Source organism: Bombyx mandarina, chromosome 11, assembly GCF_030267445.1.
Source record: "Bombyx mandarina strain Sakado chromosome 11, ASM3026744v2".
Classification (NCBI taxonomy): Eukaryota; Metazoa; Arthropoda; class Insecta; order Lepidoptera; family Bombycidae; genus Bombyx; species Bombyx mandarina.
Window position 1 is genome coordinate 2,291,498 of NC_143218.1, and position 557,897 is coordinate 2,849,394.

The window sequence follows — 557,897 nt, forward strand, 5'->3', positions numbered from 1 at the left end:
TTAAAAACATCGAACTGTTGATGATGCTGATACCAAATAAAACGGAACTTTAATTACAGTCTTTAGCCTTTCACCCCACGGCATACATATAAATAAATATATATAAAATTATTCTTTTGAATGGTTCCTTCTTGCGTAATGCGGATCGAAGCGTTACTAATATCGAATATGTACAGTTCACGGGACAGATTCTTTATTTCACGATGTCGTGGAAGAAAAAAAGAACGTGTTAGCCGAATGATAATTTAGAGCAGTGGTTCCCAAACTTATTTTGTCTACTGCTCACTTTGAGAATAACTTATTTTTTAGCGCCTCCCTTTTTTCACCTACTTAAAAACCACTATAGCGAGAGCTCAGTCGGTGTCTGAGTCGTCCTAGTTGAAATTACAAATTGCCCCACAAGTCTCTACAAAACGTCCCTATTTTTTTGCTCATACCGCCCCCTTTGGGCCTGCAGTGCCTACAAGGGGGCGCTATCGCCCACTTTGGGAAATAAAGATTAAGAGGCATGTTTTCTCCTACGCTACCCGTGTAATTCGTATAAGTAATCATTTATCTATTTATTCGTCTAGCAGTTAACTGATATGTTTTAAGATACTAGTGGCCCCGCAATAGTCGAGATTCGACTATAATTAATTGAAATTATAAGTTTAAACATTATTATGGTTCTATTGTGAAACACTTTTATATTTCGATAATATTATCAGAGTATTCGCCAATGCTGCACTATAGATCAATAATATTAATGACAAACAATATTAATCTATTTTCAATTCGACCACAGACTTTAAACAATAACAAAAGTTTCCCGATTGACAGTAAACAAAGTGTATATTTTTATGTATGTGTTGTGTCAAATACACGGTAGTGTGCGTAATGTTTTCTTTATTGATTTAATGTATCTCATATGCATTTTTTTTTATTGCTTAGATGGATGGACGAGCTCACAGCCCACCTGGTGTTAAGTGGTTACTGGAACCCATAGACATCTACAACGTAAATACCACCACCTACCTTGATATATGAGTTCTAAAGTCTCAGTTTTAACAGTACAACGTCTGCGCCACCCTTCAAACCGAAACGCATTACTGCTTCACGGCAGAAATAGGCAGGGCGGTGGTCCTACCCGTGCGGACTCACAAGATGTCCTACCGTAAATCGGTAATAATCTATTTATCTATCTGTTATTATGTTATGAATTTTTGTTTTTTATTGCCCTTGTAGCCAGACGAACATACAGCCCACCTGAAGGTGAGTGGTTACCGTCGCCCATGGGCTTCGCAATGCCAGGGGCAGAGCCAAGCCGCTGCCTACCGTAAAAAGGATGAGACCGTGTCATTACCATCTCAGTCTGTGATCGTTTTTTTTTCAGGCAATCGCTCAATCGTCATATTTGTGTTCATTATACATTAGCGTGGGTAGGCCTCCCACAAGATGGCCCGACGATCCATTGAGGTTCGCGGGGATCCGCTGGATGCAGGCAGCGCAGGACCAGTCTTTGTGGCGAGGCTTGGGGGAGGCCTATGTCCAGCAGTGGATGTCCATGGGCTGACAAGAAGATACATTGAAAGTGAGCAGGAAACAGAATTCGATGATGCCATCTTTGATTGCTGTCTCAAGGACTGACGCCCAAAACAAAGGAAAGATGGTTTGTTTGATTGAATCGCAGCAATGCTTAGCAGAAAAGTGCCCGCGTGAACTAACCCCTATTGAACTATGATTATATTAACGGATATCTTATACCTTTAAACGAGCAATTCTTGTATATAATCGGAATCACTGAAACGGCTCCAACGATTTTCATAAAATTTAGTATACAGAGGATTTCGGGGGCGATAAATCGATCTAGCTATGATTTATTTTCAGAAAATGTTATTTTATTCGTGTTTTCAATAATAACTAGTCAGGTCATAAGTATTGTCACACAGTAAAAACTTTTCTTTTAGAATGCTGGCCACAAAAAAGTTTATTAAATTCGAATTTCGAATTGTTCATGAAAATAAAAATGTACTTTTAGAATTTTACTTATTTTTAAATATAGAGTGGAGGACGCTTAAAGAAGACCATGTTGCAGTTATTGCGTTGCATCGTTGCGGTTACGCGCCAATTCAAATTTTTAACATACTGAAAATTTTGAATATAACCAAAAGATTCGTTTATCGTACCATCAAACGATACAATGAAGACTCTAGTGTAGATGACAGGTCAAGAAGTGGTCGCCCTCGGTCTGTTAGGACTCCAGCAGTGATAAAAGCTGTGAAGGCGCGAATTCAAAGAAATCCCAAACGTAAGCAGAAACTGTTGGCCCTTCTGATGGGGTTAAGCAGAACCACGGTGAAAAGGGTGTTAAATGAAGACTTAGGGCTTCGGGCATATCGAAGAAAAACAGGACATCGTTTGAATGCTCGTCTAATGGACCTGAGACTGAAGAGATGCCGCGTTTTGTTGAAACGGTACGCGGGAAAAAAATATCGGGAAATTATTTTTTCGGATGAAAAAATTTTTACCGTAGAAGACAGCTACAACAAACAAAATGATAATGTGTACGCACACAGTAGTGAAGAAGCGAGCAACCATATTCCGCGTGTCCAACGAGGTCATTTTCCATCCTCGCTCATGGTATGGTTGGGAGTTTCTTATTGGGGCTTAACAGAGGTACATTTTTGTGAGAAAGGTGTAAAAACGAATGCAGTTGTGTATCAAAATACAGTCCTGACGAACCTTGTGGAACCTGTTTCTCATACCATGTTCAATAACAGGCACTGGGTATTCCAACAAGATTCGGCGCCAGCTCATAGAGCGAAGAGCACACAAGACTGGCTGGCGGCGCGTGAAATCGACTTCATCTGGCACGAAGACTGACCCTCCTCCAGTCCAGATTTGAATCCGTTAGATTACAAGATATGGCAACACTTGGAGGAAAAGGCGTGCTCAAAGCCTCATCCCAATTTGGAGTCACTCAAGACATCCTTGATTAAGGCAGCCGCCGATATTGACATGGACCTCGTTCGTGCTGCGATAGACGACTGGCCGCGCAGATTGAAGGCCTGTATTCAAAATCACGGAGGTCATTTTTAATAAACTTTAGTGTCATAAGAATCTATGTTTTGTTAAGTTCATTTTGGTATATGAATGGTTACATAATGAATAAACTTGTTTCAATTATTTTACATTAAACATGTGACAGAATTTATGACCTGACTAGGTATAATCAACTTTATGACTCTTCCCGACATCTATTGGCGAATAATTTAAAGACACAACAAGATGGCGTTATAAAAAAAATGTCAAGGAAAGCTCGGTCATCATCTAGTTAGAAAATAAATTGCAATAAATGATCATAATATATTTATTTACAACTTACATTAAGGCGGTAACTATGATAGATTAATGTGGCGGGTAGCCATCACTGAACACAAGATATTTGACAGATACTTGAATCTCGCTTACGACATTATCAAGATAAGCTTATATATAGGCTCCGAACACGTCATTACGCATCCTCCCGATCCATTAACGGTGCTTTTAGGTACCACAAGCATCGGTCGACGAATTAACCCATAGACACAGCCCACTGAGTTTCTCGCCGGATCTTCTCAGTGGGTCGCGTTTCCGATGCGGTGGTAGATTCTGCGAAGCACGGTTCTTGCTAGGGCCAGTGTTAGCAACACTCCGGTTTGAGCCCCGTGAGCTGGAGAAGGACGTCAAGGCGGACGTCAAGGAGAAGCTGAAATAGCCTCTCAAGGCCAACTGCATAGGTAGGAAAAAAAATCATTCATAATTGCTGCCGTCTAATATTTATAAATGTAGAATTGAATGTTCATATTTCTAATAGGAACATAGTCCACGTGTTTGACGGGGGGTCGAGAATCTCTCAATCGACACTGCCAACTTAATTTCAGTTGTTCTCATAATAAAATTATCAGAACTTGATTTTCGTATAACATTCATTAAAAAAAAAAAAAATACACGAAGCAATTTTAAATATACCAGACCGGTTTTACGTGCTAAGTATAAATTTAATTAACAATTGCTATTTTCAGCGGGTTTTTTTTTAAACACTTACTTACCAACAAACACGTTGTTAATTAGAGCAAAATTCAAGTCACGCAACGAGACATAGAACGGACTATGTAAGGGATTTCTCTACGTGCATCCATCAGATCTTGTGGCCCTTGCGTTAGACGCGTTCAGCTCTAACACTAGGAGCAGGCTTAGGGACCCCGGTAACCGTACTCGTCGAACTCAGCAAAGAGTTCGACATGCAACCTAACATCCATTACCATGCATCAGCCTGCTGAGTTTCTCGCCGAATCTTCTCAGCAGGCCGCGATGTATAATATAATATATACCTATAATAATATATAAATATTTACTAACAATCACGCCACGTTAACTGGTCCTGTGCTAAGTTCGTAAAGAACTTGTGTTACAGGTACCAGATAATGGAAATAAATGAAAGATTTTTATTATACACACACATATATTTAATATACATCTATAACCCTGGAGAAGACATCTTACATTTATCATACAAATATCTTCCCTTGGCGGGATTCGAACCCGCGACCCCCTTGTGTAGTGACCCTGTGTAGTGATGTGTATGCATTATTAACACGTTGTACGCTTTATGACCCACCGGTGGGCCTAGCGCACCATATTCGGGTCAAGCCAAAATCAGGGAATCAGTAATTATTATCAACTCGATAATTTCATTCTAAAATTAATAAAATGCAATAATTTGACCGGTAGATAAAAATTAGCGACTTTTACCGTCTTTAGTTTAGATATTTTAAAAGGTTCTTCGGTGAACACGATGGCCTGAATGAAAATAATCGATTTTATGGCATTCAACGTGTTAAGGATAACTCCGAAGCGAATAGTCGGATCCTGGTAGAACTTAAATGGGACCACACGTGAAGCGTTTTCATACACACAAGACTCTTCAAAATCGGCATTACCAAAAATATGTAGTTCAATTTTTTTATTTTTTACTGCTTAGATGGGTGGACAAACTCACAGCCCACCTGGTGTTAAGTGGTTACTGGAGCCCATAGAGATCTACAATGTAATGCGCCACCCACCTTGATATATAAGCTCTAAGGTCTCAGTATAGTTACAACGGCTACCCCACCCTTCAAGCCAAAACGCATTACTGCTTCACGGCAGAAATAGGCAGGGTGGTGGACCTACCCGTGCGGACTCACCAAAGGTCCTCCCACCAGTAAAAAGTTCTAAGGTATATAATAAGTAATTCATTATCAACTGACAATTTTATCGCGAACTAGATTCGTAACATCAGAATTATTTGTCGAATCCTTAAAATAATCTTCGATTTCTTGTAAAGTTTTATCTTTGGTCTCCGGTAGATATTTGTAAATCAAAATGGCGATTAATGTTGATGTTAAAGCGTAAAATAGAAACATTCCATCCAAGCCGAAATTAGAGAAAATGGCGGGAGCTAACTTCAACAGCGTACTGTGAAAACCGAAGAATGTAAATGCAATTAATATTATCGAAACGCTTTTAAATCTCAACGGTATTAATTCACCGTACAAAGACGTCGCCATGATCATCGGCCCGCAGCTAATGGAGGTCGAAAAAGCCGCGAGAAACAAGACAGAAGCCATCTTGATTTCCGTCACGACTTCAATTCTGATAAGCCACAAGTACAAAGCTAGTATGTATAGAAATGTAATCCCTATGGTGCTAGACGTAAGTAGCAGAGTCCTGCGCTTTAAAATCCTACATAAGATACAGCCGATGTAAGTGCTGATGACGGTTACGCCGTCGAGAATTAACATCCCATAGTACGCTGTGGCTTCATGATTAGTAATCCTTTTTAAGATTTCTATAACGTAAATACTGCATACTAATTTCCCGGAAAAATGATATTGCGTTACGACTAAAATAGACAACAATAATGGAATATAAAACTCTTTTGACAGTAAACTTTTTAATTTGATCTCTTTGCTTTGTGTTCGTTTTAAGGAATCGATCAAATTTTTTAATTCGCGTTCCGAAGCGCCACCGCTACCTTTGAGCCACCTGTGCGTTTTTCGGCATTCGTCGAATCTACCTTTGCACGCCAACCAATATGGCGATTCGCACCAGTAAAACACAGTTAATGTATGCAGGGAACACAAGATTCCTATCAGAGGTATGTACTTCCAGTGAAAGAACGTTCCGATCGCGTTCGACGTCCAAATTCCCCAGAGTAAGGACGCAGATTTTAGAGTGAGGAATATCCCTCTGAATTTAGGCGAAGAATATTCACCTATGGCAACAACTGTGACAGTCATCGTGCTGGCGTGCGTCAGGCCCGTCAGTATTTCGGTGATAAGTAAATCGTTGGCGGTTTTACTAAAATAGAAGACGACGAACATTGCCACTGTGGATAGCGACATTATAATAGAGGTCCGTTTCCGTCCGATCGCGTTGAGAAGCCAGCAAAGTATCAATACCCAGGGCAGAGCGCTGTAGCCGAATACCGAAGCTGAAACAGAAGTTAGTATTGGTATTAACGGAGGACACTTGAATCGTTTAAATAAATCAAATTAAAATAACAGCTACAATATATGAGTCGTCTATTATCAAAGGTGGCAATCTGTGCATTTGGACAAAAAAATGTTATTGATATGTAAATACAGATTGATTTGAATATAATCGTCTCCTTCAAAGAATACGGTTCAAAACGTGCATTAAATAAAGGTTAATACTTAACCTGTTATTTATCTAGGATGTCGTTCAGAAGAGTTTTGTGACTGCCAATGGAATACAAAGTCAATAATTCGTTTTTTTGATTTACCAATAATTATCCAAAAGTCACATTGCCGGCTTTGATAATACTCGACTCATATGTACTTATTTTTTTCGAATGATCAGTCATTGATATGTTAGGAAATTTGGCTACCCTGATCGATACTAATTTTGAACTATGTCGTAATGTTCCTTCGCGATAATTCGTACCGCTAAATCAAGCTACGGCATCCTAGAATTTGACTAAGGGGATACCAGATGAAAAACGGAAATACCTACACAGCCACGACGCCATTTCCGATGTGACGGCGTCAGTGGAATTAGCTTCCTTCCTCAGCTGCGGTATGAAGACCGTCGGAGCTCCGATGCAGAGGCCCATGCAGAAGTAAACCGACCAAACAGTGCTTGAGATTAATAGCTGTAACAAACACACGCACTATTATTTTTATGCACAGCAACATCGCTGCCATATTGTCGAAACTGACGCCGGCGCCATTTTGAGATTGCAGGCCGCCATCTTGAAACTGCAAATCGAAGGAATCTATGAAAGGTAGTGGCGAGGAGAGCTGTCTCTAAGTTGAGGAAGTGTCCGACTATGAAGCCACGAGCATAGCACCGGCGTAACAAGGTGATGTTTAATGCAGTCGTGAACGAAGCGAAGTATGTCGATTTGAAAATAATTCATTAATTCATCGACTGATTCGGTAGCGCCCCTAACTGTTACGCCAGGGGTCGTGTGTTCCATTCACGCATCGGACAAACATTCGTGTGATGAATAGGTTAATTCGCTTTTTGTCTAGGTGTTTATCCTTTAGGTAAATATTATAATAAACACGAAAGTTTCTAAGAATGTATGGATGTATGTTTGTAGCTCTTTCACGCAAAAAGTACTGGATGGATTTTGATGAAAGAGAACACACCAGAATAATGATTAGGCAATAATTAATTGTTTTATTTTTCGGAACGAAGCTCCTTATGGGACGATGCGGAGGGGTACCCTAACCGGGAAGAAACGTCCGTAACATTTTTATTATTAATAACGTACAAATTAGTAATGCACACAGTGTACGACTTAACTTTGTAATAACGTACAAAAAATAACATTTTTTTATCATAATTGATCACGATCTCAGAGCGTTCGTTTGCGCAATACACTAACTCTTATGCAAACAACCGCGAATGAAGTGTACCGCAATAAGTTCGCCCGTTACCGAATGGTTGTGGGTTGTTGCGAAACCTCCAGTTTTATTTTCTTTATACCTCGAATAGAACTTAAAATTAATATTTTTATAATAGGTGTGTGATAAATGAATGTGTTGATATAAAATAAAGTATGTATGTGTTGTTGTGTAGTGTAACTATAATAAAATATTATAAAATAAATAAATACATGTGAGTCACCCACAATAGGGAACTTCGTTCCTATCCGGTGTCCCACGACGCCACATATCTTATTTTTACTTTCTATACTTTACAATATAAAGGCGGACTTAATGCCATAGGCATTAAGCAGTTATTTCATTATTATCTCTCTTTCTCGCTCTCTCTCCCATTTCCCTCTCTCCCTCTTTCATTATTTTGAATAACCTTAATAAATCACATGTCAAATCTTGACTTAATGGGACCATATTAAAAACATATATATTTAAAGTCAGATTTTTTGCTCACATGCTCATAAACAAAAATATAATTAAACCCAAAACAAAAAGCAATTTTACATAAATTTTAATATTAAATACATATATATAATAAAATATCTATTCTCGGAAGGATGCTTATAATTATTTCGATAACAATCAAAACTGTATTGAAAGCGATAAATAATGCATTCGCGGGCAATCAAATTCATATGTATGTATCTATTTTCGTTACGAATTATGTATAGCATTTAAAATACAGGAAATGTTTTATTTATTTGTTTTATTTATTATTTCCCTGAAGCATCTCAGGTACGAGCTGTTATCGGTCGATATAATTAAAACAAAACAATTTTACAGTGGCTATGTCTAACCGGTAACCACTTAACACCAGGCGGGCCGTGAGCCCGTCCACACGTGTATGCAATTAATAATAAAAAAGTTATATGGTCTCTCTAAAATAAATAATAAAAAAGTTGTATTTAAAAATATATCAAGTAATAGTGTTTTCTACATTTGTACATCCTTTTGGATTACAATAGAATAATCTCAACGTTACTTTAAAAATGGTTCCGTTTTATATTTCTTTTCAGTGTCCGGAACCCTAAAAGTAAATTATTTCAAAAATCAAATCTCAACAGCAACGCTTCTATTTTACTGGCAAGGAATAAAATGTATTGTGTATTTTGCATCCCTAATTCAAATGTTAATAGAATTGATGAATATTGAATTACAAATAAAGACATTAATTACAGATAGATAAATGAGAATTCTCACTGTATACGAATTTCTAATTAGGTAGCGATTCGGGGTTATTGGATTTGATTGATATTTTTCGCGGCTTGACAATTTTAAATGTTAACAGTGTTTTTTTATTTATTTTTATTGCTTAGATGGGTGGACGATCTCACAGCCCACATGGTGTTAAGTGGTTACTAGAGCCCATGGACATCTACAACGTAAATGCGCCACCCATCTTGAGACATAAGTTCTAAGGTCTCATGTATAGTTACAACGGCTGCCCTACCCTTCAAACCGAAACGCATTACTGCTTCACGGCAAAAATAGGTAGGGTGGTGGTACCTATCCGCGCGGACTCACAAGAGGTCCTACCACCAGGTCGGGGGGGACGATATTTTTTCGGGAGCCTGCGTCCACGGGGACGCCTTTGGAGACCGCCGAAGCCATCTACTAAGCTGCTTCCACGCCACAGTGGTGGGACCCTCCAGCGGGGCCACCTCAGTTTCATCCTTTATTTTTTTTTGTTATGATTGAGAGATTACTGGTGGCCCGGAGGCTTTTCCAGTTTCATCAGGACAAGTGAGCGACCTTTATCTATGTGTGCTAAATATCTGAGAAGCTTTATTTGAATATCCAAAGATTTCTTCATCTAGTGCTATTTCTATCTATCTATCTCGTTCCCTCGCTGCTGAGGATCGTGACCACATGTGAACGTTCCTCCACAGTGTTTGGTCATGGGTGGTTTTTTTAAGGGATTTTATAACCTAGTAATTAAGACCTTTAAGTCAAAGAAATTTATATTATTATTACAATGAAAAATGATAATATGGAGTGAAATGATATGAAATGAAATGAAGATGATTAATTTGAGACATTAATCAACTGGGATGAAATTGAATGAAATGAGATGCTATGGGATGAAATATAACCTCAGTAAAATGGTGGTCAATTACTATATTTGTGCACTTTCACAGATACTAAACAGTTACTAAACCACCGTTATTACACATTTAAACCTGAAGAAACACTAAAATAGACAAAATAAAACAAATCACGTATTCAAACCACCTTTATTTTTGTATTAAAGGTCCGTTTTATTCGGTATCAGCATCAACAGTTCGATGTTTTTAATTGAACTTCAATTATGCTTATCACATTCAAATAGCTGAAGATTTTTTTTATCATATTTTTTTCTAAATTTTAAACTTTAAATGGTTTTCTTGTAATGTTGCAATAATGTCGCTTAAGCCTTTTACTCCTCTACATAATAATTTAATGAAAATGAACCTATATTAAACGGACATTATGCTAAGATTTAATTAATTGTAAATAGACATGCTTTAACAAAAACCGACTTCAAAAAGAAAAAAAACAGATATTCCAAAACAAATTAATATACACTAAAAACAATAATCATCGAAATCGGTTGGCGTGATATTGAGTTATTGAGTTATTCATCTATTTCTCGCGCACGTACTTAATGCAAATATAAGACTTGTTTTCTCATAGATACCATTATTAGAACTGGACTAAATTGGGGAAGCGTCAGCTTTCTAATAACCAAAGAATCATCAAAATCGATTCACCCAGTCAAAAGTTATGAGGTAACAAACATTAAAAAAAAACATACAGTCGAATTGAGAACCTCCTCTTTTTTTAAAGTCGGTTAAAAATTTGGTAGCTCAGCACGGATTTCACGCAAACTAAGAATAAATTGATAAAAATAGATATTGCTTAATTATTTTAATTAAGAATGAATTTCTGTTCGCCATCGGAACTTTCTTGCTAATTTCTAGAATTTCTGAATTAATAATAAAACAAAAACGAGGTTAAAAGCGAACACGGATAAATTAAATTTAATATTTCATAACTAATCATCTTATTGTGAAGTATGTCAATAATAGTGATTTTTTGCTAGTCGAATTTAAAATTGGGAAATTGCCTGCGTCCAGCAGTGGGCTGCCGTGGGCTGAAGATGAGGTTTATTTAACAAAACTACCTCCTCAATCAGCTCGTGTTCACGGAAACTCTTTCGAAAATATCGCAAATAATCTGTATTATGCCCACTGAGTTTCTCGCCGGATCTTCTCAGTGGATCGCGATTCCGATCTGGTGCTAGATTCTGCGAAGCAATGCTCTTGCTAAGGAAAACTCAAGAGCAAACTCAAGGAGGTTAGTTTTTTTTTTCTTTTCTATTGGACTAGACCAGAATCCATAGACATTTAAAACGTAAATGCCGCCACCGACTTTTAAACGTGACTTATAAGTCTCAGTTTTAAAATACAACTGCTGCCCGGTCTTCAAACCTTTTCGCGATAAGGTGGGCAGTGGGATTCACGCTATGAAGTCTCTGAGCTTCAGCTTATTTAACACTGGCCGGGCTGACTTCATTCAACTGTATAAGTAAAAAATAATAATACGAATATTTTAAAAAGTATTTACCTGTCGAAAAAATGCTCTAGTTCCGTCCTTTTTTATATTCTCCTTAAAAACATTTCCGTTTTTGACACGAATGTAATCACAGTACTCCATTATAATTTTTATTTGCGTAATACAAAATAAAAAAAAAAAATCAATCGCTCCATAAACGTATGCACATGTCAATGTCAAATTGAAAATGGCGCGAGAACGCTCTGAGTATTCGTCTAATAACTTTTTTTTGAGGCCGCAAGGCAAAGATTAAGTAGACGTAGATATCATAATGGTTACGTTAATGATAATTAATTTAAAATTAGTGGGGTGTTATGCCGAAATTCTCAGCTGTAGACAGCGGCTTTACCTCTAATACTGGTGCTGTCCATGGCAACTCAGCAACTCACCGTCACGCAGGCTGTGCATGCGTCTGTTTACCACCGGATCGGAAACGCAATCCACTGAGAAGATCCGGCAAGAAACTCAGTGGGTTGTGGGTTAATTCGCATCGCTCGATACGAGTATGCCAAACGTCTTAACCTGCGTGTTCTTAGTGTCAGTTAGAACGTGTGCCTACGCTCGCCGCTAGGAGCGCTATTCCAACTGCATACACATTTGAGTTAATTTTCACGTTATCGAGAACGTTAAAAAATTCGGACTAAGCACACGGATCGCGATTCATTAGGGGTCGCATTCACAAAAATCCAGAAGCGATTTTTGTTGAATTTGCACTGTGATTGGCTGTCTTATAAACGGTAGCATTGTGTTATTGATGATGATGCCAACAAATAAGGTTAAGGTGTTATAAACGGCTGAAACGCGATTTTGTATCGTGCGAAAACGAGCAAGCAAATGAAGCAGTAATGCGTTTCGGTTTGAAGGGCGGGGCAGCCGTTGTAACTATACTGAGATCTTAGAACTTATATCTCAAGGTGGGTGGCGGCATTTACGTTGTAGATGTCTATGGGCTCCAGTAACCATTTAACACCAGGTGACCAGGGCCGTAAGCTCGTCCACCCATCTACGCAATAAAAAAAATAAAAAAAATAGGTCACATATTATACATACCAAAGCTATTAAAAGCGTGTTATAAAAATAAACTTGTTTAAATTCCTCTGTGCGCACAGAGAGTAAGTACATAACTAATTACTTTAATTTCAATTTAGACGGCAAACAATTTAAGGTCAGTCAGTCGATGCCTGAGATAAAAAAAAAATTAAAAAAAAAAACCCGAGATCAGACAACTTTTTTTTTACCACGATAAACGGGTTTTTTTTTTTTTTTTTTGTTAAAGCTAATAGATACTTTTATTAAATTTCGACGCTATTGACTACTTCGAAATTTAACAAGATGCATAGGTATTTAAATATTAGAATATAATTATTATGAGAGGTAAAATAATTTAAGGGGGGTTTTGAGTAGACAGTATATAAATATAATATATAACTTTATACGTAAATGAACGAAACTAAGATGTCATGTAAATTTGTAAGTGGTTAATATAGTGTTTTGTAAAAGTGTAAATAGAAATGTAAAACACAGTGCATTAAATTATATTTAAGTGTTATTAAATTTTTTGAGGCTATAAATAATTTCATTTAAATGTATCATAAATTTATTTAATGTTTCCTCTTTTTTTGTAATTTCATTGCAATCTTTAAAGTCTATGTTATTTATTCGACATATAGTCTCAAATTCATACCTTGTATTAAAATATTTTGGACAATGATATAATAAATGTTCCATCGTTTGTATGGTGTTTGAATCGCAGGGACAAAAAGGGTCTTGTGTTATACGAAATCTGTGTAAGTATGCTTTATGGTAACCATGTCCTGAGAGAAATTGTGTTACAGCGAAATTTGGTGGAACTTTATCTATAAATTTCTTTAAGGATGTATAATCTGGAAATATCTGCTTGGTGTATTTACAATTATCTACTTCATTATACAGATTAGTAATTTCTTTAGTAAGTGACTTTTGATTTATTTCTTTTACAAAGCTTATTGGGAATTTGGCATAATTAGTATTTGTTGGTGATCCTGCAGCCTCTTTTGCTGTTATATCCGCCAGCTCATTACCAGGTATGTCATTGTGAGCTTTTACCCATACGAATTTAATTTGTTGTCCATTCCTTTCTATTTCGTGGATGCATTTTAGAGTCATGACTGCATGTGGATTAAATGTGTTGCTATTGCATAAACCTTGTAATGTGGAAAGTGAGTCAGTGACAACGAATGCACTTACTCGTTGATCTCTTACCCACTTGCAAGCTGTAGCTATTGCCAATTGCTCAGCTTGGTAGACTGAGCATGAGCTGTGCAGTTTAATTAATTTTTTATCAATTATATTTTGCGAATCCTGTATCACAACAGCAGCACCGACATTATCATCAGACTTGCTGCCATCTGTATACAGGTAGTATATAATTTCTGTATGTCGTAAGAATACTTCTTCAAGTTCGTTTTGGTCATTAGCTATGTAGTGTTTAACAGGCTTTCGGTTAACAGGGTGTAATCTCATTCTAGGATGTGCAGGGGTTTCTAAGGTTATATCATCTGGTAGATACGGAGAAGATTCATTTAGTTTAGTTTTTTCATTGTTTGCTATGGTTTTAATTTGCATGGGAAGTGGTGGAAGCTGGGATAAGACTATTGAAAGTGGTGTATTAATGGTACGAAAACTGCGAATAATTTTAATACAAAACCTTCTTTGATGTGATAGGAGTTGTTTTTGTATGTATTTGTTTTTTAAAGCTGGTTCCCAGATGGACGCTCCATATGACAAGATCGGTACAATGACCTGTTGGTAAATGGTTCTAACATTTTCAGGATGAATTCCCCAGGTGGGACGAACATATATCTTTAGTTTATTAAAAAGCTTTTTGGTTTTGTCAATTATGTATTTTACATGATTAGTAAAGGTTAATTTTGAATCTATATTTATGCCAAGATATTTAATATTATTTACATGCTTGAGATATTTGTCATTCAATTGGATCTGTATATTTTTTGCTTTATTTGTAAACGCAATCAGTTGTGTTTTTTCGGGACTAAAGGTTAACTTATTGACATTTCCCCATTTCAGAATTTTATTGATAGTTCTATTGATATTATCCTCTAGGGATTGAATATTTTTATGAGCTGAGATTAGAAGCACATCATCAGCATACGCTTGTAAATATGTCTCGTCTGGTAAGGGGATTGATAACAAATCATCCATTATGAGATTCCACATAGGTGGGCCACAGACAGATCCTTGAATGCAGCCTCGTGACATTGCTCTTGTGGATTCAACGTCTGATAACCTGACCACTACTTCGCGGTCTTCTGTGTAACTTAGGAGAATACCATATATATTTCTGGGACATTTGATTCGTTTCAACTGACAAAATATTGATGGCCACCAAGCATTGTCGAATGCGCCTCTTATGTCGAGTGACACTATTGCCACTTGTTGTCCAGCATCCTTGGCCTCTCTTACAATCTTGATGGCTTTATTTACAGCCATAACTGTCGATTTCTGAAGCTTAAAACCGTACTGTTTTTCGTTATCAATCTGGTTAGTATACATGTGATGGTTTAATCTATTTATCAACAGTTTTTCGTAAAGCTTGCCGAAAACTGGTATCAGACCGATCGGTCGGAAAGATGTTAAAGTATCATAAGTTTCTTTTCCTGGTTTGGGAATGATTTTGGCTATTGCCCTTTTCCAAGGTTTTGGGAAATATTCAAGAATAAGTGCCTGGTTTAAGATATTTGTTACTATTTCTGGATATGATTCGGTAGCAACCAGACATATGTCCGCTGTGAGGCCGTCATATCCTGGCGCTTTCTTTGAATTGAAAGTTTTAAGAGTTTCAATAATCTCTGTTGTGTTGAAAAGTGGTTCATTTTGCGTATTCGGGGGCAAGTACATTCTAGCGCGTATACTTCGTTGAATTTCATTGTCCTCTGTGTCAGTGGGAAAAAGTCCATTTACAAAGTATTGCGCTGCTTCATCCACATCACGCGTGTACTCACCATTCGATTTTTTGAGTGTAGAAGGAGGCTGCGCAACTGGTTTCGTTCGTATAATACGATTCGTAACCGACCAAACATTCTCTTTCTCTTGCATATTGCAGAATTCTTTAAAGCTCTTTGTTGAAGCTTCTTGTATTGCTTTAGCATAATGTTCTTTTATTTCTAATTTTTCTTTTATAAGCTCTTCTATAGGATTTCCGCGACGTGCCGCTTTCGATAATTTGTGATGATTCTGTATGACCTTCTTTTTCAAAATTTCCAACTCGTCAGTCCACCAGTGTGGTTTCGATGGCCGACCAGAAGACCGCGGTAAGGTCTTTTGACATGTGTTGTAAATACTTTTTATAAATTCATTTATATAATTATCTAATTGTGTTTTGTTCATGCATAATATGTTATTTATTTCATTCCGACTTATATATCTATTTAATTCTAATTTAAACTCTTGCCTCTTATCAGCTGTCCAAAAGTTGGGTTTGCTAGTATTATATCTCCATGTGGAGTTTTTAAGATTTTTAGTGAGTTGTCTATTTTTGTCCAGATTTATAGTGAAAGTTATTGATTTGTGATCGGATAGTGTGGTGATATCGTGATTGATTTTCCAGTCGGTGATTCTGATGTGTCTGTGGTCGCTTATCATCGTCAGATCAATATGCGAAGATCTAATAGCATTATTGGCCACAGTAGAATATGTACATTCATCGCCAGTATTAACTAAAATTAAATCATAATCAATAATGATATTGACAATATCATCACCGCGGCGACTACAATGCCTAGAACCCCACATTGTGTTCCATGCATTGAAATCCCCTGTGACTATATGTATTGCGTTTGGGTTAAGACTTAAAAATCCTTTTAATTTATTTAAAGTGTTATCTACATCTATCTTGGGTTCTATATAAACCGAATATAAGTATATATTCATGCCAGAGAGATCTCTGGCTTGTATGACCGTGAGGTTGTCAGTAGTAGTAGGATTAATTAGAGTGGCACTGAATTTGTTAGATTTGATCGCAATAGCGGTCTTGCATTTGGATTTTTTATCTTTTTTATTTACATTTTGATATAGGGTATAACCTTGTATAGTCTTCGCATATAAATATTTGCCCGTATAAGGCTCAGTTATAAAGATAATATCTATCTCTTTTAATTTATCATGACCAATAACTTCATTTAATACTTTATGATTTCGATTGAAGTTTAGCTGCAAACAGTTTATTGTGTTAATTCTTCTATTAGTTCTACTTGGTTCCATAATCTGTGTTATTGATGGTTCTAGCCGCAATGGCTTGTTTTATGGGGCATTGGTTGGACGTAGCTGAGTGATTTATGGGGTTACTTTTGTTGAATTTAGTATTGTTTTTGATGCAGCTGAAGCATTTAACGACTGACTTAACACTTTTGTGGGGGCAATTTTCATATGAATGCAGACTTGAAGCACAATGAGAGCAATTGTGCTGCTCACTAGTGCATTTATTTTTGGTGTGTCCATACTGGAGGCACTTAAAGCAATGAAGAATTGCCACGTGCTCTCCAGCATGGACACGGGAATGATCGACGTTAATTCGTCCAGCTTCTAATACCTTTTGCCAGATTTCCGGACTGGCTCGGAAAACAGCATTATATAAATTATTATTTTTGTTGCTTCTTAAGAAGCAGAGTTTAAGGTGTGGTTCTGTATTTTTTGGGTCAAGGTGTTCAAGACAGTTATTCTGATTTATAAGTAGAGTGGTTAAATCTTTGGAGTCTACAGTTTTAGGAATTCCTTTAAGTATGAACATAGGTTGTAATTTATTTATTTTTTCAGCAGATAATTTATTACTTTTGGATTGTTTTATTAAATGGATAGTATTGTTAAGTTGTTCGTTTGTTTCGAATTCTATTTTAAGTTTGTCGTCTTTAATTGGCGAAATTTTTGTGGGTAAATATTTTTCTTTTCGGAAGGAAATTTCCTCTCTCCAAATCTTTCTAGATTCCTCTTTACTGGTGGAGCCATTGATTGTTACAAGTAAAGCGGGGTTAGATTTTTTGGGTTTATCTGACGTTCTAAGTGAAGGAAATTCACTTGATTTATTTGTAGTATTGGTTATGGTTGCATAAGTTTGTTTTTGATTGAGTTGATTAGGATTGATATTTGTGTATTCTTTCAAGGTTGTTTTTATTGTATTTTGGATGGCTACCATTGCTTCTTTATTAAGAGTCTGTGGAGTTGGAATTGGGATTGATAGGTTATCAGGGTTTTCTTTAATGTTTGTGATAAGCATTTCTGCTAGTTTTTTGATAGAGTCTGCATGTTTTATCGCTTCAAGTTTATTTGCTTTAGTCACGCTCTTGTTTTCCGGTAACTTTTTAGAGATAGCCATTGCATGTGAGACTATGCGATTCATGGCATCTAAAATTGGGTTTCCTAAAAATGAATTTTCATCGAAAACATCATGGAAGATATCTTCATCGTCCGTTAAGAATGCCATAGTCGTCGTGGTAGCAGTTCGGTTGTCAGTTTTATCGTCAGCAGAGGTCGTCATTAGATCAGTACGGGTTGGGTTTTTTAAATTTTCACTATCCATAAAATTCCCACGAGTTAGGCCGATATAAATATGCTCCCTCGGGTGACGCCCATTCCGGGGGAGAGGCTACATACTGTGGAGGTCGCCAGGTGTCCACAGGGTTTTACGAGTTCTCTCTCGGGTTTTACAGACTTTTCCTCGTCGTGGCCGGCCGGTAAAGGCAAGCCTCCGGCCTGTCCTTAGCCAATGACGTACTGCCATGAGCGCTGAAATGGGGTCGTTGTCATGGTGGGACAGGTTGCGGACCGAGGGACTGGCGCTAAGTCCCTCTGCAAGGGAGCTCTTTTGAGTTCCAGGTCGTGGAGCTGTTGGTAAGGGAAGGGTATGCCTGTGGCTGCCAGGTGTTATTGACGTGTTGTGTTTGGTCCTTCCCCGCAAGCCCCCCCACCGCGACAAGGTCGCTCCACCAAGGGGGGTACGATAAACGGGTTACGTTTTCATGTCCGGAAACACCCAGCACTAATTCATTACTTCAAGTGTATATAACACAATAACAATAGATGTTTTGATAAACTTGAACATAAAACATAAGTTGGTACTGTGTTTACTGGTGGTAGGACCTCTTGTGAGTCCGCGCGGGTAGGTACCACCGGCCTGCCTATTTCTGCCGTGAAGCAATAATGCGTTTCGGTTTGAAGGGCGGGGTAGCCGTTGTAACTATACTGAGACCTTAGAACTTATATCTCAAGGTGGGTGGCGCATTTACGTTGTGGGTGTCTATGGGCTCCGGTAACCACTTAAAACCAGGTGGGATGTGAGCTCGTCCACCCGTCTAAGCAATATAAAAAAAACGCGTGTGTACACAGTGTATAAGATTTACAGTGAATTAATTTAGTATTTAGAATTTCCTTGTTTCTTGGTCATGGTTTTTGATCGACTTTAAAAAAAATAAGGAGGTAATCTTTTTAGGTTAGAGCTTATTGAAGTGAAACTTCTTTAGGCGAGTTTATAGTAAAATTTAATTCGCGACAGATTCGTTACGGCTAGAGAGGAAAGATACAATATAAGAAGAGCGAGACAGAAAATAGACAGAGTGTCTCGCGAACCACTCCACCGAGCTTATTTAATTAGCTGATAGCCTAAGGAGCTATTTTAGCTACGCGCGGACGGATAGGTGAGCTCACGGGCTCGACTTGAGGGAGTTTGCTAACACTAACCCTAACAAGGGCGGTGCTTCGCCGAGTCTACCATCGGAACGGAATCGCGACCCACTGAGAAGATCCTCAATTAGTTTACTCGTCGAACTCCATCCAATTCCGTTTCACGACGATCATGAGGCTTGAGACTTTATAGAAGACTAGCTGTACCCGTCCGCTTCGCTGGGCATTTAAAATTAACATTATTATTTCTCACCCCACAAAGATTCTCATCATTAACGCCCCCGCAACTGGTGTAGGGAGTCCAACACTCATATAAATATTAGCCTATCCATTAAGCACATCTACATGGATACCAAGTTTCAAGTCAATCGGATGCACCGTTCAGTAGTTATAACGGGACATCCGTAAAAACCACTGTAGGTTTACATATTAGTGCTACCGACCCGCCCTCGCTTCGCTTTGGAAACATTAAATTTTATTATTGATAGGCGAGTCCCGCCATGTTGCGCGCGGTAGGTCAATAACTGCGGGTGACGCCGCGGGGCGAAGCTAGTCTAAGAAAGTAGCCTAAGTTACTCTTTATATCATCAGCTACCTATTAGTGAAAGTCTCATCAAAATCGGTCCAGCCCTTATCATTATCATTAATGCCCCCGCAACTGATGTAGGGAGTCCAACACTCATATAAATATTAGCCTATCCATTAAGTACATGTATTTTCTACATGGATACCTAGTTTCAAGTCAATCGGATGCACGGTTCAGTAATTATAACGGAACATCCGTGGAAACCACTGTAGATTTATATATTAGCATGGATTCGTAGAGAAGCTTAGAGGGATGTTTGTATATAGTTAAACATTCACAAATGCTAAATGCGTATTCACTGTAATTTTAATTATATACTGGGCAAGAGTACGTAACATATCGTAAGGATTACGACACAATATTTAATGCATATTATGTACCTACATTTAAATTTATTCGATTTTTCTTGTTGGCGTTCGTGTTCAATGGTTTTTTTTATTGTAACGATCGCATTAATTGCTTCGATAAAGACGTCGATAGCGTTTTAACAAAAACTTGTCCCGAGTTTGCTCAAAAATTTGTTGTAATACTACATCATGCATTATAAGAATCTATGAATTAAATATGAACACGGAAATCCGTACCTTTTGACGTGACAAGGTCTCATAAATCGATCGAACACCGGTTGCACGCACGCAAAAATGTCACGTTCCGCCCGAACCTGAGCGTGCGAGCGAGAGGCACGATCGGCTCAAGCGTTGGCTTGTGACACATTTATCTCTTTTCTCGCGTGACGTCAGAGCTAGCAGCTCAAATAGTTCTGCTGCTGACGTCATCACGTCAAACTATCGTCCGTAAACCGACTTTACAGACGAATTCATGTTTTAATACATCTCAAGATTCTCAAGTGGTGAAAGGCTATTTATTTAGTAAGCGACATTTTTGCAACATTACAGCAGAGCCATTTAATGTTTAAAATTTTGGAAAAAATATCATAACAACAAAAAAACTTCAACTATTCGAATGGAGTAAGCTTATTTAAAGTTCAATTAAAACATCGAATTTTCGATGCTGATATCTAATAATGGACCTCTAATTATAAAGATACTAGCGACCCGCCCTCGCTTCGCTTCGGAAACTGTAATTTATTCTTGATTTCTCCACTATTTAATGGATTATATTATATATATAAACCTTCCTCTTCAATCACTCTATCTATTTAAAAAAACGCATCAAAATCCGTTGCGTAGTTTTAAAGATTTAAGCATACATAAGGATATAGGGACAGAGAAAGCGACTTTGTTTTATACTATGCAGTGAAATGTTAAGAGGATTATTTTAAAGTTACGGTATTAGGTCATCGTGGCCTAAAGGATAAGACGTCCGGTGCATTCGTACATAGCGACGCAACGGTGTTCGAATCTCGCAGGCGGGTACCATTTTTTCTAATGAAATACGTACGTAACAGATGTTCACGATTGACTTTCACTGGTGGTAGGACCTCTTGTGAGTCCGCGCGGGTGGGTGAAGCAGTAATGCGTTTCGGTTTGAAGGGTGGGGCAGCCGTTGTAACTACACCTGAGACCTTAGAACTTATATCTCAAGGTGGTTGGCGCATTTACGTCGTGGATGTTTATGGGCTTCAGTAACCACTTAACACCGGGTGGGCTGTGAGCTCGTCCACCCATCTAAGCAATAAAAAAAAAACAAAAAAAGACTTCGGCGGTGAAGGAATAACATAATGTAATAAAAATCAAACCCGCAAAATTATAATTTGCGTAATTACTGGTGGTAGGACCTGTTGTGAGTCGGCACGGTTAGGTACCACCACCCTGCCTATTTCTGCCGTGAAGCAGTAATGCGTTTCGGTTTGAAGGGTGGGGCAGCCGTTGTACGCATACTGAGACCTTAGAACTTATATCTCAAGGTAGGTGACGGCATAGGCATACGTTGTAGATGTCTATAGGGTCTGGTAACCCTAACCCCTTAACACTAGGCTGGCTGTGACCTCGTCCATCCACCTAAGCAATAAATAATAATGAAAAGGTCAGGAGAGTGACATGGGCCTTCATCTCGAACAAAAAAGAGTTTGTTTTAAACTCAACTAAAATACTTTATCTCCTCCATCGATATGTATGTATGTACAGATATAGTGAGAAAAGATTTTCCTTCGCAATTTTTTGTAAAAGTTCGTATTTATCGTGCTGTCTCAAATAGCTTCAGTACCCATCTCAGACCAGACTCGTAGAGGTAAGTCGCATCAGCAGACCATTATATATATATATATATATATAGAGAGAGAGTGGATAATACGCAAATCAATTCACTATAGTAATAGTAAATATGATTAAATCATATTTTCAGAATTCTTATAAAAGGTTGTATAGCCATGCCGAAACCTCGAAAACTGTTAAAAAATCCAGTCCAAGGAATTATATTTCATATTTACCTTTCATATCGTAAAATAGCAAAAACTCGAGAGTATTTTCTCAAATTTCAACAGCGAATTTCATACGCAACGGGCATATTGGCAGGTAGTGAGTTTTATTATTATAAATATTTCCCAATAGGCTTTACTTTGTTGTATTTTTGTGTTTTCAAGTGGAGATGATGTTTTGTTTACTAATCTATATATTAATACGTGAAGCAAAAACTTTGTATCCCTTTTTACGAAAATTGCGCGAACGGAGGAGTATGAAATTTTCCACACTTATAGAGAATTTATAGAAGAAGTGTACAATGCTAATATTTTTTTTAAATAATGCATAAAAGATACACTAAATCAATAAAGAAAACATTACACACACTACATACCATGTATTTGACGCATTCACGCATGCATACTATTTATTGTCAAACTTTCGTTCTTGACGTCTGTGGTCAAATTGAGAATAGATTAAATATTGTTTGTCTTTGTTAATATTTTTGATAGTGTAGCCTTGCCGAAATTTGTGACTATAGAAGTATAAAACACAATCATAATAGCGTACAAACTTACAATTCCAATTAATTATAGTCGAATTTCGACTACTGCGGGACCTCTAGTGACAATACTTACTCTTACTGGTGGTAGGACCTCTTCGAGTCCGCGCGGGTAGGTACCACCGCCCTGCCTATTTCTGCCGTGAAGCAGTAATGCGTTTCGGTTTGAAGGGTGGGGCAGCCGTTGTAACTATACTGAGATCTTAGAACTTATATCTCAAGGTGGGTGGCACATTTACGTTGTAGATGTCCATGGGCTCCAGTAACTACTTAACACCAGGTGGGCTGTGAGCTCGTCCACCCATCTAAGCAATAAAAAAAAAAAAACGTATAATACACTGGTAAATATCCTGTTTTGAGTAATAATTGTTATGGTGGAAAATAGTTCCTCACTACATCTGTAAACATATGTATGATACAACACATGTATGAATATCGTTTTGAGTATTTATAAGGGATACAAATAAAACAAAGCAAAATATAAGTTTTATTGTTTTATGAGACGACAGATTTATCTTTTATTAGTACAAATTTATCTTTTACGAATTCACATGACATATTTATCCTAAATTTTGTGGCGTATTGCTCGCTACTGACACAGATGGTAGAGAGTAGAGAATCACTTTTTTATATTTTTATACACTTATATTTATTAACTTTTGTTAAATCGCGCTTATATTTTATTAAGTCACAAGTATCTTTTATTAAGCCGCGCTGATCTTTTATTAAGTCACATTTATCTTTTATTAAGCCGCGCTTATATTTTATTAATTCACATTTATCTTTTGCTAAGTCGCGCTTATCTTTTAATAATTCACATTTATCTTTTGTTAAGTCGCGCTTTTCTTTTCCTTCGAGTGTATGGTCCGAACGTGTCGGGTGAGACACGAGTGCCAGCTGAATCTCGCCGAGCACGTGGTGCATTTGTACGGAGTCTCCTTGTTGTGTAGAGCTGTTATGTGATAATGAAGCCTGGCCTGACTCTGCGGACGGGTAATAGACTTGAGAAGAAAAGCAGACTTAATAATTATTAGACACGGCATTGCGAATATGAATGGAATGTAAAGAGTCGAACTTATTGAGGTTGGGTAGTCAGTAACCGAAACAATGACAGATGATGATAATGACAGATGATGATAATGACAGATGATGATAATGACAGATGATGATAATGATAGATGATGATAATGACAGATGATGATAATGACAAAAAATAATAATTGGTTGTATGTAAAGCAGATTTACGGACGATAGTTTTACGTGATAACATCATAAAGAAACATTGATGAAAAATTGTGTACTTTTATGAATTTAATTGAATTATCATTATTTTGTGTAATACAAAGAAGGAATTATTTGAAAATTACAAAATTTTCGATAAATCAACGCTCAGGCCGATCGTGTGTCTCTATCGCTCGCACGCTCGGGCTTGGGAGGAACGTGACACTTTTTCGTGCGTGCAGCCGGTGTTCATAGATTCACTATAAGATGTTATCACGTCAAAAAAGAATGATGTTTTTACCGGAAACCGTTTCCCGCAATGATCGCACAGATGATTGTCAGACATCTCCTTGTGGACCATCTGCCGGTGCAAGTACAGGGACGTGCGGGTCTTGAACACCTAAAAGTAAGTACTACTAAAGGGCCTGGATTGCTTAACTTTGAGAGAGAGAGAGAGAGAGAGACTGGTGGTAGGACCTCTTGTGAGTCCGCGCCACCACCCCGCCTATTTCTGCCGTGAAGAAGTAATGTGTTTCGGTTTGAAGAGCGGGGCAGCCGTTGTAACTATACTTGAGACCTTACAACTTACATCTCAAGGTGGGTGGCGCATTTACGTTGTAGATGTCTATGGGCTCCAGTTACCACTTAACACCAGGTGGGCTGTGAGCTCGTCCACCCATCTAAGTAATAAAAAAAAATATCTCAAGGTGGGTGGCGCATTTACGCTGTAGATGTCTATGGGCTCCAGTTACCACTTAACACCAGGTGGGCTGTGAGCTCGTCCACCCATCTAAGCAATAAAAAAAAATATCTCAAGGTGGGTGGCGCATTTACGTTGTAGATGTCTATGGGCTCCAGTTACCACGTAACACCAGGTGGGCTGTGAGCTCGTCCACCCATCTAAGCAATAAAAAAAAATATCTCAAGGTGGGTGGCGCATTTACGTTGTAGATGTCTATGGGCTCCAGTTACCACGTAACACCAGGTGGGCTGTGAGCTCGTCCACCCATCTAAGCAATAAAAAAGAAAATGCTAGATATTCGGGCGCCCTAGAAATAGAAATCGTCATAATTTAATGCACCGCGTAGGGCACCGGTGACCTGCTTGGCAGTCAAAGGGTTAACTGTCTTCACCCACTTTGGGACGCGAGGGCGAAATTCCGATTGCATCTCGGGTTATTCCTCAGACGTTTTTCGTTACGTGATGCTATTCCTCCCACCACGGATGCTCGTAAGCGCGCGTCTGACGTCTGACTTGACAGATTGACAAGTTGAATAATTGACAAATTGACATATTGATATGTTGACGGATAGACAAATTGACAGACCGTCTGAGTTTGAGCCGGCTTACCTTCTTGCAGTCTGAGCATCTGTGAATATAGTTCTTGAGGTGCTCCCAATTGATGTGGTCCTTGAGGCGGGTTTTGTTCACGAATTTGTTCCCGCAGTCGCTGCACATGTAGCTTGAACGAAATATTTAATTGGTTTTGCGCGTGAGCCCATGGTCAGCGTCACGTGAACGCGTCTTTTAGGGTGTTTTAAAACAGTTGACGGGCATGGTTATTGGACTTTAGGTGTCTTCGTTAGATTATGACTTGTGAGGTTGTGAGCTTGACCGGGTATGCACTACCTTCCCGCCCATTTCTTGGATTGGAGGGTGGGGCAGCCATTGCATAATGGAACTTCGAACTTCGATCTTATGTCTCGATGTGGGAGATAGGAATTGGGCTGTCATAAATATGAGCCCATATTTATGGGCTCCGGTACCTACTTACCACCAGATGCGCCTTGAGCTTGCCTACATACTTAAACTATATCGATTTCATATTCACGCGCTAGACAGTCTCCCTGTTACTAAGCTCGTTAACAGCCTCTTATGGTTGCAGACTTACAAACAAACAGAAATTTCATTAAACTAAATTGTTTCAGTTGCATTATTTGTCCCTTCGAGCCGAACTGATTTTTTGTCGGGCGTAAATTGTTTAAATTGGTCTTCGTGCCGCAATAATTTTGTTGCTATAGACACGACGTGTCTACATTTCTACAATTACGGTTTATTATTATTATTATTGTACTTTCGTCAAATTTTCTTATGCTCACTTAAAATCGTTTTCGGAGACGTGTTTCATGCTCATTTTCATGTGCTGTTTGAACGTGGCTATGGATGAGAACTTTCTATTACACGGGACGCACACCAGATTACCGTTCGCTCTGAAATTGTTAAAAAAAAAAATGTTGAAAACAGCGCCATCTTCTGGTGGTAGGACATCTTGAATCCGCACGGGTAGGTACTACCACCCTGGCTCTTTCTATCGTAAAGCAGTAATGCGTTTCGGTTTGAAGGGTAGGGCAGCCGTTGTACTGTTAAAACTGAGACTTAGAACTTATGTCTCGAGGTAGGTGGCGGCATTTACGTCGTAGATGTCTAGGGGCTCCGGTAACCATTTAACGCCATGCGAGCCGTGAGCTCGCCCACCCGCCTAAGAAATTTATAAAAAAAAACTATCCGCTAATTTTCGTCATTCTGAAGTCATCGTGGCCCAGAGGATAAGACGACCGGTGCATTCATGTGTAGCGATGCACCAGTGTTCGAATCCCGCAGACGGGTACCAATTTTTCTAATGATATACGTACTTAACAAATGTTCACGATTGACTTCCATGGTGAAGGAATAACATCGTGTAGTAAAAATCAAACCCGCAAAATTATAATTTGCGTAATTACTGGCGGTAGGACCTCTTCTGAGTCCGCACGGGTAGGTACCACCGCCCTACCTATTTCTGCCGTGAAGCAGTAATGCGTTTCGGTTTGAAGGGTGGGGCAGCCGTTGTAACTATACTGAGAACTTAGAACTTATATCTGAAGGTGGGTGGCGCATTTACGTCATAGATGTTTATGGGCTCCGATAACCACATAACACCAGGTGGACTGTGAGCTCGTCTACCCATCTAGGCAATAAAAAATATTTTTTTTAACTATATCGTTTTAGCGTTTGATTAAAATTGAAGTTAGCGCCATCTCTTGGCCGAGAGTGCGAACTGTAATTACGTTAACACAGATCCGCCGACAGCACCGTACCTTGCCTGGTGACTCTTCAGGTGCCTCAGGAGGTTGCCGCGCCACAGGAACTTCTTGTCGCACTCCGGACAGTAGTGCTGCTGCTTCGACTCGGTCACAGAGCAACGAATCTCCTCGAGCCGGGCTTGGTTCTCGGGAGAGTCCTCCGCGTGCACGTCCAACTTCCTGACCACAGAGCGACAAAGTTTTAGAAGTGCCTTTATTTTCCATCAACTATCCCGTGTTGCACGTCGCGATTACGTTACGATTGGACAGTTCTCTAATATGCTTTTATTAGCTTCAGACGTATGTATGTTAGTATGTAACGGAATCTTTGAACATGATTTTGACCCCCTTCAAAACGTCGGATTAACTCGAAATTTGGTATACTTATTAAGAGGACCAATGACAATTCAATATTAAAATAAAAAATAAACAATAATTTAAAAAAACTAACAAAATACGCTTTTATAGGAAATCAAACTAAAAAATAGAAAAAAAGTTAATAAATTTTAATTTAAAATAGTGTAAGAAATAATGATTTTATTGTAAAAAAAAGCGTGGGGTGCATGGTACCAGTAGTTATAAATATTTTATGAACAGATATGAATATAAGGGTTATTTTGATAATATTCTGAAAAGCACTCCACGCTTTTTTACAATAAAATCATTTTTTTCTTACACTATTTTTAATTCAAATTTATTTTCTATTTTTTAGTTGAATTTTCTAATAAAGCGTATTTTGATCGTTTTTTAAAACTGTTATTTATTTTCGATCACCTATCCCGTATTGCACGATGCGATTACGTTACGATTGGACACTTTTTTTTATAATTTCCATTCATTTAATAACATTGACGGTAGTCACGAGGACCGTTGACAACTGAACATCGACATTGTCAATGCGTTTTTACGTACCTTAGTTTCAATATAATCTGATGCCTCGAGCTGGTCTTCACGTGTTTCCTGAGGTTCGCGGACGTCGTGAAGGATAATCTAAGAGGACACAACTAGAAACTTTTGTACAGCATTCAACTAGAACCGTTATTATCGTTATGTTATAGTTTTAATCTATATATTAATACGTGAAGCAAGAACTTTGTACCTCTTTTTACGAAAATTGCGCGGACGGAGGAGTATGAAATTTTCCACACTTATAGAGAACATAGAGAAGGAGTGCACATGCAAATATTTTTTTAAATTATGCATTAATAATACATTAAATCAATAAAAATAGCCATTACACACACTACCATGTATTTGACACGCACACACATATATATATATATATAAACTCTTTGTTTATTGTCAATCTATTGCTTTTGCTTAAAATCTGTGGTCAAATTGAGAATAGATTAATATTATTTACCTTTAATATTATTTGTCTATAGTGTAGTCTTGGCGACATGTGTGATTATAGAAGTAAGTCTTTTAGAATAGAACCACGATAATGCTCAAACTTATGATTTCAAGTCGAATTTCGACTACTGCGGCACCGCTAGTGAAATTAAGTGCCTTTAACAGTTATAATTTAATGAATAATTTTGTTTTATTGCGAAACCTCGACCTCAATGTTTTGGAACCTAAGATGGGACTAGTCCGGGTGTGCCCCAGCAATCTTATGAGCTGTGACACACAGCTCGTCCCTTTTTTTTTATTGCCCTTGTAGGTAGACGAGCGCACGGCCCACCTGATGGTGAGTGGCAACCGTTGCCCATGGACTTCAGCAATGCCAGGGGCAGGACCAAGCCGCTGCCTACCGCTTAATACTCTCCACAAGCCTCGTTCGAAGAAGGGCATTTCATAGCGCTCGGGAAAAACCGTGGAGGGGAGCTCATTCCATAGCCCGTTCCTATAACTCATCAGTGCTGACAACAGGATCTCGACCTGCAAGACTCGCAGTACGGCTTCCTCTTCTGCCCCCTCTCGATGCGGTGGGTCTCCATGTGCTTGCGGAGCGACGTGGTCCAGCGGAACTTCTTCTCGCAAATCTCGCACGAGTAAGGGCCCGCGCTGAAACAATCCCTCAAACGTCCTTAAACGTTACGGTAACACTCAGGACAGTATACACGTCGTCCTGTCAACGGGCTAATGCCCCTTAAAGCATATGAAGTCGTCGTGGCCTAAAAGAATAAGACGTCCGGTGCATTCGTCTTGAGCGATGCACCAGTGTTCGAATCCCGCAGGCGGGTACCAATTTTTGTAATGAAATACTTTCTTAACAAATGTTCACGATCGACTTCCACGGTGAAGCAATAACATCGTGTAATAAAAATCAAACCGCAAAATTATAATTTGCGTAATTACTGGTGGTAGGACGTCTTGTGAATCCGCACGGGTTTATTATTATTATTATTGTACTTTCGTCAAATGTTCTTATGCTCACTTAAATTCGTTTTCGGGGACGTGTTTCATGCTCATTTTCATGTGCTGTTTGAACGTGGCTATGGATGAGAACGTTCTATTACACGGGACGCACACCAGCTTACCGTTCGCTCTGAAATTATTTAAAAAAAATATGTTGAAAAGAGCGCCGTCTTCTGGTGGTAGGACATCTTGAATCCGCACGGGTAGGTACCACCACCCTGCCTCTTTCTATCGTAAAGCAGTAATGCGTTTCGGTTTGAAGGGTAGGGCAGCCGTTGTACTGTTAAAACTGAGACTTAGAACTTATGTCTCGAGGTAGGTGGCGGCATTTACGTCGTAGATGTCTAGGGGCTCCGGTAACCATTTAACACCATGCGAGCCGTGAGCTCGCCCATCCGCCTAAGAAATAAATAAAAAAACTATCCGATAATTTTCGTCATTCTGAAGTCATCGTGGCCCAAAGGATAAGACGACCGGTGCATTCATGTGTAGCGATGCACCAGTGTTCGAATCCCGCAGACGGGTACCAATTTTTCTAATGATATACGTACTTAACAAATGTTCACGATTGACTTCCACGGTGAAGGAATAACATCGTATAGTAAAAATCAAACCCGCAAAATTATAATTTGCGTAATTACTGGCGGTAGGACCTCTTCTGAGTCCGCACGGGTAGGTACCACCGCCCTGCCTATTTCTGCCGTGAAGCAGTAATGCGTTTCGGTTTGAAGGGCGGGGCAACCGTTGTAACTATACTGAGACCTTAGAACTTATATCTCGAGGTAGGTGGCGCATTTACGTTGTAGATGTCTATAGGCTCCAGTAACCACTTAACACCAGGTGAGCTGTGAGCTCGTTCACCCATCTAAGCAATAAATAAATAAAAACACGTCGCCCTATCAACGGGCTAATGCCACTAGACGCAAACATCACGCTGCAATGGTATCGACAATCTTCAAAACGGACGGAGGCGAAATCACGATCGAGTATTAACTATCGCACACATAGTGACAACCAGAGCCATCTATTGGTCGAGAGCGACACTAAAACGACATTAGCTAGTAGCTCCATCTAGTTGAGAACGTAAGATACAGTACCAATATAATGGACGATGTGTCGGAAAGATTAGAGTAATGGAGGGTAGAAATAAGCAGCACCATCTCAGCGTATTAAAAGTGTCCGCTGAATCCCTTTCAGATTCAGCTAATTAAGATGGCGCCACAGTAGTAAGTGGAAAGATTGGAATAAAAAATAGTGCTATAAGCTATTAGAGTTAGATACTAAATTAAGAATGAAATAACCACTTCCTACGTAAATAATAATAATAAAAAGTTGAGACTTTAAATAAGTACTGAATATTTTTTAAATACAAAAGTCACAAAAAATATAATATATTTTAATCCAACACACTTCACTCTGTTTAAAACTGCTATATTCACATCATTTCCACTTCTTACACTAGCGCTATTTCGGTGAGTCTTCCAACACTAACTCGCTGTTTACAGGTCGACACTTTTTCAACTTGTCCCCTATACAAGATGGCGCTCCTTACTTCTACCCTCCATAATTACAATGTACAACGTATATACAGGGTGTTCAAAAAAAGTTGTAGATAGTATTCTATTACAGATGAAGACATCAGTGGATGAAGGGGTTAAGTACTATATTTAAGATTTTTGAGTTTTTACATTGAATAAAGGTGTTGTTTGCCTACAAACCATATTAGACCTTAAAAGTTCGGGTTTAAAGGATATTTTTAAAAATTGCATGTGATGAAGGATTTATGTACGAAGAAAAAGGACAAATAACATAAGCTTGTTGCCCGTTTTCTCAAAATTAACAAATTGTATAATCCACTCGTGTCTTCAATTATCGATAGGACAAATAAATAAATATTCTCAAGTAAATAAAGTTTTTCAATAAAATGTACTCAGAACATACAAACTATTCATCAGCCAGCCCTAGAATTGTGTTCTACTGGATACAACGTAATATGATTAGTAGTTAAGAATAAGGTTGTCAGCACACCAAAAGAAGCGAATGTTTTTTTTCAAAGCTTACGTTACCGGAGCCCGTGGACATCAACGAAACGCACTACAGCTAGCTAAAAAAAATCTTACAATCACCTTTTCGCTTCACTCACTAAGCCTGCCACTCCGTTCGGGGTAGTTTCGCTATCAGCGCAGTGGTCATCCGGTTTCGAGCTGGAAACAAAGAGAGGGCGATGAGCTGTTTGCCTGGGGCGGGGGGAGGGGGGTATCTGCTGGGAGGTCGCTCACCTGTGTTCCCGGGCGTGGTGTGATAGCACCTTCGATTTGGTCCCGAACCTCGTGCGACACGACCTGCACTGATAACGGATCTTGTGCTTGTTCGCGTGGTACGAAAGAGCCGCTGCGGTTCCGAAATAGCACTCGCACACCAGACAGCTGAAACGTAACCTCTGAAAATTGAATGTCGTCTGGATTAAGGCTCCGGTGAAGGAGACGCGGCCTGGAGGTTAAGGCGGCCGGTGTGCTCGGGCGAAGCGGGGTGCCTAAGTTCCAATCTCGCTGGCGGGTGTTTTTTTTTTTTTTGTTTACTTGACATTGTAATGCACAACGACAAAAGAAAGGAGATATGGTCCTCAAAAGTATCAAAATTCTGATCCGATGATATATTCTGCGGAGCACTGCTCATGCTAGTGTTAGCTAGCTCGCTCAGATCAAGCCCGGAAGCTCAACTACCCGTCCGCGAGAAACTGGAATCGTCCCTTACTACCACTACCACCGAATAGGTAGGCTAAAAAGCAACATTTAAAAAAAATTTAATATGTTTAAACATGTTTTTTTACTTGATTTAAGTGAGATAATTCATTGTTATTAACTATTTAGAAGACAAAAAGTTCAATTTTGTTGTAGGTTTTTTTAAATTAAATGTTACCTTATTTTTTATTAAAAGCTACTATACTAACTTCTATATAGCGCATTTCTAGGCTAGCAACACTGAAGTTTTGATAGAGAGTAATCGAGATGCAGAGACATTCGTTGCCCGACTTAGGAAGAGTGAAGACTCAGAACTGTCATACAGTTTCGTGCGCATTGTTAGATTTAGATTTTTATAAATTTTGCTACATAAATTTTTTTTCCTACCTAAGCTGAGAGCCTTGGTAGGCTATATCAGCGTAGCCTTAACTAGTAGGTGAGCTCACGGGGCTCAAACCTGATGACGTTACTAACACGAACCCTAGCAATAGCCGTGCTTCGCAGAATCTACCACCGGATCGGAAACGCGACCCACTGAGAAGATCCGGCGAGAAACTCAGTGGGCTATGTCTGAGGGTTAATTTACTTGTCGAGCCCTTTGTCGCAAGCGACGGGTTCGACGAGGACGATGACCGGTGCTTGAGGTACCTAAAAGCACCGTTAGTGGATCGGGAAGATCCGAAATGACGTGTTTGGGGCGACGTCGACTGCTTTCCATTTTGTCTTCAGGATCGGGAATGGCTACGTAATATTGTGTCTTTGAACTTATTAAAATTAACTTTTGTGATCGAGACAATCTCATTATATGACTCCCGAAATGTATTAAATTACCGACTTAGATCTTACGAAATGGATAAAACAATTACTGAAGAGTATGGTCTCTGATGGTGAGCGGTCACCATCGGTGTCTGAAGTCAGCAATGCGAGGGAGATAAATCGGATATTTGGGAAGGCTTAGACGACAAAGGGAAGATCTTCCACCGAGCGGGTGATATTTTGCTCGGTAGACCGACGGTCCTAATGTTGTTGTTCGGAACTTGTATATATGCAAGCTTAACTTGAAAATGTAAGCGAGATTCAGGCATCTGTCAAATATCTTGCGTTGTATGATGACTACCGCCACATCACTCCCCTCCGAGAATGGAGGTCGTGTCATTTGGTGAGCGTTGTCCGTGCTGAGATTAGCTTGCAAGGGCCAGTGCTGCTCGAAGCCTGCGGTGAGTCGAGGCTGAGCTTGAATGCTGCGTGACTGTCGCCAGTGCTGCTCGAAGTCTGCGGTGAATCGAGACTGAGCTTGAATGCTGCGTGACTGTCGCCAGTGCTGCTCGAAGTCTGCGGTGAATCGAGACTGAGCTTGAATGCTGCGTGACTGTCGCCAGTGCTGCTCGAAGTCTGCGGTGAATCGAGACTGAGCTTGAATGCTGCGTGACTGTCACCAGTACTGCTCGAAGTCTGCCGTGCGTCGAGGCTGAGCTTGAATGCTGCGTGACTATCGCCAGTACTGCTCGAAGTCTGCGGTGCGTCGAGGCTGAGCTTGAATGCTGCGTGACTATCGCCAGTACTGCTCGAAGTCTGCGGTGCGTCGAGACTGAGCTTGAATGCTGCGTGACTATCGCCAGTACTGCTCGAAGTCTGCGGTGCGTCGAGACTGAGCTTGAATGCTGCGTGACTATCGCCAGTACTGCTCGAAGTCTGCGGTGCGTCGAGGCTGAGCTTGAATGCTGCGTGACTATCGCCAGTGCTGCTCGAAGTCGAGGCTGAGCTTGAATGCTGCGCGTGTATCGTGCGGAGTCCATGTGATGCAGAGCTGCCACGCCGGAGATGTGTGACCCCAAGCGTTGATGATCCGGTCATGGGCTGCGATGGACTGTAGTGGCGTCATGAGGCAGTGTAGGTGCGTGCCGTAGGACCAGGAAGCGCGGTGAGTCGGCTGCGATGGTCCTGTTGAGGCTGCGATGCTGGCTTGCAGTAAGACGACTGTCGATGACTTGCTTTTATCTGCGAGCATGCGGGAATTGTGGTAGCCGAAGTTCTTGATGCGCTGATGATGAGTCTGAAGGCATTGTTCCGTCGCAGGTCACCAGTGTGGAAGGCTTAAACGACGAAAGGAAAGATCTTCGACCGAGCGGGTGATATTTTGCTTGGTAGACCGACGGTCCTAATGTTGTTGTTCGGAACTTGTATATATGAAAGCTTAACTTGAAAATGTCGTAAGCGAGATTCAGGCATCTGTCAAATATCTTGCGTTGTATGATGGCTACCGCCACAGATATAAAAGAGATATAACAAAAGGCAAATCTCATATTTCACATACTCAACAAGACTTTGGAACAATTCTGTAATGAAACTGCAAAAACACTTACCTTATTATGTTTCTTTAGATTATGGTCATTCAGATCCTCTTGGTTGGGAAACGCTTCGACGCATTTCTCGCATTTAAATAAGGCATTCACAAAACTATCGCTTGAGGCTTCTGTATCCCTCTCAGCCTCTATGTCACTCTCAGTTAACTCTATCTCTTTGTACAGATGCGTCAGTCTCTTGCTCTTCGAAGCTTTCTTTATCTTCTTTTTTGGTTGCACTACTGTTTCTGTTTCTGAACATTGCTGATCGGAGAGTGTCTCCTTTTCTTCGCTAGCCGCGATATGCCAGTCTAATTCTTCAGAGGTCTCCGGATCATAATTTATTATTAAAGTGTTTTGGGTATTCAATTTCGATTGGGATACCAATTTTAGGTCCTGCAAATGATCGTTTGTTATTACGTCTATGGCTTGGATTGTGGAGCTATTTTCATGATGCTATCTCGCCCCGGGCTTTAATCTGGTAAGTAGACTTTAACCAATGTTAGCTCTAAGATTTATTTTTTATTGCTTAGTTGGGTGGACGAGCTCACAGCCCACCTGGTGTTAAGTGGTTACTGGAGCTCATAGACATTTACAACGTAAATGCCACCACCTAATTAGAGGCATGAGTTCGAGGGTCTCACGTTTAACAGTACAATGGCCGGTGCGTCTTTCAAACCTGAACACGTCACTGCTTCACAACAGAAATAGGCAGGGTAGTGGCACCTACCCGTGCGGACTCACAAGATGTCTTATATACATAAGTTCTCAGTATAGATACAACGGCTGCCCCATCCTTCAAGCCGAAACGCATTTACTGCTTCACGGCAGAAATAGGCAGGGTGGTGGTACCTACCCGTGCGGACTCACAAGATGTCTTACCGCCAATAGTTACAGTCCTATCATTCCACTGTATTGATGCAAAATATTCTTAATACCAACATACCAACTAATTTGCCATGAACAATCAATAAAAATAAACACCTTCTCTATATCCTGTAGACATTTGTGGGCATATCTCACTTGACTTTTGAACTTAATGAAATTGCTTAATCGGCTAGTACATTCCCAGCATAGGTACATAAGTTTGAAATCTGCTACTGTCTGAAATTGTTTTTTTTTATATGATTATGTATAATAATCCTATATCTCACAGATCACATTAATTAAATTGTAAATAATAAAAATCTTATGAATAATTTTTTTTTAAGGATTAATTAATACACATTCAGAGAAACACTATTAAAATAATTTACTGCCACTAATTGGCGTATCAAAAGATTATTTTGATTGTGTAATATATCTTTTTAAATAGGTGCATTTTTGCCTTTTGTAGTGTCATATGCATTGCGGTACTTAAGTTTTGATAATGATTTTTTGGTACTTACGTATTAACTCCATCGCGGCAAAAATTTTATGGTTAGCAAGTGTGGACAACTCGAAAAATATGGAAAAGCAAATCAGAGCACCCCACTTTCAACCTGGTCTTGTCTGCCCTACCTCTAGAGTGTATATAAAAACCCGGAGGCGCAGAGGGAGAGCAGTCCTCGCCCGCTGTGACGGAGCACGGAAACAGTGCGAGGCAGAACGGCTGAGGCTGAGCCAAAGCTGCGAAGCGGAGCACGTGTGACCGTGCCTCGGCACGCAAGGGCGGAAGGGCTGCCCTCCCCTAGCGCCGGAGATAAGGCGGATTCAAAGCTCCCTTCGAGTTTGACTAAATAATGCAATTTTAATCAAAAAAAATTACCGTGGATATCTTCATAACCATGTGGTTCCGCGGGGTGGGAATGGTGCAGGGAGTAAACCCTTACCCCCATCCCTCCCCCCACCCCGACCCAAAATCAACGGACCATAAAGGAAAGTCTAATCGAATTTTTGCCGCGGCTGCGTTAATACGTAAGTACCGATTTATTTAATCAACTATACTCTATTGGCGTCTTATTGAAAACAATCTGCTAACTGAATATGGAATTAATGAATATGTATGTAAACATTAAAATTTGTAAGGAGAAATTTTGTATTTATTTTTACGTTTAATCACCGTTACTCACTTGTAAATCACCTAAAATTTTATAAAAACACTCTTTTCGCTCCAAGTCTATTTTAATCATTTTTCTTCCAATGCTTAGACAGCCGCAACATACTATGTTTTGTGGATTATCCATAATATTAAACTTCATATGTTTCGTTAAAATATGATAAATATCTCATTCACTATTATTGAGACATCAATTCATTTACGAAAATAAACAAGATGCCATTGAAAACCACCATATTAGCATCGCAGATGTCAAAAAGTTTTATTCGTCATGTTGCAGCGAAATTAAAAACTTTAAATTGGCTCCAATTCCAATTTTAAAAGAAATTCTATGTAAATTTCAAACAGTAATTTCAAATTCGAATTATTTAAAAAATTTGAACTTATTATACTGAAATATTTTCGATGTATTGTTTTTTCTTCATGTGAATAAACAAAACGCTTATAAGCGTTCCGTTATACGCTGTATTATTACACTTCACTGTTAATGTCATGTGACAGAGAAGTGTGCAAGTGCGAGTTTGAGAGTCCGCTTCATATGTTTGGTAAAACGGAATGGAACTAATTTTTCATACATTTGACAGGACAACAGTTGCACTTCTTTGTATTGGCTTCTTAGGTATTACACTAAGCAAATGGCAAAATTTCTTGAAATAGATCTTTCTGAATTTGTAATCAACGATAACATAGCAGATGATTTCCCTTTAGAATGTACATGCGTGTGTTGTCTGTCGCAAAATACCCGATTCATAAACTTAAAAACATGCAAACACAAAACCTTTTTGGAGGTTTTCTTCAAGGATATGGTAAGTTTAAAGAGTCAAATTATTTACTACATTCTATTGTTTGTGCTAAAACAATTTAAAAATCAAATTAAGAGAAATTATTACTTAACCAAGTACACTTGGGTCTATGGAGATTGGCATTAAGCAAGATGGCCGACATTTGTATTTTCACAGATTTGTCTAACGAAATACGTACTTAACAAATGTTTACTAATGACTTTGTCGGTGAAGGAATAACGTCGTTCAATAAGTCAAAGTCGCGAAAAATAATAATTTGCGTAATCACCTGTGGTCCCCTCCTCGCGTCGTTTCCTCACTGCTGAGGGTCGTGACCATTATAATTCGACATGATTTTACTCCTTGTGATGTCCCGCCAGCGCCTCCGATCATTGGATCACCTGTGGTAGGACATCTTAACAATAGTCCACACGGATAGATACCATAGAACGGTTAACGTCAATTACGATTATTATTACATATTATTATGTTCTTAATTATATATACATAAATATACAGGTATATGTTGTATGTGTATATATATTTGGTTTAAGCTAAACTTCGCTTAACACGCGACGTTTATTTTTGTAATTAAAGGTGCGTTTTATTTGATATCAGCATCAACAGTTCGATGTTTTTAATTGAACTTCAATTAAGTTTCCTCCATTCGAATAGCTGAAGAAGTTTTTTTTGTTATGAAATTTATTTCAAATTTTGAACTTTAAATGGCTCTCTCCTTTAAAGTTGCAAAAATGTCGCTTCAACTAAATAGCCTTTAACTTCTCAATAATATGTATGTTGTGTGTGTGTGTGTGTGTTTATATTTCAATCGATGGGTACAGACCCTCTAATTTGTTCCCTAATGATTCCTGTGCACCTGATGGTTGTCTGGAAGAAATCGCTCTGAGCGATAAGAACCCTAATTGTATTTTTTTGTATTTAATTATTTTTTATTGCCCATGCAACGACAGACGAGTATACGGCCCATCTGATGGTAAGTGGTTACCGTCGCCAATGGATTTCAGCAATGCCATGAGCAGAACCAAACTGCTGCCTACCGAATACTATCTCTCCCTCTCTCTTTCTCTCTCTCTCTGTCTCTCTTTCTCTCTCTCTCTGTCTCTCTTTCCTCATTATCTCTCTCTCGCTCTTTCTCTCTCTCTCTCTCTCTCTCTCTCTCTCTCTCTCTCTCTCTCTCTCTCTCTCTCTCTCTCTCTCTCTCTCACACATCGTATCTCAAAACCGGGTGCTGGTATTTACGGTTTTTTTTTATTGCCCTTGTAGACAGATGAGCATACGGCCCACCTGATGGTGAGTGGTTACCGTCGCCCATGGACTTCAGCAATGCCAGGGGCAGAGCCAAGCCGCTGCCTACAAATTACAATTGGTCCCATTACAACTTTAGACCATGAGCCGGGAGAAAGTTCATCCATCGACGGTTTATAATTTCAGTTTCCAGTCACAGATTTGTTAATCTGTACGATATGTCATCGCATGCTGAAATTAATACACGATTTCATAAGGAAAGTTGAAAAAAGCACTTTAGCGCTCAACAATAAGGTGAATATTAAATTGTATTTTTGTTTTCGCGTTGCTGAGTTGTTTATTTTCAATGTAGCTATAGTAGAGTTATTTTGTTGCTGCAGTTTGGTTCATAAAAAGTCGGAGCGGTGAAGCGAATATTTCTTTTTTTTTTTTTTTTTTTTATTGCTTAGCTGTGTGGACGAGCTCACAGCCCACCTGATGTTAAGTGGTTACTGGAGCCCATAGACATCTACAACGTAAATGCGCCACACACCTTGAGATATAGTTCTAAGGTCTCAGTATAGTCACAACGGCTGCCCCACCCTTCAAACCGAAACGCATTACTGCTTCACGGCAGAAATAGGCGGGGCGGTGGTACCTACCCGTGCGGACTCACAAGAGGTCCTACCACCAGTAATTACGCAAATTACAATTTTGCGGGTTTCATTTTTATTACACGATGTTATTCCTTCACCGTGGAAGTCAATCGTGAACATTTGTTGAGTACCTACGTATTTCATTAGAAAAATTGGTACCCGCCTGCGGGATTCGAACACCGGTGCATCGCTTCAACACGAATGCACCGGACGTCTTATCCGTTAGGCCACGACGACCACTAAATTTCGCTCTCTCTTCCACTCACGATCCTTATGGACGGGCATAGTGATGCGCATTATTGTTGTCGATAAGCGTTATCGATAGTGTATTTAGTTTTGTTCACGAGAACGGCAGAGATTAACACTTTGTAACTTTTCGGGATCTATTTTCATTTTAGTGAAAACATTTAAAACATTGTTGATAACAACACGTGCTTGTGCTGGTATATTGATGCCAACAGGCAAAATATTATTTGAATAAATTGTGCCGTTTTGATACAAAACAAAGGAGTAGCCATTATGTCACTAAAGAAATTCAGAGAACGAATGCACAAAAACAAATTTCTCTTCGACATATATACTATGACTGCCTTCGATGACTCATTTGTTTCTATCGATAATGGCGTTGCGCCCGCGCAACATGCTCACCGCCCTAGCCCGGCTGTGTTTTATGACCCAAACTGCAGCAACAAAATAACTCTACTACTTATAGTGACTCGATTGTGTTCTTGGCGTTTCTGAAGTCTATGAGCGAAGCACAGATAAGTTATGTTAAAGCGTATTTAAAAGTTTTCAGTTGGCAACATTTCGAAAACTGTGCCGAAGTTGTACAGTGCTAACAGATAGGCATCAGGGGTAACTGACTCAAGTAACACATCTGGTGTTAATTCGTGAGCCGAAGCAATTGAAATCGAAGCTTTAATACCGCCACCTTAAGATTGAAACCTCAATTGAACCGCTCTCTCAAAACTCAAATATTCCTGATTCATTTTGTTACGATGGAAATTTAAATTAATCTATTCTAAATCTTTCTAGGTCTCTAGCGGAAATGAAGGTGTGACGTTTCGGGATTCCGAAGTAAACTACAAACCCAAATTGAGCATCACTAAATGTCAAACGCTAGCTGACATAAAAGTGGAAGATGATATTGACAGAGCTGTTGTTGACATCAAGAGGCGAGCGAAGGATTGTAACTACGAAGCCTCCACGGTAGACCATTGAGTTACAAAGATATGTTTTTGCAGTAAAGGAATTCGGGTGTTAGTGCCTTTACTTCCGACCGCGTAGCATAATCAGTGCTAATAATATCTACTAAATATGTGCCTAATATTTTAGCAAACATTCATAGAACTCTTAGCAAACGCGTTGTCGGATAAAGAGTGATGCTTAGAGGAATAGCACTAAACTTCTCAAAACAACTAAAATACTATCTCTACTATATATACTATCTCCCTAATCAACATTAAAAAAAGGAGTATTTAATTTTGCTCTAGTAATTCATATTCATACAGATATAAAGGTTTTAAGATACCCCTTTTAAAACACGGAGTTGAAATTTTAATTTTATTGTATTATTAGACCGATTGCCGTATTCTTCAAAGCGTAATAAGCTGGCAGCCAATCTACTTCTGCTTGCGTTAAATGATTTCAATATATTCAAAACATGTAGGTATCCCTCAAAGGAGCCTTCACTTAATACTGTCGAAAAATATGCAATAGCGCCTAAGTATTCTCTTTTTAACATAAAATTATTACCTTTTCTATACCTTTTTTGTTTGTGACTAAAATAATGGTCCTTCGAGCCGGAGGGACATGACATTTTCTGATCAACAAAAACAACTGTTCGTTCCAGGTATCAATATTCAATGCAGAACCAAACGCAACGTGCACCGAAGCTCGCATACCGGCGCCCACATCGATGACTCAACGCAATACCTTGAACCTGGACACGGCTATTAAATCATCTAGCTTCGACGACTACGAGCTGATAACAGAAATTAAAATCGAACCGGACAGCGAAGTGGATCCGGGACCGTCTGATGTGAAGCCCAGAAGGAATACCAGTGGAGTTAAGACGAAGAAGGTAACAGGTTTTATTACTTTAAATGTCATCTGATAAGTTTGTTTCGGAACAAAGGCAGAGGAGTGCTAGCGTCCTTAGGCTAGCTCACCATCGTCAGTAGTTTCGTCTGCTCTGTCTCCACAGGACCTATAGAAAATGGAGGGTAGGGTAGGGGAGGTAGATAACCCGGATGTAGATAAAAAAACCCGTTGAAACAGCAAACTTTACTTTTTGCCTTCATTTGGCTATCTTGTCGCTATCGGCCGTCGAATAAGTCGTCGTGGCCTAAAGGATAAAACGTCCGGTGCATTCGTATGTAGCGATGCACCGGTGTTCGAATCCCGCAGGCGGGTACCAATATTTCTAATGAAATACGTACTCAACAAATGTTCAGGATTGTCTTCCACGGTGAAGGAATAACATCGTGTAATAAAAATCAAACCCGCAAAATTATAATTTGCGTAATCACCGGTGGTAGGACCTCTTGGGAGTCCGCACGGGTAGGTACCACCACCCCTCCTATTTCTGCCGTGAAGCAGTAATGCGTTTCGGTTGGAAGGACGGGGTAGCCGTTGTAACTATACTGAGACCTTAGAACTTATATCTCAAGATGGGTGGCGTATTTACGTTGTAGATGTCTATGGGCTCCAGTAACCACTTAACATCAGGTGGGCTGTGAGCTCGTCCATCCAACTAAGCAATAAAAAAAAAAATATTAGAGCGTAGTTATTATACTATTGTCACGTCATCGTCGCTCGATGCACGCGTGAATTCTTAAGTCGATCGGACGTCTCAAGTCGGTGTAAACGACGACAAAGATTCCGTTACGAGCTAATGGAAACGCGTCAAAAACTGCACCACACTCTGTACGTTGCAGACCAAGAACTACAAAAAGAGCAAGGTCAAAACGCCGGTAGATAAGCACGAGGGGAAGATCAGGACGGTGACTCTGAGCGAAGAGGACCTATCGACAGAGAGGGAACTCCTGAGGAGCGAGGAGAAATACCAGAAGTTGCCCTACAAGTGTGATTTGTGCGTTGTCGGTTTTGCCACCGAAACTATCTATCAAGGCCACATTCAGAAACACCATGACAAGGTATTTATTGATTAGGAACTAATTATTACACATTGTATCTGTATAGAACGATACAAGATTTGGAATGGTTTGGTCCATGGAACAAACCATTCTTTGAGGTCTGTTCTTGATGTCATGCATCCACTGTGTTTATTGGAAACGATAAAGTAAACGTAAATCGTTAATTGTTTTAGAACAAAAACGGCTTCTCCTGCGATATATGCGACTCGGTTCTAAATTCTATACCGATACTGAGAGAGCATAGACGGAGGCATCTGCGCAGGTAGGTATCGTCTCGTATTTTCTTCTTTATTTTAATACTAGTATATTATAGTGTATTCTCAACTATAAAAAACAAAACAAAAAGCAATTTCTCCCGACTTATCCGGCAGGTTCGAATGCCAGATCTGTCTGAAACGCTACCACGACAGTTACAGCGCGGTCCAGCACTACAACGACTGCCATGGCGACGTGGACTCGATCGCGGTCGCTTACAATTGTAGGGAGTGCAACTTCAATACCAAGTACGTTTTTGGAATACCCTAGTATCAACTAGTATCGAAGCGTTAACAAAGGGTTTACTTGGTTGACTCTATACGAGCTCATTCGCGAAGCAGCTACTCTTGAGTTGTTAGGTGTCTTTTGGAAGCGCTCGGGTAGCTGTTAGCAAATTCTACCCCTCCTGGCTGAGCCCCTGCTCGCCAATCTGTCCTGCTGAAACTGTAAAGACCTCCGGGCCATCAGTGATCCCTCAATAATAAAAATCAACATGAGCGAGTGGAAATTAACGTTTTTGGAATATCCTAGTATCAACTAGTATGAGATGTGAAGTGTTAATAACGTATTACAGGTTTTGTTTCATTGATCCTTACTGAACAAATTTGACAATATACATATCTCAAGATTAATTTTTTGCCTACCTATTGGCCCTAGCAAGAGCAGTGCAGAATCGACCATCGGATTGGAATCGCGATCCGCTGAGAAGAACCATTGGGCTGTGTCTGTGAGTCTCAAGATAAGGGGCGCGACATTTGCCTTCTAATGTCTGCAGCCTTGGCTCCCACGCGAATCGTTCGTTCGTCTGGTTCATTCAAAACACGAGCCCTGATCCAGTTTCTCGTTTTCAGCTCGTATCGAAGTTACAGGTACCACAGGTCGAAGCACAACAAGCCGGCCTGCGACCTGTGCGGCAATATCTTCGTCACTAACAGCAGCCTGAAGATCCACATGCTGTAAGTTTGTAGTTTACTAGAAGTGTTATTGAAGCAAAGATATATAGTCGCGATATAAGCTGTACTGTGGCAGGTTAATTATGATGATTGATAAGGTTTTAAGCCGACTTCAATGAATCAGGAGGTTTTGAGGTTACTCGATTTTGTTTAATGCGTGTGGTGGGTTTACTGGTGGTAGGACCTCCTGTGAGTCCGCATGGGTAGGTACCACCACCATTTTGAACGTGAAACAGTAATGCGTTTCCATTTGAAGGGTGAAGCACCTGATGTACTGTAATAAATGAGGTCTTAGAACTCATGTCTAAAGGTGGATGGCGGCATTTACGTTGTAGATGTTGTTGGGCTCCGGTAACCACTTAACACCAGGTGGGCTGTGAGCTGGTCCACACATCTACGCAATAAAAATAATAATGTTAGAGTATTTTTATAGGAGGAACCGATTTTCATGTTTTTTTGTACATTTTTGATACGAAAGGTGTGGTCTCGTTATATCAAGATCCGACCAGTTCGTTTTTGAGTTAACCTCAAATAATGAATATATAAATGACTTCGACCATATCGACGTGTGCCGAAACATACATTGTCGTGTTCCCCGGATCCACTCTCGGTGCTTTTAGGGTCTTCAAGTACCGGTCACCGTCCTCGTCGAACCCGTCGACAACGACGAAGAGTTCGACGTGCGAATTAATCGATAGTCACAACCCACTGAGTGTCTGGCCGGATCTTCTAAGCGAACGTACACTTTTAATACACTGAGATGGTAATCCTTACACTGATGGTGCTTCTACCTTCCATATCGCGATCGTATCGTTTCAGAACGAAACACAAGCCGACGCCCGTCACATACAATTGTGAGCTCTGCGCTAAAGTGTATAAGAGCAAATCCGGCTTGCACTCACACAATTCGAGCGCTCACGGCGGCGGAGCTCAATGCCACACGTGCAGGACGCATTATCGTTCTCACAGAGCGCTGATGCACCATCTGAAGACGCATTCCGCGCACAGGGACACGTCCGAATATAAGTAAGCGTAGATGAGAACTAGATCAGCAGAATTGATTTTATCGTGACGTCATCGTGCTGATGGGGATGAGGTTTGGAACGATATGAACATGTGATGAGACGAAATGAAAACGAGGTTGGTAAGAGAGTGTTAACTATGAATGTGGAAGGATATAGAGGAAGAGGTAGATCTAAGAAGAAACGATGGATTGCGTGAAAGAAAATGTGTGTAAGAGGAGAAGTGAGCGAAGTAATGTTATATGATAGAGGAGTGTGGAAGGAGAAAACATGTTGCACCGACCTCAGGCGACTGGGAAAAGGGCAGGAGAATAATGATGTCATCGTGCTGACGTCACTACCGTCATCGTCAGGACTGAGGAAGAAAAACGAACTTGTTTGCCCGTATTTCCCTTTAGCAATATTCAAAAGGTCTGACATGGGCGGCCCCGAACTAGCCTACATCCTATCCGCTAAAGTGGTTATCGGGGCCCATGGACTTCACAGCTGGAATTCGGCTACCTCGAGACGTGAGGTCGACCAATCGAAGTCTCAATTGTCTTAATCCGTGCCCCACCCTTTAGACCGGAACGCTTCACTGCTGGACGGTTAGGCCTACCCCTAAATCAGGTCGGATAAGATTAAACAGTGACCATTTTCCCGCCATTGGGAGCTTAACCAATCGATGCTTGCTAAGCTCTGTTATCTGAAGTTCCACACACAAGCTAAGTGCTCACGTTTTAGATTTGAATGCGCTGATTGCAAAGGCAAGTTCGCGAACAAACAATCGCTTCGCAGTCATATAGAATGGGAGCATTTGCTCATGAGACATCATCGGTGCGTGAAATGCGATAAGGTATGTCTTTCTATTTGTTTTTTTTTTTTTTAATTGCCCTTGTAGGCAGACGAGCATAGGGCCCACCTGATGGTGAGTGGTTACCGTCGCCCATGGACTTCAGCAATGCCAGGGACAGAGCCAAGCCGCTGCCTACCGTTTAATACTCTCCACAAGCCTCGTTTGAAGAAGGACATGTCATAGCGCTCGGGAAACACCGCGGAGGGGAGCTCATTCCATAGCCGGATGGTACGTGTTAACTAATATCCATCAAACCTAAGATTTCTGAACAGACCTGACGTGAAGCAGCCGCGGAAGATAACGTATAGCGTAGGTGGCCAACTTAATTAGAACCAAGATCTACTGTCTACTGACAAAACACTATGCGATCTACCAATGACGTTTCTTGAAATTTAATGAAGCAATGTAGTTCAGTATACAAAAAAGTAGCATATTTTCTGGCGCCTTATTAACAGAATTCGACATATAATTACTTCAGTGCGCCGCGTAGGGCACCTGTGACCTACAGGACCCCTTGAGAGTCCGCGCGGGTAGGTACCACCACCCTGCTTATTTCTGCCGTGAAGCAGCAATGCGTTTCGGTTTGAAAGGTGGGGCAGCCGTTGTAACTATGCTGAGACCTTAGAACTTATATCTCAAGGTGGGTGGCGCATTTGCGTTGTAGATGTCTATGGGCTCCAGTAACCACTTAACACCAGGTGGGCTGTGAGCTCGTCCACCCATCTAAGCAATAAAACAAAAAAAAGAGTTCGATGTGATAGAGAAAACAAAAAGCGTGCTGATAAAACGAAATAAGATTACATTGGCAGGTGTTCCGGTCGTCCGCGTCGCTAAAGAAACATGATTCGTATGTACACGAGAAGAAACGTCCCCCGCGCGATAAGATCTGTGATTATTGCGGAGAAGCCTTCACCGTGAGTAACAATGTTGAGCTAGTAGTTAGTACATTGAAGTCGTCATGGCCTAAAAGATTAGGCGTCCGGTGCATTCGTATGTAGCGATGCACCGGTGTTCGAATCCCGCAGGCGGGTACCAATTTTCTAATGAAATACGTACTAAACAAATGTTTACGATTGATTTCAACGGTGAAGGAATAACATCGTGTAGTAAAAATCAATCCCGCAATATTACAAATTGCGTAATTATTGGTGGTAAGACCTCTTGTGAGTCTGCGCGGGTACCACCACCCCGTCTATTTCTGCCTTGAAGCAGTAATGCGTTTCGGTTTGAAGGGTGGGGCAGTCGTTGTAACTATACTGAGACCTTAGAACTTATATCTTAACACCAGGCAGTAACCACTTAACACCAGGTGGACTGTGAACTCATCCACCCATCCATGTAATAAAAAATAAAATAAAAAATATAGCCCTGGCTTTGCGAGTCTGGCTGTAGTGTTGACCGCGCGAACCTTCTCACTCTGACCGGGTTCTGACTCCGGGCGGAGATCGGACGTCGGGTGTAAGAGTTCAGGGGAGTCGCTTAGTGCGATAGGACCCTAAAACTGCTTGGGCCCGCGGTCTGCTCCCAACATCTGCAGATCGTCAAATCCCACATACCCCGCGCGCCCTCTATGCCCGGGGACCGCCTAGGAGGTTCGCCCCTGGCCTGAAAAAAATTTAGTAGATATAACTCTAGTACAATACGGAATTTTAAAACACAGTTCCACTGTAACACGAAAAGAAAAAACCCCTTTTTTTTCTACCTATACTGATAGCCTTGAGAGGCTATGTCAGCTTACCCTAGCGTGTGTAGGTGAGCTCACGGGGTTCAAACCGGAGAGTTGCTAACACTGACCCTAGCAAGAGCAGTGCTTCGCAGAGTCTACCACCGGATCGGAAACGCGACCCACAGAGAAGATCCGGCGAGAAACTCAGTGGGCTGTGTCTGTGGGTTAATTCGCTCGTCGAGCCCTTCGTCGCAAGCGACGGGTTTGACGAGGACGGTGACCGGTGAAAAACCTCAAGGACCGTCTTATAACGCGGTACTTCTACAACGCGATAACGTGATTTTTGTTACTCTACTATGGCTATGTTTTAATTTTTGTTCATTTTTTTTCAGACCAATTCAATTCTGATGTCACATTTACGCGCGCATACGGGTCAACGACCCCTGAAATGTTCGTTTTGCACAGCGGATTTCGCTCATTCTGCCGCTCTTTATAATCACACTAGACTCTTACACGGCGGTCAGAAGCGTAAATGACCATAATTAACGAGCGAAATGACCATAACAGGGCCCTGAAACTACGATACTTTAAGACAAATATATTTTTCTGTATGGAAGCTAGCGACATCTTGTAGCGGATGCCCCTAAACTTATACGTTGTTAAACTTATAGATAAGCAACTCGAGCACTCAACAAAACTGTTTACGGGCCACTAGATGGCTTCGCTTCGATTAGTTGCTCATTGCTCCTGTAGATGGCAGTAACATATTACCTATTCTACATTTTATTTTTAATGAAGGATTTTGAAAATTTTCAGAAACCACAAATTGATAAAATTTTATTCAATTTGTCTATACTATAACAAATAGACTTGTATGATTTATTAGTTTTTTTTTATTTTGTATTTAGTTAAACAGTAATGTATAATGTAAATAGTAAATGCCTTAACTTAAACAACATATAAGTTTAGGGGCATGCGCTACAAGATGTCGCTAGTTTCCATATAAACAAAATATTTGTCTTAAAGCATCGCAGTTTCAGGACCCTGGTTAAAGTTAAGGCATTTAATTATAACCCACTATATTATGAAGGAAAGAAATACACTACATAAATAGTAATAAAAAATTATATTGCATTTTTTTAACTACACTAGTCACGAAAACTATAATATTTTTCAAGCCAGCACACTTCATTCTGCTTAAAACTGATATATTCATATAACTTCCACTTCCTACATTAGCGCTATTTTGGTGAGCCTTCCAACAATAAATCACTGGGTCTGGACACTGGTGGACACTTTTTCAACTTGTCCCTTAAACAAAATGGTATTCTTTATTTCTATCTAACATGCTCAAGAGATAATTCCAGTATTATCTAGTGATGGCCATACTAATTCTAAGCATGTTCTAAGCAGTGAATCATTGTATTATTAATAAATAAATTTAAATTCTTATGGATTTTTTTATTTCACCCTAAGGGCTCTCTCATAAAAACGATTTCGACTCTTTTTTTTTTATTGCTTAGATGAGTGGGCGAGCTCACAGTCCACCTGGTGTTAAGTGGTTACTGGAGCCCATAGACATCTGCAACGTAAATGCGCCACCCACTTTGAGATATAAGTTCTAAGGTTTCAGTATGGTTACAACGGCTGCCCCACGCTTCAAACCGAAACGCATTACTGCTTCACGGCAGAAATAGGCAGGATGGTGGTACCTACCCATGCCCTTTTCTACACATATTGACAAATTGTTTATTTGATAGGAATTCTGAAAAATGAATGTTATTTATTTGGTATTAGCTACAACCGCGGCTACACTTGCAACACAGTATAAATTTAAATTAAAACATTAAAGCTTACTACGATTCAGAAAGCAAGTCTTGTACTTGCTTTCTGAATTGCTTTTTGAGTTAAAGAGAGATATATATCATAATGGAAACTAGTTCATTATCTTACATTCGCGAGCTATCCTAGAATCCTAGCCATTAATTTAGTCATTTTATCATTTTGCAACACTATACATTGTCTTTGGTTACTTGTCGCGGCGTCGGCCATTGTTGTTTACTACAATAATGTACTAAGATTGGACTAGGTATACAATTAAATACAAAAAATGGATTTAAAAATCACTAACGTAACATCATATGCTAATATAAGTACAACGGAACGGAGTAATGCATCAGAATTCGTTAAAAAATACGAAACTATATGTATTTGTTGTTTAAGACAAGATATTCGTTTAGTAAGTCTATCGACATGTAAACACAAGAGTTTCTTTGAATGTTACAAGGTAAATGGGATTTACTTTAAACTTCGTATTAGCTTTAACGGAATTAAAACTCAGCTCCGACCCTGTGGTCGTCGGAGACCACGAAAAATTCTTTACATCGTTTGCGACATTTCAATTCTTTCACGGTTTTTGTACATTAAAAACGCAAGAATAAGTCTAAGAGCTCTCCTGTAGGATCCTCCTCTCCTCCTTCAGTCGACCGCTCATTGCTGAGCATCGTGATGCGCCCGCCTGTGATCTTTTTTAGTGGTAAATTGTAGTTTTGCGGTAGGCAGCGGCTTGGGTCTTTCCCTGGCATTGCTGAAGTCCATGGGCGACGGTAACAACTCACCATCAGATGGACCGTATGCTCGTCTGCCTACAAGGGCAATAAAAAAAAAACTTGTCAGGCAGTGGCACAGTGTAGTGCGTGGCTCAGTCTCATGTCCAGACACTGGGAGTGTTGTATTTAATACCATAGCCAGCCACCGTCGCAGCTTGTTCATTGCACGTCATAGTAATATGGCACGCATTCTCGCTACCTCTGAAGTCTACAGTCCCTGGATGGATCATAAGCACTCAATCTACTGCAGACTTCAATCGACACTGGCACTTGCAATTATCACCACTACTATACTTAGAAATTCAACTGTCGTTGTTGTAGCAGTAAAAGCATAGAAGAATTCTGTCTAAGATTTGAATCATGTTGCTTAAGTTTGATTTGAATGATCAGAAACAATGAAGAAATGAAAATTTTTGTATGAATTTTAATGACAGTACACTCCATAATTACCTACTTTTATACCAATTGAATGATTGTTTTCAGCTTAAAATTTTTTTTTACTTTATTAAATCCCAAAGTAAATTTCAGATAAAGCTTCCTAATGCATCTGTCTGCTGTCTATGTCACAGTTTATTGAGAAAGTTTCAAAACTTTAAAAATCAAACACTACGAAGCTTTAAGATTCTAACGGAACAGGTTAGTTCACAAACTGCCTTATCAAAACTTCAAACCATAACCGAATTGCATAGTAAGAGCTTCGTCTTCAATTGCAGTGTACGAATTGGTGCATGAAGCTAACAACACTACCAGTGTTAAGTCGCTACAAAAACCAGCCAAATATAATGCAAATACTGCCACCTAGATTTAAACATAGCCGAAGTCTCATTTGTATTGTATTGAGCAAATATCGAGTCACATACTCCAGAATGGAACTTATGAGTCTGTGGCGAAATACGGAATAGTACTTACCAGTGTGTTCTTACATAACATTACTACACACATTACATAATGCTCTTTTACAACAACTTTTCTTGTAGGTACCAGTCAGGAATGGAACTCTTCGTCTCCAGAAAACCCCCATTCAAACAATCAATATAGTGAACACCGAAAGCAAAATATGTAAAACTGAAAATGAAGATGAAATTATAACTGAGAATAACGTATCGCAAGAGTTCAGTGCGAATCCATTGAAAGATGATCTCTTTGACGAGGACGGTGACTTTGATGGAAACTACATCGACTGTGAGAACATTAAAGAGGTGCGATAAGCTTACCTTGGTTAGGTTTGGTATTTTTCCAGGTGATCCTTACGCTGTTTCTGTTTCGACTAGAACTTATTATTAACTGCCTTCATATCATCTTTTCAACGCTTTTGTCGACACATGTCTACAATTTTCCCTAACATTCCCTATAGTACTAATCGTTTCGATATCCATTTTCGTTATATGACAATAGATGGCGTTACGCTTCTCGAACGTTCTCGATAGTTCTAGTCGTTTCGATATCCGTTTCTGGTGGTTGACGGCAGATGGCGTCACTCGTACGGGCATAACATTATTATAACATAATTCGACCCGTGAAAGGCTTAAGCGACATTTCGCTTTTACACGTGACATTTATCTTTGTAATTAAAGTTCTGTTTTATTTGGTATCAGCAGCAACAGTTCGATGTCTGTAATTGAACTTCAATTAAGCTTACTCCATACGAATAGCTGAAGAAGTTTTTTTAAGCCATTGCATAGCTTTTATCGCGGGCTTTGAGCGCGGCGTCCGAATCATGAAATTCCGTAACGAAAATAAAACCTAACACCCCCACTCTGCCTACCATGTAGCCCGCGCTCAACACATTTACACGTTGCGCTTGTGTAGTGTGTGTGCCGCGTGGCGTGACGTCACACTGCATGCGCATAATGAAAAGTCTGCCCATCTCTCTCTCGCGAGGTCTAGTTTATGAGTGCGAAGGGGGCAGTTAATGTTTTGCTTTTGTTATTGTTTATAAATATAGTGTGGTCTTATTTTATTATTATTGTTTTAATATTAAATTATTATTGTCTAATTATAATTGCATAAGTTAATAAAAAATGCTACGCAATAGCTTTACCGCGGCAGTCCCCGAGAGAATTTTTTTTTTAGTTAAATGGCTCTCCTGTAAAAGTGCACAAATGTCGCTTAAACCAAACAGCCTTTCACCTCTCGATATGTTAAAATTTGTAAGTTATATCTGTATATCGCGTTTCGGGAAATTTATTACCAGATGACCAGATTTTACTGGTGGTAGGACCTGAGTCCGCACGGGTAGGTACCACCGCTCCGCCTATTTCTGCCGTGAAGTAGTAATGCGTTTCGGTTAGAAGGGTGGGGCAGCCGTTGTAACTATACTGAGACCTTGGAACTTATATCTCAAGGTGGATAACCCGTTTACGTTGTAGATGTCTATGGGCTCCGGTAACCACTTAACACCAGGTGAGTTGTGAGCTCGTCCAACCATCTAAGCAAAAAAAAAGATGTTCTACGCTACCTAACACCGGATCGCGAATAGATTTCAGGGAATCAGTTTTATTTAGATACTAGTTTTTGCTCGCGACTCCGTCCGCGTGGAATAATTACTTTGGCATAACGCTAAATTTTACCCGCAACTTCATTTACGTAGAAAGTGAAAACACATTTGAATTATAGAATGTTAAGGAGCTATTTAAAACCCCATATTTTGAAACATTCATTATTAGTGCTCCACTTGTATTGGTCTTACCGTGATGTTATATAGCCTATAGCCTTCCTCAATAAATGAGCTATCTGACACTGAAAGAATTTTTCAAATCGGACCAGTAGTTCCTGAGATTAGCGCGTTCAAACAAACAAACTCTTCAAACTTTATAATTCCTAGTCAGGTCATAAATTCTGTCACATGTTTAATGTAAAATAATTGAAACAAGTTTATTCATTATGTAACCATTCATATACCAAAATAAACTTAACAAAACATAGATTCTTATGATACTAAAGTTTATTCAAAATGACCTCCGTGATTTTGAATACAGGCCTTCAATCTGCGCGGCCAGTCGTCTATCGCAGCACGAACGAGGTCCATGTCAATATCGGCGGCTGCCTTAATCAAGGATGTCTTGAGTGACTCCAAATTGGGATGAGGCTTTGAGCACGCCTTTTCCTCCAAGTGTTGCCATATCTTGTAATCTAACGGATTCAAATCTGGACTGGAGGAGGGCCAGTCTTCGTGCCGGATGAAGTCGATTTCACGCGCCGCCAGCCAGTCTTGTGTGCTCTTCGCTCTATGAGCTGGCGCCGAATCTTGTTGGAATACCCAGTGCCTGTTATTGAACATGGTATGAGAAACAGGTTCCACAAGGTTCGTCAGGACTGTATTTTGATACACAACTGCATTCGTTTTTACACCTTTCTCACAAAAATGTACCTCTCTTAAGCCCCAATAAGAAACTCCCAACCATACCATGAGCGAGGATGGAAAATGACCTCGTTGGACACGCGGAATACGGTTGCTCGCTTCTTCACTACTGTGTGCGTACACCTTATCATTTTGTTTGTTGTAGCTCTCTTCTACGGTAAAAATTTGTTCATCCGAAAAAAGAATTTCCCGATATTTTTTTCCCGCGTACCGCTTCAACAAAGCGCGGCATCTCTTCAGTCTCAGGTCCATTAGACGAGCATTCAAACGATGTCCTGTTTTTCTTCGATATGCGCGAAGCCCTAAGTCTTCATTTAACACCCTTTTCACCGTGGTTCTGCTTAACCCCATCTGAAGGGCCAACAGTTTCTGCTTACGTTTGGGATTTCTTTAAATTCGCGCCTTCACAGCTTTTATCATTGCTGGAGTCCTAACAGACCGAGGGCGACCACCTCTTGACCTGTCATCTACACTAGAGTCTTCATTGTATCGTTTGATGGTACGATAAACGAATCTTTTGGTTATATTCAAAATTTTCAGTATGTTAAAAATTTGAATTGGCGCGTAACCGCAACGATGCAACGCAATAACTGCAACACGGTCTTCTTTAAGCGTCCACTCCATATTTAAAAATGAGTAAAATTCTAAAAGTATACATTTTTATTTTCATGAACAATTCGAAATTCGAATTCAATAAACTTTTTTGTGGCCAGCATTCTAAAAGAAAAGTTTTTACTGTGTGACAATACTTATGACCTGACTAGGTATTAGTATAGATAAAGACTTTTGTGATTCCTTGGGCTCGCTTGATGCCAATATCAATGCAGTGTCGTCTTTATGTTTTCAGCGAGCTATCAAAATCGTTGAGATGAAAATCGAAGATGGCTGTGATGTGTATAGGAAAAATAATACTGAAAGTAAAAACAAGGCTAACTCGGATAGTGTCGTGTTGGATAACGAAGCCGTCGATGCGGTTGGAGTGAGATCGCCAAACGAGCTAGATAAAATGGTGAGCTATCTCAATCTTAAGAGTATTAGTTTGGTCACACATTGCCGTGAACTCAAAATAACAGTTGACACAATAAATGCAGACGTTTATTTTCACTGTAGCAAGCAAATTTACAGAGAATCACTAATGATCGAACGGCTAAATTGAGATTGGTCGAGTAACGCGGGAAGTTCGTTACAGCGATGCAAGTGACCAATGATGGCGGTCCATTCTTTACCGTAAAATTATACCTTAAACGTCAACTGTCAAACAGACTCAAACATCAAGCCGTCGGAAATTAGTGTTGCCATTGCTGTAACGATCTTACCCAAGGCAACTACTTGACGTTTCCGACTAAGCTCGATCGATAGCATTTACTAAGACTGCGACATATACATATCTTTCCTGCACTAAATCGAATTGAAGTTGGTCTCCGCACCAAAGATGCCCATTTCTTCCTTAGCCCACTCCAAGGCGGATACGGACGTGGCGTACCAATACCTAGTAACACATTGAGTGCTTACCACTCGTACCCGTGTGGGGAGGGGCCCTATTAGCGGTGCCGCCCACTCGGATACGAGTGACCAGCAAGTGAATTTTGTAGTTGTCAGTAAGCCGCCGGCGATTGTGGCGAGTGTACGTTGGTATGCGTGGCCACTCTGCCAATACATTCGACTTACGAAAACGCGTATTGGTTTTATATTTACAGTTTAATAGTGACTGGTACACACGATCATATCAAAGGTATTGTTCGATCAAAATGGATAGTAGGGCTGGGCCATCTAGAAGTGAAAATAGATCGAAAACATCAACACCTAGTAGTAGAAAAAAACGTTGGTTGAGTGATGACTCGGAAGGTTCTGAAGGATTTAGTGATGAAGACGTGTGTTCGCAACGAGCTCAGGAGGAGCAGTTGTCTTCAAGTTCAGAGGAATCTAGTTGCGGCAGTGATGACAGTATCTTTGATACAAGACTGAAACCGAAAACGCTCAGCCGTGGACCACCAGCTCAGTCTTCAAGGTCATCTGCCGCAAAGACGACAAACCGTATTCCACCACCTCCACCTTCAAGGTATGTCCAATGACTATGTATCTGTAGGTATTCTTCAACATCAAAGCATAGGGCCTTCTGTACTTGTACTATCTTACTAATCTTACTATCTTATCTTACTAATATTATAAATGTGAAAGTTTGTGAGGATGTATGAATGTAGGTATGTGTGTATGTATGGATGTTCGTTACTCTTTCACGCAAAAACTACTGGATGGAATTGGATGAAATTTGGTATAGGGATAGATTATAGTCTAGAATAACACATAGGCTACTTATTATACGCGGGCAAAGCCGGGGGCGGAAGCTAGTATTATAAATGTGAAACTTTGTGAGGATGTACGGATGTAGGTATGTGTGTATGTATGGATGTTTGTTAAGCCGGTGGCGGAAGCTTGTTATTTATATTTTACAGTAAATTGTAATTAATATTTTATTTTATTTTAAGACCACCTGCTTCAAAGTCGACCAGCCGTGTACCACCAGCTCAACCTTCAAGTTCATCTACATCAAAGCGAGGGTTATGTGAGTCAGATGGAAGCCCTATCATTCCATGTAAGAGATTTAGACCTAAGTTTGGCCACGTACCAAGTACGTCTGCTCAACCTAGACTATCACCAGATCCACATACACATAGATCAATATCGATGCGAGCGCCTCGCCAACTAGAATTTGAGGGAACTAGTAATTTTGAGTTCAATTATGAAATTGACTGCCGTGCAATAGCGCCGCCTATCGTTCAAGATTATGGAGATATGCCTGACATACCTGATAGCATTCTATTTAACCCTTCAACTCCTAGCGTGTCTCTTCTGAGATCTGATGTGGTAACTCCAAACTTTTCGTCGGAACGTGATGCCGTTTCTCCTTCTATTTTGTCATTTCGGCGATCTGAATGCAGTTCTCCCGACTTACCTGATGATAACAATGATGTCCCATTGCTTGATATTTCACCTTCTCGTCAAGGAGCCACAAGCACCTGGAGCATTGATCCGGGTTGCATGAAGAAAATTGATTTTACCAAAGAACAGGAACTCTTAGTGCCGCCTCCGACTGATCCTTACGAGGCATTCCGTCTAATAATCGACAACGAGTTATTAGACCTTATTGTGCGAGAGACAAATTTAAACGCAGCTAGAGTTGCTTCTTCAGAAAATGTCAAGCAGACCTCTAGAATAAAATCTTGGAAAGATGTAACCAGGGACGAACTGCTCACCTTTATAGGACTTCTTCTCCATACAGGAACAATACGACTTACTCGAATAAGTGATTATTGGAAGCGGCACTATTTATTTAATACTCCATGCTTCGGACAATTCATGTCTCGTAATCGTTTTCTTCTAATATTGCGGTGCCTACATTTTTCGTCTGAATCAAGTGAAGAAGACCGTCTTATTAAAATTCGCCCATTTATGGATCATTTTAATAATAAAATGAATACTATATATAGTCCGGGCAAAGAGTTGTCATTGGATGAGTCTATGGTATTGTGGCGCGGTCGATTGCTGTTCAGACAATACATAAAGAACAAGCGCCATAAATATGGTATAAAACTTTATGTTTTAGCTGAACCAGATGGTACCGTTTTAAAATTTCAAGTTTACGCCGGTTCAAACGATGAGACATCAGGGCCAGGTCATTGTAGTAAGATCGTCTTCAAACTTCTAGAAGAGAGACTGGACTGTGGCCACCATGTATACATGGATAATTATTATAATTCTTATGGCTTGGCTGTGAAATTGCTAGATCGACAGACGTACTGCACAGGAACTTTACGAAGAAACCGTAGAGATAACCCTGTTGAAATTGGGTCTGTCTCATTGGAAAAAGGAGAAAACAAATCCTTATTCCTAAACGGTGTTCATGTAGGAAGATGGAGGGATAAACGTTACGTACTCTATATTTCTACAGAACACGATAATGGGATGATGGAAACTACTTCCAAAAGGGGATCTGTAGCATTGAAACCAAAAGCTATTGTCCATTATAATAATGTTATGTCAGGCGTCGATCTTCAGGATCAGATGTTGGCTTACTATCCAGTCCAAAGGAAGACGCTGCGTTGGTACAAGAAGCTGTTCGTACATGTGCTGCAAATGAGCCTCACTAATGCATTGCACTTGTACAACAAATTTTCGCCGAATGACAAATTAAATCTATACGATTTTCGTTTGAAGATACTGGAGAAGCTTTTACCTAATCCTAATGATGTCAATCGACGCAATGTTTTAACAATGAAACATGAACTCACTAAAATAGAAAAGGTCCGGGTGAGAATGAAGAAAGTAGGAAATATAACTAAAGAAACTACAGAAGTGGCCCGAAAAGAATGTAAAGGTTGCAAAGCGCAGAAAAAGAGAGTGCAAACAATTTATGAATGCAAGCAATGCGAAAATTCTCCAGGTTTTTGCACAAAATGTTTCTGCCTTGCACATTCCTGAGTGTTTACCATTTAATTTTTACCCCCCGACGCAAAAAAGTTTTTAATACGTTTGACGTGTCAGTCTGTCTGTCTATGTGTGTGTGTATGTGGCTGTCATTTAGTTTTTTTTTTGTAAAAGGTGATTATCAACGAATGTTTATTTTCAAATTTTGTTTTAACTTTTCTGTGAAGAAATCACCTTCAGTGTTTTAATTAAACTTATAATTATGATTTTTATACGTTTGATTGTATTGATAATTATGATTATATCATTGCTTCGCTTAGATTTAAGACATTTATGCCTTCTTAATTAAATAACCATTCAAGTGCGTGTTATATTTTAAACTTAAGCTTATAATTATGATTATATCGTTACCTACTTTGCTCAGATTTAAGATATTTATACCTTCTTAAATAAATAACCATTCAAGTGCGTGTTATATTTTAAACTTAAACATATAATTATGATGTTTTTGATACTTTTGATTGTACTCGGATCCGAGAAAACAAGAAAACACCTTTTTCGGATCCGAGTGTCCGGCATTTGGCGTGCTATGTGCCGACCACTCGGATCCGAAAAAGGTGTTTTTTTATTAAAATAATAATATTATCAACATACTTTCATCCATATTTTTAAACATACATATATACTTAATCAATATACGCTATAAAAATAATTGGTTTCTGGCTAATAATTTTATATCATTTCGTCGGCAGCAAATGTGTTAATATATGTAAAGGAAAACCACCCTAACCAATTAGTATTTTCCTTAAATTTGAATTTACCGCGTTATCACTTCACTTACCATCAATCAGGGTAACTTAAAGCTTTCCGTTTAACATTAGCCCACTTACTCACTTTTTACATATTATTTTTTTATATTTCCAAACGGGATACACTTTGAAATTTATAATTAAGATGTTTATAATTGAACGAAGAAAGCGCGCCATATTTTGACATTTGTCAGCAAAACTTTTCTTTCTTGAGGTTAATTGTGAAGTGGTAAGGAGGTGATAAATGAAACATCGCTGCAAAGTTGTTTATATTCAAACTCAAAAGTTTCATAGAAAGGTAAGTTTGTACTTTTTATAATAACTAAAGGCTACAGATGTGTATTTTCATAAAAAAAACAATATGATCTATATTGTTGTTTACATGTTTGTCTTGATTTTAATTCGTTTGGTGAAAATTTGTGTTAATATGGGTAAGTTTAACCCGGGCCAAAGATACCCAAATTAAACTAATTTTTAATTAGGGTTGTCCTTTTTTGTTTCAGTCGGTGATAATGGCCAGAAAAAGATCTTGCACAGCGCGTGGTACCCGAAAATACGGTAAGAAGACTCGTTATACAGAAGAGACACTGAAAAAGGCCCTAGATGACATAAAATCCTGTAAAATGTCACAAAGAGTCGCTTCTGAGACTTACAATATTCCGAGAAGCACATTAAAATATAAATAAAAAAATCAACACAGCAAACCTGTTGGCAATAGGAGTGGGTAATATCGGTTTTGCCGCGTATCGAATCGTATCTATATATCGAGGATCAATATCGGATATTGAATCTATATATTTTCTGAATCTATATATTGATGGATGCTAGTAGATTTTCTCGATTCATGATATTTGAGATTTGAAACGATACGCTGATATAATATCGTAGTAGATATAGATTTAAGTCAACGTTATACGGTTGGTTTTCTGATATCAATTTATAATATGATCTTAAAGTAATAAAAAGAACATGAAAATAAAAATATCAAAAAAAACTTTCCTTCATGCTTTTACCAGGCTTAGGACTGGCTACATTATTTTCAGTTTTTAGTATTTTGTGTCTTAATTTAAAATTACAAAATATACCAAAAGAGTGTAGATTTCAAAAGTTTAATACAAACACAAGAAATAAACTCAATTATTTGGATTCAACTAAAAATAGAAAAATGTGTACTTTAAAAATCAAACACAAAAAACTTTTAAGTATTTATAAACACTTGTCCAAAAATTCTAGTTCAAGGTCAAAGCGCGTGAAATTAAATTCAACGATGCAAATAGGCTATACTGCATTCAAGTTAGGGTTGAAAGTTGAAACTTCTTTCCTTAATTGTATTTTGGAAGTGTTTGGAATACTTCACGGGTGATATTGCTCGGTAGACCGACGGTCCGAATGTTGTTGTTCGGAACTTGTATATATGCGCTTTATCTTGAAAATGTCGTAAGCGAGATTCAGGCATCTGTCAATTATCTTGCGTTGTATGATGGCTACCCGCCACATCACTCCCCTCCGAGACTGGAGGTCGTGTCATTTTTTTAATTAGCGTTGTCCGTGCTGAGATTAGCTTGCAAGGGCCAGTGCTGCTCGAAGCCTGCGGTGAGTCGAGGCTGAGCTTGAATGCTGCGTGCGTGTCGCCAGTGCTGCTCGAAGTTTGCAGTGAGTCGAAACTGAGCTGAATGCTGCGTGATTGTCGCCAGTGCTGCTCGAAGTCTGCGGTGAGTCGAGACTGAGCTTGAATGCTGCGTGCGTGTCGCCAGTAGTCCATGTGTGCAGAGCTGCCACGCCGGAGATGTGTGACCCCAAGCGTTGATGATCCGGTCGTGGGCTGCGATGAACTGTAGCGGCATGATGAGGCAGTGAAGTTGCGTGCCGTAGGACCAGGAAGCGCGGTGAGTCGGCTGCGATGGTCCTGTTGAGGCTGCGATGCTGACTTGCTGTGGGACGACTTTCGATGACTTGCTTTTATCTGCGAGAATGCGGGGATTGTGGTAGCCGTAGTTCTTGATGCGCTGATGATGAATCAGATGGTTGCGTGTTCACATCACGTCGGGGTCACCAGTTTGGAAGTGTTTAGACGACAAAGGGAAGATCTTCCACCGAGCTGGTGATATTGCTCGGTAGACCGACGGTCCGAATGTTGTTGTTCGGAACTTGTATATATGCGCTTTATCTTGAAAATGTCGTAAGCGAGATTCAGGCATCTGTCAATTATCTTGCGTTGTATGATGGCTACCCGCCACAGTATCCTATTTTGGGAAAGTACCCATGGTGGGGTCCCACGTCCTTCCACGGCAGTGCTTTTGGAAGAGATTTAATTCTTCGAGGCCGCTGAAGCCTTGTTTGGGTCAGGCTATTTAACCGCCGCCCCACATTCGGCGTTGACGGTTTTACGGTGCAAAAGTCGAACTCCAACCCAACCCTCCTCCTCCTCTTTTCTCATCCAGGTTTGGGACTGGCATCGGCAGTTCTTTTTGCCTACTATTCGTTCTTTATCACCTATTCCTGGTCCTTCGAATATAAAATCGACATACACAGTCGACCCACCTACCAATCATGTTCCATCACCCACCGCTGAATTCTCATTTAATATTGAAGCTACCGTCTTTCGTACTTCTTAAACTTACAGAGAGGATATTACAGTAGACTATGAAGAGCACGAAGGGACTTTGACGAAAATAGATGATATAAAAAACAAAAAAAGGAAAGGACAAAACTGTGGCCGGTATTGTGTATTGTTTCAAGTCGTCGTGGCCTAAAGGATAAGACGTCCGGTGCATTCGTGTTGAGCGACGCACCGGTGTTCGAATCCCAGGCGGGTACCAATTTTTCTAATGAAATAGGTACTCAACAAATGTTCTCGATTGACTTCCACGGTAAAGGAATAACATCGTGCTATAAAAATGAAACCCGCAAATTTTAATTTGCGTAATTACTGGTGGTAGGACCTCTTGTGAGTCCGTGCGGGTAGGTACCACCACCCCGCTTATTTCTGCCGCGAAGCAGTAATGCGTTCGGTTTGAAGGGTGGGGCAGCCGTTGTAACTATACTGAGACCTTAGAACTTATATCTCAAGGTGGGTGGCGCATTTACGTCGTAGATGTCTATGGGCTCCAGTAACCACTTAACACCAGGTGGGCTGTGAGCTCGTCCAACCATCAAAGCAATAAATAGAAAAATATTTCAGTATGAAAAATGTCTTCCCAGGCCGAATCATTAAGGTAGATGATCAAATGTTCAAAATATCTGTGATGCAGAAGAACAGGATATACAGGACGGAATTGGTCTGCCAAACCCGAAGTCTTAACATCCCATCAAAGACGCATAGTTAGCTACGTAAACAATGATAAAATTACTAAAACAAGTGATTCTTACCAAATCGAAGACCGATTTCTCTATATGGAATGGGTTGATTAACCACTGTAATTATTTGAATTCTACCGCAGGATTATAACTTTGTTGGTTTTTTTATAATATGTAATAATAAATAGAAGATAAATAAGTTTCTATAAATAAAGGTCCTTTTCAAACACACATGTATTGAATTTTACTGACAACCCCAAATTTAAAGTTTATTTTTTTGGTCTGTCAGCTGTCATAAGATGGCGACCTAACCAATTCCCATATATAATTTGATTAATTACTTAGTCGCCATAAATACTGTTACAATTAAAAATAAACAAAATATTACATTTGAATTTGGAATATGTCATTTTTATATGATTGCTCATTGAGTTTTCTCATTTTGGCGCCGATACATTGTAAAATATTTTGCGATATTAAAATGGAGTGGGGTGATAAAGAGAACCGAATCGCTGTGATTGCATTACACAAAGTAGGTATGGAGCCAAATGCAATTTTTAAAACTCTCCATATGCATGGTATTAGTAAAATGTTTGTGTACCGGGCTATTAATAGGTGCAATGAGACCTTCTCTGTTTGTGACAGAAAAAGATCTGGCCGTCCACGTTCGTACGAAAAAGGTGGTCAAAGCAGTTAGGGAAAGAATTCGAAGAAATCCTGTCCGAAAGCAAAAGATTTTATCTCGGGAGATGAAGATAGTACCTAGAACCATGTCGCGTATTTTAAAAGATGACTTAGGACTTGCAGCCTATAAGAGACGTACTGGTCATTTCTTAACTGATAATTTAAAAGAGAATAGGGTGGTAAAATCGAAACAACTACTGAAACGGTACGCAAAGGGAGGTCTTAGAAAATTTTTGTTTACGGATGAGAAAGTTTTTACAATTGAGCAACATTTTAACAAACAAAATGACCGTATTTATGCTCAAAGCTCTAAGGAAGCTTCCCAATTAGTCGACAGAGTGCAACGTGGGCACTATCCGACTTCAGTGATGGTTTGGTGGGGTATTAGCTATGAAGGAGTGACTGAGCCATACTTTTGTGAAAAAGGTATCAAAACATCGGCACAAGTGTATCAAGATACCATTCTTGAGAAGGTAGTGAAGCCCCTTAACAACACCATGTTCAATAATCAAGAATGGTCCTTCCAGCAAGACTCGGCGCCAGGTCATAAAGCTCGGTCTACGCAGTCTTAGTTGGAAACGAACATTTCGGACTTCATCAGAGCTGAAGACTGGCCGTCGTCTAGTCCCGATCTTAATCCGCTGGATTATGATTTATGGTCAGTTTTAAAGAGTACGGCTTGCTCTAAACGCCATGATAATTTGGAGTCCCTAAAACAATCCGTACGATTGGCAGTGAAAAATTTTCCCATGGAAAGAGTGCGTGCTTCTATCGATAACTGGCCTCAACGTTTAAAGGACTGTATTGCAGCCAATGGAGACCACTTCGAATAAGCTTTTTATACTTTAAATTGTTTTATATTTATGTATTAAACTAACACACTGTAAAAGTAATAAATGTTATTTGCAATAGATTTTTTTTTAATTTTAATTGTAACAGTATTTATGGCCAGACTAAGTATTTACCTGATTATTGAGTTTTAACTGATTTTCTTTTAATATTAATAATTAATTGATATGAGTCAACTGTAAGAGAGAGATAGAGAGACAGAGAAGTCAATATATACTAATACATGTCTCACTCAGTCTCATGCGCGTGGATGATTGGCCCTTTAAAGCGTTTGCAAAGCAATTCGGCCGACGGAAAGTGTCTGGGAGTATTGGCGACTTCTTTTTAAGGATATTGCCTAAAATATACGTAAAAATCAGCTTTCAGAAAATACGTGAAGTAGGTCATGATTTTATATACCTTGAGTACCTGATACCTGAAAATTGGCCGTCTAAGCATGGTAACAGGTAGGCATGCTACCTTAGTACATACTAACACTACGCAATCGGCCACATTTCGTTCGTCAGAAAATACGTGACGTCTGGGGGCCCTGGGATCTTGGACTATATGGAAACATGTATCCCGTTTGGAAATTAAAAATAAATATGTAAAAAGTGAGTAAATGGGCTAATGTTAAACGGAAAGCTTAAGTTACCCTAATGGACGGTATAGTATATATGTTACGGCATGGCATACAAAATGCGAAATCGCAAGTGCTAGTGATGTGGTGCGCATGCGCATACGGACCACTACAACCTAACTTAACCTAACCTACAATTTATTATATATAATATGCAAAGATAAGTATGTTTTGTTTGTCATTAACATTTTTGGAGTTTACTCCTTTAGAATCGATTTACATATATAGGCCCGGGGTATGAAAATTATGGGGACCAAAATCGTACTAGCATGTCACACGAAATGCGTTATGCGCATGTCACACGAAATGCGCGCCGGGCTGCTGCGCCGGCAGTCCGCCACAAAGCCTCGTACTGATCGCGCGTTTCTCTCATTATTGTATTTTCATATATTTGTTAGTCGTTTGTTTTGTGTCTCGTTAATTTGTTAATAATCTGTAGTGTATCGTGTTGTCGTAATATAGAACTATTTTTGGAGTTTACTCCTTTAGAATCGATTTACATATATAGGCCCGGGGTATGAAAATTATGGGGACCAAAATCGTACTAGCATGTCACACGAAATGCGTTATGCGCCTAGCATGTCACACGAAATGCTTTATGCGCCTGATTGGCTCCTGATTGCGTGATGCGTGCGCGCGCCAATCAGGAGCCAACGCGCGGCCGCGTTATCGCAGGTGACGCCGGGCTGCTGCGCCGGCAGTCCGCCACAAAGCCTCGTACTGATCGCGCGTTTCTCTCATTATTGTATTTTCATATATTTGTTAGTCGTTTGTTTTGTGTCTCGTTAATTTGTTAATAATCTGTTGTGTATCGTGTTGTCGTAATATAGAACTATTTCTCGTATTGTTTCGTTTAATTTTTTATATCCAGTAAACTCCAGTCGTGCGTCGGAGCGGACACACACACTTTTTTTTTTTCTCGTATTGTTTCGTTTAATTTTTTATATTATATCCAGTAAACTCCAGTCGTGCGTCGGAGCGGACACACACACTTTTTTTTTAATTAAAATAATTTTCGTCATTAAAGCCTTTTGTATTATGTTTATTTAAATAAATATATTTTTTACTGCAAAAACATTATTAATTTATTTGTATTCCAACTTTTCTTAAAACATGAAGGTAAGAGTATACATTTACCAAAACGTAAAGGCAAGAGTACACATTTGCCGGGAAATGTACGTCATAATATAAAAAAAAGTGTGTGTGTCCGCTCCGACGCACGACTGGAGTTTACTGGATATAAAAAATTAAACGAAACAATACGAGAAATAGTTCTATATTACGACAACACGATACACTACAGATTATTAACAAATTAACGAGACACAAAACAAACGACTAACAAATATATGAAAATACAATAATGAGAGAAACGCGCGATCAGTACGAGGCTTTGTGGCGGACTGCCGGCGCATGTACTAGCATGTCACACGAAATGCGCATAACGCATTTCGTGTGACATGCTAGTACGATTTTGGTCCCCATAATTTTCATACCCCGGGCCTATATATGTAAATCGATTCTAAAGGAGTAAACTCCAATTATATTCCTTTCACATATACCTAACTTTTTGGCAAATGTGCACATTTATCAGTAAAAGTGTACCTTTCCCAAGAGTGTACACTTACCGTAACATATATATGTTGGAGTATTTCCACTTTCGGGTAGCGTCATGGTAAGCGGGCGGTCTTCGTAAGTCAATAAAACCAGAAATGTTAACTCAGAGCGTATATTACGCAGGAGCGTTCTGTCTGATACGGCGACTCGCTCGCTTCTGATCTCGAGAGTTTTTTTTTTTTCCTACCTATGCTGATAGCCTTGAGAGGCTATTTCAGCTTCACCCTAACGTTTGTAGGTGAGCTCGCGGGGCTCAACCGGAGAATTGCTAACACTGACCCTAGCAAGAGCAGTGCTTCGCAGAATCTACCACCGGATCGGAAACGCGACCCACTGAGAAGATCCGGCGAGAAACTCAGTGGGCTGTGTCTATGGGTTAGTTCACTCTTCGAGCCCTTCGTCGCAAGCGACGGGTTCGACGAGGACGGTGACCGGTGCTTGTGGTGCCTAAAAGCACCGTTAATGGATCAGGAGGATCCGTAATGACGTAAGTTCGAGAGACAACAACGGAGCGTTTTTATAGCAAGGTATCGTGGTGGGACGATGTTGTTTACGACTCTTATCTTGCACGTGTTGTTTTCGATGAATGCTTGCACGTGTTGTTTGTCGTCCCATCTTTATTAGTCATGAACTAATGGTTTATAAAAACACGCGCCGACTTATATACCTAAGTTATACTCTTTAATTTATTGTTAGTCTGTGGTCAATTTGAGAATAGATTAATATTATTTGTGTATAGGGCAGTCTTGGCGAAAACTGTGTGAACACGACCCGGTCTGTATGGCTGTTTCCGAGTCGTGTAATAATATTTTCTGCTGTCTGTTTGTGCGCTGGTAGAAGACGGCTGTTTCTTTCGATGGGTTTCGGCTTCTGTAGCGAGGTTTCACAGGTAACTGTCTGGTTCACTGGTAGCTGATTCACTGGTGGTTTTCTGATAACTGTACTATTGGAGAACTGCTGGTAACTGTTTCTGTCTTGCTGATGTTTCTTTGTCGGAGAGCTTCTGAGAACTGTTTCTGTCTTGATGATCTGCTGAGAACTGTTTCTATCTTGCTGATGGTTCTTTGTCGAAGATTCACTGGGAACTGTTTTTGCCTATAAATGGCCATCCTTTTATATTTATTTCAGTACCCCATCTCGCGACGCGCTATCGACGCGCCACTTTCGGGGGTCCCTTGATCTGTATGTTACCGTAGTGAAAGCGCTCCACAAATCGTTCCTATTGGTCTATTTACATTCTCTGATCTGATACACTAACATATTGACTATAAAATAACTTAAGATTATACATTTATGTTACGTAATTACTTATGAACTATATTAATTCTATTTGTTTGATAAAACTATTTAAAACCCTATTTCGTCCTGCACATTACTCCCGCCGTGCGAGTCCGTCGCATTATTTCTCGGTGCAGGATGGTCTTCTTCGATGGGCAGGATCAGTAGTTTTCGTACTGGTCTCCGTAGAACTCCACCCTTGGTTCTGATGTCTACGGTGCGCCCCACGTTGTCGGGACCTGGATATGTCGTTATCACTTTTCCCTCGCATGTGTGTATTTCGTGACTGGCACTTCCACTTTTCATGGCGACGCCTCGGCCATGAGGCTCCCGCCGGTGCTGCAGCTGCTATATTTACTTCACCCGTCGGTTCTGTAGTTTCTGACGCCGATTCCGTCGGCCAGGAGTCCTCTCGTTGGCGTAGAAATTCTGTCCCTCTGAACCATCTATGTTCATTTTGGTATGGCATTGGGACGTTTCGGGTCACGTCGTCGGCTAAGTTGTGCTTCGTGGGAAACCATCGCCTCCCGTTTATTGTTGAACTGTCCTCTATAGCTGTCAGGCGTTGGGTAACGTACGGTTTGTACGAGCGTGATCCCGTTCTTGTCCATCTCAACACTATCTTACTGTCGGTCCAGAAGGTCTTCGAGGTCGGCTTTCTTTCGTGTTTTCGACGAAAGTCTGTAGTTATGTGCACTGCAACTTTTAAACCTTTAAAACTGTCTAAGAAGTCGTCTTCGTAGTGTCTGTTCTGTACTGCGACTGCCGCCTCCGGGTGCGTGGCTTCTTGTTTCTGGGCGGTCAAGTTATTTACATATATTGCTGTGAAAGGAGAACTTGACGCCCCGAAGATCAACGAGGTCATTCTGTTTTCTTCTGGGGGCTTGTCATCTCGCTGATCTTTGCGCCAGAGATAACGGAGCGCGTCTCTGTCTTCAGGTCTCAATTTTACTTATATGAACATCTCTTTGATGTCTGCTATTACTGTTATATTATGCTGTCTGAATCGCATTATCACTCCTGGTAGTGATTGGAGTAGGTCCGGTGCCTTAAGCAGCATATCATTTAAAGCTACCCCTCTTGTTCTGGCGGCGGCGTCGTGGACAACTCGGAGTTTTTCCGGCTTCAGAGGGTTCACGACGGCGAAGTGAGGTAGATACCACGTTCTGTTCTCTGTTTTTGTTTTCGGAGCGAGCTCGGCGTAGCGTTTCGCGACGAGTGCTTCCATCTGTTCTGTGTATTTCTGTTTCAGTTCCGGATTACGATCGAGTTTGTTTTCTATATTTATCAGTCGCTTTAACGAGTTATTGTAGTTGTCTGGTAGACTGACATTATCTGTTTTCCAGAGCAGAGCAGTTTCGTATCTTCCATCTGTTGTGTGGACTGTATTGAGGATGCGAAGCGCCTGTTCCTCTGGGTCTGTTTTTGGTTTTCTTGGTGTGATGCATAGCGCATCCATAGCGAAATACTGTTTTACCAGATTTCCTATTTTATCATCTTCCTGGGTTTCGCTAGCATGATTTATGTAGTTTATGTGGTGGCCTAGGGTACGAGTGCGACCTCCATGCAGTACCCAGCCTAGAGGTGTCAGTGACGCTATTGGCTGATTCCTGTTGCCTCGTCTAACTTTTGAAGTTAGTAACATGTGTCAGTTGTCTTGGCCAATCAGGATTCCAGGTTTCGCGTTCTCGTACGTGATGATGTCACTGATGTCTCGTAGGTGCGAATACTCATCTATCTGTTCCTTTGGTATTTTTTGTGCTGTTACTTGTAGGTCGTTAACTGTTCTCGCTTGTATTATTTCTTTTCGACTGTTGAGGCCTCTGAGCGTGAGGTTGACTCTTCTTGACCTTGTTTCCGTTGATTTTATGTTGTTAATCGCCTGTATGTGTAACGGATCGATTGGTCCTGTTATTCCAGTCTTCTTGCAAATGATTTCGTCTATGAGTGTCACCGTTGATCCATCGTCAAGCAGCGCGTATGTATCAACCGTGCCTATCGGTCCTTGTTGTTCGACTTTCCGAGGGATGATTATTAAAATAAACTTGGATTAGAAAAACTTGTATATTAAAGTAAAAAATCAATAATCTAGGATACAGTGTCACTTATGACAAGGGTATCATGACAACGGATTTGCGTATTACAGCGCTCTCTAGTGACGGTTTTAGGAGTTGGAAAAAACAGGGTGAACATTCCGCCCACCATGAACTACAAAAGTTCATAGCCAACAATGAGGCCATTAAATTTTACATGTACAATTAACATCTCCATGAAACCGTAACATCTTAACCTAATAGTAATCAATAAAGAACTGCTCAACATGAACTAAATATAAACTTACACATTAAAGAAACCATAATAACGACAAAGTTCAGTCAAGGGTTGCTTTTAAACAGTTCGTACTTACTTACAACTAAACAATAACAAAATACTTAATAGCTGATGCATCCAAAGATACATTTAAGTTACATACATTGCATGAAATATCTACAGTTATTCAGGTAAGTAATGTTTAAAAGCGATAGGCAAAATGCAAAGTTTGGAGACTGGTCTTACAATTTTAGATTTCTTACATTTGATAGTACCCTTGTGACATTATCTGGAAGTCAGTATGCTCTGGTACGACCTTGACCATTCGATACATCTTAACTATGTCCGCTGCGAAACATATAGGATAAGTACGCCATTTCATAATTATGTGTCGTAACTCTGGTTGAAGCCTTGGACCTACCAATAAATCATTGTTCAATGACTTGCCGCTGGTACCCTTACACGAAGCGTCGAAAACAACTCCGACCTTCGTTGTACTTTTGTCCTCGCGAACAACCAACTGCATGATGAGGTAGATAAACGCATCCTGGCTTAGCAGCTTCTTGTTTGTCATTAATTACTTCTATATGATTCATAGCCAGGTGGCTACATTTATTACCTTGGATTATTCTTGCTTCAAGAATGGATTATTTTCAAGTTTCTTCTTGAGCAAGTGGATTGTTGTCGCGAAAAGGAAGATCTACAACATAACGACCCAAACTGTCCCTAGTTGTAGTGGATTCAAAGTATCTTTCACAGGATTCTTCTTCCTTGGATAAAAGTGGATGATGCTAGTCAGTTTCAATCTCCCAGAACTGACGCAGCAAATCATTGATTGAGTTGTCATGGGTATGTGCGCTAATAATGTAAGGAGTATCCCCACTAACTTAAACTCGTCCCGACAGGATCCATCCCAGCTGTGTATTTTGAGCTGTCAAGGTTCCAGGTGGATTTCTCAATATGCCTTCTGACAAAACCTGACCATACACATCAGCGCCCAGTAGAAGATCTATATTGCTTGGTGTACCATATCCTGGATCAGCCATCTGCAATTGCAACAATTCCGGCCAATCCTGTAATTGAATTTTCTGTGAAGGAAGAGTGGATGTTAGGCAGTTTAAAACATAGGCTTGAACGGGATAGCTAAAAGAGTTATATGTGGACTGTACTTTAAATTGAACCATATGTTTTACTGAAATACTAGATTTTTCTCCTCCTAAACCAGATATGGTACTTAGAACTGGCAACCTTCAAAGCTGCAAAAGTTGAACTGCGTGTTCACTAATAAACGAGGCTTGAGAGCCCTGATCCAACAATGCCCTAAGTGTGTGATACATACCCTTGTTGGATACATAAACTAATGCGCTAGCTAACATTACTTGACTACTTGATCTCATTTCACTGTTAGAAAAATGGCTGACAACACGCTCCACATGATCCGCTGCCTGCGGTTCTTGTGCTGGCTCCCGCTGTTGATTAGTGGGCTGACTAGGACCCGCCAGGGTCGGATTGTGAGTGCCGCCTTCCTGGTGCAGCAGCGAGTGATGACGTTGGCCACAGCACCGACAAGCCGTGCGTCGTTTGCACTGTGTTACCGAATGGTTAGCTCCGAAGCAATTGAAACACAGTTTTCTCTTCTGGATGAAGTCCCGGCGATTCCCGATGGCTTCTTGTACAAATTTCTTGCATTGATAAAGCAAGTGATGTCCCGAACAGAATGGACAGGATACAGACGTCGTCACGCTGAACACCTTCGGTTTATCCGCTGCATCTTTGCCTCTAAACTCTCTTCTTTGGTTTGGTTCTAAAAACTCGAGTGCTCGATATCTTGATTCCAGGAATGATTGGAACTCGCTTAGTGTAGGCAATCGATCAGCCTGTTCGCTTAGTTTTTGTTCCCATTGTTTCTGGGATTCATTATCCAATTTTATTGTGATGAGATATATAATCAGGATGTCCCATGTCGATACAGGTATACCAAGGTTAGATAAAGCGTGCAAGCAATCATTTGTCGTATCGAGTATTTGTTTAACACCGTTGGATGACTCTGAAGATAAAGCCCTTTGGCCCACCAGCCTGGCCAGAATGCTGTTCGCGATGTAACGTTTGTTATTGTACCTTTTGTTTAATAGCTATATTCGTTATTTTCGCATCCCAATATAACATTCTGGTGATTTTCTTCAAACTAACCAGTGTTGTTCCAATAATTGCAATCTCGTTTCGATATATTCCCTTGTTATTCTAGACGCAGGTGACTTTTTGAAATTAATCTTTGCCTTAAATATCTTATTTTGAATATCGGTTTTTTAATATAACTGTCCGGGCCCATTCTTCACATTCACTAGTACTTAGCAACGAAATAGTTTTGTGTTAATTACGGTTTGTAACATTCTTTGCACTTAAAATTGTTGTTTATCATTAGTTGTTTTCTTATCTGGCTCGTATTGGACCATGTTCGACTTTCCGAGGGATGATTATTAAAATAAACTTGGATTAGAAAAACTTGTATATTAAAGTAAAAAATCAATAATCTAGGATACAGTGTCACTTATGACAAGGGTATCATGACAACGGATTTGCGTATTACAGCGCTCTCTAGTGACGGTTTTAGGAGTTGGAAAAAACAGGGTGAACACTTGTACTTGGACTGGTATTATTTTCAAATAGGACTGTTTCTGTTTTCCGGTCCAAGCGGAATTAATGTTCTCTGTTGTTTCGTTGTCACTGTTGTCTGTTTTTTCAATTTTTCTGTCGAAGTGTAGCATCTTGTTGTGAGTATATTTGCAATTATTGATGCCACACGTCTTCGGTTTACAGTTGTGGGTTTTATTCTTATACTGTAGACATCGGAAACACAGGTGTTTATTCTTAGCGATGTCCCATCTTGTGTTTGAGTCTGCCTTCTTGAATATGTAGCAGTCTGTTGTGGTGTGTTCGGTGTTGCTACATAACGGACATTTAGCTCGTGATGGCTTCTCACTGACTATGTGCACGTTTTGTGTGCGTCTGTTATGTTGTGCGGGCTGCGAGTAGTGCCCTGCCTGTTCAGGCTGTGCATAAGGGCTGCACAGTTCGGCTTCTCTTTTCATGAATTTTTCAAATTTAATCAGATCCGGATCCTCCTTCGGTTGTATCGCGGTGAAGTCGTAGTATCGGTAACGTAGTGTTGGTGTGAGTTTTTCTAACATTGTTTTGGTAGTTTCCGGATTATATAAGTAATGTGTGCAATTTAATGCAAGAAGCGTAGCTACGGCGTTGGTCACCTTACTGGAGAATATACAAATGTCTCTTGGTGTTTCTGTTAGTCTTGGCAGAGCTCGTAGCGTGTCTAACTCCGTTATGGCTATCGTTTCCGGTCTTCCGAATCGCGCTTCTAGACTTCTTATGACGTCGGACGGATCAGCATTTGTTATAAGTAATCCGTCAACGGCTTCCTTTGCCCTTCCTTTCAGGTTCCTTCTGAGTCTGTTTATATTTTCTGTTTTTGTAAATGAATTCATCGTCTCGTGATAGGCTGCACGAAAGGATAGCCAGTCTTGGTGATTTCCATTAAATAATGGCAATTCTGTGTATCTTGGTTCGCGGGCGGCTTTGACGGCGAGTGTTATTGCTGCGGTTAGATCTGAGAAGTCTTGTTTGTCGCAGGCTCCCGCCGGTGTTTCCTTATGTCGGTCGTGATTTTCCGTTTTTGTGGGTTGGGTTTCCAACCACGTGCCCACTCTTTCGTCGAGTTCTGACTTACTGTATTCTGATTCGTTGTTTTCGTCATCAGATCCAGCTTCGAGCGTGGCCAATCGGGCGGCTGCTAACTCCACCTGTAGGCGGGCGAGCTCTTCTCTAGCTTTGGCTATCTTCTGTTCTTTTCTGTTTCGCGACCGGTCAGTTTTGACTGTACCGGCGCGCTGTTTTGTTGGCACGTCATTCTGTTTGACTATATACTGTTTGACGGCCTCTGTTTTTGAGTTCCCAGGTTTCTCTGCGAGTTTCGTCGTGGCTTCCGTGTTGGCTGTTGCGCACGATGATTCTGTTGTGGGGGCTACCAGACTCATGACGGTATTCGCGGTTGTTTCTGTCCACATGCTCTGTGTTGTAGCTGTGGTTTCTGAGGGCGGCGATTGTTTAGTTTCGATCCGACCTCTTCCTGTTGACCGCGTTATTGGCATTGTTCCAGTTTCCTTTTTTCAAAATGTATCCTTTACCCGCAGCTCGAAAGAATAATGAAATTTTCTTCGATCCGGCTCGAATAGACCATGAAATGTGTCCTCTATCCGGCCCGAATGGACCATGAAATGTACACGACCCGGTCTGTATGGCTGTTTCCGAGTCGTGTAATAATGGTTTTTGCTGTCTGTTTGTGCGCTGGTAGAAGACGGCTGTTTCTTTCGATGGGTTTCGGCTTCTGTAGCGAGGTTTCACAGGTAACTGTCTGGTTCACTGGTAGCTGATTCACTGGTGGTTTTCTGATAACTGTACTATTGGAGAACTGCTGGTAACTGTTTCTGTCTTGCTGATGTTTCTTTGTCGGAGAGCTTCTGAGAACTGTTTCTGTCTTGATGATCTGCTGAGAACTGTTTCTATCTTGCTGATGGTTCTTTGTCGAAGATTCACTGGGAACTGTTTTTGCCTATAAATGGCCATCCTTTTATATTTATTTCAGTACCCCATCTCGCGACGCGCTATCGACGCGCCACTTTCGGGGGTCCCTTGATCTGTATGTTACCGTAGTGAAAGCGCTCCACAAATCGTTCCTATTGGTCTATTTACATTCTCTGATCTGATACACTAACATATTGACTATAAAATAACTTAAGATTATACATTTATGTTACGTAATTACTTATGAACTATATTAATTCTATTTGTTTGATAAAACTATTTAAAACCCTATTTCGTCCTGCACACTGTGATTATAGAAGTTTAACGAGTCTTTAACAATAGAACCATAATAATTTTCAAACATCATTTCAACTAATTACAGTCGAATTTCGACTACCATGGGACCAAAGTATTTATAAATTGTTCTTCTCCTGCAGTTACCGAACGCAACGCGAGAGGTGGACAATCTGCTAACTGAGAAAATCAAAATCATGGTCCTGACCAAGGAAGCTGTGGATAGGGAGAGAGACGAGAAGAGATCCAGTGAAACGTACATGAATTTGTTATATAAGTGTGACGATTGCGTCATCGGTTGGAATAATGAAAACGTTTACAAGAAACACTTTGAGAGGCACAATAGGGTAAGTACTTTTCAAGTGAATAAGATTTTTTAAATCATTATAATATCTTTAATGTTCATTAATTTTTCTTCTATGCAATTAGATATAATTTTTTGTTTTTTATCGATCATATCAACAGGCAAAGGGAATTTAATCCATACAGCCGGTTACACCGGGTACATACAAGTTCATGAACTATAAGATTTTGACTGACTGAATGACTGACTGACAATAATAATAATAAATAAATAAATAATAAACAAGAATTCCGCATGACCACGACTGTTCTGCCAAGCGTAACCGGCTATGATGATGATGATTTCAGTCGAACGGGCATTACCTGTGCCAGATCTGCACTCAAGTGTTCAAAGGCCACTCGGAGTACCTGTACCATCAGAAGAACCATCATACCAGGTGAGGACCAAGTAGCGCGTGTTAGAGTATCCTTACAAAAGTACAGTGGCCGGTTTTATAGCTAGAGAGCATTGGCTGGACGAGAACTAGGTCAGCAAATAAATAGACCGCGGCTTACTTGCACTTGAGTATTAAGCAGTAGGCAGCGGCTTGGCTCTGCCCCTGGCATTGCTGAAGTCCATGGGCGACGGTAACCACTCACCGTCAGGTGGGCCGTACGCTCGTCTGCCTACAGAGGCAATAAAAAAAAAATACTTGCATAGGGTGTAGGCTTAGTGGTGGGAGGACCTCTTGTTAAAACATCGATGTTTTTCTAATATCGATCATCCCTAGTATACGCGTATAATGCCGGAACCACACTGCGTTATTCACTATTCGTTACGCGGATTATTCACGCCCACACGACGAAGTGTGGAGAGTATATTCGCCAATATTCGCTTTATTCGTAGTGTTATAACCGTGTACTGAACCCTAGGTGGATGACACATTTGGGTACCTATCTACCACCTTGTCAGCAGTTTCATGAGTTAAGTCACAAATAGTCCGCGTTTCACGCATTCTATTCTCAGCTCTCACGTCGATCGGTTGTTTAAGGGTTGCCCTCCTTCTTTGTAATATAATTATATATCAATAAATTTTATTTTAATCCGATACAATTTCTTTTTTTAAATGACTTCGGAGGGGGACCCCATAACAGTACGTATAACACATAAGCACGAATTCACTGGTGGTAGGACCTCTTGGGAGTCCGCGCGGGTCGGTACCACCACCCCGCCTATTTCCGCCGTGAAGCAGTAATACGTTTCGGTTCGAAGGGCGGGGTAGCCGTTGTAACTATACTGAGACCTTAGAACTTATATCTCGAGGTGGGCGGCGCATTTACGTTGTAGATGTCTATGGGCTCCAGTAACCACTTAAGACCAGGTGGTCTGCGAGCTCGTCCATCCAAGACGAATAGCAAATACGCGTATCCGTCGATTTGTCGGTTTTTTGACGCACTTCAAAGGACACGAATAAGGTGCATATGTGCATCGACTGCCCACACTTCGGCGAGTCATTCGGTCGCCTGCGGCGGTCGTGTATCGACGTATCTTATGACTTGTAATCATCCACCGGCGTTTTCTTTGCGGTCTTTTAGTAATGTTACGCCGGTAAGTGTAACGCCATCTATCGCCGAATAGTCGAACGAATATCGAAGGATCTAGTAGCACCTAGAGCGTTCGAGAAGTTCAACGCCATCTATTATCAGATAGGGGAAACACGATACTAGAAATGTGTGGAATATTCTCGATAATTCTAGGGATGTGCTACCGGCAGGTTGCAGAGATGGCACGCAGTCAGTTAGTAATCGGAACTACTCGAAGCGAAACAGCGAACGCATCATCTGAAGCGAAGCGGAAGAAGCGAATTGAGAATTTTAATGTTGTTGTGAAGTGTTTTACGTGTTCTAAGTGCTAATACAGCGTTAACTTGTAATTCGGTAGAATTTTTTATTTATCCCGAACCCCCAGCGCGCATCAGTAACTTTGTACTTGTACAACAAGTACTGGTAAGAAGCATTTAGGAAATAATAAATTGCGGCAATTCTCTCAACACGTCGCATCGTTCCACGCAAACAACACACATGTTTGCCTTATTTGGCATAATTCAGCGTACAAGTTCGAAGTGTGGATGGCATGTTATTTGTATGCGCGCATAACAAAAAAATTTTCGAATACGACATAGTCACATAAAGAATAGCGCATAACGCAGTGTGGTTCCGGTATAACATATCGTACGTACCTGACCGTGTGCTGTGCGCCTTAGACGCTTTTTCGCGTTGTAGTAGGCCTCGCGTTGTAATAGGTTTCACGTTGTAGGTCTCGCGTTGTAGTGGGCCTTGCGTTGTAGTGGGCCTTGCGTTGTAGTAGGTCTCGCGTTGTAGCGGGCCTCGCGTTGTAGTGGGTCTCGCGTTGTAGGTCTCGCGTTGTAGTGGGCCTCGCGTTATAGTAGGTCTCGCGTTGTAGTGGGCCTCGCGTTGTTGTAGGTCTTGCGTTGTAGTAGGTCTCGCGTTGTAGTGGGCCTCGCGTTGTAGTAGATCTCACTTAGGCCGACTTAACCTAATAGGTGTGTGGCTCTAATAAATAATTAAAAAAAACGTCTGTGGTCAAATTGAGAATACCTAGATTAATATTATTTGTCTATAGTATAGCCTTGGTGAAACCTGTGATTATAGAAGTATGGTTGACAATAGAACAATAATAAAGTTCAAATTTAAAATTTAAATTAATTATGGTTGAATTTCAACTACTGGGGGACTGGGAGTACTAAATAAATAAATTTTTTTTCTTTTTTTTTTATTGCTTAGATGGGTGGACGAGCTCACAGCCCACCTGGTGTTAAGTGGTTACTGGAGCCCATAGACATCCACAACGTAAATGCGCCATCCACCTTGAGATACAAGTTCTAAGGTCTCAAGTATAGTTATTTATTATAATTTAATTTCAATTTTCGTATTTATATTAGCGTTTGAAAATTGTTATACCGTTTATTTTCTAACTAGCTTTTGTCCGCGACTTTGTCCGCGTGAAATAGTTACTTTGGCATAACGCTAAATTTTACCCGCGACTTCATTTACGTAGAAAGTGAAAATATTTTTGAATAATAGAACCTTTGATGATGGGACGATCCTGACTAAAAAAATATATCATATTTTTAAAACGTTTTATTAGCATTATTTAAGCTCCATCATGTCAAATCAAACGATGGATTCATAAAAAAATGCATTAGACACTTTACTAAAAAAAAACCAGCAATGAAACACAAAATCAAAAACAGCTGATGCTCGGGTCAACGACCGCCCGGGCTCGGCGCGGCGCAGTCTCGCGCGATCTCACAAATACTTATTTACAACATTTGTCTAAATAACTCCATCATCAAAGGTGTCATTAGTTCTATCGTCTGTCTTCGTTTCTTTTTATTGCTTAGATGTGTGAACGAGCTCACAGCCCACCTGGTGTTAAGTGGTTACTGGAGCCCATAGACATCTACAGCGTAAATGCACCACACACCTTGAGATATAAGTTCTAAGATCTCAGTATAGTTACAACGGCTGCCCCGCCCTTCAAACCGAAACGCATTATTGCTTCACGGCAGAAATAGGCGGGGCGATGGTACCTACCCGCACGGACTCACAAGAGGTCCTACCACGAGTAATTACGCAAATTATAATTTTGCGGTTTTTGATTTTTATTACACGATGTTATTCCTTCACCGTGGAAGTCAATCGTGAACATTTTGCGGTCTCCTAACACCCAGTGTATACAAAATGTTATAAGTTTCATATACACAGGTCGCTATGCTTGCACAACTTTAGCATATCGGTGACGCGAACCCGTAAGATTTCCCCCTACCCCAAATAGTTATCAAATTTGGAAAAGGTGACGCCGTTATCAAACTGGCAGGTACATATGCGTGGTGTGCGGGAAACGTTATCGGGGCTTGGAGTCTTGTGTTGTCCACTACAACACCGAACACGGGTCGGATCGCACCTCGATACCGACTAAGGAGTACTGCTGCGCCAACACCGAGTGCTACTTCACAACGAGGTGAGTCTGGAGGGGGTGTTTGAAGATGTGAATATACTGGACTAAATCGATACTGCTTATAGCGCCCCTGAACGCTGCACCGATGATTATGGCTTCGAATCCCGAGCAAGTCTGCTCTTTAGATGTTTAACTCTTTAACTACCATGTAGATCACCGGTGCCCTACGCGGCGCACTGAAGTAATTATGTCGATTTACTGTTATTAAGCGTCTGGATTGCCTAAATTTACCTTCTTTTGTTTGTTAATGTACATGCTTTAGTATTTTAGGTCTCTTAGAAATAGATTCATTCTCGGTATCGTTCGGATTCGTTTTCCTATAGTCTACTAGATATTCCGGCGCCTTAGTAACATAAATCGACATAATTGCTTCAGTGCGCCGCGCAGGGCACCGTTGGCCTACACGGCAACGTTTTAAGCGTTTATCTTTTTTGTTTTCGGGTTTTTAAGCTAAATGTTTGCTTCAGTAAAAAAAGCGCATACACCAAGCACGTGGCGAGTCACAAGCCCAAGCCAGAATGCGGGATCTGCTACAAGCAATTCGCCAACAATCACACTCTGACATTGCACATAAGGTAAGTTTTACAGGAGTAGCGTTATTAATAGTCAGCGATGGAATCCTTCAGATGAGGCGATGCGTCATTATTTTTTTATGATTGAAAAATTACTGGTGGCCCGGAGGCCTTTCCAGTTTCACCAGGACAGGCGGGCTAGCAAGGCTCAGCCAGGAGGGGTGGGATTTGCTAACTAGGAGTGGGTGATATAAATCGTATATAGATTCAATATCTATATATCGCAGCAATATCGTTGAATCCGATATCGCCCCGCACCAAATCTATATATCGATATCAGCCGATACACGATATTGCTCGATGTGATGCGCATCGCCATATCGTACCGATTCGTGAATCGAAATCTATATTTCGATATCAGCCGATACACGATATTGCTCGATGTGATGCGCATCGGCATATCGTACCGATTCGTTAATATCAGCAATATTCGTTTGGTTCGTATCGAATCGGCCAGAGTGAGTGAGCGCACGATAGGGATATCATGTGATGAATGAAACAGAAACAGGCATTATCCATACAATTGTAAACCTTATATTTAAGTCAATATGTCTGTAGATTATTCTTAGCGTATCAGCAGGATACAATTTAGGAAAGAAGTTTCAACTTTAGACCCTAACTTGAATGCAGTATAGCCTATTTGCTTTTGCATCGTTGAATTTAATTTCACGCGCTTTGACCTTGAACTAGAATTTTTGGACAAGTGTTTATAAATACTTAAAAGTTTTTTGTGTTTGATTTTTAAAGTACATATTTTTCTATTTTTAGTTGAATCCAAATAATTGAGTTTATTTCTTGTGTTTGTATTAAACTTTTGAAATCTACACTCTTTTGGTATATTTTGTAATTTTAAATTAAGACACAAAATACTAAAAACTGAAAATAATGTAGCCAGTCCTAAGCCTGGTAAAAGCATGAAGGAAAGTTTTTTTGATATTTTTATTTTCATGTTCTTTTTATTACTTTAAGATCATATTATAGATTGATATCAGAAAACCAACCGTATAACGTTGACTTAAATCTATATCTACTACGATATTATATCAGCGTATCGTTTCAAATCTCAAATATCATGAATCGAGAAAATCTACTAGCATCCATCAATATATAGATTCAGAAAATATATAGATTCAATATCCGATATTGATCCTCCATATATAGATACGATTCGATACGCGGCAAAACCGATATTACCCACTCCTATTGCTAACAACTGCCCAAGCGCCTCTGAAGGAGACCTAACAACTCAAGGGCAATTACTTCGCGAATGAATCTAACGATGCGTCATGAAAATCCTATCGTCGTGGCCGGTGCTAAATTCAATCACGGCTGACAGGTAGGAGTCAGTCATCTTCGACGGTCTAGACACGTCTTTACCACCCGATCCATTAGCGAAACTGTAAGACTTCTGCTCTAGCGTAGAAACGTCTTTACCACTCGATCCATTAGCGAAACTGTTAGACGTCTGCTCTGGCCTAGACACGTCTGCACCACCCGATCCATTAACGAAACTGTTAGACGTCTGGTCTAGCTCTAGAACTAAGACCAGGCACAGGATCCAGATAACAGTACTCGTCGAACTCGTCCAAGAGTTGGACGTGAAATTTAACCCATAACATTAGCCCATTGAGTTTCTCGCTGGATAGTCACAGCGGGTCGCGATTCCGATACGTTAGCAGATGCATTCGTGAAGAAGCTTTTTTTTATTGCCGGTGCATCGCTACATACGAATGCATCGGACGTTTTATCCTTTAGGCCACGACGACTTCAATAGCTGTCCTCGAGTTGTCAGATCTTCTACGAAGGCACTCGAGCAGTTGTTAGTTCATTCCCCCCCGCCCTTCCCGGCGAAACTGAAGGGCCTTCCGATTCTCAGTAATCTTTCTATCCAAACAAGGCTGCAGTAATTTACCAAAGTGAATTTCCGTTCGATTTTCACTCGTTAATGCACCCAATGTAACTTTAGGAAGGTTCACGACAAGAAAAATCGCACGTTCAAATGTCAGCTCTGCGGGAATGAGTATAAGAGTCGGGGGGGCTTGAAGCACCACACGTCATCGACTCATGATGTCATCAAGTACTACTGCGCGCAGTGCGGGAAGGAGTTCAACTCTAAATACACCCTTCACAACCACGCCAAGCACTTGCACCAGGACACCGAGAAGAGGTTCGTCGCAAACTTAGTTGTAGAGCTTAAAAGACTGCGTTGGGTTCGTAATGGCAATGTCAAGAGGATTATCGTGAGGTGCCGCCCTTTCGAATTAGCGTACCGACGCTGTCTTCCGAAAAACAAACCAAAAACTTTTTTAGTACAGAAATACGCTGGAATCCAGAGGATTCCTAAAGGATACTGGTGGATACTACTACTAATATGCCTATCTATGGGCTCCGGTAACCGCTTGACTCCAGGTGGCTCGTGAGCTCGTCCAATCACCACTAAAAAAGCACGCTTCTAGATTCACCTGCCACGACTGCGGCGACAGGTTCATGCTGAAGAGCTACCTCAGGACGCACATCGAGATGCAGCATTTGCATATTGAGCACGGGTGCCGGGAGTGCTTGAAGGTAAGGCCTCGGAAGGCGGTACAGAACTGATGCTTAACGGCACTATGAGGGTAGAGGTGAGGAGAATCGTCTCTGTGTGCAAAAAAGTGTCCGTTAAAATCTGCTAAATAAGGGTGGCGCTACAGTAGCAACCGGGTAAATTTAAAAAAAGGAGGTGAAAGTTATTAGAATAAGATAGAGAAATAAAAAAAGACGAAATAACTGTAAGTACTAGAAAATCTTAGAGTATTTTATTTAAAGCTTTTTTTACCACTTTTTACCACAACAATAATTTTAGGTTATATTGACGAAATTAGTTTGGACTACGTAAAGATGTGAGGTCTTGTACACTGTTACTAACTACTCTAGTCATTAAATATATTAAATTTCCTAACTCAGAATACTTCAATCAGCTAACAACTGCTCAATTCATATCATACCTTGTGCCTATGCTAGCGCGATTTTGGAGGAATTTTGAATTGTTATTTAGTGCTGAAAGTAGGACACTTTTTCAAGTTTTCTCTCATATGTAGGGTAGAGGTTCTCCGTACCTCTACCCTACATAAACGGCACGATAAAGTAATGTCACTTTTAAACGCGATATGTCTATTGTATTTTGAACGCCTATTGGCTCGTCCTACATCTCGATAAAGAAATAAAAATTGAATTAATTATTAATTCGGTTTGCTGTTTAAGAGCTTCTTTTTGTTTTTAAAGTATATTAATATATAGTATTATATTATTATTTGTATACGATGAATTATTAGATTAATTAATGATGAAAATAAACGACAGTCATTTAAAAAAAAAACCTAGTAGCGGATCTATAGTATGCCCCAATAGAAATAGTATGCGTGTAAACTTCGTTCTCTCGCAAATCGATATCGGCTACCGGAGAGAGGGTCACTAGCAAAACCACGTGAGATCCGAAGTTGCGATCGTTTTTAGAGATGTGATGTTTAATATTTGACAGCTGTCAAGTTTGACGTCTGTCATTGTCATTCAAGCGACATGCGTGACGCTCTTTTTTAGATATTCAGGACGGAAACGCTACTGAAGAAGCACGTGAAGCGATCGCACGGGAACGTTTCGGTCGTCAGAGAGAGGATCCTTTGTCATCAGTGCGGCAAGGAGTACAGGGTAAATTATGAAACGTCAAATTGATCCTTAATAATGGAGGCATAAGATTGTACACCCCAACGAGTAATCGAATGATATTTCTATAAATCGATTTATGTATAGCAGAGATCCACTTCGTCTCGCTGTCTATGGAGTGTAGATGTAAGGAGCGATATCTTGTATAGGGGACAATTTGAAAAAGTGTCCACATATAATACAATGAGTTATTGTTGGAAGACTCACTGAAATAGCGCTAGTGTAGAAAGTAGTGGAAATAATATGAATATAGCAGTTTTTGGTCATTTATAGCTATGTTTTTAAAATCTTTCCTCTTGCTACTGTGGCGCCACTTTAATTGGTTCCCTCTCAGCGGACACTTTAATACACTGAGATGGTGCTCCTTACTTCTACTCTCCATATCGCTGTGGCTACATGAGCTCAACGCCTGGTCTCAAACAGTCCATAGATATCGCAACTTCAGTCAAAAAACCTTGAAATGTGAATTGGATAAAGCGCGACTGGCTTCGCTTCCTATTATAACAGAATACAAGAAGAAAATATAACTTGGCTTAAAAGTCTAGTTATCGGGACGTAGCATCTTTAAAAAGAAAATAGTTTTCTATTTTACTGAACTTATCTTTCCTCTTAGAGTATGCATTGGTTTCTCGCCGGATCTTCTCAGTGGGTCGCGATTCCGATCCGGTAAACATCGCTCTTGCTAGGGTTTGTGTTAGCAAATTCTCTCAGGTTGAGCCCGTGCCCAGAATAAGCCCCCTAGGCTACCAGCGATTAGGTAGAGGAAAAAATTGAATACCTCACTCGATTCTCTTTATATTTTAGCATAAGAAGTCGCTGATTGAACATTTGCGAACTCGCACCGGCGAAAGGCCATTGAGCTGTAAGGAATGCGGCGTTACCTTTGCACATGCGGCGTCGCTATACACCCACAATCGCTTGGTGCACAAGCGCCCTAAATTGAAAAAATAAAAAAATACAATAACAAAATGAAGTTTTTAATTATTTTATAAGTCAACTAAAAGATATCGCTCCACACAGCCATTACAAATTCTTAGAGAATAACAAAAGAAAAAAAGGATAATGCAAATTAGGCTGTAGAAACTCAAATAATACTTTGAACGAACTTGTTCCAATCTGCGGCTCAGAATCCAGGGAATTCCAAAAGAATACGATTTTTGTTGGTGGTAAGGCGTCTCGTGAGCTCGCATGGGTTCTACCACTCTTGCCTATTTCTGTAGCAAACCAGTGGGGTTTTTTAGTTTGAGGGTGGTGATGCCGTTATTATAAAGCTAAGACTATGGGCTTCATTCGTTCACACGTTTAAAAGTCTTCTCCGCCTGTACCTCCTGTTACTATGACAATTGCCTTCTCATATTACCAATGTTTTCAACGTTCAGTTAATAAAATATTTAATAATTTTCCTACCAGTAAATCAGATGTAAATACTATGTGAAAAATAAAATGAGGTGGACTCATCAGAAATTGTAATCAATTGGGATGAAGGTCAATAAAATAAGTTGAGATAACTAATTAATAGAGCACTGATAATTTATCGCCAAAAAAATTTGCATGTTTCATAGTACAGGCTATGTTCCATTTGTCACACGAAACGACGAATCAAACAAAAAAATAATAATTTGACAATGACACCTGTGCTCCTTTCACTATCAATGACAAGAGAATGACAAAATAGTAAAAAAAAGTTTAAAACATCTAAAAATTTATGATTTATTTTAATATTACAAATAAAATGACTCATTTTATAGCTTTAAACCCTCCACAATATATTAGCGAAGCGGATACATCTAATTTAATGCTTGAAGGAGATTTTTGTGTGTGTTGTCTGTCACAAAACGTAAATTTTGTAAATTTAAACAGATGTAAACACGTCCATTTTCTCAATTATTTTTTCAAATATAAGGTGAATATTAAGTTGACACATTTCATTGCCTCAATAAACATAATTAAGCGTTTATATCAGTCAATTATAGGAATATTTGGGAATAAAAAAGGCATTTAGCCTCTAAGATCCTCTGTAAACATAGAAAAAAAAACAGTAGAATTTGTGCGGAATTTATACACTAAAGAAGAGTAATAAAAATATAAAGAACGGTTACTAACTTAAGCGACTAACAGAAGATAAACCAGCAATCTGTAGAATTATTTTTGGTGTCACTGTTTGTTAGTGTACATCTTTTGAAATATCTAATAGTACTTACACATCTAGACATCATTCTAACTGGTGCCCTAATATATATTTTGTTTCATTGAAATCGGATGACGATTACAAAATTTCATTTAAATATTTTTGTAATTTACTTCTGCACTGTAAGACCTAAAAAATTGTAACTTTTTCAAATACATTGGAAAACAAACAAAAATATATGTCGCGTCCAAAGCGATTTAGATGAAATTCATTACGCAGAGAATATAAACCCTGGGTATTATTATAGGAATAAACGTCCAACTGTAGAGCACAGGACTTCCTTCATTCGGTATAACTAGTCCAAGCAAAACGTAGTATAGGTGGGAAGATTCTCTAAAAGCAAACCTATACACATGAAGTTACCTTATTATTTTCAGACTGAATTTCAAAATACATTAGTATGTAATTATTGTCACGAGATCCTGAGGAAGATAGAACTCTTCAAGTCACAAGTGGAGGAAAGCATGCAAATATTGAATAAACAGGTTTTATTATCACATATTTTTTTGGAGTGGTTGTGTGTATTTTAAGACCATAGTAGCAGTAAGTGTGGAACGACTTAGATAATATATCATATATACCATTGAAGTTATGGTGGTAGCCAGGTATAATAAACATGAGATACATAACAGATGCAGCAGTAGGCAGCGGCTTGGCTCTGCCCCTGGCATTGCTGAAGTCCATGGGCGACGGTAACCACTCACCATCAGGTGGGCCGTATGCTCGTCTGCCTACAAAGGCAATAAAAAAAAAAAAGATGCCTTCTTGGTGGAAGACTTTCCATTTGTACATTATCCACAGAGAAATTGATTATGTAGAATAGTATTAAAATTACCCATTCCTAATGAAAATACACTGATATTTCAGATATTTCATACAAACGAAAATAAAATAAAGAAATTTAATAATTTAACATCATCAAATGTCACCAGTATTGAAATTAATTTTCTAAGCGAAGACACCAACGTAAAACCTGGAAAAAACTTTGTATTGATTGTGGAAGACACAAATAATGAATTGCTTGAAGAAAAACACCATATTGTAAGTTTAAGTATTAAAATGCATTGAATGATAGAGTGTACATTTTTTTTTTTTGTTACTGTGCAGACATCTGTTTCCATAGAGCACTGTTGGCGTAGAGCACGACCTCAGAGTTATCGGTGTCAGGAACTGGATGGAGAAAGCCCTGAACAGAGCAGTCTGGAGAGACATACTGGACCATGTTAAGGCCCATTTTGGGCTGTAAGGCCTGAGATGATGATCAAGAAACACCTGTTTAGTTTGTAGTCACTATTGCTCACGGATATTAGAAATACCAGGAAGGATTACAGCCCTGTGGCTTATTTGACGGCTTTTTCCATATCTATATAAAAATAACAAGTTTATACTTAATTAAAATGTTAACTTATTAAAAATAGCTTTAATCAGGTGTATGACAAGAGAAGAAGCAAGAAAACACTTATAAGTGTATATTATTCTTTACTAACTGTACAATTTTGATGAAAGTGGGTACAGATATTTTTGATACTGGACAGGTTTTTTTCCTTTATATACATATGCCAAGGATTTTAAATCAATTTAATATATTTCTAGTCGGGACGAGAAGCGATGGTGGATTTTGAAAATGGTAAATCATCACCGAACGATACAGACGTGAAAGTCGAAAGCGATAGTTCCGACTTAGAGACTGCGTTACCTTTGTCACAGATAAAAGAGAAGAAACGTAAAAATGCTGTCAGGGGAATGTGTGCGATAAAGGTGAGATGGTTTTTGTAAACTGATTCCAAAGGCTGTGCCTTAGTTCAGATTCTGCAGGCATGCATGTGTACTACACACTTAAGACTTCCGGTGACTATTCATGTTGAGCTTGGCTTTGGCACCATGGCTTTTATTTTGAGGCCCCAATAGCTTTACTGTGTGAGGTGTTTCAGGATTATCCATTCTTTCTGGGACACCCTGTATATTTTTTTTAATCCAATTTGTTTTAAACGGCCGTCTGGTGTAGTGGTAAGTGACATGGTCACTACACAAAGGGGTCGCGGGTTCGAATTCCGCCAAGGGAAGATATTTGTATGATAAATATAAATGTCTTTTCCAGGGTTATGATACATCCATTAAATATATGTATGTGTATAATAAAAAATCTTACATTTATATCCGGTATCTGGTACCTGTAACACAAGTTCTTTACTAACTTATCACGGGACCAGTTAACGTGGCGTGATTGTTAGTAAATATTTATATATTTATTATTATTTATTTAATCACTATTTTAAATCAAAAATAATCTCCAATCGTATATAAAACGAAGTGTAGTTAGCGCTTCGTTTATTCACCACATATGACGTCACACGTAATGAACTAAGTATTGTGTTCGGCAGAAGACGAAAACTGAGATGACATCTGATGCCTCTCCGTACATGGACGAAAGTTACGTCGGCAAGCTGACGATGCTGACACTGACGCGTGAGGAACTGGAGTTAGAGAGAGACAGAATGAGAACGGAGGAGAACTATTTACGGTTGCCTTACAAGTGCGAGGACTGCATCGTGGGGTATAATAAGGATGTTTTTCTGAAGAGACATCTGCGGGAGAGACATATCAAGGTATAAGATTGTCTATACATAATTATTATTACAAGCAATATTAATCTATTCCCAGTTTCACTACAGATTGATGAAATATAAAAAAAAAGAGTATAAATGCGTGTGCGTGTGTCAAATACATGGTAGTGTGTGTAATGTTTTATTTATTTCTTTATAGCATATACTCTATGTGAATAATTAAAAAAAAAATTGCGTTCTGCACTACCTCACTATGTTCTCGGTAAGTGTGGGAAATTTCATACTCCCCCGTAAGCGCAATTTCTGTAAAAAGGGTTACAAAGTTTTTGCCTCGCATATTAATATATAGATATGGTATGGAGGGTTAAGAGGTTATTTGATTTAACCGATATTTATTTTTGTAATTAATTGCGTCTTATTCGCTATCAGCATCAACAGTTTGATGTTTTTTCTGTGTATTCAGGGCTGTCTTGTGTTAGAAGCTAAAAGTAACAATATCTTTTAATCAGAATTATTTGTGTCCCTCTGCCTTTCTCAAGATGCTGCTACAGGCCAATTACTTCCCTGTCTTTCTTCTGTGTCTCCTTATTTATCTATTTGTCATTCTTTTAGTACTAGTGCCAAAGTACATTAGCGTTGTATTGTTTATTACTATTGCTTAGAACTACTGTCCTATGTACATGCCCATAGCAGGCGTCCCCTCTGATATAGTCACTGACTTCGGGAATACGCTCCCGATTACTTGAACACTAACTATATATAACTATAACACTCTGAATAAGTAACTAACTGAAAAAGTCTTTTTTTTGTTATAATATTTTTTCCAAATGATTAGACATTAAATGGCTCCCTCGTAAGGTTACAAAAATGTTGCTTAAACCAAATACGCTTTCACCCTTTGCTTAGATGGTAGTCAAAGGTCCACCTATCTTGAGACATGAGTTCTAAGGTCTCATTACAGTACATTGGCTGATCCAGTCTTCAAACTGAAAGGCATTGCTGCCCATCCCAATAGATTGAAGTCTCAAATTAATTAACTTCATCTAATTTTTCATATTATAACGTAATATAGAAAGATAATAATAAGACTTGGCTTAAAAGTCTCGTTACCGGGACGTAAGATCTTTAAAAAAAAAAGTTCATATAATCTGTTAACATTAGTCGTTTGATTTATCGTCGCCAAGGCAAAGGGATCGATTTGTGTAGCCTGCCTTTAATAATATTGTGATTAGGCTCTGATGCTCCAATATGTCTTTTAGAGAGAGAACGCTGATGTGATTGTGTGCGAGATATGTAAGTCGACGTTCAACGACAAAAGGTCGTACGTGCCACACCACAGGAGACATTTCATTAGGTAAGTAATTTAGGAATGCGTCAGTTGCCTAATGAGTGAGACGGCCGGTGTCCAGTGCGGAGCCCGTAGCGAATATCAACCTTGCGCCCTTCATTCATAGAACTAATTAATTAGTCCAGCGGCTCTCAACTATTCGAGGGGCGAAAAGCTATTTGGCTTAAGCGAAATTTTTGTATTATTACAAATATATCTTAGCATAAAAACTTCACAAGGGTCCTCTTTTTGTTATCTGTGCCAAGGCTGTATGTTCGTTTCGACTGTGTTTAGGATGTTTCGGAATATTCCCGATAGAAAATTCGCGAATGTGAGAGCCACTTGAACACTCACGAGAATGTTCTAGAACATTCAAGAGATGTTCTATTTGTCTCGATAGAGCCTCTTGAACTAACGGGTGGCCCATAAGTCCTTTGAAAAGTAAAATTTGAATAAAACGAACAGGGCGCGCGTGAGCGGTGCAGGGGAAGCGGGGGGAGTAACTTCGGTTTCTGGGAATTTAGTCGCGATGGAGCGTTTTACCGGAGCGGACCGTGCGTTTTGTGTGCGCGAGTTTTATAAAAACGACAATTCGGCAACCGTTGCGCGGCGTAAATATCGAGAACACAAAGGTTTACACAACTTTGACGACACTCCAACTCTTCAAACGATTAAGAACTGGGTTGCTAAGTTCGAGGAGACCGGTTCGACGTTAGATAAACCGCGGTTGGGTCGCCCAAGGACGTCACGTACGGAACAAAACATAGACACAGTGACACAGTCTATTCGCGAAAATCCGACACAGTCAACTCGTAAGCGCGCCAGAGCATTAAACGTATCCAGGACATCGTTACAACGGATTTTGAAGAAAGATTTACATATGCACCCTTACAAAATTCAGTTGGTTCAAGAATTAAAGGAAACTGACGGTATTCAAAGACAAAATTATGCGAATGAAATGTTGAATCGGTTTACTTCCTTCAATAACATAATGTTCTCTGACGAGGCTCATTTCCATCTTAACGGGCATGTTAGTAAACAAAATTGCCGCTATTGGAGCCCCATCAATCCAAAACTTAAGCATCAGAAGCCCTTACATAGTCCGAAAGTGACTGTTTGGGCCGCTATGTCAGCCCATGGTATCCTAGGGCCTTACTTCTTTGAGGATGGCAGAGGGCGCGCAGTTACTGTTACGTCGGAGCGATATGTGGCTATGATCGAAGAGTTTTTCATACCAGAATTGCACAACTTTTCAGGCTTTAATGCCAGGACGTGGTTTCAACAGGATGGGGCCACTTCTCACACCTCTAACACTGCTATGCCCGTTATCCGTCAACTTTTTCCTGGCAAAGTTATCTCTAAGAGAGGAGACATTTCCTGGCCTCCACGTAGTCCAGATCTGACCCCGATGGATTTTTTTTGTGGGGCTACCTTAAGGCTAAAGTATACGACACAAACCCGCGGTCAATTGAGGCCCTAAAAGAAAACATCCGCAGAGAAATGACAAGCATTTCAGCAGTGACGTGCCGCGCAGTCATCAACAATTTTAGACGTCGTTTGCAAGAGTGCCGTGATCGCAACGGATTACATTTAGGAGATGTTATTTTCAAAAAATAATTCCCGTTTTTTAAGCTTTTTATGTAAATAAAAATTTAATTCATAATGTAATTAGTTTTATTTTAATAATTTTTTTTTCATATCAAAGGACTTATGGGCCACCCTGTATAACGACAGATGGCGTTACTAATACCGATACAAAGCATTCATGGAAATGTTCTAGAATATTCTAGAAACTTCCATTTGTTTCGATTCGTTTCGACGTAGCTGTTTTGCTGTCTGACGACAGATGGCGTTACTCGTACCGATATAACAGTACGTCGAACTACGTTGTCCTCGCTTTCAACCTCGTGTCAATGGTATTGAGGGTAGAAGAAAGTAGCACCATTTTAGTGTATTAAAAAGCGTCCACTGAAAAGAAGCCAATTAGGTGGCGCCACTGTAGCAAGTGGAAAGATTTTAAAAACAGCGCCACAACACTTCACTTTAGCCCGTACCCTTCACTCTGTTTAAAACTGCTATATTCATATCGAGGGGTGAAAGGTTTGGTTAAAGCGACATTTCGCTTAACACGCGACATTTATCTCTGTAATTAAAGGTGCGTTTTATTTAGTATCGGCATCAACAGTTCGACGTAATTTGAACTACGTCAGTTAAGCTTACTCCATTCAAATAGTTGAAGAAGTTTTTTTGTTATGATTGTTTTTCACTGGTGGTAGGACCTCTTGTGAGTCCGCACGGGTAGGTACCACCTCCCTGCCTATTTCAGCCGTGAAGCAGTAATGCGTTTCGGTTTGAAGGGTGGGGCAGCCGTTGTAACTATACTGAGACCTTAGAACTTATATTTCAAGGTGCGTGGCGCATTAACGTTGTAGATGTCTATGGGCTCCAGTAACCACTTAACACCAGGTGGGCTGTGAGCTCGTCCACTCATCTAAACAATAAATTTTTTTTTTTTTTTATCCAATCGCTTAAACTTTAAATGGCTCTCTTGTAGAGTTGCAAAAATGACGCTTAATCAAAACCGCCTTTTACCTCACGATATCACTTCCACTTGCTACACTAGCGCTATTTCGGTGAATTTTCGAACGATAACTCGCTGTTTACAAGCCGACACTTTTTCAACTTGTCCCCTATACAAGATGGTGCTTTTTACTTCTACCCTCCATACTGAAGAGATTCTGTGTGCTTATACCGTATTTTTTAACGTTCTCGATAGCGTAAAAGTTAACTCGAATTTGTATGGAGTCGGAACGTTTGCCTACGTTTGCCGCTAGGGGCGCTGTTCCAATTGCATACAAATTTGAGTTAACTTTTACCCTATCGAGAACATTAAGACCTCGCATTAAGCACACTGATGACCTACAGATACGAATGTAACACATGCGGGAAGCGGTATATCGACGAACGCGCTGTGGTCAGTCACTACAATGAGAAGCACGGTGCAGAGGGCGCCACCGTCCGGAACAAGTTCAGGTGTAATATACGCGGCTGTGCTTACGAAACTCAGTGAGTACGCGGTGTGTTAGAACTTTGGATGCTGCAGCTTTTGTATTGGCGCTGCTCCCGAGTCTGGGAACTTGGGTTCGCTGCAACCGCAACAGGTTTTTTTGTTCCTCCGATGGGCAGCGGGTTGACTCTGTCCCTGAAATTGCTGACATATATGACGTTGTGGCCTAGCGATGCACCGATGTACGAATCCCGCAAGCGGGTACCAATTTTTCTAATGAAATACGTACTTAACAAATGTTCACGATTCAGTTCCACGGTGAAGGAATAACATCGTGTAATAAAAATGAAACACGCCAAATTATAATTTGCGTAATTACTGGCGGTAGGACGTGTTGTGAGTCCGTACGGGTAGGTACCACCGCTCTCCCTATTTCCGCCGTAAAGGTTTAAGGGGTGCAATGGCCTTCATATGGAAGAAGTTTTTTTTTTGTTATGATATTTTTTCCAAGTTTTTATACTTTAAATGGCTCTGCTGTAAAGTTGCAAAAATGTCGCTTTTACCCCTCGTTATATACTATCATAAAGATCACACCAGCCATCGGTTTTATGTTTTTACAGCATAAGGCCCACCTTTTTTTTTGCTTAGATGGGTGTACGAGCTCACATCCCACCTGGTGTTAAGTGGTTACTGGAGCCCATAGACATCTACAACGTAAATGCGCCACCCACCTTGAGATATAAGTTCTAAGTCTCAAGTATAGTTACAACGGCTGCTACACCCTTCAAACCGAAACGCATTACTGCTTCACGGCAGAAATAGGCGGGGCGGTGGTACCTACCCGCGCGGACTCACAAGAGGTCCTATCACCAGTAAGTAAGATGGTAAGTGCTTACCGTCGCCCAGGGACAGCATTGCCGGAGCACCCCCAAGCCATGTGTCCATAGATGCTTCACATCAAAAAAATAACTCGTATGTGTCAACGTGGAGTCTTTGCAACCTGATCGGCCAAGGTTAGAGTCTGGTCCAAGATCTCAACGGTTTCCAGCTCGTACCGCGGCTTCGTCTACCACAGGTCGAAGCACGAGAGCTACCCTTGCGAGAAATGCGGCAAGGTCTATGGGAAATGGGTGCAGCTGCGCTCCCATATGTAGTAAGTTTTCTTTTTATTGCCCTTGTGGGTGGAGAATACGGGTCGCCCGATGGTGAGTAGCTATTGTCGCCCATAGACATCAGCAATGTTAGGGGCAGGGCCAAGTCGCTTCCTAGCGTTTAATAATCTCCACAAGCCTCGTTTGTAGATAGAAGTGCCCGTCAGAGGTACGATATGGCGTTGGCTTAGCGGTTGTTCGGGCGGCCGTACTCGCGTTGTTGATGTCCGTGGGCCTTGGACTTAAAGGCGGGTCGGCCGTGAGCGCACGGGCCGCGTGATCGTGAATGGTCACCGGTGCTTAGTGCTAATGCGTTTGGTGTTAAGTGCGAGGAGCCTATAGACATTATGAATGCAGATCGATGGTACAATTCCCGTTCCGTCAAACCTTTGCAGTTTCGCGGCAGATTCTGCCGCACGGCCATAGTGGTTCTGCCGCGGTGCCGTAATGATTCTGCCGCGCGACCATATTAATTTACTTATCAACCCGTTTATGTGTAGTATTTAAATACGCAATTGGATTGCTTGCGAAGTCAACGTATAAGTTCCTTAAAATACATTTTTCCTTTTCTACGTAAATGAGCTAGATGGACATCGTGATGTGAATACAGCCACTTTCTTTTATTAAAATTCTGTTTTTTTATTGTTTCGATGGATGGACGAGCTCACAGCCCACCTGGTGTTAAACGGTTACCGGAGCCCGTAGACATCCACAACGTAAATGCGCCACCCACTTTGAGATACAAGTTCTAAGGTCTCAAGTATACTTACAACTCGAGTCGACAAATATTTTCCCATTTTTTTTCGCTTAACTGTAATAGTGAATAAGATGTATCGTCAACGTACACTTTCCCTCAAAGCGGCGTCCACAACAAGAAGGTGACGTCGTACGCGTGCCCGCTCTGCCCAAAGCAGTACCGGCAGCGCTGCGGTCTGCGGGCCCACACGCGGGCGACCCACGGCGGCGCCCTCTACCGGTGCACTCTCTGCCTCAAACAGTTCAGCACTGACAACAACCTGCGAAGGCACCTCGCCGGACACTCGCGTCACGCCGCCCTGCAACCCAACAGGCGAGTCGGGGGACTGCTTCAGTACTGGCAACACTCGTCTGTGTGACGATCGGGAATTACGGCAATACAAAGTGTATTTCATTTATTTGGGAAATCTTTCAGCATTGGCTGGCAACACTGTGTGACGATTTGGGATTACAGCAACACTCAGTGTATTTTATTTATTTGGGAATTCTTTCAGCATGGGCAACACTATGTGACAATTGGTATTACGGCAACACTAAGTGTATTTTATTTGATTTATTTATTTGGGAAATATTTCAGCATTGGCAACACTCGTCTGTGTGACGATTGGGATTACGGTAACTGTCAGAGCGTGCTATTAATGGGAATTCTTAATGTTACTCGGACCTGTGAACGACCTCACGGCTCAACTGCTGTTAGGCGGTTTCCGGAGTTCATAGACGTCAATGACTCGAAACTTGCCACCTTGAGAAAGGATCTTGAGGGATTATGACAGCTTCACCAAACGTGCATGAAAGCTCACTTGGCTCAGCCTGAGGGGACTAGCTAAGACTGGCCATAGCAAGAGCTTCGTTGAATCTACCTCCGAATCGGAATCGCGATACCTTCAAAAGATCCGGCGATAGACTCCGCGGGAAAGTTTTCTGATAATCACCACCCAAAGTCTTCGTTCCCGGGAGCTTTTCGTTAAAGCCTCGTGCCTTATAACGACAGGTACACGTGCGATAATTGCGGTGCGAAGTTCCCTACGAAGTCTCGTCTGAAGGGGCACATCGAGTGGGTACATTTGAAGATATCGAACCACCGATGCAACATTTGTCTGAAGGTAAACCTTTCTATCGAGAGGTGAAAGGTGGCTTAAGCGATATTTTGGCAACTTTACAGGAGAGCAATTTAAATTGTTAAAATTTGGAGAAAATATCATAACAAAGACGCTTATTTCAGCTATTTTAATGAAGGTTAATTAAAAACATCAAACTGTTGATACTGATACCAAATAAAACGGACCTTTATTGGAACGAAGTTCCTTACGGCAGGCTTGGAGGGGATAGGGATTTTGCTGCGCGACCGAACTGAAAAAAATGTGATAGTAACACCGTAAGAAAAAATCCGTGAAAAAAAGTGCGTGGAATAAAACCGTTAAATGAGACGTGCAGGCGCGACAGTCGCATACACAAGCGAGTAGTGTATAATACCTTTCTCTTTCTCCCTCTTTCTTTTCGTTCTCTCATCCCTTCTCTCTCTATTTTGTAATTATTTCTATTTCTATGTAATTTTATGTTGTCAAACAAAAATTAAGAGACATATTTTGTTATTTTAATTGATAATTTGAATTACGATTTTATTTTTATTTTACGTAATTTATTATTTCCTAAAATACTGAATTTCCTAAATACTTTCCTGTACTTAAATAAAAACTAATCAGCAAAATTTAAGAGAAAAATCAAGAAAACCAACATAAAATTGAGCACGATTTTTTTTTTGCAAATTGTGTCGATTCTACATTAGCCGAAGGAACTTCGTTCCTACCTGGTGTCCCACGACACTACATTTTTAATATTTTTACAAAGAAATGTCACTTAAACCACCTTTCACCCCTTGATATGTACCTATAAATGAAGTTATCAAGTGCCTCGTTGGGTCGCCTCGGGATGCTACTATCTACAAATCCGCGCGTAGCTATAATAGCCCCTTAGGCTACCATCGTACGGATTTTATTCTGTCACGTCTCTAGGCATCCAGAAGTAGGAACTCGGATCAAAACTTGTTACGGAACGAAAGTTAAAAGTTCTAAACTCCGCAATCAAGTTTAACTTTGAATTCGCATTGCATTAATAAGGTCCAGGTCATGCAGAAAAGCAAGTTTAAGACCAAGGAAGATCTTAAAGTGCTTTTCATGTGGCGAACTGCCAACCAATCATTTTTTTTTTTTTTTTTTTTATTTATGTACACACAAAAAAGAAGACATAGTACAGAGTAATAGGAAAATTATGTACAAAGGCACTGCTTATTTCTTTAAGAGATCTCTTTCAGCAGACCTGCGAGAGGACTATGAGAATAATAATTAAAAGTGATGAGTGTGTGTAGAACAACTAAAATAACAAACACAACATGAGAATAATAGTAATGCACATACACATAGCAAACTTAGCGTATTAAGCACGCGTTCTCGAACCTTCCCGAAGATTCCTATTCGAATAGGCAAGAATTACGAGACCTATCCGGATAGCTTACAATATTGCAGATGGTTCGTACAGCGCGGTCATTGAAAAACCACATAGCCTATGTCCACGAAAAGCAGAAGGTGCCCAGGGACCACATCTGCGATTACTGCGGAAAAGCGTTCACGGTGAGTGTGTAATCTTATTGTCTACACGCCTGGCCAATAGCACTCGAGTTGGTGTGGATTTCAAGGGCAGACTTATCAAAGACCCTCTCAATGATTAGTATTTTTTTGTTGTTGAGATAAGTGTATGAGTTCACGGTCCACCTGGTGTTAAATGGTCACCGGAGCCCGTCGACATCATCAACATAATCTGCCTCACCGACAGTTATACACACAGGCATAAGTTCCAAGTCACCATTTTACATTAAATTACTGCCTCACGGCAGACATAAGCGGTGTGGTGGTACCTACCCGAGCGGAATCACAAAACGTCCTACCACCAGTTATACCGTAGCTACCTGCGCGGACTCTCAAGTGGTCCTACCACCAGTAATAAACGCAAATTATAATTTTGCGGATTTGATTTTTACTACAAGATGTTATTCCTTCACCGTGGAAGTCAATCGTGAACATTTGTTGAGTACGTATTTCATTAGAAAAAATGGTACCCGCCTGCGGGATTCGAACAGCGGTGCATCGCTTCAACACGAATGCACCGGACGCCTTATCCTTTAGGCCACGACGACTTGGCCTGTTTTCTCAAAATTACCAAATTGTATCATATCCCCTTCATCTGCTCGTGTCTTCGATTGTTCTATCAGCGCCGCTCGCTCAAGTCCCACATGGATACGCACACGGGGGCGCGCCCGCACCGCTGCACGCACTGCGGCGCCGCATTCACGCATTCCGCGACGCTTTACAACCACAAAAGACTTCTACACAATGCGGGGTCGCGTCAGGCCAGTGCGCCGTGAGGACTAACAAGAGCTCCGAGTCTGGTGCAATTTATAGCAAGTGACGAGTAATGGTCGTAGAGAATATCCATCTGTGCGCTTAGTGCGAGTTTCTTAACGTTCTCGTCTCGTTTTTGTATGCAATTGGAACAGCGCCTCTAGCGGCAAACTTACGCAAACGATCCCATTCCATACAAATATAAGCTAACTTTTACGCTATCGAGAACGTTAATAAACTCGCAGTAAGCACACAGATCATTGGCTCCCGGGTGTCCGCTTCGTCGGGTCCCCCTCGTCTATTTACGGGGAGTACCAATAGATGGCGTTACGTTTCTCTAACGTTCTCCATACTATATATCGAGGGGTGAAAGACCACGCGTTACCGATCCGGCGGTAGATTCTGCGAAGCACTGCCCTTGCTAGGGCCAGTGTTAGCAACACTCCGGTTTGAGCCCCGTGAGCTCACCTACACGTCAAGCAGATGCTGAAATAGCCTCTCAAGGCTATCAGCACAGGTAGGGAGAAAAAATATTAATGTCGCGTCTTAAACGAAATATCCCTTAAGCCAAATAACCTTTCACCCTTCGATATATACAAGTTGCTTGGATAGTCGTTTCCGCTATTTGATGACAGATGGCGTTACTGTTACCGGCTTAACACTATTAACAATTGTTTTATTATAGCATCACATGGAAATGCGAAATAAATGTCTTCCCTTTACAGAGGATTGGAGTTTTAATACATGATGCTGATGTAAGATATTCGAAATATTTATATTTTTATTATTAATTAGTTATAACGAAGTATTTGTAACAATAAAAGGAATTATTTTTGATAAAATATGTTTTTTTTTAATTGATAATGGACATCGCTAGAGTACATAGATATAGACGATAGACCCCACAGTAAACGCAGTCTCTCGCCTCAATACATGTGGTCGAAGTCCGGTCCAAACCTACAAATCGGGACGCATGACATCTTCCAGCCGACATACACAGGCAATGGTTGGTCAAGAAATGAGATACACACAACTTCAGTAGAATCAAACGAATAGTCTGTCAATTAAGTAATAGCAAATATACAACGGTCGCAGATCCCTTTGCCGTTAACATAGTAGAAAAATAATTTATGAATTCTACGAAAAAAAGTTACCGGACTTTTGGCGGGAGCATGGGCTGTCAAATCGTGACTGAACCTGTGAAAGGGCGCAAATGTGGGAAAACGAAACAAAGCCGATGGAACTTAACTTCTCGGGATCCTCCAAAAAGTCCACTGAAAAAATCTCATTAAATTACCACCATTTGACTGAGATTATATTTCATCCCATATAATTTCATTTAATTACATCCCAGTTGGTTAATGTCTCAAATTAATCATCTTTATTTCATTTTAATTTTCACTCCATATTCATTTTTCATAAAAATACGAATATAAATTAAAATAAGACTTGACCTAAAGATTTTAGTTACCAGGTCATAAAATCCCTTAAAAAAAAGAATAGACACGGAAAAACCTGGAAACATTAACAACCCAAGCTAAATGCTACACTAAACAAATAAGAACACATAAACTTTATAAATTACCTATCATTCTTAATTCCTTCAGCTCACGCGAATCGTAAAGATAATTAAAACGACAGTTAATTCTTGATTGAATTTTTATTTCCATTTTACTATTACCGACGTTATAAAGACAATTTCCGTGGTAAGACCACTGAAGTTATATCCGTAAGGTCATATTTTCGTCAATCCTTTGACTCTGACAGACCAATCCCGCCACATTCCGCAGCTTCCTCTTAAAGAACCCCTCACTGTTCACAGCAATGACAGCTTTCGCGTCGTCTTCACGCAATCGAACTTCCCGGTACGAGGATTCTAACTACCAAAGTCTAAAGAAAGCTGCCATCCGAAGCTGCATAGGAATCGTCGGTATTTTAAACCCAAGATCATTGTACTGGCACACCCACAAACACAGCCCACTGAGTTACCGAATATTCTAAGTTGGTCACGTTCCCGATCCGGTGGTAGACTCTGCGAAGCACTGCTCTTGCTAGGACCAATGTTAGCTCCACTCCGGTTTGAGCCCCGTGAGCTCACCTACGCGTTAGGGCGAAGCTGATATACCCTCTCAAGGCTATCAGCATAGGTAGGGAACAAAAGTACAGGCAGATTCAAGTGTGGTCCCCTATTAGAGAGGCTAGTTTAATTAGGCCGTCGGTCTGGCTCTGTCGTGTGTGTTCTGATGCACGCGTCTGCAGTGCGTGTATAAGGCTGCGCCCTGCCTAAATCTGCGGCCACACTCGCCACAGACCAGCGGCTTCTCGCCCGTATGTATCAGCTCGTGCTCCCTCAAAGACTTCTTGTACTAAAAAGGATAGCCATATAAAAACGAGGATGCAGTGGTTAGCGCTCCTGACTGTTTTATTGCTTACGGACCACCTGGTGTATAGTGCTTACCGGAGCCCATAGATATCTACAACGTAAATGCCGTCACCCGCCTAGAAACATGAGTTCTTAGGTCTCACTTTTAACAGTACAAACCGAAACGCATTACTGCTTCACGTCAGAAATAGACAGGGTGGTGGTACCTACCCGTAAGGACTCACAAGACGTCCAAACACCAGTAATTACGCAAATTACAATTTTGCGGGTTTGATTTTTATTACACGTTATGTTATTCCTTCACCGTGGAAGTCAATCGTGAACATTTGTTAAGTACGTATTTCATTAGCAAAATTGGTACCCGCCTGCGGGATTCGAACACCGCTGCATCGCTCGATACGAATGCACCGGACGTCATATCCTTTAGGCCACGACGACTTTCAGATTAGATTCAGGAAAGCCCTGCTTTTGCCAGGGCCAGTGTTACCAAGCTCTCTCGGGTTGAGTCCGTGAGCTCACCTACCCATCCGCGCGTAGCTGAAATAGTTGGTCAGGAGGAAATCGCCGGACTTCCGCCCTCCACTGGGGATGGATGCCAGGGCATGTCAGAGTCGAACTGACTAAAACCTCCTGTCGCTCAACAACCAACGTCCAAGCCTCGCATGAGACAGAACTCATGAAAAGGCAAAGGGGGGAAAGTGAAGCGATTAGTGCGGAGGACATCTCTCCCATCACCCTCCCCCTCGGGACGCCGGACCGGCGGTCGTCGGCGCCACGATCACCAGCCCTCTCGGTGAAATAGCCCCTTAGGCTACCAGAGATTAGGTAGCTGTGTAGACCACATTACGCTGTTTATTGCGCAACTTACCCGAAAAGCCTTCCCGCATTTCTGACACATTTTATCTCGAAGGTTCTCCTTTATGTTCTGATGGGCGCGACGGATGTGTCTCGTTATGCAACGGCGCGTAGCTAACGGCTGCGGAATCGTATAAATATCACAGAGTCTGGCCGCATTCGAAGTCCATCAGACAGATAATTGTCTCTGTTAATGTATTGAAAGAGTATACCGATTCAGAGGCGGTATTGTTAGAAGTATCGCTGGTGGTAGGGCGTCGTGTGTGCCCTGGTAAGTACCACCACCATATTTCTACCGCTAAACGATTTGCATTAACTTCTCCAATGATATTGGCGCATATCTTTACATTTGGTTTTTTTGTTTGTTTATCTTTGTATATATAATTCTTCTGTGCGTGTATGTCACTGAACTCCTCCTAAACGGCTGAACCGATTTGAATGAATTTTATGTATGCATTTGGGTGGCACCCTGGATGGTTTAGATTCACTAATCAGCCCGGCAGATGGCGCTGCAGTCGGTATTTAGGTTATTTATCTATACTGCAACTAAACGACTGGATAAACTTAATTGAATTTTTGTGTAGGCATTCATTCATTCATTTTGTGTATGCAGGAAAACGTCTGTCGGATCCGCTAGTTATATATATATTCAATTTTGCGCTAAATGGCCACATATCACGACGTTTAATTGTTTTATTAATGAAAATTTAATATTTTTTAAATTTTGTTTTTACTTATTAAATTGTTTTCAATATAAAATGAACAAATATCAATTATGAAAAAGCTAAATTCATGATTTTAAGAAATTCATCCCTCATTTAGCTAATAGAGGTGGTTATATACACGTTTTGATGTTTGGCTATGGAATAAACAAGAAGGTAGGGTGAAAATTATGCAACTGAAACATCAAGCTCTTATTTCCAAGTGGACCATAACGTTCGCTTTGAGGTCGATAGACTTCATCACACATACTAAATAATCCTTATACATCATACAAAAATATAAGCATACCTTTTGACAAATTGGACAGCTGTGTTGACTCTGGCCCAAGTGCTGATAATTTACATGATCGCGGAGCTCCCCCTTGGATCTATAGCCTTTCTCACACACAGAACACTTGTACCTAGGACAATGAAAGAGCTGCAGAGGACTGTGTCTATAGTAGTGTAGTATAGGACTCTCGGCTGGATGTAGGTCGGATCTGTGTCTGTTTGTGGACGAGAAGAGCTAGGGATCAGTACAGAGCTGCAGAGGACTGTGTCTATAGTAGTGTAGTATAGGACTCTCGGCTGGATGTAGGTCGGATCTGTGTCTGTTTGCGTACGAGAAGAGCTCGGGATCAGTACAGAGCTGCAGAGGACTGTGTCTATAGTAGTGTAGTATAGGACTCTCGGCTGGATTTAGGTCGATCTGTGTCTGTTTGTGTACGAGAAGAGCTTGGGATCAGTACAGAGCTGCAGAGGACTGTGTCTATAGTAGTGTAGTATAGGACTCTCGGCTGGATGTAGGTCGGATCTGTGTCTGTTTGCGTACGAGAAGAGCTCGGGATCAGTACAGAGCTGCAGAGGACTGTGTCTATAGTAGTGTAGTATAGGACTCTCGGCTGGATTTAGGTCGATCTGTGTCTGTTTGTGTACGAGAAGAGCTTGGGATCAGTACAGAGCTGCAGAGGACTGTGTCTATAGTAGTGTAGTATAGGACTCTCGGCTGGATGTAGGTCGGATCTGCGTCTGTTTGTGTACGAGAAGAGTTCGGGATCAGTACAGAGCTGCAGAGGACTGTGTCTATAGTAGTGCAGTATAGGACTCTCTTCTGGATTTAGGTCGATCTGTGTCTGTTTGTGTACGAGAAGAGCTTGGGATCAGTACAGAGCTGCAGAGGACTGTGTCTATAGTAGTGTAGTATAGGACTGTGTCTATAGTAGTAAAGTGTAGGACTGTATGTAAATGTACATCGGTTTGTATGTGTAAAGGCCACTCTAACTATGGCAGTGTGTACACTTACTTCAATACATCGACGACCGCGTGCGCTCGGCTGAATTTCAAATGATTTTCATAGGACGCCTTACTGACATACTTCTTATCGCATTTCAAACACTCATAACTCTGTCTGTCCTCGTGAATGCGAGCGTGAGCTTTGACCAGGTCCACGCGGATCATTTTGTGACAGACCCCACATTCCTCTCTCGGCAAAGGACCACGATGGAGTCTGTAATATATGCAGACAGTGAATCCTTTGGATTTTTAATGCGCATTTCGTTAACTAGCCCGGTGCGCTTCAAGCTAAGGCCTTGAAAGGTAGTACAGCTGATGCTCAACTTACCTATTCGCTGGTAGCCTTAGAGCTATTTCAGTTACGCCTCAGACGCCTGAAATCTTTGAACGCTATTTTCTACGGGGTACTGGGGGACCACTAGTTATTATTGGTACACGTTATTTCCGTCGAGGCCGTATGCTCACCTCTCGTGCTGCAGCAGGCTGTACTTGGACGGGTAGCGTTTCCCGCAGACGGAGCAGGCCAGACCCTCGGCGTGGGCTCGCCTCGAGTGCCCGACCCTCAGCCGCTTCGTCCTGGAAGCAGATCCAGGATGCCGATGGATGCTCTTTTTTTCCTACCTATGCTGATAGCCTTGAGAGGCTATTTCAGCTTCACCCTAGCGTGTAGGTGAGCTCACAGGGCTCGGTGAAGCCCGGTGACGCTATGGTCTCTCTAGAGTCTAGACCATCAGCTTAGGTAGGAAAAAAAAAACAACATTCGGATCATCGGTCTGTAGAGCAATATCACCTGCTCGGTGAAAGATCTTCCCTTTGTCGTAAACCTTCACAATAATACCTTCCAATTCGAGAGGCAGTCGCGACACTTGATGCAATTGAGGCAAACCTTTCTTTATTGCTAACACGGGTGGACGAATTTACAGTTCATCTTGCTGTTAACTGTTTATTGAAGACTACCCACCATTTTTTTTAACTTTTTTTATTGCATGGGCGGACGAGCTCACGGCCCACCTGGTGTAAAGTGGTTACCGGAACTCATAGGCATCTACAAAGTAAATGCCGCCACCCATCTTGATATATGAGTTCTAAGATCTCAGTATAGTTACAACGGCTGCCGTGCCCTTTAAGCCGAAACGCATTACTGCTTCCCTGCAAAAATAGGCAGAGCGGTGGTGCCTACCCGTGCGGACTCACAAGACGTCCTCCCATCACGTCCCATCAGACCTCACGTCTCAAAGTGGGTGGCGAGATTCGCTTGGTGATGCCCATGGACAACAGTAAACACAATAAGACAATACTAAATTAAATAAAAATATCGCTCACTCAAAAGACATCTCGCAGAATTTGCATTGAAAGTTACTTTTCTTAATCGTGTCTTTCTTCGTTCGGATTAATTTCCTCTTGGACATTTTCACTGATCTACTGTTGGATGGTGTCTGTGAAATTTAATCAATTTAGTTAGTAGAACTTATTTTTCGTATATTTTACAGAAATAGGTAAAGGTTTTGAAGTTATACTTCTTAAGGAGCGTTATGAAAAATTGATGACAGTGAAATTTTACGATGCGCGCGCACCGTGACACAAAATTAACAGAATCAAGTTGCTCACTAAATCGCTCATTACAATACGACAGACGTAACTTGGCGAGTCTGAATATAGCCGCAGTTGAACTTTCCGAACCGTACCGAGAATTACCGAATTTATACGATGTCAAGAAAAGGGATGTCCAATATGCGTGTTTGAGGATGTTGTTTAATCGATTTTTTTTCCAATTGATTAAAATTTAAATAAAAAAAAAAGAAATAAATTTAATAAAAATAAAGTATAACTTCTTACGCGCGTACATAAGTACACGCACCCTTTTTTTTAAAAGTACCTTAAAAATACACTTTAAAAAGAATGAATGCTAAATTCACAGCAAAATAACTTTAAATGGTTATTTATAAATACATATCGTTGCCTAAACCTATAATCTAACTGCGCAATAGTTGGCATTCCGACGTTTCGCACTTTATACGCATTATTAGAGAGTCGCTCTATCGACGGTTCGCGCTATAAGAGTTAAAGCAATCTTTATCGTTTTTCTCGGCGTGGCCTGCGGGATAAGACGGCCGGTGCGTTCGCATTGAGCGACGCGACCGTGCCAAGGTTCGAATCTCGCAGGCGAGTACTCATTTTTGTAATGAAATACGTATTTGAATAATGTTCACAAATGACTTCCACGATGAAGGAATAACATCGTGTGATCTAAATCAAACGCGCAAAAATCGTAATTTGCCTATTTGTTAAACAGTTGGTGACACAAGCCTCAAGCCTCAAGATGGCTGGTGATATTCACGTTGTTTCGTCTTTGGGCTTCGGTTGCCAATTAACACCAGCTTAAAAGCAAATCCCTTATTATCAAACATCCCGATTGCAATAGAGATACAAAGATAGAGAGAGGAAGATGAAGATATAGCGTGAAAAGGAGGGAAGGGAGAGAGAGGAGAGAGAGAGAGAGAAGAAAGTTGCATTAACGGTATAACGGTTTTTCGTTACGTGACGAAATCTACTAATTAATTACCTGTACTTCAATATTGTTACTACTTCTTTCAGAGTTCACTTCTCTCTTCGACTCCATCATGCAAGCACTAAAATTGCAAGTACTCTTCGAACATTGATTATCGTAGGGTTGATTTTTGCATTTCTCGTCTAAATTCCTGATGCTAGGTTTGTTACTTCCACCTATTAAAGGACGGTTCATTGATCTTTTATTATATAAAATATAAGTTAAACGTGTGAATATATCAATAATGAATGAAATATATAAAAAAAACACGTGTGGCGCTTGGGAACTACCGCGGTAAAGCTATTGCATTGCATTGTTTATCAACTTATGCAATTATGATTAGACAATAATAATTTATTATTAAAACAATAATAAAATAAAACCACGCTATATTTATAATCATTAACTGTCCCCTTCACACTTATAAGCTAGATCGCGCGAGAGAGCGATGGGCAGACTTTTCATGATGCGTATGCAGTGCGATGTCACGCCACGCCCTTATTCACAAACACTACACAAGCGCACGTGTGAATGTGTTGAAGACGAGCTACATGGTAGGCGGAGTAGGGGAGGTGTTAGGTTTCATTTTCGTTACAGAATTTCTTGATTCGGTCGCCGCGTTCAAAGCCTGCGATAAAAGCTGTGCAATAGCTTAAAATAAGACTCACCACATTTCTTTCTCCTCAAATATCCTTTCAAATCTTTCAGAGGCATATTATCTAAGTTTAATTCTGAAATACAGTGTTCTTCATTTATAAATTCTTCACATTCCTCCGGATACCTCTCACTTATTATGTTTAGATTTGCATTCACTCTTAAACTTGAAAGCGATTTCTGTTTTTGAAACTAAAAATAACTAATTTTGGTGACACTGATGGTTTGTAAATAATTTCTTTAAGGTTTTAGGCTATTTTATTTTTGTGCCTCGCAGATAACGGAGACATAGATTAGTATATGTCTATGTTTATGTGATATAGAGATGAGATGGTTGGACCAATATTCATGGAAATACTTGCATACGTGTGATTGTGATCCTTAGTAATGAGGGAATGGAATCTCCTGTGGAGAAGAATGTCTATTTGTCTGTGTGTCATATTTATTTTTGCCTTAGTAGGCAGACGAGCATACGGCCCACCTGATGGTGAGTGGTTACTGTCGGTCGTGGACGTTAGCAATACCAAGGGCAGAGCCAAGCTGGCTAAGACAACTTTTCCACTGTACTCATGTAGGAATGTGATTGTACCAGCGATTTAATCTTAGATTTTCTTAATATATTTACTGAATGACTTCTACAATGAAGAAATAACATGGTGTTACAAGAAACAATGCAAATTTTTTATTTAGCAAAATCCACATTGTGCCAATTTCAAGTTGCTCAATAGTCATGCATTTCTCTTTGGGACATACAATTGAAGACATGAGTGGATGAAAGGGTTGAGTGCCATTTTTAAGATTTTTGAGTTTTTACATTGAATGAAGGTGTAATGTGCCTATAAGCCATATTAGACCTTAAAACTCGAGGTTTAAAGGCTATTTTTAGAAATCGCATCTGATGAAAGAGTCATGTACGAAGAAAAAGTACAAGTTGCAAAAGTTTGTTGCGCGTTTTCTCAAAATTACTGATGGTAGGACCTCTTGTGAGTCCGCGCGGGTAGGTACCACCGCCCTGCCTATTTCTGCCGTGAAGCAGTAATGCGTTTCGTTCTGAAAGGTAGGGCAGCCGTTGTAACTATACTGAGATCTTAGAACTTATATCTCAAGGTGGGTGGCGCATTTACGTTGTACATGTCTATTGGCTCCAGTAACCACTTAACACCAGGTGGGCTGTGAGCTCGTCCATCCATCTAAGAAAAAAAAAATTATAAAAAAAGAAAAAAAAAAAAAATTACAAATTATTTCATATACCCTTCATCCACTCATGTCTTCAATTGTATCATACAATTTTGACTTTTACATTATATCTCAAGGTATGTGTCTACAGAATCTGGTAACCTACTAGCACCAGACGGACCATAAGCCTGTTCACAAACATGCTACTACTAATTCCTATCATTAAATTCTCTCTTCAAAATATCTCAATTAATTTCTGACGAACATCACTATCATCATCAGAATCGGTTTAAGGCGCTCAAGGAAATTATCTACCACCCATTTGATTAACTACATTCGTACATATAGATACAAATCTCAAAAATAACATTTACATCAATTTTTCCATCCAATATGTCCGTGAGCAGCCTCTGGGCACTGCAAGCTCTTTGCCTGAATAGCTTCAATCTCTGTATGAATGCATTGCATTCCCAACATATGAACAAACTCATTATTTCCCTGTAGAAGCATTCCTGGAAGAATATAACAATGAATGTCAGTACCAAAAAGTACTAATTCATTTACCGTAATGAATACAACGGAATCCATAAAACCAACGTAAGGAATTATGAAGTGCTAAAGCACTTAATGTGCCATTGCGGTTTGGTGCCACCAGTCTATATTTATACATGTCTTGAAGCAGTAATACGGGATACGTCTTGTAACCAAGTCATTAAGGAAAATGGAGATAGAGAGTAAGTATGATGAGAAAAACATAGCAGAACTTGAAGAAGGGGGTTTCATATAGCAATGCAGAGAAATTAGTAATAGTACTAAGTTTACAGCCAAAAAGCCTAGGTTCCCAATGATGTTTAGAGTCAGCATCATCGTCATTCTCCTGCCCCCCTCCCAGTCACCTGGGGTCAGCGCTAAATGTTTTCTCCTTCCTTCTCTATCATATACCATTTCGTCACTAACTCCCTTCTTACATGTATTTCACTCAATCCATCCATTTTTTCTTAGGTCTACCTTTACCTCTAAAGCCTTCAACATTCATAGTTACAACTCTCCTAACAACCTCATTTCGTCTCATCACATGTCCATACCACACAAGCACTTCTCAACTTCTCTATTTTTATTGTGTAAAGTAATAATTTTTCCCAATATCACAAACAATGTCGACGCTTGAAAGGCAAACGTGACTAAACGACAATGTGTGAACTCTACAGTAGAGTAATTTAAAGTTGAAATACCTGAAAACAAAATTTATTTTAATGAATCTAGCTGTAGTAGAATCGAGCTAGAAGCTGTAGGATTGAAATGATTTTAATAGACATAGAAATATATATTTTTTGCGCATCGAATATGGTTATTGCCTATCATTTATGTACAAATCAGTTATTGTCGCTTAGTCATGTTTGTCTTTCAAGCGTCGATGTAATAACTATTTTATAAAAAACGCTAGATTAAACCATAAAAAAGTTTTGATTACCTATGTCTTATTTGTAAGTTAGACATGAATTAAAACTGCATTTGCAGAATAATCTACGTTTTTTTGTTCACATTTATTCCATTTTTAGGCAGCGGCTCGACTCTGCCTCTGGCATTGCCGGCGTCCACGAGCGACGGTAACCACTTACCATCAAGTGGGCCCTATGCTCGTCTGCCTACTAGGGCAATAATTTTTTTATTAAAAAAGCTTTTCATTCATAATTAACGTAATAATTTTTTAATAGTTTTCGTGTTAAAATGTTATGACTTAACACCGCACTCACTTGATATGCCTCAGAATCAATGGATAATAACGAATATAGATTATTTACACCGTCTTTTATCTTCGTCAATTGAACAAGTTTACGATCTTTGCTCAAACAAGTACAGCATAATTTTCTTAACAAAATTTCTGGTGATTCGTCCATTTTAAGTGTTTAGAAAGTTGCAAATAAATCTTTAGTACTGATAAATTTAAGTTTTCTATTTGCTTATATGTTTAATCTAGAGTTTAATTAATAATTATAAGTGTATAATCTATGATTATAGACACAATAGGTGTTTTTTTAATTGTTTTATGAATCAAAAATGTTTATTTATGTCTAAGAACGTCCCATAGAGTTACTATACCGTACTATTAACTCCATGGAACGTCCATATGTAAATGACAGGTGTCTATCATACGAAGTGTATAATCTATGGTGCTTATCTATGGGATTTTATGACCTGGTAACTAAGACCTTTAAGTCATGTCTTATTTTAATTTATATTTTTTTTTTAGGTATGAAAAATGATAATATGGAGTGAAATGAAATGAAGTGAAGATGATTAATTTTAGACATTAATCAAAGCGATACACCGCCGACCGGGCGATAGGTAGTCTCAACTTATTTCGAAAGCGAAATTTTTCATAGAGTCTATAATACACATAAATTAGTAAAAATTTTTCGTAATATGCTTAAACAAAGCTTAAAACGTCAAGTCACTTTGAAAGTTAATTTGGGATGAGATTCGCCCATGATTCGCCCAACCAGCGAGGGCTACTGACAGAATCTAGTTTGGTGGATTTAAGCTTCTCGATATTGTGCCTCTATCAGCCACTCTAGCGATGGAACTTGCACTTAGCATTTTTAGTTTAGTTTATCTAGTTACATCACTAGGTACGCGAGGACTGAAGTTGTGTGATTTGTTTTTTCTATTTAGTGTTCCTTCGGGTTTAAATTTGTAATAACGGTGGTTTCTTAACTGTTTAGTATCTATAAAGATGCACAAATGAGAGAAAATGAAACAAAGCCGCTGAGCATAACTTCTCAGGATCCTCCAAAAAGTTCACTGAAAGAATCTCAGTAAATGACCACCATTACTCAGATTATATTTCATCTCATTTAATTTAATTTCATCCCAGTTGATTAATGCCTCAAATTAATCATCTTCATTTCATTTCACTCCATATTATTATTTTTCATAAAAATATCCCATATCATATCATTTCATTTCATGCCATGTTTCATTCATTTTAATTAACTTAATTTGATTTCATAATATCATATTTCATGAAAAATATCTATAAGATTAGGCTGTATGGTAAGTTATCTTTGCCTTTCCACTTGGAAAAATAAAACTACAACTACCTACCATAGACCACTTAATATAACAATTTTGACATTGACAAACATTCAAAATATAAACAAAAGGATGCTGCTGGATGGATTTGGTATTTTCAATATACAAGGTTCTCGAGATCTTAACAAAAAATTATCGATATAATTAGCGGGCAGCAAATTAACCAAGGATTATAAAATAAGCACAGAAAATACTGGATACACAAATTGAAACATGACTCACAACATCAGTAATAACAAACCGATGCACCTATTGAAAGAACTAGATTCTTCTAAATCGGCTGAGGCTGTATGTTTCTATTGTTTATCAACAGGACGAACTTTGATTTGTCTCTCCTCTTGTAAACACATAACTTTTCTTGAAAAGCTTTTTAAAAATAAGGTAAGTGCTTTACCACTCTTTATACCAGATGTACTGTCGGTTCATTAACCCGTCTATGCAATAAAAAGTTACATAACGACATAAGCTTAAAAGCTTACAGCAATTCAGGCAGCTAATATAAAAATTCTAATGGAAGTCAGTCGCACTGCCATGACTATTACTAACATTAAAAAAAATTTTTTGGACCTTCTTCACATCCACCTGTCATTGTGAATTGTACTATTTTATAGCCTATGTGCTATTCTCATGTTAATGTAACTATTATACTAAGAAACCTCACCAAAATCTGACCAGAGATTTTCATATGGACATGTAGCAAATATACAACAACTATAATAAAAAAAAAATGCATTTCTAATATCTCATTCTTAGACACATTTCCATTTACTAGAAAAAGAAGTGCCTACTAAGCTTGAACACAGATACATTACATATGCAAACTTCTTTCTTCTTTGAACCATAAATATTTTTAAGATAACAGATACTTTATACTACTTTATGTTCCATATGTATATTTCAGCTGAACTTAAGAAGCATGCTACTGTGTACAGAATGTCATCATTTACTGAAGAAGACAGATCTGTTCTTGAAGAGAGTGGAACAGTGTTGCTCCATTCTCCAAGGAAAGGTTTGTTTAAGGAACCAATCTGTAACAATTTATCTTTGGTTTTTTTCCCTACCTATTCAAGTAACCTCACGGGGTTATACTAGTATATATCATAGAATTAGTAGCTTATGGGGCTCTAACCTGATGACGTTGCTAATACTAACCCTAGCAAGAACAGTGCTTTGCACAATCTACTACCGAGGCGAGTAGGTCACGGGGCTCAAACCTGACGAGGAGGGAGTACTAGGGCCTACTCTTTCTCCAGTTGACACATTAAAAAATAGGTCATTTAATCTGTGGGGATCTTTATGAATCAGAGAAAGTGGAGCACTTTTTCATTGCTTAAATGGATGGACAAGCTCACGACCCACTGCTGTTAAGTGGTTATCATTGAGCCCATAGACATCAACAAAAAATTCTGCCACTCACCTTGAGACATGAGCTCTAAATCTAAGTTTAATAAGCATAAAAATGGCTTTTTAAAATTTAAAATTGGCATTATAAGCAATTTTTTTTCATTTGCCCTGTTCCAGACATCTCAGTTCAAGAAGGTATTAAATTACAAATACAGCACCCTCCTGCTATTTTCGCCCTTAAACAACGAACTATGTGAAGTCAAAATTGAGCCTGAAGACGTTGAAGTTAAAGAAGTAACTACCTTGAATTATCTCAATTCAGAAAATACGCCAGAAGTGAACGATTTCTACAATGAAACAGCGGAATTTCCTGAGGTGTTTTTTTATTTTGTTATTGTGGTTCTCGAGTTATGGGCTGTCAGCCAGCCGATTTCCACGAACCAGTCTTGTGATCAGGTACTAACGGTGGACCTTGGACAAAACTCAGTTTGTGGAGATAATGGATCTGGTTGTCTCTTGACACTGATGATGATGTTTGATATCTGGGTGTAAAAAAAAAAATACCACTGTGTTCTATTATTTTCTATAGTATGTTTATCAATGTGGTGTTTTCCGATTCAGTAGGATGAAAGGAAGTGATTCTAATTCAGTTTACCAGGTGATAATCGAAGTCCATGGACATTCACAGCGTAAATGCCGCCACATGTATTGTGACAGCGGCTGCCCCACCCTTCAAACTGAAACGCATTACTGCTTCATGGCAGAAATAGGCGGGGCGGTGGTACCTATCCGTACGGACTCACAAGACGTCCTACTATGAGTAAAAGCTTTGGTTCGACAGTGCCGGTAGAACTGAGTGGAAGAGGAGGATCCCATTCCCAATCCTGCAGACCGAATGGTAAACTACCGACGTCGCCCTAAACACGTCATTTCGGATCCTCCCGATTCATTAACGGTGCTTTTAAGTACCTCAAGCACCGGTCACAGTTCTCGTCGAACCCGTCGCTTGCGACGAAGGGCTCAACGAGTAAATTAACTCATAGACACAACCCACTGAGTTTCTCGCCGGATCTTCTCAGTGGGTCGCGTTTCTAATCCGGTGGTAGGTTCTGCGAAGCACTGCTCTTGCTAGGATTAGTGTTACCATATGCTCAGGCTAGAGCCCCGTGAGCTCACCTACTTGTTCTGCGAATCGAACCCTTCAAAGTTACTAGAATAGGTAGGAAAAAAAGGAGGATCCGTGAGGGTAGTTATCTTTTAGTTACAGGCACAGGGACGTGAAGAGATGAAAGAGGATGGCTGGAACCTTGAGCTTGTCGGCGGACGTGAAGAGATGAAAAAGGATGGCTGGATCCTTGAGCTTGTCGGCGGGATCAGATTGAGGGTGATAGAGTTATCTGACGCCGAGCTAGGGGCTGAGAGGGAGAGGGCCATCTGCGACCCTAGATACACGAAGAAGTCATACAAATGTCAGAAATGTATAATCTCTTACGACCACGCCATTAACTTGGACAGGCATTTGACACTCAGCCATAATGAGGTATGATGTAGTTTAAATTATATCAAGGCGTGAAAAGCTATTAACTTTAAGTGACATTTTTTCAACCATTTAGCCATTGAGCCATTTAAAGTTTGAAATTTAAAAAAAATATATCTTGACAAAAAAAAATCATCTTCAGCTATTTGAATGGAGTAAACTTAATTGAACTTCAATTACCAACATTGAATTGTTGATGTTAATACCAAAATAAAACGGCCTTAAATGTCGCTTAGTACGCGATATTCACAGCCCTCGACATATAAGTCGATGTGTGAATATGCTCTCTGGCTCCGAAATGGTTGATGTGATTTCGATGAAGTCTTCAGGTTGCCCTCAGATTGGACCAGCGGGTGTCCTTGTTTAGTTCGGTAGCCATCGCCAGCTATAGTCGCCACCATATTGGCCTTGGCTGCTCTGACGAGCGCCTTTCACTTTATCCCTACTCCGCGGCCGACCGTCACGCGACATGCAACACACAGACGAAAAAGTTTGAGTCGTTGTAATAAAAGTTTCACTTTAAAGGAAATAAATTAAATGACCACTGTGAACTACTTTTTATTTTCTCAGAATAACGCACACGTGTGCGACGTATGCGAATGTACTTACGACACAGAATCGAAAGTCAGAACTCACACGAAGAGACATTATTTGAGGTAGGTTGACGTTTTCGAATTGAAAGTAATGTTTTTGTTAAATTGTTCAGAAGGCATGCGCATGAGTGCTTCGTGACATAAATAGTCGGGATAGGGTACTTACGCATGCGGGCTCACAATACCACCTATCGTTCAAGTACGTACGTCTTGAGAACAGTGGATACTTGTCTTTTTGGGCTGGGAACCGAAACTCCTACAAGGTTCCCTGTTTGCCCCGCCATTATTTGTGTGGCTGCTGAGATAGAGGCCACCCGGTAGATGACCCCCTCTCCCTTTCACCCGAACCTTCGGTCCCCGTCCAAAAGATGTGACACCGGACACCTTTTTACCATCACACCTCCCGCCACCGCAGCAGAATTTATCCATATTATCTAGAACCGCTGCGTTCATGGACATTGCGTTTCCAAAGATCTTTTCTGCCACGTACCATCCGGCTTTGGAATGAACTCCCCTCCACGATGTTCCCCTATTACATGTCGTTCTTCAAACAAAACTTGCGGAGAGTACTTAATGGTAGGCGGCGGCTTGGTTCTGCCCCTGGCATTGCTGATATCCATGGGCGACGGTAACCGTTTACCATCAGGTGCGCCATATGCTCGTCTGGTAAAGGTAATAATTTTTTTCTTTTTTTAAATTCCTATTGGCAACGTTTTAGCTCGCTTAAATCCTAGCCCAGGTAACCGTCTTATCGGTCCTCCAGGTACAAGTGTATGGAATGCGATAAGTTGTACCAGGACAAACAAACAGCCGTTGTGCACTACAAAGAAGTACATACGGTCGATCGGAAGATATACAGATGCGATTTGTCGCACTGTCGCTTCGAGACTGCGTAAGTGTTGCCATTTTATTTGAAAGTTCATATTTTAATATTTCATTGGTGTTGCCCGTTTAATTGAAATTTTCGTTTCGAGCTAATACGACGATGACAGTTATGGAAATTATTTCATCGGTTAATAACATAAATTAGAAATTTTCATTAATCAATAAGACATTTACAACTTCAAATGTTGTAATGTATTGTGAATATATCTACATATATCTATTACTGGTGGTAGGACCTCTTGTGAGTCCGCGCGGGTAGGTACCACCACCCTGCTTATTTCTGCCGTGAAGCAGTAATGCGTTTCGGTTTGAAGGGTGGGGCAGCCGTTGTGACTATACTGAGACCTTAGAACTATATCTCAAGGTGTGTGGCGCATTTACGTTGTAGATGTCTATGGGCTCCAGTAACCACTTAACACCAGGTGGGCTGTGAGCTCGTCCACACATCTAAGCAATAAAAAAAAAATAAAAAAAATTCATCACCATTTGAATATAAGACTAGCTACCGTCTAATTTAATAAAAAAAAGTAAAATAATGACGTTTACAGTTTTTTCTTTTTCCTGCGTGAAACGAAACGTAAACGTCACGAGATATTTTTTATCTGTGGTAATACTTATATTTCTGACCGCGGGAACTTATTGGCGGGAACGCGAGTAGTGAAGTTGTGTGATTTGTTTTATTTTGTCTATTTAGTGTTTCTTCAGGTTTAAATGTGTAATAACGGTGGTTTATTAACTGTTTAATATCTGTTAAAGTGCACAAATGTGGGAAAATGAAACAAAGCCGCTGGACGTAACTGCTCGGGATCCTCCAAAAAGTCAAATGAAAAAATCTCAGTAAATGACCACCATTTTACTGAGATTATACTTCATCCCATATCATCTCATCTCATGTCATTTCATTTCGTTTTCATTTCACTTCATGCCATGTTTCATAATAATCAACTTCATTTCATTTCACAATATCATTTTCATATAAAAAAGTTACGTATCATTAAAATTAAAATAAGATTTGACCTTAAAGGTCTTAGTTACCAGGTCATAAAATCCTTTTAAAAAAAATATCTGACCGCGGCTCGCGATTCCCGCAAATAATATCAATTTCAGCTCTCACAGAAGCTACAAATACCATCAAGCGAAACACAATCAAGTTAAATGCTCTTTATGCGACGGAATGTACTTGCAGGGGACCCAATTGAGGATGCATATCAAGTAAGTGACGTCACAAAATGGCGGTATTTTTTTTCTTTTTTGACAGATCGATTAACGTATCATACGGATATCGCAGTTAGCGCCCTGAGATATTAGTTCTAAGTATGGAGGATAGAGGTAAGGAGAACCGTCTCTGTGTGAGAAAGTGTCCGTTAAAATTTGCTAAATAAGGGTGGCGCTACTGTAGCAACCAGGTAAATTTTAAAAAAGGCGCTAAAAGTTATTAGAATAAGAGAGAAATAAAAAAAGACGAAATAACTGTAAGCACTACAAAATCACAAAAAAAGTAACTTATTTAAAGCTGATAAGAAAATGTAATCGATGTCTCCACGTTTTACCATAGTAATAATTTTAGGTTATATTAACGAGGATATGTGAGGTATTGTATATTACAATGTCACTAACTACTCTAGTCATTAAGTATATTAAATTTCCTAACTCAGCATGGATACTTCAATCAGTTAACAACTGCTCAATTCATATCATACCCTGTGCCTATGCTAGCGCCATTCTGGAGGATTTTTGAACTGTTATTTAGTGCTGAAAGTGGGACACTTTTTCAAGATTCTCCCATATGAGACGGTTCACCTTACCTCTACCCTCCATACTTCTAAGTTTCAGTTATATGCCTACCCGTGCGGGCTTATTTATTTATTTATTTATTTATTGCATTCAATACAAAGTCAGGCTTACAGTTTTCACCAAATATATAAAATTTCAATATAGCGCGCTAGATTTATATATATTAGACGATGTTATTCTTACCTCGTGGAAGTCGTTAATATTTATAAAGAGCGTATTTTATTAGAAAAATTGGTAGTAAAAATTTGATAAAACTATAAGAACACAACGGCAGTCCTATCCTTTAGGTTACTACGACTCGCCATTTGGGATATTGTATTTTTTTTTATTGCTTAGATGGGTGAACTAGCTCACAGCCCACATGGTGTTAAGTGGTTACTGGAGCCCATAGACATCTACGACATAAATGCGCGACCCACCTTGAGATATAAGTTCTAAGATCTCAGTACAGTTACAACGGCTGCCCCACCCTTCAAACCGAAACGCATTACTGCTTTACGGCAGAAATAGGCAGGTCGGTGGTACCTACCCGCGCGGACTCACAAGAGGTCCTACCACCAGTAAAATACTTAGTAATTAACTTAATAATTAATTGTACTTAATAAAAAAATAGATATGTACTAACAATCACGCCACGTTAACTGGTCCCGTGATAAGTTCGTAAAGAACTTGTGTTACAGGTACCAGATAACGGAAATAAATGTAAGATTTTTATTATACACATACATATATTTCATATTTTAATATACATCCATAACCCTGGAAAAGACATTTATCATACAAGAAGGAAAGGAAAGATATTTATCATACAAATATCTCCCCTTGGCGGGATTCGAACCCGCGACCCCCTTGTGTAGTGACCATGCTACTTACTACTACACCAGACGGCCGTTGAATCACTAACTTAATAATTAATTAATAATCTTAACATTAAGGAAACATAATATAGATAGACTTAGACACTATATCGATAGATTAGGTAGCATAGATTAAGCAGCAAATGTATTCAATTTGATTCGCAGCACCGTCCACAAAAACGCATCGCAATTCAAGTGCGAGTCGTGCGATAAGGTCTACAAGCACCGGGCAGGGTTGCGCGCGCACGTGAGGTCAGCGCACGAAGCGAACAACGACACGTCTCATTACTGCGGTCCTTGTCGCAAATTCTTCAGCACCGCCTCCACGCTGGCCCAACATCTGATCGAACATTCGAAGCATGTCGGCAAAAAGTTTGTCTTGACGATAAATCTCCAGTTGCGAACTTGTAGGAATGCACGCCTTGAATTGATTTAGATGAGTCGTCTATTATCAAAGGTGGCAATCTGTGCATTTGGACAAAAAGTTATTGATATGTCAATACAGATTGATTTGAATATAATCGTCTCCTTCAAAGAATACGGTTCAAAACCTGCATTAAATAAAGGTTAATACTTAACCTGTTATTTATCTAAGATGTCGTTCAGAAGAGTTTTGTGACTGCCAATGGAATACAAAGTCAATAATTCGTTTTTCTGATTTACCAATAATTGTCCAAAAGTCACATTGCCGGCTTTGATACTAGTCGACTCAGATAATGAATGTGTGATAGTAATAAAATTGTTGGAGTAAAACTTATTTAGGCTCGTTGAGAGTTAAACTCAAATCGCGACAGATTCGTTACGGCTAGAGAGAAAATATATAATTTAGGAAGAGCGAGAGAGAGAGAATAGATAGAACGTCTCGCGAACCACTGGACCGTGGAAGAAAGGACAAAGAGAGCTAGGTCGTTTCTCTTATACACAGCATTCCCTATTACAAGAGAAATTTGTTTTAAGGGTGAAAATTTGAGAAAACCACAATACTATACAGTGCAAAAGAAGTTTCACTTCTTTCACGTGCACCAATTTGCACGCTCACCATTTTTTCTCAATATAAGTTATATTAGGGTGACTAATACGATTTTCGACATCGCTGCGTAGTGTACAGTGTGTTGTTTTAAAAATGAAGACGGGCGATACCTGTGAAATTTTACTTTTGCTGTCAACAAACAGACAAACACTTTCCCTTGTATTAAGTGGTTAGTGGAGACCTGGCAACGCAACGTACTTTCACTCTTTTTTTTTATTGCTTATATGGGTGGACGAGTTCACAGCCCACACGGTGTTAAGTGGTTACTGGAGCCCATAGACATCTACAACTTTTATGCCGCCACCTACCTTGAGATATGAGTTCTAAGGTCTCAGTATAGTTAAAACGGTTGCCTTACTATTCAAACCTAAACGCATTACTGCTTCACGGCAGAAATAGACAGGGCGGTGATACCTACCCGCGTGGACTCACAAGAGGTCCTATCACAAGTAAAATTCACAAGAGGTCCTACCATCAGTAAAATACCTCACCCTTAAGACCTCCGTACTATACCAGCTTCAACTAATGACGTAGTCCTCATATAGTCTGCATGATAAGTAGCTCTGTAACTTTGTGTAATTTTTATTTTATTGCTGAGATGAGTGGACGATCTCACAGCCACCTGGTGTTAAGTGGTTATTGGAGCGCCATAGACATCCACAACGTAAATGCGCCACCCACCTTGAGATATAAGTTCTAAGGTCTCAAATTTAGTTACAACGGCTGCCCCACCCTTCAAACCGAAGCGCATTACTGCTTCACAGCAGAAATAGGTAGGGTGATGGTACCCACCCGCGCGGACTCACAAGAGGTCCCACCACCAGTAGGATTTTAGTTTCCGTCCACTTCATTCGTTTTGTACCTCTGTTTGTCTTTGTTTGTTCGTCGTGCCGTTCTCCACGTGTTGATGAATCGTTACGATTATTTCAGATACGTTTGCGATGATTGCTCAAAGAGATACTCCACGAAGCGCTTCCTGAGACAACACATAGAAATGGCGCATTTGAAGCTCAAACCCGATTACAAGTGCACGATTTGCGATAAGGTAGACATCGAAGTAATCTTCCTAGCGTTTCCAGAGCTAATAGAGTGATTCGTTAAAATTGGATTGAACGATAGTACTGGTTACGTCAGACTTCGAGAGAGAAAGTGGGGGTGGGAGGATGAGGAGAGAAAGAGAAAACCCTTGAATCTAACTTAGGTGGGTAGCGTTCGGGAAACCGTGCAGAATCTTCTCGTCCCAAACACCGCAGTGTTGCATAAAGAATCATTAATCCGTCCATGCATCGGAAGGGTCAAAGTCACACGAAGAGCAATGGAAGGGGCTGTGTCCTGGAGTTTCACTGCGAGATTCGATTAGGAATGAAGGCGATTTGCAGGAGAATCATGGTACACGACACAGCCCGAAGAGTTGCAAGGTTGAAATAGCAGAGAACAGGGCATAATGCTCGATGAACATATGCTTCTAGCCAAAAACTTCTAGCCTCGTAACAAGCAGGGTAGACTTTCAACCAGGTTGCCCGACGACCTACTGGATGTAGCAGGACATGACTTGGTCATTATGAAGGAAACTTAGGCGAGGCCTATATTCAGCAGAGGGCGTCCGTAGCCTCATGTTCATCATAAAACAATAGTATAGGAGTCGGTTATTTTGATTGTTGAACAATTTCGTCCATCCGGTGTTAAGTTGTTACCGTAGCATATGAGCTCTGTGCTTAAATTATATTGAATAATAGCTGTCCCCTCACGTCCCAACCCTTTTTTTTTTCGGGCAGGGGGCCGATCCTCATGTGAGGCTTCCGCGCCTAGGTGGCGCGCGGGGTATGTAAGACTTGACGGTCTACAGATGTTCAGAACAGACCGCGGGTCCAAGTCTGTTTGAGGGCCCTACCCACCAAACGACTCCCCTTGCACTCTCTCACCCGACGTCCGATCTCCATCTGAGGTCAGAACCTAGTCAAAGTAGGGGGGTTCCCGCGGTCAACACTACAACCAGACTCGCGGTGCCACCCCAACCCTCCACACCCCGGTCCTCCAATGCAATTCGAAAATGTATATAATCCACATTTTATTAATAGATCTTCAATACGTCGTTCACGCTCAGAAGACATGTGGAGTTTAAACACGAGAAAAAAAAGTTGCCTCGCGATAAAATCTGCGAACATTGCGGACGCGGGTTCATGGTGAGTTGTCGGGACGGTACGATCGATTGTTTTTTTCAGTTCGAGCAGCGATAGCTCTTTTGTTTGAGAACGAATATTTATTTATATATTGTACTAGCTAACCCGGCAGACTTCGTAGTGCCTCAATCGATATAAATAAAAGACCTAAACTTTTGTATAAAATAAACTTAAAACAAACAAAAGGAATTCGTCCGACGGAGGACACATCAAAGGGAAAACATAATTTTTATTTTTATTTAATTCCGAGTATTTTTATATTTATCTACCTTTTAAACCTTCTCTGGACTTCGGTCCAGTCGTTCTCGAGTTTTAGCGAGACTAACGAACGGCAATTCATTTATATAACTAGTCAGGTCATAAGTATTGTCACACAGTAAAAACTTTTCTTTTAGAATGCTGGCCACAAAAAAGTTTATTGTTAAGTTAAAAATGTATACTTTTAGAATTTTACTCATTTTTAAATATGGAGTGGACGCTTAAAGAACACCGTGTTGCAGTTATTGCGTTGCATCGTTGCGGTTACGCGCCATTTCAAATTTTTAACATACTGAAAAATTTGAATATAAACAAAAGATTCGTTTATCGTACCATCAAACGATATACAATGAAGACTCTAGTGTAGATGACAGGTCAAGAAGTGGTCGCCCTCGGTCTGTTAGGACTCCAGCAGTGATAAAAGCTGTGAAGGCGCGAATTCAAAGAAATCCCAAACGTAAGCAGAAACTGTTAGCCCTTCAGATGGGGTTAAGCAGAACCACGGTGAAAAGGATGTTAAATGAAGACTTAGCTTCGGGCATATCGAAGAAAAACAGGACATCGTTTGAATGCTCGTCTAATGGACCTGAGACTGAAGAGATACCGCGCTTTGTTAAAGCGGTACGCGGGAAAAAAATATCGGGAAATTTTTTTCGGATGAAAAAATTTTTTCCGTAGAAGAGAGCTACAACAAACAAAATGATAAGGTGTACGCAGACAGTAGTGAAGAAGCGAGCAACCGTATTCCGCGTGTCCAACGAGGTCATTTTCCATCCTCGCTCATGGTATGGTTGGGAGTTTCTTATTGGGGCTTAACAGAGGTACATTTTTGTGAGAAAGGTGTAAAAACGAATGCAGTTGTGTATCAAAATACAGTCCAGACGAACCTTGTGGAACCTGTTTCTCATACCATGTTCAATAACAGATACTGGGTATTCCAACAAGATTCGGCGCCAGCTCATAGAGCGAAGAGCACACAAGACTGGCTGGCGGCGCGTGAAATCGACTTCATCCGGCACGAAGACTGGCCCTCCTCCAGTCCAGATTTGAATCCGTTAGATTACAAGATATGGCAACACTTGGAGGAAAAGGCGTGCTCAAAGCCTCATCCCAATTTGGAGTCACTCAAGACATCCTTGATTAAGGCAGCCGCCGATATTGACACGGACCTCGTTCGTGCTGCGATAGACGACTGGCCGCGCAGATTGAAGGCCTGTATTCAAAATCACGGAGGTCATTTTGAATAAACTTTAGTGTCATAAGAATCTGTTTTGTTAAGTTCATTTTGGTATATGAATGGTTACATAATGAATAAACTTGTTTCAATTATTTTACATTAAACATGTGACAGAATTTATGACCTGACTAGGTATATATATATATATATATTTTATAAGTATAAATATGTCAGTCTCTGGTACCTATAACACGGTAATCTTAAGTTGGGGGCGGATAACCGTGCTAGGATTGGTTCCCAGCTATAGTTCAAGTTCGGTCCCTGTGACGAGGCTTGGGAGAAGCCTGTGTTCAGCATTGGACGTTCGTGGGTTGATAGATAAATAGATGGACCATTCAAAGACTTAATTTTCCTTTCTTCCACTTTACTGTTATGTTTCAAATATGGAGGGTAGAAGTAAGGACGAGCAGCTCAATGCCTTAAAAAGTGTCAGCTGAAAAGGGACCCAATTAAGATGGCGCCATAGTACCAAGTGAGAAGATTAAAAAAACACCGCCGTAAACTATTAGTTAGTAGGATACTAAATTAAGAAGGAAAGAAACACTTACTAAGTAAATTTTATTTAAAAAAAAAATGGGTTTTTGAATAAATAAATAAATACTGCACGCTTTTGAGCTACACAAGTCACGAAAAATTTAATATTTAAAAACTGCTATATTCATATCATTTCCACTTCCTACACTAGCGCTATTTCACAGAGTCTTCCAACAATCCTCCCTACTTCAAACGATCGCTCATTGCTGAGAATCGTGATGTGTCCTTTGCGACCTTTTTTTGTGATTTGTAGTCACTTATGTCGGTCTGTGGCACAGTGAAGTGCGTGCGAAATTCACTCCATCTTTTTTGGCTTTCTGGCTTCCAACTCGCTGTTTACAGGTGAACACTTTCAACTTGTCCCGTATACAAGATGGCGCTCCTTACTTCCACCCTCCATAGTTTCAAAAAGGAAAGTGTGCTAAAGCAAATTCGCGGCCATATTCAAACGTCAACCTCATTACAGACAAACAAAATACTGAGTTCGCATATACGCACGCACACCGGCGAACGGCCGTACGTGTGCCAGCTTTGCGGCGCGACTTTTGGCCACTCGGGCGCGATGTACACCCATAAAAGGTTACTGCACGGCTTAAAAAAACGTAAAGGAAGCTAGTTTTTGACTAGAATGGATAATCTTGCGCTTCGTAAGGATTGAAACCTTGGGTACGAACAGAGCGATGAGAGATAAAAGATTTGTTAAGGACAAGATAAAGTGACTGCGAACTGCCATTATTACTTGAGTGGCAGCAGAAGACAGAGAATGCTGGCTTGGGAGCAGATGAAACATTTAGTACTTTAAATCGCTGGCTTCCCGCGTTAACTTTGAAAATTGTGGTGTTAGTCATATTTTGACAGCTGGCAATCTTAACGCGTGACGTTCGCGCTTTCTTGTTGCCAGTTTGAAATTAAAATAAATAAACAATTTAAAAAGAAATTCGTTTTTTTTGCCCCCATATTCACATTGTCATTTAAGTGCTTAAAAAGTATCCGCATATTAGGAGAATTTTCATGGAGGAGGATTTTATTAGAATCTACGCAAATAATTTTATGGGCTAGATCTAAAAAAACGAGTTTGTAGTATATCCAAATAAATATGTTATTTTTTGTGCTAATTTTCTTCAAAAGCTACTACATAAAAAAGCTAAGCGGCTCATAGTTCTAATTCTGAATACTGAAAAATAATGATCGATTGATGAACCTATTGGCATCAGATCAGAGTTTTTGTGATGCGAGCTCACGACCCACCTGGTGTTAAGTGGTTACTGGAACCCATAGACATCTACAACGTAAATGCCGCCACCTACCTTGAGATATCAGTTTTAAAGTCTCAGTTTTTACAGTGCAACGGCTACCCGGCCCTTCAAACCAAAACGCTTTACTGATTCACGGCAGAAATAGGCAGAGCGGTGATACCTACCCGAGCGGACTCACAAGATGTCCTAGCACCATTAGTATTACCACCATCAGATATTGTCGAGGTCGGCGCTCCCTAACACCGCTGCATCCACACCCTACACCATAGGGGAAAACGCCTCTGCTTTGCTTAAGCATATTATGGTAGGGGCGCATCAAATAGTCTACCGTTTGCTAACGAAGCTTGGACAGGACTTGTTGGCGAGAAAGCGGGTGTCGAATCCTGTGATTGTACCATTTTACTGCGGCCTTATTTTATCTCATCTCGTTTCAAATAATTTCATACTAATTGATTTAATGTCTCAAGTTAATCAACTTTATTTCTTTTCGTTCCAAATAATTTTTTTATAAAACAGTATTAAACAAAAGACCGCATGGTCTTATACCTTCGCCTTTCCAGTTGGAAAAATAGAACTACTAAAATTATTGTTTGTCAAACTCAACAAGGTCTATGAACTCGACTGATTTGAGAACATAGGTCTACATTTTAATATATCACTCTTATGTTTGAAAAAAAGTAACTACATAGGTCAAAATACAATTACATGATAAGCTAAGCAAAAGTAAAGATGGATTTTAAAGACCTAACTTATTGCTTAACAGGTGACGAAGTTCTTGTGCCGAAAGCAAATGTTTGTTTTTGTTGTTTAACTGATGGTAAAACGTTAATTGAGTTTGGATTGTGTAAACACCGAATATTCCTTGAAAATCATTTTAAAGAAAAGGTATGTAACTTTTATAATTAACTAGCTGACCCGGCAGACTTCGTAGTACCTCAATCGATAAATAAAAGATCCAAACTCTTGTTTAAAATAAACTTAAAACAAACAAAAGGAATCCGTCCGACGGGGGACAAATGAAAGGAAAAAAAATATATTATTTCTATTTAATTCAGAGCTTTTTCATATTTATCTACCTTTTAAACCTTCTCTGGACTTCCACAAATAATTCAAGACCTTAATTAGCCAAATCGGTCCAGCCGTTCTCGAGTTTTAGCGAGACTAACGAACAGCAATTCAATAGATATAGATAAAAAAAAACTTTGATTTTTCATAATTTCAAAACTACTTTTAAGTTTTAAATTCGCTTAATTTGCGTAATCTTCGAATGTTGTCGTAGGTATAACATAAAACATTTTAGGCGTCTGTGACGGCGGAAAATATTCAAAACGTCGAAAATAATATCAATACAGTATGTAATAAATGCAAGATTAAATCGTAAATATAGTTTTAATTATGCCTACAACTCTCAAAGATCAAAGATAATGCCATAGTGTTTTTTACTGTTGTGTATAGCAAAAGAGTCCATGTCGTTTTTTTTTTTTCAGTTGAATATACAAAATCTATTTGTGTGTGTCAAATGCCACAGTTTCATGAAAAAGATCAATCTGTTCTTGGTGCAAGTGGAACAGAGCTACTCCATGCTCATGGCAAAGGTATGTGATATCTTTTTTAATCTGGTATGTATATATGTATATCTTTTTTATTGCCCTTTTAGGCAGACAAGCATACGGCCCACCTGATGGTGAGTGGTTACCGTCGCCCATGGACTTCAGCAATGCCAGGGGCAAAGTCAAGCTGCTGCCTACCGCAATTTTATCCTTTATTATTTTATCCTTGCATGGGTGGATACCATAATTCTGCTTATTTCTGCTGTAAAAACTTGTACTCTGATTAGAAGGCTAGCATTGGCTGCGTTCACTTAAGACTTTGTTGGTGGTTGTATGTCTATGTGCTCTGGTAATCACTTAACACTAGGATGACTACGAGCTCAGCCCAGCCATCCAACTAAGCAATAGATTAATAGTTTGAGAAGTATTCGAATGTTGCTATTTTATGAATCTTTACTTCAACACAAAATGTATTTACTACACTAAAATTAGATAATACTACTGTTTGCAGACTCTATATAACAATGTTAACATGACTACAAATCTCGTAAGAAGCAAAATTGAAGTGATATCGACCTTAAATGATGTACATGAAATCAAAATTGAACCTCTCACTGCTCGAATTGAAGATGAAAGTAAAATTGAAATTAAGCTTGAAGATGCACACAATATTAGCAAGGCAGATATTAGTACGGCAACACTACAGAGTCTTAATGAACCTCTACAGGTAAATGACAATGATAGTGATGAATAAAAAATTTATTACTAATCTAACCAAACCACTATTTCCAGATATTTTTTTTATAAACAGATAGGACGGTCGTTGTAATGAAGTAATGAATTGTTCTAATGAAAATAAGTACCTAACTCATGTTCATGAAAGACTTCCCACGACATAGGAATAACATCGAAATTGAAATATAGACCCCACGATGATACCATTAATGTACTGATGTCTATATAAGCTCCCGTTGCTAACATAGATTAACTACAAGACAAATTTCTAGGCCGATCATCCTGAAGAAATAAAAACATGTGAAGGCATTGAGGACTGCTTCGGGGCCAGACTGAAGACAACATACCTCTCGCGGACAGAACTTGAAGCCGAGAGAGAACTAGCAAAAACGCACAGCAAATACACAGCGAAATTGCACAAATGTGAAAAATGTGTGGTTTCATACGATAATGAATTGCATTTGAGAAATCATTTGCTTTTGAGGCATAATGAGGTGAGACGGTAGAGGAAGATGATGTGAGGTCAGAGGAACACTGATCATGTTATGTTTATTGCTTAGAAGAGTAAAAGCACTCACAGGCATGTAGTTACTAGAGCCTATAGACATCAAAACATAAATGCCACGGCAAAGCTTGAGACATGAGTTCTGAACCCCTGGGCTATAGTACAAGGACTGCTCTGTCCTTCAAACCGGACTGTTTTAGGACAGAGGGTGGTGCTGACCTAAGGTAGACTTACAAGACACCGCTATTGGACTCTATAATTGACTGTCCGTGAAGATGTCTTGACAGATGAGTTTTTGTTTTTAGAAAAATCGTTACAAGTGCGATATCTGTGACTGTACTTACGACACGGAACTCAAATTGGAGACGCACACCAGGAGGCATTACCTTAGGTGAGGTTGGTTTCTTGAAAATCTATTTTACATGTAGACTTTCAGATAATGAAACCTTGATAGCGGTACAGACTCAGGCCATATTCTTGTATAAAAACCCCGTCTATTTCTGCCGCGAAACAGTATTAGGGTGGTACAATAATGACAATGTCCAAACATGATAATTCTTAAACGATTGGCAGCGGTTCAGCAGGTGTTTGTGTGGCGCTATCGTCCATGGACATCTGTGGTACATTTGCTATCCGATACCCAAAAATAGCGTAGGCAATTTTAAAAGTTAGCGGCTATGGCTTAAAAGGTAAGATGCCAGTGCTCCAATAAGCGATGCTAATATGTCGGCATACAAATCCTCTTGCCAATAATTCTAAGTTATTAACCTGGGATGTGTTCACGAACGATATGCAAGATGTAGAGCATCTCGTTTCGAAGTTGTTTTGATTCGCGTCGCGTAGCGCAGCATATCTTCGTGCAGGTGGGTCGACGAAAAACAAGATCCCTTTGCGGGTGTTTTTTTTTTTAGTATGGCAATCATCTTCTTGTTATACCAATTGTTGCCATCGTCGAGCTTATTAAAACTATCAATTATTATGTATATCGACGCTTGAAAGGCAAACGTGACTAAGCGACAATAACTGCTTTGTACATAAATGATAGGCAATAACCATATTCGATGCGCAAAAAATATATATTTCTAGGCCTATTAAAATCATTTCAATCCTACAGCTACTAGCTAGATTCTACTACAATAAGATTCGTTAAAAAAAATTTTTTTCTAGTATTTCAACTTTAAATTAGTCTACTGTAAGGTTCACGCATTATCGCTTAGTCACGTTTGCCTTTCAAGCGTCGCTATATATTCTGTTTTATGAGAAATGATTAATAGGCGGAATAAAATTGAAATTTTTATTTATGAATTAGTGATGAATTTAAAGTTTACAAAATGAGAAGTGTTTCATAATTTCACAGACTCTATACGGCCAATGAGCCGCCAATAGGCAGCAGAATAACTCAATTCTCGTGACTGTCACAAATTCGGCCATTATTTATAAATACAGGGTGCTCATTTCGCGATTGCAGATTCGAATGCTTAGAGTGCAATAAGCGGTACGTGGACAGGAAAACGGCAGCCATACACTGCCAGGCGAAGCATTCGGAACGTGTCGAGACGTATAGTTGTGACTATGTCCATTGCAGCTATGAGACCAAGTGAGCTATTACGATAACTGGACGACGACCGAGCTTTGCTCGTTTTTTTTTTTTTTTATAACGCCATCTTATTGTGACCTTCTACATTTTCGTGGGAACTTTGGCCCTAAAAGAAACTGCCCTAAATTCCATTATTCACTAAAACAATATTGTTATGTGAGTCTTTTTTTATTTTTTTTATTGCCTAGATGTGTGGACGAGCTCACAGCCCGCCTGGTGTTAAGTAGTTACTGGAACCCATAGACATTTGCAACGTATAAATGCGCTACACACCTTGATAGGGGTAGGTTGTAGGGTAGCTTGACGTGGTAGGGGACCTCTTGTGAGTCCGCGCGGATAGGTACCACCGCCCTGTCTATTTCTGCCGTGAAGCAGTAACGCGTTTCGGTTTGAAGCGTGGGACAGCCATAGTACTGTAAAACTGAGACCTTAGAAGTAAATTTCTTGGTCCTCATGTCTCCAAGATAGGTGCTGTCATTTCAATATGTCCGTGCCGCCTATATGCCGGCAATATATCATTTCAGTTCTCTTGCCAGTCTGAGGTATCACACATCGAAACATAAAGAAGAATTCTGCGAATTGTGTAAGAAAACGTATCCATACGGAAGACTCTGGAATCACATGAAGTAAGGCCGCAGTCGTATTTCGTTGATGAGACGAAGCGATGCGAGGCGATGCGATATTGTCCACAATTTAAGTGTCACCGTACTTCGTCGCTTCGGCATGACAATCTAGCTGTGTTTCTCGCCGATTCTTCTCAGCGGGTCGCGTTTTCAAACTGGTGGCATAAGCTCTCGCGAAGCAAGTGCCCTTGTTAGCAAATCAACTCATCCAGAGTCCTCGAATCAACCCATCCCTCCTGGCTTAACGGCAAGGCGTTTGAACCAACCACGATCCTTTCATCCCAAAACTCAACATCTAAACATCCCGTTAATTATTACGGAACATTTAGATGCATTGGAATCTCTTCTCTTCTTCAACCTATAACCACCCAGTGCTGAGTATAGGTCTCTTCATATGCTTTTTTATTTTTTATTGCTTAGATGGGTGGGCGAGCTCACAGCTCACCTGGTGTTAAGTGGTTACTGGAGCCCATAGACATCTACAACGTAAATGCGCCACCCACCTCGAACACTCGACGCACTCCATTTCCTTCGTTCTCTTGCTTTTTCCATCCATTTCTTATCAGCTATTTTGACCAGGCCGTAGGACCATCTCATTGTTTGTTTGTCCACGTTAAGATTTTCAATACAATTGGAAAAATAAAGTTCAAAAAAGTGATTAGTAACATAAATTGTATGTAAATGTCATTTGGACTGACACTACGCGCGTAGCTTCGTGTCGCATCGCTTCCTATCGCTCGTCTAGGACAGTAGACAATTTTAATTGTAATTAAACAAAATCCTGAGCAGTAATAACAGATTAGCTTAACATAAACAATAATTTATTATAAAAAAAAAATAACACAATATTCCTAACCTAAAAGTACATGTTATTATCCGCAACATGCTTCGTCAGATTACAGAAATAGAGTTATCAGCAACATGCTTCGTCAAAAAGTACAATACTTACTTTCAGCTGCAAGCGTCGTCATGTATAATAGTGTACAACAATAATAGTGTTGAAGAGGCAATATAAAGCGTACACATTTTGGAGTTCGACGAACTTTAGCAAAGCCCATAGACACAGAATAAACGCTCATATTAAGACCTGAATCGGTGACAATGGTCCGTACACATCTGGGTATTAAATGTCTGCCGATATATCCTTAATACGTAGCACGGTATAATGAAATAAATAATGTAGTTTAAAAAAACTAACTTAAATACGCTTTTATAGAAAATCCAATTAATGCTATCTTCTACTCATATCTGTTCATAAAATATTTATAACTACTGATACCATGCATGAAGGAAGGGTCATCTATATATTAATACGTGAAGCAAAAACTTTGTATCCCTTTTTACGAAAATTGCGCGGACGGGGAGTTATGAAATTTTCCACACTTATAGAGAATATAGAGAAGAAGTGCACAATGCTAATATTTTTTTAAAATAATGCATAAAAGATACATTAAATCAATAAAGAAAACATTACACACACTACATACCATGTATTTGACGCACACACGCATGCATACTATTTATTGTCAAACTTTTGTTCTTGACGTCTGTTGTCAAATTGAGATTAAATATTGTTTGTCTTTGTTAATATTTTTTATAGTATAGTCTTGGCGAAATTTCTGATAATAGAAGTATAAAATACAATCATAATAGTGTACCAACTTACAATTCCAATTAATTATAGTCGAATTTCGACTACTGCGGGACCTCTAGTTTCTATAAAAGCATATTTTGTTAGTTTTTTTTAACTTTTATTTATTTTTCATTTCTTAGTTGAATTTCAATTTATTCAATTTTTGTTTAAATATTGAATTGTAATCGATCCTTAATAAGTATACCAAATTTCGAGTTAATCCGACGTTTTTAAGGGGGTCAAAATCACGCTCAAAGATTCCGTTACATACATACCAACACACATACGTCTGAAGCTAATAAAAGCGTATTAAAAAGCTCGCACTAAGCACGCAGGACGACGGTTTCAGCTTGGTACACAGAAACGTTGCGAAGATCAAATGCGATCTGTGCGATAAATCTTACAAACAACGTTCGGCGCTCGCGATGCATCGCCTATCCGCCCACAGTGGGGACGGTGGTCAGGAATCGTACTGCGTCGACTGTGGGAAGTTATTCTGTAACAAATACAGTCTAGCCGTTCACTTGAGGGAACATTCCGAACATGTGGGCAAAAGGTGAGTTTTCTGACGCTCTTGTAAGTCATTTTGCACTAAACTCAGTGGTGGTTTAGCTTAATACTTCCACTATTCTAATACCAATGTGCACTAAACTTAGTGATGGCTTAGCTTAATATTTAAACTATCGTAATGGCAGCTTGTACTAAACTTAGTGGTAAATTAGCTTAATGATTTCACTACACCAATACCAGCTTGCACTAAACTTAACAGTAGCTTAGCTTAATGCTTGCACTACTGTAATACCAGCTTACACTAAACTTATTGGTAGCTTAACTTAATGCTTTCACTAGTCTAATACTAGCTTGCACTAAATTTTGCGGTAGTTTAGCTTAATGCTTTCACTACTGTAATACCAGCTTGCACTAAACTTAGTGGTAGATAAACTTAATGCTTTCAATACTGTAATACCAGCTTGCACTAAACTTAGTGGTAGATAAACTTAATGCTTTCACTACTGTAATACCAGCTTGCACTAAACTTAGTGGTAGATAAACTTAATGCTTTCACTACTGTAATACCAGCTTGCACTAAACTTAGTGGTAGATAAACTTAATGCTTTCACTACTGTAATACCAGCTTGCACTAAACTTAGTGGTAGATAAACTTAATGCTTTCACTACTGTAATACCAGCTTGCACTAAACTTAGTGGTAGATAAACTTAATGCTTTCACTACTGTAGTACCAGCTTGCACTAAACTTAGTGGTAGATAAACTTAATGCTTTCACTACTGTAATACCAGCTTGCACTAAACTTAGTGGTAGATAAACTTAATGCTTTCACTACTGTAATACCAGCTTGCACTAAACTTAGTGGTAGATAAACTTAATGCTTTCACTACTGTAATACCAGCTTGCACTAAACTTAGTGGTAGATAAACTTAATGCTTTCACTACTGTAATACCAGCTTGCACTAAACTTAGTGGTAGATAAACTTAATGCTTTCACTACTGTAATACCAGCTTGCACTAAACTTAGTGGTAGATAAACTTAATGCTTTCACTACTGTAATACCAGCTTGCACTAAACTTAGTGGTAGATAAACTTAATGCTTTCACTACTGTAATACCAGCTTGCACTAAACTTAGTGGTAGATAAACTTAATGCTTTCACTACTGTAATACCAGCTTGCACTAAACTTAGTGGTAGATAAACTTAATGCTTTCACTACTGTAATACCAGCTTGCACTAAACTTAGTAGTAGATAAACTTAATGCTTTCACTACTGTAATACCAGCTTGCACTAAACTTAGTGGTAGATAAACTTAATGCTTTCACTACTGTAATACCAGCTTGCACTAAACTTAGTGGTAGATAAACTTAATGCTTTCACTACTGTAGTACCAGCTTGCACTAAACTTAGTGGTAGATAAACTTAATGCTTTCACTACTGTAATACCAGCTTGCACTAAACTTAGTGGTAGATAAACTTAATGCTTTCACTACTGTAATACCAGCTTGCACTAAACTTAGTGGTAGATAAACTTAATGCTTTCACTACTGTAATACCAGCTTGCACTAAACTTAGTGGTGGCTTAACTTAATGCTTTTACTACTTTAATAACGGCTTGCACTAAGTTTAGTGGTGGCTTACCTTAATACTATCTCTGTTCTAATACTGGCTTGCACTGAATTTTTGTATATGACTAACCCTAGCTATTTATTTCTACCTAGTAGTTGAATTAACTATTAATTGATAACAATATATTGTTACGCGCTGGGGTTTGGGATTAATAAAAGTCCCACCAAAGTCCAATTTAAAACTCTATTTAACACTTAGAACACTTACGAATCCCTTTACAATTCTCACTACACTTCTTCCGCTTCGCTTCAGGTGATCCGTTCGCTGTTTCGCTTCAAGTAGATCCGATTACTAACTGCCTTCGCGTCATCTATGCAACACTTTTATAGTTGATACAACATCCATAGAATTATCGAGAACATTCTCGATAAGGCTAGATATGTGTTTCCGCTATTTGATAATAGATGGCGTTGCACTTATCGTTTGTTCTCGATTTTACTAGTTCTTTTGATATTCGTTTCCGCTATTCGACGACAGATGGCGTTGCTATTATCGGCGTAAGAATATTTATTTAAATGGACCCCAAATTAAGTTCACTATTCACTTTCAAGTTCATTTCTTGTTTCTTTTGTTGTTTATGTAAATAATTTGTAATTACACTTTGATTTTTTTTTTCAAGATACGAATGCGATGATTGTGGATTGAAATATTATACGAGACGAAGCATCGTCAGGCATATAACGAGTGCGCATTTGGGCGGAGCGACCGAGCATAAGTGTTCGCGTTGCGACAAGGTATAAAGTTTTAGTCTTAAGAGTCTATTCCAGAGTAACAGCAGTGCTTGGCAGAGTCTACCACCGGATCAGATCGAACAGCGGGAGCTTTCAAAGCGCTTTCGATTGGCTCGTCCGGAATCTATATATCTATAAGAAGCGGAATCTTCGAAGAGACTTGTGTAAACTTAATCGGAGTTCAATTAAAAACATCGAGCGGTCGATGCTGATAGCAACTAAAACGGCCCCTTTAATTACAAAGATAAATGTCGCTTAAATAGAATTGCCTTTCACCCCTCCATATATGTTTATATAAAAATGTTTTTGCATGTCCTCAAAATTGACGACAAGCTGAATCCACAGAGAGCGAAAAAAGCTTTCAGTTTCCTAGGCGACAGGGACGTGCTTCAAAAACTTTTGCGAAAACATGGCGCTGTTTTTATTTTATTTAATATTATTATTATTATCAAACATGATTTCCGTACGAGAAAGACGAGTATACAGCCCACCTGATGGTGAGTGGTTACCGTCGCCCGTGGACTTCAGCAATACCAGGGGCAGAGCCAAGCCGCTGCCTACCGTAAAACCATACTGTGATTTGAGGGTTTCCAAATCGCATGTCTAATATTATTTTCGATCGCAGATATTCGCCACAGCGCACCACAAACGGAGACACATGAGGCTCAAACACGAAAGCAAGAAGATGCCCCGGGACAAGATATGCGAGATTTGCGCGCGCAGCTTCACGGTAAGAGGGGGGGGGGGCGTGACGTACTCAGGGGGGACAGTGCGTAGACTTGGTCTCTATGGAGCATTTGAGCAGTAAAAGGGCGGTGCGAAGTATCTGAGAACTTAGGTCTGGTGGGGGACCGCGTCGGTCAAGTGAGGGGGAGAACAAATGAATAATAGTTTAAAAAAACTAACAAAATAATGCGTGGTATAAGTAGTTATAAATATTTTATGAACAGATATTAGGTAGTAGGAGGGTTATTGTGATAATATCCTGAAAAGTAATCCACGCTGTTTAACAATAAAATCATTATTTCTTACACTATTTTTAATTCAAATTTATTAAAATTTATTTCCTATTCTTTAGTTGGATTTTCGATAAAAAAAAATTTCAACTATTCTTTTTTTTTCTTTTTTTTTAGTTGAATTGCAATATTTTCAATATTTTTTTTTAAATATTGAATTGTCATCGGTCCCTAATAAGTATACCAAATTTGGAGTTAATCCAACGTTTTGAAGGGGGTCAAACTCATATTCAAAGATTCCGTTACATACTAACATACATACGTCTGAAGCTAATAAAAGCGTATTAAAAATTAAATGTTGCAGTCTTCGAAAATGTTAAAGGCGCACATACGCACGCACACGGGTGAGCGCCCGTACGTTTGTCCGGTGTGCGAGGCCACTTTTGCTCATTCGGGCACGCTGTACAACCACAAGCGGCTGATGCACGGCCGCGCTCTGGAGAAATGAACGAAGTTGACGAAGAAATAAATCGACGTTTAGTTAATAAAGCTATTATGAGTGTTTTATTTAGCCACTTGTGCGGTCTCGTCAAAGGGGGGTTGGGAGGGGAGGCTTCGCTTAACGCATCCGGTAATCGGCATAAGTAACTTAGCTTCGAAGTGTTTTCGATTTGCACGGAAGCGGGCAGCTTTTGGGTAAGCATCGGCTTGGCTCTGTTCTTGGCATTGCTGAAGTCCATGGGCGACGGTAACAACTCACTATCAGGTGAGCCTAAAAGTGAGTTACCGGACTCCAATGAAATCAACAACGTAACTGTCGCCACCCAAGTTGAGACATGAGTTCTAAGTCTCAGCTCTACAGTACATCGGCTGTCCCACCCTTCAAACCGAAACGCGTTACTGCCTCACGGCACGGAAAGACGGGTGTCAAATATTAAGTGGAGGGGTGGAGTAAGGTTGTGCAAGTGATACACTAAAAGTCTCTGATATTTTTCATAAAATACTTCTTGGTCATTTACCTGTTTGCTTGAAATATAAATTTCGTGCTTAATTGAAGACGACTATTTATATATCCTTGGTAATTGCATAGTTGCAATGAAAAAGTCAGTTTTGAAATAATAATAATAATAATATTTATTAAACAAGTAAAAATCACGTCTACGGCTCTATCAGATCCAATAACATTTGAATTAAACGCCTTCAGCTCTAACACTAGGAGCAGGCTCAAAGAATCTGGTAACCGTACTCGTCGAACTCGGCAAAGAGTTCGACGTGTAACCTAACCTAAAATCAGCTCGCTGAGTTGCTTGGCAAATCTTCTCAGCGAGTCGCGATTCCGATTCGGTGGTAGATTCTGCGAACCACTGTTATTGCTAGGGCAAGTATTAGCAAATTCTCTTTAGTAGTTACTTTTCGAGGGCGGTGGCCAGTGCTTGAGAGGTCTAAACCACCGAGAGTGAATCCGGGAGATCCGACAAGACACGCATTGGGCGACGTGACGGCGGCTTTGCGTTGACCCGTCGCGGTCAGGTAAGAAACTCACTGGGCTGTGTCTGAGGGTTAATTTACTGGGTTAACTTACATTTAGAATGTTGACCGGAGAATACGCTTAATAATATAAACCACTTTTTTTTTAAATTCAAATGACTGGGTAGAAACTTCGCAATAAAATACAATTTATTTATCGATCTTTACGCTACGCTAAAACCGTTTTGATCATTTATTTATTACTATTGAAAATCGATTCACAGATTCTTCAGTTCATATACAAGTCGATACATCAAACTACTCCGTAGTAGTCAGATTTACAAAAAAAAGTAATGCAATCTTGTCTATGATTAGAAATGGCGACCAAATTCTCTTATTGTTTGCGTTTATATATTTTTAACGTAAATAAACAAAAACTTTCACTAGAAACATACTGACAAAGCAACGAATAGTATTAAATAGAGTTAGTTTACATTTTAAGACATTAAATGATGAATATAAACGTGTACGATGTGTCGTCAATTCAGATGTCGATACAACAGCCTCAGCAGGCTCCTGCGCCACCCCCAGCGCCGCAGCCCGAGCCCCAAGCCCACGGGGACACGTCCACTAACCAGCCAGAGCCTCCGCCGCCTGCACCGGACGAACAAAAGCCAGCAGTCGGCAAGAAAAAAAAAGAGGCGATCGATGGCCAAGCCCGCGAACTCATTTATAAGGTCATAAAATTTTTCGAAAGCGAAAAACAAAACAGAGGCTACGCTTTCCCAGTCGAAAACGTTGTGAAGCGAGCGTGTGCCGCGACCGGACTGTCCGAGAGCACTATTAAAAGGATAAAACGCGACGGTTTGCGCGCGGAAGCGACCCAAACGCGAATGACCGGACCCAAGAAAAGAAGAGTGAGAAAGACCAAGGTACAATTAGATTATTTCCAGCTGTGCGCCTTAAGAAGCATCGTCAATGGTTACTCGATGCGTAAGGAAGTACCTACGCTCGGTAAGATTCTGGCTGCTGCCAAACACGAGTTAAACTATTGCGGCGGCAAAGAATCTTTAAGATTGATATTACTAAATAAGCTAGGTATTAAATTTAAGAAGTGCGAAAAGAAGAATAAGAAACCCCCGGAACAGCCGCCCGTGCAGCCACAGGTACAGCCGATACAAAATATGATGCCACAACAACAGATGCAAACTTACAAACCGATAGATACGCAGTGCGTTGTCTACACTCACAATATGATGCCTCAAGTGCCACCTGTCTCATATTAGATCTGGTATAAACCTGGATTAGCGTTTGGGATGATTGTTTTGCTCAAAATGGTACTACTGTCATCTCCACTTAACGGTAAATTCATTCAGGCTTTTGCTTGAATGTTTTGCCATTTGTTTCCAGAGGTGTACTGGTACAAATTGCATGCGAACCTTGTTGATGCAAATTCAATTCATAAAAATGGTCATCCCAAAATGTAACAAAAGTTATTTTTCATAAGGTTAACAACAGTAGTCCTACCCTAAATATTATTGATTTGATTCAGAAAATGCACTTTTAAAATTGGCAATATCATAAGTTTTCAGAGGGCTTAATCAAATTTGTGCTTAAAGGGAAAGGGTAGTCCAACGGAGTTGAGATTGAAGATTTATCCTCTCAAAATTGACTGTCAGACATGAAATAGCTCAGTTCCTATAACAGCTTAACATCAAATGAGCCAGTAGGTGAAATAGTGATAGAACCAGTATAATATGTAATTATGTTAGCTTCAGTTACCCTGGAAATTTGTCAGAACCGAACTGGAATTTCCAAGTTATAAATAGAATTATTTTTTTTGACAAATTTTATTTTAAGGATAATCAGAATTTTAATTTGAGCATTAGATAAAATAGGCGTTGAATGCTAATCTAATTTTTATAAAACTAATATTGTGACGAAAGCGTTTTGTATAAAGTATTCTTAATTACATTAAAGGGTTTTTAGCTAGAAACATGTTTATACTAAAGTCGTGCGGTACCGTTTTTGGACCAGGAATGTTGTTGAAAGAGGGGGTTAGGTTCTACGAATGAATTAACAAAATGTGCAAAAAATGCAGCTTAATGCAGCTTAATGTGGCCCGATTCTTATGACTATCTCATCACGGCAGAATGCTAAAGGTTCGTCGAACAAGGGACATCACAAGTTGCCTACTGTAACTGCCTTTATTCCCACTTAACTCCGTCCATTGTACGACGACCAGGAAATCTTGAAATCATGGAGATTCTAGTGCCGGATGATCGTGCAATTATCACTTACAAATGACTACTTAACTTAAGTAGATTTCATGTTTCGATGCCTCCAATGAACACTACTCTAACTCAAAATTTTGAAATTTTCGTTTTTCACGCAAATCGCTTCACTATTTTAAAAGTATTACAAATTATATTGATGGGGTTCAGAAGCAAGAGTAAATCAGCTAGTTACACAAAAAAAAACCATAAATATATCTGCAATAATAAAGATTTTATCAACTTTTTACGTTTAAACGCTCCTCCTGTAAACCTACGAATTTTCGGAGTTAGCGTAGTGTTCATTGGAGGCATCGGTTTGTTGTTTGATCATCGTAATATTGTTGATTACTCTACCGATATCTATAACATTGAAGAATACGCTTAGATTGACATGACTGCCATGGATCAATCCTATGTACCTTGGACTTGCACGGTTGCGACCTAAAATGGATATTGTCAAGGCAGTCTTTACCTAGAGGCACCGGGATAATGGGGCCTCCATAACTATGAAATGAGGGAAAGCTTTTTATTAACAATATGCAAAAGGATTGATAGTGAACTGCACCATTTCCCAATTGATAACAATCAGTTATCATTTGAGTATTTAGCAAAAATCTGGGTGCCCCGTTGATCTCGGGCCTTTATCGGCCAATGGAAGGCAAGGGGCCCCCGAGTATTGTAATATAGTTATATTTATAAGGCTGATCAAATTATTATTAATGTATTTTTACGAAATAAAAACAATAAGTTCATTGATCATGTTTTATTGTTAGCACTCCCATTGACGTCTTTGACGAGGTTTGAAAGTCTATTTGGGTTAAGCGACAGTTCGCCTAATACGCCAAATTTATCTTTGTACCATGACATGGGGTAAATTGGGACAAACCTGTGGAAGATTCTCAAAGTACTTGTAGCACGGAATGTACCTAATTTTCTTTAAGGTAATATTTATCAATGTATAGAAGAAAAACCAAGTTAACTATGGAAGTACTAAACATGAGTTAAGTGGGTCCCAAAAATTCGTCAAATTAAATTTAAAATAGTGGTTGAAAAGTGCGTTTTAAAACACCTTAAAGAACTTTTAAAAAAAGTAATATTGTCGTTGTTTTTTCAATAAGATCACAGTTTATATAAGTTTTTAATACACCTGGAAATACCACAACAAACGGTAAGTTGCAATATTCTTATTTTAAATACAATATTTCGACAAAATAAAAAATGTATATTTTTTCCTTTCTTTTTGGGGAAAATTGGGACGTATGTAGGGTAATTTGGAACGAGACTGGAAAAATTAGGGACGAGAAAACACAAAATTGGAACGCCAAAAGACAAAATAGGGATGGCTTGTTAGGGTTGTCACTGATATCTTATAATAGATTTTTTAGCCTATACTATCACTTAATTGCGTGATGTAAAGAAGGTTAATGTGTTTATCAGTTAGTTTATGTAAGTATTATAGGTAAAAGAAAAGTATATATATAATTACTTTTTTTTCGCGACATTTACCTTGTAATATCTGCCCGGTCGTATGTTCTTTATAGCAATAAAAAAAATTAAAAGTTAAAAGAACTCAAACGAATCAAAACTTTTGTTATTTCAGAATCTATTCACGCGTCGAATCATGATTTTGTTAACATTCACAACGAACACACACAAATAAAAACAGGCCTCAGATTTTAAATGTAACATTAATTAAAAATCCGAGATATCCAATTATGAGTGAGTGAATTAATTGAGTTTAGTTATTTCGCTTAGAAATAATTTCTTTTATTTTTGTTATTATTGGCAGTAATCAGATAAAGCTGTTTTTTTATCTTATTCACCTGATATCTTACTCTTGCTCAAAGATTATTTTGAAAATGTTGATTAAATAAAATTATATTATTGCATTTCCAGTCCTTTTGTTTTCAATTTTTTATTCTATTTTATGATTTTGTTTCAGAGTTGTGATTTTAAGGAAATTAAATAATAATTTTCTAAAATATAACATGCACATACTTTTTTTGATCATTGTATTGTTGATTATCATTCACGTCACATCGCTTCGGAATAGAAACCAGCTTAATTTACACTATGTTGTGTATTGTGCTTAAATTATGGATTGTATTCATCATTTCGGTCCATATAAATAATTATATGGCACCTACCTATATATCGCAGTACTGCGAGTTGACAACCCTTACAAATATCCCAATTTAACCCTTAACCGTGTCAATTTACCCCGGACGCTGGGTAAATTGGGACGGCCATTATTTTACCGATTATTTCTTTAAAATTAATAATTAAAATAATGTAACGGTTTTTATCACCTAGGTACGTTCAAAACTCAACTTATTTCTTTGGTTGAGCAGTGACTATTTAATTGGAACTATTTTAAAATTCAATCTGAAGGTCGATTTTGTCCCTATTTACCCCATTGTACGGTAATTAAAGGTCCGTTTTATTTATTCCAAACTAGCAACCCGCCTTACCAACCCGCTTCAGAAACTGTAATTTATTAATGATTTCTCCACTATTAAAATTTAATGGATGTTATTATACATATAAACTTTCCTCTTCAATCACTATCAAAAAAAACCACATCAAAATCCGTTGCGTAGTTTTAAAGATTTAAGCATACATAGGGATATAGGGACAGAGAAAGCGACTTTGTTTTATACTATGTAGTGATATAGCGTTAACAGTTTGAGGTTTTTAATTGAGCTTCAATCAAGTTTGCTCCGCTCATATAGTTGAAGTTTTTTTCCAAATTTTAAACTGTTAATGGCTATCGTGTAAAGTTGAAAAAATGTCGCTTAAACCAAATAGCTTTTCGTCCCTTCGTACTATAAGAGAATGTATGTTTGTATGTATGTTCACCTAAAACTAGAACCGTTAGCCAAATTGATGTGAAACTTTGCACACATTCTAAGGTCGAAATGACACTTTGACGAACATGAGTTAGTTATATTAGTGCCGGATAGATGGCGCTGGTGGCAGGGATTTGTATCTTTTGGACCATGGTTGAATTGATATGAACTCTTGTATGTTTATATATATGTATATATATATTTAATTGCTTAGATGGGTGGACAAGCTCACAGCCCCCCTGGTGTTAAGTGGTTACTGGAACTCATAGACATGTACAACGTAAATGCGCCACCCACCTTGTGATATAAGTTCTAAGGTCTTAGTATAGTTATGTACGCATGCATTAGAACACCAACTAAAATGGTTGGATTTCTTTAATTAAATTAATAAAACTTTGGATCGTAGATCCACAATAAAAGTTCACTTAAATTTGTATGCAGTAAAAACAGCGCCCCTGGCGGCAAATGTAGTCAAACGTTCCAACTCCGTACAAATTTAAGTTAACTTTTACGATATCGAGAGCGTTAAAAAACGCGTACTAAGCACCCAGTAAACCAGTTTTCGGTGCTTATGTTTTTATTTATGTAGGAACAGAATGTATGGAGCACGTTTGAGTGAGAGAGATAGTGTTCGTATTAAAAGGTAAGAGAGACGGCGAATGAATGTTCGACGAATGTATAGTTTTGTTTTAAGCGAGAGAAGGAATGAGGTCCGCAACAGCGAACCGACGTAGTGTAACTCGGAAGTATGGAGGGTAGAGGTAGAGGTAAGGAGAACCGTCTCTGTGTGTAAAAAGGTATCCGTTAAAATCTGCTAAATAAGGGTGGCGCTACAGTAGCAACCGGGTAAATATTAAAAAAGGCACTAAAAGTTATTAGAATAAGATAGAGACATAAAAAAGGACGAAAGAACTGTAAGCACTACAAAATAACAAAAACTATTTTGTTTAAAGCTGATACGAAAATGCAATCGATGTCTCCACGTTTTACCATAGTAATAATTTTAGGTTATATTGACGAAATTAGTTTGGACTACGTAAACATGTGAGGTCTTGTATATTACAATGTCACTAACTACTCTAGTCATTAAATATATTAAATTTCTTAACTCAGCATACTTCAATCAGTTAAGAACTGCTCAATTCATATCATACCCTGTGCCTATGCTAGCGCCATTCTGGAGGATTTTTGAACTGTTATTTAGTGCTGAAAGTGGGACACTTTTTCAAGCTTCTCCCATATGAGACGGTTCTCCTTACTTCTATCCTTCATACTCGGAAGAAATACTTGTATAATTTATTTACTTTGCTATAATAAAGACTAAATAAAAATCAAATTCGTGTGAAGCCATCAACTGTTTTATTGGTCCAAATCGAATAGACGATCCCACATTTATTTATATTTTACATTCATGTGATGTATAATTAAATTTCACATTTTGGATACGAATTCAATGTTCGCACAACAATTCAGAGTATTTTTTATTAAAACAACTTTAATTTTTTAGTAAAAAGTTTATTATTTTCATTATATTCTTTCTAAAAATGCATTGCATATCGACGCTTGAAAGGCAAACGTGACTAAGCGACAATGCGTGAACCTTACAGTAGACTAATTTAAAGTTGAAATTATTTTAAAATATACATGAGAAATACCTGAAAAAAATTATATTTTAACGAATCTAGCTGTAGGATTGAAATGATTTTAATAGACCTAGAAATATATATTTTTTTGCGCATCGAATATGGTTATTGCCTATAATTTATGTACAAAGCAGTTAATGTCGCTTAGTCACGTTTGCCTTTCAAGCGTCGATAATCAGAATTATTGACTATCAATACATCAGAAATAATATAACGACAATCACAAGTCAGAGATTAAAACCAATGAAAATGCCAGAATCATAGTATTCAAACAGTATTTTGAATGCAGCTTAATTACATAAAAAACATAATTCGTTTTTATTTTTTTAAATGAACCATTTATGAATCCATCAAACATTCTTGTATCTTCCAATCGCCAAGCCAACTTTAATAACATTAGAAACTATCTGGCGTTCGAATAAATGTCAATAGCTTGTGACGTCATACTTGTGTTGGTAATCTGTGGTTAGAATCAAATGACGTCACCAGGGGGGCTTATTGGCGGAAACACGAGGAGTGAAGTTGTGTGATTTATTTTGTCTATTTAGTGTTTCTTCAGGTTTAAATATGTAATAACGGTGGTTTATTAACTATTTAGTATCTGTGAAAGTGCACAAATGTAGTAAATAGTAATTGACCACCATTTTACTGAGATTATGTTATCCCATATCATCTCCTCTCATTTCATTTTATTTCATCCCAGTTGATAAATGTCTCAAATAAATCATCTTCATTTCATTTCATTTCACTCTATATTATCATTTTTCATAATAATAATATAAATTAAAATTAGACATGATTTAAAGGTCTTAGTTACCAGGCCACAAAATCCCTTAAAAAATGACATCACCAGCGTGGGCTTAGTTATGGAGCATTTGCGCGGCAATTTCGAAAATCAAGACCAAACTGCTCCACTCTTTTCTTGACTGGTAATTCATGTCGACGGGTGAAAGGCTATTTGGTTTAAGCAACATTTTTGCAACTTTACAGAATCGCGCGCTATTTGAAGATTGATATTTGGAAAAAATATCATAACAAAAAAACTTCTTCAGTTATTTCAATGGAGTAAACATAACTAAAGTTCAGTTGAAAATATCGATACTAATCTATACAAATAAATAAAATTGGAGTGTCCGTTTGTAATAACCACTTTTTACTAAGTATGTATACACAGTAAATATACCAAAATCACATTTTTATTTATTTTGTTTGTCTGTCTGTTTGTTCCGGCTAATCTCTGGAATGGCTGGACCGATTTTGACGAGACTTTCACTGATAGGTAACTAATGATATAAGGAGTAACTAAGGCTACTTTTTTAGATTAGCTTCGCCCCGCGGCGTCTCTCGCGGTACGACAATAACCGCGGGTAACATCTAGTATCAGCCAGTACCAAATAAACAGCATATTTAATTAATTACAAAGATGAATGTCGCTTGAAGCGCTTGAAGTCGCTTGAAGTCTTTCATCCATCGATTTGGGCGGTCGAAACTCCGCTCCAGAACAACAGATGGCGCTAGGCGACGACGATATCACGCCATCTGGTGGACGGGGATCTGCAGGGGCATTGCGTGTTTGTGTTGCGATTTCATGTGCGTGTGCATGGCGGTGCTTTGGGCGAACGCGGCGGTACAGTGCGGGCATTTGTACGGTCTCTCTCCGGTGTGTGTCCTCCTGTGATTGGTTAAAATCCTGTTCGTCTGAAAACGTGAACATAACTATTAAACTTTTTCTTTTTCTATGCCTATTCGCTTGGCGGTCTAAGAGGTAATTTCAACTAGACGGGTTAGACGGCTTATAGACGGTTACAACGGCTACCCCACCCTTCAGACCGAAACGCATTACTGCTTCACGGCAGAAATAGGTAGGGCGGTGATACCTATCCGTGCGGGCTCACAAGAGGTCCTACCAACAATAACTACGCAAATTAAAATTTTTGGGGGTTTTGATTTGGGGGAAGCTCTGACTCAATAAACTCAATGGCTTTTGTTTTGTATAGAAACTTTTTTAAAAACCTTTTTAAGAAAATTAGAAAAATAATAATATTAAAATAATAAAAAAATAGATAAAAACAAATATTATTTAAATGAAAATAAAAGTTTATTAAAAAAATATCCAAATTACCTTTATAATTCTATTTTTAGAGACTTGACGCAAATATAAGGGTTAATTGTATTGTAACAATAACATTGTATTGTAATTGTGTGTGTATTATAATTTTTTATTTTGAAATTTTTGTTAAAGACCCGAGCGGAAGCGAAGTCGGAGCGGGCCGCTAGTAAAAAATATGAGTCTTTAAGGTAGAAAATGGTTGGAACTCACACTGAAGCCGCGGCCGCATATATCGCAGATCTTGTTTTTGGGCAAAGTTTGTTTGTCATGAACGAATTCTTTGTGTTTCCTGGCCGCGTAGCCGGTGACGAATAGCTGAAACAGCGAGAAGTATCTTCTTTTTTTTCTCCACTTATCCCACAAGGTGGTATCGGCACAGTGAATTTTTCTCTTCCATTCTCTTCTATCGGCCGTGAACTTAACACTCACTCCTCTCTCTCTCATATCGTCATTCACACACTTCAGCCATGTCTTCTTCGGTCGACCTCTACCCCCTCTATCTGCTACCTTGCACTACCATTTCCATACATCTGCTAGCCACATGCATCTCCTCTCTACGCATCACATGTCCATACCACGCTGCCACGTCAACGAGCCATAATATCCGTAGTACATGTAGCTGCCCGGTGACCTACATGGCAGTTAAAGGGCTATATGTACTTCGAACCCATCTGGATGTAAGAGACTGTTCTGTACAAGATACGAGGTTTAAATCTACGTTGTACAGCAACGGCAGTCGAGATCAGCAGATTACAGTGCCCATTCCATTTATCATTTTTATGGATTACTTGTCTGAACAAGCCCCCAGCCCACTGCTCACTAGTGTTAAAAGGTTATTGGACCCCATATACATAGGGTAAACCCCGCCACCGACGTGAGACATGGGTTCTAAGTCTCATTTCTGTGGCAAAACGGCTTCACGGAGATTTACGGTAGAAATAGGTAGGGCTATGGTACTCCCACTAGGGACTAGACTGCTCACTCGACATTAACGATTACCGTTCCTTCATCGATGACTGAACGGCCTCACGGTCCACTTGGTGTTAAGTTTAGCTTAAGACATGAGGTAGAAATCTCAATTCCATTGGCTTACAGTCTGTCTTTGAAGCCTGCATCGCAGAACGATGGTCCTACCAACACGTGTGGTATTACATCCTAGCACCAAGGTATAACGGTACACTAATACTTAGGGAACGTGGAAGCTCCACCCAATTCCTTCAGTAGGCACCAGGACTTTATCTAAAAGTTACCTTGTTACAAAGCTGACAATAGTGCTTCGTGTCCTTCGAGTGGAACAGCCTGTAGTGATTATTCATGTAGTTCGTACGCGTGAAGACTTTCCCGCATTCAGGGCACGGTATCCTGCGGGTGACCGAAATGGCTTTGGCATCAAACTGTGGCGACTAGTATGTCATCACAATAAACACTTATTTTTTCTTATGAGTTTAAAAGTCTTTCTGTGAAGATCTGTCCGGTAAGAAGTGGACCGCCCTTTGGATGCTGCCTAAAACTGTCCTAATATCCGATCATCTTGTGTTTGGCGCGTCTCCCCTCCACTTGACCAAGAATCGGAAGCTTTTCACGACTGTGTCTTGGAGATCGCATGATACGCCCGACAAAAGCAGAGTGTTCGATCTTGGCAAATTGTGGAGAACTACTTGTGTTGCGACTATAGGCATTGCGCTTGGCGAAAACATTCAGTCCAGTCTTACTATGTAACGCTGAATTTCTTTTGGCAATTCATAAAATAATCCCTAATAACATATACATTAGACGTATTTTTAATTATCGATCGACTCATTAGTTTTCTTCCGAGCCGAAATCAAGAGAATATAGATGTCAGTTCTCAACTGTAAAGAAGTGTAACGAAGGCAAGATTGATTTTGGAAATAACTGGAAACTAAACACGCACGGTCATCCGGCGCCGAATTAAGATTACTTGTATTACGGGCACCAGAGACGGACATACATTTTTTTTTTATTGTCTTTGTAGGCAGACGAACATACGGCCTACCTGATGGTAAATGGTCACCGTAGCTCATGGACGTCAGCGATGCCAGGGGTAGAGCCAAGCTGCTGCCTACCATACCCATATACGTTTAAATGTATACATAATAATATATAGACAGTAAACAACCAGACGAAGAGCAAAAAAAACCTGTTCATCACACGAATATTAGCCCGATGCGGGAACCGAACCCACGAACGTTGAGGCAACAGTCAGAGGCTCCAGCTACTTCAGCACCGGTGCAGTTAAATTGTGATGATGCGTTTGATCTAGCGAATTCAATTCAATTCGGTAGTCAGCGGCTTGGCTCTGTCCCTGGCATTGCTGAAGTCCATGGGCGACGGTAACCACTCCCATCAGGTGGGCCGTATGCTCGTCTGCCTACAAGGGCAATAAAAACAATCCCATATACACACCAAACTCACCTTACTTTCTTTTTCGGGGTATGCCTGACCGACTGCTTCAGATGCTTCCTGTATTTGTAGACGCTTGGATATTGTCTATCGCACTCCACGCAGTACGAGGCGTCCCTATTGTAGGCCCCGTTCATGAGGTGAGGATGGACAGTCCGCAGGTGAACCTCCAGGGTGTGGTACAGTGAGTACTGACGGCCGCAGACCTCGCATTTGGCCGGTAAATGGTTCCTCCTGTTTCGTTAAAGCGATAATAGATGGCACTTTGATAAAAAAAAGGTTTTGAGGGTAGTTCAGTTTTTTATAGCAAAAATCTCTCTCAAAGACATCAGAATCTGCGTCAACACTAGGTAAGTACGTCACCTTGAGACATGAGGTTTGAGTCTTAATTAGAAAGGGCTGGCACGATTGCCGAGATTCCAAGCAATCACCAGCAGGGTGATAGTAAAAAGAAGATGAAGGGATCATCTCAAACAAGTTCTAAGACTAATGCCCATCGAACATGCTAATATACTGCTATAAACACCCGGCAAGCCATGGGTACGATGATCAGGCCTATTTTGCCGTAAAGCTGTCATGCCGGGTGAAATAGCCGTCGTCACTTGAGATAAAAAAGTCGTCGTGGCCTAAAGGATAAGACGTCCGGTGCATTCGTGTTGAAGCGATGCACAGGTGTTCGAATCCCGCAGGCGGGTACCAATTTTTCTAATGAAATATGTACTCAACAAATGTTCACGATTGACTTCCACGGTGAAGGAATAACATCGTGTAATAAAAATCAAACCCGCAAAATTATAATTTGCGTAATTACTGGTGGTAGGACCTCTTGTGAGTCCGCGCGGATAGGTACCACCGCCCTGCTTATTTCTGCCGTGAAGCAGTAATGCGTTTCGGTTTGAAGGGTGGGGTAGCCGTTGTAACTATACTGAGACTTTAGAACTTGTATCTCAAGGTGGGTGGCGCGTCTACGTTGTAGATGTCTATGGGCTCCAGTAACCACTTAACATCAGGTGGGCTGTGAGTTCGTCCACCCATCTAAGCAATAAAAAAAAAAAAAAAAAAAAGATTTCGAACTTATTTCTCAAGGTAGACGGTGACATTCACGTTGAGATATCCATGGATTCCAGTAATTGCTGAGCTCCAGACGAACTGTGAGTTGTCTCCTTAGGGACTGCAAAGCTACGACCAGCTCACCTCATATGACTTTCTAGGACGCGCTTCTTGTAAAAACCTTTTCCGCAATGATCGCATACCAGCTTCTCGTGTTTGCTTTTGTAATGCTGACTGAACTCCCTTAGCGTTCTGCGGCAAAACGAGATAGTTGTTTAGCGTACATTGCGCGTTAAGGAAGCGAACGTTTGTCGGCATGTTTTCATGAAATTTCTAATGCTTGGTGCGGGTCCGGGCGATAATTGCATATCACAACTTTAGATAGAGACAATTGGCTAATTTCGATTTGTTAGAGCGTTCTCTGTGGCACATTGTATATTATGTTGAGAGGTTATGTTGTGTGACTGTAAAAGTTCTGTCTTATACTGTCAGTTAACATCGACGGAGTCGTGAGTAGCTCACTTTTACTAGAAACGGTAACCGCTCACCATCATGGGCCGTAAACTCATTTGCCTAGCAGGGAAATAAAAATAAAATAAAAAAGTTAATGTCTGTTGCTGGCATCAAAGTAAACTCGGGTCTTTGAGCTCCGCATAACTGATTTCGGCTTTTGCTTACAGCGCTAACAATTATAAATTTTAATAATGATCCTATTATTGTAACTAATTAATAAAAAATGATTTAAATTTCGAAAAAAAAACAATTTCAACGCCATCTATTGATACGTTTCGGCAGTAATTACACAGAAAGTATTAAGGGCTCGCGCGGGTAGGTACCACCAACTATTGCTGCTGTAAAGCAGTCGTGCGTTATCTAATTTCTCTCAAGAGCTCAGGTAGACTCAGGCCGCCAGATGGATCTGGCGTCGCTTCACAACCAACCTGCTGTGGTCCCCGCACTCCTTGCACGTGAACACGCCCGTGTGCGCCCTGTTCACGTGCTTCCGTATCTCGCCCAGGGACCTGTGCAGGTCGCCGCAGATGACGCACTGCAGCGCCTTCGTGTGAGTTATCCAATGCTGGGCGAGTACATTGATGGTTTGGCATTTCGTTTTGCACTCGCTGCACTTGTAGGGACCGGTCGACTGTAAGCGACCACTGACACTGAATAACCATTTCAATGATTATTTGTCTTTTTAAGAGAAGATTGTGATTGTAGGAAACGGTTTATCGACAGACTACGTCGAGAGATATGTACTTGAAAGCTATTCTATTATTATTTTTTATTTTTATTGCCCGTGTAGGCAGCCGAGCATACGGCCCACCTGATGGTGAGTGGCCGCCGTCGATCATGGACTTCAGCAATGCCAGGGGCAGAGCCAAGCCACTGCCTACCGTTAAGTAATCTCCACGAGCCTCGTGTGAAGAAGGATATGTCATAGCGCAAAAAAAATTGCACAAAAAAAGCTTCAAAGTCATGCATTAAATACTCTACAAATATGACACTCTATGGGAGACTATCTATATATGTATAATCGCGGCAACAATCATCAGAGCCTAAAGACAAAATACCCCCATGACAACTCCTTAAAATTTATGGTACCTATTTGAAAGAGTCATATTATATATCAAGGGAAAGACTATTTAGTTTAGGAGACAATTATCTCTGTAATTAAAGCTGCGTTTTGTTTGGTATCAACGGTCCGATGTTTTTAATAGAATTAAGTTTACTCTATTGAATGAATAGCTGAAGAAGTTTGTTTTTGTAATGATATTTTTTCCAAATTTTAAGCTTTATATGGCTCTCCTGTAAAGTTGTAAAAATGTCGCTTCAACCAAACAGCCTTTCACCCCTCAATATGTAACATCGATGAAACACTATTCACTTAACCAAAATTAGTTAACTCTAACTGTTTCCTTAATGTTAACATTATTGCTTAACTATCATAAGTACAGGGCGTGTTAACAATCGTTTGAGACTGTACTCAAGAGAATTCATGAACAAACTACCCCCAATTTTCTAGTATAATGACAAGTGGCCCTTCATTCCCGTTTGAGCAGCCGAACAGAGAGGAACTATCTGTTGTTATTACTGTTCACTGGAAATTCAATTAAAGGGATTCGTTGGAAAAGTAAGTCTTAATTACTGTCACTTTGGGAAGCAATGATAATAATGAAGAGAATGACGTCATCATTTTTTAAAACAACATGGCGCTATTTGTTACTTTATATAAATAGAAAGAGCCATTACAAAAGAAATTAGGTTTCTTAGAACAAAAAAAAATTTAAACAAAATATGTCACTTACAGTGTTATGATGAAGAGCATTATGCCGATTCCAGTCCCTCTTATCCTTGTATCCGAGTACACAATCCTCGCACTTGTAATTCAAACGATGGAAGCTCTTATCCCTCCTTAATCTAGTGTTCAAATAATCCTCTATCTCACTGTCACTCAAGAAAACGTTCTTGTAATATTTTTTCAGGTCACCAGAATTAACTTTCTCGTTCTGCTTCGAGAAAACTGCATATTTCTCGTATTGCTTTATGGACATGGGTTTGATATCGCTCTTACTTGGCATTTTGCTGGCTCTCTGTTCGTTTTCAATTATGTTTTTCATACACGCATCATCAGCGTAGTCCTCCTCATACGTTATAGTGTCATATTCGTCTAATTCTTCTTTTGCGGGTAGTGTGATTTCAGTTTCCGCTTCTATTTTTATCGAGTTACCCTCTTCGGTTATTTGTGCCGCTTTCTCTTCGTGTACACACTCCAGATCGTATACACTTTTGATTACGGTATCTAATTTTGATAACGGTGTCCTTGTATTCTGAAATGAATATTATATTAATACGTATGACTGACCGATGAGGAGCTGCCTTGAATGAAGGACACATACAATCTACCATATCTCCACAGCACGTGTTGGTTATAGCGGATTACATAAAAATATGAGAAAGAATTTAAAAAATACAGCTAATATTACTAAAGTGGCGGTAGCCATCACAAAACACAAGATATTTGACAGATGCCTGAACTCGCTTACGACATTTTCAAGATAAGCTCGCATATATACAAGTTCCGAACAACAACATTTGGACCGTCGGTCTACCGAGCAATATCACCCGCTCGGTGGAAGATCTTCCCTCTGTCGTTAAGCTTCCCCAAACTGATGACCTGCGACGAGATGTGAACACGCAATCTTCTGATTCATGATCAGCGCATCAAGAACTTCGGCTACCAAAATCCCCGCATTCCCCGATAAAAGCAAGTCATTGACAGTCGTCCCACAGCAAGCCAGCATCGCAGCCTCAACAGGACCATCGCAGCCGACTCACCGCGCTTCCTGGTCCTACGGCACACACCTACACTGCCTCATCACGACACTACAGTCCATCGCAGCCCATGACCGGATCATCAACGCTTGGGGTCACACATCTCCGGCGTGGCAGCTCTGCATCACATGGGCACACACACAGCATTCCAGCTCAGTCTCGACTCACCGCAGACTTCAGGCAGCACTGGCACTTGCAAGCTAATCTCAGCACGGACAACACTAACTAAATGACACGACCTCCAGTCTCGGAGGGGAGTGGTGTGGCGGTAGCCATCACAAAACACAAGATATTTTACAGATGCCTGAATCTCGCTTACGACATTTTCAAGATAAGCTCGCATATATACAAGTTCCGAACAACAACATTTGGACCGTTGGTCTACCGAGCAATATCACCCGCTCGATGGAAGATCTTCCCTCTGTCGTTAAGCTTCCCCAAACTAACATGTTATAATTGAATATGCAATTTTGAAAAGGGGACATCTCTGAAAACGTAAAATGTTCAGGAAATGAAAGAAACTGATTATTTTCTAAAACAGTGTCAAATTTAAAACAATAACTTTTGAAATATATTTTAGTGTTAATTAGCAATTGAAAATTACTGGAATTATTATAAAATGGGTGTAGGTAAGCCACAAAAATACATGTAAGTATATGATAAAACGTATTTGACAAAATATGCGACATGTGCCCTTTTCGAAATTACATATTCAATTACGGTACTGTTTATTATTTTATGTATTAATCATATGTAGAGTTTCACTTACCAATTGGTATAAGAGAAGAGAGATTTGAGCATTTTTAATTTGCTTCTGAAACCTCTGGATCTTCCTGAATATTGCTGTACATTCCCAACAGAGAGCCACATCCTTATTTTCCTGAAAGAAATGTGGAACAGCATTTATCAGCTATCTTTATTTTTCACAGGCATATGATGTTATTTGAACAACAATATGAGGCAAACCTCCAAAAAAGCCTCATTGAATTCAGAGCTTTACTCCGAAAATGTCACTACTGTTAGTTGTGAGCTTACAATGAGAGCTTACAAAATTCAAAGCATTAAGATATGTTTGTAGTTCTGACCTCACAATCATAAACCACAAATTGATTTTCATTATTATTCAGTGACCAAACTAAGTGAGCTCAGGATTTTGCCTTTACCAGCAGACAACTTTACTTGGAGAACTAGGCATTGCTGATGTCCTTGAGCGACAGTAACCACTTACCATCAGGCGGGTCGTATGCTCGTCTGCCTACACACGCAATAAAACAAGAAGGATATAGCTACAAAATAGCTTTCAATGTAATTTTTTCTGTTAACCTTAATTGTTCAATAAAATGTATAATTTCTAATTGTTACTGTACAATATTTGTAAAATCAAGATGCCTAAAGAGTCTGAACTGTATGTTTGATGTTTATTTATTTATTTATTCAATTTTATGCTCATTTAATATTACAATAGACATTCTTCTAAGGCATCCCCTACCAGTCGACTAAGGATAGTATATAGTCATGTGGTAGCCAGTGGTAGGTGCATTGCTTATTAAGATAAAAAAAAAACCCTTCTTTATAAATGCACACACAATACATATATTTTTTCCTACCAATAGCATCACCGAGTGAGCTCACAGGGCTCTAACCTGAGGATGTTGCTAACATTAGCCCTAGGAAGAGCAGTGCTTCGCAGAATCTACTATCAAATAAAAAACGCAACCTACTGAGAAGATCCGGCGAGAACCTCAGTGGGCTGTGTCTGTGGGTTAGTTTACTCGAACCCTTTGTCGCAAGCGATGGGAACACGCAAAATACAAACATATACAAAGCCATACATTTTATAATATCAAAGCAATATTTGATGTGTGATATTTGCCTGCTCTATCATCAAACCTGAACCATGTCATAATGATAGTAAAAATTGCGGTACTGTTGAATCTAATGAACGGCCTGGAAGATTCCATTATATGACAAGTTGGCACAGTTAAAAAGTCAATAAATTGTATACTAACTGGGTTTGATTGAATTTTGTTAGCATAACGTTCTTTTGATTTTTATTTATTATTTTAACCAGTCATTTTCAGAGTGAACTCAAAGCGAAACTTTTTTTTTAATTACATGATATGAGTACAAAAGAATATACTGTGTGCCAATGATTAAGGGCACTGGCTGCCTGAAGCCTCTCTTATCAGAAAAAGACGAAGAAAAAACTCACAGAGGATAAACCGTCTTCTAATAAACGTAAATATAATTCGGATGTATCTCTCGAAGTGCTTGTTTGCCTATCGGTACTTAAACACCCATGGCACACTGTGTCAACTGAAATTTCTAATTTAACTGTCTTCATTTTGATGTAATTCTACTTTGTGAAGGTGAAAACATATGGATTATCACAAAAAACATTTACTTCAGTGTAGGGACAATCGTACACAAATAATGATCTAATTTTATTAGTGTATTATCTATGAAGTTATTTGACATCGATCATCGATGACACTTTGACATCGATGTTTTGTAAAGAGCTTTTAACCGATTTGTCTATCGATCAAGCAAAGGGGACATACCGTATAAGGCTGACTCTTTAATTAAAAGGCTGAATCTATTAATTGTGTAAAGTGAAGAAATAATAAATAATCGCTTCTGGATTGATTTAGAAATAAACGAATTGAGACAAGGCTACATCATAAGTTCTTGGATGAAATGAAATAAAGAAAGTAATCATTAGTTTCATTACCACCACCACTAAGTTTTGGCTGCCAAATGAATAATTTAATAAATTATTTCATTACCTCTCAGACAAAACAAGGTTCATTTTTGAAACAAAAACTGTAAATAAATACATCCTAATTTTCAAATAATTATATGGTTCATCTATGTTCAATATTACTGAGTCTATGCCCAAAGTATAATAGCTGTTAGCTATTTTGACATTTTTCAATTCGTTCTTAATGGATTTTACTGGTGGTAGGACCTCTTGAGAATCCGCACGAGTAGGTATCACCACCCTGCCTATTTCTGCCGTGAAGCAGTAATTTCAGCAGCAGCCTTTTGGTTTGAAGGGTGGAGCAGCCGTTGTAACTATATTCTTGTGAGACCTTAAAACTAACGTCTCGGGGTGGGTGGCGGCATTTACGTTGTAGATTTATGGGCTTAGAACCCCTTGCCTTTTTTATAAGGAAAACTTGTACCAAAAAAAATGTCTATGGGCTCCTGTAACCACTAAAGCCAGGTGGGTCTTGAGCTCGTCCACCCATAAAAGCAATAACAATAAAAAAAAATTACTCCAAACATTGGAGTCATTATCACATCAGAGGGATAATATATGTTAATATTTTTTTTATTGCTTAGTTGGGTGGACGAGCTCACAGCCCACCTGGTGTTAATAGTAAGAGTCTGCATATTGCTAATGGTTTTATGTGACACATTGTCACCGTTTAGCTAGAAAACCTTTTATGCAATAGGGATATTATCCTGAAGAGAACATCTTTTAGATAGCACACTTTTTGTTGTTATTCAATCTTAGGTAGAACTATGATGATTACGTTATTTAAAAAAAAAAAAATTGGTTGTTTATAAAGTCGGTTTATGGACGACAATTTCATGTGATAACGTCTTAAAAGAGACATTGATAAAAAACTGCATGCTTTTATGAGTTTATTTGAATTATTATCACTGAATTATCATCATTATTTTGCATAATTCAAACGAGTTCATTGAAAACTACAATTTTTTTCAATAAATTATTATAAAATTTATTTATTTATAATTCAAATATTTTTTTACTTAATTATACATATTAATTAGAAGTAACTATGCGCTATTAACAATTTATTTGCAACTTATATACATGTGTCATATTTAAGTTCCTTCAACTTGCATTATTCTGATTAGGGATAGCACGATGTTAGGAAAATATCTTGTGCTGGATGAACGCCCCCTTCTGACCCCCGTCATTGCGCCGAGAGGAAATAAGAGCTTTCCCTCTCCCGTCCCGCCGCCTCCTGCGAGATGGTAGACTCGCAGAAGTCTAGCATCGCCTGCCAGGACTCGTCGCTGCCTAGCATCGTTATGACGACGGTCGGAAGCGACAAGTCCGGTCCTATCGCGGGTTCGAATTCCGCCAAGGGAAGATATTTGTATGATAAATATAAATGTCTTTTCCAGGGTTATGGATGTATATTAAATATATGTATGTGTATAATAAAAATCTTACATTTATTTCCGTTATCTGGTACCTGTAACACAAGTTCTTTACGAACTTATCACGGGACCAGTTAACGTGGCGTGATTGTTAGTAAAATATTTATTATTTATTTATTTATTATTATTAATTTATCTTCGCAACTTTTTTTATTTTTTTTTATTGCTTAGATGTGTGGACGAGCTCACAGCCCACCTGGTGTTAAGTGGTTACTGGAGCCCATAGACATCTACAACGTAAATGCGCCACCCACCTTGAGATAAGTTCTTAGGTCTCAGTATAGTTACAACGGCTACCCCACCCTTCAAACCGAAACGCATTACTGCTTCACGGCAGAAATAGGCGGGGCGGTGGTACCTACTCGTGCGGACTCACAAGAGGTCCTACTACCAGTAATAAAACCAGTTCGGTCCGTTCCCCTTGGACGGGGTCCGCCAGGCGGTGAGACATCGCCACGTACACCAACCGTTGTGGTTGTTTCGGGGAATACTTATAAACAATAACATCAAACGTCCATCAAACTTGTGAATGGTGATAGCACAAGCAGGGACCCAGAGAAACTGTTTCCGTTTGCATTTGACAGTTTAATGTTCACCACTTTCTTATATACCGGCACCCAGTTGAGAGATAAGAGTATTTAGCTTGCTCTGCGCGTGAGTCCGACATTTTATTTTGGCACTGACACGTGTTGTTTCTTCCGGTTGTATCGGTGGTAGCTGTTTGAAATCGATGCATAGAAACACGTGGATGCCTCCGAATGGTTTGTCGTAAATGCTGATAATCTCGTGCAGTCGGTGGTTGATTTTTCGGAGAACAGCTGAACTAGAGCACCACAAAGTGTCATCTCCACAACCATGTAATCGAAGTATGACCTCCAGAATGATCTCCCGTTGTTCTGGGTTGTGGGTTCTTAGAAACTAGCAATACTGCTTTGTTTCACAATCGAGAATCTTTGTCGGGGAACGATTTTGTTAACATCATCGCTGTTCTTGGCACCATCTTTTCCCAACAACCGTTGGACAAACGCTGCTCTTGATTCCTCTTCTTGCTTGATTGCCGTTATTATCGTTTTCCAAAATCGTCATCACTTCGAGTTCTTTTACGACGTTTTCAATGTTTATATTCGTCTCGAATAGTCTATGGCGTTCCATAATGGTATCTTCATTTTCGTCGAATAATTGCAAAAACTTATTTTGATCAACAATCTCTGACATTTCGTTGCGAAACCGCACGTAAAGTAGAACCATCTCTCGTTTATAATTGTCAGTGTCATCGATATCATAGCGTCGGTACCGTATGATTCGTCCGAGCGGTCGTCTGCGATATTCTTTAGATGCTCTTGACGTTCTCGTTTCAGGTATAGCTTCAGAATCCTCATCGTCATCCGCGTGCACGTCGTCTTCTTCGTCAAGGAAATCGCTAGCGTTAGCATACCACGAAGCGAACTCAGCCAAATAGACTTGTTCTAAAGATTCATGTCGTTCTTCGTATCGCTGTATTATGTTTTTGGTCCACACATCGGTGCTGTCTCCGTCGATGCCCTCGCGGTCCATTTGCTGACGACGCTTGCGGCAGCACTGCCTTTCAGTCGGCCACACGGTTGGGATATACACGATTTGACGACTAGCCTCGCTCATATGTTGTCGCAGCAGATACCATGCTGCTTCTTGCGCCGACATCTCGACTGCGTTAAGCATTTTAACACTTAACGCTCTCAATTGGCCTGTGTAGTCCTGTTCTGGATGCTCTTGCATCATCGTGGTGAGCTCACGACGCAGATCACCCATCTCACGGGCTGATTTATTTATATACTCCACGACGTAATCTGCGCAGCTGTGCTCGTCCAAGATGAACTGAATGTCGATTTTAGAGTTGACTTCGCCGGCAAGGTACGGATTGAACGTGTCTGTCATTAGTTCGTCGAAGTTTCGCTTAAACACTATAGTCGGTCGGTGCAACGTTGAACGCACAATGTCGAGATACGTAACGTAAGTCAAGCCGTTAGCATTAAGAAACTCATCAACGGATGCGTATCGACATTCTCCGAGAGAGGCACGCAGCTCCTTGGCCTTCTCTTCTAGGTTTTGGCGGCGTCCATCAGCTTGAGCCATCGGAACCAATACACGGGTCGTGGGCATAGGCCAGTACGGGACCCCGAATCTGCAAGCTGTCTCGCCACGCTTTGTGCAAGTGAAACTATGCTTGTGTATCTGATTGGTGTAGATAGAATCGTTTGGCACATCATCCCGAGCAACTGAACTTAGTTTTTCCACGAGATCGACTGTTCTTGGCATACTTTCCGATACGGTCTCGCGCGGGTCGTCGTTCAACCACAACAATATACGTGCGTGTGGACTTCCTCGCTGCTGGAACTCGATACGTAGGAAGTAATCTTTAACGAAATATTTTCCGAACGGATTGTAAGACTGTTTGGATTTCAGCATTTTCATCAACGAACCAACTAGCTTGTAGAAGTATATGCAGCACGTAACAGGATCGTCGCTCACTAAAGCACAACGCTCAGAAGTGTCGAGATCTTTTGCCGTTTTCCCAGGATATTTCTTGCTCAGTTTGAGGAGTATAGTGAGCAGTTTCGTCCAGCGTATTTCGTTGGCGCTTATAGTGAGTAAGGCGGTTGGTTTGCCAAGCTGACGGATCATCGCGAGGAGGTCTCGTTTGCGAGAGGCCCAGTACTGGACTGAGTTTGGCACTGTCTTCATGAATGCGAGGTTTTGCATGACATATTCTTTCAGGAATTCTGTGTCCTCTAACATGCCTCGCGTAATGTTCTCAGTGACCGAAACGTTGCGGAACGTGCTGTGAATCCCGTCCATCATTCGCTGCCGCAATATTTTCATTGCAACATACAGGATTTTTTGAGGAGTTGCTCCGCGTCGGTCGCGACGACGTATCTCACTGGCTGCCACCATGTAAGGTGTTACTGGAACTCCCACGTGAAAACTACGTGGCTCTCCGAAGTAGATCGATGGAAACGATAACTCTTCAATGTGACGGTCATAAATGATGTTGAGTGGTGTCGCCTGATGTCCCGGTGCGATTTTCGGACAATCTTCTTCATTCCACATCACGGTATGTTGTCTTGCAGCGAATATCTCAGATTCAGGTGCGTTTTCAGCGGAAATATTTTCTATACGGTTCGAAGGATCATCCTTTATGTCATCGAGAGACGGCACAGTAGGATGCAGCCTCGATAAATCCACGTTGATTTCGTACAGACGATATAATGTGGACTCCTGCAGTGCAGTTAGCCATGAACTGATTGTACTTTTGGACACATATCCGCTGATGTAGGCCGATTTATGGGCAAGATTCCGCTCGATGTTAACATTGATGACGTGGTCTTCGTTTAATTGGCGCGGCAAACATTTCACCATCTGCTGTACGTCTGTTGGTAAGTTGATCACTTGCCCTACGATTCCATAAGAGGCATCGTGGCGCAGACGACGAACTTGCATAAATGGCAGAAGCGGCGATATCAGTCGTTCGCTGATGGGATCCAAGGGTGGTAGAGCTAGCGGTTCGTCTGGATATGAGAATCCATTGACTTTTGCTAGGGGCGGCATCGATTTTTTGTTCAGTGAACGTTTACAAGTATTGCAAACCGTTTCATATTCTTCTCGGCGCAGTCTTCGATTTTCTTTGACGAACCATTCCGAGATCACCTCCAGCTGTGGCTCGGTGATGGGTTTCAGGTCGTTTTTGAACCACAGCCTGTCGCAAATCGAACAAGCGTGACCGAAATCGTTGTCCAGGAAAGTTGATTTGAACCTCACGATCGAGAATGCCCATTTAGTCTTCCAAGTAGATTGTGTCTGTTCTATCACAATTTGATCAGAAGTGATTGGACCTGGTTCTGATGCTGAAGTACGACGTTGTTTGTGTGTGAGCTCTGGTTTAGTACCAGTTTGAAGGTCATTTGATTTCGCCCCTGAATGAGAAATGGGTGCAGTATTCGATTCTAATGACCCACTGATAAGGGCCAATTTGGCGGCTTTGCGTAGTCTCCGGTTGCGTTGTCTTTCGGCGTCCGACTTCTTAGCGGCTACCGCCTGTGCAGATGTTCTGGATGCTGCTATGCGCTGTCTGTACTCGCGTTGTTTCTGTGCCTTCGATTTTGGAGCAGCTATGGTTGATGGCTCGTCGAATGACGTGAATGCGACAGCGTCTTGCGCTTCCGTGAGTATATTACTCTTTGAAGGTAGCGGGGGATCCGTGTAGTCCATAGGTTCGTCAGATCGGTCTGCTATGGTGTGGTTGTAAGCAGTTCTTGAAACAGAAATTGTGAATAAATCAATTTTAAAATTATTTTAAAGAAAATGTACTAATTGTTTATAATAGTTTATTATTATTTATAATTAATGTTAATTATTTTTTATTATTATTTTGTGGACGTGACAACGTGTTATAAAACGATGAACACCGGCTGCACGCACAAAAAAGTGTCACGTTCCGCCCGAGCCTGAGCGTGCGAGCGAGAGTGCCGAACAAGCGATAGAGAAGTACGATCGGTCTAAGCGTTGGCTTCATCATCATCATCATCATTTCAGCCTATCGCCGTCCACTGCTGAACATAGGCCTATCCAATAGATTTCCAGTGCGACCGGTTCATTGCCACCTGCATCCAACGAGACCCAGCGCTTTTTACTATGTCGTCGGTAGGTGTCCGTCCCACACTGCGCTTGCCAGTACGTGGTCGCCACTCCAGGATCTTTCTGCCCCATCGACCGTCCTCTCTTCGTGCTATGTGGCCGGCCCATTGCCACTTCAGTTCACTAATTCTACGGGCTATGTCAGCAACCTTCGTTCTTCTACGGATCTCCTCATTTCGGATTCGATCACGTAGAGAAATGCCGAGCATAGCCCTCTCCATAGCTCGCTGCGCGACTTTGAGCCTTCTAAAAAGATCCCTAGTGAAGCACCACGTCTCCGAGCCGTAAGTCATCACTGGTAACACACATTGGTTGTACGCCTTTGTCTTAAGGCACTGAGGTATTTATTGGCTTGTGACACACTTATCTCTCTTCTCGCGTGACGTCAGAGCTAGCATTTCGAATAGTTCCGCTACTGAGCAATCTATCGTTTCAGAATTATCATGTTTGGGCATGATGATTATCGTACGACCATAATACTTTTTCGCGGCAGAAATAGGCGGTGTTTTTATACCGGAATCTGGCCTAAGGCTGTACCGCTATCAAGGTTTCATTATCTGAAAGTCTACATGTAAAATGTATTTTCAAGAAACCAAGCTCACCTAAGGTAATGCCTCCTGGCGTGCGTCTCCAATTTGAGTTCCGTGTCGTAAGTACAGTCACAGACGTCGCACTTGTAACGATTTTTCTAAAAACAAAAACTCATCTGTCCGTACATTTTTTTCTTTGCCCAAGACATATCCAGGGAATGTCAATTATTGAGTCCAATAGGGGTGTCTTGTGAATCTACCCTAGATCAGCACCACACTCTGTCCCGAAGCAGTCCGATTTGAAATCACAGAGCAGTCCTTGTACTATAGCCCGAAGATTCAGAATTCATGTCTCAAGTTTTGCAGTGACATTTATGTTGTTGAGGTCTATGGGCTCTACTAACTACATGCCTGTGAGTGCTTTTACTCCTCTAAGCAATAAACAAAACATGATCAGTGTTCCTCGACCTCACACCATCTTCCCCTACCGTCTCACCTCATTATGCCTCAAAAGCAAATGCTTTCTCAAATGCAATTCATTATCGTAGGAAACTAAACATTTTTCACATTTGTACAGCTTTGCTGTGTATTTGCTGTGTGTTTTTTCTAGATCTTTCTTGGTTTCAAGTTCGGTCCGCGACAGGTCTGTTGTCTTCAGTATGGCTCCAAAGCAATCCTCAATGCCGTCACATGTTTTTAATTCTTCAGGATGATCAGCCTGGAAATTTGTGTTAGTCCAGGTTATGCGGATAATGGAAGCGTATAGACTTAACTACATTAATCCTGTCATCCACCTCAAGACCTGGGTGGGGTTTATATCTCATTGGTATAGCTCTAACCGGTCAACTTAAAATTTTTGCGAGTTTGATTATTTGTCACCCAATGTTACATATTCCTTCGTTATGGAGTTATTTGTGACATGAGTTCAGTATGTATTTTTAATATTTTTTTTTTTTATTGCCTAGGTGTAGGACGAGCTCACAGCCCACCTGGTGTTAAGTGGTTACTGGAGCCCATAGACATCTACAACGTAAATGCGCCACACACCTTGAGATATAAGTTCTAAGGTCTCAGTATAGTTACAACGGCTGCATCGCCCTTCAAACCGAAACGCATTACCGCATCACGGCACAAATAGGCAGGGCGGTGGTACATACCCGTGCGGACTCACAAGAGGTCCTACCACCAGTAATTACGCAAATTATAATTTTGCGGGTTTGATTTTTATTACACGATGTTATTCATTCATAATAAAAATTTGTATTCAACCATCGACTGATTAATGTTGTCTCAATTCTCTTAGTAGAAGTGTTGAAAATGTCCAGTTTAGGGCAATCAACTAGAGCATTGAAACTGTTAGCAGCTTTTATAAAGTATGCATTATGTCTATATCTAGCTATCAAAAACTGTAGAGTTAAGGTAATTTTTATCTGGAAATAGTGGATAAGTATTGGTTACTGGCTCTAGTTAGCCTCAAGGATGAACGCTTGCGATGAAGTTTATGTCTATATCTAGCTATCAAAAACTGTAGACTTAAGGTAATTTTTATCTGGTAATAGTGAATAAGTATTGGTTACTGGCTCTAGTTAGCCTCAAGGATGAATGCTTGAGATGAAGTTTGCATAGTAGGCAAATTTTGTCATATCTTCTCAAATCACTTCTGAAGAGAATCATTCCAAAATGCCACACTTTACACATTTCTATTACATTTACATTACAAGCAATACCGTCTTTACCATAAAGGCACACGGGGCCCGTGCCCAGGGCCCCCTAAAGACCAACAATTTCTCTCACACATTTATTCGGTTTCCGCTATCGTGATCGTAACCAAAAAACCAGCAGCATTCTAATATCATTAATGACATATTATATCATACCGTATTTGATTACCTATAATAAATGGTCCTACTCAGTAAAAAAATGTTATTACAATTCGCTTTTTTTACTTTCCAAAAGGGCCTCAAATTCTTGTGTGCCCAAGGGCCCCATCCTAATTTAATACGTCCCTGATTACAAGTCACATTAATATTAAACTCTGTTTTTTGTCTATTTAAGTTTTCATAAATAATAGTTGGTAACTATTTTCCACAGCATATTCCTCTGGTTGCCAATCTATGTGTACATATTCTTGTGTGTTCAGTATTAAACTAAGATTTCGCTTGAGAGAAGTTATTTGGGGATTTTTATTAAAAATTGTCAAGTGAACATCTCAGACAGTAAGTAAGGAAGTTATTTTATACTAACTTATTCAATATGTAAATATTTTTTCTTGTTTTATGTTATTCATCTATACATATAAATAAAATTGGAGTGTCTGTTTGTAATATGACCGCTTTTTACTACATTAGAATATATATACGGTACATACACCAAAATAACATTTTTTTTAAATTTTTGTTTGTCTGTCTGTCTGTTTGTTCCAGCTAATCTCTGGAACGGCTGGACCGATTTTGACGAGACTTTCACGATAGGTAGCTGATGATATAAGGAGTAACTTAGGCTACTTTTTTAAAACTAGCTTCACCCCGCGGCGTCATTTGCGGTACGACTATAACCGCGGGTAACATCGCGAGACTCAGCTATTAATAATAAAATCTTATGTTTCCGAAGCAAAGCGAGGGCGGGTCGCCAGTTTATGCATTTAAGTAGTAACAGCAACAGAGGTGCCACTAACTGCCAGTATCTAAGAATGACAGTAAACACTTACCACGAAATAAATAAGAATGAACAGCAAGCTTAGTTGCAAGAAATAAAAACAATATTTATAAAAATTTATATAGTAATAAATAATATTTTATTCATTACTGTTATTATAATTTATTTACCTGTAAAGGTTCTTGAAGCCTCCGTACCATTGCCTTACTAATATTGTGTTCTTCTTCAAACTTAACTTCGATTTCATGCTCATCTTCAAATCGAGCAGTGATAGGTTCAATTTTGATTTCTTTTACATCATTTGAGGTCGATATTACTTTAAAATTATAGTTATTCAATATTGTAGATATGTTAACATTGTTATGTGAAATCTGCAAATAGTAGTATCATCTATCATTAGGGCAGTAAATACATTTCACGTTGAAGTAAACATTCATACACTAGCAACATTTGAATATTTGTCAAACTTTCTATTTATTGCTTAGATGCATGACTGAGTTCATGGTCCACCCTCTTTTTTCGGGCCGGGACCGAACCTCTTACGAGGTCCCCGCGCCTAGGGGGCACTCGGAGTATGTTGGACTTGACGATCTGCAAATGTTGGGAGCAGACCGCAGATTCAAGGATATTTTTAGGACCCTAACGACCTAAACGACTCAATGAAGGCAATTTCCGCGGGGGCGATGTCAGTGGTGTTCCGGGATATCTCGATGGGTAAGAACCAGCCTGCCGGATCGGAACGCGATACACTGCCGACCGGCTTGCTCTTCTACAGTATGTTTGGCAAAGACAGTGACGACGGCAACACGGACCGAATCGCGGGCCGCCGCCGCCGACGCGTCGTCCCATCCTCCTAGTGCCAGCTCGTTAGAGTGACGTTAGCGTGCAGCGCAGCCTTGACCCCCTTAGGTCGTCCCGTGACCATCACCGGAAGGATAATGCCTCCTCACAAGGGCTGGAGCCGGACCAACTCCCTCCTAGTTCTCCCAACTCGACGGCGGCCGCCGAGAAGGGATAAAAACTCTCTCTCTCCCGCTCCGCAGCCTGCTTCTATAAGACGGTTAACTCCCAGAAGTCGAACATCACTTGCCAGTACTACTTCGTAACAGAGGGTGGTGTCACAAGACACCCACCCTACTTCTCATTCTCGATTAAAAATTGTCTGGTGAACATCTCAGACAGTAAGAAAGTTGCTTGCAGTAAAATCTCACAGAAGAACTTGAGTAGGCACGGAATTTTATTGTTCCTGCTTACTTAATAGGTAAATATTTTCTGTTTTATCTTATTTATTTATACATATAAGTAATGACAGCAACAGTTGCCACTGATTGCCAGCATCCAAGAATGACAGTGAACACTAACCATTACATGTGTAAATAAGAATGAACACTAAGTTTAGTTGCAAGAGCTATAACAAATTTTCTAGAAATAAATACAGGAATAAATTGTATTTTATTCATTAATGTTACTGTCATTTACCTGTAGAGGTTCTTGAAGACTCCGTTCTGTTGATTTACTAATATCGGGTGCTTCTTCAAGCTTAACTTCAATTTCATTGTCATCTTCAAATTGTGGAGTGAAAGGTTCAATTTTGATTTCTTTGACATCATTTAAGTTTGATATTACTTCAATATTACTTCGTATGAGATTTGTAGTTATGTTTGCATTATTATATGGAATCTGCAAATAGTAGTATTACCTAATATGAGCGCAGTAAATATACTTTTACTGGTGGTACAATATCTTGTGAGTCTGCACGGGTAGGTACCACCACCCAGCCCATTTCTGCTGTGAAGCAGTAATGTGTTTCAGTTTGAAGGGTGGGGCAGCTGTTGTAACTATACTGAGACCTACCTTATATCTCAAGGTGGGTAGCGCATTTACGTTGTAGATGTCTATGGACTCCGGTAACCACTTAACACCAGGTGGGCTGTGAGCTCGTCTACCCATCTAAGCAATAAAAAAAAACCCAAAGATTCCTTTAATAGAAACATTTGAACACTTGAGTCGACTATTATCAAAGCCGGCAATCTGACTTTTGGACAATGATTGGTAAATCAGAAAAACGAATTATTGACTTTGTATTCCATTGGCAGTCACAAAGCTCTTCGGAACGACATCTTAGATAAATAACAGGTTAACTATTAACCTTTATTTAATGCAGGTTTTGAACCGTATTCTTTGAAGGAGACGATTATATTCAAATCAATCTGTATTGACATATCAATAAAAAATTTTTGTCCAAATGCACAGATTGCCACCTTTGATAATAGACGACTCACTTGTAAAAATTTTTATTTATTGGTTAGGTGCATGGCTGAATCACGGTATATATTGTGTTATCACATTGTATGTTGGTGGCATTTAAACACTATTTCGTTACCATATTCAACATATCCAAATAAAGATAACGAAAAATAGACACGAAAGAGCCAGCAGTCAAGTGACAGACTTCATATCCTGGATTTTCGCAGGTCCAGCTTACAATGTGCTAAGTGTTTATCAGAGCTCATGTACATGCCGCCACCAACACAGCAGTCTTAAATGAATGAAGTAAACTTTCTAACCGGAACTGACGAATTCTTTGCAGTAGGAGTAGGCAGGATTACGGAATCTCTCTGTGCAACGTCGCAAAATAAAATAAATAAAATACCATGTTAGAAACTCTATTACGTACCTCTGCCTTGAGCGCGGAATAGCTCTGTTCCACTTGCCTCAAGAACAGATTGATCTTTTTCATGAAACTGTGGCATTTGACACACACAAATAGGTTTTGTATGTTCAACTGAAATAAAAACAATAGCGTCTTAAGACCTTTTTACTATTCAAAACAGTAAAAAATACTAGGATATTATTTTTGATCTTCGCGAGTTGTAGGCATAATTAAAACTATTCCTATAATATATTCCGACTTTTCGAATATTTCAGTTTCCGCGGTCACAAACCACTAAAGTAAATAGCCCGAGATTAGCCGCAAAAGTAGTTCTAATTGTGATAAATTATTGTTTTTTAGAGGTTTTTTATTGATCTAGAAAAGTTACCTTTTCTTTAAAATGATTTTCAAGGAATATCCGGTGTTTACAAAACCGAAATCGAATCAAGGTTTTACTGTCATTTAAGCAACAAAAACAAACTTTTGCTTTGGGCTTAAGAACTTCATCGGCTGTCATACAATAATTTTGATCTATCAAGTCCATCTTTGCCTTTGCTTAGCTTCTAACTTGTTTTTGTAATAGATATGTACTTCAGTAGTTTTTGTACATTGTTTTTTCAAACCTTTTGAGTAGTTTTGAGTATGACAATTAACTGTATTATTTAATAGTTCCATTTTTCCAACTGGAAAGACGAAGGTGTCATACCATAGAGCTTAATTTTGAATATATTTTTTATGAAAAATTGTATAGAGCGTAATTAAATGAAGTTGATTAATTTGAGACATTAATTAATTAATATGAAATTAAATAAGGGGAGACGAGATGGGATGAAAGTCTTAGCAATAATGGTTGTTACTTATCGAGACTTTTTCGGTGGACTTTTTGGAAGAAGCCGATGAGATGGCATATGGCAGAGGCAATATTTTATTTTCTCACAAACGCTAAACGGTCAATAAGCCACCATCAGTACACGTTTAAATCTGTAGCTGAACACTAAATTAACAACAAACAAATCACAGATTTTCACGCCTCGTTTTCTTGCCAATAAGTCTCGTACAAACTTCGTTACCAGTCGACTTCTTCATGAGTGCTCTACCATTTGTTTTAATTGAGAGCAGAGTTTGTTTCATCTATTCTGCACGGTGTTAGGAAGCGCTGGCCTCGGCACTTTCAATTATTAGGTTACATTTGTACAAGAGCGCTACAAGAGCCAGAGACGCTTTTGATGATTTTTTTTATTAGTATAATGATATGTGAAACTAGTTTTGCTAAAATGTGCATGCAGGTTAATGTTATTGCTATCTTATCCTATTACAATAAGTGAAAGGGAAAAGAGCTCGTTCCAAACTGTTTCCGTTTCTGGCTGTTTGCTGTGGAACGGCACAACGGAACATATTATGGAATAATAATGAACAGTTGTTTCGGTCCATAGACAACAGTTCCAGGTTTTTTCATAGACGAAACTGTTCCGTTTGACTGCTTTGATAAATACGCGTCACCCCTGCTTTGGAGGGTAGAAGTAAGGAGTACCTACTTGTATAAGAAAAGGGCAATTTGAAAAAATTTCCACCTGTAAAACTAAACAGCGAGTTGTTGTTGGAAGACTTACCGAAATAGCTCCAGTGTTGGATGTGAAAATGATGTGAATACAGCAGTTTTAAACAGAGTAAAGACTGAAGGGTTTAAAAATTTAATATTTGTCCTGACTCGTGTAGTTTAAAAATATGCAGTACTATTTAAATTCTCAACTATTTATTTATATTACTATTTATGTAGGAAGTGTTTCTTTCCTTTTTAATTTAGTATCCAATTCTAGCAGTTTATGACACGCTGTTTTTAATTCTTTCCACTTGCTACTGTGGCACCACCTTAATTGGCTTCCCTTTTAGCATACAATTTTTAATAAACAGAGATGGCCGTCTTTAATTCTACCCTTCATAATTAAAAACATAACAGTATGGGATGATGTAAAGCTTAGAAAAGGTAAAGTAACTTAAAATAATAAACCATTTATCAATTTTACTTTTATTTAATGACTTCGGTAATAGTTATATTAATTATATATTTCCTCTGATGGTATTACAATCATTACATCTATAAATTCTGTGTATTCGGAGAAGTAGGCGTGGCGGTAGCCATCACAGAACACAAGATATTAGGCAGATGCCTAAATCTCGCCTATGATGCCTACGAAATTTTCAAGATAAGCTTGCATATTTATACAAGTTCCGGACAATAACATTTGGACAGTCGGTCTACCGAGCACACGCTTGGTGGAAGTTCTTCTCATTGTCCGGTATGGCGTGCTGCCCTATTTGAAACAGAATCGCAGAATCCCGGGATGGCAGCGTCTCCTTAGTGCAGCCCTGTACATCTACTGGTGGTAGGGCCTCTTGTGAGTCCGCGCGGGTAGGTACCACCGCCCCGCCTATTTCTGCCGTGAAGCAGTAATGCGTTTCGGTTTGAAGGGTGGGGCAGCCGTTGTAACTATACTGAGATCTTAGAACTTATATCTCAAGGTGGGTGGCGCATTTACGTTGTAGATGTCCATGGTCTCCAGTAACCACTTAACACCAGGTGGGCTGTGAGCTCGTCCACCCATCTAAGCAGTAAAAAAAAATATCTCGCCACTCAAACGAAAGTACAGTAAATGCTGCGGTGACCGAAACCGGTCGCCACACGCCAGTCGAGGCAACAACACCGAGACGAACGCACGTCGCTTTGCGCTCAGCCGCTCCCATATATTATACAACACGATTCAACACGACATAACCGACCAGCAGCTATACGGGTATCTACATAGATAATTCTGTAACCATTGCTGCATTTTGTAGACTTCTCCTTCTTCTTTCTGCTTCGCGCTGCTTCAATCTATCTCTGTTCTGCTGTCTGTACCTTCGTTGACGTTCCCTTTTTTTCTGGAGAGCATTCATTTCTTTGTCTCTCTCGTTTCTTTGAATGGATGACGGTTGAGTTTCTTCCCAACCCGATAAACTTTGAGAGGTAGCAGTTACAATTTCCTCATTATTCCATTCAATTCTATTTTTTGTGTTTGATGACGCAGGTAGTCCGGCAATACTTTGTGTATGTTGTATACGTTTTCTTCTTTCCGCTTCACGATTTTTCAATTTGTCTCTGTTCTGCTCTCTGTATCGTTTCTGACGTTCTCTTTTATTATCATGATTGGCTCTAAAAAAAAAATATAAAGTTTTTTTTCCTACCAAAGCTGGTAACCTTGAGAGGGCTAACCGAGCGAGTTGGTGAGCTCACGGAGCTCTAACCTGGGTAAAGGTATAATAGAAACTAAATAAATGAAACTTATTTCATTAGATTAAATATATACAGCCCACCTGGTGTTAAGTGGTTACTGGAGCCCATAGACATTTATAACGTAAATGCGACACCCACCTTGAGATATAAGTTGTTGTCAAGTATAGTTGTTGTAGACATTGTACGGCTGCCCCACCCTTCAAATCAAAATGCATTACTGCTTCACGGCATAAATAGGCAGGGTGGTGGTACCTACCCACGCGGACTCACAAGAGGTCCTACCACCACAAAAAATGAGGACACCTCCAAAAAAGTCTTACTGAATTCAACCTTATAGTACTATTCAACCTACAATACCTTCAAAGCCGTGGTTTTTCAAAATTCATTTCGCTAAGCATGTAAAAACATGTCTCATTCGCATGCCATTGGGAAATGTTTCCACTCCAGCCCATCTTTTTAAATTCAAAATTGTTTATAGTTCAACCTGTGATTGCTGAGGTCTGTGACGTTAATCACATTTTCTTTTCTTGTTAAATGATTGCTCTTCTTTGTATTTAAATTTGATTTCATTACATTACGTATTCCTTTTCCTACGTCCATTATGTCTTTTATCTATGAATTCTCCTAATGTATACAGTTTATTGTCTTTATTTATATTATCTAATGATGTACATATTTAATTTAATCTTATTTATATATGTATTTTCATATATTCTCTAACTTTCCTAATCTTTCCCTTGCGAATCCGATCAAGTTTTTTTTTGATTACCTAGTTTCCTAACCTTTTATTTTGCTCTGTGGCAAATGCGCAAGCTGCGCGAGCCAAAATCAAACAGAAGAAGAAGAAGAATTCAAGAGCTTACTCCAAGAATAGTCACTACTGTGAGCTGTGTGATGTTATACAAAGAGATTTTCATGAAAGGAGTACAAAATAAAATAGTCTTAGCAGATGAAGAAAGGTGCTGGCTGCTTGCTCCTTTATCAGAAAAAGAGGTAATACTTTTTTTTTAAGAGATTGTATGACCTGGTAACTGAGACCTTTAAGTCATGTCTTATTTTAATTTATATTATTCATATTTTTATGAAAAATGATATTATGGAGTGAAATGAAATGAAGATGATTAATTTGAGACACTAATCAACTGGGATGAAATTAAATGAAATGAATTGAGATGATATGGGATGAAATATAATCTCAGTAAAATGGTGGTCATTTACTAAGATTTTTACAGTGGACTTTTTGGAGGATCCCGAAAAGTTACGTCCGGTGGCTTTGTTTCATTTTCCCACATTTGTGCACTTTCACAGGTATCAAACAGTTAATAAACCACCATTATTATTACACATTTAAACCTGAAGAAACACTAAATAGACAAAATAAAACAAATCACACAACTTCACTAGAGGTAATAATTAAAAAAAAACTCACAGAAGATGAACCGTCGAACCGTGAACGAGAAGAGTAGGTGGTCCGGTGGGTGGGACGGGTTCGACGAGGACGGTGACCGGTGCTTGAGGTCCCTAAAAGCACCGTTAATCGGGAGGATCCGTAATGACGTGATTTTTTTGTCATACAATGTTATTGCTTCATTATGGAGTTATTTGCGACATGAGTTCAGTATGTATTTTTATTAGAACAATTAATTTTTTCAACGCAACGGGATTGAAATAGGAAATAGTGGTTAAGTATTGGTTACTGGTTCTAGGTAGCCCTAAGGGATGCTGGAAGTGACTGTTGTTATACAACAGTTTGAGATGACGTTTGCATAGCAAGCAAATGTCATATCTTCTCAAATATCTTCTGAAGAGAATCGTTCCAAAATGCCACACATTAATATTAGTAAGCGATCCCTTGTATGGGAGAGATTTGTAGGAATTTACTATTTGCAAGAGATGTTGAATTCAACAATATTTTTATCAGGCCTAATGATGGACTAGCTTTATACTCTATTCCAATTACGAGGTCTCGTTTGACAGACGTTATTTATTATGTTATTGTGTGTGTGAATTAATTGTATAATGATTTAGATTGACTGTATTTTTTTCATATTACTGGTGGTAGGACCTCTTGTGAGTCCGCACGGGTAGGTACCACCGCCCCGCCTATTTCTGCCGTGAAGCAGTAATACGTTTCGGTTTGAAGGGTGGGGCAGCCTTTGTAACTATACTGAGACCTCAGAACTTATATCTCAAGGTGGCTGGCACATTTACGTTATAGATATCTATGGGCTCCAGTAACCACTATAATCAGGTGGGCTGTGAGCTCGTCCACCCATCTAAGCAATAAAAATAAAATTAACAAAAATTATGTTTACGACCATGAACAAAAAATGATTATTATTTCAAGTTATACGAAACGTGAAGAGTTACATTCTAAGAAGTTTCAAAAGGCACTTCGTAATTGGAATAGAGTAAAATGAACTCTATGTTTTTTGTATATTTGCATTTTCTTAAATAATAGTTGGTCACTATTTTCCACAGTATACTCTGGATGCCAATCCAATCTAATCGTACATATTCTTGTGTGTTCTGCATCAAACTAATACATAGCTTGGGTTTTTTTTTTGCTTAAATGAATGGACGGGCTCAAGGCCCATCTGGTGTTAAGTGGTTACTGGAGCCCATAGACATCTACAACAGAAATACGCAACCCACGCAACAGCAAGCTTAGTTGCAAGAAATATAACAAAATTTATATACATAGTAATAAATAATATTTTATTCATTAATGTTATTAACATTTACCTGTAAAGGTTCCTGAAGACTCTGTACTGTTGCCTTACTAATATTGTGTTTTTCTTCAAACTTAACTTCAATATCATTTTCATCGTCATCATCTTCATATCGAGCAGTGATAGGTTCAATTTTGATTTCTTTTACATCATTTGAGCTCGATATTACTTTAAAATTATAGTTATTCAATATTGTAGACATGTTAACATTGTTATGTGGAGTCTGCAAATAGTAGTATCAACTATCATTAGGGCAGTAAATACATTTCACGTTGAAGTAAACATTCATACACTAGCAACATTTGAATATTTGTCAAACTTTCTATTTATTGCTTAGATGCATGGCTTGGCTTTTTCCCCGCGCCCTTGAGGGCACTCGGAGTATGTTGGACTTGATGATCTGCAGATGTTGGGAGCAGACTGCGGACTCAAGGGTATTTTGGGGCCCCAAGGCACTAAACGACTCCCCTGCACTCACACACCCGACATCCGATCTCCGCCCGGGTTCAGAAGCCGGTCATAGAAGGGGTGGTTCCCGCGGTCAACACTACAACCAGACTCGCGGCGCCACGCCGAGGACACCCGACCGACCGGTAGTTGAGGCAATCGTCAAATACCAATGAAGGCAATTTCCGCGGGGGCGATGCCAGTGGTGTTCCGGGATATCTCGCTGGGTAAGAACCAGCCTGCCGGATCGGAACGCGATACACTGCCGACCGGCTTGCTCTTCTACAGTATGTTCGGCAAAGACAGTGACGACGGCAACACGGACCGAATCGCGGGCTGCCGCCGGCGCGTCGTCCCTTCTTCCTGGTGCCAGCTCGATAGAGTGACGCTAGCGTGCGGCGCAGCCTCGACCCCCTTAGGTCGTCCCGTGACCATCACCGGGAGGAGACTGCCTCCTCACAAGGGCTGAAGCTGGACCAACACCCTGCTAAAACTCCTAGCTCCCAGCGGCCGCCGCTGAGAGAGGAGAAGAGCTCTCTCTCTCTCCCGTTCCGCAGCCTGCTTCTATAAGTTGGTGAACTCCCAGAAGTCAAACATAGCCTGCCAAGACTACTTCATAACAGAGGGTGGTGTCACAAGACACCCACCCTACTTCTCATTCTCGATTAAAAATTGTCTGGTGAACATCTCAGACGGTAAGAAAGTTGCTTGCAGTAAAATCTCCCAGAATAACTTGAGTAGGCACGTAATTTAATTGTTCCTGCTTACTTAATAGGTAAATATTTTCTGTTTTATCTTATTTATTTATACATATAACTAGTGACAGCAACAGTTGCCACTGATTGCCAGCATCCAAGACTGACAGTGAACACTAACCATTACATGTGTAAATAAGAATGAACACCAAGCTTAGTTGCAAGAGCTATAACAAAATTTCTAGAAATCAGTACAGGAATAAATTGTATTTTATTCATTAATATTACTGTCATTTACCTGTAGAGGTTCTTGAAGACTCCGTACTGTTGATTTACTAATATTGGGTGCTTCTTCAAGCTTAACTTCAATTTCAATGTCATCTTCAAATTGTGGAGTGAAAGGTTCAATTTTGATTTCTTTGACATCATTTAAGTTTGATATTACTTCAATATTACTTCGTATGAGATTTGTAGTTATGTTTGCATTATTATATGGAATCTGCGAATAGTAGTATTACCTAATATGAGCGCAGTAAATACATTTTTAGTGGTGGTAGGATATCTTGTGAGTCCGCACGGGTAAGTATCACCACCCAGCCCATTTCTGCTGTGAAGCAGATGATGAAGCATTAATGTGTTTCAGTTTGAAGGATGAGGCAGCTGTTGTAACTATACTGAGACCTACCTTATATCTCAAGGTGGGTGGCGCGTTTACGTGGTAGATGTCTATGGGCTCTGGTAACCACTTAACACCAGGTGGGCTGTGAGCTCGTCCACCCATCTAATGAATAAAAAAAACCAAAGATTCCTTTAATAGAAAGATTTGAACACTTGTCAAACTTTTTATTTATTGGTTAGGTGCATGGCTGAATCACGGTATATATTGTGTTATCACATTGTATGTTGGTGGCATTTAAACACTATTTCGTTACCATATTCAACATATCCAAATAAAGATAACGAAAAATAGACACGAAAGAGCCAGCAGTCAAGTGACAGACTTCATATCCTGGATTTTCGCAGGTCCAGCTTACAATGTGCTAAGTGTTTATCAGAGCTCATGTACATGCCGCCACCAACACAGCAGTCTTAAATGAATGAAGTAAACTTTCTAACCGGAACTGACGAATTCTTTGCAGTAGGAGTAGGCAGGATTACGGAATCTCTCTGTGCAACGTCGCAAAATAAAATAAATAAAATACCATGTTAGAAACTCTATTACGTACCTCTGCCTTGAGCGCGGAATAGCTCTGTTCCACTTGCCTCAAGAACAGATTGATCTTTTTCATGAAACTGTGGCATTTGACACACACAAATAGGTTTTGTATGTTCAACTGAAATAAAAACAATAGCGTCTTAAGACCTTTTTACTATTCAAAACAGTAAAAAATACTAGGATTTTTGATCTTCGCGAGTTGTGGGCATAATTAAAACTATTTATACGATTTAATCTAACGGGGTTCCTGCTCATGTCGGCATTAAAGGAAATGAGTATGCAGATGATTTCGCAAAAAAGGCTACATTGCATGGTGATAACACTTTTTTTTAATAATACAATGACCGATATATTAAGTATTGCTAAGAAAACTTTATTCCGTGACTGGAGCATAGAAAGGGAATCTTTTAAGTATAAGTATTCTATAATCCAACCAACAATACCCCATTCCCCATGGTTTTTTAAGTAGTACAGAAATCTTAACAAATGTACCACTAACATTCTTATCAGAATGCGACTAGGTCACGTTTGCTCACCTGTCCAACTGTTCAAATTCAAAGTAAGAAATACAGCAATATGTGACAGTGGATCCGAGGAAGGTACTGTGGATCATATATTCTTCAACTGCATTCTTAACAACAATTGTGATTCCCTATATACTTTATTAAAAAACATAATCCCCTTCCCCATCAAAATGAACTTCCTATTAACTTTCCCCAGTAAAAAGGTAGTCTACTCGCTTGCATCTTTCATAGACACTAATAATATAAAATTGTAGTTCCTACTAACTGTTAAATACAAAAATTGTAAAACTAAATAGGTAACTATATTTTCAGTTCATGCCTGTAAATGTTATGTAAATGTCCTAGCATAATTATGTTGATACCTCCACTACCGACGTGGGCAAAATTGTACTTTAATCTAAGTAACAAAAGCCAGAAAGAAAAGAAAAAAAAAAACGTTTATTATTGATAATATATTCCGACTTTTTGATTATTTCAGTTTCCGTGGTCACAAACCACTAAAGTAAATAACCTGAGATTACGCCGTAAAAGTAGTTCGGGTTGTGATAAATTACTGTTTTTTAAAGGTTTTTATTGATCTAGAAAAGTTACCTTTTCTTTAAAATGATTTTCAAGGAATATCCGGTGTTTACAAAACTGAAATCGAATCAAGGTTTTACTGTCATTTAAACAACAAAAACAAACATTAGCTTTGGGCTTATGAACTTCGTCGTTTGTCATACAATAATTTTGATCTATCAAGTCCATTTTTGCATTTGTTTAGCATTGGACTTGTTTTTTAGACACATACTTCAGTGGTTTTTTTTTGTACATAGTTTTTCAAACCTTTTGATTTATGACAATTAACTGTAATAACTAGTAGTTCTATTTTTCCAACTGGAAAGACGAAGGTGTCATACCATAGAGCTTAATTTTGAATAATTTTTTTATGAAAAATGTATAGAGCGTAATTAAATGAAGTTGATTAATTTGAGACATTAATTAATTAATATGAAATTAAATAAGAGATGAGATGGGATGAAAGTCTTAGCAATAATGGTTGTTACTTACCGAGACTTTTTCGGTGGACTTTTTGGAAGAAGGCGATGAGCCGCAACCAGAGGCAATATTTTATTTTCTCACAAACGCTAATCGGTCAATAAGCCACCATCATTACACGTTTAAGTCTGTAGCTGAACACTAAATTAACAAACAAATCACAGATTTTCACGCCTCGCTTACTCGCCAACAAGTCTCGTACAAGCTTCGTTACCAGTCGACTTCTTGATGAATGCTCTACCATTTGTTTTAATTGAGAGCAGAGTTTGTTTCATCTATTGTGCACGGCGTTAAGGAGCCGGTACACTGCACTAGCGTCCTCACTTTCAATTATTAGATTACATTTGTACCGGTTCCATTTTGAACATGGCTTTACTGTATAGGTGACTTTTTGGCGGGAACGCGAGGAGTGAAGAGTTGTGTGATTTGTTTTATTTTGTCTATTTCCTCAGGTTTAAATGTGTAATAACGGTGGTTTATTAACTATTTAATATCTGTGAAAGTGCACAAATGTAGGAAAATGAAACAAAGCCGTTGGATCCTCCAAAAAGTCCACTGAAAAAATTTCAGTGAATAACCACCATTTTACAGAGATTATATTTTATCCCATATCATCTCATCTCTTTTTATTGCATTCCATTTCGTTTTCATTTCATGTCATGTTTCACATTAATTAACCAACTTCATTTCATTTCATAATATCATTTTTCATATATAAAAATATACAAAAGATTACGGTATATGGTATGATACCTTTGCCTTTCCAGTTGGAAAAAGAAAACTAGTACTACTAGTAAAACAGCTGTTTGTTATTTAGTTTTTTGACATGTTTCAATTCGTTTAATAGTTTAGAAACTTGTATTTACTATTGTTTTGATTTCCTCTCTTGATAAAATAGGCTGGATATAAGATTAAAACAGTACCGTACATAAAAATCTATTTAAAATGTAATTTTTACTATTTACGGAAATATTTAAATCTATAAACCGCACAAAACACAACTTTTAGCCAAAAATAATTTAAAGTTTCGGCTATAAAATGGAATTTGAAGTAAAAAGTGAAATAAACAATGAGGTTCTTCTTCAATGCCGCACATGTTTGAATTGGGAACAGAAGTTGAAACCGTTAGGGCAATTATCTGCTATTTTTCGAAAATTATTTTCGGATTGTGAAGTAAGTATTATTATTTACTCTGCATTTTACTTTACTTTTTTGATTGCTATGGGCTCAGATAACCACTTAATGTTAGAGAAGCACGTCCACCCATCTAAGAACAAAACAATATTTATAAAAACACAAATTTACATCTTTTGAAATGCTGCCAACTTATGTTTGACTACGAATAATAGGTATGGATTTCCTTGGATAAAACAGAATTTTGAGGGTTGGCAGAAGAATAGTTAGTTGATTATGTTCGGCTCGGCTCTGCACCTGGCATTGCTGAAGTCCTTGGGCGACGGTAACCACTCACCATTAGGTGAGCCGTGTGCCTACAAGGGCAATAAAAAAACTCTTTAGTTTGAAACTATTTATTTGAGATTTTTTTTCATCAAATTCATTGTTCTATACTTTCTACACTTTTCTACTGTCGATATAAAAAAATGATAAAAAAACAAAGCCACTGTCTTCATTATTATATTATAGTAAAATTTGACTTTTTGTAACATAGATTTTTATTCGTACCTGTTTGCTGGTAGTCTAAGGGGTTATTCTAGCTACTCTTGGATGGATAGATGAGCTCATGGGCAGTGCTTCTTAGAATCTACCATTGAATCTGAACAAAATACATAAAAACATAATATCTCATTTGAATAGAATAAATTAGTTATAGAATATTTACTTATTACTGGCTGATGCAACAGTCAGTTTTGAAAACAATGGATACAAAGATTGCCTATTTCTTAAAATCTTTTTTTGTATGAACAAAATTGTTTTCAGGGCTTATTCGACTTGGAAATTATTGAAATATGTTTGGAATGCGAAGCCATGCTGAAAAGGATTGAAGATTTTTACAATCGCGTGCAAAGAGCTATCGGACTATTGTTGAGTGGAACGGTATGTAATTGGTAAAATTATTAAATCAATGCCAGTCTCTAAACATTTACAGCAATCGCTCGAACGTAAATTAAGTCATCAAGCTTTCAGTGTAAAGGAGTCACGGGGCTCGTAGATAGCACAACGTGAGTGTTGCGTATGGGGATATTCAGTTTTACATGCCAATAACACTGAGTTCCACAATCCACATGTATTGGATATTTAAGCAATAGGCATTATATTACATTGGTCTTCGGGCTGCAAAAGGTTTCTGTCCCACCATATAAACTGGTATAGTAAACGGTTAACATACGACTTTTTACTGGTGGTAGGATCCCTTGTGAGTCCGCGCGGGTAGGTACCACCACCCCACCTATTTCTGCCGTGAAGCAGTAATGTGTTTCGGTTTGAAGGGTGGGGCAGCCGTTGTAACTATATTTGAGACCTTAGAACTTAAATCTCAAGGTGGGTGGCGCATTTACGTTATAGATGTCTATGGGCTCCAGTAACCACTTAAAACCAGGTGGGCTGTGATTTCGTCCAGGGTTTTTACGGATGTTCCATTATAACTACTGAACCGTGCATCCGATTGACTTGAAACTTAGTATCCACGTAGAAAATACATGTACTTAATGGATAGGCTAATATTTATATGAGTGTTGGACTTCCTTCACCAGTTGCGGGGGCGTTAATGATGAGAATCTTTGTGGGGGTGAGAAATAATAATGTTAATTTTAAATGCACAGCGAAGCAGATGGGTACAGCTAGTGTTTTTATATTTTTAGTCTTGCCACGGTCGACCGATCGATCGCGATCTACCAGTTGGCCACCCCTGCTATAAGGTATTAATGTATGTGCATATTTTGATTACAGAAATTCAAGAGTAGCTCTCTTTCATCTCCGGAAACAACGAAGCAAACAGAATGTGTAGAGGTAAAAAGAGAATTTAACAAAGAAGCTTCTGTAGTTTTAGATGCGGAAGAAATTGAAAATAAAAAGCAGAGTAACTGGGCGAGAAGACGAGCCCTATTAAACAAAAAGCCCAAATATGTAATAATAAAATTACAAGAGAACACAATGTTTCAGAAGAAGAGATTCAATAACGTTGACGAATTGAATTCATTTCTGAATAACCACAGATGCAGTGATCTTTTTAAAGGGAAAGAGTTCAAATGTGAATCTTGCGTGTACTTTTTCAAAAATAATAGGTTACTGGAGAGTCATAACAAGAGATATCACAATGTGAGTTCCTTCTGCACTAACTCTGTAATTCAGTAAACTATGGCTATGATTTTTTTTCTCATATGTTACCACAAAAGTAAAATATAACCTGGATTAATACAAGACAATACAAGATAATTAATACAAGTGGTCGTCGTGGCCTAACGGATAAGACGTCCGGTGCATTCGTGTTGAAGCGATGCACCGGTGTTCGAATCCCGCAGGCGGGTACCAATTTTCCTAATGAAATACGTACTCAACAAATGTTCACGATTGACTTCCACGCTGAAGGAATAACATCGTGTAATAAAAATGAAACCCGCAAAATTATAATTTGCGTAATTACTGGTGGTAGGACCTCTTGTGAGTCCGCGCGGGTGGGTACCACCACCCTGCCTATTTCTGCCGTGAAGCAGTAATGCGTTTCGGTTTGAAGGGTGGGGCAGCCGTTGTAACTATACTTGAGACCTTAGAACTTGTATCTCAAGGTGGGTGGCGCATTTACGTTGTGGATGTCTATGGGCTCCAGTAACCACTTAACACCAGGTGGTCTGTGAGCTCGTCCACCCATATAAGCAATAAAAAAAAAAAAAAAGATTTTTATCAAAGTTAATGATATGATCTGTGAGATGCAGAAAAAAAAGTATTGCGATATCCATGGTAATCTATTAACACTAGGGCTTTAATTGTCCCTGTAGACTGACGAGCGATACGGGCCACCAGACCTGTGTGCTTAGTGCGAGTTTTTGAACGTTCTCGATAGCGTAAAAGTTAACTCAAATTTGGATGGAGTTAAAACGTTTGCCGCTAGGGGCACTGTCCCAACTGCATACAAATTTAAGTTAACTTTAACGCTATCGAGAACGTTAAAAAACTCGCACTAAGCACTAGTCTTTAAACATTTTATATCCTCGATTTATCAACACGCAACTGAAAGAACTATCTATTGGTCATTGACAGAAGCGATTGTCATACATCTGTGATATCTGCGAGTCGAATTTTCTCGACAAGCTTCGCCTGAAGATGCACATCGCCAGCCATTTTGACGTTTACGAATGTCAGTATTGCGGACAGATATGTCAGGGTGACAGCTCGAAAGGTAGACACGTCAGGGAGCACGGCGCAGTGTTGCAGTGTTTGAAATGCGACGCAAAATTTAGGTAAGTGTTTTGTTTTTTCGAACTAAACCAGTGGCTCTCAAACACCGTGTCCCTAGTACCCTGTCAAGTGTGTATCGATATACACAATACGAAATTTTTTGACGTGATAAAGTTGTATAAATCGTGTGCATGTTGAGCACTCTGGATCCAAACTATCCTTTAGGTTAAGGTAGTTTTGACATTCATTTTTACTTTTTGTTTTATTATTATTATTTTATTCCGAAATTTTAGTTATTGTTTTTATTTAAGTTTGATATACTATATGAAATGTTAATGTTAATGAATGTAATATGGATGCAAAATCTGAAGTAAATGAAATAAATAAATAAATGAAATGAATCGATGAACACCGGCTGCACGCACGAAAAAGTGTCACGTTCCACCCGAGCCTGAGCGTGCGAGCGAGAGCACAGAACGAGCGATAGAGAGGTACGATCGACCCAAGCGTTGGTTTGTGACACATTTATCTATCTATATATATTTTTCACAAAGGTGTCATTAGTACTATCGTCTGTCTTCGTTTTCGGAAGCGGTCTCTTACCTAATAAAAATTGATTGCCGCTGATGGCGGTGCCTTCAACAAAAGCCACCAGTGGTTAGGAGTCTAGAGTGCACCTCACAATATGCGCAGGTTTATCGGTATTATTATTATTATTGTTTAGTGAACGTCGTGACTTTTACGCGCACCACAGACGGCTCCACGAGAGCTTCGTCTGTCATCACTGCGGAGTGTCCTTCAAAATGAGGTACTGCATCAAAGATCATTTAAGGTGAGTAAGAGCTGGTTAGACTGCTTTAGCCCTTAGCAACGGGGGCTCAGCTGTGCCCTGGCGGCGCTTGTGTCCATGAGCTTCTACCGACGATGGCAATGACAAAAGCTTTCGAAGCGACGTTTATATTGGCATTGTGTCGGTCTGGGGGTAAGTGGCCACCCTAGATCATTATGAATACTGCCGTCCTAGTTTGATAACGCGGATTGTTTTTTTTATTGCTTAGATGGGCGGACGAGCTCACATCCCACCTGGTGTGAAGTGGTTACTGGAGCCCATAGACATCTACAATGTAAATGCGCCACCCATCTTGAGGTATAAAGTCTAAAGTCTCAATATAGTCACAACGGCTGCCCCACCCTTCAAACCAAAACGCATTACTGCTTCACGGCAATAATAGGCAGGGTGGTGGTACCTACCCGTGCGGACTCACAAGAGGTCCTACTACCAGTAATTACGCAAATTATAATTTTTTGGGTTTGATTTTTATTACACGATGTATTCCTTCACCGTGGAAGTCAATCGTGAACATAGCTTCGAAGCTAATGCGCGGGAAATTTAAATGTATCGAAGGGCCAAGAGAGCTTCATTTACATTTAAAGTAATAGTAGTAATATAATAATAGTAATAGTAAATAAGTAAGGTTCGTATTTCGTAAGCCCATTCGAATTCAAACGAGGCCGTTGACCTCGGTCGGCATCTCACTGTCTATTCGTGATAAATTGCGTGCCCGTCTTCAATATCAGAAGGAGACACGCCCCGAAGAAGTGCACGTGCTGCAATAAGACTTTCGCTCGTTATAAGTCGCTGTGGATGCACACGAGGTTGTCGCACGCGTCCGCCGTGCCCGCTTACTGCGTGGAGTGCGACAAGCACTTCACCGACGTGTATAAGTACAGAAGGCACCTGAACGGCCCGAAACATAAGCCAGGGAAGAAGCGGAGGTTGGTGAAGTATTGGTCGCTCCGGGGATAACAGTTGTAAGGCCTCTTGTGAGTCCGCACGGGTAGGTACCACCGCCCTGCCTTTTTCTGTCACAAAGCAGTAAGGCGTTTCGATTTGAAGGGTAAGAAGACAGCCGTCTCGAGGCTTGGGGCGGCTATCTCGTTGATGATGTCCATGGGCTCCGGAGACCAATTAATACCAGGAATCTCGTCCACCCGACTAAGCAATTATATACATGTGTGTGCTTATACAGGGTGTGAATATTCATGAATGTTTTTCATTTATTTGAAATGCTTTGAAACTTGATGTCGGTCGTGATTGGGTCGTGGTCTATTGGAATATACTGTTTCACCGAAATGGGCAGATCGGTGGTGCCACTCGCGGGGACCATCTCAGCAGTAAACCGCGGTAATAACTATTCTGGTGAATCTCTCAGTTTTTCGCTTTACCACACTCAGGGTTAGCGTATTGTGGGTAGATTCGTAAGCTACACATCCAAAAAGGAAACTCATGTGTATGGTTGTTTTAGAAGTGAAACTTCTTTAGGCGCGTTGAGGGTGAAATTTAACTCGCGGCAGATTCGTTACGGCTAGAAAGGAAAGATACAATTTAGGGAGAGCGATAGGGAGAAAATATACAGAGCGTCTCGCGAACCACTCAACCGTGGAGAGAGGGGGAAAGCCAGCTAGGTCGTCTCTCTTATACACATCCTGCTTACCAGCGTCGGCCACTAGATGGCTTGTTTTTACTTTCTCATTGCTCCTGTAGATGGCAGTAACATATTAACTATCTTATATTTTACTTTTATTGAAGGTTTTAAAAAAATATATATTTCTATCATTTAAAATATAATATATAAATGGTGGAGAGGTCGTTTTTCTCATACATGGCATTCCCTATTACAAAACTTAAGAAAACCACAATACTACACACCGCAAAAGAAGTTTCACTTCTTTCACGTGCACCAAGTTGCACGCGCACTACTTTTTTTTTTTTTTTTTTTAATTAACGCAGCAGATCTGTATTTGCCTATTCATCAGGATCCCATGTCCGAATTGCGGCAAGGTCTTCAGTAAAAACATATACATGAAGAACCATTACGATTTGGTCCATTTGAAGAAGATTCACAACAGATGTGAAGAGTGCGACAAGGTAACATCTGTCGAAATACGTTTTTAGCCTAACCGAAATTTGGTTTGTTTGTATGACCTTTGTAATCTGTAGTCACTTATGGCGGTCAGTGGTATTATTTGGTGATATCAGCTCACAACTATTCCCATAGACCTCAAGTCTCGTATTGGGTGGCGACATTCACTTTGCAGTGTCTATGAGCACCGCTGACCACATAAAACCGGTTGAGCCACGAGCTCGTTCACTTGTGTCCCCCCTTAAAACTGGGAAGTTCTCGGTTGACGAAAAAGTAACGTCGCGTCCGCATTAGCTTCAGTTTGTATCACGAGACGCGTCAACAACCACACTGATCTCCAACAGAACTACTTAAGGAAAGCGGATCTGTTGAAGCACAAGCTGAGGATCCACGAAGGGGTCTCGCCACCTCGGAATAAGATCTGCGGCGTCTGCAGTAGGGGATTCACGGTAAGCTCTTTCAGGCACATTCTAGATTATTCAACGGGCACGCGAGCAGCGAAGTCGGATGAATTGTTTTATTCCGTTACCTTTCTCTGCGGGTCATCATAAGTTCCTACGGAGGCAAGGGATGGTCCTTGAGGCTAATACCTCCGTCTTTCAGGATACGGATTAAAATGATTCAGTCCGCATTTGTGAATTGGCTAAAGCACATTGATATATATGTCGGAGACGATCATTACTTTGGTAGCTAAACGAAACGCAGCACGATTGCCTAGAGATGGCAGCAAGATTGCGGTATCGTCGGAACTCGGCTAACTTCGTACGACAGAGCCTAGCCAATGGAGGTGCGTAGACGCCATCACACTTACCAACCGGCCTTCTTGAAGAGCGGTGCCTTCGTCCCAAGAACTGTCATTCGTTTCCGTTTGCTAACGTCAAGAGAAGATTTCTAAATTGTTCTAAGACAACAAACGTGATTGGTGTACTCAATATTTCTCTTAGCTCGATCGCCCTATTCGCTCCTACGATGTCTGACGATGGTGTCAATAATTGTGGCTTCTCCGACATATATGTACTTACATATTAGCAGCCCACAGATGTCCAATGCTGGACATAGGGCCCCCAAGCCTCGCCACAAAGATCGGTCCTGCGCTGCTTGCATCCAGTGGATGCAAGATATATGATATACTTTTTTTTAAATACTTCATTAAAATATTGGACGCCACTCATTGCTAACGCTCGCGCTGGCCCGTAACAGGTATACTACGTGCATGCGTGCGAGTGCCACGCATTCACACTCGCTCTATGTCTTTCTATTCCCCTTCTTACAGGTGGTAGGACCTCTTGTGAATCCGCGCGGGTAGGTACCACCACCCTGCCTATTTCTGCCGTGAAGCAGTAATGCGTTTCGGTTTGAAGGGCAGGACAGCCGTTGTAACTATACTTGAGACCTTAGAGCTTATATCTCAAGGTGGTTGGCGCATTTACGTTGTAGATGTCTATGGGCTCCAGTAACCACTTAACACCAGGTGGGCTGTGAGCTCGTCCACCAATCTAAGCAATAAAAACAAATCCCCAGGAGCGTTAAACGTTTAACGCAACCTTGTTGGAAGTCGCAAGTTTTTGCTTCACGTATTTCGGTATATTACAGACGAACAGAATACTCGCGAATCATGTCCGAACGCACACAGGCGAACGTCCGTATTCGTGTGCGGTCTGCGCCGCCACGTTCACGCAGAACTCTGCGCTGACAACTCACGTTCGATCGAAGCATAGAGACGTGTGAGATTCTTTTTTAAGGGACTTTATGACATGGTAACTAAGACTTTTAGGTCAAGTCTTATTTTAATTTTAATGGAAACTGCACTATATGAAAAATGATATTGTGAAATGAAATGAAGTGTTATTGGATGAAATATTATATAAGCTCGGTAAAACGGTGGTCGCTTACTTAGATTTTTTCAGTGGACTTTTTGGAGGATCCCGAGAAGTTACGTTCAGCAGTTTTGTTTCGTTTTTCCACATTTGTGCACTTTCACAGATTAATAAACGACCGTTATTACATATTTAAACCTGAAGATAAACTACCACTAAATAAACAAAACAAAACAAATCACACAACTTAACTCCTCGCGTTCCCGCCAAAAAGTCTCGTGTGAGATTCATTCGCGAAGCAGCTGCTCTTGAGTTGTTAGGTCTCCTTCGGAGGCGCTCGGCCAGCTGTAAGCTAATCCCACCCCTCCTGGCTGAGCATTTGCTCGTCCACCGGTCCTGCTGAAACTGGAAAGGCCTCCGAGCCACTAGTAATGCTTCGATCATAAAAAAGAGAGGTATGAGCACAGCGCTTCTCAAAGTTTTATTCTAAACGGAAATCTTTGTTTCGGCCTGTCGTGGACATAAATGTCGCTCTAAAGGAGATATCTCACGGAGTCCGGTCGGGAACGCGTTGCCAGTTGAATTTTACATTGTGCTTGCTAGCTGACTTCAAGAATTTTTATAGAAAATTACAAATAATAAAATAAAGGTAATAGAATTGAAATTGAATCTTATAAAGCAGTTCAATAATATGTATTTGTAAAAAAAAAGCGTTATCTGGTTTTTGTTACGTTCGCACTTAATAGTAATTAATTTTGAAATAAAAATGAAAAAATAAATTAATAAATCATTTGTAACAATTGTTGTTTTTTTTTTCATTTTCGTCGAGTGATGTCATTTAGCTAAGACCCGTTTGCTTAGACAGACAAAAATAATAATTTGATCTCATGTCTCATGACGGTGACAACATGCCATCGCTAGGAGCGGGTGGTGATCTGCCAAAAAAAGCAATGAAAACGTCGCGCTGATTAGAATTATTGCGAAATTGAGTTTCAAAACGAAATTTGGCAGAACGCCCGTTTGACGCTAAGTGGTCACCATCCACCACCAGTGAGCGCCATCGACTTAGTCTGGTCTTTCGACGTCATGGAATATATTTGTTCATCTTTACCCTGGGTCGCACGCGGAAACCAATATTCGCCACTATATCAAGCATATAATTTAAGATCATAGTTTATTATGTGGTGACTTACACATGATTGCGTAGTTCACAAGTCTTTGTGTGAACGGCGCGAGGTGCGCCGTCGCAGTTTCCTGCGCCAGTCGTCCGCAGACCTCTGACCGCGAAGCTCACGTCACATTTACTCGCACACGCCTGTCTCGATTGACTAAGTTTATGTTGAATGTTTAGTGTGTATAGTTTTACGTCTCCTTCTTTGCCTGGACTTTTTCTTACTGTTTGCTGTGAATTATTCAACTGTGCTTGTGCTTGTCGCTTTTCTCCTTCTGATCGTTTTTATGTAATAAATTGCTGTGTGTGTGAAATTGGACATAATCATTCCGGTAACGGATCTAAACCCCATATTATCTGAACCAAGACTCACGCAGAAGACCCCATAACTGGTGACCCCGAGAAGAACATTCTAGCAAAATGAGCAGTGAAGATAGTGACACAACTCTTTCGCAAACTACCCCACACAAAAAAATATCGAAAAATGAAGTACCTATTTCCGTTGATCCATCCGGTAATCCAGCGGAACTTTTTCGGGTTGGTGTACGGATACCGCCTTTCTGGCCGGAAAAACCATTAATATGGTTTTGTCAAATAGAAGGCCAATTTACCATGGCAAGAATAACTGACGATTTAACTAAATTTTACTACGTGCTTTCAAACTTGGACAGACAGTACGCGGTTGAAGTGGAAGACGTCATCACCTCACCACCGGCTACAAAAAAATATGAGTACCTCAAAAGCGAACTGATTAAGCGGCTCTCCGTGTCTAAAGAGAAAAAGATAAAACAGCTTTTACAATCAGAAGAGTTAGGTGACCGTAAGCCTTCACAATTCTTACGACATCTACGACAACTAGCTGGACCTACAATACCAGACGATTTTCTGCGGTCCATATGGACAAGCCGTCTACCAGACAACCTACAAACTATCATCGCGTCTCAGATGACTTTGTCTCTCATTGAACTGGCAGATCTGGCTGACAGAGTCCATGACATCGCACCTAGTGCACCTCAGGTGGCAGCAACATCTTCAAGAGAAGACTCGGCACTGGAAATCATGGCTCGGCAAATAACTGAACTAACAAAACAAGTCAGCGCCCTAACGATGGAAGTGCACACCCGGTCCCGTTCTCGCAATCGTCAGCAGCTCCACGATCGTAGGCGAACCCCTACGAGAAGATCCCAGTCCAACTATAAGCGGTTCCCCCTTTGTTGGTACCACTTCAAATTTGGTCAACAAGCAAAGACATGTATCCAGCCCTGTGATTACACACCATCGGAAAACATTCGGGGCAGTCGATAATGGCGACTGAAGATTGCCCATTAAACACCGGTCGCCTCTTCGTGACGGACAGAAGATCACGTCTTCAGTTTCTGGTCGACACCGGAAGTGATGTTTGCGTCTTTCCTCGCTCTGCGCTTCGTCAACGACGGGAAAAGACAGAATACGAGCTATGCGCGGCCAATGGTTCTACGATTAACACGTACGGGTACATTGAACTTAATCTCAACCTAGGCTTGCGTAGAAATTTTGTGTGGCGTTTTACAGTAGCTGATGTAACTAAAGCTATCATTGGAGTAGATTTTCTGTCTCATTTTAACCTTATCGTAGACATACGCAATAAGCTTTTAATTGATTCTAGTACCAAATTGTCAACCGTAGCTGCTTCTGCTGTAACTGATAGTTTAATATCTAGTGTAAAGGTCGTAACCGGCAATTCTAAATATCATATTTTGCTTTCTAAGTTTCCAGAGCTAACACGACCGGCAGGCATATACCATACACCAAAACACAACACAGTTCATCACATCCGCACCACACCAGGCCCCCCGGTTGCCTGTACTCCTCGAAGACTGGCACCTGAAAAATTGAAGATTGCAAGATCAGAATTCGAAGCAATGTTGGCTAACGGCACCACGCGACCCTCTGAGAGTCCCTGGTCCGCACCACTACACCTCGCTGCTAAAAAGGAGAACGGTTGGCGACCATGTGGCGACTACCGTATGCTAAACGCTCGCACGATACCAGATAAGTATCCGATTCGCCATATCCAAGACTTTGCGCATAGCCTATCTGGCTGTCGTGTATTTTCCACCATTGACCTGGTTAAAGCTTTTAATCAAATACCGGTTTTTGAAGACGATATACCAAAAACAGCGATAACAACCCCGTTTGGACTCTTTGAATTTCCGTACATGACGTTTGGGTTGCGAAACGCAAGTCAAACTTTTCAGAGGTTTGTCGATGAGATGACACGTGGCTTAGATTTCTGCTTCCCTTATATCGATGATTTTCTCATATTTTCCAGTAATGAATCTGAGCACCTGGAGCACCTACATCAGCTTTTCATCAGAATGAAAGAATATGGAATGCTCATCAACACTGCAAAATGTGTCTTCGGTGCATCGGAGGTAGAATTTCTTGGCTACCATATTGACGCGAATGGAACAAAACCTCTGGAAAGCAAGGTACAAGCCATCAAAGAATTTCCTGTCCCTAAAACAGCTAAGCAGCTTAGAAGATTCTTGGGCATGATAAACTTCTATCGTAGATTTATCCCCAAAGCTGCAAATATTCAAGCTGCTCTAAGCTCCTTGCTGACAGGTTCTATAAAAGCATCACATCCAATTGAGGTGACGGGGGACTCACTAAAGTCATTTGAAGACTGTAAGAAAAGCCTTTGTAACGCAGCTTTACTTGCTCATCCTGACTGTGATGCCAAGGTGAGCTTAGTGACTGATGCGTCTGACTTTGCTATTGGTGGAGTATTACAACAGCTGAAGGACGGAAATTGGCAACCTCTGGCATTCTTCTCTCGTAAGTTAAGCCCATCGCAACAAAAATATTCACCTTACGATCGAGAGCTTTTGGCAATTTACGAGAGCATCAAATACTTCAGGCATTGGTTAGAAGCAACAACTTTTACCATCTATACTGACCATAAACCATTATGCTTCGCATTCCATCAGCGAAAGGCAAACTGTAGTCCACGTCAGTATAGACATTTAGACTACATATCACAGTTTTCGACTAACATACAACATATATCCGGAAAAGATAATGTTGTGGCTGACACTCTTTCCAGGGCTGGTCAAGTTGAAGAACTGCAAAATCCTGTCAATCTCGAAACATTAGCCAAAGCGCAAGATACGGACACTGAACTAGTGAATTTCTTAAGACGGCACACTTCGTTACAACTCGTGAAGCTAAATATACCAGGAAGTCAAAAACAACTGTACTGCGATGTCAGCACGCCGACTCCCAGGCCTCTGGTGCCAAAGCACTTACGGAAACAAATATTTGAAAGCTTGCACTCATTAAGCCATCCCGGTACAAAGGCTAGTGCTAAACTAGTAGCTGAACGATTTGTATGGCCTTCACTCAGGAAGGACTGCCGTGACTGGGCTAGAGCGTGTTTATCTTGCCAACGCTCAAAAATAAATCGACATGTTTGCTCACCGTTAGGCACCTTCGATTTACCAAAAGCAAGATTCAATCATGTACATCTAGACATCATTGGACCGTTACCTCCTTCCGGTGATTACAAGTACTGTTTAACAGCAATTGATCGTTTTACCCGGTGGACTGAAGCTATACCACTGACTAATATTACGGCCGAATCAGTAGCAAAAGCCTTCTTATCGGGATGGATTGCCCGATTTGGTTGTCCCACTGACATCGTCACTGATCGCGGCAGACAATTTGAATCAGCACTATTCGAACAACTTTCCAAATTCATAGGGTTTAAACATCGCAAAACTACCAGCTACCATCCTCAATGCAATGGTCTCATTGAAAGGTTTCATCGGCAGCTGAAGGCTGCTATTACATGTCATGCCGACATCAACTGGACTGAAACTTTACCAATCGTGCTCCTCGGCATAAGAAGTGCTTTTAAGGAGGACATTCAGTGCTCGTCAGCCGAATTACTATATGGTGAACCCCTGCGCCTACCAGGAGAATTTTTTGGTCATAAAACTGACAAGCATGACACGGATATAACTGATTTTTCAGCCCGCATCAGGTCATTTGCCAGCAATTTACAGCCAGTCCCAACATCACATCATTCTACCCAGAAGATATTTATCTACAAAGATCTTGCATCTTGCTCGCACGTATTCCTCAGAGAAGACGCAGTCAAACGTGGATTTCAACCGGCGTATAAAGGTCCCTACAAAGTTATTAACAGAGACAACAAAGTATACAAGCTGTTAATAAACGGAAAAGAGATCAACGTTTCCATAGACAGGATCAAACCAGCTTACTTATTAGATAGCAACACAGAAAAAATACCTAAGCAACTCTATGATGAAAAAGAAAGTCTGGAATCGCCGCGCTCGTCTCACAGAACAAGATCGGGTAGAAAAGTCACATTTCCAGACTACTATCGCCCATCCTGAGGTGGTCTCTGAGGGGGAGTGGTGTGGTGACTTACACATGATTGCGTAGTTCACAAGTCTTTGTGTGAACGGCGCGAGGTGCGCCGTCGCAGTTTCCTGCGCCAGTCGTCCGCAGACCTCTGACCGCGAAGCTCACGTCACATTTACTCGCACACGCCTGTCTCGATTGACTAAGTTTATGTTGAATGTTTAGTGTGTATAGTTTTACGTCTCCTTCTTTGCCTGGACTTTTTCTTACTGTTTGCTGTGAATTATTCAACTGTGCTTGTGCTTGTCGCTTTTCTCCTTCTGATCGTTTTTATGTAATAAATTGCTGTGTGTGTGAAATTGGACATAATCATTCCGGTAACGGATCTAAACCCCATATTATCTGAACCAAGACTCACGCAGAAGACCCCATAATTACGTTCGGTAAGTGAACGAGTTGACCATCCACTTTTTTTTTTGCTTTGCTGGGTGGACTAGCTCACAGCCCACCTGGTGTTAAGTGGTTACCGGAGCCCATAGACATCTAAAACGTAAATGCGCCACCCACCTTGAGATATAAGTTCTAAGATCTCAGTATAGTTACAACGGCTGCCCTACCCTTCAGACTGCTTCACGGCAGAAATAGACAGGGTGGTGGTACCTACCCGCGCGGACTCACAAGACGTCCTACCACCAGTAATGCCACTAATAATACCACTTTGCATTAAGTGGTTATCGGAGCCCATAGATTCCGTAACGTAATAAAAATATCGCTTTTTTGTAAATACGGGGGCTTGCGAAATGAGGGTTGAGAGCCGCTGACCTTTTTTGTAATTGCTTCAATGGATGGACGAGCTGACGGTCCACCTGATGTTAAATGGTTACCGGAGTTCATAAAGCCCTGTTTCCGGCAGCCCAGAGTTTCATGCCGATTTATCTCCTTGTTGGAACCGCATTTCGAATCGATGGTAAAGTTAGGATCATTTAAGAGCACCTATAATAAAGATTATCCATGGATTTATGTCTAGATCTATTTATATAAGTATTACTAGCTGACTCGGCAGACTTCGTAGTGCCTCAATCGATAAATAAAAGACCTAAACTTTTGTATAAAATAAACTTAAACAAACAAAAGGAATCCGTCCGACGGGGGACACATCAAGGGAAAAACAAAATTGCTATTTTTATTTAATTCCGAGCATTTTCATATTTATCTATTATATGATTCCAGACGAGTTTTAGCGAGACTAACGAACAGCAATTCATTTTTATATATATAGATTAATAGTACACCGCAACATACTTTTTTTTTTCGGGTCGGGGGCCGATCCTTCTACGAGGTCCCCGCGCCTAGGGGGCCCGCCGGGTATGTGGGACTGGTCCACGACTGAGAGACTGCGGACCCAAGGATGTTTTCAGGGGCCTACTCACCGAACGACTCCCCTGCACTCTTCGCCCAAGCGTCCGATCCCTTCCGGGGTCAGTTTTTACTGGTGGTAGGACCTCTGGTGAGTCCGCGCGAGTAGGTACCACCACCCTGTCTATTTCTGCCGTGAAGCAGTCTGAAGGGTAGGGCAGCCGCTGTAACTATACTGGAGACCTTAGAACTTATATCTCAAGGTGGGTGACGCATTTACGTCGTAGATGTCTATGGGTTCCAGTAACCACATCTAGCAATAAAAAAAATAATAATAAATAAAACTAAGTATTTAAATATATATTTTATTAATACAAAAACAATCAATGTTTATTATGGAAAGAGGTCAACGTTGAGTGCGCCGCGTAGGGCACCGGTGACCTACACCGCAGCCAAAGGGTCATATTTCACTTTGCATTCCTGTGCACCAATCTAGAATGCGTATAGAGGGCGGCCGGCTGTTTGAACGTGTCGCCACACTCCTCGCACATGTAACCCCTCTGCGTGTCGTGGATCAACTGATGACCGTGCAGGCTGGATAGAGTCTGCACGCAAATGAAGGGAGATAATTTTTTAAGAGATTTTATGACCTGGTAACTGAGATCTTTAAGTCGTGTCTTATTTTAATTTATATTATTCATATTTTTATGAAAAATGATATTATGGAGTGAAATGAAATGAAGATGATTAATTTGAGACATTAATCAACTGGGGTGAAATTAAATGAAATTAATTGAGATGATATGGGATGAAATATAATCTCAGTAAAATGGTGGTCATTTACTAAGATTTTTTCAGTGGACTTTTTGGAGGATCCCGAGAAGTTACGTCCAGCGGCTTTGTTTCATTTTCCCACATTTGTGCACTTTTACAGGTATTAAACAGTTAATAAACCACCATTATTACACATTTAAACCCGAAGAAACACTAAATAGACAAAATAAAACAAATCACACAACTTAACTCCTAGCGTTCCCGCCAAAAAGTCCAGGGAGTTAATAAAAAAAAACTAACACAGACATGCATAAAAAGCATTACACAGCACGCATAAAAAGCAAAGGGATATTTAAGAAAAAAAAAATGGTGACACGGACACTCCTAAATAGCAAAGGGATATTTTTTTTTGTCAACTGAGACCCCCTGTATAATGAAAAAATTTAATAGAAAACAAATAAATTCATAATTTCTTAGTAAACATTTTTTTTAGTATTAATTAATTGTAGTAATTAAAATTTTAATAATTTAATAGATTTTTGGTCTTTTTTTTAAACGCTACGGCTATAGTCTACATAATTTACGCATAAACAGCAAAGGGATATTTAAAAAAAAAAATAACACAGACACGCCTTAATGGCAAAGGGATATTTTTTTGTCAACTTCTGCGACGCCCTGTACATATATATGGAAAGAGCCTAACAGATCCTCATCCATTCCATTTTAATAGAGCTAAACTTCCAACAAAAAGCTCTCTGCCATCAGCCATTTGTTAGAAAAGCTCATAGTTTTGGGTCGCATAGAAGGCAAGCGCGTCGTGGGCGGAACACCAGACATATGGTCAGATCTGGTTAAGAAAGTTGGTTGGCCCATGCCACCCATGACCGAGCACTATGGAGAAAAGTCACGTGTGGTCACGATTCCCAGTTGTGAGGGAACGATGAAGAAGATCCTCATCTAATAACTGATAATTAAAAAAATCCATTTATCTTCAATGTCGTCCCTAAGAAAATCATTTATGTGATAATAATTTTCTATACTAATATTATAAAGAGGAAAGATTTGTTTGTTTGTTTGTACTGAATAGGCTCCGAAACTACTGAACCGATGTGAAAAATTATTGCACTGTTTGGAAGCTACACTATTCCCGAGTGACATAGGCTACAATCTTTTTTTAAAAAAATTTGGGATCCTTACTAAAACTCTAATAATGTAACCCCAGGTGTAAAAAAATTTGCTAAAATAGTCTTTACATCGCGTGCCCTGCGAAAACGATTCATGATAGAATAAAATAATGTACTACGACTTTGTAGAACACAGTATTATTTACAAAAAGTGTCGCGACAGCATATGTCTAACTATTATAGTCATGCCGCAATAAGTGTTCTTTTATTTAAAAAAATAAAACAACGTCAAATATCGTTGAAATTTTTGTTAAAGACCCGAGCGGAGCCGGAGCGAGCCGCTAGTCACTAATAAGTTTATCTTTCCGTTTTTTTTTTTTAAAATGAAAATCGTCAAGGGCTCTTAATTTCTTTGGTAGTTTATTAAATATCCTAACGCTCATATGTACCTAGTATACTATTAGTCTTTAATGTAGTTTTGGATTTTGGAAAACATAGTTTATCGTCGCGTCGATTCCTATTTGCCACATTGATCATCATCATCACTATCATCATCATCATCACCATCATCAGCATCAACTGATACTGACGTAGAATCTCTTTCCGCAGGTCTTGCAGCAGTGGTCCCTGGGTCGGCTCGAGCCGTGGTGCTTCCTCTCGTGGTCCTTGAGACGCCACTTCGATATGAGGAGCTGGAATAGGAGTACGCGGATGTACCAGTACCCTCATTCATATATCGGAGGGGTGAAAGAAATACTGTTTACAGGAGAGCCATTTAAACTTTGAAAATATGGAAAACATATCTTAACACAAACAAAAAAACATTCTTCAGTCAGCGAATGGTGTAAACTTAATTGAAGTTCAATTAAAAACATCGAACTGTTGATGCTGATACCGAATAAAACGCACGTTTAATTACAAAGAAAAATGTCGCGTGTTAAGCGAAATGTCGCTCGTGTCGTCGTGGCCTAAGGAATAAGGCGTCCGGTGCATTCGTGTGTAGCGATGCACCGATGTTCGAATCCCACAGGCGGGTACGAATTTTTCTAATGAAAAAACGTACGTCTGGCCGTCTGGTGTAGTGGTAAGTGACATGGACACTACACAAGCGGGTCGCGGGTTCGAATCCCGCCAAGGGAAGATATTTGTATGATAAATATAAATGTCTTTTCCAGGGTTATGGATGTATCTTAAATATATGTATGTGTATAATAAAAAATTTACATTTATATCCGTTATCTGGTACCTGTAACACAAGTTCTTTACGAACTTATCACGGGACCAGTTAACGTGGCGTGATTGTTAGTAAAAAAAAATAATTGTTGATTAGTGTATTACAATCGCTTTCAAAATATAATTATGCGTTCGATTAAGTTTAGTAATGTCATTGTCGGATCAGATTTCTATCGTTATTTAATCTAAGAAATAGATCATACGTAGATGCATCTCAAGTACTTGACAAATGTTCACGATTGACTTCCACGGTGAAGGAATAACAAAACGTGTAATAAAAATCAAACCCGCAAAATTATAATTTGCGTAATTACTGGTGGTAGGAGCTCTTGTGAGTCCGCGTGGGTAGGTACCACCGACCTGCCTATTTCCGCCGTGAAGCAGTAATGCGTTTCGGTTTGAAAGGCGAGGCAGCCGTTGTAACTATACTTGAGACCTTAGAACTCATGTCTCAAAATAGGTAGCGGTATTTACGTTGTTGATGTCCATGGGCTCCGGTGACCACTCAACACCAGGAGGGCCGTGAACTCGTGCACTCGTCTATGCAATAGAAAAAAAAAATTCATTACGACGATGCGTGTTACGTCATAAGTGGCTAATCGTGGATTTACGGTTAATTTATTTATTTATCAGCGAACGAGTTCAACGCCCCCTTATCTGGGCCCATGGACATAACTATGTGAAGTCCGCCACTCACTTCGAATTGTAAGATCGAAATCGGATTATAATTTTAAAGCTGGTTTATCACTGGTGGTAGGACCTCTTGGGAGTCCGCACGGGTAGGTACCACCACCCTGCCTATTTCCGCCGTGCAGCAGTAATGCGTTTCGGTTTGAAGGGTGGGGCAGCCGTTGTAACTATACTTGAGACCTTAGAACTTATATCTCAAGATGGGTGGCGCATTTACGCTGTAGATGTCTATGGGCTCCAGTAACCACTTAACACGAGGTGGGCTGTGAGCTCGACCACCCAACTAAGGAATAAAAAAATAAAAAAACAAAATATCAGCGAACGAGTTCAACGCCCACTGATCTGAGCCCATGGACATAACGATGCCATATCCGCCACTCACTTCGAATCGTAAGGTTGAAATCGGGTTGTATTTTTAAAGCTTTCTTCATTCTATCTCGGTCACGCGCGCGTCACGTCCAACGGGGAGCGAAAGAGACGGAAAGTTATATTGGATTTGCTCACCTTGTTACACGCTTCGCATTTATATGGCGATTTACGTAAATGATAGAAGTTGTAATGCTGACGTCTGTAAACGTTTGAGGCGAACTTCTTGTCGCACTCCGGGCAGGGATACCTGGATCAGAACGAAGCCGCTATCGGTAATCTATACTAATATATAAATCTACAGTGGTTTTTACGGATGTTCCGTTATAACTACCGAACCGTGCATCCGATTGACTTGAAACTTGGTATCCATGTAGAAAATACATATACTTAATGGATAGGCTAACATATATATGAGCGTTGAACTCCCTAATAATAATGATAAATGATAATGTTAATTTTAAATGCCCAGCGAAGCGGGGGAGTGTGGCTAGTACATTTATAAATAGATTTAAATCAGTAACGTGTAATGGCGAACCGACAGCAGCCTCACCACACGATCTTTTTAGCCGATTTTGAATTCGTAGGGTAATAATGCGTTAGCGGATTGCCATATTATAAAAATAAAATAAAATAAAAATAAAATTCATTTAATTCAGACCCTCTTAAGTCCATATGTTGTAAGTTGAATAATACTTATAACTATGTTAGTAAAATTAAAATTAAAATTAAAATTAAAATTAAAATTAGCAATTAAAACATTTAAACATTTAATTCATAAATCTGCGCTGCTTTGAGGCACCTGGTATATGGGTATGTATATGAACCCAGTGTCTCAAAACAGCACATTCGGGTTTATTACCTATAACCATCAGGATATTATTAGTACTCGCACGAACCCCACGCATCAGTGAGGCCGTTCGTTTGCGGATGATTGATGAAAAATCATCCACGTGAGCATCCGCAAACATACCTGATGCGCTACAGTACCGCGGGAGCCCCAACAACATCCTGAAAGCATTATTATATTGCACGCGGAGAGCATTGTATGCCCGCCGCGCATATCGAACCCACAGGGTACAGGTATATAAGGACTGGCAAAACGCCTTGAACAAGGTTACCTTAACCTGTGCGGTACAACGGTAGAACCTGCGGGCCAGCATACTGCAGCGGACAGCCAACGCTCTCCGTTCCCTTTCAATATCTGCATCATCTTTAAGGTGCTCAGTTACAATATGGCCAAGGTATTTGAACTCAGTAACCCTCTTCAGTGGAGTACCTCCGAGCGTCACTGGTGGCACATAACTCGGTTTTGTCTTTGCTGCCTTAAAGACGAGCAGTTCACTTTTTTTAACATTATAGCGGAGCCCGTGAGATTCCGCGTACCTCTCACAGATGGACAACAACCGCCGGAGAGCACCGATCGATGGGCTCAACAGCACCATGTCGTCAGCGTAACTGATGCTGTTCACACAGTGACCATCAATCGAGCAGCCGACACGTGCCTCACCGAGTGCCTCGATCAACTCATTAATATACAGGTTGAAAAGCGCCGGTGAGGTTAAGCTCCCCTGCCTCACCCCGCATTCCAACCTGTACTCCTCCGAAAGTGTGTTTGACCCTCTTACCTGATTGGTCTGATACTCGTACCAATGGGAGAACAAGTCCACGTAAGGTCCCGGTACGCCCGTCTGCCTCAACTTACCCCACAACAAGTCGTACCTGACTAGGTCGAAAGCCTTCGAAAGATCGAGAAACACTGCATAAACAGGCGTATTCCTCTCCGTATAGTATCCCACCACATGCTTTAGCGACAGGATTGCACACTCGGTAGATAACATCGGTCTAAAACCGAACTGAGCATCACTTAATGTAAGATGATCACTCATCTGCCGCTCGAGCACTGCATCGAGTACCTTAGCAGTTATGGTTGCCAGGGAGATCGGCCGATAGTTGTTACGATCCGATACGTCGCCTGTTTTATTTTTTTAAATCGGGACAACGACCGTTCTCATTAACGCCCCGGGCAGATACGAATGTCTGATACAGAAGGTATATAAGAGCGCTAGCAATCTAGGTAAATGCGGACCGGCGTGTTGAAAGTGCTCAATGCTGAGGTGGTCATGACCGGGAGACTTACCCTTAGTCATATTCATTATAATTTTAGTTATTTCCTTCGTTGTTATCCGAGGTGGTACTTGCGAGGGTCGACTCGGGTCCACCACCCCAGCATCAGCACCTCTACTTAACTGACCGGGTGATTGTACCCTGAAATGGTTCCTAAACAGATTAGCAATCCTCACAGGCTCACACTCGCCATCAATGCTCACCGGGATACCAGCTTTTGGACTCAATCTCCTTGTTTGTTTCCAGAAACCTCGGAAGTCTTTTTGTTCGTGTTTTGTGGCAAGAATATTCATTTTTATTTGTTCCTGATGGTTTTGACAAAATTTAAGCTGTTTTTTGAATATTTTTCTCGATTCCACCATATCCCTATACACAGTTCCTTTCCGAGGTTTCCCGTTCCACACCCAGCAAAGAAAAGTTTGTCTAGCCACCCGGTGAGCACTGCGGACGTGCTTGTTCCACCCAATCAATGGTCGAATACCCCTATGGGTTATTTCACACTTATTACTAAAATTATCATAACAGTTAATAGAGGCTTCAGTTAAAACATTAATAATACACATATAAAAATTATTTATAACAGATTGATGATTCACATTAGTACACATTTTATCACAACATTTGTTCAATTCGAGAGGAAAATCTATTAATTTCAATTTATCATTACAATATTTAAAATACATATCAATTTGATCTCCTGTGCGTTCACCCCATATAATTTTATTTACATTACTAATATTAGGCGGAATAGTCATGGATCTAACCCTTTCAAGATTACATTCGACCTCCAATGGAAAATGATCTGACCAGAAAACATCATAATGTATTTTTACGTTTACTACTGTCCGCCACGCGGCCACACTAGTTAAACAATGGTCGAGCCACGAACAGGTACCATGCGCATCGCTAGTGTAAGTATATGATTGAGAGTCAATACCTAGTCTCTCAATGTCCGCACATAGCCAATTCTGCTCCGCACAAAAACTTAACATTTCATTTCCAAATAATTTGCCAGGATGAGCATTAAAATCTCCTAACACATATATAGATTCAACATGTTCATTCTCAACTATAGCAGATATTTCACTGAGGCATTCAACAAATTCACATAAATGATCAAGTTCGTTAGTAGGCATATATACACTAAAAAATAACATAGACCGATCCGCGACACACACTTTGATCGCGACAATACGCTCACTCGCACAGGGGATCACAGACACCGATTGAAATGAATCATTTCTCCATAATAGGCCTACGCCACCGTAAGGACGGCCGCGCAATAACCCGCTGCTATTGTCCATCGCTGATTTACCAAAATAAGAATAGTCTTTGTTTAACAACCCCAGATCAGGTACTTCGGTTGGTAATAACCATGTTTCTTGGAGTGCCATTACATCCACCTTCTTACTCAGTAGCCGTATGCAATCCATAGACCTCTTTAGGCTCATACAGTTGAAGCTCATAATTTTATATGTCTTGTGGTTATCTTTATCCATTTTAAGTAATTAATTTTTGTTCATCACTTGTTTTCCCATATTTATTATACTGTACAAACCTGCGGTAAGATACCCCACAAGGCCATAAATTCTCATCCATAAATATCGATAATTTATCCTTAGGTATCATAAACTTGTACCCTCCGTAATCTTTTTTAAATTTCATATTTACTTTCTCTAATTGCACGTCAACACCGGTCTTGCTCATAATATAATTAGAAATATCTTCCGTCATGCAATTAATATCAACATTATATATATAAAACGGTATTCTCGTATTTGCCGCTTTAAATGTATTGTAATGACTATCCGCTTTTCCCGTCATTGCAGTGAATCTGTTCTTATTACGCCTTCGTTGCACCAGGACCCAGTCATCATTTTTGCAAATTTTCCCATTACTCGCACTAGTACTCGAACCCGCTACCTCCGAAGCCCGAGGCGCGCGCGCAGCCGCCTCAGCATATGAGTTGCTGCTAGGCTGACTCACCTCGGTTCTCGCCGGGCGCGATGTTACACGTACAGGCGACACCGCCGATCGCCTACCTCCAGAACCGTTTTCTCCGCTCAGCCGCTCAGTTGGACGCGAAAGTGAGAGGCCACTATGACATGTTACCTTGCGTGCGAGCGAATCAGATGACAGTAAGTGAGCCACCGGGCGTTGAGTCTTTGTGTTGTCAATGCAAGAAGTATGAATGATATCCGTTGAATCGGTTTGAAATTCTTCCGTTGAAATATGCGGAAGACCAACTGGACTACTATTGCAATCAAAACTGTCTTGTAAAATAGCAGCCCCTCTCTTTTTGTTTCCATATATCTCCGAAGTTTGATTTAAAACCATTTCTTTTGTAGCATAGTTTTCTTTTATAAACAACACATTATCTTGCAGTTTAATAATGTCCCTTAACAATCTCGTGGCATCCATATGGTCAAATGTGACCGGGGGAAGACGATGTAAGTCCCTTGCCACAAAAATAGGTACCAAATCAGGGTCTGTTTCTTTGATCACACATAGAATATCTTCCATATCTCGCTTACTTTTTCCTTCACCTTTTCTATGTACCCTTCGAGTTGTAGTTTGTACAGACTCGAAAAGTAATTTTTTCGCCTGTGTGATTTCATCAGTCGTGAACGCAGTAGAACACAGACGAAGTATACTGTCTTCATCCATTACATCAGCTTTATTTTGCACAAAAGCCAATAGCTCACAAATAACTATGTTACAGTTATTACACTTCACGATATCCATATTGATGGACTGACCACGCGGAACACCTGCACGCGCGCGCACAAAGCAAATACCGTGCGATGGTTAAAATGATTTAACCAATTTTGCAATCGTATGGCGAAAACGCATTAGGCAATTGCCATGATAAAAAATTAGCATATTTCGAATTAGCATGGCAACAATGCGTTAGCGGATTGCCAACATAAAAAAAAATCCGATTTCGAATTCGCATGGCAATAATTCACTGTATTCAGTTGCCATATTAAAAAAGATTTAGCCGATTTTCAATTGGTACGGCAACAACGCCTTAGGGAATTGTCATAATAATAAATAAATAAGCTGATTTCGAATTAGTATAGCAACAATGTGTTAGCCGATTGCCATAATAAAAAAAGTCAACACTCACAGTCTCTCCGTGTGATTGGCGCTGTTCTTCAAATGGTTTCTATACACAAATATGTTCTTGTACTGAACGTTGCAGACGGTACAGAAGGCCAACTTCTTCGCTAAGGTTTCGTCGTGACTCACTAAGTGAGATTCGAGGCGCGACTTACTGACAAAAGTCCTGCTGCACACGCCGCACACGTGCTGTCGCTTAGCCGAATGAACTCGTCTGAAAACGACTAAAGGATCTTGAACCAGTATCAGGTACAGTACCACCACCCTGCCTGTTTCTGCCGTGAAGCAGTAATGCGTTTCGGTTTGAAGGGTGAGACAGCCGTTGTAACTATACTGAGACCTTAGAACTTATATCTCAAGGTAAAAGTAAAAGTCGGCGTGGCCTAAAGGATAAGACGTGTTCGAATCCCGAAACCGTACCAACCGGCGGGTACCAACTCTTCTAATGAAATACGTACTTAACAAATGTTCACGATTGACTTCCACGGTGAAGGAATAACATAACGTGTAGTAAAAATCAAACCCGAAAAATTATAATTTGCGTTATCACTGGTGGTAGGACCACTTGTGAGTCCGCGCGGGTAGGTACCACTGCCCTGCTTATTTCTGCGTTAAGCAGTAAGGCGTTTCGGTTTGAAGGGTGGGGCAGCCGTTGTAACTGTACTTGAGACCTTAGAACTTATATCTCAAGGTGGGTGGCGACTTTTACGTTGTAGATGTCTACGGGCTCCGGTAACCACATAACACCAGCAGGTGGGCTGTGAGTTCGACCACCCATCTAAGCAATAAATAATAATAAAAAGTACAACCAATCCGCGTTGCTATCAAACTAAGACGGCGGTGTTCACGATTATCTCCGGTGGCCACTTACCGCCAGACCGGCGCACTGCCAACATAAACATCGCTTCGATAGCTTTTGTCATTGCCGTCGTCGGTAGAGGCTCATGGACCTAAGCGACGCCAGGACACAGCCGAGCCCCCGCTGCTGAGGGCTAAGGCAGACTAAGCAAGTCTTTACAGATAACCACCTTCTCCTCTAAAACTCACCTCATGTGCGTTCTCAACGTGTGTTTCCCTTTGAACTTCTCACCGCACTCATTACAGAACAATACATGTTTGAGCCTCATGTGCTCAGACAATTCGTCTCCGGTTCTGTAATGTGACCATTCGAATTACTTTACCGGTGGTGCAGAGGTTAGCGGCCCTGATTGTAGAGTCGAGGGTCGCGGGTTCGATTTCCGCGTCCGGCAAACGTTCGTGCGGTGAGCATGCTTGTTTGCTCTTTGTCTGAGCGTTATTATCTATTTTTATATATACTAGACTAGTTGAACCGGCAGACTTCGTAGTGCCTCAATCGATAAATAAAAGACCTAAGCTTTTGTATAAAATAAACTTAAAACAAACAAATGGAATCCGTCAGACGGGGGACACATCAAAGGATAAACAAAATTGTTATTTTTATTTAATTCCGAGCATTTTCATATTTATCTAATCTTTTAAACCTTCTCTGGACTTCAACAAATAATTCAAGACCAAAATTAGCCAAATCGGTCCAGCCGTTCTGGAGTTTTAGCGAGACTAACGAACAGCAATTCATTTTTATATAAATAATACTAAACTAGATAATGCAAAGAGCTTTGCTCGGTATTTTTTATTTATTTTTTGATAAATTGTGTTTTTTAGAAATTATATTTAAATACGAATTACATATTGATAAAATAATGAAATATGAATAATATTTTTCGATCTTACCGACAGAATAATAAAAAAATATGAACTGGTTATAAAAAATAAGAAAAAATAAAAATTCTCGATAAAGTTGATTATTGAAAACCGGAATAATACAACATTTTCTGAAAATAAATCGTAGCTAGATCGATTTATCGCCTCCGAAATCCCCCCTATACTAAATTTTATGAAAATCGTTGGAGCCGTTTCCGAACATAGTAGCTACTGAATTGCAATGTTTTTTTTTTAATTCCTATTATTTTGATACTTTTAACGCCACTTTTATAACATATAAATATTATTATATATTATAGAGATAACACAAAGATGATATATAAAAAAAAATGTTTTTTTAAATATCAGCCTTAACTTACTTATAATTAAGGATCACATTTATGCATAGTTAAGTCGAGCGCCAAAAACGAAGAGCGTAACGCTTTTTCGTTACGTGACGTCTTCTATCAGTCGATTTACTGTTGGTAGGAACTCTTGTGAGTCCATGCCACCACCACTATACCTATTTCTGCCGTGAAGCAGTAATGCGTTTCGGTTTGAAGGGCGGGGCAGCCGTTGTAACTATACTTGAGACCTTAGAACTTATATCTCAAGGTGGGTGGCGCATTTACGTTACAGATGTCAATGGGCTTCAGTAACCGCTTAACACCAGGTGGGCTGTGAGCTCGTCCACCCATCTAAGCAATAAATTAAAAGAAAAGATTACACATTCGTTCAGACAACTTACTTGACAACGACCTCACATTCTGCGCAATGAATCTTGTCATTACTATCGAATTTGTGCTTCCTCTTGTCGTGCTTTACGGCCGACCAAAGCTCTGACGTTTCGAAGCTGCACAAGCGACATCTGTACGATGCGAAATGTTTGCTCTTGTGTTTGTTCATTGAGGCCTCGCAAGCGAATCTTACTTGGCATACCGGACAAACATATTCACCTACGGTCTGTAAAAGAGAACGCGTATAACGACGCTTGAAAGGCAAACGTGACTAAGCGACTATGCCTGAACTTTACAGACTAATTTAAAGTACCTGGAGCCACTGCGGTCATCCGCAGTGCGTTTCCAGAGACCTTTTTTGCCACGTACCATCCGGCTATGGAATGAGCTCCCCTCCACGGTGTTTCCCGAGCGCTATGACATGTCCTCCTTCAAACGAGGCTTGTGGAGAGTATTAAGCGGTAGGCAGCGGCTTGGCTCTACCCCTGGCATTGCTGAAGTCCATGGGCGACGGTAACCACTCACCATCAGGTGGACCGTATGCTCGTATGCCTACAAGGGCAATAAAAAAAAAAAAGTTGAAATACCTGAAAAAAAATCTATTTTAACTAATCTAGCTGTAGGATTGAAATTATTTTAATAGACCTAGAAATATATATTTTTTGCGCATCGAATATGGTTATTGCCTATCATTTATGTACAAAGCAGTTATTGTCGCTTAGTCACGTTTGCCTTTCAAGCGTCGATATGTTTTAAGGATGTTTAGTCTTTATTGCATGGCTTATAGGATAAGACGTCCGGTGCATTCGTATGTAGCGATGCAACGGTGTTCGAATCCCGCAGACGAGTACCAATTTTTCTAATGAAATATGTACTTAACAAATGTTCACGGTTGACTTCCACGGTGAAGGAATAACGTAACGTGTAATAAAAATCAAACTCGCAAAAATTATAATTTGCGTTATTACTGGCGGTAGCACCTCTTGTGAGTCCGCACGGGTAGGTATCACCACCCAGCTCATTTCTGCTGTGAAGCAGTAATGCATTTCGGTTTGAAGGGTGGGGCAGCTGTTGTAACTATACTGTAGGTACATAATGCTAGGGTTTATTGAGAGGCCTTAACTCTAAAGATTTTTTTTATTGCTTAGATGGGTGGACGAGCTCACGGATCACCTGATGCTAAGTGGTTACCGGAGCCCATAGACATCTACAACGTAAAAACCGCCACCTATCTTGAGATAAGAGTTCTACGGTCTCGGAATGTGTAGTCTTTATTGCATAAAGGATAAGACGAATACACACATGATTAAATCACGATCACAAACAACTTCTACAATGAAAGAATAGCATTGTATGATGAAAATGAAACCTACAGAAAACTACATCTTGGTTAATTTCATTTACGAGCAGCTGAAGGATCATGAGCTAGTTAACCCATGTTTTGTGCCATAAAAATATATTTCCCACATTTTTACCTGGTCATGTTTTTTGACGATATGCAAGTCGTAATTTTCCTTTCTCATAAAACCCAATACACAACTGTCACATTTGTAAGGTATCTTTTTGAAATTATAATGTTTCCTTTTATCTTCTCTTATCTTTTCCAATTCGTTCTCACTATATTTCACTTCTTCGAATTTATCTTTAAAATCTTGTACACAACCGTTGGTTACTTGATTATCTTCTTTTTCAGTATCATCGGAATAACTATCATTATCTTTCCTTAATATTCCTTTAACAATATCACTTTTTGTTATCTTTTTACTTATACTACTGTTAATAGATATATGCTCTTTATCTTTTCTCTTTAATTTCCTCTTTTTTATAGATTTTATGTTTTCTTTATAGACATGTGAATCTGTTTTCTGTTTATTTCTAGAAGTTAACTCTTTAATTGTTTTAATCTTTCCTAATTTGTTAAATAATGTACTGGTTGTTTTGAAATTATTATTTGAAGTCTCTTTGTTAACGGTTTTTGGTTTCTTGCCTTTTATCTTTGCTGTGCATTCAACGTTTTCTACATAAACATTCACTGTGTTGGCTACATTATATGATGTTTCAATAGAATCTGTGATCTCGTAAACACTTTCAGTTTTTACGTGTGATTTTTTATCTGTATCTGCATTTGTTAATGGATCGTAATCAAATTCAAGCTCGTAATTAAAGTTAGTAGTTGTAGTTACGTTTAGTTTCGATAAAGAATTTCGCATCTGAAATAATATCTTTTTTAGTAATCACGAAAACTCTGGTTCATGTTGTGGCTGCATGATATAATTTTTACACTTACATTCTTGCACGTGAGCAATACTTTTTGTGCTTCTACTATTTGTAGTTTGAATTTATAAAATTTATTTACGATGCCACTACATTCCCAGCAGATGTAACCCATAGGAGGAACCTGTAAAGAGTTCATTAAAAACCTTTTTAATTGTGATATGGCACATTGACAATAAATTCCACCACCCTTGAACATTACCACAATTTGGACATTCATAATTTATCATATTTTCAATCTACGTGCAAAAAATATTTTAATGTGTTTTATCACAAAACCAACCTCATACAAGTTAACGAACTTAATTTTTCCGCTTATTTTGCTTATAGGTATCAAACTTCGATCAGAGGACAAACATGTTACACATATAACGTTATTTTCATTCATAATTGTTGTGAAAATAAGTTGTGTTTTGAATTTTGTTTTGGAAATGTTTTTCTTCGATTCGCTTTTGACATTGACACTAATGGCTTTTGACCGATGATAGGTTGACAAAAGATATTTTTTCTGAAACGCCTTACTTTTAACAGTAAATACATTGTTACGAAAAACGAATTAAGCCAGGTTTTTTTTCATCTTTTGATGACTGTAAATCATAAATTTAAAAAAATATATGAAGTAAAAGAAACACTAAAAGCAGTAACAGAAACAGTTCCTCCTAATAGAACGTTGTGATGGACATACTATTGGAGATTTAACCCAAGAATGAATGATGTTAAGCAGGCGGCCGATCGTACAACTCGTGCTAAATCTATAAGCAGTATGATAAGAGGATATGCTGGGCCGAACCTACATCTCCACAGTGTGCTGTCCGTCCGGCGGACTCCACAGATACGTGAAATATCAAATCACATTTATCTATCAACGGTGACCCGTCCGCTCAAAGGACTTCCCACAGACGCGGCCAGTGGCGGCCACAGTGCCGCGTCCGCTCAGCGGACTTTCTATATTATGGGCTGTTACATTTTTTACTAGAGTTTTCGTTCTGAAGTACTTTAAAAATAGACTAAGCATGAATAGGTTCGCCTTATTACATAAAATTTGTTTGGTCGGTGGTACAAAAGCAAGTTCGTTGATTTAGCCGTTGGCAGTCTCAAATATATAAAGTGTATAATCTATGGTTGGAGGCTGTATGGGCTTAGATCCCCTTGCCTTTCCTAACAAGGAAAAATTGTAAAAACCTATGGTTGGCAGTTTCAAAACTTTCAAACAGTGCTTCCCGCGAATTAGTCGGTCGTACAGCAATTAATATATCAAAAAATTTGGTTCGTCTACTGAGAAATATGCAACAGTAAGTATTAATTAATTTTATTTACTAATAGGGGTATATCCTTTACATTTTAAGGTAAAAACCACCATCGAAGCTACGACCAAGTCATTTTTCGAAGTCTTAGGTGGATTTTGTTTTGTGATATCTGTTTGAAAAATTATGAAATTTATTAAAATTATTGTGTAATCAGAACATTATTTAGTGAACTTCAATCTAATAAGTACAAAATACGTGTATTTTAGTAGCAAATGTAAAAAATTCAACCGTTAAGATACCGTAAAAAAACCGTTAGGTCCGCTAAGTGGACTTACCACAGGCGGGTCAAATGCCAAAATGGCTGGCGGTAAAAATATTATCGACAGGACCTTTGAATTTCATATGAAATTTTTTAATGATTTTTTTTATAATTTTAGATATTTGATTATTTTTTTACATATTTTATATTAGAATACCAGATTCTTCACATAAGCCAATCATCTTGTTTTTTTAATTTTTTTCTTAGCGATTAGATTTTTTAAATGTTTCTTTGTAACTTAAAGTAATTTTGATTAGATTGATTGATTTGGGTTGATTTTAGCACTTCTAATGTTCAACATTTTTTAACCATGCATGTGTTTATTTTGCGTGCTCAGTTGGTTTATGTTGGCTTTATTTTTCACAAAATAGTACTAGTAAGAACTGTGAAGCAAGTGGGCGTGGGCTTGCAAGAGGTGGTGGTAGAGCCCGTTCACGTGGCGGTGTGGCAGCCCGTGGCGGTGTGGCAGCCCATGGCGGTGTGACAACCCCTGGCGGTGTGGCAGCCCGTGGCGGTGCAAGGACACGTGGTGGCCAAATTCGTCGTGTCCCGGACAGGCCTTCGTTTTCTGAGCCGTAATAACTTTTTTAAACTAAAACTCAATTTTTATTTTATTATAATATATTGTAATTATTTATATATTTGTTTATCGTTCTTTCTTGTAACTTATTTATTGATTTATTCCTTAAATATTTCTTTTAATGTCAATGCGTATTTCAGAACATTCTCTAATACACTAAAAAATGTACCCACTGGAGAACGGTTAGAGACACCACTCCACCCTAAAAGGGTAAGGGTTGTCCCGCCTGTGGTGGAAACAAATCCAAGGTGACTATTCTGATTGATATTTATGTTCTTGGAAGTAAAACAAATATCCTTATTAAACAAATGTTTGTTATGGTTTTCAGAGCAGAGTCTATATGGTCATCCATGGGGTGATCGACCAAACAATGCCATCCACTTCTCGTGGACACGAAAGCATTTTATCCATGCCTGCGTAAGTATTAATCAAACATTTTTTTTTATACGTTTATTTGTTTTGTTAAATTTATATGTAATTAAATATTTATTTAATTTTCAGAGGTCTGGAAGTTGAACATTCTTCAAAAAAAAGTGATCGACCACTGTAAGTTCATCTTGGTTTACCACCTACAAGATAAAAATAATTACTACCATTGATTAAAATATAGGTACTTTTCATTTTTTAGAAACTGTCCTCTGCGAGATGAAGAGATAATCTCACTGCTTAATTATGGTAAGACACAAACCTTATTTTTAACAATCGCCGATGTAAAATTGTAATTACCTATTGTAATCAAAACCAGAATTTTTTTTATTGCTTATGTGCATAGATGAGCTTACGGCTCACCTGGTGTTAAGTGGTTACTGGAGCCCATAGACATCTACAACGTTAATGCGCCACCCATCTTGAGATATAAGTGCTAAGGTCTCAATATAGTAACAACAGCTGCCCCACCCTTCAAACCAAAACGCATTACTGCTTCACGGCAGAAATAGGCAGGGCGGTGGTACCTACCCGTGCGGACTCACAAGAGGTCCTACCACTTGTAAGTTATTTCCTTTCAGGCAACGAGGAAGACTCGGATAGTGAGAGCGAGGGGATGGCGCGGCCGATGATTTCACGAGTCGAAAGAATGCGCATGCAGGAAACTTACGACGAACTGGAAACTCCCGCTAACAGTGCCCCGACACCCGACTTACCGACGACTGTTCCCATGGAGCCGAACAATAAATTTAACTTCGACTGGAGAGCGTATCCGGAGCCTCAAATTGAACCTCGTTTGAGGCGGGAAACATTCTCGCAGATTAATAGTGGTCCTAAGGTCTCTTTCACGAGTCCATATGAAGCATTCGTTGCCATGTGGGATCGGGATATTATTGATTTAATTGTCAGGGAGACAAACATTTATGCCCAACAGCCGGCAGCGACCATGCTGGAGAGCGGAGTAAACCGTCCTAATAGCCGGATTACTCGATGGCAAGAGATGACGGTTAATGAAATTTATATTTAACTTGCCATCATCTTATCGATGGGAATGGTCGTCAAAAGTCGGCTTGAAGAGTACTGGAATACCAGTACTGACATTTTCAGAACTCAGGGTTTCTCGGTTTACATATCATACGATGGATTTATGTTGTTGTTGAAATGTAGACATTTATCGTAGACATAAATGGTATGTTACAAACATTACCTAGACCGAAAGCAAAAATATTTAAAATAAAGTTGGTCATAGAACACTTGAATTTAAAATTTTCCCAACTGTATACATTGGCACCAAACCTGGCCATTGATGAAAGGCTTACAATGTGGAAAGGTTGGCTGGACATCAACCAATTCATACGGAATAAAGCAGCGACAGTTGGAATCGAGACGTATGAACTCTGCGAATCCAGTAGTGGATACTTGTGGCGGTTATAGTGCACGCAGGCCACGAGCCCTCGCCACTTCCAGAAGACAATCCAATCTCGGGAATAGTACCGTCTCTTGTGCTCAGATTACTCGATGGTCTGGAGCACAAAGGCCATACTATCTGGATGGATAATTTTTACAATTCACCAGCACTAGCGCGGGAACTAAAAAGCCGGGGATTTGACTGTGCGGGGACGCTCCGTACATACCGAAACGCGTTACTGCTTCGCGGCAGAAAAAGGCATGGAGCTGCTACCTACTTCGACTCACGTGACGTCCTATCACCGAGAATTGGATTTCTTCAATTAGTAAAATCTCTTTCAATTGTATTATAAAAATCGAAGAAAAAAGACTATTGGATTTTTTTTATTAAATAACAATAACCTTGTTAATAGAACCAAGTTAGACTGTGACCTTTACGGTTTTAAAATGGCATCATTCTAGTTTTTTTTTTTTACGACATGTTATTGTAAATGTCACGATGTCAAAAATAGAAAACTTCCGTCTCTTGAGCTAGGTATCTATTAATTAAAATGTAGTCAATATATTTAATAGAAGTAAATACTTGTAATTATTTTTTTTTACTATCCTTTTTTCGCTTTCATTCCAATTCTTTATTTCACCACAAAATCTAATGAAAATCTGGAATTCGAACGTAAAATTTTAATATGAAAACGCACTTAATTAAAAATCTATAAATTATATCTAATATATAAAATTCTCGTGTCACGGGGTGCGTGATTGAACTCCTCCGAAACGGCTCGACCGATTTTCGTGAATCTTAGCGTGCATATTGGCCAGGGTTGAGAATCAAACTTCTATTTTTCATCCCCCTAAATGTTAAGGGTCCACCCCTAAATTTTTATTTTATTTTTTGGACAATTTTTTTTTTTTTTATGATACAGCATACAAAAATACATACAACCCTAAATTTTCACCCCTCTACGATCAACCCTTATTTTTTATTGGCTAATTAAAAAATATAAATTTTTTTGCAAGAATTATGTTTTTATTTTGTCATAACTTAGAATAAAAAAATTCATATTACGCTGAAATTTTCACCCATCTACGATCAACCCCTATTTTTTATTTGTTAATTATAAACTTTAATTTTTTTTGGCAAGATTTTTATTTTTATTTTGTCATGAATTAAAATAAAAAAATTCATATTACTGTCAATTTTCACTCTTATACGATCAACCCTTATTTTTCAATCCCGATTTTTTTTTTTAATTCTATGCACAGATCCGCAATAAGGTTCCAAGATGGCAATCAAATATTATAATTGTAGTACGATAAATTCTTATTCAGAGTTTATAATTTCAAGTTCCTTTAATTATGTTTTTTTTTTAATTCAATTTGATCTCCCGCCCTCGCCGGTCGACTACTGATCAACTATCAATCGATCAGTTATCACCGCTCATCCAGCAAACATCACGTAGTAGGGATGTGGACGAAGCCGGTCTCCCGTCTTACTCACTATACATTTTTCAGCCATGTTTTTTTGGTTTTATTTGTGTATCAATCGTAGCTTGTAAGGAATATATGTATGGAAATGGTAGTGCAAGGTAGAGGGGGAAGAGGTCGACCGAAGAAGACATGGATGGAGTGTGTGAATGACGATATGAGAGAGAGAGGAGTGAGGGTTGAGATGACGGCTGAGAATGGAAGAGAAAAATTTGCTGTGCCGACCCCACCTTGTGGGATAAGGTGGAGAAAAAGAAGAATCGTAGCTTGCCAGCCATGTTTTTTTGGTTTTATTTGTGTATCAATAGTACGTTCAGTAGGTCTGAGAATCGGCTACTATCTATTTTTCATACCCCTAAGTGGTAAGGGTTGTCCACCCCAAACCTTTATTTTTATTTTTGGGATAATTTTTTTTTGGTTATAATATGGTATTATGTGGTTGAATGAGGTATTTTTTCCTAAACTAGAATTTCCCTAGAAATCTTATTTAAGGCAACACAACGTTTGCCGGGTCAGCTAGTAAGTCTATAAAAAGCAAACTCTAAGTCAAAACTCTTTAACAATAAAAAGCATTGTAAACTATAGTTTAATAATAATAAATCGATTTTCTATGCTGGATGCAATAATTTATGTCAAAAGCCAAGCAAAGCGTTTCAAAGGTTTCAAAAGAAATAACAATGATGCAGTCACGCCACATAAACCAACATGTGTTGGTCTTCGGGAGGCATTGTGGCGTGTTTTTTTAAGGGAGTTCCGTTCGAATGCGGGGGAGGGAGGGGTCTCGCATTCTTGGCGTCTAGTTTTTACGCACACGTGCGCGTGACGTCACGCCAAGCCCCTGCACACACCTCCAACCGGTTTAGTATAAAGCGGAAAGCGCTGAATCAAGGTTTTTAAAGCGATTCTTAAACAGTAGTATTTTTTTATCGCGTTCGATTTTATCTTTGAAACAACATCCCGCCTACCATCCGAAGGTCGTTCAATGATGTTATCATGTCTGTATCATAATTCAAACACAGTCTGACGTCACAAGGGTTATATCTGCCTACACTGGCGTAGACCTGTGTAGGTGTGTGTAAACATGCTTTTCGATATTTATTGTAATTTGATCATGACATCATTGATCTCTATGTGGTCATTATTAAAAAAAAAACTCCGATTGCTGCAACGAAAAAAGTCACTTCCAAAATTTAACATAACCATAGAAGTTAAATTTTAATGTAGTAATATACAAAAGACAAGACCAAATAAAAAAACCGCCTTAGCACTTTTTTGTCGTGTTAAGATATTAGGCAAAATAAGGAATTTTTGATATTGTAATCGATTTAAATTTTTAAGTTATGCGAACATCTTGAAGACATGAAGTTGAAGTCCGTGACTATTGATATTAAAAGATTGCTGTTACATACGACATATAGATACAAATACATATAGTCATGGCGAGTAAATTAACCCACAGACACAGCCCACTGAGTTTCTTGCCGAGTCTTCTCAGTGGGTCGCATTTCTGATCCGGTGGTAGATTCTGCAAAGCACGGCTCTTGCTAGGGTTCATGTTAGCAATGTCGTCAGCTTTGAGCCCCGTGAGCTCACCTACTAGTTCGTTGAATCTAGAATAACCCCTTGAGGTTACTAGAATAGGTAGGAAAAAAAATACATACAGAGACAAAACGAGCTAATTAAAATGTGTGTTTGTCATTTTTATAATTGAAGGATTACTGGTGGCCCGGAGGTCTTTCCAATTTCACCAGTACAGGTGAGTGAGCTAGGGCTCAGCCAGGATTAGGGGATTTGCTAACAGCTACCCGAGTGCCTCCAAAGGAGACCTAACACTTCAAGAGTAGCTGCTTCGCGAATGAATCTACAACCGGATCGGAATCGCGAACCGCTTAGAAGATCTGGCGAGAAACATGCCAGAAACTCAGCGGGCTGATGTTTAGGTTAGATTGCACGTCGAATTCTTTGCCGTGTTCGACGAGTACATTTACCGGTGTCCCTAAGCCTGTTCTTAGGGTTAGAGCTAAAGGCGTCTAATACAAGGGTCATTGAACCTGATAGACCCGTAAGGCCGTGTCTAAGACGAAAGTGTGTTGAATCCTTTTTTTTGTGATCATGAACTTGGTAGGTACAGTTTTTTTGGCACCTGTCGGATTTTTTTTCCTACCTATGCTAATAGCCTTGAGAGGCTATATCAGCTTCTCTTTGAGGTGTAGGTGAACTCACGGGGCTCAAACCGGGTGTTTTGCTAACACTGGCCCTAGTAAGAGTAGTGCTTCGCATAATCTACCACCGGATCGGAAACGCGACCCACTGAGAAGATCTGGCGAGAAACTAAGTGGGCTGTCTCTGTGGGTTAATTGACTCGTCGAGCCCTACATCGCAAGCGACGGATTCGACGAGCGCGGTGATCTGCCCTCTTCCGAAGTTTTCTATCATAGTACTGTCAACGTATGGGGAGACACGCGAGTACAATACCGTCTTTACCATAAGGGCACACGGGGCCAAAGGCCCCCATTCTCAGGGGGCCCCTAAGGACCGACAATTTCTCTCACACATTTATTCGGTTTCCGTTATCGTGATCGTAACCAACAAACCAGCAGCATTCTAATAATAATGACATATTATATTATACTGTATTTGATTACCTATAATAAATGGTCATACTCAGTAAAAAAATGTTATTATAATTCGCTTTTTTTACTTTCCACAAGGGCCTCAAATTCTTGTGTGCCCAAGGGCCCCAGCCTAATTTAAGACGTCCCTGCGCGAGTATCTAGTAATCAATGATTTTACGTACAATAACCTATATCAAACCACAGTTTCACTTGTACATTACATATATTTTATAAAGCGCTTTAAAGCTGTAAATAATTCGTTACCGCTACACGTAAAATTATGTCACTAACCAAACACATTTCCCGCCACTGCCGGCGCGGCGCGTACGCTTCGACATTCGAATTTCGAACGGTCTACGTTCGCAATGGTGGAGCGCTTCCAATAGAAATTGAAAAAAATACCTTGGGTTTTCTATTAATTGTTTTTGTGTGTTTATGTGTGCTTTAATATTATTTCAAGTACGGATTTTGTTGTGTTCTGATTTTTTTTTGAAAAATTAGTAATGGCGGTGAGTAAAGTTTGTTTGAATGTCTAACTTTCAACGGAGTTTTATTAAAATATGTAAATACGAGAGAGTTTGTGCTTTTTCTTTATTTACTTTTTTTTTTACTTTTTGGCGGGAATGCGAGGAGTGAAGTTGTCTGATTTATTTTGTCTATTTAATGTTTCTTCAGGTTTAAATGTATTGAGAAGTCGTCGTGGCCTAACGGATAAGACGTCCGATGCATTCGTGTTGAGCAATGCACCGGTGTTCGAATCTCAGGCGGGTACCAATTTTTCTAATGAAATACGTACTCAACAAATGTTCACGATTGACTTCCACGGTGAAGGAATAACATCGTGTAATAAAAATCAAACCCGCAAAATTATAATTTGCGTAATTACTGGTGGCAGGACCTCTTGTGAGTCCGCACGGGTAGGTACCACCACCCCGCGTATTTCCGCCGTGAAGCAGCAATGCGTTTCGGTTTGAACGGTGGGGCAGCCGTTGTGACTATACTGAGACCTTAGAACTATATCTCAAGGTGTGTGGCGCATTTACGTTGTAGATGTCTATGGGCTCCAGTAACCACTTAACACCAGGTGGGCTGTGAGCTCGTCCACATATGCAAGCAATAAAAAAAAAAAACAGGTGGGCTGTGAGATCGTCCACCCATCAAAGCAATAAAAAAAAAACAAAAAAAAAACGGTAGTTTATTAACTGCTTAATATCTGTGAAAGTGCAGAAATTGGGGAAAATGAAACAAAGCCGCTGGAGAAAAAACCTCAGTAAATGACCACCATTTTACTGAGATTATATTTCATCCCAGTTGATTAATGTCTCAAATTAATCATCTTCATTTCATTTCACTCCATATTACCAGTTAGTTACCAGGTCATAAAATCCACCAGAAAAAACTTATTTTTTAAGTTTTATTACCAAACAAAAATGCTACCAAACGGATTACCTAATAAGGATACTATTTCTTAAATTATATGTTTAAAAATTAAAAAATTACTAATGAATAGTAATAATTTATCTGATCTTTAAACAGAACGACAAATGTTTATCTGAAACAACTGTAATAACATTGTCAATAGAATAAACAGCGTGTGTCGATCAGAAGCGTGAACGAAAATTTAAATAATGCAATGGAAGTGGTTGATTCAGAACTCTTTTCATTCGTTACCTATTAAGATTGTGTTAATAAATCTTACTGAATATACAATTAAAAAGATTAGGATTATCCCTACTAATATATAAATGTGAATGTAAGTTTGTTTGTTACGCTTTCACGCGAAAACTACTCAACCGATCATCATGAAACTTTGTACACAATATATTCTTGCACGTAACGATACTTTTTATTAAGAAAAAAAAAAATTTTTTTTACGAAAAATTTAAAAGAAATTGTCAAAAAATCTCAAAATCTAGTTTCTTCAACGCCCTCTACCGGTTCAGTAATGAAGTCCCAATCCTGAGTGCTGTAAATGAAGTCGCGGGTAAAATTTTGCGTTATGCCAAAGTAACTATTCCACGCGGACGAAGTCGCGGCCAAAAGCTAGTATGTATCTAATACATTTTTATGAGATAAAACACCAACTATTGCCGCTGGTGGTGGTGTCTACAACACAAGTCACCAGTGGTTGTTAGCCTTCCGGAGTTTTTCTTTTTAGCCTTGACAGGCTTTGTCAGCGTAACCGGGCGAATAGGTGAGCTCACGGGGCTCAAACCGGCCTTATTAAGAGCAGTGCTTCGCTGAATCTACCACCGGATCGAAATCGCGACCCCCTGAGAAATTTACGACGAGAAACTCAGTGGGCTGTGTCTATAGGTTAGTTAGCTCGTCGAACGCTTCATCGTAATCGACTAGTTCGACGAGGACGGTGTCCAGTGCTTGAGAGGCGTAAAAGCTCCGAAACTGATTCCGGGGAATCCAATAAGACATGTTAAAGGCGACGACGGCTTTGCGGTCGGGATAAGTAATTAGTAAGAGGGTTATTGTGCCGCGCTTTTTTTTTATTTTTTCGGGCCGGGGCCGTACCTCCTATGAGGTCCCCGCGCCTAGGGGGCGCGCGGGGTATGTGAGACTCAACGATCTGCAGGTGTTGAGAGCAGATCGCGGGCCCAAGGATTTTAGGGCCCACCCACTAAACGACTCCCCTGCACTCTTACACCCGACGTCCGATCTCCGTCCGGGGTCAGAACCCGTTCAGAGTAGGGGGGTTCCCGCAGTCAACACTACAACCAGACACGCGGCGCCACCTCGAGGACGCCCGACCGACGGGTCGTCGAGGCGATAGTCGACGACCAACGACGTCGGTCTCCGCGGTACGGCGGCCCTACCAGGCCGCCCGGGCGGTGCCGCTGGTGTTCCGGGATACCCCGCTGGGCCAGAACCAGGGTTGGTCTTCAACAGTATATTCGGCGACGACAACGACGACGAAAATGCGGACCGCATCGCAGTACGCAGCCGCCGACGCGCCGTCCCGTCCTCCTGGTGCCAGCGCGCTAGAGTGACGGTAGCGTGCGGCGCAGCCTCAACCCCCCGCGCTGCTTTTTCCCGGTCAACATTCTCGTCGAACCCGACGCTTGCTAAGGCTCGGCGAGTAAATTAACCCACAAACACGGCCCACTGAGTTACTCACCGGATCTTCTCAGTGGGTCGCGTTTCCGATCCGGTGGTAGATTTTGCGAAGCACGGCTCTTGCTGGGGTTCGTGTTAGCAACATCGTCAGGTTTGAGCCTCGTGAGTTCACTTACTCGTCCGGTGACACTGATATGGTCTCTCAAGACCATCAGCTTAAGTAGGAAAAATAAAGCTGCTTTTTCAATGTAGCGTTCTGACGCTGCCTTAAGATACATATGGGTACTAAATTTAGATCGTCGTGTAGATCTACCTACATTCCTCACATACCACAGTGCTCCGACGGCTATCCCGCAGAATCGTATTGGATGACCTGGAAAGAGTGAATGCGTGTACGGGCCCCGTGAGCGAACACTACCCTTGCATAGGTCATGACGGAATGTATGCAAGTTTCATAGTTGAGTGTCACCTTGTTATGAAGGGACAATTTACTTGGCTCGCAGATCATGGGGTAGAGTCGACTGAGTAGGAATGCGGCTCCATCGCGTACTGACTTAATGTGGGGCCTGAATATCATCCCTCTGTCGAGGGTGACGCCTAGGTCCTAACTCTGTGAGGAACTTCCTTCGGCTGCATAACTCTGTGACACGCGAATCCATGAACAGATTATTTTAAATTGGCATTTCTAGATTACGTGTAGTTCTATGTTTAGTAGTGAGGTAATTTTTTTTCTATAAGAAACTGTTTTGTGTGCACAATAAGTTACCGTTAAAATTGCGTTGTCACTATTATTACAAGGTTAGCTTGAGATGGAAAATACTTGAGCGAAACTATTTGACGGTTTGATGTTGGATTTCTTGGGAAATAATTGACCAGAGCGGGGGTAACCAATTATTTTTGTTAGAAGTCTGTTTTAAGCAACGCAATGATCTGTGGTTTGTTATTTGTACCACATTGCCACAAGGCAATCACACTATTTTTGAAAGACAGTGAAAGCTCCTAATTCGCGCTTCCTTCATTCAAGTTTTCACAATTTGCGGATTAAAAAATTGCGCGGCTAAAAATTTCTTTATTCGCCATTCTATTAATTAAATCGCCGCGATCGGTATTTTTGAGAATCGGTATTTTAATGGTGGTAGGACCTCTTGTGAGTCCGCACGGGTAGGTACTATCACTCCTGCCTATTTCTGCCGTGAAGCAGTAATGCGTTTCGGTTCGAAGGGTGGGCCTGCCGTTGTAACTATACTGAGACCTTAGAATTTACATCTCAAGGTGAGTGGCGCATCTACGTTGTAGATGTCTATGGGCTCCCGTAACCGCTTAACACCAGGTGGGCTGTGAGCTCGTCCACCAAACTAAGCCATAAGAAAATAAAAAAACTCAATTGAAGGAGCTTTTATAAACTGCCAAACAACAGAAAATAAAAAAATTCTTCAAACCGCTGCCGGCGGCTATTCAGCAATAGATGGCGTTACTCTTACCGGCGTATCTTGAACAGTTTTTTTCAACATCTAACTTTAGGCTTTTCTTTAACAGAAAATGAACCCTCGCCTCGCTTTCGCCATTATATCGTCGACCTGCTGGTCGGCCTTCCAGCACGGATACAATACAGGCGTGATAAACGCTCCGCAGGCGGTGAGTCACTACCTTTGAGAGAGAAACAAGAGAGAGAGAGTGCGAGAGGGAGATAGAGAAGGGGTTAGAGTGAGAGAGAGAGAGAGGGAGAATGTTTTATTGTACACAAAATAAATGAAAACACAAACTATTAAACACAAAATAAAATTGTGCATGCAACTTTGTGCATCTAAAAGAAGTAAAACTTCTTTTGGGGTGTGTAGTTAGTATTGTAGTTTTCTTTATTGTTCATCCTTAAATGAAATTTATTTTGTAATGGGGAATGCTGTGTATAATAGAAACGACCTCTTCACCATTTATATATGTACAAATATATTGATCAATTTGAAAAAAAAAAAAAAATTATCCTTCTTGAAAAATAAAATATAAGATAGTAAATATGTTACTGCCATCTACAGGAGCAATGAGAAACAAAAGACAAGCCATCTAGTGGTCAACACCCGTAAACAGAATGTGTATAAGAGAACCGACCTATCTCGCCTTCTCCCTCTCTCCACGGTCAAGTGGTTCGCCAGACGCTCTGTCTATTTTCTCACTCTCGCTCTTCCTAAATCATATCTTTTCTCTCTAGCCGTAACGAATCTGTCGCGAGTTAAATTATACTCACTACACGCTCAAAGAAGTTACACATCGTAAATTGAATAGGCAGTCTTATTGCTAATAGCGATCTAACGATCCATAGTAGCTGTTGGAGGTCATTTATAGACTACTCATTGAAGGAAACCAATTGCATAGGTTAATTGTACTTTGGACGTGAAGATGCTTCTATTTTCGAAGGTCATGAGCGAATGGCTCCAGAGAGACGTGCTTAGCGGGACGAACACCTCGGTCTCCGCCATGGTCGATCCAAAGGTGACTTCGGTCTGGTCGGTGGCTGTCTCCATATACTGCGCCGGTGGCATGATTGGTGGTGTGATCACCGGAATCATTGCCGACAGGTAAACTTTGGCGTTGATATTGAAATTTATGTTCTGTTTCGCTCTTTCACGGCACTGATGACAGTGATGTCACGAATTGTTAGGTGCTTCAATCATTGTTATTTTTAGCTCGCTTATTGAGAAATGTGCATCGCACGCGGTATTGAAAAAATGTTAACAGCAATGCTTTGATCTTCTTATTTATTTAGGCAGCCAAGCATACGGCCCACCTGATGGTGAGTGGTTACCGTCACCCATGGATGTTAGCAATGCCGAGTCGTTTCTATATGTTTCCGCTATTTGATGACAGATGGCGTTATTCTAACCGGCGTAACAATACCAATAGGAAAAATCACGTTAAATTAGTTAATTACTACATAATAACAAAATAATGAGTCAGTCACAAGTCCTGATTCTGCTGAGCGAAATTAATTTGCAAGTACTCTGACCTCCGCGGATAGATGGCACTGTAATCAAAATTTCAGGTTCGGCAGAAAAGGCGGTCTGCTGCTCAACAACGTGCTGGTATTTCTGGCGGCCGCTCTGCAGGGAGCTTCGAAGGTCGCCAAATCGGCGGAGATGCTCATCCTTGGAAGGTAATTTTTAATATTTTCTTTCGATGACTCATATGTAACTATTGATGATGAATGTGACTAGGAGATGTATGGAAATGGTAGTAGTGCAAGGTAGAGCGGGAAGAAGTCGACCAAAGAAGACATCGATGGAGTGAATGACGATATGAGAGAGAGGAGTGTACCAGTAATTTTCGTGTGGCGTTTAACGGCCGTCTGGTGTAGTGGTATTTTTTTTTTTTTTTATTGCCTTTGTAGGCAGACGAGCATACGGCCCACCTGATGGTGAGTGGTTACCGTCGCCCATGAACTTCAGCAATGCCAAGGGCAGAGCCAAGCCGCTGCCTACCGAAAATGTGATAATAATAAGTGAATAAGTGACATGGTCACTACATAAGGGGGTCGCGGGTTCGAATCCCGCCAAGGGAAGATATTTTTATGATAAATATAAATGTATTTTCCAGGGTTATGGATGTATATTAAATATATGTATGTGTATGATAAAAATCTTACATTTATTTCCGTTATCTGGTACCTGTAACACAAGTTCTTTACGAACTTATCACGGGACCAGTTAACGTGGCGTGATTGTTAGTAAATATTTATTTATTTATAATGTGTCAATATCAGACACCGATTGAGATAACGATGTTACTAGTGATTTAGTTTTAATGTTAAAATCCACTTTGATTTCGCCCTACAGTCCCACATCTATACTAATATATACATCTACAGTGGTTTTTACGGATGTTCCGTTATAACTACCGAACCGTGCATCCGATTGACTTGAAACTTGGTATCCGTGTAGAAAATACATGTACTTAATGGATAGGCTAATATTTATATGAGGGTTGGACTCCCTAATAATAATGACAATAAATAATAATGTCAATTAAAATAGTATGTGTCTGTGGGCTTCGCATTGCAGATTACTCATTGGCGTTAACAGTGGCCTAAACGCGGGCTTAGTGCCTCTGTACCTGTCAGAGATATCGCCAGTGTCAATCAGAGGCTCGGTGAGCTTAACTTTTTTTTTGTTCTTAAAAAAATTCCTCCTCCTAATTGCTTTTCCTCATTGCTGAGGGTCGTGATTCCCCCGCTACGTCGCTCTGTGTGCTTAGTGCGAGTTTTTTAACGTTCTCGATAGCGTAAAAGTTAACTCATATTTGTATGAATTTGTAACGTTTGCCTACGTTTGCCGCCAGGGGCGCTGTTCCAACTGCATACAAATTTAAGATAACTTTAACGCGATCGAGAACTTTAAAAAAAACACGTGTGGCACTCGGGGTCTGCCGCGGTAAAGCTATTGCATAGCATTTTTTTATTAACTTATGCAATTATAATTAGACAATAATAATTTAATATTAAAACAATAATAAAATAAGACCACCCTATATTTATAAACATTAAAAACGCAAAACATTTACTGTCCCCTTTACACTCATAAGCGAGACCGCGCGAGAGAGAGATGGGCAGACTTTTCATGATGCGCATGCAGTGCTACGTCACGCCGCGCGCTTATTCACAAACACTACACGTTACTTTTACGTCATCGAGAAAGTTAAAAAACTCACACTAAGCACACTGCACAATTTCCCGACACTGGGCCAAAAATTGAGCGTCATTTTCAGATCGGCACAGTTTACCAGCTCGTCATAACAGTCACGATACTGCTGTCCCAGCTGCTAGGGCTGAGCAGTGTGCTCGGCACGGAGGACGGCTGGCCATGGTTATTGGCACTGACAGCGGTGCCAGCCATTCTGCAGTGTCTCACGCTGCCCCTTTGCCCAGAATCGCCAAAGTACTTACTCCTGAACCAGGGTCGAGAGCTGCACGCCCAAAGAGGTCTGTTAATTATTTTAACTAGTGGTCCCCCGGTATGCGAAATTCGACTATAATTCATTGAAATTATAAGGTTGAAAATTATCATGGTTTTATTGTGTAAGACTATATTTCGCCAAGACTACATACACTATAGAAAAATAATATTAAAGACACAATATTTAATCTATTCTCAATTTGACCACAGGCTTTAAACAATAACAAATGTTTGACATTATACAAATAGTATGCATGCTTGTGTGTGTCAAATACATGATAGTGTGTGGAATGTTTTTATTTATTGATTTAATGTATTATTAATGCATAATTCTAAAAAAAAATTAGCATTCTGCACTCCTTCCCTATATTCTCCATAAATGTTGTAAATTTCATACTCCTCCGTCCGCGCAATTTTCGTAAAAAGGGGTACAAAGTTTTTGCTTCACTTATTAATATACATATAGATAACTGGAAACAAATCACGCATGGTCATCCGACTCTCCGATTTATGATTTCCTGTGTTATTACCAGGTACTGACAAACAACCGGTCATCGTTCTCGTCGAACCCGTCGCTTGCGACGAAGGGCTCGACGAGTAAACTAACCCACAGGCACAGCCCACTGAGTTTCTCGCCGGATCTTCTCAGTGGGTCGCGTTTCCGATCCGGTGGTAGATTCTACGAAGCACTGCTCTTGTTAGGGCCAGTGTTAGCAACAACGTCAGGTTTGAGCCCCGTGGGCTCACCTATATGCTAGGTTACGCTGACATAGCCTTTCAAGGCTATCAGCGCGGGTAGGAAAAAAAAGGCACACCTTAAAGCTTAAAGTATGCGTTTGATTTAAAAGAGACGGAAAAAGTACTTTGTCCTTTTCAAATTTATTAGACATTTTTGAAAAACTAATTTTATAAACTGATAGAATACATGTTTAGAAGTCACTCCTAGTATAAAACTCATTTTCTTAAAAAAAATATTTAGTAAAGCCACCTCAATTCTAAAGGCGCTTTATATTGAGCGTCTGTTATTAATTATAGCATTGAACTGGCTGCGAGGCGACGTGGCGGTGCACGGCGAGATGGAAGAAATGCATCAGGTGAGAACAATACGTGTGACGTCATTTGGGGTTAAAATTTGCGAGCCATTTGATGTAAGGCTCCCCGAACGATCTTGACAGATTTAGCTAATACATGTTAGAATGACGATTTGAATGACGGTATTTTGAAATTAGTTTTTCTCATCTATTCTTTCTAATTGTTGTGTTATCATCGATTTGAATGTTCAGTGTTTTTCGTGTTTTTTTGCGAATTCAGGTAGAGACTTCTGATAGTAAGTGGTTACCGTCGCTCATGGACGACCGTCCATGGTTACCGTCAGCAATGCCAGGGGTAGAGCCAAGCCGCTACCTACCGCGTAATCCTTTTTTTACTACTTAATACATTGTATTTAAAATCCTTCCACTTGCTACCGTGGCGCCACCTTCATTAGTTTCCTTTCAGCGGACACTTATTAATACTCTGAGATGGTACTTCTTACTTCAACCCTCCGTAGTTGGCGTTCGAAACCAGCAGACTATTTCTGCCTATTTCTCGATGAAATTTGCTCTAGCCGTAATTACATCTGAAGTCGGGTGGCGTTCGTATGATAACCTACCAGATTCATTATTAAACTACCCTCAAATCTACCCCGATTCAAGGAAGCGGAGAAGAATAAGATCAGCAAGAAGGTCACCCTGCAAGAGTTGTTCCGAAACAGGAACCTCCGTCTGCCCCTCTTCATATCCACAGTCGTGATGATAGCTCAACAGCTCTCCGGGATAAATGCTATAATATACTTTTCGACTGACATCTTTGAGAAGACTCATCTCGGATCTGATGCTGCGCAGTACGCTACTTTGGGTAAGGTATTGTAAGGTAACTAGTGAAACCGACCACACTTAGCTACCATCTCATACCATCAGCAGGCATCTTTGTGCTTAGTGCGAGTTTTTTAACGTTCTCGATAGCGTAAAAGTTAACTCGAATGTGTATGCAGTTGGAACAGCGCCCCTAGCGGCAAACGTAGGTAAACTTTCCAACTCTATACAAATTTAATTTAACTTTTACCTACCACCGGATCGGAAACGCGACCCACTGAGTAGATGTGGCGAGAAACTCAGTGGGCTGTGTCAGTGGGTACGTATGGTAAAATGTGATGTGTACTATATGTTATGATCACGTATAATTACCGTGGCCCATGGACATCACTACATGAGCGCCGCTACCGACCTTGAAACACGAGGTCCGAGTCTGGATCATGTTTTAGTAGGACTATGCTATCCTTCACATTGGAAATCATGACTGCTTCGCGCTTATATGCAGAACCACATTCCTTCATCGTGGAAGTCATCCGTGAACTGGAGTTGAGGGTATCATTGGAGCTATTTGCACCTCCAGATCCGATGCAGATCTTCGGTTTCAGGCATAGGCGCCATGAATGTCGTGATGACGATAGCCAGCCTCGTGCTCGTCGAGGTGGCTGGCAGAAAGACCCTCCTGCTGGCAGGGTTCTCGGGAATGTTCATATGTACCGTCGGCATAACAGTCGCTACTTCATACGTAAGTTTGTTGAGCTCGTGGCTGTAGTAAGTCAGTGATCCTTCAATCAGTAAAATGTCACGTCGTCGCCACTTAATCATCTCCTCAATCTTTCGCGTGACAATCAGACCAGCAGACTCTTTAACAGCGTGTGGTGTATCTAAGCCGTTATAATTGAAAATAGTATATTGAAACGAAAATTAAACTTATTTAGATCCTATTTATTGTACATACGGACTTTAGCTTCGAATGAGCTGAAGGCTTTAGTGTTTTTCTTTCTTTTTTTGACGTGATAACGTCTTATAAATCGATGAACGCCGGCTGCACGCCCGAAAAAGTGTCACGTTCCGCCTGAGCCTGATTGTCCGAGCGAGAGGCACGATCAGCCCGAGCGTTGGCTCGTGACACATTTATCTCTGTTCTCGCGTAACGTCAGAGCTAGCAGTTCGAATAGTTCCGCTGCTGACGTCATCACATCAAACTATCATCCGTAAACCGACTTTACAGACAACGAATTATTATTATTTTCAGACTCAGCACGTCTGGGTGTCGTATCTGTGCATAGCGCTCGTGGTTCTCTTCGTGACGATGTTCGCGATCGGTCCGGGTTCGATACCCTGGTTCTTGGTGACAGGTAATTATAAAAAAATCTAACTATTATACATAAGAGAGAGAGAGAGAGAGAGAGAGAGAGAGAGACCGAGAGAGAGAGAGAGAGAGAAAGAGACAGAGAGAGAGGGAGAGAGAGTATGCTTTGTTGTACTGAAAAAAAATTACAAAGAAATACAATTGACGGTCTTATCGCTATGAGCGATCTCTTTATTTTTGTAATTAAAGGTGAGCTTGATTGGCTATCAGCATCAACAGTTCGATGTTTTTGATTGAACTTCAATTAAGTTTATTCTATTCAAATAGATGAAGAAGTTTTTTTGTCATGATATTTTTTCCAAATTTTAAACTTTAAATGGCACTTGTGGTTGGGTTGTGAACTTTATAAAAAAAAAAACTTATGTGGTGGCGCCATCTGTCGGACTGGGGCGCACACTGGCGGAAATCGAACGCAACAGAAATTTCACGTTAAGATACTAATGATTGTTATTTCATTAAAAACTACTATAATTTCGAAATACATATGACTCCTTCTTGTACTATTGGCAAGATAATATCTCGGCATTATGATGACGATAGCAGATTTCAAAGTCCAGTCGATTACACGAATATTTCTCAGTGTGTTTAGTGCGAGTATTTTAACGTTCTCGATAGCGTAAAAGTTAACTCAAAGATCATTGGGCGTTTTTTACCCGCTTTTTTTAAAGTCGCGAACATAAACCAAAACACTTTTAAATCATAGTGCTTCCAATCATATTTAATATTATGTGGTTATTTTAATTCATAACAATGGGAAAATGGAAATAAAAGTAAAATGAAATTCATATTTTAAGTTGACTATTTGTCCTAATTACTAAATTGGATTGGAACGAGGAACTCAGTTGGACTTCGAAAATGTTGAGGAGATAGATGACAATGAACTACATTTTTATACGGGTATGGATAAAATTCAATTCAATAATATTTTGAATCAAACATCTTCTCTACGTGATAGAACCAACAGTTCTGCTACTGTTTTGGGACTGTATTTAGTTAAAATAAGAACAGGTGAACCAGACGAGCGTATAGCTTCTATGTTTAATATGTCGAGAAGAACATTGGAACGAAAACTAAAAATAGCTCGAGAATGTTTATCTGAAGAGTTTGTTCCCCGCCATCTGGGTTTGGATCACATGACGAGAGAAGATGTAGTAGCTCGCAACTTAACCATCCCGAGTCATATTTTTGGAGGTAACCAGAATGAACCTGCGGCCATTCTTGTGTGTGATGGAACATACATATACGTGCAAAAAAGCTCCAACTTCCTTTTTCAGAGAAGAACGTATAGCCTGCACAAATTCCGCAACTTAATAAAACCCTTTTTAATTGTATGCACAGACGGCTATATTGTAGACGTATTAGGCCCGTATCCAGCTATTACTACGGATGCCGAAATAATGCGTCACATGATGGAGGAGGAAGTTTGGTATTGGTTTCTGAACGCCAACGATATTTTCATATTGGACCGCGGCTTTAGAGACTCTATCCCTGCCATCGAAGAGCATGGATATGATGCACATATGCCGCCAACAAGGACGAGAGGAGAGCAGTTGAGCACAGTAGATGCAAATAAATCACGTCTAATCACTATGTGTCGTTGGGTGGTAGAGACTATTAATGGTCGCTTTAAAAAAGACTTCAAAATATTCCGCCATGTTTATTTTAATGTAGCGCTTACAAATATGATGACTGATTTTAAAATAACTGCAGCACTTATCAATGCCACTTATCAGCCATATAGAGATAACGCTCATGCCGCAGAGTTTATAAATATAATAAATGAGAATATAAATAGAGAAAATGAATTGGCTGATTACGTGATTCGAAACAACTTAAACAGGCAAAGAGTTGCATTCACGCCGATAGAGGCAAACAATCCCGAATTAAGAGATTTTCCACAATTAACTTACGAGCTATTTTTATTTACCTTGGGAATATACCATTTGAAATTGGCCAAATCTTATTGCCATGAACACATGCGGCCAAACGGAGTGTATATAATGGAATTATACCATCGCAGAGAGTTGGTAGAAAATAAAATATTAATACGAGGCAGAATACAGTCTCGTCACATAAGAGCAAAACGCTATTATACATATATACTAATAAATCCGGCATTGCAAGGAAGACAAAGCCTCGAAGGGTATTACTGTTCCTGTATACACGGCCGCCGCACTGTAGGGAGTTGCACGCACATCGCCAGTGTGGTATACTTTTTATCTTGGGCTATATATCAAGAAGAATTTCACGCACCTGCGGCGTTTTTAGACGAAACTCTTGTAGATTTGGATGCGGCAGAATAAAAGTAAAGAGAAAAACATGTTTTTTTTATTCCTTTTTTCCTCTTGAATTATTGCACAAAAAAGTAAAAAAAAAAATATTTTTTTAATGTCCAGTTTCTCCTTATTCTCACGGCTCACAGATATGGGACCTATACCATTGTAAACTAGATTCAATTGCCTATCCACCAGACCTAATTTCATTTTTGTTCGCTGTAGGTAAGTGTCCCATACAAAGGTGCCCGATGTCCTTTGTAAGTATGGAGTCGGAACGTTTGCCGTTAAGGGCGCTGTTAGCGCGCTCAAATTAAAAAGCAATTGAAGACATGAGTGAATGAAGGGGCTAAGTACCATTTTTAAGATTTTTTAATTTTTACATTGAATGAAGGTATTTTGTGCCTATAAACCATAATAGACCTTAAAACTTCGGGTTTAAATGCTATTTTTAGAAATTGGACGCGATGGAGTTATGTGCGAAGAAAAAATACAGAGAAAAACTAACAAAAGATTGTTGCCAGTTTTCTCAAAATTAACAAATTGTATCATATCCCCTTCATCCAGTCATGTCTTCAATTAAATGGACCAACAGTAAGGCAATCTCTTTTTTCTTGTCTACAGAGCTATTCAACCAATCATCTCGGCCGGCCGCGTCATCTGTCGCTGTCACTGTCAATTGGACGGCCAATTTCATTGTCGGATTAAGCTTCTTACCGCTCTCGGTGAGTATAACTAACTCACGACGTGAGGTCACCGGCTTTGAGACGTGAGGTCGAAATCTCGTTGTATGGTGACGCCTTTCTAGTCGGAACTGATTATTGACAGATATATGTAGAATAATAATTCAGAATATATAGGTACATTTATTAGTATTTAATACTCAATTATAGACTTCGATAAAACAATAAGAACATTGTTAGTTAATTGAGCCATCCTAGAAAGGCTGGTAGATGTGAATTTTTATTTTTACTGGTGGTAGGACCTCTTGTGAGTCCGCACGGGTAGGTACCACCGCCCTGCCTATTTCTGCCGTGAAGCAGTAATGCGTTTCGGTTTGAAGGGCGGGGCAGCCGTTGTATCTATACTTGAGACCTTAGAACTTATGTCTCAAGGTGGGTGGCGCATTTACGTTGTAGATGTCTATGGGCTCCGGTAACCACTAAACATCAGGTGGGCCATGAGCTCGTCTACCCATCTAAGCAATAAAAAAAAGTGAAACATTGATATCATTTTGTACAAGTATAAATTCATAGCTTACGACAGAAAATCATGTCATGTAATGAAAATTACAATTAAAATTATTTTGTACTGTTAAAACTTAGACCTTACAATTCATGTCTCGAGGTGGGTGGCGCATTTACGTTATAGATGTCTATGGGCTCCAGTAACCACTTAACACCAGGTGGGCGGTGAGCTCGTCCAACCATCTAATAAAAAAAAACACTCATTACAGCCGATCGTAAGCATAATTCAGTATAATTTCTCTTTCAGCTCGCCCTGGGGAACAATGTTTTCGTGATATTCGCGGTCCTACAATTCCTGTTCATAATTTTTATTTACGCTAAAGTTCCTGAGACGAAAAATAAGACTGTTGACGAGATAACCGCCATGTTTAGGCAGCGGATGTAGGAGGGGTTAGGGGGGGCAGCTTAGTGGGTTCCCCATCAAGGGATCCCATCAAACATCGGGCCGATATCTTCGACGGCTTGTTAGCGAAATTAAAACATCACTGGCGTCATCTAGTGTTGAGGGTTGTAATAACAAGCGGACACAACCAGTCAATTGACCCTGAAATACCTAAATGTCGGAGAAGCCACAATTATTAACACCATCGTCAGACATCGTAGGAGCGAATAGGGTGATCGAGCTAAGAGAAATATTGAGTACACCAATCAGGTTTGTTGTCTTAGAACAATTTAGAAATCTTCTCTTGACGTCAGCAAACGGAAACGAATGACAGTTCTTAGGACGGAGGCACCGCTCTTCAAGAAGGCTGGTTGGTAAGTGTGATAGCGTCTACGCACCTCCATCGGCTAGGCTCTGTCGCAGCACGAAGTTAGCCGAGTTCCGACGATACCGCGATCGTGCTGCCATCTCTCGGGAATCGTGCTGCGTTTCGTTTAGCTACTAAGCTAATGACCGTCACCGACATATATATGATGCGATATGGGAATCGAATCCACGACCCTCCACGCGGCATTCAGAACGCCTACTCATGTGCCTACTGAGTCAGTACATGATGCATACTTTGAGATATCAACTCGAATAACCTAAACGCGACAGTCAATTTTATTGTCTTAAAAACTATTTATGACGTGATTTTTAATACTCTAAGGTGTAGTGAATAAGAAATTTGATACTTAATCTATACTAATATATAAATGTACAGTGGTTTTTACGGATGTTCCGTTATAACTACTGAGCCGTGCATCCGATTGACTTGAAACTTGGTATCCATGTAGAAAATACATGTACTTAATGGATAGTCTAATATTTATATGGGTGTTGGACTCCTTACACCAGTTGCGGGGGCGTTAATGATAAAGAATCTTTGTGGGCGTGAGAAATAATGTTAATTTTAAATGCCCAGCGAAGCGGACGGATACAGCTAGTTATTTATAATAATATGCATTCATTATGGTTATGTTAAGTGCGAGTTTTTTAACGTTATCGATAGCGTAAAAGTTAACTCAAATTTATATAGAGTTGGAATGTTTGCCTACGTTTGCCGCTAGGGGCGCTGTTCCAACTGCATACAAATTTCAGTTAACGTTTACGTTATCGAGAACGTTAAAACACTCGCACTAAGCACACTGATTTATACAGTTGAGGTTTCGACCTCATGACTCGAGATGGGTGGCGGAAAAAAAAACTAAGCCTTCATTAATCCATTGCAAGACGCCACAATAATATTAATGTGGTCTGTATTTTTCCGACGGAATATTTTAGTGGCTTGACTCTTGACTTGGCAGCAATATTAATTGGAAGGTGGAAGTAAGAAGCACGATCTTGTATAGGACAAGTTGAACAAGTGTCGACTTGTAATTATTTGTAACAACTTGTAATTGTTTTTTGGGTTAATTTTCAAAATGGAGAGTAGAATTAAGGGGCGTCATTTTGTATAGCGGAAAAGTATCCACCTGTAAACAGCAAGTTAATGTTGGAGGGCTCACCGAAATAGTGCTAGTGTAGGAAGTGGAAACGATATGATTAATTTATGGGATTTTATGACCTGGTAACTAAGACCTTTAAGTCATGTCTTATTTTAATTTATATTCTTATTTTTATGAAAAATGATAATATGGTTTGGAATGAAATGAAATGAAGATGATTAATTTGATTAATCAACGGGGATGAAATTAAATGAAATAAGATGAAATGATATGGGATGAAATATTATCTCAGTAAAATGGTGGTGGTCATTCACTGAGATTTTTTCAGTGGACTCACGGGAAGTTACGTCCAGCGGCTTTGTTTCATTTTCCCACATTTATGCACTATCACAGATACCTACTAATTAGTTAATAAAGCACCGCTATTATACATTTAAACCTGAAGAAACACTAAATAGACAAAATAAAACTAATCACACAACTTCACTACTCGCGTTCCCGCCAAAAAGTCCGAAACGATATGAATATAGTAGCTTTAAACAGAGTAGCAAAAAAACAATATTTTAAATCTCAACTATTTATTTTTATTACTATTTTTACGTAGAATTTGTTTATTTCCTTATTATTTTAATATCCTACTCAAATAGTTTAAGGCGCTGTTTTTACAATCCTTCCACTTGCTACAGTGGCGCTACCTAAATTGGCTCCCTATCCGCGGAAACTTTAATACACTGAAATGGTACAATTCATAGATTATACACTTGGTACAATTCACTTCTACCCTCCATACTTGAATGTAACATTTTAACAAAGCAAGGTAACAAACCTTGCTTTGTTAAAAGAACTATTCTATTTGTTTACTATTAAACATAATGAGTAATTTCTTTATATTTTTTTATTGGACACAATAAAATAAAATGACCATCGCCAATTATAATATGCGGTTACTAAAAACTTCTCACCGCTTGCAATTTTGACACAACAAACAATATAAAATACCGGAGTAGAGTTCATCCATACTACCTGAAGCCACTGTGTTCATCCACAGTGCGTTTCCAGAGATCTTTTCTGCCACGTACCATCCGGCTTTGGAATAAGTTCCCCTCCACGGTGTCTCCCGAGCGCTATGACATGTCCTTCTTCAAACGATCCTTGTAAAGCACAAAGTGGGAATGAGTTGCTCGCTCCGGGCATTTCAATATTGCAATAATTGTGACGTTATAATACTCTTAAAAATGAACATTTAAAAAAAATCTGATATTTAAAAAAAAAAGTTATGCCCGCTGAATTTCTTGCCAGTTCTTCTCAGGACGGAGGCTAGTTTTTTGTGAATTGGCGGTAGTTCTTTTCACGTTCAACAAATATATACTTTCATTTATGTTGAATAAAAATTTTTTGAATTGAATTTTTATTTTATTTCATTTGATTTAAAGAGTATTCAACGGTAGGCAGCGGCTTGGCTATGACCCTGGCATTGCTGAAGTCCGTGGGCGACGGTAACCATTCACCATCAGGTGAGCCGTACGCTCGTCTGCCAACTAGGGCGATAAAAATAAATAAGAAATTACAGCCCTTTAAGCACGAACTGTCGATAGATTGACTCGACTCTTTTTTTTTTATTGCTTAGGTGTGTGGATGAGCTCACGGCCCACCTGGGGTTAAATGGTTACTGGAGCCCATAGACATGTACAACGTAAATGCGCCACCCACATTGAGATATAAGCTAAGTCTAGTTACAACGGCTGCCCCACCCTTCAAACCGAAATGCATTACTGCTTCACGGCAGAAACAGGCGGGGTGGTGGTACCTACCCGCGCGGACTCACAAGACGTCCTACCACCAGTCTATTGATGCGTATAAAGTGCAAAGCGTTGGAATTGCGACCGACTATTGCGTAATTTGATTACAGAAATTAGGTACCAATCGACCTGTATGGACGTGTTAGTTTAGTATTAGTTACATTTAACATTGATTTATGTATTTTTGTAAGTTTATAGAAGGTACTTTTCAAAAATCTTTTAGCAGCTTCTGCAGAACTTTTTGGCGGGAACGCGAGGAGTGAAGTATTGTGATTTGTTTTATTTTGTCTATTTAGTGTTTCTTCAGGTATAAATGTGTAATAACGGTGATTTATTAACTGTTTAATATCTGTGAAAGTGCAAAAATTTGGGAATATGAAACAAAGCCGCTGGACGTAACTTCTCGGGATCCTCCAAAAAGTCAACTGCAAAATTCTCAGTAAATGACCACCATTTTACTGACATTATATTTCATCCCATATCATCTCATTTCATCCCAGTTGATTGCCTTAAATTAATCATCTTCATTACATTTCATTTCACTCCATATTATCATTTTTCATAAAAATAAGAATATAAATTAAAATAAGACATGACTTAAAGGTCTCAGTTATCAGCTCATAAAATAACTTAAAAAAAGCAGCTTCTGCAAAATATCCGAATATAAGCTAAGAACCAAAAGGGTCAAGAGAAAAATTAAGCATGTAATATGGACGAAATAAAACCACAGCATTAGTTGGATTCGTTTATTATAGCGAACGAAGGAACTCCTGCACGACCGGCACGTACTGTTTGCGGGTCGCCGACAAGCGCAGCTGTCCACGGACCACACCGTGACGCGGGCACAGCTCGAACGACGGCGACGACCATTCAACGAGAAACGAATCGAGCTGAAATTGAACATGTCAACAATCTACCCTCAGATTTTTTAAGTTATACATACTTCTTTAGGAACTTTATGAAAAATTGATGAGAGTGAAATTTTACGATGCGCGCGCACCGTGTCATTCACCGCAAATCGCTCATTACAATACGACCGACGTAACTTGGCGAGTCTGAATACAGCCGCAGGTGAACTTTCCGAACCGTACCGAGAATTACCGAATTTATACGATGTCTAGAAAAGGGATGTCCAATATGCGTGTTTGAGGATGTTGTTTAATCGATTTTTTTTCAAATTGATTAAAATTTAAATAAAAAAACTTCAGAGGTGTCAAGGGACACCCGGATGGAACGAAGTTCCTTTCGATTAATTAGTGAAGGAATTGTAATTTTTTTTAAAGATATAATAATAAATTACGGCATTATGAAGAAGAAAAAGACAATACTATGAACTAAATTACTATTGTTGAAACGCTATCTCGAGAAACTGTACTCATTACGCGGACCAATCGGATACGAGCAATGTCACACGATAATCGCCTACACGTTGATTGGTCAGAATGACGGATCTAAAAAGTGTCGTGACAACTTTTCGTAATAATTTTTTCCGTCTAGCCCCCTTTCACAACGCGCGATAAGGAACTTCGTTCCAAAAAAAGACAAATTTAATAAAAATAAAGTATAACTTCTTAAGCGCGTACATAAGTACACGCACCCCTTTTTTTTTGTTATAAAATCGAAATTTACAACAATCGGCTAAAACAGAACCCGAGATATTTCACGTACCGCACCTTTAGAATTGAAGTGGCTTAATAAAAAATTCTTATTTTTTGGTAAGGGGGCGTTCATTAATAACGTGCGGCCGGATCTTCTCAGCGGGTCGCGTTTTCGATCCGGTGCTAGATTCTGTCAGTTGACAGTCATTCTGTCATACTGACAGCCAAAAATAATGACACAATAACTACCCCAAGTTTTCTATCTAGAATTAATACTATTTGTTAAGCTATGAATCTAAAATTTTCAAAATTTGCCGAATTTGATAGGCCCTCCTTTAAAAAAAACGTACCAAAGTGCCTTGGCAAGCGCCATTAAAAGTTCGCGCATTTAATCAGGATTCTAAAATGGTGACTTGTGTGAGTAAAAAACATTTGAGCTGAGTAAAATGGGTTAGCAAAAATACTTGGTACTCGAGGTTTTTATTTTTTTGCTAGTTTTTTTTAGTATGAAACTAACACACTGCCACTATTAGATTCAGAACATTGTTAAAATCATATAACCTTAGCAATTTATTTTCAGAGCCCACAAGAAAAACTAGCACATCGGCAACCTGTATAGATAATATTTTCACAAACGTAAAACCTTTGCATAAATATATTATTAATCATTTAAGTTCAGACCACAGTGGACAATTCATATCTTTTAAAATTAAATCTGTTACAAATGTTAATAGTTCAAGAAACCTACAGTTTGTTCCTATTAATATTAGACGTATGGAGAAGTGTAGAGGTAAAGTTTTGGCAAAAATTTCGAATGTTTGTTATAGTGAAGATCCTAATGTTCACTACATGGATTTATTTAATTGCATTAATGATGAATTTAGTGCCATCTTTACTTCTAAAACTCTGATCTTACATAATAAAAGATCATTCAATGAATGGGCGACTGTTGGAATTTACAAAAGTAGGCAGAGATTATATGACCTTTATCATGAAAAATCATATAATCATAATAAGTCATTTCATGAGTATGTCTGTAAATATTCCAAGCTGTTTAAAAAAGTCTGTACATTGGCCAAGTCATTGCACTTAGGCAATCTTATAAAAAATGCACCTGACAAAATTAAAATGACTTGGAATATCATTAATAGGGAGACTGGGAATGTCAGAAACAGCAATGCTGAATCAATTTTGAAAATCAATGATAAAATAATAACTTCTCATCAAGAAGTGGCCAGTGCCTTTGAGCGCTACTTTGCTGATATCCCAGCTTCTACTACAAAATCTTTAATTTCATCTCCTACCGTCGCCGAATCATTACTGCAAGATCATGTTGATAAATGCAGTGTTAACTTTAAGTTCACAAATACTGCTATAGAGGACATAATTGATAATTTCAAGCTCATTAATATTAAAAAAACTGGTGATTTATGGGGAATATCAATTAAGGTTATAAAATCCATTATTGATATAATCGCACCTTACCTTGCTAGAATATTTAATGACTGTATTGATAGTGGTGTGTTTCCTGATATAATGAAATATAGTAAAATAATACCTGTTTAAATCTGGTAGTACTTTTGACCCCACTAACTTTAGACCCATTTCAGTACTACCTACATTGAGTAAAACAATTGAAAAAATTATTTTGGAACAGCTTTTGAACCATTTCTATTCCAATAACCTGCTTCATAACAAACAATATGGATTCACTAGAGGCCGTTCGACTATCGATGCAGGAGTAGATCTTATTAAAAATATTTTTCAGGCTTGGGAGGAATCGCATAATGCCCTTGGGGTATTCTGCGACTTATCTAAAGCTTTTGATTGTGTTGAGCATAATACATTGTTGAGGAAATTACAATATTATGGTATTAGGGGCGTTTCATTAGAACTTATTAAATCTTATTTATCCGGAAGAATCCAAAAGGTAGACGTTAAAGGAAAGAGATCTTCCGGTGTCTTACTTAATATGGGTGTTCCTCATATTGGGTCCCTTCTTATTTCTTGTGTATATCAATGATTTACCAAAGTTTATTGAAACCCGTCACGAGGTCGTATTATTCGCTGATGATACATCCTTATTGTTTAAAATTAAACGACAATTGGAAGATTATGACGATGTGAATGATGCTATCTCGCGCGTGGTACATTGGTTTAGTGTTAATAATCTGTTATTAAATAACAAAAAAACAAAATGTATAAAATTTACCACACCTAATGTTAGACAAGTAGACATTAATATCATTGTAAGTGGATAGACACTGGAGCTTGTTGATTCGACAGTTTTTCTTGGTATAACAGTTGATTCCAGGCTGCAGTGGGGTCCTCACATATGCAAGTTAGCGAATAGACTTAGTTCTGCAGCGTTTGCGGTAAAAAAAATACGAACGTATACTGATGAAGATACGGCACGTCTAGTTTATTTCAGTTATTTTCATAGTGTTATGTCCTATGGCATTTTGCTATGGGGCAATGCTGCCGATGTCGAAACGATTTTCATCCTGCAGAAGAGGGCTATTCGTGCTATTTATAATATGCACCCGAGGGAATCCTTGAGGGACAAGTTTAAGGAAATCAAAATTCTAAGTTTAGCGCCCCAATACATTTTTGAAAATTTATTGTACGTGCGTAAAAACATTGTAGAATTCCCCAGAGTCTGCGATTTGCATAATGTGAACACTAGGAACAAACATAGGCTTGCGTTGCCGGCGGCTCGAATTAAGAAAATAAGCAACTCTTTCAGGGGGCTGGGTGTACAGCTTTTCAACAAGATCCCACAAAACGTTCAACTACTACCTGTTCATAGATTTAAGAAAACTGTCAAGGAACGTTTGTGCAACAAGGCATATTATAAAGTTAAGGATTTTTTACTAGATGGCACTACGTGGGAATGAGGCGTTCGCTCCTGGCCTTTTCATTTTTCATTATTATTATTATTTATTTGAATTGTATTTTTTTGACTTGTTTTTTCGTATACTGTAAATATGTTTTCATGTTTAAAAAAAAAAAAAAAGAAAATAGTTGAGAAAATACAAAAAAAAAAAGCCCGCTGAGTTTGTTTCGCCGGTTCTTCTCAGGACTGTGGCTTTTTTTTGAACCGGTGGTAGAGTTAACATTTTCTTTTACATTTTGACATTGAACAAGTGTGTTTTTGATGACATCCAAGTTGAAATAAATGATTTTGAATTTGAATTTGAACAAGTATCGTACCATTTTTCCGCTTTTTCTCATGATGGTTACAATCAATCCTGTCACCCCGTTTCGGCTTGACGTTGAGTTCTGGGACACCCTGTATAAAACCTCACTGTCCTCCATGACCACAAAACTATCGAAAGTGGAAGAGTTATTAGTTTAATTGTATTACCTTTTCGGCTAAATCCTCATTGTTCGGGGACATCACCGCCATGTCTCTCTTCATTCCACTTGTGAGATCCATTCCTAGCAGCAAAGCTACTGAGCACTCGCGCTGGATCAAGACTTCTTTTACAGCGTCAACAGCATCACTCAGCCGTAGGAACTCCTGGAAACGTGCAAAGTCTTCTGCAGTTCAACCGTGACCCCCACTCAGCATTATGGACGTGAGACGGTCCGCTTAATACATGAGGAGCCGTGAGCGCGTCCACTTATCTGAATTCCAGCACTCACCTCCACTAATATCGGGAAGCTGGGTATTAGTACGTCTTCGAGGATTTTCACGTCTTTCCTGAGCAATTGTGACGCCGTTAATTTCGATACGTCACTTTTGGCCTTTGTCAGCTCATCCAATACCCGTTGCCTTCAAATAATTAAGGAAAAAAAGACTAAGCCTTTTGGCACAGATAAAGCAACAGTCACGTCAATGTCAAAGTTTTTTTTTTTGTTAACCTTTCGTCAATGGGATTTTCAATCATCAAAACTCGCTCCAGCAAATCAATCATATCCTCGTCCTCTGGTGTTCCCTTATTGAATTCTTTCGAGAAATTCACCGTGTCTAGGATGATTGTTGCTGATGGAGAAATAAAAAAAAATATATTATTTTTCATAATTGAAGACATGAGTGGATGAAGGAATTAAGTACCATTTTTATGATTTATTATGAGTTTTTACATTAAATGAAGGTGTTATGTGCCTATAAACCATATTAGACCTTAAAACACCAGGTTTAAAAGCTATTTTTAGAAATTGCATGTGTCGAAGGAGTTATGTACCAAGAAATTGTCCGTTTTCTCAAAATTAAAAAATTGTGTCATGTCCCCTTCATCCACTCATGTCTTCAATTATATAAGAGGAAAGTGTATCAGCAATTCCGTAAGGAGGTCAGTGTGCTTAGTGCAAGTTTTCTAACGTTCTCGATAGCGTGAAAGTTAGGCCAATTTTGTATGCAGTTGGAACAGCGCCCCTAGCGGCAAACGTACGCAAACGATCCCATTCCATACAAATATGAGTTTACTTTTACTCTATCGAGAACGTTAAAAAACTCGCACTAAGCACACAGAGCCGCTGTGTGAGCCGCTCAGAGAGTGAGCCAAAGTTTTCGTTTTGTCCACCTATTCTGGTAGCTTCAAGAGGTTATTTCAGCTTCTCCTTGACGTGTACGTGAGCTCACGAGGCTCAAACCGGAGTGTTGCTAACACTGGCCCTAGCAAGAACAGTGCTTTGCAGAATCTACCACCGGATGGGAAACGCGACTCACTGAGAAGATCCGGCGAGAAACTCAGTGGGAATATACAATGGATTAATTCACTCGTCGAGCTCTTCGTCGAAATCGACGGGTTTGACAAGGATGATGACCGGTGCTTGTCGTACCTTAAAGCACCGTTAATGGATCAGGATCCGTAATGAGAATCAGTCATATATACTCACAATACAGCATTTGACTACAGGGCATGTGGTCTTTGAAGAACTGCAATTCCTTTCCCAATAGTAAGCACAGCTCTTTGATTCGACGTGTTACAAGGGTAGCGCATGAACCGACTATCTCAATGGTTAATCTTGTATCGCCTTTGTAGGTCCACCTTGATTTATCTGAAAGAATTATTAGCATTTATCATCACAGTAAAGATATCCGTGAGATTTCACACTCTATGTTACCCTGTGACTGCCCATCAGCTGAAATATGATGTTACCAACAAACTTCAGCTCTGTATGACAAATAATTTACTAAATTTCTTATTTCTACTGACAATACTGAATGTGCTTACCTAGTGGTCTGTGATCAATGATCTCGGAGACAAAGGGTGACACAAAAACATCATTAGCAGCCAGTACATGATGATCTACCAAAACCACGTTGCACTTAGAATCTCTTAACAAACTGCATAAGTCATAATCGTTTCTGCAATGGAAAGCGGAATGATGTAGCCTCAATCAAGAGTTTGATCTTCCCCATCCTTCCACTCCTTCCCCTCCGCGGTGTTTTCAGAGCGCTATAACATGTCCTTCTTCAAACGGAGCTCAAAACGGCTTGCGGAGAGTACTGGTTCTGCCCCTGGCATTGCTGACGTCCATGAGCGCCGGTGACCACTTACCATCAGGTGGGCCGTATGCTCGTCGGCCTGCAAAGGCAAAAAAAAAAAAAAAAACAGCACCATGTGGGTGAAATTTAATTCAATAAGCACATAAGCATATTCTTGAAAACATACTACATTTAAAACTTTTAAACGGTTTAATTATTTTTACAAAAAGTAGTTGTTTGATACATAAAAAAAAAACAAGATCAAACCGTAAAAGTAATTTACTTTCGAGGGTAAACACAAAGGGAAGGGTTTTCACCTAAAGACAAAGTGAGAGGTTGAGATTGCTCATTTTTGTTTTGACCTTTTGTACATATTATTATGCAAACTTATCTCGAAAGTGACATTAACAACTTATTAAATACAAATTTGTTATTAAAAGTTTCATTACATAGGAGCCTAGTCACATTCAAGCCAAGTTATGTCCTTGTTACAATATATTCCTTGGCTAATCAGAATTAAAAAACTTACCTAAAAATTAAATCACCTTCTGTGATTCCGAGTTTATTTAAAAGATACATGACTTCTGTTTTCAGAGCAAAATCCTGTCTGACCATGTTTAATATCGGAATGAAAATATCATCTTTGGACGAAGCACCCCTTTTGTCTTTCGTGCATACCTTAGATAATATTCAGATATAGTTTAACTCATAAAGAGTGTTGGCTGTATTTTAACATTTTAACAATTTTCAGGGACGAACTCTTTTTAGGTCACAATTGTTTGTCCTGAGTTTAAAAAGGTTTCAATTTATTGTATACTAGAATCAATGGACATCATAAAATGAATGTCATAAGTTTGCAATCTCATATTGCATTGAATCATAATCTAGCCACAAAACCAAATGCATGATTTCATCAGCCCAAAAACAGAAGAACATTAAGATTATTCAAAAATAAAAGTAGTACCTTGCACTTTATCTGATTGTGTTGCCAATTTAAATATAGAGCGTAGACAATAGAGCAAACCGCTGAATCTAGATCGCAGCTTTCGTTGCCAATAACGATATTAATGTTGTCATAGTCATTGGATTTCTGGAAAAACAGATAAAAATATTTTTGTTTGTACCATGTCAAAATTACTATCTCCTCTACTGAAATATTTATTATGTGTAGAACTGAAATCCAAACTGTACCCTCAAAACATAATCCTTAATTCAAAACCGTACTGAATGTTAACTATGAGTGTACACATCCAGGATAAACATCAGGTTCCTTCTAAGATCGGTGGACGAGCGCACGGTGCACCTGGTAATAAGTGGCCACTGGAGCCTATGGGCATCAAAAACATAAATTCCGCCAAAAATCTCAGTCGCAGTCTTCAGAAGTTAGAGAACTTCATTCTTCACATGCAATTTGTTTTATAGGTGTTAAACCAGCCTTTGTGTGTGTAGGTAACATATTGGGTAGAAACATATAAATATATGATTTTTTTAAGTATCGGACGAAACTATTTATAGTGTAAATAAAGATATTTTTACCAACTTATTTACAATGTTGTTTAAAAATTCTTTCATAGTTTGTAGTTTTTCTTTAAAACGCTTTTGTATTTTTCTTCAATCAAATGAAATTTAAAAATTTGTCTACTGCTGTCAATTGTAGTAAATTTCGTTGGACCGGCAAAGGAAACATACTATGAACTATCTTAAAAAGTCGTAATAATGTGCTGTATAAAAGTGAAATGGAGAAAAATGAAATAAAATAAATAATGTAATGACACGAAATGAGGTAGCGTTAGTAAAAAATTGAGGTGTTCAAGGAATTGTAGCGGACCAATAATCATTTACAAGAACGTTCCAAACTACAATTTAAGTTTCATACAAGCATTCTCGTCAAAGTTACAATATTATTGGTCATTTCTTACTCGTGGTATTCGTTACAGTTTTGCATTTAAAAATATACGATTATATCTGTGGTAGAATATCATTTAACGGTCTATAGGGATGCGTGCGTCGTATCGCTACGAATGAAAACTCCTAAAGTTACAGACTTTACAGTATACTTCCACTTTGTCTTTAATGTTCTAGAGCATTCCTGATAGAACCAGAGCAGGGGTGGCCAACTTGAGTAGCAACAATATTTACTGCATACTGACGAAATCCTCCGCGATCTACCAATGACACTTCTTGAAATTTAATGCAACAAGTGCAGTATACAAACATAGTATATTTTATTTTATTAAAAAGATTAAAATAAAACTGAAATTTAATCTTAGTAACTACTTTTTAGTGCTAGTATTGCGTCTGAGTATCTTCCCCTAGGTTTACAAAATCAGGTTGGTAAATTAAAAGAGAACTGTTGCGTATACTAAAAGAGAGGTTAAGTGATGTGACGGAATGGCGTTTAACAAATGATACAAGGTGAAGATGATGCGCGCAGTAGTTGGTGTCTACGTTACGCAATCCGTGTGCTTAGTACAAGTTTTTTAACGTTCTCGATAGCGTAAAAGCTAACTCAAATTTGTATGCCGTTGTAACAGCGCCCCTAGCGGCAAACGTAGGCAAACATTCCAACTTCATACCAATTTGAGTTAACTTTTACGCTATCGAGAACGTTAAACTAGCACTAAGCACACTGTTCTATATATTTATATTGTTTGCCTTGCCACGTTCGACTGGACTAATAGTCGCGATCGACCGATTGGCCATCACTGAATTAGAGCATTCAATGAATATTCTAGACTCGCTATGCCTATTCCGACAACACCATTTCTGTGGTGAATGGTTTTTCACACACAGATTAACAACGGGAGACGTCCGGAAGAAAAGAAAGACAGGCTGTCAGATTGAGGGAAAAATGTGATGAGATAAAAATTTGTGTTTTACGTTTTTAAAAGGTTCAAAGGATAAAAACCAATTGATTGTTAATGTATACGATTTTAAGATGCGTGTGGAATAAATAAGTGCTTCCTATACTGCAGTTTGAGTTTAATCCGCAACGACAACAGTTGACAACATATTTTCTAAATTTCCATTATAACACTAGAAGCCACTGCAACACTGAAGAAATGTTCCCTAAAATGTAAAAAACGTTCCGTATTTTTTTTCGAAATCTGTTTTTGCATTTTGACGGCAGATGGCGTTTCTCGTATCGGGATAACAAAAACTACAAATTAAATTATAAAGAAAGTGCGCGTTCATTATGATTATTAATTATCTGAGTGAAATCTTAATTAATCCTGATCATCCGTGTAATGAATGTTACGAAAACAATACAGTAAGACGTATTGAGACGCAAGATGAAAACATTCACGATTATTTTATTGGTTTTCGGTAAGAGAGGTGTTTTAAAAAAAAATATCAATTTGTCCCATTTCGAACTACTTAATCATCAAGCCTACGATTTTATTTGAATTAATGTAATACATCATATAAATATTATAAATAAGGATGTAATTTTATCACAGAAGTAAATATTGCTTTGAACAAAACGACATTTCAAATCAGTTTTTAATTAGTTCCAGCAACTAACTATGATTCCTTCAAACTTAACTGTTCAGTACTTTAAACTAACTAAAGTACATTTTTTTCCCTACGCGATGGGCTCACCGGCTCAGCCTGGGAGGATTCCTAACACTAGCACCAGCAAAAGCAGGGCTTCGCTGAATCTACTACCGGATCAAACACTCGGATCGAATCGGATCGAAAACTCAGTGTCTATAGTATTTATATTTGCATGTACTTACTTCTTTACTTACATGTGGTTACTTCGCTCGTCGAACTCATCCATTACGGTAACAAGGGCTTGAAGGGCCGAAAAGCACCGACACTGGATCCAGGGGATCTGTGTTCTTAGTGCCAGCTATTTAACGTTTTCGATAGCGTAACAGTTAACTCAAATTTGTATAGAGTTGGAACAGCGCCCCTAGCGGCAAACGTAGCTAACATTGCAACTCCTTACATATTTGAGTTAACTTTTACGCTATCGAGAACGTTAAAAAACTCGCACTTAGCACACTGAGTCCCGTCGCTTCAATCTTAAAATTAACTTTTAAGCCACAGCTGCTTCTATTTAAAATGAATTGGATCAATTCGTTTAGTCACACAATCTGATACAGCTATCGCTTACTGTTATAGTTTCCCAAGGGCTGACTTCGAAAAGGCCCACGAAACGGAACGATGCCAATGTGAAAAATTGCGAAATGATAAAATGTCCTCCAAGCGACGAGCCTGTATGCGCTAAAGTCACTCAGCGAAACAAGAAAGAAATCTTCATAGTCATGGTCAATGAATGCGAAATGAAATATATGAGATGTCATCAAGGTATACGTTAATTAGTTATTCGTTTGCCTAAAAAAAACTAATACCTGGTAATTATTTGATGATAGCACAGTCCATATCATGAAACCATTGTTTCCTAAATCGAGATAAGAAGAGGCAATAATACCACAATATACGTTAAAGCAGCGGTCGGGGAACTGGGGTGAATTACCCCAAATGGGGTAAAATGAAATTTTGGGGGGTAAACATGAAACTTTTATGAGTAAAAAAAAATATAGAAGTGAAACTTCTTTAGAATCGTTGTGATTTCAAATTATCAGGGGGCTATAATATGAAAGATGCTAAAAAGAAGCGATTTCGTTTTTTTTTTCGTTCTTCGCCATGGGGTAATATCAACTTACACAAAAGTATTTCTGGGTAATAATTAAAAAAGTTCCCCGACCGCTGCGTTAAAGAGTGCGTATTTAAACGAGGCATTTTAATCCCAAACATTCGATTGCATTCCAGGCATAAAAGCGTCTATTGTACCAATGTCGAACTGTAATCACCAAGAACTTCAGAAAGTGGGTAGTTTCATTCGACACGCCAACAAAGGTTAGATGGTTTCAATTTAAAAAAAAACTTGTATAACTCCTGACAGCGCGTAGCTATAATAATCTCTGGAAATACCTACACAGTTGATGAGCACAGCGGTTCAAGCTTAGGCTGCTTCTGACAGCAGTGTGGTAAACTATAGACGGCAACACCATTGTAAGCACGCATGAGTAGATGATCATCGAGTCCCGAAACAGGCTGTGTTGTTGCGCCCTGGAACGACACCAGCGCTTCTCTTCTCTCAGAAAATAGGCAGCAGCACTATTTGTGATGTAGTAGACCGGACTAGAGTAGAGTTCATCCATACTACCTAGAGCCACTGCGTTCATCCACAGTGCGTTTCCAGAGATCTTTTTTTGCCACGTACCATCCGACTTTGGAATAAGCTCCCCTCCACGGTGTTTCCCGAGCGCTATGACATGTCCTTCTTCAAACGAGACTTATGAAGATTACTTACCGGCAGGCAGCCTCTTGGCTCTGCCCCTGGCAGTGCTGAAGTCCTGCTGAAGTCCATTATTAAGCCCTCACGATTACCCCGCAATCCTGGGTGATTCTGCCATGAAGCAGGCACGCGGTTCAGCTTAAGGGGACATACGTTTTAATAGACTTCGACTTTGTTTCTCATGATAGATGGCGGTACTGATGGATTTTGATGTCTATAGCGGCCGGTACTAACTTACTAATAAGCTAGAGCGGACTTATCCTTCCTTTGTTGTTTTCAGATACAAAAAATAGGAGAAGAGACAAAGAAGAAGCTGACGAAGAAGAAGCTGACGAAGCTGACGGTGAAGAAGCTGAAGAAGCTGACGGTAAATATGCTACATTTAAAATTAACTTCATTTTAATAGACGAACAGCAAAACTTAATTTCGAAAACGAAGCAATGATGAAATTAGTGCTTTATATTTGTACCTTAAGTGTATAATCTATGTTTGTACCTGTTCCATTATGACCACACTAGAGGGCGCTAGGTTTGCATGCGGGTGTTCAACTTGTCTCCTTTGATGACAAAAATGGCGCCTAAAGCTATTACATTAAAACAATCCGGTTACATTCACGTCAAACAATTTGCTACACTTGCACTCTTTAGTGGTATTTTAAATTGCTATTTTCTGATTATAGCTATAGAAAGCTTTCTTTCAACTCGTCCCCCATTTATGATAGTAATCCTTAACTTTACTCTCCATCAGAAGATGTAGTGTCATATTAAAAATGCAACGACATTGGCGCAGAACGCCTGCAATACTCAATTAGTCGTACCCATAAAAATAGCGTGGGACGCGATGGGTGGTGCGTTGACTGAAAAACTGAAAAACTTTGATATTCCTTGAAAGATATCGAGAGGTGAAAGGCTGTTTGGCTTATGCGACATTTTTGCAACTTTACAGCAGTTCTGAGTTATTTGAATGGAGTATACTTAATAGAAATTCAAAATTAAAAACATCGAACTGTTGATGCTGATACCAAATAAATAGCACTGTTAATTACAAAAATAAATGTCGCGTGTTAAGCGAAATGTCATTTAAACCAAATATCGCGTTTCACCCATAGACCTATATAGTAGGGACACGACATATTGTTCTATACGTACAATTGCTTATATAAATAGCACCCATTTTGAAGGCAAACACATAAACATATATCTATCTCGTTCTTACTCAGCACTTTAACTCGCAGGAAAACAATATAACAGTATTTCAGTGCGTACATGAAATGAAACATGAATATACGTAAATGTTTCCGTCTCCGTCTAATGAGGCCGAAAATCCGCCATGTTGAGCGCACCAAATGTCATTGTCACGTCAGTTCGGCCGTCTGTTTTGGGTTGTACATTATTTATTGACTTTGATATCGATTTAATATGATTGCTTATATAAAATTTCTAATTTTATCATGCTTAAAACATACAAAAATAATAATTAAAACATATTTTATAGGATCTCAAGAAAGTCGATGCCGCAAAACTATTATCTATATATATTTAAATTCATTATGGAGCCCTCATCCGAAAGATAGATTATACACTTAATATATTTGGATCCGAAATATCGGACACTATTTTTCGGTCGGAATCTATTCATCATGACACTAATCATAAATACCTCTTTAAAATATGTCATCAAAACATATTTAGACATTCTGTTTAGATATTTCGGGAAAAAGGCTACCGACAAAATCTCTTCGGAACTATTTAAATTGTAAATTCGTTAAATATTTATTAATTAAGTGATTTTAGAGAGGAAGTCACAAGGAATGACGTTTGTAATTTCATTAACGAATAAATGTTTCTGTAGGTTCTGTAGGTAGGAAAATTCTGTAGGTGTTTTTTTTTATCAGGCGGTCCCTTGATAAGTTTAAAATTTGCATGCGGTGCGGTAGTGCGGTGCACCTTCCTTGAGTTGCGCTGCGGTAGCGTGTTACGGACTTTAGAGTCAGCAAAACAATTAAAATAGATTGTAGTAGTCTAAGAAAAACACGTACTCAAAATACGATAACATTCAGCATGCTAGAAATGGGCTGATGGCACTGTACTATGCCATATCTTTATGTTTTGCGGCAAACGACAACTTTATAAAATCAGTGTAGCAAATTTTAAAAATCGTCATATCGTTTACTTGGAAAATTTGAAGCACGAACTCGTCTTAGATTTCACATAATATCTAAATCACATCATCTTTGCACATAACAATATACTTACTTCCTATTAAAGTATAAATTCTACAAATACATTCATACTCAACAATATTTAAAATAAAATAAGCCAAGAACGTTTATCGATAAAACCTACTAACATTAAAATCTTTTGGGCAGCACTAAAACCGCCATGTTTTGTGGCCAGATGACGTCACAGTGGCACGAATTTTTTGTTGACGTTTCATTTCCATAGGTTTCCTACTTCAGTGGTTTCACCCCTGGATTTTATATTTTATTTACAGTCGATTACAAGGAATACGACGCATTGTGCCCCTCGTCTTGTCCCGCTCTGGACGTGATGGTGTGTGCTGAATGCGGACATGGGATATACAGGACATTTCTATCCGTATGTCACATGAGGATGTTCCGATGCAGACACCACGAGGAGAGTGAGTCAGAGCTGCGCCTAATTTACTGTTGACGGAGCGTCTTGTAAGCCCCCGCGAGAAGCTACGCCCACTCTCACTAATACTGCGGTGAAGCAGTGCTTAAGCCCCAACTTCTCAAACTGAAACGAGTCGATTAACACTATAAGCCAGTGGTCGGCAATCTTGTCAACCAAAAGAGCCAAATTTAGATGATACACAATTGAAACTTATTTTGGAGTAAAATTTAACTTGCGACATATTAAATATCTCTAAATATCTCTTGAATTATAATTGGGTAAACACGTGCGTTTCCACTAGGTAACATCAATATACACGCATACTAGCTTCCATAGTGCATAAAAACTATGGAGGGTAGAAGTAATGACATCATCTCAGTGTAATAAATGTCCGCTGAAAGGGAGCCAATTAAGGTGGCGCCACAGTAGCAAGTGGAAAAATTTTATACAAACTACACTTTAATCCAACACACTTTACTCTGTTTATAACTGCTATATTCATATTATTTCCACTTCCTACACTAGCACTATTTCAGTGAGCCTTCCAACATTAACTTGCTGTTTACAGGTGGATACTTTTCCGCTATACAAAATGGCGCCCCTTACTTCTACCCTCCATGTTGAAAATTAACCCAAAAAATAATTATTATAGTTTGTCAAACAGTTTGATACGCAGAAGTTCTGTCAGCTGTGATACTTGATGGTGAATCGAATGATGTTGAAACATATTGTTATATTTTTTTTAAATCACTGATAACTTTTGCATATTGCGTTATGGCATACTCGCAGTTGTCGAGGAGAACGGTGACCGCTGCTTGGAGTGCCATAAGCACTGATAATGGATCGAGAGGATCCGATAGGACGTGCTTAGGGCGATGGCAGCCCGGCGTTGCCCCGTCGCCTAGGAAATACAGTTTGAGATGGTCACGATAAGACAATTGTGTTAGATAGATATTTGAATTTCAGATATACAGTTAGCCAGTCGCGAACCGTGCATGATGTCGGCGCCATATTTGTCCGAAGACGTCATGAAGCCTAAAGGACGAATGTCAAAATCTGATGACATTGACAACGTGTTGAAGTTTATTTACGAGAGGCAGAGGGGAAACTCGACGGGACATAGCTCATATAATTAACTAAAGAAAAACTAAGTTTCAAGTTACACACAAAATATATGTATCTAAAATTTGAGAGAAATTAATGTGAGATATTATTTTATTTTCCGGAATTCCTTAAAAAAAATTAAAAAATCGTTTGAATGCTATTTCGTGTGACGACGTTTCAGGCCTAAATGACAAACATGACCCTAAACGCATACACTGGGAATAATAACCTTTAAGGACTTTAAAAGATTAGATTTTTAATTGTGTCGAATCGGTAGGCGATTCTAAGGCTCACTTGGCACGCGATTATCATCCCTAACGCCCCACGACATAGACAACTCAGTGGATTGTGGAAAATAGTGGAAATATGTCATAGATCAATCTTATTTAAAAAGTGTATTAGAGTCTAACTATACTGAGACCTTAGAACCTATATCTCAAGGTGGGTGGCGCATTTACCTTGTATGGGCTCCAGTAACCACTTAACGCCAGGTGGGCTGTGAGCTCATCCACCCATCTAAGCAATAAATAAAAGAAATAATAATAATTAAACACGCCAATTAACAAGCCGCTGAACGTAATTTCTCGGGATCCTCCAAAAAGTTCACTGAAAAAGTCTCCAATGAAATGACAATAATTTTAATGAGATTATATTTCTTCCTATATCATCTCATTTGATTTCTTTTTCATTCCATTTCGTTTTCATTTCATTTGATTTCATTTCATGCCATGTTTTATATTAATCAACTTCATTTTATTTCATATTATAATTTTACATATAAAAAAGTTTTCATTACAATTAAAATTAGACTTGACCCGAAGGTCCTGGTTACCAGGTAATTAAATACTTAAAAAAAAAATTATTTGTTTTGTTTCATGTTTGACGTTTGTATCATAGATTAAACACTTAATATTTGTGTTTTAAACAGTTGAATAATAAAATAAAAATAATATCCATTCAAAACAGTAAATACACATTATATGGACAATTAAACAACTCTAAATAGTTATGTAATCTCGAAACTCTTATTTCCAAAATATAACCTCAAAATGAGCTCGATACAAGAGCGTCTTCAGCTCAAAAGAGTTCCTCTGGACACTTGGAATATACGTGAACAGCTATGTCTGGCATCCGCCGTGGTCAGGAGCGGGGATCAGAACTGGATGTCGGTTTCCCGCGCTCTAAAGACCCTTGGCGAGCCAAACAGGCCTCCGGACTGGTATTCCCAAAAAAGGTTTTTTTTTCTCTTTTATTTCTACTATATTAAATTATTGATACAGCTTTGAAATAGCCTGCGATAGTGAAGTGGTGGCTGAGTTGATGTGAAACACATTCGTTTTTACACATTTATTTTTTATTTTCAAACTACTTATATTTTTTTTTGCATCATTCACTAATGAAAAATCCACCACGCTATCCACGTTATTTGAACTCGATAAAACTTAAAATTATATTTAGTAGAGCTATTATAGTATTTAGTAGGCTATAATAGGCTTATCTATATATTAACATGTGAAGCAAAAACTTTGTATCCCTTTTTACGAAAATTGCGCTGATGGAGGAGTGATTTTCCACACTTATAGAGAATATAGAGCAGAAGTGCAGTATGTAATTTTTTTTTTATTATGCCTAAAAATATAATAAATCAATAAATAAAACATTACACACACTACTATGTATTTGTCAAACACGCTTGCACACTATTTGCTTATTGTCAAAATTTTCTTAGTCTGTGGTCAAATTAAGATTAGATTAAATATTGTTTGTCATTATTAATATTTGTCTAAAGTGTAGTCTTGGCGAAATCTATATATAAATAATGTTCAAACTTATAATTTCAAATAATTACAGTTGAATTTCAACTACTGGGGGACCACTAGTTATTTATAAAGTTTCCGACACAGATAAGTCTTTCTTCTTCTTTGTCTCCACCTTATCCCACTATGTGGGGTCAGTGCAGCAATTTCTCTCATCTCAACACACACTCCTCTCTCTCTCATATCGTCATTCACCCACTTCGATAAAGTGGCACGACACGAGAACCCTCTCATCGTGGCCGCCGGTAACTACATTCCCGATCCTGCGGACAGAATGGAAAGCAGTCGACGTCGCCCAAAACACGTCATCTCGGATCCTCCCGATCCACTAACGGTGCTTTTAGGTACTTCAAGCACCGGTCACCGTTCAAATTAACTCTCAGACACAGCCCACTGAGTTTCTCGCCGGATCTTCTCAGTGGGTCGCGTTTCCGATTCGGCGGTAGATTCTGCGAAGCACGGCTCTTGCTAGGGTTCGTGTTAGCAACGTCATCAGGTTTGAGCCCCGTGAGCTCACCTACAAACGTTAGGGTTACGTTGAAATAGCCTCTCTCTAGGAATAGGCTCTCAGCTTAGGTAGAAAAAAAAAAAAAAACGTCATTCACACACTCCATCCATGTCTTCTTCGGTCAACTTTTCCCCCTATACCTTGCACTACCCTTTCCATAAATCTCCTAGTCTCATGCATCTCCTCTCTACGCATAACATGTCGATACCAAGTGAACTGTCCACTCTTTAAGTCTTTCCACTCGCTAAAAGACACCCTCTATAACTTTGACAACATTAGGATTGGGTAAACACAGCCCTATATTACATGGCGGGTGGCCCCAATAATTAAAAGTTCAAAGTATTAACATTTAATAGAACATTTTAACAAAACAATAACACCGAGTTGAATAAAATAAAATGAGATCATTGTCAAAAGCCAATTGAATATTCAATATTATAAATAATTAATAAAAATATATTATCAAATAAACTAAAACAAAAGGCACTAGCTTTAAAATAAAATCATTTAATGTTTGTTAATTATTTATATAATAATTAAATGTTAAACACTTTGGAAAGAGTTCTGATATAATGGCATATAAAAAAAGTCTAATTGAATATCTTTCTTCATTATCTTCTTTATTTAAAATCTATGAAAAAATTCCAATTTGGCAGATTGCTCTTTAAATCTCCAGTAAATTAATACCTATTCATAAAAAAATTAACAAAATTACAAATAACTTATTTGAAGGCACTAAAGCTCTAATTAATTATATTTATTCTATTATTCTAAATAATTATATTGTTATATGAGCTTATTCAATCCATGTAAAACTGTGTTGACGTAATGTCTTCCCCTGAAACATTGGATAGCCGAATGATAATGAGATTTAGGTCTACAAGACCTGTGGGTTCCGTATGTCATTAACACATTTCCATCCATCAGCTGTGCTGCACAATATGGAACGCTATTAGAACACGTGGAAACACCGAAACGAAAAAAGAGAAACTCTGACGGTGGCGTGGAAACTCCACAGGAGAGTATATTGAAACGTTTAACACAAGATCGGATAGCCGAAATCCAGAAGAATATTGCCGAAATGAGTCAACAACATGAAGTAATGAAGGTATTTTCATAATTTTTTTTTTATAAATCCTCACTTTTTTATAAAACTTTGAGTGCTGTCAGAGTTGTTAAGTATTGGCTAATGTCTGACCATTTAGTGACAGTTCGGTGTCAACATCCCACCTTTTTAAGGGTTTTATAGCCTAGTAATGAGAGTTTTAAGTCAAGTCTTATTTTTACACACCAGTGCATTGCTACATACGAATGCACAAGACCTCTTATCCTTTAGGCCACGACGACATCACATTGACTCATAAATATAAGCTAATAATATATCTTTCTTTACCTTTGTACCACAGGATGAATTATCGGAGATCCGTAATCCTTCAACGTCTGATGAGCGTCTGCTTGAGCTCTGGGCCAACATGGAGTCCGCGAAACGGGCAAAAGAAAGAGAAGCAGCGAAGAAGGTAGCTTGGCTCAAAGAAAGAGAGGAAAGGCGGGTCAGAGCCGAGAGGAACTGGCGTCCACAATCGACTCCGTCTTCACCAGCACACGACAGTACGTAGATTTGGACTAAGTTAATCTTTCCAGAATTTCTTATAAACGGTTGTCTGGATAAAAACGCTTTTAGCGATAAGGTTGCCTATTGTACTTGTACAAGTATATCTGCTTGTTGACTGTTTGCTAATGTTAATTGTGTTTTGGTGTGCATTCTCTATCTCTCTCTCTTCTCTCTCTATATATCCGCACTCCTCTCTCACTCTCTCTCCCCTCTCTCTTTCTCTCTCACCCCTCCCCTCTCTGTCCCCTCTCTCTCTCACCCCTCCCCCTCTCTCTGTCCCCTCTCTCTCTCGCCCCTCCCCATCTCTCTCTTCTCGTAGGTAGACGACTTCAAATGACCTCTATTCGTTTGACAGACACACCGACTCCAGTGCCCCCAGCCTCCCCGCTCCTGACGTCACTGCTGAAGTCGTCTCCGGTTGTAACAACACCACAGCACATCTCGCATCCAGCCAATCTTGTCGGTATGTCACTTATATAAAGTTACACTGAGAACCTTCATTGAAACTAACCATACTGGTCTGGATGCAGCGTAAGAATGTGTGACGTCATTTGGGGCCAAAGTTAGTTAACCAAATAATAATGACCAGTGGTCCACCAGTAGCCGAAATTCGACTATAGTTAATTGAAATTATAAGTTTGTACACTAATATGATTCTATTGTCGACTACTGTCGACGGCTGCACTATAGACAAGTAATATTAATTTATTCTCAATTTGATAACACACAATAACAAAAGTTTGACAATAAACAAAGAGTATAAAGTGGTTACCAGATTCCATAGACATCTACAACGTAAATGCCGCCACCCACCTTGAGATATGAGTTCTAAGATCGCAGTATAGTTACACCAGCCGTTTCACCCTTCAACCTGGAAAACATTACTGCTTCACGGCAAAAATAGACAGGGCGGTGGTACCTACCAGTGCGGACTCACAAGAGGTCCTAACACTAGTGGCTTTGATCTGAAGGGGGGTGGCAGTAACATGATTTGCTGTTAGCTCATTAATCTTATATCTTTAACCGAGCAATTCTTGTATATAAATATATATATAATCTGAAACTCGGAAAGGGGTCCAACGATTTTCATAAAATTTAGTATACAGGGGATTTCGGGGGCGATAAATCGATCTAGCTACCGATTTATTTTCAGAAAATGTTGTTTTATGCATGTTTTCAATAATCAATTTTATCGATAATAATCAATAATAATAATCATAAAAATCAATAATAAAATAATAATCAACTTAAACATAAACTTTTTTTTTTGTAATTGAAAGAAAATAACAAATAATATAATATCAATATGTAATTCGTATTTAAATATAAAATCTAAAAAACACAATTATTCAAAAGAAAAAAAAACCGGTCATCCTCTAGTGAAATTTAAAGATGATGTCCGCTGTGTCAACCAGAAACAGTCTCGCCATCAGTCACGGCTCCTACTCTGTCGATGCTGCTGGAGAAGTCTTTGTCCTCGTCCTCCTGCAACCAGCACGAGAGCAAGCACGCGGCCATCGAGCACATCAAGAGTCAGCTGCAACAGATCGAGCACCAGCTGAAGGGTAGGTGGAGGATTAGTTGGCCCCTGAAGCTAGCACTATACTAATGACATCGGGGTGTCATGCTAGATTCACCGAGCGAGTAGGTGAGCTCACGGGGCTGTAACCTGGTGACGTTGCTAACGAGCAAGAGCAGTGCTTCGCAGAATCTACCACCGGATCGAAATCGCGACTCATTGGGATGATCCGGCGAGAAGCTCAGTGGGCTGTGTCTATGGGTTAATTTACTCGTCGAGCCCTTCGATGCATTGAAATTTAGTCTTCGCGTCTCAGAATTCAACTAAAAATACAATACTTTTTGGTAGATAATGAAAAGTCATATAGTGCCTTTTGCATGAATATCGCCCACAGTTGGGCAAATTCTTAAACTAGGGTCCGGCTAAAAATTGCAATTAGACCGTTATAACTAATGTCTCAAGGTTTAGATTAAATTTATGTAATACATGTCTTTTGTCTTTTTTTTTTAAAGTAGTTTTCAATATCTTACCATATATTATGAACTTTTTTTTATTGGCAACATTAGAGATTTTTTTTATTGCCCTTGTAAGTAGACGAGTATCGGACCCGCCTGTGGTTACCGTCGCCCATGGACAAGAGCAATGCCAGGGGCAGAGCCAAGCAACTGTTTAATACTCTCCACAAGCCTCGTTTGAAGGGCTCTCGGGAAACGCGGAGCCGAGCTCATTCTAAAACTCATCAATACATACAAACCAAAAAAGGAAATCGCTCAACAAACAGACCATTTTGCTGCCCATTTATGTACTACTTTTTTTATTTATTGCTTAGATGGTTCGACGAGTTCACGGCCCACCTGATGTTAAGTGGTTATCGGAGCCCATAGACAACTACAACGTGAGTGCCGCCACCCACTTTGAGACACGAGTTGTAAGGTCTCAGTTTTAATAACACTACTAAAATACTAACATACTCCTAAAATCCGCGAGTGCTCTGTAGTGCGCACGGTGTTGCAAGCGTTGTTTTAATCCGTAGCGAACACGAGCGCGCCGGTGTTGCCAGCCCCCGCCCCCGCCCCCACCCTCGCCCCCGCAGTGGACATCGACGACATCGAGATCAAGGCTGAAGACGTTTACGCCTTCAGGGACGTGGACATACACATACCACCCGTCGCCTTGCATAAGGGCGGCGCGGGGGGCAGGTGAGTGATCCCCACTCGGGGGGACCCAGCAGGGGGTTGGGGGTCGACCTTGTGGTCCACAATTAGCGAGTAAAAAAAGTTGTCTATAAAGTCGGTTTACGGACGATAGTTTGACGTGATGACGTCAGCAGCGGAACTATTCGAACTGCTAGCTGTGACGTCACGCGAGATAAATGTGTCACGAGTCGACTCGGGCCGATCGATCCTCTCGCTCGCACGTTCAAGCTCGGGCGGAACGTGACACTTTTACGTGCGTGCAGCCGGTGTTCATCGATTTATAAGACGTTATGACGTCAAAAAACCCATTAAAATTTCTATTAAACCCGTGACTTTTTTATAGGATCTTCATCACCTTGATTGAGAAAAAAAAACTGGTTTATTTGAATTCTCTTGAGCGGAGTCGAAGAAGTTTTGAGGTGACTCCTGAGACGTGAATAAAAAATGAATAGAGTCGAGAATAAATATTTAATTCCATTTTTTTTTGGAAGAAGAAAGATAGACTAATGAAGTTTCACTTCAAAAAATATTTTATACTCAAAATGTAGTAGTGTTTTTTTGTCATTGCCCGTCTAGGCAGATGGGCACACGGCCCATCTGGTGGTGAGTGGTCACACGTGGACGTCGCAACGATAGGGACACAGCCAAGCCATTGCCTACCAGAAATTCATTTTTTTTCTTTTATTTACAGCAAACAAGAAAAACCAGCTCCCAAAAAGGATGAAGAGGCTGTCGAAGCTGACGGGGCCGCGGAGGATTCCTCTGAACCAATGGAGGAGAGTATCAAGGTGCGTACTGATTGATCTCGACACAGCCTTGCTTGACAAGATTTGGTGGGTGATGTCCTAACGGGAGGTATCATTACCGCTGAGTGTCGCCAGAGCGCTGACAGCAGCCGAGATGAGATGAGTGAGAAGCGTCATTGGAGTAAACTTTTATTTATTTATTGCTTAGATGGGTGGACGAGCTCACAGCCCACCTGGTGTTAAGTGGTTACTGGAGCCCATAGGCATCTACAACGTAAATGCGCCACCCACCTTGAGATATGAGTTCTAAAGTCTCAGTATAGCTACAACGGCTGCCCCACCCTTCAAACCGAAACGCATTACTGCTTCACGGCAGAAAAAGGCAGGGTGGTGGTACCTACCCGCGCGGACTCACAAGAGGTCCTACCGCCATCAGTAAAAAATTTATTAAATAAACTTTTGATTAAAAACTTTAAGCAAACCACACAAGTCTGTTGACTTGGTGACTCTGGTCAGGGTGGTCAGTCCAAATTACGAAGTACATGCGGTTGAAGTGGCATGTGTCAAGTGCTGTTCACGTTGTGATGTAAGTGGTCACTCATCACGAGCTTAAAAATTCGTGTATCCAGGGGAGAAGACAATATACAGGGTGTACTTTTTGAAGTGAAACTTCTTTAGGCGCGTTGAGAGTAACATTTAACTCGCGACAGATTCGTTACGGGTGAGAGAAATGATACAATTTAGGAAGAGCGAGAGTGAGCAAATAGACAGAGCGTCTCGCGAACCACTCGACCGTGGAGAGAGAGAGAGAACAAAGCGAGCTAGGTCCTTTCTCTTATACACAGCATTCCCTATTACAAGACAGATTTGATTTAAAGATGAAAAATGAAGAAAACCACAATCCTACACACCGCAAAAGAAGTTTCACTTCTTTCACGTGCATCAAATAGCACGCGTATCATTTTATTTTATTTTAGTAGTTCTTAATGTAATTGGTTATTTTAATATTTTTTTTAGGAGGAACCGACATCCGTGGAAGCTGGCGAAGAAGCTGTGATAGAAGATACGGAGGTGGTAAGTTGGCACGCTCGCCCTGGGCGATACCCACAGGCACAGCCCACTGAGTTTCTCGCCGGATCTTCTCAGTGGGTCGCGTTTCCGATCCGGTGGTAGATTCTGCGAAGCACTGCTCTTGCTAGGGCCAGTGTTAGCAACGTCATCAGGTTTGAGACTAGTTAAAGCTACGCTGATATAGTTTCTCAAGGCTATCAGTTTCGGTAGGAAAAAAAAGGGCGATAAGATATATTTTCGATAAGCACATCACACTTGAAGCTGGGTCACGCCGGCAGTCCAATATTAGACATGGAATGACCCAAAAACCTTAAGTGGCTACATACCGTACAGGCTGACTCGACGTTGCCGCCGCAGGGACCGCCGGAGGAGGCTCCGGAGATGGAGAGGGCCGCCCCCCCGCCCGGCCCCCCGACCGACCCCCCAGCAGAGACGGAGGTCAAGGTCAGCTTCCCGGAAGTGAAATTCCCGACGACCGAAATAAAAGTCATTCAACCCGAAGTTGAAAAGGTAAGCGTATGCCTTCTGTAATTTAATTCGATTAATGGGAGTAATCTATATATTGTTGGGGTACGCGCTGGGGTTCGGGATAAATAAATGCTCCACCAAAGTATAACTTAAAACTGTATTTATCACTTGGAACACACACAGAACACTTTAAAATTCTCAATTCGCAAGGCTTTTATAATCGATACGACATCCCTAGAATTATCGAGAATATTCCTCACAAGTCGAATATTGTGTGTTCCCGCTATCTGACAATAGATGGCGTTGTACTTCTCGAGCGCTCTAGATGCTACTAAATCCTTCCATATTCGATAGCAGAGCATACGGACAACCTAGTGGTGAGTGGTTATCGTCGCCGATGGACTTCAACAGTGCCAGGGGCAGAGGCAAGCCGCTGCCTACCAGAGGCAAACTTTTATATCTGCCTATAAACTTTAATATCAAGGTCTCATACGATGAATCAAGAAATTGTATTTATACATACATTTATATATAAGTCTATCCTTGAATTTCAGATAAAAGAGGAGATCAAGGAAATAGAATCGACACCCCCTCAACCAGACGTGGAGGAAGAGGAGGTGGTCACGCCGAAAGATGAACCAGCCCCTCCGATCGAGGAGGAGCCTCTACCCGCGGAAGAGAGTGACGCACTTGAGTGAGTGTTGATAATCCACCCTAGAGACAGCGAGTGCGGTAACTCAACAACATGAGGTGTAATCCTCAATGGTGATATCTTTAATTTGGCTCGAAGGACCATATGTTGCTTTGTGGTGAATGAGAGTGGACTGTATTATTAGTTTGATATTGTTATTAGTTGATAAGTGACAAATTAAAGATATATGAATATAAGAAATATAAAGCTAAAGTCCCGAGCGGAGCCGGAGCGGGCCGCTAGTCACTAATAAGTTTGCCGACCACTAATCTAACGTAACGACTGTCCAGTCTCTCGTACCTTCAGATGAAGAGTTACACAAATTTCAGCCCCGAACCACCTCCGGTCCCTGTAGAAGAGAAACCAGAGCCGTCCGCGAGCGAAACGGAAGTTGTAACCCCTGAAGCACTTCCTCAAGATGAGTCGGTTGAAGAACCGCCTCCCGCACCACAGCCGGAGGACGTCGAGGAGGAGTGTCTGAGGGTGCTGCCCGAAGATATACCTTTGCCACCGGAGCCTGAACCGGATGCGAAGGAGCCCGACGCACCAGAAGCGGCTGAGAACCCAGGTTTGAGTCTTTGACGCAGTCATCACTACATAGTATAAAACAAAGTCGCTTTCTCTGTCCCTATTTTTTTTTTTATTGGTTAGATTGATGGAAGAGCTTGCAGCCCACCTGGTGTTAAGTGATTACCGAAGCCCATAGACGTTTACAACGCAAATGCGCCACTCACTTTGAGATATAAGTTCTAAGGTCTCAGTATAGTTACAACGGCTGCCCCGCCCTTCAAACCGAAACGTATTACTGCTTCACGTGGCGGTGGTACCTACCCGTAAGAGGTCCTACCAGCAGTAGAGTACCTTCAGTATACTTCCGTGGACTCGTGTCAGCGTTATCTAGTGTAATCTTAAAATATAATCTACGGGTCAGTTTCAGCGCCACCAGAGGAGACTCCGGTCGAGGAGCCACCGCCCGAAGCGAAGCCGGAAGCCGAAGAGGAAACGCCACTGGTGGAAGTCAAGACGGAGCCGGAAGTGGCAAACGAATCGGCCGCACCGGAACCGGAAGCGGCCGCCGAGAAGATAGAAGACGGACTGAAGAGAGACGAAGATGCCGAGGTGCGTGGTTCACGATTTGTGAGGTCGAAGCCGGTTTTCAGACCTCAAGGGAATTTGAAAGGCGTCCCTCAATATCACTAACATTGGGGGCGAATTTAAATCGATGTTTTTTTTTATTGCCTTTGTAGGCAGACGAGCATGACGGCCTACCTGATGGTGAGTGGTTACCGTCGCCCATGGACTTCAGCAATGCTAGGGGCAGAGCTAAGCCGCTGCCTACCAAATCCCGACAATATGACTTACAAGCTCTCTGAGTTCGCCGGATCTTCTCAGCGGGTCGCGTTTCCGAGTCGGTGGTAGATTCAGAGAAGCACGGCTCTTGCTGTTGTTTAACAAATGTTCACGGTTGACTTCCACGGTGAAGGAATAACATAATGTGTAATAAAAATGAAACCCGCAAAATTATAATTTGCGTAATTACTGGTGGTAGGACCTCTTGTGAGTCCGCACGGGTAGGTACCACCACCCTGCCTATTTCTGCCGTGAAGCAGTAATGCGTTTCGGTTTGAAGGGTGGGGCAGCCGTTGTAACTATACTGAGACCTTAGAACTTATATCTCAAGGTGCGTGGCGCATTTACGTTGTAGATGTCCATGGGCTCCAGTAACCACTTAATACCAGGTGAGCGGTGCATCGAAGCTCCGTGAACCGACACTTCTGTGATGCTGGTTCGGAACTGAGCCCACTGCTGATAAATATAATTCAACCACATATGACGTCATTAGACCCGACTTTAGACCCGTTGAGTTTTTTAAGGTGGGTGGCGGCATTTGTAGATGTCTATGGGCGCCAGTAGCCACTTAACATCAGGTTGGCCGTGAGCTCGTCCACCCATCTAAGCAATAAAAAAATAAAAATTAACAACTTCACTCAGTCTTCTGTCAAAAAGTCCTTCCTCATTTAAGTTTCCTTTGCTGCAGGATTCAATACCGCTGAACCAGATGCTCATCCAGGCGGTCGCGAAGCGGGAGCCGCCGCCCCCCGAGGAGACGCACGCCGAGACTGACGACGACACCCCCATGGAGGTGAGGGGACATCAGCATTTTGTTTTATTGCCCTTGTAGGCAGAAGAGCATACGACCCACCTGATGATGAATGGTAACCGTCGCCCATGGACTTTAGCAATGCCAATAACAGAGCCAAGCCGCTGCCTACAGTTAAGTACTCTCCACAAGCCTCGTGTGAAGAAGGACATTTCATAGCGCTCGGGAAACACCGTGGAGGGGAGCTCGTTCCATAGCCGGATGGTACGTGGCAAAAATATCTCTGGAAACGCGCTGTTGATGAACGCAGTGGCTCCATTATCCTGCCCTCCTCCTAGTCACCAGGGGTCGCTGCAAAATGTTTTCTCCCTCCATACTCCTCTATCATATACCATTTCATCTCTCACTCTCCTCCCACACATATCGTCTTTGACGCAATCCATCCGTTTCTTCTTAAGTTTACCTCTTACTCTAAAGCCTAAAGATTTAGGTAATGGGACATCTGGTCTTTAATATAAGGCACGTCCGTGAGGGCGATGCAGATGTCCGAGGGCTGATAGGATGCCAGCGTCGCTAGTAGCCTGTTTTTTTTTTTCATTTATTGATCCACAAAGCAAATCACAACCATAGAAATTATAAGTTTAATTATTGAATATAACAATTTGCAATTGTTATATTTATTTACTATTTTATATTTATTATTGAATATATTCAAATTGAATTGCAATTCAAAACAGGTGCATACACAAAATTTATAAAAACACACAGACACAACCGTATAAATAAATTTTGACATAATATTAACAACAACAAAAAAGAGGGTAGTTAGTATCCGACCCTACCCATAGATTGATTTGTCATAATCAATGGCATGTTGTAAGCGGCGGCTCGGCGTGCCCTTGACATTGCTGATGTCCATGGGCGACTGTAACCACTTACCATCAGGTGGGCCGTATGCTGGTCCGCCTACAAAGGCATTTAAAAAAAAAACGTTAAGTCGGATTAAGAGTTAATCTGCGTTTACAGCTAATATATTCTTTATTCCAGTAGTAATAAGCACTAATTTTGCACGCTCGCTTGTTTGTTTGGAATACTTGAAACACGAATATACTACGTGCATAGAAAATTGATCCGTATTTGATATAAAATAGAGCTTAAATTAAATTAAATTAAAGTAGGCGATTGTGTACCTTATTCATATACGACACATGGATCATTTTCCTGTGCTGATACTTTCAAAAGCTTCTCGCCTCGTTCTGATAATGCTTTCCGTTTCGCAGTTGAGCAGAGAAGAGGAGAAGGACGGAAAGAAAAAGAGAGACTATTCTAGAAAGAAGAAATCCGATTCTCGAAGTGAGTCGCTTCTGCCTTTTCTACCTCCAAACTTCCTCGAAAGCTCCTCAGACATTCTTGACTTCAAACACATAATTATGTCTTGCTTATTACCACCACGAAGCAGTAAACTTCGAATTCGACCTCATGTCTCAAGATGAGTCATGCGGCGATGTCCATGGGCACTGATAACCACTAAACATTGATTATGCGGTCAGCTTATTCATGTATATAGAGTAATAATAGAAAAAAAGACTCGTGTGGTACTTGGGGACTGCCGCGGTAAAGCTATTGCATAGTATTTTTTATCAACTTAAGCAATTATGATTAGACAACAATAATTTAATATTAAAACAATAATAAAATAAGACCACGCTATATTTATAAACATTAACTAAAGCAAAACATTAACTGTGCCCTTCACACTCATAAGCTAGACCGCGCGAGAAAGAGAGATGGGCAGACTTTTCATGATGCTCATGCAATGTTTGTCTCTTTTTACACGCCTTATAATTAGCTTCACTTGTATGTATGTTTGTATGTTTGTAACTGACTCCTTTAGACGCGATTTTGACCCACTTTAATAAACGGCCAGATTTCATTCAAACTTTGTAGATCTATCGAGGAACGATGACAATTCAATATTTAAAAAAAATATTGAAAAAATTGAAATTCAACTAAAAAATGAAAATAAATAATAGTTTAAAAATACTAAAAAACACGTTTTATATAAAATTCAACTAAAAAGTAGAAAATAAATTTTAATAAATTTAAATTGAAAATAGTGTAAAAAAAATTTTTTTTTTATTGTAAAAAAACGTGGGGTTCACGGTGTTATTAGTTATAAATATTTTTCCGATAGATATGAGTAGAAGAATTATTATTTCAATAATATCTTAAAAAGCACCCCACACTTTTTTCAATTTAAATTTATTAAAATTTATTAGTGTCGCTTTTTTCGTTTCATATCCCTTAATAATATAGGGCTGTTATAGAAAATGTCCTAAGTTTGATGGTGATGATGCAATTTGATAATTCGGAGAACTCTTCCAGCCTGCTCAGGGTCGGAGAGCGCCGCGGAGACCAGCGCCCCGGACTCGCCCAGCGGCAACGACGCCGAGAGACAGCACCGCCTGTGGAGGAAGTCCGTCATGCTGGTCTACAGCAGGTAGAACCACTGCACATGTTTTTTTCATAAATTTTTTATTGTCTAGATTGCTGGACGAGCTCACAGCCCACCTGGTGTTAAGTGGTTACTGGAGCCCATAGACATCTACAACGTAAATGCCGCCATTTACCTTGAGATATGAGGTCTAAGGTCTCAGTAGTTACAACGGCTGCCTCACCCTTCAAAGCGAAACGCATTACTGCTTCACGGTAGAAATAGGCAGGGTGGTGGTACCTACCCGCCTGGACGCACAAGAATTTCACACAAAACGCTACAAGACAAAGAATTTTAAAATATTACATCTATATACGTGAAAGAAAAACTTTGTATCCCTTTTTACGAAAATTGCGCGGACGGAGGAGTATGAAATTTTCCACACTTATAGAGAATATAGAGAAGAAGTGCACAATGCTAATATTTTTATAAAATAATGCATAAAAGATACATTAAATCAATAAAGAAAACATTACACACACTACATACCATGTATTTGACGCACACACGCATGCATACTATTTATTGTCAAACTTTTGTTCTTGACGTCTGTGGTCAAATTGAGAATAGAATATTGTTTGTCTTTGTTAATATTTTTTAAAGTGTAGTCTTGGCGAAATTTGTGACTATAGAAGTATAAAATACAATCATAATAGTGTACAAACTTACAATTCCAATTAATTATGGTCGAATTTCGACTACTGCGGGACCTCTAGTACATTTTAAATTTACTAATTGTTTGAAGTCGTCTTGGCTTAAAGGATAAGACGTCCGGTGCATTCGTATCGAGCGATGCACCGGTGTTCGAATCCCGCAGGCGGGTACCAATTTTGCTAATGAAATACGTACTTAACAAATGTTCACGATTGACTTCCACGGTGAAGGAATAACATCGTGTAATAAAAATGAAACCCGCAAAACTATAATGCGTTTCAATATGAAGAGCGGGGCAGCCGTTGTAACTATATACTACTAACTTAGAATCTATATGTCAAGGTGAATGACGGTATATACGTTGTAAATGTCTATGGGCTCCAGTAACCACTTAACACCAGGTGGGCTGTGAGCTCCTCCACCCATCTAAGTAATAAATAAAAAAACAATATAAAAGTATTTAGTTAATATTTGTTCCAGTTTTTAGTATATAATATACAAAGCTAATTAATTAATCCTGTGTGTTTACATAAATGTAATAATCTAATAATAATAATAATTTTAAAATAACAAAAAAATTGTTTATAAATAAAAGTGCTAGAAATTTATACATATATCTTATTTATTTATTTTAGATTTTTTTATCATCATTTATCCCCCTGATTCCAGATTGTGCGCTCATAAATACGCTTCGTTGTTCCTCCGTCCGATCAGCGACGAGGAGGCGCCCGGGTACAGCGTTGTCGTGAAGCGGCCCATGGACCTCACCACGATTCGCAGGAACATCGACAACGGAAACATCAGGTTGAGTTTCAAAAATGGCGACGCTATATAAAAAATATACTTAATTCGAGGCCAATAAGTAAACTGATAACCGTTCGTTGTTAACCCACGTAAGACGTCATACAACAGAATCGCCAATGTTTCACCAGAACGTTTACTGCAGTATTATTTGATGTGCGAAATGAAACTTTAAAAGTTTAGATCTAAATTGTTTAATAGAAAAAAATATAATGAGGGTAGTTAGACATTCACGCGGGCAGTCCTAGGGGCGAAGACACAATAACTAAGAAGTACAAAATCAAGTCAATATTGTCCATGTCATTAACTCTGACAGCGCGAACCGGGTCGATAGATCGACTCTCGATAGGTGTGTATAAAATGCCGAGCGTCGAAATATCGACTATTGCATTTCGTTCGATTACAAACATTAGGTATGGACCTGTACGGACGTGTCTTAGCGCGCGCATGTGTAACGTTTCTAATAAGTTAATAACATTTAAAATTATTTAAGCTATGAATTTTGTATGCATATACTTTTTTATTTATTTATTGGGTACCCTTTTTTCATTGAAAGTCCTCTAGCGATTTCTGCAAAACATGTAACCAAATAAGCTCAGAGCCAAAAATTAGTGCTGGTGATTCGCCGGACCCGCAACGCGCGTGCCTCTAGCGGGCGGTGACCTAAATCCCACCTGTGCTGTTTCGCACCCTCGTCCGATAGATGGCGCTGATATTCATGCTGATTTTATGGTCTGTTTCGGTCCCAGGACGACGGCTGAATTCCAGCGCGACGTGCTCCTGATGCTGTCCAACGCCCTCATCTACAACAGCACGGAGCACAGCGTCCACTCGATGGCGAAGGAGATGCACGAGGAGGTATGTAGGCGGGAGCGTCGATTGTTGGTTAAGTGACATCATCATTGCTGACGTCATTGTTCATTCGGGGATTTGTACGTGGGTGGGCGAGCTTACGGCTCACCTGGTGTTAAGTGGTTAGCGGAGCCCATAGACATCTACAACGTAAAACCGCCACCTATCTTGAGATATGAGTTCTAAAGTCTCTGTATAGTTACAACGGCTGCCCCGCCCTTCAAACCGAAACGCGTTACTGCTTCACGGCAGGGTAGTGGTGCCTATCCGTGCGGACTCACAAAAGGCCTTATGACCAGTAAAATGATGGATGGTGGCAGCTTTTGGTAACCGTGACTGTGTTGACTTGTAGGCTCAGTGTCAGCTGGGCATGCTGGTGGCTGCGCAGGCGCACGCCGGGCTGTGCGCCGCCCCCCCGCTGCGGAGGAAGAGGAGGCGCCACCACTCCCCCCTGCACCACCCCGCGCACTACACGCGCCCGCACTGAGAGGGGACCACGTCAACACGAGCGCGCAATGTAACGCAAAATCGGTCACTAAAGCAACTAGTGTCATTGCCTAATAAATACATATTTAATTATTACTAGTGGTCCCGCAGTAGTAGAAATTCGACTATAATGAATTGAAATTTTATGTTTAAACATTTATTATGGTTCTATTGTCAAACACTGTTATACTTCTATAATCACAGGTTTCGCCAAAACTGCACTATAGATAAATAATATTAAAGATAAATAATATTAATCCATTCTCAATTTGACCACAGACTTTAAACAATAAACAAAAGTTTGACAATTGACAATAAAGAGTATATAATATTTATATGTATGTGTTGTGTCAAATACATGGTAGTGTGTGTAATGTTTTGTTTTTATCGATTTAATGTATTTTTTATGCATAATTAAAAAAAATATTAAACATTCTGTACTCATTCCATATATTCTCTGTAAGTGTGGGAAAGGAGACGGAAAATCGTGGGCCAAAAATGTAATAACTTGGAATGTAGTCTAAAAAATTTGTCATATTTTTTTATATAAGAATATAAAAAATCACCTCAATCCTCTTTCTGGGACCGGAGAAAAATGAGAAAGTTAGTTTTAGTCGGTATAACGGTGTGATCGATTTAATTAATCGATTACAGGATTATAAAAAGAAAAACATTGCACTAGGTAATTAATGCAAAGTAATTAAATGAGCGATTTATACTTGTTGTATACAAGTGCGGTATACGCCGGATTTAATTGCGATTATATACATAAATGAAGAAAAAGTCTATTATTACTTAACAAAGTAATATGATTATCGATTTCAAATCGATTAAAATCGATTGTATTTTTGATGACAGCTTTGACAGTAAGCTGACATGACGTTTGTTCATAGATTATACAATTATTTTTTGGCGCTTGTTGGTTTTTTCTGCTATACTCGTTTTGTATCTTCGACGCATTTTGAGTGTGTATCTATCGGGCTGTTTTTATATTTTCAACGATCACTGCTTTATTATTACGGATTCCAACTCTGCCAGCCTTGTACGACAATTGCTTCTACACTGGACACCGAAGATCGCTCACACGTTTGACTTGAAATTGTTGCATTGGATACTGTTGAAATTATGGATCGCTGTGTGAATTGTGGGATGGCAATTCCATATTCTATACCTGATATATATCATTGATGTTCATTCTTATTATGACATTTAAAAGATTATCCAATGGATATAATAAACATTTACTTATGCTTAAATAAGTTATTATTCAGCTCTTTTAAAGAGATTGTAACATAACCTAACTTTTACTAAATCTTGATTAACTCGGCTCTCAGATTGAGAAAACTTTTAAAATTTTCAACAAGGTACTGATAAATCTGAATCTATTCATTCATATTAGTTTCATCACGTTACATTCGGGCCCAAAAATGTATGTAATCGTTTCAGTCTCCTTTCATACTCCTCCGTCCGCGCAATTTTCTTAAAAAGGGATACAAAGTTTTTGCTTCACGCATTAATTTCAAAATTAATCTTAGTTCAGTCTCCGCGTACTATATTGTTGAAACTATGTAATTAAATTCACAATAATAATAATATGTATGAAGAATAGTGATTGTATAATAGAATATAGGGAACCCGAGCAAATACCAGGCCCCGCCTATTTCTGCCGCAAAACAGTAATGTGTTCCGGTCTGAATGGCGGCACAGGCGTTGTACTATAGAATTAAGACTTAACATCCTTTGGGCCTTAGCTCAATTAATCTCTTTATTTAACAAAATCGAAAAGGATACATATAAAGTTATTCATAGGAAGTTATGACTTAATTTTTTTGTTTTAATAAATAAATGATCCTTTAATTACATATCTCGCTGTTGTTATTTTTAATATTATCTCACTTTTTTTAAATGAATCTATGGCCTGGTAACTAGACCTTTAAGCCAAATCTTAATTTTCTTATTATATTCTGTGCACGGAACGGCTATTACGGTAGGCAGCGGCTTAGCTGTATCCTTGACTTTGCTGACGCCTACGAGCGACGGTAACCGCTCACCACCAACTGGGCCGTATGCTCGACTGCCTACAAGGGCAACACACACATTTATTACATTGATGTTTTATTTTTATCTATTGCTTAGATGGATGGACGTGCTTACAGCCTACCTGGCGTTAAGTGGTTACTGGAGCCCATAGACATCTACAACGTAAATGCGCCACTCACCTTGAGATATAAGTTGGATGGTCTCGGTATAGTTACAACGGCTGCCCCGCTCTTCAAGCCGAAACGCATTACTGCTTCACGGCAGAAATAGGCAGGGCGGTGGTACCTACCCGCGCGGACTCACATGACCTACCACCAGTAAAAATTGAAATAAGTTCCTGTGACTGTCGAATTTAATGATGTAACTGAAGACTGAAATAAATAAATGGTGTTATACGAGTATAACATGTATAATTTTACACAAAAAGAATTTACGAATTAAAGAATATTTAGGTAGATTACGAAGAAAACTAAGGCCACACACACAGCCCACTGAGTTTCTCGCCGGATCTTCTCAGTGGGTCGCGTTTCCGAGCCGGTGGTAGATTCTGCGAAGCACTGCTCTTGCTAGGGTTAATGGATAGGTAGAATAACCCCTAGGCTACCAGCGAATTGGTAGGAAAAAAATATAAGTGTGGCCTTGTTTTCATAAATAATCTGAGTATAGTTTGTTTATATATTTTAGCCTCAAATGACGTCACGCGCGTTGAGCTCCCACGCACCCTCTAGCACGAACCAGTAAAGACCAAATAAAACAACAAATGATACATGGAAATGTATTTATAACATTCGACTTAACATCTAAAGAGTCGCGTCAGTTATTAAAACGTCACGGGACGTGCGGACAGCGCGGGCGACGGTAAGCGACTAGAGTTTGTTGTGTTTCAGTGCGTTCGCGATGTCCCTCACGTCCAGGCAGACCTTCGGCTTGTGCTGGGGCGGCTCGAAGTAGAACTCGAAGCGCTTGAAGCTCTCGATTTCTCGTTCGGACAGGTCCAGCGATGATAAGTTGGTTATCGAGGCGTCGGGGAGGAACACGCTGGACTCGTGGCCGGCGCCGGGCGGGGGGTGCCCCACCGGACCGAAGCCGCGCGGGGGGACCGGGGGGGGCGCGTCTGCGGGAAGCATTACAAGTCATTAATTAGCGAGACAGTTAACCGTGGTCCACAGATACTGTCCTCCACAAGTGCAGACCTTAACTGTACCAGTTGTTCGAATCCCGCACGTATTAATTATTCTATTGAAATACTTAAATACAACGCGAGACTTTTTGGCGGGAACGCGAGGAGTGAAGTTGTGTGATTTGTTTTATTTTGTCTATTTAGTGTTTCTTCAGGCTTAAATGTGTAATAACGGTGGTTTATTAAATGTTTAGTATCTGTAAAAGTGCACAAATGTGGGAAAATGAAACAAAGCCGCTGGACGTAACTTCTCGGGATCCTCCAAAAAGTCCACTGAAAAAGTCTCAGTAAATGTCCACCATTTTACTGAGATTATATTTCACCCCATATCATCTCATCACATTTCATTTCATTTCATGCCATGTTTCATATTAATCAACTTTATTTCATTTCATTATATAATTTTTCATACAAAAAAGTTTTCATTAAAATTAAAATAAGACTTGACTCAAAGATCTTAGTTACCAGATCATAAAATGAATTAAAATCATGTCTTATTTTAATTTATATTCTTATTTTTATGAAAAATGATAACATAGAGTGAAATGAAATGAAGATGATTAATTTAAGATATTAATCAGCTGGGATGAAATTAAATGAAATGAGATGACATGATAAGGGATGCAATATAATCTCAGTAAAATGGTGGTCGTTTTTTGAGATCTTTTCAGTGGACTTTTTGGAGGATCCCGAGAAGTTACGTCCAGCGGCTTTTTTTCATTTTCTCACATTTGTGCACTTTCACAGATATTAAACAGTTAATGAACCACCGTTATTACACATTTAAAGCTGAAGAAACACTAAATAGACAAAATAAAACAAATCACAAAACTTCACTCCTCGCGTTCCCGCCAAAGTCTCGTCGATGGTCTACACGGACGGAGTCGGCGGGCCACTGACCTGGCTGCGCGTGCGGGTACATCGCGTCGGGCCACACGTGGCGAGGGTCGTCCAGGGGCGCCGCCTCCACAGGGCTCCCGTCCTGTAACAAGTGAACATTCATCGCACCTTGAATTTCATTAGTTTGGATTGTGATATCCGGTAAACACATTGAAGGGTGACCTGGTGTCCAGTGGTTACTGGAGCTCTAAGGTCTCAAGTAACAACGGCTGCCCCGCCCTTCAAACCGAAACGCATTACTGCTTCACGGCAGAAATAGGTAGGGCGGTGGTACCTACCCGCGCGGACTCACAAGAGGTCCTAATATCTGTAAAACTTCAGCAGAGCTTCGTAAATAAGTGTTCACCAAGTGTACAGTATTTAAGAATAAATCTTATCAAATATCAACATATCTCTCTCTGAAGTTACTCTGACAGACTAAATAATACTATCCAACAACACAAATACGCTAAATATATAGTCGGATTTTTTATTAGACGAAGTAAACTGACGTTTACTGTGTTGTCAGTTTTTGATGAAATAAAAATAGTGTTGTGACAAAGTGAACGATTGAAAAAACTCCTGAATTAATGAAATTGCCTCGATTGTCTAGTGAATAGTTAGTGTGCCGAACTGCCGATATCGGGCACGGGGTTCGAATTTTAGCCGTGCTTTGTACATACCAACGAGTTTTCGACGAAACATTATGTTCCTATGGTATCTACCTGTACTGAATACCGAGTGTTTTAAACATTAAGAAAAACATTGCGAGGAAGCTTGTAAGACTGTCCTATTTCCAATGCATCATATAGTTGAAACTATAGATGTATAAAATATAACAATTATAGGTACATAGGTAATGAAAATAAAAAAAACGGATTGTAGTTACATACTACTAGTAACATATTATTATATTGGATCACTTTAATACAATTTTATTGTAAAATATAAATAATATTCTTTTATAGTTTGAAATTAATGAGTAACTCTTCACACTCATTGTTCATTTATGTGATTGAACGAGAACTGAACGCATCACTATTACTTTAAATATAGCAACATTATTTCACAAAGTGACATTAGCTACTGTCAGCTGGCTTCGTCTAATTAAAAATCCGACTATAGTATAATATATATAAATACTAGCTTTTGTCTTCGACTTCGTCTGCGTGGAATAGTTACTTTGGCATAACGCTAAATTTTATCCCCCAACTCCATTTACGTAGAAAGTGAAAATATTTTTAAATTATAGAATGTTACGGAGCTATTTAAACCCATATTTTGAAACATTCTTTATTGGTGCTCCGCTTGTATTGGTCTTACCGTGATGTCATATTATATATTCCTCGATAAATGGGCTAACCAGTAAAATAGCTACTAAACTAAATTCAGTACTAACCGGAGTTTTGAAGAACTTGGAATCGCTGACGCGATGCACGGATATTTCGCTGTTCAGCTTCGAGCCGACCCTCAGACGCTGGAAGTAGGGCAGCGAGTCACCGTTGGCCAGGTGGTGCTGTCCGGGGTCGTCCGTCTTGAGGTCGGGCGCGTCCCTCGAGTCCGTGAAGAGGGCGTTCCGGAACAGATTCCCGTCCTCCTGACCGAAGGGCGTGTAGAGCGGGCCGGCGTAGTCCGCCGCGCGCACCGGGTCCGGGCGCTGGTTGGCGAATAGAGACGCGCCGTTGGACTCCGGGCGCGTGCCGATCGGGTTGGGGCTCGTCTCTAGCCTGGACTCTGGCCGGGGGAAGCTCCTCAGTCTACCCTCGTCGTTGCTCCTGAACAGCGAGTACCCCTCGTCGTTGCCCTGGGTGAAGGAGGACAGGCTGAGCATCCTGTCGTGCAGCTGGTCGGGGCGGGGGTGGGGCGCGCGCTGCTGGTGCATCATCGACATGAGCGGGTTCCGGATGGTGTACATCCCGTTGGAGGTGGGCGTGATGGTTGCCTGGCAGGCGGCCGGCGGCATGGGTATGGGCTCCGGTATCCGCAGCTCGCTCTTCTGCTGCTGCGGCTCGGCGCTGATCTGCACGGGCGGCAGGTCCGGGTGGAACATCGGGTTCCTCAGCGTCACCATTTTGGTGCCGTCCCGGGACTCGGGAAGTTCGGTGGCGTTCTTTTTCGCCTTCTTCTTGGACTTCTTCGACTTGGTCGCTTGCGGAGACGGTGCTTCTGGAAACCATAGTATAATATTAATGTTGTACACTGTACCGATGGAGAACGAATTATTTTAATTTTACTGTATACAATCAAACAATACTCAAAGTGACAGCGTGTCTAAATCTTAATTGTAATATCTAACGATTTCCTCACTCTTCAAACTGGAATGCAGGAATGTTTCATGGTAATTATAGGCAGAACAGGGTTACCTACCCGTGTGGTCCCACAGAATACACTACTATACCAGTGTTATAAAGTGCAATCCGATAATAATGTTGAAATGTGTGTATATAAATATTTTTAATATACCAATAAAACAAAACAGTAATTTTTGAGTTATTCTTAATAAAGCACATACTTGATGCAATTAATGCAATTAATTGACTTCACCTACATTGCTGATAATCTCCTATTAAATTTATAGTTATACTAGCTGGCCCGGCAAACGTTATCTTGCCATATAAATTATTTCTAAGAAAGATAAATAACCTAGATACCGGACTGCAGCGCCGTCTGACGGGCTGATTAGTGAATCTAAGGCATCCAGGGCGCCACACAAATGCATACAAAAAAATCATTCAAAACGGTCCAGCCGTTTAGGAGGAGTTCAGTGACATATAAACGTACAGAAGGTAACATACGTACGTATTAAAGTTTTGTTTGTTATATCGAAGGCTGAAAGGAAAGCTGGATTAAATGACATTTTCGCAACTTTACATTAGTCACATAAAGTCAAATTTGAAGAAATATCACAACAGAAAAACTTCTTCAGCTATTTCAACGGAGTAAGCATTAATTGAAATTAAATTGAAAACATTGAACTGTTGATTCTGATACCGAATAAAACTCACCTTTAATTACAAAGATAAATGTCGCTTAAACCAGCCTTCACCCTTCAATATGTTAGAAGAGTTTTGGATAATCTACGTATATAACTAGCTGTACCGGTCGGCTTCGCTGAGCATTTAAAATTAACATTATTATTTCTCACCCCCACAAAGATTCTCATCATTAACGCCCCCGCAGCTGGTGAAGGAAGTCCAACACTCATATAAATATCAGCCTATCCATTAAGTACATGCATTTTCTACATGGATATCAAGTTTCAAGTCAATCGGATGCATGGTTCAGTAGTTATAACGAAACATCCGTAAAAACCACTGTAGATTTATATGTTAGTATAGATTATGGGTTTTATTGGCTCATGGGTCGACACCACTAGGCGTTGTTACCTGGTTGGCTGGTGGAGAACATCATGAGCGACGGGTCCGCGGTGATGAGGGGCGGCGGTCGAGCGATGGGCGTGGGCGTGGCGGCCAGCTGACTTCCTTTCCACAGCGGCTGGAATTGACAAAGGAAATGCTAACTTAATTGTTTAAATGGGTGGACGAGCTCACAGCCCACCTGGAGTTAAGTGGTTACCGGAGCCCGTAGACATCTACAACGTAAATGCCGCCACCCACCTTGAGACATGAGTTCTTAGGTCTTAGTTTTTAAAGTACAACGGCTACCCACCCCAGCTTTCAAAGCGAAACGCATTACTGCTTCACGGCCGAAATAGACAGGACAGTTATATATTGTATATATTGTAATGTCAATTCTGAGATGCCAATAAAGGAAAGATCTCGCTCCGAGCTGGTAATCATCAGACCATCAGGCATTAGACCGACCGACCATTATTTGAGTGTAACAATAGATTGGTTTTAATTAATTTTTTAAATGCGAAACATCCTACTAATATTATAAACGCGAAAGTCTGTAAGAATGTATGGATGTCTTCTTCTTCATTCTTTCCTGTTACCATCTGCTGGAGTGTAGGACTCGAATCAAATCCATCCATTTACATCGGTCGATGGTGAATGGTTACCGTCGCCCATGGACTTCAGCAATGCCAGGGGCAGAGCCAAGCCGCTGCCTACCACCGACTTTCTAAGTCAGTGCTCTCTTGGACAGATGAATGTATGTTTGTTATATCTACTGATATATCTACTTCTTTTTTTTATGATTGAAAGATTACTGGTGGTCCGAATGCCTTTCTAGTTTCACCAGGACAGGCGGGTGAGCAAAGGCTCAGCCAGGAGGGGTGGGATTTGCTAACAACTGCCCGAGCGCCTCCGAAGGAGACCTAACAACTCAAGAGCAATTGCTTTCGTAGATTCATTTGCGAAGCAATTGCTCTTGAGTTGTTAGGTCTCCTTCGGAGGCGCTCGGGGGGCTGTTAGCGATATATCTACTGTGTGTACTATCTATAAAAAAACGGATCAATAGATTGATAGACAGTTTAAGGACTACGGAGAGATACAGGCAATCCTTTATGCCTATACTGCGACATGTCTTGAAGTGAGTGCGGTGGTGGCTCCGTGATGTCCCCGGGCCACATGAGGCCCGCCAAGGCTCACGTCGGGCAATTATAATCTAAGAGTATGCTCCGAGGACAGCACGGCAGACGTCCCGAGTCGGTTCCTTGCGTTGACTCACCACAGATTTTATGGGAGTGGGTTCTCTCTTCTCGCTGGGCTGAACGCGCGTCAGGGTTATGCCGGGAGGGAGCTTCAGATCCGCAACCTGAAATGATATTGTTACGCCGGTAAGAGTAACGCCATCTATCGCCGAATAGTCGAACGAATATCGAAGGACCTAGAGCTCTCGAGAAGTAGAACGCCATCTATTGTCAGATAGCGGGAACGACTACTAGAGATGTGTAGAATATTCTCGATAATTCTAGGGAGGAGGTATCGGCTATAAAAGCGTTGTAGGGATGGCACTACGTATCGAGCCATTATAATATATTGTACAATTTTTTTTATATTGCTTAGATGGGTGGACGAGCTCACAGCCCACCTGGTGTTAAGTGGTTACTAGAGCCCATAGACATCTACAACGTAAATCCGCCACCCACCTTAAGATTAAGAAGTTCTTATGGTAGGCTTGGCTCTGCCCCTGGGATTGCTGACGTCCATGAGCGACGGTGACCACTTACCATCAGTCGGGCCGTATGCTCGTCTGCCTACAAAGGCAATAAAAAAAAATCTATATAGTTACAATAGCTGTCACATCCTTCAAACCGAAACGCATTACTACTTCACGGCAGAAATAGGCGTTGTTAAATGTATTATAATCGTATCGGGATTGTCTCGTGCTATTTAGACAATTGAACAAGTATTGGCGCGGTAAAAGGTCATCGCGGCGTTAAGTCCATGGACCGCATCGTGGGGAGGCATCTATTACGTCATCCTGGCCGCGTCGTATTCACCTGCACTCCGCTGCTCAGCTGGTCCATGATGCTGCACGACGGCGGCTTCTCCAGCTCCGACGCAGCCATCACCTGTGGAACAGGACCCATGGTGATAAGCGTAATGCTCTGCTATACAAATCCAAACCCTGACCCACTTAAAAAATTATTCACATAACGTGGATTATGCTCACGAGTGCTCATGTAATATTAGATAATGTACCGACGCTGCTGATTAAAACATCCAGCACTCGCCCTACATAGTGGCTATGTTCACGAAACGTAAATGCTCACGAGTGCTCATTCATTCAAAACATTTCGTATGTCGTATCACTCTTGTCAAAGCGGTCCTGGTCGTCATCCAGCATCATTGCTGTGGGCAGAATCGCCACTCCTCCCGGTTTGTGGTGAGCCTGGTACGCTCAAACAAACAGCCGCCAACTACCGACTTGATCTGGTCGGTCCATCGCATGGGCACCCTTCCACGCGGTCTGGTGCCTTCTACTATACCCTCAGCGACAAGGTGCTCTATGGAGTCATTTCCTCATCGGGAGCTTGTCCAAAAAATGATAGTATGCACGAGCGCCGAAAGACGCTGCTTAATGCCGAGTTCTTTAAGAATCGAGATATTGGTGCGAAGTTCGGTCCAATCAAAACATACCCACCTTTTTATTAACAGCCTCTATCGTTGTGTGAGCGGTGATGTTGATGACTTGCTGTCTCGGCTGCTGCTGTGTTTGCTGCTCCCTCTTCTTAGTTTCCTTCTTGTTGCTGCCCTGCGGCGCTGGTTGCGCGGCGGCCTTCTGCTTGTTGTTGACCTTGGACGGCTGTGGGGCCGGAGCTTCGGAACAAACGCACCACATACAATGACCCAAGAGAAAACACCAGCAGCCGATAAACAGCTCTAATATACATAATAATATAATGATATGGAGTATGTATTTCAAAATAAATAAATAATGAAAGACTTAATTGCGTTTTCTGTTATATAAATAAGAAAACAACATTTAGAGCCCTTAATCTCTTTTTTAAATTAATATTAATAATTAAACAGTGAACTGTGTATTAATAAACCATACCAAACTGAACTTTCTTTTTACTGAATGAAATTGAAGAAAAATCCTTTTTAAAAACTAATCAGTTTTAAATAATAAAGGTATTTCTTTGCATACATATAATATATTATGTTGGATGATTGATACTTTTTAAATTACGTGCAAACTTTTTTTTGGAAAATAAAAAATATTTGTTTTTTTTACTGCCCTTGTAGGCAGATGAGCATACGGCCCACCTGATGGTGAGTGGTTACCGTCGTCCATGGACTTCAGCGATGCCAGGGGCAGAGCCAAGCCGCTGCCTACTGCTTAATACTCTCCACAAGCCTCGTTTGAAGAAGGACATATCATAGCGCTCGGGAGACACCGTGGAGGGGAGCTCATTCCATAGCCGGATGGTACGTGGCAGAAAATACCTCTGGAAACGCACTGTGGATGAACGCAGTGGCTCCAGGTAGTATGGATGAACTCTACTCCGGTGGCGAGCGGTGCTATGGTAAAAAAGGAGATGATGGAAACCATCTCAAACAATTCGTCAGAGCGCTCCCCACGGAACATGGTACAAAACAGAGAAAACAACAACACACAGAGAATGGAAGTCCCTCCACAGATTTCCAGATCCAGACAGATCCAGTAGATTCGCCCTACCATCCCACATGTGTATTGAAGTATCCAACGCGATAAAGATTCAAGTTCAAAGCTTAAATGTAGTGTGCACAGGCTCATTCCACCATAAGTGACCACAGAGCGGCACAGCCGTCGCCAAACGCTAGCCTAACAAGAATCTAACTTAAGCTATACTAACTTTTCTCTTGTCTATCTCTATTCTTATCCGCTTCCCTCTGTTGTTTCTTCTCTTTCTTTTCTTCCTTCTTCTTGACCGGCTCCTGTTTCTTCTCTGGCTTCTTATCCTCGTGCTTGGGCGCTTCAGACTTTCTCGTTTCACCCTTTTTGCCCTTCGCTTCTTTTTGTGCTTGGAGTTGTTTCTGCTGCAGCGCCTTCCTTTCTTCTTCCTCAGCCTGGAAGTCAATATAGAAGGTCGCTTTTATCAACGATTTTGTTGGTACATATGTAGACTTTAGTGGTAGTTGGGTGTCTTATAAGCCAGCACGGGTAGGTTCCACCACCCTGCCTATTTCTACGAGACCCACCTGCTGCTTGGCCAACAGTCTCCTCTGCTTCTTGGAGAGCGGCTGCGTGTCCGCCAGCCTATCGGGTTTCTGTTCTTCCTTCGCCCTCTCCTGTTTGCTCAGCTGAGATTCTTTGTTCTTCTTCTGCAAATAAATTAATAAGTACATAATTGGAATGTTGCTACGTTGCGTATAGCGGTTCATTTGACGCGGTGGACTACTCAACGGCCTGTTCCACCATTTAAACAAGAAAGCTTGAGTATATTGCGGCAAAAATGGGCGGGGTCGCGGCACCCACCTGACTTCGAAATAAAGTTCTTAAATGAATTAAGTACGTATTTTATTAATCCTTTAATCGCGAACTCTCTCCCTGTCTCTCAGTCTCTCTCTCTCTCTCTCTCTCTCTGTCTCTCTCCCCCTCCCTCCTTCCATCTATCTCTCAGCACTAAATGGGTTGAGCACGATCGCTCGCAAGACTACTTGCCTTCTCCTTGTTGGAGCCCTTGGCCACTTGGTTCATCTGCGCTATGGCCTGCTCCCAGGTCAGCTTGCGGTGTCCCTCGGGCTTCGGCGCCGGCTTGGGTTCGGGCGCGCGCCCCGGCGGCTCGCCCCGGACCTGCGCAGCTGTGGAGCAGCAAGACTATCAGTTAGTATTCGAATGCGAACTTATTTAATATTTATATATTTTTTCTTCTTCCTATTCGTACACTCTTGACAGAGTGGTCGTGGTCATGCATCAGTCGGATCCTGTGATATCGAAGCTCTCGCGATGCGTCGCCATGTGCCATGATGTTTCGCAGAGTGAGAGCAATCGTTTATGTTGGAGTGAGTCACAGATTTTATGAGGTCGGTCCATCGTGTTGGAGATCTTCCGCGAGATCTTTTGCCCTCGACTTTCCCTTGCACCACCAACCGCTCAATGGAGTCCTCATTACGAGTGATGTACCCGAAGAACTTGAGGATTCGTATTTGGACTGTTGACGATAGTCTCTCCTTGATGTTGAGCTCTTTCAGTATTTCTATCTATTTATTGTTTATATAATATTTCTATAAACACTTCACTTCAGAGCCCGAAATTCGCATTTGGTAAACCTTTTTGCGTTACGGACACAATATAAAAAAAATAATATATATATTGTTATCATACTATAACCCTATGGTAAGAACGGTCAGGCAGTATAATGATTTTTACTGGTGGTAGGACCTCTTGTGAGTCCGCACGGGTAAGTACCACCACCCTGCCTATTTCTGCCGTGAAGCAGTAATGCGTTTCGGTTTGAAGGGCGGGGCAGCCGTTGTAACTATACTGAGACCTTCGAACTTATATCTCAAGGTGGGTGGCGCATTTACGTTGTAGATGTCTATGGGTTCCGATAACCAGGTGGGACGTGAGCTCGTCCACCCATATAAGCAATAAAATAAATAATAATTTATTTTCTACTATTTAGTTGAATTTAAATTTTTACAATATATTTTTTTTAATATTGAAATGTCATCCATCCTTAATAAATATGCCAAATTTCGAGTTAATCCTTCGCTTTGAAGGGGATCAAAATCATGTTCAAAGATTCCGTTACATACTAACATACATACGTCTGAAGCCAATAAAAGTGTATTATTATAATAGAATGTAACCCACGGGTGGTGCGGTGCGGGGCGGAGTGACCGGCGGGCACGGTGAGGGTGACGGCGCCGTCGCCCGGGGACCGCCGCACGCACACCACGCCCCCGCCCCCGCCGACCGCCCCCGCCGCCTCTGCAACATGCCCCAGGGGGAGGTAATGAGCAAGGATCCAACTTTTTAAAAACACTTTAATATGTGAGGCCGTCAGAGTAAAAGTAGCCTAAGCTTACCATAGTTAGTATGGAGATAATGAGGTTCGAATTTACCTTAGGCAAAAAAATACGCGCTAAAATGATATTTACAAAGGCATCTGTTATCTACGGATGAAACTAGGGATAGGCCGATTTTGCATCAAAATTTATTACGTTTTAAATAAATTGTTTTATTAAATTTAAATAAAAAAAATTTTTTTTAAACAAATTGCAATATGTAAGCACGAATATGAATTGTGGGTTAGGCCAATTTTGCGCTGACGGTCTCTTATATAGAGAACTATATACTATTTAGATTATATTTTTAATTTCATTTATATAAAAAAAAAAACAAGTCGTATAATATATCTCTGTAATAGATCATGTCTATTAACATTCGTATACTATGTCATATCAACGCGCCTAAAGGAGTTTCATTACAAAAAAAATACATGTCTGCAATTCACACGTGGTAGAAGTGAAACCTTAAAAAAATAAAATACAATTATCCTAAATGTCTAAGTATATGTAAAATTTTGTCATTAGTAAATAATTGTAAATCATCTTTTTATAGTATGAGGTAGCGCCCTCTGTGAAATGATATTTTAACTTCACGTATAATCCTAAATTAAAAGTCACTACAAGAGGTTTCATACACACGTTAGTATTAAAAAATCTCATAGATGGTGCTGTATTAAAAAAAAAACTCTGCCCTGAGAACGTCTAATGTGTTCTATCTCATTCTCTCGGCGGCTGAATCCTATACATTTATGTGTTTGTGTCTCTATCGACTTATTTTTTCGTTTCATAGAGTTTGAAATCACAACGATTCTAAAGAAGTTTCACTTAAAAAAACCATTCAAGTGTTTTTTTTTTACTGATATCATAAATATAGTTCCTCTATCGCGGTCATAAATCCGGATACAATAGACTCATAGTTAAACGAGATCAGCTCACTGATGTAGGCGTCGTTCTGCTTCTGCTTCTCGCTCATCTGCCTCTCCAGTTCCTTGAGCTGCAGCTGCCTCTCCAGCTGGAGCTGCTGCTGCTTCTGCGCCGCGAGGGTCTCTTCGTCCTGGAAGCGGCACACTGCGCTTTTATCGTGACGAATATATGTATAGGCGAAACGAATGAATTTTCGACTTCTTTTTTATTGCTTAGATGGGTGGACGAGCTCACAGCCCACCTGATGGGTGGATAAGTGGCATAGGTAGTTATTGGAGCCCATAGACATCTACGGCGTAAATGCGCCACCCACCTTGAGATATAAGCTCTAAAGTCGCAGTATAGTTACAACAGCTGCCCCACCCTTCAAGCCGAAACGCATTACTGCTTCACGGCAGAAATAGGCGGGGCGGTAGTACCTACCCGTGCGGACTCACAAGAGGTCCTACCACTATTAAGCCGAGCGGGTGATATAGCTCGGTAGACAGACGGTCCAAAATCTTTCTTCTTCATCGTTCCCTCACTGCTGAAGATCGCACGTGAGGTTCCACCACATTTATTATTATTATTTAGACATTAAGAGACGTATGTCTTTTTGATCAGCATTATACCGTATTATTTATAATTATTCCATAAAAAAGCCACTTCTTTATTGTCTAACTAATGAAGTTTAGTATATAGAATATAAAAAAATATTAACTTCGGTAAATACATTGCTAAAGTATATCGCAAGTAAATTATAATCCTCTAAAACAGTGAACGGAAAACATAATATACATCTGGCCGGGTAGTAGCTAAGATTTTATTATATGTTGATGTGTGTACGCAATGTAGAGGTCTGCCGTGATCAATATAAGTTTTTAAGACTATAATAAACAACATATTATTATATCAATGGCAGATCTGGTCAATTACTTTCAAAATTTTATTTTTTTAGCATTTTCAAAGTGGTCTGCCACAAAGTAAAATGCGCGATAATGGTCTGCCATTCTTATTTTCCGATAATAATAATCATATATTTTCAAAATTTCAAAACGGCAAACGTGGTCAAATGGATTTAAAATCCGTCAAAATCGGTACCTGTCCTACCTGAGCGCTCGGTTCGTCGACCACTTTGAGCTTAGTGAGTCCCCACCTCATGCATGGTAGGTATAGGGGTCTCAATGTACGAAAATTCAGGTCTGGTCAAATACATACAGGTAGAGCCCACGGGCTCTTAGGCTATAATAGACGGTAGTTGTGAGACGGTAATGGAAAGGCGAGTGTAGTGGGGCGTTGGGGGGGGGGGGGTCGTACCTGGGGCTGGGGGGGCGCGAGGGCCCGCACCTCGGCCAGCTGCCGCTCGCACTGCTCCAGCTTGAGGCTGTACTCCGACATCTTCTTCTCTGCCACGCGCAGCTCCTGCACACACCACACGCGTCATGGATCTCCGTGCGAATACTCCTCTTAAAGGATTCTTTATTCAATCAATGAAAATTGTCGCACAGTTTAAAGGCATTCTTACAGATGTCCATGGACATTACAACGTTAATTCCACCACCTATTCCGAGACTCGTATATATAAATTCATTGTGTAATTAGATTACGAACTGCAGTTAATTCCACGTTTAAATTGCGTGACCTCAAATGACGTCACGCAATGAAGTTTCGCTGTCTTTTTTTTATTGCCCTTGTAGGCAGACGAGCCTACCTGATGGTGAGTGGTTACCGCCGCGCATGGACTTCGGCAATGCCAGGGCAGAGCCAAGCCGCTGCCTACCGCTTAATACTCTCCACAAGCCTCTTTTGAAGAAGGATATGTCATAGCGCTCGGGAGACACCTTGGAGGGGAGCTCATTCCAAAGCCGGATGGTACGTGGCAAAAAAGACCTCTAGAAACACACAGTCGATGAAAGCCGCGGTTCCAAAAAATATGGATGAACTCTGCTCCGATGGCGGGAGGTGCGATGTTAAAAAGGAGATGGGGGGCTAATCTCAAACAATTCCTCAGAGCACTCCCCATATACGGTACAAAATAGTGAGGTAACCGAAGTTCCTCCGCAGACCCAGAGGTTCCAACACATGAGGAGGAGCAGTCCCCGCGCAGACCGGTCCTCGACAGTACCTTGGCAGTCGTGTTCATGACGGTGGTGAGCTCCCCGATTTTTTCAGTGACCAGTTGCATCTTCGCCTGATGCGCCGGATTGATCTTCTGTTTCTTACCTGAAACGTGATAATATAGCTTCAGATTACGTCACAGGATGAGAATACCGGGTGACCTCATCTTGTAACCTTAACTTGTATTAGACGGGAGTACGTCCTGGAAGAGTACATCCCTTAAAGTGACTGGAGATTCGAATGGGCGATGGCGTACTGCGATCGAGCGCGGTTTAGTGTGGTGCTGCTAGGACATATTCTAAGCCAGACGGATCCCACATAATTCAGCATGAAACAAATCATTGTTCCAATTTGTAGGGGGATAGCCATTATACAGCAAATTCTCTAAAATATGCTTTAGAAAAATAAAATAAACTTGCCATTCAAGAACCCTATTCCTGACCATCTATTTCTAATCGTCACCTAACTTTACTGGTGGATATGGTTTTTCTAGATCAGCTGTCGGGGAACCGAGGAAATTTACCCCAAATGGGGTACAATGAAATTTTGGGGGGTAAAAATGCAACTTCTGTGATATAAAATATCATAATATGAATTATAAAATAATAAGAAATTATCATTCCCTTATATTTTCTGTGAGAGCGTTTTTTTTCCTCAACTGTATGTTACATGTATTACTATGATTACCGTTATGTATTACTAGGTATTACATAAATTGAATAAATGATGTTTAAATTAAATTTTTAGTTATTGTTTTCTTTTCAAAATCATCATGGGGGCTATAATATGAAAGATGCTAAAAAGGAGTGATTTCGTTTTTTGTTTTTTTGCTCTTCGCCATGGGGTAATATCAACTTACACAACAATATTTTGGGGTAATAATTAAAAAAGTTCCCCGACCGCTGCTCTAGACCATCGGCTTAGGTAGGAACAAAACTCTCCACCTGGCCTATTTTTGCCGTGAAGCAGTAATGCGTTTCGGCTTGAAGGGTGGGGCAGACGTTGTAACTATACTGAGACCCTTAGAACTCATATCTCAAGGTGCGTGGCGCATTTACGTTGTAGATGTCTATGGGCTCCAGTAACCGCTCGCTAGTGGAGGGTGTGCGGGTCCCGTACCCTTCCTGCGCACGGAGTGGTAGTGCTGCAGGGCGCGGCGCGCGTCGCGCACGTGCTCGGCGGCGGTGGCGAGCGACACGCTGAGCCCGTCGCGCTCGCCGCACGTGTACGAGTACGCGAAGTGCAGCCGGGCCTGCTCCTCCATCAGACGAGTCTCCAACTGAAATTTACAAAAAAAAAAAATTATTACTTAATGGGTAGACGAGCTCACAGCCCGCCTGGTGTTAAGTGGGTACCGGAGACCATGGACATATACAACGTAAATGCCACCGCCCACCTTGAGATACGAGTTCTAAGGTATTGTTACAACAGCTGCCCCACCCTTCAAACCGAAACGCGTTACTACTTCACGGTAGAAATAGACAGGGTGGTGGTACCCACCCGTGCAGACTCACAAGAGGTCCTACCACCAGTAAAACATGTCATTCATACATAAATGTTGGGATTTCTAGTGTATGGTAGATAGGCATTCTAGTGCCATATTAAAAAAAAAGACCATATTTTAAAGCTTTAAGAACTGGTTTTGTTATAAAACATAAATAAATAAACAAAAATAAAATAGTAAATAATAAACTACTACCTACTTAAAGCAAATTTAAATACAATTACATGTGTTTAAATCAAATCTTTTAAATGCAATATTTTACCATAATAAAATATATACAGTCAAAATCTGTTATAACGACATCGAAGGGACTGCTCATATTCAGTCGTAAAAACCGATAGTCGTAACAACCGGTGATGTTTAATGTGTATCGTGCAAGTACAAACAAATCGATAGGGAATTATGTATTGGAAAAATATATTTATATAATACGCGCTTTTTCTTCAATATTAATTTGTTTTATTTTTATTTGCGACATTTTGAAAGTTTCACGAATAACTCCACAAAGTTTTGGTGCGTCTTGTGTATAGATAAGTAACAAACTAACTGAAGAGATATGAAGAAGCGGGCTTTGACTACCTACCGCATGCACGTGTTTTGTTTCTAAGAATTAGAAAAGACCCTACACTACTACACAAACTACATCCTATTGTTTTTTTTCCTGATTTTAAAAGCCATTGAAGACAAATGTGGATACCTATTCAAATTGTTTACAATACAGCTTAGCCGGTCGTTCTAACAGATCTAATTCTCCGAAATATTAGTTAAATGTGGTCGTTTTATGAGGTATGTCGTTATTACCAATGTCGTAGAAAGCAATATTTTTAATAAGGCGGTCATATGGCATTCAGCCGGGACCTTTGTTCTTGGTTATTATAACCGGTATGTTGTATTAAACGATGTCGCAGTAAACGGTTTTGACTGTAGGTTTATAACTACAAATTCAAATTTTGTAAATATGATACAGTCTGGCTTGTTGACCAAAAGAGTCAAATATAGATAACACAATTGTTTTTTTTTTATATGCATATTTTTATAGGCTTGTGTTTGAAAAATGTTTACTTTTTTTTCCTACCTACGCTGATAGCCTTGAGAGGCTATTTCAGCTTGTTCTTGAAATGTAGGTGAGCTCACGGGGCTCAAACCGGGAGCGTTGCTCACACTGGCCCTAGCGAGAGCAGTGCTCCGCAGAATCTACCACCGGATCGAAAACGCGACCCACTGAAGAGATCCGGCGAGAAACTCAGTGTGCTGTGTCTATGGGATCTTTATCAATTATAATCATTGTCTAGTTTACATATTTGAAAAGGCTCACAGCGACTCTCATGGCCCAACAGGTTTAGTAAGATATGGCTCACGGGTGTGCACTGTGGCCTGAATGAACACACTCCAATTTTAATATAGCCTTCAGCGTGATAAGATAACGTTTGCATGAATTAGTTTATTATGTGGGTAGTTAGTTTTCACGTTACATACAGATATTAGTCGTCTCAATACTACTATATAAGTATAAGTACTACATAATAAGTACTATTTCGTAAGGTAAACATTTCGCGGAAGAGCCAGAGTCAAAGAAGAGTCAAAGAATCGCGGGTTATGGACTCTTGGACTAACAGTATGCCAACCCAGGAAAGTATAGACCAGCAGGCGGGGAACTTTTTTAATTATTACCCCAAAATATTTTTGTGAAAGTTGATATTAGCCCATGGCGAAGAACAAAAAAAAAACGAAATCGCTTCTTTTTAGTATCTTTCATATTATAGCTGATAAATTCGAAAAAAAATAATTATTTTTTCGTTACGTTTCATTTCGTTCCATCGAGTTTGAAATCACAACGATTCTAAAGAAGTTTCACTTCAATATATACTTTTTACTCACAAAAGTTTCATTTTACCCCATTTGGGGTAATTTACCCCGGCTCCCCGACCGCTGGTACAGACCAAAAGTACCTTTTTCGTTTTCTGCCGTTGCTTCTTGGCTCGCTTCTTCCCCCTGTCCACGTTCCTGCTCGGACCCTCGATGTACTGCAGCAGCGCGTCCAGATCCCGGGTGTCCTCAGGCCGGGACTCGCGCCAGCACGACCCTCTGGAATTCACACAGTATGACATATACAGGGTGTTCAAATCAAATCATTTTTTTACTGGCGGTAGGACCTATTGTGAGTCCGCACGGGTAGGTACCACCACCCTGCCTATTTCTGCCGTGAAGCAGTAATGCGTTTCGGTTTGAAGGGCGGGGCAGCCGCTGTAACTATACTGAGACCTTAGAACTTGTATCTCGAGGTGGGTGGCGCATTTACGTTGTAGATGTCTATGGGCTCCATTAACCACCTAACACCAGGTGGGCTGTGAGCTCGTCCACCCATCTAAGCAATAAAAAAAAAGCCATGGTGCCACTCAAAGGACCTCTCCTCCTTGCGTCGATAATCCTCAGTGCTGAGGGTCGTGGCCTCCTCTACGGCAAAGCACGGGCTCGGTATAATGGCGAGCAACTCACCCGGAGCAGCCAGAAGACGTGGAGAAGACGCTCGTGTCCCTACTGGACAGCGACACGGCGCCGTGCTGCCGCTGCTGCGCCGCGAGCTGTTGCTGCATCTGTAGCTGCTGCTGCTGGAGCTGGAAACGACAACGGGCCGTCAGGTTTAGAGCACCACATACCTCCACCCACTTGACCGTTTAGCTCAATTTCGATACACGGATGATGACCGGCGGATTATTCTAGGCATTACACCAGTGAACCATATCGTGGTATTCATACGAGACCATTTCTAAGGATATATATTAATGTGGGAAACGGAGCGTTTAGAGCGAAAGTGATGAAGATACGAGGAAGAAAGGGACGGAAGAGAGATGGTTTTAAGATGGCGATCGGGCATCAGAAGTGCGAACATTTTACGACGTGTGCTTAATATAATAAAGGACAACGCCCAAAAGTGGGCCAACTTTATGTCTAAACTATTAGTACTTGAAAAACTGTGCCTTATTTTTTCACGTTGTTTAGTTTATGTATCAACATTTCTTTCAACCTGGCATTGTTTTACATAAAAAATAAATTACTTATTTAATAACATCCCAAAACTGAGTGCCATAGTTTTTAAATTCGCCAATAGGCAAAGGGCTTAGCCCATAAAGCCTTATAGTAAACCTTTAAGCTGCCAAACGAAAGAGTTGTCTGTGACTTGAACAACAAATTAAAAAAATAGCTAATGGTTATAATTCAGACTTTTTAGTTTATTTTTGTTCAATTCAATATTTATATACTGTAATAATAATTATTACTTAAAACTATGAATTATTTAATATTTTTTGGATATTATTGATTCCATTAGTAAAAATCTCAATGGCCTACCATTACTCTATTCTTATTATATATGATCAGAGAGTTTTGGCAGCAACCAGAGTGAAGCGTCACTTGAAGTTTTATTTTAATGTTTTTTTAATAGCTTATTGTGATGTATAATATACAAATTGGGTGTTGTTTTGTGTATTAAATGTCAATAATCGTTGTTCACGATTATTGAGGCATTGGAATAAAACTGTGGCTAACATAGCGGTGACTGTTTTTTTTTTTTTTTTCAAGATAAAATGTCTGCGGAAATTCACGCTCACTCAATGTGCTATTCATCGAGTTTACGTCAAAACTCCCAAAAAGCAATAAAAAGAGATACACCAGCTTTTTATTAAAAAAAAATATATATATATAACTACGACAGACTAGGCTGTATAGGCTACGCTCTTTGCCTGCTTATTGGCGAATTTAAAAACAACAACAACAATATCGTTGACGGTTTCCGGATTTTCATTTCATTTTATTATTATTATGAGGATATAATAATAATAAAATGTACGTAAGGGCTTATTTTTAGCAACATTAACCACAATTAACTTATTTAATACTGTAAATAATGATGAGAGCGATTATTGATTTCGAAGAAAACAATTAACAACTTAATTTTAGCTGCAGAAAAAAACAGATTTCTCTTAAACCTGGGTGAGAATATAAAAATCGTTTTCTGACTATGAAATGATATTTCTTTGTCTATCAAATTAAGTTCAAACCATCATGACCCGACAACTTTTTTTAGGGGCCCAAACGTCCTAAGAAAATGGGCATTGTCCTTTTGATACTTTTTTTTTATTGCTTAGTTGGGTGTACGAGCTCACAGCCCACCTGGTGTTAAGTGGAGTAGTTACTGGAGCCAATAGACATCTACGACGTAAATGCGCCACCCACCTTGAGATATGAGTTCTAAGGTCTCCGTTTAGTTAAAGCGGTTGCCCCGCCCTTCAACCCGAAACGCATTACTGCTTCACGGCAGAAATAGGCGAGGTGGTGGTACCTACCCGCGCGGACTACCACCAGTAAAACAATGTTATTTACTTTGACCTATTACATTAATATCCGTATTCGGAATTGCAATACACGTAATCACTGTGCAATTGAGACATAAGCCTCAAGCCTCAAGGTGGGTGTCTGTGTGACGCGGTAGACACCTCGATCCCTCGTCTGTGCAAGACCAGATCTGACCACCCTGGCTCCGACTCCTGTTAACGTTCGAAAATCAAACCGAGACCTGTTGCTGTTGCCGGATCTGCTGCTGCTGCTGCGGGGTCAGCGTGAGCCTGTTGTGTATCGGCAGATCGTAAATGGGCTCCGGCTTGCTCTGCTGCGCTGGCGGGTGCTGGGCGTGCTGCTTCAGTTGCTGTCGATGAGAAATACAAGTTACACTACGAACTGCCTGCCGTGTCAAGCAACCAATGCCTTGTGATGTCCATGGGCAGCATCGCTTAAGCTCCAGCGCTCGTACTGAAGTCTAATTGCAGCTTATTTTATTTTAAGGGATTTTATGACCTGGTAACTAAGACATGTCTTATTTTAATTTATATTCATATTTTTATGAAAAATGATATTATGGAGTGTAATGAAATGAAGATGATTAATTTGAGACATTAATCAACTGGGATGAAATTAAATGAAATGAGATGAGATTGTGCGTGGGTTGATCTTCCCAGAACTCGGCTATTTTCGATGTAACCGTAATCTGCTCCACTTCACTTTTATTAATGTCCGATTCGTATGACATTTTTTTTTGTATTATATTATTATTATTTTTTTACTGTTTGTAACAATTTAATTTATCGACACGGCACGGGGTCACCACTGTGCGGAGTTATGTGTGGGTCAGTCTCAAAGGAAAATCATATCACTCGTAATTATTTATTGTATACGTGTCCGAGTGCCGTGCCGGACCCCGATGGACTGCCTCGACGTTGACATGAGCCGGCACAAGATGATATGGGATGAAATATAATCTCAATGAAATGATGGTCATTTACTAAGATTCTTTCAGTGGACTTTTTGGAGGATCCCGAAAAGTTACGTCCGGTGGCTTTGTTTTATTTTCCCACATTTGTGCACTTTCACAGATATCAAACAGTTAATAAACCACCGTTATTACACATTTAAACCTGAAGAAACACTAAATAGACAAAATAAAACAAATCACACAACTTCACTCCTCGCGTCCCGCCAAAAAATTCTAATTGCAGCTTACTTTTAATTACAAGCGTTCCTCACCTGTAATCGGATCTGTTCCATGGCGTTAGGGTTGACCTTTCCTTCCGTGTTTACAGCAATCGGGGGATTCACCTGTGAACATTTAATATAATCTATACTAATATATAAATCTATAATATAATATATAAATCTATATAATATATTGATTACTGGTGGTAGGACCTCTTGTGAGTCCGCACGGGTAGGTACCACCACCCTGCCTATTTCTACCGTGAAGCAATAATGGGTTTCGGTTTGAAGGTTGGGGCAGCCGTTGTAACTTACTTGAGACCTAAGAACTTATATCTCAAGGTGGGTGGCGCATTTACGTCGTAGATGTCTATGGGCTCCAGTAACCACTTAACACCAGGTGGGCTGTGAGATCGTCCACCCACCTAAGCAATTAAAAAAAAAAAATCTACATCGGTTTTTACAGATGCTCCGTTATAACTACTGAACCATGCATCCGATTAACTTGAAACTTGGTAACCATGTAGAAAATACATGTACTTAATGGATAGGCTAACATTTATATGAGTGTTGGACTCCCTAATAATAATGGCAATAAATAAAAGTACCCAGCGAAGCGGGCGAGTACGGCTAGTAATAATATACAATCTGCGTCCCATATAATTATAGGATCCCTTACTATGGAAACCAGAGACTGATTTCCACACTTATATATGTTTAAATATATACATATACACTAATAAATACCGAAATTTATCTTATAAATTAAAATCAAGTTTGGAATCCGAATTTAAGCCGCTACCCACACAAATGTAAGAACATATTTCTCGACAAAGAATGGTAGTGGTTTTTACAAATTAAGAACTAAACACAATTCAAGCTCACGACTCGTCTGATTTTAGACCTTATGTCTATTTACGTATCGGCTGTCCCTTCCCTGAAAAGGGAATGCGGTGGGGTCCTCCGGCCGGTCTCCCGGGGAACTCCCATCAGATGGACCATCAATGCTTCGATTCTGTAGAACGAACGCTTATTCACCTTTGGCCTGACCACGGGTTGTTCGTCGACGGTGATCTTCGCCATTTTCTCGGTCAGAGCTTTTTGCTGAGCTTCGACGGCTTGACGCTTTTGCTGTTGAGCTTGTACTGAGGGCAGAGTCGGCGGGAGGGTCTTTGGTAAGGCCTGTAAGGAAATATAAAAATTATGAATACGGCAATGTAATACGAAGTGACAGGAGGTCGTCGACCCAGGCCTCATTAGACTTTAAGTTACAATGCGTGTTCTATATTTTTAACTCCTTTTTGTGCTTAACTTAATTAGACATACTTGACAGAAATTTATAAAGTATATTTGAAAAAAAAAAAGAGGACTTTTTAAAAAAAAATACTTAGAAGAAATACAAAAATCAATGCTACAAAATTAACAGCAAAATAATTTTAAATTGGTAAATTATAAATTAAAAAAATAATTATAATTATAATAATAATTATAATTATAAATTATAAATTAAAAATAAGGTTTATTAACTTTTTAATAAGTTATAACGCACGTTATACGTGCGCGCGCTAAACGTTCGCACAGGTCGACACTTAATACCTATAATCTAACTGCACAATAATATTCCGACGTTCCGCACTTTATATGCATCAACAGAGTCGATATATCGACGGTTCTCGCTAAAATCGTTTGCGGCAGCGGTCCGCCTGTGACGGTCTCAAACTCACGGGCGGCTTTGGGGTCGGCTGCTGCGCCGGCTTCGCTGGTTTGGGCGCCGCTTGAGTCTCGACCGGCTGCGGCTGACCCGCGACCTGCTTCCTCTCAGGATTGTCCGATTCGCTCTGAAAAATAAAGACGAACTGTACTCCTCAAGACGTTCACAACAACGATACGGTACCATCTAGCCGCGTTGAACGACGCCTTATAACTTGTCCAGACTCATTATTTTTATCTCCATCCCACCTGTCAATGGGAACAGTCACTTGGATCATCTCAACACATACCCACATTTACCATTTTATCATTATTTTTAGAAAATCGTTTTCGTTCTATGGAGATGGTAAAGGTTACCCACAAAAAAGACCAACCTCAGAAAAAGGACTTAGTTAAAAATTATACAACCCATAAATATGAAGTCATTTGTCACAGAAGATAAAATAAAGGCTTTTGTAAAATGAGCATTCGCGTTTATTCTGATAATTTTTTTTGGATTAAATTACAATTTGACATGCACGGGGCTAAAAGGCAGGAACGGAAGAGAGGGTTGCCATGAGCAAATCTTAAAATAAGCTAACTTAGTTAAGACCTTAGGTGTTACCATTGCAAACTTACTATAAAATTCTAATGTTCATGTTTTGATTGAACACCATCTTTGAAACTCTCATATCTAAGAACATTATTGGACATTTCAAGCGGTGGAACACCAGTACCTTTTTTAATGATTGAAAGATTACTGGTGGCTCAGAGGCCTTTCCAGTTTCACCAGGACAGGTAGGCACAGGTAGGCAAAGGCTCAGCCAGGGAATACCAATACCCCACCTATTCCAGCTGCGATGCAGTAATGCACTCTGGTTTGAAATGATAGCCGTCATACAATATAGTTGAGACTTTACTTGACTTACTTTGAGACTTTACGTTGAGGGTTTACTGGTGGTAGGACCTCTTGTGAGTCCGCGCGGGTAGGTACTGTTACATATGCCCCTCAATAATAACGCAATATAAATAATAATGCAGACTAAGGCATCCTTGAGGCATCATCTCTATATAAAGACGATTTATTGCTAAAGCGTGGCAGAACACATTTGGCTTGAGTAGGGGAAACACACATCGTTTATACTATTTCTTTTATAAAATAAACTCAGTGCCAGTCACAGTTTCCTTTCTTTAAAAGAGCTTCTGGATCCACATCGTAACAGTACCACCACCCCTCCTATTTCTGCCGTGAAGCAGTAATACTTTTCGGTTTGAAGGGCGGGGCAGCCGTTGTAACTATACTGAGACTTTAGAACTCACATCTCGAAGTGGCGGCACTGACATTATGGGCTCCTGTAACCACTTAACACCAGCTCGTCCATTCATCTAACAATAAAAATAAACTAAATGATATTATTAGTAAACTACCCGCTTGCTTGACTTACATTATTCGATTTGCATTGCTGTTTCTTCTTGTTCAAAATAGAACGAAGCCTTTCTCTAGTTTCGTTGAAATTCCGAGGGACCGGAGTCGTCAATGGTGGCTGTAAACAGTTAAGCACGCATTTTATTGATGAAAATTATACAAATTTAGTCAAAATATAAAATGCTAATCTCAATAAACAAATGACTGAATTTGAGAAAACAGAAATTCCATTTTTATTCAATTAAAATTAAATAGAATTTCAAATTTATTGTCATTTAGTTTAAATTAAAATTACCATGGTATTGTTAAAGTAATAAAAACAATACATCTTGCTATAATCCGAATACCCGAACTTTTCGCACCCATAACGAACTAGCAAAGTCGTCAACTGAATTGGATTTTACTCACAAGTTAGCGATGTTTATAAAAAATTTTTTTTAGATATGCACAGACGTACTGTAACAAAAATTCTTAAATAAAATTTATCTAGACATTTTTTTCCGATTTGAGGGTCGCTTCGAGGTCGTTTCTCTAGGCGGACGGCGGCATTGACATGTCCATGTCAAGGACGGATCGTTTGGAACCTCTGGGTCTGCGGAAGGACTTCGGTTCCCTCTGTATTTTGTACCGTATGTTCCATGGGGAGTGCTCTGAGGAATTATTCGAGATGATACCGTCATCTCCTTTTTACCGCCCGCCACTGGAGTAGAGTTCATTCATACTACCTGGACCATCCGGCTATAGAATGAGCTCCCCTCCACGGTGTCTCCCGAGCGCTATGACATGTCCTTCTTCAAACGAGCCTTGTGGAGAGTATTAAGCGGTAAGCAGCGGCTTGGCTCTGCCCCTGGCATTGCTGAAGTCCATGGGCGACGGTAACCATTCACCATCAGGTGGGTCGTCTGCTCGTCTGCCAACAAGGCAATAAAAAAAAGGATCGGGTGTCCTGTGACCGGGTGTTCATACGCTCAGACCAACAAGTGATATTTTCTGTGTAACAAGATTCTCGTGGGAGCCGCCTCCCGCACTGACCGCGTGCCCGAAGACGGTGCAGTAGCAGCACGAGCAGGGCTGGTCCGAGGCCGCGCCCTCGCCGGCGCAATTCCCGTTTCCGTTTCCGTTCGCAGTGTGGCCAACTGAAACCGTTAAAAAAAATTACGAAATTACTTGTGTTCGATTGCGAAGCTTGCGTATTACTACGTTCATTGTAAATGAGCTTCACAATTTGACCGCGATGACGTCATAGTTCTCGGTGTACTTTTTTTTTTCTTATATTTCAAAACAAACCCGACTAAAGGATTCATAGTTTATTGTAAATGTCAGTATTCTTATAGTCAGATTTGTTAGGACTGTCTAATCAGAACGCGCTGGCACTAGTAGACAAAAGCTTCAAGAGCGCTGGTACAGGCCAAGAATAGCACGGCCCATCTGATGGTAAGTGGATACCATGGCTCATGGAAGTCAGCAATGTCAAGCTGCTGTCCACAAACCTTAAAACTATCTTAAATTATACACCCGTATACCGTAATGGCGACAATGGAAGCCGAAGCACACATCTCGGGATAAAATACTGTGATGCCCATGGGCACCAATAACGGCCACTGAGATCCGATCATAGGAACAGCCTACACAAACTATACGTGAACATAAAGCTTCACTAGATCAAAGCTCACCTTTACAAACGTGCGACTGCCTGCTCGCCGTCTCGCAGACCTTCGGCTGGGCTTTCGGCGGTTTCGCGACCGGCTTCTTCCCGTATTTGGAAGCGAAGAACTCCTCGACGGACTTCTTGGCTTTCTCGAAGGCCTTCCTACCGGTGTCGTCCAGGGTCGGGCTGCAGGTGTCGCATACGCAGTCGCTCGTCCACTTGCAGTCCGTCCTGGGGGTGTCGCAGGCCTCACCATCAGCTTTCTGCGCGGGTTTGGGCATCGTCTTGAAGGCGACGGCGTTGAGGGTCTGCTTCGCGTTCCTCAGCGCCTGAGCCGAGTACTTGGCCAGCTCCTCGGAGCTCTGGGTCTCGAGGACGATTTGCTCGCCGTCCTCGAAGGCCGCCTTCAGCGTCTCGACCAGTTCGCAGTCCAGCAGCTTGGCGTCGACGTTCGAGCAGATGGCGACCACGTGCTGCTTGTAGCTCTCCGGCACCGGTATACCCTTGCTGATGTACGACTTTATCGTGTTGAAGCTGTCCAGTAGAGCCTTCTCCCCCTTCGTGGTCAGCACGGCTTCGCATTTCGACAGAACTACTTCGTTTCTAGTCTTGTTATCTTCCGTCACTGGTTTCTCTGGTTTCTCTTCTCGCTTCGGTTTGGGCTCGACTTTGCTGGGCGGCTTAGCGCTGGACTTGCCGATTATCTTGCTCAGTCCCCTGGCCGCCACGATTTCTGCCTCGTTACTCTGACTGGGTTTCGTTGGTGGGTTGATTTTCGTGAAGGAATCCTTCATCTTCTCCTCGAAGTTGTCCAGCATGTACAGCATGACGAGCCACTCTTCGCTGGTGATGCTCTCCTTCGGAAGGGACTCCATGTAGGCTCGGTTCAGAGCCTTCAAGCGCTGCAGGAAGTACTGCCTCTTCTTTTTGTTTGTCTGGTTCTTCAGCTCGGGATTGCTGTCCGGCTTCTCGGCTTTCAAATCGGACATGTCCAGGATGATGTTGGCGGCGGTTTCCGGGTCGTTCTGTATCCAGGCAGCGAGCTGAACCGATTCGGAGCACCGTTTTACGACATCGAGATATTTGAATTTTAGACTTTTTACCGCGAAATCCTTCTCGGCCATCTTGGATAGCTTCATTATTAACAAGTCGAACGTGTTGCCGGCGGACGTGCTCAACAGTTTCGTGATCTGCTTGAGGGACTCCTTGGAGGCGGGACAGGATTCCGGATCCGAGTCCTCGTCCATGTCCGCGTTCCTGCGGTACTCGTCGATTTTCTCGACTATCTTGTCGGCGTCGTTCTCGCATTGCTTCACCGTCAAGTCCTGGATGAAGCCGTAGAACTTGTCCAGAACGCTTTCGATCTCGTGGGCGAGCAGCTCGCTGACCGGTATGCTCTTGACCTTGGTCGCGGCGTACTGCTTCCAGGCGTTGAACCGCGACTTGGCCATTTCGCGCATGAGCTCGTCCATGCTGAGCGCCTCCTTGACTGAATTCCCAAACGGCACCGTTGCTTCCGCCGGCATCTCCGAATTGAAGTACTTCTTCTGGAGCGAGAGCAGGTCCCTGCTCTCCTCCAGGCCCCTGGACGGTTCGGGGCTCTTGTTTTGTTTGCTGTCGAATTCGAAGACATTATTGGCGACGAACTGTGCGGAGACCGACAGCAGCATCTCCTTGTAGTCGTCCCTGCCGCCGCGCTTGAGGCAGGCGACGCTGCCCTCGTCCTTGAGCAGCTGCGTGATGTCGCGGCCGTCCAGCTCGACGGTGACGGTGCTGACGTCATCGCTCCGGAGTCGACGCGTCGTCTTGCGCTTGGCGGTGTTCTTTGTGACCTTGACGCTGTCCCTTATCTTGTTCAATTTCAATTCGCGTATCTGCTTGAGCGTCTCCGGCGTCAGCTGAGCGTCGCTGCCCAGCTCCGGCAGGCTGCTGACTATGGAGGCCAGGCCGGGTATCTCGAAGGGCGAGTTCGTGAACTCAGACAGTTGGCAGGCTATTGCCGGTGTGTTGGCCAATATTTGCGGCATGCTCTCGACCAGCTGGACGAGCCTCGCGTTGTGGGCGCCGGGATCCTCGCCGGGGCCGCCCGCCGGCTCATCGTTGAGCCTCAGCATGACCTCGCACATTTTCTCCAGGGACACATTATCGTTGCCGGGATCATTCTCGGTGCCCGTGTAGGAGTCTATTATATTCTGACATTCCTCCATGGCCTTCTTGATTTCCTGACCAAAGCTTCCATATTTCCTCTCGCCTTTGTCCGCGTTCTGTTTGGGCTCGGCCTGAGCTACGTCCACATCCAGTGCGGTCGGAGGAGGCTTTACATCCGCAGCGCTCTCGTTGGCAACGTCCTCTTTAATCTCATTTTTCTGCAGAAACTTATTGACCGGCAGCAGCCTCTGGGTCGACTTCGAGGAGAACACCGGCATGGGGCCCGCCGAGGTGGGCGACGGTTCCTGCAGCGGCGGGCTGACCGACTCGGGGAACTTGACCTCTGCTTCCTTATCGTTAAGGGCGAAATTGGCGAACTTGGCCAGGCACTCCTTCATGTCCTTGCAGAGCTCCGTTTCCTTCTCGCCTACAACCGTCTCGGTGTCGGTGTTCTCCTCTCTCTCGAGCGGGCACGCGTCGGGCGGCTCGGCTCCCGGCTTGGTGGCTTTGTCGTCGTCGTTTTTGAGTTCCATTGCGCGCGGACTTTTGTGCTTCAGCATGTGGAGTATTTTATTCGGTTTCGTGATTGATGGCGAGATCGGCTTCAGTTTGCGTTTCGGCGCGGTGGCCAGGCGCGGCAGCCGGGGGCTGGCCGGGCGGCGCTTGCGGCGGGGCACCTCCTCTAGCAGCGTCACGTTGTTCTCTGGTAGACTGTGGGAAATACGTACGAGTTTAATCACATCGTCCACAGTAGTGGGTAGGTACCACAGACCCGGGCTCTGCGGCTAAACTATAGCCGACGCCATACAACCTGACATTATCTATGGGCAACGATAGCCACTTAACGCTTCGGTGGAGCAACTCAAGTTAACTTTTCAAACTATGATAAACTCTTATTTATTTATTTAATTAGTTTTAGCGATAAAGAGATCATCAATTCAGAACATCGTCAAATCGACAAGAAGGTACATACGTGGTAAATGTTACCTCATTGATGACAAACAATGTTGCAATATTCCTACAATACTAAAAATAGTACCTTGAAATGAAATTACAAAAATTGTAAAATCCATGTTATCATACAATATGCATAATTTACGTCTGATTGGATTAATTTATATTAGGTTTTATTTGGTTAGATAATCACACCGGAATTTTCCAGTATAAGAGTTTTCCTGTAAGATAATTAGAAAAAAAAAATGAATGCGTGCAGCTTGGTGCAGGTGAAAGAAGTGAAACTTCTTTTGCGGTGTGTAGTATTGCGGTTTTCTTAATTTTTCAATCCTTAAAATCTCTCTTGTAATAGGGAATGCTGTGTATAATAGCTCGCCCTCTCCCTCTCTCCACGGTCGAGCGGTCTGCGAGACGCTCTGTTTATTTTCTTACTCTCGCTCTTCCTAACTTGTATCTTATCTCTCTAGCCATAACGAGTCTGTCGCGAATTAAGTTTTACTCTAAACGCGTCTAAAGAAGTTTCACTTCAAAAACACCCACTTCATGGCTTCTCTTATATTTTTAGTAATGAAATTGACAAAATAACCATAATAATAATAATAAAATAAACAACCCACCTCCCCTTCTCCTGTTTGAGCTGGTCCTCCAACCACATCCTCAGCCGGTGGTAGTAAAGCTGCTGATCCCGCATGTGCATCACTTTCCGTCGGACCTGTCCGAGGAATAGCAAACGTTTAGCGGATCAACATTCCAATGCTTCGGATCCACAGTTGACGGCTGTCAAAACTGACAGCTGTCAAATGTGGATTAAAAGGCGGGCCTTATAGTAACGACCTTGAACTAGACTTCAGATCGCGTCATCGGTGAAGTGGATGACGAAACGGAATAACAGCACCCCGCGCCTCTTCCTGTGGGCGTCGTAACGCCACCAAATGATTCGCCACATCCAACGTCACAGAGAAACAGCGCAGAAACAGAAACACTTTCTGTCCCGCTCTCGCATCGACCATATTCTCCCATCAAAACGGGGATCAGAATGTAATCCTGGCAATCCTGAATCCCGAACCCATCCAAAGTAGTACCTCGATATATAATATTATACCTTACACCGTTCGCAGAATGACGCTAATCTAATGACACTTAAATGTGGAAATCGCTCAAAAAATTTAGACTAAGTAATTTGACAGAGAATTGCGCATACACCCCTCTTTCGACCGTCAAGTAATAAATAAAACACCGGTTGGGAATAACTAGTCTGTGTGTTGCAGTTTGGAAGTTGGGCACAACATCACCGGTTCAGTGCAAGAATCGTTCCGACAGCACGCAATGGAATACAATTAACCGGCGTGCGGGTCGTTGACCCTACACGGGCCGCGCCGCTAGATACGTCACAGAACCGGTACCTCTTTGAACCTTTGCAGATGGTACTCGGGGCAGAGCGCGCGGCTGGCGGTGCCGGTGCTGGTGTTGGTGGGGGAGGGCGGGGGCGAGCAGGGCGCGGGGGGCGCGGGCGCGCGGCCTCCCACCAGCTGCATGCACACCTGCAGACGACCAGAACAGATCACGGCCTGCCGACATTTCAGAAAAAAACGAAACGCGCTTTAACGTCTAGTGCACGCTTACCGTCGATAGTTTTTTCTGCTTCCTGTACACCTGCAGCTGTCTCCGATGCACCTCGGGTAGCCTTCGGTACATGGCCATCAGCTTCCGGTCGACCTCGGAGAGGCCCAGGTCAACTCGCTTCCTGCAATTTAGATTTTCAACTTTTTCAACACTTTCGGACACTTTTTCAACTTGTCCTTTATACAAGATGGATGCTCCTTAGCTCTACCCTCCATTAGGTAAGCTAAGCCTGGGAGCTAGCTCCGAGCTCCCAGCACCGTCTAGTTTTAAACGCGTTCTAAACAGACCTTCCACATGTCCACGGCTCAAACGAAATATGCTTCTAACTTTTTTGTCTGTGGATCTTGTAGGTTGTATGATACTAAGTTCTCTAATGCTGACATGTTTTGTTTTACACTTGTATCATATAGAAAGTAAACTTCAATTTCTAAATTTCTCTTTTTTTTTTATTTGTTCACTCTCTACTTATATGTGATTTTGATGGTCGAAACATGTTTGATTATTGTTTTAGAGTTATTTTTTAAAATATTAAATGTTTATTTTTTACTGTTGGTTTCCCAAATAAATAAATAAAAAATCATTCATTTTACAAACACGCCTTATGACAAAATAATTCTTTGACCGTTCTCTCCGTTCTCGTTACTTCCGCTGACAACGCGAGCTGGCGCCTGATGCTTGCAGCCTACGTCATACATGCCACCTGAAGGCGACTGTGCAGCACACACACTTTTTTACTAGTTGTAGGACCTCATGTGAGTCTGCAGGGGTAGGTACCACCACCGCGGCTATTTCTACCGTAAAGCAGTAATGCGTTTCGGCTTGAAGGGTGGGGCAGCCGTTGTAACTATACTGAGACCTTATAATTTATATCTCAAGGTGGGTGGCGCATTTACGTTGTAGTAATCAATACCAGGTGGGCTGTGGGCTCGTCCACCCATCTAAGCAATAAAAAAACACATACACACACACACACACCTGGCCTCCTGGTCGCTCCTGCTGGGCGGCGCCGGCCACTCGTCGCAGTGCTTCAGCACCCGATCCATCAGCCTCTCTATGGAGGCTATCGACCGCATCAGGTGCCTGACGGTGCGGCACAGCTCGCCGGGCGCTTCGCCCTCGGAGCCGCCGGACTCCACGGCGGCGGCGGCGGCCAGCAGCAGCTCCGAGGCGGAGTCCAGCGACGACGAGGTGGAGAGCCCCAGCGACGCGGTCCCGGAATTCGCGTCCGAATCCGTTACAGTCAGAAATGAACCTGTGATGTAACACACGTGAGTCGATAACCTTAATCGCGCTGACAACATTAGCAACGTTTTTTTTTTTTTTGCGTTTGCCCTTACACTGCAGACGAGTGTTTTTTTTCCTACCTAAGCTGATGATAGCCTTGAGAGGCTATTTCAGCGTAACCTTAACGAGTATGTGAGCTCACGGGGCTCAAACCTGACGACGTTGCTAACACTGACCCTAGCAAGAGCAGTGCTTCGCAGAATCTACCACCGGATCGGAAACGCGACCCACTGATAGATCCAGCGAGAAACTCAATGGACTAGACGAGTGTACGGCTTGCCTAATGACTAGTAGTACTACTCACTATATACTACTACTAGCAGACCCGGCCACACGTTGCTGTGGCTAAGGTTTTTGTTTCTAAATAACACGTGGCCGGCTATGCTGATACCAAAAATCAACAAAGTAAGAACAATTGGATTTCACTGTATTGCGTTTACTACGAAATAAATTTCACTTATACTTTAGCCTCAGCAACACGTGGTGTTTATGCCATTCAATTGTAGCTTATGTGAAACGTTGGTATTTTTAACACAGCGCCATCTATGAGATATTAATGTCAGACAGTATTACAATTGTCTGTAAAAACTGATTTAAGGCGCCATCTGTTTGAGACTTAAAAAACTTACAATTAATAACAATAATCAAACATAAGAAATCATTTTATTGTTAATTAATAAATATTGCGACCATTAATCGAAATAAAAATCATCCTATGGCCTAAGTTGGAACAAAACACATATTTAAAATTTAAAAAAGTTAAAATCGGTTCAGTAGTTTAGGTGTCTATCGCGGACAAACAACGTGACGCGTAATTTATATATATTAAGATGTAAATAATAATAATAAAAAACGTATTTAAAAAAAAGTCCAACTCAAGATATTCGAAATTAAGAAAATCATTGTATCTCCATCGTTTTTTGATGCAAATTAGCCAACTTAAAATCTTTATGATCTAAAGTTGATTATAATAATTACATTAAAGAAATCGATCACATAGATATAAAAGATACAGAATGAGTTAGGTGTTTTCAAAAAAAAGAAACAAAATCTAGATTTTCGCTTTTCCCTGAGTTTGAAATGCCCTTATAAATATAAAATTGGGACCGAAGCACATAAAATAAGACTATTCATTTTTTTTGCGCTTTTATTTAATGAACGAATGAATGAATGAATGGTTTATTTTATTTAAGACAACAACAAGTCCATATGTGTATCATTGAAACATACTTAAAATTACCAAGCCAATCAAATATTATATATACTCACTATCGTCTAAATCAATCATATTCGAGTCGCTGCGTTCCGCTTCGTACTCCTTCTCCGAGTGCCTCGCGTCCACGTCACCGGGCGACCTGTCAACAAAACCAAACTCCGCTGAACCCTGATCCGGTCTACCGAGGCTCGATACCGGGGTTCTCCAACAAACAGCCGGTCTGAAACTGAACTGCATTACAAGCCAACCATTGAGCACTCAACGATTAATAACATGTGACGTCACGAGTTGTCTTTATCTTTTGACGTTACCTTACCAACTAATTATGTCTTTATGGGCGCAAACGCCACTATTGGCAGTGATTGGCATTGTAATGTATGGTTTGGTTTATTCTACGTTATTATTTACTTGTTGAAACTGTTATTCTGCCATGTTTCAGTGTTTGGCGGACACTGTTTTGGTGTGGGAGTGTTTAATGTTTATAAACACAAAGTACTGGACAAATAAATAAGTATTGGTAAAGCATAAATATTAATAATAGTTTATCCGGACTATATATGTACAGTATAAGCTATCGCCTCACTTGACTTCGATGACGTCTTCGGTCTGCACTTTCCCGCCTCGCGTTTCAGGCGGAACCTCCTTTAGTGTCTGCAAAAAATAAATAAAAAAAATAAAGTTATCTTCTTATATTTCATTCGTGAACATTTGTCATTTACTGGTGGTAGGACGTCTTGTGAGTCCGCACGGGTAGGTACCACCCAAGGGCGGATCCAGCTTTGGCGCCAGGAGGGGGTCACATAGTCGTGGGCAAGTTAAGAACTTATAATTTAATTTTGATAACAATAGATAATAAATAAATCATGATGTTCTTTAATTAGTCCAAGTTAGTTCAAGTCCTGGAACTAGCTCAAGGGGGGTCATGAACCCCATGACCCCCCCCCTGGATCCGCCGTTCGTACCACCACCCTTGCCTGTTTCGGCCGTGAAGCAGTAATGCCTTTCAGTTTGAAGGCTGGATCAACTGGTGTACTGTAAAAACTGAGAACTTAGAACTATTATCTCAGGGTAGACACCGACATTTACGTTATAGATGTTCATGGGCTCCAGCAACCACTTAACACCAGCTGGGCTATGAGCTCGTCCACCCGTCTAAGCCATATAAAAAAATAAAACTACATCCGTGAAATGCCAACTCAATACGTGCACACCGCTAATCTTATCAGAGCCACAGACGCTACTTACATTTCTGTGTTATTATTATAAAATGAACATCTGACAATTACCTCTAAAACTTCAACATTATCCTTTTCGTTGCTCGCCTCGTCGACAGCCTGCATCATTCCAAAAAACGATATCCTGAAAAAGGACTAAGCTTTAATAAAAGTTTCAAATCTGATGCTAGACAGGGAGAGCAATAGTTTGTCACGTCATTTCGGATCCTCCCGATCCACTAACGGTGCTTTTAGGTACCCCAAGCACCGGTCATCGTTCTCGTCGAACCCGTCGCTTGCGACGAAGGGCTCAGCAAGTAAATTAACCCACAGACACAGCCTACTGAGTTTCTATTTCTTTCTTTCTTCTCAGTGGGTCGCTTTTCCGATTTGGTGGTGTACTCTGCGAAGCACAGCTTTTGCTAGGGTTCGTGTTTGCAACGTCGTCAGGTTTGAGCTCCGTGAGCTCACCTACTAGTTAAGGTTACGCTGAAATACCCTCTCAAGGCTATCAAACATAGGTAGGGAAAAAAAAGTTTGTAGAGTGACGTCATAGTTCCCGTAGACATTGCAAAGTAAATTCGAGATGGCACGACGCCTCATCCGTTCAGGCCTGGGCCGTACGCTCGTCTGCCAGTACGGCAATTAAAAAAAATGTATCGAATAATATGGCGAAGAGATTGTTTACTAACTTGAGCAACTGTTTCCTTTGCTGAGCACAGAGCGTCCTTGGCGTTAGGCAGTCACACTTGTGCTTATAACTGGCCCATGCACTTACTGAAAAAAAAAAGACAATAATAATATAATTACAATACGAATATAATAAACATAGTCAAAGTCAATTAAATATTCATTATTAAGGACAACTCAACACCTAATGGTCAGATCTTGATAACCTTTAAAGGGAACCAAATGAGAATCGACAGCTTCAAAGTTAAAAAAACTAATCTTGAAAATCGGTTCACATAGAAAAAACTTTATAGAGCTTGAAATGGACAAACATTTTATATTTAAAGTACCAACTCATATAGGTTATTTGGAAATATCACCACTTGGTAGTGCAATAAGAGACAGACGGTTCTGTTGAAGGCAGCTGATCCTTCAAAAAGAATATTCCTAAGAAGATGAATGGTGATAAATATAATATATATTATAATAAGTAAGATAAGTATAATATACTTTCCATACAATATCTTGTTTAGTGCAAGACAGCTTGGGTTGAGAATTTGAATATAAAGTATCCCATGTGAATAAATTAATATCTGAACAAGATAAGTTTTAATGAATAACGTTAACATCTTTTTACAATCACCCCGCATCAGAGCTGAGTTTACTTAAAGTCACCTATGGGTACGGTGACCTTTTAAATCCATGGGCGACGGTAGCTACTAACCATTAGTTGGGCCGCATGCTCGTCTGCCTACAAGGGCAATAAATGAAAAAAATCCTATCCTATTAAATTACTCCTTTTCTATCCAGGATAACAGGGAATCCAGTTTTCAGATACGCTATCGATGGCAGGTCAGGCCGGGTATGTCAAACTCGAGTCTGAGTAGGTAGGAGGAATTCTATGATTAACATTTAATTCCGTTCAATTCCTTTGTATGAGCGCTCCTCTGCTGTCCTCCTATAACAAAGGCTTATTCGCTATCTTGCTAGGGTTCATGTTAGCAACGTCGTCAGGTTTGAGTCCCATGACCTCACCTAGTTAATGTTACGCTGAAATAGCCTCACAAGGCTCTCAGCTTAGGTAGGAAGTCTTAGTAACAAATGATCGTACGGTCTTTGGGCTTGGTGGTGGCGGCCATGTGCTGGAGTCGCGCGGCGGCGGCGGCTCGCTGGTGCGGCGCCAGGTAGCGCGCCAGGCGGGCCCGCGCCCCCCGCACCCACCCGCCGCTGCCCAGCACCTCCACCTGCACACACGACACGGCTACACGCTCTAGCCCACATACATGGACATCACCAGCCGACCCTACAGGACAGGGTATTGTTACGGGGTGGGTCTTGGTGGGGTAGGTCTAAATTTTCTCTTCACTACATAGTATAAAACAAAGTCGCTTTCTCTGTCCCTATATCCCTATGTATGCTTAAATCTTTAAAAATACGCAACGGATTTTGATGCGGTTTTTTTTAATCGATAGAGTGATTGAAGAAGAAGGTTTATATGTATGATAAAATCCATTAAATAGTGGAAAAATCAATAATAAATTACAGTTTCCGAAGCGAAAGCAAAATACGCTTTTGTAGAAAATAAAATAAAAAAATAGAAAATAGCTTTTAATAAATTTAAATTGTGTAAGAAAAAATGATTTTATTGTAAAAAAAAAGCGTGGGGTGCATGGTATCAGTAGTTATAAATATTTTATGAACAAATTTGAGTAGAAGGGTTATTTTGATAACATCCTGAAAAGCTATTATTATCCTATTATTTATTTTTCATTTTTTAGTTGAATTTAAATTTTTTCAATGTTTAATATTATAGGCGCGACAACGAAGTCCATATCAAAGGAAAATTGCTTGAACATAAATATATTATTTACATTTAACAAAAACTGCTTTTATATAAAGCCATGTGAAGTTCTCTTTGTTTACGCTAATACTTTTAAATAAATTATGAAAACTAATATTTTTTAATACATTATATAATAACACTGATATAAAAATTATCATGAAGAAGTCATCTCGCCATACTGCACGTGGTCAATGACCTCTCTCGTCAGCTGTTCAAGTGCGTGTCATTGACCCTCCTCGTCAGCTGATTCCGTGCGGGTCATTGACCCTCCTGATCAGCAGTTCCCCTGCAGGTCATTGACCCTCCTCATCAGCTGTTCCCGTAAAGCCCTACCTAATGCTTTGTAAAGCTAATCTCTAAAGCTTTACTCACCTTGAACGCAATTGTGGATGCTATTTTAAAATTTTCTAATATCTTACAGAAACGATCCACTGCATGTCTGGAACATAATAAGATTCGGTTTGCATATTTATTATATCAAAGATTATTAATATTATATAAGACGCACGCGCCAGACGAGACCAGAATATTAGTTGTTATCGTATGATTATAGTTTCCCCCCCAAATAGTCATTCACAGTTTGAATTTTAGGGCCAAACGTCGTTATAATATGCTCAATTGCAGAGAAACCGAAGTCAATTGGCGTTTCACTCCTTCGTTCGTCACGTTTAACCTGTGAGCTTCGATAATTACTTAACAATAGGAGAGTCGCATTCAGCCTATGGGGTTCAATAATCACTTAACAATAGATGAGTTGATTCAACCATGTGCACAAATAGAACTTATATCAAGGCCATAGGATACCTTTGATTGATTTTTTCATCCATAAAAACAACCGTACCTTCACAGTGTCAGAGAACAATGGGCTGTCTGTGAGTTACGGTGACTACTTACCATCAGGTAAGCCATGTACTTGTTTGCCTGTCAATCGCTTGTCAAGACACGGGTAATCAAATCACACATTTCACTATTTCTCTTGTATATTAATAAAATAAACACATTTGACAGTGATAATGTTACTTAATGCTGTTCATACATACAGGTCGTATATTGTTCTAACACGTTGACTTCCGTGTAGGCCACCGGTGCCCTACGCGGCGCACTAAAGTAATTAGGTATATCGATTTCTGTTACTAAGTTCTTCTTTTTTGCTAATATTTTAGTCTTTTAAGCCTCTTAGAAATAGATTCATTCTTAGTATCTTCAGATTCATTTTTCCCAGAGTCTACTAGATATTCCGTGCTTTAGTAACATGATCGAAAAGAGAAACCGATATAATTACTTTAGTGCGCCACGTAGAGCACCAATGACCTACATACATGGCAGTCACCGTGTTAACTCTTGTTTTTCAAATCTGGTCCCAGCCTACGTGCGGACCGTGGACCGTGGACCACACTCGAATTCGTAGTATCGTCGCTTCACAATACTCATTAAATTTTCAATAACGATACCATTCCCTGACATACATATATAAATTTATACGCACTCTTTGTCCATTGGCTGATCGTAGCTTCGACACAGACATATCTTGTCGACTATCTGTTCTGTTGTCTTGCTCTCCTTTGCCAGACGTATCAACTGCTCGTACACAATGGTAGCTCCGGCTGGAATTAGACAATTTTTTTTTATACACAGCAAAGAGACCAAGACGATTTTCATTTTAAGAAAAAACTAAACGATAATCTTATTAGTGAAAATTATTATCATATAATTGATTTTCTTAGGGACGACATTGAAAATAAATGGATTTTTTAATTATTAGTTGAATTATGTATGAATGAATGGCAAATTATATAATATTATAACATCTTGCAAAAATACTGACAATTACATGACCAAACCCGAAACTAAACATTACTGATATTCATATTTAGAAGCGTTCGCTAGTTCCAGTTTTAAGTATGACACAGTCGTTGAACTACCCAAAGTCGATTCGCGACTATTTCCCTGCTACAGTGACGTCACAGACGATTAAACACGTCACCCCAGATAAACATACAGACATGCTCGGTCGGTTGCGGCATCAACAATTATTAGCGCACCATTAGACAGGTGCGTATAAGCGCTCCAAATCTGACGGTGTTTCGTAACAAATATATTGAAGTTCTAAGGCGACACACAATACTAACGCCTGTGCAAGTGCCCTGCGCTTCGAATCGGCACCCTTCATCCAATATCGATAAGCCGTAAAACATGATGATATTTGTACTAAATGTACCCTGCATAAAATTTATAAGCAAAAAAGTTTTTTTTTTATTCCTTAGATGGGTGGACGAGCTCACAGCCCACCTGGTGTTAGGTGGTTACTGGAGCCCATAGACATGTAAGTTTTAAGGTCTCAAGTATAGTTACAACGGCTGCCCCACACTTCAAACCGAAACGCATTACTGCTTCACGGCAGAAATAGACAGGGTGGTGGTACCTACCCGTGCGGACTCATAAGAGGTCTTACCACCAGTATCATATACATTTAATTTTCTCAAGATAAATAAATATTTGCGTCCGTAAACTGCCAGTAATTTACTGCCAGTAACTTCACTTAAACAGAGAGAAGTGCACTTTTGCCAAAGAAAGGGTCCGTTATCTGGGCCACGTCATCACTCCAGACGGTGTGTCTCCTGACCCTGAGAAGGTCAGTGCTGTCCTTAATATGCTGGAACCATCTAATCTAAAACATTTAAGAACTTTTCTCCAAACATGCTCTTGGTTCAGGAAGTTTATTCCAAACTTTTCAAAGATAGCAGAACCGCTTACTCGACTCACCAAGAAGAATTACACATGGAGCTGGGGACCTGAACAAACACAGGCATTCAAAGAATTGAAGCGTCTACTGACCACGGCGCCCGTACTTGTTCAAGCGAATTTTAAACAACCCTTAGTATTGCGTACCGACGCGAGCAACTATGCACTTGGCGCAGTTTTAGCTCAAGGGGAAGGCAAGGACGAAAGGCCTATCGAGTATGCTAGCCGCCTACTCACCGCAGCGGAGCGCAACTACTCTACTACAGAACGGGAAGCGCTTGCTGTAGTCTGGGCCGTGGAGCGTTTCAGGCCATACCTCGACGGCCAACCAATTATTATAGGCAGTGACCACCAACCCTTGCGTTGGTTGCTTTCTTTAAAGTCTCCTGCTGGTAGGTTGGTCCGTTGGGCGCTTAAACTCCAAGAATTTGACATCAGATTCGAGTACACCCCAGGAAAAGCTAACGTTGTCGCTGACACGTTAAGTAGACCGATCTGTTCCAACGAAACACAAAATAACTGCGGCATCTGTTCTGTCATTTGCGACCTGCCCACCAAGTCACCTACCCAGTTACGTCAAGACCAGTTGACTGATCCGGAAATACAGAAGATCGTCACAGAACTGGAAGGAGTGGATGAACTTGCTGCTAAAAGATGGTCAGAAAGAGGATTTCTAATGGAACAAGGTGTTTTATATCGACTTAATCCGGATTCTGATGCCGAGGCCCCACGTTGGGCGCCAGATATAGTGAGGGGTAGATCTCAGGGGTATTTAAAACTATGGGTTAGTCACCAGTATCGAACTTCGAATTTTAATCTTCCTTTAACACAAACAATTTTAAATTTTATACAATAAATACATTTAGACGCGGGCGCACGCTATTCACACTCAAAACGGAAGCGCCCGGAACATAGATTATACACTGTTAAAAAGATCGACATAGATGCTAACTATGTATAGCGAGCGGGCATACGGCCGCGAGAGTGACGTACCGGTCGGTTTGCTACAATAGCAGATTTACCGGCGTTGCTCGTGGCTTGAAACAACAAGCATAAGTGTTCAGATGAAAAATCATCAGAAATGTATTCTACACATTTTCAGCCACCTTCAGGTCACTTACCGTCCTCGTGGGACATGAGGACGGCCCTCAGTCTGGGCAGGTCCCAGTGAGCGAGATGGCACGTGGTCTGTCCCGCTTGCACGCCCAGCGACCTGACCACGCCGACCGCAGCAGCGCTCAAACCACCTGGATTCAGATGCATTACAATATTATATTTAAGGTTCAGGTCAGCTAGGTAAGGTAAGGCCATCTGTCAATTAATGTGAAACAAAATAAAATTTATTAGCTTAGGCGTGACAGTAGAAATTAACTATATATTATTACATGAAGCAAAAACTGTGTACCCCTTTTTACCAAAATTACGCGGACGGAGGAGTATGTAATTTCCCACACTTATAGAAAATATAGAGGAGTGCACAGTGCTAATATTTTTTTTAAAATAATGCATACAAAATACATTAACCTACAAAGAAAACATTACACACACTAACATGTTTTTCACACACACACTCTAAAGACTATTATATATTTTGTATTGTATATATATTTTGTTTATTGTTAAAGTCTGTGGTCAAGTGGAGAATAGATTAATATTGATTTCTTTAATATTATTTGTTTAAAGTTGTAACCTTAGCGAATTTTTTTTAAATTTTTTTTATTGCCTTTGTAGGCAGACGAGCATACGGCCCACCTGATGGTGAGTGGTTACCGTCGCCCATGGACTTCAGCAATGCCAGGGGCAGAGCCAAGCCGCTGCCTACCGCTTAATAGTCTCCACAAGCCTCGTTTGAAGAAGGACATGTCATAGTGCTCGGGAAACACCGTGGAGGGGAGCTCATTCCATAGCCGGATGGTACGTGGCAAAAAAGATCTCTGGAAACGCACTGTGGATGACCGCAGTGGCTCCAGGTAGTATGGATGAACTCTACTCCGGTGGCGGGCGGTGCGATGGTAAAAACGAGACGTTGGTATCATCTCGAACAATTCCTCAGAGCACTCCCCATGGAACATGCGGTATAAAATACAGAGGGAACCGAAGTCCCTCCGCAGACCCAAATCTGTGATTAAAGAAGTTAAAGTCTTTGACATCTTATCCTTTAGGCCACGTCGACGTCCTACCACCACCAGTAAGACTAGTACATATATATAGACGGCGTACCGTGCGCCAGCGACCAGACCAGGTCTCGTATGAAGACTGCCAGGGCGGCGCTGTTGTTGGCCGTGCAGAGACACAGGCGGCAGTGACACCCGAACCTCGCGCGGTACACCCAGTCCTCAGACACTCGCTCCACGGACCTGAAGTACAAAATGTACAAATTTAAGTATCTTAAAACATCTAAGCGATAGGCAGCGGTCTGGCTAGGCCCCTGACATTGATAAGGTCCATGGACGACAGTAAACACTCACCATCAGGTGGACCGTATACTCGTCTGCCTACAAGGGCAATAAAAAAAATTGTGTGACGCCAGAGCGATAGCTATATGACAGAGAAAGCTATATGACAACACGAGATATATGATAAATGCCTGAATCTCGCTTGGGACAATTTCAAGATAGGCTTACATATATACAAGTTCTGAACAACATCATTCTATTAACCCACAGACACAGCCCACTGAGTTTCTCGCCGGATCTTCTCAGTGGGTTGCGTTTCCAATTCTCTGATAGATTCTGCGAAGCACTGCTCTTGCTAGGGCTAGTGTTAGCAACATCTTCCGGTTAACGCCCCGTGAGCCCACCTACTCGCTCAGTCAGTGATGCTGGTATAACCGCTCGAGGTAAGCAGCATAATTAGGAAAGAAGAAAAAATAAAAAACATTCAGACAGTCTGTCTATTGTGCAATCTCACCGGCTCAATGGAAGATCTTCCTTTCGTCATGAACACTGACAAATCAAATGGAAGTAGCATTGGTCAATAGACTGATTGTTTATTTTTATACTTATCTGTCAAACCTATCTCGACTGAAATAGGCAGAATAGCCCTACAAATATTAACTTAGGAAAATTAGTATACATTAAGATCCGGACGCAGACTTCTCGCTCATGGTCACTGGCCCTGCTACCTACACATGCCGAGTACTCACATGTCGGCACCGATGAGCGTGTAGACCAGGGCGCTGATCTCGCACCAGGAGTGGTAGACCCCGAGCAGCCACTCCGGGACCGGCTCGAACTCGCGCACCGCTACATCCGTTTCCGCTTCTGCAATGTCAGCGCTAACTTACACTTGAGCACTTAAAGCTTTAATTTAGCGTCCCCCTACTATTTGCGTTGATAATCCACAATGCTGAGGGTCGTGGCTAATAACTTTCTCCTGGGATATTCTGAGCTAGGCCTGTCTATCATCAGCTGCACGGATGGCATTCTAGACCGAGGGGTAAAGACTATCTGTACCAACCAGCGCATTGGATTTCTGTCTCAAGGGCCTTCTTCCATGAACGTTTAACATTAATAACATTTAATTAATCTCATTTAACGTCCATAATTAGGTAATTTGAAGATAGGATATCTTATGACATCAGACATGTTACTGAAATAGTCTAGCTTTTATGCCGAAAAAAATCTCATTCACATGTTTCTAATATGTATGCATTCTAGAAACATGAGAATGAGATTTTTCTTTCATATGTATGCATCATATGTATCATATGTTTGATATGTATGTATTCTTACACACGCGTTTGTGTATTTTTGTTATATAGAGAGAGATATTTATTTTTATGTATATACAGACCGCATATGTAGTGAAGCAGGGCGGCTTCCTCATCAGGCGACACCGGCGGCTCCTCGAACTCAAACGAATCCATGTGAGACAGACTGTAACGAAAAAAGTGTATAATATTAGTCACAATAGCAAGTCGGACTAAAACCACACAAAAAATATTAATTTTATCTTAGCTGTCAGAATATTAAGCAAAAATGATATAATTATTGTGACGTTATATATTCTTGATGCGTGTGAAAATTTACAAGTCAATGGGACATCCCGAAGCCGGTGAAAATGAAGTTCGAAGATTCAGTCATATACATAGACTAGCCTTACTCGCCCGCTTAGCTTGGCATTTAAAATTAACATTATTATTGTCTGTCATTATTATTAGTGAATCCAACACTCATATAAATATTAGCCATCCATTAAGTACATATATTTTCTACATGGATATTTAGTTTCAAGTCAATCAGATTCATGGTTCAGTAGTTATAATGGAACATCCGTTAAAAGCACTGTATTATTATATATTAGTATAGATGTGGGATTTATAGTCTATTGAAATGATAGATGGGCATGCTAGATGTATCAGAAGGCAATGAATGAGTTATTTAAGTCATTTGTGATTGGTAGATGAATGTACTGGAACAATTGAAGAAACGAGTGGTCTGAGAGCTTATTGAGGGATGAACGGTTTAAGGGACATTTATCTTTGTAATTAAAGGTCCCTTTAATTTGGTATCAGCATCAACTGTTCGACGTTTTTAATTTTGAACTTCAATTAAGTTTACTCCCGCACAATAACATCACAAGGCAAGGAAAACTTACGCATGATGAGGCTGCAAGGGAACTTCGTCAGCTAAAGGATTGCTGTCGCGGGCGTTCTCCTCCGCTGAAGCCAGCAACTGGAAGATAAAGAAAAGTTATATTCAACCATCTTCAGCAAGTCAAATGGCCGCAGCCGGCTAAGACGTTTTTCGTGCAAACTACCGCCTATTTAAAAAAAAAAAAGATTTGTTAACTTTGACCCATGATATCACATATAACGAACTAATATTATCTGAAATAGTTTAATACATTTTACATATGGATAAGTTTACATATGGACTTGTTGTTGCCTGAAATAAATATTAAATAAAATAATTAAAAATACTAAGTTTCTTATCTATCTCCAGTCCATAATGAACAAGCTAAGAAGTATGTTATGCATTTTATTTTCTGTGTTTTTCGGGATGGTAGGTAAGGAATATGTGTGAACCAACACTACACGCCTGCTTATTCAAAGGTCTGACCCGTGCAAGGTGGTAAATTTAGGTGGAAAATCAATAATAGTGTTTTGCGAGTACAACCACCTTTGGTAGTAGTGGAGAGTATTATGAACATGGACTTTTTTTTATTGCCTAGATGGGTCGAAGAGTTCACAACCCACCTGGTGTTAAGTGGTTATTGGAGCCCATAGATATCTACGACGTAAATGCGCAGAGATAGGCAGGGCGGTGGTACCTACACGCGCGGACTCACAAGAGGTCCTGCCACCAGTAATGACGTAAATTATCATTTTGCGGGTTTGATTTTTATTATACGATATTACTCCTTAACTGTGGAAGTCAATCGTGAACATTTGTTGAGTACGTATTTCATTAGAAAAATTTGTACCCCTCTGAGATTCGAACAATGGTGCATCGCTCAACACTAATGCACCGCACGTCTTATCTCTTAGACAACGATCCTGCCTATTGCTGCTATGGTTTAACTACCGCCATGTGACCACAGTGCTGACACCTATAATGTATATCACCTGCAGTATATCCTCGTGTCTAATCAGGAATCGCTCAGGGGCATTGTTCGCTGATGAGACCTGCTCGCTCAGCAGTGGAAGCAGGTACTGTCCCAGCGCTGGTGCCTCCACCTGAAAAACGTAACAGCGATCTTTGAGCTCATCAAATATAATGCTATAATATTTTTTTTGGAGTGCAACTTCTTTAGAATCGTTGTGATTTCAAACTCGATGAAACGAAAAAATAAGTCCATAGAGACAGTTTAATACAGCGCCATCTATGAGATTTTTTAATACTAACGTGCGTATGAAACCTCTTGTAGTGAATTTTAATTTAGGATTATACGTGAAGTTAAATATCATTTCACAGAGGGCGCTACCTCATACTATAAAAACTGATTTACAATAATTTTTTACTAATGACAAAATTTTACACATACTTAGACATTTAAGATAATTGTATTTGAATTTTCGAAGGTTTCACTTCTACCACGTGTGAATTGCACACATGTATTTTTATCTTTATTTAAGGAGATTATTCAACTAGTGAATATGCCACTCCATTGTGCAACAAAAGAGAGTAACAGAATAATTATATAAAAAAATAAAGGAAACTGTTATCGTCTCTGAAGGCCCACCAAAACTATTTTATAAAGTGACTTAGCTATTTCGGATTCCGGAAAGGCTAATACGTAATTTACACCTCCAACTTGTCGAAAATCTGTATATTTTGCAAAGAATTGCTGTCTCAAATCATAATGCTATCATTTCTAAGCACTAGTAGCTTCATAAGCTGATGCATATATGATGAGATATTAAGTATATAGTATATGTAGGGGCAACGTCACTATTTAATTAACTAAAAAGAGTTAGTTAGCTTTTTTTTTTTTATTGCTTAGATGGGTGGACGAGGTCACAGCCCACCTGATGTTAAGTGGTTACTGGAGCCCATGGACATCTACGACGTAAATGCGCCACCCAAGTTGAGATATAAGTTCTAAGATCTCAGTATAGTTACAAGTTAGCTGTTTCCTTAATGTTAAATATGTCAACAACTGTTTAAGACTGTATTCAAGTGTATTCATGACTAATGCCCGTATCTTTAGACGTTTCGTAAAATAGTCCTCCACTCTTAACTCATCCGATGATGCTCGAGAATCCCCTCCAAACTTACTCGAGTTTGGTATTTTTAGTCGACCATTACAATATTCCTCAACTGTCCTCGAGCGAAGTAATAATGATGAAAGTTTGATCAAGCTAGCATCAAACCCATAGAGTTCTGTAGTCTATGGTCATTGTTTAATGTCAAAGTCAAGCTGCCGCTGTCTGTTTGACACTAGATGAACTTGTTTGATGTTTTGGTTGCTGAGTTATTCGTAAATATGTGTGCGTGCGGTAAATCTGAAAGTGTATTATTTATTTTCTAACCTATTATTATTTTAGATTTCGGATCCGGCTTTGTATTTTTATTCGCCGCTTTTGCGTGATTTTGGTTGCATCGTGTTGTTGAAGTGCTTTTCCACAACCACCAGTTTATTATTATATAAATAAAACTTATAATCGCATTGACTTTATTTATCAGGTAGTAAGCAAAATATGTCTCTTATGTAGGTAAATAAAATAAAGAGTTTCAAATGTCTAACCTCGAACTATTTACTTTATTAATAAATATTATCAAACTTAAATTATCAAAATATGCGGGAATCATGCACAGATGCAGGCCATTGCACAACAATATCATATATTTCCATTTGCGGTCCGGTCCACATACTATTTGGACATTGATAGAAAACCAGCCTTGAGGAACGTTCAAGGTACGTCGCGACGTACCTTGACTTGACAGTTCGCTTACTTCACTCCGGTTAGGAAAATTTTCCAAGGACGTTTGAGTGGAGTTTATTTTTACGACTAATCATACCAAAACGCGCGTTGGAGGTTGAGTCGAGTCGAGTTAAGCTCGTGTAAACGACTAAAGATACGGGTGTAAGTGTGGGTACACTTTCTACTATAAACATGGTGACTATTGTCGCACAAAACATTCTGGCTCGAACAGTCGAACGGAGCGGAGCTCACTGTTGATATCGCTGTACACTTGGTTTGCATCTATCATTTAAATAAATTAAAACATTATACATACCCCTTCTTTGTACTCTAAATCAATATTAGTGGGATGTGATTCTGCAACAGATGAACTGTCTGATGAACCTGAAATGATTTTTTTATATTGACAATCTCCCTTTATTTTTATTATGATATGGAAGAACAGGCTCACGGCCCGCCTGGTGTTTAGTGGTTACCGGTGTCCATAAACAACAACCAGGACATCAAAGCCGTCACCCACCTTCAGACTTGAGTTCTTTTGTTCATTATGTTTTAGTCTTTTAGGTCTCTTACAACTAGATTCATTCTCAGTATCGTTCGGATTCGTGTCTCCCAGAGTCTACTGGATATTCCGGCGCCTTAGTAACAGAAATTGCTTTAGTGCGCCGCGTAGGGCACCGGTGACCTACAAGGCAATCAACTGTCTTCGAATTAAAGCCGGTGCACTCACATGCATCTTCTAGTTCTGTCCATTGATCGTCGGAGTCCGAGTCGGCGCCGACGTCGGACGCGTCTGAGGCGGGGTCGGCGCCGCGCCGCCTCACGCCAGCCGCGCGGCGCGCCGCTTCGCTGCGGCGACGCGACATCTGCACGACAAGGCCACGACAACGTCACGACAACATTAGACACGGGTTCCCGATATTCAACCGATATTTAAAACGATAAGGAAGGTGTGAAGTGACAAGATAAAGAATGAGTATATCAGAGGAAGTGTGAAAGTAGCCCAGGTGATTGACAAATTAAAGAGCGGACGGTTAGCGTGGTATGGACATGTGATGCGTAGAGAGGAGATGCATGTGACTAGGAGGTGTCTGGAAATGGTAGTGCAAGGTAGAGATCGACCGAAGAAGGCATGGATGGAGTGTATGAATGACAATATTACAGAGAAAGGAGTGAGTGTTGAGATGACGGCTGATAGAAGAGAATAGAAGAGAAAAATTAGCTGTGCCGACCCCACCTAGTGGGATAAGATGTGGAAAAAGAAGACCTAAAACGTGATATTTATGAGCCCGTTAACAGTGCTTGTGTTAACATCGAGAGATGAAGAAAGGCCGTTTGGTTTAAGCGACTATTTTTTTTATTTTCCTTCCTACCTAAGCTTATAGCCTTGAGAGGCTATGTCAGCGTAACCCTAACAAGTAGGTGAGGTCACAGAACTCAAACATGACGACCTTGCTAACACTAACCCTAGTAAGAGCAGTGCTTCGCAGAATCTACCACCGGATCGGAAACTCGCCGAACCCTTCGTCGCAAGCGACGGGTTCGACGAGAACGATGACCGGTGCTTGTGGTACCTAAAAGCACCGTTAATGGATCGGGAGGATCCTAAGCGGCATGTTTATGGCGACGTCAGCAATTTGTTTACCATTCGGTCCACAGGATCGGGAATGTTTAAACGACATTTTTGAGAGCGATGTAAAGTTTAAAATTTGGAAAAAAATATCATTAACAAAAACACTTCTTTAGCTGTGTATTTGAACAGGGTTAAACTTAATTGAAGTTCAATTGAAAACATCGAATTGCTGATACTGATACTAATAACAAATAAAACGGACCTTTAATTACAAAGATAAATGTTATGTATTTGGCGAAATGCCGCTTCAACCAAATAACCTTTCACTCCTCGATATGACGTGTTGTACAAATTTCCACTTGCCTCTTTGCCTTTAGCTATAGGTCGGCGCCTTGGTAAGCGTTGCGGCCTCGTGGGGACTCTCTGTCGGCCTCTGCTGCAAGACCATGATGATGACGAGGACCCACTGCCGGAACCACGATGGCCCATCAGCTGCAAAGTTAAAAAAAGCAACGTGTCAGTTTGATAAAACAAACCCTGAACTTAGTGGATAGACGCTTCAGATAGCGGCTTCTAAACGTTGCAGACTTCACGTAAACGCCTCAAACGCCACAGAAACATTTTTAACCGACTTATAAAAAGGAAGTGCTCAAGTCGACTGATTTATTTTTAATGTCTGTTAACTTAGAACTAAAAGATGTACACGGACCAGGTGACAAAGTACGAACCGACCGCTCACACGTGTACATGAAATAGATGACGAATGAAACTAAAACTTTTTTTACTGGTGGTAGGACCTCTTGTGAGTACGCGCGGGTAGGTACCACCGCCCAGCCTATTTCTGCCGTGAAGCAGTAACGCGTTTCGGTTTGAAGGGTGGGGCAGCCATTGTAACTATACTGAGACCTTAGAACTCATATCTCAAGGTGGGTGGCAGCATTTACGTTGTAGATGTCTATGGGCTCCGGTAACCGCTTAACACCAGGTGGGCCGCGAGCTCGTCTACCAAACTAAACAATTAAAACATAAAATATTTTAAAGCCTGAGTAAGGTTTACGACATTATCATTAAGTGGCAGTTGACTAATATTGGATTTAACGCTAAACTCCCCACAGTTCTCTTTTTTGTCCAATTTACCAGTAGATTCAAGGGGGTGCTCAGGTGTTATAATTATAATATTAATATTACCGAACGTGTAGGTAAGCTCACAGGCCTCAGCCTAGTCGCCTTTGATAACATCTAAATACAACTTTTTTTATTGGTGGTACGACGTCTTGTGAGTCCGCACGGTTAAGTACAATCACGCTGCCTATTTCTGCCGTGAAGCAATAGCGCGTTTCGGTTTCAAAGCGGGTGGCGGTATTTACATCGTTGATAACTATGGGCTCCGGTAACCCGGTTAATACAAGTTTGACCGTGAACTCTTCCAGCCATCGAAGCAAAAAAAAGGTACCAATCTCGAAGCGCTTATATCAAATTCGTCGTTGATGCTTTTTTTTTAGGGACAACCGATCTAGTTGCCCGTGGACCACTCCGATTGTTCCAGAAGAGTTGGACGACCACGGGCGCGGTCTGGAGGGATATTGATATTACATCTACGTGCAATGTAAGCGTAGTCTGGATAGAGCCACGGCATGACCTAGGTCATCGGGGCGCCGGGACCACTAGAAAATCGATTCGCAGCCTGACCTCGGACAAACCGGCGAGGTCAAAGTCATTTAACTGCAGACAGTTATAGAAAACACATTGCCCGATATATTTTCTGAAGTCCATCAGTGCTGCTGTGGCTTTTAAAACAAATCTTTCGCTATGACACACTGAGTTTCTCGCCGGATCTTCAAAGTGGGTTGCGATTTTCCGATCCGGTGGTAGATTCTGCGAACTGTAACTATACTGAGACCTTAGAACTCACATCTCAAGGTGGGTGGCGGCATTTACGTCGTAGATGTCTATGGGCTCCGGTAAACCACTTAACACCGGGTGAGCCGTGAGCTCGTCCATCCATCCATGCAATAAATAAAAAATACATTTTAATTGACGAAAACAGAAATCGGTATCCTGTCCGATAAGTTTAGTTCTTGAAGAGGTCCCCAAAAATTCTACGAAGCACTGCTCTTGTTAGGGCTAGTGTTAGCAAAATCTCTCAAGTTGAGCTCACCTATCTACCTATCGTAGGTGGAATAGCCCGCTAGGCTACCAGCGAATCGATAGGGACACACATTTCGTATAATTAAAACATTCAGCCGCAGATTTCCGAGTAGTTATCGAGCGAGTGCAAGTCTTAGCTTATATAATTATTACGCAGGCGATCTGGGTGAACCTAAGTGCCTGTGTTTTAATAACTAAGATTCTGGAAGTGTGTAGTCATATAAAAACACTAAGCTCACTATTTCGATCGCATTAGATTTTGGGAGAAAGGGGAATCCCCGTGCTTCGTTCCCATATCGCAATATCATCATTATTAAAGGCAAAAACATGGTTTTTATGGAATCGTATCTCCAGGTATTAAAATTTATTCTAAATGTAATTTAATGTTTTTTTAAAGCAGATTGACGAGAAAGCTCTATACCTCTGACTATTGAGTTTACCATAAGAATGACCTTTAAATCAATCACCTTAAAGCCTAAACTCCAAAGCACTATTTACTGTAAACTTAATATTTATTAATTACGATCTTATTATGATGAAATTAGAGACTAAGTTTAATAACCAATTTTGTAAGATTTGTCCCTTAAAAGATTACTACTGTCTCATTTAAACCGTACTTAATTTACTTGTAACTTGACTGTTAGTTGAGGTGTAGAAAAGCAAAGTATTAAAACATATTTGTGTTGGATAATTAAAGGATAATATAACCAATACATTTTACAGTATTTTTCATGTTTTCAAGTTTTTTGTTGCATATTATTAAATTATTCATCATTAGTTTTATTACCTACTGCAATATTTACTTTTGAATGTGTATTATTTTATGGCTATATCAGCATTTAAAGTGGATTTCATGATCTCTGCACTGAACTAAGCTGAATAATGTTAGCTATTGTTCTACATCTTGCTACATCTATATTCTTATTTACACTTATCTAATAAGCTCGTAACAATACAGTCAAAAAAAATTATTTTACTATATAATACTGTGTAAAAGGAAATAAACTCCCAACAAATACTTAATTAAGTCATTTATTTAACACATTGACTGCCGTGTAGGTCACTGGTGCCCTACGCGGCGCACTGAAGTCACTATGTCGATTTCTGTTACTAAGGTGTCTGGATTGCCTAACTTTGTCTTCCTTTGTTTGTTATTGTATGTTTCAGTCTTTTAGGTCACTTAGAAATAGATTCATTCAATAATAAATAGATTCAATCTTCGGATTCGTCTTTCCCAGAGTTTATTAGATATCCTGGGGTCTTAGAAAGAAAATCAAAGGTAGAAATGTACATAATTACTTCAGTGCACCTAAATGGCAGTCCACGTGTTAAGTAAAATAATAATAATAAATAAATAATAATAAATGAATAATAATAAATGAATAATAATAAATAAATAATAATAAATAAATAAATATTTACTAACAGTCACGCCACGTTAACTGGTCCCGTGATAAGTTCGTAAAGAACTTGTGTTACAGGTACCAGATAACGGAAATAAATATAAGATTTTTATTATACACATACACATATTTTAATATACATCCATAACCCTGGAAAAGACATTTATATTTATGATACAAATATCTTCCCTTGGTGGGATTCGAACTCGCGACCCGCTTGTGTAGTGACCATGTCACTTACCACTACACCAGACGGCCGTTAAAATAAAGGTAAAGTATCTTAAAAACCTAACTGAACCTACCTATGAATATTGTCACTTCATTCATGCAAGTTTGAAATGAAAATTTAGGTAGAGACTCAATTTGTTTCCAAAGATATTCATTTTCTATTCTATTCGTTTTTCGGCAATGTTTTTTGACACAAATGAAACAGAGATTCCAATTGATAACTTATAAGTTAACATTAACATTAACATTAACATTAAGTATACATTAACTTGCACTCATAATAAAAACTATCAAGTTTTTTTCAGTAGCTTTCACAGTACTCTACGGTTGCATATGTACGGTTGCATATTATTAAGGGCACATATTTCCCTGAATGTATATTGTATTTCACAATATGGAAGGTCCTATGTTACTGCCATCCGTGTTGGAAAATGAATGAGATCCAAAAACATAAAATATTTTTAACGACATGCATGTCACTAAGCAACCCTACTCGTTGATAAATGTAACTGCCCTAGAAGACCTTCCCTTTACGAAGTTCTACCGGACATTATCCCCAGACCGACGAATTTCAAATCTTTGTTGAGCCTTGTACATACAACTTTTGTAAATATTTTATGTGAATATGTTCACCAGAATAACATTAAACTATAAGTTGTTTGTCCTTAATAATCTTCTAACAATCTGTTCTGTAACATATATATATATATATATATGTATATATACATATATATATATATGTATATGTATATATACATATATATATATATGTATATGTATATATACATATATTATATGTATATGTATATATACATATATTGTTTGTCCTGTTTTAGGTAAGTAATTCAACAGGTGATTATTGTAAAATAATAATAATTAAAATTGAAGTGACCTTGTGCAATCACGAAGCCCACCTAACAAAAAAGAATCCAAACCACACCAAAAGACATCTGAGCATAACCAAAACCACAGACTCTATAAAACTTGACTTTGGCGAAATCAAAAAGGACCGCCATTACAAAAGAAAATGAAATAAATGTACTGAATTTGCAGATTAGTTAACTGTGTAAAAGCAATCTTGTGTAAAACCATATATATCTTATTGACGTTCACCTCAAATAGAGCTGCAGCTCTACTCAGGTCCAGACAAGGATTCTTTTAATGGCTTGATTGTAAATAGTCAACATCGTTCATGGTGTCAGCAGTGCCAGGTTTAAAGTCAAGTCAATGCCTACTGCTGATGACTCTGCAAACCATTTTTGAAGAAAGACCTGTGAGAGCTCTTGATTTTACTGAACGCCCATCCGAGACTATCGTAAGGCTTACAATATATTGTCAATGTATGGAAATCAGGAATATGGAATTTGTATCACTTCTCTGTGACTCCTGCTACTATTAGGATGATAATTATAGGTGTTTTGTATAACCTGGTTATTTCTGAATTAAGCGGCTGATATTTACTTAATTTTTCTGTCTTTTGTCCAATTTTTTTCAAATAATAAATTAAATTTTTATTTTATAAAAGTCATTTGTTAGTTTTAGCATTCCTAATTTTACCTTCTGTACTATTTTCTATTTGATTCTATCCAAAGTGATCATTTTAAATGGTAAATTGCAAATTAAATTGTATGCAGGCTTTTGCTGCAATTCAGATTTAAGCAATCAATACATTTTATGAGTGTGCAATACCTGGTGTGTGTATGTATAAAAATACACTGTATATTTTGTTAGGTTTTTCTTTTACCATTTTCGGGAAATTCAAATAGAATAGAAATGAGCCGATTTTAATAGAATAGGAAAATCTATGTAATGTGTTGTATTGATTGTCGCAATAACATAAATTAGCGAATGCCTGAGGTCAATGACTTTGAATAAGAGGCGAAGAGGAGTCAGCTACTATACATTGTGTGATCTATGGAAGTGGAATAGGCAGCCATGTTGGACTCACAGCTATTTCGTAGAGGGAGGGGAAGTCCTGCTGAGGCTCGTCTGCAAGACCGGCGAGGAGCCCGAGCTCGGCACTAAGGTCTGCAAGCTCCGCGCCTATGCGGTCCGCGCGATCGGCATCACCCAACTCGTCTTTCAAGATGTCACCTATCTCATCAGACACTGCCGCTACAGCAGATGCCACTTCGTCCGTGGGCACACCCTCCTTGCCATTGCCTTCGCCGCCGCCGGCAAACAGCTCCGATTCCTCGGCAATACCAGTCCCGTTGCGCCCTAAGCATTTCTCCACAGAAAACATCATTCACGGTCAAATAAACACAAATTACACGATAAACGAAACATCTAAAGTCACTGTTCTTCGTTTCTAATCACTTGTTTGAAAAGAAATCTTTAAACCGGAGACAAAAAACCATTTTATATCTACACCGATTTATTCCGAAGTTTTTGACAATACCAATATGGCGACGGTATTTTTAGGAATTTGTGACCAGTTGCAGCCGGATAACGTAACATTATTTCTTATAGCAACATTACATGCTGTATTGAAATGTATTAAAACAGGCTATAATCAATAAAATATGTGTTTCCAACTATCTATTAAATGGAATTAGTTTTGAAGAAGCAATTTGGGTAAACCAAACTAAAACCAAGTGTTAAAGTTAAAATGAAAGTTAAACTGAAGCTCAGCCGATTTTTTATAACAAAAAAATGTTTTGATCAAATTACATTTTCAAAATTATAATTAAATGACATAGACTTGAACGAAATAGTTAGTTAAATGAGTATTTTCGTAATGCAGGTTGATATGACTTTTAAAATACTATCACGAAAAGTATCGAGAGGAATTTGCAGGAGCGCGAGAAGCAAAGTACAGTGATTTTTTTTTGTACATTTGAAATTTCAACCGGTTTAAACGTATAATAAGGGTAGTTTATTAAATGTTTAACATCTGTCAATGTGTACAAATGTGAGAAAATTAAACGAAGCCTTTGGACATAATTTCTAGGGATTTATCAAAAAGTCCACTCAAAAGTATCAGTAAATAACCATCATTTTATACTGAAACTATACTTCATCATATCAACTCGTTTCGTTTAATTGCATCCCAATTGATTAATGTCTTAAATTAGTTAATTTTTTTCAATTTGACTCCATATCATCTATACTTTTATACTTCTATACTAACATTAATACTAATATTATAAAGAGAAAAGATTTGTTTGTTTGTTTGTATTGAATAGGCTCCGAAACTAGGGAACCGATTTGAAAAATTCTTTCACTGTTTGGAAGCTACACTATTCCCGAGCAACATAGGCTACAATCTTTTTTGAAAAAAATTAGGGATCCTTACTAAAACTCTAATAATGTAACCCTAGGTGTAAAAAAGTACCTAAAATATTCATTACATCGCGTGCCCTGCGAAAACTATTGATGATAGAATAAAATAATGTACTACAACTTTGTAGAACACATTATTATTTACAAGAAGTGTCGCGACAACATTTGTCTAACTATTATAGTTGTGCTGCAATAAGTGTTCTTTTATTTAAAAAAATAAAACAACGTCAAATATCGCTGAAATTTTTGTTAAAGACCCGGGCGGAGCCGGAGCGGGCCGCTAGTTTTTCATAAAACAGAATATACAACACAGTGTATGGTATGTTATCTTATTTTATTTTATATTGGCGGTCCTTTTTGATTTCACCAAAGTCAAGTTTTGTTATCTTATCTTGCCAATGTGATAGCTTTCCAACTGGATATTTGGAAAAATGTAATTTGACTGTAATTTCTACTACCTACTGTCAAAATTGACATTTCTAAATCAACTGACATTGAAGTTTGACGGAGGGTAAAATTTGAAATGTGTGGATTCTGCGCGTAACACACCGGAATCATTTTATCGAAATTTCATTATAATTTTAGTATAAAAAACTATAATGCAGGTAAAATGCTGCATTACGAGTCACGTTAGAGGTTTCCGTTTTAATACGGACCAGAAATACAAGTGACTTAATTTAATTAACTCGTAATTTTTAACGTTTTGATGTCACTTTACGAAAGTAAAACTTTAGCTTTTACTTTATATAGTGTTTAACGTTATAATGGCTGTACAGAACAAAGTTTTATACGCTTTCCGGGGATGGATAGCGTTCGTCGCGTTCATGGATTTGGGGACGGCCGGTCGATCGTATATCGAAGGAAGATCATTTCTCAATAACAATGGAGAGACTGAGCACTTAGACGGTAACACACTGTTTATTTATTGGTCATATATTCAGTTTACATTTATCACACTAATTACATTAAACAGATCTGTAAACTTTGGCATTATTTTTAATTAAGACTTGTTACTTGACTTATAATATGTTGCTCTGTAAAAACAAAGAAAAATCATTTAAAATCTATTTATTTTCATAGGAAGTCGTTCGCAATTCTATATAGAATTTGATTTTCTTACTTCATATTTCTTCATCTCTGTCACTGGTGTTTTATTGACATTCTACATTATTTTGTACTACTTCTCGACACAGCTCAACCATAGGAAAAGTTATATTAAAAGGAGTCCACCTTCTTATAGAATAGAATAAATATATTGTACACAACACAACACATATTTATAATATCATGCAATAAAAATTCAACTGTAAATTATATAGAATTCTGTAATTAGGCAGCGGCTTGGCTCTGCCCCTGGCATTGCTGAAGTCCATGGGCGATGGTAACCACTGACCATCAGGTGGGCCGTATGCTCGTCAGCCTACAAGGGCAATAAAAAAAAAAAAGTTAAACTATTTATTTAAACTATAACATTTAAGGTCTTTTTTTCTATTATTTATTTTTATTCAATAAAAGGATAGTAATCAAAATTAGATTATAGTAAATACTACAGAAAATATTATTTTTCAATATTGAGTAGTGGACCCACCAAATGATGTGCATGGGACATTGTGATTCAGCCTGTCTCAATGCATACACCTAGAGCTATATCTAGTTGTCATAAAATTCCTATACATTGTGAATATTCTAGAATACTAGATAACACAGTTCAACAGTTCAATCATGTTCATTTCCAGGTGACTTCACGATATCGAGAATATTAGGAATGTATTCAGTTCTAAAAGCTCTAGCGCTGATACATTGCACCTTATACATACATTACAGACCGTAAGTGAATAAATAATTTTATTTGATTTATTTGAATTGAGAAAGCCCTATACTATACCAACCTATCAAAGAGAGCACTGACCTGGAAAGTTTCTGGCAAAAGGAAGAGAAGCCGCCCCAGAACAACTTGGCGTCGCTCGGTGGAGCAGGAGCTAGGGGTCTTGGGCATGCCGCGGGAGGAGCTAGAACAGACTGCCCAAGACCGATATAAATGGAAAAAATTGATTCGAGCCCTACACCCCAGCAGAGGGTAATAGGAAAGAATGATGATGATGATGATGATTTGAAATGTAATGCAACTCTATAACCCTCTTATCAAAACAATTCTTGCAACATGCATTTTTCTTTCTCTACTTATTTTTTCTCCTTTTTTATGAAACCATTTATCCCTTATTGAGTAATGAAGTTGATAACTTTTGTAAATTACTCTTTAATTAGATCCAACAAGGTACAAATTTGCGCAAAAGAACTGCCAGTTTGCTTAATGTATACATAGACACAAATGTTTGAACAGTTGTATTTTGGTTGTTATTTTTGTAGTTTGATGGATAAGCTCACTGTACCCTTGTATATAGGTTATATATTATATATGTTGGAGTATTTCCACTTTCGGGTAGCGACATAGTAAGCGGGCGGTCTTCGTAAGTCAATAAAACCAGAAATGAACTCAGAGCGTATATCACGCAGGAGCGTTCCGTCCGACACGGCGACTCGCTCGCTTCTGAGCTCGAGAGACAACAACGGAGCGTTTTTATAACAAGGTATCGTGGTGGGACGATGTTGTTTACGATTCTTATCTTGGACGTGTTGTTTTCGATGAATGCTTGCACCTGTTGTTTGTCGTCCCATCTTTATTAGTCATGAACTAATGGTTTATAAAAAAAACACGCGCCGACATATATTATATCCGGAATATCCGGGAGTGGACCGGTATTGCCTCCGTCGAACAGCTGTTCCGGCTGGCTGCTGACAGAAAGGAATACAGGAAGCTAACGGCCAACCTTCAGGATTGAAGAGGCACTGGAAGAAGAAGAATATAGCCCTTAGATATCATATAGGTGGTTCACGCGACATTTATCTTTGTAATTACAGGTCCATTTTATTTGGTATATGCATCAACAGTTCAATGTTTTTAATTGAACTTCAAAAAACTTTTTTTTATATTTTTTCCAAATTTTAAACTTGGAAATGGTTTTCTGGTAAATTTGCAAAAATGTCGTTTAAAACAAATAGCCTTTCGCCTCTCGATATTATAAATTTTCCACTCATGCTCATGGTGATTCATTGTGAATTTGTCACTCCTCCTGATGGGTGAAACTGATTTTATTTGTGTCACAGCTGTTCTAGACTTTAAGCCATACGCTACCAGGGTCGCCTATGGACTATTTGTGTATACAAGCGAGCGAAATGTGCAGATCTCATAACTGTGTAATGCCTTCCTCAATCAGAATCAATAAGTAAAACAACATACTAGCTCTCAATAATATACAATTTTATTTTTTCAGTGTCGTCTCAATGGGTTACTGGTCGTTGATTCTAACGATAATATTGTATTTCACTGAAGCATTTTACTTTAGATCAACGAATCTAAATTTCTATGTGGTGTTTCCGTGCGTTTTGAACAGTAAGTTGTATCTTTTTATACATACTCAGTATAGTGTGGTAAAAACACATTGAGATTTTGATCTTATGTCTAACTGGTGGTAGGACATCTTGTGAGTCCACATGGGTAGGTACTACAGCCCTGCCTCTTTCTGACGTGAAGCAGTAATGCGTTTCGGCTTGAAGAGTGGGGCAGTCGTTGTAATTTATACTGAGACCTTAGAATATCTCAAGGTGGGTGCCGCATTTATGTTGTAGATGTCTATGGGCTCCAGTAACCACTTACCACCAGATGGGCTGTGGGCTCGCCCACCCATCTAAGCAATAAAAAAATTAGGTTCTTTTTTCCGTCCCGTCATCAAAGGTGTCGTTAGTATTATCGTCTGTCTTCGTTTTCGGAAGCGGTCTCCTGACACCCAGTATAGCAGAGTAAAAAGAAATTCATACACCAATGAAGTCAATATTTTCATTTTCCAGTTATCACACTTCTGGGTCTCGTGTACTTGCCGAACAAGCTGAGACTGTTCGGAACTGTACCCGGCACATCGGGCATGGACAGGGAGGTCGAAGACGAAAACGTTCAAATATTAAGACAAATGGGCAATTTCCGACGCAGAAAAACTGGCAACGCTAAGAACAAACACGTCTAGATTCGCGTGCACTGGCAACACTGAGTCGAAGAGATCTGTCTTACACTTATTCTTTGTTTTGTAAGTAGTCAATCAAAATTTAGTACACTGGAAGCTAACATCTGTTTTGCCCTGGATGTGTTAAGATGTTGGTGACGGACAAACATTCATGAAATATAGATGTGTGCTTATCGAGACGAGGTTTGTAAATTGTCATTAGCTAATATGGCCAAAGGTTTACCAATGTTCTACAGTGGCTGGAAATACAGATTAGTCAGATAATGGAAGATGAAAAATTAACAGAGAATACAGTCTTATTATAGTAGGATCCCAAGGTCCCCCCAAAATAGTCAGTTATTTATTGCTTCTACATGAGCAAAGGAGCCCTGACTCATCTGAGGTTGAGTGGTCAATAAACATGACCCATGACTTATTCAAGGGAGGCTTGTGGAGAGCACTTAACGGTAGGCAGCGGCTTGGCAGTGCCCCTGGCATTGCCGAAGTCCATGGGCGACTGTAACCACTCATGATCAGGTGTGCCGTATACAAAGGCAAAAAAATACTGCCTACAAGGGCAAAAAAAAACACCATCCGGCTTGTGATCTAAGCCAAAGCCTCTCAATTGTATTAGACAATGTTTCTCCCACCCTTTAATTCGGAAAGCTCGACTGCTTTGCGGCAGAAATAGGTAGTACAGTGCCAACTATTCGTTTACGTATTGCCTTTTTTGTTCTGGAGGCCAATGTTCTAAGAGGTCCCCATGCTGCGGCAAGCGCGCCTTATATTTGGGACTGCTATGATGGTAGAGGCCACCCACTAATGACCCCCCGCATTTTAGCTCCAAACAAAGTCATTAAAGATAGGAGGGGTAATCCCAATTAACACTGCAAATAGACATGCAGTTTTTGCCAACACAGCATTATACCTTTGTGAGGATTTGGTGTTAGGTGCATCTCTATGCAATTACCATCTTGTGTAAAGCAGTTGAAACTAAGTCAGTAAGATAAGTTTGCATGGCTTGTGGATTCTCAGCCCTGTTAGGTTTAGATTTATTGATTGAACTTATCAATAATATTTATTGATAACCAAAAAATATAAACGGACCATAAAATGTACCATATCAAGATTAATAACGATTTTTGTTTATAATAAATGAATAAAAGTTATGAATACACTGTTTTTTTTTAAAGATAATATTTTTTATTAAATATAAAGAAACACTTTATGAAGCATAAAGGATAATTAAGTACAAATTCAAAATGGATGGTCTTCAAGGAATGTTGTCATTTATAATAATAACATTGCCGTATATATAGTGGGGTGTAAAGAGATCCCCGTGCCGACTATAAAAAATAGAATACAATATTCATTTACTAAACTATACAGAAATGTTTGTAATTTTAGAGAGTTCATATTATTATAATTGACGAATCTCTAATGCAGTGGTTTCCGAGAGGTCATTGACCCCAGATGACGGCTGAGTCGTTCCCGCGAGGTCATTGACCTCGGATGTCAGCTGGTTAACATTTTTTACTTAGTGCCAGCTGTATCTGGTACTTTCAGTTCTACTTGGCTTACTTATTGCTGTGATGAACTCAATACGTCCCATTCTATTTTTTTAACAATCAAAGTATCAGTGGATCTCAACATACTATTTTAAATGGTGACATAATAATAGTAACCCGAAACAGGCTGTCAGATGAATTGTGCAATAACACTTTTATTGACAAAGACCAGTGGTTCTCAACCTTCTTTACTCTGCGATGGGCTAACATAATCTTTACACTTTCGCGACACCCTTACTTACATGCAACATTTATGATAATTAAAGTGAAGGTAGGTACTAGGTACATTTATTAACTTATGCATCGTAGATATGTTGAACATAGTTGTACAGTTAACATCTAGTAAACATTTGTATATACAAAAAAATTGCATATACAAATGTTTCCCAGATAAAAATATTGAGTTTGTAAATCTCGGAACACTTAATAGGGGTTTACGACACGGTGGTTGAGAACCGCTGGCACAAAGCTTAAAACGGAATTCAATGGTCTCCATTCTGCATAAGCCGATATCGAGTTTAATTCTAATTATGTATATAGATGCATATTATCTAGAGGTGAAACTATTAGGTTTGAGCAACATTTATCTTTATAATTAAAGATCCGTTTTATTCGGTATCAGCATCAACAGTTCGATGTTTTTAATTGAACTTCAATTAAGTTTACTCCATTCAAATAGCTGAAGTAGGTAGTTTTTTTTGTCATATTTTTTTCCAAATTTTAAACTTTAAATAGCTCTCCTGTTAAGTTGTAAAAATTTCGCTCAAACCAAATATCCTTTCACTCTTCGATATACATAATATGTATAATCCTCATAATCTATATATATAAAAATGAATTGCTGTTCGTTAGTCTCGCTACTCGAGAACGGCTGGACCGATTTGGCTAAATTTGGTCTTGAATTATTTGTGGAAGTCCAGAGAAGGTTTAAAAGGTAGTGAAAATATAAAAATGCTCGGAATTAAATAAAAATAACAATTCTGTTTTCCTTTTGATGTGGCCCCCGTCGGACGGATTCCTTTTGTTTGTTTTGAGTTTATTTTATACAAAAGTTTAAGTATTTTATTTATCGATTGAAGCACTACGAAGTCTACCGGGTCAGCTAGTTATATATATATAAAAAATATCGTTAATAATAGTCCGGTACTGGGGCACAGGCGATTTTAACGAAATCTTCGTAGCGCACCGTAGCACTGTTGGAAACATTCGCTTCGCGGAAAATGTTGTCTACCTGCAAATTCAAACAAAGGCCGGCTGAACCTGTATCGAACAAAGCTATAGCTTTATATAATTTCCTTTGTTTTTCTCTATAAAACGTCCGTGTTCTCTTAAAAGAAAAGATAATGTATTTGCGCATGTATTTTCACTTTAAACTCGAGTACCGATAACCCGATTGACATGAAACTTTGTATGAGTGCACGTCGCATCATTGGAACACCAACTTCATGGTTTTTAGGTGAAGCGAAGCGCACCGGATTCCAGCTTTTGCTATTTATAAAGGCTTGTCGAGAGTACTTACATGGCATTATTTACGTCCATGGGCGACGGTAACCAGTCACCATCAGGCTGTATGCTCATCTGCCTACAAGAGCAATATAAGAAAACCTAGAACTGTAGAGTATTCTAAACGTTTGAGGTCGTCGTGGCCTAAAGGATAAGACGTCCGGTGCATTCGTGTGCAGCGATGCACCGATGTTCGAATCCCGCAGGCGGGTACCAAATTTTCTATTGAAATACGTACTTAACAAATGTTCACGATTGACTTCCACGGTGAAGGAATAACATAATGTGTAATAAAAATCAAACCCGCAAAATTATAATTTGCATAAACACTGGTGGTAGGACCTCTTGGGAGTCCGCACGGGTAGGTACCACCGCCCTGCCTATTTCTGCCGTGAAGCAGTAATGCGTTTCGGTTTGAAGGGTGGGGCAGCCGTTGTAACTATACTTGAGACTTTAAAACTTATATCTCAAGGTGAGTGGCGCATTTACGTTGTAGATGTCTATGGGCTCCAGTAACGCCTCAAGACCAGGTGGGCTTTGAGCTCGTCCACTCATCTAAGCAATACAAAAAAAAAAATAAAAAAAAAACGTAAAAGCATTTTAATTAAATCTTGGATGGTAATACTGTTATCTTACTTCTCTGGCTGAGAGCCCTTCTCCCCATTTCTGCAGAAGCGTCCGCAGTTGCTTAGCCGATATCACTCCGGTCTTGTTCGGATCTCCGGCCTTAAACGCGTTTACTACCTATAAAAAAAATCACGAAACTCTTTTTTTTTTCTTTATTGCCCTATTAGGCAGACGACCGTATGGCCAGGGACAGAGCCAAGCCGATGCCTAAAGTTAAGTACTTCTCCATAAGCCTCGTTTGAAGAAGGACATGTCATAGCGCTCGGGAGACACCGTGGAGGGGAGCTCATTTCACAGCCAGATGGTACGTGGCAAATAAGATGTCTGGAAATGCACTGCGTGGCGGGCGGTGCTATGGTAAAAACGATATGATGGGATCATCTCAAACAATTCCACAGAGCACTCCCCATACTTCTGTACTTTGTCATATTAATTTCGCGTACTTTTACACATTGTGTCAATTGTGTTCTTATAAAATAAAATAAATTTATTAAATGTGTTTTAATTGTAAAAACATTCTTTTTTTTTAAATTATATTTGTATATATATTAGATTTCTACATAACGCGTTATAGGGGTCATACAAGCGCATTATGCTGGAATATTCCTACAACGCGTTTCCTGTAACACGGAACCAATCTACCGTGTTATATGGGGTGATTACTGTATTTTTAATATTTGTGTGAAATATATAAGACTTGACGGATTACCTCTGACGGAAGATTTTCGGCACGAGAATGTATGTGCATCACTTCAAGGAAATCCGCGAATGACATCTTCCCCCCTTTGCCCTTCAAATAACCTGTTGTTCATTAATAAATGTATAGTTTGATTCTATGTTTGTGTTCGTTTCGGCCACCATTATTATAAGCCTAATTCAGAGATGGAATAAATTATTTATTTATTTATTCTTTATTTGTACACACAGTTAATATAATACAGTAATTGCGATAAGATATAAAAAATGGCGAGCTTAACTCAACAATTGAGTTATCTACCAGCTAACAATTCTTAAGGAAGGAAAGCTTTACATGAGTGGGTAGATGAGTACAATCTAATCAATTTACTTATTTATACAATACACAATAACAATAAAAATAATAAAAATAAACACTAATACATAATATGAGTCGACTATTATCAAAGCCGGCAATGTGACTTTTGGACAATTATTGGTAAATCAGAAAAACGAATTATTGACTTTGTATTCCATTGGCAGTCACAAAACTCTTCTGAACGACATCTTAGATAAATAACAGGTTAAGTATTAACCTTTTTTAATGCAGGTTTTGAACTGTATTTTTGAAGGAGACGATTATATTCATATCAATCTGTATTGACACATCAATAACATTTTTTTGTCCAAATGCACAGACTGCCACCTCTGATAATAGACAACTCATATATCAGACTATATACATACACAATTACCCACATAAATAACATAAACATATACATACACGTACATATATAATGAAATACATAAAATATAATTATAATCTGTCTGTCTTGTTATTACCTAATAATTTAATTAATTTAAATATCCTTTACATATGTACCTACTAAATTATGTATACAGAAATTGCTCTGAACATAGAGAGATTGCTAAATAAATAAATTTATGATAACTTTTAGATACTTCATCTTCAGTTCGTACTATGATCATCAATGGAGTCTTATTTACTAAAATATTGTAATTGTCCACATATACACAATAATTTACCAGTAATAGAAAACTTACCGGCCAACTCCTGGATTGTGGGACTCATGCCTAATGACCTCATGATGACGGTCAACTCGTCCAGGGAGGTGATTTGTCCAGACCGAGCAAACAAGTAGAAACATTCACGGAATTCTGAAATTATCTTCATATTATTCCTAATCAAACTTTTTTTTCTGTATATATTACTGATAGTACTCTGTATAGGTACTGCTGAGGTTGATTGGGGTCAGGAGTCATGACTTACCAGTCTTCACAACTTTGGACACTGAGGGAATACCTAGAGAAACTCAAATGGGGCTTTTAGATCTCATTCACTACGTAAACAGAATTTTATAACATTGAGGTAATTTTCTGTTTCTATGATTTAGTTTGGATGTGCAATAAAAGGTGACTACGTGTACCAGAGGGGAACGAACGGTAACATTCTCCGAGTATCTAAGGTGTGTTGTGAAACTGCACATACGGGCATTACCATCCTAACTATATCTGTCTTAAAGCTGATATAAGTGAGATATCAACCTCAGGTTCTGGGTGGGTTTTGGCAATCGCATTGTAATTCGTTTGGACTCTGGTAAATATCAGTAGCCAACCCAAACAATGTCATTCCGTCAATTCGTTTTCCAGATTAATCTTATTAAACATTTTCTTATCATCTTTTATCAATGAGATTCATTAACTATTTCTTTTGACAAATATGACTATTACGCTATTATTTCGTGTTGAACATTTAATCAAATCCAATATGCAAAGTTCCGTTAATTGTCCTACATATAATTTTTTAGTTTTTGTTAAAAACTTCATGCTGTACGATGTATGAAAACTGGATAACGACATTACTTAACTTCATATAAATCATTTGTAATGCGCATCAATACCTATTATCTTTTAATTATTACGAAAATTAAAGTGAACGGCGTGGCTAATGAAAATAATTTACCATCTATATCTTGTTCCTTGAAATAACGCGCCTGTAACAAAATCTGTTATGTTTTAAAATGTTAATTAATAATGAACTTATGGACATTAATTTAGTTTTTATTACATACCATTTTGATAAGTGGTGCTAAAGTATTTTGATTGGAAACGAAAAGATTTCTAGAAAGACGATTGTATTGTTATCAAAATAAAGTGCAATATTTTTATTTGCTAACTAATTAGGCAAAGGAAACACAGCCCATGTATTTGAGATTCTATTGTATTATTTAAAAGAACTCATACCTACAAAAAGTACAATCTAGCAATGAAATAATTTTTATTTTGACATAAGAATTAAAAAAAAAAGAGAAGGAATCACATAAATAAGATTAACAGATATAATCTTTCAGCACAATTATTATTGTAGAAATCGACAGAAACTTTTATAATCTCAAGATTCAAGAAGCCTTGTTCAATGGTTTGTTTCTTTTCTTTACATAAGCACGTCGACAGATATTAAATGCTCAAATTAAATTGACTAAGACAATTTCAATTAACTTTATAGATTAAATTGAAAAAAAATAGATGTTTTATTTATTAAAACGTTTTTATTTGTATTTCAAAACGTGAAGTTTGTTGACCTTTAATGCATATCACGCTTACTACTTATTAAGTATATGATTCGTTTTATAGTTCGTATTGCTTTGGGTATACTAATAATTGTTTTACAAAATTAATTGACACGTTATTGCATTAACTCAGTGAAACTTGTCTTTTCCCTTAAATTTTTTTTTGTCGTGTTTCAAAAACCTACTTTATTAGGTATCAAATTAAGAAATGAAAAAAACGTTTTAATTGAATATTTTTTTCCCAAATGAACGCTGTATTATCAACAATATAGCAAAAATATATATAATTGCATTTGTCTGTTTGGGCATGAAGACTTTGTACAAAACGGAACATAACGTCTTAACGTCTTTGCAACCGAAAAAATTTACTAATTTAATTTAAAATCAATATGGACGTCCAATCACCTGACAGCTGTGAAGGACCATTCGAACTATTTTTCCATAGTGTAATAAACTAAAACATAAGTAAATTATTACATAAAAGCTTCAATAACGTTCATAGTGTAATCAGTGAAGGTTTCTGTGATAACATCATGAACATTTTATTATTTATCGAGTGAGTAAACCTTTTTTTTGTAGAAGTGTTTTGCAAAGGTTTCTATTGTGTTAAAATAAATTTCTTCAAAACCTTCAAAAATCTATAGTATATCTTATTTTATTCAGTTTCTCTTTTAAGACAATTGACCAATGCTAAATGAGAAGCATAATACATAGTTAACTGTCGATTATCTGGATTTTTGTTGGAATCCACAATTATCCACAAATTTAGTTTTTTTTAAATAACTAATTTAACTATCTAATCTTAATTTATAAAGAAAATTGATACTATAATATTACTTTTGCATTCCGACATTTGCAGCAAACTTGTAGCTACATAATACCAACCTCTTAAATCTTTTTTTGTTCAAAATTCTTTCACTTATTTATTAAATTATGTAATAAAAGACAATAGGATTAGATTGTAAACTGCCTCGGAATCATTTAAATAGAGTACACATAGATTATCAATATAAAAGAAATCTAACCACAAAAAATATTTTTATCTAAATAGTATGATTCAAATAGATTAAATTATCATATAGACAATCTTAACAATTCTTAAATGCTCACGAATAATTCCTACAATGAAACAGAGAAGTACATAGTTATTGACAACAAGTGTTTTGTTATCAATTTCTCCATTATATGTAATGTTTAAAACTAAAATTTCCTATAAATTAAATAAAAGTTTTACGTTATAAATTATTTTTATTATGAGTATTAAATACTGGGCAGTTGGTATCAGCATATATTTACTTTGGGGCAGAAATAGACACTATTGCAATATCGACCTTTTGGCATTCCTGATACTATGTGCCGGCAGTAGAAATACTCATTAATAGACCTGAAGTTATCTAACTTGGTAATATGATCTCTGAAGGATTACATGATGAACTGAATATTAGCACAATAAGACACTGAGGATGAAGTCTGGCTAACAAGAAACCTGTACCGTCATCTGTATTTTTTGTGGCCCAGACAGGTGGAGGAGTTCACGATCCACTGTATGTTAAATGGTTACTCGAGCTCATAGTCATGAAAAACGTACATGCTGCCAACCCTGAGACATGAGTTTTAAGTTTCTCTTTAAGGGATTTAATGACCTGGTAACTAAGACCTTTAGGTCATAGTTTTAAGTTTCTGTTTTGTAGAGGACAAGAGCAGAGTTGGGACAGTGTATTGTTTTGTTTTTCAGGTACTCTTTGCCAGATCTATTTGATTGAAAAAAAAAACACAATGGAAGTACCAATCGAACACAACCACAACACTATTGTTCACTTCATGATAACATAGTCGAGATCGACTCTAAATTTTTTAAGAAAAACAAATAAAAACCGTTAGTTTTGAAGTTCTAGTATCCATATAAAAACTGTTAAATCAATAATTCCAATTTAAATTTTAATATTTTATTTGTATTAGATACAAATTAAAAAGTTTATTTATTTGACAAAATAAAAATTTATTTAAAAAATAGTTACCAAAGACGTTTGTATTATTAAAATTAATCGACAAGATAAGTTAATGTTGCTAAGCTTATGGGAAAAAGTAGAAAAGACAAAAGGAAAATCCAAGATGGCCGCCACCATGGTTGAAACTCCACCCCCTCAATTGATTACAACTATAGAGTGGAGCATGATGGATAAAAGCAAATTTTTCCCATTATATACCATGAGCAGTTTTACAGGTAATATATAAATAAGTTTCTAAGTAAACTTAGGTTAAAACTTACCACTTTTCTGTGGTAGGAGACGGAGGTGACTAAAATGAATTTAATAACTATACTTGAGACCTTAGAACTTATATCTCAAGGTGGGTGGCGAATTTACGTCGTAGATGTTTATGGGCTTCAGTGACCACTTAACACCAGGTGGGCTGTGAGCTCGTCCACCCATCTAAGCAATAAAAAAAATTTATTAAGGATTTATCATTAATCAAATCAAATTGTCGATTCCAGTTCGTTGCGCCCTATATCCGCTTACATTGATAAAGACACAAATACAAGTGCAAAGGAGGAGAGAGGCTTATAAAGGCGTCACAGATGCTTTCACAAAGATATACGCCAGCGAAGGTGTGTCTGGCCTCTACAGAGGTTTCTGGCTGTCTAGTGTAAGTAACAGTTATAACTATTTGTGATATAGTTTGGACTGTGTGTAATGTTAGAGGAAATCTGAAAGTGGCACCTGTGACAGAGAAGTTGAGATGGTATGGACATGTGATGAGACGAAATGACAGTCAACTTAACTATAAAAGTGGAAGAGGTAGACTGAAGATAAAATGGATGGATTTCATTAAAGACAATATGTTTAAGAAGGGAGTGAGCGAAGAAATGGTATAAGATAGAGTAGTATGGAAGAAGAAAACATGTTGCGCCGACCTCAGGTGACTGGGAGAAGGGCAGGAGAATGATGATGATCTAGTTTGGACTATGGCTGCTGGTGCACCTTTGTGACTAGCGACTACCAGCTTCGCGTCTATTTTATCTGATTTTATCGATGGTTTTTTTTTTCTTTTGTAAGAAGCTTTAGTGTTGTTAAGAATGTATGAAAGTGGGGAAGAGCAAATGCTTTTTGAAAAGACTTGGATGTTGAGTGTGAGGGAGGATATGCCATGAAAAAAAATGTCTTAATGGATAAAGAGGGTACGCCGACCCTCCATGGTGGGATAAGGGTTAGAAAAATAATAATAACGAAAATGTTAACTGCAAATATCAATCAACGAATCTCTATGTCTTGAGGCGTACGGTCGAATTTTGATCGTTCGTAAAAAACTACCCGCATATTCGTTTCGTATATTCTCTAAACAGTTTTCTCCAACAGTTTCAGATAATTTCTGGCGTCTTCTATATATCTACGTACGAAGGAGTGAGATTTGAATTAGGAAAATATGACATTAGCCCAAAATGGAAGGTAGGTAATTATAAATTTTGTATTTTTTTAAGGAATTTTATGACCTGGTAACTAAGACCTTTACGTAAAATCTTATTTTAATTTTAATGATAACGAAATGAGATGAGATGAGATATTATGGGATGAAATACAATCTCGGTAAAATAGTGGTCATTTACTGAGACTTTTTCAGTGGACTTTTTGGATGAGAAGTTATGCTCGGCAGCTTTGTTTCATTTTCCCACATTTGTGCACTTTCACAGATACTAAACAGTTAATAATAAACCACTATTATTACACATAGACAAAATAAACACTTCGGAACGCGAATAGTATAGTTGTGCGAATTGTTTTATTTTGTTAATTTAATCTTCCATAAGTTTTAAATATGTAAGTTGTTATTACATAAGTTGTTAAATATGTATTAAAGTTAAAGCGTTTAAGACGAAAGTTCGAGAACTGTTTCTCAGAGAGTTAGCAGAGTCATCTAATTGATAATATTTGTTTATATAATTATGTTTTTATATGTATATATTTATGTATATGTATTTATTTAAGTACGAGTATTTGTATCTATAAATATTATGTATGTTATATATACACATATGTTTAAGTAATATCACCTTCACACTACACCTACCAAGGTTCATCTCTGCACTCCTCTAAGGTAGACTGTTAGAGAATGCCTATGGCATTAAGTCCGCCTTTATACTTTCTAGTATATGAAGTTATAAATAAATAAATAAAGTTAATAAAGTTGGTTTACGGGTAAATGAAACGAACCCGCTCGAGGTGGTTTCTCGGGAACCTCCAAAGAGTCCACCGATAAAGAATCAGTAAATAACTACCATCATATTTAATGAGACTATATTTCATACCATATTTTTATTTTTATTGCCGTTGTAGACAGACCAGCATGCGGCCCACCTGATCGTGACTGGTTACTGTCGCCCATGGACTTCAGCAATTCCAGGGGCAGAACCAAGCCGCTGCCTACAAATCCCATCTCATCTCGTTTCATTTGATTACATTGACATTTGATCAAAGTCTCAAATCAATCAGCTTCATCTCTATTTCACTTCATCCTCCTGCTCGCATCGTGTTCCTCAGTGCGGAGTGTCGTTATCTTGACAGATAATTTTTGTTTGACTATGTTCCACCAGTCGTTCCTGTCCTCCGCCCAGTGAATAGCGATATTGATGCTGGAGTCTAAAATCGTCTAATTTGATAGGACCAGCGCTTTATATGACAGAATACATTACTAGAATACTTGGGATTCGGAGGAATTGTAACCAGAGCAAAAAATATATATAGACCAGTGAGAGGATATTTGGCTTGAGACTTTTTTTTATCGCTTAGATGGGTGGACGAGCTCACAGCCCATCTGGTGTCAAGTGGTTACTGGAGCCCATAGACATCTACGACGTAAATGCGCCACCCACCTTGAGATATAAGTTCCAAGATCTCAAGTATAGTTACAACGGCTGCCCCACCATTCAAACCGAAACGCATTACTGCTTCACGGCAGAAATAGGCAGGGCGATGGTACCCACCCGCGCGGACTCACAAGAGGTCTTACCACCAGTAATTACGCAAATTATAATTTCCGTCACATCACTCCGGATTCCGCACGCTTTACAGTCGTTCATCGGCGGCGGATGCGCTTCCATCGTCGGGCAGACGATAATAGTGCCGTTTGACGTGCTGAGCCAGCACCTGATGGTGCTAGGCCTGGTGAAGGGCAGGACCGGCGGCGTGAGCACCGTGAGTATACGCTGATCGAGCCTCAGGGTCATGGACATGACATGGATTGTGCAGTATTTATTTATTTATTTGGGAAACAAACAGTACAATACAAACATATAATAATTTAAAGAATATAGCTAAAACAATAACCAGATATGTTTCCACAATCAAAATCACATATAAGTAGAAAGTGAACAGAGAAGAGAAATTTAGAAATTTAAATTACAAAAAACTAAAGCAAAGCACAATACGCACATTTTTATTTTGTACATCAACTTACACTATAATACTCATCGGACTAAATCACCTTATAAATATTTTAAAATAACTTTTTTATATGCCACAAGCTACAAGCAAAAGATGTCAGCATTAGATAACTTAGCATCATGCAACCTACAAGATCTACGGACAAAAGAATTACAAGTATATGACAGTTGCTCGACAGAAGTTGGCTTATTTTTTAAATGTATGTGATGGAGTGACTGGTTCCGTGGTGTTTTTAAAACGATGAGCGACTAATGATGACTCTGTATTCGTTATTGTCATTGACATTCATAGTAACAATAATTAAATCTCAATTTTCCAATGAATTGCATTTATTACATATCAAGTGTACGACGATAACAAGAGAGCTCCGCTCCGTTCGACTGCTCGAGCCGGAATGCTTCGTGTGACAGTAGTCACTCGTATTTACAGTACATTGACAGTATAAGTAGTTTGTTCATTAATTTTCCTGAATATGGTCTTTAAACAACTGTTGACATGCGTTGGACTTATAATAGTTATCCAACAATATTAATATGGAGGAAACAGTTAACTTTAACTAATCATAGGTAACTGAATAGTAATGTTGTGCCGATATACTGAGTGTTAGGAGACCGCTTTTTTTTTTTCTTTTCCGAAAACGAAGTCGGACGATAATACTTTGATGATGGAGCTATTTAGGTAAATGTTGTAAATAAGTATTTTTGACATCGCGCAAGTCTGCGCCGCGCCCGGGCGTTCGTTGACCCGAGCATCAGCTGTTTTTGATTTTGTGTTTCATTGCTGGTTTTTTTTTTTAGTAAAGTAATATATTTTTTAATGAAACCATCGGTTCATTTAGCTGTACTAACATGATGGAGCGTACTTAATGCTAAAAAAACGTTTTAAAAATATGTTTTTTTTTTAAATCAGGATAGATTTTTCCCGCCCCATCATCAGAGGTATCATTAGTCCTATTAGTCCTATCGTCTGTCTTCGTTTTCGGAAGCGGTCTCCTTACACTCACACTCTGTATATACATATATATGTATATTTTTTTATTGCCTTTGTAGGCAGACGAACGAGCATATGGCCCACCTGATGGTAAGTGGTCACCGTCGCTCATGGACGTCAGCAATGCCAGGGGCAGAGCAAAGCCGCTGCCTATCATAAGCTAACCATATATATTTATTTCAGACGATAAATCCCCTGGGCATAGATTTAGATAAGCGCAGATCGAAAGCGGCCTTAGCCCGGGAGGTGGCGGTCAGGGTGTACCGGCAGCACGGGCCGCTGGGCTACTACCGGGGGTACACGGCGTCCCTGGCGGCCTACGTGCCCAACTCCGCGCTGTGGTGGGCTCTGTACACGGCGTACCAGGGTGAGCAGGTTACGGGCATACCGACGAACACGCGATATTTATCTTTGTAATTAAAGGTCCATTTTATTTGGAACTAGCTGACCCGGCAGACTTCGTAGTGCCTCAATCGATAAATAAAAGACCTAAACTTTTGTATAAAATAAACTTAAAACAAACAAAAGGAATCCATCGGACGGGGGACAGACACATCAAAGGGAAAACAAAATTATTATTTTTATTTATTTCCGAGCATTTTCATATTTATCTACCTGTTAAACCTTCCTTGGACTTCCACGAATAATTCAAGGCCAAAATTAGCCAAATCGGTCCAGCCGTTCTCGAGTTTTAGCGAGACTAACGAACAGCAATTCATTTTTATATATATAGATAAAGATAAACTTCAATTAAGTTTACACCCCATTCGAATAGCTGAGGGAGTTTTTTTTTGTTATGATATTTCATTCCAAAATTTAAACTTTAGCTCTCCGGTAAAGTTGCAAAAATGTCGCTTAAACCAAACAAGCCTTTCACCCCCGCATATGAATTCCATGAATTTTTCAGATGAACTTTTGAAGATATCTCCCGTATGGGTGTCGCATCTGCTGATACAATGCGTGGCCGGCACTCTTGGAGGCTTCACCACAACGATACTGACCAATCCCCTGGACATTGTGAGGGCGAGATTGCAGGTACGCTTATTTTTTATTAAGATTAAGATTCGCCGAATCAGTAGGTGAGTTCACGGGGGTCAAACCTGATGACGATCTTCTTATTAAAGTGCCGGAATATCTAGTAGACTCTGGGAGAGACAAATCCGAACAATACTGAGAATGAATCTATTTTCAAGAGACTTTAAAGACTAAAACTTACATTAACAAACAAAAGAAGGCAATGTTAGACAATCCAGGCGCCTTAGTAACAGAAATCGACATAATGACAATACTTCAGTGCGCCGCGTAGGGCACCGGTGACCTACACAGTAGTTAAATGGTTAACCTTAGTCCTAATTATTACTAAATAAGCAAATAATATGTAGACAAATAGACCAGAAAATGTTACTTTCTGTTTTCGTCTGTTGGCAATGAAAAGTGTGCTTAGTGTGAGTTTCTTAACGTTCCCGATAGCGTAAAAGTTAACTCAAATTTGTATGCAGTTGGAAAGTTTGCCTACGTTTACCGCTAGGGGCGCTGTTCCGACTCCATACTTGAGTTAAGTCTTACGCCATCGAGAAATAAAAAAAAACTCGCCCTAAGCACACAATGTTTAATTCGGTGACGAAGTCAACGACCTTGTGTTACGTTGCAACTACCCTCCGGTTAGAACGCGGGTTAATGAACTTTAGTGCGACAAGTCTTTTGACGGCGTCTATGTGACTTGTGAAGCACAGACAATATCCAATCGGAGACCCGTATCTATATATTTATGTGACGGAATGTTTGAACGTAATTTACGTCGATTTCGAGACGTCCAATTGAGTTGACGAGTCGCGCCCGTGCGTCAAGGATCGATGACGTCATTAACATGTTAGTCGGTATAAAAGAGAACATTTGAGTCGACTATTATCAAAGCCGGCAATCTGACTTTTGGACAATGATTGGTAAATCAGAAAAACGAATTATTGACTTTGTATTCCATCGGCAGTCACAAAACTCTTCGGAACGACATCTTAGATAAATAACAGGTTAACTATTAACCTTTATTTAATGCAGGTTTTGAACCGTATTCTTTGAAGGAGACGATTATATTCAAATCAATCTGTATTGACATATCAATACAATTTTTTTGTCCAAATGCACAGATTGCCACCTTTGATAATAGACGACTCATTTACAAGCCGCTATCGTTTCTATTGCGATGCAGTCACGTCTTCCGTTCTGAGAGGGACTTGTTCCACATACGACATCGCCGCCACCAGACCTATACTGTACAGTAGAGACAGTAACTGTACTGAGACCTTAGAACTTATATTTTTAAGGTGGGTGGCGTATTTGCGTTGTAAATGTCTATGGGCTCCAGTAACCACTTAACACCAGGTGGGCTGTGAGTTCGTCGACCCAACTAAGCAATAAAAATAAAATAAAAAAACATACGGCATGACCGCCATCAGACCTTCCATGACCTCAAACATTTCCAGGTGGAAGGCGTCGGCACGATGAAGCAGGTGTTCAAGCAGCTCTGGGCGGAGGAAGGTCTGTTCGGGCTATACGCTAAGGGTCTGTCCGCAAGGCTGGTGCAGTCGGCGTGTTTCTCATTCAGCATCATCCTCGGATACGAGAGCATCAAGCGGATGGCCATTAGCGACGAGTACAGGCCGAGAGTGCGTTGGTAGTCATTAAAGAAATGAGAAAAAAAACTCGTGTTTTATTTTTGGTGCTGATTTAAATCCGCCTTACCTGTTTTTTGCATAGCTTTTATCGCGGGCTTTGAGCGCGGCGACATAATCAAGAAATTCCGTAACGAAAATAAAACCGCACTGCATGCGGAACATGAAAAGTCTGCCCATCTCTCTCGCGCGGTCTAGCTTATCAGTGTGAAGAGGACAGTTAATGTTTTGCTTTTGTTAATTTTTATAAATATAGGGTGGTCTTATTTTATAATTGTTTTAATATTAAATTATTATTGTCTAATTATAATTGCAGAGATTGCATTGTCTAATTATAATTGTGAGGAGCATCGAATTTTTTATTCAATTCTCTTCTATAAGCCGTCATCTCAGCTCTCAATTCTCTCTCTCTCATATCGTCTTTCACACACTCCATTCATATCTTCTTCGGTCGACCTCTTCCCCCTCTACCTTGCACTACCATTTCCATACATTTCTTAGTGACATGCATCTTCTCTCTACGCATCTCATGTCCATTTGGAAGATATTTCATATTTTTAATTTAAGATTAAAAATATCAAACTGTTGATGCTGATACCAAATAAAATGGACCTTTAATCACGAAGTTAAACGACGCGTACTTAAGCGAAATAAATCAAAGAGGTAAATAAATGACCAGGAAAATTTATTTAAATACTTTTTGTATGTAACGCAATTCTAAAATATTTACAATTTATTTATTGGAACGAAGTTCCTTATCGCGCGTTGTGAAAGGGGGCTAGACGGAAAAAATTCTTACGAAAAGTTGTCACGACACTTTTTAGATCCGTCATTCTGACCAATCAACGTGTAGGCGCTTATCGCGTGACATTGCTCGTATCCGATTGGTCCGCGTAATGAGTACAGTTTCTCGAGATAGCGTTTCAACAATAGTAATTTAGTTCATAGTATTGTTTTTTTCTTCTTCATAATGCCGTAATTTATTATTATAACTTTAAAAAAAAATTACAATTCCTTCACTAATTAATCGAAAGGAACTTCGTTCCATCCGGGTGTTCCTTGACACCTCTGAAGTTTTTATTTATATTTTTCCCAATGAACATAATTTCCGAAGACAAGCAACAGACTTGAAGAAGATATCGAAAGTTAAGTTAAAGTTTTTGTTAATAACGTAAATTTTATAATTCAGTAATCGGTTAAAACTTTTAAACAACTTCACACAGCATCATTTCAAATTAGTTCCTTTGCTGTTCCCCAATTAAAAGGTTAATCGACGGACGAATTTCGGTCACGAGACATATGACGTCACAACAGACGGTTGGGAATCATTTGCGAATAAAATTCATCGTTGTTCTCAGGCGTTTATACGAAAATGTAGCCAATTTTGAAGTCATCGTGGCTTAGAGGATAAGACGTCCGGTGCATTCGTATCTACCTATGCAACAGTGTTCGAATCCCGCAGACGGGTACCAATTTTTTTAATGAAATACGTACTTGATAAACGTTCACGATTGACTTCCGCGGTGAAGGAATAACATCGTGTAATAAAAATCAACCCGCAAAAATTAAAATTTGCGTAATTACTGCTGGTAGGACCTCTTGTGAGTCCGCGCGGGTAGACCATCCTGCCTACTTCTGCCGTGAAGCAGTAATGCGTCTCGGTTTGAAGGGTGGGGCAGCCGTTGTAACTATACTGAGACCTTAGAACTTATATTTTATATTTCACTTATATTTCAAGGTGGGTGACGCATTTACGTTGTAGATGTCTATGGGCTCCGGTAACCACTTAACACCAGGTGGGTTGTGAGCTCGTCCACCCATCTAGGCAATAAAAAAAAAAGAGCTATGACAACAGACGTAAAATATCTTCCAAACACGAAGCATGGTCGTCCAGATGCGAAGTCATGAATCCTTTTGTCAAGAATCATGATATCCTCGAAGCCATCAAAGATTCAAATGGTCTAGAGGTGGATGAAAAACCTCGTCTGAGTAATTTTAATAAATATACATTATATTACCTAGCTGTACAACGGGAAAAAAACGCGAATTGCGTTTAACTCTAGTCATATCCTGTGCATTGTGATTAAAGTAAACACATTGTTAGCTTGTGATTCATAGTACAAATTGATAAATGAACTTAAATAAACATTTCACATGCCATGGCGTTCAAACATAAACAACATTCTAAAAAGTTGATCTAATTTTTGAACTCCGAAATCTTAGACTAAATTTCTCTTAGTTTCTTGTTTAAAAAGTTTACTTAGCCTGCCAAATTATGACCTCGCAGGCAGACAGACCTATTACCGTCGGGCGTGGATGTCAGGCCCGACGCCAAAGGCACAGCCAAGCCGCTCATGTAACTTAATCACTGTGCCAGTATGGACACATAGGTGGGGACTGGAGTGGCTTATATACTTGGTTTCAGGTCATTGAAACCCCTGACTTCTCCGAGGAGCTGGATTAGGGCTTGTGAAGTCTCTCTCACCCTCAACTCTCACCTTCACTGGTGGTAGGACGTCTTGGGAGTCCGCACGGGTAGGTACCACCACCCCGCCTATTTCCGCCGTGAAGCAGTAATGCGTTTCGGTTCGAAGGGTGAGGTAACTGTTGTAACTATAGTGAGACCTTAGAACATATATCGAGGTGGGTGGCGCATTTACGTTGTAGATGTCTATGGGCTCCAGTAACCACTTAACATCAGGTGGGCTGTGAGCTCATCCATCCATCTAAGCAATAAAAAAAAAATTACATAGGAACTATTTAGGACCCTGAAAATCTCTCCCAGTATTGTAATATTTTTTGAAAAATCTATTATTTTTTGATCTGTGACAAAATATAAAATGTGACAAATAAATTAGACGTGTTTTTTTTTTTTAAATTACAAAAATTTACTAAGCATGTTTGTGTTTTGTTCTTGTAAATCAAAACAAATAATTAAACATAAATAAATGCATTTATTTCATCATATATACTAAATGTAAGTTCTGTTAAACAGATTTGTGGTGATAAAATTATTATTTTTATGGATAATATCCTTTTTTTTCTTCTAGAGATCAACTAAGCACAGGGATACAATCAAGTATAAAGCCTCAAAATAATTTCACAGCAATAGTGTTATCATGATAAAAATCAGTGCACACTGCCCCAAATGAACTAAGTCCATAAAACTAGGTCATCTCGTCATTTGTCTGGTTACTTTCGTTAATGATTGTCCAACTAATACTTTATCTCCAGCAGCCATATCAAATTTGAAGTCCTTTGGGGCCTCAAAGAGCAGTATGATAGTACTTCCCATATTGAACTGACCGAAGAGTTCACCTTTGCTCATGCATACCTGCCCTAATTCGAGTTCGTTCACACGATTCCGTTTACCTTTAGTGTTCGTTCTTAATTCTGGATCTTTGAATATTTCTATAGATCCCACATTTGTCGCTCCGACGGCCGTCATGCTGAAGAAGCCATACTCCCATTCTCCGACGTACACAGCTCTTTCGTTGACAGTGAACAATCCAGGTATTAGTTTCGCCAACCAAGGATTTACAGAGAGCAATTTCCCTGAGAAATGTCTCCTGAATGTAGCAGTCCAATCGCAAGGAGCATGAAAGCGGTGATAATCCCCGGGCGCTAAATATATTATGCACTGATGTAATATATTCTCTTTATTCTTTAGTAAGGAGTTGTAATAGCTCTCATCTTTCCTTTTTAGCCATTTGTTTTCACCAAGGAATTCCTCAAGGCTGTATGTCACACCTTTTACCTGTTCAATCTTATCGGTATCAGCTGGACCACAGTTCAAGACTACTCCGTCACAGGGCGATACGCAGGGCGCTGCTGATATGTATCTCGCGCCATCCCTAAGCGGCCTGGTGAAGAACGCTGATAAGCTTTTGTAGTATTTCAGGTCGGTGACTGCTGCATCATTTAGGTTCACGCTGAACATTCTTATGTACGTGCCGTAGACGAAGCTGCGGAGGGACACCGGGATTTCGCAGGCCGCCATTTTCCCCCACAATCGACTGGTCACCCGGAAGGGGAACATTTCGTAAAATTTAATCTCGACTTTTGAAACTTCATAATCTATGCTAGCGCGAATGTAACACCAACCTACGTACATAACACTCCCTAGAGGCATCCATCTAGTGAATATCGCGCGGAAATTTAACCATTTCGTTTTATTATTGGCGTTCGTATTAAAACTCTTTGTTTGAATTGTGCTCGTTTGTCTGAAGGGCCTGTGTGGACGTAATCGCGGTTTGTACATTTGATTCATGACTGGGAGGCAACTCCTTAAGCGCGTCGGCGGAAACATGGCTCCACAAGGCCGCTATAACGTTCGAGGTTTATTAATAGCGTGCGTGTTTATTGAGTTTATTTGATGTTTCTCTCGCAGTTTTCGTGCGCACCAAACTCACTATAAAGTATAACTGAGTGACTTTGACATTGACAGTTGACAGTTTTTGTAGGCTTGACAGATCATCGTTACTTTTTGAATTTACATGAGAAAACACAATAGGATCTGCAATACGTGGTTGAGTGATCGAAGCAAGTGTTTTGGTTATTTATATAATTCTCGGGTGTTTTATTGGGTTCCATTCCTTGTTGATTAACTAATTATTAGTTTTGTGTTTATATAAGTGTGTTGTCTTATTTGTAAGTATTATAATATAGTAGTTTAGTGTAAATAGTGTAATTATGAACGGCGTCGACCCCCCCGATCCCGGGGGAGGTTATATCCTTGACCCATCTAACTCTCCAATCCCAATGGACACGGAGTCACTACATCCTTCAAGAAAAAGACAAACTCCCCCAAATTCTGATTATTCTTTACCTCAAAAAAAAAATACAGTCGCGCAAGTTATCGGATCTGTTCAGTCTGTATACACTCTACCAGAGTTTGAGGGCAACAGAAAACGGTATTTGGATCAGGATGTTGCTCCTTTTTTAATCCACGTAAGTAAAGATTGTGAGATTTCGTCTAGTTCTTCGCTTCGCCCAATTAAGTTCGGTCACTTTTTACATCACAACAATATCAAGGACGTTGCTAAAGATGGTGTTAAACGTATCGGCCGAAATCGAGTCTCAGTCCAATTTAAAACTGCTGTTGCCGCAAATTCCATCCTAGATCACCCAGGTCTTGCCGCAGCCAAATACAATGCCGTTATACCTTCTTATAATGTGACTCGCATGGGTATTGTAAGAGGCGTTCCCGTAGAGTGGACCTTAGAAGAATTAGTTTCTTCCATTGAAGTTCCTGATGGTTTTGGACGTGTCATCAGAGCCCGACGACTCAATAAAAAATCAATTGAAAACAACACTCCTATTTGGACTCCTACTCCGACAGTTGTCCTTACATTTATTGGCCAAAAGCTTCCTGATAGGGTTTACTGCTTTTTCAATTCCCTCCCAGTTCAGACATATATTTTACCAACTATTCAATGTAATAATTGCTGCAGATTTGGACATGTTGCTACGCAATGCCGGTCAAATGCGCGTTGTTTTATCTGTGCGAAATCTCACTCTGGCATTGAATGTAATAGTTTATCTCCGATACCTACCTGTTTGTTTTGCTCTGGTAACCATAAAGCCATAGATACATCTTGCCCTGAATATTCTAGACAGAAATCTATCAAACTGGTGATGTCACAAGAGAACATTTCATACAACGAAGCAGCAATCAGGTTCCCACAAGTTAGAAGATCTTTTGCAGACATTTCTCGTACGCCTCCCCCCTTTTTCCCACTCAATCTTCCCAAACCCTAACCCAACCTTCTCCACACACCCAAGCCATATCCAATTCAGTCTCGTACCGTCGCACTTACTGTACACAAAAATCCCCTCCAGCTCCGGCATCCAGTCCAGGTTATGATAGGCAAGCTCATCAAGCAATCGTTATTACTCCCCTTCTAGTCTCCCTAATGGGAGTGCCTATCCTTCAGATGATGTATCTCCCAATGACAATCTCCTGGAACTCTTACTGTCTACAATTTTGAATATATTTTCCCGTTTTGGGGACTTTGAACTACCGAACAATGTCATGTCTAAACTTACTGAGCTTAATAAAATTATTAAAAATGCCCAAATTCCTACAATGGAATTGTCACAGCATTCGTCACAAGAAGAATGATATCATCACTCTTATTAACAAATACAAACCTTCTATCTTTGCTGTCCAGGAGACATGGCTTAAGCCTGGATCCAACTTTAGGATCCCGGGTTTCTCATGTCTCCGGGACGATAGATCAGATGGTTATGCTGGCTCTGCTATTTTAGTATCCAGAAATGTGATATTTAAACAACTCTCCCTTCCTTCCCACAGTAATAGCATTTTTGCTGTTGCTGTTAGAGCTAATAATATTTCTTTCCTCTCCATCTACATCCCTGAACCTAACTTAGCTATTCTCTCTGAATTAAAAACTATTATTACAAGTCTTCCTCCACCTATCCTTATTCTTGGTGATTTTAATATTCACCATACATCTTGGGGTTGTTATTACTGTGATTCTATTTCTTTTCCTTTTCTTGATCTCTGTGATGAACTAGATTTGTGTTTACTGAATGACGGGTCCCCTACTCGCAGAGTTCCTCCATCTCAGAATCCAAAGACTGCTGTGGACCTTTCCTTAACTTCTCCTTCCTTGGCTTCTAGCCTCTCCTGGTCTGTCCTTTCTTCCACTCACGGTAGTGATCACTTTACTATCATTCTGTCAATTCCTGATTCCCTTCATTCTATTCCTACTGCTTCCCTTCCACCTCTCTTAAAATTTAATATTCACAGAGCTGATTGGTCTCAATTCAGATCTCATTTAGATCAAGAGATAATGAATATTCCTTTGATTAACCCTGTCAATGTCCTTTCTTCTTACCTAATTTTCAGAAACGCTCTTCTTTCTTCTGCTGCTAATTCTATACCTCTCAAAAACACTGTTAGATGTAAAATTCCTTCTCCTCCGTGGTGGGATTCGGAGTGCACTCAAGCTTGCCAGAGCAGATCAGAGGCAGAGAATGCTTATTCGGTTGCGATGAGCTCGGAAAATTTCATCTCTTACCAGAGAATTGCTGCCAAGACTGTAAGGCTTTTATCAGAAAAGAAAAGATTTGGTTGGTTGCGTTTTTGCGAGGAGCTTTCTCCTATTACTCCCCCTTCTAAAGTCTGGAAGAATATGAGACGATATCGCTGCTCTGTTCCTGCTCTTGTCATCTCATCTAACGATCCTTCTGACTGGATTGAACATTTTTCTTGTAGGTTAGCTCCTCCCTCTGTACCTTGCTTGGAAGAAACCTTTCCCTCCGCTTTTTCCTCTAATTCTACTGATGATTTTGAGTCTCCTTTTTCTTGGGAGGAACTTTCAGCTGTCTTGGAGGGTTTAAGTGATTCATCCCCAGGAATTGACGGGATTCCATACTCTTTTATTTCCAAAAGCAGTAACTCTGTAAAACGGGTATTCCTTTCCATTCTTAATAATATCTTTTTATCTGGAACTCCACCTGACGAATGGAGGACTCAGATTATCATCCCTATTTTAAAACCTGGAAAGCCCAGCTCTGACCCTTCTAGCTATCGGCCAATCGCTTTGTCCTATACAATGGCTAAGATATTGGAACATTTAATCAAGAATCGTTTGGAATGGATTGTGGAAAATAGAAACATATTAGCTAAATCTCAGTTTGGATTCCGAAAAGGTTTTAGTACTATGGATAGTTTAAGCATATTTCTAACAGACGTTCGTATTTCCTTCTCTAAAAATGAGTCTTTAGTAGGTGTTTTTCTGGACATATCATCTGCGTATGACAATGTTCTTCTTCCAGTGCTCAGGCAGAAAATGCTCCAGCTGAGTATTCCTGTGAAGATTGTAAACATAATTTTTAATCTCCTGTCTCCTAGATTCGTATATATTCGTGCTCCAAATTATTCTTCCTCTCCCAGACAGCTGTGGAAGGGGCTCCCCCAAGGGTCAGTCCTCAGCCCGTTACTTTACAGTATTTATACGTACGATTTAGAGCTTTCGGTTAATTCCTTTTGTCAAGTTCTACAATATGCTGATGATCTCGCACTCTATGTTTCTTCTAAGAATATTGATGAGGCCTCTTCTCGCCTAAATTCAGGTATAGGCTATCTCCAAGACTGGCTCTCAGACCACGGTCTGTCCCTATCTATTCCTAAAAGCAAAGTGGTTGTTTTCTCTCGGTCCAGATCTTGTCCTAACGTTTCAATATCTTATGATCAACATAATTTTTCGGTTGTAGACAATGTGAAATTTCTTGGTGTTGTATTAGATTCTAGATTAACTGGTGTCCATCATATTAATCATATTGTTAAAAAATGTGAAAAAAATATTAACATTTTGCGTTCCTTATCTGGTGTCTGGTGGGGCTGTCACCCCTATACTCAAAAACTTATGTATAACGCCTTAGTACGTAGTCACTTAGACTATGGCACTTTCCTTCTGGAACCTTGTAACAAATCTGCTATGAGTTCCCTTGACAAACTTCAATCTAAATGTCTGAGATTAATCTGTGGAGCTATGAAATCGTCACCTATTAATGCTCTTCAGGTAGAATGCGGCGATGCTCCCTTATTCCTTAGAAGACAATACTTATCTGACCGGTTCCTTTCTAAAGTCATTCAATCCCCTTATCATCCTCTTATCTCTAAACTTCATATCCTTTCTGATTTTATCTCTTCTAATAAATATTGGTACCACAAGGATTATCCCTGCCTTTTCAATAGTTTTGTCAGCTATCTCCGCCTTCCTTGTCCTGTATTTCAGTATCAAAAATTTCCTCTTTTCGACATCTCTTTTAAGGCTCTTATCTTTCAGCCTCAAGTTCTTTTAGATCTCGGCATAGAAAAAAAATGTAATTCTGCAAATTCCCAGTTAAATAGATACATTGCCAAGCATTGGCCCGATTGGCTCATCATTTACACTGATGCTTCTAAGTTCTCAGACCAGGGTTGTGTTGGCTCCGCTGTCTGGATTCCCAAATACAATATGATTCTCAATTTTAAATGCCCCCCTCAAGCTTCAGTCTTCTCTGGTGAGTCCATAGCTATTCTGGAAGCACTATCATTCATTGAGTCCCATAAACTAAATAAATCTGTTATTCTTACTGATTCTAAGAGTTGTTTACAGGCTATCGTTGCTAACCAATTTAAATCTAAATCTAAATTTCCTTACATACTTAAAATTAAAAATTTACTTTTCAGCTGCCATTCTAAAAACATTGAAGTTGTCCTTGCTTGGTTGCCTGGCCACAGTGGCATTTTAGGTAATGAAACTGCAGATCTTTGTGCCAAAGATGCCACAACAACTGGCTGTATGGATCATTACAGAATTTATTCTAATGATTTAATCCCAATAGCTAAACAACGATTGCTTTCTTCTTGGAATTCTTGCTGGCAAAAGACTAGTTTTTATAAAGGTAAACACTACGCTGATATTCAAGGCTTTATTCCTCCCCGACCTTGGTTCTGCAACTTCAAAGATTTACATAAACGCGTTACAAGTACGATCTGTAGATTAAGGCTAGGCCATACGTGTACCCCCGTCCACCTGGCTAAACTTCATATCAGGGATAGTTCTATTTGCGAATGTGGTCTTGACGAAGGCTCTCCAAATCACATGTTTTTCAGTTGTCCTCGTCTATCTTCCTCCCTCTATGATCTCCTTCCTCCTGATATTCCTCGCCCCATTGATCTCAAATCTCTTCTTTCCCTTGTCAACTCTCCTTTCGTTTATATTCTTAGTTCATTCATTAACCAAAATAACATTAAGCTGTAGTTTGTCTGTCTTTTATCGAACTAACCCCTGTATATATATTGTGTGCGTCTTATTTGTTTTAGGTAAATCAACAGAGATCCTGTCATCAAACATTCTTAGCTACTCACTTAATTCTTAGTGAATATCTGTGACCTTGCTCGTTCACGAAGCCCGCTATAGAAAGCAGAGTATTATATACACTTGACATTGGCGAAATCTAAAAGGAAACGCCATAAACCTAAGAGATAGATAGATAGATAGATAGAATTTACATGAACAAAACGGAAAAAAAGTTCTGAATGTACTCATAACATTGCGTATAAATAAAATTAATTTTGCTATCTATCGATTTTTTTTATACCTTTATCCACTTAAATTTGTTGAAAAATACTACTGAACATTCAGTAATGACATAATAGGCTTAAATTGAACTAGGCGAAATTCGAATCCAAAACAAATAAAACTGCCTATAAATTTAGTCTTGGAATACAATTTATTTGCATTAGTGTACCATGAATGAAAATGAAATTTTTTATTGAAGTTCTGCGCTACCACATTTTACCCGTCAAGAGCAGACTTCTTCCACCAATTTCCTACTGCACTTGCTCACAGAGGTGTTTATTGAATTTTGATCAACGAGAAAGTTGAGAACAATATCTGTGATGTTTAAAATACCTTATCATAAAAAATCTAAATACAAAACAGAAAGGCTTTCTTCCTTTTTCATTCTTTCAAAATCATCTTAAAGTAATATAAGATGGCTTTACTAGTGCCGTGGTCTGTCTTGTGCATTCGTTGATAAAACTGTATAGAGCTACCTTTATTTGGTCGGACCATCGTAACAGCAATCTGCCGCGTGGTCTTTGTCCGAAGAAAGCGACCCTGAAGTGCCCTGAATGACGGAGGATAGAGGTTGCTTGATGCCTAGTTCCTGTACAATTGACTGATTCGTTCTGAACCCCGTGTATATATATTATTATTTTTATTACCTTTGTAGGCAAACGAGCATACGACCCACCTGATGGTGAGTGGTTACCGTCGCCCATGAACGTCAGCAATAACAGGGGTGAAGCCGCTGCCTTCTCCAGCACCACATTTCGATAGCATCTATCCTTTTTTCTCACTTTCTCTTAAGGTCAGCCATGGAGAGACTAAAAAAAATATAGGGGAATCTAAAGTCGCTAAAATTAGACTTGACGTCTTTTTCATTTTCATTTACGCTGCTGAGACTTGGACATTTAGATATTACATGGTACTTATAAAATACTAAGAGAGCTCCGCCTATTAAAAATAAAATAAAAAATAAAAGTAGAGTATTTAGATAGAGGATCATAGTAATATGGTGTTGGCAGGTGGATGTTGCTAATTCCATGGATGGCATGTCCGACGAGTTGATGCGTAAACACTTAGAGCTGATGGTAGTTTGTCAGGTTGGCAGGAGAAGATCACGTGGACGCTCACCTACACGCTGATCTGATATAATAATTATCTTCATCGGCTTGCCAATAACCGAAGCCTTAAAGACTGCCGACGACATGAAGACGTGGGGAAGCATTGTGTATCGAGTGGTCAACATTTCAAATTAGACACGACCTTCAGCAATGAAGCGACCGACTCAGAAGAAGAAGAAGAAGAAGAAGAAAGAATTACCTCGTTAGTCGAAAAATGTCACTTTGACAACCAAAGCAGTAAGCAATGTCCTGTCCTTCCCATCTGTATTATCTATGGTTCCCATTAGTATGACAGACAGAGTCCTAGGTATTGTTGACGTTCGTTTTGTTAATTTTTAATACTATTTTATTTTCGTTTTTTTCTTTTTCTCCTTTTATTTCATCGTTCCATGTCTATAAACAGTGATGGAGATTCATTTGAGTGCGTCGAAACGCCAACAGAACTCGATATCGGCTCGAAGTCCAATGAAAGTTTCGCTCGTGAGTCTAATGATTTTTTCCCGCCTGGCCCAGGTTTTAGGGGCTTCGAAAAGGTTCCCATCGTACTGGTGGCTAGAAACGACATAGAATTATACTTAAAACGTATGAACAAAGTAAAATCTGACGACAATAACGTTAAAAAGCTACACGAAAAAAGAATAACGAGCTTGTGCTGTGTGTTGTTGCAGCGAGAGGATTTTTTGTTATTAAGGAACGCGACACGAGATAATACGAAACAGGTCGACGACACGTCCAGCTCCGACACGGAAAACGAAATGGTTGATCCGAAAATGGCGGTGAAATGCAACATTTGCGAAAAATCATATCCAACCGAGAAGAAATTGCTGAAACATCAAGACAAAAAGCACATGATCGTATACGAGAGACCAAAGAAACGCGTCTCGTTCTCCGACCATGTTATAGTTCACGAAGTGAAAGAATATCATAAATGCAGAAAATGCCCTAAAATATTCAAAGAGTATAAATCGCTGAAAGCCCACTCTAAATTACACCACAAAAAGCGTAAATGCTATATATGTAATTACTGTAACAAGAAATTTGTAGATCGGGTGTTTTTTAAAGTTCACATTAAACTCCACTGTGATGTTTGTGGACTTCTCTTTTCAAGTAAATTGAAATATCTTCAGCACAGACATAAAGCTTGTCGCATACAAAAGAAACACCAATGCAGAATATGCAACGAATCATATTTCCGGTACATGGACCTCAAAGATCACAGTCTCGAACACCTAAGGCTGTGTTATGTTTGCGATGTGTGTAAAGAACAGTTTGAGACCAAATGTGCAATTGCTCACCATTTAAAATTCTTGCATTCCGGTAGACGCCCCCGGACATTATACAAAATACTCAATATAGGCACCGAAAGACTGTACTTGTGTAGGTTCTGCGACGAAAGCTCTGTAGATAAAAGCTTAATAGAGAAACATACACAGCTGTTACCGGATTTGAGTAATCGAGCTATGACGGGCTACCGAGACTTCTACTTTTGTGATCAATGCATGAGAAAGTTCAGCACAGAGACCGATATGCTACAGCACAAATGGACTCATTTCCTGAAGACTTCTGACAACACGCAGGTGCAACTTCAGAGTGTGCTAGTGAATAAGAAGCCAAAATTGAAAACGACTTACAAAGTCAATGACATAATACCGGAACGCTTTAATCCTAAAGTGGTTTTAGAGAAATTAGCAATAGACCCATTTCCAACCTACATGAGCTTTAATTGTAAAAAGTTTGATATTGTTACCGGTGAAATTAAGAAAGCTATAGTAGATCCGAAAAGTAAAAAAACGATAGTATCAAAACATCAATGTCTTGTGAGTAAGCTTCTCGATTTATCGTAGCTTAGTATAGTATATAATATTTTACTTTTCGGGTGAATTATGACCTTCTAGCATATTTTGTCACAAATCACTTGCATTGATTTGTTGAATGGATCCGGTGCTCCATCACAATAGAGCTATGGATCTCATGTCTTGGAGTCTGTTACAGAATTCATGTAATGTCATGCATCATCTGGTATCCATTTAACAGAAGGCAGCTGTGAGTTCAGAACTTGGGAAACAAAAGTTACTTTTTAATTTATTATTTATTACTGGAGCCCATAGACGTCAACAACTTAAAGGACGCCATCTGCCTTGAGACATGTGTTTTGAGCCCCCCTTTTTGACCCTTAAAAGAGAAATGCATAACTGCTTTATATCAGAAATAGACAAGTACAGGTAATACCACAGGTAATACTCCAGTTATCTGTGGGAGCTCACAACATCTCCTACCACCAGTAAAACTTGTAATCGCTTTTTAATGTTCTATAGAAAGGTTGCCACCCTTTTTAGCATAGTTTTTTTTTTTGCTTGGATGGTTGGACGATTTCACAGCTCCCCCGGTTAAAAAAAAAAAGATATTTCGACGCTTTCTTCACTTCTTAAAAGTAAAAAATACAAATAAGTTATTGCGAATGCGAGCATCAGCGAATGTGCAAAGTTATTACAATTATTATTAAATTTTAAAAGCATTTGTAGCTTAATAAGCTGATCTATGTGTTTTCACAATTGGAGATTCAGTCGTGCCTCTTTTTAAGGCATTTGAAATCTAACTGCTGTGTGTGACGACTTAGTAAAGGGCGAGAGAATCTGCTGAATATGAGCTGTGCAAGTCATTGTGATGAACCTTGATAGATGCCTATGTCGTCTACATCTGTGGGCTGATGATGATGATGATGCTAGTTTTACTTCATTTTTTGTTTTCTGCCTATTGTTATTATTTCAGGATTACCAATAGTTAGTCATATTAAGTTAATACAATACTAAACTGTTGATTAACATACAATAAACGATTCATTTAAATAAACCAAATCAAGCCACTTGTCTAGGGCAATCAAAATCACACTTCTAAAAAACGTCCGTTAAAGAATTTGTTCATTAAATTTCAGACATGCGGTAAGTATTACTCAACAAACTACTGCTTGAATCGCCATATTGAATCACAGCACAAAAATTCCGAGAATCTTCACTGCCATGTCTGCGAGGAGACCTTTGTTTGGCCTTCACTCTTGAGGTCGCACAAGTGCCTCCGCCTCAACCACTCCGAACGCCCGTTCCAGAACTCGAACCCGGAGGCGAACTTCCATAACTACAACGAACAGAATGCGTTTGATGATTTTAATATATCATACGATGATGATTATTTGAATAACATTGATTTCGAGATACCTGCTCCGATAGTGGAGCTGACGGAAAGTGAAAATGTGATTATTCCTAATAACTTGATAGATCAAGACGGGGATAAAGTGTGCATTTCCCAGAATGGATATAAAGTGATAGTCCAAGAAGTACCTGTCGAATTTTAGTGCGAAGTGATTATTGTGCACGATATTTGGGATATGAGGTTTCGGGACCTACATTTTTTTGTGTTAAAGTGTACAAGGGAATTGATAAGGAGGATTGAAATTGTTTTAAAAGACCAAATGTAATAGTGACGAATGTCAAAACTGGCAGCTGCCATTTGTTTCCAAACTTTCTAACTCATATCAGGTGTCTAAGGGTCTAGTCACAGGAGGATCTATGTATTTATAATCATACAACTATGCTTTGGGTAAGAAACATCATTCCGTATATGTGAGTAGCCATATGTATAATGCTGTTTCATTTGCGAAAGGCTGGACCTATTTGATTGATTTAATTTTTCAAACTATTGTGTCAAGTCAAGTATTGTATTACTATTATTATTTTAAATCCACTGATTAAATTTGTGTACAATTAGCTATATATAGACAGAAATCCGGTATAAATCACATACTGTCATCGTGCTCTAAACTAGGATTCAGTGTATTGTGAGAAGCGGAGACTTATACACATATTACGTTTAAATATATATACATAGAATCGTAGTTACGTAATGTCAATCAAACGCCCATTCTTGCCTCAGCAGTAGTGAAGTAGAATTTATAAATCTACCTAACATCATGTGGTAGATCTTCGGTCGACAAATTCCGTATGTTCCTTTTAGGTCAGGAGAGTGACATAAGCTACCTTTATCCTAAAAAAATATTACACAGGATACAACATTGTTTAGGTATGGTTTAAGAAGTAATAGTATGCAACAATTTAATTTTGTGGTTCTACAGATAAAGTATTGTTATAATTTTGTCACTGTTATGAGCTGGAGCTCAAGAAAAATTAAAACTGTTCATTGAAACACTAATTAAAAGTCAATTTAATTATAACGACAATTAAAGGTAGACTTAACGGTCATGATTCTTCATTGCTCTTCCTCGAGGTGATCCGTTTGTCGCTTCCAATCCTTATGTCGTCTGTGCCAAGCTTTATATTCGCTTCGACTGTGTCCACTATGTTACAGAACATTTAGGACGTGTTCCAGTTGTTTCTATATCAGTTTTTGCTATTTGACGACAGATGCCACTACAGGTACCGGCATAATTTTACCTTTCAATTTCTTCTAACACTTTTTTCTTTTTCTTTAATAATTTTAATACGCAATTCATAACTCAAGCGATATCGTTTTTATTTTTTGTACCGACAGCTTGAGTGTGATAAAATTTACGTGTTTTAAGAAATAAATAAACTTCAAACATGGGTGTCGGCATATAGCGTGAACCTCTCGATAACTGTCTTGTAAGCTCCTCAATTCTACGACACCAGATTGCAGTAGTCATAAGATTTTTACAATTTCATAATTATCATTAGCGCCCGCCATGTTTCTAAAATATTACTTTCTTTTCTGTTCAAATTACTTTTTAATTGTAGCTTTCGTGAATTTACGTGTAAAGTTATTAATTAGTGGGTACTTGTAAATATGATTAAAATTTAATTAAGTTTTTATCCATCTCCGAGATTGCAATTCCCGCCATGCTGCTGTCATAATTTTTTTTTTTATTGTTGTAGTTGTCAAAGGGTGCGAAACCGTCGAGTCACATTGATATATCGATTATCTTTTCGTTTTATTGTTTTTCGTCAGTGTAATTTGTAAGTAGAGCTGTATTGTTGGCAGTTTAAGTGACAGCGTGTATTTTAAAACCGAATGTTTTAACGTTCTCGAAATGTACATACATTTTTTGTTGTTGTTATAAACTCGTCAGATGCATAATAGTAAATAGTTTAAGGATTTCCTTCGGTTTTCACGAGCTGTAGACATAATGAAAAATGAAGTTAAAGTTTATAAAGATCGCGTTAAAAACAAAAGTGAACTTAAGATTTTATTTTATTTTATTTGACGGTAGCTCGCACAGAATATTATAATTTCGACGAACAACACCCCAGTCTTCCGCGACCACGTTCCTTGTGCAGTGTGTCCGAAATGTTATAAGCGAGACTAAACAGTAAAAGTATTTTCAACGGTATATCGAGGGGTGTGACGTCAATGTTAAAACCGAAAACCGACTTCGATTCGAAATTTAACTGAGAAAAGAAAAGGATCAACTTTCTAATTTAAATAAAAAAAACGAACCGTCAAAATCAGTTTTCTCAGAAAAAAAGTTCGGAGGTTAAATATAAAAAAGGAAATCAGTCGAATTGAGAACCTCCCTGCATTTTTTAAGTAGGCTAACATGAATTACATGATTACTAGTTCATGAAAAAAGTAAACACCGTGACGTCATTTGGCTCTAAACATAGACCTATATAGTAGGGACACGACATATTGTTCTATACGTACAATTGCTTATATAAATAGCACCCATTTTGAAGGCACACACATAAACATATATCTATCTCGTTCTTATTCAGCACTTTAACTCGCAGGAAAACAATATAACAGTATTTCAGTGCGTACATAAAATGAAACATGAATATACGTAAATATCTCCGTCTCCGTCTAATGAGGCCGAAAATCCGCCATGTTGAGCGCACCAAATGTCATTGTCACGTCAGTTCGGCCGTCTGTTTTGGGTTGTACATTAATTATTGACTTTGATATCGATTTAATATGATTGCATAAATAAAATTTCATAATTTATCATGGTTAGAACATACAAAAATAATAATTAAAACGTATTTTATAGGATCTCAAGAAAGTCGATGCCCCAAAACTATTATCTATATATATTTAAATTCATTATGGAGCCCTCATCCGAAAAATCGGACACCATTTTTCGGTCGGAATCTATTGATCATGACACTAATCATAAATATCTCTTTAAAATATGTCATCAAAACATATTTAGACATTCTGTTTAGACATTTCGGGAAAAAGGCTACCGACAAAATTTCTTCGGAACTATTTAAATAAAATAGTTTTATTCCGCAGTGAGTAAAACACTATTGTAAATTCGTTAAATATTGAACAATTAAGTGATTTTAGAGAGTAAGTCACAAGGAATGACGTTTTTAATAATGAACAAATGTTCTGTAGGTGTTTTTTTTTCACGCGGTCCCTTGATAAGTTTAAAATTTGAATCACTCTCAAGTGAAAGTGATTCAAATAGTGCGGCGCACCTTCCTTGGGGTGCACTGCGGTGGTGTGTTACGGACTTTAGAGTCAGCAAAACAATTAAAATAGATTGTAATAGTCTAAGAAAAACACTTACTCAAAATACGATAACATTTAGCATGCTAGAAATGGGCAGATGGCACTTTACTACGCCGTATCTTTATGTTTTGCGACAAACGTCAACTTTAGAAAATCACTGTAGCAACTTTTAAAAATCATCATATCGTTTACTTGGTAGATTCGAAGGACGAACTTGTCTTAGATTTCACCCATCTAAATCATATCATATTTGCACATAACAATATACCTACTTACTTCCCATTAAAGTATAAATTCTACAAATAAATAATACTCAACAATATTAAAAATAAAATGAGCCAAGAACGTTTATCGATAAAACCTGATAACATTGAAATCTTTTGTACAGCACTAAAACCGCCATGTTTTGTGGTCAGATGACGTCACAGTGGCACGAATTTTTGGTTGACGTTTCATTTCCATAGGTTTCCTACTTCAGTGGCTCTAAATTGTACTAAGCTAGAATGTGTTATTGTAATAAAAAAAAAAGGTTGTACATTTTTTTTTTTACGCTAGGGAATGCAGGCATCAAGCCATTTAATATATTTATTTAGTTTTCAATTCTTGTGTTAAGTTAAAAATTTTGTTTTGTTGTTTAGATGTTTTTAAGAGACACGAGTCCGTGTGCTTTGTAATTGACCATCACGGACCTTGATGCTTTTATCGAGAAAAATGATAACAGTGAAATACACTATTAAGTCGCCTAAAATATGAATGTGATGAATGTGTTAGAAAAACATCAACCAATTCAGTTTAAAAACAGTATAAAAATAATTATAAACTATTGAAAAAAGAATGTAAATAAATCTTCATTCAGAATTCTAAAATGTTATTTCTTGTTCCGAAATACAAGCCTACTCTGTAAAGCCAGGTCAATAAAAATATTCGTCCTGGTCCTCTTGGAGGGCTCGGATTTGGGGCGTCCTGAGACAGTTCGCCATCTCTCTCCGCTCTAGGCCATTCTGTTGCACTCATTTCATGGACCTTCCACTGTGGTCCCGATTTGGTCGGTCCATTGCACTGGGGAAACCCGCGTGCTCTTGTACCGTCCGCTCTTCCTTTTAAATTATTATATAAATTTTAAATTTGCTAAATTATGCTACATGACAAATACTATCGGGCCACCAAAAAAAAAAACCAAATAATTTCTCAATTTCGGAATTGGTATTGGATTATTTTCTATCGCAAATGTTAATAAGAGTTCAAATTTAAATTTAAATTTCGCGGTTCTATAACAATAGTTTTAATGCGTGTAGTCTGTAAACCATATAAAAAAATAAATTGTCAGATATTTGTGTAAAAAAAATTAAAGCAAAAGGAGATTGTAAATATAAAGCCAGAGTTTCTAAGTTTATTGAATGAGGCTTAATTATGGAGGGTAGAAGTAAGGAGCACCTTCTTATACAGAGGACAAGTTGAAGAAGTATACCCTTGTAAACAGCGAGTTGTTGTTGGAAGACTCACCGAAATAGCGCTACCTAGTGTAGGAAGTGGAAATGGTATGTATATATAGCAGTTTTAAACAGAGTGTAGTGTGCTTTATTGAAAAATTTTATATTTTTCGTGACTTTTGTATTAAAAAAAAAACAGTATTTAAGACTCAAGTATTTGTTTTTATTACTATTTACGTAGGACGTGTTTCTTTTCTTCTTACACACTTGAACAGCGTCCTACATTAATAGTTTATTGGCACTGTTTTTAAAATCCTTCCACTTGCTACTGTGGCGCCACCTTAATAGGCTCCCTTTCCGCCTTCGATCAATAATACTACTAGATTCGCGATTAGCGCTTCAAAAACGGCCCGAAAAATAAGACCACAAATAAATTTGTGGTCTTATTTCAAATTAGTATGGTCCAATCCATAGATTATACACTTAATATGGTCCAATCATAGCCAACACTAAGACGTCAAAACGCTGCAATGCGCGTTCAAAAACTGAGTAAAAAACCACCGTAACACCAAGGTTTTGGAAGGAATATCTTTTTTTGGTAAATTTATATTATTAAGTGTTTTTCATAAAATAATAAACACAATTATATTGTAAATAAAACACAATTTACGAATATTGTTATTGTTTGGCCAATGTTTGCAACAAGGCACCAACTATTGTAACAAACATCAATATTTGAACAGGGAATGCATAGAGTAGTTTTGTTATTTTATAATGTTATTTTTGTTTGTAGATTTCCTAGTAGCCCCTTGTCGCTGTGCACAATGGATATATATTTTCGCGAAAGAAAGAGAAGAAATATAGAACCCTTATAAAAATTCTAGAATTGTTCAATGGTGGTGGCAAATCAATGCAAAAAAGTATTAAAAAAACTTTATATGTATGTGTAAATATTTTAAGCGTATATGCTGAAAAGGATTTGTTTTCTGGGGGAAACGAACACAGCCATAAAATAAGCCTAAATGAAACTGATTATAGACAAATTCATTGATATAAGATTACATTATATTTGTAAAAAAGAAACCGCTCATATAAAAATGACTTCTAAAAGACAGCTTTATAACAAACTGAATCTGTTTAAAGGTAATTAAACCTACATTATTGTTTTAATTACTTCTGTATAAAGAATACGTGGAAAACATGTATCGTGTTTCCTTTCATATTTTTTTTACTTTATTCAATTTTATTTTTTATCACCTATTTGTTGTAATAGCGGCAATGTAAAATATTATCTACTACTTTTTTGAATCGGTCAAAAATAGTTGCGACCATACAAAACAAACCTAAAACAAATATGTATATTCTGCAACTCTATGTCTTTCAATACTTACTGTGTTCTGAGCATTGAAATGTAATACCAAGAACTACATCTAGTTCCACAATACAATAAGCACGAAATTTTAAACAAATATTTTTAACCTTATAAATTAGGCTTTAAGTATCATTTTAGAATAAATATTTTTGTACTGATGTCTTTTTATGTTCAAGTGACATTTTAAATTTATTCCTTAATATTCTTTTTCTGACGAAAGGACCTAAATGCATATATTTTGCAATGGTAATTAAACTTTATGTTTAAGTATTAAGGTTTAGAATAAACTGAAGTCGTTAACATTATTAAACTTTTTTCTAAGAAATGAAGATGTTTTCGTGTCTGCAAACGTGGCCACTGGAGCGTCTTATTTTTGTTCCTGATCTTTAATCTAGTACTATTATTGATCGAAGCTTTCCGCGGACATTTTTATTACACTGAGATGTTCCTCCTTACTTCTACCCTCCATAGTTTTAATATATTAGCATAGATTAATAAGCAATCTACGTGAAATAATGTTTTTAGACTAAGTAACATAACAATATGTCTATTGTATAAAAATGTTTCGAGGAAAACATGAGCAATATAACAATGAAAAGTATGCAGTGTTGTACATATAAAATATATAATAGAGTTGTGAGAAGAGGTTTTGTCTTTAATTTTCAGTATCTGTGGTTTTGAATCTATGGTGTTTGACACTAAAGTCCCAAGGATAAAAAACGGTGCGCGTGCAACTTTGTGCACGTGAATGAAGTGAAACTTCTTTTTTAAGGTGTAGTATTGTGGTTTTCTTCATTTTTATTCCTTAAATCAGATTGCTCTTGTAATAGGGAATGCTGTGTATAAGAGACGCGACATCTCAACATTTATATTATATATATTTTAAATACTTCATTAAATATTCGACGCTACTCGTTGCTAACGCTCGCGCTGGCTTGTAACAGGTATACTACGCGCATGTGTTCGAGTGCCCAACATTCACTCTCGCTCTGTCTCTTTCTAGTATGGAAGCGTTAAACGTTTAACGCAACTTTGTTGGAAGTCGCATTTTAGGAAATATGTTGTCAACTGTCGTCGTTGCGGATTAAACTCAAACTGCAGTATAGGAAGCACTTATTTATTCCACACGCATCTTAAAATCGTATACATTAACAATCAATTGGTTTTTATCCTTTGAACCTTTTAAAAACGTAAAACACAAATTTTTTATCTCATGACATTTTTTCCTCAATCTGACAGCCTGTCTTTCTTTTTTTCCGGACGTCTCCCGTTGTTAATCTGTGTGTGAAAAACCATTCACCACACCACACCCCCACGGAGAAAGATACGCCAGTTGAGAGCCCTTAATCAAAATTGTCACTATACTCTTAATATTACGCATAATTAGGTATACGTGCGAATGTATTACAAGAATAATTGTATAAAACGAAGAATTATAAGTGAAAATTACAGGTAACAAGTAACAAGTACAAGGTAACGATAGGTAACAACAGGTAACAAGATACAAGTAGTTCTTATAAATCAGTAATTTTTTTAAATCTGACACGTCTGCCTGAGCGTGTGGTATAAGGCTCTTTTGTTTTCTCACCTTGAATTTTTATTGGAATTGACAGCGGCCTTGTTAGCAGCGGCAACAGCGGCGGATTTTCCAGATCCATTGGTCGTAAGGCTTGATTTTGCTGACAAGACAAAGGCTCGGCTTGCTTCCGTTCATCATCGATGTGATCTATGAAAGCCGGCTTAAGTCTGTCTACACTCACGACAACTTTGTTATTTTTTATGGACAGTGTGAACGTTTTCCCATCAGGGGAGCGTTCTAATACTCTATATGGACCTGTATATGGCGGCTGCAATGCCCTGCGGATGGTATCGTCTCTCAGGAAAACATGAGAAGCGCTTTCCAATTCCTTGAATATAAATGGAGAGTTTTTACAATGTCGAGAAGCAGGCACTGGGCGTATAGATGACATTTTGTTACGCAATTGTACCACAAAGTCGGTGGCATCCTCAATTTTTTCTATTGACGAGGAAGCTATTAACAGTTCTCCAGGGAGTCTTAAAGGTTCACCGTACACCGTTTCTGCGACTGTGGCTTCCAAATCTTCTTTAAAGGCTGACCGCATTCCCAGCAAAACCATGGGAAGGGATCTTACCCATGAATCTTGATGGCATATTAATGCCGCCTTGAGCTGTCTATGGACACGTTCAATCATTCCGTTTGCGCAGGGATGATATGAGGTAGTCCTTATACGCTTGGTGGCGAATCGAAGCAGCAGCCGGTTAAACAAATCGGATTCAAATTGGGATCCTTGGTCTGTTGTGATTATTGACGGTACTCCAAAACGGGAAATCCACTCCCTGGTAAAAGTTTCCACCACTTCCTCTGCCGTGATGGTGCGCATAGGCCACACCTCTGGCCACCTGGAAACCCTATCAATTGCCGTCAAACAATATCGGTATTCGTTGCAAACCGGTAATGGCCCTACAATGTCTATATGCACGTGCATGAAGCGACCGGATGGTGTGTTAAAGTTTCCAGTAGGAGCTGAGTTGTGTCTTGAAACTTTGCTACGTTGACATGCGTCACAGCTTCGAGACCAAATACGGCAGTCCCTTTTCATCGATGGCCAAACGAAACGTTCTGACACGAGGCGTGTGGTAGCACGGATACCAGGATGACTCAAGTTGTGCAGTTGGTTGAACGCGGTTCTTCGAAAGGAAGGGGTCAAATACGGACGTGGCTTACCTGTAGAAACGTCACAATAAATTGCCGATTTCGCTTCTGGAGGGCTGATTTTAGTTAGGCTCAGGCTAGAGCCATTTTGTAACAGATTTTTCAATTCAGAATCTGTAGCCTGAGACTTCGCGAGTGCATCGTGATCTTGATCCAGCGCGATGGCGTTGATATCGATGCGTGACATTGTGTCAGCAACGATATTGTCCTCGCCCTTAATATACTGTATGTCAGTCGTGAATTGGCTTATAAAAAACAACTGGTTTAACTGAGGAGGTGGCAGCTTCTCGCGTCTCTGTAAGAAAGCATATAAGAGTGGTTTGTGGTCGGTAAAAATTGTGGCATGCTGGACTTCTAAAATATATCGAAAATGTTGAACACTTTCGTATACCGCTAATAATTCTCTGTAGTAAGTCGGCCACTGTCTTTGCTGGGGTGTGAGTTTCTTACTAAAAAAAGATAGCGGAAACCACTTACCATTTACCTTTTGCTGAAGGCAAGACCCAATATAAACACTGGAGGCATCCGTGAACAGACCTAAACTAGAATTACTCACAGGATGTTGTAATAGCGTCGCCGTGGACAAGCTTTGCTTGCAGGCTTCAAATTGCTGAAGTAGCTCTGGGGACCAAGGAAATGGCCTGGCACCCTTGCTCTTTGTTGCTACGAGAGCCTCAATTAGCGGTGCCTGAAACTGAGCAGCATGTGGAACAAAACGCCGGTAGTAGTTCAGCATACCGAGAAATCGGCGCATACCTTGTACCGTCTCAGGAGGTGGAAAGTCCAATAAGACTTGGATGCGAGCCTGAGGAGGGCGTGTCCCTTCACTGTTTATGTGATAGCCCAAGAAGTTAACTTCATCTACTCCCAGAGTACATTTGGAGGGGTTAATTACAACTCCGTATTCTTGTAGACGTTCGAAGAGGGTTCGAAGGTGTTTCAGATGAAGATTCTCATCAGCTGAATGAACGAGGATGTCATCAACGTAGGGAATCATCTTTTTTTCCGGACGTCTCCCGTTGTTAATCTGTGTGTGAAAAACCATTCACCACAGCATTAGAAGTTTCACTTCAAAAAGGTCTGGCAATTGCGTATTTGCCCACTACTAGAATCTAATTCCACACAGAGATATCGAACTAACTTATTAGTATTCCATCGACATCTGGTTAGTTCTTGAGCTACATATCTGGTGTTAAGTGGTTACAGGAGCCTAAACGCATCTACAACGGAAATGCCGCAACTCCCTTTGAGTTCTGAGTCGTGATAACGTCATAAAATTCGATGAAGACGGGCTGGACACTCGAAAAAGTGTCACTATCCGCTTGAGCCAGAGTGTGCAAGTCTGAGCACGGAACAAGCGAGTGAGGCACGTTCGGCCCAAGCGTTGGCTTGAAACACATTTATCTCTCCTCTCGCGTGATGTCAGAACTAGTTTGAAAAGTTCCTTTTGGACGGTTAAATTTACGGTTAAATTAGGTTCTGTAGGTTGATGAGGAGCTATTTGAAAACACACTGCTTCATTATAATTTTATTGCAGATAGTTTGAGCACTGTTACATCATTATAAAATTATTGTCTTTATGTTTTTATAAAACTCTTACATGTTTCTTTAACCGTGTCTAGATGAGAAGTCTGACTTTTTCTTACGAGAAGACAATAATCTGTTTTTTAAATATTTAAAATAATTCTAATATTCGAAATCTGTAATCATGTGTCAAGTACTGCCTGACATTAAATTTATATTCAACTCCAACAGTTTCGCTACTGACGTTATGACATGTAGAACCGACTTTACAGTCAATTTACAGATTAAGCAGTAAAAGTAGTTTTAATTATTAGACCCAGCGTCTTGTTTTATACTATCTATCTCGTTTAATTTAATTACATTCTATAATTAAATTCCTATGCAAAGTTAGCTTCGTTTATGTTTTGTGGTTTAAGTTATGTATTTTTATTCTCTTAAAACAGCACTATAGGAAAAACTCCCAATGCCAGTTGGCCAGTGCAGTTTAAAAAAAAAAACTAACGCTGTGCTGTCATAGTATTTACCTACTAAATTCAGTATTTACATCGTTCGTCAAGAAAATAATACTTTAATTTTAAGACAAACAACGAGGATTTTGCACTAAAAAAGGCCAATGTACAAGAATGAGCAATAATTAATAATACCATACATTCTTTGCATCATAAATTATTACGACAGAATTGACAAAATTCACAGTTTATCTGTGCGTGCTTAGGAATTTTTACGACTTAAATAATTGTGAATAAAGCAATGTCTGTAAGTGAAAAAGTGTCGTTGTCGGATGCTCTGAGCAACGTAGATGTGTTGGATGAGCTGACTTTGCCGGGTAAGTTGTATTTTTCCATAAAATTGCTAGAGATTGATACATTGATTCAGATATGAAACTAGGTGGGGCCGGAAGCTGGCTGCTTAGCGGTTCAGTTGATATTGATATAAAGGTGATTTCGAAGCTACCCAGATATGTTAGAAGAATGGATAAGTAGTATTAGGAATAGTGACAAACCCAAAATTCAACGTTGCTATTGGAACAATGTTAAGATTCCAATGTAACCAAATTATTATGTCTATATGTTGTTTTTTCATTTATTTGTCATTATATAAGTTATATGACGTTCTACATTGTGTGAACCTGTCTACACAGTAAAAGCTCAAAGTTTTTTTGCTTATTTAAGTTCTGGAAAATACTGGCATGACACTAATATTAGTATTGCTTCACTTTTTAACTCTCCGGTTTGATTGAGCTAAAGAATTAGACCAAACAACATGATAATGAATTTTATTCACATAGATTTGAAATTATGAAATGATAAATAAGTACAAATTAACTTTATTTAACTTTATTGTTAAGGCAATGACTTTTACTATAATCAACAAATTAACACATATATTGTAACTAATTAATGCCAGATGTACTGTGTCAGTTCACTTAGTAATATGCAGGTACTACAGTCAAAACCATTAACTGCGACATCGTTTAATACAACATGCCGGTTATAATAACCAAGAACAAAGGTCCCGGCTGAATGCCATATGACCGCCTTATTAAAAATATTGCTTTCTACGACATTGGTAATAACGACATACCGCATAAAACGACCACATTTAACTAATATTTCGGAGAACTAGATCTGTTAGAACAACCGGCTAAGCTGTATTGTAAACAATTTGAATAGATATCCACATTTGTCTTCAATGGCTTTTAAAATCAGGAAAGAAAACAATAGGATTTAGTTTAGTGTAGGGTCTTTTCTAATTCTTAGAAACAAAACACGTGCATGCGGTAGTCAAAGCCCGCTTCTTCATATCTCTTCAGTTAGTTTGTTACTTATCTATACACAAAACGCACCAAAACTTTGTGGAGTTACTCGTGAAACTTTCAAAATGTCGCAAAAAAAAAGAAAACAAATTAATATTGAAGAAAAATCGCGTATTATGTAAATATATTTTTCCAATAATTCCCTATCGATTTGTTTATACTTGCATGATACACATTAAACATCACCGGTTGTTACGACTATCGGTTTTTACGACTGAATATGAGCAGTCCCTTCGATGTCGTTATAACAGATTTTGACTGTAATTCCATGGAATTCATACCTGCACATAAAATCCTTAATGTTGGGAAGAGGTGTGAAGATATCGAAACTGGTGATAAAACCAATATTAAAAGATAATATTGACCTATCACCTATCTAAAAAATTAGCTTCTCTACTATTTAGTTCTAGTAAACCTGTAATTCCATTTCTATAATTTTTAAAAATAACAACTTACTTCTAAATTATAAGAAGTTTCATGTCATTAGTTTTAACAATGGATTTTTTTGTATTCATAATTGTATCATTTGATAAGAGTTCTACTGTGAGTTTTACTCCCTCCTTTATTAGTGCAATAGTCTCTCCAAATGAAATTTAGAATTTAAGGATTGAACCATCCCTTTCCGTTCAAAACAACTCTGTATTTGTTTTTCAAGATGAACAGCCATGTATCGAAGCAGCACCTTGTTCGATCCTGTATCAAGCTAATTTCGATACTAACTTTGAAGACCGTAATGGTTTCATCACCGGAATCGCAAAGTACATAGAGGAAGCGACCGTCCACGCCAACTTGGTGAGTTATTATACTTTGTACATATTATTATTCTACCGCCCCAAGCTGCCTACTGCTAGACTTAGGCCTCTCCGATTGTCTTCATAATGGTCAGTTCTATGCTATCAGCATACCGTGCATTCCTGCAACATTCGACACGTCATAGGTCTGACCTGTGGAAAGTCTATTAACGCTATGAGCAACGTGTCTTGCCCAGTGCCACTTGAATCTTATTACTTTGGGAAATATGTCAATTTCATTGATCATATCGGTTTCTAGAACGAGCTCCTGGAAGAAGGGAACGCCCACGCTGTCATGCTGTACACGTGGCGTTGCTGCAGCCGTGCCATACCTCAGCCCAGGTCCAATGAACAACCAGACCGGGTTCACATATATGAGAGGACCGTTCAAGTGCTGGCTCCTGAGGTTGATAAGCTCTTGCAGTTCATGTATTTCCAGGTTAGTAAGATGACAGACCTCATGTTTAATGTATCTAAGCTTTATACCGGACATCAGCAAAAGCATTAGTGTGCTTTAAGTAACAAAGGCCTGATCCACAAGGTCACTGCTGCAGACCATGTTGATTCAAATAATCATTTTAATGATAGTTTTTTACAGTGCACGATTTCATGAGGAAAATCACCTCTAGTCAACTGGGCTCAAGATCATCAATCACTGATGGCTTAAGTTGTACATACAGCTACCTATGGCGTTCTATGTACAGTGTACAGTTCTATGTATAGTGGTTTTTATTATGATTTATATATTCATTACACATTTTTGTATATAAGTGTACATCTTCAAACGAGGCTGGGGGGGAGAGTATTAAGCAGTAGGCAGCGGCTTGGTTCTGCCTCTGGCATTGCTGAAGTCCATGGGCGACAGTAATCACTTACCATCAGGTGGACTGTATGCTCGTCTGCCTACAAAGGCAATAAAAAAAAATAACAAAAAAAACAGAGCAATTCCTTAATAAATGTGTTCAAAGGTTTAATAAATTATAGTAAATATACCTATTAAACATATTTAAAAATTATAAGATATAATATTTATTATATATTATTATAATATACTATACTAATATAAAATATTAATATATACTAATAAATGTACTAAAAAGATTAGATATAAATTTAATAATAAACACATTACGTATTTGGGGATGACAACGAAAGAAAAATGTTCCGTTTCTTTTTTACCTACTTATTTGCTGGTAGACTAAGGGGCTTTTTTTTTGGGCTGGGGGCCGAACCTCCTACGAGAGCCTAAGGGGTTATCCCAACTTTTGAAGCGTTCAAAGATCATCAGACACCACAGACATCAATCATGTTAATGCCACTGCCCACCTTGAGACATGACTTCTAAGTTTCAGTTTCACAGTACACCAGCTGCCCCAGCCTTCAAACCGAAACGCAGTACTGCTTCACGGCAGAAACAGGGAAGGTACCTACCACTTACCACCAGCAGAGGATAAATCAAAACTTAAAGAACCTTTTTTTTGTTTTTATTGCCCTTGTAGGCAGACGAGCACATGGTCCACCTGACGATGAGGGGTTACCATCGCCCATGGACTTCAGCAATGCCAGGGGCAGAGCCAAGCCGCTGCCTACCGCTGACTTCGATTCTTTGTTTCAGCGCAAGGCCATAGAAAGGTTCTGTGCTGAAGTGCGTCGGCTGTGCCACGCGGAGAAGAGGAGGGACTTCGTCTCCGAAGCCTACCTCCTGACCCTCGGCAAGTTCGTGAACATGTTCGCGGTCCTCGACGAGCTGAAGAACATGAAGAGTTCGGTCAAGAATGATTACTCGACTTACAGAAGGTGGGGGATATGTTTTTTTTTTGTTATTGCTTAGATGGGTGGACGAGCTCACAGCCCATCTGGTGCTAAGTGGTTACGAAAACCCATAGGCATCTTAACGTAAATGCCGCACCCCTACCTTGAGATGTGAGTTCTAAGGTCTCAGTATAGTTACAACGGCTGTCCCGCCCTACAAACCGAAACGCATTACTGCTTCACGGCAGAAATAGGCAGGGTAGCGGTACCTACCCGCGCGGCACACAAGACGTACCTACCACCAGTAATTACGCAAATTATAATTTTGCGGGTTTGATTTTTTTTAATTACATCCACGTTATGTTATTCCTTCACCGTGGAAGTTAATCGTGAACATTTGTTAAGTACGTATTTCATTAGAAAAATTGGTACCCGCCTGCGGGATTCGAACACCGGTGCATCGCTACATACGAATGCACCGGACGTCTTATCCTTTAGGCCACGACGACTTCGAAAACGTAACTTCAGCAGGATACGTATACGTTCCCAGGGCTGCGCAGTTCCTGAAGGTGATGTCCGACAGTCAGAGCCTACAGGAGTCTCAGAACCTGTCCATGTTCCTCGCGACCCAGAACAAGATCAGAGACACGGTCAAGGACGCCCTAGAGAAAATTAACGGTATGTTTTTTTTTTTAATTGCTAGATGGGTGGACGAGCTCACAGCCCACCTGGTGTTAAGTGTTTACTGGAGCCCATAGACATCTACGACGTAAATGCGCCACCCACCTTGAGATATAAGTTCTAAGGTCTCAATTATAGTTACAACGGCTGCCCCACCCTTCAAACCGAAACGCATTACTGCTTCACGGCAGAAATAGACAGGGCGGTGGTACCTACCCGCGCTGACTCACAAGAGGTCCTACCACCAGTAAATGTGTGTAGTAAATCTTTCGAAAGGACGATGGACAGGTATATAGGATGTAATGATAGTACTGCCGCGCACCTCAAGGCTTGAGGTCGTATCAGAAAGTTTGGTTTCTTCGGGTCGGGCACACGATACGGCCAACCATCACTGAATGTTTAATCGAAATTCTAAAAAAAGTTGATTATTTCTGAACAATCAATGTAAAGGGAATTCGGAATGAGGTCATCGACCCGTCAAACATAACGTTTATATTTGTAATACATTGCGTTCATTGTTTGATGTTTTTTTTTATCGATTTTTAGGTTACGAAGACTTGTTGGCTGATGTGGTCAATATATGCGTGCACATGTTCGAGACAAGAATGTATTTGACTCCGTGCGAGAAACATATGCTTGTGAAGGTAAGGACACCTGTTTGGTTGCAGGGCTTTTTTTATAGTTTTTTATTGCATAGCACCTGGTGTTAGTGTTTACCGAACCCCATAGACATCTACAACGTAAATGTCGCCACCCACATTGAGATTTTTTTTTATTGGCTTTGTAGGCATATGAGCATACGGCCCACCTGATGGTGAGTGGTTACCGTCGCCCATGGACTTCAGCAATGCCAGGGGCAAAGCCAAGCCGCTGCCTACCGCTATAAGCCGCTATAAGTTCTAAGGTATAGTTACAACGGCTGCCCCACCCTTCAAACCGAAACGCATTACTTCTTCACTGCAGAAATAGGCAGGGTGGTGGTACCTTTTCTTGCGGAATCACAAGAGGTCCTACCACCACCAGTAAACACCGGACTTCTTATCGGAGGGTAAACCGCCTCGTTACGTAACGCGTTACGCCGCCAATCGATCTGGCATCCCTTTCTCTCACCCACCCTCACTCAGCGGCACTGAAAACGTATGTAACTCCAAACTATTTATATATATTTTTCAATTTACGTTGCAATTTTCTTTACATTATCATATTAATATATGTAAATACAAATTTAAGTAATAACCTAAGTTTTATTTGAAGTTAATCAATTTCAATATTAAATAGTTCAACTTAGATTAGTTATCATTTCTGTCTTGCGTCCCGAGAGGTTTAATTTTTTTTTGTGTTATCGTGGAATCCTTTTGGTATTTGGGTTATTAATGGTCCCACGCGGGTAGGACCATCAGGCTTGGCCGCGCTAACCACTAAGCAGTGTTGTGGTTCACTAACCAAGATGGTAACTAAAATGGCTATTAAATATATCGCGTTTTTTTTCCCTACCTTTTTGTTGTTAACCTCGAGGGGTTATTCTAGATTCACTGATCTAGTAGGTGAGCTCACGGAGCTCAAACCGGAGTGTTGCTAACACTGGCCCTAGCAAGAGCAGTGCTTTGCAGAATTTACCACCGGATCGGAAACGCGACACTGAATAGATCCGGCGAGAAACTCAGCGGGCTGTGTCTGTGGGTTAATTCGCTTGTCGAGCCCTTCGTCGCAAGCGACGGGTTCGACGAGGACGGTGACCGGAATATATCGCGATTAAACAAGACCAGTGTAGACCAAGAAGTCTGACCATTTTTTGAAGTGAAACTTCTTTAGAATCGTTGTGATTTCAAACTTTATGAAACGAAAAAATAAGTCCATAGAGACACAAACACATAAATGTATAGGATTCAGCCGGCGAGAGAATGAGATAGAACACATTATACGTGCAGTTAAAATATCAATTCACAGAGGGCGCTACCTCATACTATAAAAGATGATTTACAATTATTTACTAATGACAAAATTTTACATAGTCTATACTAATATTATAAAGAGGAAAGATTTGTTTGTTTGTTTGTTTCGAATAGGCTCCGAAACTACTGGACCGATTTGAAAAATTCTTTTTCCATTAGAAGCCGACATTGTCCCTGATGAACATAGGCTACTTTTTTTTTTTTTTTTTTTATTTTTTTTTTTGGTTTCATGTGTGTTTTAATATTTCCGAAGCGAAGCGAGGGCGGATCGCTAGTATATTATACTAACACATTTAGGATAATTGTATTTTAATTTTTGAAGGTTTCACTTCTACCACGTGTGAATTGCACTCATGTTTTTTTTTTGTTTTTTTTTTATTGCCTTAGTAGGCAGACGAACACACGGCCCATCCGATGGTGAGTGGTCACCGTCGCCCATGGACGTCAGCAATGCCAGTGCACCAATGCCTACCGTTTTTACCTGACCTTATTTTTCAGGTTATGGGCTTCGGACTCTTCCTCATGGACTCAGAGGTGTGCAACATCAATCGTTTGGACCAGAAGAAGAAGATACGTCTGGACCGCATCGACAGGATCTTCAAGGTACTCCTTATTATCCGCCAATGACGCTAACTTAGTGACGAGCTCACAGCTCAATACATGTTAAGTGGTCAAAGGGGTGGTGAAAAAGAAGGGTAAAAGGCTGTTTGGCTTAAGCGACATATTTGCAACTTTACAGGAGAGCCATTTAAAGTTTAAAATTTTGGAAAAAAAATCCTAAATGCTACGCAACAACTGCTTAAGACTGTATTCAAGAGAATTCATGACTAAGCTACCCACACTTTCTACTATAAACATGAGTGACTATTGTCGCACGAAACATTCCGGCTCGATCAGTCGAACGGAGCGGAGCTCTCTGTTGTTATCGCTGTACACTTGAAATGTAATAAATGGAGTTCATTGGAAAAGTGAGCCTTAATTAGTGTCACTATGGAACGCTGACATCATCATCTTAAAAACACCATAGAACCAGCCAGCTCCGCCATATATTATAAGTATGTATGTCCGTCTCTGGTAGCCATAACACAGGGGATCCTAAATCGAGGGACCGTGCGTTATTTCTTCACTGTTATTATTATTATTATTTTTAATTTGTTATTTTTTTGTAATTTTCTTTTTCTCTTTCAGAACCTCGAAGTGGTTCCACTGTTTGGCGACATGCAAATAGCTCCTTTCAATTACATCAAGAGATCGAAACACTATGATCCGAATAAGTGAGTTTTATCTTTTAAAATATTTTTCACATTTCGAAAATGAAAATTTTCTTCTTATACGTTTTAAAATAATAACAAAATGTAAAGCATAGAACTGATAAAAAACGGATATAAAAACACCAAAAAGTAGGAACAGAAGGCTCCTACATTTATCACATGGCGGTAAACCTACTACTAAAAGTGAGTCTTAATTACTGTCGCCTATGACTATGGAAGGCAATTTATTGCTTAAATAGGTGGACGAGCTCACAGTCCACCTGGTGTTAAGTGGTTACTGGAGCCCATAGACATCTACAACGTAAATGCGCCACCCATCTTGAGATACAAGTTCTAAGGTCTCAGTATAGTTACAACGGCTGCTCCACCCTTCTAACCGAAACGCATCACTGCTTCACGGCAGAAATAGGTAGGGCGGTGGTACCTACCCGCGCGGACTCACAACAGGTCCTACCACCAGTAATTACGTAAATTATAATTTTGCGGGTTTGAATTCATAATGTTGACTTCATAATTTTAAAAATCCCATGAAACCAGCCAGCCAGCTCCGTCATATACCCTTTCAATTCACTTAACTCTTTAATTTACATGAAAGTTAAAACATCAGACACATTCCAACACATTCATGGTGATAGTTCTGATTTTTTTTTAGTATTCGTGAGTTTTGATCTGAGCCTATGTCTGTTAGCTCGGGTAACCACTTAACATCAGCGAGCCAGTCCACCCATAAGAATATAATCTGAACGTGAACTCTTCGTTGCCGCAGGTGGCCCTTGTCCTCGAGCCCCAACCCGCCCTCGCCGCAGGCCGACCTGATGGTCCACCTGCCCCAGATCCGAGAGGAGCATCAGAACTACATATCCGAGCTGGCCCGGTACAGCAACGAGGTATCGTGTGGAGATATTGCACCTTATTAGATTAAGCTGTCTTATCAGTAGAGATCTGAGTAGGTAGATTGATTTAAGGTCGTTGACGTCAAACGTAGAGGATGATATGGATATGCCCCCAAAATACCGGAACTTGTTCGTGTGATCCGTTCGTGATCAAACGTGACTAAGCGACAATGCGTGAACTTTACATTAGACTAATTTAAAGTTGAAATACCTGGAAGCAAAATTTATTTTAACGAATCTAGCTAGTAGTTGTAGGATTGAAATGGTTTTAATAGACCTAGAATATTTTTTTTTTTTCCTCTATAAGTGTGGGAAATTTCATACTCCTCCGCGGACGAAATTTCCCACACTTATAGAGAAGGAGTGCAGAATGTTAATTTTTTTTTATTATGCCTAAAAAATACATTAAATCAATAAAAAAGACAATACACACACTACCATGTATTTGATACACACACGCATGCATACTATTTATTTATTGTCAAACTTTTGTTCTTGACTTCTGTGGTCAAATTGAGAATAGATTAAATATTGTTCATCTTTATTTGTGATTACAGAAGTATAATAAGTCTTTGAAAATTAAATCATAATAATGTTCCAACTTATAATTTCAATTAATTATAGTTTTTTATTAATATTTCAACAAATAGTACTGTTTTTTATTATTATTATTGTATTCCATTTTCGAGCCGATGAATTGCAAATGCCACGCACGCCATTGTTGTCACATGCATCAGGCCATAAATTAAATAGTTTAAATTTATTTTCAATGTTAGATGTTTTTGATGTGACAATACTTATTTAAATAAATAAATTAATAAATAGTCGAAGTTCGACTACCGGGCGACCAGTAGTATAAAATAAATCAACGTACTCCGACCACTGCTTATATCAGTGAGGCAACAAGAACATCCCCATGTCTGCGTGTTCCAGGTGACGACCACTTTCAAAGAGGCGGGTTCGGACTCCGAGAACAAGGCGGTGACGGAGCTCTGTCTGCGCGGCCTGCAGCTGCTGTCCTCCTGGTGCTCGGTGCTCACGGAGCTGTGCTCGTGGAAGCTGCTCCACCCGACGGACCACACCATCAACGCGCGGTGTCCCCCCGAAGCCGAGGAGTACGAGAGGGTGCGTTCTGTCCGTCCGTCCAATAGAGACGAAACGTTGCTAATATACTACGTTATGCTAATACTATATTATGCCAATAATATATTAAACCAGCACTATATTATACCAACACTATAGTATCCCAACACTAGAGTATCCCAACACTAGAGTATCCCAACACTAGAGTATCCCAACACTAGAGTATCCCAACACTAGAGTATCCCAACACTAGAGTATCGCAACACTAGAGTATCCCAACACTAGAGTATCCCAACAATAGAGTATCCCAACACTAGAGTATCCCAACACTAGAGTATCCCAACCCTATACTATGCCAACACTATATTATGCCAACACTATATTATTATGCCAGCACTATATTATGCCAAAACTATAAAATACTAATACCATATTATTTACATATATGGCTTTGCCCAAGGCATGTCATTTATCATGATAAAGCAATCCTGCTATTTCAGGTTATTCCAGAATATTACAGCATTTTATCTTGAAACGTAGCATTCACGTTCTGATGTCCATGGTCTTCGGTAACGATGACGCAAACAAGTTCTAAGATCTTGGATCTAAGTACAGGATTAGTACATAGAACTGAAATTTAGAACTCGTATCTCAATGTGGTTGACGGCATTCGAGACCGGCAACGGCAGACGTTGTAGATGTCCACGGGCCCCGGTACCCGCTTATGCGACCTCAATATTGTTGGTATAGTAACCGGCAAACATCGTGAGCAAATGACCTTGACTGCGCAGAACCGAATTTTAGATCACTTTGGTGGTGAGGGTGAGGCGCGACGGCAGGGGAAATCGTATCGAGCGCGTTATTGGTAGATCAGTCGAACCTTGCGTCCCGCACCGCGCCTTCGTTCCGCTTGCTCCCTAATGTACGCTTGCGTACAGTGAAAAATCTATCGTTATTAATCGTTAAGTTATATTTTGTTATAATTGCTTGTTGACTTTGTTGCCATTGCTATTTGTTGAGTGTTTGTTGATTTTTTATAAAAAATACACTATGCCGCGACAAACTGGTGTAGTATTCAAAAGAAAGGGTAGAAAAATTGTGTACGACGTATATTGCTTCATTATAAAACAGAGGAAGAATGATATTATGGAAAAAGTAAAACGTACTTCGGAAGCAACAAAAACATCAGTGAGTACTGTTAGGTGCATTATTAACGAAGCTAAAGGCTCTGGCTTGCTCATCGTGCTTGGGACTCCGGGTAAGAAAAGATCAGGGAAGAAGAAAGTTACCGGAATGGATAGTTTCGTTCAATCTGTAATAAAAAGATGTAATCATAATAACTACATAACAAGCAGCGAAACTCCGTACCGTAGAAAGGCTTCGAAAATTTTAAAGAAGATATACATTTTAATGGCTCGGAATGAAGTTTAAGACGAATTATGAAAGAGCTAGGCTTCAGATGGAAAAAAAAACAGAAAATAATCGGAAGCTGGTAATTGAAAAAAGTAACATTCGATTACTACGAATCGAATATCTTCAAAAAATAATTAATTATAGACAAAAAAGAAGATCGAACCGACCGAGTCGTAAACTACACCGATGAGCCCTATGTCGACTTATCACGATGATGGCGACTCGGGTGATGAAAACAGTGATGATGATAATGGTCAAGATTATGATAACGAAAAAAAAATTACAAATACCAGCTTCGCTTCAACTGAACGAAGACCTGGCAACAGCTCTAGTTTTGACTTAATAGAAGGAATATCTATTTTACCCCAAGATTAAATTATTACAATTATTAACCTATATTTTTTGTTGATGTTCTAATAAATATATAAATAAATACATATGTTGATTTTAATAATTTAATTGCATTATGACGCAGAGTAAATAATGTTTTTGCACGTGAGTGTACCATGCGCAAACTTACCCCCACTACGTCAACAAATGCTCAAGAAGTTTGCCGGCTATTATAGTAGGTAATATTACTGGTGGTAGGACCACCAGGTAGATGGTAGGTTTAAAGGGTGGGTCGGCCGTTGTAACTATACTGAGATCTTTAGAACTTATATCTCAAGGTGGGTGGCGCATTTACGTTGTAGATGTCCACGGGCCCCGGTACCCACTTAGGCGACCTCAATATTGAGTCGTCCCTGACCTCAAACCGTGTGTTCACAGGCGACGCGTTACAACTACACGTCCGAGGAGAAGTTCGCCATGATCGAGGTGATCGCGATGATAAAGGGCCTCCAGGTCCTGATGGCGCGGATGGAGACGGTGTTCGCGGACGCGGCCAGGAGGTCCATATACGCGGAGCTGCAGGACTTCGTGCAGCTCGTCCTGCGAGAGCCCCTGAGGAAGGCCATCAAGAACAAGAAGGACCTCATCCGGAGGTACGCCATTTGAACACCAGTTGAGCGTAACTGATTGGCTTGTTATTGTCTTCTATGTGGGTCGCGTTTCCGATCCGGTGGTAGATTCTACGAAACACTGCTCTTGGTAGGGTTAATGTTAGCACCACTCCAGTTTGAGCCCCGTGAGCTAACTTATAAGTTAGGGCGAAGCTGATATAACCTCTCAAGGCTATCATCATAGGTAGAGAAAAAATAATAATAATAACATCTGCCAAACTGGACTTCTTAATTGGAATGGAGTATAGGTATGGAAACACAGTCCTAAGTCTTCCGCAGCATAATAGTGTCGGTTCGGGAGACGTGCGGTGACTGGGCGCGCGGCTGCGAGCCTCAGCAGGACCCGGCGCTCAAGGGGAAGAAGGACGGCGAAGCCAGCTTCACCATCAAGGTGCCCAGGAGGAATGTCGGTAAGGGGGGCCGGGGGACAGTGCTAAGCAAAATTTAATTGCAAGGTATAATTAAAATTAACAATTTTTTTTTTTTTTGGTCAGGAGGAAATCGCCGGACTTCCGCCCTCCACTGGGGACGGCGGGCGGAGCATGTCGGAGTCGAACCGACTAAAACCTCCTGTCGCTCAACAACCAACGTCCAAACCTCACATGAGACAGAACTCATGAAAAGGCAAAGGGGGGAAAGCGAAGTGTTTAGTGCGGAGCACATCTCTCCCATCACCCTCCCCCTCGGGACGCCGGACTGGCGGTCGTCGGCGCCACGACCACCAGCCCTCTCGGTCGGCAGGCTATCCGGAGCCCGCCTAGATGGCGCCGGTTAGAGTGAGCTATCCTACGGAATACCCCGCTGGGTCAGAACCAGCGTGGGTCGAGGATAGCCGGCCTTCCATCACCCGGATGCTCTTGCGTAAAACGCGTGCAGAGCAGCTTGCACGACGTCTTCTTAGGTCCCCCTCGCCGGTCCCCAGACCGACATATGAGGGGGACCCGAAACACTTAGAGGGCCAGGGCTTGGGCGAGATCCGCCTCCCTGGCCCCCGCTCGACGGCGGCGGGCTTGCGCGTCTCTAACGCGCCCCGCCGCCTCCTTCTGCGAGATGGTGCACTCGCAGAAGTCGAGCATCGCCTTCCACGACTCGTCGTCGCCGAGCATCGATGCCACAACACTCGGCAACGACAAGTCGTTTCCTATTTTTGCGACGAGGACACGGCGCCACCCCTCCCATGCGGGGCAGGCGACGAGCGTATGCTCTGCCGTGTCCAAGTCGCAATCACAATGGTGGCACTCTGCCGTCGGCTCGGCTCTGATCCGGTGCAGGAACTCACCGAAGCAACCATGCCCAGTGAGAACCTGCGTGAGCCGGAAAGTGAGGCGTTCTCTGTCACGATTCACCCAATCCACAAGGACTGGGCGAATCGCCTCGACGGTCCTACGACCAGCCGAAGGATCGGCCAGCCGCCTGGACCATGATTCCAGCACGGACCGCCGAGATTGGTCCCTCCGTGCTCTGACCACACTGGGGCTGGGACGCGCCACGCCCCGGGCACGAAGGTCAGCCCGCCACTGATAGTCAGCGGCGAGCGCCTCCGCTTCCAGAACCCAAGGCGGCGTCCCAGCCAGTACACACGCCGCCTCGAAGGAGATGGTGCGATAACCACGAATGACCCTGACCGCGATGGTGCGTTGCGGCTGTTGCAGCAGCTTCGCCACCCCCACGGCCAGGGTCTGGCCCCACACGGGCGCCCCGTATAGGGCCATTGATCGCACCACTCCTGTATAGAGACGGCGCGTCACCTGGTCAGGCCCCCCGATGTTGGGCAGAAGCCGGCTTAACGCGCCGGCCACCCCCAACAAACGAGGGACCAGGTTCTGAGAGTGAGCACGGAAGGTCCAACGACTGTCCAGAATGAGGCCGAGATACTTCAGCTGCACCCCGACCCGATATTTACGTTACAGATTACGCTCAGGCCCGGGAGGAGGGCACCCCTCAGCACCCAGTCATACCCGATATTCCACAAAAGAGGGCCGAGCACCGACCCCTTATTGCCTAGATGGGTGGACGAGCTCACAGCCCACCTGGTGTTAAGTGGTTACTGGAGTCCATAGACATCTACAACGTAAATGCGCCACCCACCTTGAGATATAAGTTCTAAGGTCTCAGTATAGTTACAACGGCTACCCCACCCTTCGAACCGAAACGCATTACTGCTTCACGGCGGAAATAGGCGGGGTGGTGGTACCTACCCGTGCGGACTCCCAAGAGGTGGAACACCGCGCACGACCGGGAACCGGTGCACGATCCCACCGTATCCGGTACATGTGACCGATCTAAAACTAACAATTGATTTATTGTTAATTGTACGTAACGTTTCAGTACTACTGGTTCAGTTTTACTAGTGGTAGGACCTCTTGTGAGTCCGCTTCGGTTTGAAGGGTGGGGCAGCCGTTGTAACTATACTTGAGACCTTAGAACTTATATCTCAAGGTGGGTGGCGCATTTGGTGAAACGCATTACTGCTTCACGGCAGAAATAGGCGGGGCGGTGGTACCTACCCGTGCGGACTCACAAGAGGTCCTACCACTGGTAAAAAATTTCGCATATAATATTAGTGAGATGTCGTGAATGCCTTGAGGCATGAGTCTTCGCAGTTGTGTCAACCTTCCAAAAAGGCAAGGACGACAGCTTCGCGGCAGAAGTAGGCAGAGTGCTGGTACTCATGCTGATACTCACCAATAATTAAATCTTCGAAGGTCCCTCATCGACCCAGCTCTACATGGTGAGAACGCAGCTTGAGGCCCTCATATCGGACAAGTCCGGAGGCCGGAGGACTCTCCGGAAAGACCTGGACGCAGCCACCCTGCATCAGATCGAAAGCTTCCACAGAACCAGCTTTTATTGGGCCTACCTGCTGAACTTGCCCGGTGAGTCCAAATTGAGAATTTCTAGGACGGCGCCATCTTGTGATACTCATTTGTGTGTTTAAAATTGTGTAGGGTAGTTTGTCCAAAAAATTTGCACAATTATGGATACCTTCATTCGAGTTTAAATTTAAACTTAATCTAAAATATAGTCATTATTAGGATATATTCAAGTAATAATGAATATCTACTGGCGCGTTTCAAAGATCTGCTTACCGCTGTAATAGTAAATTAGAATTATTATAAATAAAATAATAAACAACTGGAAACAAATCACGCACTGTGATTCCGATTCCAATTTATGGGTATCAGAGACTGACATACATATTGAGTCAGTCATTATTGACTATAATAAATTATGTTCCTTTATTGATCCGGATACTAATAATCTAAACACAAACAGCCCGCAATGTATGCGGACTAACACGAGGTCGTCGACCCCGCGTGTGTTCACCTATATTTGCATTACATTACTTGCTGCGTGAAAACATCACTAAGTTATTCGTTCTACGGTGATTCTGTTGAATGTGTGTCGCCGTTTTCGAGGGCGGATCGCTTACAGTCATATGTGTACCGCGCTTGATATTCATTGTGTCCTCGCAGATTCCCTGCAGAAGTGCTGCGATCTGTCTCAACTCTGGTATAGAGAGTTTTATCTCGAAATGACAATGGGAAAGAAAGTTAATGTGAGTACTGGCATTTATTTACCTACCCTACTTTGTTGCTGTTTTTTTTAAATTACTCTTATAGGCAGACGAGCATAAAATCCACATGATGATGAGTGGCTACTGTCGCTTTTGGACCTCACCAATGCCAGGAGCACAGCTAAGGCAGAAAAGATATCTGGAAACGCAATGTTGGTGGACGCAGTGACTCTTGGTGGTATGGATGAACTCTGTTCTGATGGGGGACGGGCGCTGGGTCCTCATAGCACTCTCCATGGTACCCACGGTACAGAACACAACAATGAATCTGAAGGCCCTTCGTTAGACCTAGACTTTTCAAACAGGCTTATCGTCAATCTGAAGGGTCCTCCTCTGGATGTGAAATGGAAACAGCTGATGCTCGGGAGTCCCTGTTCACATATCGGAGTAGTACTCCACGCGAGGCCGGTCCTGTGCTTTGTAAAGCAAATATCTTTGACCAGACGTGAAGTACCGCTTCGTTCTGTTGAGTTTTCTGAGTAAACAGCCGATCTGGTTTTAAGTGACTACCGCGGTCCATGGACCAAACTTGTTATACTGCCACCCTAACAGTTGCCTTTCGTTAATGCGCCATATAGGATTATGAAGGACAATAAAGTATGAATTAAAAATAAAAAAAAATCAATCTACCCTCACAGAAATGCATGGTGCGTCATCAGCACAACGAGGAGTGCAACGACCTGGTCACGATGGAGAAGCGGATACAGTTCCCCATCGAGATGTCCATGCCATGGATATTGACCGAGCACATATTAAGGACCAAAGAACCGGCAATGATGGAGTGAGTGGTCTTTCAATGTATCTTTTTATGTAGTGTAGTTTAGAGTATATTTTTAATTATTTTAGTGAATCCTTTTTAAAGTAGTTCTGTCTTTACCTTTTTTATGTATTATTTTTGATTAATTTAATGTTTCTTTTTATGTAGTTCTTTTATGTCTTTAATTTTAACCTTGTATGTATTATTTTGGTGTAATTTTTATGTAGTTCTTTTCTGTAACTACATTTTTATGTATTATTTTTTTATTACTTTAATGTATCTTTTTATGTAGCTCTTTAATTTTTTAACTTTCCTTTTTTGTCCATTATTTTGGCTTATTTTACTCAAACTTTTCAAAGTAGTATCGTTTTATTAAAATTTTTAGTCACCTAATAAAATGGTACCCCAATAAAAACTTTAATGCGTAATTTCCTCAGATACGTCCTGTACCCGCTGGACCTGTACAACGACTCAGCCCAGTACGCGCTGACCGTCTTCAAGAAGCAGTTCCTGTATGACGAGGTGGAGGCGGAAGTCAACCTCTGCTTCGATCAGTTCGTGTACAAGCTCTCCGAGCAGGTCTACGCGTACTACAAGCAGCTGGCCGCGAGGTCAGTGCGGGGACCGGCGGGGGGCGGACCCCCGTGGTTGGGTTACGGGGACGTCATTTGTAGTCGAAACTTACAGAGTTAAACTAGATTTTTTTAATACGCTTTTATTAGCTTCAGACGTATGTTAGAATGTAACGGAATCTTTGAACATGATTTTGACCCCCTTCAAAACGTCGGATTAACTCGTATTTTGGTATACTTATTGAGGACCGATGACAATTCAAAATTTAAAAAAAAATTAAAAAGAATAATTAATAGTTTAAAAAAACTAACAAAATACGCTTTTATAGAAAATCCAACTAAAAAATAGAAAATAAATTTTAATAAATTTGAATTTAAAATAGTGTAAGAAAAAATGATTTTATTATAAAAAAAAGTGTGGGGTGCATTTATTATTTTATGAACAGATATGAGTAAAAGGGTTATTTTGATGATATCCTGAAAAGCACTCCACGCTTTTTTACAGTAAAATCATTTTTTCTTACACTATTTTTAATTAAAATTTATTAAAATTCATTTTCTATTTTTTAGTTGGATTTTCTATAAAAGCGTATTTTGTTAATTATTTTAAACTATTATTTATTTAATGTTTATTTGCAATGGTTAAACTGAATTATATTTTAATGACATGTATCATAATGAATTGATGACATGAGCGGATGAAGGTAGATATGATACGATTTGTTGATTTTGTGAAAACGGGCAGCAAACTTTTGTTATTTAACCCCTTTATTTAACACTAAACATACCATAACGGGTCAAATGACCCATATTGAACTTTTGTATTGAAAATGCACGTGTCGGCTTATCGCTTATTTGCATTAGACATGCATTAGACTTCATGACTTTTTCTTACCAATTAATCTACAGTTATTAATTAATTATACTGTTTGTTTTCTTTATTTTGAGTAATTGTCGTATACCCAATACCGTTTCTCTCACACATTTATTCTTAAAACATTTTTGTCGGGCACATTACACTTTTTTCACAAATCAGTAATCTTATCAGAAGGTACCCATTTATAAGGCATATACTACGCCATTATATCGATGACTGCGCCTATTCCTACTGTACTAATTAATAATATTTCCGAACGCATCCTAACTAATTTACTAAATACACCATCTACTAAGTAACCAAAAAACCAGCAGCATTCTAATAACATTAATGACATATTATATCATACTCAGTAAAAAAATGTTATTATAATTCGCTTTTTTTACTTTCCAAAAGGGCCTCAAATTCTTGTGTGCCCAAGGGCCCCAGCCTAATTTCAGACGTCCCTGCGTATACCGTTATCTATCCGCTATGGTGGAAAAAGGTACCGGTAAGTGTTGGTATGATTAGTGTTAATCTTCTCATGTCTTCGATTATATATGAAAAAAATATGCAAACAAAATCTCGTATGTACTGATCTGATTCGTTTATAATGCTTTTCGAACGTTTTTTAATTGCATACGCGGGTGAACAAGCTCACGGTCCACCTTGTATTAAGTGGTTACTGAAGCCCATAGACATTAACAATGTGAACACTGCCATCTGCTATCAGACCGTTAGAGCTGATGAAATCTGTCGTAATATTTTTTATTGCGTTACACGCAATGGATGATGAAGTTGCGAAGGTCAATGCTCTCGCGGTGCCACACGCAAGCCGGCTTCTCTTTACATTGCGCGTTCGAAGATCATTTTCTCGTCGCGTTAATTTCGGGTTTTGTCCTCAGCATGCTACTGGATAAGCGCTACCGTGCCGAGTGCTTGTCGCGAGGCGCGGGCGTCGGTGTCGGTCCAGGTCGGTACGCCTCCTTACTCAAGCAGCGGCACGTGGCTCTGCTGGGACGGCACGTCGACCTCTGCGCGCTGGTAACTAAACTAAACCCGCAAATACACTAATTTGCGTAATTACTGCTGGTAGGACCTTTTGCAAGTCCACGCGGGTAGGCACCACCACCCCGCCTGTTTCTGCCGTGAAGCAGTAAGGCGTTTGAAGGGCGGAGCAGCTGTTGTAAGTTGTTTAACGGTTGGTAGCGGCTTGGCTCTGCATTGCTGAAGTCCATGGGCGACGGTAACCACTCACCATCAGGTGGGCCGTATGCTCTTCTGCCTACAAGGGCATAAAAAAAAAAAATCTATACTGAGATCTTAGAACTTGTATCTCAAGGTGGGTGGCGAATTTACGTTTTGTAGATGTCTATGGGCTCCAGTAATCACTTAACACCAGGTCATTTAGATGCAATAGATAGATACATAGCAGTATAAAATAAAATACACGTTTAGTATGATGGCTTGTTTGTACTACCCGCGCGCCATTTTGAGACACGAGTCGGCGACCTCAAGCGTACGGTCTCACGTGAAATTTCGAATGTCCCCAGGTGGCGCAGCGGATCAACTCGGACATGCACCGTGCTCTGGACGCGGCCATCGCGAAGTTCGAGGCCGGAGACATCACCGGCGTGGTGGTGAGTCGCGGCCCCGTGACGTCACGCCCGCACCCCCCCAACCCCCTCGCGTACTGACCGCCGCACGCCCCTCGCCCCCAGGAGCTGGAGGGGCTGATCGCGGTGAACCGTCTCTGCCACAAGCTGCTAAGCCGCTACCTGACCCTGGACGACTTCGAGGCGGTGCTGCGGGAGTCGGACCACGGCGTGCTGGCTCCGTACGGCAGGGTCACGCTGCACGTCTTCTGGGAGCTCAACTATGACTTCCTGCCGAACTACTGCTACAACGCTGCGACGGCGCGGTGAGCCAGTGTTATGTCAAGTGCCTAATTGAGCCCATGGGCAGCAGCAACGTAAATGCCGCGATCACCTCGAGATATGAGTTGTAAGGTCTCAATATATACAACGGTTGTGCCGCCCTTCAAACCGCAACGCATTACTGCTTCACGGCAGAAATAGGCAGGGTGGTGGTACCTACCCGCGCGGACTCACGAGAGGTCCTACCATCAGTAATATTGCAACTTATAATTTAAATAAAATATTAAAAAGACGTGTGGTGTCGTGGGACACCGGATAGGAATGAAGTTCCTTATTATAAAGATATTCATTTTAAGTTCTATTCGAGGTATAAAGAAAATAAAACTGGAGGTTTCGCAACAACCCACGGTCATTCGGTAACGTGCGAACTTATTGTGGTACACTTCATTTACGGTTGTTTGCATAAGAGTTAGTGTATTGCGCAAACGAAGCTCTGGGATCGTGGTCAATGAATGATAAAAAAATATGTTATTTTTCGTATGTTATTACAAAGTTAAGCTGTGTGCATTATTAATAAAAATCTTACGTTACGGACGTTTTTTCCCGGTTAGGGTACCCCTCCGCATCGTCCCATAAGTTACTTCGTTCCAAAAAGAAAGTGGGAAAAGAAGTTACAGCGGTCCCCCGCGACCGATTCCCTTGCAGGTTCGTGAAGTGCCGCGGGATCCAGTTCGCGGCCAACGTGCAGCGGGAGCGCCCGCAACAGTACGGGCACGCGCTGCTGTGGGGCTCCAAGCAGCTCAGCCTCGTGTACTCCGCGCAGTACACGCAGTACAACGGTGGGTAAGGGGGGACCGGGGGGGACATGCGGGGGACACGAGGGGGCCGGGGGGACTTGTACACGTGCAAGCATTGACATTGTCCTGGGCAAGATTGAGGCATTTGTCACGTATCTACCAACAACAGACTCGACAAGGTGAAATCGTTCGGTAGACGGATGCTTCGGAACTTGAGTGTACATGAAGATATCGGTAGTGCGATTCACTTAAATGTCCAGTTTGCTCAGTGCAAGTTTTTTAACCTTCTCGATAGTGTTAAAGTTAACTCGAATTTGTATGGAGTTTTAACAGCGCCCCTAGCGGTAAACGTAGGAACACTGTCCCAACTCCATACCTCCTTCTCCTATGTGCATCGTTTTCATCATTACTGATGGTCGTGACTCCTCCGCTGCATCACCCTCTCTTGTACGATCGTTCTCCATCTGCTGCGATCCTTGGCCTCGTCGAGTGCATCGTGGGGCTTGATGTCCAGACAAGACTGAATTTGGTCCGACCGTCCCGTGGGACTGCTTCCTCTGAGACGTTTGCCCTCTACCTTGTCCTTCACCATCAACTGCTCAAGATTGTGACCCTCCTTTCGAGCAAAAAACTCCAATACTCTACGAATTTGTGGCAAGGCCCGTTTTAACATTAAACTCCTTCAGTATTGACACATTGGTGCGTAAAAGCAGTGCGGTAGGCAGCGGCTTGGCTCTGCCCCTGGCATTGCTGAAGTCCATGGGCGACGGTAACCACTCACCATTAGGTAGGCTGTGTGCTCGTCTGCCTGCAAATGCAATAAAAAAAGAATTCAGTTAACTTTAACGCGATCGAGAACGTCACGAAAATTCGCGTTAAGCACCCTGCACTCGGAGAGACTTATCGGAGTTGAAGCTCACGGAGGAGATTGTCGCGCTGAGCAGGATTCGTGGGAGCGGCGCACTTGCACGCGCTGGTCCGGCTGCTGGGCTACCAGGGTGTGGCCGTGGTGGTGGGCGAGCTGCTGGGTGTGGCCCGTGGACTGCTGCACGGCTCGCTGGCGCAGTTCACGCGGGCCCTGCTCGCCGCGCTGCCGCGACACTGCCGCCTGCCCAGATACGACTACGGCTCCAATGGTACGTTGAGACACTCTGTGCACAGTGGTAGGGGGCGACCTCCCTATGCCCCTGGCATTGCTGAGACCCACGAGCGATAGTAATCACTTATCATTAGGTGGGCCCTTTCCTCTTCTACATACATGGGCAACATCGGTACAGAAACACACACCACACCTTACATCCTCCGGCTTTGCGTCTATAAACCTCAATGCTGAGGGTCGTGGCCTCGCGAGGGTCTCTTGGGAAAATACACGTGATTCTTCGAGGCCGCTGAAGCGTTATTCTGCTGGTCCAGCTAATTAACTGTCGCCCTACATTCGGAGTTGACAGTCTTACGGTGGGAAGATCGAACCCTCCTCTTTTCTCATGCGGGTCTCATGGGACTGGCATTGGCAGAGTTAACATATTACATATACGTCACACATGCACACACAAACCTAGTCCATCGACCTAACCCACGTGGTGTCGTCGTGGTCCCCCCTGCCCCCCTCTAACCGCGTGCGGTCGGCAGGCGTGCTGGGCTACTACCACGCGCAGCTGACGGACATCGTGCAGTACCCCGACGCGAAGACCGAGCTCTTCCACGCCTTCAGGGAGCTCGGGAACATCATCCTGTTCTGCATGCTGATCGAGCAGGTCAGTGAAGCCGGCAAGCTTTCAGGCGAGCCAGTCGACCAGCTCAACTGGTGGTAGGAGGTCTGAGTACGCACGGGTAGGTATCACCACCCTGTCTATTTCTGCCGTGAAGCAGTCATGCGGTTTGAAGGGTGGGGCAGCCGTTGTAACTATACTGAGACCTTAGAACTTATATCTCAAGGTGGGTGACGTATTTACCTTGTAGATGTCTATGGGCTCCAGTAACCACTTAACAGCAGTTGGGCTGTGAGCTCGTCAACCCATCTAGGCAATAAAATAAAAAAAGAGCTTACGACGTAAAGTTGTGTCAGGCATGTTGTACATGACAAAGTCAGTATGAGATTAATGGATGCCTTATCCTACAAACCGGAATGCGTTACTGTTTCGCAGCAGAAATAAGCGGGGCATTGGTACCATTTAATAGAATAGCAGTCACCAATTAATATATTTTGAAGTGAAACTTCTTTAGAAATGTTGTGATTTCAAATTCGATGAAACGAAAAAATAAGTCCATACAACAAACACATAAATGTATAGGATTCAGCCGGCGAGAGAATGAGATAGAACACATCAGTCGTTCTCGGTCTCCTCTTTGTGCGACTCTCCGTAGCATCCCCACTATCGTCTACTAAACATTGTCCATATGTATGCTCCTGTGTAGTGGGATAGTCAGTATATCTATATCTTATTATAAGTTTCACTTCTAACGTGTGCGACTTGCTCACACACACACACACTTTTTTTACGGCTTATATTGACGAAAGCATCTTCTTGCGTCTATAATCTTCAATGCTGAGGATCGTGGTCTCTTTTAATAACTCATTACTGCACGATCCTGCGCCAGCCCTGACTGGGCTGTGCGAATGGCACCCTGGACTCGAGAGCTGAGAGTAGAGCATACCTGGTCTGTTCAGTGCATTGGACCACTGCCTCTGGGCCTTCTCCCGCATATTTTACATGATACCAGCAGCTTCTAAGCTGTCACCTCTATGACAATGCTTATATCCTTACAGGCTTTAAGTCAAGAGGAGGTGACGGATCTGCTCCACGCGGCGCCCTTCCAGAACATTCTGCCGCGTCCCTACAGCACAGGTAGGCAGGGGGCAGGGACTCGTCATTCTTGAGGTCGTGGTCTCTGGACAGCAGCGGATCCAGAGCGCGGCATATCAGCAGCTCTGTTACGTGCGAGACGGACTGTTCGATTTCCGATACACCGTATTACAAACTAGCGACCCGCCCTCGCTTCGCTTTGGAGACATTAAATTTTATTGAAGTGAAAACTTCTTTAGAATCGTTGTGATTTCAAACCGGATGCAACGGAAAAAACGACAGGTAAGAGACACAAATACAAAAATGTGTAGGATGAAGCCAGTAAAGAGTGAGACAGAAATATACATACTATTTAATACAGCGCCATCTGTGAGATTTTTTAATACTAGCGTGTGTATGAAAGCTCTTGTAGTGAATTTTAATTTAGGATTATACGTGAAATTAAAATATCAATTCACAGAGGGCGCTACCTTACAATTATTTACTAATGACAAAATTTTACATATACTTAAGACGTTTAGGATAATTGTATTTTAATTTTGGAAGGTTTCACTTCTACCACGTGTGAATTGCACACATGTATTTTTTATTATTGATAGGCGAGTCCCGCCATGCTGCACGCGGTACGACAATAACTGCGGGTGACGCCGCGGGGCGAAGCTAGTCTAAAAAAAGTAGCCTAAGTTACTCCTTATATCATCAGCTACCTATTAGTTAAAGTCTCATAAAAATCGGTCCAGCCGTTGCAGAGATTAGCCGGAACAAACAGACATACAGACAGACAAAAATTGTAAAAAATATTACTTTGGTGTATGTACCGCATATATATTCATATGCATGTAGTAAAAAGCGGTTATTTCAATACTACAAACAGACACTCTAATTTTATTAATATGTATAGATATGTTTGGGATGTATAGAATAGCACCCTCATTTCTCGATGGAGAATCGATGGTAGGGTAGATAGCGGGCACGCACGGGTCGGTACCACTGTCTGGGCTATATCTACCGCGAAGCAAACACGCGCTGCATATTGAAGAGGTAAATAAGACAATAAGGACTTTGCTGAGCTGATGATGAACAGGTTGCTTTGGTCTTTCCCTGTACATCTTATGTCTATTTATGTATATATATATTTAAAAGTACTGTTATAACCCTATGCTGATCGCTGACCAGATGGTCCGGGTAAAAGCTTAGGCCGGGTAAACCAGTCAATCAGTCCACTCAGATCCCTTACAAAGAGCTGTTACCCTAAAGTATTGCGTGTAAAATAAACTTTATCTTTTAAAAACTCCCATTTCATTACAGCACTTAAGTATATTCGACTTTAGATCCACTTTCGGAGCTTATAAGCTCTCCAAGCACCGATCATTGTTCTCCGTGAAACTTTAACCCATAGACACAGCCCACTGAGTTTCTCGCCGGCTCTACTCAGTGGGTCGCGTTTCCGATCCGGTGGTAGATTCTGCGAAGCACGGCTCTTGCTAGGGTTAATGTTAGCAAGTCCTCTCAAGTCGCAGCTCGACTCATCCATAACTCACAAAGAAGACCAGCCCATTGAGGCTACTGGGGGATGTATAGGCATAGCAACACCAGACTCTCTTAATTTGGAGCTAGAGTTCATTGGTCGTGATGCCCATGGACTCCGGTGATCGCTAGACCCTGGACTTTAGTTGCAGACGGTGATAAGCCCGAATCAAAACAGAAACGTCTGGAGGCCAAGTACGCGTCCCTACAGATCGTCCACAATGTCGACAAGTACGGCACCGCCAAGGTGAGTTGAGGCCGCATGAGGTCGACCTCAAAACCGACCTCAATAACACGCAAATAATACAAAAACAATTTATTGAATTAAATTAGAAATGAAACCCGCAAAATTATAATGCGTAATTACTGGTGGTAGGAAGTCTTGTGAGTCCGTGCGGGTGGGTACCACCACCCTGCCTATTTCTGCCGTGAAGTAGTAACGCGTTTAGGTTTGAAGGGTGGGGCAGCCGTTGTAACTATACTGAGACCTTAGAACTCATGTTTCAAGGTGGACCGTGAGCTCATCCAACCAGTTAAGGAATTTACAATAAATAATACGCTTTTTTACAATAAAATATATATTTTTTTACACTATTTTCAATTTAAATTTATTAAAATTTATTTTCAATTTTTTAGTTGAATTTTATATAAAGCGTGTTTTTTTGTTTTTTTTAAACTATTTTTTATTTTTTAGTTGAATTTCAATTTTTACTTTAAAATTTTTTTTTTATACTGAATTTTCATCGGTCCTCGATAGATCTACAAAGTTTGAATGAAATCTGGCCGTTTATTAAAGTGGGTCAAAATCGCGTCTAAAGGAGTCAGTTACAAACATACAAACATACATACAAGTGAAGCTAATATAAAGTGTGTCAAAAAGACGTGAATCTATTTATTTTTATAGCTTAGATGGGTGAACGAGCTCACAGCCCACCTGGTGTTAAGTGGTTACTGGAGCCCATAGACATCCACAACGTAAATGCGCCACCCACCTTGAGATATAAGTTCTAAGGTCTTAAGTATAGTTACAACGGCTGCCCCACCCTTCAAACCGAAACGCATTACTGCTTCACGGCAGAAATAGGCAGGGTGTTGGTACCTACCCGCGCGGACTCACAAAAGGTCCTACCATTAGTAAAAATCATCCAACCAGTTAAGCAATTAAAAAAAAGAAGTGTATCTACCCGCGTCCCATGTGTCCAGCAAGGTCAGCTGTCCCGCGAGGGCGACCTGCTGACCCGCGAGCGGCTGTGCTGCGGCCTGTCGCTGTTCGGCGTGGTGCTGCGGCGGCTGCGCACCTGCCTCGCCGCGCCCGCCTGGCCCGCGCCCCCCGCCGCGCACCACGCGCACAGCGACGACACCAACGAGTTCCACAGGTACCGGGCGCACCAGCGGGGACTCACAATCGACAGTTGTCTAAGACGTGGACTCCTCGCCAGCGTAGGTCACGTTACACAGGAGAAGTGTTACACAGGGGATATACATTCTATCTAGCCAAGGCCAAATGCAAGGCGTTACACCGGGGAACATTGTTGCACAGGGATATATTTTCTAGCCGAGGCGAGAAGTAAGATTAGTTACTCAAAGGAATGTTACACAGGGGAACTAGTTTCTAGCCAAGGCCAAACGTCAGAATAGTTCCACAGGGGATATACCGTTTAGCAATGATAAACGTAAGACGAGTTACACAGGGAAATATTGCTACACGTGGGATATGCCTTCTAGCCAAACCCAAACATAAGGGTAGTTACACAGGGTAATATTGCTACACAAGCCCAAACGTAAGACTAGTTGCATCGAGGAATATTGTTACACTGGGGATATACCTTCTAGTCAAGGCCAAGCGTAAGACGCGCTACACAGGGGGATATTGTTACACCGGAGATATGCCTTCTAGTCCCGACCAAACGTACGACGCGTTACACAGGGGAATGTTGTTACACAAGGGAGCCGCGTTCTACCCAAAGGCATTCGCGACTGGAAGCTGCGTAACAACGCAACTGATACTTCACACGCTTTCAACGCCGTCTTTCGTTGCTGTCCATGCACCGACAGACGCTCAACACTCAACTATAGTATTCATCTCCCTATTGCAGATTGTGGTCAGCCCTGCAGTTCCTGTACTGCATCCCGGTCGGCGACACCCAGTTTACCGTCGAGTGAGTACTGTTGATAGGTGGACGAGCTCACAGCCCCCCGGCTGCTAAGTGGTTACCAGAGCCCATAGACATCTACAGCGTAAACCCACCTTGAGACATAAGTTCTAAAGTCTCAGTATAGTTACAACGGCTACCCCACCCTTCAAACCGAAACGCATTACTGCTCTACGGCAGAAATAGGCAGGGTGGTGGTACCTACCCGCGCGTTCGCCAAGTTATGATGACTGATTTTTTTTTAAGAGATTTTATGACCTGGTAACTGAGACCTTTAAGTCATGTCTTATTTTAATGTAATGTATAATATAAAAAAATGGTGCGCGTGCAGCTTGCGCATGAATGAAGTGAAACAAACTTCTTTGCGGTGTGTAGTATTGTGGTTTTCTTCATTTCTCATCCTTAAATCAAATCTCTCTTGTAATAGGGAATGCTGTGTATAAGAGAAACGACCTAGCTCGCTTTGTTCTCTCCCTCTCTCCACGGTCGAGTGGTTTGCGAGACGCTCTGTCTATTTTCTCACTCTCGCTCTTCCTAAATCGTATCTTTTCTCTCTAGCCGTAACGAATCTGTCGAAACGAGTTAAATTTTACTCTTGACGCGCCTAAAGAAGTTTCACTTCAAAAATGCAACATTCATAAAAGTACTTAAAGGTTCTCACTCTCGCTCATCCTAAATCGCATTCTCTCTAGCCGTAACGAATCTGTCCCAAGTTAAATTTTATCCACAACGCGCCTAAAGAAATTTCACTTCATTTAAAATGTTGAACTCTCAGGGAACTGTTCGGCGAGGGTCTCCATTGGGCCGGCTGCACCATCATCGCTCTCCTCGGCCAGCAGAGGAGGTTCGAGGCGCTGGACTTCTGCTACCACATCCTGAGGGTGCAGAGGGTCGACGGAAAGGATGAACTGGTCAAAGGCATTGTGAGTACGCCACTATGTAACAAAACTTTAATAATAGCTAGTGGTCTTCCCTCAGTAGTCGAAATAAGAATATAATTATTAATTGAAATTATAAGTTTGAACATTATTATAGTTCTATTGTCGAAGACTTAAATTTCTATAATCACAGATTTCGCCAAGACTACCTACACTATAGACAAATAATATTAATCTATTTTCAATTTGACGACACACCTTTATTTATTGTTTATTGTCAAACTTTTGTTATTGTTCAAAGTCTGTGATAATAGATTAATATTATTTGTCTATAGTGTAGCCTTGGCGAAATGTGTGATTATATTATAGAAGTATACTAGTGTTTGACAATAGAACCATAATAATGTTCAAACTTATAATTTCCATTAATTATAGTCGAATTTTGATTATTTGGGAACCACTGGTCATTATTATTTGATTAACTCACTTTGGCCACAAACAAAAAAAAAAAAATACAAACGCTTTATTGAATTTATTTTTGTTCCCAAAAAATTTAAGCTTTAAATGGCTCTCCGGTAAAGTTACAAAAATGTCACTTAAACCAAATTGTCTTTCGCTCCTCGATATATATATGTATTTCCTGTGTCCGCAGCCCCTCAAGCGAATGGTGGATCGCATCAGGCGGTTCCAAGTGCTGAACTCGCAGATCTTCGGCGTGCTGTCCAGGCAGCTGTCCGCGGACGACGCGGCGGGCGTCGAGCACGTGCGCTGCTTCCCGCCCCCGCAGGCGCCGCTTACGCTCAACTGAGCCGCCGCGCGACCAGAACTCGACGAAAATTCCATTTTTTTTTTTATTACTTAGATCAGCCTTTCCCAAAGTGGGTGATAACGCCCCCTTATGGGCGCTGCAGGCCTAAAGGGGGCGGTAAGAGACCCAGAAAAAAAATGGGGGTGCTGTGTAGAAGCTTGAGAGGCGATTTGTAATTTTATCTAGAAGGATTCTTAGACACCGACTGAGCTCTCGCTATAGTGGTCTAGAAGTAGGTGAAAAAATGGGGGCGCTAAAAATAATTTATTTTCAAAGTGGGCTGTAGACAAAATAAGTTTGGGAACCCCTGGTTTAGGTGGTTGGACGAGCTTACAGCCCACCTCTTAAGTGGTTATTGGAGCCCATTGACATCTACAATGTAAATGCACCACCCACCTTGAGACTAAGGTCTCAGTATAGTTACAACGGCTGCTCCACCCTTCAAACCGAAACGCATCACTGCTTCACGGCAGAAATAGGCAGGGTGGTGGTACCTACCCGCACGGATTCACAAGAGGTCCTACTACCAGTAATTGTAATTATACTTTTAACGTCTATTAGCCTTCAGTAATTTCAATTCCATTTGAATTTTATGTTGTTTGGCTGTTTTGTTGATGTCCATGAGCCACGGTGACCTCATGTGGGTCACATACCTACAAAGTTCATAAAGGGCCAACAATATCGATTTGTGATTACACAGTGTGCCAAAAAAGTGCTTCACAGAGCTTTATCTCTGAGCCCCTCAACTTACCATCAGTTGGGCCGTATGCTCGCCAACCTACAGTAGCGATTGGAGAGAAGCTGAGATATTAATTTCCTTAATATCAAAGCTCGCCATGCCTTAATGGTGTCTACATATAGGAACTAAACAGTTTGTAACACCCTGTTACTATGATTTAATTAAAACTAAGCCATTCCTATGACGTACATGTAGGGACGCTTACGATCGTCTGAGCAGCGTTCTAGACGCGCATGTCACTTGTAATTGTAATATTATTATTTTTTTTAAGAATATCTCTAGAGGCATTAAGACAGACAAGAACTAAAAAACATATTTTGGTATATGTACCGTGGTATACATACTTACGCATTTAGACAGACAGACACTCCAATTTTATTTATTTGTGTAGATATATAAATGAGGATTTTTGTAAAATTATTTCGAATTCAAGACAAATAGTATTAGAAAGTAATTATTTGAAGGAATTTGATTTTTTATTACTAATATCCGACTTTTTGGCTCGATTTTTTTGTTATTATTGAAAATTTTTGATAGTAAAAGAAAATTATACATAATTAAATGTACTAAAATCATTGTCTAATATAGTAATTATATTTGTAATGTTTTTATAATTGTCGGAGAATTGAGAAGCGAAATGTTTTGTACGCTATACATTGCGTGCTCAAGATACTCTTTGTATTTATTACTGATACATTGAACGTTTAAATTTTATGTTTAGATAGCCGTCTCGTCTTCTCCATTTTTAATGTATCGACAACACATTGACATTGTCAATAGTAATGTGCGCGTATGCCAATCTTGCAGCACTAAATGCCTGTGTTGTTTCTCAATACTATTTTATTATTAAATATAAATTAAATCATAGCTATGATAAAGAAATTGTGTTTTATTTTGTAATTAGTTAGTTGCTGGATAAAATAATTTTAGTATATTTTACTGATGACAACGAGGCATAAATTTCTCCTTGGATGTTCGAAGGTTACTGCAATGATTTTTTATATATATTTTTTTTATTGCCCTATTATTAAGTATATATTAAGTAGAGGGGGAAGAGGTCGACCGAAGAAGACACGGATGGAGTGTGTGAATGACAATATGAGAGAGAGTGAGTGTTGAGATGACGGCTGTTAGAGAGACGAATGAAAGAGAAAAATTCACTGCCGACCCCACCTTTTTTTTATTTATTGCTTAGATGGGTAGATGAGCTCACAGCCCTCCTGGTGATAAGTAGTTACTGGAGCCCATAGATATCTAGAAAGTAAATGCGCCACCCACCTTGAGATATAAGTTCTAAGGTCTCAAGTATAGTTACAACGGCTGCCCCACCCTCCAAACCGAAACGCATTACTGCTTCACGGCAGAAATAGGCAGGGTGGTGGTACCTACCCGCGCGGACTCACAAGAGGTCCTACCACCAGTAATTACGCAAATTATAATTTTGCGGGTTTGATTTTTATTACACGATGTTATTCCTTCACCGTGGAAGTCAATCGTGAACATTTGTTGAGTACGTATTTCATTAGAAAAATTGGTACCCGCCTGCGGGATTTGAATACCGGTGCATCGCTCAACACGAATCCACCGGACGTCTTATACTTTAGGCCACGACGACTTCAGTACCACCTAGAGAGATAAGGTGAAGAAAAAGAAGATTTTTATTCCCCTATTAGGCGGACGAGCGTACGGCCCACCTGATGGTGAGTGGTTACCGTCGCTCATGGACCAACAATGCCAGGGACAGAGCCGAACAGCTGCCTACCGTAATCTCCACAATCTCTCCAGAGTTGAGATAAATGCCTCATGTCTCAAGGTGAACGGGTCAAACCCGTATTATATGTGTCTCAAATCTTCAACCGTGACACATGTATTGCTCGAACAGGAAACTGACTACACGAAAGAAAGAATTCAAATAAAAATCCACACAAAATTCAATTTCGCCATCTTTTATTAAATTACCTTAATTTCTATTTTACTTCTAAATGTTAAAAATTTAAAAGGAAAACCTTACATAATTATTTATTTTATACAAAAAAAAAATATATGTATACATATATCTATTTTTATTTTAAATATATACCTTAATTTTAGCTATTTACAAAACTGCTTCATTCTCTACTCTGTAGCGCTTGTCAAAGGCTATCATTTTGACAGCTGTCAAAGTGACAGATCGATGCCCTTTCGAAGTGTGTGTGAACCTTTCCGATTTTAACGACTGTGGATTGCTGTGAGCTGATTGAAGTGGAAATTTAGCCTTTTAACAAGTTCCAAAGAGTAATTTACCGACATGAGAAATCATTTTTAGTAGCATCGACGTACGCGGTAAAAGCGAGCTCGTGCTAATTACAAAAAAATCTCGATAAATTAAATTTAATACTTACGAAAAACAAAAAAAAACAAAAAAAAATACTGTTTTCATTACAAAAATCACTTAAACAAAAAAAAAACAATTTTCTTTCATTTATTCCGTCTATCAGTTACGCCAACTTTGATAGTTTTTTAGCCATTTTTAATAAGATAATTAGTAGTTATTCATAATAACTTAAATGTATATCAGAAGCGGTCCTTCAGGGTAAAGGTGTGGTCCAAGATAACTTGCTTCGGCTTAATATACGTCTCATTAGATTAGCAGTGTGCTTAGTGCGAGTTTTTTAACGTTCTCGATAGCGTAAAAGTTAACTCAAATTTGTATGCAGTCGACACGAGACCTTCAATTGCATTTGAAAAAAAAACTAAAAAAAAATTCACTATCCTTTTATTTGTTCAACATAATTATTATACGACAAAAAAAAATATAATTATTTTTAATTCGGGGTTGTATTTTTATATTATTGTTTTTTTTAAAGATTTTGTTTCTTTTTTTCTTAATATTATTATTATTATAGTTAATATATTTTTTACAAAATCACCTTATTCAGATTTCATTAAAATAATAAATATTGCTATTTACATTGTGTTCTTCGACGAACCTTACTGTTGCACAGCGCGTCGAGAAGTTCCCATGGACATTGTCATCGGCATTGACATGGTAACGCGGTGCCGGGTTGGCCGAAAATACCTCTAAATTAGCTGTGAAATTTCCTTTCACGCTGGCAACATTGCATTTTTATATTTTGTACTTGCGTCTGCGAACGTGGCAACACCGACCCGTCAAAAGTGACGGACTGTGTTTTAAAAAAAAGCAAAACCACCAAAAACCCTTCAATTTACAATACTAATTATTATTACAAATAAATACAATATATACTTATATATTTATATTTTACAAAATTAATAATATTATTATAACAATAATTAAGCTACTTTTTTTATTACTATTATTATTATATATTTTTATTAAATTTAAGTTTACTTATTGCAATTCGATCGATGTCGGAGACATCTATTATTGTTTTTTTTTTGTTTTGTTAATATTAGTCTATGGTTTTTTTTTTAATTTAGAATATTCAGTCGTTACAAGTTTCCTTTCTAGTTTCTTAATAAATTTTAATAATGCATCTACTTTTAAATACAATGCAATCAACGTACTATGCCCGAATGTCTTAAAGTTCAACATTTTGATGCATAAGTAAAAAAAAACCAAAAAGAAAAATACATCAAAATATCTCCAAACAAAAAAAAAACGAAAAATTCCTAATGAGATATAAAATAACTAAAGAAAAAATGGAATACACGTTTTATCACATTTCCTTTTTTTGAAAAAAAAAAAAACTAACAAATTTACTTTAGCGATGACGTCATCACGTATGAACTATGTACTTCTGCCGTGACGTTTGTCAGTTTTGACAGCTGTCAACGTCGACACGCGAGTCGTCTCGGATCCCGAGTAACAAACTTAATTCGGATTAAGTTTGTCTTAAAATTATGCGTAAACATAATCGAGGGATGAAAGGCTGCTTAGTTAAAGCGACATCTCGCTTATCAAGCGACATTTATCTTTGTAATTAAGGGTCCGTTTTATTTAGTTATTACAGCATCAACAGTTCGATGTTTTTAATTGAACTTCAATTAAGTTTACCTCCTTCGAATAGCTGAAGTAGGTTTTTTTCTTGTTATGATATTTTTTCCAAATTTTTAATCTTTAAATGGCTCTTCTGTAATGTTGCAAAAATGTCCCGTAAATTAAATAGCCTTTCGCCTTTAAATAGTTCGTGCGCCCCTGACATATACAGTTCAGGGAGACTATAGCGATTAGTAAACGCGCAATGAACAGCGAATCCTATGAGGTCGTTCACCCCGTCAGTCGAGTTTGTATTGCATTGCGCCGTGCATCGCCTCTGATACAAATACAACCCGTATTGCTCACACACAAAGCTCAATTTAATATGTATACTAAAATCGTCGGAATTTACCGAATGAATAAGACTTATATCGCCATCCCTTTCCCTCGCATAATAATTTCAACAAACAAAGGTTGCATCCCAAAACCTAAATTGGCAGTAATATCATTGAGAGCATATAATTTACATTGTGTAATGTAATAAGCTGATGAAGATATAAAGCAATAAGAGTGAAATTTTCTCATCTGTTTTTCAAACGCTTTTTTTTATTTTTTAATGACGTGGGTATCAACAAAAAAATAATCAGCCTTTATTTTTTTTAAACACATAATAATATATTATATTATAAATGAATAGGAAGCGAATCATAAAATTAATTGTACAACGTTAAACGAATTTGTTATTTGTGTCTATCATGTTTAAGGTCGATATTAGGTCGCATCAAAAACCTACGCTTCTAATAATAGTGGTTGTGGGGTGACCGACCGGTGTCTGGGTGCGAGAGGGACGGCGATACGTCCCGCGAAACCGATCAATATATACAAAATGACGACTCGAATCGTGCATGTACTAAATTACCCTTTGCCCGTCCGCGCCTTAATACTACGGTTGACAGCTGTCAATTTTGGCAGGTGTCATTTAGATAGTTCTGTCAGTCAGATAGTTCTGGCCGCACTTAACAGTAGACCCCTCGCTGGGAGGCAGCGGCGCGGCGGAGCGCGGCCATGTGTCACTGGTCGTAGTGCTTGGCTTTCCTTTCAATCTCATCATCCGAAGTCCTGTTCATCGGGTGATCTGGGGGACAACAGCGCTCATTATACGGACGTAGTGGAGCCCGGGGACATCAATGCGTGAAGGCCGATTGGCTTTGCAATCATGGGATTTACTCGGACGCCACCTTGTGGTGCGTCTATGGAACTACAACCCTCTTGAAATGTCAGTGACAGACGTTAAGGCCACTGCAGCGGTTTTTTTTAAGCTCACAGCCCACCTGATGTTAAGTGGTTACTGGAGCCCATAGACATGTACAAGGTAAATGCGCCAACCACCTTGAGATATAAGTTCTAAGGTCTCAATTTAGTTACAACGGCTGCGACGCCCTTCAAACCGATACGCTTCACGGCAGAAATAGGCGGGGTGATGGTACCTACCTGTGCGGACTCACAAGAGGTCCTACCACCAGTAAGTCTAAGTTTCTAATTGTTGTTTACATGGGGGGGTCCCGCCAGCGTGACGGTCCCCCGCCCCGGTCCCCCCAGTACAAAGTCACCGGCTACACTCACCTTGGTGCTGAGGCATCTTCGGTACGAGGACCACGTTGCCGTCAGCCGCCTGCTGCAGCGAGTACTGGCCCGAGGACAGCGGCCTCCCTTCGGGGTCGCGGAGGTTCTGCACGAAGCGAAACGAAACGTTTAATATCGGTCATTAGCTGAGCGTTAGGGCTCCCACAGGCTCCCCCCTCGAATGAGTGTTACCTGGAAAACGTGTCGGTATAGCGCCGCGAATCTCTCCTTAAGCCTCTGCCTCTCGGTCAGCAGACTGTGGTGGTCCCTCTGGGTCCTCAGCTTCCTGTCCCGGACGGTCCTGACCTCGTCCGCGAGCGATGTTATCTGGTCCAGTTTCCGTTTCCGGCAGTTCTGTGCTGCCACCTGGCGGGGGATGGGCGGAATTAGAGGACGAATGTTTGTGTGTCTGCACGTTCGTGTTCTTGTCTGATCGTGACGGAACTTAGTGCAATTATTATTCGGGCTCTAGGGAAGGTTTCTATCGTAGTTACATTGAAGTACGACAGGGGGCGCCCGTGTAGTTTCAATATATAATAATCACGCACGGTCATTCGGTCCCCCAAATTAGGATTCCCTATGTTACTTGTACCAGAGACTGACAAACATACTTATATACGTTTAAATGTATACATATATAGATAAAGAACATCCAGACAATAAACAAAGGTTGCACGAACGTTTGCCTGACGCGGGAATCGAATCGCCTAAAATATATTAATAAGTAAACCTATTAATATTTTTTTTTAAATATCATATAAAGGTTAGCTTAATAAAAAAGCTTTATATTTGTACTGGCTTCTAGTCTCATATAACACGGTTTCGAACAACACGCGTCTTTGTAGGAACGCATTTACCGCGTTATATAGGGGGATAATCTGAACGTATTTACCGCGTTATATAGGGGGATCACCTGTACGTATCTACCGCGTTATATAAGGGGGATCATCTGAACGTATCTACCGCGTTATATAAGGGGGATCATCTGAACGTATCTACCGCGTTATATAAGGGGGATCATATGAACGCATCTACCGCGTTATATAGGGGATCACCTGAACGTATCTACCGCGTTATATAGGGGGATCATCTGAACGTATCTACCGCGTTATATAGGGGGGATCATCTGAACGTATCTACCGCGTTATATAAGGGGGATCATATGAACGCATCTACCGCGTTATATAGGGGATCACCTGAACGTATCTACCGCGTTATATAAGGGGGATCATATGAACGTATCTACCGCGTTATATAAGGGGGATCATCTGAACGTATCTACCGCGTTATATAAGGGGGATCATATGAACGCATCTACCGCGTTATATAGGGGATCACCTGAACGTATCTACCGCGTTATATAGGGGGATCATCTGAACGTATCTACCGCGTTATATAGGGGGGATCATCTGAACGTATCTACAGCGTTGTATAGAGGGATCACCTGACCTTATCTACCCCGTAATGTAAGGGATCACTTGAACGTATCTACCGCGTTATATAGGGGGGATCACCTGAACGTATCTACCGCGTTATATAGGGGGGATCATCTGAACGTATCTACCGCGTTATATAAGGGGGATCATATGAACGCATCTACCGCGTTATATAGGGGATCACCTGAACGTATCTACCGTGTTATATAGGGGGATCATCTGAACGTATCTACCGCGTTATATAGGGGGGATCATCTGAACGTATCTACAGCGTTGTATAGAGGGATCACCTGACCTTATCTACCCCGTAATGTAAGGGATCACTTGAACGTATCTATCGCGTTATATAGGGGGATCACCTGAACGTATCTACCGCGTTATATAGGGGGATCACCTGTACGTATCTACCGCGTTATATGCGGGGATCACCTGAACGTATCTACCGCGTTATATAGGGGGATCACCTAAACGTATCTACCGCTTTATATAGGGGGATCATCTGAACGTATCTACCGCGTTATATAGGGGGTCACACGTATACGTAAAGTATCAAGCTCTATTGGCGTTACTCACTTTGTTCTTGCCCCGCCTTCTGATGTCCCGGATCAGCGACAACTGCGCCTCGCTGAGGTCGTGCTTGGACAGTCTTTCGTTGAACTCATCCATGGGTAGATTAATGATGTCCTGGACTTCGAGGGGGATACCTTGGGGGAAGGAAGGGGTCATAGTTTATCATTAAGCGACAGAGACAGACAGAGACAGAAAACATACTTATCGACACAAAGACATCCGCACTAAAACATTTTGCATATCGTCGTTGGCAAATCCAAAATCTGCTATGTCCACTTTTTGAGTTTTTTTTATTGCTTAGACGGATCGAAGAGCTCACAGCCCACCTGGTGTTAAGTGGTTACTGGAGCCCATAGACATCTACAACGTAAATTCCGCCAACCACATTGAGATATAAGTTCTAAGGTCTCAAGTATAGTTACAACGGCCGCCCCACCCTTCAAACCGAAACGCATTACTGCTTCACGGCAGAAATAGGCGGAGTGGTGGTACCTACCCGCGCGGACTCACAAGAGGTCCTATCACCAGTAAAACTTTTACTTTTTGACCTTTTCGTATAGTTCACAGCCCCATCTACCGTATAAAAAAAACCCGTTATGTGTCCTATAGCTTTAACATTTATCTATAGCTTTCATTTGATATAGTTCTTTAAAATTCACTTTCATATAAAATTTTGTACGAAAAAGATTTTTTTACTCGTTAATTCTGAATAGATTTTTTGCACATTGCAGATTTTGCCTTTGAGAAGCCTTTGTACGGTAAAAACTGAGACCTTAGAACTCATGTCTCAAAGAAGGTGGCGGAATTTACGTTGTAGATGTCTATGGGCTCCAGTAACCACTTAACACCAGGTGGGCTGTGAGCTCGTCCTCCCATCTAAGCAATAAAAATAAAAATAATAATAATAATTAGTATTCGTGTATTAGGCGATTCCGCTGATAATAATGTATTGAAATCTCAATATCAAAGGTGTAATATTAACGGCTAGCAATTCCGCCCGGGTTAAACATCGATTCCTTACGATTTTGGGTCGCGAAGCGTTAGGTCTTTCATTATTGAATTGATTGATAGTAAAGTTATTATTAAAAAAAAATTGTGCTTTTTTTGCTGTTGTTCAAAACGAGTCCATAGACATCAACTATGTAAATGTCGCGGCCCATATAGAGAAATGAGTTCTAAGTCAAAGTTTTATAGTTACAACGGCTGCCCCACCCTTCAAACCGAAACGCATTACTGCTTCACGGCAGATATAGACAAAGCGCTGGTGCCTACCACGCCTAACCTGATGGTAAATACTTCGAGAAACCCATAGACACTCACAGTGGACGCGTGCTTCAAGGCAAAATTAGGAGCGCTAGTAGTAGTAGTAGCTAGTAATAGTAATAGTTACTATGCGTGCTAACTCACAATAAACCCTATAAGTATTCAATAAAATTGAAATTTCGTTTTATCGCGATAAAAAAAATACATCCCCGCCCCCGGTTGAGAATCACCGGATTACCTATTCACTCTGAGAATCACCGGCCCGGCATCTTCATTTAATTTTTTCAAAGAAAATCGTTTGCGCAAACAGACGAGACGGTGGTGCTCAAATTTTATTCTCTTTTTTTTAAATAATCGATAATGTTATATTCATTAGAACAGGTACGTCTCGAAACTAACCCTCGATATTGAGTTAACAACTGTTTGGTGCATTAAAACCAGAACACACGCCGTGACTGCTTCACGGCAGAAATGAGCAAAAAATGGGCAACAATGAAGAAAAAAAGGGGATCCCATTTAAACGGTGGGACATCTGAAGTCCAAACTGAGATTCCGACCGCGTCTCGAGGTCCCACCCGGGGTCAGATCTCTTGTGAGATCCCCGCGCCTGGGGGGCGTGTGGGGTATCTGATACTGGACGGTCCCCAGATGTTGGGAGCGAACCGCCGGCCCAAAAAAACTGTATTTAGGGCCTTATCAATTAAACGTTTAGCTATAACAATGCCCAAACCATATTTGTGACGTCTTATAAATAGATAAACACCGACTGCGCGCACGAAAAACTGTCACGTTCCGTCCGAGCTTGACCGTGCGAGCGAAAGCGCGGAACGAGCGACAGAGAGGTAAGATCGACCCAAGCGTTGGCTTGTGACACATTCGTCTCTCTTCTCGCGTGACGTCAGAGCTAGCAGTTCGAATAGTTCCGTTGCTGACGTCATCACGTCAAACTATCGTCCGTAAACTGACTTTACAGAAAGCCAATTAGTTTTTTTGTTAGATTTAGATATGTTTAATCAATGTTACCATACATACAGATATGATTAATTATCAAAAATGTTTCGTGTAACGTTATCGCGAATTTGTAAAGAGTATTTTAGTGCTTTTTTTTCCTACCTAAGCTGAGAACCTTGAGAGGCTATTTCAGCGTAACCTTAACTAGTACGTGAACTCACGGGGCTCAAACCTGACGACGTTGCTAACATGAACCCTAGCATGAGCAATGCTTCGCAGAATCTACCACCGGATCGGAAACGCGACCCACTGAGAAGATCCGGCGAGAAACTCAGTGGGCTGTGTCTGAGGGATGTTAGTGCGTTGCGGATTGAAAAACTGTTGAGTACCGCTGGCCCAGACGACTGAACACACGGACTAATCCTGTGGTGAGAAGATACTGAAACTCATCATTACCTAATGCCTTGGCCCGTTTCTCGTCTCGGGACAGATGCTGCGCGCTGGTGCATGATGAGCCCCCGTCCGAAGCGCTACCGTCGGTGAGTCGGCGAACTGTTGACGACACGACCAGTTAATAACAAATCTGTAACGCTATGCGCTGAATAAGCGGACCCAGACGCCTCTCCAGTTTCACCAGGATTGAGGAGCGAAAAAAGGCTCAGTCAGGAGGGGTGGGATTAGCTAACAGCCGCCCGAGCGCCTCCGAAGGAGACCTAACAACTCAAGAGCAACTGCTTCGCGAATGAATCTACTACCGGATCGGAATCACGACCCGCTGAGAAGATCCGGCGAGAAACTCAGCGGGCTAATGTTTAAATCAAATCAAATCAAAATTTCTTTATTCAACATAAATAAAAGTACACACTTATTAAACGTTAAAAAGAACTACCGTCAATTCACAAAAACTAGCCTCCGCCCTGAGAAGAACTGGCAAGAAACTCAGCGGGCATGTCTTTTTTTTTTATATTTAGGATAGGTTGCACGTCGATCTCTTTGTCGAGTTCGACGAGCACGGTTACCGGGGTCCCTAAGCCTGCTCCTAGTGTTAGAGCTGAAGGCGTCTAATGCAAAGGTTATTGGATCTGATGGATACGCAAGAGCGCGTCTAGGGCGTCGACGGTGATTGGCTCTTGCGTGATCAGGATTCGCGGTTTGGTATTAGCTTCAGGAATTGCTGCTGTCCCCGAGCGACGGTGACTACTCACTGTCAGATCAGCACGCGGCACGTTTCGACAAAGATTACATATAAAATAAATGCGATAAATCCCATTAAACTAACTATACTAAATATACTTGAGACCTTAGAACTCATATCGGAAGGTGGGTGGCGCATTTACGTTGTAGATGTCTATGGGCTCCAGTAATCACTTAACACCTGGTGGGCTGTGGGCTCGTCCACCCATCTAAGCAATAAATACATAAAAACTTGAGGCCATGCTAAAACGGTTTTAACCCTTCGACTGCCGTGTAGGTCACCGGTGCCCTACGCGGCGCACTGAAGTAATTATGTCAATTTACGTTACTAAGGCGCCTGGATTTGTCTAACTTTCCCTTCTTTTGTTTGTTAATATACGTTTTAGACCTTATATGTAGATTTGATATTAGATATTTTATACCGAATAAATTAGAGCAAAGATTTGAGGCATTTCAGAGTTATGTGGGTACTTCGAAATTTCATGAATACGCAAGTACAGTATACTGGGTGTTAGGAGACCGCTTCCGAAAACGAAGACAGACGATAGTACTAATGACGCATTTGATGATTAGACATTTGTGCGATCGCGAGAGTCTGCGCCGCGCCGTGCCCCCGTTTATACATATTTTTTTTGTTTTATTATTTCACAGAATATCTCTGAGTTCAGTATGTAGGCCTTCTCTAGCATCTCCCATCGTTGTCTATATTTAGCAGGCTTAAAGAATATATAATAATAATAATAATAAAGCCTTTATTCAGACAAATATTTTTTTTTTTTTACCTATACAAGTGGTATTAATATTAATAATTTTTTTTTTTTGCAAGCTTTTTTTTTTTCTTCCTATGTTATTATTAGTTATTGTCTGTTTGTCTATTATAGACATAGGCCTCCTCCAACTGCCTCCATATGCTTCTATTTTCAGCTGTTCTGGTCCATGTGCTTCCCGCAACTGCTTAAAGAATATAGCGTACGAAAAAATAGCACGTTATTTCCGACGCATAACAAAACGAGCGTTATTGGATTCATAACAAATAGAATGCTTTTTTTTTCTCAACAAATATCGCGCGCTCTATAGGACTTGATTCCCGCCGAGATAACAAAAAATGGTGCGCGTGCAGCTTGGTGCAGGTGAAAGAAGTGAAACTTCTTTTGCGGTGTGTAGTATTGTGGTTTTGATAATTTTTCATCCATCAATCAAATCTCTCTTGTAACAGGCAATGCTGTGTATAAGAGAAACGACCTATCTCGCTTTCTCTCTCTCTCTCCACGGTCGAGTGATTCGCGAGACGCTCTATTTGCTCACTCTCGCTCTTCTCAAATTGTCGCGAGTTAAATTTTACTCTCAACGCGCCGAAAGAAGTTGCACTTCGAAATATATAGCGTGCTATATAAATATAACGGATATCGCGTGCTTTATGATCATAACGGATATAGTTTGTTACGAATAGAGATAGTGTCTACTAGTCGTCACTTACCCCTTTTATCGCGCACGGTGGGGGCGTGCGGGGGCGCGGCGAGGGGCGCGCTGTACGTGTGGTTGTGCCGCACGCGCTCCGGGACTCCGAACCCCGGCCCCACGGCGCCCTGCAAGACAAACGGACGGTTTAGCTGGAGCTCATCGGTGAAAGATACTGGAAGAGTCATGTACCAGGTTCAGATCTAGATAAGAGAAAAAATCTAGAAGACTAACTTCTTCAAACGAGGCTTGTGCAGAGTACTTAATGACTTCATGTTTAGCGACTCGGCTCTGTCCCTGGCATTGCTGACGTCCTTGGACGACAGTAACCACTCACCATCAGGTATGCTCGTCTGCCTGCGAGAATGACGGTCCGCCTGGCGTTAAGTGGTTACTGGGGGCCGGAGACATGGATAGACTGCGGTTCGACTATGTCCCTGACATTGCTGACGTCTTTGGGCGACGGTTACCACTCAATATCATTTGGGCTGTATGCTCATCTGTCTACAAGAGCGACGGTCACAGATTTTGAGACACGAGTTCTAAGTTTCAGTACAGTACAGTACAGCTGCCCCCCACCCTTTGAACTGGAACTCTATAGTGGTTCGCGCCAGATCTAGGCAGAGCGGTGGTCCGTGGGGCTCATGGGACGCCCCCTTCCCCCTTCGTACCGTCCCCCCCTGGTCCCCGTGGCTCCTCGCCGATTACCTGGAGGAGGGCGTGGCTGGAGTGGGGCGCATTCAGCTCGAGCGCCGGCTGCAGACCCGCCACGTGGGGCGGAGCGACCTGGTGCCGACCTCCGAAATCTGTACGAAAATAAATGACAAGAAAAATTTAATGTCTTTTCCAATGTCAGGTCTTAAGATATTATTAATTCGAGGTGACAAAATTATTGTGACGTCATCGATTCAGTGATTATTAATTGCATTTGTAGCTTTTCTCATTTGTTTAAGAAAGAAAAAAAAGCTACTCGTAATTTTTTTATTTTAATGACAGCACTACTTAAAAAGAGACTTGGAAATATTGCTCTATCTTTGACTATTTTATACACGCACATATTAATTAATAATAAATAAATTAATGATTGGCCCCAAATTAGGATTCACTGTGTTATGGGTAACAGACTTAGTAGATACGTTTATAAATATCTATAGATATAAATAAAATTGGAGTGTCTGTTTGTAATAATAAAATAACTACTTTTTACTAAATGCGTAAGTATGTATACCACAGTACATATACCAAAATATTATTTTTTTATTTTTTGTCTGTCTGTTTGTCTCTTTGTTCCGGCTAATCTCTGGAACGGCTGGACCGATTTTGACGTGACTTTCACTGATAGGTAGCTGATGATATAAGGAGTCACTCAGGCTACTTTTTTTAGACTAGATTCACCCCGCGGTGTCACCTGCGGTACGACAATAAGCAAGGTGAGGGCGGGTCACTAATATACATATATAGATGATAAACACCCAGATAACGAGCGAAAAAATCTGTTTTAATATTTGCCCAATGCGAGAATCGAACCCGCGACACTCAGCACACCAGTCAGAGCTGCTAACCACAGCGCCGCCGAGTCAGTCATACCGCATAGCTTATCAACACGTACCGTTGTGCATGTGCAGGCCCTCGTGGTGGTAAGCCTGCTCCGGACACTCGTACTTGACGGGAGTAGGTCGCTGCGCCTGCACCGGCTCCATGGGGGTCGGCGGCTGCTCCTGGGAGATGAGATCGACCGTTACATAACCACAGTCCGTCCGCTAAACGGATGTGCCGATGACGATATGGCTTTAGAGCAAGTAGGTGAGCTCACGGGGCTCAAACCTGACGTTGTTGCTAACACTGGCCCTAGCAAGAGCAGTGCTTCGCAGAATCTACCACCGGATCGGAAACGCGACCCACTGAGTAGATCTGGAGAGAAACTCAGTGGGCTGTGTCTGAGGGTTAATTTACTTGTCGAGCCCTTCGACGAGAACGATGACCGGTGCTTGAGGTACCTAAAAGCACCGGTGGTGGATCGTTAGGATCCGAAATGACGTGTGGAAGTAAGGAATAAAAAATAAAAATAGCAAACACGGGGACAGATGTGTGGGCTTCGACTGGGGGTTTGTCGGTACCAACCGTCAATTACTTCTTCTCCTTCTTATATAATATAAAACTATGAATCACACTTCTTATCCATTATTGTCGGAGTCATCATCATTACTGATACCATTTGGCTCAAGCAACAGCTAAAGTCTGGCCAACAGTTGAACTTACCTGAAAGCATCTCTTCCCGAACATGTGGTGCTTCTTCTGGGGCTGGTGGGAGGCGGAGCGCTCTCTGCCGTAAGAGCTTTCAAATGGGCGGAACTTGGAACTGGAAAAAAAGGACACTTTCTTAAATATCGTCTGTTCCACTTGCCTATATCTGGCGCGAGGTGCAAAAACCGGTTAACCTTAAGTTTTTTTTATTGCTTATATGGGCGGACGAGCTCACAGCCCTCCTAGTGTTAAGTGGACACTAGAGCCCTATAGATATACACAACGTTAATGCGCCACCCACCTTGAGATATAAGTTCTAAGGTATAGTTACAACGGCTGGCCCGTCCTTTAAGCCGAAACGCATTACTGCTTCACGGCACAAAGAGGCAGGGCGGTGGTGCCTACCCGTGCGGACTCACAAAAGGTCCTACCACCAGTAATATTCTGGCGCGAGGGGGCAAAAACCGGTCCACTTTAAGAGCCGCCCAACAAACGTTGGTACAATTGAGACGTGGACCTAAGTCTCAAAGCAAGATACGGTTTCAAACGCAACTCACCTGTGGAACTCTTGGGCGGAATCGCTACCGTCACACCATTCGCCGTCCGAAAGCGAAGGCACGCGTTCGGAGCCCATCGAGGAGACGGCACTGTCTGATGCCGAGTCACGCTCTGATGACAAGAACAAGGCACTAATTAAACACACCCCTAATCTTTCTTCAACGATCCATTGATATCACAGTATACAAGTAGCATCAAGCACAGCAGTGACGGAAGCTCCTGATCGGAGGAGAGGAAGCAGGCCAAGATGTTGGCGACTGGTGAGCATGGATTGATGATGACGGTGATGATGCTGTATGAGTAATGATATCATCTGGACGCAGTAAAACGTCTTAAGTAGCATATTACAGTCGATATATTTGAAAGGTGTGACCTGAGTTGGAACAAATCAAATCCCCTACTGATTCTTTGTATCAGCTTTGGGGGAACTCGTCTTCTTTACCAGAGTAGGTATGCATCAGAATTGCCATCTCTCTCATATCCGAGCAGCATCGCAGAACTGTTGTCTGGATAGCGAAATGAAAGCCCTATAGGAATTAAAGACCTCACCTGGCACCATCATGTGGGAGTGGTTGTGGTGGGGGCCGTGGTGGGAGCTCGCCCCGTCCAGCATTCGCATTGTGTACATTCCTGGTAATAGAAAAATCATAAACATTAAAAATTTTGCATTGACTCTCGAACGAATTTACGAAGAGTCTGATGATGAGCAGATCCCGAAGGCCATGGATGTCATAGCGTGTTTGAGATACGATATCGAAATGTTGGTCTACAAGTCGGTATATAGGATACTAGTGACCCGCCCTCGCTTCGCTTCGGAAGCTGTAATTTATTATTGATTTCTCCACTACTTAATGGATGTTATTATACATATAAACCTTCCTCTTCAATCACTCTATCTATTAAACCGCATCAAAATCCGTTGCGTAGTTTTAAAGATTTAAGCATACATAGGGATATAGGGACAGAGAAAGCGATTTAGTTTTAGACTATGTAGTTATTTATCTATATTGTAACTAAACGGCTGGATCGACTTGAATGAATTTTTGTGTATGCAGTCACAGGACAATGTCTGTCGGGTCCGCCAATCTATACTAATATATAAATCTTTTACACGTCATCTCGGTTCCTCCCGATCCACTAACGGTGCTTTTAGGTACTTCAAGCACCGGTCACCGTTCTCGTCGAACCCGTCGCTTGCGACGAAGGGCTCGACGAGTAAATTAACTCTCAGACACAGCCCACTGAGTTTCTCGCCGGGTCTTCTCAGTGGGTCGCGTTTCCGATCCGGTGGTAGATTCTGCGAAGCACGGCTCTTGCTAGGGTTCGTGTTAGCAACGTCATCAGGTTTCAGCCCCGTGAGCTCACCTACTAAAGTTAGGGTTACGCTGAAATAGCCACTAGGGCTATCAGCTTAGGTAAAAAAAAAAAAAAAAAATGCTTTTTACGGATATTCCGTTATAACTACTGAACCGTGCATCCGATTGACTTGAAACTTTGTATCCATGTAGAAAAGGCGAGTACGGCTAGTGTACATTAAAAAATGAGAATTCGAAAGAATTTTTCGTGACGTTTACCTTGCTGATGTCCATGGGCTCCGGAGGCCACTTAACAGCAGTCTGGGACGCTGCTAGACCACGCGCACAGTATAATAAGGTTGCGATTTCGTTAACCGAAGAAAAAATTTATATGTTACTAGTACATATGTTTGTAAAATTTTGGTTTCAGATTGTGGCAAATTGTTTAAATTCGGCTTTGCGATAAAACGAATCTAAGTCTTAAGGCACCCGCGAATACGGGCGAATTTCGTTCAGCTTGTAAACGCATATACGATGTTATAATATGAACATACAACACACACACACCTGTGGCGAAAGATAACGCGGTATCTCTATACACACCGGATGTGATAGGCGTGATGATATCAATAAAGAATAAAAAAAGATAAAACCATTATAATGAGTCATAATAATTGTAATAATTACGAGATAATTTTCAGTGCTATTTTTGCACCAGTTTAAAATGTAAAATTACAAACAAAACTCGTCACAATTGAAGTTTTTTTTTTGGAACGAAGTTCCTTATGGGACGATGCGGAGGGGTACCCTAACCGGGAAAAAACGTCCGTAACGTAAGATTTTTATTAGTAATGCACACAGTGCACGACTTAACTTGGTAATAGCGTACAGATTAGTAATGCACACAGTGTGCGACTTAACTTTGTAACAACCTACAAAAAATAGCACTTTTATCATTCATTGACCACGATCTCAGAGCGTTCGTTTGCGCAATACACTAACTCTTATGCGAGCAACCGTGAATGAAGTTTACCAAAATAAGTTCGCACGTTACCGAATGACCGTGGGTTGTTGCGAAACCTCCAGTTTTATTTTCTTTATACCTCGAATAGAACTTAAAATTAATATTTTCATAATAAAGAACTTCGTTCCTATCTGGTGTCCCACGACACCACACATCTTTTTTAAGTAAGGTTATATTACTGGTGGCCCGAAGGTCTTTCCGGTTCCACCAGGACAGGTACCAGAGTCAAAGAGCCTGCATGTGCGTCCCTGGTGTGGATAGTTAAGAGGAGATATAGGAATGAGAAGCCATCCAAGTTTAGACGTGAACCAACCTTGGGAATTACGCGGCAGATTTCCATGATTATATATATATCCACCTGAGACAAATCACTAATTCTTTACGGCAAATTTCCATAGCTATATATCTACCCGTGCGTACCTACATAGTGGTGTGGCAATTCGATTATTTATTTAATCGATTAATCGATTATTAATCAATTAGGTTTGATTATTACTTTGAAATAAAAATTGTTATAGCTTCTCTATATTATTATAAAAAAAAACAGAATGTAATCACTGATTTATTGAAAAAGAAACATGTTTATATTAAAAATCAAAGAAATAAATAAATTTCCAATCAGAGTCCAGTTAGCATTTTAAAAAATTATTAATCGAGATAACATAATTTTTTTTAATTAGCTAGAGCTAATTTAGAAACTTAGCTTTTTTTTCCTATCTATGCTGATAGCCTTGAGAGGTTATCTCAGCTTTACCCTAATGTGTGTAGGTGAGCTCACGGGGCTCAAACCGAAGTGTTGCTAACACTGACCCTAACAAGAGCCGTGCTTCGCAGAATCTACCACCGGATCGGAAACGCGACCCACTGAGAAGATCCGGCGAGAAACTCAGTGGGCTGTGGCTATGGGTTAATTCGCTCGTCGAAACCTTCATCGCAAGCGACGGGTGCGACGAGGACGGTGACCGATGCTTGAGGTACCTAAAAGCACCGTTAATGGATCGGGCGGGGGTAGCTGCGATACACGAGTATTTTAAATATAATTTGTACAGATAAGGGTTATTTGTTTTAATGCTCTTCCAATATTGTAGAGAATTGTTTGTTCTTGCAATTAAAGGCAAATAATTCCAAGTATTGTCGTAATCTATACTAATATTATAAAGAGGAAAGATTTGTTTGTTTGTTTGTTTCGAATAGGCTCCGAAACTACTGGACCGATTTGAAAAATTCTTTTTCCATTAGAAGCCGATATTGTCCCTGATAAACATAGGCTACTTTTTTTTCATTTTTTTTTTATTTTTTTTTTTTGGTTTCATGTGTGTTTTAATGTTTCCGAAGCGAAGCGAGGGCGGGTCGCTAGTGTTATAATATTATCAGTTGAAGATGTAGATGTGGCGACAAAATTTGATTTCTCCTGATCAAAATGGTCCCAAATCGACCAGGGTTATCATAACTTAAATGGTTTTCTCTCAATAATCGATTTTATAAAAGAAAATCGATTGCAAATGATTATTGTGATAATCGATTATTGATAATCGATTTCGCACAACACTAGACCCACATTACAACTAGGCGGCAAATTGCCATGGCTTTATCTACCCGTGTTAAATCACTAATTCTTTACGGCAAATTGGCATGGCTATATCTAGCTATATCTACCTGTGCGGTCTCATAGCAGCTTGGCGGCAAATTGGCATGGTGGCGAGCTAAACACGACTCCAAAAAACAAAAAATCCACTGCAACATTTATACGACAAAGTCTAAAGTCCATTCAATAAAAAAAAAAATCGTATACATAACAATCGCAATTGCAATCGCAATCGCAATCGTTATCGTAACGAGCCGTATCCAATGAATGTATCTCTATCCAAAACGAAATTATTCGTGTGCCATCATCATCTATCAGGCTTATCAGCGAGCGATCCTTCGCTATCAGATAATTCCTAGCAGCTTTTACCAGTCACGGTGAATGGAAAATTCTCATTATCACATTGTCATGCTAAATTGGCAGAAAACAAACAATAATAGGTCTGTTCGTATGGATTTTAATGGTAGGCAGCGGTTTGACTTTGTCCCTGGATTTGCTGAGGTCCATAGGCGACAATGGCCATTCACCATCAAGTATGCTTCGTATGATGTGCCTACAAAGGTGATTAAAAAAAAAAAGGAAATTTTTAATTGTTTAATTCGTGAAAACAAATTTAATAAAAAAATAAATGCGAAATTAAACCGTCAAAATCGTTTTAATTATATTTTATTATTATTTATTTATAAAAGCCAAACTAGGACTCGTTATGTAAATATATATCTTAAAATTATGTTAGTATCAAAATACATAGCCATTATCTAAACTGTTGCCTGGAAGAGATCGCTTTTAGCGATAAGATGCGCTTTTTGAAGTCGTCGTGGCCTAAATGATAAGACGTCCGGTGCATTGGTATGTAGCGATGCACGCAATGGAACGCAATTACAAATCACGACTCGCGATCTCTTTTAGCTTAAACTATTGCATAGATTTTATCACGGGCCTTGAGCGCGGCTTAGAGCGGAATCGTGAAATTCCGTAACGAAAAAAACCTTCCACCCCTCACTACGCCTACTATGTAGCTCGCGTTTTTTGCTGGAGTGGCATTAAAAATAAACTAGCTAAACCGTTGATTCTGGGCGAATGAGAGTTAGAACTAGCATCCAAAGGCGTGTCTCTATCCCATGTGAGGCGCCCTCTAGTGAGTGCGCGGTCAAAATGGAATACTCACAATGTAGCAGATTCATTGAAAGTTAGCCCACTGAGTTTCTCGCCGGATCTTATTTTATTGTTGTTTTAATATTAAATTATTCTTGTCGATAAAAAATGCTATGCAATAGCTTTACCGCGACAGTCTCCGAGTGCCACACGTCTTTTTTTAAAGGATTTTATGACCTGGTAACTACGACCTTTAAGTCATGTCTTATTTTAATTTATATTCTTATTTTTATGAAAAATGATATTATAGAGTGAAATAAAATGAAACGAAGATAATTAATTTGAGACATTAATCAATTGGGATGAAATGAGATGAGATGATACGGGATGAAATATAATCTCAGTAAAACGGTGGTCATTTACTGAGATTTTTTCAGTGGACTTTTTGGACGATCCCGAGAAGTTACGTCCAGCGGCTTTGTTTAATTTTCCCACGTTTGTGCACTCTCACAGATATTAAACAGTTAATGAAACACCCTTATTACACATTTAAACCTGAAGAAACACTAAATAGACAAAGTAATGCAAATCACACAACTTCACTCCTCGCGTTCCTGCCAAGCAGTGCCTCGCGATCTCTCGGAAGTGATTGCCAACTGACTTCACTTTACATTGCGCGTACACGAATTAACTACTGGTGGTAGGAACGCTTGTGAGCCTGCGCGGGTGGGTACCACCACCCTGCCTATTTCTGCCGTGAAGCAGTAATGCGTTTCGGTTTGAAGGGCGGGGTAGCCGTTGTAACTATACTTGAGACCTTAGAACTTATATCTCAAGATGGGTCGCGCATTTACGTTGTAGATGTCTATGGGCTCCAGTAACCACTTAACACCAGGTGGGCTGTGAGCTCGTCCACCCATCTAAGCAATAAAAAAAAAAGGTTATTATCGTGAATTATTTAGTTTCCTCACACTAACCATTGGTAAACCGAATGGTAAGCAGTCGACGTCGCCCAAAACACGTCATTTCGGATCCTCCTGATCCACTAACGGTGCTTTTAGGCACCTCAAGCACAGATCATCGTTCTCGTCGAACCCGTCGCTTGCGACGAAAGGCTCGGCGAGTAAATTAACCCACAGACACAGCCCACTGAGTTTCTCGCCGGATCTTCTCAGTGGGTCGCGTTTCCGATCCTGTGGTAGATTCTGCGAAGCACTGCTCTTGCTAGGGTTCGTGTTAGCAACAAGGTCAGGTTTGAGCCCCGTGAGCTCATCTACTTGTTAATGTTGTGCTGACATAGCCTCTCAAGGCTATCAGCTTAGGTAGGAACAATAAAGAAAGCGGTAAAAGTAACTTCACTTTGTCAGGTATATTCGAAACTCAATCTGATATCTGATACACTTGAAGAATGATTAAAATTAAAGAATAAAAACAAGGCAAGCTATTTCTAGCCGCTAATATGGAATTGCTTAGTTTATTTGTGGTATCTCCCCATTCCTGACCCTCCCCCCATGCTCTAATTTTGCTACCCCTACCCGACGGAATAGTAAGGATTACGAACAAACATTATGGTGCATACCTATTGTGGTTTTCTTCATTTTTCAGCTTTAAATCAAATCTCTCTTGTAATAGGGAATGCTGTGTATAAGACTTCGACACGATGATCTGAGAAGATCCAGCTATAAACTCAGTGGGTCACATAGATAAATAAATAGAGGACTAATGAAAGCGCGTTAAGATAGGCTTCTTAAAATGATGCGCGTGAAAGCAGCGATACTTCTTTTGCAGTGTGTAGTATTGTGGTTTTCATCCATAAATCAAGTTTCTCTTGTAATAGGGAATGCTGTGTATAAGAGAAACGATCTAGCTCGCTTTGTTCTCTCTCTCTCTCCGCGATCGAGTGGTTCGCGAGACGCTCTGTCTATTTTCTCACTCTCGCTCTTCCTAAATCGTATCTTTTCTCTCTAGCCGTAACGAAACTATTCGCGAGTTAAATTTTACTCTCAAAGCGCGTTAACAAGATTCACTTTAAAAAAATTTAATAAAATAAAACAAATTTTATATCTTACCATCGTATAGCTTGTAGTAGGACCTTAGATATTCCGGATCGTATATAACGGAGGTCCCGTAATATGGCGTCACGCAATAATAGGGATGCGACGCGTAAGCGTAACTATGCAAATTAATGACGCTCAAATCCATGTTCTTTTTTACTGTCTCTAAATCTAGCTTTATCCCTTCGATCCCGAGCTTTTTTCTAAAGCTCTCGCTTCAGTAAGGCTTTTAAGCGTACAACGCGGCCCAGCGAGCGTATATTTCGATGGTTAAGCCCGCGGAAGACCCGCTTAATGATAGGTTTAGATCACACAACGCGTTATCTAAGTACCACAGCCGGTCGATAATATCGGTTTTTGTTTTACTGTAATTTTTTTTCTACTTATCTCCTATCTCTTTTCTTATGTATCGTGCTGTCTCTGTCACTCGGCGGTGACGCGAACAAAATTTTTTAGTGACGCGTAAATTCAAATTGAGAAGTATTATTCTCTCTATGTTTTATGCTTCAGCGTAAAAAAAATAAAAAATAAATTATTCAAATCTGTCTTAATCGATTTTCGTTTTGAATGTTGCCAGCGCCGTCGGTGTTCTCGTCTCGTCACGTTGTCATCATTGACTTTGTTATTTCTTTTATTATGTTTTTTTCCACAGCCACCGCGCAGTTTATGAGCGTTAGGAAAATTTCTGTGACGTCACAGACTCGAATAGATCCCAGCGCAAATACTAGAATTTTCTCGTCTCTGGTATCTAATAATTTAAATCAAACAAACAACGCCGTCTCCATTATTGTCTTATCTCTCGGCAAACACGGCTGCGCGCGTTGACTCCCAGTCGCATTCAAATCGAAGAACTGTCTATACTTGAAGGACCATAGACAGAAGTTGTATCGCTTGAGAACCGAAACTGGGACCCTGGTTAGGGAGTCGCAGGTAGTGCGAACGCGGCGCAGAGAGCGGCAGTATTTGCAAAGGCATATGCCACCTTCTGTATGCGCCTTAACACTCTTGCTTACACGCAAACGCAGGTAGAATGGCATATGTAGGCTTTTGTCTTGACGTATAGCACAGAAAAAAAAAACTTCGCGCCAAACAGTTTTTTTATATTTCGAACGCACCACAAATATGTATAACCGCTTCTAAAGTAAATATGACACTAGTTCGATTTTCGAAATAAATCGAACGCCAAAATGTCTGCCGCGTTTTATTTCGCGCGCTCTCACCGTATTCAGCACGCGACAACGAAACTCTGCATTATGAAGAGCCGGTAAATGTACGATTTCGATTCCATGGTGGAATTAAAAAAAAAAAAAGAAACTATCTCATCACTCGAGTCTCTGGAGAACGGGGCAAGAAAAAAAAAAACTTCAAAAAAGTAAATTTAAAACAAAAAAAGAATTCTAGACCAACTGTTTTCGCTAACGTAACGACGCGGTATGCGAAGTGAAGCTAGAAGAAGCCTTATTCTGTACGATGTATAAATGCGACAATGAACACACACACACACACACACACGAGTCGCTCTTATCGTCTTAATAATACAATAATATATTATTTGCACAGAACCAGATAAAACATGAATCCTAAACAAATATTGAAAAGTTCAAATTTAGAAGTGGCGATTAACAATTTGAATTCTTTTGTTGTTTGTGCAGAGCGATTCGAATTTTACGTAAATTTCCCTCCGACGCGACGCGATCGCGCGCCCGCGGGAATGCTTTTTTTTAATGTTTTTAAAATTCGATTTACACGTGTTTTCGAATTTCGAATTTGGAAGTTTTTTTCATTCGTTCTGCATTCTTCTTCGATTTTAGATTACAATCTCAATTCTTTTTTAATCCTCTGGCGTTCGAATTTAAAAAATTTGATGTTTATAGAACGCGCATTCTAGAACTATTAAGTATTTTTATGTATATAAGATTATTAGGTATGTTGTTTTATTTATATGTATTATATTATGTTTATTAAAATAAAACTTCAATGTGTTGCTCCGAAAGAACAAAGAAACGACATTTAAAGTTTATCTTACAATCTTGTAACTATCTAAATAGAAATTATTTTTTATAAAATTTTACACAATGACATATTGTTTATCTGTCAAGGCTTCTCCAGTTTACAGCACATGTGCAGACGTTCCGGCACGTGTCGACAGCGCATGCGTGACATAATTCAAATTATAGAAAGGAATAACTTTCTTTACATGTATACAGCATACTATTATAAATATATATTGAGGGATGAAAAACTATTTGTTTTAAGCGCAATTTATCTTTGCAATTAAAGGTTCGTTTTATTTGGTATCAGCATCAACAGTTCGATGTTTCGGCTCTCCTGTAAGTTTTTTTTTATTGTCCTTTTAGGCAGACGAGCCACCTGATGATGAGTGGTTACCGTCGCTCATGGACTTCAGTAATGCCAGGGGCAGAGCCAAGCTGCTGCCTACCGCTTAATACTCTCCACAAGTTTCGTTTGAAGAAGGACATGTCAGTTACAAAAAGTAAAGTAAGTAAGTAAGTTACAAAAAGTCACTTAAACCAAATACTCTTTCACCCCTCGATATAAATTATCTATAATATAAAAATGAATTGCTGTTCGTTAGTCTCGCTAAAACTCGAGAACGGCTGGACCGATTTGGCTAATTTGGGTCTTGAATTATTTGTGGAAGTCCAGAGAAGGTTTAAAAGGTAGAGGTAAATATGAAAATACCCGGAATTAAATAAAAATAACTATTTTGTTTTTCCTTTGATGTGTCCCCCGTCGGACGGATTCCTTTTGTTTGTTTTATGTTTATTTTATACAAAAGTTTACCTAAAGTATTTATCGATTGAGGCACTGCGAAGTCTGCCGGTCAGCTAGTATTAAATAATAATTGTGACTTAGATATAACGTGTCAAGTCGGATGGCGGCATAAGTCTATGGATACTGGTAACCGCTTAACGCGGGGCGGGCCGTGAGCTAGCTACATAGTCCAATAAACAAATGTAAAATAAAAAAAAACGATGTATCAAGGCCCGACGATAATAATATCATTATAATTAAAAAGGATTAAAAAATCAATGTGCAATTTTGAATTTAATTTATCTTTTGGTACAAGATAAAAACGAAAAAAAAGCGGACCCTTATCTAAAAGAATTCAGCGTAAAACACAATCGACTTTAATGTTTCCGGGGTCGAATTATCGAGATTAATAAATAAAATAATTTATTTTTTTCATTGTCATTACCTACGCACAGAACATTCAATAGTGTCGTAAAGAAATTCCGAAGCGTCGATAAATCGACTCCCTATTGATGCCACTAAAATGCGAAGCGTCGGAATACCGACTATTGCCCAGTTCGATTAGAGGTATTAAGTATCAACCTGTACGGACGTTTCTTTATTTCTCTCTATGCTGATAGCCTTGAGAGGCTATTTCACCTTCACCCTAACGTGTGAAGGTGAGCTCACGGGGCTCAAACAGGAGTGGTGCTAACACTGACCCTAGCAAGAGCAGTGCTTCGCAGAATCTAGCACCGGATCGGAAAGCGCCTGAGGAGATCAGGCGAGAAGGTGTCTTAGAGCGTATAACGTTTTTAATGAGTTAATAGTAACATTTATAATTAATCATTTAAATTTTATTTCGCTGTGAATAATTTAGCATAGATTTTTAAGCTATAGCTTCTATCGCGGCGACTGAATCAAGAAATTCCGTAACGAAAATAACCTGACACCCCCACTACGCCTACTATGTAGGTCGCGATCAACAAATTCACACGTTGCGCTGGTGTAGTGTTTGTGAATAAGCGCGCGGCGTGACGTCGCACTGCATGCGCATCATGAAAAGTCTGCCCATCTCTCTCTCGCGCGGTCTAGCTTATGAGTGTGAAGGGGACAGTTAATGTTTTGCTTTTGTTAATGTTTATAAATATAGCGTGGTCTTATTTTTATTATTGTTTTAATATTAAATTATTATTGTCTAATGGTAATTGCATAAGTTGATAAAAATGCTTTGCAATAGCTTTACCGCGGCAGTCCCCGAGTGCCACACGTCTTTTTTTTTAAATTAAAGTCTTTTATAAAGTACAAATTTATTTTTCTTAAAAAATCCTTAAGGAATTTCTGTAAAATAGATGAAAATAATTTCCTAAAATATTTAATGTATCGTGCCAAAATGGCGGTCGGAACGTTTTCAATTTTGCCGCGTAAAACTTTCGGTGCGCTGTAACTGCTAATCAGAGAAAAAAAAAAGTAGATTTAATCACATTCATATATCTATTTGTAACATCAGACGAGTCCAATGAAATGAACATAAAAAAACACTGACCGTATTAAATCAAAAAGATACAAATTAATTATTGAAACCGTTCGCTGTTGACATTTTGACGATAGCGCCATCTATGATTGAATAGTGGAAGCTATATATGGTATTTTATATATCAGCGCCATCTATCCGTCCACGACCTATAATGCGAAAGCCATTTCTGAAGTTTTGCGCTAGATGGCGCAATCAATCTAAGAAATTAATTCTTCATCAGCGCCAAGAAAGTTCATTTTGGATTTTTAAAATGTAATTCACTATGATTGATACGGTGGTGTATTAGTTAATGGTTCTGACTGTTGACGCGCCGTGGGTTGTCAGTTCGATTCTCGCATCGGGCAAACATTGTATCTATACTGGTAGTAGAAACTCTTGTGAGTCCGCACGGATAGGTACCACCGCCCCGCCTATTTCTGCCGTGAAGCAGCAATGCGTTTCGGTTTGAAGGGCGGGGCAGCCGTTGTAACTATACTGAGAACTTATATCTCAGGGTGGGTGGCACATTTAGGCTTCCAGTAACCACTTAACACCAGGTGGGCTGTGAGCTCGTCCAACCATCTATGCAATAAGCAATAAAAGTGTCAGTGGCCTAACCTTCGTTCATCGCCATGTCCATCAGCTGCAGGTCCTCGTCGTTGAGGATCGACTGGAGGAAGCCGTCCTGGTTGACTGGCCCCGGCATCTCGGCGGGCGTGTTCTGAAATCAAGCGGCGTTATCAGCCGATTTTATGACCTGGTAACTACGACCTTTAAGTCGTCTTATTTTAATTTATATTCTTATTTTTATGAAAAATGGGATGAAATAAAATGAAATGAAATGAGATGAGATGATATGGAATGAAATATAATCACTGTAAAATGGTGGTCATTTACTGAGATTTTTTCAGTGGACTTTTTGGAGGATACCGAGGAGTTACGTCCAGCGGCTTTGTTTTATTTTCCCACATTTGTGCACTCTCACAGATTTTAAACACTTAATAAACCACCATTTTTACACATTTAAAGCTGAAGAAACACTAAATAGACAAAATAAAACAAATCACACAACTTCACTCCTCGCGTTCCCGCCAAAAAGTCTCTTTAAGAAGTATGTGAAAGCTATAGAAAAATATTAAAGCTATAAGAGACACATAACAGGTTTTTTTTATACGGTTTTTTTATAGGGCCGCGAACTATACGAAAAGGGCAAAAAGTAAAAATCTCCAAAAGCGCACATAGCAGATTTTAGTCTGACAACGACGATATGGATATTTTTCTTGACCGATTTACAAAAAAAAAAGAGGCACTCGATTGTGTTTTTTTTTAAATATCTATAAATAAAGCTCTCTTGGCCCTTCGTTCCACTATAAATTTCCTGCGCATTAGCTTCGACTATCATAATAGTCGGGCCTTTGAAACTGCGATACTTGAAGACAAATATTTTTTCTGTATGGAAACTAGCGACATCTTGTAGCGGCTGCCAAAAACTTATATGTTGTTAAAGTTAAGGCATATAATTATTGTATAACTAAGCACAGAAAATAAAAAAATAATACTTCATACACGTCTATAATTGTTATAGACAAATTGATTAAATTTTATCAATTTGTAGTTTCTGAAAATTTACAAAATCCTTCATTTAAAATAAAATATAGGTTACTGCCATCTACAGGAGCAATGAGAAACTAATCGAAGCGAGGCCATCTAGTGGCCGACGCCCGTAAACATTTTTGTAGAGTGCTTGAGTTGCTTATCTATAACTAATTTACGTGTATTATCTATGGTACAGGATTACTTAAAAAAAATTAGATTTAAAAAAAAGTTTAATTATTGAAGCAATAGCTTTCAATGTTGTTTTTCTTTGCAGTTTAGAAAATAATTATAATAAATTTTATTGTAGAAAGAAGTTAATAAAATAATAATAAAATGAATAACTCTTTGCAGAGCAACAACTTAGTCTTTTGTTTCATTAAACATCACATCAAAAGTATCTAATTACAAATTACATTACTCGTTACCTGATAATAAACTCCATCCTGCTGCTGCGAAGGATGAGTACTCTCAACTTTGTACCCCCCTTCTATGGGAGCAGTTGCCCCTACTGGGAAAGAAAGGAAAAAAAACATATTACTGGTGGTAGGACCTGTTGTGAGTCCGCGCGGGTAGGTACCACCGCCCTGCCTATTTCTGCCGTGAAGCAGTAATGCGTTTCGGTTTGAAGGACGGGGCAGCCGTTGTAACTATACTGAGACCTTAGAACTTATATCTCAAGGTGTGTGGCGCGTTAACGTTGTAGATGTCTGTGGGTTCCAGTAACCACTTAACACCAGGTGGGCTGTGAGCTCGTCCACACATCTAGGCAACAACAACAAAAATATATATTTTTTTGTATTTCTGCAAAGGGATCATTTGACTGACTGACTTTGAAAAGTGGACCAGCTGGTGTACTGCAAAATGTGACCTTAGAGCTTTGGTCTCGAGGTGGGTGGCGGCAATCATGTCGTAGATGTCCATGGGCTCCGGCTACCACTCAATACTAGGGGTGGGGGACGTCGTCCCGGGTACCCCGGTCCCCCTCGGGTAGCATGGATGATCCTTTACTAACAATAAGAGTAGGACCATCTTTCTACCACACCTTTCCTCGTTTTTTTTTTGTTGCTTAGATGGGTGGACGAGCTCACAGCCCACCTGGTGTTAAGTGGTTACTGGAGCCCACCTACCTTGAGATGTGAGTTCTAAGGTCTCAGTATAGTTACAATGGCTGCCCCACCCTTCAAACCGAAACGCATTACTGCTTCACGGCAGAAAATAGGCGGGGTGGTGGTACCCACCCGTGCGGACTCACAATAGGTCCTACCACCAGTAAAGGCAGAGGGTAGAGCTATCGTTTGCGCTACCATGAGTCAGTCTATCACGTTATAAATCTAGAATGAGATCCTCTCAACTGTGACTCATCCTTCTAAAAACGAAGAGAGAATCCTCGGCAGTAACAATGTCCCGACATCGACTCACCATCAGCAACTTACCGTACGCATCCGGATGTTTATCGGCCACCGGAGCCGGGAGGGGGGCGTGCGGCGCGTGCGGCACGTGAGCAGCGTGAGGCCCGTGCGGTCCGTGGGGTCCGTGAGGTCCGTGGTAGTTCGGAGCGTAGCCGGCCGCTCCATGGGCGCTGTAATGTAACTCACAGATGTTTACACAGATACATGTGATATTGAGAGCACCGGAGAAAGAACATCATGGTCCCCCCGGTGCCAAGTGGTAATTGACCTGGCGAAATGAGGTTCTAAGTCTCGTCCAGTCACGAGAAAAGCAATGGCGAGGGTAATGTTTGCAGGTATCCATCCCCACGCGATCCAATCTATGATGAGGAGTTCCGTAGGAGAGCCACGGTAACCGTTATAGCGCCCAAAGGATTGTTATGTTAAAATGGTATTGATAGGGTGTCTTCATTTTTATTGCTTAGCATGGTGAACAAGCTTACGGGCCACCTGGTATTAAGAAGGTAAAAAATGTCCGCTGAAAGAGAGCCAATGCGGACTCACCAGAGGTCCTACCACCAGTAGACATCGTTCGTCAAAATCGAGAAACTAAAAATCTAAAAATTTTTTTTTTTTTATTGCTTAGGTGGGAGCTCTTAGCCCACCAGGTGTTAAGTGGTTACCGGAGTCCATAGACATCTACAACGTAAATGCCGCCACCCACTTTGAGATATAAGTTCCAAGGTCTCAGTATAGTTAGAACGGCTGCCCCATCCTTCAAACCGAAGCGTATTACTGCTTCACGGCAGAAATAGGCAGGGCGGTGATACAAGAGGTCCTACCACCAGTAATTACGCAAAATATATGTTCTGGCGGGGATGGTAAGTATTCTATCGGCTGGTGTTTCAAGCGTTCGAAGGGTATCGTCACCTGATGTTGTGCGGGTGCTGGTGGTGATGGTGGTAGTGCTGGTACTGCTCCGGTGGCGGCGGGATGGTCAGCAGAGAGGCGAGGTCCTGCCAGCGTTGCTCCACCGACATCGACCGCATCAACGACTACCGACAAGGAGACGGGGGATAAGCGACGATCACTCTGACCGATGACTATAAGACCTTCGATATATATATATATATATATATATTTTATTGCTTAGATGGGTGGACGATCTCACAGCCCACCTGGTGTTAAGTGGTTACTGGAGCCCATAGACATCCACAACGTAAAGGCGCCACCCACCTCGAGATATAAGTTCTAAGGTCTCAGTATAATTACAACGGCTACTCCACCTTACGAACCGAAACGCATTACTGCTTCACGGCGGAAATAGGCGGGGTGGTGGTACCTACCCGTGTGGACTCCCAAGAGGTCCTAACCAGTAGTGATATCAGGACGTGAATTTCTAATTTGGACATGATCTCGAAGTCTCAACTGGTATTGAACAGCAGCTGTTCCATCTGGAACGCATGGGCGCTTTGCGAAAATTGTAACTTTGTTTTCAGTCGACAATTCGACTTTAATTATTGACACATGACACAATTATTCTCATTTCTTTCTCATTTAAAGTCGGGAAAGGCTCCCAACTGCTCTACCTTTCATACTGCTGCTCTTTTTTCTCCCTACCTAATTGTTGGTAGCCTAAGGGGCTATTCCAACTTCAAACGGGTAGTTGAGCTCACGGGCTCAACTTGAGAGAATTGAAACTGGTCCTAGCAAGAGCAGGGCTGAATCTACTGCCGAATCGGAATCGCGATCCGCTGAGAACATCCTATCTAAGTGTGTGGCTAGTTCACACGTCGAACTCTTTCTAGTCGATGAGTTCGACGAGGACGGTGACCGGTAAGTTCTTTTTTTTCCTACCTATGCTGATAGCCTTGAGAGGTTATATCAGCTTCTCCTTAACGTGTAAGTGAGCACACGGGGCTCAAACCGGGAGTGTTGCTAACACTGGCCCTAACAAGAGCAGTGCTTCGCAGAATCTACTACCGGATCGGAAACGCGACCCAATGAGAAGATCCAGCGAGAAGCTCAGTGGACCGTGTCTATGGGTTAATTCACTCGTCGAGCCTTTCGTCGCAAGGGACGGGTTCGACAAGGACGGTGATCGGTGCTTGAGGTACCTAAAAGCACCGTTAGTGGATCGAGATGATCCGTGATGACGTGCTTAGGGCAACGTGGAACCAGTGAGTTCTGCTCCATTATCCGTCTTACTCCTCAGCGCCCAATCGTCGCTGGCTCAATGACATTCGAAAACCTATAAAACCATAGACAGCTTCGAACGTTGGCGCGAAATTACAGAACAAACATGGCACCTTTCGCGCCATCCAAACTAAATATTAGTTCTGTGTTTGTTTTTTTTGTATTTTTTTATCGTTCACGACAGAACGACGCTATTTAACGGAGAAATTATTGTTTTAAACGTTAAAAATCGCGTAACGCTGTTAATTCGCTATTCGCGTTAACGCTACCGATACGTTAGAGACACGCAGCGTTTCCTCACGACGCATCCACTTTCCAGAACGTTCTAGAGCGTTCTGAAATCTTCGGTAGACGAACCGATCGATTCTGTGTTAAGTCTTCGTGGTGTAAATGAAGAGTCGTCTAGAATGGCACCCGCTTTTCTGAGCGCCCACTTTTTTCTTTCACACAAATCATTATAAAAGATCGCGGGCACCATTCTAAGTCAAAAACCGGTCATCGTCCTCGTCGAACCCGTCGCTCGCGACGAAGGGCTCGACGAGTAAATTAAACCACTGAGTTTCTCACCGGATCTTCTCAGTAGGTCGCGTTTCCGATCCGGTGGTAGATTCTGCGAAGCACTGCTCTTGCTAGGGTTCGTGTTAGCAACGTCCTCAGGTTTGAGCCCCGTGAGCTCCTACCTACTAGTTAAGGTTACGCTGAAATAGCCTCTCAAGGCTATCAGTTTAGGTAGTAAAAAAAAAAAAGAAATCTAAGTCAACGAACCGACATCAAGTGTAACAGTTCGCGCGAAAGTCGCCCAAAATGAGGAGTACCAACAAAAAACCGAGCGCAGACAAGTGTCTCTTGTAACAGTTCTCCAGTGGAATACGGACGGATCGAATGTTGGTCGTCCACTTGTATGACGACAAACATGACTGCTCCATATGGCTGTGTTTGCTTACGGGCACGCGAGTCACGAGAGACGGACTTGAGTTTGAAAACAAAAAATAAAACTAATATGGTATGTCGGAGACGGTCATCAGTTTGGTAGCTAAACGAAATGCAGCACGATTCCCGAGAGATGGCAGCACGATTGCGGTATCGTCGGAACTTGACTAAGTTTGTGCCACGACAGATGCCCGTATCTTTAGACGTTTCGTAAAATAGTCCTCCACTCTTAACTCATCCGATGATGCTCGAGAATTCCCTCCAAACTTACTCGAGTTTGGTATTTTTAGTCGACCATTACAATATTCCTCAACAGTCCTCGAGTGAGGTAATAATGATGAAAATTTGATCAAGCTAGCATCAAACCCATAGAGTTCTGTAGTCTATGGTCATTGTTTAATGTCAAAGTCAAGCTGCCGCTGTCTGTTTGACACTAGATGAACTTGTTTGATGTTTTGATTGCTGAGTTATCCGTAAATATGTGTGCGTGCGGTAAATCTGAAAGTGTATTATTTATTTTCTAACCTATTATTATTTTAGATTTCGGATCCGGCTTTGTATTTTTATTCGCCGCTTTTGTGTGATTTTGGTTGCATCGTGTTGTTGAAGTGCTTTTCCACAACCACCAGTTTATTATTATATAAATAAAACTTATAATCGCATTGACTTTATTTATCAGGTAGTAAGCAAAATATGACTCTTATGTAGGTAAATAAAATAAAGAGTTTCAAATGTCTAACCTCGAACTATTTACTTTATTAATAAATATTATCAAACTTAAATTATCAAAATATGCGCGAATCATGCACAGATCCAGGCCATTGCACAACAATATCATATATTTCCATTTGCGGTCCACATACTATTTGGACATCGATAGAAAACCAGCCTTGAGGAACGTTCAAGGTACGTCGCGACGTACCTTAACTTGACAGTTCGGTCACTTCACTCCGGTTAGGAATTTTTTCCAAGGACGTTTGAGTGGAGTTTATTTTTACGACTAATCATACCAAAACGCGTGTTGGAGGTTGAGTCGAGTCGAGTTAAGCTCGTGTAAACGACTAAAGATACGGGTGAGAGTCTAGCCGATGGAGGCGCGTAGACGCCATCACACTTACCAACCAGCCTTCTTGAAGAGCGGTGCCTCCGTCCTAAGAACTGTCATTCGTTTTCGTTTGCTGACGTTAAGAGAAGATTTCTAAATTGTTCTAAGACAACAAACGTGATTGGTGTACTCAATGTTTCTCTCAGCTGAGAAGACCTTCCCTTTGTCGTATTTTTTATTTATTTTCTATTGCTTTGATTGGTAGACGAGATCACGGCCTGGTGTTAAGCTGTTACCAGAGCCCATATACAATGTCGCCACCCACCTTGAGACATGAGTTCTAAGTCTCAGTTTTCACAGTACAATGGCTGCCCCGCACTTCAGACCGAAACGCGTTACTGCTTCACGGCAGTAATATGCAGGGCAATGGTCCCTACCCGTGCGGACTCACAAGACGTCCTACCACCAGTCCTACCACCGTATACCCCTAAACCCACACTCATGCACTAAACACGGACGCTATACCGTTAATAAGCCACCGGTTACTACACGCTCAAACCTCAACAAACACTAACCTGACAAACAATAAAACAATTCACACACAACTTCGCTGTTCGCGCTTCTCTCGTAAAGCACGACTTATTGGCTTGTCATTAACAGCGGCAATAGCCCGAATTTCGGCACATTTTAGACAAATCGACGAGCATCTTCGAACGCAATCGCGTTTAATGTTTTTATGGTCCGCCATAAATGCGTCTCTGTTTGAGGATGCTACCGACTAAACGTAACTGAGATAATTTTGATAAAACGTGTGAAAGTAAGTATGTAATCTTTAAATTAATACGCGAAGCAAAAACTTTGTACCGGCTTTTTACGAAAATTGCGTGGACGGAGGAGTATGAAATTTCCCACACTTATAGTAGGTATATAGATAAATATCAGGGACCTGAAACTGCGATACTTTAAGACATTTTTTTTTGTATGGAAACTAGCGACATCTTGTAGCGGTTGCCCCTAAACTTATATGTTGTTAAAGTTAAGACATTTAACTATTATATAACTAAAGATCTGTTATCTATGGGTGAAGCTGGGGATTTTATCATCATCATTGTCCTGCCCTTCTCCCAGTCACCTGAGGTCGGCGCAACATGTTTTCTCCTTCCATACTCCTCTATCTTATATAATTTCTTCGCTCACTCCCCTCTTACCCATATCGTCTTTCACGCAATCCATCAATTTGTTCTTAAGTCTACCTCTTCCTCTATATCCTTCCACATTCATAGTTATCACTCTCTTACCAACCTCATTTTCATTTAGTCTCATCACAAGTCCATACCGTCCCAAACGCGCACTTCTCAGCTTCTCTGTCACAGGTGCCACTTTCAGACTAACTCTAACATATTCATTCCGTATTCTATCCATTCTCGTCACTCCACACATCCATCGCATCTCTGCTGAATGCAATCACCTTCAAAACTTGTTATGTTTTGAATAAATTTCAGTATATAAATACGAATATGAAGGGCTAGGCCACTTTTGGCACTGACCGCCTCAATTAAACATCCTATACGGCATTAAGTTAATTCGAACGTTTTCGCGTCTGTCGCCCAGTCGTGACAGGCAGTGTGCTTAGTGCGAGTTTTTTTACGCTCTCGACAACCTAAAAGTTAACTCACATTTGTATGCAGTTGGGACAGTGTGCCTAGCGGCAAACGTTCCAGCTCCATACAAATTAGAGTTAACTTTTACGCTATCGAGTACGTTAAAAAACTCGCACTAAGCACACAGCTCGAGGCACGGTCCTCGCGTGACGCGCAATTATCTCCACGTGGTCTCGATTACGGAGTGCCGATCGCGTGTTGGAAATAGCCATACGCGGAGGCGGCAACACCGCAATTCTGAGGCACCTTGAGACTTTTCAAGGTTCCACGTTGTACTCTATTGAAGACTGGAGGGCTTTTGTGTAACGACACACAACCACTAGTGAACAAGGGGCTTATTGAAGGTTTTTTTTTCTTGCTTTGATGGGTGGACGAACCTGGTGTTAAGTGGTTACTGGAGCCCATGGATATCTATAACGTAGATGCGCCACCCACGTTGAGATATAAGTTCTAAGGTCTCAAGTGTAGTTACAAACCGAAACGCATTACTGCTTCACAGCAGAAAATAGGGCGGTGGTACCTACCCGTGCGGACTCACAAGAGGTCCTAGCACCAATAATTACGCAAATTATAATTTTGCGGGTTTGATTTTTTTAATACACGTTATGTTATTAATTCACCGTGGAAGTCAATCGTGAACTTTTGTTTAGTACATATTTCAAAAAAATCTCTTCGAATGAAGTGAATCTGATGAAGTGAAAGAGTAAAATTAAACTTGCGACAGATTCGTTACGGCTAGAGAGAAAAGATACGATTTGTGAAGAGCGAGAGTGAGAGAATAGACAGAGCGTCTCGCAAACCACTCGATCGTGGAGAGAGGGAGAGGACAAAGCGAGCTAGATCGTTTCTCTTATACACAGCATTCCCTGTTACAAGAGAAACTTGATTTATGGATGAAAACCACAATACTACACACTGCAAAAGAAGTATCGCTGCTTTCACGCGCACCATTTTAAAAAGTCTATCTTAACGCGCTTTCATTAGTCCTCTATCTATTTATCTATGTGACCCACTAAGTTTATAGCAGGACCTTCTTAGATTCAGCGAAGCACTGCTCTTGCTAGGGCTCGCCTTAGCGAATTTTCTCAGGTTGAGCCCGTGAGCTCGCCTACACGTCAAGGAGAAGCTGAAATAGCCTCTCAAAGCTATCAGCGTAGGTAGGCACAAAAAAAAAACCACATTCGGACGTTCGGTCTACCGAGTAATATTTAACCAGCTCGGTGGAAGATCTTTCCTTTCGTCGTAAACCTACAGCTTGCATAAAATTACACTGGTACTAAAATTAAACTATATTTTCCAGAAAAGAATTATCTTATCTATTCTATCTATATATTAATACGTGAAGCAAAAACTTTGTATCCCTTTTTACGAAAATTTCGCGGACAGAGGAGTATGAAATTTCCCACTCTTATAGAAAATATAGAGAAGGAGTGCACAACGCTAATATTTTTTTAAAATAATTCATAAAAAATACATTAAACCAATAAAGAAAACATTACGCACACTAAAATGTATTTGACACACACACACGCATACCTACTATTTTGTTTATTGTTAAAGTCTGTGGTCAAGTTGAGAATAGATTAATATTGTTTTTCTTTAATATTATTTGTCTATGGTGTAGCCTTGGCGAAATCTGTGATTATAGGTCTTTGACAATAGAACCATAATAATGTTCAAACTTATAATTTAAATTAAAAATTATAGTCGAGTTTCGACTACCGGGCGACCGCTAGTATGTATAAAAATGAATTGCCGTTCGTTAGTCTTGCTAATACTCGAGAACGGCTGGACCGATTTGGCTAATTTTGGTCTTGAATTATTTTTGAAAGTCCAGAGAAGGTTTAAAAGGTAGAAAATGAATAAAAATGCTCGGAATTAAATAAAAATAACAATTTTGTTTTTCCTTTGATGTGTCCCCCGTCGGACGGATTCCTTTTGTTTGTTTTAAGTTTATTTTATACAAAAGTTTAGGTCTTTTATTCATCGATTGAGGCACTACGAAGTCTGCCAAGTCAGCTAGTCAAGTATAAAAAAATACATATTAATTATCCATCAATTTTTTGTTTTGCGGACCTACTGTCCCCCCTTTGTGAGTAGCGCCGGGGCATGATGTCCCTTCTTGCCCCCTCATTCACTACCCCACTGAGTTTACACTATTACTGTGCAATAAGGTCGATATTCGCATATCACCTTCCACTTCTGGACATCCACAAAGGCTCCCTAGATCGAACGCGAAGCGGCGTAATGACACTTATCAACGAAGCAACAAAAAAGACCAAACGAAACTAATAGTATAATGACATGAAATTAAAACAGAGACAGATACTTTGACGAGCCTGCCGTCTCAAGGTCGTGGGGCCGGATACCAACAATGGCCTCCGCGTAATAGGAAACCGATTTGAATATTTGTCGCCGAGACCAAGAGATGAAAATGAAGATCCGTCCCTATATGTATGGCACGTTGCGCGTTCTGCAATGCAACAGATTGATGACGGCAGTAAAACCATCAGCGCGATTAGCAGCGCCCTGCGATCGCCAACCCGCATACCCAGCGTGACGATTATGGCCAAGCTCTCATAATAGTTCCGCAACAGTATGCGCGGGCAATGGTGCGCCGCCACCACCACTTATTCGCGGCGTTGGCGGGGCTGAGGACCCGTAGAGCTAGGAACTGTCCTATGGCCAGGACAATTGCGCTGCTAAGCCAATTTCTGTCGGAAATCCAGGACGCTGACGTGTTTGCCAATAGTTGGGGAATACTTTTTTTCAAAATAATGATATTTTTAGCGTAATAATAGTACTTAATAATATTAATAATGTTTTTTGTGTTCGAGTCAGGCGTTTTGGTGCAAACTGTAAGCCGACTTTGTATTGAATGGAATAAATAAATAAATAATAAATAGATGGACGAGCTCACAGCCCACCTGGTGTTAAGTGATTACTAAAGCCCATAGACATCTACAACGTAAATGCGCCACCCACCTTGAGATATGAGTTCTAAAGTCTCAGTATAGTTACAACGGCTGCCCCGTCCTTCAAACCGAAACGCATTAGTGCTTCACGGCAGAAATAGGCAGGGCGGTGGTACATACCCGTGCGGACTCACAAGAGGTCCTACCACCAGTAAGTAAGTTTCAGTTATGTGATGGTTATTTACAGAAACTTTTCGGTGGGATTTTTGGGAGAACCCGTAAAGCTTCCTCCAGCGCGGTAATTCCCCCACACTCGTGCACTAAGCACGGACATTAAGCCGTTAATAAGCCATATACTAAATTGACAAACAATTCAAACAACTTCGCTGTTCGCGTTCGAGCCAAAAAGCGCCATGTTATAGTATCTAATAATGCTTCTTAATCAACCCTCTCTAACTTAGTTCTTGTCAATCCATTCTTAAGCATTGACATTTTGTTTTTTGTTAAGCTGGTGGACTTAGAGGGCTATGCCAATATAACCAAGCGAGTAGGTGACCTCACGAGGTTCTAACCTGAGGACGTTGCTAACACTGGCTCTAGCAGGGGCAGTACTTCGCTGAATTTAGCGCCGGATCGAAAACGCGACCCGCTGAGAAGATCCGGCGAGAAACTCAGTGGGTAAGCATCGACGAACATGCCACAGTGCTAGGAAAACCATTGTGGGATATGATAAAAAATAAAAAAACCATTTAATTTTGTATGGCTCAAAAAACTCAATGCAATCGTAGCGCGTGATGGCTTCGCGGCCTGAACAGCCAGCACGCCATACCCAAAGCATACCAGTTCGAAGACGGCCATTATACAAAATTGACGTAAGAATTTTCATTTCGTTTACCCCAAGGCGGGTAGCTCGATGTGGCGGCCTATACACGTCTAAGACTTTGTTCGGAGGCCGATCTGATTCAATTTTGACATGTGTAAGATTTGACAGCTGTCATTTTCAAAATTAGTCTGCCACTTCATTAGTGTAATTGCAAAGGGCAGAAAACCTGTCCACCCTGTGGACTATTTTAGAGCTTTGTTTCATGACGTAAAGCTCGTGCAACAGGATCTTATTCAGGTCATTTTGGACGTGGCAAAAATGATCACTCGTAGCGGCTGTTAGTGGGAATTAATTTACTATCAAACACTCACCTGATATTCGTGTAAATCCATAATCACAAACTAATTTAAAGATATATCAAATAAATAGTAGAGTAACTAAAAACTAACTAAAAATATTGCACTTATAATCAGACTGTCCACTGACGTGGTTAATATTGCACGAGTTTACTAAATCAGGTACCTAACGGTTTTTAGTATTAATTTTTTTTTAAAAAGTCACATTATTCAATCACATTTTTCTTTCGAACAATCCGTACGTACGTCTTTGCCGAATTAAAACAAAAAAAAAACAGTCACATAGTTGAATTTAAAAAAAAACAACATAACCAAAAAAAAAACTTATATTCGAATTTGCGCGACGAACTCAAATCGCGAGGACGCATAATTCGAAATTTGAAAATTAAAAAAAAATTATAATAATTCCACTCTCGATGCTTTTATTCGTTTAGCCGAAAAGGGCGTTCGATTTTTGAAATATTATTCTTTCGGAATGTCGCGTAGACGGTTCGCGCGCGCTTCGCCTTCATGTTTTTGCGTGCGACTGTACCTACTTCGTTAGTCGGGCGAGCGCTTCCGGCGCTGGTCCGACGCGACTGTCCGAGAGAGGTACTGTACTGTACCGTTGGCGCAATAATGAAAAAAAAAAAAAAAACGATTATACACACATACACGCACACAGCATCGAAGCGATCATGGCTGTTTGTGCGTTGAAGTATCTGAAGAACAAATTTAAATTCTTTTTTTGAGATTTTCGACCGGATTTCGTTGATGCGGAGATTTGGGACGACATTCGTCTAACGTGCGGTTAGCTTAGGCGCATATTGCGCGCGATTGCCTTATTTATTATATATTTTACTAATATTTCGAATTGTGTCTGTCTGAATAAACAAATTAATTAAGATTATTTTTTATATTTATCTTTTCTATACTGATTAACATATTAAGGCGAAGTTATGATATTATTGTATCTTGGAGTCTAAAAGGCTAAAAGGCTATAGGGTTTGAGCGACATTTCGCTTAACACGCGACATTTATTTTTGTAATTAAAGGTCCGTTTTATTCGGTATCAGCATCAACAGGGTACTACATTCAAATAGCTAATTTTTTTTTGTTTATGAATTTTATTCTAATTTAGAGTTTTTAAATCGTTCTCCTGTGTGATTTTGCAAAAAATGTCGCTTAAACCAACCAAAACCGCCTTTAATTTCTACAATTTTTTTTTTATATGGAAACGAGCAAAGTCGCGCTCTCCCTCTAGCGTATATAATACATCGGTGTGAAATCGCCGGAGTGATGCTTGTAACAGCGCTCTGCAGTCATTTCCTAACGGTAAGTCTGTAAACGAGGCTTCGAGAGTCGCCCGTTGACTTTCTTCAAAAGCCCCCACACCGTTAGGGATGGCGCGCACTGTAAATTTATTAAGGTTGTTTTGAAAGAAAGAAAAAAATCGGTTTACGTACGGTAGTTTGACGTGATGACGTCAGCTGCGGACCTATTCGAGCTCTGACGTCACGCGAGAAGAGAGACGAATGTGTCACAAGCCGATCGTGCCTCTCTATCGTTTGTTCCGCGCTCTCGCTTCCACACTCAGGCGGAACGTGACACTTTTACGTGCGTGCATAGGGTGTTCATCGATTTACCCAGTCATCGTTCTCGTGGAACCCGTCGCTTGCGACGAAGGGCTCGACGAGTAAATTAACCCACAGACACAACCCACTGAGTTTCTCGCCGGATCTTCTCAGTGGGTCGCGTTTCCGATCCGCTGATAGATTCAGCGAAGCACTGCTCTTGTTAGGGTTCGTATTAGCAACAACGTCAGGTTTAAGCCCCGTGAGCTCACCTACTCGTCCGGTTACGCTGATATACCCTCTCAAGTCTATCAGCATAGGAAGGAGAAAAAACATCGATTCATAAGACGCTATCCCGTAAAAAAAATGTTTTTCTTGATCATTGTATAGAAAACGGCCAAGAGCCCCTGAACCGGTTCTGATCATCAGCGTCGTCAGCACTCCCCAAATCGCACTCCCAGGCGGACGCGTAGATACCTCAATACTGGCCTTACTAACGCGAATCATACCCTTCATTCCAAAGCTCTCCAAGTCTTCCCTTAAGTTTCGTGACGCAAAAACTCGGATATTCCCAACGAAGTATATATTGGTAAATTAAAAAACAAAAGAAAATTATTATTATAGTATTCATATTTACAACGGTTCAAATATTTTATTTATCATTAGAGAATTTATTAAAACAAAAAAAAAACAATAAACTAATCCTTTTAAGAAATACGAATCATGAAGAGAATCCAAATTTAAAAATAAATCATTGTACCATTAAAGATCAATCATGCGGACGAAAGTTTAAATTCGAAATGAGAATTAAAAAAAAAAACTATCAAATTCGAAATTCGAATTCTTTTCCTACCATGTTTCAGATTTTTCGTCTTCAATCAAAGCATCTTCTATTAATTTAAAAATAATAATAAGGAATAAATACATTCTCTTTTCGAATTTCAAATCGAGAACGAGACGATAGTTCACACAGCTCTGCCATAATTAGAAAACGTACAAATCAAATCTATAGATACAAATACGTAAGGTCATAACATTCAATCAGTGATAGGAATATGACCATTACGCTCACGATTTTAATGTCATTTTCCTATTCAACACGATTTACGGGCGATTCGTTGCATCGATAGCCGCGTGGTCGTATATTTCGCTTTTGTATTACACTAATTTAGCTTTTATTACCAAGTGCTTACAGTTTATTTTACTCCGCACTTATGTTTCTTTTAGGTCTGTCCGTTTTGGCAAACCCGGAATTTCTATTCTATTCATAGTGTAATGCTAGGCGAATGTGATTGATATAATATTTTCAATTTTCATTGTATAAGTCAGTCGGTATCTGCGATTGACAGCGCCATTTTTTTTTCTCGTCATATTCACCGTTAAAAATACAAAAAGACAATTTATTTGAATTAAAAACGGGATAAAGACGCGTGTGCGGTGTGCCAAGTGCGAGTTTTTTAACGTTCTCGATAGCGTAAAAGTTAACTCAAGTTTGTATGGAGTTGGAACAGCGCCCCTAGCGGCAAACGTTCCAGCTCCATACAAATTCGAGTTAACTTTTACGCTATCGAGAACGTTAACAATCACGCACTAAGCAAACTGGTATATAAAAGTATTGAACCCTTTGATAGCCGTGTAGGCCACCGGTGTCCTACGCGGCGCACTGAAGTAATTATGTCGATTTCTGTTACTAAGGCGAATGGATTGACTTAACTTACCTTCTTTTGTTTTTAAGCTATTGCATAGATTTTATCACGGATTTTGAGCGCGGCGACTGAATCAAGAAATTCCGTAACGAAAATAACCTGACACTCCCGCTACGCCTACTATGTAGCTCGCGTTCAACACATTCACACGTTGCGCTTGTGTAGTGTTTGTGAAAAAGCGTGTGGCGTGACGTCACACTGCATTAGCATCATGAAAAGTCTGCCCATCTCTCTCTCGCGCGGTCTAGCTTATGAGTGTGAAGGGGACAGTTAATGTTTTGCTTTTATTAATGTTTAATATAGCGTGGTCTTGTTTTATTATTGTTTTAATATTAAATTATCATTGTCTAATTATAATTGCATAAGTTGATAAAAATGCTATGCAATAGTTTTACCGCGGCAGTTCCCGAGTGCCACACGTTTGTTTGTTTTTCTATAAAAATATATATATCGAGGGATGAAAGGCTATTTGGTTTAAGCGACATTTCACCCACCACGCGACATTTATCTTTGTAATTAAAGGTCCGTTTTATTTGTTATCAGCACCAACAGTCCGATGTTTTTAATTGAACTTCAATTGTCCTTACCGCATTCATCGATAGTTAAAAAAAAAATTATTTGGTACCTATTGGATATTTTTTCCAAACTAGTGACCCCGCAGTAGTCGAGATTCGACTATAATTAATCGGAACTGTAAGTTTGTACACTATTATGATTGTATTTTATACTTCTATAATTACAAATTTCGCCAAGACTACACTATAAAAAAATATTAATAAAGACAAACAATATTTAATCTATTCTCAATTTGACAACAGACGTCAAGAACAAAAGTTTGACAATAAATAGTATGCATGCTTGTGTGCGTTAAATACATGGTATGTAGTGTGTGTAATGTTTTCTTTATTGATTTAATGTATCCTTATTGCATTATTTATATATTATTATTATTATTATATTATATTATATATTATTATAATATTATTTCGAAATGTGGTGTTGGAGACGCATGCTAAGAATTCCGTGGACAGTCTTCCGGACTAACGTGTTGATATTGAAGCAACTGGACATCAAAATCAGACTGTCTACTGTATGTCTGAAGCGGATCCTCGAATATTTTGGTCACATTGCGAGGAAAGACGGCGATAGCCTGGAAAAACTTATGATCACAGGGAAAGTTGAAGGCAACAGATCTAGAGGCCGCAACCCGACTCGTTGGTCCGATCAGATCCGCACCGCTTTGGACAGTACAGTGTACAGCGCGCTGCATGACGCCGTGGACAGGGGAAAGTGGAAAAAGATCCTAAGATTGAAGCTCATGGGTGATGGTGGTCACGACCCTTAGACATGAGGAGCGCGACTCGAGGAGGAGGATTGCATTATTTAAAAAAAAAATTAGCATTGTGCACTTCTTCTCTATATTCTCTATAAGTGTGGAAAATTTCATACTTCATTTATTAAGATATTTTATGACCTGGTAACCGAGACCTTTAAGTCATGTCTTATTTTAATTTAAATTATTCATATTTTTATGAAAAATGATAATATGGAGTGAAATGAAATGAAGATGATTAATTTGAGACACTAATCAACTGGGATGAAATTAAATGAAATGAAATGCGATGAAATGGGTTGAAATATATTATAATCTCAGTAAAATGGTGGTCATTTTACTAAGATTTTTTCAGTGGACTTTTTGGAGGATCCCGAGAAGTTACGTTCAGCGGCTTTGTTTCATTTTCCCACATATGTGCACTTTCACAGATATTAAACAGTTAATAAATCACCGTTATTACACATTTAAACCCGAAGAAACACTAAATAGACAAAATAACTTCACTCCTCGCGTTCCCGCCAAAAAGTCCACTTATTAATATGTATATAGATTACCTATAATTCTACCTGCAATTTGTACTGCAAAAAAAAACCTATTCTCTCATAGCTCCTAAACTATTAACGTATATAGCTGTAACGTAGGCGTGCTCATTCAAAGCTCCTACACTATATTCCACTGTACTTAAAGAATCGCGCTTAAATTATAATTATTTTTAAAGGTATCCTGAGTGAATATAGGAGCGAACGAGCTCACAGCCCGCCCGATATTAAGTGAAGCTTGTAGAAATCACGCGAATGCCTCCTAAGCTATAGCATTAAAGGTTGAATCTCCATTAATAAGGCATAATTGCAAACGACTTTTCCCGTTAGCTTTGCGCAGAGCATCCGAGAGCTTTCACTATCGCGTGTAAAGCACAACACAAAGCAGCTTTCGTACACCGTTACAGACGATGACCGAATGCGTGGAGTATGTTGTCCGTGGACAACAGCAGTCCCGGTACATGGAATTTTATTGCTTAGATGAGTGGACGAGCTCACAGCCCATCTGGTGTTAAGTGGTTACTGGAGCCCATAGACATCTACAACGTAAATGCGCCACCCACCTTGAGATATAAGTTCTAAGTTCTCAGTATAGTCACAACGGCTGCCCCACCCTTCAAGCCGAAACGCATTGCTGCTTCACGGCAGAAATAGGCAGGGCAGTGGTACCTACCCGCGTGGACTCACAAGACGTCCTACCACCAGTAAAAGTCGCCGGGTGACAGTACAATAATGATTCGCTCTTTCCATCTTGCCTAGGCACGGGTCGGAGCTGCGAACTATAGGTCAATCACGTTCTATTCAACTGCGAACCGAAGTCATTGTGTCGCGGACCAGCTTAAACATCGGACATTTACAGAAACTAGAGGTCCCGCAGTAGTCGAAATTCGACTATAATTAATTGGAATTGTAAGTTTGTACACTGTTATGATTGTATTTTATACTTCTATAATCACAAATTTCGCCAAGACTACTCTATAAAAAATATTAACAAAGACAAACAATATTTAATCTATTCTCAATTTGACAACAGACGTCAAGAACAAAAGTTTGACAATAAATAGTATGCATGCGTGTGTGCGTCAAATACATGGTATGCAGTGTGTGTAATGCTTTCTTTATTGATTTAATGTATCCTTATTGCATTATTAAAAAAAAATATTAGCATTGTGCACTTCTTCTCTATATTCTCTATAAGTGTGGAAAATTTCATACTCCTCCGTCCGCGCAATTTTCGTAAAAAGGGATACAAAGTTTTTGCTTCACGTATTAATATATAGATGACTAAGCTTCAATGACCGCATCGATCCACCATCTTGAGACATGAGTTCTAAGGTCTCAATGTTTACAGCACAACCTTTAAACCGAAACACCTTACTGCTTCACAGCAGAAATAGGCAAGGTGGTGGTACCTACCCGTGCGGACTCACAAGAGGTCCTACTATTAGTATAATATATCGAGGGGTGAATAGCTATTTGGTTTGAGCGACGTTATTGTAATTTGACAGGAGACATTTAAAGTTTGGAATATGGAAAAAGTCAAATAACAAAAAAAAACTTTAGCTATACGCGAATGTGGTAAACTTAATTGAAGTTCAATTAAAAGCATCGGACTGTTGATGCTGATTCGGAATAAAACGGACCTTTAATTACAAAGATAAATGTCGTTTAAACCAAATAGCATTTCACCTTTATATAAATATAGAACATTAAATTTTATTATTGATAACTGAGTCCCGCGATATTACCCACGGATGACAACGCGGGGCGAAGCTAGTCTAAAAAAAGTAGCCCAAGTTACTCCTTATATCATCAGCTATCAGTGAAAGTCTCGTCAAAATCGGTCCAGCCGTTCCAGAGATTAGCCGGAACAAACAGACAGACAGACAAAAATTGTAAAAAAAATTATGTTGGTGTATGTACCGTATAATATTCATATGCAGATAGTAAAAAGCGGTTAATTCAATATTACAAACAGACACTCCAATTTTATTTATATGTATAGATATATAAATACATATCTGTGCGTACTGCGTACCCGCAAATAAGTCTACAGTTATTTCAATAAAATCCAAAAGTCGACCTGATCAGCGACATGGGTTACCTACCGCGTTATTTTTTTCATCTAACTTTCTTCTCGATATCTAAATACATTCCTATTGTGTGTTAGACGGGTATTGTCGCGAACTATGTATACATATATAGATATATACAATTAAATTATTAGTAAATAATTTTAGTTGGATAGATTTTGGGTCTCTGCAAGTGGATCGCTAGCTTTTTGGATGGGCGGAACATCACGGTCGTTGTGGACGGTGATTGTTCTGATACCATGACCATTAACGCTGGCGTTCCACAAGGTTCGGTGCTCTCCCCCACGCTTTTCATCCTGTATATCAATGACATGCTGTCTATTGATGGCATGCATTGCTATGCAGATGATAGCACGGGGGATGCGCGATATATCGGCCATCAGAGTCTCTCTCGGAGCGTGGTGCAAGAGAGACGATCAAAACTTGTGTCTGAAGTGGAGAACTCTCTGGTGCAAGTCTCCGAATGGGGTGAATTGAACTTGGTTCAATTCAACCCTATAAAGACACAAGTTTGCGCGTTCACTGCGAAGAAGGACCCCTTTGTCATGGCGCCGCAATTCCAAGGAGTATCCCTGCAACCTTCCGAGAGTATCGGGGTACTTGGGGTCGACATTTCGAGCGATGTCCAGTTTCGGAGTCATTTGGAAGGCAAAGCCAAGTTGGCGTCCAAAATGCTGGGAGTCCTCAACAGAGCGAAGCGGTACTTCACGCCTGGACAAAGACTTTTGCTTTATAAAGCACAAGTCCGGCCTCGCATGGAGTACTGCTCCCATCTCTGGGCCGGGGCTCCCAAATACCAGCTTCTTCCATTTGACTCCATACAGAGGAGGGCCGTTCGGATTGTCGATAATCCCATTCTCTCGGATCGTTTGGAGCCTCTGGGTTTGCGGAGGGACTTCGGTTCCCTCTGTATTTTATACCGTATGTTCCATGGGGAGTGCTCTGAGGAATTGTTCGAGATGATACCAGCATCTCGTTTTTACCATCGCACCGCCCGCCACCGGAGTAGAGTTCATCCATACTACCTGGAGCCACTGCGGTCATCCACAGTGCGTTTCCAGAGATCTTTTTTGCCACGTACCATCCGGCTATGGAATGAGCTCCCCTCCACGGTGTTTCCCGAGCGCTATGACATGTCCTTCTTCAAACGAGGCTTGTGGAGAGTATTAAGCGGTAGGCAGCGGCTTGGCTCTGCCCCTGGCATTGCTGAAGTCCATGGGCGACGGTAACCACTCACCATCAGGTGGGCCGTATGCCTGTCTGCCTACAAAGGCAATAAAAAAAAAAAAAAAAAAAAAACCTGTGTACTGGTTTTTTTTTTATACTTAAGCTGATGGTCTTGACAGACCTTATCAGCGTCACCGGGCGAGTAGGTGAGCTCACGGGGCTCAAACCTGACGTTGTTGCTAACACGAACCCTAGCAAGAGCAGTGCTTCGTAGAATCTACCTACCACCGAATCGGAAACGCGACCCGCTAAGAAGATCCGGCGAGAAAAAATAAATGGGCTGTGTCTGAAATTTGAATTTAATCAATCCATTTATATCCTATGACGATATCACTCGTAATATTTGCCGTTGTCATAGACACGTCTTTTCGGATCCTCCCGATCCTTTCTCGGTGCTTCCGAAGCATTCCAAGCCCTGATCATGTGGAATACGATTTATATTTCGACGGGTAACTTAACCCATAGACACAGCCCACTGAGTTTCTCGTTGATCATCTCATTGGGTTGCAATTCCGATCCGGTGGTAGATTCAACGAAGCACTGCTCTTGCTAGGGCTAGTATTAGCAAATTCTCTCAAGTCGAGCCCGCGAGCTCACCTACCCGTCCGGCCATAACTAGAATAGTCCCTTAGACTACCAGCAAATAGGCAGAGAAAAGACGAAGAAATAACCCTATCCCGTACTCAACATATGAATATTAATTATGGATTTAAAAACCGAATCACACAGCAGAGTTCATGCAGAAAAGAACAATGAAATAGTAATTAGTTTAATAGTAATTATTAACATAATCGTTGTACGGTCTGACGAACATTATTCGATTCAATTCCAATGAATAGCTTTCGGTGAAATAATTTCTTTTTATATTAATTTTTCCCGGAATTTCGGCAGTTTTTGAAACGAAGTTCCTTATGGGACGATGCGGAGCGGTACCCTAACCGGGAAAACGTACGTAACGTAAGATTTTTATTATTTTTATGTATAGTCTTAGTATGATGGCTATATATATATGTCTAATATATAGTCTACGTGATGACGGTTATTATTATTCATATAAATAGCTGTTTTTTTATTTTTTTTATTTACAAATTTTAATGCAAGATAAAAATTTTTTTCTCGTTTATTAACAAAAAGTCAAATCAAAATAATTTAACTGTTTATTTGTATATTATTATTATATATTTTTTATAAATCATTGTGAATAAAATAAAGTTGATAGCTTTGTAAAGTAATTTTTTTTTATCAATAAAAAAATCATAATAAAAAATGTATAACCGAATAATTATTTTCTTTATACCTTGAATAGAACTTAAAATTAATATTTTTATAATAAGGAACTTCGTTCCTATCCGGTGTCCCGCGACACCACACATCTTTTTTTTTATTCACTATTCTGGCAACGCCTTGTCAGTTGAACTAATTGTGCAAATAGCAGCCTAAAGGATAAGACGGCCGGTGCGTTCGTATCGATTGACGCGACTTTGCCAAGGTTCGAATCCCGCAGGCGGATACTAATTTTTCCATAATGAAGGAATAACGTAATAATTATTGGCGTTTTAAGCCGCCCATTTTTGCCGAAAACCAGTTTATAAGTTATTATAACGTTTTTTTATTGATTTAATGTATTTTTAATGCATAATTTAAGCAAAAATATTAACATTCTGCACTCCTTCTCTATATTCTCTATAAGTGTCGGAAACACATATTACACATATAGTCTCTTTCACGCAATCCATCCGTTTCTTCTTAAGTCTACCTCTTCCTCTATATTCTTACACATTCATAGTTAACACTCTCTTACCAACCTCATTTTCATTTCGTCTCATCACATATCTATTCCATCACATTTTTTACCAAATTATAAACTTTAAATGGCTCTTTTGTAAACTAACAAAAATGTTGGTAAAACAAAATAGCCTCACACTCCCATGATTTTTATTTTTTATTTTTTTTATTTTTTTATTGCTTAGATGTGTGGACGAGCTCACAGCCCACCTGGTGTTAAGTGGTTACTGGAGCCCATAGACATCTACAACGTAAATGCGCCACACACCTTGAGATATAGTTCTAAGGTCTCAGCATAGTCACAACGGCTGCCTCACCCTTCAAACCGAAACGCATTACTGCTTCACGGCAGAAATAGACGGGGCGGTGGTACCTACCCGTGCCGACTCACAACAGGTCCTACCACCAGTAATTACGCAAATTATAATTTTGCGGGTTTGATATTTATTGCACGATGTTATTCCTTCACCGTGGAAGTCAATCGTGAACATTTGTTGAGTACGTATTTCATTAGAAAAATTGGTACCCGCCAGCGAGATTCGAACACCAGTGCATCGCTCGATACGAATGCACCGGACGTCTTATCCTTTAGGCCATGACGACTATCAAAATATACATAATAATATATTCTTTGATCTTCGCAAGTAATAATCAAAATTGAGATTACTTTTGCGTTCTCCACCAGGACAACCTTAGCTTTTCAACTTTACATTATCTATTGCTAAGATGTACGGACTGGTTCACGACCCGCCTGGTGTGAAGTGGTCACCGGAGCCCGTAGACATCTACAACGTTAATGCCGTCACCTACCTTGAAATAATAGTTCTAAGGTCTCAATTTTTACAGTACAACGGCCTCCCCACCATTCAAACCGAAACGCATTACTGCTTCGCGGCAGAAATAGCTAAAACAGTGTGTTACCTACCCGCGCGGACTCACAATACCACAAGTAGAACTGTAAAGGATTCGTAACGAGACATCAAACCGTATGTTTAGTTTCTGGTGTCTCTCTCTCACTCACTCTCTCTCTCTCTCTCTCTCTCTCTGTCTGCCTTAAATCGCGACAACCGCCGTGATCCCCGAGCACTTGACAAATGGTCCGTTGACAGTAGCTTGACAGGTACGTAGGTAACATTTTTTTTTCACTCGCCCGCCGAGCAAAGGGCCGTGTTTATATTGTCCCTCTAATTCTCTTGTAGAGACACTTTGGGTTAACCGCTAATGCGAGTTTTAGTGGCACTCGTCAGACTTTCGAAAAAAAAGAAAAAAAAAGCGTATACAGTTTTTCGTCCCAATTAATCCACAGTTCAACTGCTGTAGATAAGTAGGTTATTGCGTTTTGAAGGCAAACATCCGCTTAAATACACGACCTAGTATGTTGAGGTCCATGGGCACTGGTAGGCGATTACCAATAAACGACCCAAAATCTCGTCGAGCCTTCGCGATTACTAAATATTTCAATTGGTTTAGCGTAAATTTACAAAAAAAAAAATTATGTCACTTCTAAAAACCAGCAACACTGTGGCGTCGTTTCGACGTGTCTTTGACAAATGACTTGTAAACAGGTGGGGACCACCTGCGTGACGTACGGACTGACAAATCGTTTTATTAGTGGATAGACGAAAAAAAAAAATTTTTTTTTTGTCAACCTGTATATGTGCATGGTTCACGGCCTATGTGATGACTACGGCGCCTTGAGACGTGAGGTTTGAGGTTAAGCTGTTGCGACAGCTGCACAGAACACGAGGGCCTTACAGCATTATCTTCGGTAATGGCGTCATTTCAGATCCTCCCGATCCACTAACTCCGGTCATCGTTCTCGTCGAACCCTCCGACATAACCCGCTGAGTTTCTCACCGGATCTTCTCAGTGGGTCGCGATTCCGATCAGGTGGTTCAGCGAAGCACTGCTCTTGCTAGGACCAGCATTAGAGCAGCATCTCTCAGGCTGAGCCGCGTGAGCTCCCCTACTTGTCAGGTGACAGGTCGACCAGTCTTTTGTTGCTTAAGTTTGTGGACGATCTCAGCCCACCTGGTGTAAAGTGGTTACTGCAGCCCATAGATATCTACAACGTAAATGCCGCCACCCACCTTGAGACATGAGGTCTAAGGCCTCAGTATAGTTAGTTCCGATCCTCGTTCTCGGCTTAGAACATTTAGAAGTTCCGTAATTAGAGTAATTTGTGCTTATTATCTGGGTCGCACACTTCAAAATCTTCGCCACATTGCTCTGCTATTTCGACGAGAACCATGACCGGTGCTTGGAGACCCTAAAAGCACCGAAAGTGGATCGGAAAACCCGATACGACATGTTTTTTGGGACTTGGATTACCCCCTCTATATTTCAACCCAAGTCCCCACAATGCTGAGTGTAGATTCCTTCAGATCCCATTCGTCTTATCCCCTCGCCTGGTTCCAATATATCGAGGGGTCAAAGGCTAAGCGACATTTTTGGAAATTTACAGGAGAGGATTTTAAAGTTAAAAATTTTGGAAAAAATATCATTAAAAAAAGAAAACTTCTTCAGCTATTCGAACGAGGTAAACTTAATTGAAGTTCAATTAAAAACATCGAACTGTTGATGCTGATACCGAATAAAACGGATCTTTAATTACAAAGATAAATGTCGCGTGATTCTTGTCCACCTAATGGTTGTCTGGAAGAGATCGCTCTTAACGATAAGACCGCCAATTGTACTTTTTTGTGTTTAATGTATCGCACTGTTTATTTGTTTTTTGGTGTACAATAAAGAATACTCTCTCTCTCTCGCGTGTTAAGCGAAATTTCGCTTATACTAAATAGCTTTTCACCCTACGATATAGCCAGACACAGCTTTGTTATATACAAACATACGTACTAAACGAATGAATTCTTATTAAAAATACTCCAATCGTTACGATTTAATGACCATAATTACCATATTATTCTTTAGGTAAATGCGTTCTTGTGACGCGAAAATGGTAGGTACACTAAGGTAATTATTATAATTGTAGACGACACTTAAGTCAAAGCGTATGGAAAAATACGTAAAGATACGAAAAATTACACGTCCGTGTGTTTTTTTATTAATTTACTACTAGCTTTGGCCCGCGACTTCGTCCGTGTGGAAGTTAGTTTGGGATAACGCTAAATTTTACCCGCGACTTCATTTACATAGAAGGAACTAAATAATTTTAACGAATAACGTGTTTATTTGGACAGATTAATATAATTGGATGGATTAATATCCTCTTTATAAAAACAGCTTCACAAATAAGCTTTATTTAGAAAAAAAAATTGGTTAGCATAAAAAAGATTTATAGTGAGCCAACCTTAAAATATAGAAATATGCTGTCGTGGACTTTTTTTTAGAACTTTTAAAGGGGAACAATTCCGTCATACATTATTTTAGCAAAACTTTAAGCATTTCCACAGCGCACGCAGCGGAAGCTCTCTAAAGGAAAAAAAAATACCGATTTTGAAACAGTCTTTATTGGTGCTCCACTTGCATTGGTCTTAGCATGATGTTATATAGCCCGATGGTGAGTTGTTACCGTGGACCGTTGTTACCGCCCATGGACTTCATCAATGCCAAGGGCAGAACCAAGCCGCTGCCTACAGTTAAATACTGTTCAAAAGCCTCGTTTGAAGAAGGACATAATATCCTAATTGACAGTAAAAAACTATAAAAAGCGTATTATAACCCGAATGAACCTACCGTTGCCGCCATCTGTTATTTAAGGGCTAAATAGAAACCAGGTTGTCTGTTGGCTTTGTTGAATTTGTGTAATTACTGGTGGTAGAACATTTTGTGAAGCAGTAACGTGTTTCGGTTTGAAGGGCGAGGTAGCCGTTGTAGCTATACTGAGACCTGAGAACTCATATCTCGAGGTGGGTGGCGGCATTTACGTTGTAGATGTCCATGGGCTCCGGTAACCAATTAATATCAGGTGGGCCGTGAGCTCGTCCAACCATCTAAATACACTTAAATTAGTTATAGATAAGCAACACAAGCACTCAACTAAAATGTTTACGGGCGTCGGCCACTAGATGGCTTCGCTTTGATTAGTTTCTTATTGCTCCTGTAGATGGCAGTAACATATTACCTATCCTATATTTTATTTTTATTGAAAGATTTTGTATTTCTAAGTTTTCAGAAACCACAAATTGATAAAATTTAATCAATTTGTCTATTACAAATAAAGACTTGTATGATTTATTATTTCTTTACATTCTGTGTTTAACATATAAGTTTAGGGGCATCCGCTACAAGATGTCGGTAGTTTCCATACAAAAAATTTTTTTGTCTTAAAGTATCACAGTTTCAGGCCTTAATTGATGAAGGACATTGTTATAGCGCTCCGAAAACACTGTGGAGGGTAGTTTCTAGCCAAAGACCTCTTCGTCTTGAGGTCGCATTTTGACGTTAACACGACCTCAATGCGTTCATTTATTCGAATCACACATCTCGAACCGTTCTCATCAATGTTAATGCTAAATCCTGCAAATCATTCCGTCCACATTGACAGGATAAAAGCCGATATCGATTCTGATGTATCGATACGAGAACGATTGCGATTTTCATAATCGATATTTCGAATCGACAGCCGGACAGCAAAGGGCGTGGGCTTGAATTATAAAAGGATACGAACGCGCTTAGTCACGATCCTTCGAGAATATTCCACTTTGCGATTCGTGAAAGGGCTTTTAAAATGGCGTATGATTATAAAGTCCTTTTTTTTAGGATTCTAATTATGCGTTAGCCTAATGGAAGAGACGGCCGGTGTGCTTGAAACGGACGACGCGACCGTGCCAGGGTTCGAATCCCGCAGACAGGTACCAAAATTATCATCGTGGAACGAATTGCATCATGTACCCGCAAAAATAGTAATATGCATGATTTTATAATCACGCATATTTTATATTTTATAATCATTATTTCTGTACAATTCTGACCTCAAGCCTTGAGGTCGATGACGGCGTTCTTGTTGTTGTCTATGAGCTCTACCAACCACTTAACATTAAGCGGGTCGTGAGTTCTTTTATTCGACTATGCGATGTAAATGAGCCTTCGCGGGAAGGTTGACAGATGTATGAAACATTGATATTATCTATACATTAATATGTGAAGCAAAAACTTTGTATCCCTTTTTACGAAAATTGCGCTGACGGAGGAGTATGAAATTTTCCACACTTATAGAGAATATAGAGAAGAAGTGCACAACGCTAATATTTTTTTAAAATAATGCATAAAAGATACATTAAATCAATAAAGAAAACATTACACACACTACATACCATGTATTTGACGCACACACGCATGCATATATTTACTGTCAAACTTTTGTTCTTGACGTCTGTTGTCAAATTGAGAATACATTAAATATTATTTGTCTTTGTTAATATTTTTTATAGTGTAGTTGGCGAAATTTGTGATTATAGAAGTACCTTATAAAATACAATCATAATAGTGTACAAACTTACAATTCCAATTAATTATAATCGAATTTCGACTACGACGGGACCTCTAGTTTTGTATAGGTGTATGAAGGATAGTTTACGACAGAAAATTCATGTGACGTAATGAAAAATAAAATGTTATTAATACATATTAAAAAACAATCGTTTATAGACTGTATATCGAAGAGCGAAAGGCTTATTCAGTTTAACATTTCACTTAACACGCGACATTTATCTTTGCAATTAAAGGTCCGTTTTATTCGGTATCAGCATCAACAGTCCGATGTTTTTAATTGAATTTCAATCATGTTTACTCCACTACGTTTACGTTACTATTTTTTTCCAAATTTTAAACTTTAAATGGCTCTCCTGTAAAGTAGCATAAATGTCGCTTAAGTTAAATAAAGTTTCACCCTTCGTCGCCACGCCATCAATCGATTTTACGTGAAACTATATATGTTTCACATCAAAAGAACCATAATATTGTGGTAAGGGCCTGATTGCGGCCTGAAGGCGGATGAAAGGCGATTGCATTCAGAAGAGATGCGAATGGATGTGTGGAGTAACGAGAATGGATAGAATACGGAATCAATAAATTAGAGGAAGTCTGAAAGTGGCACCAGTGACAGAGAAGCTGAGAAGTGCGCGCTTGGGATGGTATGGACATGTGATGAGACGAAATGAATGTGGAAGGATATAGAGGAAGAGGTAGACCTAAGAAGAAATGGATGAATTGCGTGAAAGACGATATGTGTGGGAGAGGAGTGAGCGAAGAAATCGTATATGATAGAGGAGTATGGAAGGAGAAAACATGTTGCGCCGACCCCAGGTGACTGGGAGAAGGGCAGGATAATGATGATTGTAGTAAGGATCTTCGAATTTTTTTGAATTTTCGTAATAGACTTGGTATTAGCTCGTGCGTACAGGCAGCGCGATCCTGCCTATTACACCTGAGGCAATCCTGCCCCATCCCGAAATATAACTCCGACAGCGGCGTCAGACCCAAAAGCGAACCAACAAAAAATTAATAATACAAATCGAACTAAAATGAGGTTTTTAAAATTCCGTAGCGATACACAAGACGCGCATCGTCAGGTAAGAATATTTTAATTGTAACATGAACATTTTGAGGTGTCGATCAGTCGTCGGACCTAACTAAACACTTCGGAGCTCCCGAGCGTCGAAGATAAAGAGGATTTGTTTAGCTTAATAATATTGCGGGGAGTACGTGACGTGCTCCGAACCATTCCGATCGAATTTTAGGGTTAAGTGTTTTGTTATCAAAATTACTTTTGCATTAATTCTTTTTCCCAACTATTCGCTGGCAGCTTGAGGGGTATTTCAGTTACGCGCCGGTAGGTGAGCTCACGGGCTCGACCTGAAAGAATTTGCTAACACTAGCCCTAGCAAGAGTAGTGCTTCGCTGAATCTACCACCGGATCGGAATCGCGACCCACTGAAGCGATCCGGCGAGAAATTCATTTGGCTGTGCCTATACCGATGGAATACATTTGCATATCAGCTATGTAAGTTTCTGTCTGTTATAAGTAACAAGACGGATTTGTAGGAGCAAATATGGAGTTTAAAGGATGTGAAAAACACAAAGCTTTGTTATTAACTAGCGACCCGCCCTCGCTTTGCTTCGGAAACATTAAATTTTATTATTGATAGCTTAGTCCCGCGATGTTACCCACGGTTATTGTCGTACCGCGGGTGACGCCGCGGGGCCAAGCTAGTCTAAAAAAAGTAGCTTAAGTTACTCCTTATATCATCAGCTACCTATTAGTGAAAGTCTCGTCAAAATCGGTCCAGCCGTTCCAGAGATTAGCCGGAACAAACAGACAGACAGACAGACAGACAAAAATTGTTCTAAAACGACCTCAAAGTTACCGGTGTCAGGAACTGGAAGGAGAATGCCCTCAACAGTCTGGACCAGGCTAAGGCCCACCCTGTGCCGTAAGGCCTAAGATGATGATGATGATGTGTTATGGGGACCTGAGATGACATACCTACTTATATTTACTTTTAATATGAACATAATATAGATAATGAATATCCAGACAAAGAGAGACAGAGACAAACAACGCTCATTATACGAATGTTTGCCCTATGCGGGAATCGAACTTGCGACCCTCGGCGCTAAGCACTGCATCACCGAGTCAGGCAAATTTGGGAAGCACTGGCCCACGTATTAGTAGTATATGGAATATGGATCATCTATCCCGTGCTAACGAATAACGCTTCGACACTTAACCCAATAAATGAGCAATTAGTCAAGAATTAACACCAAAAAGATTGATGCTGCGACTTATGCGGGAACACGGTGGATCCGTCGTTGGTCCAAGTTAAGCTTTAGCGATTTATTTACATATTATTTTTTATTTCCCTTGTAGGCAGATAAACATAAAGCCCACCCGATATTGAGTGGCTACCGTCTCCCGTGGACTTTATCAATGCCAGGGACAGAGCCAAACCGCTTCCTACCGTCTATTTATTTATTATTACAACAGGTATTGCTACAGTTTGTGAACGACGGCTACTGACCCTCGCATGAGCATGAGCTCATCTGGTTATAGCGGAATCAAATAGAAAGTCAGATGACCCAGCATATAATGCATGTCGGAGAAGCCACATCTATTAACACCATCGTCAGACATCGTAGGAGCGAATAGGGTGATCGAGCTAAGAGAAATATTGAGTACACCAATCACGTTTGTTGTCTTAGAACAATTTAGAAATCTTCTCTTGACGTCAGCAAACGAAAACGAATGACAGTTCTTAGGACGGAGGCACCGCTCTTCAAGAAGGCTGGTTGGTAAGTGTGATGGCGTCTACGCGCATCCATCGGCTAGGCTCTGTCGTGGCATGAAGTTAGCCGAGTTCCGACTATACCGCAATCGTGCTGCCATCTCTCGGAAATCGTGCTGCGTTTCGTTTAGCTACCAAACTAATGACCGTCCCAGACAAGCATTTCAATGGTGTTTAGTTGCAAGGTTTTTATATAGTTTAAGTTCAATGTTTGTTTTCCAAATAAAATAAAATAAAAAAGACTGTTAATCGCTTGGGACATGAGGTAGAATTTTTGATTATTTTCCTTACCTATTCACTGATAGCCTAAGGGGCTATTCTGACTATGCGCGGACAGGTAGGTGAGCTCACGGGCTCGACCTGACTGAATTTTCTAACACTAGCCCGTGTTACGCATCGTTATCGCGGGATCGAAATCGCGACCCACTGAGATCCGACGAGGAACTTAATGGGTTTTGTCTGTTGCGACCCATCCTTCAAATCGGAACGCCAAACTCCTCCCCCACGCGACAGCTCATGCTCCGGACCGCATCCTAACCCCGCACTCTTCGTGTGCGGTAAAAACGACCCGCGTGTCACTAAATCATTTATCAACGTGTCATTTGGAGGGATTTTTTCACTATTCGATTCAACTATTCAAGCCGCCCGTGTATTTGAATCCCATTATAACTCATTGGCTGTTTGAAACTGTGCCGGCTCCTTGTTAATACTGGTGCTTTATTAATGGTGGTAGGAGTGCCGCTTGTGAGTCCGTACGGGTAGGTACCACCACCCCGCCTATTTCTGCCTCCTATTGATCTCCAGTGCAGTCGGTCATTTGCCCAATGCATCCAAGATGACCCAGCGATTTTCACTAGGTCCATCTGGTAGGTAGCCGTCCCAGATGTACTAGTCTCGTATTACTTATCATACTCATCGAGTGCTTTACACTTCGACGCGCAACTTGACCCATAGACTCAACCCACTGAGTTCCTCATCGGATCTTCTCAGTGGATCGCGATTCCGATCCAATGATACTGCAGCTCTTTGACTCTTTAAATCGATCTCTTCTTCTTTTTCTCTACCTTATTACACTAGGTGTGGTCGGTACAGCTAATTTTCTCTTCCATCCTGTTCTATCAGCCGTCATCTCAACACTCACTCCTCTCTCTCTCATATCGTCATTCACAAACTCCATTCATGTCTTCTTCGGTCGACCTCTTCCCCCTCTACCTCGCACTACCATTTCCATAAATCTCCTAGACTCTTTAAATCGATCGTAAGCTTAAATGATAAGACGACTGGTATGCTTGTATGGAGGAACGCGACCGACGCACAGTGGGTCGATACTGTGATTTTAGTGACTTAGGGACCAACTTTGTTTTTTTATAATTTTTTTTATGTAGATAGATAGAGCTCGTTAATCTCAATAATAATTGTTTTGGGCAAAAATTACAAAAACTTTATAGTTTGGTCAGAAAAATGTGTTTTGTGATTTTTTTGTATGGAGCGGGTCACATTAAATTAAATTCCTGCTAAGTACCGCGAGGTCCCGCTTTGAAACTTTATTTTCCTTATACCTTGTCTAGTCTACTATCATTTGATGCTATGAACATGTGCATAAAGTTGCAACTCAGCCAAATAAATGGATCGAAAAAAATTAATAAATACATAGAATAAAAACCTTTATATTTTTTTTCGTAAGTGCTTTTAAGTTAAATTTGATATGGATTAGTAAGTAAAAGCACGTAATGATACCCATAATTACATAATACCTAACAACAATACATTTAGTAGGTCTCTAATTAAACAATCTCTCTAATTATTAGGATAGTTAACATTATTTAATGAGGATAATTAGTTAAGCAGCCATTACTGGGTAGTAGAAAATATAGTAAACATTTGTTTGTCTCTGGAAGTATAAAGTGACCATGTTTATTATATACTAACTAGTGTTCGTTTATTCGTACTACTACTAACATCTCGTGATTGTCGTTGTGATCTTGCTGTTTCCGTAATAATTGATAATTTTGTTAACAATTTAGGATTATTTATGATTTTAAGAGAGCAACTACAGTCGCTGTCTGATAATAAAAAACTCTTTCAATTCCTACAAAATCAAATAAACGTGACCGAAGAGAAAAATGTTGAGCTCCAAAAATTCGGTACGCAATTTTGTTCAAATATAAGTGCAATATGGAAACGAAGTAGTCGCATGTTAGCACAGTTTATAAGAAAAAAATGTGATTGGTTAGAATGTGCAATAAACTGGCCCGAAGGAATGATACCTGAAGCTATCAACACTGCACATGAAAGGCTCGAGATTTCTAATACTGAAGATGTTGAAAATGTACCACCCTCAAATGTACTACAGAAGCCTCGACATCTATTTTTGCACCTCGAAAACCTTTTGAAGAATTGGGATCCAGGCAAAAACGAAGACGCATTGAACAAATTTACCAATCGCTTTCGTTATCCCCGGATGAAATGAAAGCTACTACAATTACTAGTTTGAGAAACACTAGAAATGAAGATGTAGGAGAAATAATGAACCACTTGTCAAATCACCCCGAAGATCTAGAAAAAGTTAATGAGTATTTAATTACAAGTAAAGTGAAAAGTAGTACATATTCTCCTGATAAGGCAATATTAGTTTCACTTAAATTAAGTGGCAGTATATAAACCTAAGAGAAGCAGCAAGTGAAAATGGGTCTGATTTATACCCTTCTTAATATAAAATTAAGCAAGAAAAGATCAAATGTTATCCAGGGAAAGACGAGGTAATTATTACAGAAGAAGGAGCTGCTATTAAAATGCAAGCATTACTAAACTTGGCGCTATATAGGCTTTTAGATGTGATTACTTCGGATTTGGACTCTGCAAGAGAGCTACTGCTTATAAGCAAATAGGCTTTGATAGAGCCCCAGGTCAAAGTAATTATAAACAAAAAACTGAAACAGAGTTTGATGATTCATCTATTTTCATGGTCAGTCTAGTTCCTATAAGGCTTCAGAAATTTGATGGAACAATTGTTTGGGAAAACGACCTCATCAACTTTTTATTGCCGTCCAATAATGTTTAAATTTACAAAAGAAACGCAGTCAACAGTGACAATTATAAAAGCTAGCATAACAGAAGAAATAGAAAGACTTCAGCCATCAAAAATCAAACAAGTTGAAGTTAAGCATCAATTGCACATGATGATGATAGACGGCAAAATAACCTCATATTTTTCAGAAACATTTTCTGCTGTCTGTGATATTTGCAAAGCAAAACCGTCAAAGTTTTTTGGAGTGACTTGCTTATCAAAGAGAAAATAATGAAGAAATATTCCAGTATGGAATGCCATCTTTACATGCCTGGATAAGATGCATGGAGTGCTTACTTCATATCGGTAAATATAATTTTATTACTTCACAATTTTTTCATCGTATGTAGTTTCCTGTGAGATTATTTTTTATATGACACTTTTTTGTTTGCGTCTTATCGTTTGGACTTCAAGAAATGGGATTGCAAGGGGGGATGACAAAGAAAAAATATCAATCAGAAAGAGCGCTATACAGCAAGCGTTTAAAAAGGAATGCGGTTTACTTATAGATGTTGTCAAGCAAGGAGTAGGAACAACCAATGATGGCAATACTGCCAGAAGATTTTTCAGGGATGCAGAAGAAACAGCCCGCATAACAGGAATACGTAAAGATTTAATAGAGAGGCTTCACGTGATTCTTCACTCTGTTGCATCTGGAGAGCGCGTTTCCAATTTTTCGGAATTTTTTAGATATACTGCAGAATTGTATGTTAATGTATATCCCTGGTATTATATATGCCTTCGAGTATCCATAAATTGTTGGCACATGGCAGTGATATATAATAATGAAGAACTTTGGTGCCATTCGTATAGGTAAACTCTCGGAAGAGGCAGCGGAAGCTCGCAATAAAGATTTTCGGAAATATACAGAGAGATGTTATTCAAGAATGAGAAGTAGAACGTCGACTAATGAGGATATTTTACACAATCTTCTTTCGTCTTCTGACCCAAAGATCGAAAGGTGAAACAAAATATATAATATTTAGAGAGATTGCATAATTAGAGACCTACTAAATGTATTGTTGTTAGGTATTATGTAATTATGGGTATAATTACGTGCTTTTACTTACTAATCCATATCAAATTTAACTTAAAAGTACTTACGAAAAAAAAATATAAAGGTTTTTATTCTATGTATTTATTATTTTTTTTCGATCCATTTATTTGGCAGAGTTGCAACTTTATGCACATCTTCATAGCATCAAATGATAGTAGACTAGACAAGGTGTAAGGAAAATAAAGTTTCAAAGCGGGACCTCGCGGTACTTAGCAGGAATTTAATTTAATGTGACCCGCTCCATACAAAAAAATCACAAAACACATTTTTCTGACCAAACTATAAAGTTTTTGTAATTTTTACCCAAAACAATTATTATTGAGATTAACGAGCTCTATCTATCTACATAAAAAAATTATAAAAAAACAAAGTTGGTCCCTAAGTCACTAAAATCATAGAATCGACCCACTGTGCGACGCCGTGACGTTCGAATCCCGCATGCACCGATTTCTCTAATAAAATACCTAACTCATAATCCGGAATTAGTCATGGAATACAAATAAAACATTGTCCATTAATAATCAGACCCTTAAAATGTATTAATTTGCGTAGGCAAGTTTGAAGAGTAGAAGCAGCCCTTACACAACACAGTAGCTTACTTCGAAGTCACCCTCTTCATCCCTCAACGTGCTTATAATAAAAATATCCACTGAGTATTATTAAATTTTACAGTGTAAGTTGATGTAAATAATAATATGTACGTATTGTGTTGCTATTGTCTTTATGTTTGTGTAAAATTAAATTTCTAAATTTCTCTTTTTATTCCTTTCCTTAGTTCACTCTCTACTTATAGGTATGTGATTTTGATGGTGGAAACAGGTTTGGTTATTGTTTTAGCTAAAAAATTTTAATATAAGACATGTTTGTTTTGTACTGTTAGTTTCCCAAATAAATATTGGCTGCGACGTAATCTCGCTGTTCTGATATAAGAAGCCGTTGATTCGATTGACCCAACTCCTCGAGGTTGATGCTGTCCTAAAGTCCTGCTGATAGTACAAAATCCACGTACCTGGTTGTGGTAATGGGCGAGGGGGTGGTGCGGGACATGCCGCATGGCAGGGTGCAACATGGTGCTCCTGCGATCGGTGCTACTCCCTTCTACCGCCTGCCGAAAAAAGAAAAAAGTGGTTACTGGGGCCCATAGACATCTACAACGTAAAAGTCGTCACCTACCTCGAGACATGAATTCGAATTTTGAAGTCGACGTGGCCTAACGCATAAGACGTCCGATGCATTCGTGTTGAGCGATGCACCAGTGTTCGAATCCCAGGCAGGTACCAATTTTTCTAATGAAATACGTACTCAACAAATGTTCACGATTGACTTCCACGGTGAAGGAATAACATCGTGTAATAAAAATGAAACCCGCAAAATTATAATTTGCGTAATTACTGGTGGTAGGACCTCTTGTGAGTCCGCGCGGGTGGGTACCACCACCCTGCCTTTTTCTGCCGTGAAGCAATAATGCGTTTCGGTTTGAAGGGTGGGGCAGCCGTTGTAACTATGCTGAGATCTTAGAACTTATATCTCAAGGTGGGTGGCGCATTGACGTTGTAGATGTCCATGGGCTCCAGTAACCACTTACCACCAGGTGGGCTGTGAGCTCGTCCAGACATCTAAGCAAAAAAAAGACCATTATTTACCTCAGTGGGTTCATCTTTGGCTTCAGCCCCGTCTCCGAGTTCCACCAGCTGAAGCGCCTCCTCCAGCAGATCGAAGCGCGACTCCTCGCCGCTCACCAGCTCCCTGGGCAGTTCTCCTTGGATCACGTATTCGCCTTTACGACAAAACAAACAAAAATCAAATCCGATACATCATTGATAAAACTAGGCAGATGTTTAGCTATCCTTTCCACCATCGTACCTACTTCTAGAAGTATAACCTATCTCTCATCGGTGGAGAGGAGATATAGGAGAGAAGGTACAGCCCTTAGTAGATTTTTTTATAAAGGATTTTTTTTATTGCTTATATGGGTGGACGAGCTCACAGGCTACCTGTTATTAAGTGGTTACTGGAGCCCATAGACATCTAAAACATAAATGCGCCACCCACCTTTGAGATATAAGTTCTAAGGTCTCAAATATAGTTACAACGGCTGCTCCACCCTTCAAACCGAAACGCATTACAGCTTCACGACAGAAATAGGCAGGGCGGTGGTACCTACCCACGCGGACTCACAAGAGGTCCTACCACCAGTAATTACACCACCATTTTATAAAGCTTTTAGCCTTTAGTAACTTGAATAGATATCTATACTCCCGTAAGATGACTAAGGCATTCCAGTATACATACAATAGCACAGATAAGGGGGTAGTTAGCTAGTGAGCAGTCCAAGATCACAAGCCGGCGATTACAAGTCTATGTTTCTATCGTTTCTATCGGATTCACATTTCGTCTATGGGCTCTGCTGATGAGGCCAAAGAACAAAAGCAATCCATACTAATATTATGACCCGGAGGCCTTTCCAGTTTCACCGGGACATGTGGGCGAGCAAAGGCTCAGTCAGGGGGGGGGCGTGGGATTAGCTAACAGCTGCCCGAGCGCTTCCGAAGGAGACCTAACACCTCAAAAGCAGCTGCTTCGCGAATGAATCTACTACCGGATCGGAATCGCGAGCCGCTGAGAAGATCCGGCGAGAAACTCAGCGGGCTGATGCATGGGTTAGGTTGCACATCAAACTCTTTATCGAGTTCGACGAGTACGGTTACCGAGTTATAAAGGTGAAACTTGGGAGTAAATTGCGCTGTACGGTGGTTCCCGAGCGATATGATATGTCCTTCCTCTACGAATAGTAATTGTATTATTTATAGTAATACTTTGTTTGTTTGTGTGTTTTTTGTGTGTGTTTGTCTGCCCTTATTTCACACATAAACCAGGCAGGAAACTATCCGTATCTCTTGAAAAAACATCACATTACCATGGCAAAAACTGTTTATACTTTTTAGAAACATTTATGGATAATTTCCTTGACCGCGCGACCGAAGCCACGGCCAATAACCAGTATCCTATATACAGAAAAGACATGTATGATTTATGTTTCGACATGAAAAAATTGAGGCGTCATCACACATCCTAATGGTCTATATATAGAATCTGTATTAAATATATCATTTACTCGAAAAGTAGTTGCAAAAACATATCTACATATAGAAGTAGCCCCTGATTGGTCAAGCGTGAAGGACAAGCCGACATGGCGCACGCTAAAATGGCGCGGCTTTTTTTTTGGCGCGAAACAATATGCCACGTTTTTTTTGTTTTATTTCTCTCTCGTATTTACAATGCCGGACGGAAAACTGCTAAATCGATTGACTATGGTTGAGGTTTTTTGCAATGTGTGTACCTAAATGAAGGGGAAAACTAAGGTTTTTACGAATAACGCGTCACGTTCGTTAGTTTTTTTGTTTGCTGTTCATATATGTATTGTATGTTGAATATAGAGAAAGAATGTTTTGATATCACTTAGACGCTGGGTTATCCTAGGCGGATCTTGTTTGTGGGTCGTGATTTCGATCTGGTGGTGGATTCTGCGAAGCACTACCCTCGTTAGAGCCAGTGTTAGCAACCTCTCTCAGGGTGAGCCCCGTGAGGTCGCCTACTTGTCAGCCAGAAGCCAAAATAGCCCCTTAGACTACTTGGACCCCTTAGACTAGAAATATATGTTAGGCAGCGGCTTGGTTTTGCCCCTAACATTGCTGAAGTCCATGGGCACCATCAAGTGGGCCGTATACTCGTCTGCCTACAAGGGCAATAAAAAAAAAAAAAGCGGGAAGGCGCTTCGGATTATATTGGACTGGATGTATTATCAAAGGGTGACCGTTTTTCATCAATCGAACTTAGCATAAAAATAGGCACACCCAACACACTTCTCCTTGCCATTATCTCCCATCGCGTAGGGACCTTGCACGATTAGAAAATATTTATAAATATTACCAGCTGACCCGGCAGACTTCGTAGTGTCTCAATCGATAAATAAAAGACCTAAACCTTTGTATAAAATAAACTTAAAACAAACAAAAGGAATCCGTCCGACGGGGGACACATCAATGGAAAAACAAAATTGTTATTTTATTTAATTCTGAGCATTTTCATATTTATCTACCTTTTAAACCCTCTCTGGACTTCCACAAATAATTTAAGGCCAAAATTAACCAAATCGGTTCAGCCGTTCTCGAGTTTTAGCGAGACTAACAAACAGCAATACATTTTTATTTATATAGATAGATTATGAAACGCACTCTCAACGCTGACGCCTAGAAAACACCACAATCCGTAGACACAAAATCGTGTGAATTCCGTAAACATTTCAATAAAAAAAACCTTCGCACTGCCTCTACAGTTACGTGGAGCAAAAAATTGACACCTCGGCACCGAGCAACGCACACAAAGGAAGGATTATCGCCCGAAATTCACATTGTTTGTCCAGCAATTGTCGAATTACCCTCATTATATGGCGTCCGCGTGTTTTTTTTTGTTCAAGTGTTAAGCGGCTTAGCGTAAACTCGGAGTCGCCACTCGAAAGGGCAATTCGATCCTTAGCGTTGCCGCAAAATACCTAACTCGAAGCCAAGCTGTTCGCGAAAAAACTGCGTAATAATTCCTCAACGGGTAGGCAGCGGCTTGGCTCTGCCCCTGGCATTGCTGAAGTCCATGGGCGATGGCAACCACTCATCATCAGGTGGGCCGTATGCTCGTCTGCCTACAAGGGCAATAAAAAAAACACTAGCTTGCCACATCAGCTCGCAACAAGACCTAATCTAATCTAACCAAGAAAGGAGGAATCCTGGAGATCAGTAATAATGGTCTTCGAATCTAGTATAGACTTCACCTCTTTCAAAGCCAAACAAAACAAATTTTTCCGCTCATTTGTATTTAGGTTACACCTTTAAGAGGGTAAATAAATATTACTAGTAGTCCTCCAGTAGTCGAAATTCGACTATAATTAATTGAAATTACAGGTTTAAAACATTATTATGGTTCTATTGTCCAACACTATTTTACTTCTTTAATATAATCAGAGATTTCGCCAAAACTACATTATAGATAAATAATATTAAAGACAAACAAAATTAAGAAACAGAAAAGGATGTCTAAATTATAATTTGGGTAATTACTGGTGGTAGGACCTCTTGCGAGTCCGCACGGGTAGGTACCACCGCCCCGCCTATTTCTGCCGTGAAGCAATAAGGCGTTTCGGTTTGAAGAGTGGGGCAGCCGTTGTGACTATACTGAGACCTTAGAACTATATCTCAAGGTGGGTGGCGCATTTACGTTGTAGATGTCTATGGGCTCCAGTAACCACTTAACACCAGGTAGGCTGTGAGCTCGTCCACACATCTAAGCAATAAAAAAAAAACTATTCTCAATTTGACCAGAAAAACTTTGTATCCCTTTTTACGAAAATTACGCGGACGGAGGAGTATGAAATTTTCCACACTTATAGAGAATATAGAGAAAGAGTGCAGAATGTTAATATTTTTTTTAATTATGCCTAAAAATGCATTAAATCAATAAAAAAAGACACTAAACACACTACCATGTATTTGACGCACACACGCATCTATACTATTTATTTATTGTCAAATTTTTGTTCTTGACGTCTGTGGTCAAATTGAGAATAGATTAAATATGGTTTTCTTTATTAAAATTTTTTCTATAGTGTAGTCTTGGTAGAAATTTGTGATATAGAAGTCTTTGAAAATTGAATCATAATAGTGTACAAGCTTTTAATTTCAATTAATTATAGTCGAATTTCGACTATCCGTCGACCATTAGTATACTTAAAATTATAAAAAAAAGGGACCTTGAGACATTGCCACCATTTAAATGTAACTTAATTTAAATGCGGGTTTAAAAATGCACGAAAACAAAGAGGAGAGAAATGTTTATACATATTTTATGTTTTACATACGCCACTCCTTCGACACTCCTTCCTTAGAGCTTAAATTTAATCCTTATTCGACAAGGATCCATCCGTAAAAGAGCCTTACAATATCAGTTAATATGAATCAGTTTGTCTGACCATCCTTTTTAGCCACAAAGAGTCTGTGGGCGTAAGCAAGAGCGAGGTTATTCGATCTTGAGCCAAGAAAATACACTTCCAATATTAATTTTGTATTCACGAATGAAACGTTATAGGCAAAAGTTATTATTGCCTATATGTTTGGACGAGCTCACAGCCCACCTGGTGTTAAGTTACTGGAACCCATAGACATCTACAACGTAAATGCGCCACCCACCTTGAGATATAAGTTCTAAGATCTTAGTATAGTTACAACGGCTGCCCCACCCTTCAAACTGAAACGCATTACTGCTTCATGGCAGAAATAGGCGGGGCGGTAGTACCTACCCGTGCGGACTCACAAGAGGTCCTACCACCAGTAATTACGCAAATTATAATTTTGCGGGTTTGATTTTTATTACACGATGTTATTCCTTCACCGTGGAAGTCATTCGTGAACATTTGTTAAGTACGTATTTCATTAGAAAAATTGGTACCCGCCTGCGGGATTCGCACACCGGTGCATCGCTACGAATGCACCGGACATCTTATCCTTTAGGCCACGACGACTTCATTCGACTTATTCTCAGCTTAACAAGTTAGATTCATTTTTAGGTTCGATTTCCGTGAATTCTGTTGATTGGCTCGGTGGCGCGGTGGTTAGCGCTGCCCACTGTTGCACCAAAGGTCGTGGATTCGATTTGCACATCGGGCAAACATTGTGTGATGAACATAAGCTGTTTGCTATGTGTCTGGGTGTTTACCACCTATACAGGTTACCTGAAATTCGATACATTCCCTTGGAGGGGTAAAAGTAGAGCTTATTTGCAATAGAATAGCTTTTATCTTTAAATACCGATTTTAGGCCAAAAAAAAACTTGAATATCTCAAAGAGTAATCACTATCGACTAGGGTCTACAAAGACAAAATCTATTGCAAATAAGCTCTACTTTTACCCCTCCAAGGGAAAGTATCGAATTTCAGGTAACCCTGTATATCTATATATTTAAACGTATTTAAGTATGTTTATCAATGGTAAAAGATCTCGTGGACAAAACCGGATGCGCTGGACTGATAGGAAGGAAGGACTGACCTTACCAAAAACCCCCACTTAAAGAGTAGGTGCGCCAAGCCTCAGTTCGCGAACTATGGAGAGCGTTTGTCAATGCTTTAATAAACAAGGAGGCGACGTGACCACAAGTGCTCTGCCAAGAGCAACCGACTATGATGATGAAGTATGTTTCAGCAGTCTCTGGTACCCATAACACAGAGAGTCCTAAATTGGGGCCCAATGACCGTGCGTTGTTTGTTCCAAGTTACTATTATTTTTACTATTCAGATTCAAAACGAATATTTGGTGATAAGCGGCGCCAAGACCCTTCCACTGCTCTGCCGACGTCAAAAGACTTCGAATCAGTCTAAGACCCTCCGAAGACAATACAAAAAACCATCAATCACCAATAGATGCAATAGCCAATCGATTGATTTCTATTTTCAGATACTAAATTGAAGGATTAATTAAAGACGAATCGGCATCACGCGGCCTTGAATCCGCCGGAACTTAACTCACCGCGGATTTCGCATCGTCCGCATCAAAAACTAACTTAGGCCAAGTCGATTTTCGCGTAAACAATCAGACGGACCAGACTCGCAAAAAAACCACGAACATTAGCACGGTTTTTCGGATGCATTAGGGCGAAAACGATTTGTATAGGCGATAGAGTCGACCAAAGCCCGACCGCAAGACAAAAGGGCTTTTTTGTTTCACTCGACAATCCTTTCTCCGGCTACCGTATTCATCGATTTATGATTTACAATTCCCGAACAGTGGACCGGGCTTCGAGTCCCTTGATTCCCTTAACCGGCTTATGGTCGAGTCAATGGTCTAAAAGGATTTTCTGGTCGGGTACATTGTTGTAGCTATGAGATACACACGATTCACAATTTGTCGCTTTTGTTCGACGGGTGCCCGTTAACTGCTTATTGTGGTTGGGTCGTGCCGAATTCAGCTTCGAGAATTAAGATGAAAGGGTTGTGTAGGAGGCTTTTGTTTTTGTATCGCGAATCTTCATTTGTTACTAGACTTTTTTGGAATATCGGGTACAATGCGGGCAGAAACTGAAGGATTGTAAATATGCCGTTAATATTACCTAGAAACGGTGCGCTCTGCATGATTTATAATTAATTTATGTAAGTAAATTATACAGCCACGAGACAAAAGTATCTATTTGTAAGGAACGAGGTAGGTAAATGGCCTCAGCAGGGTAGACTTTACCACCCTTCAAACCGAAACGTATTACCCTTGTTGATCGAAGGTATTACCGCTACACGGCAAAAATAGGCGGGGTGGTGGTACCTACCCGTGCGGACTCACAAGAGGTCCTACCACCTGTAAACGCATTACTGCTACCTCGATTCATATTCGCGAACCGATCCAGTGTAAACAATCAACAAACAAAAACAACCTGCGTCCTTCGCGATACATTTGTAAAGTACAGAATCGGCAATTGAATCTCGTTGGATTTGAAGCATTGTTATCGACTAGCGTTCGATATCAATCCGAGACGCATTGTCATTGTCAAGGCAACGTTTACGCAATTCGTTTTTGAGCGAAACTCCGTAGCCTTCCGCGAATGTTTTCATTGAACTTCGAGGGTTCGTCCAGGTTGGGATCAGGGTAAAAGTCCTGCTATCTCCCTCTTTTCAGACGTCTCCGAGTGGAACGGGATAGCGACGGCTGTAGTTCGGACCTACGTCTACTTATAGCCCACTGAGTTTCGCGTCGGATCTTCTCAGTGGATCGCGATTTCGATCTAGCAGTAGATTCTGCGAAGCACTGCTCTTGCTAGGGTCAGTGTTAGCAAATTCTCTCAGGTTGAGCCCGTGAGCGGTCGGAACAGCGCCCCCTAGCGGCAAACGTAGGCAAAAGTTCCAACTCCGTACAAATTCGAGTTAACTTTTACGCTATCGAGAACGTTAAAAAACTCGAACTAAGCACACTGCTCTAGCTAGGGTTAGTGTTAGCAAATTCTACCAGGTTGAGCCCGTGAGCTCACCTACCCGTCCAGAGGCAGCCGGCATAGACATCTAAGCGAATAGGCAAGAATAATAAGCACACGTCTATGCGAAAAGTAGGGCCAAAGACCCGATGTTGTTTTTTTTATGACAATCAAAATTGATAGCATCAGTTATGGGCATGCTCACATCTGAAGCACTTAGGACTGCCCAAGATAGAGACGCGTGGAGGGCAGTTGTGCAATGAGTGATGAGAGAACAGAAATCCAACAGTATTTTTATACATAGTTGGTAATTTTTCTAATGAAATACGTACTTAATAAATGTTCACGATTGACTTCCACGGTGAAGGAATAACATGACGACGTTATAATTTGCGTAATTACTGGTGGTAGGACCTCTTGTGAGTCCGCACGGGTAGGTACTACGTACTACCGCCCCGCCTATTTCTGCCGTGCAGTAGTAATACGTTTCGGTTTGAAGGGTGGGGCAGCCGTTGTAACTCCAGTAACCACTTAACACCAGGTGGGCTGTGAGCTCGTCCACCCATCTAAGCAATAAAAAAAAAGTATTTTAGAAAAAGTCCACTTAAATTATCAAGACCGTCGTATTTTATACGGGTCCTCGCCTCTTTTGTTGATGTCCGCGAACCAGACGAAAATGCCCCTCAATCATCAACAACAAAAGAGCCGGCCAATGGTCGACATTGTACATTATTAGACACAATTGTTCCCAATCTAAGTTCATTAAGACGCCGCCATCTTGATAACAGCTCTACCAATTTTATAATATACTAACGGATTTATTTGGAACTAAATGTTTTTCGGTCGAATTGCCGAGTACAGTGGCGCCAACGTGACGGCAAATGTAACTTTGTAACGAACATCGGACCCGGTCGCATACCAATTTCATATTGGATTCTCCCCGTCTGACTTTAACGAAGGCATTGTGAGAGAGAGGCAAGTTTTTTTTTTTTTAAATTACCGCGGACCGGTCCTTTTCGTTGGAACGGGTTTTTTTTTTTGTTTTTTTTTTTCGTCTCTCTCTCTCCATCGATTGTGTTTCGATTCGCCGCCGATTAATTTTTGTAACATGTAATTTATTTTACCGGTTTTCCTCCTTTTTTATTTATTTTACAAAATTCATCCTCGGTAGGTATATGTATGTGTATAGAACAAAAAATCAAGGCCCTTTTGTTAATGTATTTCATATATATAAACAGGTACGCGATTAACACACACAGACATATTGAAGTCGTCGTGGCCTGAAGGATAAGACGTCCGGTGCATTCGTTATGTAGTGATGCACCGGTGTTCGAATCCCGCAGGCGGGTACCAATTTTTCTAATGAAATACGTATTTCACAAATGTTCACAATTAACTTCCACGGTGAAGGAATAACATCGAGTAATAAAAATCAAACCCGCAAAATTATAATTTGCGTTATTACTCTTGTGAGTCCGCACGGGTAGGTACCACCGCCCTGCCTATTTCTGCCGTGAAGCAGTAATGCGTTTCGGTTTGAAGGGTGGGGCAGCTGTTGTGACTATACTGAGACCTTAGAACTATATCTCAAGGTGGGTGGCGCATTTACGTTGTAGATGTCTATGGGCTCCAGTAACCACTTAACGCCAAGTGGGCTGTGAGCTCGTTCAACCATCAGCACCATCAGCATTTGTTGAAATCGTCTACCCTAACTATAAACCAAAACCATTAACGGTCGTCAGTCCGGATAAATCCAATCGCATCTTAAGGCAAAGCAATCATGGATTTGGTCACAATACCAAAGCCGTTTTCAAATCGAGCCTTTTCCTTCAGTAACCCGGTCATGTTGATCTCTCTGAATATCATTGAAGGGGGCTCCTTGAAGAATTTATTAACAAAACCATCGGTCCCCACTGAGTTTCTCGCCGGATCTTCTCGGTGGGTCGCGTTTCCGATCCGGTGCTAGATTCTGCGAAGCACTGCTCTTGCTACGGTTCGTGTTAGCAACAACGTCAGGTTTGAGCACTGTGAGCTCACCTACATATTAGGGCGAAGCTGAAATAGCCTTGAGAGGCTATCAGCATAGGTATGAAAAAAAAAATCGCTCCGGGGATCGCCCCCCGCATTTATTTTTTGTAACAAAAAGCTCAGGTCCGTGCCTCTTGAAAGCCCTCCTCGAAAACACGTGGGTTAAGGCTTCGGCGGCGCGATACTCTTTTATTTTGGGTAAGTCACTTCAATTTATATTCTGTATGGGAATGTTATTGTGTTGTCAACAAAAGGATATGTCTGTTGGCTTTGAATATATTTATATATTAATACGTGAAGCAAAAACTTTGTATCCCTTTTTACGAAAATTGCGCGGACGGAGGAGTATGAAATTTTCCACACTTATAGACAATATAGAGAAGGAGTGCACAATGCTAATATTTTTTTTAAATTATGCATAAAAGATACATTAAATCAATAAAGAAAACATTACACACACTACCATGTATTTGACACACAAACACTCCCAGATAAATACTCTTTGTTTATTGTCAAACTTTTGTTGTTGCTTAAAGTCTGTTGTCAAATTGAGAATAGATTAATATTGTTTATCTTTAATATTATTTGTCTATAGTGTAGTCTCGACAAAATCTAGGATTATAGAAGTTAAGTCTTTGACAATAGAATCATAATACTATTTAAAATTATGATTTCAATTAATTATAGTCGAATTTCGACTACTGCGGGACCACTAGTATTTATAAATATATATTTTGTTCTAAGCGTTGCAGTGTCGGTTTGCTGTTATCTGGCTGTTGCGGCCCGTGGACAGCACACGTGTAACTGTAGGATTAAAAGACTGCACGAAATCTTGAGCGATCCGGTAGTGGGTTCGTCTCATAGAAGCTGCAATGAAATCAGCCTTTTTGCGGAGACGACGATAATAAAGAGGTCGAGACCCGCCAGGGATAAGTGATTACCGGGGCCTACAGATATAGCATAGTACATTCCACCACACAGACATGTGACATATGAAATTCCACCCAACCCACCGAGTTTATCGCGTCAGATCTGGTCAATGGGTCGCGATTCCGATCCGGCGGTAGATTCTGCGAAGCGCTGCTCTTGCTAAGGCTAGTGTAATTCTATTAGGTTGAGCCCGTGAGCTCATCTACTGGTCCGCGCGTAGCTGTAATAGCCTTTTAGGCTTCCAACGTTTAGTTTAGAACGATTAGGAAATAAAAAAAAAAGAAATGAAATTCCATTACCGCTGTCAGATATCCGAATGAACTGCTTTGCTTAGATGGGTGGACGAGCTCACAGCCCACCTGATGTTAAGTTGTTACTGGAGCCTATAGACAGCTACTGGTGGTAGGACCTCTTGTGAGTCCGCGCGGGTAGGTACCACCACCCTGCCTATTTCTGTCGTGAAGCAGTAATGCGTTTCGGTTTGAAGGGTGGGGTAGCCGTTGTAACTATACCTTAGAACTTATGTCTCAAGGTGGGTGGCGCATTTAGGTTGTAGATGTCTATGGGCTCCAGTAACCACTTAACAACAGGTGGGCTGTGAGCTCGTCCAACCATCTATGCAATAAAAATAAAAAAAACTACAACGTAAATGCGCCAACCACCTTGACATATAAGTTCTAAGGTCTCAGTATAGTTACAAAGCCCCACCCTTCAAACCGAAACGCATTACTGCTTCACGGCAGAAATAGGCGGGGTGGTGGTACCTACCCGTGCTGAATCACAAGAGGTCATACCACCAGTAAATCTAGTAGATCTGGCACTACGACGGCAACTACATAACTTGGAACGAGGGTCAAAAGAAAGAGAAGGTGACTGGTTACTAATGGTACCGCAAACTTACGTGAGTCTGCCTCGATCCAGTCATCCTTTCTGATATGAACGCCGATACAGACGTGTAATATCACTGACTCTCTTCTCCGAATCTCAAGGTTCACACTAGTTTGACGGAAAACCTGAATGGATGAAGCGCATCCATCAAAACGCTTTAACTGAGCGAATCGATTGCGATACATCGGTTGCACCACAATCGGTAATCCCCGTTCGACATCGACATTGACATTGACATCGCGTTATGTCACGATCGATCAACTTTGACGGATTGTCGGTCACAATATTGAATGCCGGAATACGACAAAAAAAACCCACCTACTACACGCGGGATCGCGATTTTGCATGGTCCTCGATCCTTAAGGCTAATAACAGAGCCGCAAATGTATGCGATAGTAATAATGACCCGGGAATAATCACACGCGATGATCTGGCCCCCAATAAAGTTTCCCGGTACTATGAGATATGGAGATGGATATACATACTTACATATACTAGTGGTCCCCCGATAATCAAAATTCGACTATAATTAATTGAAATTATAAGTTTGTAGGTACACTATTATGATTCTATTGTCAAAGACTAATAATATACTTCTGTAATCACAGATTTCGCCAAGACTATACTTTAGACAAATATTAATAAAGACAAACAATATTTAATCTATTCTCAATTTGACCACAGACTTTAAGTAGAAAAGTTTGACAATAAACAAAGTGTATGGATATGTGTTGTTTCAAATATATGCTAGTGGTTGTAATGTTTTTTTTAATTGATTTAAAGTATTTTTTAAGCATAATTTAAAAAAAATATTAACATTCTGCACCCCTTCTCTATATTCCCTGTAAGTGTGGGAAATTTCATACTCCTCCGTCCGCGCAATTTTCGTAAAAAGGGGTACAAAGTTTTTGCTTGACGTATAAATATATTGATATACAGTGCTTTCCTCTGCCTATTCTACCTATGCCCGGAGTATGTGGGGTATGTGAGCTCACGGGATCCACTTGAGAGAATTTGCCAACACTAGCCCTAGCAAGAGCAGTGCTTCGCTGAATTTACCGCCCGATCGGAATCGCGACCCATTGAGAAGATCCGGCGATGATTTTAGCGGGCCTCAATTCAGTCTAACAATGTTATCGTATTAAAAGTTCGGATCCGTGTGTTTAGTGCGAGTTTTTTAAATTTTAAGTAATAAGTAAAAAAAATATAAAAAAAATAAAGTTTTAAGTTAGCTTATATCCAACGAGCAACTCAGTGGGCTATCCTATATGTCTTTGACGCGTTACAAGCTCCAATTATAAGAGACAGCCGATTGGTGCTGGTCCTAAGTGCCCTCGTGTAAGCACAGAAAGGAATCTGTGAATCATACCATACTAATGGTCTTCATAGTTCCTATTACCATTACAGTGGTTTTTCTGCAAAAAATCACCAGAAAAAGCAGATCAGAAGTCGTCGTAGCCTAAAGGATAAGACGTCCGGTGCATTCGTATGTAGCGATGCACCGGTGTTCGAATCTCGCAGGCGGGTACCAATTTTTCTAATGAAATACGTACTTAACAAATGTTCACGATTGACTTCCACGATGAAGGAATAATATCGTGTAATAAAAATCAAACCCGCAAAATTATAATGCGTAATTACTGGTGGTAGGACCTCTTGTGAGTCCGCACGGGTAGGTACCACCACCGCGCCAATATCTGCCGTGAAGCAGTAATGCGTTTCGGTTTGAAGGGTGGGGCAGTCGTTGTAACTGTACTGAGACCTTAGAACTTATATCTTAAGGTGCGTGGCGCATTTACGTTGTAGATGTCTATGGGCTCCAGTAACCACTTAACACCAGGTGGGCCGTGAGCTCGTCCACTCATCTAAGCAATAAAATAAAAAAAAGATCGCTGTCTAAAGGAAAGGTATTTTGAAGTTTCATCCCATTATAGTGGTTTATAAGCGAACAATATGCCTACTATAAGAGCCGGGTCTTTGTCTAAAGCAGGATATTTGAAGATTTCATCATCGCTACGTGGAAATTGTCTTAGCTCTTTGAGTTGCCGAGAACACAACAATTTACGGAGGCGTTTAGTATGAAATCAGACGGATTGGACATGATCTTATAACAGGAAGAAAGCGACCATGAAGATGGAGCAATCACTGGTATGGCAGTTAAAGGGTTTTTCGGGTATTTAAGGGTTGTTTTTGCTTCAATAGTTGAACGAGCTCATGGCCCACTCGATGTCAAATGTTTACCAGAGCCCATAGACATCAACAAAGTAAATTCTGCCTTGAAACATGAGTTTAAATCTCAGATTTTACAGTACAACAGCCGCTCCACTCTTCAAAGGAAAACGCATTACTGCTTCGCGACAGAAACAAGCAGGATGGTGGTAGCTACCCATGCGAACTCACAAGACGCCCTACCAGCCCTAAATCGAGCTTACTGTTGCATTCCGATGCGACACCGATCAGTGAGGAACTTAAAAGCTCAAAACCGTGACTTTTAGACGAGAGAAGCTAATTGGAACGAAGTTTCTTATCGCGCGTTGTGAAAGGGGGCTAGACGGAAAAAATTCTTACGAAAAGTTGTCACGACACTTTTTAGATCCGTCATTATGACCAATCAACGTGTAGGCGCTTATCGCGTGACATTGCTCGTATCCGATTGGTCCGCGTAATGAGTACAGTTTCTCGAGATAGCGTTTCAAGAATAGTAATTTAGTTCATAGTATTGTTTTTTTCTTCTTCATAATGCCGTAATTTATTATTATAACTTAAAAAAAAATTACAATTCCTTCACTAATTAATCGAAAGGAACTTCGTTCCATCCGGGTGTCCCTTGACACCTCTGAAGTTTTTTTATCTTGGTTTTACTGAACTAGATCAATCAAAAAGCTCACAGCCTGGTTTTAGATGTCTTTTGGAGCCCATGGGCATCAAAGTCCATGCCGCAGTCCGCCTCTAATTTTCAACTGACCGTATAGCTGTTTCGCGGTAAAAATAGGCAGAGTGATGGTACCTTATCCTGCGATGACACTTATGATAGCCAGACTAATCTCGTGCTCAATTTATATAAGCAGACGAGCATACGGCCCACCTGATGGTGAGTGGTTACCGTCGCCCATGGACCTCAGTAATGCCAGGGGCAGAGCCAAGCCGCTGCCAACCGCTTAATACTCTCCACAAGCCTCTATTGAAGGACATGTCATAGCGCTCGGGAGACACCGTGGAGGGTTGCTCATTCCATAGCCGGATGGTACGTGGCAAAACATACCTCTGGAAACGCACTGTGGATAACCGCAGTGGCTCCAGGTAGTATGGATGAACTCTACTCCGGTGGCGGGCGGTGCGATGGTAAAAACGAGATGATGGTATCATCTCGAACAATTCCTCAGAGCACTGATATAATAAGAAAACAACATTTAGAGCTCTTAATCTCTTTTTAAAATTAATATTAATAATTAAACAGTGAACTGTGTATTAATAAACTACACAAAACTGAACTCTTTTTTTACTGAATGACACTGAAGAAAAATCCTTTTTAAAAACTATAGCTTTAAATAGTATTAAAGGTTGTTCTTTACATATATACTAGAGGTCCCGCAGTAGTCGAAATTCGACTATAATTAATTGGAATTGTAAGTTTGTACACTATTATGATTGTATTTTATACTTCTATCATCACAAATTTCGCGAAGACTACACTATAAAAAATATTAACAAAGACAAACAATATTCTATTCTCAATTTGACCACAGACGTCAAGAACAAAAGTTTGACAATAAATAGTATGCATGCGTGTGTGCGTCAAATACATGGTATGTAGTGTGTGTAATGTTTTCTTTATTAATTTAATGTATCTTTTATGCATTATTTGAAAAAAATATTAGCATTGTGCACTTCTTCTCTATAAGTGTGGAAAATTTCACACTCCTCCGTCGCGCAATTTTCGTAAAAAGGGATACAAAGTTTTTGCTTCACGTATTAATATATAGATTAGAGGATTTTCTTTACATATACATATATATATTGCCTTATCTAGTTATGGAGAATTACATACCGTATTAAAAAACAACCGCCAAAGTTTTCACTTTGTCACTGCACTGGTCACTGAATATAATTCTTGAATTAATTAAAGTTTACACTTCCCTATTTGTATTTACCAAAAACTTTCTTTTGCGAAGTGAATAATTTATATTATTAAAAAAATAATCCAAATTCGAAATAAACAATTCGAGCGTAAATTATAACGTTCTATTTTCGAATACACTTCAGGAAACACAATTCTATTTATAATTTCATTTATTTATTATTCACTATGCCCATTTTTATTCCGTTCACAAAATGTGTCCTTATTTCAAAACTTCAAAACTTTAAAATGTATTTTTTTTTAATAGTTTATTATTCTTTTTATTATTCTTTTACCACAGTACCGCCTGCGGCGAAATTTAGACTGCAATGACGTATGCAAAAAATTCATACGCACTGTATGGAATTTTTAATTTAAATTTTTTTTTTGTTGTTACGCCCGAGCAAAGGATAACGCTCCTTACTGCCACGTCCGCGTTTACAATCTGGAGTCTTTTTGTCCCTACGATCTCATTGTTGCCGAGACGACCTGAGCAACGCCTCTAGGCGGAGTTAGCTCTGTTCACCGACGCACGATGTCTATAAAGCCGTCCCCTTCGCGCACATGTGTAGCGTGTGTGTTAGAACGAGACGACCAGATGTAGTTCGGGTGAGTTGTTTTATTGTAAAGGACGCCAAAGGTCCTGCGTATTGATTTTCTGGTCGCGTTCAAACGAGATTAATTTATTGTGTACATATTTTTATTACCCCCTAATATGTATATGTACTCGGTATGTGCTACGGATCTACGGATTAAAGGCAGTTTTGATTGTTCTTTTTGGGCATAGTATTTACTTAATACTGAAAAGTATACATATTTTTTTTATGGCTTATATGGTTGGACGAGCTCACAACCTACCTGGTATTAAGTGGTTACCGGAGCCCATAGACATTTACAACATAAATGCCGCTACCTACCTTGAAATAAGAGTTCTAAGGTCTCAAGTATTGAAGGGTGGGGTAGCCGTTGTAACTTTACTGAGAACTTAGAATGTCTATGGGCTCCGGTAACCACTTAACACCAGGTGGGCTGTGAGCTCGTCAACCCATCTAAGTAATAAAAAAACATATAAGTCTTACCTGTACATCTTTAGTTTTAACTCGTTGATTATTATTTTAAAATATAATAATATAACTATTATGACGTGTGATGTCCCACAATTCTGAAGAGAAATCAAATTACACTCCATTCTATACTATAAGTGTAATAGATCCAATATTTTTTCGTCTCCGTGACCCTTGCTTTATTAACTCATACAACAATAACCCCTAAAACCCTTAAAAGCAACAGCGCATGCGCGACAAATATACGTACCTAAAAGAAAGTTTTGTTTTTCCTACCTATACCTACTGATAGCCTTGGGAGGCTATTTCAGCTTCTCCTTGACGTGTTGGTGAAGTTCACGGGCTCAATATGAAGGAATCGCTAACACTAGCCTTAGCAAGAGCATTGCGTCGATCCTGGTGGCACTTATGGACACCGAATTACATTTTTGTTTTTGTTTTATTGCCTTTGTAGGCAGACGGGCATACGGCCCGCCTGATGGTGCGTGGTTACCGTCGTGGTTACCGTCGTGGTTACCTTCAGCAATGCCTGGGGCAGAGCCAAGCCGCTGCCTACCGCTTAATACTCTCACAAGCCTCGGTTGAAGAAGGACATGTCATAGCGCTCAGGAAAAACCGTGGAGGGGAGCTCATTAAAAAAAAATCTCTGGAAACGCACTGTGGATGACCGCAGTGCCTCCAGGTAGTATGGATGAACTCTACTCCGGTGGCGGGCGGTGCGATGGTAAAAACGAGATGCCGGTATCATCTCGAACAATTCCTCAGAGCACTGCCCATAGAACATACGGTACAAAATACAGAAGGAATTGAAGTCCCTCCGCAGACCCAGAGCTTCCAAACGATCAACACATAAAAGCTCTGAACGATTGTGTCAATCGAATTGAAATCGAAAGTTTTCTATTCATATACGACTCACAAGGGCTCTTAAAATGCCGTTTCACTGTAGAGAGTAATCGAAAAAGCTGTTAGCTTACGCGTGTCTGAATCGTTCGGAAAATTTACCGGTTTATTTTCCCTACCGATTCGCTGACCTGGAAAGTGTCTGGCAAAAGGAAGAGAGGCCGTCCCAGAACAACTTGGCGTCGCTCGGTGGAGCAGGAGCTAGGGGTCTTGGGCGTGACGTGGGAGGAGCTAGAGCAGACTGCCCAAGACCGATATAAATGGAAAAATTTGATTCGAGCCCTACACCCCAGCAGAGGGTAAAGATGAAGATTCGCTGGTAGCTTTAACTATGCTTTAGTCATGCAACGCGAGACCTCGGACCTCACGCCTCAAGGCCTGTGGGTTGTAGTAATGACCCGTCTCCAGATGGGCAGTCGCTTTTCCAGTATTTGGAATTGCATTAAATACTGTCTTCAACTTAGTAAGAGGTAAGGTAAGTTTTAACTATGAATGTGGAATGGAAGGATATAGAGGAAGAGGTAGACCTAAGAAGAATTGGATGGATTGCGTGAAAGACGATATGTGTAAGAGGGGAGTGAGCGAAGAAATGGTATATGATAGAGGAGTATGGAAGGAGAAAACATGTTGCACCGACCCCGGGTGACTGGGAGAAGTGCAGGATAATGATGATTCGCTGGTAGTAGTCTAGTTAACTGGTTTTAATGGACGCGCTTCATTGGGTCAGGTTTTCCATTGAACTAGTGTGAACCTTGAGATCCGGGGAAGAGAGTCAGCGATATTACATGTCCGTGTCGGCGTTCAGATCAGAAACGATGACTGTGTCGGAGCAGACGTGTATAAGTTTGCGGTACCACCAGTAACCACTCACCTTCTCTTTCTTTTGACCCTCATTTCAAGTTATGTAGTTGCCATCGTCGTGCCCAATCCTGGCGCAAGGCAGTTCATTCGGTTTTCGGACTGTAGTAATGGAACGATCATTGGTAGCCTAAGAGGCTATTGCAGCTACGCTAGGACTAGTAGATGGTGAGCTCACGGGCTCGACCTGAGAGAATTTGCTAACACTTTTGGGGTCGTCGTGGCCTAAGAGATAAGACGTCCGGTACATTCGTGTTGAGCGATGCACCTGTGTTCGAATCCCAGGCGGGTGTCAATTTTTCTAATGAATTACGTACTCAACAAATGTTCACGATTGACTTCCACGGTGAAGGAATAACATCGTGTAATAAAAGTGAAACCCGCAAAATTATAATTTGCGTAATTACTGGTGGTAGGATCTCCTGTAAGTCCGCGCGGGTAGGTACCACCGCCCTACCTATTTCTGCCGTGAAGCAGTAATGCCATTTACGTTGTAGATGTCTATGGGCTCCAGTAACTACTTACCACCAGGTGGGCTGTGAGCTCGTCCACCTATATAAGCAATTAAAAAAAAAAACACTAGCCCTAGCAAGAGCACTGCTGCGCTGAATCTACCACTGAAATGGAATCGCACATATCGTTTGCAGCACGACGTAATATACAACATTTATCATCTATTGTTATAACATTGTTTTTCCTTACCCGTTCGCAGGTAGCTTAGGGGGCTATTCTAGCTACGCCTGGACGGGTAAGTGAGCTCACGGGCTCAACCCAAGAGTTTGCTGACCTTAGCAAGAGCAGTGCTTCGCTGAATCTACCACCTACCAATCCATTTTAAACTATTACTAGAGGCATTCGGAGACCTGCCCCAGTTGAATACCGCCCGAAGACCCGATTTGCGTTTCCGTATTCACTACAACCGTCAACAAGCGCGCGATGAGTTGAAAAAAATCGAAAAATAAACACTTTCACTGACTCCGTTCGTTAACCGGAAGCTCCGACATTTTCTAGTCATCGTGACGCACGACAAGATGGCCGCCAGTCATCGCACATCAGCGGTTTCGCGTTCACAAAACACTTTTTAGTTAACGATCTTCTTAGGGTATATCTTGTAAAGTTTAACGTTTAAATCAATGCAATATTCGGTTGGATGTCTCTGCATAACATTCGGGTTTTACTGCGCTCAGGTTCGTCTAAGTAAAGCATGAAAGAGGTGTGCATGCGGCGGAGATACGAATGTTGAGATGGATGTGTCGAGTGACAAGAACGGACAAGATAAGGAATGAGTATATCAGAGGAAGTGTGAAAGTAGCCCAGGTGGTTGACAAATTAAAGAGCGGACGGTTAGCGTGGTACGGACATGTGATGCGTAGAGAAGAGATGCATGTGACTAGGAGATGTATGGAAATGGTAGTGCAAGGCAGAAGGGGAAGAGGTCGACCGAAGAATACATGGATGGAGTTTGTGAATGACGATATGAGAGAGAGGAGTGAGTGTTGAGATGCCGGCTGATAGAAGAGAATACAAGAAAAAAATTAGCTGTGCCGACCCCACCTAGTGGGATAAGGTGGAACAAAAGAAGAATACAACTTTTAAGAGCTACCCAATCGACCTCAAGGCTTCTCAAAGTGATCGCGCAACAAGTGTATGTATTTCTCTCTAACAATACAAAGTTTAAGAAACAAAGACTACCAGGGTAACATACCCGATCCGGTGGACCGAATGGTAAATAGTCGACGTCGTCCTAAGCACGTCATTACAGTTCCTCCCGATCCGCTAACGATGCTTTTAGGTACCACAAGCACCGGTCATAGTTGTCGTCGAAGGGCTCGACGAGTAAATTAACCCACTGAGTTTCTCGCCGGATCTTCTCAGTGGGTCGCGTTTCCGATCCGGTGGTAGATTCTGCGAAGCAGTGCTCTTGTTAGGGCCAGTGTTAGCAACTCTCCCGGTTTGAGCCCCGTGAGCTCACCTACACGTCAAGGAGAAGCTGAAATAGCCTCTCAAGGCTATCAGCATAGGTAGGTAGGTAAAAAACACAAACGAGAGCAGTGCGGTCGGTGTGACGTCATCGCTAACACGTCATCAAACATCAGCGGTTTCGATTGACGCATAGTTGGCTTGCAAACGAACTGACCTAACATTAATGACTCGGGTTGAGTTTCGTTTGAAAGGGGACGCATCATGAGCGCTCGGGCAACACCGCAGTGAGGGGAGGAGAGAGGGGGTGGGATATTTCAAAGCCGAGAATGACAACGGACATTAGGCACTAGGTCGGCTTTTAGTTTTTTTTTTTATTACCTTGTAGGCAGACGAGCATACGGCCCGCCTGATGGTGAGTGGTTACTTCGTGGTGACTTCAGCAATGCCAGGAACAGAACCAACCCGCAGCCTACCGCTTAATACTCTACACAAGCCTCGTTTTGAAGAAGGACATGTCATAGCGCTCGGGAAACACCGTGGAGGGGAGCTCACTCCATAGAAGGATGGTACGTGGCAAAAAATACCTCTGGAAACGCACTGTCGATGCCTCGCCTGCCCATATATGTCCAAGAGGTTGTGATGCAGCCGTTGCTTCGATAAAGTGGCGCCAATAGTTAAGCCTTATCGTGGCCGTCGCAAGGTCGCAAATTGCGTACACCCTGAACTAAGACCTAGACCAGGCAATGGTTAGTCGCCCTGGACACGTAATTTCGGTTCCTCTCGATCCAGTCTCGATGCTTGTAGCTAGACGTTCTCGATTGCGACCAAAAGTTCGACGCGCTACCTTAACCCATAGATTCATTCCACTGACATTCTCTCCGGGTATTCTCAGTGGGTCGCGATTCCGATCCGGTGTGTGGGAGCCTTAAACGACGGAGGGAAGATCTTCCAGCGAGTGATATTTGCTCGGTAGACTGACGCTCCGAATGTTGTTGTTCGGAACTTGTATATATGCGCAAGCTTATCTTGAAAATGTTAGCGACGTTAGATGTTTTTGGTTTAACCGATATTTATGTTTGTAATTAAAGATTCGTTTTATTCGGTATCAGCATCAACAGTTCGATGTTTTTAATTGAACTTCAATTAAATAGCTGAAGAAGTTTTTTTGTTATAATATTTTTTCTAAATTATCTATATATTAATACGTGAAGCAAAAACTTTGTAGCCCTTTTTACGAAAATTGCGCGGACGGAGAAGTGTGAAATTTCCCACACTCATAGAGAATATAGAGAAGGAGTGCAGACTGCTAATATCTTTTTAAAACTATCCATAAAAATACATTAAATCAATAACTAAAACATTACACACGCTACCATGTATTTGACACACACACGCATATATACTCTTTTGTTTATTGCTTAAAGTCTGTGGTCAAATTGAGAATAGATTAATATTGTTGGTTTTTAATATTATTTGTCTACTAGCGACCCGCCCTCGCTTCGCTTCGGAAACATTAAAACACACATGAAACCATTAAAAAAAAATTAAAAAAAGTAGCCTATGTTCATCAGGGACAATGTCGGCTTCTCAAGGAAAAAGAATTTTTCAAATCGGTCCAGTAGTTTCGGAGCCTATTCGAAACAAACAAACAAACAAATCTTTCCTCTTCATAATATTAAGTATTGATAGTGTAGCCTTGGCGATACGTGATTATAAAAGTAAAGTTTTTGATAATAGAACCATGATAGTGTTCAAACTTATAATTTCAATTGATTATAGTCGAATCTCGACTACCAGGGGACCACCAGTAAATTTTACATGGCTCTCCCTGTAAAGCTGCAAAAATGTCGCTCAAGACTTAAACCTTTTATCCCTCGATGTTTGTGGTATAACGATTCGCAATTATGAAGTCGTCGTGGCCTAACGGATAAGACGTCCGGTGCATTCGTATGTAGCGATGCACCGGCGTTCGAATCCCGCAGGCGGGTACCAATTTTTCTAATGAAATGCGTACTCAACGAATGTTCACGATTGATTTCCACGGTGAAGGAATAACATCGTGTAATAAAAATGAAACTCGCAAAATTATAATTCGCGTAATTACTGGTGGTAGGACCTCTTGTGAGTCCGCACGGGTAGGTACCACCACCCTACCTATTTCTGCCGTGAAGCAGTAATGCGTTTCGGTTTGAAGGGTGGGGCAGCCGTTGTAACTATAATTGAGACCCTTAGAACTTATATCTCAAGATGGGTGGCGCATTTACGTTGTCTATGGGCTCCAGTAACCACTTAACACCAGGTGGGCTGTGAGCTCGTCCACTCATCTAACCAATAAATAAAAAAATCGAGAAAACGTAATGAATAAAATGTATATAAAATTTTGGAGCAATGGTCACACCTACTATGGTCTTAAAATATTTTTAAAATCGTGCCTATCTCTGCCTATTCCTTTTGTAGCTTCTAGATTCCCTGACCGCTTCGACCTTCAAGCAGACTTTTGGGTTCCTCTAGCGATTCTAACGTCGAACCCTGAACGAGTCGAAACTTAGAACCAGTTCCCATTAATTTCCATCGGCCTTCTCAAAGTCGAAAACGGCTCGAAAGCTAAACGCGACACTTACGACCTTACGCAGCTGAAGCGTCGTCTATCGATTCGAAAGGGAGCCGGCCAATCGCGTGTCGAGTTAGCACAAGATGGCCGCCAGGGGTAGGTCACCCCGGTCGAAAGAAACCAATTTATTACCGGGCCCGGTACCGTCAGACATTAATCTTTTTCTGGGTAGGCTTTTATTAATGGTCTCATTGTTCATCGATGTTTTATTTTAATGAAATTCTTTGCTTCGGCGGTTTTTATTTCGCGCGCGTTTTCCCTTCGCCCGTACCTACCTAGGCGCCATCTTGATTATTGCAATCAAAAAGTTTCTAGACGGTTTTGAAATTGGAATTTTCTGACGGGTCCAATTCGGGATTTTTTTCTTTTTCTTTTCTCAACGGAATAATGTGTCGGCTTGTCTGAAGTTATTATGAATTCGGTTTTTTTTTAAAGCGCCCCTATTAGCTTGTCCCTATATCTATTTATATATAGCAGTGGTCCCACAGTAGTCCAAATTCGACTGTAATTAATTGAAATTAGAAGTTTGAACATTATTATGGTTCTATTGTCGAAGACTAATATACTTACTTCTATAAGCACAGATTTCGCCAAGACTACACTATAGACAAATAATATTACCTAGAGACAAACAATATTAATTTATTCTCAATTTGACCACAGACTTTTACAAAAAACAACAGAGTATATTTGCGTGTTTGTGTTAAATACATGGCAGTGTGTGCAATGTTTTATTTATTGATTTATTGTATTTTTGATAAATAATTTAAAAAAAATAGCATTCTCCACTCCTTCTCTATATTCTCTATAAATGTGGAAAATTTCATACTCCTCCGTCCGCGCGATTATCATAAAAAAGGGGTACAAAGTTTTTGCTTCACGTATTTAATATATAGATATTGGAACCTTTCAAAGTAATCTTTAGTGACTTGGGGACATCGTTTTAACTGGACAATTCATACGCGCATAAAGCACTGATTTCGTCACACAATAAGTGTGTTACTTTGCTCTGGTTATCTCGGCCAATGTAAGCGAACCTGAATAAAAAGCGTTCTTAAGTTCGACTTGATATTGTAGCGTGAGCATTTGTTAGCGAACGAGATTACTTTGCCTGTACCTAAGAACGACCCACTGAGTTTCTCGCCGGATCTTCTCAGCGGGTCGCGATTCCGATCCGGTGGTAGATTCTGCGAAGCACTGCTCTTGTTAGGGCCAGTGTTAGCAACTCCCGGCTTGAGCCCCGCGAGCTCGCCTACTAGCTGAGCGAATCTAGATAGCCCCTCGAGGTTACTAGAATAGACAGGAAAGAAAAAACGGGTAGGTACCACCATCCTGCCCATTTCTGACGTGAAGCAGTAATACGTTTCGGTTTGAAGGGTGGGGCAGCCGTTGTACGGTAAAAACTGAGACCTTAGAACTCAGCCATACCCGATCCTGTAGACCGTTTGGTAAACCGTCGACGTCGCCCAAAGCACGTCATCACGGATCCTCCTGATCCATTAACGGTGCTTTTAGGCAATACAAGCACCGGTCACCGTCCTCGCCGAACCCGTCGCTTGCGACGAAGGGCTCGACGAGCGAATTAACCCACAGACACAGCCCACTGAGTTTCTCGCCGGATCTTCTCAGTGGGTCGCGCTTCCGATCCGGTGGTAGATTCTGCGAAGCGCTGCTCTTGCTAGGGCGGTGTTAGCAATTCTCCGGTTTGAGCCCCGCGAGCTCACCTACACAAGCTAGGGTACGCTGAAATAGCCTCTCAAGGCTATCAGCATAGGTAGGAAAAAAAAAAAAAAATAACTCATGTCTCGAAGTAGGTGGCGGCATTTACGTTGTAGATGTCTATGTGACCACCTAACATCAGGTAGGCCGTGAACTCGTCCACTCAGCTAAACAATAAAAAACCATATATGACGTCATATGTGGCCAATCGTTGCGTATTAGCGGTGACCTTAGTTTACCTCGTAGCCTCAAATGACGTCACACGCGATGACTGCGTACACCCTTATTTCGTAGTCAGCGCGACAATTCTAACGAGACCCGCGCCGTTGGCTGTTTCTTTTAAAATTTTCATTACAACGTCCCATCGACCCCAGGTCCACACGCTGGTTATTGTTCTCCGGCATTCCGATTCCGTCAAGTCACGATATCGGCTTCCTTTGATTCTGTTGCGTTTTAATGATCCCTAAATTCTAAGGATAGGTCGGCTGTCACAGAGAAACAGAACTCACTTCGCAGCGTTAAGACTGATAATTGAAGATCAACCGAAACTGTTCGATTAATGGAATATGTAGTGCAGTTCTGTGAGGACCGCAATGCGTTGCCAAGGCATATTCCACGTGCCCCAACCGGCGCTGGTGTTAGGTCCGCTTCTTCAAGCCGGCTTCCGTGAGAGTCCTTGACTTAGCCCTGCCTCTCTACTGCTGACTACCCACGCCCATGCATTTCTCACGCGGACGCGAACCTACCCGCTGGTCAGATTTATTTATTTACTAGCGACCCGCCCTCGCTTCGCTTCGGAAACATTAAATTTTATTATTGATAGTTAAGTCCCGCGATGTTACCCGTCGTACCGCGGGTGACGCCGCGGGGCGAAGCTAGTCTCAAAAAAGTAGCCTAAGTTACTCCTTATATCATCAGCTACGTGTCAGTGAAAGTCCTGTCAAAATCGGTCTAGCCGTTCCAGGGATTAGCCGGAACAAACAGACAGACAGACAAAAATTGTAAAAAATGTTTTTTTGGTGTATGTACCGTATATATATATTCATATGCATGTAGTAGAAAGCGGTTATTTCAATATTACAAACAGACACTCCAATTTTATTTATATGTATAGATTTATTTATTTGGGAAACAAACAGTACAATACAAACACATAATATTTTAAAAAATAGCTAAAACAATAACCGAATTGGATGCTAACATAGTAAATTAGCGACGGTCCTGTTTACCGCCAATATTTTAGAAAGGAGAAGGTGGATGTATGTACCAGCCTGGAGGGGTCATTCAGGCTTGACCAGTAGGTGAGCTCACGGGGCCCAGTCAGATCTGATAAAGATGCTGATCCGCCTGCCTATAGAGATCGCCGAAGATAAGAAGAAGTGGAGGAGCATAGTGCATAGTGCATAGTGCAATGAACACTTCAAGCTAGACCCGACCTTTAGCAATAAAGAGACCGACTAAGATGTTCCGTAAAGACTTATTTTTTATTGCCCTTATAGACAGACCTTTTTCCTGTACCTATTTGCTAGTAGCCTAAGAAGCTATTCCAGTTACACGCCAGTAGATGAGCTCACGAACTCAGCCTGAGAGAATTTGCTAACACTAGCCCTAGCAAGAGCCGTGCTACGCTGAATCTACCACCGGCTCAGAATCGCGACCCGCTGAGAAGATCCGGCGAGAAACTCAGTGGGCTGTGTTTGTGGGTTAATTCAGTCGTCGAGCCCTTCGTCGCAAGCGACGGGTTCGACGAGAACGGTGACCGGTGCTTGTGGTACCTAAAAGCACCGTTAATTCAAATTCAAACTCAATCGGGAGGATACGTAATGACATGAAATCGTGATATTTGTCGTCCTCCGGTCCTGATGAAGAATAGAATATGCAACTCAGAGCACGACGTAGTCTCAAACCAAACAGCCCAAAGAAAAATCATCAAATTATCTCGAAGAAACAAAAAATATATATAAGGATATTTTTTTCTTTTATTCTGTTTAATTCGTTCGCATTATCCTTTCCACGAACGAAAAGGGAAGAAAGCAGCAATACAAATACACGATTTATGAATAATAAACTAAAAATGCAGCCGGATGACTCTTTGATAGGTAGGACAGCGGCTCTCAAACTTTTTTATAATAACATAACAAAAAAATGTTAAGCACATTTACGTCGAAAATATGAGAAGAACGTGCGTTTGTTTACTTTTTTTATTGGTGTTGAATTGGCATGCGGCACAGCGACGGCGAGTCGCGGTATAAAAGCCCCCCACCCCCCCTTTCCGTTCCCCTCGTGAAAAGTGACTTAACTCACTAGGCTAGTCTCACATAAAACTGTTTCGCACAACAAGCGACTTTGTTGGTGTAGGTTGGTTACTGGTGGTAGGACGTCTTGTGAGTCCACACGGGTAGGTACCATCACATCGAACGCAACATATAAAAATCCACGCGCACATTGAAAAAAAATACGAAATAGTTCTAATAGCACAACTATTAACATATTAATGTATTAATTTAAGTTAATTTCTTGTTTGGTCTCACGAGTATATCCGAGTAAATAAAGTTTTTACCGGTGGTAAGTCCTTTCGTCAGTCCACACGGCTAGGTTCACCGCCCTGCCTATTTCTGCCGTAAAGCGAAGAGCGGGGCAGCTGTTGTAACTATACTGAGACTTTAGAACTCATATCTCAAGTTAGGTGGCGGTATTTACGTTGTAGATGTCTACGGGCTCCGATGACCACTTAACACCAGGTGGGCCGTGATCTCGTCCACCCATCTAAGCAACAAGAAGAAAAAAAAGAACGTATCTAACGTGTTTATAAGAGGGCTACCTATGCACCAGTCGTCTCAGACCACTATTGCATACTATGCGTGAGCATTTTTAAAATTTGAGAACCACTGACCTCTCCTGCTACAATATCGAGAGCGTTAGCTGCCCATGAAAAGATTTTAATACAACAATAAGAGTTATTAATGATCATATTTCCCCAACGGAATTGAGACGTTCCGTGGAATGCATTAATCATAAACTTTGTGACAATGTACCTATCCGAAATGTACAATGCACTATATATATGTATATATATATATATATAAAATATGGACCATTTGTTTGTGTCTAACAATGATGTTATGTAAAACTTAGGTTTATATCAACGGAGATATAATGGTTCCGTATCAGACAGCTGTCACGGTCTCGACGGTAAGCTGTCCTTTCTTTCTTCAACACGGAACCCACTGGTGAAGGCTTAAAACATTAAAATTTTGCGGGATTGATTTTACGCTAATTAAAATTTTTGCGGGTTCGATTTTAGAAGCAAAAAAACAATATTTTTTCGAATTAAAATTATGTTATGTAGAACTTAGGTTTGTATCAGTGGAGATATAATGGTTCCGTATCAGACAGCTGTCACCGTCTCGACGGTAAGCCGTCCTTTCTTTCTTCAAAACGGAACCCACCGATGAAAGCTTAAAACATTAAAATCCACAACATCAGTGATCACGCAAATTACAATATTTGGGGATTTGTTTTTACGCTAATTACAATTTTTGCGACTTCAATTATAGAAACAAAAACAATATTATTTTTAAAACTGATACAGGATTAGGTCAGTACAGTGACATTGGCTAACTTTTATTCCGAAAAAAAAAACTGCTCTTTCTCACAGCAAACTACACTGACATTTTATTTGATAACGTGGGCGAAGCCGCGTATCACAGATAGTAATTCATGGTTTACGTTAATGAAAACCAAACTATAACTAGTCAGGTCATAAGTATTGTCACACAGTAAAAACTTTTCTTTTAGAATGCTGGCCACAAAAAAGTTTATTGAATTCGAATTTCGAATTGTTCATGAAAATAAAAATGTATGCTTTTAGAATTTTACTCATTTTTAAATATAGAGTGGACGCTTAAAGAAGACCGTGTTGCAGTTATTGCGTTGCATCGTTGCGGTTACGCGCCAATTCAAATTTTTAACATACTGAAAATTTTGAATATAACCAAAAGATTCGTTTATCGTACCATCAAACGATACAATGAAGACTCTAGTGTAGATGACAGGTCAAGAAGTGGTCGCCCTCGGTCTGTTAGGACTCCAGCAATGATAAAAGCTGTGAAGGCGCGAATTCAAAGAAATCCCAAATGTAAGCAGAAACTGTTGGCCCTTCAGATGGGGTTAAGCAGAACCACGGTGAAAAGGGTGTTAAATGAAGACTTAGGGCTTCGGGCATATCGAAAAAAAACAGGACATCGTTTGAATGCTCGTCTAATGGACATGAGACTGAAGAGATGCCGCGCTTTGTTGAAGCGGTACGCGGGAAAAAAATATCGGGAAATTCTTTTTTCGGATGAAAAAATTTTTACCGTAGAAGAGAGCTACAACAAACAAAATGATAAGGTGTACGTACACAGTAGTGAAGAAGCGAGCAACCGTATTCGGCGTGTCCAACGAGGTCATTTTCCATCCTCGCTCATGGTATGGTTGGGAGTTTCTTATTGGGGCTTAACAGAGGTACATTTTTGTCAGAAAGGTGTAAAAACGAATGCAGTTGTGTATCAAAATACAGTCCTGACGAACGTTGTGGAACCTGTTTCTCATACCATGTTCAATAACAGGCACTGGGTATTCCAACAAGATTCGGCGCCAGCTCATAGAGCGAAGAGCACACAAGACTGGCTGGCGGCGCGTGAAATCGACTTTTTTTTTTTTTTTTTTTTTTATTTATTGCTTAGATGGGTGGACGAGCTCACAGCCCACCTGGTGTTAAGTGGTTACTGGAGCCCATAGACATCTACGACGTAAAGGCGCCACCCACCTTGAGATATAAGTTCTAAGGTCTCAAGTATAGTTACAACGGCTGCCCAACCCTTCAAACCGAAACGCATTACTGCTTTACGGCAGAAATAGGCAGGGCGGTGGTACCTACCCGTGTGGACTCACAAGAGGTCCTACCACCAGTAAACTTCATCCGGCACGAAGACTGGCCCTCCTCCAGTCCAGATTTGAATCCGTTATGAATTTGAATCCGTTACAAGATATGGCAACACTTGGAGGAAAAGGCGTGCTCAAAGCCTCATCCCAATTTGGAGTCACTCAAGACATTCTTGATTAAGGCAGCCGCCGATATTGACATGGACCTCGTTCGTGCTGCGATAGACGACTGGCCGCGCAGATTGAAGGCCTGTATTCAAAATCACGGAGGTCATTTTGAATAAACTTTAGTGTCATAAGAATCTATGTTTTGTTAAGTTCATTTTGGTATATGAATGGTTACATAATGAATAAACTTGTTTCAATTATTTTACATTAAACATGTGACAGAATTTATGACCTGACTAGGTATTATTGTGTAAGTATATTAGTATATAAATCATATTAATGATTTCATGTTACATGTAACCGGTATAAATCTATTTATTGTATTTATGTATTTTCTTTAATAATGTATTATTAATAGTATACCGCAAAATACCTGCTGTATCATTATATTTTCTAGAATTTCTGTAGATCAAACGAATATCTGGAAGAGATCGCTTTTACCGATAATACCGCCTATTGTACAAATGTATTTTTATTATTTATTTTTTTATTGCTTAGATGGGTGGACGAGCTCACAGCCCACCTGGTGTTAAGTGGTTACCGCAGTCCATAGACATCTACAACTTAAATGCCGTCACCCACCTTGAGAAATGAGCTGTAAGATCTCAGTATAGTTACAACGGCTGCCCCGCCCTTCAGACCGAAACACATTACTGCTTCACGGCAGAAATAGGCAGGGCGGTGGTACCCACCCGCGCGGACTCACAAGAGGTCCCACGACCAGTAAGTATTTGCTTGTTGACTGTTTTCTAATGTTAATTATGTGTTGGTTTGCAATAAAGTAAATATATTCTCTCTCTCTCTCTAAAATATAATAAAAGCTTGCTTATTCGCTTGGTTATATGTTCCGTAAATACGCCGCGAATACAGAAGCACGTGAATATGGAATGGTAATTTACATATATGGGATTATAGGCGATACGTTCCGTACGTGACAAAATAAAAACATACTTCAGGCGTAGTTGTAATAAGGTCTATTTTACTTTGTTATTAATTAATTTGACGACGCGTTGACAAAAGCTATTAACTTGAAGCCCTACATATTGGAATCCTTATTATCAATGTGCATGTACCCATTAGATTGGCGAATCAAGAAATCTTTAGCTGCGAACGTAGGAATTGACGCGGCAATTTGCAGCAGCTTGCCTCTGCCCCTGGCATTGCTGAAGTCCATGGGCGACGTTAACCACTCACGATCAGGTGGGCCGTACGCTCGTTTGCCTACTAGGGTAATAACTTTTTTTATGAGGGTTCGTTCACACATCAGTCACAAAATGGAACATAAAAACGCATTCTAAGAGAGAAAAATTTTTTACTAAGAAATAATCGAATTTTAATATTAATGTCTGTGCGTCCGTTACAATTTGGACATCAAATGCAGCCGAACGTTTGTTTCGATTCCCCAGGGGCGTCTCTGCCTGCCCCCCTCGGGCGCACCATTATAAAGATGACGAAGCAAATTTGGCTCCAACATACCCTTAAAAATGAACGGTCTTTTGTTCTTTAAGAACATGCTTTAGGCTGCTGTTTAGTGGCTCGCGGACCGTCCGACGGTAAGCCATCGAAAGTATCGTACGAGGTGAAACTAGAATTTGATGGTTCTTTTGGTTTTGGTGAGGTATAGTAGGATATATGATTCCGTGCTTAAACTCCTCACGGTTCACCGGGCTTCCTTCCGTCTAACCGTCTTTGTGTCTTGTACTAGCTAAAGATTCAGCCAGATGTCTATGGGCTCCAGTAACCACTTAACACCAGGTGGGCTGTGAGCTCGCCTACCCATCTAAGCAAAAAAAAAAAGCTTCAAGTGGCAGCTGAAGTCATCAAGGTGAATGCCACGACCCAGCACGAGACATGAGTCTAAGTCTGACTGCACGAACCACGACTGCACCAATGCTTCGAAACCAGATTAACTGCCGCCAGTACCGAGCGGTTTTACAATACCACCTACCATTTACCACTAGGAAATGACCGTTGATGATCGCAGCGCACTGGTTTAATGCTGAGAGAAACCTGCTGTCCAATCTCCCATGACTCCCTCAGTCATCTGACGGCATTCACTTTTTTATTTATTTATTGCTTAGATTGTTGATCGAGCTTACAGCCCACCTGGTTTTAAGTGGTTACTGGAGCCCATAGACATCTACGACGTAAATGCGCCACCCACCTCGAGCTATAAATTCTAAGGTCTCAAGTACAGTTACAACGGCTGCCCCACCCTTCCAACCGAAACGCATTACTGCTTCACTGCAGAAATAGGCAGGGTGGTGGTACCTACCCGTGCGGACTCACAAGAGGTCCTACCACCAGTAGTGGGAGAGACTGTTGCTATTACAGACTTACAACACCTAAAGCACCCAGAAAAGGCGTTAACCGTACTCGTCGAACTCGGTAAAGAGTTCGACGTGCAACCAAACTTATGCATCAGCTGGGTTTCGATCCGGTAGTAGATTCATTCGCGAAGCAGCTGCTCTTGAGTTGTTAAGTCTCTTTCGTAGGCGGGCAGCTGATACCTAATCCCCCCCCCCCTCCTGCCTGAGCTTTTGCTCGCCTACATATCCTAGCGAATCTGGGAAGGCCTCTAGGCCACCAGTGCTTTTTTAATCATTTAAAAAAACCCACAAAAGCGCAACAAAAATATCGGAACATAAATTTGCCACTTGAAAGCGCCCCTCATGTGAATCCACCCCTCTGTAACACATAAGGCTGATAAACCGAACCCTTATTTATTGGCGCTATCAATGCCAGGGGGCGCCGAACCCTTATTTAATATCGTTGGGGGAGAATCGGGGAGGTTTCCGTGTATGACGTATTTATATAACGAAACTAGTTTTAGCTTGTGATAATTTAAACTTAAATTTCATGTCGTGAAGCAGTGGACATGGGTTGATACCACCGTCCTGCCTATTAGCTATTTACATTGTTGATGTCTACGGGCTCCTGTTACCACTTAATATAACTGAAGGGCAGTTTAGTCTAAACACTAACCCACAGATTAAGCCCACTGAGTTTCTCGCCGGATCTTCTCAGTGATTCAAATCCGGTAGTAGATTCAGCGAAGCTCTGCTAAGGCTGGTATCGTCAAATTCCCTCAGGCTAAGCCCCGTGAGCTCGCCTACGAGTTAAGTCGAAGTCAGAACAAATGCTCGAGTGATATCCACATTCACCTAATACTCATCATCACACATGACAAAGAACCCATAGACACAGCCCACTGAGTTTCTCGCCGGATCTTCTCAGTGGGTCGCGTTTCCAATCCGGTCGTAGATTCTGCGAAGCACTGCTCTTGCTAAGGCCAGTGTTAGCTATACACCCGGTTTGAGCCCCGTGAGCTCACCTACACGTCAAGGAGAAGCTGATATAGCCTCACAAGGCTATCAGCATAGGTAGGAAAAAAAATGAATACAAAATAACCACATCAACATACATTTTCAATTCAATACAAAGAAATCACTCACCGGTTTCCGTGTCGACGGTGTAAGATAGGCCAGCCCAGGGATCATCCTACGGAGAAAAGAATAGGCGATATCAGATCTGGTCTTCGTTATGCTCGTATAGAACTACGCGATTTTTGCCTAAAGGAGTCTTTGCATACCAAATATCGCCCGTGTGCAAGTATTTACCCTAGTCTGACCTAGTATGCGCGCGGTCAAAATGAAACAGGTTCATTCAGAGCAGGGGCTCCCAAACTTATTTTGTCTACTGCCCACTTTGAGAATAAATAATTTTTTAGCGCCCCCATTTTTTCACCTACTTCAAAAAAACACTATAGCTAGAACTCAGTCGGTTTCTAAGAGCCCTCCTAGATGAAATCACAAATCGCCTCCCAAGCCTCTACACAACGGCCCCTTTTTTCTGGGTTTCTTATCGCCCCTCTTTAGGCCTGCAGCGCTCACAAGGGGGCGTTATCGCCCACTTTGGGAAAGGCTGATTTAGAGTACCGTGGCTGACGCGCCTGAAGACCCTGTCCGCACCACAGGCAAAGACGCCTCTGACGGTTGCCTTTTTCCTGAATACCGAGTTTAGCTCGCGTTAACGGCTCAAAAATTACATTGGCTAGTAGGTATTTGGCAATTTCTTAATTTTATTTATGACAATAAAGCTCGCCTGGTACTAACGAAAACAATTTGACAAACGCCACAGACGATGGCTCTGAAATGTTTCTTCTTTGCTCCTTTTTTAATTTATATTTTAATGGCTTAGGTCGGACGATCTCACGGCTCACCTGGTGTTAAGTGGTTACTGGAGCCCATAGACATTTATAACGTAAATGCCACCACCTACCTTGAGATATAAGTTCTAAGGTCTCCGTATAGTTACTACGGCTGCCTCACCCTTTAAACCTAAACGCATTACTGCTTCACGGTAGAAATAGGCTGGGCGGTGGTAAATACCCGTGTGGACTAACACGAGGTCGTACCAGGTGGGTCCTAAGCAATAAATAAAAAAAAACTCACCTCTTTGACTTCGGGATCCAACAACGAAGCCTTGACCTTCTCTATCTCCACCTTCTTCAGCTCTTCGTCTTCGTAGTTCTTCTGGATCCTATCCTTGGCCTTCAGCAGTTCCTTGTCGATTTCCTCCCCCAAAACCTTCGTGGCTTGCGGACCTTCCTAAAAGTTCAGGTAAATATTAAAGAGACAAGTGCCGTGGATGTAGCAGTAATTTTGTGTAACATTTTTAAAGATCACACTTCGATATAACCATCATATAACGCGGCATTTTACAACACGGTTCCACCTTAACACGAAAAGAAAAATTCCCCTTTTTTTTCGTACCTATTCTAGTAACATCGAAGGGTTATTCTAGATTCAGCGAGCTAGTAGAGCTAGCAAGAACCGTGCTTCGCAGAATCTACCACCGGATCGGAAACGTGACCCACTGAGGAGATCCGGCGAGAAACTCCAATGAACACAATCTCCAATGACCAGGTTAATGCAGTGGCATCAATACTGATAAATACTGACCGGCTGTATTGGATCTTCGAGCGAGAATCCCATGTCCACGTCCTGCTTCCAGAGCACCTCGATGAGATCCATGTCCTGGGAAAGAAAAAGAAAAAAGTTCCTTAAACAAATCAAATGAAAATTACTTTTACAATTACAATTTATTAAGATGAAGTTATTTGTTAAGTGAATTTATTAATACCAGTGGTCCCCTGGTAGTCGAAATTCGACTATAGTTAATTGAAATTATAAGTTTGAACACTATTATGATTATATTGTCAAAGGATTATACTTGTATAATCAATTAATCACAGATTTCGCCAAGACTAGACTTTAGACTAATATTAATAAAGTCAAAACAAGGTTTAATCTATTCTCAATTTGACCACCAGACGTCAAGAACAAAAGTTTGACAATAAATAAAGAGAATGCATGCGTGCGTGTGTCAAATACATGATAGTGTGTGTAATCTTTTTTTTTAATTGGTTTTAATGTATTTTTATGCATAATTTAAAAAAATATTATCATTCTGGACTCCTTCTCTATAAGTGCGGGAAATTTCATACTCCTCCGTCCGCGCAATTTTCGTAAAAAGGGATACAAAGTTTTTGATTCACGTATTAATATATGTAGATGAGCAAACATAATAATAATTGATTACCTTTGTTTATTTATTTATCATTTTTTATTATTATAATTAGTTACTATCATCATTAGTTATAGCTTATTATTATCATTAGTTATAGAGTATAGATAGTTGGGTCTGTGCACGGTCTGATAGGCAAAAGTTTCCACAGGCAACTATTCTTTCCACTGCCTATTCGCTGGTAACCTAAGGGGCTATTTCAGACACGTCTGGACAGGTGAGCACATGAGCTCGCCGCGAGAGAATTTGCCAACACTAGCCCTAGCAAGAGCAGTGCTTCGCTGAATCTACCACTGGATCGGAATCACGATCCACTAAGAAGATCCGGCGAGGAATTTAGCGGGCTTCAATTCAGTCTAATAATGTTATCGTATTAAAAAGTCTGACTCCGTGTGTTTAGTGCGAGTTTTTTAACGCTCTCGATAGCGTAAAAGTTAACTCAAATTTGTATGCAGTTGGAACAGCGCCCCTAGCGGCAAACGTATGCAAACTTTCCAAATCCATACAAATGTAAGTTAACTCTTACGCTATCCAGAACGTTAAAAAACTTATTGTTTTATTATCCGATGCCGTTAGCACCTCCCGATTTGAATCGCATTTTGTGTTTTGGACTTACTGGTGTCCGCGTACATCACTACGTGAGCACCACGTTGAGATTTGAGTTCTATGTCACTATATACAAACCAGAGGAACCTACCCCGTACAAATATTTCTTTTTAATGAAATTCCATCGAAGGATAATAATAATAATTATTATTTATTTATTTGTCTCTTAATGGTATATAGTACAAATACAAATGGAAATTAACCTTATAATTTATTTTGTAAGCCTTTGAAAGAGCTGAAGTCTGTACTAAGTTCAAAGACCTGTATTACTGAACTCCAGGCTCCCTCCTTCTTAAGATAGATTAGGTTAGGTTAAGTCGAAGGAAGAAAGACTATTTGGTTAAAGCGACATTTCTTTGTAATTAAAGGTCCGTTTTATTTGGTATCAGCATCAACGGTTCGATGTTTTTGATTGAACTTCAATTAATGTTTATAGCATTAAAATAGCTAAAGATTTTTTTTTTGTTATAATTTTTTTTCATATTTTAACCTTTAGATGGCTCTCCTGTACAGTTCCTTTAAACTTGGACATGAATTCATTTAAATTTGATTGTGCTTAAAAACAATCACACAATGGAGCGATATTATTACAAAATATCATCACACAAAATTAATTATAAATAAATATTAATTCCTTTAATTTTCATCTAAAAGCGGCCATTTTTAATTGACTCAAACACGTATTAATAACACGTTCGATGCTAGGAATCGTTCGTGAAAGATACAATAAAAAATAAACAATACAAAATAAATGTGAGCCTTATTCTTTCGATAATAAAAACTAAATCTCTCTAACATTTCACCATCGAATTCGTTTCGGAATTCAAATATTGGAATTAGCGTTCGGATTGAATTGCGAACGGTCGTAAGCGACGGTCACGATTTATGGGAATTCGGTACTTATTGTCTTTTGGTTTGAGACTGGTTTCGGGTGGGGCATTTTAATTTATTTCCGGCGCTCCCCCACTAGGGGGCAATGCGTTGAACTCAGTGGGGCATCGTTATCTAATTCTTGATATAGCATGGCGCGCATTTTAATTAGTAGTTTTTTTTTAAGTCTATTTACTTTTATATAACGATATTGGATTTTTTTTCAATGTTATTTATCGAAGACTATGTGATTATACTAAGTGATCAGAAAGACGTGCGTTCGAGAATCTTCTCGCCCTAAAAACTGTTTTAATGTGGAGGTAATGCACTTATTGTGACGTCATCAGTCTTTGGGACGTGTGCAAAATTTTGGTATCAATTTTGGAGCCGCTGAAAATTACTTTCATAAATTACTTTAAGATTCCATTGGATAGAAATTATATTTAATATATCAAAGACTGAAAGGGTCTTTGGTTTAAGCGACATTTTTATAACTTCACAGAAGAGACATTTAATGTTTAAAATTTAAAAAAAAAACATAACTAAAAACACTACCTAATTCTTTAGCTATTCGAATGGAGTAAACTCCATTGAAGTTCAATTAAAAACATCGAACTGTTGATGCTGATACCGAATAAAACGGACCTTTAATTACAAAGATAAATGTCGCGTGTTGAGTGAAATCTCGTTTAAGCCAAATAGCCTTTGACTCCTGGATATTTGTCTAGATATCGGACGAGCGCGTTAATAAATAGAATAAGAGGAAATATTTCCTTCTAATAGATAAACGAGTTTGATTGGTATCAATTTTAACTATACTGAGACCTTAGAACTTATGTCTTAAGGTGGGTGGCGCATTTACGTTGTAGATGTCTATGGGCTCCGGTAACCGCTTAACACCAGGTGGGCTGTGAGCTCGTCCAACCATCTAAGCCATTCTATGCAAACATTAAAAAAAAAAAACAAAAAAATTACAAATTTTACATACAACAACCAAAAGAGAATAAGTACTACATACATAAAATGATTCAAGTCTTGTGGAATCATTGAATAAAGTCGAATTTCGAATGGTCGGGCTAACACTAATTTAAAGAAATGGAAGAATTGTGCCAGCTGTTCTCAAATTAAGCGTTTAAGAACAAAGAGGTCACATTAAAATTGCCTTTAAGAATAGCGATTTTGGCCAAACACGAGAATTTTTATAGCTATTTTAATTACTTAAGGTCGATTTTGGATTGACTAATTATTGCTTAGACCAGAGGTCACCAAACTTTTCAATGTCTATTATTATTAATTATTATAAGATTTTTAACATTTAATTTTCGATGTCTTATTTTTAGGGGTCGACCAAATTAAAACTGCAGTAGGAGGTTCCCTAAATGAGTGCAATAGAATGGCCTCGAGCAGGGAAAGATGGCGCGACATCGTGAGACGCATCAAGTCTGCCCCTTCCAACACTACATGACGATCACGACCACTCTGTCAAGAGTGACACGACTGAGAAGAAGAAGAAGAAATTTTAATAGGGTGGGATAGCGGTGTGGTTAAATCTGACCAGGGTAGATACTACCAGTGTGATTAGTGCGAGTTTTTTAACGCTCTCGATATCGTCAAAAAGTATGCAGTTGGAACAGCGCCCCTAGCGGCAAACGTAGGCAAACGTTCCAACTCCATACAAATTTAAGTTAACTTTTACGCTATCGAGAACGTTAGAAAATACGCACTAAGCACACAGGGTACCTATTTCAGCCACTGAGCATCCATGCATTGCGTTTTGAAGCATGCGACAGCCGTAATAAAATTGAGACTTAAGTTCTACAACATAAGGTCGTATTCACATTGTGACGCACATATGCTTCGATAGGCAATTAACTTCACTAACCCGAGACAAACTCGTCGGCGCGATTATACATTCCTATAATATTTAATCGACCGACAGAAACACGAGAATGAATAAAATTGCTATGCTATAGACACGAACTTATTTAATTTAGTACAGCAAAAAAATAACAACTGCTTCGTAAAGAAATCCAAACTCGTCAAACTGGAAGCACACACTGCCATCTGTTGAGCCGCAAAAGAAACTTACCATACACTGCCATCTAGCGGTCATATTAGAAATATACGAGAATTATCACAGCGTTATCTAGATTGGCTATTCATTACTAGATGGCGCTGATTGTGATATTATATTTATCTAGGAACGTTGGCTGTGAAATAATTCTGTACACAACGTAATTTTTTTAAACCCCTATGAGAGTAAAACAAAAAAAAAACAAAAATTATTTTAGTTTCATTTCGGAACAAATCTACGCCATTACCGCAACAGATGGCGTTGAATTTTCTATTATTAATCCGAAACGTTCTAGAAAGCACGCGAATTACGTGGAAACGAGTTTTTCGCACCCGCGCCGAGGTCGCGAGCGGTCAAGGCGATGCAAGGTCATTATTTATAGTTCGTACAAAACAAATAAAAAATTCAAATGTAAATAATAAATACCGCTCCACGCGGCCCAGCAACCGTTTCCTTATAATCGACTTTGTGCAAATAGAAACATCTAAGCATCGCGTAATGCACGCCATCCACGTGACAACAAAGCAACTTTGTTTTATCAAAATTGTGCGATTGCTGTGAACGAAACCAGCGTGGAACGATGCGTTAAGGTGTGAGCGAGAGAAAACGGTAAGAAAGGGAAAAATAATGACAGGAAAAAGCAAGATGGCGATAACGATTGAATGAGCGTAAAAAATTGTCAGTTAATTTTTATTATAACATCAGAGAATTTCGGAAGGGAACAATAAAAGTGTAAAAATGGTATAGTTTTGTATTATACGCCACAATCGTAATTCTACAAAACTAATAATAAAACAAGCGTATCATGCAACTGTTTTAATTATACCGATTGAGAATTATGTAGGTACGAATAATCTATACTAATATTATAAAGTGGAAAGATTTGTTTGTATTGAATAGGCTCCGAAACTACTGAACCGATTTGAAAAATTCTTTCACTATTTGGAAGCTACACTATTCCCAAGTGACATAAGCTATAATCTTTTTTGAAAAAAAAATAGGAATCTTTACTAAAGCTCCAATAATGTAACTCAAGGTGTAAAAAAATTACCTAAATTAATCTTTACATCGCGTGCCCTGCGAAAACTATTGATGGTAGAATAAAATAATGTACTACGACTAAGTAGAACACATTATTATTATATTTATAAAAAGTGTCGCGACAGCATATGTCTAACTGTTATAGTGTTCCTTCATTTAAAAAAATAAAACAACGTCAAATATCGTTGAAATTTTTGTTAAAGACCCGAGCGGAGCCGGAGCGGACCGCTTGTTAGTAAGAAAGCTTCATTGGGAAAACGTGAATTGGGAAGAAGCGTTTGGCGCGTAATTTTAAAAATCGAATCTTGTGTGAAATTTTCTTCGACAAGGGCGCGGAATTTAATTACATAAAAATATTCTAGTAATATCGAGGGGTGAAAGTCTTTTTAGTTTAAGCGGCATTTATCTTTTGTAGTTTAAGGGGCATTTTATTTTGTATCAGCATCCAACAGTTCGATGTTTTTAATTGAACTTCAATTAAGTTTGCAGTTACTAAGCATGTTGCTGATAACTAACTCTATTTCTGTAATCTGACGAAGCGTGTTGCGGATAATAATATGTACTTTTAGGTTATTAAAATAATATTTTGTGTAAATGTTTGGAAATAAATTAAGTTTACTCCATTCAAATAGCCCGAGAAGTTTTTTTTTGTTGTGATATTTTTTCCAAATGTTAAACTTTAAATGGCTCTCCTGTAAAGTTGCAAAAGTGTCGCTTAAACCAAATAACCTTTCACCCCTCGTTACATACATATATATTTACGATTTTTGTTATTTTTCTAAGCGGAATATATTAGAATTACACCAATTGAAATCAGATTTATTTTTAATCTATCTTATTTTAAATTTTGCTTATTGGTTTTTGACTAGAAAAATTCACGAAGTTTTGGCGCGTCAATAAGCAGAAAAAAAAAACACGTAAAAAGTTTGAATGCTCCATAGAACAATGGATGGTAATGTTTTTTTATTATTACTTGAAAAACGAATCCACTCACTTAGCTATCATTAACACATACAGCTACAATATGAAAACTGCTCTCTCCCTTGACGATAAGGTTGATTTTAGTTAGTTCTAAAACATTTAAGGCATTTATGACTTTGACTCCCGGAGTTAGAGCTATGTATTTATATAATTAAAAATATATATTGTATTACTTTAGAATCAATATATTATCAAATCAAATATTATCTGTCTATATTATTATAGTAGACCATGGCCATAGACCAAATGAGTATATCATAGGAAGTGTGAAAGTGGCCCCGGTAAACAACAAATTAAGGAGCGGACGGTTAGCGTGGTATGGACATGTGATGCGTAGAGAGAAGAAGATGTATGGAAATGGTAGTGCAAGGTAGAGGGGGAAGAGGTCGACCGAAGAAGACATGGATGGAGTGTGTGAATGACGATATGAGAGAGAGAGGAGTGAGTATTGAGATGACGGCTGATAGAAGAGAATGGAAGAGAAAAATTAGCTGTACCGACCCCACCTAGTGGGATAAGGTGGAGAAAAAAAAAAAAGAAAAGAAGATTATTATAGTAGACCAATAAACCTATAAACGGCTCGACCGATTTTATCTTAGCGTGCATATCGGTCAGGGTTGAGAATCAAACATCTATTTTTCATCCCCCTAAATGTTAAGGGTTGGTCCACCCCTAAATTTAATTTTAATTTTTTAGACAAACTTTTTTGTTTTTATTTTTTTATGATACAGCATACAAAAATACATACAACCCTAAATTTTCACCCCTCTACGATCAACCCTTATTTTTTATTTGCTAATTAAAAACTTTTAATTTTTTTTAAAGAATTTTGTTTTTAATTTGTCATGACTTAGAATAAAAAAATTCACATTACTCTGAAATTATCACCCCTCTACGATCAACCCCTATTTTTTATTTGTTAATTATAAACTTTAATTTTTTTGGCAAGATTTTCATTTTTATTTTGTCATGAATTAAAATAAAAAATCTGATGTTAATCTCAATTTGTCATCCCTCTATGGTCAACCCCTATTTTTTATTTGTTAATTATAAACTTTAATTTTTTTGGCAAGATTTTTTATTTTATTTTGTCATGACTTAAAATAAAAAAAATCATATTACTCTCAATTTTCACTCTTATACGATCAACCCCTATTTTTCCATCCCGATTTTTATTTTTTTTACTCTATGCACAAATCCGCAATAAGTTTGCAAGATGGCAATCAAATATTATAATAAAATTGTAGTACGATAAAATCTTATTCAGAGTTTATAATTTCAAGTTCCTTTAATTATAATTTTTTTTAAATTCAATTTGTTCTCCCGCCCTCGCCGGTCGACTACTGATCAACTATCAATCGATCAGTTATCCCCGCCAGGTGTCACCACTCATCCAGCAAACATCACGTAGTAGGGATGAGGACGAAGCCGGTCTCCTGTCTTACTTACTCACTATACATCATAGATTAACACTTAATATATTTGAGAGCTATACAATACTATACATTTTTCAGCCATGTTTTTTGGGTTTTATTTGTGTATCAATAGTATCTTCAGTAGGTCTGAGAATCGGCTACTATCTATTTTTCATACCCGTGATAAGGGTTGTCCACCCCAAACATTAATTTTTTATGTTTATCTTTTGGATATTTTTATTTTGGTTATAATGAGGTATTATGTGGTTGAATGAGGTTTTTTTTCTACACTAGAATTTCCCTAGAAATCTGCCGAAATCTGTCTATAGCAACTAGGAGTGGGTGATATAAATCGTATCTAGATTCAATATCTATATATCGCAGCAATATCGTTGAATCCGATATCGCCCCGCACGAAATCTATATATCGATATCAGCCGATACACGATATTGCTCGATGTGATGCGCATCGGCATATCGTACCGATTCGTGAATCGAAATCTATGTATCGATATCAGCCGATACACGATATTGCTCGATGTGATGCGCATCGGCATATCGTACCGATTCGTGTATCAGCAATATTCGTTTGGTTCGTATCGAATCGGCCAGAGTGAGTGAGCGCACGATAGGGATATCATGTGATGAATGAAACAAAAACAGGCATTATCCATACAATTGTAAACCTTATATTTAAGTCCACATGTCTGTAGATTATTCTTAGCGTATCAGCAGGATACAATTTAGGAAAGAAGTTTCAACTTTCGACCCTAACTTTGAATGCAGTATAGCCTATTTGCATCGTTGAATTTAATTTCACGCGCTTTGACCTTGAACTAGAATTTTTGGACAAGTGTTTATAAATACTTAAAAGTTTTTTGTGTTTGATTCCCTCCCGATCCACTAACGGTGCTTTTAGGTACTTCAAGCACCGGTCACCGTTCTCGTCGAACCCGTCGCTTGCGACGAAGGGCTCGACGAGTAAATTAACTCTCAGACACAGCCCACTGAGTTTCTCGCCGGATCTTCTCAGTGGGTCGCGTTTCCGATCCGGTGGTAGATTCTGCGAAGCACGACTCTTGCTAGGGTTCGTGTTAGCAACATCGTCAGGTTTGAGCCCCGTGAGCTCACCTACTAAAGTTAGGGTTACGCTGATATAGCCTCTCAAGGCTCTCAGCTTAGGTAGGAAAAAAAAAAAAAAAAAAAAAAAAAAAAAAAAAAAAAAAAAAAAAAAAAAAAAAAAAAAAAAAAGTGTTTGATTCATTGATCAGAAAACCAACCGTATAACGTTGACTTAAATCTATATCTACTACGATATTATATCAGCGTATCGTTTCAAATCTCAAATATCATGAATCGAGAAAATCTACTAGCATCCATCAATATATAGATTCAATATCCGATATTGATACTCGATATATAGATACGATTCGATACGCGGCAAAACCGATATTACCCACTCCTAATAGCAACACAACGTTTGCCGGGTCAGCTAGTAGAAGTATAATAAATCTTTGACAATAGATTCATAATAGTGTACAAACTTATAACTTCAATTAATTATAGTCGAATTTCGACTACCAGGGAACCACAAGCAGAAATTAAATACCAAAAATTTCAATTTTAACTATGGCCGACCTGGCGGTAACCGGTCACCTGAGCCCATGGACATCAAAAATGAGGCGCGACTTCTAAATCTCAGTTTTACGGTGCAACGACTGCCCCGCCCTTGGACTCAGAAGACGTTCGCGGCAGAAATGGGCGGGGCGTGTTCAAAAGAACGTCAATAAATAAAAATTCCGACACTCAACCATAGATGGATTCCGAAATCGTTTGCCAGTATGAAGGGAAGTCAAAAAAAAAAAAAACTTTAAATTATTTATTAGTACCGCGGACGAGGTCAGTGACACCATTCGCGAATCGGTTCAGCGACCTCGCATTTTAAGCTTATTCGTGTGAAATAAGGCCTTAAATCTTTTACGTTTTAATATATTGTGTGTATATTCAAGTCAAGAATATACTAGACAGGGATTTTACGGATAGTTTCTGCCCCGGAACGGTAATTCGGTTTGAGTCATGTATTCATGTTGCCGATGTCCATGGGCTCCGGTAGCCAATTAACAGCAGCTGGGCCGTGAGCTACGTGCACTGTTCTCTGATGGATGGTAGGAGACTTTTTTTTTCCTTAGATGTGTGGATGAGCTCACAGTCCACCTGGTGTTAAGTGGTTACTGAAGCCCATAGACATCTACAACGTAAATGCGGCACCCACCTTGAGATATAAGTTCTCAAGTAGGTATAGTTACAACGGCTGACCCACCCTTTAAACCAAACCGCATTACTGCTTCACCGCAGAAATGGGCGGGGTGGCGGTACCTACTCATGCGGACTCACAAGAGGTCCTACCACCAGTTGCGCGATCCAGACTATTGCTGGATCTCTATGCTATGAGGGCCAGCTGTTATCGTGGTAGCATCATCCTCTTCCTTCCACACCGAGAATCTTAGCTCAGACCGAGCGGGATCAACGACTTACGTTCCCCAATAGGACGTCAGGTCATTTGCAGTCTCGGGAATCTAAACTTTTCGAAGGTCATTCCTGGATCGATAAAATGTTTAGCAGCGCGTTCATTGTGTGTGATGTCATCATTCCACTAGACCGCCGCGAGGGTTGAGATGTTTATAATTTTAGCAGCGAATGTATGTATGTTTATTTTTCCTCTTATAACTCCTAAACTATCTATGGTGCTAAGCAGTGGCACGCTTTATCTCCTTCCTCAAACGCGGCTTTTGTTAACGGTAGGCAGCAGCTTGGCCCTGCCCCTGGCATTGCTGATGCCCATTAGCGTCGGTAACCCCTCACCATTAGGTGGGCCTTATGGTCGTCTGCCTATAAAGGCATTAATAAACTCTGACCTTGGCTATACCGGTACACAAATCCTTGAAAGACCTCCGACGAGAGCATGTAAGGAATGAACGAGGGAAGGTCTTCGATTGACAACAAGGCTCTGAAGGGACTGACAATGGTTCGAATGTCCAGAGCTTTTATATACACAATGTTATCTCGAAATGACTAGAACAATCTGGGTTTCTGCTGATTTTTCTTCAGCTTTGCTCTAGATGCGAGCCGTAATTCAAGGTTGCTCGGGGTCGCAAGCCGGTTTCCGATAACGCGACAAGTGTGAATGAACGATAATACGATTCGATAAGGAGTTAAGGTCGAAACTTTGGTGCCGCAAATTGCTTTCCTAATCCGGAGCGGTCCTTGGACCATATTCGAGATTTACTATGGCCGTATGCCTATAAATATGGCCCTTTCAGATGCGTATGGGTCCTGTTATGATAATGCCTTTTAGAAGGGGACTCTTCGCCATCTCCTTCCAATTATCCCACTACGTCCTCTTTTTCCATTCAGACCGAACAAACTTAATGTCTGCACTCATACCCTTTACTCCCACATCCTCTTACAGACAGTCCAATCCAAGTCCTTTTAAGACGCCTCCTCCTCAAATCACTATCTACTTTCATACCCAGAGTATTTTTGTAGGAGGCCTTTTAGTAGAAGATTATTCTCCTACAACTTTCAATGTAGGCAATTTTCTTTCGATGACTGTATAGCCCGAGAAAATCAACGTGAATAAACCCCCCCCCCCCAAACCAGACGTGTTGACGGATTTTATAGCGCAACTGCCGTTCTTCCGGTTCTTCAAGCCGAAACGTCAACTTGATAGAATTAGACCGGCCAGAATATGGAATCGAAACGCAAATTGCCCTTATTACCCAAAATAAAACATCAATTTTAATTCACATAACTTCAAAACGACGCCACAATGATACAAATGCAAAGTTCCTTCAAACCCACAATCGAAGACAAGCTTCATCGGAATTGTAAATGGATTGACATTTGACATCGCACCAACATTACGCATGTATAAGCAATTCAAAATTGACTGACGTAACACACACCAAACGCGGACTCCAAACCACAGGTTGTGTGCCCGCACGGGTAGGTAGGTACCAGTTACCTGTCGCGACGCAGTTAGGGTTTCAAGCTCACATCTCAAGGGTACGGGTGGCCACATCGTGACGTCTACGAGTTCTAGTATTTCAAGTAGATCGTCAGCTAGTACACCCGCTTGAAACCTTAGAACATATTGGTGTATGTACCTTATCACCTGATTCTGCTGTGAGGCTGATATATAGAAGCGGTATATACAAAAATACCCAAATATTATCGTCTCTAGATAGGCGAAGTTGACATTGAAGCATTTGTCTATACATTAAAGCTTTCTCTGAATCACCGGCTTCTAACCTTAGAACCAAACTATCACATTCAAACGCGGAAATAGAGCCTAGTTTTAAGATGACGTTTCAGTAGAACCAGGGGGACATACAATCAGCTGTCTGCTGCTGAAGACTCTTCAAATCGCGCAACCGTCGACGTACTGACGCGATTTTAAGGCCTTTATTCCCCACCAGATTTAGCCAAGGTCGTCTATAAGAAGTCCCAGTATCCCCATATGGTATGGTAGAGATTATTGTCTGAACCAGCCCGTACAGAACCACCATTAAGATATAAGAACGCTCGTATGTGCGAGATATTTACTTAATAAACAATAATAAGGACCTTACCTCTTGCGTCAGTTCATCTCCAGTATGGTTCCCCTCATCAGGCTCGACCTTGACGTCATTATAGTCCAACGGCTCGGTTTTGACGTCGGATATGTCCATCTCGCTCACGCCACTCGAACTGGCCGACGTGAAACTAGTGCTAGCCCTTTCCCTCTTAACGTCCAACACCAGTTCCTCTTCAAACATTGGAGCCAATTCATAGACCTCCGCTTCCAAAGGAGTGTTCTCAAGGAGATACTGTTCCAAGTTCTCCTGTTGCTGTTTTATGTCTAGTTCCAGGTCGTGTTTGAGGTCCGGATCGTCGGCGAAGACGTCCCCATAATCTTGAAGGTCGGCCATATTCTGGTGATATAAATTAGGCTCCTCCACCTCGATCTTCTCGGATCTTGCAGCAAAATAAGTCGCAAAGTCGATAGCGTTGTCACTGTAAAAGTCATCGGTGTTCGATTCGTTGACCTTGAGGTCGAAAGCCTCGTCCTGTTCCTTTTTGATCTGCATATTGTCCTGCTGCACCAGGAACTCGGTCACATCGAAGGTTCTCGAAGCGATCTCCGGAAATATATCCGATTCGGTGCGATTGTGGAGGAAGTCGTCCGACACCGTCACCGTGGACTCGCGACTTTGGTCTTGGGCGTCCTCGTCGGTCACTTTGACCTCCTGGGCGACGTTGTCGTCCGCCGAGACGGCGTCCTGGTCGGTTGCGACCGACTGGGCCGCTGACACGGGTTCGACTGCGCCAGTTGCGACATCGTTCAATAAATATGTATGAAGAATCGGGCCACGATTCTGCCACATCCGGGCATTATGCGCGCTTGGACCGTACCGGCCCAAGGAGTTGAGCTCTTCAAACAGCTGCCTCTCGTAGTTCACGAGGATGTTGTCCAAGGACTTGGGGTGGACGAACCTCGGCCGTATCAGCGTCCGGGCCTCCTGTTCCGGGGACAGGTCGGAGCCGTTCGCGATGTGCAGACCGGCCAGCAACTGGGTCTCCCGTTCGAGGTAGTCGTCTGGGTCGATCCTGAGCAAACTCAAAACCAGAGCCAGGCGGAGTAGCTCGTCGCCATACAGTTTCTTCAGGGCGATCATTTTCGATGTATCAAAATTGTATTAGAATACACTAATATTGAGCACTAAGATATTTTGAGATCAGATATATTTATTTATAATATGTATATGATATTTGGGGCTTTTATATACGAGTCCTTATTTTGTTACTAAAAAGAATTTCCTCTCCGATCCTCCTTTTGCGTTTATCGGGAGACATCTTGGTTCTTTGTCACTTTCGCCCCGAAAAGTACCATTTCAGCGTAAACGTATACATTTTGATGCACACTACTGAGTCAGTTGGGATAGAGCCAAAAAAGTTTTTTTTTTATTTCAATTTGTTTATTCACTTTTATTTTTCACTTGACTTTTCTAATCACTTCTAGTACTGTGGCAGTTTGCGTTATAAATTTCTTTCAACTATAATAAAAGAAAATCTGTTACTAATACAATTATTATTATCATATGACTAGAGACATTTACAGTTTTTTAAGGTAAACAATGCTTTATTTCATTACAGTTAAAATTCAATTTATTTTTTCGTTTTCCTAAGCGACGCGCGTAATGCAAAATTTAAAACTTTCTAAATTTAAAATTACTCTGTTCTTTATTCTAAAAGAAATCGTCCGAATTCTATTTTTTCAAAAATTAATTCATTACAGTCGTAATTCAATATTACGATTTACTTGATACGCGTTTAGTGTTTACCGGTGACATTAACAATGTTAATGATTATTATAAACTTTAAAGATGAAAGAGAATTTCTTTATATTATTATGAAAGAGATAAGTTTACGTTACAAATCACACGGTTTTTTCAAGAGCAGAATTTGCAGTCTTTTGTTTACCAATAATAAATCTATCATTCACGGAATGCAGCGCGACTGATAAACATTGTCAATTTTAAAATTAGAAATTCATGTTCGCAAAACGCCATATTGTTTTTGTTTACGATCGAAGCCCGATTATGATAGTGATAGTGATTTTGTTCAAAATAATAAACGACAACACAATATCATAATTTGAAATAATACAAAAACATCCGTAATGAACCTTTGTTAAAAAGAAATTTTCCAATTTAGGCTTGAAAATTATGAATGCTTACAAAAAAAAATTCTTCAATTTTTTTTCTTTCGATACGTAAGAAACAGCTGATATTTTACATAAAAAAACTATTATTAATGTTTTAAACAGATTTTCACTATTCAACAGGTCGATTTTAGTCTTTTTTTCTGATTCAGAAACGAAAGAAATATTTACGCGGAAACAATGCCTTTGTTTACGTGCGAACGACGCGGGCCGCGCCGTCAGTCTTCATTGGCGCGAAAAACCGAACTGCGACTTCGGAGTTCGAACGCGAGTCGCGATCGTGGCGTCGCGCTGCCCGTTCAACGACCACAAAGTCACGACCCACCCGTCTACAATTATAAACAAACATTGCCAAACATCTGATAGATCAATGTAAACCGGTAGTTTTGCACGCGATACCTAACCAGTTTATCGTGAGCTTATCTTTTTAAGGCGCGTTGAGTAGAGACGGCTCTCTGCACACTGGACGTTGAACTTAGGTCATTTTGCTAGTTTTAGATCTCTCATTCTGTACAAGCCATAGTGACCTTTAATCGTATGAGATTTAAAGGTGACTTTGGAATGTCACCGAAGAAATTACGCGCCAACACGTACATTGCACATGGCGCTAATTTTGTGGCAATATGCGATGAAAGATACAACTTTTACTTTTTTTTTTAAATGCATGATTCAGTCTTAACCTAGGTAACATTTTCTATTTAGTCAAATTGACAATTTCCAGTAAAAATAATAATATTATTTTACGGTCTCCGTTTTCAACAGCAATTATGATAATATCGCCTACAGATATATAAATTAACAAGATAAATAAGCATAGACAGTAAACATTTTCCATGTGAATCATTATCATCAAAGTATTTTGAGTCTGACGCAAACGTACTATAGTCTTATAATATGAGTCACTCAAATGAAGTCAGAAATTTAAAAAGTAATAAAAAAAAAATCGCAAATTTTGTTGTATCTGTGGTTTCACTTCCTATGAAGTGTTTTTTTTAAGTTTTATTATTATTTGTATACTGATAAATGAACAAACGGTTTTAAACCCTTCGCCATAGGAAATGATAACAGTTTGTTCAGTCACCGCGAGTCAACGGTATGCAGATAAAAAAAATCAAGCATTAATAGGAAGTTCAATTAAAAATCAACAAATAGTTCTCTATCGGTGGGGTTTTGGTCAAGAAATCTGACCAACAGTAATAAAATGAAGTGGTCTTGGCCTAAACAATAAGACGGCCGCCCGGCCGGTGCGTTCGTATCGAGCGACGCCACTGTGCCAAGGTTCGATTCCCGCAGGCGGGTACAAATTTTTGTAACGAAATACATAATTAAGAAATGCTCACGATTGACTTCCACGGTGAAGGAATAACATAACGTGTAATAGAAATCAAACCCGCAAAATTATAATGCGTAATTACTAGTGGTAGGACCTCTTGTGAGTCCGTACGGGTAGGTACCAGCACCCCGCCTATTTCTGCCGTGAAGCAGTAACGCGTTGCGGTTTGAAGGGCGGGGCAGCTGTTGTAACTATACTGAGCATTACGCATTTACGTTATAGACGTCTATGGGCTCCAGTAACCATTTAACACCAGGTGGACTGTGACCTCGTCCAAATAGCAATAAAAAAATGGTTGACTATCTAACGAGGACTAGCCTACACCATAACAGCTGTGCCACTCTTCAAAACGGGCATCTGCTCAATGATTATCTAGAAGATTGCACAAAGTGGGAATGAGTTGCTCGCTCCGGGCATTTCAATATTGCAATAATTGTTACGTTATAATACTCATTATAAAAAATGAATATTTAAAAAAAAAAAGACATGCCCGCTGAGTTTCTTATCAGTTCTTCTCAGGACGGAGGCTACTTTTTGTGAATTGGCGGTAGTTTCTTTTTGACGTTCAACATACTTATGTACTTTCATTTATGTTGAATAAAATTTTTGATTGGATTTGCTACGCTAAGGGCTGAATACATTCTACACACTAGTGCGTCCAGAATGAGTCCTAAGTTGTTTTTCAGGAAGATCACACAGGGCCATCCACGAAAACATAGTCAGACGGGTCCTTTGGCACCATAATCAGATACGTGCAGTCTGTATTTGGTCTGGTCGGAGTGGTTTACCTTGTCGGCCAGTCATGCCTGAAACGGCAGTATGGATCGCCCGACCAAGGCAGATAAGGATATCGGAGAACATTCTTACGTTCCGCTCGTGGACTGAAGGATAAGACGACCGGCGTTCGAATCCTACCTATTCTATGTATCAGCACACAGGACACAGGATTCACATAAAGCTCGCCATAACGACCGCTTTTGCACTATCTCGTGACTCACAGCAGATCATCAGTCCACCTTCTGAATAGCCAAGTACCTAATGTCTCAAGATAATAGGTACCTGTGGCGGGTATCAATCACAGAACACAAGATATTTGATATTTGAAGATATTTGATGACTGAATCTCGCTTACGACATTATCAAGAAAAGCTTGCAATTTAACCAGTTCGATGTAACATCCTCTTTCCCTTTGTCATTAAATCCCTCAAATACTTAACACGTGGTCACGAATGCTTTCCCCGATGAGCGAACATCTTGTGAATCAAACCAGCAATAAATGTGATAATAAATAAATAAAATAAATAAATAATATAAATATTTACTAACAATCACGCCACGTTAACTAGTCCCGTGCTAAGTTCGTAAAGAACTTGTGTTACAAGTACCAGATAACGGAAATAAATATAATATTTTTATTATACACATACATATATTTAATATACACCCATAACCCTGGAAAGACATTTATATTTATCATACAAATATCTTCCCTTGGCGGGATTCGAACCCGCGACCCCCTTGTGTAGTGACCATGTCACTTACCACTACACCAGACGGGCCTTTAATAGCGTAACTACTGGCATTATATATTATGTATTCTGCGGCAGAGCATTGAGATCCTATTTGAGGAGTAGGGCAGGCGTAGAATCGAGACTTCCGTAACAACTAGGTTTTTTTTATTGCTTACATGGTTGGACGAGCTTACGTGATTACTGGAGCCCATAGACATCTACAACGTAAATGTGCCACCCACCTTGAGATATAAGTTCTAAGGCCTCAAGTATACAGTAGTACAACGGCTACCCCACCCTTCAAACCGAAACGCATTATTGCTTCACGGCAGAAATAGGCAGGGTGGTGGTACCTACCCGTGCGGACTCACAAGAGGTCCTACCACCAGTAAAAAATCCTGTAAGTTAGTAAGTCCCGTTAAATACCCGGAAAAAGAGCAAACAAATATAATCATCAGACAATCTATGTCCGATGTTCAAATTGGCAACCCTCGGCGGAATAATCAGCGCTAACCACTGCACCACCGAGTCAGATAGATAAATTATTAGGGGTATCAATTAAATACTAGTGTCCCCCGGTAGTCGAAAATGGACTGTAATTAATTGAAATTTTATACAATATTTTGATTGTATTGTCAAACTTTTATAATCACAGATTTCGCCAAGACTAGGTACTCTTTAGACAAATATTCTCAATTTGACCACAGATTATAAGGAATAAGAAAAGTTTGACAGTAAACAAATAGTATGCATGCGTTTGTGTGTCAAATGCATGGTAGGTTGTGTAATGTTTTTATTATTGATTTAATGTATTTTTTATGCATAGTTTTAAAAAAATATTAGCATTCTGCACTCCTCTATATTCTCTATAAGTGTGGGAAATTTCATACTCCTCAGTCCGAGCAATTTTCGTAAAAAGGGGTACAAAGTTTTTGCTTCACGTATTAATAAATAGATAACAATAGTAGGTGGCACCATTAATCGCTGCGAATATCTAAAATCCGCTGTTGGGCGCTACCAGCGAGGGGCATCACTTTCTCCGAATCATACTTAATTTGTGGGCCTCTTAAAGAATTCGCGCGCTTTCTGAGTTTCTGTTTTCGCGAGAGATTCTATCTAAACTTTCGTAATTCGATCGGTCGGGCACAGCGTTGCCGCGCAAACTTTCGCTGGATTAGGCGCGTGTGTGACGTCATTTGTGGTCACGCATGTGTCATTTCGGATGCGTGTAACGTGACAGAGCTGCGTGTGTTTTTTTTTATTACAGGATGTGATTCCTTCACCGTGGAAGTCAATCGAGAACATTTCTTTAGTACGTATTTTAGAAAAATTTGTACCCGCCTGAGATTCGAACATCGGTGCATCGCTCAACACAAATGCACCGGACGTCTTATCCTAAGGGATAAGACGAAGGGATAAGACACCACGACGACTTACTAATCAAAGATGTAGATCAAAACGCAACAACGATTCGCTACGTGTGACGTCATATGTCAGTTTGCGGAAAGGCTGGTCATTGCGGTGAAACTTGGGTTAGGCCTATGTCCAGCACTGTGGTCTGATGATGATGACGTCATTTGTAGGCTTTAAGTTTTTTTACATTTCAAAGATACAACAAAAAAATATGGAGGTATACAAAATGAAATTTATTGATTAACATAAGGACAAACAAAATTTTATTCAATTCCTTTTTCGATACATTGCGAAGGTAGTCGATAATAGTATGTGGCGGGTAGCTAACATAGAAGGCAAGATATTTGACAGATGCCTGAAACTCGCTTACGACATTTTCAAGATAAGCTCGCATATATATTATACAAGTTCCGAACAACCACATTCGGAGCGTCGGTCTACCGAGCAATATCACTCGCTCGGTGGAAGATCTACACATCACATGGTGGAACATCTAACTATTATAGATAAGCAGCAATAAGTGTTCTTTTATTTAAAAAAATAATACGTCAAATATCGTTGAAATTTTTGTCAAAGACCCAAGCGGAGCCGAAGCGGGCCGCTTGTTTTATAATATTATGATTGTCTTTTACATTTTCACAGAATTGTGGGGTGAAAGGATATTTGAAGCGACATTCACCTTAACACGCGGCATTTATCTTTATTGTGAGTAAAGGTCCGTTTTATTTGGTATCAGCATCAACAGTTCGATGTTTTAATTGAACTTCAATTAAGTTTACTCCGTTCATATAGCCAAAAAAGTTTTTTTGTTAAACTTTAAAAGGGCTCTTCTGTAAAATTCCAAAAATGTCGCTGAAACCCAATAGCCTTTCTTCACCCCTCGAATTTTTTTATTATTTTCAAATCGACCTTTGCCTAACACCGTTTACTCGCAGAGACGGATTTTTCACCACTTTTGACGTCATCAGATACGTGAACCGACGCAGAAGTTGGCCCAAGAGTTGTTCAAACGGCGCACAAAAGTCCCCTATTCAATTTTACCTCTTGTTTAAAACAATGTACTCGAACAATGACCTGCGGAATATTCCTTTTCGAAGGCCCGCACCGTTCCCGAGAACAACAGAACGAAGCCATACAAAACTGCGAGTTGGGCACAAAGCACGCGAACACAATTTCCTATGACAAAACAAGTAAATTCTGCGGTCTTTTATTGCCCTTGTAGGCGAAAATACGGCCCACCTTATGAGGAGTGGTTCGGTCACACATGGACATCAGCAATGCCAGGGACAGGGCCGGGCCGCTGCCTACCGTTACCAAAAGCTTCGTTTGGAGAACGAGATGAAACTTACCACTGCTAAGCACCATAGATAATTTAGGAGTTATAAGAGAACAAATAAACATACCAGCAAAATTATAAACATCTCATCCCTCACTGTGGTCTAGTGGAATGCTGACGTCACACATAGTGAACGCGCTGCTAAACATTTTATCGATCCAGGAATGACCTTCGAAACGTTACAGTTAAGTACTCTCCACAATCCTCGTTTGAAGAAGGACATGTCTAGCGCTCGGGGAACACCGTAATGGGAAGCTCATTGCAAAGCCGGCTCGAGTGGCACAGTGCACAACACACAAAACACAGTGGTTCTAGGTAGCATGGATGAACTCTGCTTCGGTGGCGGGCGGTGCGATGGTAAAAATAACATGATGGGCTCATCTCAAACAATTCCTCAAAGCACTCTCCAAGTAGAAAAACAGAGAGAACCGAAATCCCTACGCGGACCCAGAGATCCCAAGCGATACCTGAAAATTATCGGGTGACTACGCGACTCAATCGTGTCGTTGTATAGAGAGAAAAAGAGATGACACCGAAAAACCCACAACATCAGAACACTAAGTTTCCCGCTGGATCTACTCAGCGGGTCGATCTGATAGTGGATGTATTCGCCAAGCAGTCAATCTCGAGCTCTCAGATCTCCCTCAAAGGCACTCGGGCGGCTGTTAACTAATCCTACTGCTCCCAACTAACCCCCACCTCACCCCCATGACCCGGTAAAACTAAAGAGACCGTATGGCCACCGGTGACCCTTTTTCCTAATAAAAAGGACAAGAGACAGTCGAGCGCGGCTTTTAATTCCCCAAGTACTCACGACCTGACAATGAGGGTAGTGACGTCATAATTCCTGACGCCACTACCCTCGTAGTAGTGACGTCATAATTCCTGACGTCACTACTTTCAATAACTCGGCCATCGCATTCGGCGACCAAGCTACGAAATCCAAGCCTACAGAACCCTCAACTGTGTCCCGACGCGGACTTTGCAATCTTTTTATCAGCATAATTCTCACATGGCTAGCGCCTACCGTATATGGTTTAGCATCTAAGCTAGACCGGGCGCCCTCGGTGAGTCATTCGACACAGTATTGGAACTCGCAAGGTTCGATGCCGACTGTTTAGGGCGTGGAACGCGCTAGACAAGGACAGCGAACCTACAGAGTACGTAAAGGTTTTTGTTCTATTTATAACATGGATGTGTGATTCGGAGGGCCCTCGTCTGCGTGGAGCCAAACGGAGAGCGCTGGTGTATTGGAATTTCGGTCCAGATATGTGAGTGGAGGCTGCGTGGTGGTCTGGGATGGCTACAACCCATCTCTTCCCTTTGATGTATTAAGGCAACTTAAGGATTCAGCGGAGATAATGCAGTAGCGCTCTCTGGTGTTTTCTGGCCTATTGAGCCAACACAAGTAGGTACCACAATCCTGCCTATTGTCGCGAAGCATACGTTCCCCTTTGAAGAATTCTTGGAGGAATCCACAAAGGGAGGGTTTTGCACTGAGCGTGTGAAATTTCTTGGTAGACCGACAGTCCGAAAGTTGTTGTTTTTTTTTTTTTTTTTATTGCTTAGATGTGTGGACGAGCTCACAGCCCACCTGGTGTTAAGTGGTTACTGGAGCCCATAGAGATCTATAACGTAAATGCGCCACACACCTTGAGATATAGTTCTAAGGTCTCAGTGTTAGTCACAACGGCTGCCCGACCCTTCAAACCGAAACGCATTACTGCTTCACGGCAGAAATAGGCGAGGCGGTGGTACCTACCCGTGCGGACTCACAAGAGGTCCTACCACCAGTAATTACGCAAATTATAATTTTGCGGGTTTTTGATTTTTATTGCACGATGTTATTCCTTCACCGTGGAAGTCAATCGTGAACATTTGTTGAGTACGTATTTCATTAGAAAAATTGGTACCCGCCAGCAAGATTCGAACACCAGTGCATCGCTCGATACGAATGCACCGGACGTCTAATCCTTTAGGCCACGACGACTTCATGGAGCTCATGTTTGGAGCTCTTATATATCCATTTTATATATCCATATTAGCATCAACAGATCAATGTTTTTAATTGAACTTCAATTAAGTTGTACTGTTAAAACTGAGACCTAAAAACTCATATCTCGAGGTACGTGGCGGCATTTACGTTGTAGATGTCTATGGGCTCCAGTAACCACCTAACACCAGGTGGGCTGTGTGCTCGTCCAGCCACCTAAGCAATAAAAATAATAATAATAAATTGACACCTTTCACAATTAGTTGATTGTTATGATATTCTCGTTAATTTTAAAATTTAAATAGCTCTCCTGTAATGTTGCAAAAATGTCGCTTATACCACACCTTTCACACCTTGAGATATATATATACTTAGTCTGGCATTAATACTGTTACAATTAAAAATAAACAAAATATTAATTTTTTTTTTGTTTTCCTTTGTAACAGTATTTATAGCCCAGTCATATTAGGGCTTTCACCTCGGAATGAAAGATAATAAGCTGCAAATTGGTATGAACCTTTGTTTTGTCATTCTAAATGTTGTCTCAAAAGTCACAATCGTTATCGTGTCCGCGTCTCAAGATATTCAAGGTCAAAGGTCACAAAAATCGGTTTTTCGCGAATATCTGGCTTCCTATCGGTTAAATGAGATTTGCATTTATTATAAAAGTTGTAGGCTATAAAATTCCCTACAACTTTTGTTTAAACTTTTTTTTCATACGACTAACCGTTTTGAAGGTAGAGCGCGAAGAGTGCACATCGTACAGTCATATACGGCCTAATGCAAGGTCAAGCGTGAGTTATGGTTATCAGTACGTTATAAAGTCAATTATTTACTTGGAAATTATAATTATTAAACAATGCCTATTATTTATGTCCTAACTATTAATTATTTATATTTAATTAAAGTAAGTAACTTGATTATTTATATATAATTATTCATATTTAACTATTTAAGTATAAAATATTATTAATTCTGGATTATATATTTTAGTTTTATTTTAAGTTAAAATGATAGTAAGAGTATATATTTTACACATATTTTTATTTATTATTAAATACGGCATAATATACATTTATCAAAATGTGAGTTCAAATATCAAAAGTATCTTTGTTGATTTTAATTGTAATGAAATTGGAAATGGAAGCTAATTATCTTCTTCTTCTTCGTTGTCTTCTTCTTCTTGTCGCTCAAAAATGTTCGATTCATTGTCATCATCCTCATTATCTGTCATGTTCATCTCCAAACCTTCGAGAATATCGGGATCATATGTATTTTCTTCATCGGGATTACTTGGATACAGTGAAGCGTTGAGGCAAGCTTGTCCGTTGCACTGGCCGCAAGCTAAAGAACATTGTAGCCCTGATTTTCTGCATCCACAGCGGGAACCACAACCATTTTTGCAATTGCAAAATATTACGTTTAGTAGTTCGGCTGGTGCTGGAGGTAATAACGTTCGTATGGGCTCCAGGATTTCATTTTCAAGCATCCAGCCCCATTCTTGAGGTTCTAAGTCCTTCCCTAACCACGTTTGAATCTGGTAGTAGACACGTTTTATGTGTTGATGAGCTGCTACACTTGTTGGTGGAAGTGTTGACAGTTGTACAGGTTTATTTAGTTTTGTAAATTTGATGAATTGCGTGTAGCGGAAATGATCAATGTTGTCCTCAGATTTTGGAGCATTATATAATGCCAACAAGATGCGCACTCCATTTTCTAATAATGTTTGTTTTGGGCAGTTTTCTTGTTGAAATACTTCCACCAGTTTATCTAAATCAGGAATTTTTTCCAATGCTCTAGTAACAGTTTTTTTTCCTTTTTTAAATAGCGCAGAAGTCGTGTCACAGCCACTGAATGCGTGTAAAAATAAAATGTGCTTTTTAGTACGAGGATATTGGTCAAAACTTTTAGTAGAATATATTTGTGTTTTGACATTGCCTTTGCCAACTTTTTTCAAAAAAAATTCCTGATGATGTGACTGAGTACGTCCAATTAAAATAACGAGCAAATCGATATCTTCTCCTATGATGACAGCAGTCTTTTGATGTTCTGATAAGGCAATAGCTGTGTCAATGATGAGAACATCAGCATCATCTCTGGCTTGTTTTGTTGTGATATTAACAGTTTTAAATTTTTCAACAAGCATGTCGATAATTTTTTTTTTATTAGACCGATTTGATAAAAAATTTTCTTGACTGATTGGCACAACCATTGTTTCGTCAAAACAAACTTCATATGATTTTGAAAGTGCAGCAGTTCTTCTTTGTTGTTCCAGTGCTTTAATATTTTTACTATAGTCCGAATATCCGTCAAATACAACAACAATTGCTGAGCCATAATGTGTTTGTAAATATTTAATGTACTTATTTAAAATAATAGAGAAAGTATCGTCTTCACGCTTGACCTTGCATTAGGCCGTATATGACTGTACGATGTGCACTCTTCGCGCTCTACCTTCAAAACGGTTAGTCGTATGAAAAAAAAGTTTAAACAAAAGTTGTAGGGAATTTTATAGCCTACAACTTTTATAATAAATGCAAATCTCATTTAACCGATAGGAAGCCAGATATTCGCGAAAAACCGATTTTTGTGACCTTTGACCTTGAATATCTTGAGACGCGGACACGATAACGATTGTGACTTTTGAGACAACATTTAGAATGACAAAACAAAGGTTCATACCAATTTGCAGCTTATTATCTTTCATTCCGAGGTTGACCCCTTTTTTTACCTAATATGACTGGGCTATTATGGCCAGACTAAGTATAGATAGATATAGATTAACAATATGCACGAACATGGCAGATGTCATCTCCTTCAATATCAATGTATGTCACCATTATCGACAGCGTCTCCTCTATGATTATATAGGAGCTATAGAGCGCTGTACAAATGCAGGTACTATAAATAAATAGTTTCTTTACATATATTCATAAAGTCACACCCTGTATCTGTACATACCTAAGAGATGTCCGTTTACCTATTTTCATTGTATTTAGAACGGACAACGTCAGCCAAGAACTTAAACAATTGTGACAAGGTCGCCTATCAACGAGAATCCGCGAGCAGGAAATTTAATTTGACGTCTTTAATAATTTCTATAAACACACAGACTATTTCTTACCGTGATTTTTATCACTACATAGTATAAAACAAAGTCGCTTTCTCTGTTCCTATATCCCTATGTATGCTTAAATCTTTAAAACTACGCAACGGATTTTGATGCGGTTTTTTTAATAGATAGAGTGATCGAAGAGAAAGATTTATATGTATAATAACATCCATTAAATAGTAGAGAAATCAATAATAAATTACAGTTTCTGAAGCGAAGCGAGGGCGGGTCGCTAGTGTTTAATAATCCCCAAAAAGGAGTTTACTCAAAGTGACCGACAGAAACTAGATTGAGTTAAACTCAAAACCTTTACATGCAGTTACCAGAGGGAGTACTAGAGAGTTATTAGGGAGTTTTGCAAATATAAAGCTTTAGACGGTGTGATGGCTTCGAGATATCAAGCGAATGCCCGGTCATCGTTCTCGCCGAACGCTTGCGACGAAGGGCTCGGCGAGTAAATTAGCCCACAGACACAGCCTACTGAGTTTCTTGCCGGATCTTCTCAGTGGGTCGCGTTTCCGATTCGGTGGTAGATTCATTTTTTTTTTAAATTACTGGAGGCCTTTCCAGTTTCACCAGGACAGGTGGGCGAGCAAAGGCTCAGCCAGGAGGGGTGGGATTTGCTAACAACTGCCCGAGCGCCTCCGAAGGAGATAACTAACTAAGCGAATGAATTTACTACCGGATCGGAATCGCGACCCGCTTAGAAGATCCGGCGAGAAACTCAGCGAGCTGATGCATGAGTTAGGTTGCACGTCGACCTCTTTGTCGAGTTCGACGAGTACTGTTACCGGGGTCCCTAAGACTGCTCCTACAGTTAGAGCTGAAGGTTTCTAATGCTAGAGTAATTGGATCTGATGGATCCGTAAAGAGTTCTTAGTTCTTCGTGGCTTCTGCGTGATCAGTATTTGGGTTAAAATAGTACACGAGAGTTCATAGAACCCGCAAATTGTTTGTTATACATTACGTGCATAATTTTATTCTTTTCTTTAATTAATTTCTCTTATATTATCGCGTCAAGTTCACTGCGTCCTCTTTAATAATTCGCATACCTAAATACGTATGCGCGTTCGCCTTGGCCCAACCTTGCATGCATCATGCAAGAAAGCGAAACAAATGTTATTAACAACAGAAATTATATTCTCGGAAGAATATCAATCTAGTAACGCGACCTCATTACGTCCGAAGATTTCATTATCATGAGACAAATATAACGTGTTCCCTCTAATTATTCAAGTTACTAATGTCACTATAGAGGATGTTTGTATGTAACGCAAAAGAGACAGGGTTTTAAATATCTAGTTTATTACCCGGATTTAAATATAGGTAACTCGGTAATTTACATGACCCGGTTAACGCCAGGTATTTTTTATTTATTGCTTTAATGGGTGGCCGAGCTCTCGGCCCACCTGGGGTTAAGTGGATAACGGAGCCCGGGTTCGACGTGTAAATTAACCCACAGACACAGCCCACTGAGTTTCTCGCCGAATCTTCTCGGTGGGTTGCATTTCCGATCCGGTGGTACATTCTGCGAAGTACGGCTCTTGCTAGGATTCGTGTTAGCAATATCGTCAGGTTGGAGTCCCGTGAGCTTCATCTACTAGTTAAGGTTACGCTGATATGGCCTCTCTATACCATCAGCTTAGGTAGGAAAGAAAAAGGCTTCAAAAATTTGAAGGCGGTAGGCAGCGGCTTGGCTCTGCCCCTGGCATTGCTGAAGTCCATGGGCGACGGTAACCACTCACCATCAGGTGGGCCGTATGCCCGTCTGCCTACAAAGGCAATAAAAAAAAAAAAAAAAAAGGCGAAACCTGTGCAGCATGAGAAGAGCACATGCTGCGCTTATCCCACCTAATATGGAATAAGGGCGCGAATTCCTTAAGGATATGGATGGTTTCAAGGTGGTTGGCGCATTTACGTTGTAGATGTCTATGGGCTCCAGTAACCACTTAACACCAAGTGGGCTGTGAGCTCGTCCACTCATCTAAGCAATAAAAAAAAACCACTTCGAAACAATATATTAAGGTATTATTTGGACATTTTCACGGCCCTGATACGAAAACACACTGGATTCAGTTATATTTCCGTAAACTAACCATATATTTAGTTCAGGAAATGCGGCCGTTGCCAGAATCCAATCTGATGTTATGTAGATTAAACTCGATTTTATATCTTTGTCTGCAATGTTCCATCGTCAGAATAATGTACATGGATACTGGTGGTAGGACCTCTTGTGAGTCCGCGCGGGTAGATACCATCGCCCTACCTATTTTAGCCGTGAAGCAGTAATGCGTTTCGGTTTTAAGGGTGGGGCAGCCGTTGTATCTCTACTTGAGACCTTAGAACTTATATCTCAAGGTGGGTGCGCATTTACGTTGTAGATGTCTATGGACTCCAGTAACCACTTAACACCAGGTGGGCTGTGAGCTATGAGGTACTGGTGGATTAACGTAGAAGCTTGGTGATTTTTTTATTATTATTGATAAATGACGTCACATTAAGAACATCCCGATACGTGTCGCCGAAATCTAAATTGTGAATTTATCAAGTCACACCACTCAGTCTGAAGGACGGGTTGCGACCGAACGTAACCAAGAATTCTATGTAAGCTCACATAGCCACCATCAATTTAAAGGACGGGTTACAACCGAACGTAATCAAGAATTTAATGTGAGCTCATGTAACCACACCTCTACTCAAAGGACGGGTTACAAGCGACCGTAACCAAGAATTTAACGTGAGCTCATGTAATCACACCTCCCAATGTAAAGGACAGGTTGCGACTGAATGCAACCAAGAATTCTACGTGAGCTCATGTAACCTCACTTCTCAGTCTAAAGGACGGGTTGCAACCGAACGTAACCAAAAATTCTACGTGAGCTCATTTAACCACACCTCTTAAATTAAAGGACGGGTTACAACCGAACGTAATTAAGAATTTAACGTGAGCTCATATAACCCACTTCTCAATGTAAAGGACGGGTTGCGACTGAATGCAACCAAGAATTCTACGTGAGCTCATGTAACCACACCTCTCAATGTAAAGGACGGGTTGCGACTGAACGTAACCAAGAATTTAACGTGAGCTCATGTAACCAAACCTCTCAATTTGAAGGACGGGTTATAACCGAACGTAACTAAGAATTTAAGGTGAGCTCATGTAACCAGACCTCTCGGTGTAAAGGACGGGTTGCGACTGAATGCAACCAAGAATTCTACGCAAGTTCATTCGCACTTCTATGTCCAGCTAATGTTTTCTTTGTTCTCATGAGGCCAAGATCTTCACTCCCACGTCCCATTATGTCCTTCCACAGAGAACATTGACTTCGTTTTGATGATCCAATAAAAAAAACGCGTAGGCGAACTTTGAGGTTAAAGTTTTGACGTGAAAGCTTCAAATCTACCGCGGCAACTTAACCCGAGCGCTATGACATCTTCTTCAACCGAGGTTTGTGCAGAGTATTTAAAGGAAGGTAGAGACTTGGCTCTGTTCCTGGCATTGCTGACGTCTATGAGCGACGGTAACCACTCACCATCAGGTGGGCCGTATACTCGTCTGCCTAAGTACAAGGGCAATAAAAAAAAACACTGTTGTAAGTTGTAATTTGCGTCAAAATTGTTTCCTAGTAATTCTTGTCTATCTGATGATTGTCTGGACTTTTTTGTATTTAATGTTTTGTATTAATTTGTTATATAGCATAAGTAGAATAAAGCATACTCTCTCTCTCTCTGGTGATTTTCGTGTTGTTCAAATTGAAATTGTATCAAAATCCGACCAGTTCCTTTTTGAGTTATCCATAAATTTTTTTTTTTTTTTATTGCTGAGATGTGTGGACGAGCTCACAGCCCACCTGGTGTTAAGTGGTTACTAGAGCCCATAGACAACTACAACGTAAATGCGTCACCTACCTTGAGATATAAGTTCTAAGGTCTCAGTATAGTTAGTTACAACAGCTGCTCCACCCTTAAACCGAAACGCATTACTCCTTCACGGCAGAAATAGGCAGGACGGTGGTACCTACCCGTGCGGACTCACAAGAGGTCCAATTTTGCGGGTTTGATTTTTATTACACGATGCTATTCCTTCGCCGTGGAAGTCAATCGTGAACATTTGTTAAGTGCGTATTTCATTAGAAAAATTGGTACCCGCCTGCGGGATATGAACACCGTTGCATCGCTACATACGAATGCATCGGGCGTCTTATCCTTTAGGCCACGACGACTTATAATATGATATAATGATGCATATTTAACTGACTTTCGTCTACATTGATGATATACTCATCTTATTTTGTTGAAGACTGATATTTTTGTTTGTTATAATTTTATTTTATTAACGTATTAAATCTATGTGTCCTTTTTTATTTTTTTATGAAGGTAGGACTACTGGTGGAAGGACTTTCCAGTTTAACCAGTGGCGTGGGTGTCAAGTTCTTGGGAGCCATAATATAAAAAAATCACACCATAAAATAACGACGGATTCTCTCTTTGTCTAAATCTTTGTCGATTTTGGCAACGGTTAACTGTTATAAGCTTCTTCTAAACACAATAGGACAGAATATTTACATTAAATTCGAATCTTTGTGTGACATAATTATGTCAAATGTTTTCTCTTATATATAAAGTTAATAGACTTTTTAGTTAATATAAAAATAATTAGCGACTCGATGAAAGTTTACTTGACTTAATTAAATCCCTAAAACAATGAATTTTAATAATTGAGGCATCACTTGTATTTTTTTTTTGTTTATCAATATCAATAATACATATTTTTAGGTATTACATCAAATCAAACAGCCACAAGACGTTTGCGGTACAACGACCCGGCGCGTCCGAACGCCGGTGCAAGGTCGGTCTAAATTTAAAAAAAAAAAGTTTAAATCTCTAGTTGTACGTAATGGCGCGCGAAAATATTTTGTTTTCGCTTCACTTTTCGAAAGATCGTTAAAATTGGCACAGGTCATGGATGTTTAATGCGTTTTTGTGTGCTTTCGATTTTATATATATTATATATTTTGAATTATATATATTACGACTGACTCGTGCGGCGCGTAGGATGCCCGTATTCGGAGTCCGAATTTCGGACCAACCATTTTTGTGATCAACAGGTTTTTTTGCTGTTTCTTTAATTAATACCTATTTAAAAGTATATAAGTACACCAGTCTTAGGTTGTGTGTGTGTGACTTCGACCCGGTTATTGTTTAATTTCGATACCAGCCGTTCCCGCGGCTTCGGACGCGTTGTCGAAAAAAATAATGTTTATTTTTGCAAAAATAATGAAACAGTTGCTCACGGGAACACAATAAATTTTTTTCGGGGTAAAAGTCACAGCAGAAAAACATCTCAATGTTGCGTTTTTAAGCGAGAGAAGGACAAACAAATACACTTTCACATTTATAATATTATATTAGTATTCGTTTTATTGCTACTCCGCCAAGTTAATTAATACTGACTGATTTTTCGAATCATTTAATATTTTTTATTTCGTTGACTCAATGACGCCGTAGTTAGAGCGCTTCTAACAACTACGCTAGGGTTGTGAATTCGATACCCGCAATGGGCAAATTATCATTTGACAAGTTTGTTTGCCCACGTGCAGCAAATATAAGTTTATAGATATACCTATATTTAAAAATATATATGTATGTTTAGCAGTCTCCCGTTCCCATATTATAGTTTTTTTAAAGGGATTTTATGACCCGGTAACTAAGACCTTTAGGTCAAGTCTTATTTTAATTTTAATGATATTTTTTTTATATGAAAAATGATATTATGAAATGAAATGAAGTTAATTAATGTGAAACATGGCATGAAAAAAAAATCAAGTGAAATGAAAATGAATATGAAAATGTAATGTAATGTAATGAGATGAGATGATATGGGATGTAAATAATCTCAGTAAAATGGTGGTCATTTACTGAGACTTTTTCAGTGGACTTTTTGGAGGATCCCGCGAAGTTACGTTCGGCGGCTTTGTTTCATTTTCCCACATTTATGTAATTTCACAGATACTAAACAATTAATAAACCACTGTTATTAAACATTTAAACCTGAAGAAACACTAAATTGACAAAATAAAACAAATCACACATCTTCGCTCCTCGCGTTCCTGCCAAAAAATCCCATAGTATAGAGAATCTTAGTTTAGGTTCAGATGACCGGGTATTACCTGTCCCCGGTTATTTTTATTATTAATATGTACCGGACCAAAGAATTCGACTTAATACCAGGTGAGCGGTGAGGTCGTAACTTGGCAACGTTGAATGTGTAACATTTTAAAAAAGGACAAAGGGTATAAACTATTGCCTACATACTTTTATATATAATTTCCATTGTGCAAATTGGTTAAACTGTCTTAGGTCCCAAGCAACAGGAAGGCTATCCTAAGCCTAATAATATAATCTGTAGATAATGACTTTCCGCAATGGGCATATATGGTCACGTTCCATCAAATTGAACAGGCAGAACTGTCACAATATTCGGTAACGATAATATCGTATTCCAATAATAATGAAGTCAATCAAAATTGTTATTTATTTTATGTACAGATTGAGTAGTAATAGTAGTTTTATTATTCCAACTGGAAAGGCAACGGTGTCATACAGCCTAATCTTTTTTTTTACATGAAAAATGATAATATGCAGTGAAATGAAATGAAGTTGATTAATATGAAATATGGCATGAAATGAAATGTAAAGACCGAATTAAGCCCAAGATATGTCAAAGTACTAATGATTCGGTATTATCACACTGCATTTACCTAAAAACAAGCGAATTGTTCTTTGACAGCTGTCAAGTCTGACTTGTGTCATTTACAGTAAACTATCTAGATATTTTATTTATAGAAATAATAATAATACGTATTATTTAACGACGGATTCATGTAGTCTTATATGTAAAGTTTGATAAATTTATATTATTATGTTTAGTTTTTCTTTGGTCATATTAGTCAATAACATTAAAAGAATTCAAAATTAGAACATATTTAGAATTAATATATTTTTTTTACTATATATTTACTATACAGAGTATATATAAAAGTGTAAACCGAATATGTACTAAGCATTTAGAACTAGTAATAACAAGTATCTTTGTACATGGACTAGCTCTACCTTGACCTGCTTTGCTGTTTCATAGTTACTGTAGCTAACTGAGCCGGTAACATCATCAAGAAAAATCAATAAAAACATAATGAATTCTACAAATACGTCATTGTAACATTATAGCATTGATTTCATAGTGTTTTTTTTTCTGTTCATTATCATAAAATTCAAACTTTAATCTAATCTGATTTTTAAAGTTATTTTTAATGTTCGTTAAACATTAATATTAGGGTAGATTCGTGTGAATATAATTTTGTTTTTTTGTTTCTAGCCAAGAACAAACTTTTGTTTGTGCAACAAGAAAATTCCACTAGAATCAGGGTACTGATAAGAAAGCATTATTTCTTATTTGGACAGTTTCTAACTAAAATCCCTTATCTAATAAAGAGTTAAACATTTCGCCAATAAAAATAAACTATATGTGTCGGGTTTTTGAGCACACTCACACGAATATGAATCGTTCGGAAAACAGACTTAAAAGTTTTTTGTTGTCATTAGCAAGGTCGCCGTTAGGTTAAGAATTATTTAGGTGTTTCTTTTTAATGAATATTTACGTGACTGCCACAGTACGTATAGAGGTTACGGACCGCTACCTCCGAAAGCGGTTTGTTACAAACGAAATAATGGTAAAAAGCACTGTAATAATTAACTAGCACTGTCTAATTTCGTCTCCTTATACACTTAAAACTTCACGTACACTCGTCTAAGCCAATTTCACTTTGTAATGCAACACTAAAGTTAATAAACTAAACTTTGGACCCGTCGATTGTGTTTTTATTTTCAATTCTCGTTAATTGTTTTAAATTATCAAAATACAAGTTATATCTTTGACCGTGTCGTTTTGTTACTGACTTCATATCGGATACGGGCATGTGGTGAACACGTCATAATGAAGTTTAGAAGGAGATAAGCTTATACGTTGGAAAGGAATAGCAGATTTTGATTCGTAATTCTGATGATAATAGCCTATTTATTGTTCGACAATCTACAACCAGGTTCAAAAATTAAATCAGCATTTAATTTGCTTTCAATTTATATGTAAGTTATGTTTTTTTTTTTGTATTATCCGAATTTTTTCTAAATAGAATTTCACTAGCACAGCGTCATCTTTTGTCGAGTGGAGGATATACGAAATTATGGCTGATGGCTATTTAATTACCTCACCACCTTCAATACCACGTGAATCAGTAAAAACTTCAGTTTTTATAGACATTTTGTATTATGATATAATATTTACGATTGTGGTGTAATGATAATAATATAACATGATGATGTTATTTTTGTTAGAAAGAGACAAAACACATGCTTCATTCGTCAGGCGAGATGAAAAGGTTCTTAATTTGGGTAAATACATCATCGATATTGGTGTATACTTGTAAAAACATAATAAAAACACGATAATACGTACTAGAAAAAAACTATTAACCTGTTAGCTGAACATTAATAATACAATTATCTTGATATACTTATTAAAGTATATTTTTTAATACAGCGCCATCTAGTTTACTTAACGAAAGTTTTTAAAATAAATATTTCGTCACCTGGATTGTGTTTTTCCTTGTTATCACACCTATGTCTTCCGGATCTGGACTAAGACTCCTCATCGTTGGCATAATTTCTTCTAACATTTCGGGCCACGATTGTTACCTGTAAAAAAAGGCTTATTAATCTTAAACGAATTGACGTGAAGCATAGCATCACTGCATACTCATCATCGCATAGCATCACTCATCCTCCCTGGGTATCGGAAGGCGATTCATGAAATTCCACTAACAGAGTGGCGGTAGAACGAATAGAGAGGCAGTACGACTGAAGAAGATACCCAATTTTTCTTCTTTTTTTTCCTATCTAAGCTAAAATGGCCTTGAGAAGCTATGTTTTTTTTATTGCTTAGATGGGTGGACGAGCTCACGGCCCACCCGATGTTAAGAGGTTACCGGAATAGCCATCTACAAAGTAAATGCCGCCACCTACCTTGAGACATGAGTTCTAAGGTCTACAGGTCTAGGTTTTACAGTACAACGGGTGCCCCACCCTTCAAACCGAAACGCATTACTGCTTCACGGCTGAAATAGGCAGGGTGGTGGTACCTACTCGTGCGGACTCACACCACTAGTAATTACGCAGACTATAATTTTGCGGGTTTAATTTTTATTACACGATGTTATTACTTCGTGGAAGTCAATCGTAAACATTTGTTAAGTACGTATTTCATCAGAAAATTTGGTACTTGCCAGCGGGATTAGAACACCGTTGCGTCGCTACATACGAATGCACTGGAAGTCTTATCCTTTAGGCCACGATGACTTCTGATGCGATATTCAGATGTTAGATATCAGCGTAACCGTAACAAGTAAGTGAGCTCACGGTGCTCAAACCTGACGACGTTGCTAACACTAACCCTAGTAAGAGCAGTGCTTCGTAGAATCTACCACCGGATCTGAAAGGCGATCCACTGAGAAGATCCGGCGAGAAACTCAGTGGGCTGTGTCTGTGGGTTAATTTACTCGCCGAGCCCTTCGTCGCAAGCGACGGGTTCGACGAGGACGATGACCGGAGATTTCCGAGTTACTGCTTGAAGGAATAATACAGCAACTATTTCGATGTTGTCAAGAATTTGAATTAACGTCTCGAGTTTGACGCGATTTTTACTGTGGAAATTGTGGACTTTTTAACAGGCTGATTCCGCAGTAAGCTGCGCCATTAGACCATGGTAAGGAAAACATATTTGCGCGCCATCTATGTTGGAATAGTCGAACTAAAACGCGATTTTTTAGAAGCAGTAAAATATGTGGCTCCCAATAATAACGTCTAATTATTAGTATGGCGTATTATTTTTTTGTATTCAACAACTACTTATGGCAGATACATTCACGTCGTTTGTGAACAAAACCATGATTACTCACAGAGGCAATTATTGTTGACGCTATTTATCGGAACTGCGACGAATTTACACAGCACGACACGACACGCGGATCGAAATCGTTTCCGACTAAATACAAAATTAATTTTCAATAGGTATTATACTAAAGATAAATAATAGGTTGGAGAAAAAGTTTCTTCGCATTTTTTAAAGAGAAATCACAACATTTTTTAATATAGTTTATTTACATTTAACTAAATTATGTAGGTACCATTTTGTTCGATAGCTTTTTGCCATTTTGTAGGTAGGGACATGATCCCATTGCTATAAAAATTTTGGGGCTTTTGATCAAAATACAGTGACAATTGGTTTTGGCAGTCCTCTCGTGATGTTAACTTGACACTGCCTCAAGAATTCTGAAGAGACCGAAACAGGTGGAAATCTGAAGGTCAGGACTATACGGCGGATGCAGTTACACCTTCCAGCCTAGCTCTCTTAATTTTTGCTGAGTGGCTAAAGATGTGTGAGGTCTAGCGTTATCATGATGAAAAACCACACCCTTTCTGTTGATTAATTCCGGCCACTTTCCGTCAACTTCTAGCTTTAATCTTATCAGTTGTTTGCAGTAGAGTTCAGAATCGATGGTCCTGCCTGGTGGAAACAGCTCATAATGAATAATGTCCTTCCAATCCCACCACACACATAGCATCACCTTGTTGCGAGTTAACCCGGGTTTCGCCACAGTCTGTGAAGCCTGATCGGTCTATGACTACGACCATTTTCGCAGGTTCTTGTCGTACGTGATCCACTTTTCATCATCAGTTATCAGCTTCTTCAAAAATGGTTCGGTTTCATTACGTCGTAATAAGGAATCACAAATGAGTACACGATTCATTAGGTTTCTTTCATTGAGCTCGTGAGGTACCCTTTTTTTTTTTTTTTTTCGGGTAGAGGGCCGAACCTCCTACGAGGTCCCCGCGCAAGAGGGGCGCGCGGGGTATGTGAGACTCAACGATCTGCATGGTGTTGTGAGCAGACCGCGGGCCCAAGGATTTTAGGACCCACCCACTAAACGACTCCCCTGCACTCTTACACCCGACGTCCGATCCCCTCCGAGGTCAGAACCCGGATGAGGTAGGGGGGCTACCGCGGTCAACACTACAACCAGACGGCGCGGCTCACCCCAAGGACGCCCAGCCGACGGAGCCTTCGAGGCGAATCGAAGGCTCTGAAACGTCGGCCGTCTCGGTACGGCAGCCCGTCGGGCCGCCCAGACGGTGCCGCTGGTGTCCCGGAATACCCCGCTGGACCAGAACCAGCCTGCCGGGTCGGGACGCGATACACCGTCGACCGGTCGCTCTATTCACTCCACGGCAGCGCGCTAGAGTGCTGGTAGCGCGCCGCGCGGCCTCACCCCCTCAGGTCGCCCCTTGACCTTCACCGGGGGGAGGCCGCCACCTACAGGGGCCGGGACGTACGGGCGTATTCCCGCCTCCGGCCCCCGGCTCGACGGCGACGGATCGGTGCGGAAAGGGAAGAGCTCTCCCTCTCTCGCTCCGCCGCCTCCTTCTGCGATATGGTGGACTCGCAGAAGTCGAGCATCGCCTTCCAGGACGCGTCGCTGCCGAGCATCGTAGCCACGACGCGCGGCAGCGAGAGGTCCTCTCCTATGACCGCGACGAGGGCGGCGCGTTGCTCGTCGAATCCAGAGCAACGCGCCAGCGTGTGTTCCGCTGTGTCTTCCTCGCCGCGGTCCGCGCAGTGGTGGCACTGCGCCGTCGGTTCCCTTCCGGCTATCTTATGCAAGTACCGGCCGAAACATCCGTGGCCGGTAAGCATTTGCGTCAGCCGGAAGGTGAGGCATCCGCGGTCGCGGCCCACCCAGTCCGCGAGGACCGGACGGACCGCCTCGACGGTACGGAGGCCGGCCGACGGGTCCGCCAAGCGGCGAGACCACGCCTCCAGCACGGACCGCCGAGATTGGAGCCTCCGCGCTCGAACTACTCCTTCGCCGGGGCGCCCTTCCCCCCTAGAGCGAAGGTCGCTACGCCACCGGTAATCGGCAGCGAGCGCCTCCGCCTCCAGGTCCCAGGGTGGCGCCCCGGCGAGCAAGCACGCCGCCTCGAAGGAGACGGTGCGGTATCCTCGGATCGCCCTGACCGCGATCGCGCGCTGCGGACGTCGCAGCGCCGCGACGTTCTTGCGGGTCAGGGCGTGGCACCATACGGGAGCCCCGTATAGTGCCATCGACCGCACCACCCCCATGTAGAGGCGGCGCGCCACCTGATCGGGACCCCCGACGTTTGGAAGCAGCCGGCTCAAAGAGCCGGCCGTCGCCATCAGTCGAGGGCCCAACTTCGCAAAGTGAGCGCGGAAGTTCCACCGACCATCCAGTTCAAGGCCGAGGTACCGAAGACCGGTCGCCCCGACCCCGACGCGGACGCCTCCGATCACGAGGTGGGCACCCAGAGGCGGCGCTCGTCCCGGCCCGTGAAACAACAGGGCCTGGGTTTTGTCGAGCGCCACCTCGAGTCCCAGCCGTCGGATCCTTGTGACGACGTGTGCCACGCCTGCGCACGCCAGACGGGCAGACTCCCGGTAGTCCCTCCCCGGAGCCACGACCAACGTGTCGTCAGCGTAACAAATTACGCTCAGCCCGGGGAGGGGACCCCGTACGACGCCCCGCAGGACCCAGTCGTAGCCGATGTTCCACAGCAGGGGGCCCAGGACAGACCCCTGCGGAACACCGCGCTCGACGGGGAAGCGGTACATCGCCCCACCGTGTCCGATGCACTGGATCGACCTGCCCTCGAGGTAGGAGCCGATCAGTCGGCGGAGGTATGCGGGGACGCCGTGATACTCCAGCGCCTCCGCGATCACCGACCAGGGCAGGGTGTTGAAGGCGTTCCTTACATCTAAGGATAACGCCATCGCCACCCCGCCCCGGGATACGGCTTCGTCGGAGAGGGCACGCACGCGCAGAATTGCGTCTATCGTCGAGCGGCCCTCTCTGAAGCCGTATTGTTCCGCCGAAAGATCGGGACTCGTCTCGGTCAGGTGCCGGACGATGCGGGCCGCGACGATCCTCTCGAGCATCTTGCCCGCTTCGTCCAGCAGCACGATGGGGCGATAGCCCGCGGGTGACTCCGCGGGGCGCCCGTCCTTCCGCAGAAGGACCAGTCTGCCCGTCTTCCATTTCGACGGGAACCGTCCCGACTCGAGGCACGCTTCGAAAAGCCCCCCGAGCCGGTCCCCTAGGGCCTCGAAGGCCAAGCTCCAGACCCGGCCGTGAACGCCGTCAGGGCCGGGGGGCGCGTCCTTCGCTCTCATTCTGGACACGGCCGCATGGATCTCCGCCCCCGTGATAGGGGGAGGGGGCTCCTCGGCAGCGGGAACGCTGGGGCGACGCGGAGGCGTGCCCCACGTGGCGTCCATCTGGGGGGGCTCAAAGTCCCCCCCTGCTGCCGGCGGGAAGAGTGCCGCAACAATTTCCCGCAGCTGCCGAGGCTGGAGCCGCTCGGTCACCGGGAGCGCCCACGGCTGCAGTTTTCTGCGAACCATCTTGTATGGGCGCCCCCAGGGATCTTCGTCGAGCGACTCCAGGAGAGTCTTCATGCTCTGCTTCTTGGCCTCGCCGATGGCCAGCTGCAGCGCCGTCTGCTTTTGACGACAGTCAGCGTGCAGCTGGGCCGCCGTCTCCGCGAACGCAGCGTCGCGACGACGGCGGCGGCGGTGGCGTGCGCTCCGGCGGCGCGCCCTCACGCACTCCTCGCGGAGTCTTGCGATCTCGGGCGACCACCAGAACGCACCCCCACGTGGTGCTCGGGGGCCGACCCGGGGCATGGCGGCATCACAAATGTTTGCCGTGGTGCCCCGGAACCAGTCGACCTCCGCATCCACGTCCGCGAGCCGCGCGGGTTTTGGCGCCCACGCGGCAACAGCGGCCGCCTCCATCAGCAACTCCTCTCGTGAGGTACCCTAATATCGAGTTTTTTTGTGTACCCAGTTTTTCTTCAAATACGCCAAAACTGTTTTGTGGTCAATTCCTAATTCTTCAGCTACGTCGTAACTACTGATATGCCGATCTTGCTCCACTTTTTCAATAATGGCATCCATTTTATCCGTATTAGGGCGACCAGAGCGACGTGCATCTTTGACATCAAATTTTCCGGATTGAAAACGCTTAAACCAAAGGACAATGCCCATTTTCTATGGGCGTTTGGGCCCCTAAAAAAAGTTGTCCTGTCATGATGGTTTTAACTTAATTTGATAGACAAAGAAATATCGTTTCATATTCAGAAAACGATTTTTATATTCTCACCCAGGTTTAAGAGAAATCTGTTTTTTTCTGCAGCTAAAATTAAGTTGTTAATTGTTTTCTTCGAAATCAATAATCGCTCTCATCATTATTTACAGTATTAAATAAGTTAATTGTGGTTAATGTTGCTAGAAATAAGCCCTTACGTACATTTTATTATTATTATATCCTCATAATAATAAAATGAAATGAAAATCCGGAAGCCGGCAACGATATTGTTGTTGTTGTTTTTAAATTCACCAATAAGTAGGCAAAGAGCGTAGCATATACAGCCTAGTCTATTGAAGTTATATATTTTTTATGTCAATAAAAAGCCGGTGTATCTCTTTTTATTGCTTTTTGAGAGTTTTGACGTCAACTCGACGAATACCACATTGACTGAGCATGAGCTTACACAGACCTTTTATACACAATATTACAAATATAAATAATACAAATTATACAATAAACTATTAAAAAAACATTAAAATAAAAATTCAAGTGACGCTTCACTCGGGTTGCTGCCAAAACTCTCTGATCATATATAATAAGAATAGAGTAATGGTAGGCCATTGATATTTTTACTACTGGAATCATTAATATCTAAAAATATTAAATAATTCATGGTTTTGAGTAATAATTATTATTACAATAATTATAAGCATTAGCTATTTTTTTTTAATTTGTTGTTAAAGTCACAAACAACTCTTTCGTTTGACAGCATACAGGTTTGCTATAAGGCTGTATGGGCTAAGCCCTTTGCCTATTGGCGAATTTAAAAACTATGGCATGGATAGTTTTGGGATGTTATCAATTGAGTAATTAATTTTTTTGGAAAACAATGCCAGGTTGAAAGAAATGTTGATACATAAACTAAGCAACGTGAAAAATTAAGGCATAGTTTTTCAAGTACAAATAGTTTTGACATAAAGTTGGCCCACTTTTGGGCATTGTCCTTTGTGCTACTCTCTCAGACACTGCACTAGGTCTATAAAAACATCGCAATTTTTTTCGCGGCTTGCGTTGCATTTTTACCTTTTTTGTAGTAACATTTTAAAATGTATCGAATTTCTTCATTAGATTCACTCATCTATCGAAAAATAAATAAAAATCACACATTTCCCTAATTTTAATTTGGAATTATCTAATTGGAATTATTTAAAATTTAAACTTTTAATGATACCAAAACCAGCTAGATACAAATAGTATATAGCCAAAGAGATTTTATTACAAGTTCATACATACTGCACACATTGAACGTAACACACAAAAATCCACGCGAATATTGGAAAAGAAATACGAAATAGTTCTAATAATACAACTATTAACATATTAAAGTATTAATATAATATGTTAATTTCCTGTTAGGTCTCACGAGTATATACGGGTAAATAAAATTTTTACTGACGGTAGGACCTCTTGTGGGTCCGCTTGGATACCACCGCTCCGCCTATTTCTGCCGTGAAGCAGTAACGCGTTTCGGTTTGAAGGTTGGGGCAGCTGTTGTAACTATACTGAGACCTTAGAACTTATATCTCAAGGTGGGTGGCGCATTTACGTAGTAGATGTCTATAGACTCTAGTAACTACTTAGCACCAGGTGGGCTGTGAGCTCGTCCACCCATCTATATATTATATTAAATGAATTGCTGTTCGTTAGTCTCGCTAAAATTGGAGAACGGCTGAACTGATTTGGCTAATTTTGGTCTTGAATTATTTGTGGAAGTCCACAGAAGGTTTAAAAGGTAGATAAATATGAAAATGTTCGGAATTAAATAAAAATAACAATTTTGTTCTTCCTTTGATGTGTACCCCGTCGGACGGATTCCTTTTGGTTGTTTTAGGTTAATTTTATACAAAAGTTTAGGTCTTTTATTTATAGATTGAGGCACTACGAAGTCTGCCGGGTCAGCTAACCTAAGCAATAAAAAAAAATACATGTTTGCAAAATCAGAATTAAATCACATGAATAAAAATAAAATGTCAAAGATTTAAACAGGTTTAAATCTTAGAGAGAATGATCTTAATAAATTTTTTTTTGTAAAAAAACCATGAAATTCCTTATTTTTCTCTACCTGAGCGTTGCCATTTCACGCGGATCATTAGAGCTCACGGTCTCAATCTGAGAGAATTGCTAACACTAGCCCTAGCAAGAGCAGTGCTTCGTTGGATCTACCACCGGATCGGAATCGCGACCCACTGAGAAGATCCGGCGAGAAACTAAAAATCTGTGACGTCACATCAGGGGTTAGGTAGTTCTAGAAATGTGACTATGTAACCATGCTGAGACCTTAGAACTCATATCTCAAGGTGGGTGGCGGCATTTACGTTGGAGATGTCTATGGGCTCCGGTAACCACTTAACATCAGGTGGGCCGTGACTCGTCCACACACCTAAGCAATAAAAAAAAAAGTGACAACATCTGTCAAGGACGGCAGTTAAAACGTCCTAAAATTCGTGTCACGCAATTTACGGACGGTCCCTAATGATAGCATTGTGTAATTGCGCAATTATTTTAAGAAGGCATCTATTTAAAAAAAATTCAATCAAGGTTGATTGTTTACGTCATCGGTGTTAGTAGCCCTACGTGAAATCGCGGTGCCGCACGCTAAATGCTAGGGGAGGGCGTGGCGAATGGAACTATATCGATTCGATCAATTTTAAAATCGATTATGCTAGGCTCATCTTGTGGTGACTCAAAAGAATAAGACGGTCGATGTAGGCAATCGCATCGAGAGTTGCGATTGCGTAATACGAATACGAATATGCGAATGCGAATGCGAATACGAATTTGCGAATGTGAATACGAATTTGCGAATGCGAATATGGATTTGTAGGATCAGATGCGTAGAACCGAAGATCGAGTGCAGTGGCGAGCTTTGGGGGAGGCCTATGTCCAGCAGTGGACTGCCGCAGGCTGATGATGATAGGAAAGCTTCATTCATGCTGGTGGCAGGGCGTCATGTGCTCTTACACGGGCCGGTACCACCAGTGGGGCAGTCGTTGTATCGTAATAATTGATTGGGATGTCTCAAAGTTGGTCACGGAATTTACGTTGTTGAGTTCTATAAGCTTTCGGATAATCACTTAACACCAGGTGCGCCTTGAATTATTCCACCTATATAAACAAGAACAAAAAAATCATTCAATGGATACACATCAATGGCTATGGAATGAGCTCCCCTCCACGGTGTTTCCCGAGCGCTATGACATGTCCTTCTTCAAACGAGGCTTGTGGAGAGTATTAAGCGGTAGGCAGCGGCTTGGCTCTGCCCCTGGCATTGCTGAAGTCCATGGGCGACGGTAACCACTCACCATCAGGTGGGCCGTATGCCCGTCTGCCTACAAAGGCAATAAAAAAAAAAAATTCATAAAACATGACAGAGAGGCTGGTTCCATCGTGTTTTAAAAATGATGACGTCAGAGCCTCTGACCTCATTCTCTTCATCATTATCATTGCCTTCCACAGTGACAGTAATTAAGACTCACTTTTCTAATGAATTCCATTTATTACATTTCAAGTGTACAGCGATATCAACTCCGCACCGTTCGACTGTTCGAGCCAGAATGTTTTGTGCGACAATAGTCACTCATGTTTATAGCAGAAAGTGTGGGTAGCTTAGAATGAATTCTTTTGAATACCGTCTTAAGCAATTGTTGGCATGAGTAACATTAACGAAACAGTTAACTTTAACTAATCTTAGTTAACCAAATAGTGACGTTGCGCCAACATCTTCTATATATATAAAAATGAATTGCTGTTCGTTAGTCTCGTTAAAACTCGAGAACGACTGGACCGATTTGGCTAATTTTGGTCTTGAATTATTTTTGTAAATCCAGAGAAGGTTTAAAAGATAGATAAATATGAAAATGCTGGGAATTAAATAAAAATAACAATTTTGTTTTTCCTTTAATGTGTCCCCCAAAAGTTTAGGTCTTTTATTTATCGATTGAGGCACTACGAAGTCTGCCGGGTCAGCTAGTAAATAATATTAATATTAGTTTTGTTATATTAGTCGATGACTATTGCATTTTAAAACTAAATGACAACGAGGGCTGAAAGGCTAGGTTTAAGAGACATTTTTACAACTTTACAGGGGACCCATTTAAAGTTTAAAATTTGGAAGAAATATCTTAAGAAAAAACATTTCTTCAGCTATTTGGATCAGGCTAAACATAATTGAAGTTCAACTGAAAGCATCGTTGATGGTATAATACCAAATAAAACGCTCATTTAACTACAAAGATAAATGTCGCGTGTTAAGCGAAATGTCGCTTAAATTAAATAGCCTGTCACCCCTCGATATGTCTTCATCATTTCTATATCCTTATTATCATGGTCAGAATAAAGATCAAATTAAGAGAGGACGGTTGACGTGGTATGGACATGTAATGCGTAGAGAAAAGACCTGACCAGAGAGAGCCTGTGACTAGGAAATGTGTGGAAATGGTAGTGCAAGGTAGAAGTGGAAGAGGTCGACCGAAGAAAACGTGGGCGGAGAGTGTGAATGACGATCTGGGAGAGAGAAGAGTGAGTGTTGAGATGACGGCTGATAGAAGAGAATGGAAGATAAAAATTAGCTGTGCCGACCCCACCTGGTGAGATAAGGTGGGGAAAATGATGATGAGGATAAAGATTGAACTAGTAAACTTAATATGACATCATCGGTCTGCATGCAAATCGTCAAGTCAATCGGACATCCTTAAGTCTGTGAAAATTACTTTCAAAGATTCCTTCACATACATCAGGGGCCCCCAAACCTATTTAGTCTATTGCTCACTTTGAGAATAAATTATTTTTAGCGCCCCCATTTTTTCACCTACTTAAAATTCACTATAGCGAGAACTCAGTCGGTATGTAAGAGTTCTCTTAGATGAAATTGTAAATCGCCTCCCAAGCCATTTTTTTCTGAGTCTCTAACCGCCCCCCTTTAGGTCTGCAGCGCCCATAAGGGCCACTTTGGGAAAGGCTGACATACATGAAAGACGACGATATGTGTAAGAAGGGAGTGAGCGAAGAAATGGTATATGATAGAGGAGTATGGAAGGAGAAAATATGTTGCGCCGACCCCGGGTGACTGGAAAAAGGACAGGAGAATGATGATTCCTTCACATACATACAAAGATACAGGAAGTGTCAATGAAGGCGTGTTAATTAATAAAATAAAAAACAACAAAAACAGACTGTGTGTATCTTTTGTAATTTTTGATTAGATATCATATCGGCAAGACTTGATTTTTTGGGTATAAAATTAATCAATAATGTATAATTGGCTTCTAACTTACATTCGATCAGAACGTGGCAGAGATTTAGCAGTAGGTACCACCAGTATACGAAGAATACCATATGTAAATTAACCCTTTGATTGTCATGTAGGTCACCGGTGCCCTACGCGGCCCACTCAGGTAATTAAGACGATTTCTGTTGTTACTAAGGCACCAGAGTATCTAGTAGACTTTGGGGAAAGACGAATCTGAAGAAAGTGAGAATTAATCTGATTCTAAGAGACATAAAAGATTAAAAAGTACATTAACAAACAAAAGAAGGCAAAGTTAGGCAATCTATCACCGGGGCGGGGTGGCGATGGCGTTATCCTTAGATGTAAGGAACGCCTTCAACACCCTGCCCTGGTCGGTGATCGCGAGGGCCCTGGAGTATCACGGCGTCCCCGCATACCTCCGCCGACTGATCGGCTCCTACCTCGAGGGCAGGTCGATCCAGTGCATCGGACACGGTGGGGCGATGTACCGCTTCCCCGTCGAGCGCGGTGTTCCGCAGGGGTCCGTCCTGGGCCCCCTGCTGTGGAACATCGGCTACGACTGGGTCCTGCGGGGCGTCATTCGGGGACCCCTCCCCGGGCTGAGCGTAATCTGTTACGCCGACGACACGTTGGTCGTGGCTCCGGGGAGGGACTACCGGGAGTCTGCCCGTCTGGCGTGCGCAGGCGTAGCACACGTCGTCACTAGGATCCGACGGTTGGGGCTCGAGGTGGCGCTCGACAAAACCCAGGCCCTGATGTTTCACGGGCCGGGACGAGCGCCGCCTGTGGGTGCCCACCTCGTGATCGGAGGCGTCCGCGTCGGGGTCGGGGTGACCGGTCTTCGGTACCTCGGCCTCGAACTGGACGGTCGGTGGAACTTCCGCGCTCACTTTGAGAAGTTGGGCCCTCGGCTGATGGCAACGGCCGGCTCTTTGAGCCGGCTCCTTCCAAACGTCGGGGTCCCGATCAGGTGGCGCGCCGCCTCTACATGGGGGTGGTGCGGTCGATGGCACTATACGGCGCGCCCGTATGGTGCCACGCCCTGACCCGCCAGAACATCACCGCGCTGCGACGTCCGCAGCGCGCGATCGCGGTCAGGGCGATCCGAGGATACCGCACCGTCTCCTTCGAGGCGGCGTGCTTGCTCGCCGGGGCGCCACCCTGGGACCTGGAGGCGGAGGCGCTCGCTGCCGATTACCGGTGGCGTAGCGACCTCCGCTCTAGGGGGGAAGGGCGCCCCGGCGAAGGAGTAGTTCGAGCGCGGAGGCTCCAATCTCGGCGGTCCGTGCTGGAGGCGTGGTCTCGCCGCTTGGCGGACCCGTCGGCCGGCCTCCGTACCGTCGAGGCGGTCCGTTCGGTCCTCGCGGACTGGGTGGGCCGCGACCGCGGATGCCTCACCTTCCGGCTGACGCAGATGTTGACCGGCCATGGGTGTTTTGGCCGGTACCTCTTTAAGATAGCCGGAAGGGAACCGACGACGCAGTGCCACCACTGCGCGGACCGCGACGAGGAAGACACAGCGGAACACACGCTGGTGCGTTGCTCTGGATTCGATGAGCAACGCGCCGCCCTCGTCGCGGTCATTGGAGAGGACCTCTCGCTGCCGCGCGTCGTGGCTACGATGCTCGGCGGCGACGCGTCCTGGAAGGCGATGCTCGACTTCTGCGAGTCCACCATCTCGCAGAAGGAGGCGGCGGAGCGAGAGAGGGAGAGCTCTTCCCTTTCCGCACCGATCCGTCGCCGTCGAGCCGGGGGCCGGAGGCGGGAATACGCCCGTACGTCCCGGCCCCTGTAGGTGGCGGCCTCCCCCCGGTGAAGGTCAAGGGGCGACCTGAGGGGGTGAGGCCGCGCGGCGCGCTACCAGCACTCTAGCGCGCTGCCGTGGAGTGAATAGAGCGACCGGTCGACGGTGTATCGCGTCCCGACCGGGCAGGCTGGTTCTGGTCCAGCGGGGTATTCCGGGACACCAGCGGCACCGTCTGGGCGGCCCGACGGGCTGCCGTACCGAGACGGCCGACGTTTCAGAGCCTTCGATTCGCCTCGAAGGCTCCGTCGGCTGGGCGTCCTTGGGGTGAGCCGCGCCGTCTGGTTGTAGTGTTGACCGCGGTAGCCCCCCTACCTCATCCGGGTTCTGACCTCGGAGGGGATCGGACGTCGGGTGTAAGAGTGCAGAGGAGTCGTTTAGTGGGTGGGTCCTAAAATCCTTGGGCCCGCGGTCTGCTCACAACACCATGCAGACCGTTGAGTCTCACATACCCCGCGCGCCCCTTTTGCGCGGGGACCTCGTAGGAGGTTCAGCCCCGGTCCGAAAACAAAATAAAGGCAATCCAGCTCCGGTGACGTACCTGGCAGTCAAAGGGTTAAGCTATAAATCAGCATTAATACCAGAATACGGACACTAGTGATGTTCATATTTATTTCTATTGGCAGATGCAACAAATAACAAATTATGTAAGTCGCGCCTAGGTGCTGATTATTTAAATTCAGAATAAATTTATTTGATAGTTTGCTTATTGATTGCCAAAGTGCCGTCTTCCGCGTCTTCGAGGAAACGCTTTGATGTCAATGACCTTCAAAAGGCACTGATTCAATTTAGGGTGGGTACTGCTATATAATCGCAAATTACCTACGACAATTCGAAGTTGTCGTGGCCTAATGGATAAAACGCTCGGCACATCGGGCGACGCGACATGCAGTGCCCAATTTCGAATCCCGCAGACATCCGGTCATCGTTCTCGTCTAACCCGTCGCTTGCAACGAAGGGCTCGACGACTAAATTAACCCACAGACACAGCCCACTGAGTTTCTCGCCGGATCTTCTCAGTGGATCGCGTATCCGATCCGGTGGTAGATTTTGCGAAGCACTGCTCTTGATAGGGTTAGTGTTAACAACGACGTCAGGTTTGAGCTCCGTGAGCTCACCTACTTTTAAAGTTACGGTGAAATGGTCTCTCAAGACTATCAATTTATGTAGGGAAAAAAAACCGCAGACATGTACACTAATTTTTCCAATTAAATACCCAACTTGAATTACTATTAAATACGAAAAAAAAAACAATAGTGTAACAATTGATTATTAATTCACGCTACAATTGTAATTTTCGTAATTACTGTATTCCAAAACTAGACATCATTTATCTTTAAAATCTAACGGCATTCCCGTTGTGATGCATGGTTCTATATACCTTAATTACGACTTCAAATAATGCGTGTCTAAGTAAAACGAAAAAAAATATGAACGTGCGTGTGCAAATTTGTGAACGTGAATGAAGTGAATCTTCTTTATTTGAAAGAAGTGAAACTTCTCTATTTGAAAGAAGTGAACTTCTCTAGTTGAAAAAAGTGGAACTTCTTTCTTTGTGTGTAGTATTGTGGTTTTCTTCATTTTTCATTCTTAAATCAAATTTTTCTTGTAAAGAATGCTGTTTATAAGAGATCCTCTCTCCGCGGTCGAGTGATTCGCGAGACGTTATATCTATTCTCACTCTCGCTCTTCCTAAAGTGTATCTTTTGTTGCTGTAACGAATCTGTCACGAGTTAAATTTTACCCTCGACGCGCCTAAAGAAGTTTCACTTCACATATATGCAATCAGTTGCGTAAATAGCTAAAAACGAGGAGGATGTTGAATCTGATCTGCGATCTCTTTCGACACGGTACCGATAATAAGGTACCAAGGAAAGATCGATATCTATAGGCTCTTATCACACAATCTCACGTTTCGAATATAGATTACCATAAATGACTTGAATTTAATGTTTGCTTTTTTTTTAAAGGGATTTTATAACCTGGTAACTGAGACCTTTAAGTCATGTCTTATTTTAATTTATATTCATATTTTTATGAAAAATGATATTATGGAGTGAAATGAAATGAAGATGATTAATTTGAGACACTAATCAACTGGGATGAAATTAAATGAAATGAAATGGGATGAAATATAATCTCAGTAAAATGGTGGTCATTTACTAAGATTTTTTCAGTGGACTTTTTTGAAGGATCCCGAGAAGTTACGTCCAGCGGCTTTGTTTCATTTTCCCACATTTGTGCACTTTCACAGATATTAAAAAGTTAATAAACCACCGTTATTACACATTTAAACCCGAAGAAACACTAAATAGACAAAATAAAACAAATCACACAACTTCACTCCTCGCGTTCCCACCAAAAAGTCCTAATGTTTGCTTACTAAATACGTAGCAGAGATATAAATACGTGGAGTACTTAACGGTAGGCAGCGGCTTGGCTCTGCCCCTGACATTGCTGAAGTCCATGGGCGACGGTAACCATAGATAATACACAACGGTAACCACTCAAGATCAGGTGGGCCGTATACTCGTCTGCCTACAAGGGCAATAAAAAAAAACGAATACTTTGTATCTTAGTATACTCTAATATACTCATCTCTATTTAGATTTTGCAACAAATCATATACTCAGTACAACTATTTTTCAAAGAGTAAAAATTGGTTATTAGCATTTGTGTTAATTTTATTACAAGGAAATACAGCATTTATAGAAATACTTAATATACTAACACCGATTAAAGATCAAGCAAATTATAATATCTATGATTTGCTCTTTTTTTATTTTATTTTTTTATTGCCTAGGTGTTTGGACATGCTCACAGCCCACCTGGTGTTAAGTGGTTACTGGAACCCATAGACATCTACAATGTAAATGCGCCATACACCTTAAGATATAAGTTCCAAGGTCTCAGTATAGTTACAACGGCTGCCCCACCCTTCAAACCGAAACGCATTACTGCTTCACGGCAAAAATAGGCGGGGCGGTGGTACCTACCCGTGCGGACTCACAAGAGGTCCTACCACCAGTAAATATATGCTCATCATCAATAATAATCATAGATATATATAACCATAATATATAATAATATAAAACACGCAATGTAAAGCGGACGTATCTGGCAGCAGCGAGGTCGTCGACCTTGGTCAGTAGATTGTGGTCCATTGCGTGCTTTACCGAAATATTAAAAAAAATCCATAGTTTCATTTTAGCAGTATCTTTTGCGGGTAAGTAAGGTAAGTTCATCTTGAACTAATATTTAAGAGTTCTGAATGAAAAATCGATAAAATAATAAACCCAAATACATTTGCGGGTACCGTTTGCGTGAGCCTGCACGAGTAGTTACCATTATCCTGCCATTTCTATCGCGAAACAGTAATGTATTCTAGTTTGAAGACCGGAACAGTCGTTATACTATAGAACTGAGATTTAGACCTCATGCCTCAAAGAACACTGTGCCAATCAATCCATCTCAATAATGAAAATTACAATTATTCCGTCGCATACCGCAAAGTTACACCAAAATATGTCCTTATCTTTAAATTTAATCGAAAGAGTTATCTTAGGCATTGAATAAAAAACTAGAATTATCTAAGACTTACAGGTTATTCGCAATACTCGTATTGGCCGAATCAAAAAGAAAATCGATTATCTAAATCGATCCTCATAGAACACGCACAACACTATCTCTGCGAACAGACGGAATCAGACGGATAATGTTGTCAAACTTCGTTACAACACTCAAGGGGCCTTTTTGTCTTAAACACGATAGTATAAACCATATCTAATTTAAAGAAACGCAAATCTATTATTATTAATATAAAACTTTAGTTTAAAACTAGACTTTAATTCGTGGGTTCGTCTGTGCATCGAGAAAACGGCTTAAGGAAAAATGTGCATTAAAATTAAATATCTAATTAAACGACCATGGTAACTTACCGGTTTGGATCGAGGAAGTAATCCGTAAAAACATACACAGCACAGCACAAAAAGAAACAAGTTTTTAGCACTTCGAAACTAGTAAGGTAAATAGCTGAGAAAAACCCGCCAACGAACGCGTGATTGGAAAGAGATAAAGCGGGTGACGTATTTTACGCGCGTCCCGCGGTCGCCACCAGACTGCGTATTAAGTAAGACTTTGATTTGACAATGGCGTTACGGCACCTACAAATATTTAATAATAAAAGTCGTAATGCCAGCGATAATGTGTGATAACTTATCTCCGAGCAGACTCAAATCGAAACAAGTTTTTTTTTCTGTCCTTATCTATAACGACAGCTTATTGTTTAAGTCAACAGTGACGTAATGTTGAGGAACGCGCACCCGATTTTAGACATAACAGGTGAATAAAACATATAGAATTTGATTCTTAAAGCTTGCGTGTTAAGGACTGCCTTGAGCGCGTGGGAGTCTAAAGCTTCTGAGCGATTTCTTTGAAATGTTTGTGTTTGACTTATGCCCTTTTGCAATTAAGCCAACGAATTTTTCTAATCAAATTCAGTTCCGGCAACTCGACAACAGATGTCGCTCGTTGTCGAGAATGTTTTCGCGGCGTTTTATTTAAGTCTTAACCTTCGAAACTATTGTACATGATAACAAAAGATATGCGATAAATAAAAATCGAATGGAAGATTTTAGAGACGTTACTGTTTCCGTAAACAGCAAAAGGCTCGTGAGGTAACTAACTGTTATATTATTTTATAATTAATGTCTACCGGCAGTTTCGCTTGCGTGATCAGGGAGAGATGCGACGTAATTTTTTTAAAGATAATACATTTTTCTCTAACGTTTTCCCGTTTAATTGAGACGTTTTATTTTCGGCTCAAAAGGCATCGTACCACGTCACTTAAAAATCAAATCGGGGGGTGAAAGGTTATTTATGTTTAAGTGACATTTCGATTGACACGTGACATTTATCTTTGTAATTAAGATCCGTTTTATTCGGTATCAGCATCAACAGCTCGATGTTTCTAATTGAACTTCAATTAAGTTTACCTCATTTGAATAGCTGATGAAGTTTTTTTTTCGTTATGATATTTTTTCCAAATTATAAACTTTAAATGGTTCTCCTGTGAAGGTTTTTTATTTTTTATTGCTTAGTTGGGTGGACGAGCTCACAGCCCACCTGGGGTTAAGTGGTTACTGGAGCCCATAGACATCTACAACGTAAATGCGCCACCCACCTTGAGATATAAGTTCTAAGATCTCGGTATAGTTACAACGACTGCCCCACGCTTCAAACCGAAACGCATTACTGCTTCACGGCAGAAACAGGCAGGGCGGTGGTACCTACCCGCGCGGACTCACAACAGGTCCTACCACCAGTAATAAAACGTTTGAAAGAAGGACAAACAAACAAACACACTCATATTTATAATTTTACAAAGTATAAAGACGATTCTTAAATATTATGCGTATTATTTCTAAGGACGATTGAGCGAGCAATGTATACATACACACAGAAGGTGTCAATTAATTTTTAGTTACGATCATACGGATGTTGTGATATGAGAATAATAAAATTATTATACTATCTAATGAGTAAGTTTTATTTTATTTGCCACGAACCCAACGCTAAATTACGGTACACTATTTAAACGTAATTTTTTTTATTAATAAAAGATATAATATTAAAACAAATAAGACTTTTTGGCGGGAACGCGAGGAGTGATGTTGTGTGATTTTATTTTATCTACTAGCGACCCGCCCTCGCTTCGTTTCGGAAACATTAAAACACACATGAAACCAAAAAAATAAAATTAAAAAATAAATAAAAAAAGTAGCCTATGTTCATCAGGGACAATGTCGGCTTCTAATGGAAAAATAATTTTTCAAATCGGTCCAGTAGTTTCGGAGCCTATTCGAAACAAACAAACAAACAAATCTTTCCTCTTTATAATATTAGTATAGATTTAGTGTTTCTTCAGGTTTAAATGGGTAATAACGGTGGTTTCTTAACTGTTTAATATCTGTGAAAGTGCACTAATGTGGAAAAATGAAACAAAGCCGCTGGACGTCACTTCTCGTGATCCTCCAAAAAATCCAGTGAAAAAGTCTCAGTAAATGACCACTATTTTACTGAGATTATATTTCATCCCGTATGATCTCACCTCATTTCATTTAATTTCATCTCAGTTGATTAATGTCTCAAATTAATCATCTTCATTTCATTTCACTCCATATTACCATTTTTCATAAAAATAAGATTAATAATTAAAATAAGACATGACTTCAATAAAGGTCTTAGTTACTAGGGCATAAAATCCCTTAAAAAAATAAAAATAAAATAAAAAAATCTGTATGTCCTTACCCTTAACTTTCATTTCAAAATGTTTGTTAGTTAGTTATTAATGCTTATTGTCTAAATGTTAGTAACAGTTAGTTTTTGTTATTGGATATGGACCCCTCCTCAGATGAAGGCCTCCTCCAGGAAAGATATAATATTAATAATTCATTATTACGAATACCAACCTCAACTACAATTAATGATCGATAGATAGGTAGGTATATTGTAGCCAATAAGCCTGATGTCGTGTAATAAACCCGCAAAATTATAATTTGCGTAATTACTGGTGGTTAAGATCTCTTGTGAGCCCGCACGGGTAGGTACCACCGCCCTGCCTATTTCTGCCGTGAAGCAGTAATGCGTTTCGGTTTGAAGGCTGGGGCAGCCGTTGTAACCATACTTGAGACCTTAGAACTTATATCTCAGGGTGGGTGGCGCATTTACGTTGTGGATGTCTATGGGCTCCAGTAACCACTTTACACCAGGTGGGCTGTGAGCTAGTCCACCCGTATAAGCAATAAAAAAAAATTGCTACTTATAGACATATATTTATTGATATTGAATTTATGCATTCACCAATCTTCTATGGACCAGCCGTAATCGAGGTCCCAATATTTTTTAATGAACGTTTTTGTCGTACGAACTGACGTGAGATATTGGAACCGTCCTTTGTGTAACATTTTCATTCTCTTCTTCCTTTCCCTCTCCAATCGTTTGAGCATTTTAATTCTTCTCTTCTTGTAAGCTTCTATATCTGCTTTTATATCGTTGATCGTTCGATTAGCTTTCTTCGCGTCCGCTGTATAGATAAAAATATATATTAACAGATACAAATTTAGTCCTATGCTACATTGCAGCTCTGTACTGATCCCGAGCTCTTCTCGTACACAAACAGACACAGATCCGACTTACATCCAGCCGAGAGTCCTATACTACACTACTATAGACACGGTCCTCTGCAGCTCTGTACTGATCCCGAGCTCTTCTCGTGCACAAACAGACACAGATCCGACCTACATCCAGCCGAGAGTCCTATACTACACTACTATAGACACAGTCCTCTGCAGCTCTGTACTGATCCCGAGCTCTTCTCGTACACAAACAGACACAGATCCCACCTACATCCAGCCGAGAGTCCTATACTACACTACTATAGACACAGTCCTCTGCAGCTCTGTACTGATCCCGAGCTCTTCTCGTGCACAAACAGACACAGATCCGACCTACATCCAGCCGAGAGTCCTATACTACACTACTAATAGACACAGTCCTCTGCAGCTCTGTACTGATCCCGAGCTCTTCTCGTACACAAACAGACACAGATCCGACCTACATCCAGCCGAGAGTCCTATACTACACTACTATAGACACAGTCCTCTGCAGCTCTGTACTGATCCCGAGCTCTGGTAATACCATTTCAACAGACTCACCTTCGCTTTTCTCCTTAGAATTATAAAACACTCCTAGATCGGTGTTATGTTCATATTTCTTCTCTATCTCGTGTAGCATGTTGCAAAGATGTATAATATCGGTGCTTTGGTGTAAAATGTTCGTATACATATACAACATATATGATGGCATCGCGAAGTCCCTCTCGGGGTGCCGTTCATACCTTAAAACGGAGCGTATCATAAAAATATAACTATTAAATTATCTCATCTGGACAACCCTGTTAGAAAATGGATATTAGGCATTCTGAATGTTTATGTGACGTAATTTGTAAGTATTTCGCTTGGTTGCTTTGGTTTTAATTTTTATTGCCCTTGTAGGCAAACGATCATACGGCCTACCTTACGGTGAGTGCTTACTGTCGCCCATGGACTTCAGCAATGCCAGAGGCAGAGCCAAGCCGCTGCCTACCGCTTAATACTCTCGTTTGAAGCCTCGTTTGAAGAAGGACATGTCATAGCGCTCGGGAAACACCGTGGAGGGGAGCTCATTCCAAAGCCGGATGGTACGTGGCAAAAAAGATATCTGGAAACGCACTGTTTGTTTACTTACACTAATAAAAATAAAAAACTTCAGAGATGTCAAGGGACACCCGGATGGAACGAAGTTCCTTTCGATTAATTAGTGAAGGAATTGTAATTTTTTTTTTAAGTTATAATAATAAATTACGGCATTATGAAGAAAAAAACAATACTATGAACTAAATTACTATTGTTGAAACGCTATCTCGAGAAACTGTACTCATTACGCGGACCAATCGGATATGAGCAATGTCACGCGATAAGCGCCTACACGTTGATTGGTCAGAATGACGGATCTAAAAAGTGTCGTGACAACTTTTCGTAAGAATTTATAGCAAAAAGTGTCGTGACAACTTTTCGTAAGAATTTTTTCCGTCTAGCCCCCTTTCACAACGCGCGATAAGGAACTTCGTTCCAATAACTGGGAACAAATCACAAACAGTCATCCGTCCCCAATTTAGGATTCCCTGTGTTATGGGACAGAGACTGACAAACATAATTATATACGTTTAAATATATACATATATAGAAAATAAACACACAGACAAAGAGCAAACAAACCAGTTTAGCGCAAGAACGTTTGCCCGATGCGAGAATCGAACCCGCGACCCTAGGCGCACCGATCAGGACCGCTAACTACAGCACCACTCAGTCAAAATGTTTAATAAGAAAAACAAAAACAAGACACGTGTGGCACTCGGGGACTGCCGTGGTAAAGCTATTGCAAAGCTATTTTTATTAACTTATGCAATTACAATTAGACAATAATAATTTAATATTAAAACAACAATAAAAATAAGACCATGCCATATTTATAAACATTAACAAAAGCAAAACATGAACTGTCCCCTTCACACTCATAAGCTAGACCCCGTGAGAGAGAGATGGGCAGACTTTTCATGATGCGCATGCAGTGCGACTTCACGCCGCGCGCTTATTCAAAAACACTACACAAGCGCAGCGTGTGAATGTGTTGAACGCGAGCTACATAGTAGGCGTAGTGGGGGTGTCAGGTTATTTTCGTTACGGAATTTCTTGATTCAGTCGCCGCGCTCAAAGCCCGCGATAAAAGCTATGCAATAGTTTAAAAACAAGACATAGTTACATACTTCTTTTGTATTATTTGAAATAGCTCCAAAACGATTTGGTATTTGTAAATTATCTCGTGAGTTAAATAACCGATTTCATATTCTTTGTTGTTAACGTACAAATATCTGATGTAGAAGTATTTACGGATATCTTGAACCCTGGAATAGTGAAAACTGGAATTATTGTGAATTATTTTAAAACACTTAACATCTTACGCTCAGAGAGAGGTACGCTAAGTCGTCGTGGCCTAAAGGATAAGACGTCCGGTGCATTCGTATGTAGCGATGCACCGGTGTTCGAATCCCGCAGGCGGGTACCAATTTTTCTAATGAAATACGTACTTAACAAATGTTCACGATTGACTTCCACGGTGAAGGAATAACGTAACGTGTAATAAAAATCAAACCCTCGAAATGATAATTTGCGTAATGAATGGAGGTAGGACGTCTTGTGAGTCCGCGCGGGTAGATACCACCGCCCTGCTTATTTCTGCCTTGATGCAGTAATGCGTACTGTGACCTTAGAACTCATATCTCAAGATGGCGGCACTTACGTTAAATACGTTTAGGGGCTCCGGGAACTACTTAACATCAGTTGGGCCGTGAGCTAGTATACCCATCTAAGCAATATCTTCATCGGCCATAACGCGTTAAAATTTTCCAGTCAATTGGACGTCTTAAGTTTTTTCCCCTACTTATTCGATTTGTAGCCTAAGAGGCTATCTCAGCTACACACCGGTAGGTGAGCTCACGGGCTCAACCTGAGAGAATTTGCTAACACTAGTCCTAGCAAGAGCAGTGCTACGCTAAATCTCCTGGTCACCGCCCGTAGGGGCTCGGCGAGTAAATTAATCAACACAGCCCACTGAGTTTCTCGCCGGATCTTCTCAGTGGGTCACGTTAACGATCCGGTGGTAGATTCTGCGAAGCACTGCTCTTGCTAGGGCCAGTGCTAGCAACACCTCCGGTTTGAGCCCCGAGAGCTCAACTACACGCTAGGGTAATGCTGATATAGTCTATCAAGGCTCTCAACATAGGAAACATAGGCAGAGATATCTTAGAACTTATATCTCAAGGTGCGTGGCGCATTTACGTTGTAGATGCTTATGGGCTCCAGTAACTACTTAACACCAGGTGGGCTATGAGCTCGTCCAATCATCTAAGCAATAAACAAAAATAAAGGTAGGAAAAAAAGGCTGAATCTACCATCGCATCGGAATTACGACCCCCGAGAATGTTTTTGGGCATCCAGGGAGGAACTCAGTAATTTACTAAAACCTTAGGATACTCACGCATTTTTGTATGTGGTGGCCAGATAAAAACAGACCCTCATGAAGGAGTTGAAGTCACCGAAGTTCCTGATGTCGAAGGTCCACTCCCACGTGATAAAGCTCGACTGTATCCTATTGTTCTTGTAGATGTCCGTCGCGGAATAGTTGTGTGAAACTGAAATTAATTCAAGTAGTAGCGTATAAAATAATAGTCGCCCGGTAGTCGAAATTCGACTATAATTAATTTAAATTATAAGTTCGTACATTATTAAGGTTCTATTGTCAAACACTATACTTCTATGATCACAGATTTCGCCAAGAACTACTCTGTGGATAAATAATAATAAAGACAATCAATATTAATCTATTCTCAATTTGACCACAGACTTTAAGCAATAAACAAAAGAGTATAATATATGCGTGTGTATGCCAAATACATGGTAGTGTGAGTAATGTTTTTTTTTATTGATTTAATGTATTAACAATTAAAATATTAACATTCTACACTCCTTCTCTATATTCTCTATAAGTGCGGGAAAATTCATACTCCTCCGTCCGCGCAATTTTCGTAAAAAGGGATACAAAGGTTTACGGCCTACCGGGGGTCTTTAGACATCATTGTGCAAACGAACCTTTAGTCTTGTTCAGGAGATTGGCAATGGCATCCGGGGACAGCTCCTTTTCAAGATCTTCTGGTCCAGTTTTGGAATTAGTAGAGTCAGTAGCAGGCGATACGTCCGGACCTATAAGACCAGAAAATATACAACGTCAATCAGCACGTGTTTGGAGAGTGACTTGGAAGTCCTGTAGTTACAGTGGGGGCGGATCATCACAGAGCTAATTCGTGAAGAAACTGGAAAAGCCGCTGAATCTTCTCAATGGGTCGCGATTCCGATCCGGTGGTAGATTCAGCGAAGCACTGCCCTTGCTTTTTATTTTCTTTATCTATTGCTTATGTGGGTGGACGAACTCACAGCACACCTGGTGTTAAATGGTTACCGGAGCCCATAGACATCTACAACGTAAATGCCTTTTTTTTATCCTTCCTAACCTGATAGCCTTGAGAGGCTATTTCAGTTTCACCCTAGCGTGTAGGTGAGCTCACGGGGCTCAAACCGGAAGTGTTGCTAGCACTGGCCCTAGCAAGAGCAGTGCTTCGCAGAATCTACCACCGGATCGGAAACGCGACCCACTGAGAAGATCCGGCGAGAAACTCAGTGGGCTGTGCCTGTTGATTGAGATATGAGTTCTAAGGTCTCAGTGTAGTTACAACGGCTGCCGCGCCCTTCAAACCGAAACGCATTACTGCTTCACGGCAGAAATAGGCAGGATAGACAGTGCTAGGACTAATGTTAGCAAATTCTCTCAAGTCGAGCCCGTGAGCTCACATACCTACCTAGCTGGAATAACGCTTAGGCTACCAACGTATAGGCAGGTGGAAAAAAGACACTATTATTTTAACATCACACGTACGATCGGTACCCGGCGTTGTCCAATTCGAGAAAGACGGATGGGTGTCTGACTGCGTCTTAGGCGGTCTCGACTTCGCCGTGGATGAGCCCTTATGATCCGCCTCGACTTTCGGACTACTCATCGAGGACATTAATTTGTGATCTTCGGTCACATTAAAACTAACTCCAGGTTTCGTCGGAGCGTAAGCTAAGTTAAAATTTAACACTGAAACAATAGTCGATTTATTCAACGACATTTGTTCACGCATTTGCAATGCTGAGAATGGAAATGAAATTTTGGGGATATAAGACAAAGGGAAGATCTTCCACCGAGCGGATGATATTGCTCGGTAGACCGACGGTCCGAATGTTGTTGTTCGGAACTTTTATATATGTGAGCTTAACTTGAAAATGTCGTAAGCGAGATTCAGGCATCTGTCAAATATCTTGTGTTTTGTGATGGCTACCGCCACAAAATTATTGTATCTGTATTTTGTTAATTATGATATTGGTATTATTGTATACATTTTCGCGACCAATTATAATCGAGCTGTGTGCGACGCTAGAAACGTGTTTTTTATTGCTTAGATGGGTGGACGAGCTCACAGCCTACCTGGTGTTAAGTGGTTACTGGAGCCCATTAGACGTCTACGACGTAAATGCGCCACTCACCTCGAGATATAAGTTCTAAGGTCTCAGTATAGTTACAACGGCAGTCCCACCCCTCAAACCGAAACGCATTACTGCTTCACGGCAGAAATAGGCAGGGTGGTGGTACCTACCCCCGCGGACTCACAAGAGGTCCTACCATCAGTGCGGTTGCTATTGGATAAGTATGTTGTTCCCTGAACCCACTATCCTATAAAACTGTAAGATTGCTAATTCAGAATACACACGATAACTGGTATCTCAAACAATAGCTTTTAATTACACCGAAACAATCCTTAAATCAAAACAATCAAAATTCGGCGGGCTGCTAAAAGGAGGGCGTGGCGTCTACGTTGTAGATGTCTATGGGCTCCGGTAACTTCTTAACAACAGGTGGGCCGTGAGCTCTAAGCAATAAACAAAAAATAGTAAAGAGAAAAATATATACAGAAAACAAAAACCCACAAAACACGAATCCAAAATTGATTCTCATTCTAAAATCAATCTTGATTTATTTCGCTGCATCATCTGAATGCACCTGTAACAAAATTACATAATGATAAATAGATAAATGCTTTAACAAAAACCGACTTTAAATAGAGAAAAAAAATATATTCCAAAACAAATTAACATACCCTAAAAGCAATAATCATCGAAATCGGTTGGCGTGATATTGAGTTATCGAGTTATTCATCTGTTTGTCGCGCACGTACTTAATGCAAATTTAAGACTTATATGGTTTTCTCATAGATGCCATTATCAGAACTGGACTAAATTGGGACTAAATTGAAATGGGACCACACGGGAAGCGTCAGCTTTCTAATAAAAAAAGAATCGTCAAAATCGATTCACCCAGTCAAAGGTTATGAGGAAACGAACATAAAAAAAGTTACATACAGTCGAATTGAGAACCTCCTCCTTTTTTGAAGTCGGTTAAAAATAGATACATCCAAGAAAAAATGAAAATAGATATATCTCAAAGGGTGTAAGCCTATTCATTCAAGCGACAGTTTTGTAATTTGACAGGAGACTCATTTATTCGTAGCTTGAAATTTGGATGAAATATCATGACAAATAACTAGAGCAAGAGCCCGTGAACCCCAGACCTTCGTTATTTTATAAAAGCTGAAAGTTTGTCAGCGCATGCTCCCAACACAGGTAAGAACGATGGACTATTATGAAGTTTGGGTTACCGTGGCTTTGGCAGGTAAACGGTACTAAAGGTGTGTAAAATACCGATCTAAATTCATCAAATAATAAAGTGTGATTTTTTGGTATTACCTTCAGAATATTATTAAAAATCACGTTATTGATTAAACATTATAATAATATATTATTAAACTTCTTCTACCTAAATTAATCCCAAGAGAAATCAATTTATTTATTCACAACGAAAAACAAAATAACTAACATTTTCAAGATACATAAATACTTAGGAGTCACATACGCTCTCAGTACCGCTGCCGTGCGCGGGAGAGAAAGGGACGCTAGACAGACTGGCGCCGTAACGCGTTACGTAACGAAGCGTCTTACCCTCCCATAAGAAGTTATCACTTAAAAAAAACAGTACAATATAAATACCGTTACCGATTCATTGACAGCGCAGAATCTATATATGTATTAATACGTGAAGCAAAAACTATGTATCCCTTTTTACGAAAATTGCGCGGACGGAGGAGTATGAAATTTTCCACACTTATAGAGAATATAGAGAAGAAGTGCACAATGCTAATATTTTTTTTAAATAATGCATAAAAGATACATTAAATCAATAAAGAAAACATTACACACACTACATATCGTGTATTTGACGCACACACGCATGCATACTATTTATTGTCAAACTTTTGTTCTTGACGTCTGTGGTCAAATTGAGATTAAATATTGTTTGCCTTTATTAATATTTTTATAGTGTAGTCTTGGCGAAATTTGTGATTATAGAACTATAAAATACAATCATAATAGAGCACAAACTTACAATTTTCAATTAATTATAGTCGAATTTCGACTACTGCGGGACCTCTAGTTTAAAATAATCATTACTTTGCTCGTAAATAAACAATGTAGGTACCTACGGTTTTTCTTTTTTTAATTAGCCCATCAAATACTCAATAGCTATGACGGATTTTAATTGCATTAACGCAGATATTCATTGAGGTTGATCGTTCGCCACCTCTTTTGCAAACGTGCGATCGAATTCACGGCTTACCTCGTGTTAAGTGGTTACCGGAGTCACCAGGGTCACGATCCTCAGCAGTGAGGGAAGGATGAAGAAGAAGAGCCCGTAGGCATCAACAATGTAAATCCCACCGCCAAGATGAGACCCTCTAGACATGAGTTCTAAGGTCTCCGTTTTTACAGTTAATTTTTTTTATTGCCCTAGTATGCAGACGAGCGTACGGTGGACCTTACGCTTAAGTCAGGTGGGCCTGATGGTGAGTGGTTACCGTCGCCCATGTACTTCAGCAATGCCAGGAGCAAAGCCAAGCGGCTCACTACCGTTAAGTACTCTCCGCAAGCCTCGTTTCAAGAAGGACATGTTATAGCGCTCGGGAAACACCGTGGAGGGGAGCTCATTCCATAGCCGGATGGTACGTGGCAAAAAAGATCGCTGGAAACGCACTGTCGATGAACGCAGTGGCTTCAGGTAGTATGGATGAACTCTAACTCCAGAACGGTTGCCCAGCC

General features: G+C 40.2%; 28 protein-coding genes and 3 long non-coding RNA genes across 68 annotated transcripts; 18 read left to right on the forward strand and 13 right to left on the reverse strand.

Moving 5' to 3' along the window:
* Positions 1–4,463: 4,463 nt before the first annotated feature.
* LOC114246599 (uncharacterized) lies at positions 4,464–11,753 on the reverse strand. Its single transcript, XM_089730751.1, has 3 exons — positions 11,580–11,753; positions 7,039–7,177; positions 4,464–6,496 (listed from the first exon to the last, which is right to left on the reverse strand). Exons 1-3 carry the CDS (start codon positions 11,667–11,669, stop codon positions 5,262–5,264), a joined length of 1,464 nt encoding a protein of 487 aa, XP_089586877.1. The 5' UTR covers positions 11,670–11,753; the 3' UTR covers positions 4,464–5,261.
* LOC149501893 (uncharacterized) lies at positions 6,390–8,467 on the forward strand. The gene is made up of 2 exons (XR_016323732.1): positions 6,390–8,055; positions 8,170–8,467. It is a non-coding gene; the product is annotated as an uncharacterized LOC149501893 (long non-coding RNA).
* Positions 11,754–23,227: 11,474 nt separating the features above from the next.
* On the reverse strand, positions 23,228–36,941 carry LOC114246658 (uncharacterized). 2 transcript variants are annotated; one of them, XM_028179301.2, is made up of 13 exons: positions 36,525–36,941; positions 35,458–35,577; positions 34,495–34,869; positions 31,670–31,830; positions 31,517–31,594; positions 29,410–29,520; positions 28,911–29,036; positions 27,942–28,019; positions 27,045–27,209; positions 26,067–26,177; positions 25,318–25,429; positions 24,269–24,367; positions 23,228–23,729 (listed from the first exon to the last, which is right to left on the reverse strand). In XM_028179301.2, the coding sequence occupies exons 1-13, from the start codon at positions 36,651–36,653 to the stop codon at positions 23,577–23,579; spliced, it is 1,818 nt and encodes a 605-aa protein (XP_028035102.2). In that variant the 5' UTR covers positions 36,654–36,941; the 3' UTR covers positions 23,228–23,576. The 2 variants fall into 2 exon arrangements, with proteins under 2 accessions (XP_028035102.2, XP_028035103.2); XM_028179302.2 differs by lacking the exon at positions 29,410–29,520 and having other exon boundaries at positions 36,525–36,765.
* Positions 36,942–37,080: 139 nt separating this feature from the next.
* LOC114246247 (uncharacterized) lies at positions 37,081–97,651 on the forward strand. The gene is made up of 32 exons (XM_089731350.1): positions 37,081–37,317; positions 38,746–38,853; positions 40,230–40,403; positions 41,047–41,277; positions 42,134–42,352; positions 42,526–42,614; positions 42,724–42,855; positions 43,459–43,563; positions 44,380–44,586; positions 45,306–45,417; positions 46,227–46,331; positions 50,221–50,328; positions 50,670–50,891; positions 53,901–54,062; positions 73,975–74,178; positions 74,483–74,571; positions 78,015–78,158; positions 78,623–78,730; positions 80,694–80,894; positions 81,184–81,292; positions 82,304–82,411; positions 84,992–85,099; positions 85,482–85,655; positions 86,208–86,372; positions 86,996–87,220; positions 88,438–88,532; positions 91,431–91,571; positions 92,561–92,665; positions 93,523–93,732; positions 94,411–94,522; positions 95,942–96,046; positions 96,685–97,651. The coding sequence occupies exons 1-32, from the start codon at positions 37,147–37,149 to the stop codon at positions 96,835–96,837; spliced, it is 4,701 nt and encodes a 1,566-aa protein (XP_089587476.1). The 5' UTR covers positions 37,081–37,146; the 3' UTR covers positions 96,838–97,651.
* Positions 97,652–98,462: 811 nt separating this feature from the next.
* On the reverse strand, positions 98,463–108,567 carry LOC114245993 (uncharacterized). Of its 2 annotated transcripts, XM_089731349.1 has the most exons (11): positions 108,179–108,556; positions 107,439–107,656; positions 106,799–106,936; positions 105,263–105,440; positions 104,610–104,770; positions 103,370–103,482; positions 102,512–102,622; positions 102,057–102,260; positions 101,064–101,175; positions 100,066–100,173; positions 98,463–99,180 (listed from the first exon to the last, which is right to left on the reverse strand). In XM_089731349.1, exons 2-11 carry the CDS (start codon positions 107,454–107,456, stop codon positions 99,022–99,024), a joined length of 1,302 nt encoding a protein of 433 aa, XP_089587475.1. In that variant the 5' UTR covers positions 107,457–107,656; positions 108,179–108,556; the 3' UTR covers positions 98,463–99,021. The 2 variants fall into 2 exon arrangements, with proteins under 2 accessions (XP_089587475.1, XP_089587474.1); XM_089731348.1 differs by lacking the exon at positions 107,439–107,656 and having other exon boundaries at positions 108,179–108,567.
* A 984-nt stretch (positions 108,568–109,551) lies between these two features.
* Positions 109,552–122,703, forward strand: LOC114245817 (uncharacterized). Of its 6 annotated transcripts, none has more exons than XR_016323845.1 (11): positions 109,552–109,898; positions 110,419–110,526; positions 111,039–111,236; positions 112,123–112,401; positions 112,969–113,054; positions 113,755–113,883; positions 114,984–115,088; positions 116,693–116,934; positions 118,488–118,758; positions 119,636–119,740; positions 122,233–122,703. XR_016323845.1 is itself a non-coding variant. In XM_028178110.2 (11 exons), exons 1-11 carry the CDS (start codon positions 109,731–109,733, stop codon positions 122,380–122,382), a joined length of 1,650 nt encoding a protein of 549 aa, XP_028033911.2. In that variant the 5' UTR covers positions 109,552–109,730; the 3' UTR covers positions 122,383–122,703. The 6 variants fall into 6 exon arrangements, 3 of the variants coding, with proteins under 3 accessions (XP_028033911.2, XP_089587468.1, XP_089587467.1); XR_016323844.1 differs by having other exon boundaries at positions 118,488–118,602; XR_016323843.1 differs by having other exon boundaries at positions 116,693–116,899.
* Positions 122,704–123,109: 406 nt separating this feature from the next.
* On the forward strand, positions 123,110–134,045 carry LOC114245831 (uncharacterized). 5 transcript variants are annotated; one of them, XM_089731347.1, is made up of 12 exons: positions 123,110–123,326; positions 123,786–123,907; positions 124,510–124,617; positions 125,084–125,299; positions 125,580–125,801; positions 126,118–126,203; positions 127,281–127,409; positions 127,934–128,035; positions 130,015–130,221; positions 132,425–132,539; positions 133,162–133,266; positions 133,857–134,045. In XM_089731347.1, exons 3-12 carry the CDS (start codon positions 124,555–124,557, stop codon positions 133,998–134,000), a joined length of 1,389 nt encoding a protein of 462 aa, XP_089587473.1. In that variant the 5' UTR covers positions 123,110–123,326; positions 123,786–123,907; positions 124,510–124,554; the 3' UTR covers positions 134,001–134,045. The 5 variants fall into 5 exon arrangements, with proteins under 5 accessions (XP_089587473.1, XP_089587470.1, XP_089587471.1 ...); XM_089731344.1 differs by lacking the exon at positions 123,110–123,326 and adding an exon at positions 123,614–123,699; XM_089731345.1 differs by lacking the exon at positions 123,110–123,326 and adding an exon at positions 123,635–123,711.
* Positions 134,046–135,269: 1,224 nt separating this feature from the next.
* LOC114246801 (uncharacterized) lies at positions 135,270–137,987 on the forward strand. The gene has a single exon (XM_028179501.2). It carries the CDS (start codon positions 135,469–135,471, stop codon positions 136,243–136,245), a length of 777 nt encoding a protein of 258 aa, XP_028035302.1. The 5' UTR covers positions 135,270–135,468; the 3' UTR covers positions 136,246–137,987.
* A 4,872-nt stretch (positions 137,988–142,859) lies between these two features.
* On the reverse strand, positions 142,860–153,119 carry LOC114247419 (uncharacterized). The gene is made up of 9 exons (XM_028180389.2): positions 152,854–153,119; positions 151,411–151,521; positions 149,615–150,136; positions 148,250–148,452; positions 147,453–147,560; positions 146,271–146,492; positions 145,088–145,199; positions 144,048–144,152; positions 142,860–143,425 (listed from the first exon to the last, which is right to left on the reverse strand). The coding sequence occupies exons 1-9, from the start codon at positions 152,983–152,985 to the stop codon at positions 143,258–143,260; spliced, it is 1,683 nt and encodes a 560-aa protein (XP_028036190.2). The 5' UTR covers positions 152,986–153,119; the 3' UTR covers positions 142,860–143,257.
* Positions 153,120–155,478: 2,359 nt separating this feature from the next.
* LOC114247409 (uncharacterized) lies at positions 155,479–175,387 on the reverse strand. Of its 4 annotated transcripts, none has more exons than XM_089731354.1 (7): positions 175,283–175,387; positions 173,719–173,826; positions 172,791–172,991; positions 171,364–171,573; positions 160,536–160,757; positions 160,112–160,197; positions 155,479–159,126 (listed from the first exon to the last, which is right to left on the reverse strand). In XM_089731354.1, the coding sequence occupies exons 2-7, from the start codon at positions 173,779–173,781 to the stop codon at positions 155,817–155,819; spliced, it is 4,092 nt and encodes a 1,363-aa protein (XP_089587480.1). In that variant the 5' UTR covers positions 173,782–173,826; positions 175,283–175,387; the 3' UTR covers positions 155,479–155,816. The 4 variants fall into 4 exon arrangements, with proteins under 4 accessions (XP_089587480.1, XP_089587478.1, XP_089587477.1 ...); XM_089731352.1 differs by lacking the exons at positions 171,364–171,573; positions 175,283–175,387 and adding exons at positions 162,865–163,065; positions 174,824–175,085; XM_089731351.1 differs by lacking the exon at positions 175,283–175,387 and adding an exon at positions 174,824–175,085.
* Positions 175,388–176,085: 698 nt separating this feature from the next.
* LOC114246935 (zinc finger protein 711) lies at positions 176,086–185,164 on the forward strand. 4 transcript variants are annotated; one of them, XM_028179708.2, is made up of 9 exons: positions 176,086–176,443; positions 177,209–177,325; positions 178,178–178,546; positions 179,486–179,685; positions 180,348–180,455; positions 181,202–181,399; positions 182,441–182,552; positions 182,892–182,996; positions 184,141–185,164. In XM_028179708.2, exons 1-9 carry the CDS (start codon positions 176,309–176,311, stop codon positions 184,273–184,275), a joined length of 1,479 nt encoding a protein of 492 aa, XP_028035509.2. In that variant the 5' UTR covers positions 176,086–176,308; the 3' UTR covers positions 184,276–185,164. The 4 variants fall into 4 exon arrangements, 3 of the variants coding, with proteins under 3 accessions (XP_028035509.2, XP_089587481.1, XP_089587482.1); XR_016323846.1 differs by having other exon boundaries at positions 176,094–176,443; positions 182,842–182,996; positions 184,141–184,184; XM_089731355.1 differs by having other exon boundaries at positions 176,094–176,443; positions 180,348–180,431.
* Positions 185,165–186,147: 983 nt separating this feature from the next.
* LOC149501894 (uncharacterized) lies at positions 186,148–187,402 on the forward strand. Its single transcript, XM_089731540.1, has 2 exons — positions 186,148–186,694; positions 187,284–187,402. Exons 1-2 carry the CDS (start codon positions 186,148–186,150, stop codon positions 187,400–187,402), a joined length of 666 nt encoding a protein of 221 aa, XP_089587666.1.
* A 4,211-nt stretch (positions 187,403–191,613) lies between these two features.
* On the reverse strand, positions 191,614–205,901 carry LOC114246118 (zinc finger Y-chromosomal protein). Its single transcript, XM_028178518.2, has 9 exons — positions 205,716–205,901; positions 205,446–205,556; positions 204,634–205,368; positions 203,170–203,384; positions 201,747–201,851; positions 200,707–200,913; positions 195,588–195,699; positions 193,751–193,852; positions 191,614–191,867 (listed from the first exon to the last, which is right to left on the reverse strand). The coding sequence occupies exons 1-9, from the start codon at positions 205,818–205,820 to the stop codon at positions 191,730–191,732; spliced, it is 1,830 nt and encodes a 609-aa protein (XP_028034319.2). The 5' UTR covers positions 205,821–205,901; the 3' UTR covers positions 191,614–191,729.
* Positions 198,926–200,385, reverse strand: LOC114252389 (uncharacterized). Its single transcript, XM_028186870.2, has one exon. It carries the CDS (start codon positions 200,319–200,321, stop codon positions 199,077–199,079), a length of 1,245 nt encoding a protein of 414 aa, XP_028042671.2. The 5' UTR covers positions 200,322–200,385; the 3' UTR covers positions 198,926–199,076.
* Positions 205,902–206,608: 707 nt separating the features above from the next.
* Positions 206,609–210,430, forward strand: LOC114246727 (uncharacterized). 2 transcript variants are annotated; one of them, XM_089731379.1, is made up of 7 exons: positions 206,609–206,724; positions 207,370–207,573; positions 207,719–207,826; positions 207,907–207,995; positions 208,080–208,124; positions 208,207–208,253; positions 208,586–210,430. In XM_089731379.1, the coding sequence occupies exons 4-7, from the start codon at positions 207,919–207,921 to the stop codon at positions 209,029–209,031; spliced, it is 615 nt and encodes a 204-aa protein (XP_089587505.1). In that variant the 5' UTR covers positions 206,609–206,724; positions 207,370–207,573; positions 207,719–207,826; positions 207,907–207,918; the 3' UTR covers positions 209,032–210,430. The 2 variants fall into 2 exon arrangements, with proteins under 2 accessions (XP_089587505.1, XP_089587506.1); XM_089731380.1 differs by lacking the exon at positions 206,609–206,724 and having other exon boundaries at positions 207,015–207,573.
* Positions 210,431–211,401: 971 nt separating this feature from the next.
* LOC114245968 (calmodulin-like protein 4) lies at positions 211,402–333,771 on the reverse strand. Of its 2 annotated transcripts, XM_089731382.1 has the most exons (7): positions 333,576–333,771; positions 333,467–333,497; positions 332,548–332,661; positions 331,517–331,608; positions 330,817–330,924; positions 329,787–329,908; positions 211,402–211,417 (listed from the first exon to the last, which is right to left on the reverse strand). In XM_089731382.1, the coding sequence occupies exons 1-6, from the start codon at positions 333,576–333,578 to the stop codon at positions 329,807–329,809; spliced, it is 450 nt and encodes a 149-aa protein (XP_089587508.1). In that variant the 5' UTR covers positions 333,579–333,771; the 3' UTR covers positions 211,402–211,417; positions 329,787–329,806. The 2 variants fall into 2 exon arrangements, with proteins under 2 accessions (XP_089587508.1, XP_028034116.1); XM_028178315.2 differs by lacking the exon at positions 211,402–211,417 and having other exon boundaries at positions 328,290–329,908.
* LOC114245985 (solute carrier family 2, facilitated glucose transporter member 1) lies at positions 213,804–231,539 on the forward strand. The gene is made up of 12 exons (XM_089731376.1): positions 213,804–214,020; positions 218,117–218,215; positions 218,993–219,153; positions 219,618–219,728; positions 220,633–220,720; positions 221,336–221,549; positions 222,559–222,617; positions 223,218–223,419; positions 223,982–224,118; positions 224,629–224,731; positions 227,643–227,743; positions 228,513–231,539. The coding sequence occupies exons 1-12, from the start codon at positions 214,015–214,017 to the stop codon at positions 228,648–228,650; spliced, it is 1,419 nt and encodes a 472-aa protein (XP_089587502.1). The 5' UTR covers positions 213,804–214,014; the 3' UTR covers positions 228,651–231,539.
* On the forward strand, positions 225,573–227,063 carry LOC149501895 (uncharacterized). Its single transcript, XM_089731377.1, has one exon. The coding sequence runs from the start codon at positions 225,645–225,647 to the stop codon at positions 227,046–227,048; it is 1,404 nt and encodes a 467-aa protein (XP_089587503.1). The 5' UTR covers positions 225,573–225,644; the 3' UTR covers positions 227,049–227,063.
* pn (exopolyphosphatase prune) lies at positions 232,666–240,642 on the reverse strand. Of its 3 annotated transcripts, none has more exons than XM_028178647.2 (9): positions 240,505–240,642; positions 239,933–240,058; positions 239,498–239,646; positions 238,715–238,848; positions 238,377–238,538; positions 237,399–237,519; positions 237,180–237,309; positions 236,899–237,054; positions 232,666–232,823 (listed from the first exon to the last, which is right to left on the reverse strand). In XM_028178647.2, the coding sequence occupies exons 1-9, from the start codon at positions 240,538–240,540 to the stop codon at positions 232,683–232,685; spliced, it is 1,155 nt and encodes a 384-aa protein (XP_028034448.2). In that variant the 5' UTR covers positions 240,541–240,642; the 3' UTR covers positions 232,666–232,682. The 3 variants fall into 3 exon arrangements, with proteins under 3 accessions (XP_028034448.2, XP_089587504.1, XP_028034455.2); XM_089731378.1 differs by having other exon boundaries at positions 240,509–240,625; XM_028178654.2 differs by lacking the exon at positions 240,505–240,642 and adding an exon at positions 240,160–240,300.
* On the forward strand, positions 233,766–236,732 carry LOC149501896 (uncharacterized). Its single transcript, XR_016323849.1, has 2 exons — positions 233,766–233,948; positions 234,112–236,732. It is a non-coding gene; the product is annotated as an uncharacterized LOC149501896 (long non-coding RNA).
* On the forward strand, positions 243,030–248,112 carry LOC114247253 (uncharacterized). The gene is made up of 5 exons (XM_089731381.1): positions 243,030–243,285; positions 243,751–243,837; positions 244,560–244,646; positions 246,773–246,919; positions 247,882–248,112. Exons 1-5 carry the CDS (start codon positions 243,165–243,167, stop codon positions 248,049–248,051), a joined length of 612 nt encoding a protein of 203 aa, XP_089587507.1. The 5' UTR covers positions 243,030–243,164; the 3' UTR covers positions 248,052–248,112.
* Positions 248,881–265,471, forward strand: LOC114246712 (uncharacterized). Of its 4 annotated transcripts, none has more exons than XM_028179390.2 (18): positions 248,881–249,253; positions 251,272–251,452; positions 251,751–251,952; positions 252,312–252,419; positions 253,372–253,521; positions 254,509–254,674; positions 255,363–255,459; positions 256,435–256,491; positions 256,822–256,998; positions 257,511–257,650; positions 257,977–258,215; positions 258,579–258,766; positions 259,686–259,790; positions 261,029–261,101; positions 262,134–262,248; positions 263,566–263,700; positions 264,447–264,555; positions 264,902–265,471. In XM_028179390.2, exons 1-18 carry the CDS (start codon positions 249,069–249,071, stop codon positions 265,034–265,036), a joined length of 2,562 nt encoding a protein of 853 aa, XP_028035191.2. In that variant the 5' UTR covers positions 248,881–249,068; the 3' UTR covers positions 265,037–265,471. The 4 variants fall into 4 exon arrangements, with proteins under 4 accessions (XP_028035191.2, XP_028035199.2, XP_089587500.1 ...); XM_028179398.2 differs by having other exon boundaries at positions 248,882–249,253; positions 258,585–258,766; XM_089731374.1 differs by having other exon boundaries at positions 248,882–249,253; positions 256,846–256,998.
* LOC114245538 (uncharacterized) lies at positions 267,837–322,176 on the reverse strand. 2 transcript variants are annotated; one of them, XM_089731358.1, is made up of 45 exons: positions 321,718–322,176; positions 316,354–316,482; positions 315,148–315,283; positions 314,734–314,801; positions 312,618–312,728; positions 311,648–311,724; positions 310,844–310,926; positions 310,194–310,311; positions 309,269–309,405; positions 308,170–308,295; positions 305,793–305,910; positions 304,679–304,745; positions 303,575–303,707; positions 302,487–302,571; positions 301,867–301,939; positions 301,164–301,231; positions 300,634–300,719; positions 299,056–299,332; positions 298,081–298,201; positions 297,861–297,998; positions 297,075–297,169; positions 293,381–296,214; positions 292,740–292,843; positions 291,727–291,825; positions 290,317–290,430; positions 289,631–289,774; positions 288,644–288,715; positions 287,640–287,768; positions 285,563–285,681; positions 285,016–285,151; positions 282,682–282,841; positions 281,570–281,667; positions 280,762–280,866; positions 279,478–279,595; positions 278,345–278,461; positions 277,190–277,329; positions 276,727–276,849; positions 276,381–276,594; positions 275,186–275,361; positions 274,542–274,613; positions 273,767–273,853; positions 272,521–272,629; positions 270,534–271,300; positions 269,156–269,237; positions 267,837–268,189 (listed from the first exon to the last, which is right to left on the reverse strand). In XM_089731358.1, the coding sequence occupies exons 1-45, from the start codon at positions 322,015–322,017 to the stop codon at positions 267,942–267,944; spliced, it is 8,913 nt and encodes a 2,970-aa protein (XP_089587484.1). In that variant the 5' UTR covers positions 322,018–322,176; the 3' UTR covers positions 267,837–267,941. The 2 variants fall into 2 exon arrangements, with proteins under 2 accessions (XP_089587484.1, XP_089587485.1); XM_089731359.1 differs by lacking the exon at positions 297,861–297,998.
* On the forward strand, positions 323,525–328,279 carry LOC114245957 (uncharacterized). Its single transcript, XM_028178295.2, has 4 exons — positions 323,525–323,960; positions 324,791–324,881; positions 326,387–326,505; positions 326,961–328,279. The coding sequence occupies exons 1-4, from the start codon at positions 323,819–323,821 to the stop codon at positions 327,131–327,133; spliced, it is 525 nt and encodes a 174-aa protein (XP_028034096.2). The 5' UTR covers positions 323,525–323,818; the 3' UTR covers positions 327,134–328,279.
* A 677-nt stretch (positions 333,772–334,448) lies between the features above and the next one.
* On the forward strand, positions 334,449–343,214 carry LOC114246950 (solute carrier family 25 member 44). The gene is made up of 8 exons (XM_028179719.2): positions 334,449–334,629; positions 335,809–336,297; positions 336,568–336,719; positions 337,430–337,519; positions 339,140–339,262; positions 340,685–340,868; positions 341,409–341,536; positions 342,982–343,214. The coding sequence occupies exons 2-8, from the start codon at positions 336,135–336,137 to the stop codon at positions 343,174–343,176; spliced, it is 1,035 nt and encodes a 344-aa protein (XP_028035520.2). The 5' UTR covers positions 334,449–334,629; positions 335,809–336,134; the 3' UTR covers positions 343,177–343,214.
* Positions 343,215–346,104: 2,890 nt separating this feature from the next.
* Pisd (phosphatidylserine decarboxylase) lies at positions 346,105–347,606 on the reverse strand. The gene has a single exon (XM_028180125.2). It carries the CDS (start codon positions 347,477–347,479, stop codon positions 346,343–346,345), a length of 1,137 nt encoding a protein of 378 aa, XP_028035926.2. The 5' UTR covers positions 347,480–347,606; the 3' UTR covers positions 346,105–346,342.
* Positions 347,607–347,695: 89 nt separating this feature from the next.
* On the forward strand, positions 347,696–353,188 carry LOC149501897 (uncharacterized). The gene is made up of 2 exons (XR_016323848.1): positions 347,696–347,820; positions 353,012–353,188. It is a non-coding gene; the product is annotated as an uncharacterized LOC149501897 (long non-coding RNA).
* A 1,476-nt stretch (positions 353,189–354,664) lies between these two features.
* LOC114247238 (uncharacterized) lies at positions 354,665–361,731 on the forward strand. The gene is made up of 2 exons (XM_028180124.2): positions 354,665–356,196; positions 357,312–361,731. Exons 1-2 carry the CDS (start codon positions 354,769–354,771, stop codon positions 357,726–357,728), a joined length of 1,845 nt encoding a protein of 614 aa, XP_028035925.2. The 5' UTR covers positions 354,665–354,768; the 3' UTR covers positions 357,729–361,731.
* Positions 361,732–368,424: 6,693 nt separating this feature from the next.
* Sra-1 (Cytoplasmic FMR1-interacting protein Sra-1) lies at positions 368,425–398,805 on the forward strand. The gene is made up of 28 exons (XM_028172704.2): positions 368,425–368,751; positions 370,397–370,533; positions 370,792–370,971; positions 372,148–372,329; positions 372,835–372,962; positions 373,512–373,609; positions 375,416–375,520; positions 376,106–376,191; positions 376,955–377,075; positions 378,015–378,206; positions 380,346–380,560; positions 380,858–380,988; positions 383,284–383,454; positions 384,055–384,137; positions 384,794–384,936; positions 385,350–385,523; positions 387,246–387,384; positions 387,894–387,980; positions 388,062–388,261; positions 388,923–389,056; positions 389,959–390,150; positions 390,644–390,768; positions 391,782–391,860; positions 393,492–393,592; positions 394,549–394,721; positions 395,442–395,504; positions 396,274–396,421; positions 397,029–398,805. The coding sequence occupies exons 1-28, from the start codon at positions 368,676–368,678 to the stop codon at positions 397,182–397,184; spliced, it is 3,819 nt and encodes a 1,272-aa protein (XP_028028505.2). The 5' UTR covers positions 368,425–368,675; the 3' UTR covers positions 397,185–398,805.
* Positions 398,806–401,613: 2,808 nt separating this feature from the next.
* On the reverse strand, positions 401,614–546,567 carry LOC114241750 (segmentation protein cap'n'collar). Of its 13 annotated transcripts, none has more exons than XM_089731373.1 (22): positions 546,435–546,567; positions 529,814–529,919; positions 496,096–496,170; positions 495,586–495,741; positions 494,587–494,632; positions 461,646–461,779; positions 461,012–461,107; positions 428,398–428,522; positions 427,513–427,658; positions 426,505–426,587; positions 425,102–425,204; positions 413,710–413,790; positions 413,160–413,271; positions 412,618–412,717; positions 411,968–412,076; positions 411,067–411,164; positions 410,378–410,486; positions 408,163–408,258; positions 405,496–405,626; positions 403,679–403,852; positions 403,487–403,592; positions 401,614–402,998 (listed from the first exon to the last, which is right to left on the reverse strand). In XM_089731373.1, exons 2-22 carry the CDS (start codon positions 529,898–529,900, stop codon positions 402,934–402,936), a joined length of 2,232 nt encoding a protein of 743 aa, XP_089587499.1. In that variant the 5' UTR covers positions 529,901–529,919; positions 546,435–546,567; the 3' UTR covers positions 401,614–402,933. The 13 variants fall into 13 exon arrangements, with proteins under 13 accessions (XP_089587499.1, XP_089587488.1, XP_089587487.1 ...); XM_089731362.1 differs by lacking the exons at positions 529,814–529,919; positions 546,435–546,567 and adding exons at positions 508,339–509,802; positions 528,970–529,127; XM_089731361.1 differs by lacking the exons at positions 529,814–529,919; positions 546,435–546,567 and adding exons at positions 508,339–509,802; positions 528,827–529,126.
* Positions 546,568–549,084: 2,517 nt separating this feature from the next.
* LOC114241718 (uncharacterized) lies at positions 549,085–550,387 on the reverse strand. The gene is made up of 2 exons (XM_028172643.2): positions 550,212–550,387; positions 549,085–549,580 (listed from the first exon to the last, which is right to left on the reverse strand). Exons 1-2 carry the CDS (start codon positions 550,360–550,362, stop codon positions 549,354–549,356), a joined length of 378 nt encoding a protein of 125 aa, XP_028028444.2. The 5' UTR covers positions 550,363–550,387; the 3' UTR covers positions 549,085–549,353.
* Positions 550,388–557,897: the final 7,510 nt, after the last annotated feature.

Bases quoted from the DNA above. Each gene is read 5' to 3' on its own strand.
- LOC114245993 (XM_089731348.1), bottom strand. From the start codon at position 108,322: ATGGACGAATCACCAGAAATTTTGTTAAGAAAATTATGCTGTACTTGT. The intron at 103,483-104,609 runs GTAATTAATTAG...TAAATTTCACAG, and splicing joins GTAACAATATTGAAGTACAG to ACACCATCCAACAGTAGATC. The intron at 101,176-102,056 runs GTAAGTGTACAC...TCATTGTCCTAG, and splicing joins GCGGTCGTCGATGTATTGAA to GTACAAGTGTTCTGTGTGTG.
- LOC114241718 (XM_028172643.2), bottom strand. From the start codon at position 550,362: ATGCCATCATATATGTTGTATATGTATACGAACATTTTACACCAAAGC. The intron at 549,581-550,211 runs GTGAGTCTGTTG...TTATCTATACAG, and splicing joins TTCTAAGGAGAAAAGCGAAG to CGGACGCGAAGAAAGCTAAT.
- LOC114246118 (XM_028178518.2), bottom strand. From the start codon at position 205,820: ATGAATGAAAATAACGTTATATGTGTAACATGTTTGTCCTCTGATCGA. The intron at 201,852-203,169 runs GTAAGTTGTCTG...GTCACATTACAG, and splicing joins GAATGTGAGGTCGTTGTCAA to AACCGGAGACGAATTGTCTG. The intron at 193,853-195,587 runs GTGAGCAAATCC...CTCCTATTCCAG, and splicing joins AATGCGAAGCGTGTAACAAG to CTCCTCATATCGAAGTGGCG.
- LOC114252389 (XM_028186870.2), bottom strand. From the start codon at position 200,321: ATGGATATCGTGAAGTGTAATAACTGTAACATAGTTATTTGTGAGCTA.
- LOC114245817 (XM_028178110.2), top strand. From the start codon at position 109,731: ATGACTCACAACATCAGTAATAACAAACCGATGCACCTATTGAAAGAA. The intron at 110,527-111,038 runs GTTTGTTTAAGG...GCCCTGTTCCAG, and splicing joins GCTCCATTCTCCAAGGAAAG to ACATCTCAGTTCAAGAAGGT. The intron at 118,603-119,635 runs GTAGACATCGAA...TTTTATTAATAG, and splicing joins AGTGCACGATTTGCGATAAG to ATCTTCAATACGTCGTTCAC.
- LOC114246658 (XM_028179301.2), bottom strand. From the start codon at position 36,653: ATGAAGTTTAATATTATGGATAATCCACAAAACATAGTATGTTGCGGC. The intron at 31,595-31,669 runs GTGAGCGACCTC...CTTTGTTTCCAG, and splicing joins CACCACGCCCGGGAACACAG to CTCGAAACCGGATGACCACT. The intron at 29,521-31,516 runs GTGATTGTAAGA...AAATAATTTCAG, and splicing joins TTAGTGAGTGAAGCGAAAAG to AGCGAACGGTAAGCTGGTGT.
- LOC114246950 (XM_028179719.2), top strand. From the start codon at position 336,135: ATGTTGCTAAGCTTATGGGAAAAAGTAGAAAAGACAAAAGGAAAATCC. The intron at 336,720-337,429 runs GTAAGTAACAGT...TTTCTCCAACAG, and splicing joins GAGGTTTCTGGCTGTCTAGT to TTTCAGATAATTTCTGGCGT. The intron at 337,520-339,139 runs GTAGGTAATTAT...CACGCTTTACAG, and splicing joins ACATTAGCCCAAAATGGAAG to TCGTTCATCGGCGGCGGATG.
- LOC114246935 (XM_028179708.2), top strand. From the start codon at position 176,309: ATGGAATTTGAAGTAAAAAGTGAAATAAACAATGAGGTTCTTCTTCAA. The intron at 178,547-179,485 runs GTGAGTTCCTTC...GGTCATTGACAG, and splicing joins ATAACAAGAGATATCACAAT to AAGCGATTGTCATACATCTG. The intron at 182,553-182,891 runs GTAACATCTGTC...GATCTCCAACAG, and splicing joins GATGTGAAGAGTGCGACAAG to AACTACTTAAGGAAAGCGGA.
- LOC114246801 (XM_028179501.2), top strand. From the start codon at position 135,469: ATGATGAATATAAACGTGTACGATGTGTCGTCAATTCAGATGTCGATA.
- pn (XM_028178647.2), bottom strand. From the start codon at position 240,540: ATGAAAGAATTTTTAAACAACATTGTAAATAAGTTG. The intron at 238,539-238,714 runs GTAAGCACATTC...TAATTCTTTCAG, and splicing joins CATTGATCACAGACCACTAG to ATAAATCAAGGTGGACCTAC. The intron at 237,520-238,376 runs GTGAGTATATAT...TTTCTCCATCAG, and splicing joins CTGTAGTCAAATGCTGTATT to CAACAATCATCCTAGACACG.
- LOC114247253 (XM_089731381.1), top strand. From the start codon at position 243,165: ATGATAAAATGTCCTCCAAGCGACGAGCCTGTATGCGCTAAAGTCACT. The intron at 243,286-243,750 runs GTATACGTTAAT...ATTGCATTCCAG, and splicing joins ATATATGAGATGTCATCAAG to GCATAAAAGCGTCTATTGTA. The intron at 246,920-247,881 runs GTGAGTCAGAGC...TTTGAATTTCAG, and splicing joins ATGCAGACACCACGAGGAGA to ATATACAGTTAGCCAGTCGC.
- Sra-1 (XM_028172704.2), top strand. From the start codon at position 368,676: ATGTCTGTAAGTGAAAAAGTGTCGTTGTCGGATGCTCTGAGCAACGTA. The intron at 388,262-388,922 runs GTGAGCCAGTGT...ATTCCCTTGCAG, and splicing joins TACAACGCTGCGACGGCGCG to GTTCGTGAAGTGCCGCGGGA. The intron at 390,769-391,781 runs GTCAGTGAAGCC...ATATCCTTACAG, and splicing joins TCTGCATGCTGATCGAGCAG to GCTTTAAGTCAAGAGGAGGT.
- LOC114246247 (XM_089731350.1), top strand. From the start codon at position 37,147: ATGGCAAAATTTCTTGAAATAGATCTTTCTGAATTTGTAATCAACGAT. The intron at 42,615-42,723 runs GTAGGTATCGTC...CTTATCCGGCAG, and splicing joins AGACGGAGGCATCTGCGCAG to GTTCGAATGCCAGATCTGTC. The intron at 82,412-84,991 runs GTAAATTATGAA...TATTATTTTCAG, and splicing joins AGTGCGGCAAGGAGTACAGG to ACTGAATTTCAAAATACATT.
- LOC114245538 (XM_089731358.1), bottom strand. From the start codon at position 322,017: ATGATGTTTTCTGTGGAGAAATGCTTAGGGCGCAACGGGACTGGTATT. The intron at 303,708-304,678 runs GTGAGTAAAGCT...TCGTGTGTGCAG, and splicing joins CATCCACAATTGCGTTCAAG to GTGGAGGTGCTGGGCAGCGG. The intron at 279,596-280,761 runs GTACGACCCCCC...TGCCGCTTCCAG, and splicing joins TCGCGCCCCCCCAGCCCCAG to GACGAAGAGACCCTCGCGGC.
- LOC114247419 (XM_028180389.2), bottom strand. From the start codon at position 152,985: ATGAAGACAGTTAAATTAGAAATTTCAGTTGACACAGTGTGCCATGGG. The intron at 148,453-149,614 runs GTAAGTGACATA...GGTCGCTTACAG, and splicing joins ATGCTCTTCATCATAACACT to TCGACCGGTCCCTACAAGTG. The intron at 146,493-147,452 runs GTGAGCTGGTCG...TTAACGAAACAG, and splicing joins GTCCTAGAAAGTCATATGAG to GAGGAACCATTTACCGGCCA.
- LOC114245985 (XM_089731376.1), top strand. The intron at 218,216-218,992 runs GTGAGTCACTAC...CTATTTTCGAAG, and splicing joins TGATAAACGCTCCGCAGGCG to GTCATGAGCGAATGGCTCCA. The intron at 224,732-227,642 runs GTAATTATAAAA...TCTTGTCTACAG, and splicing joins ACCCTGGTTCTTGGTGACAG to AGCTATTCAACCAATCATCT.
- LOC149501894 (XM_089731540.1), top strand. From the start codon at position 186,148: ATGGCAAGAATAACTGACGATTTAACTAAATTTTACTACGTGCTTTCA. The intron at 186,695-187,283 runs GTAGGCGAACCC...TTGCTTTCTAAG, and splicing joins TCGTCAGCAGCTCCACGATC to TTTCCAGAGCTAACACGACC.
- LOC114246727 (XM_089731379.1), top strand. From the start codon at position 207,919: ATGGTCATCCATGGGGTGATCGACCAAACAATGCCATCCACTTCTCGT. The intron at 208,125-208,206 runs GTAAGTTCATCT...TTCATTTTTTAG, and splicing joins AAAAAAAGTGATCGACCACT to AAACTGTCCTCTGCGAGATG. The intron at 208,254-208,585 runs GTAAGACACAAA...ATTTCCTTTCAG, and splicing joins AATCTCACTGCTTAATTATG to GCAACGAGGAAGACTCGGAT.
- LOC114241750 (XM_089731362.1), bottom strand. From the start codon at position 509,424: ATGATCGCCCTGAAGAAACTGTATGGCGACGAGCTACTCCGCCTGGCT. The intron at 427,659-428,397 runs GTGACGATACCC...GTTACATTACAG, and splicing joins CAGCACCCGCACAACATCAG to CGCCCATGGAGCGGCCGGCT. The intron at 403,853-405,495 runs GTGAGTAACGCC...ATCCCCCGCCAG, and splicing joins GAAGGCGGGGCAAGAACAAA to GTGGCAGCACAGAACTGCCG.
- LOC114245968 (XM_089731382.1), bottom strand. The intron at 332,662-333,466 runs GTAAATTATTTT...AGATAATTTCAG, and splicing joins CAAGGAACAAGATATAGATG to AATTCCGTGAATGTTTCTAC. The intron at 329,909-330,816 runs GTAAGATAACAG...TTGAATTTGCAG, and splicing joins AAGGGCTCTCAGCCAGAGAA to GTAGACAACATTTTCCGCGA.
- LOC149501895 (XM_089731377.1), top strand. From the start codon at position 225,645: ATGGATAAAATTCAATTCAATAATATTTTGAATCAAACATCTTCTCTA.
- LOC114245957 (XM_028178295.2), top strand. From the start codon at position 323,819: ATGGCTGTACAGAACAAAGTTTTATACGCTTTCCGGGGATGGATAGCG. The intron at 324,882-326,386 runs GTAAGTGAATAA...TTATTTTTTCAG, and splicing joins TTATACATACATTACAGACC to TGTCGTCTCAATGGGTTACT. The intron at 326,506-326,960 runs GTAAGTTGTATC...TTCATTTTCCAG, and splicing joins GTTTCCGTGCGTTTTGAACA to TTATCACACTTCTGGGTCTC.
- LOC114246712 (XM_028179390.2), top strand. From the start codon at position 249,069: ATGAGCTCGATACAAGAGCGTCTTCAGCTCAAAAGAGTTCCTCTGGAC. The intron at 252,420-253,371 runs GTATGTCACTTA...TGTGTCAACCAG, and splicing joins GCATCCAGCCAATCTTGTCG to AAACAGTCTCGCCATCAGTC. The intron at 264,556-264,901 runs GTATGTAGGCGG...GTTGACTTGTAG, and splicing joins CGAAGGAGATGCACGAGGAG to GCTCAGTGTCAGCTGGGCAT.
- LOC114247409 (XM_089731351.1), bottom strand. From the start codon at position 174,979: ATGGACTTGATAGATCAAAATTATTGTATGACAAACGACGAAGTTCAT. The intron at 172,992-173,718 runs GTACGTAATAGA...TACTATTCGCAG, and splicing joins ATTCCGCGCTCAAGGCAGAG to ATTCCATATAATAATGCAAA. The intron at 160,758-171,363 runs GTAAATGTTAAT...ACAAATTTCCAG, and splicing joins GTCTTCAGGAACCTTTACAG to GCTGATCATCCTGAAGAATT.
- LOC114246599 (XM_089730751.1), bottom strand. From the start codon at position 11,669: ATGGAGTACTGTGATTACATTCGTGTCAAAAACGGAAATGTTTTTAAG. The intron at 7,178-11,579 runs GTAAATACTTTT...TGTTTGTTACAG, and splicing joins CTAGAGCATTTTTTCGACAG to CTATTAATCTCAAGCACTGT. The intron at 6,497-7,038 runs GTAGGTATTTCC...CTTCTGTTTCAG, and splicing joins GGAAATGGCGTCGTGGCTGT to CTTCGGTATTCGGCTACAGC.
- Pisd (XM_028180125.2), bottom strand. From the start codon at position 347,479: ATGTTTCCGCCGACGCGCTTAAGGAGTTGCCTCCCAGTCATGAATCAA.
- LOC114245831 (XM_028178131.2), top strand. From the start codon at position 123,752: ATGGATTTTAAAGACCTAACTTATTGCTTAACAGGTGACGAAGTTCTT. The intron at 123,908-124,509 runs GTATGTAACTTT...TTTTTTTTTCAG, and splicing joins AAAATCATTTTAAAGAAAAG to TTGAATATACAAAATCTATT. The intron at 126,204-127,280 runs GTGAGGTTGGTT...TCGCGATTGCAG, and splicing joins ACCAGGAGGCATTACCTTAG to ATTCGAATGCTTAGAGTGCA.
- LOC114247238 (XM_028180124.2), top strand. From the start codon at position 354,769: ATGTCTATAAACAGTGATGGAGATTCATTTGAGTGCGTCGAAACGCCA. The intron at 356,197-357,311 runs GTGAGTAAGCTT...ATTAAATTTCAG, and splicing joins TATCAAAACATCAATGTCTT to ACATGCGGTAAGTATTACTC.